Source organism: Notechis scutatus, chromosome 2 (genome assembly GCF_049901735.1).
Source record: "Notechis scutatus isolate UNSWTSFEM ecotype Mainland chromosome 2, rNotScu1.2, whole genome shotgun sequence".
Lineage (NCBI taxonomy): Eukaryota > Metazoa > Chordata > Lepidosauria > Squamata > Elapidae > Notechis > Notechis scutatus.
In genome coordinates this window covers 149,066,469-149,609,889 of record NC_142010.1, presented here as the reverse complement: position 1 = coordinate 149,609,889, position 543,421 = coordinate 149,066,469, and the positions used below count along the sequence as shown (strand labels likewise).

General features: G+C 41.3%; 16 protein-coding genes, 4 long non-coding RNA genes, 5 other non-coding genes and 1 pseudogene across 54 annotated transcripts; 9 read left to right on the top strand and 17 right to left on the bottom strand.

Moving 5' to 3' along the window:
• The first annotated feature begins 20,681 nt into the window (after nucleotides 1-20,681).
• Nucleotides 20,682-67,904, top strand: LOC113422947 (leucine-rich repeat neuronal protein 1-like). Of its 2 annotated transcripts, XM_087956654.1 has the most exons (3): nucleotides 20,698-20,823; nucleotides 61,238-61,353; nucleotides 64,966-67,904. In XM_087956654.1, the coding sequence occupies exon 3, from the start codon at nucleotides 65,086-65,088 to the stop codon at nucleotides 67,585-67,587; it is 2,502 nt and encodes an 833-aa protein (XP_087812780.1). In that variant the 5' UTR covers nucleotides 20,698-20,823; nucleotides 61,238-61,353; nucleotides 64,966-65,085; the 3' UTR covers nucleotides 67,588-67,904. The 2 variants fall into 2 exon arrangements, with proteins under 2 accessions (XP_026539920.1, XP_087812780.1); XM_026684135.2 differs by lacking the exon at nucleotides 61,238-61,353 and having other exon boundaries at nucleotides 20,682-20,823.
• A 3,950-nt stretch (nucleotides 67,905-71,854) lies between these two features.
• ELK1 (ETS transcription factor ELK1) lies at nucleotides 71,855-109,905 on the bottom strand. 3 transcript variants are annotated; one of them, XR_015747836.1, is made up of 7 exons: nucleotides 109,404-109,825; nucleotides 105,129-105,337; nucleotides 103,164-103,592; nucleotides 92,200-92,613; nucleotides 85,556-85,657; nucleotides 75,525-75,742; nucleotides 71,855-75,242 (listed from the first exon to the last, which is right to left on the bottom strand). XR_015747836.1 is itself a non-coding variant. In XM_087956644.1 (7 exons), the coding sequence occupies exons 3-7, from the start codon at nucleotides 105,333-105,335 to the stop codon at nucleotides 84,171-84,173; spliced, it is 1,251 nt and encodes a 416-aa protein (XP_087812770.1). In that variant the 5' UTR covers nucleotides 105,336-105,337; nucleotides 107,999-108,028; nucleotides 109,404-109,825; the 3' UTR covers nucleotides 82,711-84,170. The 3 variants fall into 3 exon arrangements, 2 of the variants coding, with proteins under 2 accessions (XP_087812770.1, XP_026539951.1); XM_087956644.1 differs by lacking the exons at nucleotides 71,855-75,242; nucleotides 75,525-75,742 and adding exons at nucleotides 82,711-84,269; nucleotides 107,999-108,028; XM_026684166.2 differs by lacking the exons at nucleotides 71,855-75,242; nucleotides 75,525-75,742 and adding an exon at nucleotides 82,711-84,269 and having other exon boundaries at nucleotides 109,404-109,905.
• An 83-nt stretch (nucleotides 109,906-109,988) lies between these two features.
• On the top strand, nucleotides 109,989-113,909 carry LOC148132319 (uncharacterized). Its single transcript, XR_015747837.1, has 2 exons — nucleotides 109,989-110,492; nucleotides 113,069-113,909. It is a non-coding gene; the product is annotated as an uncharacterized LOC148132319 (long non-coding RNA).
• Nucleotides 113,645-122,155, bottom strand: UXT (ubiquitously expressed prefoldin like chaperone). Of its 7 annotated transcripts, none has more exons than XM_087956646.1 (7): nucleotides 122,035-122,155; nucleotides 121,166-121,284; nucleotides 120,956-121,037; nucleotides 120,731-120,798; nucleotides 115,836-115,943; nucleotides 114,402-114,465; nucleotides 113,645-113,970 (listed from the first exon to the last, which is right to left on the bottom strand). In XM_087956646.1, the coding sequence occupies exons 2-7, from the start codon at nucleotides 121,243-121,245 to the stop codon at nucleotides 113,905-113,907; spliced, it is 468 nt and encodes a 155-aa protein (XP_087812772.1). In that variant the 5' UTR covers nucleotides 121,246-121,284; nucleotides 122,035-122,155; the 3' UTR covers nucleotides 113,645-113,904. The 7 variants fall into 7 exon arrangements, with proteins under 7 accessions (XP_087812772.1, XP_087812776.1, XP_087812773.1 ...); XM_087956650.1 differs by having other exon boundaries at nucleotides 121,869-122,062; XM_087956647.1 differs by having other exon boundaries at nucleotides 121,483-122,060.
• On the top strand, nucleotides 122,151-132,488 carry LOC113430318 (ER membrane protein complex subunit 3-like). The gene is made up of 8 exons (XM_087956645.1): nucleotides 122,151-122,383; nucleotides 125,358-125,415; nucleotides 126,684-126,777; nucleotides 129,075-129,179; nucleotides 129,924-130,005; nucleotides 130,132-130,211; nucleotides 131,218-131,297; nucleotides 132,016-132,488. Exons 1-8 carry the CDS (start codon nucleotides 122,226-122,228, stop codon nucleotides 132,124-132,126), a joined length of 768 nt encoding a protein of 255 aa, XP_087812771.1. The 5' UTR covers nucleotides 122,151-122,225; the 3' UTR covers nucleotides 132,127-132,488.
• A 497-nt stretch (nucleotides 132,489-132,985) lies between these two features.
• On the bottom strand, nucleotides 132,986-156,542 carry USP11 (ubiquitin specific peptidase 11). The gene is made up of 21 exons (XM_026684148.2): nucleotides 156,211-156,542; nucleotides 152,176-152,285; nucleotides 151,425-151,555; nucleotides 150,703-150,820; nucleotides 150,443-150,588; nucleotides 148,489-148,550; nucleotides 148,166-148,265; nucleotides 146,538-146,711; nucleotides 146,297-146,455; nucleotides 144,421-144,645; nucleotides 143,858-143,941; nucleotides 143,662-143,756; nucleotides 142,084-142,290; nucleotides 139,848-139,960; nucleotides 139,414-139,746; nucleotides 138,442-138,512; nucleotides 137,999-138,111; nucleotides 137,481-137,630; nucleotides 136,447-136,562; nucleotides 135,426-135,514; nucleotides 132,986-134,502 (listed from the first exon to the last, which is right to left on the bottom strand). The coding sequence occupies exons 1-21, from the start codon at nucleotides 156,315-156,317 to the stop codon at nucleotides 134,332-134,334; spliced, it is 2,874 nt and encodes a 957-aa protein (XP_026539933.2). The 5' UTR covers nucleotides 156,318-156,542; the 3' UTR covers nucleotides 132,986-134,331.
• Nucleotides 156,543-159,107: 2,565 nt separating this feature from the next.
• Nucleotides 159,108-164,469, bottom strand: LOC148132318 (uncharacterized). The gene is made up of 2 exons (XR_015747835.1): nucleotides 164,383-164,469; nucleotides 159,108-163,303 (listed from the first exon to the last, which is right to left on the bottom strand). It is a non-coding gene; the product is annotated as an uncharacterized LOC148132318 (long non-coding RNA).
• Nucleotides 164,470-164,606: 137 nt separating this feature from the next.
• Nucleotides 164,607-250,004, bottom strand: CDK16 (cyclin dependent kinase 16). 8 transcript variants are annotated; one of them, XM_087956643.1, is made up of 18 exons: nucleotides 249,766-249,954; nucleotides 227,129-227,297; nucleotides 200,359-200,501; nucleotides 197,305-197,445; nucleotides 194,789-194,922; nucleotides 193,819-193,944; nucleotides 193,587-193,643; nucleotides 191,404-191,518; nucleotides 188,152-188,246; nucleotides 186,839-186,901; nucleotides 181,021-181,144; nucleotides 180,612-180,732; nucleotides 178,731-178,828; nucleotides 178,156-178,261; nucleotides 177,440-177,482; nucleotides 176,226-176,316; nucleotides 168,403-168,480; nucleotides 164,607-167,328 (listed from the first exon to the last, which is right to left on the bottom strand). In XM_087956643.1, exons 3-18 carry the CDS (start codon nucleotides 200,474-200,476, stop codon nucleotides 167,291-167,293), a joined length of 1,548 nt encoding a protein of 515 aa, XP_087812769.1. In that variant the 5' UTR covers nucleotides 200,477-200,501; nucleotides 227,129-227,297; nucleotides 249,766-249,954; the 3' UTR covers nucleotides 164,607-167,290. The 8 variants fall into 8 exon arrangements, with proteins under 8 accessions (XP_087812769.1, XP_087812766.1, XP_087812765.1 ...); XM_087956639.1 differs by lacking the exons at nucleotides 164,607-167,328; nucleotides 168,403-168,480 and having other exon boundaries at nucleotides 175,998-176,316; nucleotides 200,359-200,498; nucleotides 249,766-249,950; XM_087956640.1 differs by lacking the exons at nucleotides 164,607-167,328; nucleotides 168,403-168,480; nucleotides 197,305-197,445 and having other exon boundaries at nucleotides 175,997-176,316; nucleotides 194,789-195,003; nucleotides 249,766-249,950.
• On the top strand, nucleotides 231,914-287,541 carry LOC113422963 (uncharacterized). Its single transcript, XM_087954199.1, has 22 exons — nucleotides 231,914-232,136; nucleotides 261,271-261,274; nucleotides 262,583-262,641; nucleotides 263,504-263,596; nucleotides 264,528-264,655; nucleotides 265,707-265,853; nucleotides 268,640-268,723; nucleotides 268,830-268,997; nucleotides 270,063-270,159; nucleotides 270,306-270,529; nucleotides 271,841-271,994; nucleotides 274,031-274,242; nucleotides 275,782-275,899; nucleotides 276,405-276,610; nucleotides 278,423-278,540; nucleotides 280,345-280,514; nucleotides 280,922-280,995; nucleotides 281,401-281,528; nucleotides 282,574-282,763; nucleotides 283,441-283,579; nucleotides 283,983-284,079; nucleotides 286,046-287,541. The coding sequence occupies exons 1-22, from the start codon at nucleotides 231,914-231,916 to the stop codon at nucleotides 286,126-286,128; spliced, it is 2,916 nt and encodes a 971-aa protein (XP_087810325.1). The 3' UTR covers nucleotides 286,129-287,541.
• TRNAE-UUC (transfer RNA glutamic acid (anticodon UUC)) lies at nucleotides 260,528-260,599 on the bottom strand. The gene has a single exon. It is a non-coding gene; the product is annotated as a tRNA-Glu (tRNA).
• Nucleotides 287,542-288,892: 1,351 nt separating the features above from the next.
• On the bottom strand, nucleotides 288,893-300,577 carry LOC113422967 (transforming protein RhoA-like). Of its 4 annotated transcripts, none has more exons than XM_087956630.1 (5): nucleotides 300,346-300,577; nucleotides 292,103-292,263; nucleotides 291,463-291,583; nucleotides 290,445-290,575; nucleotides 288,893-290,230 (listed from the first exon to the last, which is right to left on the bottom strand). In XM_087956630.1, the coding sequence occupies exons 2-5, from the start codon at nucleotides 292,256-292,258 to the stop codon at nucleotides 290,057-290,059; spliced, it is 582 nt and encodes a 193-aa protein (XP_087812756.1). In that variant the 5' UTR covers nucleotides 292,259-292,263; nucleotides 300,346-300,577; the 3' UTR covers nucleotides 288,893-290,056. The 4 variants fall into 4 exon arrangements, with proteins under 4 accessions (XP_087812756.1, XP_087812757.1, XP_026539949.1 ...); XM_087956631.1 differs by having other exon boundaries at nucleotides 292,103-292,260; nucleotides 300,346-300,526; XM_026684164.2 differs by lacking the exon at nucleotides 300,346-300,577 and adding an exon at nucleotides 300,205-300,271.
• A 2,762-nt stretch (nucleotides 300,578-303,339) lies between these two features.
• On the bottom strand, nucleotides 303,340-356,950 carry UBA1 (ubiquitin like modifier activating enzyme 1). Of its 3 annotated transcripts, none has more exons than XM_026684151.2 (26): nucleotides 356,865-356,950; nucleotides 327,818-327,934; nucleotides 324,616-324,674; nucleotides 324,238-324,406; nucleotides 323,998-324,132; nucleotides 316,348-316,454; nucleotides 316,066-316,156; nucleotides 315,698-315,830; nucleotides 314,595-314,692; nucleotides 314,202-314,348; nucleotides 313,634-313,810; nucleotides 313,327-313,434; nucleotides 312,610-312,690; nucleotides 312,375-312,530; nucleotides 311,930-312,095; nucleotides 311,294-311,490; nucleotides 310,861-310,925; nucleotides 310,438-310,633; nucleotides 310,254-310,328; nucleotides 306,237-306,426; nucleotides 305,744-305,832; nucleotides 305,420-305,512; nucleotides 305,001-305,192; nucleotides 304,307-304,408; nucleotides 304,080-304,180; nucleotides 303,340-303,984 (listed from the first exon to the last, which is right to left on the bottom strand). In XM_026684151.2, the coding sequence occupies exons 2-26, from the start codon at nucleotides 327,932-327,934 to the stop codon at nucleotides 303,849-303,851; spliced, it is 3,180 nt and encodes a 1,059-aa protein (XP_026539936.1). In that variant the 5' UTR covers nucleotides 356,865-356,950; the 3' UTR covers nucleotides 303,340-303,848. The 3 variants fall into 3 exon arrangements, with proteins under 3 accessions (XP_026539936.1, XP_026539935.1, XP_087812755.1); XM_026684150.2 differs by lacking the exon at nucleotides 356,865-356,950 and adding an exon at nucleotides 336,111-336,199; XM_087956629.1 differs by lacking the exon at nucleotides 356,865-356,950 and adding an exon at nucleotides 328,301-328,325.
• Nucleotides 356,951-358,674: 1,724 nt separating this feature from the next.
• Nucleotides 358,675-391,391, bottom strand: LOC113422949 (caM kinase-like vesicle-associated protein). 4 transcript variants are annotated; one of them, XM_087956638.1, is made up of 11 exons: nucleotides 390,994-391,391; nucleotides 372,134-372,229; nucleotides 370,001-370,132; nucleotides 365,565-365,639; nucleotides 364,330-364,468; nucleotides 364,012-364,132; nucleotides 363,606-363,681; nucleotides 362,361-362,497; nucleotides 361,903-361,981; nucleotides 360,633-360,720; nucleotides 358,675-359,856 (listed from the first exon to the last, which is right to left on the bottom strand). In XM_087956638.1, exons 2-11 carry the CDS (start codon nucleotides 372,226-372,228, stop codon nucleotides 359,653-359,655), a joined length of 1,146 nt encoding a protein of 381 aa, XP_087812764.1. In that variant the 5' UTR covers nucleotide 372,229; nucleotides 390,994-391,391; the 3' UTR covers nucleotides 358,675-359,652. The 4 variants fall into 4 exon arrangements, with proteins under 4 accessions (XP_087812764.1, XP_087812763.1, XP_026539922.1 ...); XM_087956637.1 differs by lacking the exon at nucleotides 390,994-391,391 and adding an exon at nucleotides 390,544-390,761; XM_026684137.2 differs by lacking the exon at nucleotides 390,994-391,391 and adding an exon at nucleotides 390,223-390,247.
• An 8,992-nt stretch (nucleotides 391,392-400,383) lies between these two features.
• Nucleotides 400,384-457,282, bottom strand: NDUFB11 (NADH:ubiquinone oxidoreductase subunit B11). The gene is made up of 3 exons (XM_026684131.2): nucleotides 457,078-457,282; nucleotides 414,109-414,239; nucleotides 400,384-400,562 (listed from the first exon to the last, which is right to left on the bottom strand). Exons 1-3 carry the CDS (start codon nucleotides 457,258-457,260, stop codon nucleotides 400,433-400,435), a joined length of 444 nt encoding a protein of 147 aa, XP_026539916.1. The 5' UTR covers nucleotides 457,261-457,282; the 3' UTR covers nucleotides 400,384-400,432.
• Nucleotides 457,283-458,563: 1,281 nt separating this feature from the next.
• On the top strand, nucleotides 458,564-495,769 carry RBM10 (RNA binding motif protein 10). 3 transcript variants are annotated; one of them, XM_087956633.1, is made up of 25 exons: nucleotides 458,751-458,859; nucleotides 459,242-459,380; nucleotides 469,193-469,311; nucleotides 475,450-475,636; nucleotides 477,966-478,157; nucleotides 478,477-478,546; nucleotides 480,683-480,756; nucleotides 482,727-482,813; nucleotides 483,883-483,943; nucleotides 484,045-484,218; nucleotides 485,798-485,958; nucleotides 486,676-486,773; nucleotides 487,496-487,583; nucleotides 488,481-488,691; nucleotides 488,797-488,957; nucleotides 489,043-489,184; nucleotides 489,333-489,424; nucleotides 489,591-489,767; nucleotides 490,765-490,914; nucleotides 491,658-491,723; nucleotides 492,046-492,231; nucleotides 494,470-494,544; nucleotides 494,653-494,756; nucleotides 494,911-495,040; nucleotides 495,524-495,769. In XM_087956633.1, exons 3-25 carry the CDS (start codon nucleotides 469,295-469,297, stop codon nucleotides 495,647-495,649), a joined length of 2,829 nt encoding a protein of 942 aa, XP_087812759.1. In that variant the 5' UTR covers nucleotides 458,751-458,859; nucleotides 459,242-459,380; nucleotides 469,193-469,294; the 3' UTR covers nucleotides 495,650-495,769. The 3 variants fall into 3 exon arrangements, with proteins under 3 accessions (XP_087812758.1, XP_087812759.1, XP_087812760.1); XM_087956632.1 differs by lacking the exon at nucleotides 459,242-459,380 and having other exon boundaries at nucleotides 458,564-458,859; XM_087956634.1 differs by lacking the exons at nucleotides 458,751-458,859; nucleotides 459,242-459,380 and adding an exon at nucleotides 467,367-467,705.
• LOC148132317 (uncharacterized) lies at nucleotides 484,316-488,539 on the bottom strand. The gene is made up of 3 exons (XR_015747834.1): nucleotides 488,435-488,539; nucleotides 486,271-486,351; nucleotides 484,316-484,452 (listed from the first exon to the last, which is right to left on the bottom strand). It is a non-coding gene; the product is annotated as an uncharacterized LOC148132317 (long non-coding RNA).
• A 51-nt stretch (nucleotides 495,770-495,820) lies between the features above and the next one.
• On the bottom strand, nucleotides 495,821-502,823 carry LOC113422943 (uncharacterized). The gene is made up of 8 exons (XM_026684129.2): nucleotides 502,711-502,823; nucleotides 501,343-501,596; nucleotides 501,102-501,165; nucleotides 498,325-498,452; nucleotides 497,402-497,520; nucleotides 496,783-496,918; nucleotides 496,272-496,368; nucleotides 495,821-496,103 (listed from the first exon to the last, which is right to left on the bottom strand). Exons 1-8 carry the CDS (start codon nucleotides 502,778-502,780, stop codon nucleotides 496,057-496,059), a joined length of 915 nt encoding a protein of 304 aa, XP_026539914.1. The 5' UTR covers nucleotides 502,781-502,823; the 3' UTR covers nucleotides 495,821-496,056.
• Nucleotides 502,824-502,875: 52 nt separating this feature from the next.
• On the top strand, nucleotides 502,876-518,325 carry LOC148132315 (uncharacterized). Its single transcript, XR_015747833.1, has 3 exons — nucleotides 502,876-502,974; nucleotides 515,732-516,007; nucleotides 517,065-518,325. It is a non-coding gene; the product is annotated as an uncharacterized LOC148132315 (long non-coding RNA).
• Nucleotides 505,774-521,533, bottom strand: LOC113422945 (adiponectin receptor protein 1-like). Its single transcript, XM_026684132.2, has 8 exons — nucleotides 521,474-521,533; nucleotides 520,505-520,697; nucleotides 519,643-519,795; nucleotides 515,769-515,940; nucleotides 513,372-513,558; nucleotides 509,972-510,159; nucleotides 509,098-509,291; nucleotides 505,774-508,364 (listed from the first exon to the last, which is right to left on the bottom strand). The coding sequence occupies exons 2-8, from the start codon at nucleotides 520,622-520,624 to the stop codon at nucleotides 508,236-508,238; spliced, it is 1,143 nt and encodes a 380-aa protein (XP_026539917.2). The 5' UTR covers nucleotides 520,625-520,697; nucleotides 521,474-521,533; the 3' UTR covers nucleotides 505,774-508,235.
• LOC148132316 (uncharacterized) lies at nucleotides 510,784-511,500 on the bottom strand (annotated as a pseudogene).
• A 1,171-nt stretch (nucleotides 521,534-522,704) lies between the features above and the next one.
• On the top strand, nucleotides 522,705-522,776 carry TRNAE-UUC (transfer RNA glutamic acid (anticodon UUC)). The gene has a single exon. It is a non-coding gene; the product is annotated as a tRNA-Glu (tRNA).
• A 195-nt stretch (nucleotides 522,777-522,971) lies between these two features.
• TRNAE-UUC (transfer RNA glutamic acid (anticodon UUC)) lies at nucleotides 522,972-523,043 on the top strand. Its single transcript has one exon. It is a non-coding gene; the product is annotated as a tRNA-Glu (tRNA).
• Nucleotides 523,044-523,474: 431 nt separating this feature from the next.
• On the bottom strand, nucleotides 523,475-523,546 carry TRNAE-UUC (transfer RNA glutamic acid (anticodon UUC)). Its single transcript has one exon. It is a non-coding gene; the product is annotated as a tRNA-Glu (tRNA).
• Nucleotides 523,547-524,726: 1,180 nt separating this feature from the next.
• On the bottom strand, nucleotides 524,727-524,798 carry TRNAE-UUC (transfer RNA glutamic acid (anticodon UUC)). The gene has a single exon. It is a non-coding gene; the product is annotated as a tRNA-Glu (tRNA).
• Nucleotides 524,799-526,029: 1,231 nt separating this feature from the next.
• Nucleotides 526,030-532,412, bottom strand: VMA22 (vacuolar ATPase assembly factor VMA22). Of its 4 annotated transcripts, none has more exons than XM_087956626.1 (6): nucleotides 532,073-532,412; nucleotides 530,069-530,259; nucleotides 529,691-529,794; nucleotides 528,252-528,346; nucleotides 527,500-527,661; nucleotides 526,030-526,465 (listed from the first exon to the last, which is right to left on the bottom strand). In XM_087956626.1, exons 2-6 carry the CDS (start codon nucleotides 530,195-530,197, stop codon nucleotides 526,341-526,343), a joined length of 615 nt encoding a protein of 204 aa, XP_087812752.1. In that variant the 5' UTR covers nucleotides 530,198-530,259; nucleotides 532,073-532,412; the 3' UTR covers nucleotides 526,030-526,340. The 4 variants fall into 4 exon arrangements, with proteins under 4 accessions (XP_087812752.1, XP_087812754.1, XP_026539941.1 ...); XM_087956628.1 differs by having other exon boundaries at nucleotides 530,069-530,197; nucleotides 531,952-532,089; XM_026684156.2 differs by having other exon boundaries at nucleotides 531,952-532,084.
• Nucleotides 532,413-533,210: 798 nt separating this feature from the next.
• On the top strand, nucleotides 533,211-542,688 carry IMP4 (IMP U3 small nucleolar ribonucleoprotein 4). Its single transcript, XM_026684154.2, has 9 exons — nucleotides 533,211-533,371; nucleotides 534,119-534,227; nucleotides 535,422-535,505; nucleotides 535,626-535,735; nucleotides 536,169-536,301; nucleotides 536,942-537,096; nucleotides 538,322-538,416; nucleotides 539,573-539,646; nucleotides 542,468-542,688. The coding sequence occupies exons 1-9, from the start codon at nucleotides 533,369-533,371 to the stop codon at nucleotides 542,578-542,580; spliced, it is 876 nt and encodes a 291-aa protein (XP_026539939.1). The 5' UTR covers nucleotides 533,211-533,368; the 3' UTR covers nucleotides 542,581-542,688.
• Nucleotides 542,689-543,421: the final 733 nt, after the last annotated feature.

The following is a 543,421-nucleotide window of genomic DNA, read 5'->3' as shown; positions in this document are numbered from 1 at the left end:
CTTGTCATGTTCTAATTTCTTTAGTTTCTTCAAGAGTTTGTCATTTTTGTAAGTAGTTTCAGTTTCAGCTCTCCAAGTTGTAAGTTGTTTTATCTTGTCCCAAAGTAGAGGGTGGATTTTGCTGCTCAATTCCAGGTGTAGTGTTAGCAAATCTTTGTTTAACTGATCCAATTGGAATCTCTTTCTGTGGAGCTCGTTCCTGAGTAGAGCCATTTCAGTTCTTTTCAGGATACGTTTAGTAGCTGCTGTGCTGTAATGAAATGTTCATTTGATCCCCTGTGCATCATGCTCTGCCACATACATTGGACAGACCAATAGAAGAATAAGTACCCGCCTGGATGAACACAAAAATGCAGTAAAAAGCTGGAACACACTTCCTCACTAGTCCAACACATGAAAGCAACAGGTCATAACATCGACTTCAATGGCACCAAAACCCTAGCCACTATAGAAAACCCCAGCCACAGAATTATCAGAGAAGCCATAAAGATTGAAAAAAGACCTGAAAGCATGAATAGATGATTCCACCAGATTGTCAATTATTTGGAAGCCTGCACTCACAAACAAAAAAATCTCCACACCACAAGCCAGGCAAACACCTGGGTACAAACAGATCCCCCCTGACACCTCCAGCTCAAACACACCCCAACCAGGCACCCAGATGAAACCTAGCTCCCTAATAAATGATAGCCGTCCATTTACTTGGAGCCAAGCTGCACTAAAAGCCTCCAATACAAGAACACAATGTTGCCAGCCAATCAAGACAAAAAAAGCCACAAAACAGACAGAAGATATTAGAAACACCAATCAAGCAGAACACAGCAAAGTCCAAGACCAATAAACACAGACCAAGACTCCCAACCAATCAGGATGAAGAAAAAAAACCATTCTGGCACAGCAGTAGGCTAGCCCCAAATTTAAAACGGAAACAGCTGTAAAAGTCTGATTCACAGACGAACACAATACAGAAGCCTGATGATGGCAGATGAGATTCTGCCGAAACGTTGCTACAACTTTAAAAGCACAACTATAATGACGTGGGAAAATACCCGAACAAAACAATACCATACATGTAACCCTAACCCTAACCCTAACCCTAACCATAATTAATCAAATAAAAATAATTAATAAAAGAGGTATGGTCACCTGGGAGAAGGAGTTGAGACAAACCTGCTCCAGAGGGAGACAAAAATGGGGAGGAAAATGGGATCAAAACACAGGGCTTCCTAGTTTAAAATTAAAGGCACTTCCCCAAGACTGCAATGGAATAACCAAGCGGATCGTATGGCATTGACCTTCCAATATTTTGGGCCACAATAGCCATAATTTATGAATATTGCTGCATTCGTTGGCGCTGACGAGAACTGACATGAAACATTTGGAGGGGTGGGTTGGAGAAGGCTGACCTCAGGTCTTTCACCTGAAGTAGGGATCATTCATACATTTTCATGTATATTGCATTATTATATAGATTGGCCTTCCTAAACTTCCAGCATACAGGCTGCCTGGTGCAGAGTTTCAATCTCCCTGAATAATTCACTGCCCAAATGTTGGTGGGATGAGACCAGTGGTGGGATTCAAATTTTTTTACTACCGGTTCTGTGGGCGTGGCTTGGTGGGCGTGGCAGGGGAAGGATACTGTAAAATCTCCAGTCACAGGTGGTATTGATCGGTTCTCTGAACTACTCAAAATTTCCACTACCAGTTCTCCAGAACTGGTCAGAACCTGCTGAATACTACCTCTGGGTGAGACCCATCCCTGCCAGGGCACAGCCAGGACAAAGAACTCTCAGTTCTTTCCAAGAGGCCTTTCTCTGACAACGCACAACTTGCTAATTCCTCTCCACCTCCTGCTAACTCACTTAATTTGCTTTTCTGCTTTACCAGATTCTGACCCAGATTCTTGCAATGTGGCAGGGACTTCTGGCAGAGAAGGGTAAACAGACACTCCTCGGTGAATGTATCAATGACCCAGAAGGTACTCCTACATAGTCTGCAGAAGAAAGTGCTTTGCCTCCTAAGTGCTTTGCCACCCATCAAACAAGCAACTTTGCAAGTACCTAAATTTGCCATTCTTAGCATTTGCCTACCATCTCCTGACCCCTCCTATCCACACTGCCTGTTGAGAAGAGCAGCTGTTGTGTCCGTCGGGAAAGGAGACTCGGGAGCCAGTGACTTAGTTCAACTCTTATTACGTTCCGAGATCGGCTCGGGGTACAGAAGAAAAGCGGCGGCTTTTATTCTCTGGCCGCGGTGGCCGCGGCCAATGGCACCGCTTTGAATCTCCCGCGATTAGTTTCCACCAATTGCGGGAGATTCGCGGCGGGCCAATCAGTGCGGCTCGCTCAGCCAATCTGCGTTCTGACCAATCACAATGCGGCACTTGCAAGTATGTTAATGGATCGTACAGAACAACCCTCCCCTCTTGGTATGGTCCTACGTAACGTAGTCCCATAAGTAGGCGGGGCTCCGTACTTGCCTACTTGACCTGCGCAGGTTAGTTGGTGATTGGCCTTCGGCCGGTTCGGTCAGGTTCTGTGTTGTTCTCTGCCTCGTCGATGGAACCGCCTGGAAGGGTGAGCCGGGCCTTTTGTCGCAGCTCCCTCCCGGTCTATCCAGGCTGGTTGAGCTGTTGGTGTTGCCGCTCCTGCCCGGTCTTTCTGTGCTGGTTGAGCTGGCCTGGCTGCTTCTCCCTGGTGAGGCTTCGAGTTGGCTGTCTGTTTCTATCTCGGTAGGTAAGTATTCCTGGTTTCTTTTTTGCTGGGGTTGGTTTCCGGGGCCTTCCCTCCCCTCTTGGTTTGTGCTGGGGGGTTTCCCTTCTGGGTGTATGTCTGTGTTCATTTGCGTGTCGGTTGTGTTTCCCGTGGTTGTTCTCGATCTTATTTGATCGATATGTCACTTCCATTCTAGTCCGTCGGTTGTTTGTACCCGGTACGAGTGGGGACCTGTTGCCTGGGTTATCGTTGCCGGTATCCAGAGGGGGTCCCCTCTAAGGTTTTTTGCGTATACTGCGTCTCCTGGTGTAAATGTTCGGTACCGGCTTGATGAATCGGTGGGTTTTTCGGGGTTGTATGTGGGGTGCAGCCTATCCAGGGGGGACCTTAGTTTCCTTCCCATTAGGAGTTCTGCAGGGCTTTTGTTGGTCGTTGTGTTTGGGGTTATGTGCTGGATGAAAAGAAGTTTATTTATTTTTTCCTGCATGTTTCCAGTTTCGATTTTTTGAATTGTTTTTTTTGTGAATTGGACCATTCGTTCCGCCCTACCATTCGCCACCGGATGAGCCGGCGCTGTCAGGGCGTGCTGTATTCCCCGTTCTGCTAGGAATTTCTCGAATTCCAGAGCGGTGAACTGTGGTCCGTTATCTGACACGATCACGTCTGGGAGGCCGTGGGTTGAGAATAGTCTGTTGAGTTCTCGGATGACGGCCTCGGTGGTGGTAGTTTTCATGTCGCTTACCTCCAGCCAATTGGAGTAAGCGTCTACCGTTATGAGGAATGTGTGTCCTTTTGTGGGTCCGGCGAAATCTATGTGTATCCTGGACCATGGTCCCCTGGGGGTTTCCCACTCCTGGATTGGGGCGGCGGGTGGGCATGGTCTGGATTCCTGGCATTGCTTGCAGCTAGCCACCCAGGCTTCAATTTGCTTGTCCATCCCTGGCCACCAAGCGTAGCTTCTGGCCAAGGCTTTTGACCTGACGATTCCCAGGTGCCCCTCATGTAACAAGTCCAAGAACCTTTTTTGTAATTTTTCTGGGATTACCACCCTGTCCCCTCATAATATACAACCCTTCTGCGTGGAAAGTTCCAATTGTTTGTTTTTAAAAGTCCTGAATGTCTCGTCGATGTCCTTTTCCGGCCAGCCCTTCTCGCCCATTGTAATACCCGCGCCAGACGTTTGTCTTTATTGGTTTCGTGGGCAATGTCTGACGCGGTTAGGGGAGGTTGGGTATGTCCTCGATGCTCAAGGTGGATGTTGTGGGTGCTGGGTCGGTGTCCAGGTCGGGTAGCGGTGTGCGGCTCAAGGCGTCTGCGTGTGTGATCGTTTTGCCGGGTCGGTGGATCAGCCGGTAACTGTAGGCGGCGAGGAACTCAGACCACCTTGTCATTCTTGGGGATAGAATGTTCGGGGTGGCCTTGTTCCCTGCCAGGATGCCCAACAATGGCTTGTGGTCCGTGATGATGGTGAATGTCCTGCCGTAGAGGTACTCGTGGAACCTTTTGACAGCAGCGATGATTGCCAGGGCTTCCTTGTCGAGTTGGCTATAGTTCCTTTCCGGCTTCGACAAGGTTCTTGAGTAAAAGGTGATGGGTGCTTCATTTCCGTTTGGGAGTGTGTGGCTGAGGATCGCCCCGATCCCGAACGGTGATGCGTCGCACGTGACTGTCAGCGGGAGGGTCTCGTTGTATTGGATGAGGACGGCGTCCGATGTGAGTAGGTCCTTGGTTTGGTTGAAAGCAGCTTCCTCTCGTTTCCCCCAGGTCCAGGTGGCTGTTTTATCGAGCAGCCTATGCAACGGTTCCGCCGTGGTCGCCTTTTGGGGTAGGAAAACATTGTAGAAATTAATCAGCCCAAGAAATGCCTGCAGTTCTGTTTTGTTCCTTGGTCTGGGGGCTTCTTTGATGGCTCTGATTTTTTTCTTGGTTGGGTGAATGCCGTGCCTGTCTAGGAGATATCCTAGGAACTCGACCCTCTCTGTATGCAGCTGGCATTTTTCTTTTTTTACTTTAAGCCCGGCCTCTTTGAATTTTGTGAGTACCTCCCTCAGGCGACCCTCCAGTTCTCTTTGGTTGGCTGCTGACACCAGTACGTCGTCGAAGTAGGGCACCACCCCCTTGATTCCTTGTAGGAGTCTTTCCATGAGGCTCTGGAAAATTCCTGGGGCTACGCTGACTCCAAACTGGAGTCTCTTACAGCGAAAAGCCCCCGGTGGGTTACTATGGTCTGCGCCCGGCGGTTTCTGCGTCGACCGGTAACTGTTGGTAAGCTTGTGCCCAGGTCGAGCTTCGCAAAGACCTTGCCTCCCCCCAGTGAGTGTAGGAGGTGCTGCACTACTGGGACGGGGTAGGCGCTTTGTTGTAAGGCACAATTTAGGGTGGCCTTATAGTCCCCACAGATTCTCACCGACCCATTGGGCTTGACTGGGGTGACTATGGGGGTCTCCCACCGGGCGTGATCAGTTGGCTCTAGGACCCCCTGTTTGATGAGCTTGTCTATCTGCTCATCGATCTTAGGCCGGAGTGCGAAAGGTACCCGCCGTGGTTTTAAACGTATCGGGGGAACGCTGGGGTCTAGACTGAAGGAAATAGGGGGCCCTCGGTACTTGCCTAGGGTGCTGTCGAACACTTCCTGGAAGTCCCTTGCGAGTTGCTCTTCCCAGTCTGCCTCTGCGATGTGGTCGATGCCGGTTACTTCGATCCCGAGCGGCGCGAACCACTGTAGTCCCAAAAGGCTGGGTCTGTCTCTATCCACGACCGTCAAGGGAAGCCTTGCTGTGCGCCCTTTGAAGGTTACTTCGAAGAGTCCTGTTCCGACTACGGGAATGTGGTTCCCTTGGTAGTCTTTAAGGATTAACTTCTGGCTTTCCAGCCCCCTCTTGTGGATTGCGGGCACCAGGCGCTTGATTTCCCGCCATGCAACCATGGAGAGGTAGGACCCGGAGTCCACCTCCATTTTGCATGGCTTGCCCTCGATGCCCACTTCCACGTATACCTTTCGGGCGTCTGTCCTTGATGAATGGCCGATGACGACCATCTGGTGGGTCTCCTCTCTCCACTGGTTTTCACCGTCCCGTCGGGCCCGTCCGTCCCGGTTCCAACGACCCTCGGCTTGGCGGTCCCTGGGCCTGGGGGGGGTGCCGTCTCATCTCCAGTCGCTGTTGTCTCGTTGTTGGGGGCTGTAGGTCTTCTTGAGTCGGCAGACTCGGGCGATGTGGCCTCTTTTATCGCAGTGCCGGCAGATCGCGTCGAAAAACCGGCACTCCGATCGAGGGTGGTCGCCCCCGCATCCGGCACATTGGGGTCCCGACTTACGACTCCGCCGGTCGCGCCGGTCTCGTTCTGTTTGGAGGTGATGGATGTCCTCCTCCTCGTCCGTGGTGTCGGAGGCGGAGTCAAGGTCGCCATGGTATGTGGTGGTGGCCTCTCTTGCTTCTGGGCGCGTCTCGGTGGCCGTACCTGCCTCGGAGGTCGCGGCTCGGTCCCCGGTGTCCGGTCTCCGCATCGAGCCACCGATTTCCGGGTCGCCTCGGCTGCGGTGGCCTCGGCAAGGGCGTCGGCGAGGGAGATGTCTCCTTTGGCCATCAGCCGGCTTTGCAAGACTGGATCCTTGAGCCCGAGGACGACGCGGTCTCATAGTGCCTCGTCCATATCTGTGAATCCGCACATGCCCCCTAGATTTCGTAGGTCTGCCACGAAATCACTGATGCTCTCACCCGGTTTCTGGTCTCGCCGGTACAAGTCGTGCCGTCTGATGAGGGTGGGCACGGCGGGAGCATAGTGGCTTTGGAGCAACGGTTCGAGGTCGGCCCAGTCCATCGTCTTCATGTCCTCAGGTTTCGCAAGGGCTTTTGCCATCTTAAACACTGCGGGCCTGCAGTGTGTCAGGAAAACAGCCCTTTTTTTCTGCCCGTTTGCGTCCTTGAGGTTGCTACTTTCCAGGAACATTAGGAACCGGTCAATGTACGATTCCCAGTCCTCAGTAGCTTGGTTGAAGGCCGCGGGCGGTGTGAGGTTGGCCATCTCGTCGATCTCGTTCCCTCGGGACCACGTGCTCGGTGGGGATCAGCTCTGGAATCCCATCCTTGTCGCCAGTGTTGTGTCCGTCGGGAAAGGAGACTCGGGAGCCAGTGACTTAGTTCAACTCTTTATTAAGTTCCGAGATCGGCTCGGGGTACAGAATTAAAGCGGCGGCTTTTATTCTCTGGCCGCGGCGGCCGCGGCCAATGGCACCACTTTGAATCTCCTGCGATTAGTTTCCACCAATCGCGGGGGATTCGCGGCGGGCCAATCAGTGCGGCTCGCTCAGCCAATCAGGTTGCTGTGCGTTCTGACCAATCACAACGCGGCGCTTGCAAGTATGTTAATGGATCGTACAGAACAGCAGCTGATAGTTTTTTTGCCACTAGCATGTAGCACTTGGGGGAAGGGGAATGAAATCTTGTCTCTAAAGGCAGCACCATTCCCCAATTTTCTTAGTGGGGCAAAATGGGGGGAGCTGGCATGCTTCTTGAACAGCTCAAGGGCTAACAGAGACATTTTAATGCAGACATCTGGAAGATCCTTTCTCTCTTCTTGGCTAGGTGCTCTCTCTCCCCCCCCTCTTTCTCCCTCCTTCCCTCCCTCCCTCTCTCTCTCCATTCCTAAAACTAATATTTCTTACAGGAAGCCATAACAAGCCAACAATCAAATGAAACACAAAACACAGGAACTCCAGCATTCATCACCACACCAAGTCCAATCCAGAACAAGGATGTTTATGGTGGGTTAGGCAATCCTTTGGGCCCAATGTCCATAGCGTCAACATTGAAAACATACCGTGAGCATGATACTTTTGTGCTGTCATGAGAAGGTTGTTGAAATGGCATGTTTCTCTGAACATATGAAAGAACATGAGGCACGTTCCTGAGAACATGAAAAAAACATGGCACAATCTTCATGGCAAAATGTTGTTCAAAACACGATGGTCTCTCAGTTTAGTTGAAGATTCCTGCTTTACTATTGGTGGTTTGTATGTTCCCTGAACAAGAAAATAATCCTGAGATTCACTGTAGTCCAATTAGTTGACCAAGGAATGAATTTACAATGGCAACATTTGAACCTCTTGCCTCTAAAGCCAATGTATTTATTTCATGGGAATGTTTTATTTCCTATTTACTGTATGGGAAATCTTTCTCCCATAATAGTATGCTTCAGTATCCCTTTGCTTCCAGAAACCACACTGGCAGCATAAGAATTATGAGTGATTTTAGAGCCAGTCCAGGTACCAAGCATACAAATGTAGTATGGAAAGTGCTGTGCCAAGGAGAAAACCAAGGCTTTGAAAGTAACAGGGTTGGACCATCAGGCTGTATAATCTAACTTGGGGAGTTGAAAAGCATCTCAGAAGAAAGCAGTGGAAAAACAATTCTGTATTATATTGGAGAGTAGGTTATACAAATAACCTACTCTCCAATAAACAATTTGGTTTCAGGAAAAAACTATCCTGTAATCTGCAACTCTTACACTGCAAAAACATATGGACGACACAACTCGACCAGGGCAAAACAATAGACGCAATCTACATAGACTTCTGTAAAGCCTTTGATTCAGTGGTACACGACAAACTACTCCTAAAAATAAAATCCTATGGTATCTCTGGACAACTGAATAACTGGATAGAAGCATTCCTGTCAAACAGACAACAAATGGTCAAAATCGGGAGCGTCCTATCAAATCCAGTACCTGTCAATAGTGGTGTTCCCCAAGGCAGTGTTCTAGGACCAACTCTCTTCATACTCTACATAAACGACCTCTGTGATCATATTAAGAGCAATTGCGTTCTCTTCGCTGATGATGTAAAGCTGTTCAATACCACAGACAATACTGCTACCCTACAAAAAGATCTTGACTATGTATCCGAATGGTCAAACAAATGGCAACTTCAAATCTCAACAAATAAATGCTCTTACATATTGGCAAAAAAATCAGAAAATAAAATACAAGCTGAATAGTCAAGATCTTGTTGATGACCCAAGCTCTGTAAAGGACCTTGGAATACTCACCTCTAATGATCTAAGTGCTAGAGCACACTGCAACTACATAGCCAAAAAGGCATTAAGAGTTGTTAACCTAATCCTACGTAGCTTTTTCTCTGGTAATATCACACTACTAACCAGAGCATACAAAACATTTGCTAGACCAATACTCGAATACAGTTCATCAGTCTGGAACCCACACTACGTATCTGATATTAGCACAATTGAGAAAGAAATATTTCACAAGAAGAGTTCTCCACTCCTCTACTCGCTGTAGAATACCTTATGCCACCAGACTTGAAATTCTAGAACTAGAAAACCTTGAATTACGCCGTCTTCGGTCTGACTTAAGCATGGTATACAAAATCATACATTGCAATGTCCTACCTGTCAATGAATACTTCAGCTTCAACCATAACAACACAAGAGCACACAATAGATACAAACTCAAAGTAAACCGCACCAAACTTGATTGCAGGAAATACGACTTCAGCAATAGAGTGGTCAATGTCTGGAATACTCTACCCGACTCTGTAGTTTCTTCCCCAAACCCCAAAAACTTTAACCTTAGACTGTCTACTATTGACCTCACCCCTTTCCTAAGAGGTCTGTAGGGGGCGTGCATAAGCGCACCAACGTGCCTACCGTCCCTGTCCTATTGTTTCTCTTATTCTTTTATTTTTCTTATATGTAACCATTTCATGTATTCACAACTATGTATACATTTATACTTATTATCTTGTAAACAATTGGCAAATCAAATAAATAAATAAATAAATAAATAAATAAATAAATAAATAAATAAATAAATAAATATTACTACTGCTAAGAAAAGTACCATGGAAGTGTTCATAAACTCATGAAGCGTTCAGCTCAGTTCAAATGAGACCTTACTTTACATTTGCCAATGGAGTCAGGATGAAGTCTTGGTTTGAACGTAGCATGTGATGTGAGCGTACCAGTAGAAGCTATGTTTGGTGAACTTGAGTTTAAGATTTTAATTTTGTGTACCCTGTTGTCTGCTTTTGAAAAGCCTAATGGGCAATAGAGGAGTACTGAACTATTTTTTGACCACTTATTTTAACCTTAAACCAACCTTATATTCCTTCCTTTTATTTCTAATCATCTTAATCTTTAATTCAATCAAATATAATTAGATTTCTCTTCAATTCTTCTTCATCCTATCACCTTCAGGTTTGGGATGATTTCTTCAATATTTTAACAAGGTTTTTACAAATCCAATAAGAAAGCATTTTTCAGATCATTCTCTTGGCCTGTCATTCGTAGTTCCACTTTCAGTACTTTATCTGTCTTATTAAATAAGATTTGTTCCATAGGTGACATTCCTTCATTAGTATCTTTTGGACATAGTTTATCCAGAGAATCAGATATTAATACTGACAGTATTAATATTGTAGTTACTAATTTCTGGCTCCATTCTTCAAAGATCTCCTTTAATGTTTCCAACAGTATAACATTTTGTATCATTTGGTAAGTCCCTGCATTAATTGACATTAGAAACACACACACACACACACAAACATATATCCCTTCTGCTTAGAATTTTTATTGCCCTCTAGTGTACATTTTCTAAAATAATAAAATAATAAATCTTTGTCATTTTTATAATTAATTCCAAAATCTTGTAGTAAATAAATAATATAGTCAATATCCCAAATTTATCAAGACTCTTCATCCATTTATAACATTTTAAAAACAAAATCTTATTTAGCTTTTGGCTCTTTATTTCAAAGTATTTAAGGTTTGTAAGCTTATAATTATTTTTTCTTTTGTTCAGATTTGAAATTCAAAGAGATTCAATGACTTTCTAACTTGTCATTCTTGTCATTCTAAAATTCTCTTATAGCTTTAAGATGGCTAGCAGGCAATTTCCAAAAGTGATTAGGAAAGGAGGTTCCTGAATTTATTGTCCTTTAAAACTGGTGGCCCACAAGAAAATTTTGGTGGTCTGCAGAAAAATTATTTGCATTTTTTATTGCACTAAATACTATTTATCTTTTTTTAAAAAAAATCATATTAGTGGTCTGCAGGATTTAAAATTATGGATTTAGTGATCCCTGAGGTCTGAAAGGCTGGCAACCCCTGCTTTAAAAGGTGCCAAGTGCATTTGCAAGCAAGATGGCTATTCTAGTTCTCCCAGAGTTCACTGTAATATTTTTGTATTATTTTTAAAATATCTCTCTTTCTCTCTCTCTCTCTCTCTCTCCCCCTCCCTCCCCCTCTTCCTCTCCCTCTCAAGAATTTCAAAAGCTACCAATCTCTCAGGCCTCTCTGGATCTCTAGAGAGATCGAGAGATACTGTCCTTCATGACACTTTCAGTTTAAGTTAAAATGTTTACCTTCTTTTTCCTGAATAAAATACAGATTTCCCGGAAGATTTGTAAGAGCTATAATGAATTTGCATGCCAGATGAGATTAAAGGGGAAAAACTAAAGCCTCTTAGCTAGGAGTTCTGTTCCTTCCATACTAAAGTTTTTAGTATGGAATTGTTCTAAGCTCAATTATTTTCACAATCATCCATATAATCCAATTATCTATTCACTTAGGGCTACCAAGCTGAATAACTTCAGGTGATCACTGTATGGCTTAAAAAAAAAAAAAAACCCCTCTGTGCTGCCATCTACAGGGTGCCCAGACTTTTGTAATTAAATAAATAAAATCAAAATAAATGAACATAATTTATATGTTGTTTTCCCAAATGTTTGTGTATCTGTGGATGCCATCATCACTCCTTGCTTTGCCTCTTTTTAAAGGGAGGGTGACTCAGCAAAGCAAGCAGAGTTGCATAATTTGTAGAGAAATGGCTATTTATTCCAGAAATGTATTCAACACCTGTGGAGAAACATCTGATGATTTAACCAGGATTATTTTTTTCCCTTTAATGATCCACGGAGCTATCAGACAGAAATGAATACAATGTCTACTGACATAAATCAGGTTTTTTGTGCCATGATTCACTTCTGATTTATCTGCACACTGAGAGAATTCGCACTGGAGACAAATTCCTTATGTGTCCAATCACACTTAGCCAATAAAGTATTCTGTTCTGTTCATAATACAATATGCCAGAAATCATAATTGCTGTGATTGAATTCCTCACCTCCACTGCAAAATGGAACAGAGAATAGAGTGAGTGGTTTTTTTTTCAAGCATGAAGACCTAAATGTTTAGCAAATATTCATGTCTCTTTTCAACATAAAGTTCCCCGACTGGTTTTATTATAAATATAAGACCAACTTCTATGGAAAATCATATCTTGCATGGATATTTCAATCCTATCAAATGACTTTTTTTGTCTGCAGAAGGCAGTCTGAGGAGTGTAAGTTTAATGATCAGGATATATCTTTAAATATTTTTATACAATGCATAGTTAACTTGAATAATATACGTAGTCATGGGGGGCGGGGAATATATATTTGAAAAGCAGAGCCAATACTGCCATGCGGGTCCACAAGAGGGAGATGGCAAACCATAGAATTCATCACATTCACTAGGAATGGCATGTGAAAAATAATCTTCAAATCTCTGTGGGTTTGTTTTAAGCTGCTTTATGTATCAACTAAATTTCTTATTTAATGATATTTCTAGTTATACTTTTACTGGCTTGTTTTTATAGCATTTGACTGCTGATTTGTATGTAGCATTTTGGGGGATTAATTGGCCATAGCCATTTTTGAGGGAAAGGCAGAATGTGAATGTAACAGAGGAAATGTAAAAAGAAGGCTTGGATAAATATAAGCATTTGTAAAATCTTACCTCCTTGTAAAACAAGTTACAATAGAGCAAGAGCCATATATCTGATAGCTGCCCAAATTTGACTGATAGAGAGTTATTGAGTCATGCTGTACTTTTATAGGGTGAGGTCATGTGATGAAGGGGCAGAAAATATTATCCAGAATATTACTGGATAAAGGCCTATTCCAAGTATTTGAAAGGTACATCATCACCATCTGTCCAAAGAAAAGATAAAAGCATTTTTTTTTCTCCCAGCATAGTTGCTTAGAAGATGGTGGAAAATATGAGGAGACAGTGAACGTTGCTGGTGCTGTCTACTGCTTTGCTAGCCAGCCAAAGAATAGTTGTGTCACCAGCTGGGGATACTTCCTGGGTTGCATGAAGTCACTGTCCATCTGTCAGCCCTTAAAGATAATCCAGACAAGAAGCACCAACCATGAGTAGTAAGCTGCCTTTATTGTAAACTTACAGTAACAAAATCTTATAAATTGAGAGCATAGCTCTGTTCCTCCTCCTTCTCCTCCTCCTCTTCCTCCTCCTCCCACCTCTCAGGGACATTCTCACAGACCATTATAATCACTCCTGCAAAGACTGGAATTCTGGAACATTGTAGAGAAGCATGGAGATGGCTATGAAGGAGAAATTCATTAGGTAAACTTAGAAGAGACAGAGAAGGAAAGTTAAGATTGCCCTGCCTTGTGTATAAGAAAGAGATTCTCTTGGGTATAAGAGGCCTGGACAATCTGGAACTGCGCCACCTGCAGTCCGATCTAAGCATAGCACACAAAATTGTCTGCTATAACATCTTTTTTTATTTATTATTTATTATTTATTTATTTTATTTTTATTTATTTGATTTGCCAATTGTTTACAAGATAATAAGTATAAGTGTATACATAGTTGTGAATACATGAAATGGGTACATATAAGAAAAATAAAAGAATAAGAGAAACAATAGGACAGGGACGGTAGGCACGTTGGTGCGCTTATGCACGCCCCCTACAGACCTCTTAGGAAAGGGGTGAGGTCAATAGTAGACAGTCTAAGGTTAAAGTTTTTGGGGTTTGGGGAAGAGACTACAGAGTCGGGTAGAGTATTCCAGACATTGACCACTCTATTGCTGAAGTCGTATTTCCTGCAATCAAGTTTGGTGCGGTTAACTTTGAGTTTGTATCTATTGTGTGCTCTTGTGTTGTTGTGGTTGAAGCTGAAGTATTCATTGACAGGTAGGACATTGCAATGTATGATTTTATATACCATGCTTAAGTCAGACCGAAGACGGCGTAATTCAAGGTTTTCTAGTTCTAGAATTTCAAGTCTGGTGGCATAAGGTATTCTACAACAAGTAGAGGAGTGGAGAACTCTTCTTGTGAAATATTTCTGGACTTTCTCAATTGTGCTAATATCAGATACGTAATGTGGGTTCCAGACTGATGAACTGTATTTGAGTATTGGTCTAGCAAATGTTTTGTATGCTCTGGTTAGTAGTGTGATATTACCAGAGAAAAAGCTACGTAGGATTAGGTTAACAACTCTTAATGCCTTTTTGGCTATGTAGTTGCAGTGGGCTCTAGCACTTAGATCATTAGAGGTGAGTATTCCAAGGTCCTTTACAGAGCTTGGGTCATCAACAACAACTTCTTCAGCTTCAATCACAATAATACACTGGCAAACAACTGATACAAACTCAAGGTAAACCACTCCAAACTTGATTGCAGAAAATACGACTTCAGCAACAGAGTGGTCAAAGCCTGGAACGCCCTACCCGATTCCGTTGTTACAGCCTCAACCCCTCACAGCTTCAACCTCAAACTGTCTACCGTGGACCTCACCCCATTCCTAAGAGGTCCTTAAAGGGGGTGGCCCTGTCTTACTGTCCCCATTTATCTGTGTTTACTTCCTTTGTTCTTGTTTATGTTCATACTTATAATCTTGTACATGTTTGACAAACAAATTAAATAAATAAGAAAGATGGGAGAATGAAAGTCTTTGTCAGGCTTTCAATATTCTGTCATTATAATCTTTATATCCTTTAATAATAGAGTGCCAGTAGTTCCTGTGGTATTTTCAGTATTTCCTGGTTATATTGAAATATCGAAGGGCTGACAAACATTGAGAAGACCCAGGTTTTTCCTCCATTGCTACATCACTCCCCATTTTACAGGAATAGAGCAATGTGGCCACTGAAAGAGATACCTGCGACAATATGCCCAGAGTGGAAGAGTTTGTAGATTATTTTATTAGCATTTGAAGGAAAAGTTCAACTTTACTCCATGCCTTCCAATTAAACATGATGATTGTCATGATTCAGATAATTATGCAGTTTGGGATAGGTGGTACAAATGGGTGGAGGATAGTAATAAGAGTTGATGTTTATGTATAAAAGGAGATGTATGTATCAATAACGACACAAACACTGTTAATGTGAACGGAGATTTGTATTTTTGTTTTTTAAAAATAGAATACTTATTTAAAAATAAATAAATAAACAAACATGATGATTGTCTCCACTTTCACATGTTAAATCCAAAGTGATGCACGATAGCTATATTGGATTGTGTCATATTTTTTTTCACCTAGAACACAACTACTAGCATGTGTAAATGTCGCCCTCAGAGCAAAGCCCTTTTCCTCAGGGATTCCATCACATTTTCTATTTATTAAATTCCACCCCAACCTTCCTCTTCCAGATCGTCTGCTGGACTTCAATGATAATGACTCTCAGCTAGCATGCTGGGAGTTATTCCTCTTTAGGAATGAAAGGATTGAAATCAAAGACATCTGGAGGGCACCAAATGTTGATGTCATTTGCTGCCTGGAAAGGGCATAATTTTGGAGGTAGTCATAAAGAAGAGTGTAGCTGTTAGGTCATTTCTGATTTGGGCTATTGGACCATGTCCAAATCCTCCTCTGCAGTTACAATATAACTCTGAATAATAACTCTTGTGTGACTTTCTCTTCCCCTTTCCTTTCCTCATTTTATTACTAGAGGTTCCTGGTATTTGATGTGGGCCCAGAAATCTTGAACATTGGACTAGGGAGCAAAACTGACTAGACTCCACTAGAAAATGCTGTGAAACTGACAAGGAGTCTTAGGATTGGAAATGTTTCTGTCTAGGTTTTTAGTGGGGGGTGGGATTCTTCACCGTTGAGCTGTCCACCAATCCTTGGGTCAGCAAAAAAACTAGTAGCATGGAATTGCCTGCCTGTTCTGACTCATCGCCAAATGATGCTGTGCTAATTTTGCATGCTTGGCATACAGTAGGCAAAGCGATTGGTTGAAGTCCTCCAGCTGTGTTGTCCTCTGCCTCTACAGCAGCTGGCAAGAAAAAGCATTTGCTAATCACAGCACAACAGCAGGAATGGAGCAGATCTCACTGCAAGATTCTGTTCATCAGCTTTAGAGTCCTTCTTGGGCTTTTTTCCCCTCTCCCTAAACTCCCTTCTGTTGGAATTTGAGTTGCATAAAGTTGCTGATGGGACTGGAGTCACAAACACTGTTTTTATTTAGGATTTCTTTCTCTTCCAAACTCCCTCACTTTCCTTCCTCTGTTGTATGCAACAGGTGCAATTGTCAACGTGCTCTTATTTTGTTTGGAGGCAATTTGGAGGGAGGTTGGTGTCATCAGTTCAGAGTTGCACCAGGTGACTATTCCTCCAATTAAACCACTTCGGGCTTATAGGATTCAATCATAAGGCATGGTGAAGCATAACAGGTTTTTAGCCAGTTTGTGGCACTCCTTTGATGCAGTTCACCAAGGGGAGAAATTGTTCTTTACCACTGGGTACAATTTAGGATGATTTAAAGCTGCTTTATTCATGGGCTGGGGATCCAATGACAGAAAAAAAAATTGGTACTAATTTTATTGCATTGAGGTACAATGGGAAAGAGGTTCCTCCACAAAACATCTTATGGCTCTGTAAACCAGGGGTCCCCAAATTCTGGTACCGAGACGATCAGTCCTTGGCCTGTGAGGAACCAGGCTGCATAGCTGGAGGTAAGCGACAGGTGAACGAAACTGCATGCGTGGGTTCTAAGTTACACACTTCTGCCCCACCTCCCAATCTATAGAAAAATGGTCTTCCATGAAACCAATTCCTGATGCCAAAAAATGTTGGGGACCGCTGCTGTAAAGCATACCCTTTTCTGGCATGGGCTGCAGTGGATGATTATGGGCGATTGCTTGGATGGGAGCAGTTGGGCAAAAGAGAAGAGCTAATCCATACAGAAGTAACTTTCATAGAATTAACATACTCTAACTTTGATTTGAGACCATGTCCTAAATGAGAGGGTAAATGCTGGAAGAGAAATGGCAGTGGGGGTACCAGACAGTTACCAAAAGGAAAAGGCATGACCAAAATTTCTGAGTAAAGTCCAGAGTTGGAAGGGACCTTGGAGGTCTTCTAGTCCAACCCCCATCCTCAAGCAGAGGATGATGAATTACATGATAAAACCCAGGAGCAGATCACATGACCAGGTTGCCTGAAAAGAGACATCCTCTTTTTGTTGCGATAGGAAGGCCCTCTTGGTTTAGCAGAAAAAAAACAACAACAGATAATCCCAGATGTGAAGTGATGATTTAATAATTCTAGGCTGGGACCTAGATAAGGCCTGTGTTGCATGATCAGGGGAGAGCCTCAGAACTGCCATGACTGAGAAAAATGCCGTCGGGCTTGATTTGTTGGATAATATTGAAAGTCTGGATTGTTGTGGTGGTCCTGAACTCTGGAATAGTCTACCTACTATCAGGTAGGTAGAATTTCTACTGATCCAGTTTATCATAAGGTGTCCCCTCAAGGCATTCAGTCAGACTGAATTTAAGGAATGTTTTAATCTCAGAGCAGGGGTCTTCAAACTTGACAGCTTTAAGACTTATGGACTTCAATTCCCAGAATTCCTCCTCCAGTCATGTTACCTCAGGAATTCTGAGAGTTGAAGTCCACAAGACTTAAACTTGCCAACTTTGAAGATCCTTGATCTCAGAGCTATTTTCAGGGCAGCCATCATCTTAGTTGCTTTTATTTAGATTCATAAATACATAAAATATTGGATAATGAGTAGCAAAACATGCAACAAAATACGTATCTGAATGCCTGTGGGGCACAGCTGCTGCTGCTGTTCTTCCCAAATCCTCAGAAGCATTTCTGCTCTGGGCCACATGGTGGGAGGAGGAAGGAGAAGGGCTTAGAATGGAGAAGTCAGCCACACTCCCCTAGGGATGCTGGGAATATCGTTCATTCTGGAATCATCTCCTTCACGGCCCTTCTCATTCTTCCATCCTTCCTTTTCCATCCTCCCTTTTTACATGTTTTGTACCATTCGTACTGTATTTACATCTATATACAATTTTTAACATTGTATATGTCTTCCCACCTCATTTCTTTGTAATGATCTATGACCACAATAAAAATTGATTGGATTTTGTCTGAATCTGGCCTATTTCCAAACTTGATTTTGCCTTTCTCAGTTTCCATCACAAACACATGCAAACATCAAAAATGTCCCTTTCTGTTCTGATGTCAGAAACCTGTCCTGCTAACATAGTCTTGAACTCCATCACATAATTTGTTTCCAACACTCCTGGAAAGAATAAAAAGAGATGGATGGGAGGGAGAGGGAAAAACACTTAAAAAGATCACTGAAGAGAACTTAGTAAGCAATATAAAATACAATCTGCAGACAATGTTCAGCCATAAATACAACCCCTTTTTTTTCTTACAATATAAAAATATATCCTTCTAACTCAGCACTTTCATGGTCTAATAATGAACGCCATGAATTCATAATTCCTAGCCCAGATGAGGTAACAAGGATTGTTCCTCATCCAGATCTAGATCTAGAATCTCCAGATCCAGTTGATGGATGTGGTAGAGTAGACCATCCATCTGAGGATAGCTGGTTATTTCAGAAGCTAAGATTTAAAGCAATGGTTTTCAAAACTTTCCTATCAGCATCTAAACCAGGGATCTCCAAACCTGTCCACTTGAAGACTTCTGGACTTCAATTCTCAGAATTCTTCAGCCAGCTATGCTAAGTTGAAGTCCACAAGTCTTAAGTTGCCAAGTTTGGAGACCTCTGCTATAAACCATGGTTCTGTGTTTATGATGGAGGGATCTTACTGCTGCTACAGCACCCGAGAGAATAATCTGTACCATTTGACCTTGCAATTTGGCATTACAATAGACTGCTGGCTTAACACTAGAGTACCTGGCTTTGCATATAAAAAAGTCCCTTGTAAATTTTACCTGAAACCTTCCACAGCCACTCATTATGAGACATTATGCTAAATTATGCCAAGTTAAAAACATCAGAGCATCATCATATATTATTAAGTAACAGAATATTATAATTTCATTTCCTAACTTCATGCAAGATAGCCTTTTAAACCCAGGCAAAAAGCAGGTTATATTTTAAGACTGCTCTTAATATATTCTATGATATGTCTCTGGCTCTATAGTCAATTTGAGGTTTTTTTACTGTTTTAATTACTTACAATAAAAATGAAAGGGAAACTAGCATGCTAAGGAGCAAAATGCCAACATCTGCAGAAAGATTTATGTCCAAGAATGCATCTCATGTGAACACCTGAAGTGTTTTTAAACACTAAAAAGGGTAACTGACAGCAGCCTAGCATTTTATTTGGAAATGTGCCCTCCAGCTCAAAAGAAGAAAACAGCTGAGGGGACTTCAGACAGCATCTAAGAGGACTACAGAAGACAGCAAGGAGCGACCTCATCGGTTTACCTGCCGCTAAATGGGTGCTTTGTGATATTAGGTCCTCCATGCAACCATTTTGTGAGAGCATTATGGCATGCTATTAAAATTTGAAATATGTCTACTGTCCCCAAATGGTTGAGGAGCCCTGCTTTGTGCCACATGCTTTTGATCAGTTTGTGCAAGGACTTCATTGGCATTAGTGACCACTCATATCTCCAGTTCCTTTGAGGGCATATAAAATTGGTGCTGGGCTTCTTGCTCCTTGGGTAACCTTAGTTTCAGAGCTTAAACCTAGCCTTCTTTTCAAACCCCAGTAAAAGGACAAAGAAAAGCATCTTCAAAATATGTTGATGTCATCTGTATGAAATCATCTCCAGCCCCATCACTGTTGTACATCTCACAATTACTGGAATGGTTTCTAAAATTGAACAATGTCATAATCCAAGGTCTTTGTTAGCATAGATTATGCTCTCTTCCCAGGTAATGTTTCTGGTAGTCAAATCCCTGGTTTAAATCTCTCCCAGCACTTACACAGAACTCATAATAACATGCTAGCACTCAGAGATTTCCAAGAATTCTTCATCATAAATTATGGCAATGCATAGAAAAGAAAGATGGGCTTGTCAAATGCAGTGGTGATAAGTGGATGAAGTAGATCCGGGCCCCCACCACATGAGACTTCCCTGAGCGACTTTGGATCAGTTATTATCTGTCAGTCTGTCTCCCATTATACTTCCAAAATGTTTGCCTCAGAGAAAAAAATTAGGATATGAGAAAAATAATAGAAATGTAGGGAAAATCTGAAGACCTGCTTTGGTGTTTTCCACCCCTCTCCCTGGCTCCAGTTTCATTCAGGATTCCTAGCTCACATTCAGGCAGATTAAGTTAGAAGCAAGTTTTACTGAGTTCAAGACAGCTTCTTTAGTCATTTTTAATCTTAAACCGTTTGTTCTCGGAGAAAGAGCATCTTATGCACCCTTTATCTCTAACACAGGTAACCCTTCTGTTATTCTTAGTAAGCACCCAGCCCTTGCTAGATCACTTTTTTATTTTTTTTTTTGCTATTCCCAAATCCAACCTTTCCCCCAAATAGGCGTCTTTCTCATTTGTCTTGGGTGAACTCCTACCCCTCTTAGACAATGAGGTTCGCAATCCAACCCTCCGGAAAGTGCCAGAGTTGAGAAAGCCTGTCAAAATCCAGCAGATCCATTTATCCAAGAAAGAGAGTCGGCGCCCAAATTCATTCAGCCCTCCCCCCCACCCCCCACCCCCGGCCATCCAGCAAGTAACTGCAACGTCCTCTCTTCCGCGAAAAAAAAGGGAGGGGGGGATCCAAGTCATCGCTTCCCCTCATCCCCTCCATACATTATGACATCATCCCCGCCCCTCGTCCTTTGCCCACCACACCGAATGGTGCTCTCCACCATTGGGCGGCTCGCGGCTCCCTATTGGCCATCGGGAGCTGCCTGTCATTCCCAGAAGTAGGCGGCCCCACGCTGCTCTCCCTACAACCTCCCTCTCTGGATCTGGGACTTCAGAGCCTAACAGCCGGTAGTCGGAGTTGGGCACCAACCCCCAGCGAGAGGAAGACAGCCCGACTCAAGCACAGGCAAGCCGGGTGAGTGAGCAGCTGGGTACCACATGCGGCTGCTGAAGGATGCAGTTGCTGGGGGAGACGGGATGCAGGAGGTGGGAGGGGGAAGCAGCGAGGTGGAAAGTTTTTTTCCCCCGTTTAGTCTGGTCCTCTTGCTTGACCTCATTTCTCAGCCCGCTAATTTGAAACCCAGCATCTTCCTTTTAGCTCCTCCGGGCTGCCTTGATGCTCTTTGGGGCATTCCTTTGCTCTGTCTTGCATTTTCCCTGGTGCACCATCTCCAACTCTACTTCCTGGCCCCAAGACAATATGCAGGGGAATTGCTTAGCTCCTGCATGGTCCAATACCTCACCTAACGGCCAGGAACATAGCCCTGGAGTTGCTGCTTGTTCTTACAAACTGCTTCTCTCTGAATGAAGAATTTGAACTAGCCCAAGCAATTCTTCCACTGGTACAGAAGGAGGAAAGACTGTGAGAAAGATTGAGGTAATTGTTAAGCAGGCTAATTGCTCTCTTTTTTTGGGGGATTGAAGAAAGCCCCGCTGGGATCTCTCTCTCGCTTCTGAAGGAAAGTCAGAGCAGGGAGGGCAGCCGAGTTAGAGGGAAGAGTGCTAGAAGAAATCCTTGCAGAAGAGAGGGACAATAGTGACTGGGGGCCCCGCCTTCCATTCCCCCGCCCTGCCACAATGCGTAGCTCAACCTCTTGTGATTTTTAAGGCATATACTGGAGTCGCTTCTCATCTGTTTCATCCTCCGTGCGAAATCCCATTTCTCCTTGCTTTAATGTCAAGGGCTTTATCATTAATTGAACAAGCCCAGATTGCAATGAAGGGCATGAGGCATCAACAACCAGTGCATACTTAAGTAACTCCATTACTTAACTCTGCTGCAATGCATGATTTACATCAAAAGAAGGACATGACTGTGTGGTCTCTCGCTTCCTGCCATCCCCCCCCCAACTCAGCATCCTTTAAAAGTGGGATTAAGAAGGAAAGCTCTTCAGGCAACCTGACCCTTGTTAAAACTCTTTGGGGAGAAGGATCACTTGTGGCCTGGACTAAAGTTGGGTAAAACTCCAAGAGGAGGACCAAATTTCAAGAGAGGAGCTGGCCCAGAGGGCAAGGCTGTCGGTGAAATGAATTCCCAGAGTCTAGGAGGCCTTGGGCAGTTTGACCTTGCATCTGCGTTCATTTCTTCTGTTTTCATTCTTTTCATTTCCCTTTATTGCTCACCAGTCTCTTCCTCTGCCTGATGCTTGCTGGATATGTTGGTACTACAACTCACAGAATCTCCAGCCGCCGTGAATGAAGGAATTGTAATACCAACACAACCAGGGAAGCTGTTGTGCTGGTTGCAAAAGAGCAGATGGCTGCTCCCGTTGGGAAGGAAAGTCTGATTTGGTGAGGAACTGCAGCCTGCTCACTCTTAGGCTGCTAATTTTGTTTCTTGGAGGAGAGCAGTCTGGTTATTTACTTACCATATTATGATGACATTTTTATCCATAGGGAGGGGAAGGGGTTTTTGAGACTAATTCTGCCCCAGATGTTGAGAATTGATGCAGGGACAAACCAAGTGAGGTAATTTGAGACAGGATATCTAAGGTAAGGGAACCCCTGCCTTAGCTGACATTGTCTTTTGCTCCATCCAGTTCTTCAGACTTTCACATATCCACAGTAGCCTGTGTTTATTCATTTCTATTTCTTAATTGTTAATTGGCATCCTACCTTTCCTCCAAGAACTCAAGCCAACATCCTCCCTCCTTCCTTTTCCCACAACAACAACAACCCTGTCAGGCAGACCAGACCAAGAGAAAGCGAATAACCCAAAGTCATGAACTGAGCTTCCATAACTGAGGGGGGATTCGAACCTGGGTTCCTGGTTCTAATCTAACACCTTTGTGGCTAGTTAAGATTTTTGGATAGGCCAGGTGCCATTTGCTGCTCTACCTCAGACAGCAGAATGCCTTGGCCGTGTCCTGAAGCTGTCATGTCTCTTTTGAAACAGCAGAATAATAATAGCAATAGCAGAATAATACCAATTAACAAAAATAGGAGGGGGAAGATAAGCTACCAAAGCCTTTTGAATCCTCCCCCAGTAATAAGCTCCTCTGGGCAGCCTTCCATTGAAGGATTAATATAATCATTCAATAATTCTCTACTGTACTGATTCGTCATCAAATTCCCTCAGAGCTTTACTTCTTTCTCTGATTCTTTCAAATACCCTTGTGGTTTCATCCCCTGGCCTAGCTGTGGGGAAAGAAATTAAATATTCTGGGGATAAATCGGATGGGATCTAGAGAAGGCATTAGGAAATAAAAGAAGGGAGGAAGTAAAAGGAAATGGACTGTTTTCACAGCTCTGAGTAACAAGGGATCCTTGTTTGCAGGAAAGATTAAAAACTGAAATTGGCAGGAAAAGGGGGATCTGCACTTCTGCTACTCACTAGACCACGAGAAGCAAAGGGCTTCTGTGCCAAAATAAATAAATAAAAAGAAGACTAATTTTCTTGCTGGGAAAAAAACCCCCTCAAATAAGCAGACTTAATTAGTTGTGTTGAATACATAACTGTCCAAATTGATTTCAGATGAAATTATCTTGATCTAACACAGAATGTCAAGTTTTTAAAGGTGCCCTTTTGAGCTATCTTTCTGGGACTGCTGGTAACTATTCACTCCTGAAATTAATATTCTGTAGGACGTACTTTTATTTATTGTTTTAATTCAGCACTAAGTATAGCAGAGAGTACCTTGATCTGTAATCTACTCTACTCGCTTTCTGTTCTGTACAATTTCTATTTATTATAATAATTGCTTTCTAGTCCAGTTGCTTAAGTTCTTTTATTTTTTAATATCATAACAAAAGCATGAATACGGTACTGTTTAAAAATCACAGCCCAGCCAGCTGTGCCTGAAGTAATACGAATTTTTAATAGATGATAAAAGAAACATCCAGCAATGGCTCAGTATGCCCAGACCATTTAATTTGATTCTTGAATTGATTTATTTTCTAGTTGTGCCTAATGCTAAACAGCAAAACAATAAATAAATGCATAATAAGAGTAAATAATAGAATAATATCACTACATTGAAAAACAAACCAGAGCAGGCAAACTGTGCTGTGAATGCAGCTAGTAAGCCTTTAACTGGATATGTTAAGCATGCTGTGGGAAGCCAACATTAATATGAGGTTACAGGAAACTCAGGATCCCAATTTGGCCTGATTTTTGGTAATTCTCTCTCCCTTTCCATTATTTTCTTATGAAATGAGTCATAGTAATGGGTTTTTAAAAAAGCTGTTGAAAACATCAAAGGAGACTTTACCATCAGTTTTCTAATCCAAGATAAATGACACTGAAGGAATTAAGGTACTTGAACAAGTCAGTTAAACCTCACCCGCCAGGTTGGCCATACCATGCAAAATAAGTTGTCCCATTTAGGCAGCGTTCAGGTAATAGGGTGACAGGTGGGGCAGCCCAGTTTGACAGCTGATTCTGAGAGGTCTGTAATTAAACGCCCCAGTGACTTGGTGTCAATGCTATCTTGTACTGGCTGATCTTTGGGATATGGAAATGGCCACAGTTCTGGGTGGGATTGCTCCTGCTAGACCTTGTCCTAGTAGCCAATTTCCTGTAACTCCCTGATATACCGAGAAGTTGCAGATGAAATTAATGTGTCTAAGCACAAGTATGTGCCCATGTTAAGACCTTCACACGGGTGATAAGAATGGCAAAGTCTCTGCTTTCCTCTGGGCTTAGTGCAGCCACAGTTTCCCAGCAAATGGCTCTATTAAGGATGACTTGAACTCCAGCCATCTGGAGGTTTTTGTGGAGATACCTCAACAAGGGAAGTTCCTCACTTTCATCGGATGTCGATTTTAATTGGGTGAAGCCAAGTGAGATGAAGAGGGCTAGAATCTGTGACCTTGAATTCATTTTAGCTGGTGGAACCCAGGAAGAGTTATGATAGATAGATTGGTAGGTAGGTAGGTAGGTAGGTAGGTAGGTAGGAACATACATACATACATACATACATACATACATACATACATAGATACATAGATAGATACATAGACAGAGACCAACAGACAGACAGACAGACAGACAGACAGACAGACAGACATATATGTGTGTGTGTGTGTGTGTGTGTGTGTGTGTGTGTGTGTTTTCTTAAGTTTTCGCGGTACTTACATGTATGGCCTTCAGCTTTGTTGGGTATTTTCCACGTCATAGTAGTGGTGCTTTTAAAGTTGTAGCAACGTTTCAGCAGACTCTCATGATGGCAGATGAGATTCTGCTGAAACGTTGCTACAACTTTAAAAGCACCACTACTATGATGTGGGAAAATACCCGAACAAAGCTGAAGGCCATATATATAAGATATATAAGATATAGGATAGGAGAGTATATGCCCCACCACATGTGGGCTGGATCTAGATCCCTTTTCATTTCTGAGTGGGAAGTTTATTATTGGATTTAGGAGTTGGTAAATTCTTCTCTGAGGGAAGGCATGGTTCCATCTACTTTGAAGGAGGTAGTGGTTTCTACTTGTAATGGTATGTGGGAATGACTTTGGGAGACAGGAGGAAAACCGGCACACTGGACAATGGTCAGACAAGCTCCAACTAAGTCTGCAATAAGGACAGCCAACATAAGAGACCTTCTCTAGTGTCTTGGATTGTAAAGCAAGGAGTGAGAAATGTACTTTCACACTCACAAGACTGACGTCAGCCTTGCAAGGCAGTTCAGACAAGAAGTACTCCCCAGAAATAAAAACTCCAATAGAATCCTGTAAAACTGAAAGTACATTTTTTTTTATTTTGTCAAGCGATTATAAGATAACAGGTATAAGTATAAACATAGTTATGAATACACGAAATGGATACATATAAGAAAAATAAAAAAAATAAAAGAATCTATAGGACAGGGACGGTAGGCACGTTGGTGCGCTTATGCACGCCCCTTACAGACCTCTTAGGAAAGGGGTGAGGTCAACAGTAGACAGTCTAAGGTTAAAGTTTTTGGGGATTGGGGAAGAAACCACAAAGTCAGGTAGAATATTCCAGACATTGACCACTCTGTTGCTGAAGTCGTATTTCCTGCAATTAAGTTTGGTGCGGTTTACCTTGAGTTTGTATCTATTGTGTGCTCTTGTATTATTATGGTTGAAGCTGAAGTATTCATTGACAGGTAGGACATTGCAATGTATGATTTTATATACTATATTTAGATCGGACCAAAGGCGTCATAGTTCTAGGTTTTCTAGGTCTAGAATTTCAAATCTGGTGGCATAAGGTATTCTGCAACAAGTAGAGGAGTGGAGAACTCTTCTTGTGAAATATTTCTGGACTTTCTCAATTGTATTAATATCAGATACGTAATGCGGGTTCCATCTCTATTCCCTCTCTCTATGGTTTCCTCTGCAGATAGTCTTCCTGTCTTTCAAGGTCATTCCCACATATTTATACAGTTGCCCTCCAGAAGAGGCCATCTCTTCATCCCCTCATATTGGACGACATGGGGGTGGGGGTGGAAGAAAGAGGTCATGGTTGCTCCAGTGTGAACTGCCACAGGGTTTCCTCCTGTCCTCCATATTATTTACTATTTATATGAAATCACTGGATGAGAACAACTATAGATAATCCTGAACTTATGACTGTAACGAAGCCCCAAATTTCTGTTGCTAAGCAAGACAGTTGTTAGTTTTGTGACTTGTTTTGCCACAGTTGTTAAGCAAATGCAATTGTTAAGTGAATCATGCAGTTGTTAAGTGAATCCATCTTCCCCCCGTTGACTTTGCTTATGGACAAGCCAGCTGGTAAGGTCACAAATGATGATCACATGACCCCCAGGACAGGGCAACCTTCATTTATCTTGACAACGGTTGCCAATTTTCAAGCATCCCAATTTGGATCACATGACCACGGGGATGCCGCAATGGTCCTAAGTGTGAAAAACGATCATAAGTCACTTTTTCCAGTGCCATTGTAACTTGGAATGGTCACTCAGTGAATGGTTGTAAGTCAAGGACTACCTGCATTGGTTTGGAATGAGGCAGGAAAGCATGAAGTCCCAGAAGAGCATGAAGTCCTGAAGCAACGTTTGGAGGCTCTAAGACAGGGGTGGGCAAACACGGCCCGCGGGCCACATCCGGCCCGTTGGTCTGTCCAATCCGGCCCACCCTGAAAAAAATCACTGGGCGTGGCGTATTGCCCTGTACTGTGTGGCCCCCAAAGCTGCAAAACAGTGCGGAGCGCTCTCAGGGTAGGAAAGAAAAGAAGAACTTTGCAAAGGCCTCGGCTGGGAGTTCGAAATCACCTTTGAGTGCGATCTCTCCGAAGGTGAGTCCCCGCCGATCCCCTTTTTTTTTCCGGGGCTTCAGGCTTAAACTTTGCAAAGGCAAAGTTTGCAGGCGGGAGCGTCTTCTGGCCGAGGAGCGGGAAGGGTTCCACCCGGCGGGCGGGCGGGCTGCTTGGAGCGTGCTGCTTGAGCCACCTAAAGCTAGGCCACTGCTGGTGGAGCCTTGCCCTGCCTTGGTGCCCCGTTTCCCAGCTTGGCGGTCCTGCTCGGGCGGCACTTTAAAAGCCTGCTCCCAGCACCTGAGCAACTTCCCAGCAACTTGTGGCTTCCTTTTTCCTCGCGGCGCTCGCGCGCCTGGCCCCGAGCCGCACGGGCGGAGGGGAAACCCGAGCACCTCCGGGTCGCTCCTCCAAGCAGCCCGCCCGCCCGCGGGTGGAACCCTTCCCGCTCCTCGGCGGGAAGACGCCCACCTGCAAACTTTGCCTGTGCAAAGTTTAAGCCTGGAAGCCCTGGAAACCCGAGCAACTTCCCAGCAACTTTCGGCTTCCTTTTAACTCGCGGGCACTCGCACCTGGCCCCGAGCCGCGCGGGCGGAGGGGAACCTGGACCACCGCCGGTCGCCTCCTCCAAGCAGCCCGCCCCCGCCGGGCGGAACCCTTCCGCTCCTCGGGCGGGAAGACACTCCCGCCTGCAAACTTTGCCTGTGCAAAGTTTAAGCCTGAAGCCCCGAAACCCAAGCAACTTCCCAGCAACTTTCGGCTTCCTTTTAACTCGCGGGCACTTGCGCCTGGCTCCCGAGCCGCGGCGGAGGGGAAGCCCGGCAGGTGGGCGGGCTGCTTGGAGGAGGCGACCTGGCGGTGCTCCGGCAGCAGCAACAGGCAGTTCCGCCCGGCTCCGCTCAGGTGTCCGGCTGGGGCTGTCAGGAGTTGCTACGCGGTGCAGCTCGCGTGGCTCCAGTCCCGCGTTGCCTTGGGAAGGAAAAGGCAAAACCAGGAGCCGCTGAGCCTGAGCCTCCGGTGCCGCTGCCGTTTCAAAGCACCACCGCGGCTCTTCCTTTGCCTTTCCCTTCCCGAGGCAACGCGGACTGGAGCGCGCTGAGCCGCGCCGACGGTAGCAACTCCTGACTCAGGGGCCTCCGAGGGAGGGGAAGGAGGAGAAGGGGGCCGATTCCCAAAAATCTTGTGCTGACCCGGCCCGTCTGTCAAATTTTTAAAGTCAGTGTGGCCCCGAGCCAAAAAGTTTGCCCACCCCTGCTCTAAGAGATGAAAGAGGCCAAAACAAACTCAGATTAAGCCCAAGGAAGACAGAGATGGTGATTATCCATAAATACCTTGCCTGCCTGGAAACATTAGTCTTGATGATTGCTCTAGATGGGCCCATGTTTCCCCTTAAGAAGCAAGTCCATGAACTGGGGGGGGGGTCTTCCTGGTGTCTTCTTAAACAGCAGATGCAGGCCATGGCAAAGGGACTTTTTTACCTACTGGGTGCACCAGTTCGGAATCATCTGAACCAAGAGGCCCTCGTGATGACAAGAACATTACATGACTGGACTATTGCAGTGGTGTACCCTCTATGTGAGGCTGCCTTTGAAGACAGCCTGAAGCTGCAACTATCGTGTTTCTCATATAATAAGGCTGGGTCTTATTTTTTTTTTGAGCCCCGAAAAAATGGCTAGGCTGTCTTTTCGGGGGTGACTTAATCTCCCCCCCCTCTTGCATCTTCGGGCGGGCGGCGACGGCTTGGATGTTGACCTCGGCGTTGGTGGGGCACTTCGTATTGGGGTCAATGCAGGCAGCACCATATCCGGGTGTGCAACAAAAGTACTTCCTAACGGCAAGCCCCCCCACCATTCCCCCCCATTTTGCATGTTTTAATATAGGCCTTAATTTGGGGGGAGGGGCTTAATTTCATTTCATGCCTATAAAACATGCTGGGACTTCCTATTGGGGGAGGCCGTATTGTTGGAGAAACAGGGTAGTTCAGAATACAACAGCCAGATTCCTGGTGAAGGAAATCTGCTACAGCAGCAGCAGCCCCCAACCTTTTGGGCACCAGGGACCGGTTCTGTGGAGAGAGGTTTTTCCGTGGATTGGAGGGTGTGTGGTTTCACAGGCTGCCTGCATCCCACAGATGGGGTTTCACTTGTTTGCGCGGCCCAGTTACTGGCATGTTGTGGATCAGCGCCGGTCCACGAACTGGGAGTTTGGGGACCCCTGTGCTCTCTTCTGTACTATTGTGCAGTAACTAGTCTCACGGACAACAGATTTCCTAGCCTGATTTGGGGTGCTGTTTTATCCCATATAAAGCCCTGCGTGGTACAGCACTGGATGATGTCAATGACCGCTTTATTAAATGTGATTCTGCCCAGTGGTGGTATGCTACCAGCTGAGAGGATAAAAGACCGAAAAGCGCATGGGAGGGAGGGAGGGTCGCTCCTAGCTTTTCATTTCTTCATCCTCTCAGCTGATTGGCTTGTTGGGGGGGGCATACATTAGGGGTGCACCTGCACACGCATGCACGTAAGATCACCCACCGAAACGGTAGCAACTAAGGTAGGATCCCACTACTGATTCGGCCTCTGCTATCTTTACAGCTGGAGAGGGCCTGCTCTAAGTGTCCTTTCCCTGCAAAAGAGAGGCTACAGTCCAGAAGACAATGCTGGCCTTTTCTGTAGTGCAGGGGTGTCCAACCTTGGCAACTTTAAGACTTGTGGACTTCAACTCCCAGAATTCCTCAGCCAGCTTTGCTGGCTGAGGAATTCTGGGAGTTGAAGTCCACAAGTCTTAAAGTTGCCAAGGTTGGACACCCCTGCTGTAGTGGTTCCCACATCATTGAATAACCTGACCCTGAGAAACACCTGATATTTCAAAAGACTCTGAAAACCACCTTGTCTCAGCAGACTCTTTTGGCCTTTATGAGGAAATGTGAGCAAAGCAGACAGCTCTATGCTTTTGAAGTCTGTTTTAACAGTACACTGTGGTTCGTCGCACAGTCAGCCAGATGTTTAGACTGCTGGATTTGGCATTTTTATCGACCTTCCAAGGGGCCTAGGAAAGGCAGGTGTTATTTGACGGTGTTAAAGGCATTATTGCCTGATGTCAGTCGTTCAAGAGTTAAAGCTGCCTTTTGCAATTGACGGATGGTGATTTTGTCAACAGAGATGGTGTTCAAATGGGGCTCTGGAGGATTTGGGATTGCACCCAAGGCACCTATCATTATTGATACTCTCTTTGCTTTATTTTGCCATCGTTGTACTACTTTTATTTGCAGGTCTTTGTATTTTGTGATTTCCCTCCACCTACCCCAGTCCTTTCTCTTCTCCTCTGCTGTCTCCAGGCATTGCCAAAGACTTTGTTTTTCTTATTGAACAATTGTTAAATCTGTGTGGCAGTTGCTCCAACGTTTGCATTTTAAAGTACCAGAGGGACTTTAAATGAGAAATGGCATTTCTCGCAGATATTGCAATGTACCCTTGTTGCTACTTTGTTGAGCCATTGTCAGTACAGTATGTGTGATCTTCTTGCAGCAGCTAACTAGGTGGTCCACTGTTTCTTCAGCTTCTATGCATTTGCTATCTGTTGTTGTCTTTTCAACTCTGGCTAAGTATGCATTTGTTCTTGAGGCTTGGTCTTGTGCAGCCAGAATTAGCCCCTCTATGTCTTTCTTTCTTTCTTTCTTTCTTTCTTTCTTTCTTTCTTTCTTTCTTTCTTTCTTTCTTTCTTTCTTTCTTTCTTTCTTTCTTTCTTTCTTTCTCTCTCTCTTTCTTTATCTCTCTCTCTTTCTCTCTCTTACTCTCTTTCTCTCTCTCTCTCTCTCTTTCTTTTTTTTTCTATGTCTTTCTTTAACTTTCCTGCTCTTGGCCATTGCTCTTGTTGTTATCTGCTTTGCATGTAATGTAGCGGCCATGTAATACTTTGCCTTGCCATGCCTTATTTCTATTTCTATTCTTGGTTAGTCTTTCTTGTAATCCAGCTTGGTCTCTCTCTATTATTCAGTAAACTTTCATATTGTACTAACTTTAGTAATCCTCTTCACTGTCCTTCAGATATTTTTATAATGCCCTTTTTCGACTGTCTGATGTACTTGCAATGTTTCACACCCACCTAGTTCCTTGGTAAGTAGAGTCTGTCAGTGTTGCTGCGTGGATGAAGGGCATGATTCATTGTCATTATTTTTCTGCTCTTTTAATATCCAGGGCTTTTAGTTCTGTTTGAATCCAGTTCACTATTCCTGCTATGTATCTAGTGACTGGAAATTGCCGGGGTGTTAATTGCCTTGATAGTATTTCTTCTGCTGAGTTTGGACTTCTTCACTCTCTTGATGTATTCACTTCTAACTTCCTTCTTGATTTCAATGTACTTAATGCTATATATGTAGTGTTCTTCTTCACCAAGACTCTTGATGTTATTTCCAAAAGGCATTTTGATTCCTTCAGTATTTACTAGTTTTCTTCTATTAATGGTAAAGGTGGTGCATTTGTCCAGTCCAAACTCCATTGAAATATCTTGACGGTATATTCAGTGTCAGACAGTGATTCTATTTCAGATGGTGTTTTTCCATACAGCTTCAGATCATCCATGTAAAGAACGTTGGATAACTTAGCAGATTTTTTTGATGTTTCATACCTATGCGTGACTTGTTCAGTATTGTGGATGGAGGAATCAGTGCAATGACAAACAATAGTGGTAATAGAAGGTTTCCTTGAAATATTCCTCTCTTGATATTAACCTCTCCCAGTCTATCATCATTGACCCTCAACTGTGTCTTCCATTATGCCATTGATCTTTGAACAAAGCTTCTGCTGTTTCTGCTGACTGCTGTTATTTCTAGGCACTTGCTTATCCACATATGTGACAGAGAGTTAAATGCCTTCTTGTAATCAGTCCAAGTTACATTCAGGTTGGTCTTCCTTCTCTTGCAGTTTTTCAAAATCATCTTGTCAATTAGGAGCTGATCTTTTTGTTCCTTTGCTATTTGAACAGTTTCCTTTTTGACCAGGTGGAAAGAGCTTCAACTAAACGCTGTTGGACTGCATCAGCTACAACACTAGTTAGCAATGTGAAAGTTGTTGCTAAATAATTGGCCTGGAGTTGCCCCTTTTGTTGAATCTTTCATTATCAGGTAGGTCTTGCCAGATGTTAACCAATCTTCAGTTTCATATCCTTATGGTATGTTTTAAACTGCCTGAACAAATTGATGTAGACCCAGTCAAATGTTTTAAACAAAACCTTTGCACTTCATCTTCATTCAGTGCTAGTCAATTTGTGATCTTCTTTGCCCTTTTCTGCACCATTTCTGCTGTTATTACAAGTTTGTTCATTTTAGCTTTAAAAAAACATATTATCCATCTCCTTTATCCAAGCTGCATTCTTGGAGTTGTCTCATAACTTATTACTATTTTGTACGCTGTCCAGAATCTCTTAGATTGGAGTGGTATATGCATGTTGTAAAATAAACAAATGGACCAATAAATAAAATGACTGCTTCATTAGACTTGACATGCACCCTTATGTTACCATTTTATCCTTCAGGTACAATGGAGAAGGCCACACTATCCCCAGTGTTAAGGGAGATTCAATTAGCAGTCTATCAGCTGGGGTGATAGAATGAGGAAAGGACAGTTTGTCTTTAGGCACAGAGGAAAACAAAGCATTTAGCCAACAGAATTTTGGCCGTTTTCAAAATATGGTCTTGGACATGAAAGAAGGAAGAAGAAGAAGAAGAAGAAGAAGAAGAAGAAGAAGAAGAAGAAGAAGAAGAAGGAGGAGGAGGAGGAGGAGGAGGAGGAGGAGGAGGAGGAGGAGGAGGAGGAGGAGGAGGAGGAGGAGGAGGAGGAGGATGTACACGGAGAGCTTCTGCACCGCAGACAAATTCTTTATTTGTCAAATAAAATATTCTGTTCTATCCTATTCTATTCTATATTCTATTCCATTTTCTATTTTCCATTCCATTCTTAACTTCCTTAGGAAGGAGCTCCAATTATATCACCTGGTGCTAAAATGTTTTTCTTCCTTTTCCCATGCAGCCTGATGAAAGAAAAGTTGGCTTTTGAAATGTCCTTCAAAGTAGAATTTTGGTGAGATTCTCAAGCATGAAATAAGACATTCTTCCACTTATCTAGTTCTAAGGTAGCCAAGGGGTATGTTTTAAAAAAATGTCTTTCACTGCTCAAAAATTTCTTCACTTGTCTATTGACTTCCTGGATTTTTACACTAAAGGAAGGGAGGGAAGGAGGGAGGGAGGGAAGGAAGGAAGGAAGGAAGGAAGGAAGGAAGGAAGGAAGGAAGGAAGGAAGGAAGGAATCTTCTTTTTCACACCAGGCAACCAGGCAACCAGAATGGCTTCAGACTGATGCAAATATGCAGTATATAGTAAAACAATACTAACTTCACTAATAATTTTCTATTGTAAATCAAGCTCAAAACCACAGCCGAGAGAAATTTGAACCTCTAAAACCCTATTTTGCAGAGAAATTAAACTTTTGAGAAATCACCAGGCTGATTTCAACACATTAGTTCCAACAGAGAAGGCAGACATCATTGCCATGACATCTCTTTATCCAAATTAGGAATTCCCGTCCCCTGTTTATGCTGAGGAGTGTTTTGGTACTTTTGAGATGAGAATCTAAGAGAAGGTGCCCATGTGATATAGTGGTTAAGGCATCATCAGGCTAGAAACCGGGAAATCATGAGTTATAGTTTCTCCTCGGGCACAAAGCCAGCTGAGTGACCTTAGTCTAGCTAGGGTGTCAGTAGGGATCAACAATAATTCAAAGGCAAAACAACAGTAACAGATAGTCCTCACAAAATGTGTTTGTTTGTTTGTGGTGTGTGTGTCTGGGGGGGGAGGGAGGGAGGGAGAGAGATAGAGAGAGAGAGAGAGAGAGAGAGCACCACTCAGAAAATATAGATTCACATAATATTTACCATTCACATTGCTATTCTGTGCCATCTGCCATATTAGCACTGCTTATCTTCAACTTTTTCTGGAGTAGGGGAAGAAATTTCAGATATACTACAATCATATTATTGCTACTACTGTTCTTTGTTTTCACTTTCTAAGACAGCATCTAGGATCTATTTGCAGCTCAGAGGGATTGCTTGGAAATACAGATAATGGAGGCTAACATTTCACTTTTCAACATTCCAATTTCTTTAATGTAAAAAGAAATTCAGGAGGAATTGGAGCCTGACAGGCAGTAGGCATGAACATTTTTTGCATATATTATATAGTTATGCAGAGGAAGGTGCAGAATTCTAAGATGCTTCGGAATGCCTCCAAAATAAATTGGACTAAATTGTTACTCCAATTTATTTGGGAAGGTCCAGATTTAGGAATGATACTTCAGTTTCTCATTGTTATTAGCCAGTTTGAAGTTATTTCAAGAAAAACAAAAATAAACAGATGGCTTAGAAAAAAATAGAAAATGGGGGACAACTGTCTCACAGGAGATGGGAAGATATAGACCAGGGTGTCCAACCTTGGCAACTTTAAGCCTGGAGGACTTCAACTCCCAGAATTCCCCAGCCAGCTTTGCTGGCTGGGGAATTCTGGGAGTTGAAGTCCTCCAGGCTTAAAGTTGCCAAGGTTGGACACCCCTGATATAGACAATCCTTAGGCATGAAAACTGGATGGATGGTTTTGGGCAGTGGTGGGATTCAGCCAGTTTGCACCAGTTTGGGAGAACCAGTTGTTAACTTTCTGAGCAGTTTGGTGAACTGGTTGTTGGAAGAAATCATTAGGGCAGAGAACAGGTTGTTAAATCATTTGAATCCCACCACTGGTTTTGGGCCAGTTCCTCTCTCGCAGGCCAATCCTAAGAGGTTCTTATTGATGCGATGGGGAAAATAGAAGGAGGAAGGAGTATGAAGTATGTTTGCTGCCTTGAATATATATTAAACGTGACAGGATAAAAATCTAACAACAACAACAGCTAGCTGCCCTCAACTAATTGGTTTTTAACTACCTCTTAGAAACCATTTACTCTTGGCATTTTGTAAGTTTTTGCTTGTTTGTTTGTTTAACTTTTATCTTTGGCTGAAAACGTCCCAGGGTAATTTCAGTATCATAAGTAAATTCCTACTTTCCAGAGTTACCGTCTTAAGTCTGGGTGCACCACACTTATGTTTTAGCCTAATGTGTAAACCCAATTATTATGGTTGGTTAACCAAAATCCTGGATGAAGCCAGCCATTTCTGATTTATTCAGTAAAACATCACTAAAATCGCGGGTACATTATTTGAAAAAGTTATAAAGTTAAAGCAGGCAGAAGGAGAAAAGAAGCAAACGCAAGTTCGATATTTAAGGCTAAATAGAGGTTCAAAGAGGGATTGTCGAGAATCTGGGACAGCCGACATTTTCTGGTCCTTCTCCCTGATAAATCACTGTCTCTGACATTGCCTTTTGTGGGAACGTCTTCTAAAAATGTTCCAGTGAGGATGACAGCTGTCATTTGTCAGGGCTTGGCTCTTACCTCAAGTAGCATCTCTGAATGATTTCAAACACACACACAGACCCACACACAGTAGGGCTGTGGAGAGTCTTGCACAAAGCAATCATGTTTATTGTATCAAGTTGCCAAAAGAATAAACTCAATTGGGTTTTTAAATCAGTGATGGAGATGCGGCTGGCAAGTAAATGGAAACAGCAGCCAGTGGGTTGTAATCATCACAATAGGCAACAATCAAGGGAAGAGGTAGACTCAGACATCTGTTACGAGAAGAGGACTGGCTCTATTTTCATCTGTGAACAGACAGAGAATTTGAAGCAAGCTAAGATTTCAAACCCTAATTAGGCCCAATGGTAATTTGACTGGTGGTTTTTTTTTAAAAAAAAAAATTAGAGATCAATCAGCATCTTCTTGCCTGCAGCCTAGCATTTTAGCAGTCCAGGAGTAGTATTAAAAGAGTTGACTGTGTCCTCTCCTTTTGGCTAAATGTGTTTGGAATGGAAAATAAACCAGGAGGGATCAAGACTCTTCGTTTCCTGCCACTTTCAAAGTGACAAGCTGCCTTTACATTTGACTGTGAAATTCCAGCTTCATAGATAAGCTGCTGACTTAAAACTGCTTTCTTTAATGGGGAAGCGTTTTTTAATGGAAACTTGCAGCAGATTTGCTCCAAACTGGAAAAGAACTGAGGGGTGTGCATGTAGGCACGGTGTGCAGTTAATTAGTTTGTGCCTGAAGTCAGGACAGGCGGTTGGAAAAAAAGCTGTCTTTCTCCAGCTAATGAGAGACAAACACTGCCTCCCACTCTCTCTTTGGCTCTTGTGGATTTAATGGTGGGAGGTGTGACTTTTATCTGAAGTTGGCCTGGGAGATGTCCTTTTTAATTGGGTGACTTTAGGGTACTGCTTCATTTGTATACAATAGCTGAAGAAGCCTATGGGAGACAAAAACTATAGAAGGCAAGAGAAGCAGATCTGAGATGCGGCTGGCTGTAGAGATGTAGGCTTCCTTAGAACACAGAGCCAAGATAATGGAAGGTCAAAGATGCCGAATTGATGGAAAGACAAGAGGCCTTTTGGTTCTCCGGAGTTTAGGGGACAGCAGACACCCAGATGGCTTGCAGCCCTTATTCTCCTATTTTCAGCGCTGAATGTTCAGAACCAAAGTAAGGCAAAGCAAAATAAATAAATAAAATCTCTCAATTCACATGCATTTTCTTGCTTAAATATTTTATATTTCATTCTTTGCTGCAGTGAGCCAAGGAGGGAATGCACATTTTCCTGAGACACAAGACAGAAAAACCAAGCATTCTGAAATTGTGTTAACAGCTAGATGCAAAATCAGATTGAATCAATGCCTAAAAAGCTGTTTGAAATACACCAATAAATAGTTTTCACAGGCATTCTAAAAATATAAACTTGCATGGTGTGTAGCATTGTTTTAAAAAGTCATATTATTTGTAGCATTTAGATTTAAATTAGATTTTAGGTTTATATTTTAAAAAAAACAACCCTGCCTTTATTCCAGACTACTGGGTATTTCTGAGTCATTGACTTTTACTTTTGCTTATCAAGAAATTAAATATGTAACAACAAGACATAGCTTCATAAACACAGAACAAAACAGATCAGTCCATCCAAGTGAATGAACATTGAAGTGGGGTCTGTTTTTCTACTGCAGATCCAGAATCATTTCCAAGTTAACTCTGCAGTAGTTCTTACTGCATAGCCTTAGACATTTCTCATGGCAACGATCACCTTCATCAGTGCAAGAACATCTAAAACAACAAAATCTCTAATCTGGACGATTAATTCTCAAGACTATGCTATGTTTCAATATGAATTTATACACTACAAGCATCGTTCTTAGGATTGTGCCTGCTTCAGAAATGATTAACTAAGAGCTGCATTAACTTGAATGAGTCACTGGCTTAAAACAGTACTGTGCACCACCACCACCTTTTTTTTTTCAAACTCACACTGAAGCCTGACAAAAGTTAGACTGCATTAGTGAACAGGATCTCTCTTGCATGGGTTCAGAAACATTTCTTCCAGTTGTTTTTGAAGCACACATAGCCCTAATGGTTGCCTCTTTTCTCAAAAGGAGGTAACTCACCATGAGCTCATATATCACCGTCCTCTTTATTAATGGAAGCAATTGTCCAGGACCTCTGAAAGTCATTTGGGTGGGAAATATGAGATGGCCTCATTTAAACCTAGCTAGAATTATGTAGTCTTTGAAAACCAACAATATTTATTCTACTCTGTCTGTCTGTCTGTCTATGTAACATTTATCATCTACTGTTCTGTTCTGTTCTGTTCTATTCTATTCTATTCTATTCTATTTTCTATTCTATTTTCTATTCTATTTTCTATTCTATTCTATTCTATTCTATTCTATTCTATTCTATTCTATTCTATTCTATTCTATTCTATTCTGTTGGCTTAAATGTAGACATGCTGTCAAAGACTTAAAATGATTATCTCTATAAAAAGTATGATTATATAAATGCCAATGCACATTTGCAAGTTATTCACTCTTTAGCCATAAATGGGCTGCACCAAGTGAATGAGAGGGTGAGAGAGAAAGAGAAACAGAGAGACGCACAGAGAGAGAGAGAGACAGAGACAGAGACAGAAGCAGATACTCCAAATTTAGCATCCCCTACTTTATGACATCTGGCTGTATGGATGCACAACAAATTGAGGTTCGCACAGACACACCCAATCTTATAACACTTGTTGGGTGCTTATCATGTCCCAGTTTATCCTGGTTCCAATCCCAAACTCTCTGTTACTCCATAAATATTGCTTTCAAGCAATTGCACACATATAAACATTTTATCGTATCACAGAATGATCTGGTGATCACTGAAAAGGATCCCTAGCTTGATCTCCCTTCCATTTCCTGGTGTCCTGACATGGCGGCTGAATGTCTTGTCTAGGTAAAGGAGCCCAAATCCAGTTTAGCTATTAGGACCGTGTAAATGGCTTGTAAGACAAGACTTGCTTGCCACCATGTTGAACCCAGAAACCCATTATCATTTCTAGAAAGCCATGGCCTTATTTTTTGATATGATACTCTGAGAATAACGTGATGCACTGGTTACTAATTGAAAAGCATACACTAGCTGGCTGATAGTTTTGTGTGTTCAGCAATAGGCTAGGGAGGGAAAATTCTCACTGGCTGCTGCCTTAGTGTTCTAATAGCTTTCAATTCTAGAAACAGTAAGAAATAATTTTACTGCATTTTAATAGTGGAACCAAGAAGATTTGGGCAATGGAAAGTTGGCTATCTCAAAAGGTCCCCCTGTTTGCTCCACTATCTCTTGTTAATTTTATATCTGAAACTGTAAATTAAATTCATTCATTCATTCATATCTGGAATTGAGCTTTACAAAATATATATTGACTGATGAAAATCTTGGCTAACACTATTGCAGACCTCCTACTGATTTGGGGAAGGTACAGCCATATGAAGATACCCACGAAGTTTTCCACTTCATATACAATTATAGCAGTCTGGTCTGAATGAAGCCAAGGGATTGTTATACTTTTTTTCTTTTTTAGTTTACTGGGTGGAAGAGAAGGACTTTAATCATTCTAACTTCTGAGCATAAATTGTCTAAGTAAAACAGAGGAGAGTAGCTCTGCACTATTAATCAGAGAGAAATATCACAGGGATAGCTCTTCTCACCTCTGTGGAGCAAGCCTCTGTTCCTAACAGAACATCAGCCCCTTTCATCTGCTCCTCTGAGGGAAGAGAAGCCACACACAAAGGCATGTATGCAAAAAAGCACAATAGACAAAATCAGTGGATTCTCAACCTTTTCTTCACCCTTTAAATACCTTTTGTGGCCGCAGGCCCCCCGAGACTTAACTCAAGATTTAAATCATAACATTTCTTCAAGCCTTTGTGGGGGCCCAAGAGTCTGTGGACCACTGGTTGAGAACCACTGGACAAAATCATTGTTTGAGCTCCAGGATAGAAATATCAGCGCCTTGTATTTTAAAAGAAGTATTGTTCAGTCCAGTAATAGTCAGAGAGCAAATGAATACTTACAAAGAAGGTGCGTTTGGGATTGGATGGAAGGGGGGAAATCAATTATTGAGGAGACCAATTTGTATGCTTAAGTCCAGGGCACCAAACTGTCAAAAATTAGCAAAGAATAAGTCATACTTTGTGGAAAGGTGAGTGGGGGGTGTCCTGTTTCGTAACCAATTTTTCTTTATGCTGGTGCCTGGCTTAGGTGGGATTTTTCTCAGGTCTGTTGGGCGAAATCTTGTAAGTGATCTCACTCAAGTGCTAAGAATCAAACATCTCACACAGGTGATCTTCAATTCTAACAAGTATGACAATTGGAGGGGATTATTGACCAAGAGTCATGTAAGAGTCTGAAGCAACCTCCTGTCTAGCAACTCAACCCATCCTTGAAGGTGGCCCACTGCCACCTCTAGGCTCAGGCCATGCAGACTTGTCTATCTGTCCCCCCAGAAGTCCAACCAGTGGGGATAGCTGACTTTAGAGTTTGGCATTATAATAGGTTTCTGGGTACTTTCTTGCTCGGTGAACTGAAACTGAATTTGAAATATCAGCAGTTTAGGTACAATAAGTAACAAGACAACAAGTATTAAAACAAAGCAACATAATACCAGGTTAACAAAATTAAACGTCTGTCCAGAGAGAATAAGACAGCCACCATCTTGTATCCAAATGGAAACACAGGTACCAAAGAAAAATTTCCAAATATGCTTTTATACTGTTACTAAAGAGGCAGCAGCCTGCTAGAGGAGAAGTCTTGTTTAGAGTGACCGCCTGCTTAATCTCCACTGTCAGGTGCATCCAGAACAGGGCTCCTCATGAAAATCTGAGGAGACAAGCTTGGGATGAGCTCCTATCAAATCTAACCAATGTCAATTCCTGTGCAAGAGGCCCCAGAATTAATCCAAACAATTAGAGGCTGCGTGTTGCTGTCGGGAACTGGGCCTGTCCAAATACATTCCAATTCCTGCCTCTTCATCTTTCCTGTCACTTCCTTTCCCCAGTGAATGCTGCTACTTAAAGCAAGCAGCTTCACTTTGTTACAAGACACAGCCTGTCCTAAGATGCCTTTCTTTTGCCCAAATATCAATAATACAATTGATAATACAATATATATCATCACTTGTTTGGGTGACAAGCTTTATCAGGAAACACTTGAAATCCAAATATAAGGAAAGCTTGCATATTTGGAAACTCAGCCAGTACCTTATTCCAATAAATTGGGATTTTAAAATAATGGCTTAAATGGACACATTTATATAAAACTTTATCAATGGGTTGGGGAAATGTCGTGACTTGCCCTGTGGCTTTAACAAGAGTGCGATGTGCAGAACCCAACCAGCAATGATTTTCACTGCATGGAGAACTCCAAATTCCCCTTTTGCAAAAGAAGATGACCAACATTGGCCCTTGTCCTGCTCAGGCCTCTGGTTATGCAAATTCAGATATAATAAGAGTTTTTCATTTTCTGTACAACTGCAGCATGTTTTTCTACAGATCAGCAGCCCACCATTACCTCAGGCCCCACTGCCAATCATACACACGCAACCTGTCTCAATGTTTTTAGCAGTAACCTAACAAACAGAAAAGCAACCAGTGATGCTTTCTCTGGTGTGAAGAAACTGAGCAGGTGCAGCCTGTCATGGCAAGGAAATGAAAAGTGGCAGCTGCCAAACCTTTTTTTTTTTTTAACAGGAATGCCCTCCACTTAGGCATCTGCTCCCCATGGTTATTGCAGACTCCATTGTTCCTTGTAATGACAGGCAATTACTGAACAGCAAAAGGCAAGGCAGAAGGTGGCTTGGCTTAATTTCTTGCTTAGGGGAAATCTGTGTTTCCTGACCTTCCCATGCAGGGCTACAGTCTGGACTTGAAGCCACAGCAGAAATATACTAGTAAACATGGGCTTGCTAGGGAGAAAAACTCTTTCCTTTTGTTCTGATCTGCTGGTATTCACACATTAAGCTTTTATGGTGAAACAGCCATATATCAATCACTCAGATTAGTTCCAGACCAACTGTCCTTGTCATTTCGCAGGCTAGGGAAAATTGACCTACACCTGCAGATATGTTGTTGGTTACATTTCCACTTGGGTTGTGTTTTCTTTCAATGTTGTTTCCCATAATATCTCATAAACATAACTTACATGGTGATGCTGCAGTGCAAAAGTGCTTTAGGACAGATTTGGAATTCCATTTTTAAAAAGAGATTCTATCTTTCTGTTAACCTCACATGCCACAGTTATTTTATTTTTTTCAGTTATTTCCCTACAATTCTTAGCAAAACTGAAGAAACTTCCTAGTAGCCTTTAACCTCTTTGGAACAAATCTGAAAGAAAGTGGGCTAAAAAGATTTTTGTTTAAAAGTGTAACAGAGATTCCAGGCAAACCTGTCCTATTTTGTAAAGTGGCTGAAACTGGGGAGGGAAGGAATTGATCTTAGGGGTATGAATCCAAAATTGATTCTGATATATCACATAAAGGGGAAATATATTGTTGTATGACGTTGTTAATGAAGGTAAGTAGTAAAGAAAAGGAAAAACAACCATCCATGTTTCCTGCCCAGCATTACAGTTACTGAATAATTACTAACATTATAATTAATTATAATAATAAAATTAAAAATAAAATAAAATTATTAACTAATTTTAGCCGAAATCATTAATTAATTGAAGCAAACTTTGTTGGCCCTAACTCACTGCATCCCAGGAAATTCCCCCTCACATCCACATTGAAGATGAAAGAGAAGTGGTAGCAAATCACCTCTTTTACTACAGCTGATGGTTTGGAGTTTTCTTCCAGGAAGGCTAACCAATACAATGACCTGTTTGGAAAATGCCACATGAGCTGCGGTTGTTACTGCCCGTGTCAGGGTGTGAGTGACCCAATGGGCTTTCGATTTCAAAAATGGAATTCCTACCATCTGAATGATTCTTCCTCATTAAGGAATTCAGAAGTTCTTCTGGCCATAGAGCACAATTTTAGTTGGAGAAAACGGGGGCATCGGCCCTAGACTCTGGAAGGGAGCCCTCCAAAGTATGTTGCTGTATTTCAAATGAGTCAGAACAGTGCTTATTGTTCAAAGCAATAGCTATTTCAGTAGCTTCCCACCCAACCCCCATTCCATTACTTGGACCAGATTGATTGCTAGTGTGGTGTGGTTAAGAACTTGGTTTATGGACTAGGATTGGAAATATCTAGGTTCTTCCTTCCCCCCGCCCCCATGAGTTGACTTTAGATCATTGCTTTCTCTTAATCCAACCTATTTCACAGCATTGTTATGGAGGAAAATTGGAGGAGGACTTTTTTGATATGTAACCTTGAGTTCCAGAAGAAAAGTGAGATATAAATGTAAATCAATAAATGAAAAAAAAATGCTTTTACTAGTTAATAAAAACAGATCGTTTAGAAAAAGAAATGCGTTCATAGGTTGCAATGAGAAGAAAGTGGTGGTAGGGAGAGTATCAAGTGTATATTTGGCCCCCAGGTAACAAAACCTATTGGGTGTGTAGACCATTTCCAATTTCTAGAAGGCTTATCTCCAATCCTCTTTCCCTAAACAGATCTCTATAAGAAGCTTCCTTTGTAATTGGCTTCCCAGCAAAGCTGACAAGAGAGGCCCACCCAAGAAGGTCCATGAAATCAGGATTCAGTGGTGAAGAGAACTACCACTGTCACCCTGTACAGTAGTTTACATCAGGGATATAGGAACCAGCCACCCTGTACTAATGTATTCCTCCTAGCCACCATAGCCAAAGCAAGGGAAGCATCCAATGAAGACCTCAGGCCAGGCTCAATGTCATATCTCTTCTGAATCAATGACAACTTGTGCTTACCTTTATTCTCTCAGCCTTTGTCAGGGTTCCTATCTTCCCCTCTGCAGCTCCACTTCCATCTCTCTCTCTCTCTCTCTCTCTCTCTCTCTCTCTCTCTCTCTCTCCCCCTCCCTCCCTCCCTCCCTCCCTCCCTCCCTCCCTCCCTATCTCTCTGACACATCTCTATTTTTAGCATCCCCTTCACAATGTTTGGTTGCTGTTGCTGCTCTCATCCCTTGTGCAAATGAGTTCACGCTCTACCTCACACGGCTCAGTCACAGCACCTTCTGGTGCCAATTCAACAACTCAGGGGTGGGGGGGGGGGGAAGGTGAGGCAAGGAGGAGTCACCATTCTTTCAGCCATTATTAAGAGGGCACAATTATTTGTACATCAGAGTAGGTGTAAGGAGAGTTTCAGTTTCTACTCCCTCCTCAGGTGACCTGGCCCACATATCACATTATGCCACCATTCATGCATCCTTAGTTTTTGGAATAAACTATAAAAGACATTGCCCAATACGCTATGCCAAGAATGTGCCATTTTTGTCAGCTTGAGGGCCATGTCAGCTGTCAAATGATATGTCAGCGATCACAATTCAAAGATGAGCAAGGTCAAGCTTCATGGAGGGAAAGCGTTGGAGGCTTTTAAAGCTGCGAAGCTTAGGACACTCATTTTCACACGTATCCAATAATAAGGAAAAAGGCAATATGTTTTAAGTCATACAGGAGGCCCCTTTTAACATGGGCAACCCAGCAAGCCAAATCCAAGCCACAAAGATTTGAGATTATTCAATGAACATATCCAAAAGAGAACTTCTTTTACAAGGCTGTCCCCAGGGGTTTCCTCCCCCCCCCACCGCCCATGGGGGGGAGGGGAGCATCATAATATGCTAATGAAGGAGGGGAAATCATCCTATTGATTTCTTGCTTTTCCAAGCAAGGATTCCACACTATTTTGAAAGCAGCCCCCAAACCTCACTGTTTTCTAAAGCTGGGTCAAATTATTTGTAGCTCAGCTGTGCTGCGTCTAAAATTGCAGTGAAATGTGTTGTTCTTGTTGTTAGCTAAAACACTGCAATTCTGTAAAATTTGTGGGTCATTTGTTTTACTATTTATGGGAACTCTTGTTGTGTGTCCTCCCCCCTCCAATCTCACTTGGGTCTTTCAAGGGGAGAGGCGGCCTTGATCGTTTTCTAACTCTCCCTCAAAGGAACTGTTCAGATTAATTTATTTATGTAATACCTTTATGGATGGATAAAATCAGAAAAGGAATTTCTCTATGGAATAGGGTGAGGGGTATTCTGCTATTCATAGACTGGCAATTCATGGAATGGGACAACTTCTATTAATGGTGTTTTGAGATAGGCAATTTTGAAGATGATAATGGTGATGGCTCATCTTCAAAGTTGCTTTGAGGAATTGGGGTATGGAAACAACCATAAACAGGCTGAGCCTGACAACATAACCTAATCTCCTTTGTCACCAGTATGAATTATCAATCCACATCTCCATTTTGGAATCTGGCCTACAAAAGTGTCTGGAATTTTGCAGCTGAGTCTAGATATGGTAGACCACGTTTTGAGCTCTCCGTTATAATTCATCTCTTTTAGCAATCGCAAATCCTGTGTGCTGTCACACTCAGGCAGTCCACAAAGTAGATCAGGCACCAACCATTCTACACAGTGGTTTATCTAGGTCACCAATTATGCAGCAGGCACTCCTTTTACCAGTTTCACTATTAGTATTCAAAGAACTGGCATGGAGTTTATGGCCGGGACTAAGAAGCAGCTTTTCTTTTCTTTTTCCCCTAAGTATTTTTTTTATTAAAGATAATAGCAAAAGTAAAAAATTAATGCATAGAGAAAGATAGATAGAAAAATATAAGGAAAGAGTGCCAGGTGCAAAGAGAAAAAAAACAAGAAATGTAATGAATAAAAAGAAAAAGAAAGAAAGAATATACTAAACAAAAAGAAAAGAAATATATAAGGAAATGACTCCCAATCTTCATCAGAAATATAAACAATTTTAGTAACTTTTTGCCTACTCTTAAATTACATTGAATAAGATTGTCCGCCAACTCTCTAACTTTTATCTATTTAAAAAAATCCATAAAGCAATGTTATCTCAGTTCTGGTGTCAGCAAAGTTTCATTAAGGGTTATCAAAAATAACAACATATTTATTTTAGCCTTCATGAAATGAACCAACTTTATATTCCTTCCTTTTATTTCTAATAGCCTTTTATCTTTAGTCTATTCAAATAATGCCATGGAACTTACTTTCTTTTTATTATTTCTTCCTTATCCCTTCTCTTGAAATTCTTCAAAACTGTGATAAGTCTTTTTTGTAAATCCAATATAGAAAAATTATCCAGGTCACTCAATCTTGCTTTATTGTTTGCATGTCCCTTTCAATTATTAAAAGATCAGTCAGTTTCTTGTATAGCCAGTGTAAAATCTTTTTTGATGTCATTCTTGTAGTCTTTCATTTGTAAGTCCATTTTCAATTCCATCTCTGTCTTGTCAAATAAAACTTGTTCCTCTTCCATAACATCTTTTAAATACAGTCTATCAATAGAGACAGATGTCACTGTTGACATTGTTAGTATTTTCTGACTCTATTCTCCAAAGATGTCCTTCAAGAATTCCAGTGTTAGAATATTTTGCACCATTCGGTAACCGTTAGTCATGCATGGGTTCTTCTCTTTTAATTGAAATCTTTAGTTCATTCTAGTGTTCAATTTTTAAATTCTTGTTTTACCAGGTTATTTCTTACAATTCAGAATAAAAGCATTTTTCCACAGGAAAGATTAATTTCAAAATCTTATTTCAAATTTATCTGTACTGTTAGTCTGGGTTTAGCTTTCTAAAATCAAAGTTCTAATCAACCTTTTGCTGCTTTTTTGGTTAAAAAATTAAGTTAAATTTTCTTTGATTGAGCTCTGAAGGCAGACACATCCGGTGTTTTCATACCTGTTGGTTCAAAAATTTCTAATAAGCAATTTCTAAATGGGATTAGAAACGTATACAAACTTAGTGTTCTTTTAAGGAGGCCAACTTCACTTTGAAGAAAATGACTATTCCCTCATCTCCCAGTACTCAAAATATACACCTGGAGACCACTGTCTTGTGGGTGGTCTCCCATCCTCCCTTTGTCTTTGTCTACTCAATGACTACTCATTCTTCATTGTGGTCATAGCCCTGCTTTTTACAGGGTTAGGGTTAGGGTTTGGAAGACCACAGATTTTTCAAAGCACATAACAGGCTCATGCCACACCTCCAAAAGAAGGAGCAAAGATTCAGGCCTCTGAAGCAGCTGTTTTCCTTGCTATTAGTCCTAAAGAAGCCTCCTCAAAATTGGTTTGGTCTTCATTCTTCTGTTTGCCACTTGGGGTTCCTTGTACCAAGCAAGGCTTATGGTACTGATATCAGTGCTTAATTAAAGAATACCAGTTTTTTTTTCTTTGTACAAATAAAAACCTAAGAAAATTCTAACTGATCGTTTAAAATACTAGATTAGGGAGCTTACCCTCAAATAAAGGACTTCTAGGCTGCTTTATCATTTTACACGGCAAATTGGTTAACCAGGCTATAAGGAAGTCTGTCTACTAGCACAGCAGTCCTCAACCTTTCTGGCTCCGTGGACCAGCAGCAGCAGTGGTGGGCTGTGGAGGAGGGGATGGTTTTGTGCACACGTGAGCACCTTATGTAAATGGAGCTTTGTGCCCTTGCACACTTGCCCGCTGCTTGCATGGCCTGGCTGGTTCCCAACAGGCTGCAGGATTTGGGGAACTTTGCACTAGCACAAATCATCTCAGAAGGCTGCACTCAACACCGTGCTCTTGCCTCTGCCTTTTGGAAGGTGTGCTTTCAAGGTATTTCAGGGTATCATTGGCAGGTGAGAAAAATCTCCCTGGATATATTTGTTTTGCTGCATTTGTTTTTGTTTTACCTTGCTGCTGTATCTTAAAATAGCTCTTAGAGCAGCCAGCAATGAAAAACAACCAGTTAAAACAAATGACAGGCTAAAACGATAACACATTAGAAACCAGCAGCAATATGGGTCATTGTTATCTAGCAACTGACACCGTTTGCAGTGGTGAAGAAAAAGTAATGCTGTGGCCAGCGTTTACGACCTTCACAGGTATGCAAAGCAAAGGAAAGGTGAAGTATATTCATAAGCATAGTCACAGGTTTACTTAGCAACTGCTTCAATTAACAAGTAAGTTGCTGTTCCCAATTGTCTTTGCAGCTGAGGACTACCTGTAATCGTAGGTGTTAAACCGCCAGCCCCTCCTCAATTTTACTCCAATCAGATAAAAAAAGTAATTTAATTAGATCTAATAAAAGGCTGGTGGACAAAATGAAAAAGATTTCTGGTCAGGAATCTAGCTTCAAACGTAGTCCTTTAAGGTCATCACACATTGTTTTCCTCTTGAGGATTATGGGACTCCATATATTTCCATCCACTCTCTGGAATGGCACTTCCATGATCAGCAGGAATTGTAATGGTCTCTTTTTTCACTCTTATGTGGTTCCTACACACTGGCAAACCTCACAAAATGTAACATATTTGATCACATCCTGCTCAGTAGAAATCGCAATGAACGAACTGAGCAATCAAAAAACAAACATCGCCTAAGAACAGCTGTGTCTCTTATCTTTGCCTTGACTAGTGGGTCGAAAGATTGGCATTAAAACTGGGGTTTTAAAGACAGGATCCCATGGCCCAAGAAGGAAGTTGCATGTGGAATACCGTATGTAATTGAGATGGGCAATCTGTGGCTCCCTAGACAATTCCAAGGAACCACTGTGACACAAGTTTCCAGATTTCAGCTTATGGTCACTGATAGCCTGTTGAGGCACACAAATCTTGTAAACCCCTTCTTTCATTTGGGTTTTCCAGATAAGTGTAGCTAGAGCACACAAGACACATAGCCCTGGTCAATAGGGCCAGAAAATAAATAAATAAATACATACATACATAAATAAATAAATAATTCTCATTTTCTCTCTCTCTCTCTCTCTCTCTCTCTCTCTCACACACACACACACACACACACACAGACACTGATTAGCTAGGATTTGGGTGGGTGGGTGGATGATATTTTCCCTTTATTTCCTCAACAACTTGTTTCCTTCTTAGCTACTTCCCCGAAGGGATCTTTTAACAAGATTTCTGCTTAAGTGCCAGCTTCATCTTTTGTTATGGCAATTTCAGCCTAGTCTCATACCACCAAGAACAATGCTAGGAGATGCAAGGAGCTGGTTCATTTGGAAAATAACAAATCCCTCATTCCTGAAAAAAAAAACTTTAATATACTTGTCACCCAAGAGTAGAAAAAACATATTCTGCTGAAATTCTGTTTTCCTCAGTCTTTAAATATGTAGGGACCTGTTTTATGCCCAGATTAAATTCCTTTTTGGTAAAAAAAAAAAAAAAAGCATCTCTCTCTCTCTCTCTCTCTATCTCTATCTATCTATCTATCTATCTATCTATCTATAATAAGAATATGAAAGCTCACTAAGATTTATTTAAAGTAGGACTATGATGGGCATATTGATGACTAGGTACTCCCTCCATGCCTTTGGGATGTCTACATTAGTAAATCACCTCAATTTAATCCCTGATGGATGAAAACCACCTGAATATATTTTGCAAGTTCTACTTTGTCATTGTCATACTTATAGCGAAAATGCATTAAAATGTCACCTATGAGAAAGAGCTACAGTACGTAATATCCACACTTTCAAAACCTCTCTGGCTTTTAGACATTTGGGGTCACCCAGTGATCCCTCCCCTCACATAAGCCATTAAACTAAGGGTTGGGCAAATCCTGCAAAGAAACTGCACATGGTAAGAATTAGGAGAGAACTACTGGGGGCAAAGATGGAATTTAAAGCTTTCAAATTAGGATGTGAAATGAATTTTTAGAGGGCTAATCTCAGAAAGAGATGGAAAAGATAACCACCATTTGGCCGAGCTGAACTGCATCAGAAGAAGAGCAGTTTATGAAAATACACATAAAGAATTCTTCCGGTTTGTCGGCTTCCCGAGCGGCAGGGATTTGCGGCTGCGCGATCCTGCCGCGCTAGCCGCTTCTGGGGCTCCGACCCAGACGGGTATGGAGCTAGGCTGCCCTGCAGGGGCAGCTGAAGGTAGGGGGATCCGGAGAGGGGATTGGGGTGTTGCAGACCCCCCCGGCCGGCAGAACCCCTTTTCCCAGGACGGTGCAGCGGCAGTCTGTAATGGCCGCCACAAAGAAGCTGGCAGCCGGGTAAGAATGCGCAGGAGGAAGTGGAGAAAGTGCTTGAGAGGAGAAAGTTTTTCTTGGTTCCTAGGACTCTAAGACATATTTAATAAAATTCCTGAAAAGTATGACTTTCTGAATAATACCTGCCAGAAGAGGAAAAAAAGCGGCTGTTTGAAGGTGCTGAAAGGATAGCTTTCCCTCTTTTCCTACGGAATAAATAACTGGATATTAAGAAACCTATTTTTTTAGGTGAAAATTGGTTTTAAGCGATGAGTGGGAAGAGAGAGGATTAAAAGAAAATATTTGTATGCTAAGACTTTGTTGGAGCAGATGCCTTAAGGATTTGAAGACTAGAATATATTGTAATAAGATTTTAAACAGATTTGGACTTTCTTTCTCTTTGATTGATATTACCCCAGAAGGAGAAAGTGAGAACTCTGCCTTGGTTTGGGCTGACTGATAACTTTGGGACTGTTTTATTTTTTTTATTTTCTTTTGAATATTCTGGTTGTTGTAAGAAGAAAGAAGGGGAAAAGAAAAGAAAAGATTTATAATGGCTCTTTCTGTTGAGGAACTAAGAAAAGAATATGAACAAGCAAAAAAAAATGGTAAAGATGGTGTGGAAGAAGCTTTCCTTTTTTAGAAATGGCGCTTACTAATTATCAACAAACATTACAACAGATGAAGACAGCAGAGGAACAAGAAAGAAAGGAAGGAGCCATTTTTAATGAATCTCAGAATTTGATCAAGAAAGAAGGAAGAGAGAAAGAAAAGAAAAGAAGAGAAAAGAAGAAAACTAAAGGACTTAAGGACTTAAGATCTAAAAAACATTTAAGAAAGGGAAAAATAAGGTGCAAAACCAATATGATGATAGTAAACAAAAGGGAAAAGGAATACGACAGAGAAGGGAAGCCGGTAAGGCAGAGGCTAGAAGAAGGGGGGTAGAAAGGTTTGTTGGGAGAAGAAAGAAAGGTAAAAGGTGGAGAAAAGCTACAATGTTTTGAAATTAAATGGAAAAAGGAATTTTTTATGGATAATGGATAAAGTATAATTTTTTAAAAAAAAAAAGATTTTGCAAGGTACATAAGATGAGATGGTAGTATTGTAATGGTTTAAGAGTTGATAAGAGATTAAAATGTTAAAATGTTTAAAAATGATTGGCTTTAAAATTTAATAATAGGGGAGGTTTAGAATACTGTTTTAATTAAAGAGTTTAATAAGATTATGGTATTGATGTTATTATAAAATTTTTATTATAGTATCTTTTTTTTAATATTTGGATTTATTGTCTAATTATGTACTTAATTATGTTGGATGTATTAGTTAGATAGAATGTACCAAGCAAAATCGGATTGGGTATTAGATATTATTTTAAAGATTAATTTGATTAACTTAGGGGGAGATAGAAAGGCATCATACTCTGATTAATGATTTCAGGAGAAACTTATTTTCTTCTTTTTTATAAGGAATGAGACAAAGGGATGATAAAAAATGGACAAAAGATATAAATATAATGATTCAAACTAAGATGATTAATTAAGATAGAATTAAGAAGTGTGAAATATGTGGAGAAGTTAATATAGAAGGCTTAGAGTGGTAAATAAAATAAGTAATGATATGTAAGATGAGCATGAATATAATTGAAGTCCATGAAGAGAGAGACACCTGGGTCCAAGTTACTTTCCAAAAAGATCTTTTTTATGTTTTGTGTGTTGTGTGTATATGTCTTTTTGGGGGGGAGAATTAGTAAAAACTTGTAGAAATATAGAATGAGAATAATGGTAACTAAGTCAGAAAGAAACAGATGAAATAATAATAATGATATTGAATAAGAGTAAAGAGAAGTAAAGAGAAATTGAATAAGAGGTTTTGGTATGTTATATGGAAATGGTTTAAAACAGAATCATAATTTATCTGACTTGTTAAATTTACAATGAAAAAAGGTTTAAACATGTAATGAATAATGATAATTTGTGTGTTTTAAAAATTAATAAAACTTGTTTTTTTTTTTTAAAAAAGAATTCTTCTGAATTTCCACCAAAGCATCTGCCCTCTGAGAGAGGCATAGTCCGTAACCAGGGGTGGGATTCTATCAGTTCGCACCTGTTCAGTAGAACCGGTTGTTAACATTCTAAGCAGTTCAGAGAACTGGTTGTTAGAAGAAATTACTGGCCTAATCCTGTAAGGAAGGCAGGAAGGAAACATTCTGGTGTTGCTTACAGAAACTGCCTCTCCGTTAACCCTTATTACATTCTTGGCAGGACTAGACTTCCTGTCTCAGGAACTTCTCTGGAGTTTTCACCTCCTTTGCTGGTGCTTTGCTTGTGTGGAGTTACAATGGCACTGAAAAAAGTGACATGACCATTTTTCACACTTACGACTGTTGCAGCATCCCCACAGTCATGAGAGGCCAGGCGAGGAGATGCGTGCCTCAATGTGAGTGATGTTGAGTTGGCCACACCCAGCCAATAACATGACCACCAAGCCATGTCTACCCAGTCACATGACCACCAAGCCACGCCCACCACCTAAGCCACGCCCACAGAACTGGTTGTTAAAAAATTTGAATCCCACCCCTGTCCATAACCCATCAGCAAAGGCAAATATATTATCTGAAGACAAGTAGCTTTTGCCAAAACAGTTATCGCTTTCCAAAAGAACATAACTTTTGCCTGTCAAATGTCTGGCTTTGGGGAGGGTGGAGGGAAACTGAAAAGCTCTGAATGTTTCCACCAGACACTTTAGTTGAATAGAGATGGAAGGGAAATGAGGGTGATGGGCACATTCTAGTGAACACCTGTAATCTCACCCAATCATCTCCTTCTCCCTATTCAGTGCCCCAGCTTCACAACTTCAAAAAGGACAGCTTTGTTTTGTAAAGAACAAGGAGGCAAATGAAGGGTATTTTGCCATATTTAAAAGGCAAATATGATAGGTTGATAGTACAATCCTATCTGCTTACCTAAAATGTGTGCAATGTACATAGTAGGATTTATTTCTTTAGGAAATTTATTGCAGCCTGAGAGCAGTCCAACATTCTTGGAGAGAAAAGTAATTCAATATTCATTTTTCTACAACATAAAGCAGGTTATTTCTTTTGTGCTTGCACATTCTGTCATTATCCTGCTAGAAACTCAAGGAAGCATGTACAGGTTTTCCAAACAGAATGCTGTCCAAATTATATAGTAGAACCTGGTTTTCTGAGCTTTTAGGAAAATTAACAGAATAATAGAGTTGGAAGGTACCTTAGAGGTCTTCTAGTCCAACCCCCTGTGCAAGCAGGGGATGATGAATTACATCATCCATTGCTCATCCATTACCCATCAAACATTATCCATTGTCCAACCTCCTGCTCAAGTAGGAGATTATGGATTACATCATCCAACAACATAATAGATTATGTCATCTATTATCTTCTTGTTCTTATACCAGATATAATATCTTGTAGTAGCAATTACTCCATCTTGACTGATCTCAAAAAAAAAAAAAAATGTTAGGCAGAGTCAGATCTGGCTAGTACTTGGTTAGGAAATCCCAGAGGTGTAGGATGCATTGAGGATTCAAAAGGACAAAGAAAACTTCATAGATGTAGTCTTGTAGTCCTCAGAAGTTGAGCTACAATTCACCACTTAGTTTACTTTACTTTACTTTACTTTATTGTCATTGCACCTCGTATAACAAAATCAAAACACCATCTTCAGTGCACATTGAAAATAAAACACAAACACACATCTTCACCCTCCACACATTGAACCGAAAACTCCCGACACCGCATCAACACTGCATTATACAGCAGAATTCAAAAGAGCTACTGCCCTGGGATAGAAGCTGTTTTTCAACCTATTTGTCCTTGTTTTTATTATTCTGTACCATCTGCCAGATGGTAATAGTTCAAAAAAAGGGTTCCCAGGATGAGATGGATCTTCAAGAATGTTTTGAACTTTCTTAAGGCAGTGGGAGCTATAAAGCTCTTCCAAAGAGGGGAGAGGGCAACCAATGATCTTCTGGGCAATGACATTAACCCTCTGGAGTGCTTTCCTATCTACCACTGTGCAATTGGCAAATCATACAGAGGTACAGTAAGTTAAGATACTCTCTATGGCGGACTTCCAGTTTGCAAGGCTTTGGCAGCGGCAGGGATTCGCAATACTGCGCGATCCCTGCTGCGCTCGCTGCCAAGGTGCCCCCGATCCGCTTGGATTTGGGAGATATAGCTGCCCCGTAGAGGCAGCTGAAGACAGGGGGGATCCGGATAGGGGTTTGGGGGTGTTGCAGACCCCCTCCCCAGCCGGCAAAGCCCCCTTTTCCCAAGGCGGAGGAGCGGCGGTCAGTAATGGCCGCCACAAAGAAACCTGCAGCCGGACAAGATTGTGCAGGAGGAAGAAAGTCGGAAGAGCTGTGAAAGTGGTTTTTGACCAGGATAAAGTAAGAGAAAGTACCATGGAATTTGAAAGCTGCCAAAGATAAATTGTTTCCAGAGAGAGTTACAAGCGGCGAATGGAATTCTAAAAGGGAAAGTTTTTTCTTTTCTTTCTTTTCACTCTCCTTCCTAACGTGACAGCAGATGGAACTATAAGAGAAATCGGAAAACCTGCATTGGAGGTAATTAAATGGTGAAGGGATAAGGATTTCTGAACAGTTTTTTTAAAAAAACCTTTTTGCTGTGAATGGGAAGGGAGAGGGAAAAAAAATTGGAGCAGAATTTGAAAATAAGGAGAAGATTGCCTAGAATTTTAAAGAGTTATTAAACATCAATAAGACTTCCAAAAGATATATTTTTAATGAAACTTTGTGACTAAACATTAACCCCAGAAAGAGAAAGTGATGAAGGAGAAAGTATTTAAAAGAAACAGCTTATTTGGATTGCTTGGTGATTTTGGAGCTTCTGAACTATCTTTGATTAAAAGCACTTGGGTGGCTGTTTGGAAAAACCTTTTCTCTCTATAATGGCATCACTTGTGGATGGATTGAAACTTGAATACCAAAAATATAAAAAAGAAGAGCAAGAAGGAAAGGATTCTCTTGGCACTCTTTTTCAATTTTTAGAAATGGCGGTTTGTACTTATAAAAAGCTGACTGTGCAACAGGATGACTGGGATAAAGAAGAAGCCATTTTTGATGAACAAGTGACTTTAGTTGGGGAAGAAAAGGAGAAAGAGAAAAAGGAAAAGGGGACTTTAAGACTTGGAAAAACAACCAAAAAAGAGAAAAATAAGGTGAAAAGTGGATATTATGTTAGAAAACAACAGAAAGGAGGAAAGCAGAACAAAAGGGAGGTGGAGAGACATGGGGGTAAAGAGGGCAAGGAGAAGAATAAGCAAGGGAGAACGAGAATCCTCAATGGTGGGGAGCAAGATGCAAAGAAACAAAAGTTTTTTAGAGATAATGGGTAAACTTTATTGAAAAAGGGATTCTGGAAAGGTACATAAGATTGTATTTTTATATTTGTACTTAGAAATAATCTTAGAAAATTGGAAACAATAAGTAATTTAAAATCTGATAAAATGTTCAGTATAATTTAGTGAAATTTTTGGTAAGAAAAAGAAAGTAATGAAATAAATGGGAGAATTGTAGTAGGAGAAGGGGGAACATTTTAACGAAATAATGATATAAAATATGTGATGTGGGGGGGAAATAACTATGGAAAGCATGAGTGTTCCCATAAATGCATGATATCTAATTGAAATGGGTAAAATGTTTAAGAATATTAATATTAATGATTAGATGGTGTTATCCCAGTGAAATTTTCTGTGAAATGAGAGATTTGAAGTAGGAGAAGGGGGAACATTTTAATGAAATAATGATTTAAAATATGTGATGTGGGGGGGGGGGGGAAATAACTATGGAAAATCGGTGTTCCCATAAAAGTATGATATTTAATTGAAAAGTAATGTGTTAAGTGTCTAAGATATAAATTAATATTAATATTAATGAATAGATTTGTATTGGCATTGATAATATTGTATAATTTTAGAATATACCAAACAGAATCCCAATGTAAGTTATGTATTTTATATTAAGTATTATAAATGTAGGGGAAAGAGACAAAGGCGTCATACTCCAATTAGTATACAGGAGAAGTTTTGTTTAAAGAAGAAAGATAAATGGATAAAACAGAACAGACAAAGAATAATAAATATTATGATTTGAATTGAGATGAGACAAAATAAAATAAAACTAAGAAAATTTAAAAGAGATGAGAAGCTATATAGAAAATTGAAAATGGTAATAAGATATGGAATGGTATACAAAATGAATATGAATTTGAATTTGTGTCTGTACGAAGAGTTGTAACCCGGGACTAAGCAACTTTCAGAAAAGATGTTTTTTATGTTTTTATGTTTTGTGTTTTTGTGTGTTTATGTTGGATTGAGCTAATAAAACCTTGGAGGAATGTTAGAAGAGGACAATTGAGAATAAAAGATAGAAGAGAATAAAGCAAGTCAGAAGGAAAAATAGGTATAGTGAATATAAGCAGATGTGCCAATGGTGTATAAAATGTTTTATTTGTTTTGTTAAAAATTACAAATAACTTTCAGAAAAGAGGTTTTATGTTCTTATGTTTCATGTTTTTTTTTAAGCAAGTTTTATTAATTTCAAAAAACAAACAAATCATCATCAATTCATCATTCATCATATTTGAACCTTTTTCCATTATAGATTTAACAAGTCAGATAAAACCTTATCTTATACAATACATTTCTATATTATTTCATCTATTTCTTTCTGACTTGATTATCGTCACTCTCTTTCTATGTTTCTACAAGGTTTCACCAATACTCTCAAAGACATAAACAGACACAAACATACATATAAAAAATCTTTTAGTAAAGTAACTTGGCCCCAGGTACCTCTCTTTATATGGGCTTTAATTATATTCATGCTCATCTTACAGATCATTACTTATTTTATTTACCATTCTGTATCTTCTATATAAACTTCTCCACACATTTCACTCTTCATAATTCTATCTTATTCAATCCATCTTAATTTAAATCATTATATTTGTATCTTTTGCCCATCCTTTATTATCCCTCTATCTCATTCCTTATAATGAAAAAAAAAAAAGAATTTCTCCTGAAATCACTAATCAGAGTATGATGCCTTTCTATCCTCTCCCTAAATTAATTAGATTAACATTTAAAATAACACCTAATACCCAATTTGATTCTGCTTGGTACATTCTATCTACTAATTTTTACTTTTAGTAACAATAAAAGAGTAAAAATCAAAAATGTTTAAATACATAATATCCTCCTAAATACGTAGTTAAATAATAAATCTAAATAATAAATCTTATAGCATTCTCATTGCCTTTCCCTTCAATATTTTATTACATTTTAAAAATCAATCATTATTAAACATTTCAACATTTTAATTTCTTATTAACTCTTAAGCCATTCTAATTTTCTATTTCTAATACAAATGTTACAGTACCATCTCGTGTACCTTGCAGAATCTTTTTTTAAAAAATTTATGCTTTACCTGGGTTTCCGGTTTGTCGGCTCAGCGGTAGGGATTCGCGAGCTGCGCGCGATCCCTGCCGCGCTAGCCGTTTTGGGGCTTCGACCGGACGGGTGCGGAGCAAGGCTGCCCTGCAGGGGTAGCTGAAGGTAAGGGGATCCGGAGGAAGGGTTTGGGGTGTTGCAGACCCCCTCCCTGGCCGGCAGAACCCCCTGTTACCAGGCGCAGTGCAGCGGCGGTCCGTAATGGCCGCCACAAAGAAGTTGACAGCCGGGCAAGTATGTGCAGGAGGAAGAAGAGAAAGTTATTGAAAGTAAAAGTTCTTCTTGGTCGACCCAGGGCTTTGAGATTTATTTAATTTAATTCCTGGAAAAGATGGTTTTCTGATGATTTCTTCCACAAGAGAAAAAAAAAGCGGCTGTTTTGAGGTGCTGAAGGGAAAGTTTACTCTCCCTCCCGACGGAATTAAGCCGGAAGGGAGAGGATAAAGAAAATATATAAATTTGGATCTTGTTGGAGGAGATGCCTTGAAGACTTGAGGACAGAAATACAATCTTAATAAGGCTTTAAAATATAGACTTGGATTCTTTTTTTATTTGTTTGATACCACCCTGGAAGAGGAAGGGGAATTTTGGCTTGCTTGGATTTATTGAGGATTGTGGATTTTGGGATTGTTTTGCCTTTCTCTCGGAATATTTGGTTGGTGTAAGAAGAAAGAGGAATAAAGAAAAGAAAAGACTTATTTATAATGGCTTTCCTTTTTGAAGACCTGAGGGATGAATATGAGCAAACAAAAGCAATCTGCAAAGATGGCATGGAAAAAGCTTTTCTATTTCTAGAAATGGCGCTGGTCAATTACCAACAGACAATGGAACAGATGGAAACGGAAGAAGAACAACAAGGAAGAGACGAAGACGCCATCTTCATTGAATTCCAAAACTTATCTAAGGAAGAAGGAAGGAAGAGAGCAAGGAAAATGAAGGACTTAAGATCTAAAAAAACATTTGAGAAAGAGAAAAATATGATGCAAAGTAAATATAATGATAACAAACAAGAGAAAAAGGGAATGCAACAGAGAAGGGATCCCAGCAAGGCAGAGGTTAGAAGAAGAAGGGGGTAGGAAGATTTGGTGGGGAAGAAAGAAAGGGGAAAGGCGGAGAAAAGCCTCAAAGCTTTAAAATTGGATGGGAGAAGAGGGATTTTTTTAGAGATAAAGGATGAAATATAATTTTCTGTAAGAAAGATTCTGCTAAGGTACAGAAGATGGTATTGTAACATTTATATTTGAAATAGTAAATTAGAATGCTTTAAGATTTAATAAGAAATTAAAATGTTGAAGTTTTTATTAATGATTGATTTTTAAAATGTAATAAAATATCGAAGGAAAGGAGGATACAATGTATTTAAACATTTTTGGTGGATAGAATGTACCAAGCAGAACCAAATTGGGTATTTGTTATGTTGAATGTTAATTTTACTAACTTAGGGGAGGATAGAAAGGCATCATACTCTGATTAGTGATTTCAGGAGAAATTTTTTCTTTTATTATAAGAAGAGATAGAGGGATAAATGAATGGGCAAAAGATACAATTTAATGATTTAATTAAGATGGATTAAATAAGATAGAAATGTGAAGAGTGATATGTGTTATTATTTTAGCCCATGCAAAGAGAGGTAACTGGGGCCAAGGTACTTTACTAAAAGATTTTTTTATGTTTGTTTGTGTTTGTTTGTGTTTTATGAGAATATTGGGGAAATTATTGTAGAAAAACAGGGAAAGATTCAATATGTAATGATTTGTTTGTTGTTGAAACTTTTAATAAAACTTGTTTAAAAAAAAAAAAAAAAAAAAAAAAAAAAATTTATGCTTTACCCATTATCCCTAAAAGGATTCCTCTTTTCCCATCTAATTTTAAAACTTTGTGGCTTTTCTCCGCCTTTCCCTTTCTTTCTTCCCCCACGAAATCTTCCTACCCCCTTCTTCTAACCTCTGTCTTGCCGGCATCCCTTCTCTGTTGTATTCCCTTTTTCTCTTGTTTACTATCATTGTATTTATTTTGCATCATATTTTTCTCTTTCTTAAATGTTTTTTAGATCTTAAATCCTTCATTTTCCTCGCTTTCTTCCTTCCTTCTTTCTTAGATGAATTTTGGGATTCATTGAAGATGGCGTCTTCATCTTCTTCCTGTTGTTCTTCAACTTCCATCTGTATTGTCTGTTCATAGTTAACCAACGCCATTTTTAAAAAAGAAAAGCTTTTTCCATACCATCTTTACAGGCTGCTTTTGTTTGCTCATATTCATCCCTCAGTTCCTCAAAAGAAAAAGCCATTATAGATCTTTTCTTTTCTTTTTCCCTCTTTCTTCTCACACCAACCAAAATATTCCAAAAGAAAAATAAGACAATCCCAAAGTCCACAATCCTCAATCAATCCAAGCCAAGCCAAAATTCCCTTTCTCTTCCAGGGGTAGTATCAGACAAAGGAAAAAGAAAGTTCAAATCTGTGTTTTGAAGCCTTATTAAGATTTTATTTCTGTTTTCAAATCCTTAAGGCATCTCCTCCAACAAAATCCAACCAAATAAATATATTTTTTGTCCTCTCCCTTCCGACTTATCCCAAAAGCTAGTTTTACCTGAAAAAAAACAGGTTTCTCAATATCCATTTATTAATTCCGTCGGGGGAGAGTAAACTTTCCTTTCAGCACCTCAGAATTGCCGCTTATTTCCTTTTGTGGAAAGAATCATCCAAAAGCCATCATTTTCAGGAATTAAATTAAATATATCTTAGAGTCCTGGGTCGACCAAGAAGACTTTCACTTTTAAAACTTTCTCCTCTTCCTCCAGCGCATACTTGCCCAGCTGCCGGCTTCTTTGTGGCGGCCATTACGGACCGCCGCTGCACCGTCTTGGTAAAGGAGGTTCTGCCGGCTAGGGAGGGGTCTGCAGCACCCCAAACCCTTTCCCGGATCCCCTACCTTCAGCTGCCCCTGCAGGGCAGCCTTGCTCCGCACCCTTCGGATCGGAGCCCCAAAAACGGCTAGCGCGGTAGCGATCGCGCAGCTCGCGAATCCCTACCGCTCGCAAAGCCGACAAACCGGAAATTCCATGTTTCATGTTTTGTATGTCTTTAAAAATTAATAAAAATTTGTTCAAAAAAAAAAAAAAGATACTCTCTATGGTGCGACGGTAGAAGGTCACCAGCAGTTTTCCATTCAGTTGTTGTTTTCTGAGAAGTCTCAGAAAGTCTCTCTGCTGGGCCCTTTTGACCAGGGCTGCAATGTGGGCACCCAAGGTCAGGTCCTCTTTTAGGGTAACACCCAGAAACTTAAAACTGGCCATTTGCTCCACTCGGTCTCCGTTGATAAGCAAGGGCTGGATGTCTGATCTGTTCTTTCTATAGTCCACTATAAGCTTCTTGGTCTTATTGGTGTTGAGGACTAAGTTATTGTCTCTACACCACGAAAGCAACCGGTCCACCTCATCTCGGTAGGCAGACTCATCCCACCTAGAGATGAGTCCCACCACTGTTGTATCATCTGCAAATTTAGCAATAGTATTACTAGCATGAGTGGGAATGCAGTCATGCACATAAAGAGTATAGAGTAGGGGACTCAACACGCAACCCTGTGGTGTACCAGTGTTAAGAATAAGGGTTGAAGAGGTATATGATTACCTAATCTGACCCTCTGTGAGCGGCCAGACAGGAAATCCATAATCCAAAGGCAGATTGAATTAGAAAGCCCAAGGTCCAGAAGTTTAGACACTAGTTTAGTGGAAGAATTGTGTTAATAATTACCTTTCTGTGTATATTCATTAGTTGAGATGGTTGTCCATATCACCAGGTGTTTGGATGGGCACAGCAAGACAGAAAGAAAATGAAGTTTCTGTGCAAAATACACAAATGTGCAGCTCCTTCTCCTGCATCAGTAATACCAGCATAATTTACCAAGATCAACTCAAAGAAGCATTCATTGCCACTTTTCATCATACAGGAAAGGTTTTGTCTGGCTGCCTGACTAGTTTATTCAGATAACACCAGCCATGAGGGAGGAGGAGGTTGAGAACAGCTACAGTGGATCCCTTGTTTTAACCCTCTGCTGTCTTGACCATCTTCCAATGCTCAGCAGGTTCTCTTCTTGTGGACTTTCCATCCTGTTGGCCACAGGAAGAGCTGCATTGGGGAGCTGTCTTTCGAATACATACGGTCACACAAAGTGACTGCACACCAAAGACTGCCATGGTATGTTTTAGTGTGAATTACCACCATGTTTGAGTCAATTATCATGCAGTGGTTTGTACACATTAAACCCCAAGTCATGGTTTGCTGGCTATAGAGATTGAGCTCCCACAAAATGTTAGTCCATAATGTGGCTTGATTGGTTGTAACTTAGCATGATGGACCATGAACTCTGTCTTGTATTTCTTCCCCCAAAGGAAGGGACAGCAGGGGGAAGCCGTCCTCACTCCCCATTCAGTCAGTCTTATTTCCAATTACAGTTCTGCTTTTTAAGGGTTAATGGCAAGATGGCTTGGAGGCCAGAAAAGCCTCTCCCTTGCCCCATTGCTACTTCCATCTTACCATTCGCAGCAGACAGGATCTTTTTAAGATAGGGACTATATTTGCAAGATCTAAGCCTATGTTTTTGTCTTTGCACAACCACTTGAATCATAAGCAAACTACATGGGCTGGGAGTGAATAACATTCTGCCTAAAACATGGTTTGCTTGTCCTAGTTTGTTGCCTGGTTTTTCCAACCATTTGGACAACCCACAATAAGATGTTTCTCTTCTTAATCTTCTAAACAGATGAGTGTCAGAAAATTTCTTGAAACTCTACTGTCTGTCTAGCATCTAATCTATCTCATCTCTATTGCTTTTTCTATCTATCTTTATCTATTCTTATCTTTTATCTTTATATCTATATCTATCTTTATCACAGGGGTCGCCAACCTTTTGGACCTCAGGGACTACCAAACTCATAATTTTAAATCCCAGGAACCACTAACGGTTCTGTGGGCATGGCCTAATTTGTGGGTGTGGCTTGGTGGTCATCTGACTGGCTGGGCATGGCTTATATGTAAATATTATAAATATTTATATAAATATTGAATTTTTTTATAAAAAAGAGCAACTTTTACCCAAAATCAGGCAAAGCAGGCGGGCAGATTGAGTTGCTCACAGAATCACAGATTCATTCAGAGATCTAGCTATCTGCCATTGGCTAGCTCAGTCTGTCACATAAAATTTGCCAGCAAGCAAACTCACAAAATTAACTCACAACACACCATGTATGTAAATATTGATATTTTTATTTAAAAAAAAGAGCAACTTTTACCCAAAATCAGGCAAAGCAGACAGGCAGATTGAATTGCTCACAGAATCATTCAGTGATCTATCTGTCTATCTGCCATCGGCTAGCTCAATCTCTCAAATTTGCTTGCCGTGAGTCGGCACTGAATAACAGAACCTTCAGTTCTAAGGGAGGTTCGGCTGTGCTGAAAAGCAGAGCCAAAGATCTAAAGACTAGCTAGAAAGCAAGAAATCCAGCCATTTCCTGCTTCCTAGCTAATCTAAATCTCCCAGCACAGCAGAACAGATGATGGTCGGAAAAAGGAAAAATAGCAATTTCGCAGGCAAGTTTGCCGGGTAAGAAGTGAGTGTGCGGGGACGGTTCCCACAAGCCATGTGGGTGGCGCAGCCTTGTGTTTCTGTGCAGCCTAGATTAATTGCTTTGGGGGGCGTGTTCTGGGGGTGAGATTTCTCTGTGGCCCACCAAAATTTTATCATGGCCCACCAGTGGGGCATAGCCCACTGGTTGGTGACCGTTGATCTATAAATATCTATCTATCCATCTCTCTCTCCCTAAACTATCAATCTTGTTTTAAATCAGTGTTTCTCAATATTAGCAACTGATTGAGGATTTGATGTTGAAAATTGAAGTCCATGCAACACAGGTGGCCAATGTTAAGAAACTATGTTCATGTTGGCAGCTGCTTTTCCCAAGTCCTGCTCTGTGCTTTTAACTATCTGTTTCTGATAAGTAGTCCTGCTTATCATTATCCAAGAAATCCTAATTGCATACCAAGTTGTTATTTAAACCTATGGCAAACCTGGCTAATGGCTAATCCTGAAGTATAGAGATGGTCAGAATAAATCCTGCTGCCTTTAATGAGTCCAGAAAAATTGCACCAAATGTAGGTTTTCCCAGAGTGTAAGTGTAGCAAAGCAAGTTGAAGAAATTGTGTTTCTCCTGAGTATCTTAAAGCAAAGAAACGATCACCAGACAGTGGATGGATGACTTTCACAACTTTAGGAAGTCTGGCAAATTCAGGCTTCGCCTTTTAATTTTTATATATGGTAATTGATGCAAGATGATGCAATGATGCAAAAATACTGAAGCGCCCACAATGGAGAAACGGACAGCAAAGGTGGCAGAATTGGCAGAAATGATAACACTGCCCTGTTTGGCCAGGAACAAAATTATAAACATGGGTGAAAACTTTTTATAGACTTTTTTTTTCCTGAAATAGAAAAAGGTGAAATGAGTTTGCGATTTGACAGTTGAAAAAGGCTTGACTAAGGGACTGAATGGATTTTTGTAATATTAAAAGAGGGAAGACAGACAATGAGTTTGTCTATAATATTTTTTTTCCTGGTTCTTATGTCTTTTAAATTTATCTTCTTTTTTCTTTCCCCGCAATGGTTTTTGCAATTTTCTTTTTTCTCTTTTTTGTTACATATATTATATTTGTTTTTCATCTATGTAAAAACTCTTAACAAAAATTACATTAGACAAGTTTTGCCCTTTTAAAAAAATTCCGGTGACATTTTTAAAACTAAAAAAGCCACCCTTCGTTTATTTACGTAGTGCATATCAGGATTAGTAATCTGGTTTGTCACTTTATGGTAATAATAGATGACCTAAAATGCCATCAGTCTGAATTCAAAAATGCAGTCTAAACTGGGATTGCGAATGGAGTGTTATGTGGCAAACTTAATGCAAGCTCCCTAAGGCCACAGACTTTCTATGGTTTAAATCTGAAATGTAGGAACTAAAACAAATCTGAACTTGTCAGCTCAGAGCAGGGTTGGGAAATGGATGTGAACAATATCAGACAAAAACAGGGACTAGGAAAGTTGTAAGGATCATAAATATGGCTATAAATTAGAGCTTGGTTATTATGGAGTTTTGCTTAAAATTTCTGGTTGAGGTTGCCTACCTTTTGTTTTGTAAAATAACAGGGAATAGGAACCTACTCTAAAAATTAGTACCTGTAGAAGCAAGTGCACAGTTTGTAAAACCGAGGGTCACATTTGGCCTACAAGTAGCATCTCCAGGACTGCACTTTAAAACATTACCCAAAAAAGGACAAAAACTGATGTTCATCTACAACAGGGGTCTCAAACACAATTTACCTGGGGGCCGCTAGAGGCAGAGTCTGGGTGAGGCTGGGTGAGGCTAGAAGTGTTTAGCCAGCTAGCGACGCATGGAGAATGCACTAATATTATACTTTCATATCACGGTGGGGGCCACAGGATATCGTCCTGCGGGCCGCAATTGGCCCGCGGGCCGCGAGAATGAGACCTCTGATCTACAATATACATAAAATGAATGAAATGAAATCTAAATAATATGACATTCATTCATTCATTTATTCATTTTATCTTTGTTAATGCTGCCACCAGTTACGGTGGGTGGACAATGTTTGAAGAAACTTTTTGAACTTTTAAAGACCACATGACCTCCAGACCCAAGCTGGCTAGGATCTCAACAGCTTTAATGAACTTTCAGAATAAATGTTTACCCTAAGAAGTCTTATATTTTCATATCCATCCTTTCTTTTCTCTTCCAGTGATGACAAGACTCCACAGGCTACTCTAAGCTCATCTGATGGATTAAAGTCATCCTTTATATCCAAAGCTACACCACAAGCAGTCGGTGGTCAAGAAGGCGCATAGCAGGGGAGAGCACCATGTCCTGTCTCCCCTTGTATGTTCTGCTGTTGCTGTGTCTACAAGGATCACCGTCTGCCACTCACTCCTGCCCTCCACAGTGTGTCTGCGAGACTCGCCCGTGGTTCACTCCCCAATCCATTTATCATGAGGCCAGCACAGTGGACTGCAATGATCTGCTGCTCACCCGGGTCCCCGGCAACCTCTCCTCGGACACCCAGGTCCTCCTGTTACAGAGTAATAAGATCTCCAAGGTCAACAGGGAGCTCCAGCACTTGTCCAACTTGACTGAGTTGGACCTCTCCCAAAACCACTTCTCCAGAATCAGTGATGCTGGGTTGGCTAACCTTTCACATCTCATTACACTTTACTTGGAAGAGAATCAGGTAGAGGAGCTTTCCAACCACTGCTTAAGCGACCTTACCTCACTAGAGGAACTTTACATAAATCACAACTGTATCTCCTCTATTGAGCCATTGGCTTTTGCGGGCTTAACCAGCTTGCTCCGGCTGCACCTCAATGCCAACCGTCTCCACGCCATTGACCATCGTTGGTTCCTCCCACTCCACAACTTAGAGATCTTGATGATTGGAGAGAATCCCATCTCCCGGTTAACAGGAGGGAGTTTTCAGCCTTTGGAAAGGCTTCATAGCCTCGTCTTAGCAGGGATGCAGCTAACTGAAATCCCCCCTGATGCTTTCCAAGGCCTGGACTACTTGGAGAGTCTCTCCTTTTATGATAACCACCTTTCATATGTTCCCACCAAGGCACTAAGAGGCCTACCTCTCTTGAAATTCTTGGATCTCAACAAAAATCCTATCACAGAAATTCAGCCAGGAGACTTCAAGGACATGCTGCATCTGGAAGAGCTGAGCCTCAATGGCATGGAGAAACTTACTGGCATCCACAAAGGGTCATTTGAGAATCTTCCAGAATTGGCCAAGCTTGAGCTGTGCAACAATCCACATCTCTCATACCTGCATCCAGCTGCCTTCCGGGGGGTGCCAGCTCTTCGCACTCTGCTAATCAGCAATACAGCTCTTGGTTTCCTTCCCTTAGGCCTGAAAGATGCCTTGCCAGCTTTGGCTGAACTTAGTGTCTATGGGAATCCATTGCGATGCGATTGCTTAGAGAACTGGAAACCATGGACCACAGGACACACTCGGCTGATTGAATCGCAAACTACTCTCTGCACTTCACCTAGAGAAGCCATGGGTCAAGAGCTCCAAGAAGCCCTCAAAAGCGTCAGGGGGGAAGGTTGTTTGCCAGAAATTGCACCCAATCTTCCAGAACACCTGGAGGCATCTTCTGGTTCTACAGTCATTCTGGACTGTCAGGCCAGCTCAGAGCCGCCACCACAATTCCATTGGATCTTACCTTCTGGGAAAAAAGTGACTGCTGGAACAGGGAAGATGCATCTTAGGGCTGGTGGAACCCTTGAGATTAGCAGAGCCAACCCAGCAGATTCAGGAGTTTATACTTGTGTAGCCCGGAATGAATTGGCTTCTACTAGCCACAGTCTGTCCCTCAATGTTATTGGAGAAAGACCGGTAACTCCTGCCAGGCTACTGGTCTTTGCCAAAAAGATACAATCACATTTTGTGGTGTTGGAGTGGACCACAACTTACATAGAGGGGCATAAAAACGAGAGAGATGAATCAGCCACTGCCCACCCACCACCTCCTCCACCCTGGTCATCAGCTACCATGCGTATCCATAACCCCCATTTCACCTACACTGCACGGGTTCCTGTGAGCATCCGGGAATACAACCTCACACACTTGCAACCTTCCACCCATTATGAGATTTGCCTTACCGTCATGTCTTCCATTCCCAAGTCCTCAGCTGCTGCTAGTTACACTGATGTTCTTTCTGCTTTAGCAGCTTCTACAAACTCTCCTTTGTCTTCTGTGAGTTCTTCGGAAATGGTCACAGCAACCACAGGTGCTTCCATGCCATCTCTGAGCTCTTTGATAATCCCTAGGGGCCCTTCCTTGTCTCTCACGAGTCATTCAACCGTGGTTTCTCCAGGAACTTCCAAAGCCTCCTCTGCACCCATGGAAGCTTCTGCAGGCCTTCCATCTGCTTGGTTATTGCCCCACGCTCAGCAGGTCTGCCTTAATGTCACCACCAAGGATGCCTCCCTCTCAGTGGAGCTGATGGGAGGCTGGGCAGGAGGGGCAGCCTTGGCTGCTATTACCGGCTCCTTATTAGCAGCTCTGAGTGCTGTGCTCCTGCTCCTGTGTGCTTCTCGTCGACTCAAGGAGAAAGGGTGTCGCCATTCACTCAAAAAGTACATGCAACATGCAGCCGCCATTCCACTCAACGAGGTCTACCCTCCCCTGATCAGCTTGTGGGATGCAGAGGGAGACCCTCCCCTCCCAATGGCTCCGTTAGCCCAACTGGCTCCACCCACACCAACCTTGCCACCTCCCCCTGCCATAGGTGGGCACACTGTTTTGCTACCACCTCCTCCTGGCCCAATTGACACTTCCAAGACTTACCTATGGCAACAGCCGTGAAGGAATTTGAGGTGTGCTGGTACCCATACCTCAACACAGACATTGGTGGGAAATCTCTCCTCCCTGTGGCTTTTAGGATGTCAGAATTGGGTCTCCGGGCCTTCCCAGTTCAGGTTCTTGCCTGCCACTTTTACCCCTTGTACTCACCTGTGCACTATATGTACCGAGGGCATGAGGAACTTGGACATTTTTTAGCCAAGGTCTCATTATGTAGTTATAGCCAGCGAGGGAGGAGAGTATCAGGCAGATAACAGGGCCCCTGGGACAGTGTAGCCCCTGGGGGGCAGGTAACAAAAATGAATAAAATTGAGTTGGACAAAGTGTAAAATGTGTGGGTGTGTTTGTTGGGGAAAAGAGATATATTAAAAACGGGCAATGCAAGGAACCAAATCTCTTCACCTCACCCAGGATCTAGTACCTTTTTCTTTCACCCAAAAAGATTGATATGCTGCCCTCCAGTGAACATTTTGGGGATAATAAGCCTGCTTTTCCTTTTGAGCAAGATTACAGGCTCCCATATCAATGGTCAAAAATAGCAAAATGAGAGTCTGAATAGAAATCTCTTATACCTTCTAAATCTATCCTTCCATTGTCAGACAGGGAGATTAGTTATTTTTACTGAGTAGTAATACAAAGGCACTATACATATGCCTAGAGCCCCCTAATTATTATATTATTACTTCACATGCAGGGGTGGGATTCTACCAGTTCACACCTATTCGCTAGAATCGGTTAACATTCTAAGCAGTTCGGAGAACCGGTTGTTAGAAGAAATTACTGGCCTAATCCTGTAAGGAAGGCAGGAAGGAAACATTCTAGTGTTGCTTACAGAAACTGCCTCTCCATTAACCCTTATTACATTCTTGGCAGGACTAGACTTCCTGTCTCAGGAACTTCTCTGGAGTTTTTTTTCCCCTTCCTTTGCTGGCACTTTGCTTGTGTGGAGTTACAATGGCACTGAAAAAAGTGACTTATGACCATTTTTCACATTTACGACTGTTGCAGCACCCCCACAGTCATGAGAGGCCAGAGGAGGAGATGCTTACCTCAATGTGAGTGATATTGAGTTGGCCACACCCAGCCAATAACATGACCATGTCCACCCAGTCACATGACCACCAAGCCACACCCACCACCTAAGCCACGCCCACAGAACCAGTTGTTAAAAATTTGAATCCCACCCCTGTTCACATACCCCAGTGCAAGAGTCCCCAGCCCCTGGGTCACGACCCATTATTGGGCTTTGAGCCGTTCAGAACTGAACTACAGAAGTGGTGGGCAAGCACACACATCTCCACTTGCACAAGCAGTGGGCGAATGCCTGCGTGCTTGCCCACTGTTCACACGAAACCATCTACTCTCCGCACCACCACCCCCAGTTCACAAAGCTGGAAAGGTTAGGGAACTCTGCCCTAGAGGCATGACATGAGCAATTAGGAAAAAGTAATAAAAGGCCATGAATAGTGACACCATTGGGCAGGGTGAGACAGAGGCCTTGGGTGCAGGCGCTAATTTGCAATCTTCCAAAACTCTTCTTTTGGAGGACAGACCTGAGCATGTGCAGTCTCTCCTGGGGCTGACAGTCTAAGATGTTGCTGTGACACAGAGAAGAACATTATCCTATTACCATCACTGATGTGCCAGTCAATTATTAATTCAGTCTACTCGACTGGAAAGGAGACACCATATTATTATTTTAGTGTTTTGGTCTTTTGCCTTGTGCAGCAGCAAACTGTCTTTGGTCCAACTCAAGTCAGACTTTGACACCACTTACAGGAAAGGGTTTTGTGGTTCCCACTTTTTTCTCTCACTATCATTTTCAACAGTTATTACACTACCCTATAAGTATTGGGGAGTGAGGTTTTCAGTGGGTGGGGGGAGATATTTTTCAAGGTTTCTTTCTTTCTTCTCTTTAATTTCACTTCACAAATTGGAAGCCTTCAAATACTCTCTTTCGTTTCTATTAAAATTGGCAGGAAATCCCCATAGCAATTTCTCACCGAATTTTGAGAGTTCAGTTCTCAGGATTTAGGAAACCACAAAAGTGTGTGCAAGCTGAGCTGTGAGTTCCTTCCCCCAGTTCTATGTGTTCAGGGCTGACACTTGTCGGCTTGGATGTTGTTTCTGCCAAAACTGTTAGCAGAAGAGGCAAGAGAGCACCAGGAACCAGGCTTCTTATTTTATTAACACGGTTTTGCTGAGATTTGCTGAGAAACTAACTGGGGGATGCTGATACCTTTGCTATTCTTTCTCCACGGCAGGCCATTTCTTTTTTTTAAAAAAAAAAAAAACACCTTACAAAGAAAACTGCAGAGACTAGAGTCTACCAGAATTCAGGCAGTCTAAGGAGCTTCATCAGGAGCTAAGGATGACTTGAAGGAGATACATATGTTTTTATTCTTCCTCCACCCCCCGCCACTCCAGGGCAGTGTGTAATCATATCTTAAATCTAGTCTTCTTTATTTCTTTCTTTAATTAAGCCACTAACCAACTGCATTATGGCTCACAATGTTTTAGACCAGTGATCCCCAACCTTTTTTATGCCGCGGCCCGGTATCCCCAACCTTTTTTATGCCGCGGCCCGGTACCGGCATCAGCTGGGCGCCGCCATCTTGTTTTGAGGAAAAAGTGCTTCCGGTGAGCTTTCTACCCGGAAAAGCTCACCGGAAGCACTTTTTCATCAAAACAAGATGGCGGCGCTCAGCAAACCAGCGGCCCGGTAGGACTTGTTCCACGGACGGGTACCGGTCCGCGGACCGGTGGTTGGGGACCCCTGTTTTAGACAACCATTGCATTCTCTGATCATTTGGCATCCTAAAAGGCCCGATTTCCCACCCACCCCCCTTTGTTTTTTTCCCCCTCCTAATTTATGTGTTCATGCAAGAGTGTGAGAGAGACAAAGAGAGAGAGTCCACAAAAGAACAAACCTGTGTTCTTTTGCAAACTTCTTAGTTCTCCAGACCTGCTGATACCAGCTCCTTGAGGTGTTGCTATGCAGGAGCTACATAATAATCGCCAATTGGAGCGAGTTTGTTATTAGTATATTTCATTATTAGATGGAATATATCTTATCATATACCCCTAAACACTGGATGTGGGAGACAACCATCAGGGGAAGTCCATCACTTTTACATTCTGCTTGTGACAATCTGGAAGAAACTGGCTGGCTGCTAATATATAAAAAATGAACCAGATCAGCCTTCCCTCACCCAGTGGATATGAGAGATAATTACTCTCATCCTCTCCCGAAGGGTACAATTCAGAAAAGCATGTACTCAGTTTCTAAAATGAATCTGGACTTTGAGTCCTGAATGCTGTTTTTTTTTTTTTTTTAAACAATCATCTGCGTTTAGGATCCACAAACCTTGAAGTCAAGCCTGGAGATGCAGAGTGCTTGTTCCAAATTACCTTCTATATTGCATTATATAGATCTGTACCTATTATTGAGCTTGTTGCATTGAAAGCTCTGCTAATTGGTTCACTTGGCACAACAGCGCACAAAGTCAAAATCCTTCCATATGTATTCATATGGTCAATGTTGCCAGTCCGGTTTCTTTGAAGGAATGACAATTTTGTCAGTTTGGTTGAGACTAAAAACATGACAGGGCACAGAAACCTTGGGGCAGTCGGGGAATCAGGAAGCATAAATAGCCTACATAGCTTAGAATAAGAGGGGCTCTGTAATATTGCCAGAAAGGAAATCACTTTGCAAGGCAAAAGTACAGAACAAGACGTTGGTTGTCAGGGATACTACTGCTATACATGGAAGCATTGCATATGATGGAAATTCTACCACTTTTATCATTTGATGTTGACAGATCAATATAATCTAGATGGCAACTAAGGATCAAGAAGATGAGTGAAAGTACTTTTACTTCATCAGCCAATTTTCTAACCTAAGGGGAAGTCAAATTTTGGTGGCTTGCAAATGGCTCTGTAGCCTCGGAGCATCCACTTGTGCTTCTAAGATTTCTGGTAAGGAAATGACACAGTTTGTATCATCAGAAACACCATTTTGTTATTATACTGTTTGTTCCAAAGTAGAGTTGTGCTGGGGTGGTGGGTGGTGGGAAGCTAACCCTAGCAACATTCACACACACACACACACAAATATTAATTGGGTGAAAGGTATAGGTGATCAGCACTAGCTGTTTATGGATTCCAGATTCAACAAGTGATGTGCAGTTTTGGCAATGAATAGTGAAGACAATACCATGATGAAATTAACCATAGTTGGACTGGGCAAGCGACAGAACCTGGGACCATATGATTAAAAAGATCCAAAATGATTCTGGTCAAAGAAGGAGGACCACTATAACATTTACACGAGTTTGGATTTGTTCAACACATTATTTAACAATTTACTTACCAGTTATAGTCATAATCAGCCAGGGATAATTGATCTATGGTTCAGAGAGTTGTTCCCACTTGTACATTGGTGAATCACTAAACCTTCATTCAGTTTAACTATAGATTCATGTTCTGCGAATCTGCAATGTGCCAAAGGCTTAATAAAATTCTTAGCAGTTATAGAACTATTTCTGGTGGTTTTGCAACACTCTCCCACCCTGCCATAACACTATAAATTGGGTCAGAGTTTTATCACCCTATTGTATCATGCCAATGAAGGCCTGAGGTAGAAATGTTGCAGCTCTGCTAATGTTTCCTAACCAGTGACTAGCGATGGTAAGATTTTGGTGAAGAGCCTTTAACAGAATAGCTCTGCTTCCAACCCCCCCAATGCCATATGAGCTATAAGAAACAACTCCTTCTTGTCTTTTGTTAAAAAATTTGGCTAGAAGCAAAGCAGCCAGAGCCAAGAGTGGCCAGGTGGGACAAAGGAGCTGGAAGGAAGACAAAGCCCAGGAGAATAGCAACCTTGATCTACAAAGCCAAATTTGGCATCCACCCACATTGCAGCAGACTAGAAATATATTCGCATGAATTAAAGAACAAAGAGATCAGGTACAGTAGCTACATTTAAAACGAACAGCTAATAAGAGCCAGAGGGAAGGAAAGGGTGGAGCAAGTGATTCACCCACTCATTAGACTTAAAGCTGCCAACTTTTCCATTACTTCCTGGCAGGGCTCTCCATATTTTTAACAGCAGTGTGACAGGCTGAATTTCTTTTACAAACTGCTGTCTCCCCAGGCAAAGTTCAACCAGCTGAATGTCTGTTATTTGGAAAGCTTAAAGACACAGAAGCCACGCCAGAGAAGAAAGCTGGAGACCTAGAAGTCCTTAAATCAAGGCTGCAGGAGCTGAAGAAACAAGAAGCTGAAGTTCAAGAGAGAGTTAGAGGAAAGGGCAGGTTGAGAAGCAAGCTTAGACTCTCTGGAGGCTAAGCTCCCTAGGGCTCTAAATATGTCATGTTGTACGTTAGGGAAATTGTGTGAAAAAAGCATTTGAATCTGGGAGTGTATATAAAGATAATACTGTACATAAAAAAGTATTTTATGAGTATTTATGGTGATTGCTTCTACATTTCAGAATGACTACCTGAAGGATCTGTGCAAAAACTTTCTATGGTCCCCTCTCCATTTTTCTTAAAGGAAATCTTTCGGTGCTTTGACAAACAAGCTTTGTGTTAGATAGGTAGATCTTTCTCACACATACTAAACAATCCACAAAGTAATGAAAATATAATCGGCTATACAGTTGTACATTGGTACTCAAGTGCTTTGTTACTCATCTAATTTGGTACTCAATGCATTTGGGCATGAAAATTTTGTCCCAATACTCGTTGTTTGTTTGGTACTCAACACACAAGCTAGAACCTGTCGGTGTCAGTTGCCTTGTGACTCACTACATTATTCCTTATGGGAAAAATTTGTTTGGTACTCATTGTTTTTGGTACTCATCATGGCTCCCAGAACCAATTAACAATGAGTACTGAAGTACCACTGTATATGCAAATAGTATAATCGCATGAGTTACAAAATCAAGGTGGCAGTGCTCTAACATTTCTTATCTTCTGTTCTGAGATTAATTCGGAGGGCTAGGAATAGATGGCCATGTGGCTCACATTCCTTTACAGACAATCATATATCGGAAGGCGATTATGATGTTGAAGTTTAAACTCCCAGCAGGCTGAGGCAGGCTGGTCAGTGGTAAAGGATGCTGGGAATTGCAGAAGAGCCCCAGGTTGCCCATCCGACTCAAAGGGCTGTGGATCTAGATCAGATATAAAAATAACAGGACTTGACGTTGCCTATTAACAGGAAACAACTGGGTAACAGTTGGAACAGATGTATGAATGACCTGATTATATAATAATAATCTATACCAGATTAAAAAGAATTGTCTACATTATATAGTATACAATATACTACATTGTACAACTATTCCTAGAGTGTATTTGCTGTATATACTTAGCAAATTTATACACATGCAAATTTTGTGCATATCTGCTCAGTTGGTCCTCTTTTGGGCATTACCCTTGCAGCTGTTTCATGGCTGTAACACAAATTCTTACAATTTTCAGTGGGAAGAAAAAGCAGATAGGTGTATTTACAGACGCCATATTTTCTTGGGGAAAAAATAAAGGAAAACTGAAAAGGGAATAAATCTGAAATACATTCTGAAGGATTAAAAAATGTTTATCCTTTATAACTGTGCTTTACAAAGGAAAATTGAAGAGCAAAGAAAATAATTATATTAAGCAATTCTAAAGGACAGCTTTCTGAAATAAAGAATGGTATTTTAAAATAAAAGATGTTTGGTCACTCTAGGTATATTAAGCTTCCAAAAGATGCAATAACGACCAAACTGAATCCCCCCCCCTTGAGTATTATTAAACCAGATCAAAAATTCTAATCATTGAGTGAGGCCTGAGGCAGACTAAAAAATTTTGTTTTTAAGGTCGTTTTTCAACCTTTAAAAGGTTCCGTGTCTCTGCATTAAGATGAACATCTTTTTTTGGGGAGGGGGGAGAGAAAGAAAGGGTGAGGAAAGCTTTTACCTTTCACCCTGCAATTTACCTCAAAACAAAAAAATAGTCATGCTGGTTTTGCAGTTTTGCTTGACCTGTGGTGGGGGTTAACATACCACTGTGTGCAAAAACACTTCCTTGTGCCTTGCTGTTTCTAACTCTCTCCCAGCAGATAAGCTTTTTTGGAGAAGGATGCTGGCACATAACAGCAGACCCTGAGGAAAAAAAAAACTGTTGGAAAGAGCAAGTTTCCCTTTCTTTATTATCTCCATTGTAAAGAAAAGCCATCTCAAAGTAGAGAGCACTGGGAAAATGCAAGCAGGAGCATTTCAGGCTGGCTTCTTCCTGCACAGCAGGCACAAGGGCTATTAATAAAGGATACAAATTAAATAAATAAATATTGCATCAGTGTGACTTTGGGTTTAACCAAAGGCTGCCCCTCTGCGGTTGAGCTGAGATGCAATTCAGGAGGGGCATTTTGTGTTTTAATCCCACGTGAGCAACCTTTCTCTCCCTCTTTCTGAGTTCCTCCATGCTCTTACGAAAAGCCGAAGAAGGAGAAAGAAGGAAAGGATCATAATTACCGCATGTGCCAGTTAGTGCCTTAAGGCATGATAAAACCTGTGTCAGTTGCCCTCACAAAGGTTCATAAACATTCATATTGTTGATCCAAACACACAATGCTTTTGAGTGTGCTTCATTTTCTTCTGTATATCCAGTCTGCTGTGGGGAAGAGAGATAACACTTAGGGCTAGCCTTGGAAGGATCATTTTGCAATGCATGTAACATGTATGCAATACTGAGAGGGCATATGGCGCAGGGCAGTAGTGGGATTCAATTTTTTTTACTACCGGTCCTGTGGGTGTGGCTTAGTAGGCGTGGTGTGGCTTGGTGGAAGTGACTTGGTGGGCATGGCAGGGGAAGGATACTGTAAAATCTCTATTCCCTCCCCACTCCTGGAGGAAGGTTACCACAAAATCCCCATTCCCTCCCCACCCCACTAACCTGCTTTCCAGCTCTGTTCTCCTGTGCAGGGCAACAAAAGAAGACCCAGCCGATCAGCTGGGACTCAGGAGGCAGAGAATAGATGGGGGTGGGGTCAGTCAGAGGGGGTATTTTCTGGTTCTGCGAACTACTCAAAATTTCCGCTACCGCTTCTCCAGAACTGGTCAGAACCTGCAGGTCCCTCTCTGGCGCAGGGGTGAAGACCGTGAAGTGTTGTACTAAGAGGGAGGAAGCCAAGGTTTAGTCATGAAAGCCCATGAGGTGACTTTGGGCCACTTATTTTCCCTCATTCAGCCCAACCTACCTCACAAGGCTACTGTGTGAAGACCACTAAGAGGAGGGGAGTGTTACGTAGGCTACCTTGAGCACCTTAAAAAAGGCCAAGTATCCAATAAATAAATAATGGTGCTGTTTGAGAGGTTATTATTTCTGTCGTTGTCTTCTGACTTTTGACCATCAGGTTGGTAGGATATTAGAGGCTAGTTGGGAGACAGAAGTAGAAATTCTGCCCTTGCCCCCTTTAAATATGCTACTGTTAAGAAAGTTTTTGCCGCTCCCCGATGCTCCATATACATCTACAAACCTGTTTGTTTTTTCTCTCAACACCAAAGCATGTGAGAAAAGTCCATACCTCTGCTGTTTAACTCTCTCATTGCCATTGAATGCACAGTAGCAATTGCAAAGCCCCCACTCACCCCCAGTGAAACCCGCTTGTGTGTGAAATATTGGTCCTGGTAGTCCTAAAGGCAACTGGATTTCCAGTTCTAAAAGGCAACTGGATTTCCTTGGTTCTTTTCCTTGAAAACATTTTGCTTCTCATCCAAGAAGCGTCTTTGAAGAAGGATTTTTTTCAAGGAAAAAACCCAAGGAAATCCAGTTGCCTTTTGGAAAAGCACCTTTGGGACAACCATGACCTAGGTGATTGAGAATCTCCATAAGCCTTGGTCCTCGTAGTCTCAGAGAGTAAGCTTTTGAATTCCCCACTGCTTCAGATATGGCAGAAGAACCTTCCTTGTATTGGCCTGCTGTGGTCTGTTCTCCCAAGCTATGTGTCCTGTTGCAAACGGGAGGGTACCAACCAGTTCCCCGTAAAATTGATTCCTTCCTTCCCAAATGAGGCGTGGTGGCATGGAGGCAGGACGGGGAGGATCTGCACAGAGCACCAGTTGCACCATGGCAGAGCTCATCCCACATGAGAAATGGTTGGAACTGCATTCTTGTGTTGCAGCTGCATTGGCTGTTTTGCACCCCAACAGCTCTTCCCCCAGAATTATCTTATTTCCCTTCTTTCTTGACCAATGAGTAGAGCACCCTTACCCCGCTCACTGCTAGGGACAAAAGAAAATACTTACTTTGTCCTTCTTGTCCTAGGAAAATGTAGCATTAAATAGTCTATACCAGGGTCTCTCAACCTTGGGCCCTTGAAGCCTGGCGGACTTCGACTCCCAGAATTCCCCAGCCAGCAAAGCTGGCTGGGGAATTCTGGGAGTCGAAGTCCGCCAGGCTTCAAGGGCCCAAGGTTGGAGATCCCTGGTCTATACCACCAGCATTTGGAAGTGAAATTTGTGGTATGGAAGCAAATTTATCAGCCAAATGAAAACACAGGATAAGGTTATGGTTCTCTGAGTGTCTTCCCTTTCTGAATTGCAGCCCCTGTTAAGGAGTTGTTGATTTTTTTAATATGTTGGAACATATGCACTAGGATACCGAGGGAAAGCATTGGTTGAATTTTGGTTCATCAGATAGATGCTGTTCCTCCAGACAAGTAAATATGCTACAGATTTAAGCAATCACATGGACCAAGGGAGAGGAAAACTTTCCAGGGGACACATAGAACTGGAGGAAACAGGAACGGAAAATAAAAAGAAATCAGCAGTGAATGAGTTTTGTTGAAAAATAAATTTATTTAAAGGGCAGGATCCCGGAGAGTTTCATCATAAAAATAAACAGGATCCAAACCCCAGTGCAGAGGTAACTAGAGAGGGACAGATCCCTATCACCTCTGGCTCAGGGACCAAGACCAGTTCAACAAGGAAGAGAAACAGGGAAAATAAATAATTTCCCAGACCATCTTGTAGGACTTCCTCCATGGGAAAAGAATCCCAACAAAATATCTACTTCAACCAAAAATGTTAAATCCCTGGATTTTTGCCCTGTTCTTTTCACATTATCTCACCAATTCCCTGCTACACTTGACACTCTTAGCAACTCAAAGTGCCGCTGAGAAAGAAAGAAATTCTGAATATCAAGACTCCACATGTTCAAGTGAGAAAGGCAAAAAAGACACTTCTGGTTTTGTAGTACGTGTTAGGTACACTCTCTTGCTATAAATTAAATATTCTTGGAATTGGCCATGCAAAATATCCCATTCAGAGCCTAGGAGGGAACCATCATTTTCCCCAGACATTCTCCCAATTAAATTTGGAGGCTACAGTCGTATTTCTGTGGTCAAACATAAGTCCGAAAGATGTGGATCCACATTCCCATCGAAGCTTTGCAGAATGACAGATCAAGCTCTTAGCCCTTTTCATCAAGAATGGCCAGGCCGAATTAATGCAGGTTGGCTCCAGCTTTATTTTATTCAAGGCCCATGAGGGTCGTCCTATCTTCTTAGTCCCACCTTTTCAAAATCATCTAAAAGCAGCCTCTTGAAAATATAAGACCAAATGCAAGCGGAAAGACTTGCAGAACGTAGACAGCATGTGAATTGGAATGAAATAAAGTCATGGTGCTTTTTATAAACCCCAGAACTGAGCAATTTCTCCTGGATTGTACTCTTGTTGCACAGCAATGCTCCGCCATGTCTAATTCTCTAGCACCACCACTTTGATTCCATTAAAGAACTGGTATGGCTGACGTACCAGTTGTGCACTGCAGAAAAATACACTTTATAATGGGAGCAAAACCCAGTGTACAATCCAGGGAAAAAATGGCATCACCTGATTATTTTTTTTCATGAGGAAACACAAACCTTCATGGGTCTTTAAAATTAATGATACTGTGGTATTAGCTTTTTGGGATGAAAGTTCATTGACAATTAAACTTGGTGCCCCTAGTCCATGACAAATAATTAGATTTTATGGTGCTTTAAGGTCCCTGGTAGAGACTGGGGCCTTTTATTTGTCAAGTGAAATGATTTGATCTATAATTTTGTTTTCACTTGATAATTTTATTGCAGAAACTTGGATCTTTGCTGGAAGAGGTCAGACTTCAGTCTCAAACAAGGGGATTGTTTTGAAATTCACTAGATACATATGAGTGAGTCTTGCCTTATTTTCCAAGTTCTTTTTCTACATGGTCTTAAGCGTGCAGGCTGGATGGCTATCTTTTAGGACGGTCATCCTGAACAGTATTGAATGAATACATGTCCTGTTAACAATTTCAGGGGAAGTAGAGCTCAACATCCTACTGGCAATGGCATCTGCTCATTCCTGCCTTTTGCACACTGTCAAAGAATTCCTACCTTTTTAAAAAATAAAATTAGTGGCAACTTTTCCTATTAAACCTACTCGTTTAGAAAAGTTGGCCAGCTGGCAACTAGAACTTCTGCAGCTTTTAGCCATTACGTAGAAATACGAATTTCTCACAGATAGCTTTTCCCTCTTCTATACCAAAAGCCACCTCCCTTTGAATGTCATCTTGTAAGAGGACAAAGTGCAGCATTTCATGGCTGTAAAAAAAAAATCTTGTCAGAGAAACACACTCAAACCAATTGTTTGAAAAGTGTGAGGAATGCTATGTATTGTGCATTTTAGGATTTTACTGGAATGGAAAGAAAATGTACTTTCATGCTCATCTGATCTAGAAGGACAACTCCTGACTTAAATTGGGGGAGTATTTTAAGGATACTGCTGCTTCTCTCTCATTAAATTATTTTCCCAAGCAGAAACAGTACACAGTTCATTAAAGTACTTCATCTTTTCACCATGAGGAAGCTATGAAAGGATTGACATCTACTGCCTTCACCCAGTTCAATTAAAAAATTTGGAAGCAAACCCATGGATTTCGGTGGACTTAAACATGTAAATCATGAAAGGTCCCCATTTAAGATTAATTGGTTAGAATATTGTGTATAGTATATAGTATTGAACCACAACTATTGTGGTTAGAATACTATCAACTTACAAGTATTTTTATTAATGTTACTTGAAAGACATTAAGCACTTTCAGAGTAAATTATCTAAATTATCTGTTTTCCTTTTTTTGAAGATAAAGGAATACATAGCCCTATGAATTCTGAAGAGTTACTTATGGAAGGAATATAAATATACCTATGTGTTGCATTATGAATATATAAATTATATATATACACACAAAGATATATAACAAATATATGTATGTATGTGTGTGTGTGTGTGTGTGTGTGTATACACACACACACACACACACACACATACACACATACATACATATATTTGTTATATATCTTTGTGTGTGTCTATGTGCTTCTCTCTCTCCCTCTCTCTCTGTGTTTGTGTATAAAATGTTTGCAATCTTGTTTAATAGTCCTTTTGCAATTACTCCTTGAACATGCCGCCATAGCAGGGATACTTTTGTTGTTTGTGTCAGGAATAATATATGGCTACAAAATATTGTCTTACTCTAGCACAAAGTTTCTGAAAGCTGCACAAGTTGAAGTGAGGAAAGAAGCCTAGGACCATAGTGCTACTGTTTGGCTCTGTGAGCCACACCCTCCTAAGCCCTATTAGGACTTTAAAACAATTAACCCTGAAGACCAAGCTTCAGGACAGAGAGTGCCAAAGCAGCCATTGGTCCTAAATAAGATACTTGTAAAGCTACTTTGCTGGGTGCTCTCAATAAAACTGGGCAAGCCCAATGGCACCTGCATGAGAAAAACAGAGGTTTAATGTGGAAAGCCAATGACTTAAGAAAGCAACCATACCCCAAAGGGTTTAAACATTTGCATCGGCTTCCACATGGCTTGACCATAGGTCAATAATGGCTTACATAACTTATTCATTGTTTGCATATGGTGTACTCAAAGTATAACCACATTTCACTTACAGTTTACAAGAAACAATGTTTGCAATTTTACTGATGGTTTACCCATGGCTTGCATGTAGGAAGGCTAAAATAAAACTGAAAGTTATTGTATGAAAGTATACTGCAGATCTATTACAATGCAAATACTTATTCTTGATGTACTAGTGGCATTACATAAATGTGCCACAAAATAACTGTTCATTTTTTACACATCAGCTTAAATGCTTTGTGCTCAGCCACAATAGTCTTCTTTTCCATCTGTTTTGCTGAATATGAGTACAGCATGCATGTGTGTATATGTATGTCTGTATGTATAGTGTATGTGTGTGTGTGTACTGCATATATATATATATATATATATACACACACACACACACACAGACACACACACACATACATACATATGTATATGCTTGCAATATACACATGCATGCTGTGCTCACAGTTTACTCTAAAGCACAATTTACTTATATACAAATTACATATGATTTACACATGATTTGAATGGTAACACCCATGAATTGTACCTGATTGTTTTGCAGATTGCTGTTTACACAAAGTGCCTAATTTATTAAATAAAACTGTAAACCACCTCTGATAAAGCACTTAGATTTCTCCCAGGAGGAGGCAATATGGAAGTGCAACAAAAATATAATCATCATTATTATTAATGCTACAGAATAGAATGATTAAAAATAAACCATATTTTCTGGCTATAAACATGTGTTTTTGAAGCCTTCCCAAATCCGGTATCTAAAATATTGATTAAATCTTGAATCTCCTACTCAGTTTCATCTCTTTCTTGCCAGAATAAATCCAGTTAGACTTGCTTAATTACCTATGAAATCAGATTCTATCCCATCACTTCAAAATTACAACAGAGCTCCATTGGGCATAAATGTAACATATCTTTTAAACTTACTTCTACACCAATCCCACAGAAAAGTTGGAGCAGGGAATGAATTAAAAGCAAGCTGGCATATAGAAGGTGAAATCCTGCTCCTAGCTCATCTCTCTACACTCAGTTTCGCAGGTAATTTAATTAAAGTTTTACATACTGAATGAGACTTCTGCTAGAGCATAGAAAAATCACTTGGGAGTACAGTACAAATTGTGAGGAGGTAAGCCTGTTAGTTCCAAAAGATATACAGGCACATTCCTCCTTTGCTTTCTTAACTGGGTCCCTTACCTGCTGCCCATTTGCATCATGACTGATTCATATGCAAGATTTTAACCCACGGATTTTCTGACATTCTAATCTAAACCCCAGTGATCGCTAATTTTAGTGAAGTCATTCTCCAATGATAGATTTTCTCATACCCAGGTTCAGAGTGTGGCCTGACCACCTCATCAAATGTTTGCTTTAATCCTTCTTATTGGTATTAATGTGTTTATCTGCTCTTATAGAGCCCACTTTCATTATCCATATTCTAAAGAACTGCTCAGTAACTGTTAGTATTCCTGGAACGATACCAAGGATTCCAAGGAACACTTTAGGGAACACCCAGGTCTACACCCTGGAAAAGGCTTCAGACTGGGGTATCTTCTCAATAGTTTGAACTAAGACTTGAGATCTTCAACCATCGCAGTTGGAAATTGCTCTTAAGAGAACCTGGTCCATCATTATTGACGTTCCATTACAAACTCTACTGGGAATAATTTCAAAACCACATTTCTCCACACTTTTCATTTCAAAATCTGTACACAGGTACATACAAACAATTAGAGAGCCAAATGCTTTCCAACTTCACTTTAAAAGAATCTTCTCTCACTCCCATCCTGTGGTTTAAAAAATAGCTATCAAAATGGACAGATGAAAAGATAAATATAGATCTTAACCATCTCTTTTTCTCTTAATACAACTCTCTTGACAATAGATAAAATTGTGATATATAGATATAGATACTCTGTGAAAAAATATAAGGTGCCAGGAACTCTGATTAGGAATTGGCTGATACCTCTGAAATAGCGTATCTTTTGTGGCATTAACAAATACTTATGGATAACTTCCAAAAATACCCCACAATAAACTAGTGATGAAATTTTTGACATCTGAATATATGAGTTCTAATAAACCCACTGACAAAGAGACGCAGCCCTTTGCAGAGTCTCTTTATGATGCACTTGAAATAAAATGTGGAACTATAGAAATATACCATTTCCACTTTTTCCATTAAAAAAAAAAAAAGCTTTTTTGGCTCCAGGAATTGAAGAGATTGTTAAGATGGTGGATTTGTCACTGCTGTTTCCAGGATGACTCAAGAGTTGGAAGAAAACTGGAGAGGTATGTGAGATCAGGATCAATCTGTAATTAACATTTCCCACCATAATAGCTGATGCCTGACATTTCTTCTATGATGACAGAAACGAAACCATAAAAAGCAGTCAAAAATAAAGAGGGTTAAGACTTCCCCTTTGGCCATTTCTGTCATGACCTCTGATCGCCAGGAAATAAATTAAGGAAACCATTCTGCTACCCCCCAAAAACTAGGTCTTGAATTCTGTAAGCAGACTTCATTCTCTGGTCTCCATGTTGACGCATCGGTGACTTTTGACCAATGGGGGGAAATGATCGAAACCTCCCCAGCTATATTCTTGGTGTCAGATGGAGAATTTTTCTCCCAAAGAAATATCAGAAACATTCCTACTTCAGCGAGTCAAAAAAAATCATTATCAACAGAGTTTAAACTAAATGCAACTGATGTTGTTGCTTTTGCTGGTCAAATAGAAGATGGCTGACAGTTTATTCCTACTGTGTTGCACAGCAAACACATCCCATTATTTTTTTTCCCCTATGAAGCTAAATCAAATACAATAATGACTTATCAGTATTCTTGGAAGAAACATGATCAACAGTGCTTCCTCTTCTCTACTTTGTTCCCCTGCAACCGATGTGAATCGCTATGGCACTCCCACACCTATCCATCCAAGATCAAAGCTGACCAAAATTCCTTATGACTGTATATCCTGCCAAAACAAAAATGGCTTGCATATCAACATGTTGTCCATATCTAGACAAAACAAATAGGACTGGCACTGGTTTCTTTGTATACTCCTAACATGAACCTGGCTGGAAGGATCTACTTCTCTAATAATAACTAAGCTAAAAGTAAGCCAGGAAAAAAAAAGGTAGAGATGAAGTGAGATACTTGATTTATCTTGCAAAGTGGATGAACATTGGCAGCCTTCTTGACCTTGGACCATCAGATGAACTGTTATTAAAAGTGACTACCACCACAGGGGACAGATAAAGAAAGCCATATTGCCACAACAGTGTCAAATAAGGGCAACCTCTTGGAGAGGAGACCAAATAAAGCTTATATTCTCATTGCCCTCACAGACATATTTGAGGGCTGCCTGAATTTTGCAACAAGAAGCAAGTGCGACACATCAAGTGCTTGATACCAGCAAAACACCATTTGGTTTCAAAGAAAAATTCTGGCAGATCAAAGATTAATGGATGAATCTGCTTGCTATGCCATTTTCATTCTTCAAGCTGACGCGGCTTGAATCATCAAAGGGTTCTTCCAGTTAACGAAGGGACAACATAGCTGTCTAGCTGAAGTAGACCCCAAGTGCTTGAAAAAAGACTCAAGCCAGTTCTTTGGCAGGAGTAGAGGATATGGTGATGCAGAGGAAAGATTATGGCTTCTGGGGACCAGGAGAAAGGACTACAGGAGTGGAGAGTCCATCCACACTGAGTGACGGGATGTGAACCTGTGAGCTAGAATTACTGGGAAACTGAAAAGAGAAAGAGGGAAAAGCTTAGGAACTGCCTAATGATTGCGTAGCCTATGAAAAAAACAGTTTTGAAAGGGCATGATTTGAAACGTGAGTGTTGAAATACTCCATCTTCTCCCTTCCTTATTCCAAAGCTCCACACATGCATACCACATACACAAACATTGGCTTTCCAACAAAAGCCATCCTTAAAAGTAAAAAAAAAAAGCAGTAGCCTTGAAGACCTGGCTGTTCTCCCAGGCCTTAAGTTAGGATGACTGGAACCCCTTGTGAGTTTTGTTGTTGGCTAGATTTGACACCCTCCATTCTTCTTTTATCTACTTTCTTTATCTCTTGCTAGTTATATTCTTTTCTAAATATTTTTTTTAATTTTTATAGTATTGCAAACTGCCCAGAGTCATTTCTAATTGGGCAGTGAGAAATTAAATTAAATTAAATTAATTCAGAACAAAGTTAGGACTATTGGGAGCTGAAACTAATATTTTGTAATCCCACTGTTGAACACATTGTCAAGTTTGTATTGTACATTAGGTCCACGCTTGACTTGATTAAAAATAACATACAAAGAGGTCCATCAAGTTTATTTTAGAATGTTTGTATCCTTCTTGAATTACATTCCAATTGCATGGAAGCTGATATCTGGACCCAAAAATGTGGATTGCCCATGTCTTCCCAATAGCTGTAAGATTCATTCAGCATTGGAAAGGTAAGAGCTCCAATTACTCAATTGGTTAGCAAAGCTGATATTATTAGTAACTTATGAACACATCAGATCTTGACACAGATCGGCTATGGATGATTATGATGAGATATGACTATATTTTACTGATGTGCTTATGTAAAATGTTTATATATGTATAGGTATCTGGTAAAATATGCCTTATACCAAGAGTCTTCAAACTTGGCAAGTTTAAGACTTGTGGACTTCAACTCCCAGAATTCCTGAGCTAACATGACTGGAGGAGGGATTCTAGGAGTTGAAGTCCACAAGTCTTAAAGCTGTCAAGTTTGAAGACCCCTGCCATATACCAAAAACATAGCCAAGTTCATTCCCAATTCAAACCAATTCTTTATTCCATACTTGCTAACGAGGCCTGCAAACATCCCAAATATATACAGCTTTTCATGTGTTCCTTTTATGAGCCAAGCTTGACTTTTCTTCCACTCTCTCAGGAAATTATGACTTCAAATCCATACATTATGTTTGATCCCAATCTCAAGTTTTACCTTCCCCTCACAGACACCCTTTCTCTCCCCTCATAGATAATGTATATTTCAAACCATACCTGGAAGGAAAGCTTGGCTGGGCTACGTGGTGCAATGGGGCTCAGGGTACTCCAAAAATGGATGGTGGGTGGCAGGGAACTTGGGGTGAGCAGTACTGGAGTCTGCAAAGAAGATCAGAATAAAACAACAAGGATTTTTTTTAAAAAAAGAAAACTAGCAACACCCCAATTTTTCAAAACAGCTACTTATTCCATTGGCCAATTTTTCCAAGTTTGTTTTTCAGGAAGAAGACAAGGAAAGAAATTGAAGGAAAGAGTTAGAACTCTTCCTTTGCAAATATTCTCATTTTTTTACAGGTGTTAAGAGACATTTTCCTTCTCTGCATACAGAGAAGCATCAGTGCTGTGTATCAGCTTTCTACTTTGGTGTTTATCTGGTTGTATGTATTTTTAAAATCATGATTTATTATTGAAGAGACATACTTTTTTAAATTATGCATTATTATTTCACAGACATAACCATTGTTTGATAGACATTACCACTTGCAGGCTTATCATTCAGCTGCAAGCTATTTTTGGAACTTGGCAAACCATTTTTCCAATCTCCACCTCAGCAGGCAAGGTATGTACAATTGTCAGTAGACATCAACTTTCAAAAGTCACCAATACTAAATGAAGTTGGGATTTTCTAATCCTAATGGCCATTTAAAAAGCCTCTTCAGAAACATCTAGGTAAAAGTATCAGTGAAAGGACTTAACCAATAGTGTCAGACCATAAAACTATAAATTTTCACCTATCAGAGACTCCTTTCTCATATCCAGAATATCTCCTCAGATTTCTCTTGTGTCTGGTCTAGTATTCAGGGAGCAGAACTGATCCTGAAGGCCCTAGTTGTCCTACTGTGTGGGTATAGCTCTTAGATATTGGTGATGATGATGAAATAAAAATAATAATCTTGAAAGAAATTTTAAGCAATCTATTCAAATCAGGCTTGCCCCCTGCAGTTTGGAAAGCACCTCCAAGTTCTATCCCAGGTTTGGGGAACAGCTTAAAACTCAGCGGAACGTATGTTAAAACAAGAGAATGTCGCACTGCATATACATTTCATGTATGCTGGCTTGCCAGATTGCAGAGAAGCTTGCAGAGAAGAACATGAACATGTCTGGGGATAAAAATGGGTTTTGACTGCACATGTTAAACTATTCCCAAACTTTCCTTTCAGCAGGCAAAACTATGAGTATCAGCAGGCAATACTAATATACTGTAAGTATCTTGTGTATTGTGTGAATGCCTTGATTAGTTGTAGAGATCAATATTTTTGTATTCATGTAGTAACCACATTTTTTTTTATTTTCTAAATTTTAAGTTTTTTACACCAATCCAATCCACCAAACCTGTCAATGGATTATAACAGTTCACCCAAAACTGGCCTGACGGAATTTACTTGCGATATGTGGTCAACGGCACATAGAAGATTGCAACTTGGCATGTAAGAGAAGTAAATGATAAAAAGTGTTATGAAGTGAATGAAAGAAAAACTGATACACTTTTTGTATGAAAACCAAGAGAAATGGGAAAGATTTAATAGAGATGAATGAAGGTGATCTGGACTTGTGGAGTGGAGTTGCTGCATACATGGAGGTATATGCTTAATTATGAACAAAATGGCTAAAGTGTACATCCGGAAGAATGAATTGATGCCTTTTAGACTCTTTCGGAGATCTGTGAAAACAGGAATTCACAATCCTCCACTAATTTGAAAATCAATAGGAAATGCAAACTCAGAAAGCTCAAACTGCCCAAGGAGCTGCTGATCCAGTTCTACAGAGGAATTATTGAGTCTATCATCTGCACCTCTATAACTGTCTGGTTTGGTTCTGCAACCCAACAGGACAGACACAGACTTCAGAGGATAATTAGGACTGCAGAAAAAGCAATTACTACCAACCTGCCTTCAATTGAGGACCTGTATACTACACAAGTCAAAAAGAGAGCTGTGAAAATATTTACAGACCCCTCACATCCTGGACATAAACTGTTTCAACTCCTTTCCTCAAAATGACATTATAGAGCACTGCATACCAGAACAATTAGACACAAGAACAGTTTTTCCCCGAAAGCCATCACTCTGCTAAACAAATAATTCCCTCAACACTGTCCAACTATTTACAAAATCTGCACTATTACTATTAATCTTCTCATCATTCCTTATCACCCATCCCCTCCCACTTGTGACTGTATGACTGCAACTTTGTTGCTTGTATCCTTACGATTTATATTGACTGTTTCCTAGTATGATTTGATTGCTTATTGTACCCTATGACTATCATTAAGTGTTGTACCTTATGATTCTTGACAAATGTATCTTTTCTTTTATGTATTCTGAGAGTATTTGCACCAAGACAAATCCCTTGTGTGTCCAACCACACTTGGCCAATAAAGAATTCTATTCTATTCTATTCTATTCTATTCTATTCTATTCTATTCTATTCTATTCTATGAATCAGGAATGCATTTGGAGAAAATTGTGCAACATTCTGAATGGATGTGATGGGGGGAATTATTCTGAGGGGGACATGGATGTGTGGATAGATAGAAATAAAATGAGAGTACAGAATTTGATTGGGCTGTTAGGAGACCCAGGAATAAATAAGAAAAATAACTAGTGAGTATCTCTTCAAAAGACATATGCAGTATTGTAACTATCATGGAAAAGGAATAAATAAAAAAACCCTGATGAAAAACTAAGACAGTGACCATTATTAAGAGTAGGTCTTGGGGGAAATGTACATGGAAGGAAACAAAGCCAGTGAAAGAACAATTGCAGGAAATGTAAATGATACGAAAAAAATGTATTAAAAATATTAGCTTAGCCTCCCAGCAGAACAAATGGAAAAGGAACATGAGGAAAGAGGGCATGAGAACCGCATGGAAGAGAGAGAGAAAAAGTTGCATTACAAAGTGTATAGAAGGGAAAGTATGAAAAAAAGATGCTTGGTGGAGTTATGAACTGAAAGAGGCTTGGTAAGAGAAATTGTTCAGAGAATTATTGTGGCAAAAATGGGGATGAAATAAAGAAGTACAGTATAGAATATAATATGCAGAGGGAGTAAAAGATAATCACAAAAATTAAAAGCTTGTTTTTTTAAAAAAAAAACCTGTCCAACTGACAGGCTGCACGAGATGGAACCAGAGAAAACTGTTCCAACATGCCTAGGGTTCAGCCTGCACTGCTTCTCATATGCAACCTGTTTCCTACTACTACGGCAATGAGTTATCACTTGGGGAACTTGAAAAGTAACTCAAGTTACCAATCAATGCACATCTTAAGGAAAGTGATTGCAGTTCCTCCCCCACCCTTCAGGTACATAATGCTGGCTAGAAGGAAAAACAAAATCAGAGAATGGATCAATTGATGCCTTTAAACTGTCCCACATTAAAGCTGTAAGGACAGCACCATTTTCTGGCACCGAATGCAATTTTGTCAACATGCTGGCACAAGAGTGCAATTTTGTCAACATACGCTTTGCTAATTTAGGAGGAATGCACATGAAACATGAGGATTCAGGTTTTTGCTGTTGGGCAGAGATCCCTGATAAATATATGTACATGAGAAAGTCTAATTCAAATTTATTAATTGAGAGAAAGTGTAAGATAAATAAGTGCCAAGTATGGAATGTTTTCCATGAATGTGGAATTGAAGGAAGGTTGCTGAATGCCACAGGAATGGTGTACAAGTAAAATATATTAAATGCTTCCTGAATCATTCAACACCAAGAACAGAACAAGAGAATATCTGATATTGTACCTAGAACCACTGGCGGGGTGGTGGGAGGGAAAGTGGGTCAGAAATGAATAAGTTAATAAATAAGGGTTGTGGTGGTATTAGAGCTGTGCTATCAGAGAAATGAATATGCATGTCCTTGTATGTAGACAATTCCATTTACTGGCTGAGAACCCGAAAAATTTGCAGTTACGTTACATAGCATGGGATGTAGGAGCAATGGAATAAACATATGCAATTAATACCTAAAGGGCAAAAAGAGCAACTAGATAAATGCATATTTAGTGAATGTTTATCGATATGAGGAAATGGCTGGAAATTTTTAAGATATGCCCATCCTGTTGGAAAAGTAATGGTAAATATATGGTCATTTGCAAGAAATGAATGTTTATCAAAAGAAGTGAACATGGCTATGTACAAAAGCATGATTCTGCACACTCTATTATATGAGTGTTGGAAATGTCAAAAGAAGTATTTTGAGTGCAGTGGAAAATAAGATACAAAAGAAATGTGAAAGTGTACAATGTTATTGCAATTGAATTTGGAAAATGAACATGTAAAAACATGGTATGATTCAGTGGGTAAGGAATTTTGGATATACTGTGATGCTTGAACAATGAGAAAATTATGTGGATGAAGGGTTTAAAATTTACATTAAATTATAATCTAAAAGAGAATTTCTATAAGATGATGTATCATTGGTATTTAACACCAGGTAAGTTATCTAAGATGTACAAAGGCATGTCAAATGAATGTTGGAAGTGTAAAAATAAAGAAGGGATTTTTTTATTATCTATGGTGGACATGTGATAAAGCAAAAAAAAATGTGGAGTATGATTCATATTTTAATACAGAAAATTCTGAAAACTGAGATAAAAATGAATAAAGAACTTTTCCTCTTCGTTTAATGAAAAAAGAACTGAAGAAAAAATTTGGAGCTTTGTATATATGTTGACAGCAGCAAAACTATTGTATGCACAAAAATGGAAGGACACTTTGATTCTTATCATGGAAGAATGGTTGCAGAAGTTGATGGAGTTGGCTGAAATGGCAAAACTGATTACTTTGATTACAGAAAAGAACATAAGTACTTTTGTTTCCACATGGAAACCGCTTCTGAACTTGATGTAGAAAAGAATGAAACTCTGACTTTGGGTTTTACAAATTAGATTGATAGATCTTTATAGAAATGACTTGTTCATACTATTATGGAAAAACAAAAAGCTGTGATTTGTTGTTAATGCCTTATTTTACTACAACAGAGAAAGTCGGAAATCAATGCTTCTTTTTCTCCTCCCCTCCCTATCTTTCCTCACTTCTCTTCCCCTTTCCCCTCCCCCGTCACTGCTCTTCTACTTACTTTTGTATTTTGTATTTCATAATACTCTATAATAACTTTTAAAAAGATGTTTTTTAAGAAAAGGGAATGAACGAGTGATGAAAGGATATATGAGGAATGCAAAAGTAAGTGCCTTTGTTAAAGAAGTACAACGAGGCGAGTTGTTCACATAGAGAGTATGAATCAGCTACATTAATGTGCTTTCCTACAATTCTTGAATTGGAAGTATGTTGACATGTTTCCTTCAAAGCCTACATGCAGTTTAACGTGAGGTTGTTTTAGGGTAATGATTGGTGGGTTCCCTGCTATCCTTCTCCACCCACCCAGTATTGTCTATCAATGGTAAAACTAACCATCAATCACTTTTCTCAACATGTAGCAGGGTAAGGTAGGATAAGGTATTCATTTTTATGATTTGTATTATTTCTGTTCGTTCACTGAGTATTTACCATGGCAAGCTGAATCACCCAGGAAGTGGGCTTTTTCTTTCCTTAAGGGGGATGGAATTCATGTAATGTTTTTTTTTTAAAGTTTTTGCCATGGGAATAGCACTCTCTTAATTTCTGAGAAGAGACCGATATTCTCATTGCAATTTCAATAGAAAAACACATCTTCCTCAGTTTGGCGTGCCTCTCTAAGCAGCTAGGTAATATAAATAACTAGGCCAAACCACGCATTATACGCCAAGCACTAGCCATGAAGCGGGTTGCAGACAGACAGTTAGTTCTATGTATGGTGGTGATGATAGGAGAAACTGTAGAGCTGTGTAGAGAACGTTACAGAAAGGGGAGTGGGGGCATTTTGATAGGCAGGTGGGATTAAGAGCGATGTGTCCAAGCGATGTTTCCTCTTGACTGGATCAAGAGGAAAGGGAAATCTGAGAGTCAGGGTGAGAGGGAACTGACGCGGTTCTCAAAAAGAGAAAGATGAGAAGTTTAAAGCCCAAAAGACAATGTACGAATCAGGGCATGGATGTGGTGGAAGCAAGGTTAGAGTGTAAGGAAAGAGCAGTAAGAAGGGGTGTAGTGAATGGATGGAGCAGTTTGGCGCAGTAGTTATCGGGGTAGAAAACAAGAGACTGTGAGTTTTAATCCTGCCTTAGATAAAAAAGCCAGTTGAGTGACCTTGAGCCACTTTCAACTCTAGGAGAGAGGCAAAGGCACACCCACTTCTGAAATCTTGCCAAGAATACTGCAGGACATCTCCAGGCAGTCACCACTGACTCGAAGGCACCCACCTCCACCCAAAAGTAAATAGCAAATTAGAATTAGTTATATGTTCTTTTCTTCTCTGTTATCTCTTGCCTTTAATTCTTTTTATTCATTACTTTATTTTCTGTGACTTAAATGCTACTGTTAATCTCCGCCCAACCCCAAGAAACAGTGTGATAGGTCTGTCTGTTTCTCTGCCTGGCGCTCCAAGGAAAGAGTAAGCATCCCGTTCAAATTAGATGTATCCACTACCAAAAAACAAAAACAAAAACAGATCCCTTTAACTTTGGAATGGGATCCCCAGTTGCATCCCTAGCTCATGGGAACAGATCAAAATCCTGTAAGACCTGCTGAAAAATATGGTCTCACCAGTGCATGGGAGGAAATAACTGTGGTTGGTGTCAAGGTGCTTCCCGTCCCGCCTGGTGCCAGGAGGCTGTTAACAGCTGCATTCACTTTCTCTTGAGTTGGCAATGAAGGAAGCTCCAAGACTTTAGGCTTCTTGCCCTTCTGCGGCTGTCCCTCAAGAGAAACAGACACCAGGCTGGGAGATAACTGGGCTTCCTTCTTCAGTAGCCTATCTCCGTCTTGTTGCAGGTCGGCCTCCACAGATTCCTTCTCCGGAGAAGACTTCTCAGGAGGAGCTGTCTCTTCCTTCGCTCCGCCATCCATTAAAACCATCAGAGCAGCTGCTTCTTCGTCAAGATCCAGGTTCTCCTCCACTTTCACTAGCACCTTCTCATCAAGGGCATGAGTCTCCAATGGAATAGGCTCCACTATGACCTGGATGGAGACAGAAAACGGAACTGATGAAAGTGAGGCTACCAGGGAAGATTTAGGAGATCAAAGAGAGTTTCCTAAACAAAGCAGAACCAGTTTACTTGGTTTGAAAGTTAATTATTGTTTACAGGGGAAGTCCCAAAAATAAACCCCAGAGCCTAATTTTGCTCAAATTATTCATTTGGTACTGTAGAATATTTGTCAGGCACAGTTCAACTTTCTTCCAGAGTTCTCTGCTAATAATCAGTCCTTTTGTAAAAAAAAATAAACAAATCAGTACTCACTCTTGGTCTACTGATCTGGGACTAATTTGTTTGCTCTATTTTCCTTAAAACTGAGCTTTCATAAAATGTATCTTGCAGGTGGGTCATAAATTCTCTTTCCTTCAAAATACTGTCAGATTATTTCAAGGTCGTCATGAAACTGCTCTCTCCTGGTCACGGTCATGAAACATCTTCTCCTGAGGCGTTCGGAAACATATTGTCTCTACAAAACCATTTCCCCCAATCTGGTGTCCTTCATATGTGCCAGAAATAAAGTTCCTAAAATTCCAAGTCAGGACAGTCACAGTCTAGATAGGCTGGGGATTCTGGGAATTGCAGTTGCAGTACATCTGGAGGGCACCAGGTTCGGAAAAAGCTTCTGTTAAAGAAAACTGGATCCCAGCAAAAAGCTATTAGCAGGCTGGTTACAATTTTAATGAGAAGCTCTTTTGCTATGTCCAACAGTACCTAGGTTACCACATCAACCTAAAACACAATATGAGTTTTACTATAGTATGAACCAATCAGTGATGGGATTCAAACATTTTTACTACTGGTTCTGTGGGCGTGGCTTGGTGGCCATGGCAGGAGGAGGATACTGTAAAATCTCCAGTCAGAGGTGGTATTTGCTGATTCTCCAAACTACTCAAAATTTCCGCTATCGGTTCTCCAGAACTGGTCAGAACTTGTTGAATACCACCTCTGAAACAGTTGATTTCTAAATCATGATTTACAGTACAGCATAATCTGTGATGCTACCACAGAAATGTGCTTAGTCAACAAACCATTTCTGAGCACATAATTTAGCACAATATGAGACTGTAGTCATTGATTATATTCTAAATCCATAGTTATTTTTTAATGTCTAGCTCCTCTTTCTTCTCAGGCTTCTTCTAAACATGTGCTCCAGTCTAAATCCACTTCATAAGCTTTTTCTGGCTATGTATTATCCCAGCCATTATTCCAGCTGTGGCCATTTCTATATTGGCCAACCCCATTTCTCATAATTTTAGTTAACATGTTCCTTATGGTGCAAACAAACAGAAAAAGAAATAAAACAAGAGCCCCATTTTCTGAACCTTACTTGTTTATAAAGTTGTTTGAGAGTTATTGTTCATTCTGTATATGTGATATGCAATTTAAACATAAAGCAACTTTAGCAAGTAAGAGCCTCAGTGGTGCAATGGTTAGAATGCAGTACTGCAAGCTACTTCTGCTGCAACCAGCTGCCTGCAATTTGGCAGATCGAATCTCACCAGGCTCAAGGTTGACTCAGCCTTCCATCCTTCGGAGGTGGGTAAAATGAGGTCCCAAATTGTTGGGGACAATAGGCTGACTCTGTAAACTGCTTAGAGAGGGTTGTAAAAGCACTGTAAAGCAGTATATAAGTGCTATTGCTATTAGAAAAACTCTTCTCCGTTTTTGCTCTTCATTTCCCTGTCTGTCTGTTTCCATCTCCTTTCAGCACCTGCTTTTATACTTACTTGCTTTATATATTTATAGTTAAACTTAGTTGCTTTCTGTACTACTCTTATACACATCCGCACAAATGCACATATGTGAATTTTTGTAAAAATATAAATTAAAACCATATTTTAACGTATTCTTTCTTAGGCCTGGATTTCCTATGATGGGTCTTGTTTTCCCTACATAGTATCTTCCTTTGCTTTTCATATTCGTTTTAAACTTCTATATCCTTTGTATATTGTACTGATTTATTCTGGTCTTTTACCATAATAAGGGGGTGGGGGGTGGGTATGTGAATTAAGAAAAGCCCTGTTGGGTCACACCAGGGGTGGGATTCAAATTTCTTAACAACTGGTTCTGTAGGCGTGGCCTGATTGGTGGGTGTGGCTTGGTGGTTATGTGACTGGCTGGGCGTGGCTTATATGTAAATATTGTAAATATATATGTAAAGATTGATTTTTTTTTATTTTTAAAAAAGAGAAACTTTTACCCAAAATCAGGCAAAGCAGGCAGGCAGATTGAGCTGCTCGCAGAATCACAGCTTCACTCCCAGATCTACCTTTTCTGCAATCTGCTGCCTGAGTCTGCACTGAAAAATAGAAGCTTCAATCCTAAGGAAGGTTCAGCTCTGCTCACAGGCCACTTCCCCCTCCCACAACCCCCTGAATACCACCCCTGACTGGGCCTCAGGAAAGCCTCCTGGGCGGGGCGGGTAGGGAGGGGAGGAGCCAGCCAATGGTGCGATTTGCCGGTTCTCCGAACTGCGCAGAATCGTAACAACCGGTTCTATAGAACTGGTCCGAATTGGTAGAATCCCACCCCGGGTCACACCAAAAGCTAATCTAATTCAGCATTCTGCAAAGTGCTCAACAACAAATAGTGGAGAAGTTTGCAAGTGGAATACCCATACAATAACACTGTCAACCGGTAATTAGGACAAGCAATTTTTGATTCTGCAGGTTTCTGTTTAAAAGGTATTTCCCTTTTTAAAAACATCTATATTAAAAGGTCATGACCACAGCGGGCTAGCTGCAGATTCCATATTTACCTAATGGAAGGCCACAAATTTAATGTTATAAAGCAGAAGAAAAACATCAAACGATGCATCTAATACATTTAAATCAAGATGGAAAAATATTTTAAAATAGAGATCCTAGCTACACTTAAAGTATTTTAATACATGAAATAAAAAATAAGTTTAACTGTCTATTTAAAACAGAAGAACACATTCAGAGTGCCTCTGTTTAAATGCCACTTAAGGCTCTTAAAATCCTTGAGAAAGACCCCCGAACCTCTCTAAAAGTCTCAACAAATAAGAACAATAGTAATGGTAGGTAGATAAAAATGCCAAATCCAGTCTAAATTTATGCCTGACTGTTCAATGGACCATAATAATTGAATATACAGTGTATATATACGTATATATTTAAGAAAATAATAAGAAAATCAAAACTAATCTGTGTGTGAAGTATTACCTGGAGAGTAAGGAATTGCAGAGGATATAGAACAACTGAAACAAAGTGTCATGGTTATTGCAGAGAAGATCAAGAGATATGACAATTTAATATGAATATTCCAACAAATTTTGCAGTTTAGAGCAAATCGGCATCAATTCTGTAAAACCTTTGAAAATGGGAAAGGACTGACAAATAATGAAAAGCCTGACAAGAAAAGATTGTAAAGTTTTATAAAGTTTTGTGGGGAAAACAATACAAGTCACAATATGAATCAAACATGGATTAAGTATGTTGAAAACCCAGTGAAAGTACTTATATGGAAGACATTACAATAACTGCAAAAATGGTATGAATGCAATCAGAGAAGATCAAAATCTCCTGGACCAGATGAGCGACATAGATTCTGGCTAAAACTGATGACAAATCGACAGTTGAGATTGACAGACCAGATGAAAAAGGTTTTGGAAGCATCAGAAAACAAATAAAAAATGTCTAACAACTGGAAGGTTATTCCAATTTCAGAGTAAGAAGGAGAAGGGAAATAAGCCTGGAAACTATAGATCCATCACCTGTTTGCCAGCAACATACAAGTTACTTATGGGCATAAATGCAAATCAAATCTATAGTGATTTGAAAAGAAATACTTTACTCCCTGTACAAAAAAAAAAGGGTGCTCCAAAATTTTGAGGGAATGAAGGACTAGTTGACATTGACATTGTTTTTAAAGAATTTGAAAAAAAAAAGCAAATATGTTTACACTTGGATAGACTGCAAAAAGGCATTCAATTCTTTTTTACATTAGCTGGATGGATCATAATTTTTGGAATCAGCAGAAACATTCAGCAATTTATGAACATATCAATGAAGTTTTGGCAAATGAAGCTAATGGCTAATAGGGAAGAATTTGAAGATGTCAAAATCAAACACGAAATTTTCCAAGATGACTCATTATCACCTTTGCTTTTTGTACTATCAAGGGCCCTGCTGACAACAATTTTAAACAAGTCAAACCGTGGGTATGAATTGGCCAAAAAAGAAGCAAAAATTTCATATTTATTCTATATAGATAATTTTAAATTATTACAAAAAACAAAGGCTAAACTTGATTCCTTATTAAAAAGCACAAAAGACCTCAGTAAACATATCTGACTGCAATTAAGCATCCACAAGTGTGCAACCTTAGCCATCAAGGCAGGCAAAATTGTTGAACATAATGAATGCATCTTAACAATGAAGATCTAATAAAGGCACTAGAAGAAGGCTACAAATATTTAAGAATTTTGAAAGCGTCCAATTTCTTACAGAATCAAGTCAAAGAAATGATCATGATGATGTTATCCATTCTAACGTCAAACAAGTTCAGAAACTAATGCAAGAGAAAAACCTCCTCCTAATACTCCTGCTTTTAACTGGAGATGTTCACCTCCGATGGTGGTAAGTGTTGGGTCTATCTTTCTCTACTCCAGGTATGTGGAATTCTTTTTCAGTATAATGCAGTGACTGCTACATGCATTGTGTATGTAGCATTAAACCCACACCTTTCCTAGTGGCCTGTGAGAATTATCTGCCTGTTTTAGAAAACATTTATTCTTTGTCACAAACTGATCATTTAATTTCAAAATAAGCTTTTACAAAGAAACTTTTGAAATCAAAACTAAATGGTGGAAATATAATGAAAGCAACTAAAACCTTTGCAAAAGTTTATTTGCCACATAGAAAGAATAGTGTTTGCCACATAGAAAGAATAGTTGACTGGACTCAAATGGATCTTGATAACTTGGATTAAGACAAGAAAATTAATGACAAGATGCCATACTTTTCTCCCAAAAATGATATTGATCAACTATATTTTTCAAAAGCAGAAGGGGTAGAGAACTTCTATAGGTGAAACAAACTGTAGAGGAAGAAAAGCGTGGCCTGAATGATTAAATTAAGAAAAGTGAAGAAACTAGACAAATGTAGTCATTCAGGGAAAGCTCTTAAAACAATAAAAGTGAAGGCTGAACACAGATAAGAATACAGAATTGAATAACAAGTCAATGCATGGTCAATGCTTAAAGGATATAGAAGGAAAAGCTGATAAAAAAAACATATATAGTTGAATAAGATTGGGGTGTTAAAGAAAAAAACTGAAGATTTTATTTTAATGGCTCAAGAACAAGTTTTAACAATTATTGCATGAAGGTAAAAATTTAACATGTAACAAATAACAGCAAATGTCATCTTTGTAGTAAAAAAAAGAGGAAATAATTGACCATTTGATCAATGGTTTCAGGAAAATTTCACAAACTAACTACAAGCACTATAACTCATGACCAAGTTGCCAGAATTATTGATTAGAAACTTCGCCAAAGGATTGGATTTGAATGGAGTAAAAACTACTGGGACTATGAAGTTGAGAAGGTTTTGGAAAAGGAGAGGGTTAAGATGTTACGGGACTTTAAAATCTAAACAGACAGTCATCTTGTTCATAACATGCTTGATGTAACAATTATTGACGAAACAAAAGTATGATTCACTGATCTTGCTATTCTGGATGAGGCCAGGATTGAGGAAAAAGCAATGAGAAAAAAATTATGAAATACTGCAACTTGCAATTTGACACTGAACATTTATGGAAAAGGAAATCTGTTGTTATACAAATTGTGATTGGAGCACTTGGAATGATACCTAAAGGATTTCCTTGATATCTGGAAATATTGAATTTATCAGACCTGAACCACCTTCCCTGGAACTGTCTATATTCTTAGATGCTCTCTTAATAATTCTTAGGTCCATGGTTAGGACTTGAATTATTAAATTTCTACCAGCCTTTGACTATGAATCTAACTACAGATTACTCATACATAACAATGAATAATTGCATGTTGCCAAATCTTTCCAGACTCATGCAGCTAATAGCAAGACATCAAAACCCAATAAATGTACATAATAAAGTAAGAAAATCAATCCTTAACCACAAATAGTATCATAAGAGCAAAATAAAAACAACAATTGTAGCATAAGTAATACTCAGCTATAGATGTCAAGCAATCACTTGCCAAAGCCACCGTGAAAAAGTTTGGTCTTCATTTACTTCTGAAGCACTATCACCAAGGGGCCAGCCTTGTTTCTAAAGAGAGAAGGGGGGACGGGTTTAAAGCCCTGGTGCCATGATTGAGAAACAACATTTTCTGGCATCAGCTCCCCTCACTTCACTGCATTGGGGCCCCACCTTTAGGTGGAATAGGTGGCCCCGATGATGTATTTTATAAGTCAAAGTAGAGCTTTGAATGGCACCAAGAAATCTACTAGTAACTAACCCACGACATGCCAGATAGAAGTAATCATAGCAACTACTGTATGCCAGCCAGCAAAAGGCTACTGCATTGTGAACCATCTGTCTTTTCTCACTGATTTTCAAAGGCATGTAAAACACATTGCAGAAGTTTATAGCCTTGTGGTGAAAAGGGAATGAATCGTTATGGTAGGGCTTTCCACTTCAGAATGGCCATAATTGGCTTACCAATCACCCTCCTGGCCACAAGAGCCAACAATCTATCCAGTTGTTGGAGTTCTGGAGACTGACAGAGAACAATATACAACTATGTCTTGCTACGTAACGTAACCTGTGTTGTTAGGGTTCAATTTCCACCTGTTTCATTCCATCAAGATCCCGATAGCCTTCAAACAGTGGGAGATCATTTATTCAGGATCTCCAATGAAATCCGGACACTATAAAGCTGAATATCATCAGTCTCTCATGGAAGGACCTCTCTCAGCAGTTCCACACACACATTAAACAGCAAGAGGAATAGACTGATTCCTTAAGCATCCCACAAGGAAGTGACCATCAGGCAGATATCTCCTTCCCTACCACTGATTGGAACTGCCCACTGAGCTAGCAACAGAACCACTGCAAAACAATGTCCTTGGTCCCCTACCTCTACAGGAAGCCTAGGAAGATTCTACCATTAATAATACCAGAAGCTGCAAGCCCAGTAATGTGCTGGAGTCAGCTCACACTGGCTCATGAGAACCAATGATTATTTTCTTTGGAATATTGCAAGCCAGTTGACAGCAGAGGTAAGCCTAGCATGCCAATCAGACTAGACACATAGCATAGCAGCAGTAATGGAGCGGGCAGAGTCAATCCTTAAAACATTTAGCAGCACACCACTGCCTATGCCCCATGCCCAAGCTTGAACTCTCCCTGAAAGGGATGCAGATAATTTACTTTCTATGAAGTGCAGTTGAATCTCCACCATGCATTCAATGAAATTCTGTAAGATGGTAAGATAAGAGGCTGGGTTATAATTCTTCTCAAAACACTGCAGGATCCAAGGAGGACATCTTATGGACTGGGTTCACACAACAATTTCCTTCAAAGCTACCACATACTCTCCTGAAGAAAGACACCAATCCTCCTGGATTCAGGTCATCATGTCCATGTAGGAGGCAGGCAGATCAGCACCAAGATGCACTATTTCCTCTTTTACCTTTTTGTTCTATTTCCTCCCCCCCCCCCCATATGATAATCTCATCTAAATGAAAACCTTTTCTTTGTCCTTCCTCCCAAATTCAACTGACCTTCCTTCACTTTATTTAAAAATTGTACATATAATAAAACAAAAATAAAAATAGCCACTACCACTAAATGACCCTACTAAAAAATGTAAAGAACATCCACTCCCTCACTTATTCCTAATCCAGATATAAATCAAATTTAACCAATCTTGGAGAATTTTCCATAATTTTGCTGGTACAAATCTCTTCAGTATTCTCAAAACTCTAATCTTTCTTATTGGAGGAATGTATCATTGAACCTTAAGAAACCCACAAACTACATGAGGTCAAACTCTCCTCATAATTATGCCATTCACAAAAATAAAAAGTGCTTCTTGGATGGGGAATTCCCATGTCTCTGTCTCAAGCAGGACGTTCCTGAGGAGAGAGGCTTTTAGCATGTCGCAAAAGAAGCCATTCCCAGAACCACTCCCTCTCCAGGTGGAACAACTTTTATTCTTCTGAAAACGACACAAAGTTCTCTGAGGGAATGAAAAACAAGCTCAGTACAGAGTCTTCCTGAACCTCTGAAAGATTATAATCTACATGAAGCTGGGAAAAGGCCCAAAGCAAGAAAGGGACTCTAGCTTCAGTCATTAGATTATCATAAGAAACTTATCGTAGGCAAGTTGAGCTAGAAATACTGCATGCAATTAGTTATATTTTGAAGCTGTGCATTTTTAGTGTAATTTATTACTTCTGATATGTATTGTCTAATGCAAACTCAGTGTTTTTGTCTTCTGACAGACTGGAACTCCTTTACAATAGAATTGGTTCTAAATAGGAGCAGGCCAGCATTAGCCAAACCTTTCTATTTTCTTATGGGAGATCCTTTTAAAATGCAATCTGAGATTCAGCAACTTGTTTTTTCTTTAATTTGCTTTGCCTTTGAATATTTTGCTTCTGACTATTTAAAGCCAAAAATAATTTTTACATTCTCCCTTTTGTTTTTAAATAAGGTTTTATTTTATTTGCCTCATGTGAGATTGATCCAGCTCCCCAAAAGGGGAAGAGGGAAGAACAGGCTATTTTCCATAACCAAACAAACCCCAATACTACATGGACAGAAGATGGTGCTATAGAATTTATCTGATTTATTTATCTCTCTGTTTTCTTTGTTTTAAATTGACCAGAAAGTGACAGAAGGTGAGAAAAGCTTATCCTACTTGTATGCCAGGATTAGTGGAGAAGATGCTAAGGGAAACATCCCCAGCAAGAATTACCAAACTGCATACCAAAGCAGGAGGTGGAGCTAGACCCAGAAAGGAAGAAGAGCTGAGACTGCCAACCTTTCATCTTGCAGGCTTAGTCCTGCTGTCACAAACATATAATAATTAAAAGCACAAAGATAACACCAGAATCAAAATGGCAACCCCAACCCCAACACTGTACAAGTAGTCCTTGACTTGCAAGCACAACTGAGCCCAAAATTTATGTTGCTGAGAAATTTGTTAAGTGAATTTAACCATTTTACGACTTTTCTTGCCACATTGGTTAATTGAATCACTGCAGTTGTTAAATTAGTAACCCGTTTGTTAAGTGAAACTGGTTTCCCCATCGACTTGTCAGAAGGCTGAAAAAGGTAAGCATGTGACCCCAGGAAACTGCAACCATCATAAATGTAAGTTGGTTGTCAAGCATCCGAATGTAAATCACGTGACCAGGCAGATGCTGCAATGGCCATTTAGTGTGAAAAATGGTTGTGAGTCACTTTTTCAGTGGCGCTGTAACTTTGAATGCTCACTAAATGAACTGTTGTAAGTCGAGGGCAACCTGCATGCACAAGGTTCCCATGACTACCAAATGTGTGCATTATATGGTTCAGTCAGCACTGCTGGCCCTACTAAGATCTACTTTCCTGCTGGAGATGGCTATTCACCTCAGAAAGCTGGTTCCTTCTCCTGCTGTTCTTTGCTAGCCGTATTCATTTTTCCGCTCTGCCTAAAATATCAGTATTTTTCTTCACAAGGGTGAAGGGGGAAAAAAACAGGAGCTTTTAATTGGTTTTCTCTCTCCTTGGGAGTTTTAATCCAATACAGGTAGTCTTCAGCTTACAAAAATTTGTTTAGTGACTGTTCAGTTACAACGGCACTGAAAAAAGTGACATGACCATTTTCCACACTTACAACCATTGCAGCATCCCCCATGGTGACATGATCAAAATTCAGACGCTTGGCAACTGACTTATATTTATGAGCCTTGGTGGTGCAGTGGTTAGAGTGCAGTACTACACGATACTTCTGCTGACTGCCGACTGCCTGCAATTTGGCAGTTCAAATCCCACCAGGCTCAAGTTTGACTCAGCCTTTCATCCTTCCAAGGTGGGTAAAATGAGGATCCAGACTGTTGGGAGACAATATGCTGACTCTGTAAAACCGCTTAGAGAGGGCTGTAAAGCACTGTGAAGTGGTACATAAGTCTAAGTGCTATTGCTACTGCTATGTCCCAAGGTCATGTGATTACCTTTGGTGACTTCCTGACAAGCGAAGTCAATAGGGAAGCTTAACGACGGTTAGTAATGTAACAGTTGCGGTGATTCACTTAACATGATTCACTTAACAACTGTGGCAAGGAAGGTTGTAAAATGGGGCAAAGTTCACAACACATGTCTCACTTAGCAACAGAAACTTACGATTGAGATCATAAGTTGAGGACAACTTGGATAGAGAGCGAGCAAAGAAACAAGACAGTGACAACACAGCAAAAGATGAAGCAAATCCATCCAGGGAGTGATCTGCTGAGATCCTATTCAAAGCCCCCTTAAAATCTGAAGTAAAATCTTCCCCTTCCAGCAAACTAGAAATCTCTTCCCATGGCTCACCTGTAGGGACTCTTGAGACTCCTCCGGTTCTTCAATGCTTATATGGAGTTGTGGAAGGTCTTCCACTGGGGTCATGGAAAAGGGGGCCATTGGCTCGGGAGCAGCAGCAAGAGGAGGCACCACAGGTAAGATCTCTGTCTCCTGGCGTGAGGGCCGTCCAATGGGTGAAGGGTTCTGTAGTGACTGAATGGTGAAAGTGGAGTACAGTCCGGAACGCATGTATTCATTTCGACTGCTACGTGGGGCACCTCCGCCTCCTCGTGGAGCTTTGGAGGTACCAAAAGCTCCTTCACCCCCTTTGGCCTCACCTGGGACCTGCTCAGTTTTTTTGGTACCTGCCTCATCCTTCGTGCCTTCTATGCTCGAAAGTTCCGGGTAAGAGACAAACTTGTAGACAAATTTCTGACCACTGACTTTACGGATGATATTCTGGAATGGACAGAAAGGATGGCTGAATTAGAGCAGCAAAGACAAGGTAATCCAGCTACATTTTCTTGAGACAACATTCTACATAACATTTTTTGGAAAGATATTTGAATTTAAAAATTGAATGTATTCAGAAATGAGCTAGGCTGATACTTTCTGACTTGAATAAATATGAGTTATTTGCATAACTTTGTGTCTTTTATTCAGCTTTTGGGACAGTTACGAATAAGGTGCACATATGTATCTGTTAAAGGAGAGTAGCTTTGAAATCTTCATACAATAATAATGCATAGATGGAGTCTTACTTTAAAGTATAGGTTTACAGAAGCAGAGAATGAAGATACAGGGATACCAACTCTCTTTTTATAAAATCTGATATTAGGTAGTTAAAGGAGTAAGGAACTTGTAGCTCAGATTAGCTGTTGCTGAATTCCCAACATTTGGTAATGACTGGCAATTGGAGCTACTGGTAGATTAGCAAAAACTGAGGGCCACTAGGTGTTTATGGTGTTTGCTTCCATTTATATATTCCATAGATTCAAAAAGTTGGAAGGAGCTGTTGAGGCCATCGGAATCTCCTCCTGTTTGATGCAGGAATCCTAATTTAGCATCCCAAGATAAAGCCTAGCATATCCGTTGGAACAAATACAGGAATTATACATTGTTAGTATAATTCCACTGTCAAGCTGCTCTTGCTATTCAGAAGCATTACCTAACCTTCAGTTGAATTCTGACTTCTATTGTATTTTATTTCCTGCATTCAGAATGACAGAGAATGGGTTTCGGCCTCATATGTATAAACCTCAATAGGCTTTCTTCCAAGGGGAAAAAAATCAGGTCACTCTGCCCTGGAAAATGGGGTAAAGGTAAAGATTCCCCTCGCACATACGTGCTAGTCGTTTCCAGCTTTAAGGGGCGGTGCTCGTCTCTGTTACAAAACCAAAGAGCCAGCGCTATCCAAAGACGTCTCCGTGGTCATGTGGCCGGCATGACTAAATGCCAAAGACACACGGAACACTGTTACCTTCCCACCATAGTGGTCCCTATTTTTCGACTTGCATTTTTACATGCTCTCAAACTGCTGGGACAAATAACAGGAGCTCACTCCATTACGCGGTGATAGGGATTCGAACCGCCAAACTGCCGATCTTTCTGATTGACAAACTCAGCATCTTGGCCACTCAGCCACCCCATCCTTGTTCTCTTACTGAAACACCAAACAATTTTCAGAGATTTCATATGAAACTTATCTTTCCAGGCATAAGAATACACACACACAAAAAGGGGGAGGGGAGAAAAAGAAACTTGGGAGTCTCAGAAGACAAGTATGTACATTTAGCATTTAACTCTTGCAAAGATTTTCAAAACATAGCCTGTACTCCATCATTTACTCCTTCCCTATTGATCTGTAAGAAAAATTCATCTACCCAAATATTCTGTTAGGTTTCCACTGCACTCTCCTTAATTAAGGCTGGGCTGAAATGGAAAGCAAAGCAGGAACTGGCAGATTCATCTGGAATTTACAAAGTGGTCTCTCACTTTGTCATAGTAGTAACGCAGGGCCCGGCTCAGCTTGTCATAATTCATGTTGGTTTTGTTCTTCCGCAGACCCCAGAGTCGCGCAACCTCTTCTGCATCCACCAGCTTGAACTCCCCATCATTGGATGTCCATGCAATCAGATGTCCATTGCTCTGCTGTTCCAGCAATTGCAGAAGAAACTGCCACAGAGTGACTGAAGGATCCATGACTAAAGGAAAAAAGGAAGAGGAAAAGGATAGCCAAATTCAGGGATACGGATTGTCGAAGGGCACAGTCCTTGAAGGTAACAAGTAAAGTTTGCAAATTAGAAGACCTCAGTAATAAGTGCTATGGTTCAGGTTGACTAGAAAGTGTAGGTGATGGAGAACTTCATTCACAAAGAGAGAGAAAAATAGTGTCAAGGAAAAAAATTGGGCTGAATCATTCTTTGACGTACTTGCTTTCTACATGCAAGGAAATGGGGATGAGGATGGGGTTCATTACAAAGCATCCAGTTATTCTAGCCTCCCTGATCACTCACAAATGTACTCTCACACACCCATGCTGAAGAGATAAAGTTAAAAAAAAAGTGTAACTACTTGATCTGGCTAAAACCAGTTTGGTGACTACTTCCAGATGTGTTTTGTAAGGCTGTCTCCAGTCTATTGAGCTGGGAAGCAAAGGGTAGCCTAGGATGGGGGGGGGGAAACACTCCACAAATACCATGAACATCTTGGCTGCTTGAGAGTCTTGATACATAATGTTTAAACAAGCTATTGCTTCATGGCTTTCTTCAAAGACATTTGATTTTTATAGGGAAACTCTGAAGATAACAGTAAGCTTTTGTCCAGGATCTGCAGATTTAAAAGAACTGCAATCCTCAGCCTTCCTGGAGGGTGTTTCATCAGTTTTCAAGCAACAGAATGGATTCTTTCTTTCTTTCTTTTACACTGGACTTTTGAGTGCTGGGTGAGAAATGTACTCCAAATAGTGAGCCTAAGTTAGTGGAACCAGAGCCAAAAAGGTATTTCTCTTCATATAATTAAAATTTAAATGCATGGAATTTACCTACTTACTCCCTGCACTTTTATTAAATTCCTTTTATGTTACCTCAAACCTACAGTTCAGCAGCAGTTTTTGAATGAGATTTTGGGATAATGTGTAACTCTGGGAGCAATGATTGGAGATTATTGATATAATAGCACACACAGTACTCAAATAACCAAAAGTGAGACCAAAGAGCACTGGCTATGGCTATGATGTCACTCCCTTGCAGGCTTTAAATATAACTTCTATAGCTGTAAATGATTATTTGTGTAATGCTGTTCCTTTATCACTGGAAATTATACAAGCATCTCATGCAAAACCTTGATTTTTTTTTTTTTGCCAGATATAATCAGGGGGAAAATAATCTCTATCATCAATTATGCATGCAGTAAAATTTCATCAGTTTACTTCATCAAGGACTACAAAGATAATCCTTGATTATCCCAATCTTTGAAAATAATGCTACAACTTGTGCTGGGACATAACTATTAAAATAGAACAATGAGTAACAACAGAGCAGACACCATTTCACCCATCAAAAGAGCTATTATAACAGATGTCGCAATACTACCCATACACATACGGTATGTACACAACTGATATGGGTAAAAAACACAGTTTTGCTTCACAAAATGTCTGGAATCTGAGTAATACTCAAACAAACCAAGGCTCCCTCCCAAAATTAGCCCTGGGAATTCTTCCAAATGCCCTGAAGCAAAATTAATTCATGGAGAGTTAGCAGTCCTATTCAACACCACAAATACAGAGTCATCCTCAGGTTATTCCTGAAGAGCATTCGGCATTTTTTCGTCTCTCTCTTTTTTTAGAAAGACTTAAAATATCATATTGTCACCTGAACAAGGCCTCATATATCCAAGGGGAACAAGAATGTGATAGCAAGGTCTATCATCTTTTACAATGGGGTTGTTGAAGCCCATATCGAACTTTTGAGAAGCATGTCAGGGGCCAGGCCCCATAAAGTAGGTGAGAACAGATGAAAATGGGTGTAAACAAGAACAAAAGTAACTTTTGTTTTGTATTTTATATGAATGCAAACTGAATTAAAATGTATTTAATTAAGGAAGATTCACTTCCCTGTAGTAAAATTTCCCCTTTCCTCACATTAATTATTCTAATTTAATAGCAAGTTTTGGAAAGGTCCTTGGGATATCAAAGACTATTAAGGGCCTAAACAACCTGTGGGCTGCTGGTCATATATTCTTACTTTAGAATGCAACATTTTTTTTAAAAAAAGAGTTAATTCTAAATTTTCAAAAACAGGGGAGAAGAAGAGCTAAGGATTCATGTTTAAAGATCACTAAGTTAGATGACAGTGCCAGTTTATGCAATGAAGGCTTAAGCCAAAGCTTCACAGAAAGAGTAAGTTTCAAGAAGGAATTTGAAGGAAGTGATGACACCACATATAGATGTCTAGAAGGAATAAACAAGCAAGGAAAAGGCAGTTGTCTAATTCTTGTAGTTTTTAGTTCTGTAATCACTTTTATTCTGTCAATTATTTCTGATATTTAAAAAGTACATACTAATATCTATCCATTTCAGCCATCAGGTACAACGTAGGATGAGTTGATCCTACAGTACATCTGAATGCTCTTGTCCTACACTGTGTCTCATTCACACATAACCAAGAGAAATGTGTTGCAGAACAAGACAGTGTGAGGGAGTAAGAAAACAGAAGACTGTATGCAGAGAATATATACAAAGGACCTAGCCACAGGTCATTGTTAAGAAACAGATACTTAGCAGAAATATGTAAGTGGCAGTTTAATGGCATTTGCATATATATCAGCTAGATTTTAAATCATTGTAATTCATGCTACCATACCTTAGCGCCTCAAGCAGCAATCACTAATTTCTAAAATGGAAACACAGAGGTCAAAATTGCAGCTTCTGTTCTGAAAAGACATTTTTCAGCCCAAATGAACACTACAGAGTTGGAGGTATTCAGTGGAAACAAAATGCACATTGCATATGCTCCAAGTGGTTTCAGGAGGCTTAATCCACCTTCCCAAACCTAAATCCTGAACCACAACAGAGATAAACCCCATTCCTTTCTGAGGTATTGTATTCTATTTGTCATATGTATGCATGTGATTTCTATGCACTGTCATAGTGAGATACCTAGCCATCCATTAAAAAAAAAAGAATTAGCTTATGTTCACCTCTTTCAATTCCCCAAGAAACACACAAAATACCCAGTTTGTTGTTTCTGATTTTGGAGGAAAAGTATACACCAGGTCTGAGAGAAGAGTCACACAGAGTAAAGGCTTTTTTCACCCACTCATTCCTCTCCTCCTGCTTCCTCTGCTCCACTTGTAAATGCCTATCTGGATTTGGCCTAAAGAAAGGATTTTAGGGCTGGATTTCATAAAAATCTCATCAAATGCGGTAATCCAGAAGTTCATGTAGTGAAGGCTGTAGGGAAAGCTGGGAAAGACTACAGGCCTTATCAGAAGAGATGGAGGAACAAGTAAATACTTAGAAGAGAGGTGGAAAAAGTCCAGAATTATTTTTGGCATCTAACTGACATGGGTGATGGTAAGAGCATTTTTGTAATCTATGTTTTATGGGATTTTATTGTATTTTATGTTTGATGTCTTGGTCCAAACATATCTTGTTTGTATATACACACACACACACACATATAACAAGTAGTACTTGAACAGGAGATCCTAATAAAAATAGCTAATGGGAAGACTCAAGATGTTTTTGTAGGAAATCAATGGGATGAAAGTCCCATGAACAGGCGAGATACTCCATCTCTCCTTTCCAAGTGAAAACAAAATTATTTTAAGGTAATGAAGCACCTGTGACAGAAATCTCCTCTTTGGCTGCTAGGAGACCCCATCACAAATGTCCAGCAAAGGGGACCACAAATAAACACATACAAGTTCCACCCTGTTTGCACATCAATCCTGTCTCTCTCTTTTTCCCAGATTTTAACAAGGATGGGTTCACAATAACGTGAAAATGACTTTAGACACAGATTGATAGGTAGAGGGACAGGTAATGGTGTGGGCCTTCTTTCTGTCACTTTCCAGTCATGGGAGTGGGAGGTAGTATCATTTGCCCAAAATGCTGCGCCCATCTTTTCCCAGGCTGCCTAACCCAAAAATCAGCTGTCAACCGGGAGGGGGGGAATCGTTACCTTCTGGATCTCTAAGGTCTTAGCCTTAGAGAGGAGGCATGAACCAAGTTCTCTCCTCCTCCCTCCATCGTCTACTACTCACCAGTGAGCATGGCGGCGCCCCCCAACCCAGATCCCGGCGGCTCCATGGGCTGGGTAGGGGGGCCCAGCTCTGCCGCCGGGGGGTAGGTGGCTTGCCAGTCCGCTTGATGTTTCCCAGGAGAGAACGACCCGTCTTGGTCCCCTAGGTCCCACTTTTCATCACAGTTCTTCCGCTGGCCCTGTTGCTCTTTCCCACCACCTCTGCTGGTCTCACTTGAGGTTGCCGACCGCTCTCAAGTTGAGGCTCTCTCTCCGCTGGGAAGGATCGCCGTCGGGAGGGCTGGCGAGGCGAGCTCTCTCGCGTGGGGAGGCGGCGAAGTGTCCCCCGCAAGACCTTGACGTCGCCGGACCGCCTTGCCACTCAGCGTGGGTGCTCTGGGATGTGCCTGGGGAGGGTGAATGGGGGAAGAAGGTGCGGGGAGGGGGGGGAGAGGGGGCGGATCCGCTCTTCTTCCTGCCTCTGACGAGCCGTGCAGGCCCCTGGTTGCAGCGCCGGGGATGCAGCGGTGACGGCGCCTGTCACATGGAGAGAAGGCGGAGTCGGCAGCGGCCCGGACGCCTCGGTCCGTCTCCTCTCTGCCCGGGGCTGCACGGTGTCCGCGGGTGGAAGCGCTCCAGGCAGAGTCCCGGGTCACGTCCGAACCTCGCGGAAGACTGGCGTTAACCCGATCCCTGCTGGAGTGAGAGGCAGGAGAAATTGAGGGCGGCTGGATCTCCGGCTTTGGATCTCTCTGCTCAGGACGAAGAGATCTATTGAAACCAGGAGGCCGAGGGTTCTTTCCTGAAGCGCGGGGCTCCGGAGAGCCGAGAATCCCCAGGCTGAGCTGACCGCTCTGGACCGGCGGGCTGGAGACGGCGCCAGAACTACCTGGGTTGAAGATGGAGTGAGAAGATCCTGGCGCTCCCCGGCTTCTCGACCTGTTGGATGCCAACTGGGGGAGGAGAGATTCCAGGACATCTAGGCTTTACCTTTGCACGAGGAAGTCCGCAGGGGAGAGGGACGCAACTCCTTCAGCTGTGTTAGGACTGACATTCCCACCATTCCCAGACGCCATGAGGGACCCCTATTTGGAGAAAGCTGGGCTTGAAAGTTAGGACCCAGGACTGATATTTGGGGGGGGGGGGAGGCGGAATGTCCACTCCTCCGCTTCTCCAGCCAGATACCGCCTCCCCTCCGCCCACCTTGCGGCGGGGTAGATCTTGCCTTCGTGGCAGGCAGCCCACGACCTTCTCGCCCCCTTCGCCTGATCCTTACTTGCCCCGCGGTTGCCACGGCAACGGAAAGCCACCATGACAGCGGAGGCGAGGGAGGGGGGAGAGAAAGAGGTGGGTGGGAGAGAAATAAGACGCTGCCATGGTAACCTCTGGCCCCAGAAGGATAGGATCCTTCAAAAGACTCCATGCCTTTTTTAAAAGGAAGATTTCCCGGGCTTAGACTGGTTCGGGAAAGGGTCTGAAGGAGGGGTGATGACCTTTAGCCTGTTAGGAGGCAACATTTTATAAGATGAGGGGGAAACATTTTTAGTCTTCCCAAATGCCATCAGAATCAGGAGGAACAGCAAGGTCGTAGTTCATTTTTGCGATTAGTCATAGGGAATCTACTTACCACCGAAGCAGCTCATCAGTACAACACAGTGATTATAAACAAAGTTTTGGGTGTTTGTCAGGATTATTAAGGTAAAATGTTTAAATTGCTTTAACCAGAGTTCAGTGAACTATAATCTCATACTGATCTAACAAACAGAAAACCCTACTTTTCAATAGAAATTAAAGGATGTTGCTGTCTTTGCTATGCCACTGAATTCAATACACAGTACATCCTAAATCTTATTGAGCTAGACAGGCTTTCAATTTAGCAGTTTAATACCATTGGTTTTATTTATATGTGCAGCATTTATTACAGATTCTTCAATAGAATTTCCAGAGGGGTTAAAATTATTTAAAACATAAAAAAACATTAAAATGTTGACATAAATTTGCATGCAAATGCAAACTGGTAAACATGATACACAATTGGTTTTTATATCCCATTTCAGAAAAAGTCATGGTTTAAAAAGGACATTACAAATTCTTATAAAAATCAGAAACAACTAGTGTTTTGTATTCAAATATATAGGTTGAAGTAAAAAGGCATTTTGCATGCAAAAATAGTTAAATTTGAGATTTTACATAACCTAAAACAAATTTATCACAATTTTCAGCATTGTTGGCTCTGGATTGCCATTTAAAGAATCATCTTCTAAGTAGCTATCTTGGGAATTATTATTTGGTGTACTTGTGTTTGCAAAATCTTTCATCCAATCAACTTTTAGGAACTTGGGATTCTATTCTGATTCCCCAACCATTATCATTATTGCCCCTTATCTGGGATTCCTAAGCATGGTTTTGAGAAATTTACTCCTGAATATATATATTTTTTTACCTTTCCCTCCTTATCTGCATTTTTCTTATACATTTTGTCAGTCCCCCATTTCTCTTTTCTCCAGTTCCAGCCTTCCAGAATGCTGGCCTTGTTTGTTTTCTGGGCCTTGTACGTATCGCATATACTTGATTGCTGAGAGAAGGAACAGCACACTTTGCAATAGGCTTGAAGTAAATCCATGTTTTCCATTGTGAAGAACTGAAAAGTCAACGATAGAGGCACAGACATAGCTAAAATTATTGCTCTGTGCAAGATAGCAAAATCAAGATCAGTTTGTTCCAGATTTTGGCCAAGAAAAAATTCATGAGTCTTAGGAGGGAAACAGAATTAGGCTAGTACCATTTACCTCTTCCATTGTAATGATATATGAGAATTACCTTGGGAGATAGGAGGAAAAGCTGCAGACTAGATAACCATCATGCAAATTGTATCTCAGTTCACAGAAGCAGAGAGGTATTGAAAATGTTTCAGAAAAGACCATGGTTTTCCAGAGGGTAAAAACAAAGGAGAGAAATAATTTCAGACTTGTAAGAGTCTGTTAATGTAATCTTAAATATAGAACTAGTAATCGTTGCTGTGCTTCATGGATTATTTCAAAGGGCTAACATCTACCTTGTTGAGTAGCCCACATGCAAATGCTCTCAGTGCCTTCCTACTACCTCTCTTGAATTTAAGTAATGCATACCTCCCAACCCACCTATCACCTTAGCCACCATGTATTCACAGAGTTCTCCATCTTATTTACCTTTAACTACCAGTAACAGCCATGCAAGCTCCAGGTTCACTCCAAACTTACAATACTTTGCATATCCTTCAGTGGAATTGGATCAATCTACTGGGTTTATTCAGAGACTACACTTAAGCAGATCAGCTAAATACAGAACAGGTTCATTTGCACATGTTAAGCTTGGCAATAATTTTTATTGTATTAGATTTTGTTTTCTGAGTGGGGCTTAACATATTGGATAACCCAGCTTGTTTGAACAACGTATGATTTAATGTTGGTCAAATTGAGCTTTGAAAATTGTGATGAAAAGGGGAAGGTACACATAGAAAATGGGCTAACTCAATCAGGTGAAGAGTGTAATTCAGCCGCACTTCATCACTTCTTCCCAATTATCTTTGTTTCTGATTTATACATGGGAATCAGAATTTCATAATCAGGACAGGAAAAATTCCTTTTAAGATGTAGCTCTGCTGCATACTGTTAAGGCCAGTTTTGTCAGCTCTTTTGTTTCTCCCAGTAGCCTTTGGAATGTTTGCAAGATGAACATGGAGACATGCCCCTCATTCACCACTCCACCCTGTTCTTCTGGAAGAAGTATTTGGAGGCATTGTACTTCCAGCCTGGACATATCCTTTATCCAATGTAGTAAGCAAAAGTATTCACAATATTCCAGGTGCAGTGGTATCCCTGATTTGTATAAGGGCATTGCACTGGTTTTTCCCCCCCAGTATGTTAACTTGAAAGAATACAACTGAGGTGTATGACTGATGGCAGTTACATTTTGAAAGGGAGGTCCTCTCTTCTATGTTAAAATTTCATTATCAAAAAAGCAATAAATAATCGCAATCCCAAGATTGTTCAGTTCTATCAAAAATGTTCATAGAATCTATAAATCATACAAATATATCTTATTTTTATTTTTTTATATTTGATTTATTTTGATAGGAATAAAGCTTATAAACATAAAATAAACAAGGAGAAAAAGGAAGGATATCAACTTTGCACAAGTAAAAGCAGAGGTTATTCTTAAAAAATTAGAGCACAACTGAATGGAACAGATACTGAATGGAAGGAAAATAAGAGACGAGTCCAGTACAAATACAGTATCTTTTTTATTAATACAATTATTTTCAAAATGAAACACTAAAATTGGAATCAGACATGGGAGCAAGTTCAAAGAGACTCCCTCACTAAAAGTGGAGCTGCTCTTCCCCATCACTACCTCATGTCACTGTCTCTCATTCACCAGAGTTTCTCCTCACGCATGCAGCCCCGACTGCAGCAAAAAATCCACAATCAAATTTTCTTCTAGAAAACCAAAATTACTCCTTGTGAATCATAGAAGATGGATTCCTAGAGGAAAACATCGCTTCTGTTCTCCTCAGGCAGATCTTTGAAACCTTGCAGTTCACGTAATCCCTTCAGAAAGAAAAGGAAGATGAGGTTCTCTATTGATTCCTTTAATTTTCTTTTACAGCATAATCACTATCCCAAACTATATTAGAAAAAAAAAATCCTCTTTATTCCATAAAGGAGCTTTCTTGATCTGGTGTGGGACCAAAGTACCTAACCTCTTCAACCTGTATGGTACATGATCACACTAGTTATGGAAGATGGAAATAGCTATCCAACGTATCTGCCAACGTTGCAGTTTGGGGAAGTCAGTCATAGAACAGGAGCCTAGGAAAGAGCAGTTCTTGCTAATTCTGTGCAATTACTCTTTTTTCTTCAAGTCTAGTTCCAACCCACCATCATTTCTTTCTCTGCCTGCAAGAAGAATGAATGCCATCCGCCACATCCCCCCCATTTCTCCCCCAACAGTAAAAACTTTGCTGACCACATCCCATTACCTCTAAAACCATCCGGATATTGGCTTTTATTCTGGCAGAATCTTTAGTAAGAGTTTCACTGAGCCTGTTAAAAAACAGAAAAAATCCACAGGAGATAATAGAGAAGGAAGGGCTGGCCTGGTAAACCATAACAGCTCTTGACTGCCCATAGATGAAGATAATATGGCATACAGGGAGGACCTGTAATTTTATAGTGCATGCTGGAAAATTTATCTGAATATGAATAAGAATGCAATCCTACATGAACCCATCAAAGTTTAAACTCCACTGAATACAAACATGGATTAAGCTGCACAAAAGAAAAGGACATCCTTGTTTCTACACAAGAGACTTCATCTATGCTTGCTTGGCTCAATATTTTATTGTTTTATATTTTATAGTTTGCTGGAGCCTATCAAAGTAAAAAGAGGACATGTCCAGATATGATGTAGAGTGTAGTTGCTCACAATTCAGGCTCATCCTTCACAGAATTGACTCCCATTTTCAAAAGTATCCAAGTTATTGATGTCACTTCATTGCCCATTTCCAACTCTACACTGCCAAGAAGTCATTTTAATTGTGGTTTAGTTTTAATTTAGTTTGGTTATCATCACAATTCAATTACTATTCCTATTTCACAAATGATCTATTTTCCATTACCTGTGGTTGGAAATTGCCTTTACACTTATAGAAATACACTTTTTAAATGCAGTGGATAATTGCATTACTGTAAGTTATTTTGTGAGCCAGCTGCCTGGAAGCATGGACTGAACAGGAGGAAAGAATTTAGAAAAAGTATTCCCACTAATGGCTAGTATTTAAGGATATATTCCAATTAGCAAAATTATACTCCATAAGTTCCAGATTCAGAAACTGCACTGAAAACCAGTTTAGGAGCCAATCTTGCTTTTAATCATACATTTGCAGCCTCCTTGTCCTTTCAATCTCACTTTATAAATACAATACTTTTTTTATAAAGTTGTAGCAATGACTAATGATATAGCTGCATGAAATTTATACCAACGTGATAAAGATGCACTATTTACATTAATTTACATGAGATGACATTCTTTCCAAACCCTGTGAATGTAGTTTTGGGATGGCCGATGATTGTCATATTCCTTAGCCTCATGCACAACAATACAAATTGCAGATTTTTCTATGCCAGAGTGACTATTAACCATGTTAAGTCAGTAATATGTACATTCTCTAAAAGAATACGTGGATCTACTGAATCAAATATTTATTTAAGAAATTGGTTATACTATAATCTAGTCTCATCTTGTACATACATTCAAGAAGCTTGTTCTGCTTATAGCAGCCAGTAAATATGCTACTAAATAACAGCTAGAGGATACTAACTCCAGGTTTTACCAAATAGAACACAACAGAGCAAAGCATCTTTCAGTAATAAGGTGAGAATAGAAAATATAAAGGCTAAATTCTTCTACTCACTCATTAAGCAACTTTGTCTTCTTCTCAATGAAAGTTAGAGCCTCTGGTAGAGTCAGCTCCACAAAGAATCCATAACCCAGAGCTACAAATATGGTTGATGTATCAGGCCTATAGGCAGGAAAAGGAAACTGAATACAATTGGCATTTAATGTATCCACAGAGATAACAGAAATAACAACTGGGATTCTGTCTGCTGAGGAGAGTATAAAAGCTCAGGTCACATGTTCTGCTAAATTACATGAGTTTGTTTCATTTTGAATTGTACAAATCTAGCCATTTATGATTTCTCTAATAAAGGCTAAGAAAACCATGGTTGCATGTTATGTGAATCCAATCACAATTTATATTATTAAAAAAACTGCAAATATATCTCAAAGAAAATGAGCCATCTCTTCCTATTTTCTTCATGAAAGGTAAATGGGCAGACACTAGGAAGATTTGAAACGTAAAATATACCATGTTGAGGTAGAATATACTAAAATTAGTTAATGAACCAAGAAAAATCGATTATACTTAGCATACAATGTAATACAGTAAATATTTCCTTCAGTTGAGATCAACCTCTTGGTAACTACATGAATATTAGCTCTGTTGGAAGCAAAATGAAAATGGTTTGCCACTTTCTTTATCTGGGACTTTTTTCAAGCTTCCCTATCTAGCTTCCAGATCCAGGATTTCCTGGTTGTCTCCTATCCAAATACTATCCAGATCTGTTTCCTTATTAGGATCTTTTGGATTAGTCAAACCCAGCTAAATACTAACCCTGCTGTGCATCCAGTGTTTCTTTTTCCAGTTTTGAAATATTTGGGTGACAGCAGTATAACCGAAAGTAACAAAATAGATGAGATGGGTTACTTTTTTCCTATAAGAGGAAAAAAAATCTAAGAGCAGGAACACAAAATGAAGAGTTGACTTTCTACACTGTTTTCTATAAACTGTTGTACTTCCCTACCCCCATACATATATATATATGTAAAGTTAGCTTTCCAATATATTACATTTGTATCACTGTAGGATAACATAGAAAGAGAGCACCATGCTGTCCATTAAACTACTAATACCTTTTAAGGGTGCCTCAACATTCATGGATGATAAAAGAAGAAACAGTTGAAAAGAAAAGAATAGGCAAGACATACAATAGAGTGCAATAACAATCTGCCTGGTGAATTTAGTCCTTTTTGTACTCCCAAAGGTGCTTTTTCAAGAGGCAACTGAACTGTTTTTCTTTGAAGACGTATTAACTTCTCATCCAAGAAGCTTCTTCAGCTCTGACTGGATAGTAGGAAATGGAAGGATTTTTGTAACGTTTCAACAGGGTTTATTTCTTTTCTGTTCTTCCTAGCTACTTCTTCCCCTTGTCTTTATTTCTATCCAATTTTTATTTTATTTCTTTCCTCTCCCCTTCCCAGGGTAGTTCCATATTCCCACATCGTGTGGAAGGAGAGAAACATGTTCATGTGTATGGGTTATATTTGAAAATAGCAATTATAAGTAATCTTTGGCTTACTATCATTTAATGATGGTTCAAAGTTATGATAGCCTTGGAAAAAGTGATTTACAATTTGTCCTCACAGTGACTGTCACACGATCAATTTGTGATCTTCCCAGCTGGTTTCTGACAAAAAAGTCAATTGAAGAAGCTGGATTTGCTTAACAAAAATGGTATTTTATTTTTAACTAAAATAAGTAAATATAAATGTAAACCCAGATCTGGTGACACGATGGCTCACTCTAAGATCTGCTCTGATAGAAATTCCTGTCCCAATTGTTAAGTCGAGGACTACTTGTAAGCTTGGAAATAGCGTTCACATATTTTAAAGACTATTTATGCTTAATCATTTTTTAAGTCCTGAGAAATTATCTTTTTCATCAACAATTACCTATCTTTATTAAATATTTTTCATTCTTATGCAGAAACTTCCACATAAAAAATCTTTCTGGATGCCAGAAAGATTTTGTGTTTTTGTTTGGCAAACACAATCTCTTTCTGCTTACAGTTAATGTGTGTTCACACTATCCTTGGCCCTCTGCTATTGGGAAGGGGAAAGAAAGAAGCGTTACTTCACACTCAGCCACCTGTCTTTATACTGGGCAAAGCTAGTGGGAAAGCAGCCTAAATTTGGCTCTTGTTCTGCACATTATCTTTCAATGCACAACCTTTTGTTCTTAACCAAGGATGGGTTCATCTGGGGATAAAATATCCACAAATCATCAGCATCCATTCGTAATGAATTTGTAGATTTCATAGCACTAACATTTAGGGAAAAGCTGAAAACATTTTTATATCATATTTTCCCAGGATGAAAAATGAAATTTTAATTTTAATTTATTTATAGGGAAATTTGGTTAAGAGAGTTAACTCTCTTCAAACACATATTCTGACAGATGGGGTGGGGGGAACGAGGAGAAAAGACAAGACTTTCACTGTCTCTTCTGACTATGCCTTTTTTTTAATGTTCCATCTATTCATTTCTAATGCATTTCTAATTTGTTAAAAACAATGCTTCTTAAATTAGCAGTCACCTCACACAGCAAGATTGGCAGCATATAAATTTAATAAATAAATGTATATGTACAGTATGTATTTTTTAAAAACCCTGGATCTATTTTTTAAAAAAAAAACCTGGATCTAAAACATGTTATTGTGGAGCCCAAAGAGTTTTCTCCAGAATGTTTTACCACTAAGAATAGCCTGAGTGCATGACTCATCATTCTGAGCATGTTTCCTGATTGAGAGGATGGAGAACCAAAAGTCCAAATCATACAGAGAAATTGCAGCAATCTCCTCAGCAGATTTACCCATTAATCCAACAAGAATCTTTGATTAAATCATTTTTCACACTTCACTGAGAGCTTTTTCATGCAATACAACATGAAAATTATGGCTTTAGAAAAGATCTGGATGTTTTCTTTGGAGATTAGCCTGCAAATTACAGCACACAGTATATAAATGGTGCTCTGTAAATAAAGATCAGCTTTTACAGCTATTCTATGACAGCCTAAGCAAACAGGAAACCCTTTACAAGAACTTAGCAGAGGTTACTTTCAAAATTTTAACTTGGAAACCCTATTGTTCTATTTTTTCCTTACATTTAAAGAACAGAATTTTAATTTTCTGATTTTTTTTAACAATGTATTTCAACCTTTTGAGAAGTGTTTCAGGTTAAGAATAAAAGATTGGACCATGAGAAAATGTATAGACTCATTCTGTTATAATATTATAAATCAAGCTATATGATACTAGTATAGGGGCATCCAATGGTAGGAGTCTCTAGACAGAAAAAACAGTTTTCAGTAGGAAATAGATAAACCTGTGAAGACAAACTATCAAGGATTAATTATGACCATTATAAAAATCTCATAAGTATAAGAAGAAGAGAAGAGAATTAATGAAACTATATATAATGAATATATATAATTTAAGGCAAAAGAAATACAATTAAACAGAAGGAAAGGGAGCAGTAAAGAGAAGTTGGGAAAGGATATGAAATTGAACAGATAAGATATATATATTAAATTGTGTTTGTATAGAAATGTGATAATTTGGAATTATCTTGTTTTTAAATAAGACATTCTATGTGTTTTTTTTAGAAAAAGATATTTTATGTTACTACATCCTATGTTTTGTTTGCTTGTGTATGTTTTTTAAAAAAATTAATAAAATTTGTTCAAAAAAAAAATCTCATAAGTATTCTATTGTAAATATTTTTAAGAATCTTTGGCAGGAACTTATCTGGCCTATTTTAAAATCCAAACCATAACAAGATATTTCTGAGTACAAACAGTCCTTAATTTACAACTACAACTGAGCCCAAAGTTTGTATTGAGACATTTGTTAAATGAGTTTTGCCCCATTTTACAACCTTCTTTGCCACAGTTGTTAAATGAATCACTGCAGTTGATAAGTTAGTAACACGGTTGTTAAGTCAATCTGGCTTCATTGATTTTGCTTGTCAAAAGGCTGCAATAAGTGATCACATGAACTTGGGACACAGCAACAGTCATAAGTATGAACCAGTTGCCAAGCATGGGGAAGTAGCAAAGGTCGTAACTGTGAAAAATGGCTCTAAGTCAGTGTTTTCATTCCCACTGTAACTTTGAATGGTCACTAAATTAACAATGAGTTGGAGTGTTAAGTATATTATGTAAGTTATTAAATATTTTATTTATTACATTGTTTTATCTAATTCCAAATTAGATTTATTTCTAATTTCCTTTTGGGCCTTTTGGTTATAAATAAAATCATATCAGTTGCCACGGACGAATAATACAAGAAACTATAGTGTTTATGTTATTTTCATTTTCATAGTCAATCGCTGTGGAAAACAAGATGCCAGTCCAGATAATTATTAATCCAGCATGTAATTTGTTTATCCTCTTCGAGGTACTCATTATCCAAAATCCTTCAAACTTATCACTCACACACAGGTAGATCAAATTAGTTTTATGAAGAATATTCATTACCAATAATAATCAGATATAAATTTCAAAGTGCTTTGTATATATAATCTCACTACAAAAATATTATTTCTATTTATCTTAATTAAATCCTTCAGACTTTAACATTTGTATGATTGGCTGTCATTGAAGGAGTGCCATCTTATTCTCAATCATGAAGAAAGTTAAATAATCAGTGAATAAACTGTTACAATTGATTTGACTGCCACTGCAACAAACTTAAGTGCTAGTAGATACTCTTACAAGAAAGAATTATACTAAATAGCCCTCTGTCTCACTTCAACTTTTACGATTTTACCAGTTGGTGTCTTATGAAAGTTATAAAAATACCAGTAGTATTTTAACTGAATTTCTCAAAAGTTGCAGTACATATAAAAACATAAAAGGCCAGAAAGTTGTATTACATTGGATACATGGAAGATCAGTGAGCTACTCACACTTCTGCATTGACATAAAAATGGCAGCCTAGATCCACTTGAGTTTTCAGCTCCTGGCTTCCTGTTTCCTAAAAGAAAATAACCAATTTACCTGGGGCAGAGCAGCTCTTAATTTTCATCTAGTAGTATCTACTACAACAGAGGACTACATCACATGATTGCAAAGTAGATAAACAGTATATTTCATAAAGCTTTCCAAAGTAATTGGCAAGATTTTTGAATTACCTGTAAACGTTCAATAACGTTCTTGAGTTGCAAATACTGAGCAATCTTTTCATAAATTTCATCTCGCTGCTCCAATACTTTCCTGTAGGGAAATATCAATGTCTGAAATATCCTTATCAATGACTAAGAGACCTAATGACACACAACAGGTTAACTGCAATGAGGTAAGTAAAAGGAGGACTTGGAAAATATTTTTTTAAAATCACTCACTTAAGGTCTCTCTGCAAAACATCACTGATAAATTCTTCATACTGAAGCACCTTCTCTTGTAGCTGCTGTTCACTAAGCATCACCTTAAGACTTCCACAAAAAATATTAGTAAACAGATCCTGGAGGAGAAAATAATAAAAAGTTAATTGGAACAAATAATATCTACAAGTGGGAAAGAAAAAAAAACGGATTTTGAAAAGGTAGTCCACCCAACCTGCTTTTGCAAACGATATTTTGTAGGCAAATACACCCCATTTTTCTCCCCATCATTTTCCCTCTTCCGGCAGTTTTTATAATTATGTAATTGGAATATTTACCCCCACGTAAACCAGGCCAACCCAGAAATACACATTCAGGTACAATAAGGTCAAGGTAGAATTCCTAGTCCTTTCTCGAAAACTCAGAAGAGGCCAAGCCTGCGATTTACAAAGCAGCACAGGTCGTACTTTAAAAGCGAGGTTAAGTCTCTCTCGGACTCAGGCTCGCTTCCAAGCACTTCAGAAAGGAAGGGAGTTAAAAGAAGGGAGCAACTTTTGCCCTCCCCCGTCCAGTGAAAGCCGCCAAATGTGGGGGCCAAGAGTTGCCCGGGACAGAAAAATTAAAGCAACGCTCTTCTTTTCCTGCTCTAAGAGCGGAGGCGTCTGAGGAGAGATCAAGTGGTTTTATTTTCCCACTGTTTAATCATGGGGCAGCCTCGTCCGACCTGGTGAACTTCCAGATGTGACGGCGTTTAGTTTCCAATAGAGACTGGGAATAAGGAGAGGGGCACCAATTAAGGGCAACTATCCTGTTGCCATGGTTTTTTTTTTGGGGGAAGGGAATCACTATCGTTTTTGATAGCAACGTGAGGGCGGCCATTCCTCTTTTACCCGAGTCTCTCTCTCCAGGTCTCATTTGGGCTCCCGAGACGGTAAGGTACATAAACATGATACAGGAAGTGAACGGCACTTCCGGTTGGTAGGCGCTCCCGCCGCCGTCATCTCGTTGCTGCCCGGCTCGGCTCAAAGATACAGGCGTCTCTTTCTTTGATTCCGCGGTCTCTCTCTCTCTCTCTCTCGCGATGACGGTGCCAGATCTGCGGCTGGACCCTTCCATTCGCTTCTGGATTTTGCTGCCCGTGGCCTGGATCGCGCTGGCTGTGGGGATTCTGCGCCTGCGCGTGGCGAAGTTGCTGCGCGGCGAGCGCGAGCCGGCCTGGCCTGAGCAACGGCAAGACACGTGAGTCGCGGGGAGGGCTGCGAAGGACGCGCCGACGTTCCAAAGGGCTTAAAAGGACGGGGAGAGAGGCGAGATGCGCGAGCCCGCTGGAACGGTTGAAAATCCGAGGACTCTGTCGCACTTTTGGCATTATGGCCTAGGGAATTCTGGGACTTGAAGTCCACACGTCTGAAAGTTGCCCAGTTTGAAAACAACCGGGCAAGAGAGAAGTGGCAACACCGCCAAGAATTATCTGCCAATTCTTGGCGGGGTTACTACTTTTCTCTTGGCCGTTTTTTCCCCCCCAAAGTGGGCAACTTTCAGAGGTGTGGACTTCAAGTCCCAGAATTCCCCAGCCAGAATGCCAAAAATAAAAACCAAAACTGGTTAACTACAGGTAGTCCTCAACTTACAACAATTCATTTAGGAACCATTCAAAGTTACAAGGCACAGAAAAAGTGACTTATGACCACTTTTCCGTTTACAACCTTTGTAGCATCCCCATGATCATGTGATCAAAATCCAGAGGCTTGGCAGCGGGTTCATACTTATGACCATAGCAACCAGGATGATTAGGGGACTGGAGACTAAAACATATGAAGAACGGTTACAGGAACTGGGCTTGGCTAGTCTAGTGAAGAGAAGGACCAGGGGAGACATGATAGCAGTGTTGTTCCAATATTTGAGGGGCTGCCAGAGAGAGAAAGGGGTCAAGCTATTTTCTAAAGCACCTGAAGGCCAGACAAGGAATAATGGATGGAAACTGAACAAGGAGAGATTTAACCTGGAAACAAGGAGAAACTTTCTGACAGTGAGAACAATCAACCAATGGAATAGCTTGCCCTCGGAAGTTGTGGGAGCGCCATCACTTGAGACTTTCAAGAAGAGATTGGACAGCCATTTGTCAGAAATGGTGCAGGGTCTCCCGCTTGGGCAGGGGGTTGGACTAGATCAGTGATCCCCAACCTTTCTTATGCCGCGGCCCGGTATCCCCAACCTTTTTATGGCGCGCCCAGTACCGGCATCAGCTGGGCGCCGCCATCTTTTTTTATGAAAAAGTGCTTCTGGTGACTTCACCGGAAGCACTTTTTCATCAAAAAGATGAGGCGCCAGCGCCCGTGAGCTTTTCTGCAGAAATGGCTTTCACCCGGAAAAGCTCACCGGAGGTTGCGCCATCTTTTTGATGAAAAGTGCTTCCGTGAGCTTTCTACCCGGAAAAGCTCACCGGAAGCACTTTTTCATCAAAAAGATGGCGGCGCCAGCAAACCAGCGGCCCGGTAGGACTTGTTCCGCGGACCGCACCGGTCCATGGACCGTGGTTGGGGACCCCTGGACTAGATGACCTACAAGGTCCCTTCCAACTCTGATTATCTGTTATCTGTGCCCCAAGGTCATGTGGTCACTTTTTGCTACCTTTTGACAAGCCAAGTCAATGGGGAAGCCACATTCACTTAACAACCGGGTTACTAACTTATCAACTGCAATGATTGATGTAACAACTATGGCAAGAAAGGTTGTAAACAGGACAGAACTCACTTAACAAATGTCTCACTTAACAACAGAAAACTTTGGGCTCAATTGTGATAGTAAGTCAAGGACTACCTGTACTCAAAGCCTAACTCAGTTTAATATAAATCTAGTAATAATATAAAATCAAAATACCCACCAGCAGCACAACAGCCTGCCCCCCCTTTTAATCTCAGTCTGAAACAAGGATATTTTTCATATTTCCTGAAAAAAAGGATGAAGAGTTGAAAAGAGACATTAAAAAATCCATGTTTACATTAGGGAGCAACAGCCTTTTTCTTTTTGATGGTTCTTAGCTAAGAGTGAGCAAATGGTAAACTTCAAGATAACACTGTAAACCTGTATTTCGTAAACTGTCTTCCAAAAGCACTAAAGAGCATACTGCCTATTTCTTCATGGTGTCTTTGTGAAAAGTGGATTTTCAACAGGGTACAATCAAGGTCAAACATCAAGAGCATTATGCTCATTGTTTTTTTTTTTAAAGTTCTCATTTCAGATGTAGAAAAAAAATACAAGCTTGTACATTTATAATTGGTGCATTAAATATAAGAGAAAATGAAGAATATGAACATATTTTTATTTCAATATTCTTTGCATTTCCCTTCCCCCTTTTTAAAGAAACACTCCCTATACAAATATTTGAGGATATTTCTTTTGAAATATTTTGAAAAGTTTCAGAAACACTAACGGAAGCATGTAAATATTTTCAGCTATATCTTATGCTATTCTGAAGACCCAAGGCAAGCCCATTGTTTAATACCATGTCTCCATGATGCAACTCTTTGGTTCCCCAAGTGGCTTCCAATAATATCCCATATAAAGGCATAGGATGCTGACTTCATAATGACAACTATATGAAATTGTAAAATATACTTCTTGAGTAGAGTTATTTTGCTGATTATGAGGAATACTGGAGGCAAAGAAGACTTGCATACCAACCCTGTATTTTAATTGCCTATTTTCCAGTGTCATGTTAAAGACATTTGAACCATGTCAACTAACAGTTGCAAAAATATATTGGGGGAAGTGACAGTAGGAATCATGCAACAATTCCCATAATACTGCAAAAATCAAGGAGTCTGGTAGCACCTTTTAAAACAATCACATTAAAATTTCTCATTATTGATATCAACAAAGCTTTTCTCCTACAATGTCTATAACAGGGGTGTCAAACTAGTGGCCCGTGGGCCAGATGGGAAAAATGTCACATGACGGCAACGTGACGCCATGAGTTTGACACCCATGGTCTATAATATTGCATGGGATTCTAAGGGACCAATTATGACTAAATTTCATAGACTACTTCATCAGTGCCTTTAAAATGCTGCCTTAAACAACTGTATACAGGTGGTGGATTGTGTAGGGAACACAGTGGTTTAATGATACATCTGGATTTGCACATCAGATAATCTCTTGGGCTAACAAATTCTATTAGTATTATAACTGAACTGGGTGCTCTATCTGTCAGGCAAATTTTGACTCGCAGCCGCCTCTTGAGAGAAAATGGACGGTTTCTAACTCATCAGGTGAGAGAATGAAGTCAGCCTCTTCTTGAACACCCCTATTCCTCAGACAGATTTTGGCAGATACCCATCAGAAGCTTCTTGGCATGGAGATATTTCCCAGCATTTCAAGCTGCATGTGCTTGTTTCTATCAAAACCAAAACTTTGCTAAGGATGCAAAATGAACTAACAAAAATAACCAAAGTGGATTTTGTTGTTGTTTTGTGATACTTACCTCAGGTTCTCTTGGATAACAACTGGACCAAGACTGTTTTTGGATGATTTTTTTTCAATGAACTTTATTTTAACTTATATATTGTTACTGTTTTCCAGGATTCTAGAATTCTTGGACTTATTGCTGGTTTTATTTAAGGTTGTTCTTGTTTTGTAAATTGCTCTGGTAATACTATTATTTTAATCAGCCTATCTGTATTAGTATTTGGCCTTTGCCTATGCATCTCCCCATCCACCTGCCCCAAATCAAAATGACATTCATCATAATATGGCACTACAGTCAGTATGAACTTTTGTGCTTATCTGAAATTAGAGCTGGTTGGTCAGTGTGCTGGCTTTCTACATCTAAATGGATAGGATTGAACTTTAAGAGACTAGGTGAAGGCAAACCTACAATAGTGCTCTACCCATAAGTAAGGTATGCTAAAGATTTCAAATAGAATGCCAGAGAGGTACTGCAAGCACCCAAAAAGGAGATTATCAACATAAACTACTGTATATACTCGAGTATAAGCCTAGTTTTTCAGCCCATTTTTTTGTGCTGAAAAAACCCTCGGCTTATACTCAAGTCAGATTCCCTCTGAAAAAAAAATGGTGTGGAGTCGCGGCCTCCGGCGGCAGCGACTCCCAACAGCCTCAGCCGGGAAGGGAAAGGCAAAAGCGCTTTGCCTTCCCTTCCCGAGGCGGCGGGACTGGGGCCGCGCCGGCGGTAGTGACTCCTGACTCAGGGGCCTCCGAGGGAGGGGAAGAGAGTGACTCCTGCCTCCCGCTGTCATCAAGATCTTCTTCTTTTGGGTTAGTGAATCAATTAAACCTTTCATGATAGTGAGATCGCTTTCCCAAATTAATTATTTTTATTTTTGAAATTTACCAGTAGCTGCTGCATTTCCCACCTCGGCTTATACTCGAGTCAATAAGTTTTCCCAGTTTTTTGTGTAAAATTAGGTGCCTCGGCTTATATTCGGTCGACTTATACTCGAGTATATACGGTATATGTATTTTTCTTTTCTGAATAGCCCAAATTTCACCTTAACTTTGTCACCTTTATTTTTTCCAGGGTTTTCTTATGCGCAAGCATTACTTCAATAATTCAGAGAATGGCTTCTTTCGCAAAACTAAACGCAAACTGCAGTCCCGAAACCCACTGACAGGTAACAAGGATGACTAGTTTGTACTCAGGGGTGGTAACAATGGCACCTTAAGTGGACTAAAGCTAGTTTTTGTCATTTTTTTGCCCTAGTTAAAAAGATTGTAATCTGTAGAAAGTCTCAGTTTTGGGCATCAGCTGTAAGGATTTTGATGTATATCAGTGTTTTTCAAACTTGGCAACTTTAAGATATGTGGACTTCCGCTCTCAGAATTCCCCAACCAGCTGATGTATATGGCTATTATTGAAGCTTTCTCAAAATAGAGCTGCCAGTTTACACAAGCTGTATTACCACCCTTCTTGCTATTGTCACTGTTACGTAAACCAGCCAAGGCTCCCCCATAAGGGGGGGGGGGGGCATTAAACAATGTTCCCTAAAGAATCTCTGGTAGATTCTGTTATGGAAAATATTTGTGTGTGGCAGAAGACTGTCAAGAAAGTTCACAAGTATTACACTCCATGATTTGTAGGGACATCCATTTGAGTGTGTATTCTCTATTAGCCTTCCATCCTTCCAACACTAATTTTGCCATGACTTAGAGAATGAGAAATCTAGTGAATAGTTGATTCAGATTTCTCTTTGCTTTTCATTCAGTAGGTAAACAGGAAAATTGCTCTGCTTCCAGTTTGCTTCCTGCACCCATTCCTAATACAGAAATCATACTGAGTCTCTTTTACCATACTACTGATAGGATTATATATTTAAGGTCCTTTTGGATAGACACACCCATCACCCTTTCCCTTTTGAGGGAAGCACAGTGATAACACAGAAAAATAGTACAAAATAGTATGCTGAAGGACTAAGATATGAGATGGTAAATCTAGCTGACACTAAAGCATTCAATATCCTTGCCTCCACCATAACCTCACTGCTTTACAATTGCCTTTTTAAAAATTTCATTCTTTTTCCATCTAATGGAGGATCCTCCAACCATAGTTCAAACATGGTCTTCCTCTTCTCAAGCCATTTGCTCATACATGTTCAAGTCATACATATTCTTTGCAATGTAATCATTAAATTATGTATTACTAAATTAGGCTAAGGTTTTGCAGATTATCCCTGCAAAAAGAAATGAAGTTCTGATAGAAGACAAGATTCAGAGCAGGGAGCAAATCTATTCCATCTTTGACTCTGTCCTGTCATCTTGAGTGACAGCAGCTTTCAAGGGCAGCTCTAGCAGATGGTTTTCTTAGCCTTATTGGGATGCAGTCTCAAACTTGCCTTCTACTATACCAGGGCTGTCAAACTCGTGGTCTGCAGGCCAGATACGTCACGCACTGGCCATGCCCACATCTGGTTTAGCAAAGGTGTGGGGAAGTTGCGATGTCGCATGACGATACAAGCTTGACACCCCTGTCCTATACAGTACATACAAAAAAAAAAACCCATGGCCACTTTCTGCTTTATGCTATCCCCTGCACATTCCCTCCATTGTTCTGCCATTGATCTGCTTTCTTTATCCTTCAACTAAGCTTTGTCGTCTTTCCTCAGTCCTTCTTCTCGATCTTATTGGAGGGGAACCGTCTGAAATGCCTGGGAATGTAAACAGATCGCTGCTTCATTGGATCATTTTTGTCTTGCATTAGCATCAACTGGAAAAGGGAGGAAGGGCATTGCCAAATTGGTAGCCACCTCATAATAGGCCTGGAGGCTCCAGGCAGTGTATTTCTCTCAAGGCAGAGACACATAAGCTTTTAGAAATCTTCAGTGTAGATTCAATCACCTCTCTAAATCCTCTATCGTAGGTTGTTAAGTACATGACAGCAATCAAATTAACTACAGCATTCAATTTTAAGTAGACAACACTAATTTTAATTTTTGCCAATGCTCTAGCTATTAAATGTCAACCTCAGAATCTGTGCCCTAAAAGAATTTCTAATCTGTCAACTAAGATAAGTGTTTTAGTGTAGGACTCGGGCTTAACTGTTTGCCAACATAGCCCATACTCTGCAACTAGCAGACTTCAGTGCTGTGTATTAGGCTGATTAAATACATTTGTGTTTGATCAGATTCTTCCAATCCTGGGAAGCAGAAGAGAGCTCTGTGGGGCACCAAAATACTTTTCTTGGTTACCATGGTTTAAAATTGCCACCCCCACCCCTGTATTGTAATATTTACATACAGTAGGGATTACCTAAACGCAACTACTGCAGATCAAAACTTTAAAAATAGGCCTGAGTGAAAGTTGAGTTGGAGGCTCACTTTAATATGCCTTAAATATTCTGCAGTTTTTCTGTACTGTTAAAACATGTTATATACTGCATAGTTAGGGCTCTAACACTTCCTTTCCTTTCCTTTAGATCCCACAATGGTTACAGAGATGATGAAGGGAAACCTTATCGATGTTCTGCCTATGATTCTCATTGGAGGCTGGATCAACTGGGCCTTCTCTGGCTTTGTGGCTAGTGAGTCGAGGGGAATCATTGAGGGGAGGTGACAAAGCATTTTGTGTTTAGCTTCCTATTTATTTGATATTTGATATTATTCAATGTCTCCTTTGACCTCCAGGGTTGTGAATATGGAGTAAAATTATTACAGCCTGCAATATTTAAAGAATTATTGAAATAGAACTATTTTAATAGTGAAACTGGTGAGGGGAGCAAGACGACTCTGCTAATGTACTAAATAGCAGCCAATAACTCTGCCAGTGTACAATGTGGTTTACAATCCTTAGTTTAGCTGGTCCATGAGGTACACCTCATTTTATATTCTGTTACAAATGTAGAAATGGGGGTGATTGGTTGCTTGCTGCCCTCCAGATATGCTGAGACCCCAATTCCAGGACCATTCAGACAGCAAGCCAGTTCAGCGCATCTCAAAAGCAGAGTCTGGGAATTGCTTCTATAGCATCTGAACCATGAACCAGGAGTTTTACTTTGCTTACTTCTACCTTGAATTTTAGGTTAGCCATATACCTCCCCATGTTAATTTATAATACAGGAAAGAGAATGCAACATCACCACTGTAGCAACATAATGGCCAGGTTTGGAATACCAGCAGTTTTAGTGGAGATTTTCATCTGATCTGGTGTCCTATCTATAGCAACAAGGAACAGCAATTTGGAAATATTGGGGAGCTGGGGCTTGAGTGGTGAGAGTAGAATTTGGAGGGAGAGGCAACTCTAATCACTCTCCCTCCCAACCTTCTAGCTAAGGTTCCCTTCCCCCTGACCCTGCGATTCAAGCCCATGTTGCAGCGTGGAATTAACCTGCCTTCCATGGATCCCTCGTGGTAAGCCGCCATGTGCCCCAGGTCTAGCCAGTCCTTTGGGTGGCAGGATGGGAAGAGGACATTGGTACAGGACTGGTGAGCAAGAAGGCTGTTCACAGGATAGTTACTGAAAATTGTTTTTCCTAGGGTGAGTTCGGCCTCCTGGTATTTCCTCAATGTCTTTGGACTCCGAAAAATATACAAACACGTTCTGAGAGAGGACCCTGGTGAGAAATTGTTCAAAGTATTGGCTTAGTATAGTCTTTCAAGTGAGCAAGATAACCTTAGAAACCAGGACACAATGCTTCCAACTCCAACATTACGTTGAAAACAGGAAGAAAACATTCCGTAAACAGTAGAGTTGAGTGATGAGAGTGCTAGAGGGGACAATATAGCCTTAAATGGAGTTTGAATTGTTTCTAACTTACAAATTGTCAGATCTGGCTTTCAGATCTAACTTTGTAAATGGTTACAGAAATAGGATGCTGCGCCTCCTACAAGACCTATTTGCAGAACAGCATCTGCCACCTTCCTTTGTGGTGTAATAAAAGCTCACTTGAGCCACTGAATCACAAACTAGCCAACCACATTTTAGCTTAGCATGTGGTATGAATTTAGTTTGCATGGTTACCTTATCAGTGCCTCATGGGAATCTAGCAATTTTGGGTTAAGTAAACCATCTTATGAATGCAGCATACGAAAATAAAAAAGTTTTATTTCAACTTTAGTCCCTATTACCTTTTCAAGATTGATTCAATATCTCAATATTGTTTTGACGGATTCTTTTCCCAAAATAAAATATCCAGCCATCATTCAGTAGTATCTTCATTCTAATTTTTTTAAGAGTACATCTTATCTAGTTATGAATGTGCACTTTATAATTGGTTTGTCCTTATAATTACAGGGAAATAATTTCAAGGGTAGCCATATCAGTCTGCTATAGTGGGGGAATCCTTTCTAATATTCTACAGTCTGAGATTCAAGATACACACATCTTCATAAAGTAAATCTCACTAGGCAATTAGTGTTTCCATATGCTCCTCCCGCTTCTCATGCTCTCTTAATAAATTTAGTAACTCTCCTATAGAGACCTTATACTTAATAAAATGTGGACTGCTGAGCGTCTTGATGTTAGTTTCCATGCTGCCTCTGGCAGAATAGCTTACCAATTAGCCTAAATGGGTTTTCATTCTCATACAGTATTCGCACTTACCTTTCTTTCCTTCACCGCAGAGCCAAGTCAGCTATTGCTTGAAGTTCAGCTCATGGGCTCAGATATCCCTGCTCCACCAGATCCCAACAAGGCCTTCAAAGTAAGGTTCTTTATTCTACTGAATAATTCTACTGAAAAGCATAAGACAGGTGCAGGGAACCAAGGGCCCTTCAGCTATTAGCAAACTGCAACTCCCAAGGATCCCTCAACATTATCTATGTATTGACCGGGCTTCTTATAAAAGTTGTAGAGGATCATGGGTTTTCAGTTCACTGTGTGAACTTCAGTTTCATTATGATTGTCAAAATTTCGTTTAGGTCGGGATACGCTCTGTCAGGAAATGGATGGGAAAACAAACTTATTTCATATTGAAACAAAACAGTTGGATTAATATATAATAGGAACAGGTAATTTTTTTCAGGAAGTGGGCAGACGGAATTTTGAAAGCACGAGCATCTTCATAAAATGCCTTCCAAGGCAGGCTATCACAAAACACTTTCAGTAGGTGGCAAATGGGTGGTGTTACGCACACAACAGACACAGATGCTTCCAGATACAGCAGTTTAAAACTTTCCCCCCTTTTTTCTGAATAATTGGGCACTCTTCCCACTCACCTTTTATTTATTTATTTTTAAAAAATCTTCCAAGATGTCCATATTTTCTTAATGTGAAAACAGTCTAGTGAAAGTCATTTAATTTGAAGCCTGGGCTTTGATTCTGCCACTCTCGTAGTTGGTAGTGCATTGGTGGATTTAATAGTACTTGAGAGTTAAAGCATGGATTCGCAAATTACCAACAAACCCTTTCTTTTCTTTCAGGCTGAGTGGGAAGCCTTGGAATTGGTCTCTCACCACTGGGCACTTCAGGATGTTGAGGAACAGCTGATGTCACAGGACCTCAAGTTGACCCAGATGTCCAGGCCAGATTGAGCTCTATCAGTCCACTCTGGAGTACAGTCCTATGGGACGGCAGTGCCCAGAGACATTCTGTTTATCACTATGAATTGGTGGCCAAGGACCACTTATTGTGCATGGTGTGCTAAAGTTGTGAAGCTGTGCTTGGTTTAAATGGTAAAAGATACTGACAGCACTGAAAAACAATGATCAGCAGTCTGATCAGGAAAGAGTTTTAGAAACCTTGTGAAGAGCTGAAGCATGGAATAGTGTCTGCTTCCATTTCCTGGTATGCAGCAAGAGAAAAAAAATGTGATAAGTATATTTGGAGGCTTCAGGTAGAGATTTAATGTATATGGTATTGCAGAATACTGGGTAATAAACCAAGATAGCTGCAACTTCTCTTGCTCAATTGTTATTTGTTCAGGGGCAGATTCTAAGACGTGCTAAATAGACTCCGAGTTTAAATACTTTTAACACCGCACTGAAATAACTCTTTTGTGGGCACTAGAGTATCTCCAGCAAAAGGGAGATCTAGATTGCAACTCTTAGGAGCTACAATTGCCTGATGTCAGCTTAGAAGCTACCAGATGTGGATGTTCTTAGTTTGTACTGACCGAAGCAAAACAGAAAGAAGACAAATCTTTGCAGACCTTGGTTCAAAGCCCCCCAAAGGGAAATAAAGCAAGGCAAAAGTGTAATGTGTGTGCATCTCTGTAAGGCAGGGGTGTCCAACCTTGGCAACTTTAAGACTTGTGGACTTCAACTCCCAGAATTCCTCAGCCAGCTTTGCTGGCTGAGGAATTCTGGGAGTTGAAGTCCACAAGTCTTAAAGTTGCCAAGGTTGGACACCCCTGCTGTAAGGGATAATCCCAAGGGAAAAAGAGAGGCCATATGCCTTTTAAAAGAAGTTACTTTATGTACACATGCCAAAAAATATTTTCTTCTGCAAGATAACTTCAAGAGAAATAAAAGCTCAAAGAGTTAAGTGAAAGAATATTCTTCCAAACTCTTTAAGTAATTAAATGCACTATGTGCTCCTGCCAACAGTGAGTGTCCTGTGCTTGATCAACACTGCTTCCTGCTGTATTCTATCCACTGCACTGCGCACACAAACCTATTTACAAACTAGTGCAATCCCTGAGCCTAGAAGTAGCAACAGCAGTGGCAGCAGAGACTCAGATAAAAGGGAAGAATTCCGAAGTTTTGCTCGAACAGGGCTACACCTGGTAGGCATCAGGCCAACTGAAAAGAAACTTCAAGAACTGGTAGTTAATTTTCTCCTACAGTCCTTAGGCTGAAGGGAACTGCAACACAGTATAGACTGAAAAAAATGGCTGTCTTCCCAAACAGGTTTGGATGCAAGAGTTAAAAAGTAGCATTTTGGGGCTCAGTGGCTCACAGTCACCTTAATAACTGGAGGTGAGCTTCAGAAATGAGGATTAATACAAGGAAATTCAGAAACAAGCATGCGAGTTGCAGATTTCTACCAGATGCTGGAAGATAGGGCAGGACAATATTGGAATTATTGCTTCATTGGGGAGCTAAAAGGAGGCACTTGGAAGGTAAATGACAGGAAAGAATATGAGGGGCCATTTATCCAGACCTATCCAATGTCAGGTAGGGCAATAGCAGGGAAGCGTCCTAATTAGCCACAGACTACACAGGAGTTAGTATCTCTGCAAACTCCTCCCAAAGCACAGGAACCAGCAATGGAGAAGTGGAGGTGAAGACGTGAAGTTGCGAGCAGCAAAACAAGGGTAGATACCCTGATTAGAGAGTGGCCTAATACTGCGGGAGATTGGGGGTGGGGTGGGGGGAGTGCACAGCCAGCATAAAAACAATGCATTTAAGTTTCCTTCCACATAGGAAACCTAGTGCTAATAAAAGCATCTCAATTTTAAGATGTAAAAAAAAAAAGGGAATGGAGGAGACAATCCAGGAAGCCTATGTTCCATCCAGCCATCTTATTATGTTGATGTAAGGCACAAGCCTTTTAAAGAGTAGTCAATCTTCCCCCTCCACAGTGGGGGGACTATGTGCTAAGCAAAGAGCCTTGCCCTTTGGACACAGGAAGATGGCAGGTCTACTTGTGCTGGTTAAGGGGCTCTATCTCGTCTCCTACATCCCTGGCCTGCCCTTATTCCAAGGCCTGAAATCCAGCTGCCCCCTTCAGTACAAGGAAGGGAACGTATATGGCTCTCCGCCTGTTGCAAATGGAGAAGGGAAGCGAGGTGAAGGTCAGTCCACATCCATGAAGTCCCGGTTTACTAGCTCTTGAGAGTGAGAATCACAGCAGGCAGCATAGTCCTCCTCATTCCCGCAGGCAGACGCACTCATGGATGCAGCAAGAGGAGTTGGGTGGCAGATTTTGTCCTGGCGTTGATAGAAGAGGACATAGGCAGCTTTGGACTGGCAAGAAGACAGGGAAAATTTAATAAATGGCAAAGAACAACACATCCAAACATTGAATTGACAGTGGTTTCACACGTGCGTAAATCCCCCAAACTTGGGACTATCAAACTGGCCGTGGAAAGACCGTAGAGGTCCAAAAAACTGGACTCGTTTATAACATTTTGCATTGTTTTAATATAAGAGACCATCATAGGAGATAAAGCTTTGCACTGTCATTGTTTATTCCAGCATGGAAAAAATGAAGATTCTGAAGCATGTCCTCAAAGCAGGTTTCTTCAGTCTTAAAATTTAATCCACGGCTTGTTTACCTAATACTGGGATGTACTGAAACTGACCTCTCCAGAATCTGCAGCCCATAAAAGAAATCACCATGCTAGCTGGAAAACCTGGGGATGATAGTATCTTAAAGCATACCAAGGCATCAAAAGCTGGGTTTAAATAGTTAACTTTAACAAAAGACATTCTCAAAAAGCTAGAGTCACATTCTGCATTTTTACTCCCGCTGCAGGTGCAGCACACATCTTAATAGCAGTCCTCCTTCTTATGATGCCCCCAGTCGATGGCAAGACTAAGGAAGCAATCCGAGGCAAATAAGCCTCCTTTCCTCCCTTATAGTCGTTCTAAAATGACTCTTTATAGACACTGGAATGTGTCCCATTTCTTAACAAGTAAGAATGCATAGATAATTTATTTCAATTTGGTCCCACTAAAAAGCCAGCCTGCTTCGAAACACAGTTTCCAAGGTTCCATTCAAAAGTTACCCATAAAACAAATGCAAGTCAAAGAATATATTGTATTATAAGGTCTGACAATCCTTGTAGCAAAAAGGTGTGGAGGAGGCCAGTGCTCCGATTATACAGCAAGGCATTTGCCAGTAAAGTACTGAAACCACCAGCCCATCCAAACACGAAATGCCTTACCTCAATCTGGTTGTTTGAAACCGCAGACACGCTGCTGTCATCAAAATAAAACCACGTCCCAGTGTCCTTGTTCCGGGCAAAAGTGGTGTCTAGAGAGTACAAGAGATGAGTCAGATCATTCTGTATTCTTTTGTTATCCACCAAGAAAACAAACACGGTCTTATCACAAAGGAATTCAGGCAGAGTTGTGTTTTATGTCTGTTTCTTTATAGTTCCAATGAATATATCCCCTGGGCTAAGCTCTTCTCTTTTTTCTCATTGTTTCTGCTTTCTAGTCATGTTGGGCTAAGAGAGAATGACAGCCAATTTGGTTTAGTGGTTGAGGCACCAGGCTAGTCCTGCTTTAGACACAAGCCAGCTGGGTGACCTTGAGCCAGTCACTCTTTCTTAGCCCTAGGAAGCAGGCAATGGCACACCACTTCTGAAAAATCTTGTCCCCCAAAACTGCAGGGATTAGTCCAGTCAGTCATCAGGAATCAAGACTGGTTCAAAGGAACTAAAAAAAAGAGTCATCTCTTTCCTACAAGAGAAAACAAGATTCTTTAAAGTTAGTAAGTATTGGTACCGTTGCCAGCAAAAATCGGAGCAAGTTTTTAGCTATTACTTTGCAACTACTGTAAAGACAAACAGTCCTCATCCATCAGATGAGTGGCAGGCAGCTTGTGACCTCCAGATGGAGGAGGAGGAATGCGACAAAATAAAAACAAAAAAATCTGGCAGATGGGTCCATGGACCTGAAAGCTATAACTAAAGACAAAGTTTGGTAGGTTCTGAAACAGGGAGGTTGGGAAAATCTTGTTTGCTTGTTTATTAAATTTATATCCCGCCCATCTCACCAATATACCGACACTGGGTGGCTTTACACTCTTATATATAACTATCCTCCAAATATTTGCACATACCCCTTACTAAGAGTAGCATGTTTTTATTGGATTATGCTTTAATTATTCTTCTTCGAGGCCCCAAATTTATCCCCACCCCCTAAAAAAAAATCTATCTCCTCTAGTGTCAGGATACATACAATGTCCATCCCGGAGGCCACCATAGTGGTTGGACACAGCAATGAGGTCATATTTGTACAGGGAAGTGTCCGTTTCTTTCTGAGGTTTGATGATGAAATCAGAAAAATCCAGGCCCCTGTAAGAGAGAAATTACAAAGCCACTTTTTTTTTTTTTTTCTAATCCCGACAGCAACCCCTTTGGAGAAAAGTCATACTGTGTATTTGCACAAAGGAATTGCTACTATCTCAATGGGTGCTCCCAGCTGCCACAATAATTTTACACTAATGCAGCCTCCCACACCTTGAGCTCAGGATGTGTCTGACAGCAAAGTTCCATGCCTCGGAGCATGGAAATGTACATCAAATGTAACCCAAGAGAGCTGAAGGCCTGGGCAGGAGGAAAGCAGGGATACAGTTTCCCCTGATCTGTCAATTAACTGGTAGTACAAAGCAAGTATTTCCTGCTGAGAGCCTTAAAACAGGGACAGAAAATCTCCCCACATTTGGGAAAGGTCGGCCCGCCCCCTTTCTAGATCCTCAATAGCACTGGAGCTACCTTTGGAAATCCTTTAGCAGCACAGCCAATGATGACAGGGTCTCCTGGTGATGGAGCTTACATGATTACGGAGACTTTTTTTTAAAATTGATGTAACATACAGTACATACCCATCATGATATTATTATTCCCTTTATGATGTAAACAGTGTTACTACACAGTGCAGAAAAGGAGTAAGTAATAGTAAGCAAAAAAAGATAATTAAGATAATAGAAAGGACAACATAGATAAATCTAGTTTCACCAACACCATTCACACAAAGTCGGATTCAGGCTGAGTTTTTGATGACCTCCAAAACAGAAGATGAAGGCTTTCAATCATCTTTCACAATTTCAGAGCCCATAAATTATCACTCGTCTGTTTCCTCAGATGAAAGGATGAGTGTTGCACGGGTGCATTTTCAATGATCTATGCTGTCCAAGATCATGCCATATACATAAAGCGTCCACCCATTTCACTCCTGGTAACAAAAATTAATGGCTAGGTCTCCTGACTTACTGGATAGGGAATTCCACAAGGGTATCAAGTTTCTCCCGGGAGAATTTGGTGTAAGAGAAACGCTTGAGGTGAATAATCAGAATCTCCGGTAGTGACCATAAATCCAGCTTCTTGGTGGCAAGTTGGTGTTTTTTGCAGGTGGGACAATACCTGTAACAGACAAACCCATAAGCCTGACACCTTTTCTTTCAAGAGAATTAGCATTCCACAAATTGCCTCCTTTCCCTCTCCCCCCCGCCCTCCCCAATCTTGAGAGAGAAGATTTAGCATGGAATGATCCGATAAACTGAGAGCTTATCATATATTCCATAATCTGTTGGATTTTCTATTTAATTTGGATTATTATGAAATAAGATCCACATGGATTTATTTGGCTCATGCAGCATTCTTGTTTTGTTACCTTTATCTATTGAATTTTGAAGTGTTGACCAGCACTGAGTCAGCATCCAATCACCTCACACCCTTTCCTGCTATCTCAATGGAAGAGGCTCTATCATAGACAGATTTTCAATTCTCACCAGGGATTTTCCTCTTCCAGCGTTTCCATGGTAGTGAACAACTCAATGCACTCCTGCAGCTTTACAGGGTTCTTCTTTGGCGTATAGCCCATAGAATCATGCTTGACGTAGCCCTAAAGGGAAGAACATTAATACATGATGGATATAAAGAGATCAGAGGCTAATTTCTCCAAGGCAGAAAGGAAGAGCAAGGCCGTTTTCACATTTACATCTGAGAACATTTTTTGAGAGTCCGAGATTACATTAGGTGTTACTTTATTATCCGTACAACTCCTATAAGACTGATAAAGGGTGACTAGCCTAAGACCTCCTGGTGAGATCTGTAGTTGAGTCTATACTTGAAGCTAGATTTCACTACAGTAGTCTGGGTTGCAGAACTTGAGCACAATACTACATGAAAAACAGAAAAGAGAGGGTTCCTACTTAGAAAGTTGCACACTCACTTCGGCCTCAGTGTCATTGTAGTAGCGCTTCTTCATTTCAGAATCCCAGTCCAGAGCAACATATGGTTGGGCTGAAGCAAAGGGTGAGAAATTGGGTCAGAAATCCAAGAACGCTGCATGTTAACTACACAGGTTCAGCAGACTGGGCCCAGGCATGAGTGCTGGAATGAGAAATTGGGTCAGAAATCCAAGAACGCTGCATGTTAACTACACAGGTTCAGCAGACTGGGCCCAGGCATGACTTTCTCCCCAGCACATACTGAGAGCAGCCAAGACAGCATTCACCTTTCCAGTCCTTAATGCACCATACAGTAGCTGCTTCTGTGGACGTTTGGACTCACCTATAAAATCCTAGGACCAAAGGGCTAAGAGACATTAGCTCATCCCAGTAAGATTCCCGCTCAAATTAATGGAGGGATTTGAATGATCTGATGTAATGGGAACAAGCGGGAAGATGTAAAGCAAGAGTGGGGAACTAGGGTCATTTTACGACCTGTGGACTTCAACTCCCAGAATTCTTGAGCCAGCATGGCTGAGCTCAGGAATTTTGGGAGTTGAAGTCCACACAAGTCATAAAGGGGCCGTTCCCCACTTCTGATCTAAAGGTACATAACAACTGTGATAAGTGACCTTGGAAGGAAGCTATTAGAGACAGGGAGAGCTGGGCGTGCAGAGAAACTCTCATACTACAATAACAGAAATAAGTCTGCCTTGTGTAGCATCAACAAAGCCCACAGATGCAAAGGAGTTGGCATTTGGGGTTTCTGTCCTAACTTCTATCATGTATTGAGGCTCACAAGGACAAGACTCTTTTAACCTTTCCATCACAGCCGCCATTGCAGGATTCCCTTGCCAACCCTTTTGTGCCAATGATGTTTCCTCAACATTCCCAATTTGCCCCCCACCCAAACATTTTCTTAGTGGGAGCCTTTGTTACCACAAATGTGAAGTTATTCTACCGAAGGGACTTACAGTGGAAGGAGACAGGATTGCCTTCCTCTTGGCCAGCCAACCAGTCACTGGTGCCATTAGAATTGACGGGTCGGAGTGTAAAAAGCAACTTTGGCTGCTTCTGGGGCAGACAGCATTTGCGCTTCGCCTGGTTGGCTGTAGGAGGACTGGAAGACAGCGCACGGGGAGACTGGGGAGGCTGCGGGGGAGATGTGTTGGCGCTCCGCCTTTCCTCCACACCAGTCCCTTCCTCCCCCACTGATGTGTCTGAAGGGGTTTCCTCTGTCCCTGAGCTAGGGTCCTGATTGGCAAAACCTTCCGCTGTTGTTTCCTCATCTTCCTCCTCATCCTCCCCTGCAAATTACGGGTAAAGAAAGCAGGTGTGAATTAGAATGAACATCTTAATATTTCCCTCCCTTCCTATTCAACACTCTTATCTCACCAGTCTTCCTCACCTTCACTCAGCCCATTGGATCTCTTATTGTAGAGATCCTCTTCCTCCTCATCTTCCTCCTCGTCTTCCTCCTCACTCTGTTCTTCCTCAGAGTCTGGCCATGTCACATAGCGGCTGTCAACAAGAGAAGCAGATCACATCCTCTGCCTGACATAGGGACTGTAATCCAGTGAAAGGAATAGTTGTAGACTCAGGGATGGACAGGTTCCGGGAGGTAGGGGGAGATATTATGTGGTCAGATGTCTGTCAATACTCATTCATTAAAAATAAAAAATACAGTTCAGTCAGACTTCTGATATAGGATCAGCTTGCTCTTAAGGACTGCAGAGTTTGTTTTCAGCCATCTCCAGAATCTTAGGCTAAGCGATTCCTATTATTTGTCAACCAAGTACCTTAGATTAAAATTACCAAGTAAAAAACTCGGCATTGAGGAGTTTCATTGGAATGCTGACATTATTTTGTGCAAATCTGTATGCTGCCCGACTCCCAACAGCCCTGGATGATTCACAAGTGAACAACATTAAAAGGAATAAATCAATATAATACTAGATAGAAGGACAATTAATAAAAGACAGCCATCATATAAGAAAAAGTAGAAACCCACATCACTTAAAGGAGTCTCAGTCGCTCTCATCAAAGAACCGGGTTCTGAAGGCCCTCCAAAACACCAAGAGGGGCAAGGGCGACCCGAATGACAGAACCTCATTTCAGAGGGAGGCGCTGTGACAAAGAAGGCAGACTTACGGGATCCCGACAGGTGGCATTGTTTAATTAAACCCACAGTGTACCACCTTGCTGGATTGAATCAGCCAGGCAGGTAATATGGGAAACAAGAAACTAGGCCCTGTGGGGCTTTATAGGTAACTCCAGGGCTTTGAATCATACCCGGAAGGAAACTGGCAACCAATGCAATTCCCAAAGCAGAACTATAGGCATACCAAGGCAAGACTACCACTGCCTATACTCCTGCATTCTGGGACCAGCAGAAGTTTCTGGGTGGCCTTCAGCCCATGAAGTGTGAGTTGCAGTAGTCAAGGCGTGAGGTACCAGGGCGTGAATGTCTGTCTGAAAGGGCCTCCCAATCTAGGAAGGGGCACCACTGGTGCATCAGATGAAGTTGTGCAAGGGCCTCCCTGGTCACAGCTGCCACCTGATCAAGAAGCAGCTCTGAGTCCAGAAAGATTCCCAGATTGCGCACCCTTCTTGAAGTGGGGGAAATGCTACCCCATCCAAATAGGTCAGAGTCACAATCCCTGGGAAGCAAAAGACTACCCTCTCTGCATAGTTGGCTTGAGTACAACTCTGCTATGCTGAATTTTGTATTTGACCAGAAGGAAGACGGATGAGATTAAATGGCGGGCCATCATTTGGTTATGCAAAGGAAGCTCCAGGACTGGACTATGCAAAAAAAAAGCCACACAACATACCCATTTGGGCACCTGCCTCTCCTGTAGCAGTTCTTGCACTTGTCATAGCTACAAAGTCCAATTCTCACCTCGGAACTGCTTTTTCCCAATAGCTAGCTACGAAAGTCTGTCATCCTGGCCAGGTTGCCAGCCAGACTGCTTTAGCTCCCTGTTTTTGCCATGACTAAAATCAGGAAGTCAAATCTAAACTAGGGCCACAAAAATACTTTTTTAGGCAAAATCAGAGCTTGGATCCTTCAAATCAAATCAATGCATCAATAGTAGTGGTATAAAATAGAAATGGATTCACTTTGAATTACTGGAATAGCACTGAGTATAGACTTCCATTTGGCATTCTTTTCCCAATCTAGCCTTCCCGCCATGAGCAGAGGTGGCTCTGTGGTTAAGAATGCAGCACTGCAACCTACTTCTGCTGCCTACTGGCTGCCTACAATTTGGCAGTTCAAATCTCACCAGGCTCAAGGTTGACTCGGCCTTCCATCCTTCCAAGGTGGGTAAAATGAGGACCCAGATTGTTGGGGGCAACAGGCTGACTTTATAAACTGCTTAGAAAGGGCTGAAAATCACTGCAAAGCCGTATATAAATCTAAGTGCTATTGCTATGTGGACTTCAATTCCCAGAATGCTCAGCAATGGCCCTATTGCTTGGGGAACCCGGGGAGTTCAAGACTTTTATTTGGGGGTGGGGGGGGGGGAAGCATCCAAATTGGAGAAAGCTGTTTTGGGGGAAGTATTTTCGTATATCTCTCCCTTCATACCCCAGCTGAGAAGGAGCTGAGCTAAGCTATCTCAGAGACTGAAATCACTCACGAGAGCCGATGCAGCAGGAACTCGTACAAGGCATCTGAAGAGAGCTGATCCCGGGGCACAGATACCAGAAGTGGGTGACCAAAAAGCACGACCCCATAGTAGCTGTTGCTGTAGTCCCGGCCCTGGGTACGCTCCCGAAGGTAGATTGGCAGTACCACTGCATCTGCTGAGGCCAGGTCTTCCAGGCAGGACACAGAAACCTCGTATCTGGAGGGAGATGGAGAGGCATGCTATGAGTAGGAGGAGGAGTTGGAGGAGGAGGAGGAAGGAGACTACTTGCTTCTTTATAGACCTAGCCTCCATTTAAATGCCATTCCACGGTAATAAGCAGAACCAGAAATGCACAATACACGTAAAATTTTATAAACACAGTAAAATCAAACACTGTATACTCCACCGACTGAGAGGCAATGAGCCACTAAACAGTACAGGGGAAACGATGTCAATTACAATTGGAAGACAAATTACAAAGGGCTCAACTTGATGGCTATACGGGTAGCCCTCAACTTACAATAGTTCACTTGGTGACCGATCAAAGTTACACTGGCACTGAAAAAAGTGACTGATGACCCCTTTTCACATTTATGACCGTCACAGCACACACACCCCCATGGTCACGTGAGTTACATTTGGATGCTGGCAACTGGTTTACATTTATGACGGTCGCAGGGTGATGTGATCGTCTTTTGAGACCTTCTGTCAAGCAAAGTCAATGGAAAAGCCAGATTCACTGAACAACGAATTCAAATTAGGTCAATTAGTGTTACTAATTTAACAACGGCAGCGATTCACGTAACAAATGTGGCAAGCGAAGTTGTAAAGTGGGGCAAAATTCCCTTAATGAATTTCTCATTTAGCAGCCCAAATTCTGGGCTCAATTGAGGTCCTACGTCGAGGACTACCTGCAAGACTATAATGGTGGCCCCAATCAAATTTCCTTAAGGAAAGGAAGATGCTCAAAAAAGCAACTTTGGGGGCAAGAAGCAGATACACCCTTAGGTGGGCAGCTTCAATTTTCCAGGTCTACCGACATTCCCAACTTGCTTCTGACACTGAGGAAAATGTCCCCTAAGCTCTAAGAGTGTCCACCTTGAGCACCAACCCAAGATCTTCCTTCTCTGCCTACTGCTGGGATAAAGTAACAGGACTTGATGCATAGCATGCTCAGACCAACCCACTGAGCAATGGCATATTTACCTCTTGTGCTCATTGCTGCTTCTGCTATCAAAATTGACCCACACCTCCGCTTGCTACACCCTGGCTACTCACTATAGTAAAATGCTAGTCTGAATTACAGGTCCATCTTATTATTCAGACTCATTGTAGTGGTACAGTACATCCTAGAGTGAGGAGGGGATTGGCTACCTGACCCCAAGATCCCTTCCAATTCTGTGATTCTATAATTTACTAGCTCTCACTCCTTTACCTTATTTTATTTGGGGCTTTTCCAATCTGGGCTTTTTAGATACGTCGACTGTGCTGACTAGAGTAATTAAAGTTATAGCTTATTGCACTGGAAGGGCACCAGGGTAACAACTGCTCTGCTGCCTTATATTATTATCCCCTCCCCAAACTCACATGAAGATGTCATCCCGGTCCAGGATACAGCTGAGAGATTCTTCCCTCTGATAGATCTTGTAGAAGCGGTGACTGAACACATCGGCCACCATCATCTGGAGAGGAGGCAAAGAAACAGTCATGAGAAAGGGAAGACACAGAACAGGCCTCTACGGTCCATTGAGGCATCTCTCCTTCACCCTCCTGGCAAACTTACCCGCTCTGCAGGCACATCTGTGTACTCTGATAAAGCACGACAGAGGTCTAGCACTTTCCCAGCTTTCGGGACAATCAACCTATACTGTAAGACAATGACAAAGAGAGGTCAGTAAGAAAGTCAATTGAAAATCAAATTCTAAACTCACGTCAAAATTCCCCACTAGGCTGAATCCATCTCCAGGACAGAAAGTGATCTGGGGACAGACCTATAGGTCCCATTTAAGTCTAAAGTCCATAGTCAGATCTAAACCATTTCATTATTTATCTACTGTGCATGCTTGCATTCAGCATAAATTATAAAAATAAGTTGAGGCTATATAAACTAAGGTCAAATTTTGGTTCCATTTGGTCATGTTATCCAAATGGCTGGAAACCTCTTTCCTGCGTTTCAGATGGGAACCTTTTCCCCACCCCAACTATCAAGCTTGAAAATTTCTACATATATGACAAGGGCTCTAGGGCCGTTCACCGCAACTCTAGAACTCTCAAATCTCACTCAAATAAAGACATGCCACAACTTTCTTGCCACGGTAAGGAGCTTTGCAAACAGCTTGTTGGTACCTGTTCAGGTTTCTTACAGGGATCCATGGAGACAAAGAAAACCTCCATCACTCGGTCTTTGCTGATTGGCAGAGGGGCACTGAGGTAGCAGAAGGGGTCAAAGGTCACCGAAATTTTGTTACATTCAGGGCAAACCAATGTTGATTTGAAGAGTCCATGGAAGATATCAACAATGATGGAATTGTTGCGACGTTTGTGATTCCGCCACGCTTCTTCTGCTACTTCCTGAACAGGAAGTGGTAGAATGAATAGTCTGGAATACTATTAGTCTGAAATGCTATACTGTGGAATAGTCTACTACAGCCTCTCTCTTCCCATGCTCACCCATTTTTGCTGAATTACAATTCTCAGCATTTCACTTTAGTAAATACACCAGCTGAAGTGATGTTAACCACAACTTGGGGTCAAAGAGAAGGAAGTTTACCTTTGAATTTTACAATGGAGTTTGGCAACAAATACCTCAGAATTAACAGGCAAATCTCAACCATCTCCAAAGGACTTTTTAATTTTTCCCTGCTACCTTATCTTTAAAGTGAAACCAATTACGCTAGTCTTCCTCTGCTGCTGGGGGAACTCTGCAAGGGGGTAGGGGGAGAGAAAGATGAGGTCTATTGTATCGCCCCTCCAATTAATGCATAGCATTTGTGATGGAAAACCTCAGAGAATTTATAAGCATTATAAACCGAGCACAGGCGCCTGAAGCAAGGATCCCATAGAAAGGAATAGTTGATGCATCAACAGTATACTTTTCCAAAAAGACCCAGCCCTGTCAACCTTGAAATAGGTTGATTCTGAGTCGATTCCAACCTTGAAATAGGCTATTCTGAGTCTTCCTGAAGTTGTGCTATTTCCAAGGCTCTTGCAACCAGCACACAGAGCCTGTTCTGAGGTCAGGACCAAAAATTCTGCACTCCCACAGCACTCCACCCTTAGTGAAAGGACATCCCCAGTTCACTGCAGTAATGGAGTGGTTCTCATTCTTTATGCCTCATTTCAGCAGACTCCAAGCCTCATCTAATTATATCCAGCTTCCTTTCTTTTTTACTGCCGAATCTGATTACTGTAAAGCCATTGGGAGTCCCCCCCTTTATCACTGCCCTGCCCTGCCCTTGCTCAGAGGGAACAAAAGCTTGATTTTTATTTCTATATAGATGCTAAGGTTTCAAAAACCTTCCTCCCGTGAAATTTAGATGTAAGAGATTAGACAAAACCAATAACGTTTAGAGTTCACTGAACTTTGGACTTGGGGAACTAATATGAATTCCTCATCAGACTGCACTGGGTGTAAAGGATTAATTAATTGAGTTTGCTTAGTCACTTGCATCTTATTTCTGTGACTCTGGGCAGCTAATGAAGTTAACCACCACCCCGTAGAAAAAATAAAGCCAAACTGTAATGAGAGTCATTAGAAACAGTAAAAAAACAAAACACCCCATAATCTGTGGGAAAGCACCATTCGTTTTTCTAGCACCACTACCAGATTCCCCCAGGCCAGATGACAAAGCCATGTCTTCAGGCCCTTCCAGAAAGCCAACAAGGTCAGGGCCAATCTGATGATGTCCCAAAGGGCAGCTACCATGGCAGAAAAGGCTTTCCTCTCGAGTCCCATCAAATGATATTTCTTCATGAACCCACAACCTGACAGGTAGGTGTGACTGGTCTTCCTTCAAGTACCATTTTTCCATACAGCGGTATAAAAATTGAAATGGACCAGAAGAAGACAATGTAAAGATCAGAATGGAAATTCAACAAATAAGATCTCCAGTCGGAAGCTTCCAAGTTTGACGACACGTCATTCCTACTACAAACATACATGCATTATCACCGTTGGCTAGAATCCAATTTGGACTCTCTGATATTTCCCTTAGATGCTCACCTCATCGGGTCTCCCTGCAGCATCCTTTAATTCAATGTACTCTTTCTTCTTGACACGGTTGAGGTCCTCATGCAGGCCGTCAAGCAGGAAGGAGAGAAGCTCCTGGGAATCATGCTGCTGATAGCCAAGGAACTGAGAGGCAAAATGGCCCACTTTGGTCTGAAGGGGATGCAAAAACAGGGCCTCTGAGATCAGCAAAGAACTAGATGCAAACTAAAAAAGCAGTAAGACAAGAGCTAACCTTGAACATTCGCGGCACGATGGAGCGGTGGTGGCCAGACCACTTCTGTTTAATGAGATCCGCGTAGGCTTCAGCAATTTCACCTTTCATGCCAAGAGGGTTGGTGAAGTTTAGTTCGTCCAGGTAATGATTATTGAGGAAGTATTCCGTCAGAGGGGGCACATTGCTGAGACACTGGAAGAAAGGATGAAAGTGTGCCAAATGTCATGATAGATGGTAGTCCATCTTTCAGAATGAAGCTCCGGTGGGTGAGGGAAACATCTCTGACACAGAATCTTTTTTGTGTGTGAAATGAATGAAATTAAAAGTAAGGTTAAACAAACTGATATTGACCCAGAAGGGGAGAACTTTTCCAGTAGTCATTTTTTCATGTAAACATCATGTACACCAAGGACAAATGTAGCTGTGATATTTATACAGACATTATTTTTATAATGGGAACACAAACTCATCATTACTAAGGAATAGGTAGGTGCAATTTAGCTTTTTTTTAGTTTCAAATAGCCAAATGTCAGAAGGGTCCTTTCTGTTTCTCTTCTTACCATTGGGTAAAAGAAATGTTTGACTGTATTATTATAATCTATGTTGTCCTACTTTCTCCAGTTTAAATTTAAGAGGGGAAAAAGAGAGAATTATTTACAAGGGCATTTTTAAAAAAAAAAACAGAAAAGAGAACATTCTTTAATTTATCAATCATTCCAAGTCGTCAATGACAAAGATGATGTAATCAAAATTCCTTGAACTAGCAAATCTAATATTCTTCCACAGATGGTAAGCAGGCTACTGGTGGTACAGAAGGACCCTGGATGGGTTGCAACTCCCTCATCCAAATCCATGTGTGGGAGAGAAACAGGAATTTCTAGTCATCTTTGCTGAGGCAGTTGGTTTTGTTGATCAAATCTGCAGTAGCAGGAAAACCCTATAGCTTCCCTTGCTGTAAAGGGTAGGAAAGACATCATGGCTCACTGGTATGTACAGGACAGAAATGAGAATTGGTTACAGGGTGGTACTCAGGAGTGGAAGGTAAATATAAACAAAGAGTTGTTATTATGGTTGATATTAGGTTAGGTCTATACCAAAACTGATTAAAGCAGACTTTATTGAATTATGTTACCGTACTGTAGGAGAAATCTGTTTTGACTAGGATGCTGGACAATTAAATGCAACCAGAGGCTTAGCACTAAGAAGTAGCTGGTAATATTGTCATAGCTTTCCAGGTGACTGAATTCTCAATTTTATGGTTTGCAGTTCAAGCAAAAGCTATTGTCAATATTGTACTTTTTACAAGACCGACATTTATCATAATAGACAACATAAATATATAAGTGCCCTTCTCAGAAAATAGTGGGCTTTTTTTTCCCCTCTTGGAAGCATTCAGGGATTGGTGAGTGTTAAGAAACAGTCAGCCAAGATGGTTAATTCCTCTACAATGTAATAGCTACTCTAAATAGGCATACAAGCAGGCAATGACAAAATACATAACCCATTAGTACATGTGGGCAGACATGTAACAACACTGGCAATGCACCTAATACATGAGCAGAGTGTGAGCCAAGTTTTCATTCGGCTTGCTGGCAAGTCATCACAGTACCCAAAGTTTGGCATCAAAAGATCATCATATTTCTTACTTGCAAAGCAGAGTTCATGAAGCATGTGTTCCCCAGGTTGGTAAGGCCACAAATCCCTGGCTGGCCCTGGTACCGCTCTTCCTCATCAATGGAATTATTCCTGAAAAATGCAAGTAAAGTAAGACTGTGAATGAGAGGAGGTGATACCCACAGCCTGGTTCCTGTTGGAGCAGAACAAGATCCGAAGACAGCCGTATCCCCACAACAGCTCAGGCAAGCTGGGAACTGGAATGCTGCCCAATTTTGAAAGTACAACCCACCCCAGACAGGGGATGCAGCTATACCTCAACACTGTGGAATTGATAATATGTTTAGATACTCACATGATATGTGGTCTGGAACTGGGCCAAGTACCGTCTTTACTTCTGGTCTCCATTATCACAATCTGAAGGGAACAAGGTACAAGCAGGAAAAGGTCAAGAGAGGCACAATAAAAGTAAAAAACAACAACCCTGGGCTATATTAACTGGTGTGTGGCTAGGCAACAGTCCATGACATGTGAAGTCCTTGGGTCTCTCTGAGTTTGGTTGTTTCATTACCGAACTAGTTAGCATTATCAGCATTGATGATGTGATCTAGTCTGGTAATGAAATGCCTGCAAGAAAACAACCAAGCTCAGAGACCACCAAGGACCCCTAATTTCAACCATGAGCTACACATATTCTCTTATATCGGTTCCCCTGACTTCCAACCAGAATTACCATTTATTCAGTAAAATTACTGGGTAATAAAAAGCATAGCATCTATATTATTCTGGAGTTGCTCAAGCTACTCAAACACATTTTTAAAACTCCCAGACAGCAAACACGCTATACTACTGTCCAGCTAAAAGCTATTATATCTATTTCTATTGCTTTTATAGCATCTATCTCCTTGCTCTTATCACCTATCACTATTACTTGCAAGCCCAACAAAAGGATCAAAGCAACATAATTTTCAGGCCATTATTTGAATATCAAAGTAATGAATGGCTCAAGGGTAGCAGAGGCACTCCTATGATTTGTCAAAGATACAAACTTATCCTTCATTTTCTCTCCTACTGCAAGGCAACTCCCATAAGATCTAACAAGATCAGCTAAAAAATTCATAGGTGAATGCAGCAAATGCTAAGTATGGTTAATTTTGTGTTGCTGTTTTGTTTGGTATTTTGTGGGAACCCAGCCTACTTATAGTAATTCATTTATTGTTTAATAACGTTATGTGAACCCAAAAAAATGACTATTAAGCAACCAGGGAAAAGCATGTGAACCTAGATACACGCACGGACACAATCCATTCCATCTATTTTTCCATCTTGTATATCTTATATTTTTCTATTTTGACTGGGTGACTTCCATGGAAACTGAACATTTTGAAGCCATTGGTGAATAGTATCCCTGGAGAAATTTTAAGGCGAGACATGGCTGTTTCCAACAAAAGCAGTATTTTATCATAGCCTCTAAGAGAGCACTCCAGAGGAGTGCATTCATAAACACCTAATTATGGCCAAAGAGCCACCTTCCATATTTCCAAATATGATCGTGATCATACATTTTCTTCAATGTTAAAAGGAAGCAGAGATCTGAGATAGAAAAGGTTTTGGAGGATATTTGAATATGTGATGTCAAGAAATACAGGCGGCTTAAAATCAAACTAGCTGCCCAGAAATTCTTTCCCTTCTTAAGATGGGTGTCTGAGAGGCCATCAAAGTTCCCAAAGGGGGAAAAGCAATTCTGCATGTCTTCCAATATCCTCCCTCAGAACAAGTGTCTTGAGACCTTCCAAAAGAGATTTCAGGAAGAAGTCCTAATCACACAACTAATAGGCCTCCTTACTAAAATTCATCTAGTGTTCAAGGTGTGTGTGTGTGTGTGTGTTTTCTCTCCAAAAAGTAATTATTTGATCCAGATCCAAGAATGCCAGTTGTGTAGGAGATGCAAAGAGTGGCTTCAATCCAGTAAAAACTACTGTTCCCTTAAATCAGCTTTGCTATTTAGATAAGTGTACTCCATTGTAGTCTAAATTTGCAGTCCCTCCCCAGGGACCGTCTGTCTGTCTGTCTATCTCAAATCCAGCCATGGGAACTGATAATCTCAAACCCAGTTCAAATTGCTATCTTCCAGATGGCTCCACCTTCAGCCAGCCTGTCAATTGTAACCATCGAACACAGTTGAGGAGCAACAGGCTGTGGAAAACCAATTTATATAAATATATGCCAGAGAGAGAAATCTTGGCACAAAACCAATTCTGCCTCTTTTTGTATACAGGCCAGCCTCAACCTGGGGACAGCAGCGTTACCTGCCCTGAACTTAGGCAGGCATCCAGCACAGTCATCTGCAAGTTTCGTAACCTCTCATAGGAGCCATCAGCATTTTTCACCCAGAGTCTTGATTCATCTTCTGCTGGAACTGAAAACTGATGCCGGGCCTCTTTTAGCACTGAATCTAAGGGGCAGGAGAAGAGAGGACAAAGAGAAAATGACTTCTTGCGACAAATACCCACTGTTTTTCCTTCTATTTTTCCCCTCTCCGCTGAATTTAGAATTCCCGAGACCTTACCAATAGTATCCATCCGGCTAAATTGAGTGACCACATGGTTGTCTACATCGTTGTGCTGACAGAGGTACAGCTCCACTAAGTAAACTTCTACCTTCTGCATGCTAGGAAGGTCTACCACCTGGGAAGGAAGAATCAAAATGGAGAATCAAACAACAAGGGACAGAATATCATTAAGAGAAATTGGGAAAATCAGCATTGGTAGATACTTATTGCTAAATTCTCTCTGAAGAGAAACCCAGAAGGGGAAAGCCAACCCCCATCCATAAAGCTGAATGGCCCTTATTATCAGTAGAACACACAGTTCTTTCAGGAAAATATGTAAAAAGAAGCAAAAGCGGTAATACTAGCAAGAACCTAGCAGGATGTCCATCAGCATATGGGCTATACGAGGAGCATTCATGGCAAGAATGAGATCCATGAACTAATAATCCCCATAATTTTTATTTTCATTACATATTATAAGCCACTCCCCATTCTCTCAACCCCTGCAATTTACCATTAGCAATTGGTAGATAATGCTGGGGGAAAGATTACTTTTAAAAAAGGTAGCCTATAAATTAAGTATTATTAAATTCTATCTCTAGAAAAAAGTCTTCTACTCACATAGGGAGCTGAAAGAATCTTCGTTCTCCAGGCACCTTTTCTATTAACTGCAATGGAAAATGCTACAGGGCAGGCAAATCCCAAAGAAAACCTGTGCTTCTCAACTCCAAATTTCTCACCTTTCGTTCAATGGCTGGCTGGCCATGTTCAATGCCATACCAGCTCACCAACTTGCCCCACACTTCCTCTGGCACCAGAATGTACTCTTCATGTTCTACCAGCCTATCCTTCAACCGGTAAGACTCCAAATCTGGAGGAAGAAAGAAGGAAGGAAGGAAGGCTGAAATCGTGGAGGACTCACCCTCTTTAAAGAAGCCCGTAGCTTAAGAGCAATGGTGAGCCCTCACCAATTTTGGCATTCATGAAACGGAGCCAAGCTTCTTATTAACTGCAAGTGCTTAACATGGAAATATTTTTCAGCTTCCATAGAAGGCCCCTTCTCATAAAGCCAGTATGGTATAGCAATTACTGCTGAAATAGTGCAGAAAGCCAGATTCAAAGCCTAAGTTACTTGGGAAATATACTATGTGAAGTTGTGTCTATAATTTTTGAGATTTGCACATTGTGCTAATTATTTTATTTACTTTATGTTGGTTTAGCATGTCATATGAACCTGCTCATTTGTGTCTTATTCAGCATGACCATATTAGGTCATCTCTGAAGTGCACTGAGAAAACCCAATGTCACTTTTCATTAACCCAACATATTTTATTGGTTTATTGAAATGATCAAATGTATGCAATCTGGAGCCTTCTAGAGGAAAAAAGAGAAAAATCAAATAATTCATATCCTCCAGATTAAGTAATGTGGGAATTTATCTGAAAGGCAGAGAAGAAGCCTCAAATAAAAAGGAGACAGAGGAAACCATACCTTCAAAGAGTTCAGCATTGTTGATCCGTCCGGGGAAAGCTTTTGAGTTCTGATCTCCAGATTCCACATAAACTTTCCACTGCTTGTACCAATGATTTTCCAGCAAATACCTGAGCAAAGAAGCAGATAGCTCAAATTTAAATCAAGACCACACTCTACCATACAATCTGGAACAGTTACTGGTAGCAATTCTTCTCCCTTCATTCCCAATCATAAATAGGATTATAAGAAATCCAGGCCTCAGACTGAAACACTGACTAGCTATATGCATCTGATTATGCTAACGAATGGCAACATTCTGTTTGCAGTCCTTATGGGCAAATCCCCAAGAATCCTAAATGTTTTTTAACATTTCAGATCATTAAGACAACTGACATAAACTTACAAGTCAAAAAATCTTTTCAAGGGCTTCCTAGAATCACAACATGACAATTTGTTCCCTTCCCATGTAACATCTTACATGACATAGTTGCAGCTGGCATCTCTCTTTCCCTTCCATGGTATTTAATTAGGATGGCTTGGATGAACAGGGAGTCATGTAAAACTATGTTGTTTATTAATCTCTCATTCTCCAAACTGGAATTTATGCCACCAGTTATTCCTAATTCAAATTTTTACTATTAGCTATGAACTTGCCAAACCAGTCACTATCCTTGGGCCATAGTTTACTAACCCCTTCAATTGGGCACAACAGATAGAAGCACAAACAAATGTGTATGAAACACTTGAGAATCCTTGGAGGACCTTCCACTTATAAATGGCTAAATTCTGCCCTTAGTTATCTGCTTATTTTCCACTTCCCAATGTCAAATGTTTGGACAAGTCGGTTTGAATTTTCTGCTCAGCAGCAAATCATAATCCTCATCCTCCCTAGTTGTTGACTACTCCAAGGGTAGTCTGAAAGGAAAAAGCATTCCATTTTCAACACAATTAATATTATAGTGTGCCATTGTGCTGCAACATGATCAAATTGGGCCAGGCAGGCTGTAAAAAGATCTTTCCCTTGGTTTGACTTGGGAAAGTAGAGTAACAGCCTCCAAAGTCTGTAAAAAAGAATAGGCAGTGTAAGCTGGTATTATTGGCCACAATGAAAGGCAAAGAGAAATCTATCAGATCCACCTGCCTCTTTTCGAGTAGCCTAACAGGCTCCTATTGGCATACCAAGTAATGTAGAGATTTATTAAAAAGGAAGCATAGTGTAAAACCGATTGGTTTTGTATCAAATCTATTTTCCTGCAGCAAATACAATATTTGATGTATAGTTATAAGTCAAGGTCTAGCTTTAGCTTGGTTTAATATGGACAAGCATTGAAAGCCAGATTGGGTGATTTTGAGACAGTCCCTCTCTCAGCCCACAGGGTGTGTTGTGAGAAAATAAGGAATATTATGTTTGTTCCCTTGAGTTATACAAACAAAAGGTGGGATAAGTAATTTTTATTATTGGGTATATGACCACAAAATTTTAAAAACTAAAAAACTTAAGGCTGACGCTGAGTTGAAAGTGCCATGTGTGTGCACATTTTCAAGTCAGTGATGACTCCTGGCAGCTTCCTGAACAACTCCCTGCAGTTCTTTAGAAGATTTCAGACGTGGCTTACCATTGCCTGCTTTTCGGGGCTGAGAAAGAATGACTGGCCCCAAGTCACCCAGTTTCTAGCCTGGTGCCTTAACCACTACACCAAACTAGCTTTGTCAAAAGTGCATTTGTTACTTATTACCTGTCCCTTGTTTATCTTCATGCATTATTTTTTCAACAGGCTACAATCTACATATATTTATTTAGAAGCAAGATCCACGGAATTTAGCGGGAGTGCTTTCTAAGCCCAATAGGTACATAGGCTGAGCCTGTAATCTCATTATAAGAGTGTAAGATATAAATGTGTAAAATAGTTTTTGTAATAACACAATAGAGGAGGTTCCTATTCTGTTACTGGGTTGCTGCTTCCTGTTTGTCACACTCCAGACATAGCAGCATTCAAGTCAGTGTGTAAAGGAAGACTCAAACATCACTCTAAAGCCCATCCATCAGAATACAAGAACAATTGAAATAATTCCTATGGTGAGCTCAACTTGCTTCATAAAATAGGAAGTCTGCTAACTGATGAAATCAAACCAAACCAAGTTGAAACCAAAGTCACTTTCTTAGACAAGCACTACTTAAGGATAATCACAAGTAGGTCAACTGACTATATAAAATAAAGGAGAAAGAAAGCAGAACCGGCATGCAGTTTTGCCTCCAAAGAGAGATACATCCCCAATGAATCAAACTTCATTTAGAAACATATGACTTCACCTTATATTATTAGTATATCAATTATAGCATCTACCTCAGCATGCAAAGCAAGGATTATTCATTAAGCTGCAATATTCTCAAAAAAAGGCACATAAGCAAATAATTTAACACAGGAGCCACAGAGCATGCCCATGACAATTCATTCTCTGAAACAGGCAGGCGTTATGCTGGATTCCAGAAGACTTCTACACCCAATTCAAAGTGCTATTAGTCGCCTACAAAGCCCTATATGGTGTAGCTTAGTAGCACCGTAGCCTTGCCAAAAATGAATCTACCCATCTCAGAAAAAGATACCAGGAAGATCTATTAAGAGTCCTACTCTTCATTTGAAGTCAGAAGAACATTTTGTGTGGCAGTGACCATACTTTGAAACTTCTAACCTACAGAGGTTCATAAAGCCCCATCCATGATACCATTCAGAAGAGCACTGAAGATAGTTTTATTTCACCTAGACTTCAAACCTAGTTAAATGTTGCTGATCGCTATGTTAGGAGAAGGTTGATTTATAGTTGTTTTTAAAAATTAACATATTGCAACCAGCCCTGTCTTTTAAGTTGGGCAGACTCTAAACACTATAAAATAAATGATAATTTAAAAAAGATCAGGTCTGCCATGCATAAGTCCATATCACTCAAAGCTACCTATAGCTTGAAATTCTGTTAGTTAAAAGGGTAAAAAGGGGGTTAAAAGGGTTAAAAAAGGGTTAAAAAAGTACAAGATTTCTAGGAAAAGAAAGAGGAAGTGACCAAAAAAGTCAAGTCCTCCCTGTGTAGAGGAAACTAGCCTCCTTTATAGGAATGACAAGTTGATTTTTGTTTCAGTTTCCTTTCTTGACTGGTAAAATAAGGGACAGACATTTGATGCTTATGGAGAAGAAATCAATTTTCAAGGTACTCAGCGGGTCTAATTAAAAAGTATCTATTCATCCTGATACCATGGCACCAAATGGACAAGAAAAGGAGAGAAATAACCAAACTCCACTAATTCGGAAAGACATGCCTTCAGAAAGTTATCCACGTTGCAATAGTTAAGGTTGCTTAGAACCATCGTTCTACACCTACTATTGAGAATACATGATATACTGAGCATTGCTTAACCAACCCAACAAGGAACAATTTAGGGAAAGCATTAAAAACGTAAGAAAAGGGAACAGAACTAAATAAGGCGATTTTGAGAAGGCGCTTCAGCCAGGGGTAGGGGGGGGAAAAAAGCACAAAGACCAAGGAAAAAATGGTACCTAATTCATCCTAAAGTAAAATCTCCTTCCAGTTTGCCTCAGCGCAGTAATTGAAAGCGCATATAAGGGGCTATGGCTAATTAGCCCAACGCTACACTTGACTCGAGGAGTCAAAAATCCCATTGCATTCAGCAAAGGGAACATTTTTTTCACAAACCACGATGCATGGTTAAAGGGGGGGGGGAGGCGTTTTTACACCACTACTACCGTACTTCCTCATCCTGGGCGGGAAGGTGCATCTCGAAGACCACCTGAAAATAACCTGCACCAAGCCAGAGAGTGCGGCGCCTGTCTCCTTGGGGGAAGGGGGTCGCCTCGGCTCCCAAGGGGGGTCGCCCGCGGGTCAAGCAGCCCCCCGAATCAAGGCTTCACCCAGGCTGCGAGCAGCTGAGCCCGGTGGAACCGAACGAAGCTCGTCAACCCATCCACCACCCTCGCCCCCAAAACCACCTCTCCGCCCGGGGCTCCCCCCTCCCGCCCCCACCCACCCACCCTTTGCACTTACCACTTCTCTCCCGTTCCCAGCGGTCGCTTCCTCCCGGGCTGGCCCGGCCCCTCTCCCTCTACCTGCCGCCGCTGGGCCTCCAGCCCGGGCAGCCCCCTCTCCGCCATCGCCACCCACACCTCCGCCGCCGTTCCTCCGCCAGCCCGGAAACGAGAAAGGGAGACACCTTATTTCCCTCTCCCGGCTCCTTCTTCATGGCCCCGCCCACCCGCTTCCGACCGGCCGGATAGGTGTGGCAAACGGGACGGAAGAAGAGAGCGGACCCAGCACCATGTTGAATGTGGCCTACGGCGAAGGCGTCACGACGCAGGCCCGCGCTAGCCGCCCTCCCCCATTGGTGGGCTGGTGGCGCGGGAAATTGAACGAGAGCGGGGGGTGGGGGGCGGATCGCGGCGTCGAGCTTTGATTGGATGAGCGCGTGTACGCCGGGCAGAAACGGGAGACGACGAGATTGTTTTTCTCTTATCTCTACGGCTCATTTAAAAGAAAAAAGAAAAAAAAAGAAAACCATCGTAAAAAACGCGGGCGCCTATTCGTGCATTGAACCGCTTCCGGCACTAGTGACCTTCGTCCCACGTGGGTGTCAGAATTCTTGCAACTGAAGTAACCAATACTGGGAAGATACCGTGCACGATGTTTGCAGTTGCCATTTTTAGTAAGGGCGTGTTTTAAAATGCTTACTCGGCCAACGCAGCCCTTCCCGTTGCCGGTCGAAATGAATTTTGACGCTGTCCTTTGAAGAACCGGGGAGAAGGCGGAGTAGAAATAGCCAAGCCGCCTATCCTCTTTATAGATTGCTTTTTGAGAGATACTACTTAGACCAGCGGTCTAAAGTTGTTTATGCACTTGATGCCACACTTTCTAACCAGAGGATCTCGCGATTAAGTCCCTGTGCAGATTTGCAAAACCTGAATTCGAGGGTATTTTATGTTGAGACAGCTATTTTGATTCAGAATAAAGGCATAATTTATAGAATAGCGCCTGTTATTGAGGGTCCAGACTGAATACATTTTGGGAAGCCAATACTGTAGAATGGACAGAACTAGACATTCCTGAAATGCAGTTAATTTTATTCAAAACAATTGTGGATAAGGCAAACCGCGGCTTGGCACAATGCATGAAATTAAGTCCATGCAATTCTTTCACTGACTTTTCTTGCAATACCTTGCCTCTATGCACCAACTCTCTACGCAGAGGTCGCCAACCTTTTGGACCTCAGGGACCACCAAACTCATTTTAAATCCTGCAGACCAGAGATCCTGGGAAACCCCCCCCAAAAAAAAAGTCTGCAGGAAAATTCCCCACCCCGTTTTCCTACCGATCAATCATTCTTTATTTGAGATTGCAGGATACCATCTCCAACTCCATTCTCAGAGGGAGAGAGAGAGTGAGTCTTTTGGCTTCATGCAAGGAAAGCAGCAGAAGTCTTTCTCTCCCCCAAACTCCGCCAGAAATGAATCTTTCAGAGACTTGTCACGCCTTGAAGCAGGAGGCCTTGCAGGGTCCCAAAGACTCATTTCTGGGTGGGGGGGAGAAATAAAAACTTTTGCTGCTTTCCTTGTGTGCAGCCAAAAGCAGAAGCAACAGTGGAAAGAAGCAGCCCGGTGGCCAGGCAAGGCACGTGGGGCAAGTTCCCCCCTCCCCTCACTAACTTGTGTTCGCAATGCAAGCGACACAGCCTGGATTAATTGCTTTGGGGGTGACATTTCTCTGGACCACCAAAATTTTCTCGCGGACCACCAGTGGTCCCTGGCCCACTGGTTCGTGACCACTGCTCTACACAATACGTTGCCTTTATCTTTTGTCAGTTAAAGGTGACGCCAGAATAGTTGGCTCCTTTTGATTTTTTTTCAAACTACCCCTCCCATGCAACAGACAGTCCTGCAGGACAGCTTGAATGTACACTCACTTAAAAACTGGATGAAACTTCAAAGCATACTTTCACTTTCATAACATTTAAGTTTGTGTAGATTCACTCTCATTGCAATGATGGAGCAAATTCTGTTGTGAAGAAAACAGATTTACTAGACTGCCATTATTGCAAACTGTAAGTGCAAATCCTATTAGCAAATGAGGCCAGGACAAAGCAGTTACAGCTTAGCAGTATCCTCACAAATGTTTTCCACAAACCAGCATGCTTACTCGTGCCTTCCTTGGCACCCATTAGCCTGGCTTTTTAGAAAATAAAAACACCTGCATAAATAAAAGGCAAGATGAGCAGGAATTATAGGAAACAACTGAAGTTGTGGGTAGCTTTAAATCTATCTCACTTTTTAAGGGACTGATAAATTTGTGGCAGTCCTTTTTTGTAAAGTAACAATTTTCCCCAGCAGAGCCACCCCCATTTCCTCAAAATTCTAAACACCAACCCCAAAATATTGGGTAACTAGGCCTCTGCATATTGCATGACTACCTGCCATTAAGCCACATTAGAGAAAATTGTATTCACTTCAAAATGACTTATTTCCCCAAAGGTCCCATGACATGTATGAACAGAAATTATGTTTTTCAGCAGGACAATCTTCTTTTCAGTGGATTTATTGAGGTACACCAATAATACGGTATTCTTCATTGAAGACTGTTATCTAATCTGGCAACAGCCTTTCTCCATCAACTGGCCGGCACTTCATGGAAGGCAAAATCCTGATTTTGGAGGATCCCCCCAAAGCCCCATCAATGGGTAAACTTGGTTGTGAGTCAGCATGTCATTTCCATGGTTTGTCCCTGAGAAATCTGAAGACGCTTTTGCAGTGCCTACTGATATGAACTGAGCACCTGGAAATATCAGTAGCAGCAGAAAATATCTAAAAGGCAGTCAACTGTTTTCCTCTTCTACTGAAGAAAAAGACCCCTTAATCCCTAATCCCAACTCAGGATTAAATACAGCACACACCAAAGATTGTTGGAGACTTTTAATCAGTTCCATACATTTGGATATGGTGCATTAATTAACCCCAAAGAAGGTGGACAGAGCATGAGGGGGGAGAAAAAAGATTGTTCATTTTGTTCCTTAGGGACTTTTCTTCTATAAATGGTAAGCTTTGATCTTTGAAACAGAAAGTTCCTCCCCCAATTCAAGTTATGTACAACAATAGAGTTTCTTCTTCCATACTAGGAGAGCTGAAACTCCGTATCTACTCCACTGATGTGGAGGGAAGCAGGATTGAGGTGGGGGAGGCCCATGGAGATAGTCCATTCCATATGTTAATGATTATCCATTCCTGGGTTTCTGTTTCCTGCAAGAAGAGGTTGGTTGCTTGTCTCCAGTCTAGAAACAAATTATGAGGTTCTGCCCTTCCCCACCCTCCTCAAAAGCAACATCCAAATCCTCTGTACATTCATTATCCAACAGGCCATCTTCAGTTTTCTTCTCACATAAAAGCTCTCATAATGCATTGTATTAAGAATACTATAAGCAAACTGGTTTAGCCATTGTGGCATTTATTCCTGCTGTCACTTCTGAGAATTCTGAATCCTCAGTTTAGGCCCTAAACTGCTCCCAAATTCTCAGCATTATTCTGAACTCACGCTTCTCTCAATTCCTGAAAATTCAATAAAGTCATTTGTGTTTGGAGAATACCTCACGTATCACATCTCGGCTACATTTTTCCATGTTCTAGAACCTCATTTTTTCCTCTTTCAGCAAAGACAGAAAATGGGAATTCCATGAACTAAACCAGATTAGATTCTGGATCCCTTCCACAAAGGTAGCCCTGTATATCTTGGCCATATTTCTCCATTAATTTACTCAACCACAGCGTAATAAGAGTTCCTGCCAGTCCCATACAGATTCAATACTTAATCAGCTATGATTTGTGGTCCTTCACTAGGGTTAAGAGGTCTGTTCGGATTAACAATGGATAAAGAATGCAGCAAATCAGCCCTTAAAACCGTGGTCTCAAGTGGGGTCCTGAATTCAGAGTTTGTGTTACCTATGATTCAACACTGCATTGAGTAAACATTAGTTAAACTTTCTCCTGATCTCCCCAGTTTTTCCTGATGACTCCTTGTATGTTCTCTTAAGAGCAGGATTTTAAACTGAGCAACCTCAACTATAGACTCCCTGTACCTCTACAGTCAAGATTCTGATAGCAAGTCTAGTGCTGTATCGTATTGACAAATTCTGTCTGCAAGAATGGAAGTAACCAAATATACATATTATGATTGTTGAGTTCCTGCTGGAAGCATGGCCTCATTTCAGACCTACTAAGAACAGGTCAGTTTTGAGGCAGATAAAACTTTTTGAACCACTAGGTCCAGAGCGCTTCAGAGACATGTTCCAGGGAGGAAGGCGAGAACTCTGATCAGAAGGGATAAGAAAATGATCCCTCAACTAGAGGTTTCTGATTCTAAGGTGCAGTTGAAAGAGGAGACCAAAGAAAGGACCTGGGAGGCCATAGTCAAAAACCCAGTAGGCAGTAACTAAGGGAAGGATCATGCAATCAGGTTAGTGGGCTAAAAAGGACCTGTAGATATTCACTAGGTTGAAGGAAAGAGGCCGGTCCTTCCTGCTTATTAGGATGCCTTGTGTAAACACAACCTTCTTATCCCCTGAGCTGAGCACTGGTTACTACTTTCAGCCTATGCCCAGAGGCTAATGCTGGGTAAAGTAGGGTAGGCTAGATTGTTCCCCAGATGTCTCCATTGCATGGACAGCAGCATCTGAATGCCAAAGCAAGAAGTCACCAGCACCACAAACTCCTTGCATCCCAGGGCACAAGGTAGGCTACATCTCTGCCAGGCCCTCTGTAGGCATTTTCAGAAATCCTCTTGAGTTGCCTGAGCGTTGTAACAGTAACTAGAACAGTTCATTGTATGGCTCTCATCAAGGGAAGATCTTGGAACCTTAGAAGCGCTTCATGCTTGCATATAAAAATGGTTACATATGTACATATATATATATATATATACACAGACATACGCACGCATACATATATATAGGCTGTGATCAAACAGCAAAAATTGGTACCATCTTGTCTGGAGATACTCCTGAAGCACAAACTCTAGGAGATGGATCTCCCCCTCCCCGCCTTCAGTTCTGTGCACCGAAGCTTCTGTGCCCTGAACTCAAAGGAACAGTCCTGGTCTGGGGAGCTGTGATACTGCTGGGCCTTTCACCCTTCCTGTAAATCGGCTCTCCTAACTGTAAGACAATTGGAAGCAGAGGGAGCCCAAATGCTGAAAATACACAGGCAGGTCCCCTGGAGACCTTTTTTGTCTAAATATTGAAGGCTCTGGCATACAGAGATGAATCTCTAAAGAGCTGAAGACTGCAATACAGAGAGCGGAAGGAAAGGACATCGGAGTCTTCTGAGTAAAGATCAAAAGGTCAACCCAAAAAGCAAGAGAGTTTTGGAGGGATGTTTGGTTAAAGCAGAAGCACAGGCAGGAGTTGATTGATCTTTGAAACCAGTGGAGCTATAGATGGGGAAAGAGCCCATTGCCTCTTAAGTATCTCTGATTCCCAATGGTAGAAGAGGTAATTGAAGTGGCTAACTGCAGAACAGACGTTCCGTTCTGGTTTACTTTGGATTCAAAACAATGGAAAATAATGGTAATCATGTAATCTCTACGTAACGAAGGACTAAGAACCTGCTACTGTAAATTGTTACAATGATAACCATGGGGTGAAAATTGTAGGAACTGATGTGAAAATCTCAGCAGCAGAGAAAAGGCAAATGATTTGCATGAAGACCAAATAAAGACTGGCATTTTATAGCCCTATATGTTTTGGATGATTACTCCCATATTCCTAAACTGCTGATCCTGCTGACTGAGGATGAGGGGCGGTGTTGTCCAAAATTTTGGGAAAGTGCCGAAGTTTTCATACCAAAATAAACACCACAGCATCGGAGAAAGATCTCGATGGGCCCGTTCTAACATAGTCGTTTGGATATAAGAAATGTTAAGACAAGCTACAAGTCATGATCACTTCGGAACTGTAGTATACATGAAAAACAAAGAACTGGGGTGAGAGAACAAGGCACAATCCACTGGGAATTGGATCCACCATCCTACAAAAGGACTACTAGAATATCTGGTGCTTGTGTCTGGACTAGAAGTGAGTGGACTGCGTCTGGAAAGGCAATGGAAGAAATGCAAACCCTGAGTACCAAGCAAGTAATATAAGAGCCGTAACAGATGAATAGGAGTTAAGCTACAATTGAGAGCACTAACCAAGCACAAGCCCAGGAGAGGCACCAGTCAAGATCCAAGGGATATCAAAAAGGAGACTCCACTTTGGTGTGAGGAGGAGATGGAAGCAGCTCCAAAACTGAGCAAAAAAGGGGTTTGGAAAGAGGGCGTCCTTGCAGCCAGAAAGTCCCAGTAACAAAGAAGACAAGGAAAGAAGGCCCATCTTTCCAAAGATTTGGAGAATTCTCAGAGGACACCTGATTGCCTGGTCCTCCCCTGGACTTCAAAATACACGGTTAGGGCAGAAAAACAAAGCCCCCACCATGTCCAAAGAAAGTGATTATAGCTGGGAAGGAGGAGTGCTCTCATTCATCCTAAATACTAACAACCTCCCCAATCCCATCGATTCCTAGATTATGGAGTGCAAAGGATGAAACTACTCTGGCCCCAGTGCTTCTCGTCCCTGCACCTGGGCCACTACTGGGATGAGATAGGGAGGGGATTGGCTCCCTCACAGTTAATACTGTACACTCCCCATTACTGGAGAGGCTAGGGGATGTGGGGTGGTGGTGTCTCTCTCTCTCTCTTTGTATAGATATTTGTAAATATAATATTTATAATGTTGCATTGAAAAAATAAAACTTAAAAATAAAATGAAACACCGTGTGTGTGAGAGGGAGGGAGGGAGGGAGGGAGAGTCCGTCCCAGCGGCACAGAGAATTGATGGCTGGCTTGTTGGTGCCAGGAGCGGTCATGTTTCTCCTCAGTTCCAGGGCCCCCCACCCTTGCCCCAGCAAATTCCCAGCACAGGTTCTCATGCCACAGTTCAATACCAAGAAGCCACCAGTGGAGACAGTCTGTGGGGTGGAGGGGGAGAAACCTGGCTTCTTTCTACCCTTGCCAACCCAGAACTGTAGGCTTCAAAGCAGCAGGCTTGGCCGTCCATTCTGACCATTCACTGTAGGGAAACAGCAAAAGTGTTATAGATAGAATGCATTTTGCGTCTTCCCCAACTTGATCCCCAAGACCTGCATTTTTCAAACTTGACAATTTTAAGACGTGACGGACTTCAACTCTCAGAATTCTGAGAGTTGAAGTCCACACAACTTAAAGTTGCCAAGTTTGAAAAACACTGTTTTAGAGGATGTGATGCTATTAACATTCCCCCAGGTTCCTTCTAATGTTTCCTCCCCAACTACCAGGTTGTTATAATTCTTTGAGCAATCTGGGAATTACATTTTTTGTGTGTGTGTAATATGGATGTAAATTTCACATTCTCTCAGCAGCCTGATGAAGGAGCCATGTTAGGCAGGTCCAATATTTTCAGCCCCATTTTATGGATGGAAGAACTGTGGGCTAGAAAGTGCAGCTGGAAAGCCTGATGAGAGCATCACTAAGTTGGCTTTTGAACAAGGGCATTTCAATCCAATTGCACCTCGGTCTCAAGATCATAAGGTTCCAATGCCACAGGATGCTTTTTGCATCCTGGTTGCTTCCCCACCTCTTCCATCATGTTGCTCCACTTTCCCTACTTCTGATCCCAAATTTCTTTAGATTTGAACTACTGGGGAAAGCTTTGAATTGGGGATGCACTGAGCTAAAAAGACTCAGATTTGAAACAGAGGTGCCACGAAGACTCTAGTCAGGGTGACTGAGAGAGGGGAGGATGCCAACTCATGATGCCGAGAACAGGAAGAAGTGAAAATGGAAGTGGGTGGGGCACAGATACCTGGCCTGGTGGGCTACAGTTCAGTGTCCACTAACTGGAACATGGTTCCTACTTTATGGGAGGGGTGAGAGTGGTTACTGCATAACTACACACACAGATGTAGTGTTAAGCAGGGAGATGGGGAAAGTCTGCTTCTCCAAGAGAAGCAGTTTTTGGAGATAGGAAGGGACTATCAAGGTGCCCTTTCAAGTACCAAGAAATGTGGGCCACCCGTTCAGGGGGAGGAAGAAATTTTATTCAAAACTGAGGGCTAAACGAAAAAGCGGAGGGAATCCTGTGGACAGAATTGCTCGACAACCACTTCTCACCTGATTCAGGCAGGGAAGCAGATCTCAGCCCAGTCTCTTTCTGTAACTGAATCTCCTTTAGTGCAAATATTGATGTTGCTACAGGAAAAGGAAAAAAAAGACACAAAGCCAGTGAGATCACCCCAAGTACTAGGCCTGCTATTCTATCATGCTAGCATGTGAACTGATAAAAGGATAAAAGTAATTTGAACAAGTATGTGTGTGTGTGTGCGTGAGAGAGAGAGAGAGGAGACCAAAGAAAGGACCTGGGAGGCCATAGTCAAAACCCAGTAGGCAGTAACTAAGGGAAGGATCATGCAATCAGGTTAGTGGGCTAAAAAGGACCTGTAGATATTCACTAGGTTGAAGGAAAGAGGCCGGTCCTTCCTGCTTATTAGGATGCCTTGTGTAAACACAACCTTCTTATCCCCTGAGCTGAGCACTGGTTACTACTTTCAGCCTATGCCCAGAGGCTAATGCTGGGTAAAGTAGGGTAGGCTAGATTGTTCCCCAGATGTCTCCATTGCATGGACAGCAGCATCTGAATGCCAAAGCAAGAAGTCACCAGCACCACAAACTCCTTGCATCCCAGGGCACAAGGTAGGCTACATCTCTGCCAGGCCCTCTGTAGGCATTTTCAGAAATCCTCTTGAGTTGCCTGAGCGTTGTAACAGTAACTAGAACAGTTCATTGTATGGCTCTCATCAAGGGAAGATCTTGGAACCTTAGAAGCGCTTCATGCTTGCATATAAAAATGGTTACATATGTACATATATATATATATATATACACAGACATACGCACGCATACATATATATAGGCTGTGATCAAACAGCAAAAATTGGTACCATCTTGTCTGGAGATACTCCTGAAGCACAAACTCTAGGAGATGGATCTCCCCCTCCCCGCCTTCAGTTCTGTGCACTGAAGCTTCTGTGCCCTGAACTCAAAGGAACAGTCCTGGTCTGGGGAGCTGTGATACTGCTGGGCCTTTCACCCTTCCTGTAAATCGGCTCTCCTAACTGTAAGACAATTGGAAGCAGAGGGAGCCCAAATGCTGAAAATACGCAGGCAGGTCCCCTGGAGACCTTTTTTGTCTAAATATTGAAGGCTCTGGCATACAGAGATGAATCTCTAAAGAGCTGAAGACTGCAATACAGAGAGCGGAAGGAAAGGACATCGGAGTCTTCTGAGTAAAGATCAAAAGGTCAACCCAAAAGCAAGAGAGTTTTGGAGGGATGTTTGGTTAAAGCAGAAGCACAGGCAGGAGTTGATTGATCTTTGAAACCAGTGGAGCTATAGATGGGGAAAGAGCCCGTTGCCTCTTAAGTATCTCTGATTCCCAATGGTAGAAGAGGTAATTGAAGTGGCTAACTGCAGAACAGATGTTCCGTTCTGGTTTACTTTGGATTCAAAACAATGGAAAATAATGGTAATCATGTAATCTACGTAACGAAGGACTAAGAACCTGCTACTGTAAATTGTTACAATGATAACCATGGGGTGAAAATTGTAGGAACTGATGTGAAAATCTCAGCAGCAGAGACAAGGCAAATGATTTGCATGAAGACCAAATAAAGGCTGGCATTTTATAGCCCTATATGTTTTGGATGATTACTCCCACATTCCTAAACTGCTGATCCTGCTGACTGAGGATGAGGGGCGGTGTTGTCCAAAATTTTGGGAAAGTGCCGAAGTTTTCATACCAAAATAAACACCACAGCATCGGAGAAAGATCTCGATGGGCCCGTTCTAACATAGTCGTTTGGATATAAGAAATGTTAAGACAAGCTACAAGTCATGATCACTTCGGAACTGTAGTATACATGAAAAACAAAGAACTGGGGTGAGAGAACAAGGCACAATCCACTGGGAATTGGATCCACCATCCTACAAAAGGACTACTAGAATATCTGATGCTTGTGTCTGGACTAGAAGTGAGTGGACTGCGTCTGGAAAGGCAATGGAAGAAATGCAAACCCTGAGTACCAAGCAAGTAATATAAGAGCCGTAACAGATGAATAGGAGTTAAGCTACAATTGAGAGCACTAACCAAGCACAAGCCCAGGAGAGGCACCAGTCAAGATCCAAGGGATATCAAAAGGAGACTCCACTTTGGTGTGAGGAGGAGATGGAAGCAGCTCCAAAACTGAGCAAAAAGGGGTTTGGAAAGAGGGCGTCCTTGCAGCCAGAAAGTCCCAGTAACAAAGAAGACAAGGAAAGAAGGCCCATCTTTCCAAAGATTTGGAGAATTCTCAGAGGACACCTGATTGCCTGGTCCTCCCTGGACTTCAAAATACACGGTTAGGGCAGAAAAACAAAGCCCCCACCATGTCCAAAGAAAGTGATTATAGCTGGGAAGGAGGAGTGCTCTCATTCATCCTAAATACTAACAACCTCCCCAATCCCATCGATTCCTAGATTATGGAGTGCAAAGGATGAAACTACTCTGGCCCCAGTGCTTCTCGTCCCTGCACCTGGGCCACTACTGGGATGAGATAGGGAGGGGATTGGCTCCCTCACAGTTAATACTGTACACTCCCCATTACTGGAGAGGCTAGGGGATGTGGGGTGGTGGTGTCTCTCTCTCTCTCTTTGTATAGATATTTGTAAATATAATATTTATAATGTTGCATTGAAAAAATAAAACTTAAAAATAAAATGAAACACCGTGTGTGTGAGAGGGAGGGAGGGAGGGAGGGAGAGTCCGTCCCAGCGGCACAGAGAATTGATGGCTGGCTTGTTGGTGCCAGGAGCGGTCATGTTTCTCCTCAGTTCCAGGGCCCCCCACCCTTGCCCCAGCAAATTCCCAGCACAGGTTCTCATGCCACAGTTCAATACCAAGAAGCCACCAGTGGAGACAGTCTGTGGGGTGGAGGGGGGAGAAACCTGGCTTCTTTCTACCCTTGCCAACCCAGAACTGTAGGCTTCAAAGCAGCAGGCTTGGCCGTCCATTCTGACCATTCACTGTAGGGAAACAGCAAAAGTGTTATAGATAGAATGCATTTTGCGTCTTCCCCCAACTTGATCCCCCAAGACCTGCATTTTTCAAACTTGACAATTTTAAGACGTACGGACTTCAACTCTCAGAATTCTGAGAGTTGAAGTCCACACAACTTAAAGTTGCCAAGTTTGAAAAACACTGTTTTAGAGGATGTGATGCTATTAACATTCCCCCAGGTTCCTTCTAATGTTTCCTCCCCAACTACCAGGTTGTTATAATTCTTTGAGCAATCTGGGAATTACATTTTTTTTGTGTGTGTAATATGGATGTAAATTTCACATTCTCTCAGCAGCCTGATGAAGGAGCCATGTTAGGCAGGTCCAATATTTTCAGCCCCATTTTATGGATGGAAGAACGGTGGGCTAGAAAGTGCAGCTGGCCGAACACTGCCTGATGAGAGCATCACTTTTGAACAAGGGCATTTCAATCCAATTGCACCTCAGTCTCAAGATCATAAGGTTCCAATGCCACAGGATGCTTTTTGCATCCTGGTTGCTTCCCCACCTCTTCCATCATGTTGCTCCACTTTCCCTACTTCTGATCCCAAATTTCTTTAGATTTGAACTACTGGGGAAAGCTTTGAATTGGGGATGCACTGAGCTAAAAAGACTCAGATTTGAAACAGAGGTGCCACGAAGACTCTAGTCAGGGTGACTGAGAGAGGGGAGGATGCCAACTCATGATGCCGAGAACAGGAAGAAGTGAAAATGGAAGTGGGTGGGGCACAGATACCTGGCCTGGTGGCTACAGTTCAGTGTCCATTAACTGGAACATGGTTCCTACTTTATGGGAGGGTGAGAGTGGTTACTGCATAACTACACACACAGATGTAGTGTTAAGCAGGGAGATGGGGAAAGTCTGCTTCTCCAAGAGAAGCAGTTTTTGGAGATAGGAAGGGACTATCAAGGTGCCCTTTCAAGTACCAAGAAATGTGGGCCACCCGTTCAGGGGAGGAAGAAATTTTATTCAAAACTGAGGGCTAAACGAAAAAGCGGAGGGAATCCTGTGGACAGAATTGCTCGACAACCACTTCTCACCTGATTCAGGCAGGGAAGCAGATCTCAGCCCAGTCTCTTTCTGTAACTGAATCTCCTTTAGTGCAAATATTGATGTTGCTACAGGAAAAGAACAAAAAAGACACAAAGCCAGTGAGATCACCCCAAGTACTAGGCCTGCTATTCTATCATGCTAGCATGTGAACTGATAAAAGGATAAAAGTAATTTGAACAAGTATGTGTGTGTGTGTGTGCGTGAGAGAGAGAGAGAGAGAGAGAGAGAGAGAACATATTGGCAAATTTTTGAATCAATTTTTATGGATTTTATCTCATTAAGGGATGTAGTAGATATTTGTTTCCTGCTGATCAATCATTTTGATCCTGAAAGACTGTCTAGACAAGTCCCTGCAGTTTTTGTGGCAAGTTTTCAGAAGTGGTTTGCCATTGCCTTCTAACTAGGGCTGAAAGAAAGTGACTGACCTAAGTCCCCTCAACTGGCTTTGTATCTAAATCAGGAAGAAAACTTAATAGTCTTCCAGTTTCTAGCCTGATGTCTTAACGACCATACCAATCTGTGTACATTCAAGTCATGCATTCTTCATTGAGCTTTGATGTATGGAAAAATGAAAGTTATCAATCAGTTAATGAATGTTAGTGGTTCTGTTACTATTCTGTTACTATATTTAATGTGGTGAACTATATATTGCATATTATGCAGTTCAAATGTTTTTGGCCCATTTGAAACTCTAGAACAGTGGTACATAAAGTAATACATTAAAGGAAAGTATAACAAAAAATGTTATCACAATAGATTTGTGTAAAACATGTGAAGGTGAAGTTTCATTTAATTTCATGCTATGCATTCTCAACAAGTATTTAAAATTCTTAGAGAATAAATTCATCAAAAATAAATATCAGCATTATGGGAACAAAAACATCAAATAGGCCTTACATGGGAAGACTAAGGGCTCTTCCCCACAACCTGCTAACCACAGATGGAAATCTATTTTTAAATGGATATAGAAGGCTTGTCCAGATAATGTTGGGCTGACCTCAGCAGACCTACCCAGAAGGCAGCCTGAACTTATCTTCCTGATCCAGTTTTAAAGCGGTTTGCCGGTTTCTTCCAACATAAACTGGAATGGAAGGGGTCTGTACCAAGATACAGTTAGGGGTAGGATACCTATGCCACCCTAGCTATTAGTCACTGACTTTTGTGTGGCAGGGATTTGTGTGTGTGTGGGGGGGGGGGACATGGGATCTCCTGCCATGCCAAAAAAAAAACACCTTTCCCACCTCTTTTGCCAAACCATAGATAATGGGGAAAGCAAGAAAAAGAGGGAAAGTGGCTTTTTGGTGCCCAAAGAGCCCCTTTCCCTGCTTTCCTTCCCCAAGGGGAGGACACTAGAATAGAAGCAACTCTGTAGTTAGCTCCCTGCCACTTACAAGCCTAGGAAGAAAAAGTGGCGGGACAGGGGAAGAGAAATGGAAATAAAACTGCTTCCTGTCCTTCTCCATCATTGCTTCTTCTCACGCCCAGGAGAAGGATGGTAGCCAGATTTCCAATCTCATAGATTTGTTGAAGTGGGAGAGGGAGGGGAGGGAGAGAGGGGAGAGGGAGGGGGAGAGGAGGGGGAGGAGGAGGAGGGAGGAGGAGGAGGAGGAGGAGGAGGAGGAGGAGGAGGAGGAGGAGGAAGAAGAAGAAGAAGAAGAAGAAGAAGAAGAAGAAGAAGAAGAAGAAGAAGAAGAAGAAGAAGAAGAAGAGGAGGAGGAGGAGGAGGAGGAGGAGGAGGAGGAGGAGGAGGAGGAGGAGGAGGAGGAGGAGGAGGAGGAGGAGGAAGAAGAAGAAGAAGAAGAAGAAGAAGAAGAAGAAGAAGAAGAAGAAGAAGAAGAAGAGGAGGAGGAGGAGGAGGAGGAGGAGGAGGAGGAGGAGGAGGAGGAGAAGGAAGAAGAGGAAGAGGAAGAAGAGGAAGAAGAGGAAGAAGAAGAAGAAGAAGAAGAAGAAGAAGAAGAAGAAGAAGAAGAAGAAGAAGAAGAAGAAGAAGAAGAAGAAGAAGAAGGGCTCACTGAATGACAGAGGTGTCAAAGTGGCGGCCCACAGACCAATTGGGTCATGTGCAGGCCATGCCCACCCCAACTCCTGAAAGGGGAAAAAACATCGCGCTATGTCATGTGATAGCAACATGACACGGCGAGTTTGACACCCATGCTCTCTAAGATCACCAAGCTAACAGTCCTGTAGTCTTCTGCTGTCAGCACCTGACACCAAAGGTGTTCCCCATTCAGTCTTCTCCCTGCCCTTCTTCTGCCTTGTTGAGACAGAGAAGAAGATGGAATTGAGGTCAGTATTTCCTTTGGCCAGCATATTAAAGCAGGTTAATTAAAGCTAGGCTAAATAAAAATGGATAGGAGAAGCAGGAAGCAGGTTGGTGCGGTGTAAGTCTAAGGAAAAGACCCTTCATACAATGTGCCACAGTGTCAAATGGTAAACATCTAGATCTTCTGTCCTTTGTGATTCCCAATTGACAGGAATTGTGAAGATAGCTGTCATATGCTGAAGTAACTGATCAGACTTGCACTCCAGCCTTTAGCAGTGTACTACATACACTAACCCACTGGATTAGCTGAGTAACAAAATAACTGCAAAAAGAGCATGGGTACCCTTCAATTCTTAGCCCATCAATGGAAACATCCTCTCCAGTTAACCACTACATCATAACTGAGAAGTTAAAAGAAGTTAATGGAGATGTCATTCATGGCAAGAATTGGGCATAGCATGCAAATGAATTCATGGTCCTTTTATCATCCACTTCGTGTTTTCATCACACGCCCTTCTCTTAACCTTGTTCTCATTCACTACTTGACATCTCTGGCCTCTCTCCCTCCCAAGCCTGCACTTACTGTCTGGAAGTTTGAGGACTCTTTCTCCCAGACTGTGGAAGAACAGGTGACGCATGGCCTCATCTGCAGAGATCCGCTTCCTGCCCTCAAACTGCATTTGGGGAGAGAAAAAGAAAGAATAGAAAAGAGATCAATCCTACTGATTCAATGGCATCTAGCTTTTTGGTCCTAACACAAAAGCATTTTTCCCCAAAAGTTATCACATTGTTGGAATCACAGGTGTGCCCCACAGATAACTCAAGGTGGTGAATATAATTCAAGACACTTTCCTCCTCCTCTTTTCCCCACAATAACCCCGTGAGGTGAATTGAGCTGACAGAGTTGCCCAAGGTCACCCAGTCGGCTTTCATGGTTAAGGCGGGACTTGAAGTCAGTCTCCTACTTTTTTAGCCAGGTGTCTTAACAAGTAGGCCAAACTGGGTGGAAAAACCCAAGGATTTGAACTATCTTCAGTTACCAGAATACTGTGAATTGTAAAATATCTCTAATCAAGTGCTAACTACATATAGCACTTTTTTTTTAAGCATACAGATTTTACACTTCCAGGCAGGCTGTAAACAACCCACAGGAGCTGCATATGGGAGGCTGTCAATCCATGCCTAATGCAAAATATTTGAATTAGTGGATCAAAAGTTTCACCTATTTTGACCAACGGACAAATGAGTAAAACCCTGCCAGCAATGACCTGCAAAGCAAGCTAAGGGGCTGAAACCTATAGTGTTCCTAAATGCTTCTACTTCTCCATCTACAGCCACATGCCATATTAAGCATCCACAGATAGTACACTGAGAAATTAAGGCAAACAAAGCAGAATTATTTCTGCAGGAGCACCTGCTCTATGAGGGATCCACTTGATGGATCCTTTTTAATGTATCCCACTTTGGAATTTGTTTTGTTTTGTGTGTACGCATATACATGCAGACATTCCCAAAGAATAGCTCTGCAACAGTCCTTGAGGTCACTTGAGGTCCTAATTGGTAGCCCATTCTGTCCAGTGCATTTATTTTGGGGGGACAAGAAGTCAATACTTTCTTTATATGATCTCTATTTGTTAATGAGGTTGATGGTTGCCTGTTTGCCCACGGCAGGGAATATTTTTCCACTGCTTGGGGATGGGAAAGGAATGTAAGGAGTTTAAGATTCCTAGAAGAAAGGGTCAGAGACCTCAAAACCTTAATTCTCCAACAACAACAAAATGAAATAACTGCTCACCTGTAGCAGCTTTCCTAAAAGATCAACCCCATCATTGTCTAGCCTGTACAATTAGGAGAGAAAAGAAAGGTCAGATTCATTAATTTCCCGAAGAAAACTGAGGCTTTGCTTCCTGGGACTGTTATTCTCTGACACAACATCTGAAGATGTAAAATAGTTCATGTCCCTAAGTCAAGTATTCGTTTGGAACTGCACCAAAAGTCATCCATGTTTCTTCCACCCTTAGGAACCAAACAGTGATCTTGTTAATCCCCTTTCTTCCCAAGAAAGCACAAAGATTTTAACCAAATGCTCATTGATGCATCTTGGCAACTTCCTTGCCTGGAATTCAGCAGAGAAGGTACTCCAGACAAAACTCTTTGCCTGCATCTCTGCTGAAAAAAAGAACAACTGGACAGGAAATATCTTCCGTACAAGATCCTGGGAGGACCTGATCCATAGGTTTTTACTTGGGTGCTCTCTTTCCACACTGAAAAAGGGACAAAGAAAGAAAAACTACCTATGGCTGTACAATGATAGTCTCCTTTCTTGTTCTAAAATAAATTTCTATTCTTAATGGTTGAAAGGGTTACATGAAATTGCCCAGAATGTCCTATCCCAACTCTTCTGAGGATGCAGTCATCTTTCTCCTTCTCTTTTATGAGATGACTACAGCAGCTCATCACTCATCAAAAGCTCCCACATCTGAACTATAGTCTGACATTCACCTTGGGGCGTGGTTGATCAGGGCCTCAGAACGGTATTTGGGGTAGTTATACGCTCGGAATTCTTCATTGGACAAGATTCCAGGCCATGTCTCTTCATTGGGTGTCCCTGGCAACAGAGAGAAAAAGCAGAGTTCTGAAAAGGAGTTTTTAAAAAAAGGGACTTCCAATTTTCCTATCACATGAAAGTAGTAAAAAGATGAGAAATAAGATCATTTCAGCAGCATAGCCAAGATACGGGACTTTCCGTCTCCTCAATAGTTTTCACTCCACTCACAAGGATTATTCCTCCCCCCCACCCCCCCTTTGTTCCAGCTCCGTTTCTTCTTCTGAATTGTGTCTTTCAAATTCCAAGTGAGTTCAGAGACACAATTTTTTTAGTGACAGATAGGCTGATCTGGGAGTGTTTTTTTAAAAATGTACTTCATCTTTGATCATCTTATGGTGTTTTAATTGGTATCCCTGAAGAAACTCTTACCCTCCATTTTGAAATTATAGATCAACCTATCTGATTATCTTCCTCTCCTCTGCCTCCCATTTCTTCACTGATTTCTCAGCAATGCAACCTTGGGTAGATATTTACCCAATATCCGAAAAATGAAATGCAGCTGCTCCTCGACTGTGGAGCCTGGGAAGAGCGGCCGCCCTGTGGACATCTCATAGAAAATGCAGCCCACACCCCTGTGGAGAAAGGCAGGCAGATTTCAATATCAGCACACCGAGAAAATAGGAACTTTGTGCTATCAATTAGAATGCCTAACTTTTACATCTTATCTCTGTTGTGATGATTGAACAAGATCACTTGCAGACCGACAAAATGTTTCTATGACTGGATTTTGCTGGTCAGCCAATGATTTTGACGTTTGAAACAATCTTTTAAATTTGGCTTTAAATATAAAATAATCCACATCAAAACATAAGGACGGGTAAATCTATGGTGCAATTAAGGTTTCTAATGACCAATATGTGGTGGCTCACAAGGTTAGAATGCTGGGCTAATGAATCGGCAGTCTCATGTTCGAGACCTGTTGCTGCCATGGGGCAGGGTGAGCTCCCACCACATACTCCAGCTCCTGCCGACCAAGCAGTTTGAAAGTGGGCAACTGTGAGTAGATTAATGGGTACCACTTTGGTGGGCAACTTCACAGGGACATGAAAGGAACCCTCAACTGAGAATACCCCTAGGCAATGGTGATGACACCAGTAAATCTTTTAGCCATGGGAGCACTTCGATGCTTCTGAGATGAAGGGAAAAAAATAGGTGGCATTTTGAAAATATCAAAAAATATTCTTAGGATTTTAAACAGAGCACTGAATTAATCTCTACAAAGTCAATCCCTGTTCCTTGAGGAATGCAGTAGAGACATTCTAGGAATGTACGCAGTGCTCACCAGTAAAGACGATGCTGACAGAACCACTGAGCCTCAAATTATTGTCTGTGGTAATATAACCTATTGATCATTTTATCATTTTCTGTAAGGCCTTTGTATAACTAGCAGTAAGTCTAGGAAGATGTGGGCATTCTTGGTGGGGGTAGGAGTATCTTTGCTCAGAGTGCCTCATTCTGTTTTGATTCTGCCAGTTTAGAAGGAATAGGAAAATGGGTGAAAGTTCAAGGTACAAGATACACAGTTGTGCTTTCTCATGGGACTTTCCAAACTTTCAATCTCATGGGAGAGGGAGGGGGGAGGGGGAGAGGGAGGGGGAGAAGGGGGAGGGGGGAGAAGGAGGAGGAGGAGGAAGAGGAGGAGGAGGAGGAGGAGGAGGAGGAGGAGGAGGAGGAGGAGGAGGAGGAGGAGGAGGAGGAGGAGGAGGAGGAGGAAGAAGAAGAAGAAGAAGAAGAAGAAGAAGAAGAAGAAGAAGAAGAAGAAGAAGAAGAAGAAGAAGAAGAAGAAGAAGAAGAAGAAGAGGAGGAGGAGGAGGAGGAGGAGGAGGAGGAGGAGGAGGAGGAGGAGGAGGAGGAGGAGGAGGAAGAAGAAGAAGAAGAAGAAGAAGAAGAAGAAGAAGAAGAAGAAGAAGAAGAGGGTGAGGAGGAGGAGGAGGAGGAGGAGGAGGAGGAGGAGGAGGAGGAGGAGGAGAAGGAAGAGGAAGAAGAGGAAGAAGAGAAAGAAAAAGAAAAAGAAAAGAAAAAGAAAAGAAAAAGAAGAAGAAGAAGAAGAAGAAGAAGAAGAAGAAGAAGAAGAAGAAGAAGAAGAAGAAGAAGAAGAAGGGCTCACTGAATGACAGAGGTGTCAAAGTGGCGGCCCACAGACCAATTGGGTCATGTGCAGGCCATGCCCACCCCAACTCCTGAAAGGGAAAAAACATCGCGCTATGTCATGTGATAGCAACATGACACGGCGAGTTTGACACCCATGCTCTCTAAGATCACCAAGCTAACAGTCCTGTAGTCTTCTGCTGTCAGCACCTGACACCAAAGGTGTTCCCCATTCAGTCTTCTCCCTGCCTTTCTTCTGCCTTGTTGAGACAGAGAAGAAGATGGAATTGAGGTCAGTATTTCCTTTGGCCAGCATATTAAAGCAGGTTAATTAAAGCTAGGCTAAATAAAAAGGATAGGAGAAGCAGGAAGCAGGTTGGTGCGGTGTAAGTCTAAGGAAAAGACCCTTCATACAATGTGCCACAGTGTCAAATGGTAAACATCTAGATCTTCTGTCCTTTGTGATTCCCAATTGACAGGAATTGTGAAGATAGCTGTCATATGCTGAAGTAACTGATCAGACTTGCACTCCAGCCTTTAGCAGTGTACTACATACACTAACCCACTGGATTAGCTGAGTAACAAAATAACTGCAAAAAGAGCATGGGTACCCTTCAATTCTTAGCCCATCAATGGAAACATCCTCTCCAGTTAACCACTACATCATAACTGAGAAGTTAAAAGAAGTTAATGGAGATGTCATTCATGGCAAGAATTGGGCATAGCATGCAAATGAATTCATGGTCCTTTTATCATCCACTTCGTGTTTTCATCACACGCCCTTCTCTTAACCTTGTTCTCATTCACTACTTGACATCTCTGGCCTCTCTCCCTCCCAAGCCTGCACCTACTGTCTGGAAGTTTGAGGACTCTTTCTCCCAGACTGTGGAAGAACAGGTGACGCATGGCCTCATCTGCAGAGATCCGCTTCCTGCCCTCAAACTGCATTTGGGGAGAGAAAAAGAAAGAATAGAAAAGAGATCAATCCTACTGATTCAATGGCATCTAGCTTTTTGGTCCTAACACAAAAGCATTTTTCCCCAAAAGTTATCACATTGTTGGAATCACAGGTGTGCCCCACAGATAACTCAAGGTGGTGAATATAATTCAAGACACTTTCCTCCTCCTCTTTTCCCCACAATAACCCCGTGAGGTGAATTGAGCTGACAGAGTTGCCCAAGGTCACCCAGTCGGCTTTCATGGTTAAGGCGGGACTTGAAGTCAGTCTCCTACTTTTTTTAGCCAGGTGTCTTAACAAGTAGGCCAAACTGGGTGGAAAAACCCAAGGATTTGAACTATCTTCAGTTACCAGAATACTGTGAATTGTAAAATATCTCTAATCAAGTGCTAACTACATATAGCACTTTTTTTTTAAGCATACAGATTTTACACTTCCAGGCAGGCTGTAAACAACCCACAGGAGCTGCATATGGGAGGCTGTCAATCCATGCCTAATGCAAAATATTTGAATTAGTGGATCAAAAGTTTCACCTATTTTGACCAACGGACAAATGAGTAAAAACCCTGCCAGCAATGACCTGCAAAGCAAGCTAAGGGGCTGAAACCTATAGTGTTCCTAAATGCTTCTACTTCTCCATCTACAGCCACATGCCATATTAAGCATCCACAGATAGTACACTGAGAAATTAAGGCAAACAAAGCAGAATTATTTCTGCAGGAGCACCTGCTCTATGAGGGATCCACTTGATGGATCCTTTTTAATGTATCCCACTTTGGAATTTGTTTTGTTTTGTGTGTACGCACATACATGCAGACATTCCCAAAGAATAGCTCTGCAACAGTCCTTGAGGTCACTTGAGGTCCTAATTGGTAGCCCATTCTGTCCAGTGCATTTATTTTGGGGGGGACAAGAAGTCAATACTTTCTTTATATGATCTCTATTTGTTAATGAGGTTGATGGTTGCCTGTTTGCCACGGCAGGGAATATTTTTCCACTGCTTGGGGATGGGAAAGGAATGTAAGGAGTTTAAGATTCCTAGAAGAAAGGGTCAGAGACCTCAAAACCTTAATTCTCCAACAACAACAAAATGAAATAACTGCTCACCTGTAGCAGCTTTCCTAAAAGATCAACCCCATCATTGTCTAGCCTGTACAATTAGGAGAGAAAAGAAAGGTCAGATTCATTAATTTCCCGAAGAAAACTGAGGCTTTGCTTCCTGGGACTGTTATTCTCTGACACAACATCTGAAGATGTAAAATAGTTCATGTCCCTAAGTCAAGTATTCGTTTGGAACTGCACCAAAAAGTCATCCATGTTTCTTCCACCCTTAGGAACCAAACAGTGATCTTGTTAATCCCCCTTTCTTCCCAAGAAAGCACAAAGATTTTAACCAAATGCTCATTGATGCATCTTGGCAACGTCCTTGCCTGGAATTCAGCAGAGAAGGTACTCCAGACAAAACTCTTTGCCTGCATCTCTGCTGAAAAAAAGAACAACTGGACAGGAAATATCTTCCGTACAAGATCCTGGGAGGACCTGATCCATAGGTTTTTACTTGGGTGTATCTCTTTCCACACTGAAAAAGGGACAAAGAAAGAAAAACTACCTATGGCTGTACAATGAGTCCATCCGTCTCCTTTCTTGTTCTAAAATAAATTTCTATTCTCAATGGTTGAAAGGGTTACATGAAATTGCCCAGAATGTCCTATCCCAACTCTTCTGAGGATGCAGTCATCTTTCTCCTTCTCTTTTATGAGATGACTACAGCAGCTCATCCCTCATCAAAAGCTCCCACGTCTGAACTATAGTCTGACATTCACCTTGGGGCGTGGTTGATCAGGGCCTCAGAACGGTATTTGGGGTAGTTATACGCTCGGAATTCTTCATTGGACAGGATTCCAGGCCATGTCTCTTCATTGGGTGTCCCTGGCAACAGAGAGAAAAAGCAGAGTTCTGAAAAGGAGTTTTTTAAAAAAAGGGACTTCCAATTTTCCTATCACATGAAAGTAGTAAAAAGATGAGAAATAAGATCATTTCAGCAGCATAGCCAAGATACGGGACTTTCCGTCTCCTCAATAGTTTTCACTCCGCTCACAAGGATTTCCCCCACCCCCCCTTTGTTCCAGCTCCGTTTCTTCTTCTGAATTGTGTCTTTCAAATTCCAAGTGAGTTCAGAGACACAATTTTTTTAGTGACAGATAGGCTGATCTGGGAGTGTTTTTTTTTAAAATGTACTTCATCTTTGATCATCTTATGGTGTTTTAATTGGTATCCCTGAAGAAACTCTTACCCTCCATTATGAAATTATAGATCAACCTATCTGATTATCTTCCTTTCCTCTGCCTCCCATTTCTTCACTGATTTCTCAGCAATGCAACCTTGGGTAGATATTTACCCAATATCCGAAAAATGAAATGCAGCTGCTCCTCGACTGTGGAGCCTGGGAAGAGCGGCCGCCCTGTGGACATCTCATAGAAAATGCAGCCCACACCCCTGTGGAGAAAGGCAGGCAGATTTCAATATCAGCACACCGAGAAAATAGGAACTTTGTGCTATCAATTAGAATGCCTAACTTTTACATCTTATCTCTGTTGTGATGACTGAACAAGATCACTTGCAGACCGACAAAATGTTTCTATGACTGGATTTTGCTGGTCAGCCAATGATTTTGACGTTTGAAACAATCTTTTTAAATTTGGCTTTAAATATAAAATAATCCACATCAAAACATAAGGACGGGGTAAATCTATGGTGCAATTAAGGTTTCTAATGACCAATATGTGGTGGCTCACAAGGTTAGAATGCTGGGCTAATGAATTGGCAGTCTCATGTTCAAGACCTGTTGCTGCCATGGGGCAGGGTGAGCTCCCACCACATACTCCAGCTCCTGCCGACCAAGCAGTTTGAAAGTGGGCAACTGTGAGTAGATTAATGGGTACCACTTTGGTGGGCAACTTCACAGGGACATGAAAGGAACCCTCAACTGAGAATACCCCTAGGCAATGGTGATGACACCAGTAAATCTTTTAGCCATGGAAGCACTTCGATGCTTCTGAGATGAAGGGAAAAAATAGGTGGCATTTTGAAAATATCCAAAAATATTCTTAGGATTTTAAACAGAGCACTGAATTAATCTCTACAAAGTCAATCCCTGTTCCTTGAGGAATGCAGTAGAGACATTCTAGGAATGTATGCAGTGCTCACCAGTAAAGACGATGCTGACAGAACCACTGAGCCTCAAATTATTGTCCTCCTCAGAACATTAAATATTATCCCTTATATATTACGGTAAACATCAACTCAGGTGAATAAGTTGACGTCTGCTAGGAAGAGTCTCTGCTTTATAGAACTGATGCTATGCTTCCTGAAAGCCCCACAATGCAGTTTAAAAACAACTAGATGGTTTTTAAACTCACCAACTGAGATGGGAATTTCTGACACTAAGCAATGTGGTCACAAAGAGCGACATCATGTGAATGCACTGTTTCGTGACAAAATTTCTGGTACTTCTGCTTGACATCATTAAGCAAATCATTGTAAGTTGTTACGTGAGGATAACACATGGTTGCCATTTGCAACCACCTACTGTTCCACCTTCCCCGTTAACTTTGCTTGCAGGAATTTGGGGGGGAAAAGTCACAAACTGTGATCATATGACTGTGGGACACTGCAGTGTCATATCTGTGAGCTCAGCAACCAAGTGCCCAGATCACAAAGACACTGTGAAACAACACAAATACAAGGACCAGTCATAAATACCACTTGTTCCGTGTCATCATAATTTTGTGCAGCCACTGAACGAATAGTTGTTAAGTGAGGATCACTTGTACTCTGTTGTAGGAATTGACTGGAATTGGGGAGACCCAAACTGAAATTAGCGGCTTTAGGGGGCCAGCATCTGTGCATTTAGCACTTCCCTCTAGCTTCAGTCCTCTTTTTCTGTTCTACAACCATTTCCTTCCCTAGCTCTAAGTGGCCTAGAGTGTGTGTTTATTAACGGACAAGGCACAGAGCCTCAGTTCTGCATACAAGCCAGGAAGAACAAAGCCTGAACCTTTTCAAAGATAATGGAAAAAACGCAAAACGTATTTCTGAAAACTTGTAATTAACTACCGTAAATTATTTCATGGAGTTCTTTAAACTTAGGAATACTTTTCTGAACTTGGGTATCATTGTGTGGGACAACTGAGTGTCCCACAGTGTGGCAAATGAATAAGTTACCCTAAGGAACCATTAAAAAAAGATCATTCAGAGAGTCAGACAGAAGAATTTGTACCACATGTCAATCTGGGTGGAATATTCTGTCGAGCCCAGCAGAATATCAGGCGGTCGGTACCAAAGTGTTACCACCTCATTGGAGTAGGTCTTGGTGGGGATAGATTTTGCCCGGGCTAATCCTGAAAAAGATAGAAATGCATTTGCAAAACCTTCCACAGAGCAGAAAATACTATTTCAGCGGTTCCTCCTCCTCCTCCTCCTTTTTTAAAACAGTATTACAGTTGATAGAATTGTACCAGTGAAATTTAGTAATATATTGCCAAATATTGGAAGTGTGATGGGAATGAAAAATCTCGTTCAATCCTCATATCATTCCTACCCTCGAGGCCATCAGTTACCAAAAATAAGAGCATGTCAGCCCAAAGATTGCTGGAATATAGATCAAAAAAGGATTTGACGATACTCACCAAAATCTGCTAGTTTGAGCTCCCCTCTCTCGTTAATAAGCAAATTCTGGGGCTTCAAGTCTCGATGCAGCACCTTCTGACGGTGACAGTAGGCTAGGCCACGTAGCAGCTGGAACAGAAACAACTAGAAGAGGGAACAAAGCCATCTAAGTGAATTTTTCTGGGCAAATACAATTTCCCTATCATTCACAGAATAGTTCATATTGCGTATCTTTTACACAGATATTTATATAGAGTAATTGATGTGTACGTTGCTTTCTTTTCCTAATATATTTCCAAATCACACAACAGTGCCACTGTCACGTCAGTAACTAAGATAGTATGAAAGGAAAATACAGGTAGTCCCCAGTTCTGTTCCCCAAATCTGCCCTTTAGTTGAATTTATATGTAAATCAGAAACAGTATTATATATAATATTGTGTAACTAGTATTGTGTAATGAACTTGAAACATTGTGTATTTAACTTGAATTTTGCTACAATAGGCTCTGTACTTAACTATGGATCATCCTTAAACTAAGGCATTGTTAAACTTGGGAATTTGCTACATATAAAGAATTTTTAAAAAAAAATCTCTTTATCGGGCATCACTGCTTGTGATCATCTGGGGAATATGTATCTCCAAAAGCACATTTAGTACATTTAACGTAGGCATGACCAATAGCAGTTCCATTTGAGTCCAAAATTTGCACCATTGACAGGAAGACTATGCAGACAGTGGTAAGGACAGCAGAAAACAATATTGGAAGTTCATTCTCTTCTGTCCAGGACACGGTATACAAGCAATACTTGACCAGGGTCCACAATATTGTCTGAGATGCATCCTCTCCATGAGCGGTTTTCTTTGTTACCTTCTGGGAGGAGGCTTTGCAGTATCGGAAGCAGAACAACAAGATTCTGTAATAGCTTTATACCATATAGTACCAATATTGTTAATTCTCAAGGCTCTTTTTTCTGCTACGTATTCTAAATGGTCTGTGATGATATATATATACTGTGTGTGTGTGTATGTATGTATGTATGTTTCTTTCTTCTTTTTTGAGAATGGGGATCAGAATTTCATTTTTTAATGCCAGTGTGTTCACAGAAAAAAAGTGGCAATAAAGATTATTTTATTTATCTTATATCATATATTCAATTCTTCTCACATATCACATAGGATCCATGATATATTTGTTTGGATTGCAGTCTCCTGGACATACACTTACAGATGATATTTTAGTCCCTGAACATGTGGGAACATAGAACCTCTGTTCCTTTAATACCATTAAAGGAAGATATTAAAAAAATCAAGGTGGGATTATGGGAGCATCTTGGGAAATCCTGATACAGTACATCTGTTACTTTTCAGTAAAACATTAATAATATATATGGAACATTTGACTTGGTCTTTTTTTCTATAATGGAGGGAGGTTATCCATAATTGCTTCTCCCTTTCACTCCATCAGACAGGAACAAATATTCTTTGATGCCCTTATATATAAGGAGAGAGCAATATCCAAGCCTACCGATGGAAATATCAGACAACATGAGAATTCCAAGATTAGTAAAAAGACAGAATATAAAACCCTGATGTTCACAATGAACTGGACATTGAAGAGTTGAATACCTTCTGCCCACTGCAAGGGAAAAAAACTTTAATGATAATCCAATGTTTCTTTTTCCAGAGGGGAGAAGGATATCCACAGCTGGAATCTACCAAAACATTTCCAAAAGTGGTAGGGGCAAACTCTTTTGGCTGGCTGACTGTCATATATGTGGAATGTATACATATTCTGCCAAGGCTTGCACATCTAAACTGTAATGTTGCACAACGGAAGAGATGAATGACCATACAGCTACCTTACTAATGTCTAACAGGACAACTTTAGGGACGAGGGCTAAAGTACGGAAATGGCTGCAATCTTAGTAGAACAAGTTGTGGCCTTGACCAACAGCAGAGCAGCACTTAAAAGAACTATCCAGAACAAGATTCACCTGCAGAGAGTTGCGAACAATTACTCTGTGCTGCAGGAATGGCTGTTGAAATAAAACAATATGAAACCCAAAATGTAAATCTTGACAGTTAGCCACATCTATCTCATGCTAGTCCTTTTTAACCTAGATAAAATAAAAGTTGGGAAGCACAACTCCTATATTATGCTGAAAACATACATCTTTGCATAAATGAAGATCTTAGGCATAGCTAAGATCCTTAGGTTTATATCCTTTATCCTTAAATAGGCATAAATGATGAAATGGTTCCCAGCACGCACAAAATCGTATGTGGCATTGCAAGTTCAGAAATATGACAGATTGAAATAACAGCAATTAATTATTCTGAACAGTGATAGAAAAAATGGGAAGTATAAAGCAGGCCTGGAGGCCACCTAAAACTTAACATGTCTTCCACAACTGCTGCCTGTATTGAGAATCAAAAGAAATAATTCAGTTCTCAAAATGGCGACATGAAGAGAGGTTTTCCCAAGCTTCATAGTGATTCTTACCTAAGATCAATTGGTCAATCAAAGCAATCAGCTTTGGATGTACTCCACCAAAATAGAAATCAGGTGCAACAACTGACGACATAATTTAGAGGTCTTCCTTACACTTACCGTATTTATCGGGCGTATAACACGCACTGGCGTATAACACGCATCTTCATTTTAAGGGGGAAATTTCAGGAAAAAAAAATTTAAAAAATTCTGCCTGCCTGCCTTAGTTTCTGGTTGTTTGGGAGCAGCTTCGGCTGAGAATAATAACTATTCGCCTCTTTTACTCAGCCGAAGCTGTTCCGATTCAACCATTAACGAAGGCAGGCAGGCAGGCAGAACGGAGCACTGCGGGCGGGCGGGCGGGCGGACGGGGTGGGGGTGAGGGAGAGCGACAGGAAAAGCCCCCGCTTCTTTGAAGCAGTTTCTTCCTGTGCTGGTGGAGGAGCGAGAGAGCAACTGAGAGAGCTGACCCAGAGAGGAGGACAGGCTTCGGTTGCTTCCTCCCTCCCCTTCTTTCATTTGTGTCCTTGATCCCGATCCCAGCAGCATTCACCGAAGGCTTCTTAACATTATATCGGCGTATAACACGCGCACATCATTTGCCCCTATTTTCAGGGGGAAAAAGTGCGTGTTATACGCCGATAAATACGGTACTACTTCATTCAGGTCAGATACGCATAGACTGTGGTATGTTCAACCAGGAGCATATGGTATAGAACAGGGGTGTGAAACTGGCGGCCTGTAAGCTGGGGATGCATCACTCCCACCCCAACTCCACAAATGGGAAAAACATTGTGAAACATCACATGACGGCAACGTGACGCAGCGAGTTTGATACCCATGGTATAGAAGATGACTGAAGCTAAGCAGAGCCAGATGAATGACCTTGAACTCCAGGAAGTTGAAGGAAGAAGCAATAGCCCTTAGCTTTGCAGCACAAATAAAGCCACGGATAGCTGATCTAGCTAGTTACTACTGTTGGAGGAGCTCAAGAGCACAAAGTTTTTCCCTGTTGAAATCGTGGAGATGTTCCCTTACAAAAAGGCAGCCAAGCCAGTGACTCCATGACCTCACAACTATTTCCTTCAGAAATGGCAGAAGTTCCAACAGAATGATCCAAGAATGATCCTTCATCTATGCCTGCAACCATGACTTCCTGGAGATGAGCTAGAGTTAGCACATGTAAGGGCAATCCGACAAGGCTCTTTATCTCCCTTGTTCTTTGAAATGCAGGCTGTAGTTAAATTTTTAATACTGTACCGAAGTGCACAACGAGTGGGAAAAAGCTGTGTCTTTCTAGGTTGCCTCCTATCCCTCCCAGACTGATCAGACACAAAGTCACTGTCTTACTCAGCAGATACTAAAACAGACCTCATGAAAAAAATCATCTAGGTAAAGATAAACATGAATTTCCCAATCCCACAGAAACATCACCAATGTCAACAGGGAGTGTTTTAGGAACCAACGTCCAGCTGAAGGAGAAAGTGTTAGGAATATAAGTCACCTAACAGGTATTTGGGTTAGAAATATATAAACCAGGATAAACATTTTAGTACTATATCTTTAAGGGAATGCAAGAGCATGCAATTGGGTGTGGTTTCTCAAACAGCCATAAGATGGAGCCAGAAACCTGGGTTGTTTACTCTTAGTCTCAGAAGAGAGTGTGTCTGAGTATCTCTGTTTCCTTCTGTTGGGAAAGTATTGCCGTTGTTCCATTTCTTCTAATTGACTGATATTACTGGATTTAATGTAAGTCTGATACTGAACTGTTTTTGACACTGGACTTTGTTACTGGATTATCCCTGAATTGAAAAACTGACTGATTTACTTGTGAATGACTTTGAATTGCTTATTTTGGACTTTGCTTAAACCTTTCTGGAAGTAAAAACCTACATTTACTGTACAGTGTATCTGTGTGCTCTGTGTGTATTATCCAAACACTTCTCTCAAATACGTCTCCCTGTATGCGCTCATTCTCCTAACGGGGAATTTCCTCAACAGAAAGTATCTTGAAAACAGTTCTCCAAACATTTTAACCAGAGGAACTGGTTGGCGAAAGGGGTGGATTAAAATATGCAGACCAGCCTCCTGAAGATCCAGGGAAGCCAGAATGTTTTAGCCTATGAGACATTCCATGATGGAATCCAACGACTCCTTACAAAGCCTGCAATGTTCTATGTGCTGATTCTCCCCACTTCAAACCTAGTGGGGTTCTCCTCCTCATTGCTTCTTCCCGGGAACCACAACTTATACATAAAGTAGCACTTGAGGCTCTTTCTGCAGGAAGAAATAGTTCACTGGCCTTGATGGCCAGAAAAAGATCTATCACCACTTCTAGTATTTGACAATCCTTCTGATTTCAAACCCGAGGGGAAGAAATGAAGAAATCCCACAGAAAAATTTGGAACGCAGTGAAATATCTCCACTGCACGTGCGAAGTATTCAAGAGTCTGATGTTGTGAGCCAACAATACTTTTACAAGTATTACAATGAAACCAGTGTTGCTGTCATTGCTATTTGTGAGTCCCTTTGCAAAGACGGGAACACTAGAACCTCTAAAAGGAAGATGGGAAGGTTATTGTTTCAGCTGTATGAGAGCCTAGATTCAACAGGGACTGTTCAAAGTTACAACGGCACTGAAAAAGATTACCTATGACCATTTTTCACGCTTATGACCGTTGCAGCATCCCCATGGTCGCATCGTTTACATTTGGATGCTTGACATCTGATTCACATTTATGACAGTTGCAGTGTCCTGAGGTCATGTGATCACCTTCTACAACCTTCTGACAAGCAAAGTGTCAGGGATGTGACTTCTCCAATAGGACACAACAGTCTCCAAGAGTCACCCATCATGCTCTCCAATAAACTTCTTATGCTCTGACAACTTTGGGTTGCTGAGTTGATATCCAGGCATTTCAAGAATGCCTTGTTTTCCCACACTCCCTTTTTCTGGCAGCTAAAAAGACCAAAGGAGTATCTTTTTAGTTGACACAAAGTCAATGGGAAAACCAGATTCACTTGCCAAATGTTGTTACTATTGTAACAACTGCAATGATTCACTTAACAAATGTGGCAAGAAAAGTCCATGATTCACTTAACAAATGTGGCAAAAATCCATGATTCACTTAACAAATGTGGCAAGAAAAGTCGTAAAAGGGGGCAAGACTCATTTAACAAATTTCTCACTTAACCACATAAATGCTGGGCTCAGTTGTGGTTGTAAGCTGAGGACTGCCTTTAATCTGAGTCTTTGCTGGCACTGTAAGCAATTCTTCTATCACTGAAGAAGCTGAAAGCAATCGCTGAAAGGAAAGGATCAGCCGTACTAAGAATTAATCCTTACCTTCACATTGTGCATGTTTATTACGTTCCCACAATCATCTAGATACTGTTTGAGGTCTTTATCCTGTGAAAGAAAAGGACAGGGTTTTATCTCTGTTACATTTAGTGTTTCAACAAGGTAATATTGTTCCAACAATTACATCAGAAGGTCTTAATGCAAGGTAATCAAACACAGACTAGCAGACACAGCTTTACAGCTGGAAGATACACTGTGTGTTGTTCCCACTCCTCTCAAGATATAATGGGCCAATATAGCAATCTGAGAACCTGAGGTACCCCAAGCCTCTGCCTCAACAGAATTCCAGCTTGAGTAACCTGAACTGAAGTAAGAGGGGGGGGCATCAGATACTCCATGCCAGCTGGTTCCCAGGCTGACTCATCTTAATGAAGGCATGTGCAATGAGTAGAATGGGTTTAATTGGGAGCTATGGTGATCCCTCTATAGATACAGGCAATTCATCACTCTCTTTTAACAACCCCATAATCCCTTGCAGGGTGAAATCTGGGCAACTGAATGGAGCTGAGTGTTACTGGCCGGATGCCCTTCCTGTTGCCAATGCAGAGGTTCCCCCCCCCCCCTCCCCAGTAGATATATTCTCAGTGTGCCCAGAGAGAGAAATATCTGCTTCTACCTAGGATCAAACTCACAGCCTCCTTTTTTGTAATGCGAGTGCCACCTCTATGACACCGCACCACTCCCTATAGATACAAGCAACTGAATTAGGAAAATGAAGCCTGGGAGCTGATGGAAGCCGGTCCCTGATCCAATTCTTTATTCATAGCTCCACCAAGAAGCATTGACCAAAAATATTACAAGCCACTTATCTTTGACTTTTCTTGCTACGTTTGTTAAGTGAAGCTTCCCGTGTGAAGCAAGAAGAGATCATAGAGATCTACAATATATACTTGTTTTATTTAGAGATCAAATACATGGAACACTTTACCTTCTTAGAAGGAGGGGTTATTGTGTCATTTATTCAGCTTTTGGAACTTAACCTTTGAGAACTACTGTCGGTTCCACCCAAGCTACAAAACTTGCTGCTAAAGTGGCTGTTCCAAAAACAAGCAGAGAATTCTCTCAAAAGTACTTGAACTCTCCCAGAAAACTACAGTTCCCCAAAATCTTCAGAAGGGTGTCTCTACTGCCTGGAGTTTAAGGACCATCCTTTTCTCAAACCAAAGTGGCAGCTTGCACATAAGGAAAGTTGGTGGTGACTCTGAATTTTCTAGATCTTAAAGAGAATTGGATTTTCAGACATAAAAGAAAGTTGTGTTCCAATTTATTTCATTCCCTCCCTTCCTCTATCTACTCACCAAATACTCGAAGACGAGAGTCAGGGATTTCTCCGTATGGATGATATCATGCAGGGTCACTATGTTGGCATGTTTCAAATCTTTTAGAAGTGAAACTGTAAGAGAAAGAAAGATGGGAGACATGAGATCTGCACCACAAACATTTCTAACGCAATCATTTCCAAATAGGTGGCTTTGAGAGAATTATTTGAACATAACACAAAAGAAAAGAATTCAAGTTCCTGGGAGCTCAAAACATACTTAAAGGAGCCATTTGTTGCACTGTTCCAAAATGCAGTATTCTAGCCTTGAATTCAATTATGGGAGAGAAAGCTAAGGACCAAATTTTCTCTGTATAGATGACTAGAACTGCAATCCAGGGCTGCAAGGGATATGACTGCAAGGAGTGCTTAGCTACGTACATTGGCCATTTTGCCTCTCTGTAATATCAATAATGTTCTTTCTTTCCTCCTTATGCAGATACAAAGGGAGGGAGATCTATCTTCATACATTGTTTTATAGGGCCAATGAGACTGGAGGAGTTTGGGGAAGAATGGTCAGGATGAATGGGTTGCATCCCATCCGGTGTACCTATTGGCTTGCTTCTTTGCGCTTTCATTTCTCCATGTGACTGCATGCCTAAGCACTTCTACTTTTTAATGGCTTGAGAACCAGTTGCCCTGTTTAACGTTGGTGTCAACGTCCGCCTTAATTACATTAGAAAAATGTAGGGTCCTGCTGACAGCCTAGCAATACATCTCTTGCATGTTGGCGGAAAGACTGCAGCAAATTCTGAATTCAACTTACGACCACAATTGAGCCCAACATTTCCGCTGCTAAGCGAGCCATTTGTTAAGTGAGTTTTGCCCCATTCTACGACCTTCCTTGCCACAGTGGTTAAGGGAAAACACTGAAGTTGTTCCGTTGTAACATGGTTGTTAAAATAAAACTGGCTTCCCATGGACTTTGCAGCAGAAATTTTAGCCTCAATGATAGTCATAAGTCAAGGACTACCTGTACTGAAGAACATCAATAAGGTGAGCCACATGAAATGCCAAGACTGATTGAAATTTCCCTTTGAGTAATCTGCCAATTGTCCTTAATCATTAAAGTTCGTCGACATTTTTGATGTGAAACTTGGTGGTTGTCACAAGTATGTTTTGTTCGTGATCATACAAATCAACATTTCTCAATTCACTACCTGTACACTTTTTGGGCCCAGCAACACACAGTATTCACCTCAATGCATTCATCACTGTAAGCAACCTACACTCAGCAATGGCAGTCAAAAGTACAGTTCAGCACATGAAATGAGTAAATTGACATTTGACATAAGAGAACAAGAAGATAAACAATTTTATAAGATATGGGGTTTATTTTATCAATGGTTAGAAAAAAAAATATGGAAATGAAATATGTTAGAGAATTTTACAATATAAGGATAATAGAATTATACAGAATATAATATAAAGATGTATTACCATTGATAACATGAATTGTTTTATTATAAATTAATTTAAAATTTTGAATATCTCGTATAAAATGAGGGAATAATAGTTTAGTCAAATAAATGATTAACAATGATAATAATGTATACATATACATTAGATTGATAATATGAGAATTTATATAAACAACTGTAAGTGAGGACTAGGGAGAGGATGCACAAAAAAATTGTAACCGACACACTGTATGTATGTAATTGGAAGATGGTTTTATGTTTTATGTCTTGTTTGTGTATGTTTGTCTAAAAATAAAAAAAAATCTTTTTTAAAAAAAAGTACAGTTCAACACATTGTTTAAAGTGAATACTGACTGTAGGTTTCTATTTCACAAACAGCAACCCAGCCTTTCTTCACAGCAACTTTCCCCCAATGAAATGAAAGAACAGACACACCAGAGCTTCTAATATGGGCAGTCCTCAACTTATGACCACAATTGAGCCCAACAGTTATGTTGCTAAGTGAGAAATTTGTTAAGTGAGTTTTGCCCCACTTTACGGCTTTTCTTGCCACATTTGTTAAGTGAATCACTGCAGTTCTTAAATTAGTAACACAGTTTGTTAAGTGAATCTGGCTTCCCCATTGACTTTGCTTGTCACAAGGTTGCAAAAGGTGATCACATGTTCCTGGGGCACTGCAACTGTCGTAAGTATGAGTCAGTTGCCAGGTACCTGAATTTTGATCACCTGACCATGGGGATACTGCAATGGTCGTAAGTGTGAAAATTGGTCATAATTCACTTTTTTTCAGAGCCATTGTAACTTCAAATGGCCACCAAGTGAACTGTTATAAGTTGAAGACTATCAATACAGGTAGTCCCTTGACTTATAATAGTCTGTTTAGTGACCATTCAAAGTTATAACGGCACTGAAAAAAGGAACTTATGACCATTTTTCACAGTTATGGCCTTTGCAGCAGCCCCACGATTATGTAATCAAAATTCAGATGCTTTTGGATCATATTTATGACATATTTATGACTGTTGCCATGTCCTAAAGTCATAAAAATCCATTTTTGTGATCTTCTAACAAGTAGTCAATGGGGAAGCCAGGTTCACTTAACAACCGGGTTACTAACATAACAACTTCAGTGATTCACTTAATAACTGTGGCAAGAAAGGTTGTAAAATGGGACAAAAACTCACTTAACAAATGTCTCACTTAACCACAGAAATTTTGGGCTCAATTGTGGTCGTAAGTTGAGGACTACCTGTATTGCCATCTGCTAGCAAGTCCCAATGCTCATTATTCAGCCCTTGTGGTTTGTAGATGGTTAAAATGAAAATGTCACTTGCAGTTCTGTCTCTCTATACATCTAACTCATCCAGACCTTGACTGAATCCCACACTGCATTTCTTACTATGATTTTTTTTTTCATGTTCAATGCCCATCTACTGCAGCCTTCCCTGCTTTGACATGCTCTAAATTGCTCCATGCCAGCAGGACCGTATCTGAAGAATATGGGATTAGGAAAGGCTGAACTAAACGTTTGGTAAATGACTCCTCTATGTAGAGTTATGGCTGTTTGCCTCAGATGAATGCTATGCTTTTCTTTGCTTTCAAAGTCTACAGGTTCTTATAACCTCCCATTACTTGATAGCTACTACATGAAGCTCTCAAGGCAGCTTATCAGCGGGGCAATTCTATATCAAGCCAGCCAGTTTTCAGGATTCTTTTCTTTCAAATAATATCTTCCCACAGTTTCTGTTAAAAAGACAAAATAATGCAAGAGTTCTTTGAAAGACCTGGAAGAAGTGGCTACAGGTTTATACCTTCCCGAATGGCTGTGCAAGGGGCGCCCTCTTCATGCTCAAGACGGATCTCCTTCAAAGCCACTAAGTTGTCAGTGAGCTTACTCTTTCCCTTGTAGACAGTGGCATAGGTTCCCTGATGTGGAAGAGGCAAAATTTAAGTTAACACCCAACATGGTACTTGTAAAGTAATGAGAGTAATGGGGTATTTACATTTTTAAATTGCATAGAGATTATTGTATGGTTGGTTGTGTTTAGTTCAATTTTTTTCTTTTAGTGGTGTTTGTCCAGTTTTACTTTGTGGAAGAGCACCTCATTTCGTTGCACCCGCTAGCGAGTGTAATGACAAATAAATTCTTATGTCTTATGTCTTTAAACTGGCCAGAGTCTCTTAAGGCAGTGAGATGGCTGGTGTACAAAGGTGATTAAATAATTTATTTATTTAAAAAAAACAAGTTTTATTTCAGTTTTCCATATTTTAAAAACATCTCTTTTTAGTGAGCAGCATGAATACAGGCTTCCACATTGACATACAAATATGACCATGGTTACACATTCAGTTTTTATATTCAACTTCTTATCTTAATGATGCTTTTATACATTGTCTATTTTATTGTATTATTCCAAGCGTTTGCTAATAATTTCTGAGGAATAAGTATCCTGTCATCTTCTATAAGCACCAGCCCATCCTTCAGCTTTTGCATTTCACCCCACGCTTAAGATTCAAAACTGCAGCTTCAACATGAGAATTATTTCAATGTGACCTCTTTGTCTCTCATTCCTTTTCTCATCCTCATCCCACCCCGAAGTTCCTTCTCTACGTAATTCCTAACTTCGCAGGCTTAAACTTCCCTAAAATAGGAAAAACTATCTCTGAAGTTGTACCGATCGGACAAACTTGTCGTTTCAATGAGAACAATCCCTCCTTTATTGACTGTTCACCCAACTTCTTTGTTACCAATTCACTAGTGGCAGTGACATTTCTACTCTTCCGGCGGAAGAAAATACACATAACTCAGGGTTGAACTGTGGAGTCCTCGCTGTTCTCTGAGCTTAGTTGTTTTATGACCCGACTAGGTAACATCATCAGTGCCAATGAGTGTGGAATTTCCTCTTTCTTTGGCGAGAAAACCGCATGCCCACCAACACTGGCCGAATAAGTTACTACAGTATGTATAAACAGAGAGCAAATCCCACACTCACAGACGCTGATGATGTTACCTACTCAGGTAATGAAATATCTGCAAGCAAACAGCCAAGCTCAGAGAGTACCAAAGACATCACATTTATACTCTTCACAACCACAGTGATAACTATGTCCAATTTGCAGCAAATATGGGAGTCTGGTACTTGGATTTGCAAGCCCCTCCCAGGCTTGTTTGGATAACAATAAATTAGGCATAGCACTAGGCACATATACTGGTAGAAAGATACCTGTAACCAATCTAGTTTTATCAGGACAGGAGTGTCTCTGACCAGGAATAGATGGGAATATTTTGTCCCTGATTTTAAAGGTTCGAAACAGTTAATGCTTTTCTTTATTTATCTTTTTAAAGCCCTGAAGTAGGCCATTAACAAGCCATTCAACAAACCCTCAAAGATGAAATGGGGTAAAACTGGAGCTCTGGATATTAGCTGAGAAATATAAAATTACAAGTGCAGGTGGCTTCTTTCTTGGGGCAAGGGAAAGGAAGGGAATTCTCTGTTCAAGGACTTCCAAATACAGGGTTCTGACTACATTTGACTCCCCTGGGCAAATCAAGTCCTAAAAGTGGCTACCAAGATGGTAGGAACTAGAAAAAATATTAGAATAAAAGATAAAATAGAATATATAGGCCAGACAATTTGCTCATGTACTATACAAGAACAGTAAAAATAATAGTGCAGTTAGAAGCCATGTCCAAAATCAGAACACGGAGGAAGATTGAAGCCTGGGAGGTAGGCTTTCTTCTCGCAATGAATGGTTTGGTCATGGCTACTAGAGATGGTAAGAAAATCACCCACTATAGGATTCTGTTCTCCACCATTAAGAGACTGGCAAGATCCAAAACCAAACACAAGGATAAAAAGATTGGAGCTGAAACCACCTTGGACTCCTATACAACCCAACGCATGTTAAAACAAAGAACCACCGTTTCTCAAGTGAACTAAAATCCACTTCTTACCTTTGACCAGTCTGAAAAAGGCCAGTTCACAACACTCACCTCTCCCAATTTGTCCAACTTCACGTATGTCTCCAGCTTCCCAAAGCCAATCTCGGACTAAATGAAAAAGAACCAAGAAACAAAGTGTAATGGATCTGCCCTTTTCAGTCTGGGGTGCTTAGAAAGTCAGCAACAGCAGCAGTTGCTGACCTGCAGTACTTAGTACTGGTCCCGCGCCAGTGAAGGGGGAACACTGAGAAGTAGAAAAGGGAGACAGGTGATTCCTATTTACCAAAGAGACTCTGCGTAACCGCCTGCTCAAGGGCTTGTCAAAGAGAGGGCTGTTGAGGGTCAGTTTCTCAAGGTAGCCTTCGGGCAGACGGATGTCAGCTGGGAGTGACAGGCGCTTGTTAATATCCTGGGAAGCAGAGAAAAATTAAGTCAGCTTTTTTATTAAAAGCCTCCCAAAATTAGAAGCCTGGGTGGACTGACAGATAGTAAAAGGAAATTTTTTGTTAGTTTTTATTGTTTTTTATTTTTATGTTTTGTTTTAAATATGGTTTTATATTGTGTAAGCCGCCTCAAGTCGCCATGGGCGAATAGGTGGCAATATGAATTAAATAAATAAATGCCCAGGCTAGAAGTGAAGAAGGCAGAGTCTCCAGTTTCTCCTGCACTTCAAAAAAAAAAAAAAAAAATCACAACCTCTCTTTTAACCAGCATGGAATCTAAGCAAAGAAAAAAATCTAAGTAAGTCCTGAGAAAAGCATCAATAACCTTTGGATTCTCCAGGACATTTGGGGCCGATTTAGAAATCTTGGTAACAATTTCCTGTGCGATCTCACAAACCCATATATAGGAATACAAAAAAGTCAAATTTTACTAAGCGATTAGACTCACAATATGTTAAACTCAGTATCTGGGTTAACAATTAGTAGACATAAATAAACCACTAACAAATCAAATCAACCCCCGTTTAATTTAGTCCGGCATGCAATGCGAGGAATTCTGTGCAAAACCCATGCATTTATCAAATGTTTGTCTTACTTTTATCTGAGGTAACTTGGGGTAGACTTTGCCTTCCCTAATCACTGTAGCTAACTTTGGGGAGTAAAAAATGAGAATGTAACTTGAGAAGGCAGACATCTTTATTCCTTTCACATCTCTCCATGCAAAAGCAGCCCATTATTAATGGGAGACAGAGAACTCTTTGTTCCCACCTTAAGCTGTCCCTCCATCATCACCAGCCAGCACCCACATACCTCAGTGGAAATCTTGCGCGCTGGGTTGTTCCGCATACGCACTCGGACGGGAGACTGCACCTCATCTGATGATGTTCCTGATGCCTGATCACTCTCACCATCCGAACCCATTTTGAGGTCCTCGTGAACAATTTCTGCATCAAGGAGAAATGCGGATGAAGACACGGTGGGCAGAGAGGACTCACCCCATTCCCTCCAATATTTGTAAAGCTGGGCTGTAGAAGGAAGCAACGGATCAGCCCAATGGGTTGGAACTAGAACTCCCATCATTCCCAGGCCATGGGCTATGCTTACTGAAGTCTCTGAGAACTGCAATCCCATTACAATTGGTGGGCACTAGTTGGGAAGTGGCTGCTGTCAACCCCTAAGCATAATGTTTTATGTAAAGGTGTAAATGTTTTAAATAAATACTCTTCTTTCAGTCTGAAACCATTTCATGAATGTTCCACAATAGCAACCCAACATTGATAATACAATATATGTATTTTGGCAATCTCAATTCCATCCCTCCAGAAGATTTAGACATGCTGCCACCAGGAGTACCTCCCCCCAAAATAGTAAGACTACATGGCTATAGATCAGGGGTCTTCAAACTTGGCAAGTTTAAGACTTGTGGACTTTAATTCCCAGAATTCCTGAGCTAACATGACTGGAGGATGAATTCTGGGAGTTGAAGTCCACAAGTCTTAAACTTGCCAAGTTTGAAGACCTTTGCTACAGATGATGGACTGGACTTCACTTTTTTAGACTGATCACAATTTTAAGGGGTTCCCTGCGTATAAAAAGCTACCACAACATGTAAGAGCCTTCATTAGACTTTCCCTCTTCCGTGTAATTGTCCTTTATTAGCAGGATCAAGTTCTATAACCTACTCAGTTGACTTACTCAGTTATAGGGGTATAAGCAAGATCAGAGAATGGGATAACATGTTCTGATTTCCCTCTGTCCACTTTGTTTCTTCGTTAAATTTATTTGCCACCCATCTCATTTCAAAGTGACTCTGGGCTGTTTTCAGCATAAAAACATTAAAATCATCAAATATAAATAAACACCCAATTATCCCCCAGTTTATTAACTACTTCTTCTAACATAATTTGACTAGCTGCATTACTTATAATTATGTGGGTTCCACAATCATGTGTAAAAAAATCCTCTAAATGTTCAGTATAACATTTTAATATGTAGCAATCAAAGTATATACCACTGTGAGCCAGCCTTCCTCAACATGTTGCTCTCAAGAAATGATAGTATCACTCATCTATCTTCCCCAAACCGAATTAGACGCTGGATAGTGTAGTCCAGCACATCCAAAGAGCACCAGATTCAGGAAAATTGCTCTGGGAATGGGATTACACTGGCTCGCTGATTCTGTGCATCTTCTTAAAGACAACTTGAACCTTGAGGTCTGCTTCAGTGTTTTTTAAAATAGCTATATGTTGAATTCATGTCAGTGATACTCTCAAGAGTCCAAAACAGTATTTCGGACCTAATGCTTTTAACTCCCCAAATTCCCAGACTCCATAGCCATTGTTATATGTCATAAGCCAAGAGTCTTTTTTGGAATCAGGAAGCTTCAAATCCCAGTAAATTAAACTGAATTAATTATAACTCAATACCTCTGGAAGTTATCTGGTTGGGAGAGGCTGATTTAAAAGGACAGCAAATCACTTTATATTGAGTAAGGCCACTGGTCCAGCCGCTCAGCACTCTCTGGAGCAAGGGTGTCAAACTCACGTCATGTGATGTATGGCAACTTTTCCCCTTCGCTAAACTGGGCGTGTGACTGGCCAGTGTATGACGCATCTGGCCCGCAGGCCGCAAGTTTGACAACCCTGATCTAAAAAGCAACATCAGGGTGGTCTTATGAAAAGATTCCCACTTTATTGCTAAAGCGCCTCAATCTTTCATCTTTCACAGAAGATTGTGTTAATCAATTTCTGCTCAAAATCATCTTATTACGGAGGATGTGCCTGGCATAACCTAGACATGTAGAGGGCATTTAGAATAGCCCAGGAAAAATAATTAATAAAAAGTAAAAGTGACGTGACCAGGTTCACACATTATGCTAAGCCAGGATTTAGAACCATAATTACTGGAAAAAATTCCACCTTTAGCTTTAGAGACAACACCTACTGAATACAAGTTTCACCTATTGGGCTAACAAATCATACTCTGCATTAGCATAGTGAGTGAGACCAGCCAGAATAAAACTCACAGATTCAGTATGATGCACTGAATAAGATCAAGATTAATTTCTCTTCGAGTGAGACCCTGTAATCTGAGACTCCAGCTTCCTTACCAACCTCATCCTGGAGCAAAAATTCAAGACTCTGGGTTCCCCAGACCTCTTACTCAAGGAATTGATGTACCCCAGCTTGACACAAGATGCTCAGGTGCCTAAATAAGTTAACAGGGACTCCAAAAAGCCTCTCTTGAAGTCAGACTGGCTTGACTTGTGGCTTCAACCCACAACGGGAAGCCCTTACTGGCAGCACAGTGGGAGGTGCGATAGTCACCTAATCGGGTGGTACGGCCGAGGTGAGAGCTCAGACTGCGGCTGACGGCCAGACGGGACCTGTGGAAGGAGCCTGCGTAGTGGTGCAGGAAGGCGTGAACGCTGCGGGAGGTGCTGGGATGCACACTCTTCACTGTGGGGCCTGGGGGTGGGGGGCAGGAGAAGGAGGGGAGGAGGAAAGCCCACAGACAGACAGATGGGAGGGAGGGATATGGAAGATGCAGGAAAAATGGAGGGGGACACAGGTGGCCGGGGAATGTGGTGTCCGGATAGTGAAGAACAGAACATCAGCAAAAGGAGAGAAAGGGAGTGGTAGGAGGGGAAACACCAGTGAGAAGCAGAAGTAGCAGCAACAGAGGGAGAAGGAAAGTGGGATCCCAGAGGAAGAATATCCATCTCCACCCAACCACAAAAAAAAGTGGAAGTATAAACAGAGGGAGGGAGGGTAAAGTGGAGACAAAAGGGAACCCCAAGCAACATCCAAAGGGAGTGATATGGAAAAGACCGGTGCACGAAAGGAGGGGTGGGGGAAGGAAAAGAAGAGGTTGAGCAAACAGCCCACAGCAAAGAACCGAAGGCATGGGGGACAGACAGTGGCCACCACACAAGCAAAGGGATTGATGCCGCCACAGAAGAAGGGAGGCCAATATAAACAGAAAGATGGGGGAAAAAAGAGGGAAAAAAAGAGAAATATGAAGGAAGGAAGGAAAAACAAAACACAAATCAAAGTAGAATGGAAATCAAACTCAAAAGACATCCCTCGGCCAAGGGGCAGGATTGGGGAATATAACGGAGAGACAGGACTTACCAGAGTGAGACAGCCTTCCCTACCGTTTTAATAACTGGAGACCTCACCCCACCCCTCAAATATATTTGAGATTGGAATTTTTATAGTATAACAATGAGTAATGTTGCTTTGCTGCACTGTTTCAACTCACAAAACATGTCTTCCAGCGTAGCTTTTCATGAGCTTAGCTAATTCTACAGCATCTCAGCTACATTCTTAAAAGTGAAAGGTCAATATTTCAGTCCTCACTATTATACCGGTAGCCCTGACCCAACAAAGGCAAGATGGGTTGAGTAGTCCACAACAAATTTCCAGATGTCTATTGGCCTGGAATATGCCTATGGCTATTTTTTTTAGTCAACAGAAACATCTTAAGTCATGCATTCTGATTTCACCTGCACTAATGCTCAGGATCGGACTCAGAACTACTTTCTACGCTGCTCCATATCCATCCAACATGTCCTTTATTTTCTGCTCTATATGAGTTTAGGATGGTGAAAATAGGTCCTCATGCTGGCAGAGAGAGAAAGAAACAGGATGCATCCTTTTCCCTTTCACCTTTTATTACCATCATTTTTCACAACTCCAAAGTTGTCTGTTACTGTAGCCTAGGCAGCTCAGTTCTGTAGAAAAACCAGTTTCACAGCTGGGTAAAAGGGCCTCCAGGTTGCAGGGAATTCTCTGACCATTTGCAAAGGAAGTTGCTAAAAACTCTGTAGAATGTGCAGATTCTGCAGAATGGGAGCACATTTATGTCTTTTTAACACAGAACAGCCCCACTTAAGCCAGGGTTTGGCAATGTTCAAGAAGTTAGGAGCCACAATTCTGCCTCCTTATCTTCCAGAGGGCTTCAAGAATTTGTCCATTTTTTAGAATTGGGGGAGAGGGGGGTGTTGGGGAATGTTCAACGGTAGAAGTGGAAGGCCTCTGGGAAGCAAAAGAATCACACGTTAAATTTCCAAATGCTAGTTTGAAAGCAGTTCCCAAATCGCCTCCGAGCTGTTTTTCTGGTAAGGAAGTTAAAGGTGAGAACATGAATAGTTCGCAGCCAGACGTCTCCTGTTTCAGTTCCCATCCTTCAAGCTGAAAATATGACCACCACCCCCCCAAAAAGTTAAAAATCAGCCTGACAAATGTACTGGATGTTTTTTTGTCCTTTTTAAAAAGTATTTTGTACCCTGTGGGATTCTACGCAGGTTTGCAACATGTTGGCCTTAATAAACTGCCATGACACTTCCATATGAGTGTGTGTGAGTGTGTGGGGGGGGGGGGGGAGGGGGGGAGGGAGAGGGGAGAGAGAGGGAGAATATGTGAATGCAAGTTGTATAAACTTTAGCAGTGGAAATGTGCTTTATCAAAAATATTTTCATTACAAAGGGCAACCATCACACTCTGTCCTGGATGTCCCACCCCCAAAATGCATTCTTGACTCCTCTGCACACCGTTACTCAGCCTGCTGCGGGACCTGTAATGGGGCCTCTCTCCAAAGACAGTCCAAAAGCTTCAACGAGTACAATGAGCTCCTGCCCAGAGTTTGAACAAGGCCAGGAGATCAGAAAACATTCCTTCGGTTTTGTGCCATCTCCCGGTTGTCCAGAAGCTTTCATTCCTAATTCCAGATGCTATCTTAATTTCTGAATGCCTGGAGACTTGATTATCTAAAACAGTGATCCCCAACCTTTTTGACGCCGCGGCCCGGTACCGGCATCAGCTGGGCGCCGCCATCTTTTTTTGATGAAAACGTGCTTCCGGTGAGCTTTCTACCCGGAAAAGCTCACCGGAAGCACTTTTTCATGAAAAAAAGATGGCGGTGCCCAGCAAGCCGCGGCCCGGTAGGAGTTGTTCCACGGACCGGTACCGGTCCGCGGACCGGTGGTTGGGGACCCCTGATCTAAAAGACTAGTCCCATCCCTATAAATCTTCTCTATCTGGCTATTTAATCATCTATAACTCCCAACTATTTAATAAGGTTTACATTAGAAAATCTTCTGGGTCCATTTGCCAGCGCATAAAAGTTTCATGTCAGAAGTTTAGACAGGCAGCAAAGTCTGATACCTTCAACTGAATTAATAAAAGGGCTTCAAGAAGCTTTGCCAAGCATCCTATGATCTTGCTGCTATAGCCGCTCTCCTTTGTGGGCTTTTTAGCGTAATGTTCTGTTATAAGGGTACAGCCAAGAAAAGTGATTGTAAGTAGATCAGTTAAAAAAAAAAGAGATCTGCTATCAATTCTCTCTCCAAGGAGGTGAAGATCGAGGAGGGAACTCACCATTATCGCTACTGTTGTTTTCCTCTATATTAATGGGTTCATTGAGGTTTTTCTCTACAGTTCGGCTCCCCCGTAGCGTCATGGACAGCTGCCTCTTGATCTTCTTCATCCGATCCATGATGGGGAAGGGGCTGGAGTCACTGCTGAAGGTACAGGATGAGGAAACTGTTATCCAGTGTGTTAAACAAGCAATTTTATTTAGACTGCATTAGACTGCAGCTCAGATTCTTGGCCAAATTATGGCTGGTAAAAACTTCAAACTGAATGCCATCAATTAAAGTGCATTAAAAAACAACAACAGTAAAGTGACTCATCAAAGTTCCTCCAAAATTCAAGGATAGCTCTTAAGAGACTTTCGTATCTTATCGACATATGATTTTTAAACAATATTTTTAGATAATACATAGAATACATCTGTACAAGTCTAACATCCGGAAGATTACAGCCAATGATTTGACTAGAGATTTCAAACCAGCATCAAATCTCTTAGTTTATTGGATTCCCAGATTGAATAGTTCAAGATAAAGCTTCCAACAGCTCCATCCAGCTTGACCAAAGGTACCAAAACTGCTCTGTATCTTTTCAGATTCATCTTCCATGTTTTTCTCCTTTCTATTCGCTCCTATGGAGAACTTCCCTTTTCACATCTCAACCACCCTTTCCTAGTCCACAACCTGTATTCCTTGGCTTCCCTGGTTTCACCTTAGTTGGACTCCTCCTTTTTCCATTGTTCCATCCCTAGGTCTACCTGCTCATTCCCCTTCTAGGCTTTGACCAGCTCTTCTGTGAAAATAAAGCACGACAGCCGATCACTGCCAGAAACTACAGAAGCCTCAACCGCCATAAATCCCCAGCACTGTTGCCATGTAGTGATACAAATAAACATATGGTTTTAATGTTTAAGGAGATGGAAGAATAAAATAAATTCTGTTTCTGCATACCGAAGGTCAGTGCAGATATGAACGGCAAGGGAATTGCTCACAAAACCAAGAGCATGCTGTTTATCAAATTAAACTAGGGCAGAGCGCAGCAAACATCCTACACAGTGACACTATGAAATTCACCACTGTACAGCTATCTACACTGGGGATTAGATAGCTTCGTAAAGAATACAACTGATAGTAACTATTACCTCCAGTCAGGGGTGGGATTCAATTTTTTTAACAACCGGTTCTGTGGGCGTGGCTTAGGTGGTGGGCGTGGCTTGGTGGTCATGTGACTGGGTGGACATGGCTTGGTGGTCATGTTATTGGCTGGGTGTGGCCAACTCAGTATCACTCACATCAAGGTATGCATCTCCTCCCCTGGCCTCTCATGACTGTGGGGATGCTGCAACAGTCGTAAGTGTGAAAAATGGTCATAAGTCACTTTTTTCAGTGCCATTGTAACTCCACACAAGCAAAGTAACAGCAAAGGAGGAAAAAAAAAACTCCAGAGATGTTCCTGAGACAGGAAGTCTAGCCCTGCCAAGAATGTAATAAGGGTTAACGGAGAGGCAGTATCTGTAAGCAACACCAGAATGTTTCCTTCCTGCCTTCCTTACAGGATTAGGCCAGTAATTTCTTCTAACAACCAGTTCTCCGAATTGCTTAGAATGTTAACAACCGGTTCTAGTGAATAGGAGAGAACTGGTAGAATCCCACCCCTGCCTCCAGTACAGAAGAAGCCTCTATCTCAATAACTGTTCCCTGAAGGAAAGAGAGGGAACCCTATTTAAACTTGTATGATATTAAAGGGGTTCCTAAAAGCATCTGGTTACCTACCATCTGTGGGAACAGAGCACATTGCCTAAGTGGCCTTTGGTATGATTTAACAAATATTTTGTTGTATCTTCCTACCCACACCCACACCCAAAAAAGAACATCTGAAAATCCAGGAACACAATCAGCCTTTACACACACACACACACATACACACCAAATCTTATGGTGACGCTCTTGCTTGAACAAGCCAGGTGGATGGCAGAAGTAGCAGATCTTACTCTTCTTGGTCAGAGAGGCTCTTCTTAGCTGTTCACACTTTTGTCTACAAGTAGTCCTCGACTCACAACCACCACAAAGCCCCAAATTTATGTTGCTGAGAAATTTGAAGTGAATTTTGCCTCCTTTTACGACCTTTCTTGCCACCATTGTTATGTCAATCACTGCAGTTGTTAAGTTAGTAATCCGGTTGTTAAGTGAATCTGGCTTCCCCATTGACTTTGCTTGCTCAGAAAGTCACAAAAGGAGATCACATGACCCCCGGACACTACAACCTGTCATAAATATGAGTCATTTGCCAAGCATCCCATTTTGGATCATGTGACCACAGGGATGCTGCAATGGTGGCATGTGTGAAACAATGGTCACAAGTCACATTTTTCAGTATTGTTGTTAACTTTGAATGGTCACTAAACAAACTCTTGTAAGTCGAGGATTACCTGCACTGTGTTTTCTCTGATCAACAAGATTCCTTGGACTTATACTGGCTTCCACAAAAGTGAGACAATGTTCCTCTTCCAGTTTTTTGTTTTTTGTTTGTTTTAAAGCTCATACTGAAGCTTAACACCAAACATTCTGTCCTTGATTATCTCTAAGAAAGTCATTCAAAACCCAATGAAATTGAGAAATTCCCCACCGTGTTGCCCATAAAGCACCCCAACCTTTTCACTCGAATCCAGTGAAGGATCTTAAGAGTCACTCTGACCTCCAACAGGAAAGGACTGAGGAAGCCAAAACAAGCCTAGCTGGAGTGGCTTTATAGCAAGGACTCAACAGGCAATCTCTTTTTATAGCATGAAATCATAAAATGACAGGAGGTAGAATGAACTGAAGAAACATACTTCCCGAAAGGTAAATTCAAGTAAAGCTTGCCAGGAGGCAATCTCACCACAACTCCCTTCGGGTGGGGGGACACCTATAAGCAACACTGTTTATATTTGCACCTAAATGTGATAACCCCACTGGATATCAGGGTATAATGTCAAAGGCAGCTTATATGAACTATCATCTGGACACCGTAGAAAACTAAACAACCTAACAATAAAACAGTCAATGGCCTGAGAACAGAACTAGTTCCTGGGATACCTGCCAGGACTGGAAAACATCAACAGATTGGCCATCCACCCTTCCCCAAGCTTCTGCTCTCAGAGCTAATTATTTAGTGATGAAGGAAAATATAATGCGTGCCTCAAAGGTGTAGTCTCCGTTCACGTGGAGTGACACACAGGGCCGTCTCTACAAAAAGGGAAAGGCCACTTCCTCAGAAGGCAGGGCTAGGTGGAGACCTGGAATGGTAGCGAAGCATGGAAGGAAAAAGAGCTCTTATGTCCTTTGTCACCTGCCCTGTAACAAGGAAGAATGTTGTATAGCCAGCTTCTGTGCGTGGAACTGGGCCTAGACAAATGAGACCCAAGAGGCAGGCCAAATCTGCAGCTTCCAGAAACTCAGGCACAGAGTTTATTTAGCAAATAATAAGATTTCTAAGGTAATGATCGGATGAGAAAGGTTTTTCAACAGCAGTCGGTTTAAGAGTCCGCCCTTCCGAGTCATCAAAGAGGAAAGCATTTGATGAAGTTTCTGCACGTGTCAGGGAGAAGGGGAAAATAAGTCTTTTATTTATTTATTTTAAAGACTGACTTTTTAATGTCATACTTATCACCAAATTGGGATCTGGGAAAATATTCTGCCCTGGGTCATTGGGGCTGACAATACAATTAGCATAATTGATGCTAAGTACGTAATTTGAAGGGCGTGAGTAGCTGAAGAAAGCCTCCCTTCCCCATTTGTGGCATTACTGAGGAAAAAAGAAGGCTGAGGTCATCTGAGGCCTGAACAAGCTATGTTTGATGACAAACAAAATTTGGAGGCTTTCTTGCTCTCAACTACGTCTGGATGGAGCTTTTATGAAATTAAAGCACAAGGAATGGTAGCGAATAAGGAATCTGCCCGGTCTAGCCAGGCACTTCACAGATGAGATCCAAACCCAGTGAGGATGCACCGGGTACTGGATCTGCTGAATGCCATCATTTATCAAAAATGGAATAAGCTTTCTTTCTTCGCAAGAAGGCCTACATACAACTTGGACAAGTCAAAAAGCCCTCATTGCCATATTTTGCTGCAAGGTGGCTGTGACATTCCTAGTATTAGCCACTTATTGCACTTTCAAAATGCTACATCTGCTTATAAACAGAACAAATGACTCCCCCCACCCCATTTAATACTCTTGTGTATTCACTGTCTTTCCTACATGCAGACTCTGCAAAACGCTTCAAGCTACCCAGACAGGCACAGCCCATCAACCACGTACAGTGGCTAATGATTTATTCAAATGCCTCCCCGTGTTTCATTACCGCAGGCAGACAACAGCAAACAGGAAAAAAAAAAAAAAACTCACAACAGAATTTATATACTCCACTGCAGCCTAGGTAGCCAACAGACCAGCCTGGCCCAAACTTGTACCTTGACTGAGTAGCAATCAGCAGGGGGAAATTTCTCACGGCAAGGAAATGAACATGATCGCATATTTATTCCTGTTGTTAAAACTGTAGCTGCAAGGAGCGTGCGAAACATTTCAAATTCAAAATGGCTCAAGCTCACCATCCTCTGATTCAAGTTCACACGTCGCAGATATAAAAAAGAGAATTCAAACATTTTGCACATTTTTTTAAAAAAAACCTTTATTTGGGACTAATAGCACAGTGTCTTTCTATGCTGGTATAGAAAGACACTGTCACTTGTAAACATTTCAGTAAAGCAAGCTTTTCAGCTGTATACATTGAATGATAAAAAGGAGATATTGAAACCAAAACCTCCAGTCGCTCAGTTCAGCAGACGCTTCAGATCGTGATACACAAGGTTTGCCTTCCATAACCTGGTCTCTGTATATTTCTAATATTCCAACTCTAACCCTGGACCTTCATGGTCATTAAAAATCCAATAAAGCAAATAAAGCATATTTTAAATTTTAAGTATGTATTTTTGGCATAAATAATACTCAGCACAATCCAAAAACTATGTATAAATAGCAATCCTATTCTGAGCGGAATTTGAACAGACAGCTTGAACATTAAGGATGCAAAATTGCAATACTGAGTGGCTTAAGCATCGGATACATTAGAGTTTCGTAACTTTTGACCTTCAGTTCCTGACAGAAAGGCAGGATATCTTTCTGATAAATCCATACCTTTAACGGTAATGCTCAGGATCAGAGGAAGACAATATGATTTTGCTGAATACTAACAATGGTGGAAAGAAAAATGAATGCTCACTTCCAGTTAGAAGGGATTATTTTATAAATTTGTGCTCCCTATTTCCATAATGCATCTTCTCCAACCAACTCCAGGTGGGAAAACTTGGGACCTTCTACTCAAATTTTTCCAATTACCTATATTAGCTCTGTTCCTTGCCAGGCCCAACATCCTTGAGTCAAAAAGATATGACAATCTGAGAGCCCAAGATTATGAGACAAGCAGTGAACAGTAGACAAGCTATGAGTGAAGATGACATCCTTCACCTCAGTTTGTCACTTTGTGTTAAGGAAGAGCAGGAGAAGCCCTCATTAGCTTGGGATAATTTTAGGATGTAGAGCTATTGCCACCAGCACCCCCACCAGAAAATGTATACAGAAAATACAGCAGTGATGTTATCCAATGAGAGGTCATCCAGTTTTGATAGTATGATCAGGGGGAGCCTTGGCTAAAGGCCACATATGGCCTTTGGGTTGTCCACCAGTGGTCTACAGCAGTTGTCCCCAACTTTTTTGGGTCTGCAGACCAGCGGCAGCAGTGGTGGCAGTAGCAGGGAGGCAGGGGATGGTTGCGTGTGCACAACCTACCGTAATCCAACACATGCACAAATAAAGTTTTCCATGCTTACTCACAGCTTGCATGGCCCCAGTTCCCAACAGCCCAAGGATTGGGAATCACTGTCCTCCAGAACAAAGAGTGGCTCTCTGAAATTTCAGACAGAGGTTTTTGTGGCCACCATTTGATTTTTGCAAGGTTTCATATCTGTTTTATAGCCTTTGCTAATAAAACGATGAAACCAGCTCATAGCAACAAGTCATGTTAAACTGCACTCCTTCGTGTTCTAATAATCACATACTAACAAGTGTTCTTATCTATAGTATAGTCCACCCTTCCCCATTTCTGGCCCATAGATCTTATAACTGATATATCTGTCTGGGTCACAGTTATATTACTATTTGTACGTCACACTAATCCGTAGTTTCTTCAACCATGTTTAGCGAAGAATCCCTATTAAACAAGAGTAAACAGGCCATCCTCTTCCAAAACAAATTGCAGAGTGAAGCAACCAGGAGTTCCATAGGTCTTTGTCTTAGGTGAGACCAGCATTCCTTCCCTCTTTTATCAGAAGAAGTAATTTGGTCAGCCTAGGGCTCTGATAAGCAGATCCAGTCCTTGACCCTTGGTTTTAGAGAGGTCAAAGAAGGAGAATACATGTAAAAATCGCAACTTCTGATGTTTTGCCAAGCTCAGCTTGTAAGGCAAAAGATCAAGAGGGACAGATAACCCAGAGTGATCTTCATAGAGGGCATTCAAATCCCCTGTGCCTGGATGACAACAGTGGGTATCAGCCTCAATTATTTCAACTGAATATAATTTCATTAATTTAGCACCCACCCATAATATCTCATAATGTCAAGCCATGGTGTCCACCACTTGAAAAAAGAAACTGGCAACACAACAATCTTTGACATATATTGGAAGGGGAACAAAGGAACACAGCTCCGAAGTGCTAAATGGATAGGGGGCAAGAAGTAAACAGAGAGAAGTTGGACTGACACACTATGCTGAAACCATATGTATTTTTCTTGGCCTAAATCTGTTTGCATGATTCAGGAGATCATGGTTGATTAAATCACGATTTATCACAATAACCAGGTGATTACATGTGCAAGTACCGTATATACTCGAGTATAAGTCGACCCGAATATAAGCCGAGGCACCTAATTTTACACAAAAAAACTGGGAAAACTTATTGACTCGAGTATAAGCCGAGGGTGGGAAATGCAGCAGCTACTGGTAAATTTCAAAAATAAAAATAATTAATTTGGGAAACGATCTCACTATCATGAAAGGTTTAATTGATTCACTAACCCAAAAGAAGAAGATGATGATGACAGCGGGAGGCAGGAGTCACTCTCTTCCCCCCTCGAGGCCCCTCGGAGTCAGGAGTCACTACCCCCTGAGTCAGGAGTCACTACCGCCGGCGGCGGCCCTGAGTCCCGCCGCCTCGGGGGAAGGAAAGGCAAGCGCTTTTGCCTTTCCCTTCCCGGCTAAACTGTTGGGAGTCGCTGCCGCCGGAGGCCGCGACTCCACACCATTTTTTTTCCAGAGGGGAATCTGACTCGAGTATAAGCCGAGGGGATTTTTTCAGCACAAAAAATGGGCTGAAAAACTAGGCTTATACTCGAGTATATACAGTATCTTGATATCTATCCTCCACAAATCCTGGGCTTTGTTTTTAGCCTTGGCACTGAAGTCTGATCTAGTGTGTAACTCTAGTTCTCATGAGTATATAATAAACACAGGCCCCAGATGATAGAAGAACAAAAAGTGGGGAAGAATTCAAACCACTTTTAAAAACATATCAATACAGCAGTTATCTTGCTGGCTCCATCCATATCTGAGTACTTCACCACACTATATCTGACAGTGACAAGGCCCAAAGGTCTTCTTGTATATCTCAAAAATCTGTTCCTCAACCATAAACACACACAAACATGAGCGAGCAAGAAAGTATATACTTTCTATAAAAGGAAGTCTGTACAACTGTTTGTTTTAGTGATGGTTCAAGGTTACAACAGCCTTGGAAAAAATGATCAGTACGATCATTGCATCACCCCCCCACCCCAGTTACATAATTGCAAATCCAGCACTTGCAACCAGTTCACATTTAACAACAATTGCAGCATCTTGCAGTCACATGACTGCAATTTGCAACCTTTCTATCCACAAAATCAACTAGGGAACTCTGGTTCACTTAATGGCCACATAATTCACTTAACAACTGCAGGGATTTTCCTTAGGAACCATGGTAAAAAAATGGTTGTAAAATTGGGTCTGTCACATGCTGACTCAATTTACAATCACACTGGTTTATGACAGAAATTCTGATTCAAATTGTGGTCATAAGTTGAGGACTACCTGTACAATACAGACTTTATTTCACTCGTGCTGCGGTATACTCTGCATCAACAGCTACAAATATGTCTATTTTTAAAACTCTACGTAGATTCATTTACATATGCAGCAGAATGTGGTCACGTAACTCTGACAATGTACCGCTACAGCATTATTAATGCTCACCATGCAGAGAAAAAAAAAAATATCTGCCAATTAAAAAACAAACTAGGACAGTAGAATGGTATGACTTGTAAAGGTTTACAATGACAATGACCAATGGAATACAATATAGCAGTGGTGGCTAACCTTTTTGGGCTCCTGTGCCAAAAATTGTGTGCGCGCTTGTGTGTGCACGCTCGCATGCCAGCATCCAGAAGGCAATGCGCACTCCCCCTTCCCGCCCCCTGCGCATGTGCGCACAATCCCCCCCGCCCCTTACCTGCACTGCACCTCCCAGCTGATTTTCGGCCCGTTTGAGGCCTTTTTCGGCCTCCCAGAGGCTTGAGGAAAGCCTCTGCAGGCCGAAAAATGGGCCCATTTAGTCACTTCTGGAATACCGGGAGTGATGAAATGGGCCTATTTTTCGGCCTGCAAAGGCTTTCCTCAAGCCTCTGTGAGGCCGAAAAAGGCCTCAAATGGGCCGAAAATCAGCTGCATGGTGAGGTAAGACTGCCTGCAGCTCATGTGCAAGCACAAATGGCTCTGCATGCCATCTATGGCACACATGCCATAGGTTCGCCATCCTGGCAATATAGTATTGTACCTCTTACTGTGATATCAGTTTCCTACTCCTAGATATATATTAAAGATTTTGTACGCCTATACTACAAACCCACAATAGGTCTATCTCCACTTTACCAAAGAAAAAGAAGAAGAAAAGCAAATATGCCCTTAAGTCAAACTTGACTCTCGGGAGAGTCTATGCCGTGTTCTTGATACTATTCTCTTATTTCATTTTTTTTTCACCTTCTCGGCCTCAAATTTCTGGGTGGTTCTTCATCAAAGCACTAATGAGAGCTAACCCTGTTTAGATTTTGAAATCAGCCAAAGTTAGATGTCACCAGCTGAGGTATATTCTTTGAATGCTCCTCAAACAATTCTGGGGTTGATATTTTAGTGAGAATAATGTTGTAATTCTGTATAGAAAGAGATCACTCTGCATTTTACTTCATTCAAGGTGTAACCCCCAAATTTAGCTGGAGGAGAGTGAATGATTAAACTGTGCCATGAATGAATCCTAATATCAAGGTTGGGACACACAGCTATCAGTGTTGCTGACTAACAATTCCCATCAACCGTCCCAAAGGTGGTTTTTCAAGAGACAACTGGACTTTCTTGTTTTTCTTTGAAGGCTGAAGCTTCTTCAGCTCTGACTGGATGGTGGGGAATGAAGGGATTTATACTCCTTGCAGACAGCTGGTCATTTGCATTCTTTTAGAGGGTTGTTGAGGCCACTTGAATATCTATGTCCTCAGCGTCACTGAGTAGTGCAAATGTGTGTGGAACCTTCTTGGCTGCAGGATGTTTTCTGCCCTGTGTCCCTTCACTGTTGAAGACAAACGTAGGCTGTTGCGGATGAGTCTGTGTTGTCTGCATCTCAAACTGAAGCACAAGTAGTTCCTGTAGTTTGCAATTTTTCTGGAAATCCGTTCAGAAAAACAGAGAAAAGCAGAGCTGAAAAAGCTTCTTGGATGAGAAATGAAATGTCTTCAAAGAAAAACAAGAAAGTTCAGTTGCCTCCTGTAAAAGCACCTTTGGGATAACCATAACCTGGATGACTGAGAATCTCCATAGACATTTAGCTATGCACTTTGAGATGAACACCCTTCAAATAGTGTTGGGAGCATGAACGGATTTCCAGAAAAATTGCACTTCAGTTTGAGATGCAGACAACACAGACTCATCCCCAATAGCCTGTGCTTGTCGTCAACAGTGAAGGGACACAAGGCAGAAAACATCCTGCAGCCAAGAAGGCTCCACACACATTTGCACTACTCAGGTGACCCTGAGGACACAGATAAACATCCAAGTAGGCTCAACCACTCTCTAAAAGAATGCAAATAATCAGCTGTGTATCTGCAAGGAATGTAAATCCTTCCACTCCCCACCATCTAGTCAGAGCTGAAGAAGCGAGCGAAAGGTCTTCAAAAAAAAAGGAAAGCGAGTTACTTCCTGAAAAGGCACCTTTGAAACCACCATGACCTAGATAACTGACAATCTCCATAGACATTCAACTCCCATCAATCACCTGACCAACAGTGAGGACTGTGGGGAAACAGCTCAGTAACATTTGGGAGACTGTAGATTCCTCACCAATGACTTACACAACTGAGCATTCAACATGGCATCCCCCACGCCCAAGTTCACATGGTATAATGCATTCATTCCCTATGGGATTAAAAAGTCAACCTAAACTAAAGGCTGTTCTAACATATGGTAATCAACTTGCTTTTAAAAAATATTAATCTTCTGTGTCTTGAACTTCATTTGGCTATTTACACAGATCTTATTCACATTAATCTCCATGGAATTCAGGCTCATCAGACAAAGGTTTATCATCAAACTTTTCCCATCTACAAAAACTAATTAGGCTGTAGGAAGACCTAATTAATTGAATTCTGATGTCAGTTCCAGCAGCATCTCGAAGCTGCAACTTAAGAGCAGCCACATGCAAGAAACGTTTTTTTCAGAATCATATTTCTGATGGTGAGAGAAACTTGGAAATGTATTTGTTTTACTTTTATGAAAGACCCACTGCTACCACTCACGATCTTCTGCAAACAATTTTCTGCATGCCAACTTGCAGAAGATGCCACTTGCCCACAAATAACAAACCCCCTTCTTTTCAGTTGTGTTTTAAATCAGAAACGAGACGACCAAAGCAAATGTGAGAGTTTAGATTTGGGGGAATAGTGAAAGAAGCTTTGATTGGCAAACACTGCGGACCAGGGAAAAGTTTTAGGAAAGGATCGAACTGTGCAATTCTTCTTTCAGTTTAAACTTTAAAGCAGGGGTGTCCAACCTTGCAACTTTAAGACTTGTGGACTTCAACTCCCAGAGTTGAAGCAAAGCTGGCTGAGGAATTCTGGGAGTTGAAGTCCACAAGTCTTAAAGTTGCCAAGGTTGGACACCCTGCTTTAAAGCATGGTTTTGTCTTTCCTGGGCTTGCACTGAGTGAAGAGGAATTGCCTTGGGCTGCACATAAATATATTAATATAGTTAATCATTATAAATAACAAACTTCCTTTATTTTTGTATATTTTGTATTATCTTCTGGGACATCATTACTAATTGTCCAGACCTGTCTGGCTTAAGGGCAACCAGTCATCACCACAAAAAGGGGATTTTAGCAGGTTTCCTGGTTCAATATTTGACATTCAGGCGGCTCTTGATTAGAAGTGCTGGTTAGATAAACAAGTCTGAGAGTTTTGTTTCTTTGTAAATACAGATTTCTTTGAAAAGTTTGATTGCAGCTTTGGTTGTTTTCTGCGAAAAATGAAATATGTTAAGTAAATGTGTATATGGGGGGAAACCCTGGATAAACTGGGAGAATATTCAGGTCTCTCCTGTTTCCAATTCAGAAAAAATCACACACACACACCCAAAATCAGCTCTGCTTCAGCAGCCTAATTTTATGACAACAACCTAGTATGCAAAACTGTTTGCAAAAGATTAAGTGGCAGGAATTTTTGCACTGGAGTTTTTAGTGGTCTTCTGCAACTAGCAGAGGCAAAGGTCTTTGCAAATACTTTGCTATTCTTCTGCAAGTAGTGCTGGTCTTTGGACATATGGAGTAGAATTATGGATTCTGCATGCAATTGGAGGGAGAAGCCTGATAGGAACACATTGTCACTTGGAAATAATGCCACACATTTAGGAATTGCCCAGTCTCCTTTTCTCAAAGCACATTCACCCTCAAAAATCTAGTCCTGGAACATAAGTCACTGGTAACCAGCTTCTATAACCACCTGCCCTAATGTGGTGTGTTTTGCAAGAGGGCATTCTGACCGTTTGTCATACAGTCAGATATATCTTTATTACGGATACTGATCAGAATATACCATTCGTCACAGTAGCTAGGAATTTAAAGAGCTGTAATCCCCAAACATTTGAAGGTCACTAGTACTTTGTAAAGGATCAAAACAAAACATCAAGTATGAATTCCTCTTTTCCAAAAAAAAAAAAAAGAATAGTTTTCATTTTGTTTTGCTTTGTCTTAGGAACTCTGTCATAGCAATGATGGATTGTCTAATTAGATTTCTAGTGGTGAAGATTCAAAGCTCTACACACCAAGTGCAATGATAACAATATAAATAATTAGAAAATACATGACCCCTTGGGCCACCTTTCATTTGCTCACCAGATTCTTCAGTGCCTTCAAAAATAAGTTGGTGCAGTGGTTAGAATGAGATTGGGAAGCCTGTAAGAGGCAAACTACTCAATGTTCACCCTTAAATTCCATAGATTGTCTAAAAATATGGCATATGTCTAATAGATATTGTGTCTTATTTATATACTACTAAAACACTCGTAACCTTTAACTGGGTGAACTGGTGCATCGGGGGGCAGCCATTTTTGAACCAAGGTACGTCAAATAACCTAGCTTACAGTGTGTGTCCAAAATCTGGAATCCTATATGGAATAGAAACTTGGCAAATTTTATAAAACGTTTTATGGCATAAACATTACTATAAACAATTTATGATACAATACCAAATGTCATAAAGCATTTCCTGCGCTGATGTTTGACTGTGCTGAACAGTTCCAAGGCTCTGCTTGTATCCCAACTTTTCCAGTGAAGAAAGTACATCAATACTTAGACTTATATACCACTTCACAGCCCTCTCTAAGCAGTTTACAGAGTCGGCATATTGTCCCCAACAATCTGGGTCCTCATTTTAGTGACCTTGGAAGGATGGAAAACTGAGTCAACCTTGAGCTGGTGAGAATCAAACTGCTGCCAGTGGGCAGAATAAGCCTGCAATACTGCATTTTCACACTCAATTTTAGGATAATAAACCACCAACAAAAATATTTTGCCCATGTTTGGTGATATGGTCCAGGAAAGGGGGTCCTGTGGTTGTGTGTATCTGCTCTGAGCAATTACTGTATCCTGTGATGCTGCAGCCACCAGAAAACCCTGAAAACAGACCAAGAGAACAGTACTATCATAATCTGGAATAGAGCGCTTTTTTTAGCTGGTTTTAGAAAGGCCTCATTAGAACAGTTTCAGTTCAAAGAACACCAAATTCAGAAAGAAATACCAAGCTCAGAAAGACTTCAATGTATTTACAAAATGGAAAATGTTTCACTAAATTGAAAGAACTTCTGTAGTTCAAAACAACATGGTGGTGGAGAATATTGGTATTTTTTTAATCCAACTTTTATTATTTTTAAATAACTCAGGACAACTATCATAACTAACACGTCATCCTATTTTTCCCCACAACCACCAGTGCATCTGAAGAACACATTTGTGTTCCTTTCTTATGCTATATAGCTGGATAAAACAGGCAACTTTTGTGAATGGAATGAACATCTGTACCATGCATATACAATACAGGCATTCCCACCCATTCCTTTGTGAGGAATAGCTCTCCCTAACCATGTGCCCTTCAAATATATTGGGACCTAGAATTCCAGCCAACAATTCTGAAGGTTGTATCCCCAATGGGTCTGAATGATGTTCACAACAAAAGGCAGTCCTAAACAATGATCAATTGCTTATGAACTGTATATGTGGCTTTCATTAAAGGTAGACTCACTTAATGATCCTAATTGGGATTGGAATTTCTGCTAAACAAGCCTCAATTTGGCATGTGTGAATCTAACCAATATGTTAGGACTAGCAAATGCACAGTTACAAAATCCCGAAAAATCATCATACCCAAGATTGGGATATAAGAGGTTAGTCCTCTGTAGCTCTGCTCTAAAAAACACCAATAACAATTCAGAAAGTCCTTTAACAATCTTCACAAAATGTCCAGGTTGCAACTTTTGCCTTAAGAAAGCGCTCTTTTGTCACTGAAGCCCTAGCTCACTATAGAAAAGGAAAATTCTGTTTAGGGAACATTTCAGAGCTTCCCTCAGAAGTTTGGTAAGCAAAGGGCAATCTGATTTTGAAAGGAAGCTTCTTAAAAATACTTCCAATTTTGCAAAACCTCTATTTCTCGGTCAGGAATCTGAAATAAGGCCAAACCTCTAGAGCTACAGCTGATCAGGAAGGCCATCCTGCGGCACTTGGAAGCTCCTGGAGAAAACTGGCAGTTTTATGATTCATTTTGATAGAGGTAACATTCAAGCTTGCATTTCTTGCTTTAAATTAGATGTTGTGAGATATCCTCAGCCTTTCCCTAACATGAAGGAAAAATAATGAGAGATTGGGTTAAATTCTACTCTCCATTACAGAATACTCAGCACTTGGGATAACAGGTCAGTAATATATTTTTAAAATTGATTATACTAAATTTCTTGAATTCCTTCCTTGAATTAATGTTTTTAAAAATGCACTTATAAAAGATGGGCAAAAAAGGGTAAAAGGTTTGTACTGGAAATTGACAGTGCCAAGGGTGCATTTGTTTCAAAAAGATCCCTTTGAAATGGAAGATAGAGGCACTTTTTTTTCCAAGTATGTGCATATTAAACAGTACAAAGCAGGGTGCCACACCATGCCTCCCCGCTGATCCAGCCTAGTTCCCATCTGCCTTCTTTTATATTTCATATGCAGCAAAAATATACCTCGAGGAACCTTTTCATACACGGCAGGAAGCAAAACCACATGGAAATTCTTTAAACAAGTACTTTAAATAAATACTGTGACCTGCAACGAGTGAAACAGAATATACGCACCAGGAAGCGAAGGAAATAAAAATCAATTCTTTTTTTTTAAATATCAATACAAATTTATATATCTGTTTGTTCAGTTGCTTGTTTATGAAAATTTATATGGCCGCCCACTTATTTTCCGTGACTTGGGGCATTTTACAAACATAAAAAACCCAATATATAAACAATAAAAACAATAATCCCTCCCACCTTCTTTGGCACCACAATCTATCAATCAGATGGGCTCCATCCCACTCTGGGTTCCCCAGGCTTATTGGCAAAAAACGGTCTTCAGGGCCTTGCCAAAAAGTGGGGGCTAATCTAACCTCTGCAGGCATGACCCAAAGAAAGGGAGCCACCACAGAGAAGTTTTCTGGGTCCTGCCAGATGTACTTGCTTTGAGAGGTTGCCTGCAACATTTCCTGCCTCCCTGCTCTGGTGGGTCAGGTAGATGTGACTGGGAAAAGACAGTCCTTCCCAAGCTAGGTAGGGCTTTAAAGGTGACAACCAGCACTTTGAATTGTACCCAGAAGAAAATCAGCAGCCAATGCAGATGATTTTACCCTACATATTACTACTTAAATCATATATTTTTTTAAAAAAACCTGAATCATAGACATTGCATTATTATGAAAGCACCATACAGGAAAGAAAAGTTTGGTTCTTTAGGGCAGGGGTCCCCAACCGCCGGTCCGCGGACCGGTACCGAACACGGAACAAGCCTTACCGGGCCGCTGGTTGCTGGGCGCCGCCATCTTTTTGGTAAAAAAGCAATTTTTCGTCAAAAAGATGGCGGCGCCAGCGCGGTGAGCTTTTCGGGTAGAAAGCCATTTCTACCCGAAAAGCTCACCAGAAGCGCTAGCGCCGCCATTTTTGACGAAAATCACTCGATGACGTCACCGGAAGTGATTTTCGTCAAAAAGATGGCGGCACCCAGCTGACGCCGGAACCGGGCCGGCGCCAGCTGGACGCCGGAACCGGGCTGGCGTCGAAAGGTTGGGATCCCTGCTTTAGGGTAAACATGATACTCAATGTGATATTACAAATTTGATATATATTTATCGGGAAATATTTTTTATCAAAATAAATAAGCCATACTTTGATCAGTTACATAGAGAATGAGTTCTGTCAAATATGTATTGCATTATTGAAAATACACTATAAAAATGTCTATATTAGACTTCTAGACCTATCCAAAAAAACTCAGTAAGGTGATCTGGGATTCTTGTTTTATCATCCTAAAATAATTCCAGATACAGACCTCATATTGTGCTCTGGCTCAGAAACAGACAGTTCCTTGACTTATGACCATGACTGGAATGGAATAATTCATCACTAACAGTGTGACTTTTAAATGAGTCATTGCATCACTGCAAGTTGCAGCTGGAAAGGTTGCAAGTGGCAATCCCATGACCATGGGGATGCTATGATGGTTATAAATGTGAGGACTGGTTATAAGTCACAGTGTTCAGCATCACTATAATTTTGAATAGTTATTAAACGAATGGTCATAAATCAAGGACTACCTGTATAATGGCAAGCAATTTTCTGGCCAAAAGGTGAATGTGAGATTATGTCGGTGGGCACAGGCAGAAATGATAGGTTGATAAAAGAGAATATTTGTAGCTCGGGGTTGAATTCTGGGGTCCTTGATGCTGAGTTTTTCTTGCAGATGTTTCATTACCCAAATAGGTAACATTATCAGTGCTAAAAGAGAGTGGGGAATGATAGATACAGTTATAGACAGCTTAAATAATTAAACTTTATTATAGTCTTAAATCAGCGATACTGCACATAGTTTAACTCCACATGAGATGAAGCTCAAGCATAGCCTTAGATTTACAGGGGCTCCTAACCTAAAGGGCTCCATAATAAATCATTATGATAACACTTAACCAGGATTCAGTTTCCCTTTCTACATATCATTAGATATGAGGTAAAAGTGAAATAAACTTTTGCCTGATAACAAACAAGCCAACTTTAGACAACGGCTTCTTCTACAAACCAGACTGTGGTTTAAACTAGTTCCCAGAATTGGAAAAAAAAACCTGTAAAAGCTAAATGTAATTCATAGTTTATTTCTTCTCTCAGCTGCTTGACCAAGAATAAGAATGTAGAAACCTACAGCTCAGCCACATAATGCTAATTTTTTACTCATGTGCCAAGAAAATTACCCGGATATTCCCATAAAGTCAATGGAAGCCAAGGTTGACTCAAAAAAGATTATTCTTCCCTTATAGGAAACTCTGAATTCTTGTAGGCATGCTTACTCAAGACCAAGTGCTATTTTGTTCTATGGAAGATATGTTAAATCACATGAATCATTTGTATAACTTGTATCATTTGTATCTAAGCAAATATAATTTTGCATGGTTTTGGCCACATAGCTAAAAGCTGCTGCGTTATGCAAGCAAGATCTACAAAGAAGTCAAACTGTAGCTCTATCAACCAGTTACTGTACATGCTTAAATTAAATTAAAACATGCACACATAATGCTTCAACTGAACAAGTTCTAAAGAGATGCCTGTGTTAATCTACTTCTACAAACACAAAATGGCACCTTGGGCTCATTTATTAGACTATATACATTTTTGTGAACTGGCTTCAAATAAATGAAGCATATCCTCAATTGACTTTTGGATTTGTGTGAGAGAAACAAGAGAGCGCATATAAATGTGTACATTTGTAATCCTTTGCAACTCTGTCAGAGGATGATTAAATAAAAGATCAAAATAACTGCACATTTACCCGAATGTAACAAGATTAAAATAATCATTCTCTCAAGAAGTACCCTAAACAACCCGGCACTGGTAAGCCATTTAACACATGCGCTAGAAAATTTAATTTAAACCAATTCAACATGGAAGTAAAAGTTCTGTCCATAAGAAAAGCTAAGGAAAACAGTTAGTCAGAGGTTTTGTTGTTCCAAGAGCAGTTAATATATGATGTGGCCTTGATGAAGCACCAACTCAGTGGTGGTATTCAACCGGTTCTGGTAGCGGCCTAGGCTCTCACTTTTATGGCCAGAATTCGAAGCGCAGCTGCTTTGCGCGGTGCAAAATAGCATCGCACGGCAGCTGCTGCAGCAACCGGCATCGTGCAGGCTTGCAGGAGGCAAGTTAGAACTCCTCTGCGCCTGCGCAAATGCCTCTGCGCCTGCGCAAAGTGCGCATTTGGCGTGCGTGTGCATGAAAAGTGTGTGCATGCTCACAAAGCACGCCCACCAAGCCAGCCCACCAAACCAGTGGCAACTTTATTTGAATACCACCACTGCACCAACTGGCTGAGTTGTCCTAATTTCACAGGCAGAAAGGATGCTAGAAGATCATAAAAAAGCTCACCATTTCACATAGCGGTCAATAACATGCCTCTCCCTTCCCCCCACCTTCCGCCCCCAACCGCCAAATCTGTCATAGCGGTCATATCCCTTTTACTGTTCCCCAGCAAGCACCAGTCAAATCCAAATTCTCCTCAACCCATAGCAGAATACAGCCATTATAATCAGCTATCACCGCATCCTCCACGACCTGGCCTAATCCCGTTTCGAAAGTATCATTGCCTATGTGTGGCAGCAAATTCTATAAATTTGTTATATACCAAATAATGATTCCATTAGATGACTTCGGAGGGAAGTATTATTTAAAAAAAGGCTGGATCATGCACTATATCAAAGTGGACCGTGTACCTTTTTGCTTGTATTTTTTTCTTGATAACAAGCCCAACATTTCTGTTGTTAAGTGAGACATTTGTTAAGGGAGTTTTGCCCCATTTTATGACCTTTCTTGCCAGTTGTTAAGTGAATCACTGTAGTTGATTAGCTAGTAAGCCGGTTGTTAAGTGAATCTGGCTTCTCCATTGACTTTGCTTGTGAGAAGATTGCAAAAAGTGATTGGGCGTTGGTACTTACCTGACACGCCCGTTCTCGTTGAGCTGCATAGAGCATCCAGAGTGGGAGGTGCTCCAGTCTCCGCTCTCACAGGCTGAGCTATAATTGAGGAACGCTCCTCCTCCTCCACGTGACTCCTCCGTAGCGTTCCCCAGTTTTACGAAGACGAGTGGAAAAAAACAACTATCAACTCATCTTAACTATTGTAACAACTCTCAACTATAAACTGCTTGAATCATTGGCCGAAGCAGGATTCCCCACCAGACGGACCATTTAGGGTGGGGCTGGATGCTCTACGTAGCTCGACGAGAACGGGCGTGTCAGGTAAGTACCAACGCCCATTCTCCATAGAGCTGCTGCGAGCATCCAGAGTGGGACATACCAAAGCATGGCCTGTCCTACGGGAGGGACTCCGTCTGGTCCGGAATCTCCTCTGGATCTCTCGTCACTTGTTGAAGGACTCGTCTGCCAAAGGATGCTTCTGCTGAAGCATAGACATCGATTTTATAATGGCGGATAAAGGGTGATGGAGACGCCCAGGTAGCCGCTCGACAGATATCATGTATCGAAGCCTGAGTAGCCCAGGCTGCTGAGGTAGCTGCACTCCTTGTAGAATGAGCGGTTATTCCACTAGGAACAGGAAGCTCCTGGGATAAATAGGCCTTGGATATTGTAGCTCTGATCCAACGGCCAACAGTAGACGGGGATACTTTGAAACCCAGCGTCTTTAGTTGAAATGACAGGAACAATGACTCTGACTTCCTGATAGGGTGAGTACGAGTGATATAGATACGAAGTGCCCGACGGACATCGAGAGTGTGCCACTGCCTTTCCCTTTCTCGAGAAGGTCTGGGGCAAAAATTAGGAAGGATAAGTTCCTGTGATCTATGAAAGGCCGAGTTGATCTTGGGCAGGAAGGAAGGATCTGGTCGCAGGACCACTCGATCAGCGTGGAAAACGCATAGATCCTTTCTAACGGACAGAGCTGCTATTTCAGATATCCGCCATGCAGATGTGACTGCTACGAGAAACACCACTTTGAACGTAAGGAATTGAAGTGATGCCTCCCTTAGAGGCTCACAGGGAGGCTTAGTCAGAGCCGTGAGTACCTTATTAAGGTCCCAGGTCGGGTACCTGTGAATTACTGGAGGGTGCAGATTGGTGGCACCTCTAAGAAATGCTCGGATACGAGGGTGGTGTGAAAGTGAGCCAGAAGAGCTGCCGGAGACCACAGTTGATAAGGCTGCAACTTGCCTTCTCAAAGTATTGGGGAAGAGGCCCTTGTCCAGCCCTTCCTGCAAGAAGGCCAAAATTTGTGCGATTGAAGGGGAAAGCAGATTGATGAGAGACTTGTGGTACCATTTACAAAATATGCTCCAGGTGGCATTATATATGCGGGTGGTCGAAGGCCGTCTTGCTGCCAGGATGGTATTGATGACCTGATCGGACATGCCTTCATTTCTTAGACAGTCCCGATCAACCTCCAAACGGCTAACTGAAGCCATTGCGGATTTGGGTGCTGAAGAGGACCCTGGGATAGCGAAATCCTGTCTGGCGGAATCCTCCAAGGGGGGGGCACTGACAGACTGCGAAGGTCCGCAAACCACGGTCTCCTGGGCCAGTACGGGTAACCAGAAGAACTTCCGCCCTCTCGAGGATCAGTTTCTGGATCACTTTGGGGATTAACGGGAGGGGGGGAAAGGCGTATAAGAGCCCTGTGGGCCAGGGGCAACGTAGGGTGTCGCGGTTCTCTGCCCCCTTGGTGGGGTACCGTGAAAAGAATCTCGGTGTCTGTGCGTTGAGCGGTCACGCGAACAGGTCCACCAGTGGGTAACCGAATATCGCTGAGGCCTCCTTGAACAGGGAGGGGTGCAGGCGCCATTCCGACTGGTCTAGGGAGGCCCTGCTCAACCAGTTTGCCTGAACGTTTGAGACCCCCGAGATGTGGTCTGCCCTGATGGATAAGAGGTTGGTCTCTGCCCAGCGACAGAGCCGCTCGGCCTCCTTCATGAGCTGGATGGAATGTGTGCCCCCTTGACAGTTGATGTGAGCCTTGGTTGTCATGTTGTCCGTCAGGACCAGAACATGGTGCCCTCGCACTTGAGGAAGAAAGGTGCGTAAGGCCAGGTATACTGTGTGAAGCTCCAGCCAGTTGATGCTGCAGCGTTGCTCGGTTGCTGACCAAGTGCCCTGAGCTGAAAGTGAATGGATATGTGCGCCCCATCCGGATAGGCTGGCGTCTGTTGTGAGTGTGACCCTTTGGGGCTCCTTGAAGAGATGTCCTTTGTTGGTAGCGGGTCTGGTCCACCAGAGGAGCGATGCGAGAACCCTTGGAGGAACCTTCACCACGGCTCTTGAATTGCCTCTGCCGGAGCGCTGATAAGGAAGGAGGAACCACTGCAGAGATCTGGAATGCAGCCAGGCCCAGGGAACAATGGAGAAGCATGAGACCAATTTGCCAAGCAATTTTGATAAATCCAGTAAAGAAGCCTTTCTTGCTCGTCTAATGTCCCTGATCGATTTTTGGATGCTGAGAAACCGTTCAGTGGAAAGAAAGACTTTCCCCTTAACTGAGTCAATTACTGCCCCTAAATGAGCTATTCGGGTGGAGGGGGTAAGCTAACTCTTCTCCCAATTTACGAGAAGCCCATGGTCCTGGAGAACCGAGAGGGTGGTACTCGTGTCCCTCTCGGCTTGGCATTTGTTAGGAGAGAGGATGAGGATGTCAGCCAAATAGCAGTGAATGCGGATGGGGAAGTTTCTGAGATGAGCCGCTAGGGCTGCCAGAACCTTGGTAAAGGTCCTCGGGGCCGAGGCTAGACCAAAGGGAAGGGCCACATATTGAAAATGTTGACCGTTGTAGCAAAATCTCAGAAATTTGAAAAACGAGGGATGAATGGGAATGTGAAGGCATGCTTCTGAAAGGTCAATGGATGTGAGCCAGTCTCCCTTCCTGGTGCCCTGAAGAATAGACTGAAGTGTATGCATCTTGAACTTATGACGGACAATGTAACGGTTAAGCCTCTTCAAATCTAGGATGGGTCTCCAGCCTCCGGAGTGTTTAGGAACTATGAAAAGGTGGGAGTAAAACCCCTGTCCTCGCTGCGAGGGAGGCACGGACTGTATGTCCCTGATGTCGATAAGATGTTTGATAGCGGCTTCTATGAGAGCACGCTTGGAGCGGTCTCTGGAGAGAGGGGAAACCATGAAATGCTTCGGAGGAGGGGACTGAAACTCAAGGGAGAGGCCGAATTTGACAGTGTCCCTGACCCAAATGTCAGAAGTGGATGATTCCCATTGGTCGGCGAAATATTTGAGGCGTCCGCCAACGGGATAGATAGTTGTGGGACTATCTGGGGCGGCAGGACGATTTACTCCCTGCGCCCTGGAAGGGTCTCCTGTAGCTGGTCCCCCTCCTATTCCTGTCACCTGTGTTGCTCCGGTCCTGGTAGGCCGGCCGAAAGGACGGGGTTCTTTGAAACCTGGGGGAGTAGGGGGTCTGATAGGAGGGACGAAAGGAACCCCTTCGAAAGGGCTGGGACACTCTGGCCTCCTGTCTGCGAAACAGAGATGGGAGAAATTTCTTTTTGTTTCGGCTTTCCATCAACAATGGTTCCAGGGCCGGACCAAATAATTTGCCTCCCGAGATGGGAGCAGAAGCTAATTTAGCTTTATTTTTGATGTCTGCTTGCCAGTGTTTAAGCCAAAGCAGACGCCGGGCCGTAACGTGTGAGGAGATGGCCCGGGACGAAAATTTCACAGAATGGAAGGTGGCGTCGGCCGCAAATTCCGCTGTGGCCGTAAGCTTCGCAATGTCCTGGTGAGCCCTGGTATTAGATGGGGGAACATGCTGCTTCAACTGGCGGAGCCATCTAATAGAAGATCGAGTGAAAAAGGATGCGGCCGTGGCTGAACGAATGGCCCAAGCATCTGATTGATGTGCTCGACGTAACGCCATCTCAGCCCTTTTGTCCTCTGGCTTTAGAGCTTCCAGAGCGTCAGTTGGAGTAGCAGATGATGCTAGCCTCACTATGGGATCATCCTCCTCAGGAGTTTCTAGCAAGGAAGAGAAATCAACATCGAGATTAAAAAATCTCTTGTCCTGGCTGAAGGGGGCGGGAGGGGGCCCTGATGAGGCCAACTGCTTTGCCACTAAGTCGGAGAAGATGGGTGGCGTAGGAATAACCTCGGTCTCCACGACCGGTTGCCTGAAAATGGAGTCCTCTGGGTCCCCAGAGGCTGCTGGGGAAGTATCAGAGGGTGACTGGGCCGACAGGCCCGAAATATTTTTCGCCTTGAATAGCAAGGATTTAAACAGATGGGGTTTGAACAGACCTACAAAGGCGGGCTGGTCAGAAGAGATACCTTCGTCCTCAGACATTTCTCCTATCAGTTCCACCTCTGAAAGAGGTTCAGAGTAGTGTAAGGACCACCTATCCGATCCTTCCTCTTCCCCGAAATGTTCAGGGCCCATTTCCTCTTCCTCCTCCTCCTCCCCTTCTGGAAAGGGGAACTCCCCTTCAGAAGGTACCTGACCATGGTGAGTAGCCGGTCTGGGGAGGGATCTTCCAGAAACCGATTCAACTTCAGGAGCCATCGTTTGAGAACCCGGTCTGGACAACTGTTGGATACCTTCTGCGATCCCTTGTCGGATGGCCAGCTGCATCCATTCTCTAATACTGTCTGGAATAATGTCTGTGGATGGTCCCTCTGGTCGTAGGCCAGCAGCGGACGGTGTGAATGTAGCCTCAGGTGTCCGAGTGACTTGGAGGCTGCGAGCGGACGAACTGTGCCTGGAAAGAGAAAGTTGTTCTGGCCGAGGAGGGGGTTGAGTGGAAGGAGAAGGGGTGAGAATATTAGGTACTGAAGTTACAGATTGAGAGTCCCTTGAACGTTTATGAAATTCCTTCTCCAAGGCTTTATGGAGCCTTAGGGCGTCCCTTTGAGAAGCCTTGGAAGACTCCTTGGGAGACTCCTTGGCCTGCCTGCGCAAATGGTGCATCTTTGATTTGGCCTTCAAGGAAGGTCCTCTGGGATTGTCCTCTGCCATAATAACAAGGTAAGAAATACACAAAGGTAATGCTCAGTGAGGCGGTTGGCATGCCTAGGAGTTCGACCTACAACAAAGGCCGGATATCCTGTAGTTGAACCGCGTCCCCCTTTTGGCAAAAAAAATTTAAATCGTATTATTATATTATTTGTTTATTATATTTATTTTATTTTATTTTATTTTTATTTTTATTTTTTTATTATTATTATTATTTTTGTATAAAAGAATGTGATCAATTAAGGTTTACCAGAGCCGTATTACTGCCAAGGTAATGCCAGAATAAAACAGAAATTTGAGGAAAAAAAGGGAAATTCAAAAAAATAGCCAATGAGCCGAATGAACGCTGAGGCCAAACAAAGGAAAATAGTGAAAAAACTGAAAAAGGGCCTCCTGAGGCAGCCTCCCAACAAAATGGGAAGAACTAATTATGCCTCAAACCTCGTCTCTGAGCAAGGCTGCGGGAATAGCCAACAATTATTAATGAGAGTAGTAGGGCTAGGAGCCACAATACCCAATTAAATAGGCACTGAACAGGCCTTCCGGTCCTGCTACGGGCCTCCAAAGTCACCGCAGCTATATCGATCAGCAAGCAAAATGGCGGCCGGCCACAAGGCGCGCCCAAAATGGCGGCCGGGACCGGCGCAATCTCTCAGAGATGGAAAAGCAACACCTCAATCAAAACAGCAGCTTTAGACAAGCGAAAAGGCGAGGTGCAGGAGGGAGACAAGCTCACCCTCTAGTTAAGCGTTCTTGGGGGGAAGGAACAACAGAGCGCTATAAATAGCGCAAACGGCAAGCCGCTGCCTGAAGGCAGAGCTGGCTACGATCGACGGCAGGGAATAGGAAGGGGGGGTAGCGCGAAAAAATGTTAGACTCCCCTTTTCCACCCCTTGAGGGGCGAAAAAACGCTCCTCTAAGATAATACCAGGCAACCCAAGTGCGCAGGGACCAAGGAGAAGGAATAAAAAACCCAAACCTGAGATAATTAGAACAATCCTGAATCGGCCAAGGAAGAGCTGCAAAAAGTCTGCCTGTCTCTGCACGAGGCTGAGCTAAAACTGGGGAACGCTATGGAGGAGTCACGTGGAGGAGGAGGAGCGTTCCTCAATTATAGCTCAGCCTGTGAGAGCGGAGACTGGAGCACCTCCCACTCTGGATGCTCGCAGCAGCTCTATGGAGAACTTGGAACCCAGCAACAGTCATAAATATGAATCAGTTGCCAACCATCTGGATTTTGATCACGTGATCCTAGGAAGCTGCGAAGTTATCTGTGAAAAACAGTTGTCCCATTTTTTCAGTCCCGATATAACTTTCAACAGTCACTAAATGAACTGTTGTAAGTTGAAGACTAGCTGTAGTTTGACTTTCCTCCTAGGGAAGGGATTTCCATCTATCCCCCCCCCCCCCCGCCCACCATTACTGTGTTTACTCTTCTTGCAATTCTTTAACACGCATTTAAAAGGCATGCACTAATTTCAGTGCCATATTCCAAATACAGTCGTAAAGAGATTTTTTTTTTCCCTAAAGGCATTATGATAGCCGTTTTTATTTTCTATCCCTTGGTTAATCATTTCAGGAACACAGTTTGCCTTCCCACCCTCCACCCCCACCATTGCTACCCATCAGGTAGACATTTTCAAGTTTCTTTGCCTGTCAGCTTCTGAGCTGCTCACATCCTTGAGCTGAAGAGGAGAAACCTAAGGGGCTAGCAAAGCAGGAGATTAAAGAGCCAACGGAAGCTGGGAGAAAAAAGGTCTGAATGCTTTAGCTTGATATGGCACCTAATTTTTAATCCCACAATTACATAGATAAGCCTCATTGATCGTGTGTGTGTGTGTGCGCGCGTTTGTGTGTGTGGCTTCAGCCAATTAAACACGTGCAGGGCCCAAGCCATTCCAACTATGCTAATAAAGTAAAAGGGAGATAGAAAATAAAATTCAAAACAGAAAAAATCCTGCTGGAAGGTCAGAATAAATACTTATTTTTTAAAATCCTTCTAAATGGAGTACTTAAAAAAGCAATGTATGACTAGCAGACAATTGTTTTTAGAACTGGCATACATCCAGCTGTTAATAACCTGAAGAAGAAGAAGAAGGAAAAAAAAAACAATCCCAGACAAGTAAAAGAAGTTTCTGTTACAACATGCACTGCATCTTGGGGTTCTGCCACCGCAGCTTTCTTCCAGATCAAATTGCGGCGACAGTTTTTCAAAGTCAGCAGCACAGATAGAAAGGTATAACTGTCAAATCTTCCTAGGTAAAGGAGGAGGAGGTACATAGGAGCCCATCTCAGAGATTAACTCCTGGGGGAAAAAATGGTGAGCGCTCAAAAAAACACATTATTTCAAACTGCACCCAGGGAATGGACTGCAGCTCTGAGGAGAAATCTGATACAGAGCGTCACTCCGCACTTTGTATTTGATGCAAGCTTTGGGAATGCCAGTTTGCTTGGAATGCTTGCTGGAGTCCTAAATCTGCTGCATCTCAGATTTTCTCAACAATAGGTGAGGTCACCCAAATTGGAAGACAGTCTAAGGCATCAGCCTTCCCGTTAGTGAATTATAATCATTATATTCAGACCTACATGGATTTGATCATACTGTCTCCTCCACCATGGCACTGTGGTCTATTCCTCAAATGTTGGCAAGTATAAGCAAAACAGGAAAGATATAGCCCTCTAAGCAGGAAAGCCACAACACCCAAAGTTAGCTCTCTAAATAAAAGCTGGGAAAAGACATGCTGACGTGCATTTGACAGCAGGGCTGGCCGGGCAACTCTTAACGTCTTCCTAATTCAGCAGAGCTCTCCAACAGCCAATAAACCACCCAGCGCCCTCCCCATGTCTTAAAGGGACAGATTCAAGGCAGAAATGGGACCTTACCTCACCAAGAGGTTCAGAGCCAGAAGCCATCAACTCCATTGAGTATGCAAGGGGCTCCACTCATCATTCTATTAATACTCCTGGGAATAATTTGGCCAATGAAGTGGCAGGGAAGCAAGCCGGCTGAGTCCAGGGCAAACAGCCAAGGATTGTCTCAACATACGGAAGGCTGTAGGGGAGAGCAGAGGTTATTATTTTCAATAGGTCTCCTTGCAATCCAATCAATTAAATGGCACTTGGCTTTGGCCCAACAGAGGACTCCACCAGCATGAATCACAGGGTACAGGCAAGACCAGATTTGACGAGGTTTAATATAGTGGGTACACTTGGGCTGATCACTAGAAATCTTTTTCAGACAAAGCTACTGCTGTATAACTCACAAACATGCTGATTATAGCCTTATCCAGTGGTGGGATTCATTTTTATTTTTTTTACTACCAGCTCTGTGGGCTTGGCTTGGTGGGCGTGCCGTGGCAGGCATGGCAGGGGAAGGATAAACTCTCCATTCCCTCCCCAACTCCTGGGGGAAGGATACTGCAAAATCTCCATTCCCTCCCCGCCCCACTAACCTGCTTTCCAGCTCTGTTCTCCTGTGCAGGGCAATAAAAGAAGACCCAGCCAATCAGCTGGGACTCAGGAGGCAGAGAATAGATGGGAGCAAGGCCAGTCAGAGGGAATGTTTGCCGGTTCTCTGAACTACTCAAAATTTCCGCTACCGGTTCTCCAGAACTGGTCAGAACCTGCTGAACACCACCTCTGGTCTTATCCCACTTCTCAGTCAAGGGAAATAACTTACAAGTAAAATCCAAATAAAGGAACAAGTTCATAATAGTAATAGCACTTAGACTTATATACCGCTTCACAGTGCTTTACAGCCCTCTCTAAGTGGTTTAGAGAGTCAGCCTATTGCCCCCAACAATCTGGGTCCTCATTTTACCAACCTCAGAAAGATGGAAGGCTGAGTCAACCTTGAGCCTGGTGGGATTCAAACTGCCAAACTGCAGACAGCCGGCAGTCAGCAGAAGTAGTCTGCAATGCTGCACTCTAACCACTGCGCCACCGCAGCTCAATAAGCTATAGAATAGGTGGTGTGTGCTGAACTTCTATTCTGGCTTCTTGCAGGTTGATGAAAACAGATTCTATTTGCTAGAAGACCAGGTTAGAAAGACTGGGAGTGCTCAAAAATAATCAGAAGATGCCAACCCATGAAGAAAACGCTTCACATCTTCACAGTCTAGCCCCAAAGACCCAACATTCCAGAGGCATTGAAAAGGAAATCCTGATCATTTAATTACCCTGGACAATTTCAGAAATTACAAGACCAATGCCAAAGAATATGTAAGATGATTTCTAAGATACTTTAGCCTAGAGACTGTTATTTAGAAACTAGCATGTCTAAGGCACAGCAGCATGAGCTGGGGTTGGCTCATTTCTCAATAGTTTCCACTGAGGTTAGGTTCACAAATCATGTGGAGCCACGGTTAGGTCGTAAATCATAGCTAATAAACCACTGCAAATCATACCAACTAATCTGAAAACTAACAATCATATTAAGACCTACTGGAAAGTGTGGATCAGGTTCTCATCTCAGGCACAGTTCAAATAATATATTTTTCCATTACAGACAACTGAGGCTGAGTTAAGCTCCCACCTCACTGCTCCCTTGAATGCTCTGAATTATATAAATGCAAATGAAAAGTTTTACAAAGGGGAGGAAAAAATAAAAAGAAATCAGGCAACATTTTTATTGGTCCCTCACGGATAATGGGCGTTGGTTCTTACCTGACACGCCTCTTCTCGGCGAGCTGCTCGGAGCATCCAGAGTGGGAGGTGCTTCAGACTCCGCTCTCACAGGCTGAGCTTGAATTGAGGAACGCTCCTCCTCCTCCACGCGACTCCTCCGTAGCGTTCCCCAGTTTTTGCGAGGACGAGAAGAAAAGGCCGTGTTCTCATCCTAACTGACTAATGGATCATTGGCCGAAACAAGATTCCCCACCAGATGGTGAAATTAGGGTGGGGCTGGATGCTCCTCGCACCTCGCCGAGAAGGGGCGTGTCAGGTAAGAACCAACGCCCATTCTCCATAGAGCTGCTCGAAGCATCCAGAGTGGGACATACCAAAGCTTGGCTGTCCTACGGGAGGGACTCCGTCTGGTTCGGAAGCCCCTCTGGGTCCTTGAAGACCCGCTGTAGGACTCGTCTGCCAAACGAGGCCTCCGCTGAGGCAAATATGTCGATCTTGTAATGCCTAATGAAGGGAGACGGGGAAGCCCAGGTGGCAGCCCGGCATATATCAGTGATTGGGGCCTGGGTGGCCCAAGCTGCCGAAGTAGCCGCGCTCCTAGTGGAATGTGCTGTTATTCCACTGGGTACTGGCAGGGCTTGTGACAGATAAGATCTAGAGATAGTTGCTCTGATCCAGCGACCGATGGTTGAAGGGGAAACTTTGTGACCCAGTGTCTTGGGCTGGAAGGAAAGGAATAGGGATTCAGACCTCCTAAAGGGTTGATGTAGATGCGCAAGGCACATCTCACGTCCAGGGTGTGCCAAAGTGCTTCCCTATCACACGAGGGTCTGGGGCAAAAGTTTGGGAGGATGAGTTCCTGCGCCCTGTGGAAGGCTGAGTTGACCTTGGGCAGGAAGGTAGGGTAGGGCCGGAGAACCATACGATCGGCGTGAAAAACGCAGAGGTCCTTTCTAACTGATAAGGCTGTGATTTCCGATATTCGACGGGCCGATGTAATGGCCACCAGGAACACAACTTTGAATGTTAAAAACTGGAGGGTGGATTCCCTTAGAGGTTCAAAGGGGTGTTTAGTGAGTGAAGTAAGGACCTTGTTGAGGTCCCAGGTAGGGTACTGGTGAACAGTTGGAGGGCATAAATTAGTGGCTCCTCTGAGGAATGCCCTAATGCGAGGGTGGTGGGAAAGGGAGCCAATGTTGTCGCAAGAGATAACAGTTGTGAGGGCTGTGACCTGTCGCCTCAAGGTGTTAGGGGAAAGCCCTCTATTCAGTCCTTCTTGGAGGAAATCCAGAATTTGAGCGATAGATGGGGAGAGTGGGTTGACTCGGGATTTATGACACCACTTGCAGAAACTATTCCAAGTGGCATTGTAGATTCGGGTGGTTGAGGGTCGCCTAGCGGCTAAGATGGTGTCAATAACCTGATTAGAGAACTTCTCTTTCCTTAGGCGGTTCCGCTCAACCTCCAGACGGCTAACTGGAGCCATTGGGGATCCGGGTGCAGAAGGGGCCCCTGAGAGAGGGAGATCCTGTCCAGGGGAATCCTCCAAGGGGGGGGCTACTGATAGGTTGCGAAGGTCTGCAAACCACGGGCGTCTGGGCCAGTAGGGGGCCACCAGAAGCAGTTCCGCCTTCTCGTGGATTAATTTTTGGATGACTCTGGGAACTAAGGCTAGTGGGTGGAATGCGTATAGGAGCCCTGGGGGCCAGGGGCAACGTAGTGCGTTGTGACTCTCCGCCCCGTGTGAGGGGTACCTCGAGAAGAATCTTGGAAGTTGTGCGTTGAGTGGGAATGCGAAAAGGTCCACTACCGGTTGGCCGAAGATTCTGGACGCCTCCCTGAACAGTGACGGGTGGAGGCGCCATTCTGACTGGTCCACCGTGACCCTGCTCAGCCAGTACGCCTGGATGTTGGAAATTCCTGAGATATGCTCTGCTTTGAGGGAGAGGAGATTGGATTCTGCCCAACGACAGAGGCGCTCGGCCTCTCTCATCAACCGTATGGACTGGGTGCCCTCTTGTCTGTTGATGTGAGCCTTGGCTGTGACGTTGTCCGTGAGAATGAGAACATGACGTCCGTGTACCTGAGGGAGGAATCTGCGCAAGGCCAGGTGTACGGCGTGTGAAGTTCCAACCAGTTTATACTGCATCGTTGTTCTGTCTCCGACCATCTACCCTGTGCCGTGAACGAGTGGACGTGAGCGCCCCATCCGGATAGACTGGCGTCTGTGGTGAGGGTGAGCCTCTGGGGCTCCTTGAAGTAATGACCCTTGTTGATGGCGGGGTTGGTCCACCATAGGAGGGACGTGAGGACCTTTGGAGGTACCCTGACCATAGATTTCGAATTGCTTCTGCCGGCTCTTTGAAATGGAAGCAGGAACCACTGTAGGGATCTGGTGTGTAAACGGGCCCAGGGAACAATGGAAATGCATGAGACCATCTTACCTAATAACTTAGACAAGTCTAACAGAGTTACCTTTTTTGATCGCCTGATCTGTTTTACAGATTTCTGGATACTAAGGAGCCTATCCGAGGATAGGAAGACCTTTCCTTTGACAGAATCGATTACAGACCCCAAATGGGTAATTCAGGTAGATGGTGACAGTTGGCTCTTTTGCCAGTTAATAAGGAACCCGTGGGCTTGGAGGGTGGAGAGAGTAGCCCTGGTGTCCCTCTCTGCCTGACGTCTGGAGGGGGACAGGATGAGGATATCATCCAGGTAACAGTGGAGGCGAACGGGAAGGTTCCTAAGGTGAGCCGCTAGTGCCGCGAGGACCTTGGTAAAGGTCCTAGGGGCCGATGCCAATCCAAAGGGGAGGGCCACATATTGGAAGTGGTGCTTGTTGTAACAAAACCTGAGGAATTTGTAGTGGGAGGGCCAAATTGGGATGTGCAAGTATGCTTCTGAAAGGTCTCTAGAGGAAAGCCAGTCCCCTTGCCTGGTACCCAGGAGAATGGACTGTAAGGTGTGCATCTTAAACTTGCGCTGGATCAAGTAACGATTAAGTCGTTTTAGGTCTAAGATTGCTCTCCATCCACCGGAATGTTTGGGGACGACGAAGAGGTGGGAGTAAAAACCCCGCCTTCGTTGAGCGGTTGGGACGGGTTGGATGGCCTGTATATCGAGGAGATGCTGAATAGCGGAATCCATCAAATTGCGTTTGATGGGGTCCTTCAAGGGGGGGATGCCATGAAAAAGTCGGAGGGGCGGATTGGAATTCAAGGCGAGACCGAACCTGATGGTGTCTCTAACCCAGGCATCAGAGGTAGAGGAATCCCATTGGTCGGCGAAATGTCTAAGACATCCGCCGATGGCGGGGGGGGGGAAGTGCGGGATCTATCTTGGGCGCTGAAAGGGTCTTCCACCTGATCCCCTGAAAGGTCTTTTGTAGCTGCCGCCCCTTCTACTCCTGTCGCCCGAGTCGGCTCGATCCTGGGGTTGGGATGGCCGAAAGGAGGGGGGTCTCGGGTACCTGGGCGGGAAGGAAGGCTGGTAGAAGGGTCGAAAGGACCCTCTTCGAAAGGGCTGAGGGACTCTTGGCTCTGATCTCCAAAAAAGAGAGGGGAGAAATTTTTTCTTGCTTCGGCTCTCAACTAACAGGGGTTCCAGAGCTGGGCCAAATAATTTGTCTCCCTTAATGGGAGCAGTGGCCAATTTGACTTTGTTTTTGACGTCCGCCTGCCAGTGTTTGAGCCAGAGCAGGCGGCGGGCTGTGACATGTGCAGTTATAGCCCTAGTGGAAAACTTAACCGAATGGTAGGTGGCGTCGGCCGAGAATTCTGCTGCGGCCGCAAGCTTAGCGATGTCCTGGTGCGCCCTTACATTAGAGGTGGGGACATGCTGTTTTAATTGGCGGAGCCACCGGATCGAAGACCTGGTGAAAAAGGAAGCGGCCGTGGCCGATCTAATGTCCCAAGCGTCAGATTGGTGAGCCCGGCGTAAGGCCAGTTCAGCCCGCTTGTCTTCGGGTTTTAGGGCCTCCAGAGGGTCACTTGGGGAGGAGGAGGATGCTAAGCCAACAATGGGCTCATCAACCTTGGGGGTATTTAGTAGGCTAGAGAAGTCCGCATCAAGGTTGAAAAATCTCTTATCCTGGCTGGAAGGGGTGGGAGGGGCCCCGGTGGAAGCCAGCTGGTTTGATACCAGGTCAGAAAAAATGGGTGGAGCCGGAATGACTTCAGCCTCCACAACAGGCTGCTTAAAAATGGAATCCTCTGGGCCTTCCGCTGAGGAAGGGGGGGGCAGAGGGAGACTGTGTGTATAGGCCAGAGATGTTTTTGGCCTTAAAAAGTAGTGATTTGTACAGGTGTGGCTTAAACAGACCCACAAATGTGGGTTGGTCGGGGGTGAGGCCCTCATCCTCGGACATCTCCCCCTCCATTGGCTCCGTCTCCGATAGGGGTTCACTGTAGTGTGTCGATCCCAACTTGAATTCTTCCTCCTCCCTAAATTGATCCATGCCCCCTTCCTCCTCCTCCTGCTCCCTTTCTGGAAGAGGGCTATCCCTCTGTGAGAGTACCTGACCGTGAGGAGGATCCAATCTGGGTAGGGATCTGACGGATAGAGACTCATGTTCGGGGACCATCGGGAAGAAGCCAGGTCTGGCCATTTGTTGAAGACCTTCCGCAATCCCCTGGTGGATAGCCAGCTCCATCCATGATCTCATTTGCTCTGGAACCTCGACTATGGAAGGTTCCTCTTGGCGCAGACCAGCAGCCGTAGGAGTAAAGGTGGCTTCGGGTGTCCATCTGGTCATTGTTCCAGGAGCCTGATGACCCTGGGGAGAGCTACGCCTGGATAGGGAAGAGTAGTCTGGAGGAGGGGGGGGTTGAGTAGAGGTGGAAGGGCTGGAGGCACCGAGCGTGACTCCCTGGTTCGCCTGTCGAATTCCTTCTCCAGTGCCTTATGGCACCTTAAGGTGTCCCTCTGGGAGGCCTTGGAAGTTTCCTTAGCCTGCCTGCGCAAATGGTGAGATTTCGATTTGGCCTTCAAGGAAGGGCCTTTAGAAGGGTTGTCGTCTGCCATTTTAAAAGGTAATGAGCGTATACAAGGATACTAAAGGCGGTTGGCTCGCCTAGGGTTCGACCTGCAGCAAAGGCCGGGTGTCCTTTCAACTGGTCCGTGTCCCCCTTTTGGAATTTTGATATGTACTATGATATAAAAAAATTATATGTAAGTATATATTAATAATAATATTAAAATATTTTTATTTTATTTTTATTTTATATAATTAATATATATATGTATATGTGTATATATATATTGTGTGTGTGTGTGTGTGTGTGTATATATATATATATATATATATATATATATATATATATATATATTTATATTTATATTTATATTTATATTTATATTTATATTATTTTCAAGTAAAAATATATATGTTTGAACCGGTATAAGTTTAGGTCTTGGTCCAAAAGAAAGGGGTAACAATTTGCTGATAGAAATTAGCAAAGGAATTATAAGGAAGACAAGTTGATTAATGATCCAATTAGCCGAATGAACGCCTGAGGCCAGAGGTAAAAGAGAGAGGTATGGCCTCCAGCAGCTGTCCTCCCAGGCGAAAACTGGGAGGGGGGGTGCTGCTATACTTCGCCCTGAGTGTGGCTGCGGGATGGGCCAACAATATAAACAGAAGCAAACCAAGGTAGTTGTAGGAATCCAATTAAGAGAAACAATGCTCTACACAGGCTGATAATGTCTGTTTTGGAGAGCCAAAAGTAGCCCGCAGCAGGATTCAGCGAGAAACGGAAAAAAACAAAATGGCGCCCGACCACAAGGCGATGCCCAAAATGGCGGGCGCGAACTGAGCTGAGAGTCGGGGCCTTTCAGGGCGGAATTGTGCTCCTCCGGCAAGCTCAGATTGCCGAGAGGGGCAGCGCAGGAGAGAATAGCCTCTTCCTAGAACAAACGGCGTTCGTGGGGGGGGAGAACCAGCGGCACTTTAAGGCGCGAGAAGATCAAGCCGCTAATGAGGGCGGCGTGGAAAGCAGCAGGGAGAAGATTAGATCAAGGAGGGGAGGGGGGGTTAGCGCAGGAGCGCTGCAAAGCCGCCCGCTTTTTCCCCCTTAGGGGAGAAGGAAAAATGTTCCCCTGGAGTTGATGAAGACAACCAATTGCGCAGAGGCTAAAGGAAATAGGAATCAAACCTGAAAACCGAAAATCAGAGGAGATCCTGAATCGGCCAAGGAGCTTGCTCTGAAAACAGCCTGCTCTCACGAGGCTGAGCGAAAACTGGGGAACGCTACGGAGGAGTCACGTGGAGGAGGAGGAGCGTTCCTCAATTCAAGCTCAGCCTGTGAGAGCGGAGTCTGAAGCACCTCCCACTCTGAATGCTCCGAGCAGCTCTATGGAGAACTTCCCAGCTCTATAGTGGAAGCAAGCAGAAAATAAACAGAGAGCCATTCAATTGATTGCTGGGGGGAAAAAACACATAAGGGAAGGCCAGGAAATTTATAAAGTAGGTCCTAGAATTTCCATCATTTTTCTGGGATGAGCTTGTGCTCCAAACCGCTCTACCATATTCAGGTTGTTTTGGACAGGACTTTAATGGGTCCGTGGAGATTCTCAATCATCCAGGCAGTCATCCATCCCAGGCAATTTTAATGGGTGAAAATTTTTTTACAAGCCTGAATTCCACTTGCTGTACCCTTTTACAAGCCAGAACTATGAAGTCAAGCTTCAAGTGATTGCTAATACTTTGTCAGCATGATCAAATCTGAAAAGGATGCATGTGAAATTACAGGTCAACAGCAACAGATACACAAACACACTTACAAGCATATTAAGGCTGACTCCAGACGGTACCGCAAGCAGAAACATATGACAGCTAAGTAAATGATTTGTGATTTGCTGTGTACTGTGAATCAGCCAGTTATAGTTTGTTTAATAAATTGTGGTTAAATACACTGAGGCTTTCTATGTGTTAACCCATTTTCTCACAGATACCCACAAATGATTCCAAGGTGATATGAGAAATAAAGCCACTTAAGGGGAATGGAGATGAGGGCTCTTGAATCCCTGCAATTCCACCAACTTTTGCTGGAGCTATGTAAGTAAATGAAAGCTAATACAAGTAGTCCTCTACTTACAACAGTTCTTTTAGTGACCATTTGAAGATACGTTACTGAAAAAAAATGCCTTATGATCGTTTTCCACACCTATAACTGTTGCAACATCCTCGTGATCATGTGATCAAAATTCAGGCACTTGGCAACCGACTCACATTTATGACGGTTGCAGTCTCCCAGAGTCTTGTGATCCCCTTTTGTGACCTTCTGACAAGCAAAGTCAATGGGGAAGCCAGATTCACTTAACAACGGTATTACTAACTTAACGTGCAGTGATTCACTTAACAACTGTGGCAAGAAAGGTCATAATCTATATACTGTATATAAAAGCAAGATACCACTCACATATCATCACAAAATCTCCAGAACTGTAAAACTTATAAACTTGAAATTTGGCACGTAAGTTCCTCTTGGCTTCTAGGTGCTCACTAAGAAAGGATTTTTTGAAATGACCATCAGAGCATTAGTATTTCATATATTACTATTAACACGCTCTGATGCTAAGGAGTTCTACTCCCACTCCCCACCTGAAAAGAAATCTGTTCCAAATGCAAAACACAAGCAGAGAAGTTTCAGTTTTAGTTTCACAGCACCAAGCAGCTTTAGTACAGAACAGTTGAGCTAAGCCACACCCAGGCTCCTTGCTGTCTCCTTCTTGCTCACACAGCAAATACTGCTTCAGTTTCCAAACAGCCCTCAACTCTCTCACACACTGACAGGACGCTAGCCAGATGAATATTGATGGATGCTGGTAGACAGAGGCAGAATATTTTTCCCTTATTTTTCTCCCCCAAAATTAAGCCTGATCACATAGTTTCGTAGCAAAGCAAGGGTATCGAGCTAGTATGGGGCATAATTCACTGAACACCTCTCTGCTTAGTAACAGAAATTTTGGGCTCAATTGTGGTCATTAAAGCGAGACTCCCTCGCTTTAACAACCACAACAATGACCACTACTAATCTATGTAGGGTACATCTTTCAAACTTGACTCCCTTCATTGGTGGGCTCAGAACTGCATGCTGTTCACCACCTCCTCCACGTCCTTGGAGGATGAAACATCTCCTAGACTCTTTGCAGGGCAGGACAAAAAGTTAAAAAGATTCTTAATCCCTCCCCAATACTTCTCCATCAACAGAGGCCCTCCCCAGCACGTCTACACATGGATGGGCTTGGTTTACTTAAACCGAAGAGATGAATCAGATTATCAACATTAGTAACACTTCATTCAACACTCTGAACTTCATCCTGGATTAAGAGACCATAGAAACAACAGTTGCATCCTCTTTGGAGGGTGGAGTTCGCTATTTTATACCAAGAACTAGTTTTACTGGAGGGCCGCTTCTGAAGCAGCATTAGAAAAGGTCTAATGCTGGTGACAGGGACCATACTTAACATGGGTGGGAGTAGGCAGTGAGGACCACGAAGAGCAAGGAAGATGACACAAAATGGTTTTAAATTTGCACCATGCCATTGGATAGGGATTTAAAAAAATCCCTTTTTTCCCCTGGAGGGGTGTTCATTATGTAAAGCCTATTTTAGAGTTTATACTGCAATATGTATGTATTCTTATCTCCCGTTCCCCTTAAACCGCAGAAAATCACACAATGATCCTTGGCCTCAAAACAACAATAACAAAAAATCCAGGGGTTTCAAATAAGAGAGACCTGATGGTTGCATTTGGCTCTGATGCTGCAAACTGCCCATCTCCATTCCAGAAGATCATGACTTCTATTTCTACTACCCTGTTTCTCCAACAATATGGCCTCCCCCAATAGGAAGGCCCAGCATGTTTTATAGGCATGAAATGAAATTAAGCCCCTCCCCCCAAATTAAGGCCTATATTAAAACATGCGAAATGTGGGGAATGGTGGGGTGGCTTGCCGTTAGGAAGTACTTTTGTTGCACACCCGGATATGGTGCTGCCTGCGTTGACCCCGATACGAAGTGCCCCACCAACGCCAAGGTCAAAATCCAAGCCATCGCCGCTCGCCCGCCCGGCCGAAGATGCAAGGGGAGGGGAATTAAGTCACCCCAAAAAAAGATGGCCTAGCCATTTTTTCAGGGCTCAAAAAAAAATAAGACCCAGCCTTATTATATGAGAAACACGGTAAATAGCTGGTCAGTAAATCCACTCTCACTACTTCCAGTACAGACACACTTTTTTTTCACAACTGACAATAGAGGGAATTGTTGGCATTCCCCCCACCACCACAGAACTTACATCTGGTCCCAGGACCGCTAATTGCTAATGAGAGGGAACAAGCATTGTGAATGATTCCATTCAAGGGATGGATGATATTTTTAACCCCAAGCCCAAATAAAGCTAGGCAATAAAAAATGAGCAATCCCTTATTAAGTTTTCACCTTATCCACATAGAGATTTGGGAGTCCCACTACAGAATTTGAGATGGATGATATGCTTAGGGAAAAACAGCACCTAGGCATGGACTGGCACCGGTTTACAGCATGCCAGAAACCAGGATGCGAAAACAAGTGAAGTCTCATCCGTGGGGTGCAGGCAGCGCATGAAACTACCCCCGGCCCCCAGGTCCATGGAAAAACCTCTCTCCATGGAACCGGTCCTTGGTGCCCAAAACGTTGGGGGCCGCTGATCTAATACATCCTAGAATATTTGGTGCTTGCAGGTAACGGGTTGCTATCTCAGCCAGTGATAAGCCCCTTTTCAGTGTTGATCATTTGCTTGGGCTTTGAGCTTTTCTCAAATTGCGGTCCACCTCTCCCCTCCAGACCATAGGAAATTAAAAGAGGAAACATTTAAAAGCCTAAGAGAGATTTCTCTTCCATCACACTGAAGAAGAGCCGAGCTGTTTTTCAGATTCAGTTGCAGACTGTCTGGCGAACAGAGTAGCAGCTTACCTATTGGACAATACAGACCTTCAAAAAAAAAAAAAAGGCACCTTTCTCTCCCTGTTTCACATCGAGATACAGTAAGGCAGGTTGGGGGGGACAGGAAGGAACAGGACTCCAGAGCTCACTTCAGAGGCCTGTATTGCCAGCTCAAAGTTTGCTTCTAAAACGGAGTTATCGGGAGTGACACGACCCGGCGATTGTCTTGAATGTACAGCATTCCTAAGCTACAGTTGCAAATGGGGATGGATGTCTGTGGTAACATGTTTCTGTCTTGATTTGCACCCAGTTACCTGGAGAAAAAGCATTTGCAAAAAAACGCAAAGGGGGACTTGGTCAAACAAGCCACGGTTGCTTTGTTCGAGACTTACTGACTCTGCCTTGTTTAGCAAACAGCAGCTAACATGAATAAAAAAATTAATGCAGGGTCTGGCAATCTCTCAGCAACTAAAGAGCTCACTTTTTGTTTTTAAGTTGGAGGAGGCACCTGAAGGCAACGGTAGATGAGTCAGTAACATTTTGACAGCTATAAAGCGGGCAGAAGACAGATCTCCAACTAAGAACATGATTTTGCTGCTGCAATTTTTTTATTTTCTTAATAAAGAAAAATTCTATTGGCTATCTCATATTCCCTTTTACTGAGCATGAGGGAGCAGACAAGACACTCTAGACAACCTTTCTCCTACTTAGAAAGAACAAGAAATGGTCCCCATCTGGAGGAAATGGCCTGAATCTACTGCTGGAAGTTCAAATAACTAGTATCCACAGCAATAAATTCATTCTTCACCCAATTAAACTGAACAACAGCATTTCTGGACTGTAGACCAAGCCTTTGCTTTAGGCTCATTTATAAAAGTAGAGGCAGTCTACAATATCCAGATGATGGTAGTCCTATCAATTTTCAAGCATGAGATGGGCTTACAAAGTAATATTCAATGAGTAAAATTCATGTTATCACTATGCTGCTCCTTGGTAAACCACTGTTTGTTGAATAAACTGGCTGTGCTTACACAGCACACTAAATCACAATGAAATTTAACCGTGCCATATGCTAAAAAATAATACATAATAAATTGACTGTGTTATGGCTTATCAAGACACATGAATTCCAGCAGAGACATTCAGCAGGGCAAACACATACCTTTGCCTGTGCCTGGTGGTAGATCCAACCAAGCTTTGCCCAAGCTATGAACTCATATAAATGCAACAAAAGCATTACTCCAAAGAGCCACAGCTGCATTACCAGAGGGGCCCCTGCCTGGATCCTAAAACAACTTGCTGATAAGGTTAATCTCATCCAAGACAGCAGGGGAACTTATCTCAGGATTGCATGTCCCTCAGAAAGGAATACAATGATAGAAACCACAACATTGACCTACACAATAATGGGTTTAATAAAGGTAAAGCCACAGAAAGCTATCCATCCAGTAGGAAAGTTCCTCCACCAACCCTCATCAACCCAGACCAAGCAACCAGCAGAAGTTGAGAATCAACTTCTTTTTTAGTATGTTTTCCTGTACATTCAATTGCCTTTTTTTTTCCCCAACCAAGGCCAGTCTATTGAGTTGAACAGGTCAGCAAGATTCAATACGTTGTCATTTAAAACAGATAATGCCAAGGATTTAAATTATGCTCTTACATTTAAAGATGCAGATTTCTAGCTCTGAAGACTCAGAAACTCAAATTCAGATCAATGTTTGCAAGATTGGGGGGGAAGAGGTTGTCCCAAGGCTGCCAAAGCATTTGTTTGGATCTAGCAACTACTATCATTATCTACTCCCCATATGACTTTGAAGTTTCATCCAAATTGCTGTTTTCTCTTCATCACATCTGTTCTCAACAATCACTAAAGTGGACTTGGGAAGGGAGGACCTGATCTCTGTACCAGGCTCCAAAAGAATGAAAATGCCAAGGCAGCTGAACCAGGACATTTCAGATGGGAGCATGACATACCATTACAGGCGGTAATAATTCAGGAATTAAGCTTATTTATGGCTAAACTCACATACAGCTTTAAGCCAACACCGGGAAAGGGATTTGTTTCCTTTTCTTGAATCTAAACTATGGTTTATGGTTCAACATGGGGTATGAACTCAGCCAACTTCACTTTATTCAAGAAACCACAATTGAAGCAAACACATCTCAGGTTTCTGAATGCTGCCCAGAAATCAAAAGGGTTAGTTAAGGCAAAAAAGTCAGGGTGCTTTTGCCAAAGCAATTTCATTTAATCTTTAGTTCCCCCTGAGTAAGGCATGGTTTAAGACAGGTTTATAAAATCCATAAAAATCACCAGTGTGGAACCAAAAGAAGCTGTCTTTTCTTTAAACCAATTATCGTAGTTTTTCAGCCCCAAAAAGATAAACATAAGGAATGCCACATATGTTCCCATGACATCTCAGAAAAGACAGGGTGTAACATAAACATATACCAGCAAATTATTGATAAATAGACATTACCAAGGACTGGTGGATTGTCCGTCCTCTTCTGCAATTCATTTTACTTCTGAGGAGTGGCAGAAAGAGCTACTGAGAAGTAAAGGGTACCAGAGAAGGAAAAGAGTGAGAGCGATTTCTTCTTTGTCAGTCTCCTCACTTGCCTGGAGAAAAGTAATGGTGGCCTGTGACTATCAGACAAACTTAGCTGGTAATTTTTGTTTTGTTCCAACTGGCAGGATTTGGAAAAAAGGGGGGAAAGGAACCCTTTCGGGGATTATCTCCAGTTGCGTTTGGAATGTGGCATCAGCCAAGACTCTGCGGCAGGGGTGGAGGTGCCATGATTGTCATCTGGGAATCTCATGGCCTTCATGGTCCCTGTACTGCAGATCACCAGATGTGAGACCCTGTTCATTAGGTTGGGCTCAAGGGATCAGTTGGGATAGTTGCTGTTGAACTAACCTCCCTACTGTACAGCAACCTCCCTGCTTGAGCTCCTTGACTCCATTTCTAGGTTGTTTGTGGAGTTCTTCAGGTCTTGGGGGAATTTTAATCTGCTTTCTTGTAGGAGCAGGGTATGCGGTGGCTCAGGGGTTCATGACAACCATGACAGCAATGGGCCTATTGCACATCATTCAGAGCCTGGCATGGGAGATTAGTCACGCACTGGATCTGGTCTTCCTGTTGGAACCATGGCTATGTGATTTGAAATGGGGGAAGCTCTTGATGTTTCCCTTGTTGTGATCAGATCACACTCTGATTGCCCTGGAGTTCTCTAATACCACTATTCACTACAGGGAAGCTGGACCCATTAGATTGGTCTACTCCCAATAGCTAATGGCTTTCAGAGGAAGCAAGGGCTGTTCTTGCTAATCTGCTGCACGGCCCATCAAAATCTTGGTCACTATTTGGAATAAGGAACTGGCTGAGCCTTTGGATTGGATTGTGCCCATACAACCTCTTTCCCCTCAGGGATACCATTACTCCCCAAGGTTTATGGAGGAGTTGAGGGAGATGACACAAGAGATGCCGAGAGTGTGGCTGGTATCAACAAGAGTTTGGACAAAGAGCAGAACACAACTAAGCATACTGTAGGTTAGAGTACTGTGTGGCGGTAAAGGTAACAAAGCATCAGTATTTCTCCACCCTTATTGCATCCAGTTTCAGATGACATGAGCCCTTTTTGGGTGGGGAGAGCATGCAAAGGAATTTGTTCAGCATCTGTTGGATAAAGTTGCTTGGATTTGGACTCTGGTCTTGTAGCAGATCCAGAGGAGATGCCTTGGAAGAAGTCTTGCTTAGTTATCTGGGAACAGTTTGAGCCTGAGGAGGTGGACAAGGTCATTAGGACTATGAGTTCAGCCACAGGCATTTTAGATCCATGCACCTCCTAATTTGTTAAAGTGGCCCAGGGAGTGACACATGAGTTGGTTCTAGCAGAAGTTACATTCTTTGAATGAGGGAACTCTTCCATTAACTCTTAAAGAGAAGTTTGGTTTGCCCCCTTCACAAGAAGCCATCACTGGGCTTCATATTCTGGACAATTTTCATCCAGCATCTAACCTCCCCTTTTGGGGGAAAGTGGTTGAGAGTGTGGTTTTGCAACAACTCCAGCAGACTTTGGAAGAAGTGAATTATTTGATTTTTTTTATATAGTATAATTGGGATTCAGATCCAGGTATGGTATGATATGTTGGATGACCTCTAGTGAGGGTGGGTGGGGGATGTGCATTCATCCTTTCCCTACTTGGTCTCTCTGTGGCTTTTAATACCTGTCAGCCTCCCATGTAAACCAAACAGGAAATATTTTCCTCCCTCAATTCAGAGATATTTCTTTACCAGATTTGCAATGTCTTCAACAGTAGCAGAGCTTCTACTGGAAAAGTTCTAAAAAATTCAAGGAAATATTGTTATTTAGAGATGCATCTGCCTTGAAAGTAGCCCATGTATCTATAGCACAGTCAAGCCTCAGGAATTGACCACAGGAAATATTTATGGTATAATACAAAATCATAAAATGCTTTATGATAACTTTTCTGTTATAAAACTTTTTATAAAATTTGTTAAATTTCAATCTCATGGGAATCATGGGTTCTGGATTTTGGATGCATTCTGTAAGTAGCCCATTTAAGGTAGTTTGCTTGAAAATATTGCTTATGATGCATCACTTCATCAAGTTAAAGGTTACAGACATAAGAATTCTATTAGTATATAGGTAGATATTTCTTGACCACCATCTGAACAACAGATTAGGCAACTGCCACTATTAAATATTATTGACATTAAAAAGTAGAAAAAGGATGAACATGCCGATTTATTATAGCATGCTCCTACCAGAAACATTGTTATAATGTAGTTTGTTGAACTTCAGCTTATGCATTGTGTAGATTCAATCAGTGTTATTCAACCATGATTAAACAAACTTATGACTTAGTCAGTGATGGCTAACCTATGACACGCGTGTCACCCGTGACACGCCAAGGCACTTTGACTGACACGCCTGTTGGTGTGGGGAAAACCTGCACATTTAGAGGCTGCCTGTGCTCTGCTCCAATCCCTGCTCCCTGCTTGTTGCGTGGAGGCGTGGTGTCACCGCTGCTGCAAGATCTTTGCAGCAGAAAACCAGTTTTAACCGCCATAAACTGAGGTTTGTCAGTTTCATTACCTCAGGAACGCTAGAGGAGGAAAGGAGATCCATGAGGTTCACAGCCCTGTAAGGTGGCCTTCCGATCCCCACATCCTGCACCTGCAGCCCTGAGACCAGGGAGATAAGTTTCACAGCCTTGTGTGATCACCCCAGCCCAGTCCGTCATAAACCAAATTATTGATATTTCTTGAAGTGACACACGACCCGAAGAAGGCTACACTTTTTCCCGATTTTCGACACACCAAGCTGAAAAGGTTAGCCATCACTGACTTAGTGCAATGATGCACCCAGTCAACAAAACAACACTACATCTGTTGGTCTAAACCAGGGGTGTCAACCACAAGGCCCATAGGCCGGATCTGGCCCATGAGGCCATCCTGAAAAATGTAAGGGGCCAGCCAGTGTGGCTTCGGCCCAGTCTACCTAATCAAAGATGACACATCAGGCCAGCATGGCTTCGGCCCAGTCTTCCCAGTGCGAAGGGGAAACATGCCAGCAGTTTGAGTAGTTGTGTCAAGCTGACCATGCCCAATTGGCCACGCCCACCCAGTCGGTCACACCCACCTGGCCCTCCAACATCAACCACAGTCCTGATGTAGCCCTCAGTGAAGTTGAGTTTGATACCCCTGGTCTAAACAAAGCAAGTAAGCAATGCCAGAAAAAAAGCCTAGGCATTACCTACTTCTTGGTGTCTTCTTTTTTAAAGGCTTTTTTATAAGCATGTCCAAATCCAAATGAGAACCTATTCTCATGGTTAAAAACTAAATCACCCTTTCTATATACCCCAACAACATACATCACTCTCGCGCTTTATGCAAGACAACTGTAACTCAATCTTTTCTGTACCTTCAGTAACCAGCTATTAGCCACATCCTATAATAAGCACTTTGGGTTTAACTATTTCTACTTGGCTATAGCTGAATATGTTGAAATATGGCTACCTAGGGTAGGCCAAACATCAGTCTTCATGGTGTGTCTCCACCAAAGAACTCTTTCCTTACAGGTCAGTTACATTTCAACAATATATAGTTTGGAGAAAACTGGCAAAGCCACCTTCTTCAAGTCAATATTTAATAATAGTACATTATAATGGGGCATTGCTTTCATTTTGCCCATACAGCCTGAGCAAGAAAGGGACAAAAGGCAAGTTGAAATAAATACCTAGCCAAGTCCCCTCCTTCCACCTCCGTTCTGGCCACTTGACAGACTCAAGATAGCCAAGTGATAATCACAGGACTGCGGAGGTTCTACCAAGTTCTCAAATTGTGTCCAGATTTTTTTTGTGGCACTAACAAAAACAGTCTTCTATTTTATTCCACTAAGCATACACATACAGCAGGCGTCGCCAATCCCTGGGCTGCAGACTGTGACTGGGCTGTGACTCATTGGGAACCAGGTCACCAAAGCGGCAGGCAAGCATGCAAAGCTGCATTTGCGCAGGTGCGGGATTTAGGTTGTGCACAGAAAACCATCCCCCCCATCCCGTTATCAAAACCACCGAAGCCACTGATGGTCTGCAGAACCAAAAAAGTTGGGGACCCCTGATGTACAATATATATCCAGATCCCAACTCATATATAACCAGTATGCACTGCCCGATGTAGCACATGAAAAAAGTTGCTCAAAATGTTAATGGATGCACTACTGCATTACTGCCTTTTGCCCACTTCCAAATGGCAATGGACAGCAGCCAAAATTCCTCTTCAGAAAAGCTTTGACTTGAATGAGATTTTGCAGTGTTTCTAATATAGTACAAAGGCGAAAACTATTCTTTGGAGGATCTTGGGCATGGATCTAGCAGTTTTCTGAAACTCATCTTTTTCTGGGATTCTGAAACAGCTACAGAAGGCATTCGTGCCATCCCAATAGCAGTTGCAGCTGCTTTAAGGAGCTGCAAACAGGTGCCATGTTTGTGTCACGTGCACCTCACAACATCTTTGTGTTTAAATCAGAAATGCAGCACCGCACTCTTAATGAGGAAATCCAGAGTGCCTGGAGGGTGTAATGCTGGCCCTGCTTGACGTATAAGGAAAAATTATTTTATTTTGTTATTTAAATGACTTATAGACCCACCCATCTCATGGAAGAGGCTCTGGGCGGCATATAAAGGTTAAAATCAACACCACAACATATAATCTATGATGGCGAGAAGATGGCTACCCCTGTAATGATAAGATTTCACAGAACTGTAGCTATTTTGTGCGTTGTACAGCGCGAAGTTCTTTGCTTTGACAGGATTAAAAAAAATCAAACAAAGCTGTCATTTGGGGACCAAGCAGTCAAGAGCTGTACAAAAAGACAAGCAATCAATATTCATAGCAAAGTTCTTATCATCAGAGGAAAAGCTTGGGCTGTGGTTGTTTTTTAAAGGGTCATAATTCTGACCTTTAGCAGAATTTTATGCCAAGAAAGGCTCAGGCACTATGCATATTATGGAAATTGGGAAAAGATAGGAAAAGTTGCTTATTTAGCATAATTTATTATTCTACCCAAGATGAGGGCCAACAAAGTACAAAAGGGAATTAAGGTGCCTTCAGAGGCCCATCTTTCCCTTCCAAGTTTTTGCAGTATTACTCAAGCATTGTTGAAGTCTACCTTCACAAGGCAGGAGGAGGAAGAACCAAATCACCTTTTATAGTCAAGGGGAAGACAAGAGGGTGGGGATGAATAAAAGCTAAAAGAGCAAGAATCCTAAATGTGATGCTTCTGAAATGGCAACTGAATCCACAAAAAGCAAAATAAGGTAAATTAATCTGGGTATACCCCAAAGAGGGGGTGAATGCTTCAATCCTTAAATCCCACTACATACATCAAAGGACACTTCTAAACACATTTAACCTTAAGTAAATATTAACAATTCAACAAAGACTTATTCCTCGATACAGATGTATAAAAACTGTAGTCTGTCATATTTGCAGGACAATTAAGGAACAGTGTATAGACTCTTTAAGATTTTTGTTCAGCAGTTAAGAACATGGGAGTTAAGACTTGAGGGAAGAAAAAATGTCTAAGTTTTGTTAGCATGGAGGATGACATGTAGATATAACACAGGCTTAAACCAAGTTTAAAATCTACCCATTAGGCAACTGTGGGAAAATGGCAGTATCCCATCAACTGTTCCTCATCTGCATGCAGGAGAAATTGTCCCATAGGCACTGGAAGGATAAAACATAAATGCCATCACAACCAATGAAGAATGATAAGAGACAGAGCAACTACAAGCATTGTTTTGAATAGTGGAGATGGTCATGAGAGACCAGAATCAACCTCCCAAAGATAGTCCATCAATGCAGTCTATGCAGACTTAACCATTATTGAGTCCAGTAGGCCTCAATAAGACTCACTCCCCCAGTTTATTCTGTGAATGAATAACAAGGGAATCAAAAGACCATGCAATAGTATAATGTTTTCCATTCTCGTGTTTTTTATTTCATGCATTTAAAACATTGCAAGTTGGCTCATTTACCTGCATCAAGTACAGCTCTTTTACCTTGTGGACATACTTTCTGCAGGTGCTTTTGTCATAAAGTGCTCGGATCTGCCTTGCGTGCGTAACTAAAGTAGTTAAAGAGAGGCAATCTGGTACCATTTTGCCTCTTGGAAGATTGAGGCCCTACTAGACTGCAGGTGCCCCCAATTCCTAAACATCTGGAGCGCTGTATTGCAACTTCAAGAAATAACTGTTTGGCTCCAATACAGTTTACAGTTTATTCAATAACAAGTCACATTCAAGGGTAACCAAAACCCACTGACCAGTAAACAAAAAAAAAATGTTAGCTACTTAGATTCTAAGAAGAAGTCCTAAAATATTATAAAAGAGGGAAAGAAAGATTTCATTGCAACCAAGCTTTCCCAAGTCCCTTGTCTTCTGAAGACCGAGCAGCTAAGATATCAATGCAGTTCCCTCTGCAGATCCCTAAGACCTGGCCCAAATGCCAAGTCCACTGAGTGCCAAAAACCAATCATCCATGCTTCAGTTGGCAGGGAAAGAAATAAGTTGGAAGGGGAAAGCCATCTCATCAACACAGAATTAAGTACCCTAATGAGCATGCCAGATAGACAAAAACATTTTCCTCAAAGGTTCAGGAGCCAAATGAGGACAAGCTAACTAGAAAGACATGGCAGAGGCTATGTTGTCAGCCCCAACAAAATAAATAGTAAAATAGGTTGACAAGAAGGAAATCAGGCCTTCTAATAAATACTAGGTTACTTATAGGGGACAAACCTAGGCCCACTCCCTTTTTTCAGGCTTTTGCACCAAATGTCTCCAGGGGTAATCTGGCCAGCAGCTGCCCCAAAGCAATTCCTCTCAGGACAACCCTAATCCATGCCAACTTTCCAGCATCGTCATAAGAACCCTTTACTTACCCACACATTATGAGTTGCAGATGCAGTGCTGCGTGGAGTGGAGATGGAAGCCCCCTCCCCCCACATTACATCATCAGACTTGTGAGGCAGCAGGTGATAGCATCAGGTCTGGAGGTGGGAAGTGAGAAAATGAACACCCTTCCAGCCTGACCAAGAACAGCTGGAATTCCAGAACAGAAATCAGCTCACATCAGTTTGTCGTCCTTTGGAATTCAGTTTCTTCTCTCTTTTTCCTAGCCAGAAAGAATGCTGATCCCCATTACATTCTTTCCACACACATTTCTGCACATGGTTTCCAGGGGAGAAAGAAAGGAAGAGCACACAATCTTTTTCCATGTATATAAAGTGTTAAAAAAGGGGGGGAGGGAAGGATTCCTTGATTCTCTAGGAAAAACATACATCCAGTTCCAACCACCTCTCGTGAAAAGAAATGCTACAAGCTTTACGATACGACTGATGGAATGCAACTTAACTATTTAGAAAGAATAACTACTTTTAAGATCAGAAGGGCAAAGATTTCTCACCTCCAAGAAAGAGTAGTTATATGTATGATCATGATTAGAGAGGGAGAAAAAAAAGGCAATTTGAGAAGTCAATCTAAACATAAAGCAAAGAACAAGAGGATGTCCCTAAAAAAAGGGGGGAGTGAAAGATTCACCCAGCAAGTTCAAACACCTCTTAGAAAAGGACATCTAACCCTGAATCATCAGTTACAGGGTGAATATTAAATACCCAGACTGAATCTCAAAAAGCCCAAAGACAATGAAAAGCTTGAACATAAAAGGAAGGCCTGATAGGAATGAGGAATCTTTAGGGCATGGCAGTTAACTGGGAGAAGTAGATGGGGGTAGGGGGAGTCAATAATACCGATGGGACATAAAATGCTGAAGACTCAAGATCCATGCAAGTCCAACCCTACTTTTCTTAATTTCAGCACTAAGGTATGCAGGTTTCAAACCCTAAAGGGGTGGGTCCCAGGGACTTTGTAGAAAGAACTTGAAACCAGGGAAGGAAGATTAAGAAGAAAGTCTGGGCTCTAATATCCTGAACTAAAACAGCTTGCCTTTGGGCCAAAAGGAGCAGGATCTGATTCACGCAGCTCTATTGAGGAAGAGTTTGGAAATAGACTCGAGATAAATATGGAATAGAAACAGCTGAAAAACAGATCAACATAGAGTCATAGACCCCACTTTTCCCTAATGAAAGAGAAAGACGGCAAATATTTTTAACGAGAATTCAGTGATTAATTAAGCATAGTATTAGGAGTTTTTTTGGGGGGGCGGGGGTGTTTAGGCCAGTAAAGAATTAAAGAAAGGTCAACCAGACCGCTTGCGTGATCAGATCTGTCGTATGAAAACGGGCGATCCAACCTAAACGCAGGGAGAATGATCCCTCAAGGGGGGAAGATTCGGAACAAGGGCTCAAAGGTCCTGTGGATTCCACGACCCGCTTCCCCCACCCCCGCCGCCCCAATCTCTCCTTGGTAAAGAATCGTCTCTTACCTTGGCGGCGGTTGCTGCTATTGCGAGTCCCAGTAATCCTCGGCCATGGCCGCCAGCATGGGCCGCCTCTGAACTCGGCACCCCTCAACCACCCATGGTCACCCCCCAAGCCCGGGTCTGCTCGGCTCCTCCCTCCCAGCTCCAAAGAACCACCCCCCAGCTCAGCCACCTCCCACCCTACGACTGACCAACGCCAACCCCCTGGCTGGGGCTTAACTCTCCCCTCCCCTTTGGAGCGTACCATTCCCTATCAACATGGGTAAAACCGCCAGAAAAGCTGGAGGCCTTGCACAGTTAATGTTACCCCACACTTAAAGAAGGGAAGGGAAAGAACCAGAAAAAGCACTTCAGCCATTTCCAGAAATACAGAGTTTTATGAATCTCTGCGAGATCAATGAAGTATCCCCCTCTTTCATTTCATGTGGTAGAATCCCAACCTTCTTACTTTCCCGAGATGTGAGGGGGTGGGGAATCTCCCCTGGATAAAAACGTCGATATTTTATTCTGTATTTTGATGAAACTTTTTGACTTTGTGCAATGCGTTGGCAATCAATCCCAGTAGCCGTACATGACAACTTTCAGGTCTTCGGTAGACGTTAAAGGAACGGCCTAACCTCCATGTGCATCACAATGGTACATTCCACACCATTTCCCCGCCCCCACCTCCTCCAACAACCGTTCCTTTTAATCATTAGCAGACGTTGCTTCTCCACCGTTTGCTGGGTAGAGTGGGGGGGATGCTTTTAGTTTCGGAAAACAGATAGCGGCAACTCCTATTCACTTTCAACGGGCTTGAGCAGAACCACGAATCTCTGGGTGTTTAAATCTTTTCAAGTCGGGACCCTGCAAATGGGTGGAGACGCATCTGGGTTACCAGTATCTCTAAACCCAAAACTACTCTTCCAGGCTTAAGCGAAAGCTACGTGATTAGCTGCAGAAGGATGGGTTGCGCGACAACCCATCGACGTCATATTAATTAGTTACGTCTAAGTCAGTAGCGATGAGTTAAATTAAGCAAAGTGAACTCAGGTTCACCCAGAAGTATTTCTTGGGGATGGTGGGCGGGTATGACCGTAAAGCATTAGCGCGCTGCGATCGGCGCAGCAGAATTTGGAACGCCCGTCTAAAATTTTGGGGCATTGTTCTAACATTCCAAGTTCTTCCTGAAATGAAGGAAAGACGAGAATAAAGCCCAGGCTTCGACAGCTGTAGTGGTTTCGCCCTCGGAATTCGCCCACTGGATGCTGCTTTCCTCCCATAATCCTAAAGGGAAAGCGATAGACTTTGATTTAACTTCTTTTCCTTCCGTGCTTTCCTTCCACTAATCGGTGGTGGCCTTGTTCGTGGCCGGTTTTATACTTTGCACCACCGAATTGGGTGTCCTCAAATGATTTTTCTTTTTTTGCCGTTGCAAGCCGTCTGAACGTTAAGCAAATAGGTTTTCAAAGTGTTGCCTTTATGCATTGCCTGCTTTCTAATAGTTTGCCGTAATTAATCTCCACTGTTTTTTAATTACTGGGGTGTAGAGCAGGATCTAAGAAAGGAGAGAGAAAAGGCATTTTCTTTTCTTGCAGCCTTAGGTGATTAGTACAGCTAATGTGCTGGACTTCTGTGGCATTAATGGCACTAATGTGCTGGACTTCTGTGGCTTCTGGGCCTTATCCTGGCTCTAGTAGTTAAATTTCAGCTAGGACAGATTATAGAAGAATAATCATATTCCCTTGGTCTTCCATACAGTCCATAACCTTGATAATGTGTGAAGAAGGGACTTTAATAGAGAGCCATGGTGTTGCTCTTGAGAGTTTTTCAGAAGTTTATTAGGCCCCAAAAGGCTGCTGTCATAGTAACAAGACTAAAGACACAGTAACCAGTTAGGACTGTTAGGTCATAGTCACCATTTTAAAGGGTGTTATTTCCCAGAACAACACCCTCCAGCCAAAGGGTCCCAGAGTGAAAAAGGGATTAAAAAGAGCAAACTGGAATCCACAGAGATAATTGAAGGATTTGTTTGTCTAATCTCTTACAATACTTAATGCAGAAATCCAATTAAAATTATAATTTACAAATAATTGCCTTTTTGCTCAGCAAAGGAGAGCTAACTTACCCATACCATTGTCAGAATGCTTTTAATAAGCTTATATTTAGCAGAAATCTGCCTTTTTGTGACTTTACTCTGTGTCCTGAACCTTATGTTAGAAAACAAGTAGACACGTTTTCCAAGTACAGTTTGTTCTTGACTTGCGACCACAATTGAGCCCAAAATGTCTGTTGTTAAGTGAGACATGAGTTTTGCTCCCTTTTACAACCTTTCTTGCTACAGTTGTTAAGTGAGTCACTGAACTTGATACGTTAGCAACCTGGTGGTTAAGCAAATCTGGCTTCTTCATTGACTTTCCTTGTCAAAAGATTGCAACAGGTAATTACATGACCTTGGAACACAGCAACTGTCATAAGTATGAACCAATTGCCAAGCATCTGAATTTTGATGTGATCATGGGGATGCTGCAAAAATCATCACTATGAAAAATGGTCATGTCACTTTTTTTCAGTGCCATAACTTTGAATTAACACTAAATTAAACTGTTGGAGGTCAAGGATTACTGTACTACCTTCAAATAACTTGCAGAATGCTACCCACCTCTGCCATCTTTTCTAGACCAGTGTTTTTTTTTTTTAATTTAAGACATCTTCCCACTTTTAAAAATTATGGAGGATCCCAAAACAGTTTGTGCTTGTATGGTTTATATTTATCAATATTTATTATATTAAAATTGACCCGTTCGCTCCTGTTTCCCACAGTTGTTTGATTTTAATATTGTATTTCTCAACACAAACTGTCAAACAATTTTGATTTCATGGGCCCCTGAGTAGGTTTTGGGGAACCCCAAGGGTCTTAGAACCACACTTTATGAAACACTGCTCTAAAGTTACAAGTTCCTTTAGTCTGTCCACAGGAAATTTAGTTTATAATCCCCTGATTCACCCCCATTTCCTTTTTTTGCATCTAACTTTTCTTGAAATATGATACCCAGAATTGGACACATTATTAGAAGGGGGTATGAGCAGTGCAAAATGGTTAAAATTATTCCTTCTCATTGGGGGAAAATATTTCCTTTGATTTAGCCATTTGCCTTTTTGGCAGTCATATCACACAGCTGACTCAGGTCAAAGATCATTTTCCCAATGCACTTAACTAAATCCTCCCCATCCTATCCTTATACATTTGTTTCTTCAATCTATATACTACTTTTTACTAAAATATACTACTAAAACTCTGGTTCCTGTAACCTTTAAGTGCATGAAACGATGCATCACACGGCAACAGTTTTTGAACTAAGGTATCTCAAATGGACTAACTTATAGAATGTGTCCAAAATCTGGGAACCATAACCCTTTTGGCAACTGTTATAAAACGTTTTATGACATAAAAATTAAAATGTCATAAAACATTTCCTGTGCCGATGTTTGACAGTGATGTATAGTTCACCTTGGATATTTTCAAGGCCAATACATCCCTGAACATATACCAACTTTTCCAGTGAATACAGTATATTAGAAATTGTCATAGTTGGAGGCAGTGAGGAATCTAGTAAGGAAATCTCTCTGAAAGCCTGAAAGTTGTCATGGGTTATCTGGTTATTTCTGTTACATTAGCCCACTGCTGTAATGTCATGGTCATGGGGCTTTAAATCTAGCCTACAAAGACCTTCAAACACCACTTTACTAATAACATGAAAAGCATTTGGCTGACATTTTTGGGTGATGCTATTATATCCTTGTATTCAAAGAAGACAAAATAGTTGTGATACTACTATTGCGGACTGTGACAAACTCTACAGGTTTCTTTTTACCTGGAGAAGCAGGATGTAAAATAGGGAAAAATGCAGAGCTATATATACAGTATACGGTAATTTAAATTGCTTGGAAAAGGATATGATTTGTAACATATTGTTATGCCGTCCAAGTCCTTTTTGCATTGTGGACCCAGAGGAATTATTGTTCAAACCTTGGCTATTGTTCTATATGTCAGCCTCTTTCAGCTTACTATGTTCCAGATGGGCTAAAATTAAATTATAACTTCCAGAATTCCTAGCCATTGGTATGCAGTTCTTGATGAAGGCCTGGATTTTTTAAAATTCTGTTTTCTCTAGGGCTTTAGTGTTTATGGCTGTTTTATTATATTTGTTATCGCTATAAACATTTTAAAATTAAATTCTCATTTTAGGTAATATGAATCAATATGACTTTCTTTCTCTGCTCTTTATTATTATATTAATAAATTAAAAACTAAATCTGGCAATTGATGCAGATGTTTTATTGCTGCCATTTTGACCTGCCCAATGCCAGCTTTCCCATAAAGCAGGAGTGAAAGGATCCTAATTCATTTTGGAATCCTACCTGCCTAAGGACTAAATAAATCAGAGAAGGGGTGAAAAGGGAACAGATGGAGAAAGCCATTTTTCTGCCTCCTGGTAGCAAGCTTGCTGTGATCAATCTTCTGTTAAGATTGTCAGCTGTAAATATTTCAATGATAAAAAGAGTTGGGATGGCATCTTGATTCCATGCTTGCTCACATGTATGTTCATATTGTTGTGAATTTTCATTTGGGAGTTTGGTGCCAAGGGCACAGTGGAAAAGGTGCTTTTGTTTCATAAATAAGGATCAAGAGATAAGCTTTAGTAACAAATTTTCAAAAGCCCTGGAACTAGAGCTACCAGATTCAGGCTGCAGAAATCCAGATAGCAGCAAGAAGCAGCAAGTACATCCTGACCTCTTTTCTGTCATCTAGTGGCTGTTCAGATGTTTGCAGTCAAAATTTAATATTCTTACCAAGAACTATCACATGTTATCTGCTCATTTCTTTCAGTCATTGGCTACCAAAATTGCATAAAATTCCAAACTATCTGGAGAACTTCAGATTGTTTATCTATAACCATGGTTTGTTGAATGAGCCCTATTACATCTGATTATAGTTTAGATTAGAGCAGCGCTTCCCAAATTTTTTTTCCATTAGCTGAAACCACCTATCCATTTTGCCCCATATAGTAAAAAGTTAAATCAATTTAAATGTTCCTGTTCTGATTGTGTAATGGGTAAACCACTTTCATCCAATTGGGTAATTTACCCTGATTTGGGAAATATTAGGTTAAGAGTGTTGGGTAAACCCAACTTGTATTAGAGTTAGATAATGACAGCAGCAAAGATAGCAGCTCTAGATCTGGTAGACTGCTTTTTCTCTTCTCCTTTTACAAAACCACATAAACGAAGGTTGAAACTTGCTGACCTAACCATTTTATATATTAACTATGTTATACAGGTAGTCCTCAACTTATGACCACAATGGAACCCAAAATGTGTTGCTAAGTGACACAGTTGTGAGTTTTGCCCTATTTTATGATCTTTCTTGCAACAGTTAAGTGAATCACTGCAGTTGTTTGTAATACGTTAGTTAGTTAAATGAACCTCACTTTCCCATTGACTTTGCTTGTCAGAAGATTGCAAAAAAAAAAAAAGTGATCACATGACCTGAAACACTGCAACAGTCATAAATATGAGTCAATTGCCAAGAGGCTGAATTTTGATCACATACCATGGGGATGCTACAACAGCTGTGTGAAAAACATCATGTCACTTTTTTCAGTGCCATTGTACCTTTGAATTATCAACTAAGCAGTTGTAAGTCAAAAATCACCTGTACAACAAGGCCAAAATGTAGTTGCCTGATTTTGAACTCATTAGCTGTGTTTGTGTTATGTGCTTGCCCATGCCTAATTAACTTGCTCTAATTTTCTTGGTTCACGTGTGACATGCTGAATTAGAAATTAACCAAGAACTGGAATAAAATATACATATTAAGGTAAAATGGGATTGGTTATATTGTCATTCACTGTGCTGTACAAACAAATCCCATTTTGCTGCAGGCACAGCAAATGCAGTTAATTTATGGTGCTCTGTGTGTTCCCTAAACCATGTCGTGCTTCTCTCTGCCCCAAACAGCAGCAAAATATATTTCCTTGCCACACAGCAGGCTGGGCAGTCCCTATCAAACAAAGCCAATTTAAGTCAAGAGAACAGACACCTGCCAGGGTTTGCCTATCTCTTCTTGCCTAGCTGGTACTACAGCTGGAAGAAAAGAGGGTAGGCAACAGGTGTTTGTGATATGCACACTCTTCCCAGGATCTCACCAGTCTAAAGAGAAATAAGTTGTCTTTGGAGGCCTTGGAGATGGGAAATCAATGGCTGACCAGAACACAGTAAAATTGCCAGATGACCCAGGATCAAGAAAATAAAGCTTGTTATAGCACTTTTACAACCACTCCCTGCTTTTCACAGCAATATAAATCTGCAGGTAAAGCAGCTCTTAAAGTTACAGGATTTTCCTTTTCCCACTTTTGTGGACCTGGAGCCTTTCTGCTTCATATTCCCATGCTTAAAATTAAGGAACAAAATGGCAGCTATGTCAAAAGGAATTCTTCCTGAAGAAATATTCTGCACAAAAAACATTAGCCACGTTTCTTTGATACAGAAACTGATGTTGGCCAAATGAAGCATGGGACTGCCATGTAGCTTGCAATGCCATACTGTGGTTTGTCTTGTTTGGGGGCGGGGGGGGGGCATAAATATCGTGGTTTATAAATCATGGTTCATCATATGCAAACTCAGCTAATTGTGGTTTACATTAAACCATAAAAAACCTGGCTAGTTTTATAACTTCCTTTAAAAAAATAGTCTTTGATTAAGAAAGTTTGCAAACTAGTTTATAAAACCCTGGCAAAATAGTCAGATGATTCAAAAAGATATGGCAGAGCATTTTAGACAGTTTGAAGAAGGAATCAGACATATATATTATCAATAAAGCCATTGGAGAGCTGCAGTCATAAAAATGGCATTGTATGATGTGTTCCAGAGGAAGAATCAGGAGAAAAACATGGGTGCAATCAAAGGATTTGACTCACCAGGCTTTTGATTTAATCCTTGGGCCTGTTTTATGTTCAGTGCAGCCATTTAAGCCAATGAACATTCTTTTGTTAAAAAATAGCATATTGTATGAGGCTCTGATTCACCTAGGATTCCTTTTCAAGTAAGATAAACTCTTTGGTTGATGTAAATTATAGCTTTCAGACAATTAACAGGAAGAGGCATAATTAGATTAGCTCTGAGCAATTTAACAGCCCTCTGGGTTTATTTTAGACTTCTTTTGCCTGACATGATTATGTTAAGGTTTCTGTACTTAGTTTCTTGAAAATTACAATCTGGTCACACAATTTCCATAAGCAACACCACTCCTCCTTCCTTTTTAAAATAGTTTTTATTAAGAAAATATTCCAACAGAATAATGCAAATTATGAATTGAAAAGAAAAAAAGGATAAAATGTTTTTCTGTTCCTTTCTATTTTTTTTCTCACAAAGTAATAAGTGGCCTTCAAACCTCTTAAAGGCAGTTACAAGCACATTTATATAGGTAATCCTCGATTTACAACCACAATTGGGATTGAGATTTCTATTGTAAATTGTTGCAATCAAATCCAGTCAGACTCCATTTTACAATTTGTATGGTGGTTGTTAGGCAAATCCAGCTTCCCCTCTTTTGTTGGAAATCAACAACATCAGAAATTGCTGTCACATGACCAAGGAAATGCTGCAACTGATTGTAAATGCGAGCTGGTTGCCAAGAGCCCCAATTGTGACTGCGTGATTTGGGATTAGGAATAAAGATACTCCTTGATTTACAACAGTTCATTTAGTGATATTCAAAGCTACAACGGCATTGAAAAACATAACTTATGACCATTTTTCATATGACTGTTACATCATCCCCATGATCACATGATCAAAATTCAGGTGCTTAGCAACTGGTTCATATTTACGATGGTTGCAGTGTCCTGAGGTGGTGGAATCACCTTTTGTGACCTTCTGACAAGCAAAGTCAATGTGGCAAGGAAAGTCGTAAAATGGGGCAAAAGTCACTTATTAAATGTTTCACTTAGCCACATAAATTTTGGGCTCAATTGTGGTCATAACTCGAGGGTTGCCTGTACAAGTTGTAGGTCATTTTTTCCAAAGCTATCATAACTCTGAATCATGGTTAAATGATTGTAAATTGAGGACTACCTGTATTTTATCCTCTGTCTTAGGTTACAACATAATTTTCTACTTTCCATAATCTACTCTTTCTAATCAAATCCATAAATCAAGTTGTTTTTTTCTTGAAAAAAAATCATAAGGGGTTTCCATTCACTAACAATTGTAATTGTTGAAGTCCACAAGTCTTAAAGTTGCCAAGTTTGGAGACCCCTGATCTAAGCAGCAAACAATATTGCCATCGCTGCTAGTTCCATCATCTTCATTCTTCTGTTGGGGGTATTTCAGAGTCTTTCTATTTTTGCACGTTACAAATCTGGCAGCAGTGACATATATAAAAATCTCCCATAGCACTTTTCTAATTATCCATTATCCCCTGCCAAAAAAAACCTTCTCATTTCAGCTTGAATCTTTAAAATTCTTTGTATTGTGTTGAACCCAACATTTTCTGCTTCTTTCACAAGTTTACTAGACAGATAGGATAAAATGACCATGTTGTCCATATTTCCTATATAAATTTGAAGTATCTTTTATATATTCCCAATCATTTTTCTGGAGCTATATACCAACAATCCATTATTTTATAAATGTTTTCTTTGAAATTATAACATAATATGAATTTCAATCCTTTTAACCGCATGTTTTCCCACCATCTCAACATTATGTTATCACAAAAGTTCTTAGCCCATTTTATTATGGCAGCTTTCAATTGTTCTTTGTTTCAAATTTCATGGACAAAAATTTGTGCATTTTAATCAATTACAGAATCAGCTTCAAATTCTGTCTGATGCTGCTCAATTCTAAATGCCCTATTATTTGCTTTAAATCTTTCTTTTTAATCGTCTATACAAAAACCATATCCTCTGCAACCAATTGTTCTTTTGGTTTCATCTTTTATCCTTCATGCTCGTGTTCTTACATCTCCCAAGAGTTAACTATTTCTCTTTGCCTGCTGTTTCTTTCTTTCTCCTGAAAAAGAGGTGCCTGTGCCTTTTAAAACCAGACTATTCAAGAGGGGCAGCCTCTTTTTATTTTGGGAGGCCTCTGACGAATTATTGCTTACAAAAGGCACAAAATGTTGCCAAGAGCTTTTTTTTAATTTTTTTGAGCAAGAAATAACAAGCAGTTATAAAACAAATCATGCTAAGGGAATCTCTTTAAACTGAAAAAGAAAGAAAAAGAAAAAATATTTATCCTGGAAGGCCAAAGGAAAAAAACTGCAGAAAGTAACAGCTCTGTCAACAGCAGATTTTTAAAAATGAAAAATGATAGGTATGCATAATGCCATGATTATGCAAAGTTCCTAAGTAAAAGATTGCAAGCTAAAAAACAGGTGAAATTAAGATTCACATGACAGATGCCACTGACCTTTTTCTTTAGCTGCCATTCCTCTATAATCTGTACGGTTCTTCTATTTTCTGAAATATGTCGGGCAAATTCAGAAAACATTGGACAAACACATCACAATTTGATTAGGATTTGGCTCTTTAATATGTAAATATTAATCTGTGAGGAAAAGTATCAAAGAAGTCTGTCCTGATCATATGCAAAGTATACTCCAATAAAACAGCTTTCCCACAAGATTGTTCCCATAATCTTTGAGAGCCAGTTTGTGTAGTGGTCAGACATCACTGGAGAAACTTTCAGTGGCTGACTTTTGGCCAGCCTCTTTTTCAGCCATAGAAAGCGGGCAAGCAATTAGTCCAGGCTGCCAAAAGGAATCCAGACTGACTCATGTATAAATGATGGGTACATGATATACAAATATATAATATACAAAATGCATTATAAATATATTGTATAAACAAAAAACATCTGGGGCATCACTGGACTACCATTGGCACTGACAAAATCACCCTCAGTCAATTGCAAAAGGCAGCTTTTCTTGGCACAGTCTTTAAATAGAAAGACAAAAATGCCAAATCCAGTCTGAACATCTGACTGCGTGACAAACATAATGATGATGACAAAAATCACCATCAAACAATTGCAAAAGACAGCTTCATGTGGAACAGCTTACATCCTGTAACAGTTCCTTCCAACAAGCAACATCTGCCTTATCTCTGGTTCTTGAAAAGGATTCAGTAGGTGCAGCATAACAATGCAAACTCATCTGGCTGTGCACCCAACCATAATCATTTTTTACCACTAGAAATGAAAAGTAAACATTTAAACACCTGGAGATGAATCAAAACGCCTGGAATTGAAGTGGGCTGCAGTATATCTCCCTAGATTAGAATTTTTCCCTAGATTGGAATTTCCTCCTGGAATGGACAAGAGCAGTCAGGAGGCTATCAGCTTCTTCATTCAAAATGGGCTTTATATAAGGCATATCATATGCTTATCTTACTTTCTGCAAATCTGCATTGTAATCTTCCAAGTGTCAAGTAATCGTATTCTAGGTTGGTTGTATTTTACGAATGTTGCATTAAACAATAGTTTCTTACGCAGTATTGCCTTTCTTAAATATTGTAAAAGGGGCCCTTGAATAGAAGGGGTGGTGCGTAAAAATATAAATCGAGTACACAGGAAATGAAGGTTACAGATAAACAGAACTATGGCAAGCATTTTCCAAATACCTAGGGCAGGATTTGCACAGAATGTAACCAAAAATTTTCATGTAAGCTAGTTTAAAATTAACGTTCTCCAACTTGAGGAAGTGTTGTTCCAAAAGTAATCTTTCCCATACCGGGAGTCGAACCCGGGCCGCCTGGGTGAAAACCAGGAATCCTAACCGCTAGACCATATGGGAAGGACATAGCGAACCTGTTTCCCCAGCTCAGGTCAAGGCTGAAGAAAGCCAAGTCAAGCCAGCCCGTGCCTGCCATCTTTTGGAGGGACAGCAAAGTGCTATAATTTAAAGCAGTCGTTTTTCTGAGCTACTGTGCTTTGCATTGTCAGCCCTATGCAACAATAAGGCTACTACAGTAGTATCTTAAATGGAAAAATGCCCGCTGGAGTTTCCCTACATTTACCTGATAGTAAATTCTATGATGAAGTTATTTCCAGGAAGGCGCGTTTAGGATTGCAGCTCGAGGTCCCTTCGGACTGAGATGCTGAGCCAGTCTGCAGAATTCCAAAAATCCACTAGAGGGCACCAAAGAGGAAGAGGTTTCTGTTTCGATTCCCTGCCATCCAGCGTTAGTCCAGAGGTTTGCAATCCAACAGGAACGCCTCTTCCTCTGTTGAATCCAATTAAGGAGTAAGGAAAATAGGTAACTGGCGGGAGGTAACGGCAGACAGCTGGGATAGCGTGGGGCAGAGCTTGTTAAAAGGCAGCTGCAAGCTCTCCTCCCTTAATGTTCTCTTCTGAAATTGCTTCTGTACTGATGGGAAAAGTCTGAGTGATCCTGCGGAAGAGAACTTTTAGCTTGGTAGTTTTGTCCTTCTCATGTTCCAGCAGAATGGTTTCATATCTTGCAGTAAGGTGAGCTTAGAGGGATGGTGGAAAAAGTTGGCCTGGACTTAGAATTTTTTTTATCTTACTTAAAATAAGCTTACTATTTGGGATTGTGGTCATATTAAGCTGCATTTTACTTAACTGCGGTTTATTAGATAAGCAATAACTAGTTGGGTTCACATAGCTTGCAAAACTATCTCTAATAGCTTAATGTGATACATGAATCCAAGTATTTAACACAATAGACTGTTAGCTTTCCCTAGATTGTATCCTAATAGTTTTATCACTATATTCTAACAACCATGTAACTTCCTACGCTAAATTATAACGTGGTTTATTTTTATTTTGGCTTAATCATCTGTTGCTTGTAAACCATAGCAGATAGCTTAGTGTGTATAGTTAAATAGTCAACTATAGCTATAAACTATAGTTATACCCGAGTCTCTTCCTAACCCAAAATTTGTGAGCATGTTTGGCTGAGGTAACTTATTGCATCCTGTGATTTTATTTGATTGGGCTTGATATGATGGTTCAATCAATCCATTGTGGGTTGTAAACCAAGCACTTTGTGAACCCAGCCAGTGGTCCCGTATGACTAAACTATGGTGGTATTCTAAGATGGGAACTCAGACTTGGATGCATTATGCTCTCTCTGGGTTTGCCAATCAAAACCAAGATGTGATTTATTTGATTGTTATCAAAGTGGTACATGTGCCCATCATCTCTACTGTGCCTTATAGGTTTTGGTTTAATGGAAAGATTGAGTCTGGGTCAGGGGTGGGATCTTAACTGGCATAACAACCAGTTCGGTGAGGGTGTGCGCACCAAACGTGTGCTGTGCATGTGCACTGTTTACAAATAACTGGCTCCTGCAAGCATTCACGTTCTGCTGACGCACAGCACTCAGCTGTGCCGCGCAAAGCAGCTGAGGTGGAAAAAGCAGGGAATAAAGCACAGCCTAGAGCCCGGGTGGGCAGGTGGGCCAAACAGAACAGCAGAAGATTGTCGCAGCGAACTGTTTTGGTCTCAGCTGCTCTTCAGAGCTACGGGTTTGGCAGAACCGGTAGAATCCCACCCCTGGTCTGGGTGTTAACTTATTTTGGCAATGGATTTTCTGTGAGAACGGAACTGAATGAAAGCTGCTGAGCAGCTTCTCTTCCTGCTGGGGAGACCTTGAAGTGGGTTTTGGCTTTCAGCTGTGCTGGATCCTGAAATCTCAGCTTCTTCTACAGCTAGCCAGCATCTTATCAAGCATAACGATCAGCCTGGGGAGAGTGCCACCTGTGGTTGAGTTGCCTGTATAAAATGTGACCTGTACCCTAATATCTCTTTCAGGCTGTTTCTCCTAGTTGTTCTGGTCCCCAGAACATGGCTCCAGCTTGTTTCTCTAGCAGGTAAGCAGGAGGCTGAGCAAATGCAAAACAAACTGCTTTGTAAGATCTCTGTGTGGCTTTGACTGCCTCTGGAGAAGGACATCTCAATGGTGTGGAAAGAGTCACAGGTGTCCCTCCCCCACACACACTTTTTTTCCATCTTGAAAAAATAGAAGGCGGCCTAGTCCTCACTTTGGCTAATCACACAAATTGGGCAGAGATCCTGTCTTGCTCTTTCCCAAGGTGCAACCTACTAAGGAAAGAAATGGTACCTTCTAGATACTTTGACTAATTGTTTCTTCCACTATTCCTTATTAGATTGGTTAATAAGAAAGATCAGATCTGTAGGCGCAGCTAGAGATAGAAAAGCACCTTGGGATCCAGTCTTGGGCAAAGCATTATCGTTAAATTCTTCCAAGCTCTTCCTTACTACATTCATAATCCATACAGGTTCTGCACGGAGTAAGCTGGTTTGGGTATTCTTTATCACAGCCTTCCCCAGCTTAACAGGCTTTAGTTATTTGGATTATCTGTTTGGCCTTTAGTCTCTGACTGGAAAGAAAGGAATTGGAGTGTAAAATGTCTGGAGAAGCTGGTAAGTTGGTGCAGGCTTCGGTAGTTATCAACTGGATCATGTCAGGAATTCACAGATATTCTGAGCAGTCGCCTAGCCCAGTGGAGGGACCAAAACCTGCTCCTTTCGGAAATTTTTTCCCCATGCCGATTCAAGGATGCTAAAACAGATCCAGTCAGCTTGCAACATTCCTCACAGGGCGATTGTTGGGAGAAATAGGCAAAGGAAGCACTAGATACACCACCTTGTGCTCCTGAATGAAAGATGAGATTAAAATCTAATAAAATATTCTTCCTCTTTGCGGTTCAGATCAGGTGCAAGTGGAATGTCTAGGTAGCCTTGCAAAACTCAAGTTGAATTCGAGTTATTTCCAGAACAAGTATGTTGGTTTTGCTGCCCTTGGTGAGTCTTGATCCTCCTCTGTCTTTTATTATGAATTATTAGAAATTCTTCAATCTGATATTTGCTTTTTAATACAGTATTCCATCTGATGATGCAATGATGAAGTAATGCTATGCAATAGTGCAGTGCGGTACTTCAGAGTCAATCTCCACAGAATGTTTTAAAATGCACCACAGGAGCATGCATGGAGCATGTTGCTTGCAGCATCTTAAAGCAGCCGGGTCTATTCCCAGGATCATCTGGCAGCTGCCTTAAAATGTTGCAAACAGATGCAGTGTTCACTCTCTGCAACATCTTTCAGGAAGTGAATCTAAAGAACTGTGTGGCTTTCTTATCTGAGTGGTTAACTCTCAAAGTTCTAGGCAAGTGACAATAACTTGTGCTATAGGTTCAGTTTGTCTTTCTAAGTTAACCTCCCTTCATACCATTTGGAAATCACATATTTGGGTCTGTTTACTGCCTGGATGGGAGGCTGTCTGTAAATCCCACCTATGTCCTCCACTTGCACTTCGAAGGAATGGTTTCTGTATGTTGTAATTGCTCTACATCTCCCCACCACCATCAGATTTTAAAAAAAACCTGGTATATTAGAACTATTAATATCAATTGATTTTTGAGACAAAAGCTATCTTAGCCATTTAATTTTGTAGACACCTCTGTAGTGTGCTCTCTTCTCTGCCAATGATGGCATGCTCCTATAATTCTGATGCATATTTTCTCTACTCAAGCTCTCCCATCTTTAATGCTGTACCACAAGGGAGGAAATCACTTTCCCCAAACATTTGCAAATCTGGATCTGGCTTAAGTGGGAAGAAGGCTTGTGCCACTATCTTTTATGCAAGATCACGCTTGCCGACAATATGATGCTGATAACTCTGCTTAGAAATGCAGTTATTTTGTTTCTAAATAACCAATATATTTGTTCTTTCAGATCAGTTTGGCAGAGCTTGGCCGATTGATGAGGTCCAGGCTATGAAATGTGGCTATACCATCTTCCAGGATGCATGGGGGAACATTGAGTTGCGGGCCTCCCTGATGGGCTGCTACACTCAGATAGTGGTAGGTAGGAGAGGTATATAATGGTGGACTGACTATAAACCAGGCTCTGGAATTCTATGCTAACATTTCTGAAACAAGATGATTTATTCGTCATCCATCTTCTTTTGGGCAAAGGCTGCAGGCAGAGGTTCTGTAGGGTGTTGAGCAGTGGTGGGATTCAATTTTTTTTTACTACTGGTTCTGTGGGCGTGGCTTGGTGGGCGTGGCAAGGGAGGGATACTGTAAAATCTCCAGTCAGAGGTGGTATTTGCTGGTTCTCTGAACTACTCAAAATTTCCGCTATTGGTTCTCCAGAACTGGTCAGAACCTGCTAAATACCACCTCTGGTGTTGAAGGCACCATAAGGATAGACTAGAGCAAGAAAGGAAATGGGTGTGATCAAAGCAAAAAAAAAAAACCCTATGTTTTTATGTTGTCATAAGCCAATCTGTAAAGCATGGGTGTCAAACTCTCCATGTCATGTTGCCATCATGTGACGTTTCACGATGTTTTTTCCCATTCATGGATCTGGGGTGGGCATGGCCTGCGCATGAGGCATCTGACCTGTGGGCCGCCAGTTTGACACCCGTGCTGTGAAGTGTTCAGACATTTTCTTCATTATTCCCAGGGTTAAGATGTTTAACTTGAATCTACAAAAATCTGAGGGACCCCGAAAAAGAAATGCAGAATGTTGTTCCCAGGTTGGAAGATGTACATACAAACACTAACCTAGGGGTAGACAAGGTCATGATACTGCTTATCACTGCCCATCTTCCTAGGGTACATGCGGTCCTACTATATAATTGTGAGTCACCATCCTATGAAGCTTGTAATTTGTTCTGCAACACTGTTAACTTCCTGCTTGTGATGTTGATGTGGAAATTGTTAATCCTGTTCCAGCCGTTCTGAAGATGTCCTCTTCCTACACTGAACAGTACATTGCACTAGTAATGTTGTACCTTAAGTAGTTAAACCAGCACAACTTAATCGTTTGGAGGCATCATTTCTATATGCACATCCAAAGACCTTGCTGTTAATTATTGTTTTATTCTTTCTGCAACTTTTTATTCAGGATGATCGGCAGTTCACGCTAACCATACAAATCCAGGCAGCAACACACCCAGAGATGCACAATGCAGCTTTGCTTAATGTCCCTGTGAGTTGCTCGTATGGCCCCTGGCAGACCAGGGAAATTATTTGTGAGACAAACTATATGGAGGTAAGTTTGGAGAATAGTCGAGCAACCCTCAGCCACTGATAGTGCTGCACAATCAAAATTGTGATGGTTGTACAGTTTTCCTATAAACATGCTGCCAGGAGTTCTCGGGTGCATCGTGACCGTGGACAGCTGAACTGCACTCCAACAGCTCTCGTTCTGTGTACGTTACCTAGAAATAATGGAAGTAGAATGCAGTTGGCACTTTAACTGGGATGGACTCTTAGATTCTGCTTTAGGGTTGTTATTGTTTTTAGTATCACCAGGTTAAAGCCTATGGGGGAAATAATGTGAAAAGAGATTAATGCTGGAACTGTATGTTCTCTTTTATGGATGCCAGTTGCAGAATCTGTAACCAAGAACTCCTAAATCCTCTGCCAAAGAAAGTCACATTTTGCAAGTATAATTTTGTACCCTGGCTAGATGTTGAATTGTGTCAGTTTGGGGAGAGGCAACTTTGGGAAGGGTTGAGGACATGAAAATTTTGTCAGTCTCTACCTTTCATTCCTTCTAACATTTTGACAAATACTACTGATACCCACAAGTAGGGCTGTGTGCTCTTCTGTTCAGTTGCCTGAGACAACACAAGCACACCCAGCTTTCCATTACAGGTGATCCTTGACTTACAGCACTTCATTTAGTGACTGTCCCAGGTTACAATGGCACTGAAAAAGGGACATGACCATTTTTTACACTACCATTGCAGCATCTCCATGGTCATGTGATCAAAAATTCAGATCCTTGGCAACTGACTCCTATTTATGACCGTTGCAGTGCCTTGGGGCTCATGTGATCACTTTTTGGGACCACCTGACAAGCAAAGTCAATAGGGAAGCCAGTTTCATTTAACAATCATGTGACTGGCTTAACAACTGCAGTACTCGCTTAACAAAGATCATAAGAAAGGTGGTAAAGGTGGTGAAATTGGGCAAAACTCATTTAGCAAATGTCTCACTTAGCAACAGGAAGATTGGGCTCAATTGTGGTCATAAGTCGAGGACTACCTGTATAGCCACTGGATTTGACTCACTAAGATGAGATTGATGAGTAGTTCAACAGGTGATAGACTAAGGCAGTAGCTGGATTTCTGTCATGTCAATGCAAGGCTGTAGAATAGTTTTTGTATTGGGATAATCTATTTGAGTGAACATTAGCTTGTTCCGTCATCATGCCAGTCATCGGGTCCAGCTAGAATGGCAGCTGAATCTGGTTTCAGGGGAAATGCTGGAAGAAACTTTCCTGCTGCAGAAAGGACCCAACTGCCTAACTCCAGAGCAATGGGTCAGTCCAGTCTAGGGACTGGGGGAAGAATAATGCAGAGCTGGGTCCAGAATTTTCTGCACAAAGGAGTTTTGTTTTATTTTTTTAACATAGTAAGGCTGGTTCTGTTTTCAGATAACCTTGAATGTGCTTGGAGGTAAGTTTGAAATTGAACAATTGAAGTAACACATATAAAGATCCATATTATACCATATAAAGAGCCATATTATACACCACACACAATATTAACACCGGTCCAGTATCTGATTTTGTTAATATAAATGATGCTGTGCTTCAGTGGCTAGATGGCTTAGACATTTGGTATTTGAACACAGATCTTTTTAACATTTCTATTTTATTGTATTTTACTAATCTGGTTGAAACGTTAATATATTGTAGTCCATGTAGGATATGCCATAGGCTAAATAAAGGAATATACCACACCCATCAGTCTGAGAATTTAAGCAGTAAAAATAGAGACAACGTTCTCTCCTCAGTTTCCCACTGATCCAGGATGGAAAACTCAGCTGAAGTCAGGGCAGCGTAGATACGTGGTTGGAGCAGACTGGCCTCTTTGATAGAGGTAGTAGAAGTGAGAACACTTAATTTATAGCATGGGCATGAAAATAAGGCTGCCTGTCATGTCCTGCTTGCAGTGTAATGTGCCTTGCCTCACCTGCAAAGTATGATCCAGGAAGCATGGATCAACACCCCAGAGATATCAGCTGGCCTCAGGATTACAAATATGAGCAAGGTGGCCTCTCACCAACCTGAGTGCTCATTTCCCAATTGCGTGGTCTCGGTGTAGCAACTAACCATTCTGCAGTGAGACAAGCCTGCACGTCATCTCAGGACTTTCCCAATGTACCGCAACGCATTTGCTTTATATGACCTCCTCTAAGCTTCTGATAATACAACACATACTTCTGATTTCTGCAAGGAGTGTTGCCTTAAGCAGGAAGTTGAGGTGAGCTGCCACTGTGGCTGCAGAAGCGGAAGGTGCTGATGCCTTATCTGAGATCTTTAAACATATATTAGCCTGGGCAAACGGAACATTCATTACCCATTCTGGGTTCTCCTGATTAAAGAAAGTGACTTCCATTTAATGCCTGTTTGCACTATGCTGTTTTCCATCACACATCAAACCAGGATGGGGAGTTCCCAAGATGGTAACGCTGCAGGTCAGAACATGGCCCTTCTTGACCATCAAGAAAGGAAGAAACAGATTGTAATTATTGAGAAGGTTATAGCTTAATGCAGGGGTGGAAAACTACAGCCCTTTTATGACTTGTGGACTTCAACTCCCAGAATTCCTAAGCTAGCCATGCTGGCTCAGGAATTCTAGGAGTTGAAGTCCACAAGTCATAAAGCGGCCATAGTTCCCCACCTCTGCCTTAATGACTGCAAAAACATCCAGGCTGAATTAAGAACTGGAAGCAATGGGATGGAGTAATAGACATTTATGCTCTTAAACCTCTTAAATACCTTGAAGTATCTTCCAACTATACTGTCTCTTGTTTCCCCTCCAGGTCTCAGTGAGAAGAAATGTTCCTTTAATCTCAGATGGTTTTGTTCAAGATCAACCTGAAGACTGGGCATCTGCTTTCTCAGAGGTATTTCTCTCTCTTCTCCTTGATCCAAACAGCATAATTTCCACGCAGACAGTTACATAACTCTTAAAATGCTTCGGTTTTCTTGCTTTCTGCTCCCACGTTTTAGGTCAAAACTGGAACTCCCTCCATTTGGCAAATAATCTTTCACATGGACTCTGGAAACAGGCTGATGACGGTTGAAGAAGCTCAAGCTGCTGGTTATGGGATTAACATGACAGAGACCAGGATGGTGTTGAGAGCGCCCTACAATACATCTCAAGCTCAGAAAGTGGAAGTGAGCTCACTTTAATTTTCAGAACACATGAAGATGCAGGACAGAAGGCAGTGACCAGAATCCACACGTTCAGTAATGTTGTTTAGCTAAAGTAATAACCATAGCTCATGGGAATAGGTGTTCATTTCTACCCTTCTCCTGTCATGTCCCTGTTAGAATCTGACTCCGAGGGAGAGGAGGAACAGCCGACAGGGAATGGGAGTGTGGCTCTGGAAGTTGTGGAGGAAACTGAGGAAGGGCACAAGCCGGCTGGGCATTCAGAGGAAGAACCAGGCCCATCCCCTCTCCATCCTAGGTCGTGCAGGGAGGAGCGGATAAGGGAGAAACGTGAATGGTGTGGTCTACAGGGGAGGAAAGAGCCTTGATCCCCTTCATGGGCTGCTGCTGTGAGAACTGTTTAAAAGGACAAACTGCACATGGGCCAGTGCTGGAAGCAAAGCGTGAAAATATTTCTAGTTTGTCAGTTCTTATCTGAGTTCTGGCATCCTTCCCAATGTGTGTATTTCGATATCTCTGGACATCTTCAAGCCCTTATCCTGCCTTGTGTCATTCATTGCTTCAGTGTGGTTTGTGTTGTTTTTTCCTATTTATAATTTATGCGTATTTTGAGTCTGAACGGAAGTTCTTCTTTTTTGCAACTGTTTGTGAGGGAGTTTTTTCTCCAGTCAATGATAATTGGACCTTTGAAGCCAAGTTGAAGGAATTAAAGGGACTTCACCAGTTTTTGTGACTTTGTTCCTTCTGTATCCCATCCTGGGTCATCACATCTCCATTGGTAGGGATAGGCACAAGGGATTGGTGCCTTCAGTCTAAAGCAGGGGTCTCCAACCTTGGCAACTTTAAGCCTGGAAGACTTCAACTCCCAGAATTCCCCTGCCAAGAACTGGTGACATCCCTGTTCCCCTTCTCACCTATCTGCCCAGGGATACTTGCTCTTTTAAAAAAAATGAAATGTCATCAAATATGATTCATATATAGAGATACATTTTATTCCGTGTCCTGAAGAGCTGGCAATTTCACACTTGGGCAAAGTAAAAAGTTGGAAACTTCTTGCTACTATTTCAGATCAGTGGGATTCCTTTTTCTTCTGTGAGATCCAGCACCTACTACAAGCAGCGTTGGATGTTCTTCATAATCGACGCTGCTGTAGCCTGCCCTATAGGTGGGTAAAAACACTGCCCTATAGGTGGGTAAAAAGAGAGTAATGATCTCCAGGCTATGGATCCCTGACCTAATCTCTGAAGGCTTTAGGTTCCCCTCCATGTAGCCTTGTACTATCTTTTTCTCTTCTACCCTATTACTCCATAGATGGTGTAACCTACACCAGAGAAACAATCACTTGGACTATCCCGAAGCAGGTTTCTCTTCTTCTAATTGGAGCTGAGACAATCAAAGAATTGCGTATAGAGCTGGGTGTCAACCTATACAAACTGTCAACCCAGGAGATAAAGAGCCGAGGTTACATGCTGGCCAGTAACAAGGACGCCATTATAGTAAAGATACCCATTGGTGCATTGGGTGGTAACTACAAGGTAGGCATGGGAAACGTTTTGGATATTAAAAGCTACTGTAGGCAACAGTGCGTTACAAAGCAGGGAGTGGTGTTATGTAGATGAGCCAGGTATTCTGGGGCGAGTTTTTAAATTTTCTCTTCATTTTTATTGTAATACAATATAGCTCATCCGTTTCCTAACCCACAATAAGGGGGAAAGCACTTCTTTTTTTAGGGGCTGTGAAAAAATATTTGGGTGCCATATCAGTCTCCTCAGGATACAAGCTGCTCATCCCCAGTCTAGCATAAATAAGGACACATTCCAGGTGTTCATTTATTTTTCACATTTCTGAATTGCCCCTACCCCTCAGAGTGGGGCTGGTGGATTCCTACTGTCACAAGCCCTAGACAACATCGCCTGTGGTGAGAGGTGATGGTGTAGTTTTAACACAATCTGAACAGCCACCTTTTGCACATGTTTTGATCGATAAGATACATTATTTGAAGTGGGGAGAAGAAAAACAAATGGTTGACCACAGTTCAGCTCCTGATTCTGAATGCTACGGTGCACTGTCATGTGGTACGGTGTTGTGGTCCACCGGTGGCCTGCAGAGTTGGCAGCAGAGTCAGACAGTGCGGGGGAACATGGGCCAGTTCTGGAGTCTGGGGTGGGCTTGGACGAGGGATATCCATGCGACACAGAGATGGGGCCAAGGCCATCAGAGTTATGTGCTGACTCCGGAGCCTCCAGAATCTGACATCAGCGAGGCAGAGGAACAGGGGGAGCCTGATCCCAGTGCGCACTTGTGCACAGCTGCCAGAAAGCAAGAACAGTTAAGACAAAAGGGGCGACTCAGGAGTAAGGCTTGGAGATGCTTGGCCCCTCCCATAAGACATAAAGGAGGACCAAAGGGACATGATCCTTTGCAGGAAGCAACTTTGTTCATTCTGGCCGGTTTAAAAATCTGAAGCTCCGTGTTGACTTTGTGCTCCGTTTGGCCTAACTGGCAATTTAGTCGTTGGCAGCATTTCAAGGGAGATAGAGGTGGGTGCTTATCAGCCTGATCCCAAAAGACTGTGGCAGACTTCTGTTGGACTATTCATAAACCTTTTTGGGACTCATTACGGGCTGTGAATGCATATAATTCACAGCCATTGAAATTTTAAAAAAGTTTTTTGGGGAACAGTGTGCAATTGTTACTGTCTAAGGAAGCATTGGTCAGAACAGATGGATGGCAACATCAAGAAAAGAGCAAACTGGATTTTAAGGGGGCTGCCCATTTTTAATACACGATTTGTCTTGCTATGTGACCCACTTAAGCAACGATTACCAGTTGTTCTTGTCTTCCAGAGTCACGTGGTTGATGGAAAATTGATGACCACCTACAGAATCAACACCTTTGTGGAGCATTTGTGGGAAGATAACAGCAGAGGTATTACGAAGCATCTTATATTGAAGAAGATCAGCACACCTTTGCAGCTTGCGCCTATCAGGATTACAGACTGTGAGTTGTTGTTCTTTTTTATAAGAAATTGATACAGGACAGTAGAAAGATGCCTCTTCTGTAGTCTTCCATAAAGATAACACTGCATAAAGGCTTCTAGTGGTGGAACGTTCTCTATTGCCCCCTAGTGGTTGGCAAGCTACCTAGATATGTGGGCACACTTGAGTTTTGCAAGATCTGACTTTTAAAAATGCTTTAATAGAATAATGATCTAACTTTTAGATCAGAGGTCTTCAAACTTGACAGCTGTAAGACTTGTGGACTCCAACTCCCAGAATTCCTCCTCTAGTCATGTTAGCTCAGGAATTCTGGGAGTTGAAGTCCACAAGTCTTAAAGTTGCCAAGGTTGGACACCCCTGATTTAGATGGTCATTTATTTATTTTATTTTATTTTATTTTTATTTGTCAATTGCTTACAAGATAAAAGGTATAAGCTATGAATGCATAGATACATATAAGAAAAATAAAAAAAATTAAAAAACAATAGGACAGGGACGGTAGGCACGTTGGTGCGCTTGTGCACGCCCCATATTGTTTTCACCTGCACACTCTTTAGTTTACCACAAGCTGGTTACTCAGAGGGTTTAAGTTCAGAGAATATAAAAGCTGCTGCAAAAATATCTCTGAAGAAGGCAGCGGCAAACAACTTTTTAATGCAGCGTGTCCAAGAAAACTGCATGGGTGTGTCCATGAAGTCATCGGGAGTTGCTTGAAGGAGATTTTATATTACTGCAGATCACAGCTTTAGGCAACCACACCCACCAGCTTCATTTCCTTAAGTGCTAGAGCTCAGTTAAAAAAAACACATGTTGTGGCACGTTGCTACCATCTTTCTCCCTCAATAACAAGGGGTAGAGAAACGGGACAGAAAAGAAAAAGTCTTTTAATTAACTTATAAAGCGCAGGTCAGAGGACGACAAAGGGGTGGCTCTGGACTTCTTAACAGACAGAAAGCAAATAGGGTTTTCTTAGAGGGAGTGGTGGAATCCAGGACATCTTGTCCAGGGTCCCCCTACAAGCCTGGCTGAACCATTCTTGATGTGTTGTGTGCTATATATATATATATATATATATATATATATATATATATATATATATATATATATATATATATATATATATATATATATATGAATGTGCAATGTGTGTGTATGCACACATATATACACCCACCCACACAATGAGAGAGAGAGAGGACGAGAGAGAAGGGGGGAGGGAGGGAATCGGAACTCAAAAAGTCAGTTTCACTGAGGCTTAGTATATCTATTTGCAGCCTTTTGCAAGGGTGGCAGCAGATGGCAAAGAAAGAGAAAATGCACCACTTTTGACAGTAAGGGTTGACCTGAGACCCAGAAAATGGGTATAGGATAGCGGCCTGTGAATTGTTCGTTCCTGTTGTACATTACCTCGTTCCTACTATTCTGGGTTTAAAAAAAAAATCTCAACAAAAACATAACAAACTGCTGCCTCTGGACAAGGGACACTCCTAAATCTTTGAAGAAACTTTAACCTTAGACTGTCTACTATTGACCTCACCCCTTTCCTAAGAGGTCTGTAGGGGGCATGCATAAGCGCACCAACGTGCCTCCTGTCCCTGTCCTATTGTTTCTTTTTATTTTTCTTATATGTATCCATTTCATGTATTCATAACTATGTTTATACTTATACTTGTTATCTTATAATCGCTTGACAAAATAAAATAAATAAAATAAAGACATTTCCAGTGGATCCCAACCCTACTTCCTGTCCACGACCAATAAAAGACCACACTGGCTGATGATGCTTTGCTTTGCCATCATGCCAAACTTCCCTATGGATTTATTTAAAAGTTCATTCAATGCCATCCACATTAAATAGGGTAGGAGAGTCTGATGGACATCAAGAGGTATCTCAGTGGGTCCACTGGTGCCCACGGGCATCCAAATCTTAGGATCAGCCAAAGGGGCTCATTCAAAAAGCAGCTGGAGGAAAAGATGAGAGAGAACTTCAAGCCCAAAGCAGACTTTTCCTTCAAATGGTTTTCCTTCCCCCTGCAGATACAAAGATAAATCTCAAGCTCTTCAATGCGACGGTTGGCTCCTTCTTGCCAGATGTAGACCTAGTTGGTGTGACAGTGGGTCATTCAGGGCCCTTGCCGTTGCCTGAGGCTGAGAAATGGAGCTGTAAGATCATTGAAATCAAATATCCCGATGGCAGCAAAGATTACCTTGTGCAGATCTCGTTTGATAGTCCTGGAGTTGAGAAGAAGGTATGAACAGATATCAATTTAGGCCTTGTCTTCAGGTGTTACAATGGAATGTCTTCTCATTAGCAGCAAAAGAGCACTGACAACAAAACTGCTGATGCTCCTTTGAACCCCAATATAACAATTCAACCAAAACGGAATTATTATATGCAGTGGCTTGAAACATTTTATTTTTCCAGATACCGTGTTTCATTCTGTGTGCCTATAATTAGCACATGGCTACTACTTCAAATTCTCCCTTCTATATTGGAGGGAGGTCACTAATTCCATGAAATGATATTCTTTGTTAAGTATCACTAGAATATTTGGACTATCCAGTCCTGAGAATTCCTGGGAATTTCTAACCTGGGGGTGGATTAGCCTTTCTTAGTTTTCAGAAGAATTTTTGGCAGTTTGAATGTCTTTCCCCTCCCGCCCCAGCACAAAATGGAACATTGGTCAAAGGCTGAGTGAAAGTGGATGTTAGCTAATTGTATTTACAGAGAAATAATTGGTGAGGGAGGCTTAGAATGCATAGACATATTTTATCAAGTTGTATAAAAGAAGGAGCCAAGATTCACACTGTAGGGTATCTAGGGTAGGGATACCACAGTGTTTCAATATGCTACACATGTAAACAAGTTTTGCAATTTTAAGTTTTCCAAGATGGAGTAAAAATCAGTCTTCCAGGATCTTAATTTTCTCCAAATATGTGGTCCTCAGCTCCCAGTCATGCTGGCTTGGAAATTGTAAAAGCTGAACTCCAGATATCTAGAGGTTGCTTGATTGGATAAGGCTGCTCTAAAGAGATTTTTCAACCATCTGAGGCAGTCCATTTATGAATGTAATTGATAAGTATATAAGACCATCAATAGTCTAAATGCAGTAACAGGAAATAACTCACCAAGATTATAAAAAAAATGTTGAGACTCTAGAAAAAAGTACAGAGAAGAACAACCAGGCTGATTACGGGACTGGAGAATAAGGCATATGAAGAACGGTTACAGGAACTGGGCTTGGCTAGTCTAGTAAAGAGAAGGACCAGGGGAGATATGATAGAGGTCTTCAAATACTTGAGGGGCTGCCACAGAGAGGAAGGAGTCAAGCTATTTTCTAAAGCTCCTGTAGGCCAGACAAGGAATAATGGATGGAAACTGAACCCAGGAGACATTTAACCTGGAAATAAGGAGAAACTTTCTGACAGTGAGAACAATCAACCAATGGAACAGCTTGCCATTGGAAGTTGTGGGAGCACCATCACTTGAGACCTTCGAGAAGAGATTGGACAGCCATTTGTCAGAAATGGTGTAGGGTCTCCCGCTTGGGCAGGGGGTTGGACTAGATGACCTTCAAGGTCCCTTCCAACTCTGATTATCTGTTACCTGTTAGATAGTGTGTAGATTTTAACGTAGAATTACAGAAAAAGACATATTTTGTAATCCATAAATTTCATCTATCTAAATAGATTGCATGTTACCAATACTAAGCTCAGCTTTCTTTTTAATAGTTACACTGTTAGTGATAATGTAGAAATTAATGCCTTCTTTTTTTAACTTTTCCCAGTATGTGCCAGAACACTTTCGAAATTATACTACCAACCTTGTATTGCAATTCATTGCGATTCCTCAGGGAGAAATCTTTGAAGTCCCAGTCCCTCTGTCTGCCTTGGTGAGGGATGCAGGTGAGTTGATTGGAGCTAATACTTTCTGCCTCTTTCCATTATGGATACCAGAAATAACATGGTTAGAACCTGGAAGATAGATCCTCGGGTAGTAGACATTTCCACTGTAACTGAGAAGTTAAGCTAGTGAATTGAAAATAAGGTCTTTTGTCTGCATATCTGAAATGGTCTAAGGTCTCCTGCTTGAGTAGTGGGTTGGACTAGAAGACCTCCAAGGTCCCTTCCAACTCTATTATTCTATATTCTATTGATCCAGAAGATGTTACGCCAAAGTTGTTAGAAGCAATTATAGCCTTTCATTGATACCTTAATTCTTTTTAATAGGGCAGTTAAACAGTCGCACTATGTTGTACCTAGACATTTTTGTATAATGAATTATCAGGTAGTTGCTCGTAGCATTCTGTGAAACTAAGCTGTCAGAAATGTTAACGGGAAAGCTTGTGGATTGGCCCAGTGAGTGGGAAAGTAAAAGACAGGCACCCACCTTGTTTCCTCTTCTCTCCAGTGCTGCCCCATGCAGAAGGATTCTGTGATAATGAAGCCCTCTATTTAGTGGTGAAACGTGGCAACGTGGACCAGAATTGGTTGCCCTTTGTGGGAAATACACCCCTCACCCAAGAGACGGCACAGACCCTTCAATATGGATTGCAGGTCAATCAAACTCACTTGGTCCTGAGAGTGCCGAAGCTTGCCACTCATGTGTTACTTGAGGTACGACAAACCTTGGTCTGGGCAGCCTTCTATTTAAGAATGTAAAAGAATGAATCCTTTTGGGATGGAGTGGGAACCGTGGATAAATACTGTGAAAAAATCCTCCCAGGGTCTGCAGGCACAGGTATGCATTGGATTCCCCCTTGCTGCCTTCAGCTCCAACAATCTAGGTCAGGGGTCCCCAACCACCGGTCCGCGGACCGGTACCGGTCCGTGGAACAAGTCCTACTGAGCCGCTTTGGCGCGCATCTTGTTTGATGAAAGGCTCCGTGAGCTTTTGATGAAAAGCTCACCGAGCACGCTTTTCGGTGCCCGTGAGCTTTTCCGGTAGAAAGCTCACCGGAAGCACTTTTTCATCAAAACAAGATGGCGGCGCCCAGCTGATGTCGGTACCGGGCCGCGCCATAAAAAAGGTTGGGGATCACTGATCTAGGTGACAAGCATCTGATGTCCAGGGTGGTGCAGTGGTAAGAGTGCAGTACTGCAGGCTACTTCTGCTGACTGCCATCTGACTGCAATTTGGCAGTTCAAATCCCACCAGGCTCAATTCCTCCATTCTTCCTAGGTGGGTAAAATGAGGAGCCCAAATTGTTGGGGGCAATAGGCTGATTCTGTAAACCCACTTAGAGAGAACTGTAAAACACTGTAAAGCAGTGTTGTGGTCCGACAACAGCCTGCAGAGCTGGCAGCAGAGTTGGACAATGGGGAGGAACATGGGCCAGTCCTGAAGTCCGGGGAGGGTTAGGGTTAGAGTTAAGTGCTATTGCTATTGCTAGGGCACTAAAAGGCAGCAAAGAGTGAGTTTTCAGTATCTCTGCACTGCCATCTTGTGATCATCTGGATGTCTTCAGCCCAAGCTTGAGCCTTGATGGAAGACTAGCCCAGAATAAAACAGAAGAGTAAGCAAAGTGACCCACTTGCCACTGTGGCTGCTATTAACTTTTCTCCTTGATGTTCCTGAGTCAGCTGTTGCCTCATCAGTAACAGCTGACCTTGGAAATGCGTTCATGGGTTCCCCACAATCAGTGCTGCTCACTCACTTCCTCTTCTCCCACTTCCTACTTCTCTGTGAAAGAACACAAGCAAAGAAAATAGCCACAGGGTATCTGGACTGCAAAAAGTCCGGAGAACCACTGACAGGAAAAACATAGGGGGATTCTTTGCCCTATCTAAGAGTCTTGCTTTGGGGGTAGAGAACATTCCGGTTTGCTAGCTTTCGGCGGCGGCAGGGATTTGCCACTGTGCGATCCCTGCTGCGTTCACTGCCAAGGTTTCCCCGATCCATTTGGATCTGGGGGATACAGCTGCCCTGTAGAGGCAGCGGAAGATAGGGGGGATCCGGCAAGGGGTTTGGGGGTACCGCAAACATTACTTATACTTTTTTGGGAGGGCAATTCTTGCTTCCTAGAAACAAATCTGTAGTCAACTTCCTTTGCTTCTGGGAGTAAGCAACCTGCATGTTTATTAGAAGCCAGTATCAAAGCCCTTTTTGGTTCAGCAACATGCTCTGATGCTTCTCTTCCACCATGATCTAGAAGTGTTATTGTAATCTTCACACTATTTCAAAAGAGGCCCTTGCTTATTCTGTATTAATGAATGGAAAAAATAATCTGCCAGGGAGCCATCCCAGGCAAAGGTAGATAAATTGCTGGGGTTAAGAGCTGCATTTGAACTTTGAACAGCAAGCCAGGAGCCAGGAGAAAAATTAAATAAAATACCCTTAAAATCTAACATGAAATTGTACTTTGTGATGCGATGCTTAATCATTTCTCCCTTCTATCATTTGAAAACCTACTCTCTTTTGTGTCCTAGGAAATAAATGCCTTTGGGATTGTGACCGCCTTCCAGTTGCAATTTAAGGACCATCACAGTCAAATAGAAATGATTGAATTTACCATTTCCTGCAGCTTCTCTCCGAAAGATCTAATTGGTAAATGATATTCCTGGTTAAATGAGGGATGTTGATCCTGATATCCTTCCAGATACATTAAATCCATTTGGGAAGTAGTCAACCAGATTTCAAGATGTCACTTTTGATCTATTTAATCTAGATTAATACATTCACTATAATGGCACTCATATATTTAGTGGAATATCATTCATGTTATACACTACTGTATATATATTATAATTATAATTATTTCTTCTCTCTCTTTCCGCAAGAAAAGTATAATTTAGATTTGGGTTGGAGGAGCTTTATTTCTCACAGATTCTTGGCTCCTTTGTCTCAAGTACATTGTAGAAAAACTGTATTGTATGAAGCTTTCTATAACACAGAGAAGATATTCTACTGTGCAAAGGAAACGCTTTGGCCTTCTGCCAGTTTAAAAATTAAGGTGGCTTGGAACTGAAGATTGGTTTTGGAATCACCATTGTTTTATTGATATTTCGTTAGCAACACACACCATTTTTCCCTATCTGAGTTAGTGCTCTCCACTTTATGGTTTACGGGAAAATACTGGCATGAATTTGACTTTCCCCATTAGTAACCTGTATCCTGCCTCTCATCTCTGTTTTAAGTCTCTACTGTCACCCAGCTTCTCTCCAAAATGTCTTTCCTTCCTTAGATTTTTATCTACCTTTATTGCTTTATAAGTAACTCAAGGCACAAAAATACTCTTATTTTCCCCCACAACAAAATCCTATGACATGGGTTGGGCTGAGAGAGAATGAATGGCACAAAGTCATCCAGTCAGCTTTCGTGCCTAAAAACTCACAATCACTTGATTTCTAAGGCCAGCACCTTACATCAAACTGATCTTCCTTCCTTCCTTCCTTCCTTCCTTCCTTCCTTCCTTCCTTCCTTCCTTCCTTCCTTCCTCAGATAAAAATAAAAGCACATTTGAAACACAGATCACATGTGACAGTTACCACCATGGGAGAATAAGGGAGAAATATTAATGTTGATAAGGGCAACAATACTTTCCCACTCATGACATGGCATCAAGGCAGTGACTTGGGGAAGAACTGTTACTATTGAATGATTGTGCCCAGCAGAAATTTAGAGGGGGATACAATCCCCATTCTATTATACAATCTTCCATAGCATCTTCACCTTTTTAACAAATGGATCAATAAGTTAATGCAGCCTCCATAGAGGGCTACAGTGCGCTCCATTCTTGTAACTGTTGTAATTTCCTTCTCCCTCCCTCCCTCTGTCTCCCTCTCTCTTCCCCCCCCCCCCCAATATGCTGTGACTTTGATGTGGGAATTATAGGGCAAGTAATTTTGGTAGGCCTGCTTCCCTGTTCTTCAATGTGTGTATCCTTGTTATACTTTTCATATACTTTTCCTTTTGTTGCTTTTTTTTTTAAAAGGCATTGACTTCTTTTATGAAAGGTGGGAGATTAATAAATAAATGAGGCAGGAAGAAAATGGTAAAAAGGATGCCCATTACCAAGGGAGGTGACAACATATGTTGTAAATTATTACCGTCAACAATCAAAATGTGAAAATTGTATTTCTTTGGGAATGGAAGGCTGGTATGAAGATGTTGGAGCGAATGGGTACCCAAGAGTGCCAGTTAACATGGAATGACAGCCGCAATGTTTGCTTGTAGCTGGCTGGGAAAAACTAGGATCAGCACCTAGCGAGCTGATTGTCTGGAGCCATCTATGGTGGCCTCAATGATGCGGCTCTGTTCGAGGCAAGGGATGAGAGTGGGAATACCGGGGTTAGCAAGGAAGGAATCCTTACCCTCCTGAACTTCCTGGAATAAACTGTGTCTCTTGCAGACTGCCAGCCTAACGGCACAATTGCAGTCTCTGCTCGGATGTTGGTTGGCATGCCAAACTTGGACCTCTCCAATTTAGTGCTGAGAGACAAGCGCTGTAAACCAGCTTCTGTGACAAAGGCAGGAGCAATCTTCCTCTTCAGTGTAAACTCTTGTGGCACAACTCGCAAGGTGAGAGATTACTGGGGGAAGGTTTCCCTCTCTTTTGGGTGTGTGTGTGTATCTGGAAAGGATGCTGTAAAGTAGAATAGGATGTGTCTACCGTTCTTCTCCCAGTCTGTCCACACTCTGGCTGTGTTGGGTTGATTTTCCCAGTGGGAAAGCCAGGTTGGGAAAACAGGTTTATATCCATCTAATAGGACAAGCATCATTTGTGCTCATAAAGAACAGCTTTATAAGTGACAACTGGAGGAAAAGCTAGGAACTATATTTTTACTAATGATAATGGATCTTTCCTATTTCACATGGGGTGATAAAGGGGGAGAGGGAAGGTTCCAACATGAGCCTTTGACCAACGTGGAGGGAAGGGCAGGGATCCAATTTCTGTTTGGAATGTTTCGTTCCATTCTTCTTTACAGTTTGAAAACACCATCATGACTTATGAAAATGAGGTCCTGTATTTCCTTCCAGGCCAAACAACACCTATTTACCAGTGAGTATTTGTGACTTGAGAGCTGAAGGACTTGAAGGCAATTTGGCCCTGTCCTGTGTGGTTTCCAAACATGCTGAGATATCAGTTCTCAGAATTCCCAGGTTGGGGAGAATTTGAGTTAAAAGAACTGTATGAGGAGGAATCCTCTGCTTCAGGAAGAATTGCTTTGGCACTCCCTGTTCTAAAATATCAGGGGTACAATAGTATCGGGTGATTTGGAGTCCATCTAGAGAGACTCTGCAGGCCTGGGTCTCCAACATAGCCCACTAAAGCTTCTCTGAATTTCCTATGTGCATCAACTTCTTCCCAAAAATGTGAAAAGAGAGAAGCTAAAACTTTGGAGCTCTTGGTGAGCTTGGGTGAATACATGAAGGCTCTTTTGTTGGCAAACTCTCTTTTTTCAAGGTTGAAATGTGCTTGCCAGTACTTCATTGGAAATACGCTGCTGTTCCAGTATAGCCTTGCACAAACACCACCACCAAGCATACTGCCTGGGACTGGGCAACTGGAACTTGCCCTTAAACTGGCCAGAGGTAATTTCAAAGCAGAGGGGTTACCTATAGCATATCTAAGACCATAATCGATACAATTATGGTACTGTATTTTGTTGCATCAGCCCCCAGCAGGAGAAATTGTTTCTAACTTGGATTCAAGTTTCTAACTTGAACTGTTAAACAAACATTTTGTATTTACCTTTTAAAAATTCCAACTTTAAAAAGAATGGAATATCTTGCCAAAGCTATTTTTAAATGTTGTAAGCTTTATTTATAATAAACTGGATTTCTAGCTTTATGTGGGATTCATCTTTGATAAGTCTCAACTGTCTATTGAACGTTCATCAATTTCCACTGCTCTCTTGGCTTCACTGGGAATGTTTATATTGTTAGGAAATTATGAACTTGAGTCCTGAAACTTGGGCTGTTTAGACTTGAATTAACTTTGCATGTCACATTTGTCAGTTGAAGGGAGCATACCAGGTCATCCAGCAAAACAGGGTTCAGTTTTATTGTTTCTTTTGTCTGTTCCTCCTCCCAATCTAAGCATGTGGTAGCAGCCAAGAACATCTCTTGCCTGTATTTTGGGTTAACAATACATTGTTAGTTTTGATCTAATTGGCATAGCATGAATTATAGAAGAACATCTTTCAGTCCTATCACAAAATCTTTAATTGGGGACAGAGCGAGCAGCCTGGTAATACACATTTTTGCAGTTCCTCCTGTTCAATTACATCAATTGACTTTTAGCCATTTTTATAGCATTTTTCTTGAATTCAACTTGTAGAAGTTTAATCAATGATAAAATCATTCCGGTCCTGCTTTTCTCACTAATGATTAGCAATAGCTCTGATTCTAGAGATGCCTTTGCTTCCACTCCAGTTGTCTGATACGGGCTTAAAATGTCAGTGTACTCTTGCATTGTGCTAATACAGTTCTTGGGCTAATAAACAGATCAGAGTAGAATACAGAATCCTAGTTTAGACTGGTGATGAAGACTGATTCTTAAATTGAATAAATTAGTTTTGGATACTAGGATCCTAATATTTTTTCTTCTTCTTTTGGCTATCTGGCTTTTCTATAGACCAGTCCTACAGAGATTTCTACAATCACACTGAGTATCCAGTACGTGGTTACCTGCGAGAGCCTCTCTACTTTCAGGTAGAACTTCTTCACAGCCAAGATCCACAACTGGAGTTGCTTCTGGAGAACTGCTGGGCTACTGCGAAATCTGACAGAAACAGTTTTCCACAATGGCACATAGTGGTTGGCAGGTACCAGTTTTAAAATGTGGATTGGAGGTCTTTTGCCACTTAGATGAAAATTTGAACATTATGAGTGCAGTTGTTACAGAAGGCAGTTTGACAAGGCTTGCATATAAAGCGGCTTGGGTTATGCTAGGAGAATGAAAGACCTGTAAAAACTTTCCAAGACAGAACAAAATATAACACTTTGTACCAGCTGCAGAAATGGCCGCTTTTCTACGTTCAATAATTCAGTCATCTTAAAACTGAAAGACACACTGGCAATTCTTGCCATAACCTCAAAACTTAAGATAGAGCTTGGTGGTGTATCTTGTAGAGCCTAATACTATATGAGTTCTCTACTTCACCAGTCAGACGGAAAGGTTTTCTTTGTGGTTGATAGGCGTTGTGGTAATATTGCATTCCGTGGCATAATTTGGTTGTGGACTTTCTGGCCTTTAATGCCAATTTGGCACAGGCTGGATCTGATAGTTATAGTTTTGTTAAGCAATGTATGAGTAATATATTTTACTTTATATTTAATAATTCTTTACCCGTCTTCCTGAGAGATTCTCTCTGTGTGAGTGTGTTTGTGTGTATGTATATGTGTGTCTGTGTGTTTGTATACACACACACAGACACACAGACATATGTACAGGTGTACATGTAGATATATATCAAATGATTTTTTTAATCTTATACGCTAGTCGTGAAAATACAGCAGATTCACATCAGACCATATTCCATGATGTCCCCAATACTTCTGTCCCATTTCCTACACATCTGAAGAGGTTTGAAGTGAAAATGTTTACATTTGTGGTGAATAGTCAAGCTGTTCAAGGAGAGGTAAGGGTTGCCTTTATGGGTCAATTTGGGTAATTTTTGACATGATGTTTCACAATCTTACAAATTTGATAAGCTGGTCCTACTGATGGTATATCAGGGTAGTGACTGTTCCATTGATAAGATTCTCCTCCAGCATTCTGCCTTGATAGCATTATTGTCTTTATTTCCTTACCAAAGATATTGTATGACAATAACATAGTTTTCCTAAGCTATGAACTTTTACAAGGATATTGCTGTAATATTGTGTTAAAACTGCAATACTTCAGTTTTATTTTAAAACCAGTTGAATTCAATTCTTCCCAAGGGACAAGTATTTTCTATATTTTCTGTATTTTGCCATGTTCTTTAGTAACATGCTCTCAAACTGTTTTGTGATGCCTGGTGATTTTTGTCTGTTGTTCAGATCTACTTCCATTGTAGCACAGTAATCTGTGATTCCACCCAGCCATCTTCTGATTCCCTTTGCATCAGGCTCTACACTCCCAGAAAGCAAAGAGCAGGTAAGGAATTAGAATGCAAATGACTTGGATCGCTGTGCCCTCTGGATTGCAAAATGCTGTTCTCTACCTACCACCTTGCCCAACTTCTTACCTCCTAGATGAGTTGTAGTCACCAAATTAATTGGCATGCTGCTTCAGGGCAGTTTGGTTGAGAATGGTTTCCCATGTGTCCAATGCTTTTGTCTATAAATTTTCCATTTTTAAAAGAATTGGCTATCAGCCTCTGCCATGGTCGGAGAAAGGTGATCAGTTTGGTTTGTGGAAAATAAAAATGTACACATTAGGCAGTACCTAGAGACACGGTTCTTATAGTTAAAAAAAAAAGAAACTAAAACAATTTGCTTTATGTGATATGGTAACATTTTAGCACCACTTATGACAATATCTATAGATGAGTCTCAAATGTGTCCAAGAAGCCTTAATCTGCACATATGCATGTATTCAACTCAGATAGGTATGGCTTACTATTTATCTTTCAGTTTTTCAGCAGCTGTTTGTTTTGAGTACAAGAAAAAAGTTAAGACAATAAGACATGGTATAATCTCTTAGCCTCCGTAAATATTATAAGCGATAAAATCCCTTGGTCTCATCCACATATCATAACTATACCTTGAAGGTTAAGGATGTGTTTTCATGGCATTGCATTGTCCAGTCCTGAGTCTAAGGGTGGAAGCAGTTTAAATTCACCTTCAACTGCTCCATTTAAAATTAGCATTTCCCACTTTGCTCTGATGTAAGTTCTACTCTGTGATACCTCATTGACAAGACAATCCAGAGCTGGGATTTGCATAGTTTTTAATTGGCTATTTTATGCGGGTGCATGACATCTGTCCTCTGTGGCCATTTTGATTTGGACCACTGCAGCAACTAGATTCTGCAAAAATATCTGCGCACATAATGCCTGATGTTTTCTGAAGTGCTTATTGGGTGTTCTAGCTTTTTTTTAAAATAACATTTGGTAAAAAGAATGCTAATTCTCAGAAGTGTATGTACATTGGATGGAGATAAGGAGAAAGTGATGGCCTTGGTCACCTTACTCTTCCCTAGACCCGTGCATCATTTAGAGCTATTACAAGTCCTCCATCTGTGAAACTAGACAGAGTATGAAACTGATCAGGCTTTGAAAATTGATTTTAAAAACTGCCAAAGATCCCAGTTTCAGTGGCTTCTTTGGCACCTCCACCCATTTTGTGTGTATCCCCATCAATTCTACCTCTTGATCCTCAGTTATACATTGGACAAGCACAAAATGGCACTTGCGCCAGATTTCCAATCAATCTGTTCTCAGCCAGAACTGAGGCTGTTTGCTCTACATGAGGGAGGGGTATTTTGTTTTGTAAACACGGGTTTAGTGCTACTCCAGAATCAAGGTATTCCAAATTGATACTATTTCACAATAGCACTAAACCCATGTGAAATGGAGCTGTTATTAGACGAACATACCCATATGAAAGACCTGCACAAAACCAGTGTTGGTTTTTTTTGGGGGGGGCAAATGGCCTAAACCCACCACTTCAGCCATCTGTCAAAACTCCCTTCCTTCCCATCCCCATCCCAAGTTTAGGAGAGTGGTTTTCCCAAAAACTAATGGTATTTGCTGGGGAGTAAGCAAAGTCACACGATACCAATTCCATTCTTGTGCCAAGTGTTAAGAACTGTATACTGGCTTTGTTAACTGAAATAGAATCAAGACAGAGCACTGTACAAAATATGCCAACATACTTTTCTGCCATCTTAAGGACTGTAAGAAAGTCCTCCAGAAAGAGGCCTTTTGTCTCTTGCAAAATGGTACTTTCCCTCCTTAAACCCAATTGTGTAAAAACAAATACATTTCACTATAGCTAATGATGTAAAATGGGTTGCAATATGTTCTGAATTATATAACTAGCATAAGTTTGATAACACGTTTCTGATTAGAAAGGTATGGCTCTGAAGATGAAAAGACTAACATTTTAATTCTTTCTAGGCCGGAGTACTGATCCCCTGAATGATATCCAGGGATATGTTTCATCTGGAGCAATTATGATAGGAAGGAGGAATAATTCCTAAACACCTTATAAAAAGACTGGAACGGTGACAAAATGTAATTTTTGAAGTATTTATTTCTAGGAGTTGCAGCTGTGTATTGTGTAATAAAACGCCTACAATAGGTATCTTTGGGTATCTTTGTGCTTTGTGTAAATTTCTGGAGCAGTTTTATTCAAACCTTTAGGGATAAATGTTTGAATAAAACTGTGGAACATGTGGAACTTTTAGGGTTCTGAGATCATAAAATATTGGTTGCAAGAATACTTTTGTAATGATTAGTCACAAAATACTCATTTTATAGAAAGGCAAACTAGTGAGGCTACAAAATCTGAACACATAACAGAGGTGAGGATCTGATCTTGAACACATTCCAAAACTCCCTTGCTTTAAGGCTTCCTGGTTTCTATGAAATGAAGTTGTATCAAGCATGCTCTGTTACAGGGAAAAGCAATCCTAAGTGATGTAGGCACAGTAACAGAAATTACTGAGTGTTTGCTACACAGGGTGTGAAGCATGTAGCACTTCATAAATAAATCATTTCTAGTCTATATTCAAGCTAGTATTTTTTTAAGTGTAATAAATGCCTAGATTACTCAACAACACTTAATGTTGCTCTACATAAGGTAAACAATCATAACACTGCAGTCAGCTTCATTTACTGTAGGTCATAAACAGCTTGAGCCCTCAGCAGATTTTCAATATAAATGTGCACACTAAATAAAAGCTATTTCAATGTTCTACAGATTCTGGATTCAGCTACGATATAACCCTGCCTCCTTATAAATTGTACCTGTAAATTGAAGAACTTCTGAAGGTGCCACCTTATATCATATACAGTATATATTATGTATATTTGGAACAAATGACTAGTAAAGCATTTTAAATTGATCATTGAAAAAAAATAGACAAAGGAATTGAATATCCACAAAGACTAGCAAGAAACTGGTAGATAAATGGTTAAGTGGTAAGGGAACCAAATTTTGAAGATGGGAAGAAAAATTATCTAGTACAATTACCTGGCAGTCTTATTATCTAGCTGAAGTAATCTTTACAACTCTACCATAGAAAGGAAATTAGAATGTGACTCAAACATGAGAATATAAAAAAAAATTACACCAATATGCTGTGAAAGAGTTGCTAGTTGACATTAGAGGCAATATTTCAAGCAAGAAATGTTCTTCTGCCTTCCAATTGACTTTTAAAAGCAGTACTGTTTTAGCTCCACATACTTTTCATTTTTATAAGTCATTGCATAGCATATTTCTGCTTTGTTATAGTGGTCATTTCAGAAAAGCTCCATGCCTGCTATAAATGATGCATTTTTACAAATTCCCCAATTAAAGCTATCATGTTGAATACTTTTCTGTTATGTAACACTTTTTAGAATTATTGAAATGCCTACCATTTGGAGTTGATGCATTGAAGTTTATTTTTCCATTGTTCTCCTGAAATGCAAAGGAGTAATGCTGGGGTAAAAATGGAATGTGCATGCAACACTATGCTCAAGTAGCCTTTAGAGGAAGTTTTATAACCCAATTAATCCCAAGTAAATATGGTAAAAGCTGCTATGCAACATATATACTGTATATGACTTTCCACTTGATCTCCTTTTTTAAGGTAGAAAACTACAACTGTTTGCAGCTTCAGTTTTTTTCTTCTGTAATGCAAGATGCATGGGTTTTCTACATCCAAATCATCTCCATTGTATTCAGTTCTTTCATAAAGACGTTCTTTCATAAGTTAAGTATCTAGATGAGCTATCCACCAACTTGCTGTCCTACAGATGGGTCACACTTTATACAGCTACCATAGGCTTTGACTGTCTGGCTGTTAGGTCAGTTGAAGACTTCATCCAGGCTTTCCAGTTACAAAACAAGTACGCTTCATGTGGGAGAAACTGAGAATTATTTTCACAAAGCAGGATTTCTCAGAACTGCAAAGCCCCTTGCCAGTGCACAACCAAGGAAAGAGAATGTATTGCTAATTTGATATTTACTTGAAAAAAATGATATCCATACTGTAGATTGCTTCAATGTCAAATAGCAACAATGGAGGTAAGATGCTGGGGAACTACCAACATCAGCATCATAATGTTGCTCTGTTGGACTGATGAGGTGCAGCACTTGTGTACAAGTGAAATAGCATATAACTGTGTTCCCATGAACCAATTTCTCTTTAATAAGGGCAGAGGTTGGGGAAGGTATATGTAGATTGAGAACAAATGGCTCAAAACCAGAACATCCCAGTTGCTTGACACATAATGCTACAAACCATTTCCATCATTATTTCTTTTGTAACAAACTATTGTTTCCAGCAAATAAGATGTTCCAAATCACAGATCTAAGAATACCATTTAAAACCTAATCATGAAAAAATGATTTTGTTTAGACTGTCACTCTTCACTCATATCCACCCACTTAAAAGGACAGGTGCTTTTATGTACATTAGTGAAACTATATGGACTCAGGAAAAGATGTGGTTATCAGGATTGTTTGTGGCCAGAATCCAAGACAAATTGTGCTTCTCACTGGATTTTCATATGTTCCAGTATGTCATTTTTAAATATTTACCCTATTTCTAATAGCCAGGACAAGAAATGCTCTTTGACTGTCTTCAGGGTGGACATAAATTACTCCGTGCCATTCACTTGATTTTCTTGAAATGTACCCTCTAGTGAGAAATATCTTGTGACTCTGTCCTAGCAACGTTCACCTTTCTTGGCTACAGAGCAAAGGGCTCCCTTTCAAACAACACATGTGTAAAGAGCCAAGAAGCGGAACCTCACTTATACTAAACATTGCTACAAATTTATTACAGATTTGTCTTTCAAGTACATTTTGAAAAGTAACAACCACTTTTTAAACATGTGAATACAAATTAAACACAAAAATCATACATCCCGGTGGCAACGCAGTGAGTGGGGTTGGGGAAGGAAGAGAGGAGCAGCAGCAGCAGGAGTGAATGAGAGCAAAGAGACAGAAGCAACAGAGTTAGGTCCTTTGCACTTGGGAGCTGTGGCAGTGACTATTTCAGCCACAGGAGGTCCAGAAAGCTGGCCCATAGCACCTCTGCTTACAAATGTAGATACGTTGCAAAGAAGGGGCCAAGCTGTAAGACCCAATCTCCTGAGCAGACTGAAAGAAAGAGCTCCCTGCTGTCCTGTCAGGAAATTAAATATTTTATTAAAAAGAAATATTCAGAGTACAGGCTAGAAGAAAAAGGTAGAGGAGCCTGTGCCATTTTAATAAGGCACCCCTCAAAATAAAATCTTAAATTAGATGGCTTTTTGGTCTTTGTTTTCTTTAAGGGACATGGTCCAAAGTAAGTCTGCTACACCCTGAACAGCAGAAAAGGCAACGAATGAATCAATGTATCTGCCAAAGTAGGAGGTGCTGTGAACTGTTGACCGCTGTGCTGGAGGCATTCCCTACCTCCCAAAGTGACTGACTCGTTTCACAAATCAACAGTCCCTCTTATGCTAAGGGAAACTCTCTGGGACTGGATGTTCAAATTACTAAAGCAAGAAGCTTCCACACTTTGCAGGAAGTCTTCTCTAAAAGAATTGCCAAGAACAATGTAGTGCCATGGGCTACTAACAAAAGAGGCAAGACTGCTATGAGCAAGCAGGCATAGAAGGACAAGGAGTTCTCCCACTGACCCATCAAAGGCCAACACCTTCTGACCTTATGTGGAAGGGTCAGACTTTTGTAATGGAAGGGGGAAAGGCCACCCCTGCAGTGTGATGGAAACAGCCTGGGACAGACTGAGAAACCCATCTCCATAGTTAGTTGCCATGCTCCAGAAGAACCCCTGCCCAGCTCTAGCAGGATTCCCCTCTGAAGAGACATGCCAGTCCTGCCTTCAGCACAGTATTCAGAAGGGAGGAAAGCCTGGAAGCTAACAGCTCAATGACTTGGCTGGCAGGCAGGGAAGGCAGGCTGGGGAGGTTTTAGAGCAATTGGCACGAGGTCTTCTTGCGCCCACGTTTGGCTTGTAGGGCAGCTCGGGTTGCCATCTCAAACACTTCCCGGACTCCATCCTTTGTTTTGGCAGAACATTCCAGGTAGCCAAAAGCACTAATCCTGTTGGCCATATCTCTGCCCTCCTCTGGCTTCACTGGTTCCTACATGAGAAAAAGACAAGTGAGGTCTCCTGGATTTCATACTGAGGAAGGAAATAAGAAGTAAAAATCCAGCAATAAGAATTACGGGCTTCTACAAGTAACTTTCATCTTCAACAAGGATCTCTAGATTTTTTTTCTCTTAACAGAATCCAAAGCACTCCCATTCTAAAGATAACAGTAGATCCAGAAAGGGATGTCAAACTATTGACTTCACCTGCTTCATCTTGGCTAATTCCCGACGTGTATGTTCATCATTACGCAAATCCTTCTTGTTTCCTACCAGGATGATAGGCACATTGGGACAGAAGTGCTTGACTTCTGGAGTCCACTTCTCAGGGATGTTTTCTGTATAGGAAGAGAATGCAGGTCAATTAACACCTTTACATGAGAGGCTCCAATTCACTGAGCAGTTTGGTTACAAGACAATATCACAACTGTGACAGAAAATTTGTGAGCCATTTACAACTACCTGTAACCTTGCACTAATATTGTGACTTTAATAAGATCAAAGTATTTTAGTCCTATTAATATATGAAAACATTTTGGTTATACTAATAACACATGGAAAAGCATTTTTATTCCAAAGTTGCCCAGTTTCTGACAAGAATTTACAGTTTAACTACTGCTTCAAAGAAATGTAAAGATCTTTCCCCTTCCTGGAACAATACAGAAATCTTCAGAAAAGGAAGAAATTACAGCTTAAGTAACAGTATGGCTATGGAGAAATATGGTAAAAGGCACAATCATATCCTACCACATTGACAATTTTGTTCAAGAATAGATACCATAAATATATTAGTATTTCTAAACAGATAAAGGAAGAAAAAGGGTAAAGACTAAATCTGTGGACTCTACTTTCTTCCCTGTACCAGGAATAGACAAGCTGAGGTCCTAGGACAACAAGCAATCCATTGAAAACCTAAATGCAGTCTCTCCAGAGGCTCTCCACAAGTTTCCTCTGAAATATAAATATTTGATAAGTGGAACAATGTTTAGTGTAACCAACAAACTAAGCATTATACAGTATATACATGGGGCCATTAAATTAACTGTACTCAATTTTTAATTAAATAAAAAGAGAAGGATTTCCTGGTCTGACCTACCATTTTCTGTGACTCCAAATTTTGGAGTGTGGCTCTCAACACGCTACTCAGAAGAAGAATAGGATTCTCAGCCTCACCTCCCAATTTAAATATTCTTATTCTGTACAAAAGGGGAGATTAAAGACTCACCTAAACTGTCAGGGCTGTCAATGGAGAAGCACATGAGGATAACATCTGTATCTGGATAAGACAGGGGTCTCAGGCGGTCATAGTCTTCTTGTCCAGCTGTATCCCACAGGGCAAGTTCTACCTGTACAAGTACAGAGTTGGCAAACTTTAGAGACATGGAGTACATTCTGAAATAAACTAGTTTGTCACACCATTGCATCCTTATGGTTCAGTGAAACTGCTCAGAATCAAAGCACACAGCATTAACTGAATTCAACCAGAAAATGATCTGTATTTTATTTTTACCGTATTTCAATTCTTTCACACTGATTTTAATTCCTGTTCTTAAGCAGATATAACAAACTGGAGAAGGTAATCACATTGCATAAACCAATCAGAACAGAGAAAATATATTTAATCTCCGATGTGCACACTGCTTGGTCCAGTGCCCAAAGCAATAGGTAAAAGGCAGACTCATAACTTACACCACATTTCAGCAGACATTTCATGCATTCCAAAACACCCCGCAGAATTAAATAATTTATTTTTGCTTCTGCATATATGCAGAATACAAATGTATCTTATGATCACCCCTTTCCATCAGCTGTGTTTTGAATTTCATACTCCTACAGGATTAGATTTTTGAAAATCAGCAAATTACCTGTTTTCCATCCACTTCAATGTCAGCCACATAGTTCTCAAAAACAGTGGGGACATAGACTTCTGGGAATTGGTCCTTGCTGAAGACAATAAGGAGGCAGGTCTTTCCACAAGCTCCATCTCCCACAATAACAAGTTTCTTGCGTATGGCAGCCATCTCTACTAAAAGAAGAAAAATTTTCAGCAACTGATTGCATGGCTCTTGGTGTATTTTTTTTAATAAGAAGTGTTAAATATTGTCCCACTAGATTTTATTTTCAGATGGCCTTACCTTAAAAATAAACCTACCGTATCATGCTACAGGGAGTCAAATACAAACTTTATTTCAAACTTTTTGGATTCTCATATTTATTGAAAACATTTATATAGCTCCCATCTTATATCAAACTCTGGGCAGTTTCCAACCAACAGTTACAGCCGGAACAAAAAAAGGTCATAAAATCAAGCACAGGGGAAAAAAAAGTCAAGAACTCACTTAACAACCACCTTCAACAGAAGTTCTGGTCATATGTCAAGGACTACCTGGATATTTGCAGAACCAGAACATCAACTGCAACCTGAGAACAGCCAAATCAATCCACACATTTCAAGAACTGTGGTTGACATTATAGTTTCAAGAGATATGGTATAAGAGTAAGATTGTCTGAAGACTGAATTCATTCCTGTGACAAGAAGGGTTGTAGAAGGAGAATTTCTACGAACATTGATGCAGAAACCAGGCAGGCACATCTTACTTAAAATAAACAGGGAGATACAATCCTTATTTTTTCAAAAATACATAGAATTGGCCAATTAAGGAATGCAACTAAGCCAGAATCACATATAAATAACATCAAGTTTTATTTTTGCTGAAGAACTGTCTCGCTCAGCAACAGAAACGTTGGGCTCAATTGTGGTTGTAAACTGAGGACTACCTGTACCATTATTTAATAAAAAGCTATTGCAATAAGCCATTCTTTATTTATTAATTCATTCCATTTATATGGCTGCCCAATTCAACAAGTGACTTCAAGCAGTGAACAAAGTAAAAACTATTACAATAATCCAAAAAAAAACAAAAACAAAGCAGCTGAGAATATATCATACATTAATCACTAACAGATCTTTGAACACACCCAAGGTCTCAGGCCCAGAGTCAGGTCTTTAATGGCTTGAGAAAGGCCAGCAGAATTGGGGTCATCCTGATCTGCAGAAGGGAAATATCTGTGGCAAAAAAGGTACAGTACATCTTGCAAGCCCTACTAACGCTCCTAAGATGATGGGATCCAAAGCACACCCATCCTCTCTGATCCAAAAGAACTGGGGAGAGACAGTCCCTCAAATAACATGATCCAAACATAAGAAGGTCTTTAAAGGTGACAACAGTACCTTGGATTGTATCAGGCAGCATTCTGACAACCAATGCAGCTTACAGAATAGTGGTGTTACATGTGCAGAATAACTGGCACCATTTACTACCTGTGCTGCCACATTCTGCACCAACTGAAGCTTCTGAATGCTTAAGAGCAGCCTCATGTAAGCTGCATGGCAGTAGTCCAAGTGAGAGATCATAAGGGTATGAGTAACAGTTATGCAACTTATTTCATTCTGCTTCTCCTGTTACGGGCACTCCTCATTTGATGACCATTTGTTCACTGACCATTCAAAGTTACACTGTCACTGAGCGAGGGAAATTAAGATCATCCTTAGTACTTTCAGCCATTGCAGCGTCCCTGTGGTCACCCAATCATGATGCAGACACTTGCTAACTGGATTACTATTATGACATTGTAATGTCCCACAGTCAACAAACAAAGTCAACGGGGAAGCGCTGGTAGGAGATTGAAAATGGCAAATATATGAAGATAGGATGCTGCAACTGTGCAGGATTCACCTAACTAGGTCTGCTGGAACTGCCTTGATTAGTAGTTCAGTCATGTGACATCATGCTTTATGACCATATTGGTTAGCAATGGAGTTTCAGTCCCAAATACTATCAGTAAGCAAGGAGATTTATATTTTTCAAAATGGTCAAAAACCCATTTTTAGCCTTTTTATTTTTGATGTCTGTGAAATCACATGGTATCTGAAATGTATGCTTTGAACCTATCTATCTTTATAAAAATTTAAATAATTTTTTAGAATCATCCCTATCTTTAAGGATTCTGGGCAACATGTAAATATATAACCAATGGTGTGTTTCAAATTTTTTTCCTACCGGTTCGGTGCTTGCTTCACGCACGCATGCGCAGTGCTCAAACTCCACGCTCTGAATCAAGGCTGGTGAGCTGTGCAGGAGCGCCTATCGCGCGCATGCCAAATGTGCGAATCGCACACACGCAGGGCTCAAAGACGGCCCTTCCCTGATGAGCTGTTCTGTTTTTTAGCTCAGCTGAGGCACGGCAATTCGCTCTGCCGTGTGAATCAACTGAGCTAATAAACAGAATATAGGAGAGATGAGCAGAGGCGGGTGGATGGGGCCAGTCAAAATTTTCTCTACCAGTTCTCCGAACCAGTCAAAATTTTCCCTACCGGTCCATGAGGACCAGTCAGAACCAGCTGAATATCACCTCTGTATATAACCCAACTTACAACATGGAAATAAAATTCCAAGTATATATCTCTAATAGGTACCACTGCCAATCACTCATTGGAGCCAAAAGCACATTGAAATGAAATAATTTCATTTTAATTTACCTTGGAAGACTATAAAAGAACAGGAGCTGAATATACTTTCAGGAGGAAAGTTGATGCTTATTACAGAGAAGACCTGCTGCCTAAACCAGTCCCATAAATTTTTTATATGGGCAGATACTGTCAACACACTTCCTCTAAATGACTGGACTAGACCAGCAGATATAGTTTTACCCAGGCTCTAACTACTAGATCCCAAGAAGGCTTGATAATAAGGCTGCCATACAAAGCCAACAAATATAATAAACCAGTATCAGAATTGGCCCTGCAAGCTTACTGGCAATCAATGTCATGATATTTGTGTTCTTAGACACTGGCAGGACTTTAACCATAAAATGATTTATGTATAAAGTATTTATAGCATATATTATGCAAACCCAGCCAATAGTGACTTATTTAAAAGCATGATTAAACAAACCATGGTTTAGTGAGATGGGTGAAGCAGATTAGCCATTATATATGCTCTAACTGTGTGCATCTGCTTTCATTTAACTATTGTTACTTAACCTATCCTTGGAAACCTGGAGTTCAATGATGCCTGGGGAAATGTGGTTTTGTGTACCTGTGATCAGCATATGTCACAAGCACAACTATACAACATAAGGTGTTGTACAAATCCAATCAGATACAGGTGGTATCATTCATTTAGTAACTCCTTGAAGTTAAAACAGCAATGAAAAAAGTGACTTAGGATTGGTCCTTGCACTTAATACTATCACAATACCCCATGGTCAAGTGATCCAAATGTTGGTGCTTGACAACCAACATTATTTACAACAGTTGCAGCATCCTGTGCTCATATGATCACCATTTGCGACCTTCCCAGCAGCCTTCTGATAGCGAAGTTATGAGGGAAGCTGGATTCATTTTAACAACCATGTGATTTACTTAACAGCAGTGACTCATTTAATCATGGCAAAAAAAAAGTTGTAAAATCGGACATGACTTATTTAACACCCGCTTTGCTTAGCAATGGAAATTCTTGTCCCCATTTCAATAGTAAGTCAAGGACCACCTGCATAACTAACTATTGGCCATGACTGATACCTATTGCAACTCAGCAATAACCAGAGGGCCAAGCCTTGATTTACAATAAGACTGAAATAGTGTTTACTATACTTTATTTTTAAAAGTGTATTTAAAATTTAATTTGCATTAAAAATGCAAATTAATAAATTAATACACAACACTAGTAAATGTCATATTAACAATGCTTATGAAAAAGAACTGAATGAGTTAATTGGTATTTTCTAGAGTCTGACTCATTAGATCCAAAACAGAAGTTTTTTTGGAGGGGAGGAAAAAAATTTATTTGCCCACTTCTGAAATCTGGCACTGCCAAGTCTAATGTTGCTGAAAACTTGCAATGTTTTTAAAGATGAGAATGTTTTTATAACATCGCTCAAGGTTACTAAGAGAGGAACTGAACAGTGAGTAAATGCTTTGGATGTGAGGATAAACATTTAAAGCTAGGAAAGTTACACCAATATCTGGTATTCTAAACCAGGGGTTGCCAACCTTTTGGACCTCAGGGACCACCAAACTCATAATTTTAAATCCCAGGGACCACTAACCGGTTCTGTGGGCATGGCCTAATTTGTGGGTATGGCTCGGTGGTCATGTGACTGGCTGGGCATGGCTTGTATGTTAATATTATAAATATTTATATAAATAGATTTTTTATGAAAAAAAGAGCAACTTTTACCCAAAAATCAGGCAAAGCAGGCAAGCAGATTGAGTTGCTCACAGAATCACAGATTCATTCAGAGATCTATCTTTCTGCCATCGGCTAGCTCAGTCTGCACTGCTTCAATCCTAAGGAAAATTCGGCTCATCTAAAGATTAACTAGAAAGCAAGGAATCTAACGATTTCCTGCTTTCTAGCTAACCTAAATCTCCCTGTGCAGCAGAACAGCTGATGGTTGGAAAAAGGAAAAATAGCAATTTAGCAGTCAAGTTTGCCAGGTAAGGAGTGAGTGGGCAGGGAGGGTTCCCAAGGGCCATGTGGGCGGCACAGCCTTGTGTTCCCGCTCAGCCTGGATTAATTGCTTTGGGGGATGCTCTGGGGGTGACATCTCTGCAGACCACCAAAATTTTCTCCAGGACCACCAGTGGGCCTCAGCCTACCGGTTCGCGACCAATGTTCTAAACCTTTTCTCATGTATTCAGATGGAAAGAGAATACAATTTTCTTGACCAACAGGTACACTAAATGCTTGTTAAAAAATTTTAAGGCTAGAAATGATCAAATTCAATTCCACATGGATCCTGAAAAGAGCTCATACTGCTAGAGAATCCTCCCTAAGAGCAATCAATGTTAACCTCTCCTCGATGCTAGACTGCAATCATCAAACACAATTAACAAACTCTAAAATTAAGCTATGTTGTTCTCATCTAGTATATGATTAGAGGCAACATCCTCAAGTGACTCAGCAAGTTGGCAAACAATTTTATTATGATTTAATTTAGAAGCGCAGGGTGAGAGCGCTAAAAATATTGCCTATTTTTAGTTACCAAAACCAGCCCCAAAATTCAACTATACAGAATTTAGGTTGCCTCCCCAGAATAATTCTATTTAAACACTCTGATCAGCTGGCCTTTACTCTTTCACTATAATGGAATCTCCTTCCTTAGATTACTTATAATTTTTTTTAAAAAAGAGCCACAGATAGTGTCCCTTTACCCTACGATGAAATGTCTATGGAGATTCTCAATCATCCAGGTCATGGTTGTCCCAAAGTTGTTTTTAAAGAGGCAACTGGATTTTCTTGGGGTTTTTTCCTTGAAAATGTTTTGCTTTTTATCCAGAATTGAAGAAGCTTCATGGATGAGAAGTGAAACATTTTCAAGGGAAAAAAAATCAAGGAAGTCCAGTTGCCTTTTGAAAAGCACCTTTGGAACCTATACTGAGCATCATCCCAGTGATCTAAGCTTAAATATTCAACACACCATTCAAGAGGGCTTACTTACAGTAACAATTCACCTGCAGTTTTAGATAGCTCACAATGAACTGTAGTAACTCAGTGTTTGGGGCTTGACAGCATTTTGTTTCTATTTATTCTCATAAACAATCTTATCAAAAATAATACTATTCATATTTGATAAAGCATGGTTTCCAATGTATGAAAATTGTTTATTTTAATTCTTTTATACATTTGTCTCTAGAACTAGGAAATCAACAATAAATTGCTGGATACACATATTCCCATATTTGAAGAACACATAGGAGATAAGGTTGAGATAATGTTGTGCAATCCAGTTATTGTCCCTGTATTACACAAATAAAGAATACCGTAGGTGAAAGTTTAGTAAAGAATATTAAGAGAAAATGAGTAGGATTTAACAACTTGCAGCCTGAGCTTACTGTTGAATTTCAATTTATCATTGGTTCTAGCCAGAATAGTGGATAAGTACTTGACATAAACACTATGAGAAAAGTATCACATAATCCTCCTCTCATTTAAATCGATAGAATCTAGTTCATTGCTTTTGCTGAATAATGGCTGTAATAAATTGAAACTGAAATTGCTTTTGAAACAAACTAATGAGTAAATAAAAACAATTCCTCAAAAAATTCAATACAACTGTAGATTCCTCTAAGCACATGCTGAGCTGAGGAATCCATTTTCAGTTTCAAAATAAGTTTGCACTCAAGTTTTTAAATGTGCTAGTGTATTTTTATTTCAAAATTAAACTATTTCTAGTGCAATTTAGAACAAGCAGTTTTTCTGGAATGTTTAAATAATTAAATCAATTCTTTGCTAGCCTACTCTTCCACAAATCTTCCAGAAAATTACCAGATCCTGACTGACTTTTGCCCACCTCTGACTTAAAGAAAACAAAGATGTGTCACCTTTTTTTTTTCCAGTGGGAAAAGCAGAAGTTTGGGAAAACAGAACCTTGCACACTGAATTTTCTTACAGATATTGCTTAAGTGGGAATTGTTATAGGCTTGCTATAAAAGACAAGATCCATACACAGGAAACACTATTAAGAGCAAATACAAAAGTCTACCAATCTACCAACAGCATAATAACGCTCATAATACATGATGCAAGTATCTGCAAATATACATAAATATTCAAGACACAAGCATACAAAACCAAATTTTAATTCCTGAAAACTTTCAACTTGCATGTAGCTCAAAGAAGACTGATTAGAGAAATAATGTACTGCAGTATATGCAGCACATTTCCAAATTTCTACAGAACTTATTTCACAAAATTCAACTTAAAATTAAATTTGACTCCCAAATCGGACAGTACTTGTACATAGCATGGCTGAAACTTACTGTACAATTGTAATTACTCTATAATTACTGTAATAAGGTGTGTTTTCTCAAACTATCCTTCATATTTACAGATGTAGCTTAGCCAACAGATCAAGTTGAATTACTTTTAATTTACCACAATATTTGTGATGGAGGTTCTTCTGTGATTTTCAACTAGCCAAAACAAAGATGTGGAAGTGGTAAAGTTTTGTGTTTACTATTTTATTTATTATTATCCAAACAGAGATAAAAACATGCACATTTTACCTTTCACTTTTCTTAGGACAAGAAAACATTGCATATATTTTGGGAGATTTGATTTTTAACAAGAAAGCGGAAATGAGTTTTGCAAAGTTCCCAGGGCTTCCTATTTTATCAGTAAAACTGTGATGTACAAACTTTTCCCTTTGTGATCGGGATAAATTAACATGGAGCAATTAAAGCGTCCAGCTCTTTTATCATTTTCACTACAGTCCTACATCATGCAAATCTGTGGCCGCCAAGAAGCAGCGCCAAAAGCCTACATAAAGATTAGGTACAAACAAGTGGTTGGGTCTGTCATCCGAAGTCACTTCAAACTTCAACAGCCGAGGAAAGAAACGCAGAGGCCGGGAGGGGAAAAAATCCCACACAAAACCAGGCGGCTGGCTTTCCAGCTCTCCTCGAAGGGAATTTCCAGAGCGCCTTTAACCACTTTTATCGTGTAAAATGGAGATTTTCTAATCGAGCCGGAAACCAAGCGGGTGTGTTGGTTGGACTTTTTTTCCCCTTCACATGCTACCCCCGCCCCAAAGCTACACAACTAAACTGTGCGAGCGCGAGGGACCCCCAACTTCGTAACGGACACCCTCCCCAGCCAATCAAAATCCCTCCAATTCCCCCACCGCCACCCCACACCGGTTGGGAGGGAGGCACAAGCCGCCCCACCGCCAACTGTCTTCTCACTTCGCGCATGCGTCCCAGGCACCTCTTCGATTCCTTCCCACCCCGCATCCAACTTTACCCCAATAGTTTTTTTTAAAAAAAGCTTCAACCCTTTAACTTTGAAAACAACCCCCCTCCCCCCAAAAAAAACTTCTAAAATGTTCGCATCCTCGGAAAAACAAAAGTATCCCAGAATTTTTTTAAAAAAATCCAATCTCCCACGAATTGCCATCTTACCGGTTCGGTTTCACCCGACTGCCGGCTCCGCCCGCCTCCCCTGACCGCCGACGCCCGCACTCTCCACAGCTGCCCCTTACAAACCCCTCCCACTTCGTGATTGACAAGAAACTCCACCCTATTGCATAACCCTATACAAACTTCTTGGAGCGCTGCCGTCATATAAAAGAGGGCCGAGTCCGCCCCATCTTCAGATTGACAATAGAGGGTAAGCAATGGGAAAGCACTATGCTCTCCAACTTGTGTTTGATCGTGTCATCGGGCGCTGTCCGATTCCGGAATGATGGAATCCGACGACCAATCGCCAGCCAACCTCCGGAACAGTCTGATAGGCAATGGAGGTTAGACCAATCATGCCTGGATTAAGTAAAAGTGTCCAACTACACACGGAAGGCGGGCCACTCCTTTCCTAGACTTGGTTGTCATTGGTCATGTGTTCGCGGCCAATAAGGGCGTATGAAGAAAGTTCTCCAAGTCATTTCCCAGCAAGGGCGGGTTTAAGTTGGACGCCACACCCACCCCAATAGGATCAGCACAAACCAATGGTTTTCCCGGCAAGCTCCGCCCCTTTAACCCTTGCGAACAGGCTTCTCCCAACCAACGCATGGAGCTTATTTCCCGCCGAGTTGAGGCTCTCCCAAGACAAAGTGATTTTCTGTGGCAGCCATTTTGGAAGTTTCTCACTCGCGCCCCCAGAGGCCAATGGACGAGTTTCCACCCTTCCTCCGCGAAAAACTGCGAACAGATTCTGCCTGATGTCTGTATCAGCTGTATGAGGTCTTTTGGGGAACTGGGATGCGGAAGGTTCGCTTTCGAGGAATATCCAAAGTGATTTCATAAGTAGCATTGATCAAACTTGAATTAGAAGAATCACAGTGTTGTGATTTGATTTGTGGTGGTGGAAGGATGAGGTGAAGTTGACATATCTGAGCGTTTTAGTGCCGGTACGCAGGCATGCATACTTTACAGGCTGCACCTGTTCGCAACCTTACCAAAACATCCATAAATTGAAACTGAATTGCAATTCTTAGGGTCTGCTTTGAGATTGCAACTGCAACACATTTATAGGGAAGAGTTGTGGTTTCCGAACATTCCGGGAATGCAGAAAAGTTATTCAGGCCCAATGTATGTGTACACCTCTCACTAAAGATGGAACAATTACACTTCATACAGGTCTAAGACTTGCAGAGATGCTAAAAGTTAAAGCTAGGAATTTCTGGCAGCCAATAGTCCAATATTATATAGAAATATATAGGCAAAAGTAATGAACATGATAGCCAGAAGGAGCCTTAAAATGAAACAATTGCATCTTGTGTATAGAAGCAGTTTAAATTTAATCTAACATTTTAATCCCTATTTGGATGTTGGTACACTCTTAATGTCCATCGATCCTAATATGCTAGATTTGCAATCGAAAAAAGCTAGGCTGTTTCCCCCTACATTGGTTTACAAAATTTAAAGTGAAGTCGTACATTTGAACTTTTTTTTCCTCATAGCAGTTTTTTAAAATGTCTCTTGCACAAGGATTGGAACAACTGATATCTTGAACCTTACTTTAAAAATTAAGGCCCAATTCAATTACTACATGTTGATTTTAGGAAAGCAGTATCAGAGTTTATAAAAACTATCAAGATGATAATATTCTTTCCAGTAACATAGGACGTTTATAGAACTGAAGTGCAATAGAACTGAAGTGCAATTCCTTTCACATCTTTGAATGACAGTAACTACCACCTTTGAAATCAATGTCATTTTGATCGAAGTGGCAAATTCTGTAGGTTTCTTTCTGGGATGAGAAAGACAATGAAGTAGTAGCTGGAAAATGAGTTCATCACTCTGTTAAAATCCTTCCATATAACCAACCCTTCACAAGATTCTGTGAAAATCCATTTGGGAAACAAAATTGATGTTTTCTCACAAATGCATTTGCTAAAGTATGTAACTGAAATTCCTTATGAACTTACTGGATAAACCATCCTGTGGACGGTTTGGTTCTGGCATGCATGATGTGAATCCAGCTTGTAAACTATAATTTTACAAACGTGTTATATGAAGACAGCCATCTGCGGTTCAATAAATTATAATTAACCAAGCTGGTTTAACATGTTGCAAACTCATCAGTTGTGCCACTGAAAGAGCAGAATAACTCACTGAATTAATAAGTTGTGAAAATATGTGAATAAATCCAAAGATCAATTATCATCCATAAGACTTCTAAAGACAATGTCACAATGGTTTTACCTGATTGTAGTAGGAAAGCTGTACAGCTTTCACATTTCAATTTATTAACTAGAGCTGCAACTCTAAACAAGAATTGCATGCATATTAAGCTTAAATATACCCTGAAAAAATGGCTTTCAAGGTCATATTGAGCATCTTTACTACAGCAGCCACTTAAACTACATCAGTATGAATATCTGTTTATATATTGTAGAAAAGTAAAAAATAAATTAAAATGCTACTCAATTTCTGAAAATAGAGACTCCTTATTTATGACCCATCCAAAATGAATTCAAAAATTCAAAATCTAGACTAAAGGTATGCTGTAAAGCTCACAGAAGCTTGTAAACTATTATCACCAAAGTAGTCAAAATAATATTTCTTTGTAAACAAGGAGATTTATAATCATTCATCCCTCTAGAGCTCTAACCTTCAATGGATGCCAATCTAAGAAAAATTAGAAACAAATAATGGAACAGCTTCTTCATAGAGCCACATAACAAAGAACTGATAAATGATGACTGACTAAATTAGGATCTTAGCCAATATATAGAACCAGTGCATGGACATAAAGGAGTGAAGCTGCCTCCAGCCTAGTCTGCATACATGCATCTAATTTCATAAGGAGTTAAGGATAGACAGGTATGGTTGTCACTGTATTTTTCCAGTTGTCACAAACAAAACGAGCAGCAAGATAACAAAAAAATTCACAGCAGAGGATTAGAGGAAAATTTTTCATAGCATTAAACACTTGATTATCGTGGAAACAAATGGCTTTCAAAAAAAAATGCTATAAATCAAGATAAATTAAGAATTTGCTAGCATACCAGGAATGCAAAGCATTTGAACTGGGATGAAGTTTTATGTTATGTACATAGCAACTCACCCCATTCCACTTGAACAATAAAGGACCACTGGCTTTTGCAAATGTTTATTGACTCATTTACTTCTCTTATCAGTTCTGACCAATACTTTCTACCCACTCGTATCCTCTCCCTCTCCCCCGCAAAGCCAGCCCGGGCAAGTTCTCAGAATACAACAAAGGGGCATTTCCTCTTACTAGCCACTTCCTCAGGATGAGAAAGGAGAGCAGATTTCCTTACAAGTGAGAATAGGGATGAAGGAGAGGTGGTGGTCAATGATCAAAACACAACACGACTAACATTAACAGGAAAGGACAAAATGGGTGTTAAGGCGCCTCAATAACATGACATAACTGCACGGGCTAAGAATAAGAGGGAGCAGCCGCAGGAGTGGAGAATATCCCAGGCCCTGATGGACACGGAAAAAAAAATCCTAAAAGATTACAAAAGTTATTTCATGTTTTGAGTCACTTTAACCGTGACATGTGAGGGAGGGAGGCAGATCCTCCTCCACACTAACAGTCCGTGGCAGGCAAGTGGGCAATGCTAGCAAAGGGGCTGCTAGCGGATGGTGTAGCGCACATACGGCACCTCTGTATCTTCACCACTGTCATCATTGCAGCACAATTCAAAGACCAAGGCTTTCACATGACGCCCAATCTTCTTCTTGGAAACTCTGGTGACAATCTCAGTCATCCTGGGAGGAGGAGAGGAAAAGGGCAGCTGTCAGGCAGATGCAGATTCAATTAAAGTAACCAGTGCCCTTGCTCACTCTCTTAAAACAATACATACGGCTGATCATGGCGCTCCTTCAGCTTGGCTGGCTGCATAAAAAATGAGTAAAGCATAGAGACTCCTTGGGACAGCATTGTTATCTCCAGCTTGTACTCTTTCTACATGAGGGAAGGAAAGAAAAAAATGGTTCTTTACTGAAAAGTTTTTCATGTCCATTCGCACGCCTCTTCTGAAGCCATTAATATATTGTGGCAAATGGCGACCAGGACACACTCAAGGCTTACCTTGAAATAAGCCAGGAACTCACGGAGTGTCATCTCCTGTCCATCAGGCTGGATACCCTGCACCTCAAAGCGGTCCCATAAAGTCCATTCAGTATTATAGTACTGAAGAAAAAAATGGAATGTAAGTGTTGGTTACTACAGTTAATGCGCAATAAAAAATGCAACAAAGACAAAAGCATAATTCATGCTCATTTACTTGATGTAAGAAGGCAAGTCATCATAGTTATTCATAATTTCTAATATGTGAGGACATGGGAAAGATCTTAAGAGCCACTCTTTTGATTTCTGTATCTCTATCCAAATAACGAACAGAAAAAAACAGACAGAAATATTTTCCCCTAACAGATGGAGATAATGAAAATAAAACAAGTACACAAACAAAAGAAATGGAAGAGGCAGTTGCATGAACCTCTTAGAAAGGTTGATTTACATAAACTTCCAAGAAACTTCAGCATGCGTTTCTTTTCCTTTCTCTACCTTAAGTTGCTAGAGAAATATGTCTCATTTGGCAAAACTTGCCAAAAAATGAAGGAAAAAAATTTGACAAGCTTTAGTAATATTCTTTGCATGGTATTCAAAAAAAGGGACTATCAAATGCAAGTTGAAGAGATTATTTTTCCATTTAGTACCAGAGGCCACTTGTGTAAAAAAAAGACGACTAATATGTGTGTGTGAAAAAAGCCACCCTGCTCACCTTGTTCTTTGGGCAACAAATAGGCTCAGAGAAGCCAAAAAAAGGCAATGCCAGGTTAAGGAAACCATTCTTGTAAGATTCAAGTCGCTTGTGGCCCTGTATTACTTTGTACAGTTCTAAACAAACCAAGCCTACTACAGCTGCAGTCGTCGTGGCAATTGCAGGTATAATTTTTCCTGCAATCAGCTTGCTCTGAAAAGAGAAGACAAAGGAGCTTTTTAATTTTTATTTTAGGAGTTCAATGAAGTGTCTGCAGTTTTTCCTCTCCCCAGCTTTTCAGGCAGGTGAGGTAGGTCAAGCTAAAAAAGAGTGATTGGTTCAAAATTACCCAAGTGATCTTCCATAGCTGTGGCTGAAGTATAGTCACACCCCTAATACATTCTACTGTACACAATCTTTACCCATCACAGTAAGTTTACCTTATGCCGGTCAGCAGGAGGAATATCATAATTTTCGGCTCGCAAGTTAGAAGCAGCAACAATAAAGTCCATATGGAAATTTGTGTCATCATCCTGAAATTTAGTACAAATAAGGTGATAATTACAACCAGCAATGTCATGGTCCTCAGCATGTTTTTGGCTTTGGGACCTGCCCAGTGAATGCCAGAAAAAGTCTGAAACAGCTTGCTAGCTAAACCAGAAGCTTACCCATGGCTTCAAAACTGAACTACAGAGATCATTTCTGGTATGATTTGTATGTCAGATTATAGTTAAACACCGATTTATTCATTTATAAATGCTTACTTTTTCAAAATCAATTGGAAACATCCTGAAGTCATGAAGTTGCTGAGGACTCGGAAGTGAAGATTTTAGCTCTTCTAACCGGCTATCATCTAGGAAAAATAAATGCATAAATGTCAGAAAAGACTGCTACGATGCATGTCAACCTAAAACCTTTTCTGCTCTAAGCTGTGCATTGCAATCTCAAAGCTGTAAACTTGTTTAGTTGTCAGACTCTGCCATAAATCCCTGAACAGCATTTTTAAAAAAATTATTAAAATCTTATAGTAATTCTGCAAGCAGCACAAGAATTGCTCCAGAAATGAAACAGTAAATCAAAATATGGATTGTGAAATTGTGAGAGATAGCAAAACTTAAAGAAGCAACTGGGCCTTCCATTCAATAGAATCAAAATTATTCAGAGAGAAGACTTATTCTCACTCAAAGCTTGGCATTCTTTGCTTTTCTTCAGTTAAAATCTTGCCTTTGGCAGACTCATCTCATTCCCAGTTCTTACCAACTGAAGCACTGGCATTCTGTAGCTCCTGATCAGAGATATGGATGCGAACACCAGACTTGGGAGTGAATTCAGGAACTTGCACCTGGCACAGCAGCTCCACAATAGCTTCTCTGTCTCTAGTGCCAGTGATGCCATATGTTTGGGCAAACAAGTTTGCAGCTGCCACTACATAATCCATGTGCAAAGGCTGTGGAGGTAACATTAGTTGAGTCAGATTGACAATTTTTCTGAATGCAGCCTTTTTAACTAAACATTCTACACATGACCAGATGAAATTCTACTTCAGCAACCAGCTTCTATCTGAACTGACTATCTAAAATGAATCCATAGATGTAAATTTTACACACAAGAAAAACTGAAGAGTATCTACTCCAGCTTAATTATATCACCCCTAGGTTTCACCCACTGTCTTGTAACAAACTGCCTTGTATGCTACATGCATATTTTTTCCTCAAGGATTATATTTATGCATCTGATAGATTGTGCTCCATAGCTTATGCAGTAGTAACAGTTGAAGTGCCATTAAGCTTTTTTTCTATCAACAATCTATTCCTTTGAAGCTGTAATAATAAGACAGATGAAGCAAAATATCCAAATTAAATGCTGGTGATCTATCACAGTGCCTTTAAACTAAAACAGGATAAGAGAAATTATTCTCATTTCTAGATACACTGCTCAAAAAAATAAAGGGAACACTTAAACAACACAATGTAACTCCAAGTCAGTCACACTTCTGTGAAATCAAACTGTCCACTTAGGTTAGCAACACTGATTGACAATCAATTTCACATGCTGTTGTGCAAATGGAATAGACAACAGGTGGAAAGCATAGGCAGTTAGCAAGACATCCCCAATAAAGGAGTGGTTCTGCAGGTGGTGACCACAGACCACTTCTCAGTTCCTATGCTTTCTGGCTGATGGTTTGGTCACTTTTGAATGCTGGCAGTGCTGTCACTCTAGTGGTAGCATGAGACGGATTCTACAGGCCACACAAGTGGCTCAGGTAGTGCAGCTCATCCAGGATGGCACATCAATGCGAGCTGTGGCAAGAAGGTTTGCTGTGTCTGTCAGCGTAGTGGCCAGAGCATGGAGGTGCTACCAGGAGACAGGCCAATACATCAGGAGACGTGGAGGAGGCCGTAGGAGGGCAACAACCCAGCATCAGGACCGCTACCTCCGCCTTTGTGCAAGGAGGGACAGGAGGAACACTGCCAGAGCCCTGCAAAATGACCTCCAGCGAGCCACAAATGTGCATGTGGCTGCTCAAACGGTCAGAAACAGACTCCATGAGGGTGGTATGAAGGCCCGACGTCCACAGGTGGGGGCTGTGCTTACAGCCCAACACCGTGCAGGACGTTTGGCATTTGCCAGAGAACACCAAGATTGGCAAATTCGCCACTGGCGTCCTGTGCTCTTCACAGATGAAAGCAGGTTCACACTGAGCACATGTTACAGACGTGACAGGGTCTGGAGATGCTGTGGAGAACTTTCTGCTGACTGCAACATCCTCCAGCATGACTGGTTTGGCAGTGGGTTAATAATGGTGTGGGGTGGCATTTCTTTAGGGGGCCGCACAGCCCTCCATGTGCTCACCAGAGGTAGCCTGACTGCCATTAGGTACCGAGATGAGATCCTCAGACCCCTTGTGAGACCATATGCTGGTGTGGTTGGCCCTGGGTTCCTCCTAATGCAAGACAATGCTAGACCTCATGTGGCTGGAATGTGTCAGCAGTTCCTGCAAGATGAAGGCATTGATGCTATGGACTGGCCCGTTCCCCAGACCTGAATCCAACTGAGCACATCTGGGACATCATGTCTCGCTCCATCCACCAACGCCACGTTGCACCACAGACTGTCCAGGAGTTGGGGGATGCTTTAGTCCAGGTGTGGGAGGAGATCCCTCAGGAGACCATCCACCACATCAGGAGCATGCCCAGGCGTTGTAGGGAGGTCATACAGGCATGTGGAGGCCACACACACTACTGAGCCTCATTTTGACTTGTTTTAAGGACATCACATCAAAGTTGGACCAGCCTGTAGTGTTTTTTTCCACTTTAATTTTGAGTGTAACTCCAAATCCAGACCTCCATGGGTTGCCAAATTTGATTTCCATTGATAATTTTTGTGTGATTTTGTTGTCAGCACATTCAACTATGTAATGAACAAAGTATTTAATAAGAATATTTCATTCATTCAGATCTAGGATGTTTTATTTTTGTGTTCCCTTTATTTTTTTGAGCAGTATATAATAATCAGAACTTGAGCAAAACCATTCATAAATTATTTGCACAACTTTTCTTTTATCCCCTATATCTCTCTGGGAGTGATCACAAGCTTCCTGATAATGGTAATTTTAGACTTCTGATTATCCCAATGTTTAGCAAAAAATATATCTGCTTCTCACTGAAAATTGCACTAATTCATCAGTTAGCAGTCTACACATTTTCCAAATGGATAAACTGTAAGCCACATTTCCTCCTTCTAACCATGCTTCTATTTTTATAGCTTTATGTAAAAAAAGATCTATATTTAAATACAGATAGCCCTTGACTTACAACCATATTTAGGATCAGAATTTTTGTCACTAAGGAATACAGTCATAAATCATGACATCATAGGTGTCAGACCTGCCATAACTCAAATCTCTAAATAGAAATGATCCTTGGCTCCATTTGTTGAGAGATAGTTCACTTAGGAATCAAGTGTATTGCAGTATTGCAAAGCCAGAAATGAAAATCATCCACCAAAATCCCTAAGTTCTACTTTCCCTCCTTTAACTGTCTCTCATTCCCCTCAACCAACCAATTCAGTTCAGGCAAGATGTTTTCCTAACGGTCAAGCATAGTTCGGTATGCAGCCCCTTCCTTCTTCCAGCTGGGTGACCTTGAGGCAGAGTCTCGGAGGAGATACAACACTTACTTTTGTTTCCCGAAGCATTCCCCATCACTCCCGCTCCCCACAGTTCATGGCAGTCAGTCTCTGCATAGCAGCAGCAAAGCACAAGCAAGAACAGGTGGCAGCTGACAATGTCACTGCAATAACTGCTTAGCAATAGCAATCCCAACACTTCCCCATTTCCATTGTTAATCAACAATTGTCGTTAAGGGAGTACCCATCCCAAGCCAAGCCATTGTGGGCTTGATTTCTTTTAGCCCTGAACCTTGATAAGGTAAAAGACTGTTCCCTCTCCCCACCCACCAATCTTCTCCCCATCTATGCCTTTTGGCCACTGTAAATCTTTTGCTTTGTAGAACAGCAAGTAGACCCTGAGCCACATGGCTCTGGGGCTGCTTGCCACGCTGCAGGTCTGGAGCTGTAACAAACATTGAGCTCCAGTGCAATGCAAAGCCCTTTGCAGTACAAAGTCCAGCCCAATATCACTATGTGAAACTGCTATCTAGGAAGCTCCAGCTGCCTCGGTCCAACCACCTTTGCTGCCCTGCACTCCCAGAACCCTGTTGGTCTGCATTCCGCCACCACCCCAGCTGACCTTTGCCATCTTTTTGCCCCAATGATGATGAAGCATGCCTACTCTGACCTTCTGTGAGGTCACATGAGGCCATTTCCCCCCCAGTTCCTGGGAGGAAACTGCCATGTGTGAGCTGGGGGAAAAAGTCCCATCTGGCTAGCAGGTGCCTTGAAAAGGACCAGACCAGGCATGCATGCTTCATCAGCAGTAGAGAGCAAAAAGATGGTAAAAGACAGTTAGTGCAATAAGGGCCATGGAGTGCAGGGGCCCCCAAAAGACATTGATGGGGGGGAGTTGAAGTACCTTTGTGGGCACCCAAATCTTGATCATGTGACCTTTAAAGATTGCTCATGTGTCTTACAAAGTCCCTTGCTGCTATAATTTCAAACAGGTGCCGAACAATCGTCATTAAGTCAAGGATTACCTGTATATATGCCAATACTGCATTTTGTAAGGGCAGCAGACCAAAATAGGAATCTTTCTTCTATCAACTATCATCTAATTAGTATTTTTTTTTCAATTTTCAAGCAGATTAAAATGCTTACATTTTTGACATCAAAGGTGAGTGCATGAGGACATCGCTTTGGACCTGACCAGAAGAGGGTTCCTGAATTAGTTTTCTGAAAAGAAAAATGGAAATAGCATTGAAAGGACAAGGAGCAAAATATCCCATTTTTACCATTATAAAGACAGAGTGAGACCATGACACAGGAATCCTTTCCAACTCACCTGATTTGGGGGGAAATTGTGTAGCAATTGACGAATATTATTGCTATACTGGGTATGCCAATGATTACATGCCCAGGCCACACAGTCAGCCCAGGATTTAGGACGGTCAGTCACTAAGCTTTTGAATACAGCTTCCAAAACCTCTAAAGGTTGAGTGCCAGGCAACTTTTGGGTCCGCTCCATAAATTTGGTGTCTCTGGAGAGAAATGAGAATTGGTTCAGTGATTTTCCCTGAGACTAATAGAAACTGCAAGCCATACCATTAAGATGCATATTTTCATCATTCTGAATCAGTTTGCTTCATTAGAGATCAGAAAGCATTATACATTACTGAAGTGCCAAACCTACTGATGAATGGAGCTATACTTTAGTATTTATAATGACAATTTAACCACCTTTAGCCGATTTTGGTATAGTACTTACGTGATATACTGGTTGACATTTTCTGCAGGCTGCTTGAAAAGGCCTTCAAATTCATCACGGGCCCACTGGAAAATAAAACAACAAGAGTTCCAACCTTGACACAGGAGTTAAACCAATTGGTACCCTGTGCTGATGTTTGTAACAGTAGTTTGTCTTGCGCTAAACAAAATGATACAAAATAAAGTATCACACAATAGTCGATACATAGAAGTCAGCTGGACCTGCTAACAAGGTGAAGAGGAGATTCAGTTTGCTCCCTATAGAGAGGAAGCAAGAGCCACAGGCAACATACTGAAAAACAGCTCCTTGACCACGTCAACAGCAAGACTATTTGACTGAAAAACATCTCTATCACACTCTATCACCTTCCCACTACAAAGAAAACCAGTTACTGTATTGTTGCTATCAAATGTTTGTAACACTGGAATCTCACCTGCAGAGTGTGCTCGATAGCATTAGGAAAGTTCTTCAGTGTACAGATAGGGATAGATTTTTCAGGTGGATCTTGGCTAGAGCTATATGATTCTGTTAAGAATGGGATCACCACCTGGATGTTCCCTTTGGTCCCCAGTGTCCCTGATTCCAGCAGGGGCTTGCGGTAATAGACACAGCGACGATCCATGTACATCCCTAAAGACAATTATACAAGTAAATTGTGAACGATTGCCAGTCAGGATAGCTCTGGAAGTTAAAAGTCTCAAATTTGATCAATTATATTTTCAGTGCTTGAAGCAAGAACACTCTTAATATTTCATTTCCATAACTATTGTACTTGCCGTGGGAGCACTTATGCTCTAGAGAGGCAGATGAATCTTATCTTCAGTCACTTAAAACCAATTCATTTTTTAAATTTAAAAATTGGAGATAATGTTGGTAATGATTTGGATTGATTCAGTCTGAACCTTTGGCTGTCTTTCAAAAGTAATTGGAGCTGGTCACATTCTTGCCTATTCTTCTAACATTGTAAACACAATGGCATAAAGCTTCACTACATTAATCTGTTATACTTCTCTCACTGGATTTGTTTCTAACATTAAGATGAGTACGAAAACCATATGCAGATACCTACTTGCATCTACATTGTCCAGTGCATTTGCCACCCCATCAAGATTCTCAAAGAAGTCATCGTCATATATACGTTCAGTGTCTGGGCCTACACGATCTTGGTGGCTTGTGATGTGAATGCTTGGGTTCATTTCTTTTACAGCAGCTGCTGCTGTATCAGATTTCATTTTCTAGATAGATTGAAACATTAAGTCTTACTCTGAGTATAGAAACTTCACATTACAGCTTCCAAAATTATCCCTATTAAAAATAACTAAAAATAAAAAGCAAACACGGTATTCACAACGGATCACAAAATCACAGGTTTCTGGCCCTTAAATTTGCCAAAACCAACTGTTAAATCTCCTCCAAACTCCCAAGGCAAATCATGACAATTTTTCATTGAAAGTCCTATGGCTGACCCTTCTGTAACCCCAGAAATTGCACTCCTGATACTTAATGGAACTGACCGTAACATCCCAAGGTCGGAAGAGGAATTGCCGGTTGAGATTGGACTTCTCAATAGTGTCCATGTCAGTCACAGCCACATCTCCCCCTTGTCCGCATCCCAGACCAATCATAGCAAAGTTCTTCAGCAATTCACAGCCAATGGCACCAGCACCAACCTAAGAGAGAGGGAAAAATATGTCAGCAAGTTGCTTGGATGGATATACCAAGAAACTGAAAAATCATGTCAAGACTCACCAGAAAGTATTTTTGTTGGCTCAGTTTAACCTGTAATTCATTGCCAAACACAGCAATCTGTCCATCATATCGGCAATGTTTCTATCAAGACAGGGGGGAAAAAGAGACAACCAGTTTGTACCTGTTCTCCAAAGTATGGAATTTCCCCATTTCCCTATTCCTGCTAATGAATCATCATCATCAATAATCATAATTTCTTTATTACTATAAATACAGAATACTACATTTTGTTTATATATTACTTCAAAAGTTTCAAATTTCCAATGCTGTTTTCATATAAATGAATAATTTCAATATGAGGCTATTCCTGGTATTACATGCTAGTTCAATTGCATACCAGAGAATTCATGGGAAAGAATATATTATACGGTAATATACTCCATCAAATTTAGTATAAGCAATTAAAACCACTCAATTTTTTTGGCCCTAGGCTTAATATATAAGCCTCCTAACTTACAAATTATTTCCCCAGCCATTTTAAGTAGTACTTTTCCCCCTCATTTAACATTTTATTGAGTTATAAGATAAAATAAGATACAAAATACGAAAGTAAATAGGAAAGCAGTGTGGGGGAGGAAGAGAAATGAGGAAGGATTGGGAAAAAGAAAAAGAGGCGTTGACTTCCGACTCTCTGTTGCAGTAAAATAAGGCATTAACAGAGTAGTACTTTTTTTTGTCATTCCCAGCATACATCTTATGCTTATATTAATTACTCACAGGGCTGCAATTTTCCTCAGTCAAAGTATCCTTATTTTCTTCAGGCAAGCACTCCAATGCATCAAAATACAGCCACTGGATGATAGGCATGAATTTACCTGAACAGGCCTAAAACAGAGAAACAGAAAAGAACCTCTTTTTGATACTGTTTGGTTCTGCCTGAAAAAGCCAATTTCAGGAATAAACTGGCATTATACACCATCACATTATTACAGAGGATTTGTTTACCAAATCCAAAGCTGCTAATTAAGGGAAACATGGGTTAAATGGAATGCTTTTTATCTGCCAAGTTTTTCAAATATTGTACCTTCATAACCTCTTGTGCAGCTAGGCCTCCAATGAAGGCATTGACAGGTGCCAGATCTCCAGAGGCTTGGAAAGCCATTTCCTTGATGATGTCCTCATTCAAATGTTCTTGCTTAAGTGGGGGCACTGCTTGCTCATTAAGATCCTTCACTAAAGATAGCACCTCACTAGCGTCTGCCTGAGGAAGAATGAAAGAAGTCAGATAAAGGCTAAGGAAAGCTGTGGAGTTGTTTTCACCAAAATAATAAATGTAACCTGCACTAAATGTAGTCTGTGTGAAATAATCATTAAAAAATGCCTTAAGCATAAAAGTATATAAAATGATCACTTTCCACAACTAGTAGTCCCTGAACAAAAATGCATCGTATTTAATGTAACATATTCAAGCAGATTTAAGAAAAGGAATGTGAGCAACTCTGTACAAGATTTACCCTAGTATTCCAAACATTATTCTTTGATTGGTGATTTTGCTTGCAACAGTACCTTTATATTCTGTGGTTGATATGAACTGGGGGGGGGTGGGGGATCTTGCAAACTAGAAAAAGAAAAGTGGAACCGGAATAGCCTACCTGATTACGAGGCCTGGGAAAATGGCCATGCTTCTTGTGAAACTCATGCAGGGCTTGAAATCCCAAATGCAGCTGGCCTGGCCGATCAAACTTGCCAAAGTCAGTGATGACCAACTCTGGCTCTGGCAAAGAAGTGCGTAGAGATTTCTGAAAGAAAAATAATGGGAAATTGAAAATGGCAGCAATGCCTTCATAGCTACCCTTCTCTGGCAAGCAAGTTGCTTATTTCCAAGCCGGTGCTGACATACCACACAAGAACAGGCACAGGCAGATTAAAGGGTGCCAGACTGTTCTAATGGCAGAACATTTCTGGGAACCATGGGAATTTGCCCAGCAAATAATAATAATAATAATAATAATAAAAATGCAGAACCTGTCAGAAAAGACACTTACAAAGCTAATCTTCTTTGGCATTTTGACCTGGGTAACAATGCCGCCACGTACATAGTCTGAAAAGTTGGAGGTGTCGCCGATACTAAATGTGTAGGGGCCTAGAAAAGAATAAGAAGTACACCCATACAGTTGTCAAAGGCAAAGAACCACACTGGGGGAAAAAACCAATGGCACTGCAGAACTGTCGTATTAACTTGGACCAAGAGTCCTGTCAAATCATGTCAAATTACTTCAGTCTTGGAGAACTTTAATAGACATAAGGAAGAAATAAGAGCCAATTTTCCTAATACTTGCACAATAGGATTAAATTGCAAGTAACTGTGGAAGAAAAGAAATATGCCCTCATGGCGCAATAAACAAGTAGTAAAGAGAGAAGACAGACCATGGAAAATGTTTTTGTTATTATTCTGTTGCCAGAGGAATTATATTCTGAATTATAAACTAGAGAATTTTCAGGAAATAAAAAATAAATAAATTATTCATACAAGGAAGATGCTACAATGAGTATCTTTCCACATACTCTAACATGCTTATTTGTAGCATACTTAAGGTTCACAATCAATTCAATGTTTGTGGGTTGTTGGGTTTTTTTGCACCTTCAGGTCAGTCTTCGTTCTTAGACAAGTCTCTGCACATTTCTTGGCAACCATTTTGGAAACAGTCTACCCTTATCTTCTTCCTAGGGCTGAGAAAGTGTGACTGGCCCAAAACCACACAAATGGTTTTGTGCCTAAGATAGCCCTAGAACTACTAGCCTAATATTTTTAACCACTACACCAAACTGACTGTCGCTTGTAACTCAGGCTAAAATTCCAAGTTAATGTTAAATATTAGACACTGTACATCAAGGGTCTTCAAACTTGGCAAGTTTAAGACTTGTGGACTTCAACTCCCAAAATTCCTGAGCTAACATGACTGGAGGAGGAATTCTGGGAGTTGAAGTCCACAAGTCTTAAAGCTGTCAAGTTTGAAGACCCCTGCTCTACATGATTCCCAACATACCAAAAGGTAACTTCGTCAAACAGTAAAAAAAAAACTTTGACAGATATTCCATTCTAGTAACATCTAAATTTTGTGCAAGTCAAAGCAACAGCATGTCTCACCCAACACTTTGATTTCCATGGGTTCACAGCTGTTAAGCTCTTTCATGCCCTCAACTTCAAGGAAAGAAACAAAGTCTCCGCTTTCAAAACCATGCCGGGCCTCATCTAGACAGGTTACCTCTCCAGGGCACCCCTGTTCAGGAAGAATACCGTAAGTGAAAGTTTAGTAAAGAACATTAAGAGAAAAATGAGTAGTAGGAGTTAACAACTTGCAGCTGACCTTACTATTGAATTTCAATTTATCATTGGTTCTAGCCAGAATAGTGGAAAAGTAATTGATATAAATTCTGCTGAGCTACTGTGTAGGTCTCAGCGATAAATCCACATCAAAAACAGAACCTTAACCACCAGCTTCAAGAAGTAATTACCTTAGTAATCATTGAGACCATAGCACTAAGTGGCTGCTCTCCATTGGTATCTGTCACAACCATGTTCTCACCAAAGTCACAGAACAACTGGCTGTAAGAGAGAGAAAAATGGGTGAAATTAGGGGCTCCGGAGCACCTTCAACACTGTGACAGATGGGCTGTGAGGCATATGACATATGATAGGTAGGAATCCCAAACAGTTCATCTCAACCAAAAGAAGAACTCTACTGAAAGAAATGGCCACAACACAGAAAAGGGTACAAAAACAAGGTACTGTCTTACCCGAAGAGTCCCTTTGTATCTGCCACTACAAGTTTGATATTTTGGCTGTGACAGAAATCACTAATGCGTAACTGTTCCTCCAATGGACAATTGGTGAGCACAACTACCTACAAAAAGAAGATAGGGAGATGAGCAGTTATGAAATTGGATGGATGGATGGATGGAAGAAAAAGCCTTTGAAATAAATCACACCAGAAATATGGAGCTCTCCAGTATCAGCTCACTGTTCAGACTTCCTGGTCTATGGCAAGTAATATTCCCAACAATGTTTTCTCTCCCATCCTATTTTTCATTTTATTTTGTAATGCTCAAGAAACTCTCAAGAACATTAGATGTTTGTGTATATAGAAAATACACTGCTCAAAAAAATAAAGGGAAAACTTAAACAACACAATGTAACTCCAAGTCAGTCACACTTCTGTGAAATCAAACTGTCCACTTAGGTTAGTAACACTGATTGACAATCAATTTCACATGCTGTTGTGCAAATGGAATAGACAACAGGTAGAAAGCATAGGCAGTTAGCAAGACATCCCCAATAAAGGAGTGGTTCTGCAGGTGGTGACCACAGACCACTTCTCAGTTCCTATGCTTTCTGGCTGATGGTTTGGTCACTTTTGAATGCTGGCGGTGCTTTCACTCTAGTGGTAGCATGAGACGGAGTCTACAACCCACACAAGTGGCTCAGGTAGTGCAGCTCATCCAGGATGGCACATCAATGCGAGCTGTGGCAAGGTTTGCTGTGTCTGTCAGCGTAGTGGCCAGAGCATGGAGGTGCTACCAGGAGACAGGCCAGTACATCAGGAGACGTGGAGGAGGCTGTAGGAGGGCAACAACCCAGCATCAGGACCGCTACCTCCGCCTTTGTGCAAGGAGGGACAGGAGGAGCACTGCCAGAGCCCTGCAAAATGACCTCCAGCGGGCCACAAATGTGCATGTGGCTGCTCAAACAGTCAGAAACAGACTCCATGAGGGTGATATGAGGGCCTAACGTCCACAGGTGGGGTTGTGCTTACAGCCCAACACTGTGCAGGACGTTTGGCATTTGCCAGAGAACACCAAGATTGGCAAATTCGCCACTGGCGTCCTGTGCTCTTCACAGATGAAAGCAGGTTCACACTGAGCACATGTGACAGATGTGACAGGGTCTGGAGATGCTGTGGAGAACTTTCTGCTGACTGCAACATCCTCCAGCATGACTGGTTTGGCAGTGGCTTAGTAATGGTGTGGGGTGGCATTTCTTTAGGGGGCCGCACAGCCCTCCATGTGCTCGCCAGAGGTAGCCTGACTGCCATTAGGTACCGAGATGAGATCCTCAGACCCCTTGTGAGACCATATGCTGGTGTGGTTGGCCCTGGGTTCCTCCTAATGCAAGACAATGCTAGACCTCATGTGGCTGGAATGTGTCAGCAGTTCCTGCAAGACGAAGGCATTGATGTTATGAACTGGCCCTCCCGTTCCCCAGACCTGAATCCAATTGAGCACATCTGGGACATCATGTCTCGCTCCATTCACCAACGCCACGTTGCACCACAGACTGTCCAGGAGTTGGGGGATGCTTTAGTCCAGGTGTGGGAGGAGATCCCTCAGGAGACCATCCGCCACCTCATCAGGAGCATGCCCAGGCGTTGTAGGGAGGTCATACAGCCACATGGAGGCACTACACATTTTGACTTGTTTAAGGACATTACTGAGCCTGTAGTGTTTTTTTCCACTTTAATTTTGAGTGTAACTCCAGACCTCCATGGGTTGCTAAATTTGATTTCCATTGATAATTTTTGTGTGACTTTGTTGTCACCACATTCAACTATGTAATGAACAAAGCATTTAATAAGAATATTTCATTCATTCAGATCTAGGATGTCTTATTTTTGTGTTCCCTTTATTTTTTTGAGCAGTGTATAAGCCAAATATCTAACTAGATTATTTACTGAACCAGGAAAGTAATTCTCCCATGAGCTGTTCAGAGCATCCAGTGACGGGAAGATGCTTCAGTCCCTTCTAGGAAGGCTGGGCTTAAACTTGAGGACACTCCTCCTCCTCCACGAGACTCCTCCTTAGCGTCCCTAGTTTTAGCTCAGCCTTTCTTCAGACAGGTTGTGTTATTGTTTTCCTGGTCGGAACAGAACACTGTCGATTTAGCTGATTTATTTATCAGGTCAGGTAAAACCATAGTTTCTGTCACCAACCACCCCCGTGGGAACCTCCAAAAGTCATTTCGCTTGGTTTTTTTGTTTTGTTTTTACATTCCAGCCTCCTGAGGCTAAAGCCTCCTAAGTGGGGAGGCTTATAGGTGCCGGGTCTGGAGGGGGGTGTTCTGGTCTCCATATTTGATATTACAAGTACTTTATTCAAAAATTGACTTGATTGACTTAAATTCTACAAATCTTTAAGTTATTAAAATAGATAGATAGATAGATAGATAGATAGATAGATAGATAGATAGATAGATAGATAGATAGATAGATAGACAGACAGACAGACAGACAGACAACAAAGCAAAACAGAACAAGGAGACAACATTTGCTAAAGGGATCGGGGAACTATTTATTCCAGGATCCCCTGCCCCTTAAGGGAGCAGGCCCCTAGGTGTTCCAGCCACCTAACTTCATAGCCTCTTTCCATTGCTAATCTATCAAAGGCATTACCATGGCCAGTAACTACAACTCCAGATCTAGACTACCTGCTAAAAATAGAGATAAGTCCACGGAGCCCAAAAAGACCTCTAAGGCAGCAGAGAAAGAGGCACGCAGACGCCATCAGGCATTAGAAAGGCAGGTGGAAAAATGTACACAAGCAGCTGCACAGCCCACCTTTCACCACTCATCATACCCTCTACCTCACAGGCCCAGAACCCTCCAACCGCCCCTCTGGATTTATCCAGAAGGAGCAGCATATCGATACAACCTCCCCAGGAGGCTCTTTCTAACATTCTCTCCTCAAGGAGGGCCCCAGAGGCAACATTCACACCACTGCAGCTGGCCTCAGACAAGAGGAGGAACTTCCGGAGGAAATCCCTGCCAACATGAGGGCGTGGATGGAGCTAGCTATCCAGAAGGGCATATCAGCAGGCGTCCAACAGGCTATTCAGGCAGGACGAACACCCTCAGCTTCAGTTTGCGGATCTCTTTCTGAACGATCTCTGGGCATCACGGATCCACATCTTCATCAGGTACCCCACCCCGCAGAACTATCGTTGCCCACTGTCAGAGACCCTCAGTACACACAGGATATGGGAGATCAAGGGGATCCAATGGATCAAATGGAGGAGGGGTCAGTACGCACCGTTGACCAGGTATTGTCAGAGGTGGATCCGCTAGAAAGGGGGATGTCTGACGATGAAGGCCTCTCACCTGACCTCCCCGTATTTACAGGATTATTCCGCCCACAATTATTTAAATCCCTGCTGTTTAAGGCCAAGAACACCGCACAGCTGGATAATACGGGTACCTCTCCCCCACCAAATACTCCAGGGGAAGCAGAGGATCTCATATTCTCTCAACCAGTCACTGAGGCAGAGGTTATCCCTGTGCCACACGTTTTCCAATTTAGTGCAAAAACAATGGGCTGCAGCAGCTTCATATCCTGCTCCCAAAGGACATGATAAAAAATACTATAATTTGGCACCCGAGTTCTCTAAATTTCTAAACACTCCGGAAGTGGGTGAGCTTATCATTGCGCTTGCATCTTCCTCAGCCATCCCAAGTGAAGCTGAAGAGGCTCTCAAGTCTGAGGAAAAGAGGGCGGAACTAGCCCTCTGCAGGGCACACGTCTCAGATGCATGGGCCATCAAAGCAGCCACAGCCTCCGTTTTCACCAGATCATCTCTCAGATGGTTCCTCCACCTAAGGGATACCATTCCAGCCTCAAACATTAGGACACATCAAGATGTGGCTAAATTAATCGCCGCTGCAGAGTTTTCAGCATACGCTACTTTCAATGTAGTTAAATTTCCCTCTAGGGCCATTGCTTCCCAAATTGCGGCTAGAGGGTTACTTTGGCTCAGGCATTGGCAGGCAGACGTCAAGCACAAGTGACGGCTTGCCTCGGTTTCCATCTCGGAGAACAAACTATTTGGCAGTGCGCTTGAACCCCTCCTAATTGAAACCAGAACCAAAAAGAAAATTCTTCCCTCTCTTTTTCGTCGATCAGAGTCCAGATCACCACAGCCCTTTCGTAGGGGTTCCTTTTGCCCCTTCTACCAATCCTACTATCCAAGATTTCAAAGACAGCCTGGATTCAGATGACAGATAAAACTGAACCTGGGGACTCCATCCTAGGAGACAATTTCGAAGAACAGGATCTAGGCCCTTCCGCAGGTCCAAGTAACAACCACAACGAAATTCCCATTGGCGGTGGCCTAAAAAGGTTTGCCGACCAATGGGATTCCTCTACCACTGACACATGGGTTAGGAACACAGTATGATTTGGTCTGGCACTGGAGTTCAGCTCCACCCCCCATGGATTTTTTTTATGAAGTCCCCAATTTCCAGGGACGCAGAAAAAAGGTTTCTCATGGACACAGCCACAGCACATCTACTAGAAATCCGGGCCATACAACCCGTCCCTTCTAATCAAAAAGGTCTTGGTTTTTATTCGCACCTCTTCGTGGTCCCTAAAAGTTCAGGGGGATGGAGGGCAATCCTGGACTTAAAACGTCTAAACCAATTTTTAGTTTACCGAAAATTTAAAATGACCACTCCACAATCCATCTTACTCAGCATCAGAAAAAGCGATGTCCTTACCTCCATAGACCTCACGGAAGCTTACTTACATATCCCAATTAGGCCCTCACATTTCAAATTCCTTCATTTCAGTTACAACAACGTCCATTACGAATATATTGCTCTCCCATTTGGCCTAGCTTCAGCTCCCAGAACTTTTACAAAGGTCTTGGCTGCCTTGGCAGCATCACTCAGAGATAGGTCCATCCGACTTCAGTGCTACTTGGATGACATTCTTATTCTGGCATCTTCCATCAATCAAGCCAATTCGAACACTCAAACTACACTTGTAACCCTACAACAACATGGGTTCTCAATCAATTGGTCAAAAAGTCATTTAACACCCTCTACTAGACTCATTCACCTTGGCGCCATCATTGACACTCTGTAAGGCAAAGTTTTCCTCTCCCCTGACAGACAAGAAAGCATTAGAGATTTGGCTCAACAGATCAGAACTCTTAGGAAAGTACAACTATGTCTTCTTTCTAAATTGCTCGGAAAAATGATTTCTTGTATTTCTATTATCCCTTGGGCCCGGTTCCATGCAAGAACCCTGCAATGGTTCCTGTTGCCATGCCAACGCGCCGGGAGAGATGACGGCAGGACTTGCGTAAAAGTTCCATCAACCGTTCTCAGGTCTCTACGATGGTGGACACGACCCAAAATCAACAAGGGATGCCCTTTCAAGGATCCACACAGGTCGATTGTTACAACAGACGCCAGTCTAGTGGGATGGGGGGCCCACTTCCAATCACATACAGCACAAGGCCTTTGGACAGATTCAGAGAAGGCACAATATCAACTGGCTAGAACTGAGAACAGTGTACTTGGCACTCCGACAATTCCTCCTGCATCTCCATTGCAAACACGTGCTCATTTTAACAGACAACATAACTACAAAGGCCCATATCAACAAACAAGGGGGCACTTATTCCAATCTACTAATGAGGGAAGCAGAAAGACTATTCCTGTGGGCCGAAATCCATCTTCTCTCTCTAAAGGCAGAGCACATATCTGGAGTAGTGAACGTACAAGCAGATTGGCTCAGCAGAGCCACGTTAGACCAATCAGAGTGGCGTCTGGACCCCAAGATCTTTCTGGAGGCTACTCAGAGGTTGGGCTAACCGGTAGTCGACCTGTTTGCCTCCCCACTCAATGCACAGCTTCGATTCATTTCTCGTTACCCATCGCAGGGAGCAGAGGACGTGAACGCCCTCAGATATCACTGGCCCACCAGACTGCTATACGCCTTTCCTCCCCTCCCCGTGATCCCCAAATTGATTCAGAAGTTGCTGGAAGAAAAAGCGGACCTGCTATTAGTGGCTCCTTATTGGCCAAGGCGAGTATGGTTTGCGGACCTGAAGGACCTCTCGACGGTACCACCGTGGAGGATCCCATCATCGGTCATATCGCTGTCTCAAGGCCCAGTGCTACACCCAGACCCACAATGGCTAAACTTAGCCGTATGGAAGTTGAACGGCGACGTCTGAGAGATGAACACCTTTCTACTCAAGTTATTCACACTATTCAGTCGGCTCGACGTCCTTCGACGAACCGAATCTATGAAGCCACCTGGTCTAGCTTCTGCCGTTGGTGTCAAGAGGGTTCAGATCGACCCCACTTCCCCATCAGTAGCGCAGTTATTAGAATTTTTACAGGAGGGCCTAAACAAAGAGTTATCACCCAATACTCTGCGGAGACAGGTGGCGGCCCTGGCTTTGGTCATATCTTGGGATGATCTTACCTCCATATCTCATCACCCTCACATTCGCAGTTTTCTGCGCGGTGCCAAGAACTTGAGGCCCCCCGTAGTGCACCGATATCCAACTTGGGACTTAAATGAGGTACTATTGGCCCTTACTACAGGTCCCTTCGAGCCACTAAGGACCACGACACTTCGATTTCTAACCTACAAAGTAGTTTTCCTGATAGCAATTACATCTGCCCGAAGGATCTCTGAACTAGCTGCATTATCGGTGCACAAAGATCTCTGCATTTTCCATTTGGATAGAGTGGTTCTCAGACCAGATCCCTCCTTCATTCCAAAAGTTAATTCGACATTCCATAGAGCTCAAGAGCTGGTGCTCCCAAATTTTTGCTCACGTCCATCACACAGGCTCGAACACCAATGGCACTGCTTGGACTTAAGAAGAGCCATACGCATCTACATAGAGCGCACGGTGCCCTCCAGAAAGACAGAAGTCCTCTTCATGTCCTTTCAGCCTAATACCCTGGGGCGCAAGGTTTTCCCCCACACACACCATAGGTAGATGGCTAAGGGCCACCATCGCTAAGTCGTATGACTCTCACTCGATTCCAGTGCCCCAAGGCATTACCGTTCACTCCACAAGGAGTGCAGCCACCACAGCAGCATGGGCGACCCAAGCTACAATACAGATTTGCCGAGCTGCAACTTGGGCTTCTCCATCTCCATTTATTAGAAATTATAAAATTGATGTATTTGCTTCTGCTGAGGTTTCATTTGGTAGGCGAGTTTTGCAGCAAGTTATTTCAGAGACAGTTAGGTCTGCAACCCAGATGGAGTCCCTCCCTTAGGACAGTGCCAAGCTTTGGTATGTCCCATCACTGGATGCTCTGAACAGCTCATGGGAGAAAGGGCGCCCCTCCCTTTTATTCCGTCTGGTAGGGGGTCTGTTCTGGCCAGGGTTATTACATAAGCTTAAGCATATAGGGTATCAATACCTTGGCTTCGCAAAACTGGGGACGCTAAGGAGGAGTCTCGTGGAGGAGGAGGAGTGTCCTCAAGTTTAAGCCCAGCCTTCCTAGAAGGGACTGAAGCATCTTCCCGTCACTGGATGCTCTTCACAGCTCACAGAGAATGGGCGTATCAGGTAAGTACCAACGCCCTTTCTTGATATCAAATGCTCAATACTCTCTCTTCTGAGAAATTAAGAAATTAAAATACCTGGAAGTTGTTAAGAAAGTCCTCACTGAGGGGCCCAGTGTAAGCAGTAACAGGTACATAGGAGTTGAGCTCAGCAAGCCGTGTCTGAGATACTTCAGCACGGTTCTTTCCAAGGTCTTCCTCACGAAGGTAGAACTGGAAGAAAGGATGGGGAAGGGGGGGATGCTTTAGTAGTAAATATGTTTCAATAAGGAGAATCACAAACAGAACCATATTTAAGTGAATGGATGAAGAACCTACCTGGGAAGAGAGATCAGACCATTCAGCTGTGCCTTGGTCATGGATTGTGACTGATTTAACACCACCCAAGATGATGTTTTTTGCTATCTCCACACCTAGTCCTCGCAAACCAGATACCAGGATGTTGGCATTCTGCATTCGTTTCATTGCCTCGTGGCCCAATACATATCTATTCAGGACAAATGGGACAAAGGATTAAATTTTCAGTGCCACTGGTCCACCCTGAAAACTGAACATCCCATACACCGTCAGTTTCCTCTTGGCATCTGATAAAGTTCAACAGCTCCAAAACATATCAAAACTTACTTATTCACATATTAGACTGATACTAACAATCTACTTTTGAAAACAGTAGGCTCCCACTCTTTTGATACTTACAGCTGCCTTGAGTATAGACCCTCATCAATGTCTGTTTCACTTCCATTCTTTGCCATACCCTGGAAAGGACAAATATAATCACTTAATCCTTGACTGCCTTTTGATCATTAAAAGAATGTGATACAGGAACACAAATAACTATGAACAGCCGCTATTTGGTTTCTATATTTTATCACTCTCAATGCATTTCAAATATTAATTATTTACCAAGGAAGAATTTAAAGTACAAAAAGAAGTCAAGAGATTTGGTCAATTGAATCATGGATGGCAACTCAGGGAATATATTTCACAAACCCACAACTGCATTACAAGAAAGAACAAATATAAAAGGAAACAAGCATTACAGCATTCTTTGTCCTTTTATTCCTCTGGACAAATCATTTTCAGGCTTATTAATTTCTTACAGAAGCATTCAGAGTACATTTTTTCAAGGGCACAGCTAAGGCTATCTATTACCAGGGAGGAGAGCTGCAGTTTTCAATCCCACATCACACCATCCCAATCTGTAGTACTCTCAATGCACAGCAGTGGTTTCCCAATATTTGACAATCTGCCCCAAATTATTTCTCTAAGAAATGAAACCAAAATGCCTGTATTTTTTTTAAATAATAGCACAACATATATTCTCCAAGCTAAGAAAGAGCTGAACACAAGCCAGTCATAAATCATACAAGATGACCGCAAATTCATTTTACAAATATAGGTAGTCAGTCACTCACAACAGTTTGTTTAGTGGCCATTTGAAATTACAGCAGCATTGAAAAAAGTGACCTGTGATTGTTTTTTACACTTATGACCCCATGGTTCCACGATCAAAATTCAGACAATTGACACTGACTCATATTTATGAAAGTTGCAGTGTGCTGGGGTCATGTGATCACATTTGATGACCTTCTGACCAAGTCAATGGGAAAGCCAGATTCACTTAAAAACTGTGTTACTGACTTAATAACTGCAGTGATTCACTTAACAAATGTGGCAAGAAAGTGGTAAAATGGGGCAAAAATCACTTAATTGTCTTACTTAGCAATAAAAATGTGGGGCTCAATTGTGCTCATAAGTTGAGGACTACCTGTACTACCCACTGCCTGCTATACCACTTGCTCTAGTAGTACAAGAAAGTATGTGTTGTAACATGTACAAAAAGCTAGTTAAAAGAGAATAGTAACAATGGGTACAATGACATTATCTATCTATCTATCTATCTATCTATCTATCTATCTATCTATCTATCTATCTATCATCTATCTATCTATCTATCTATCTATCTATCTATCTATCTATCTATCTATCTATCTATCTATCTATCTATCTATCTATCTAGCAATCTCTGGAACTAAAATTATATTTATTATACTTACTAAGCTTTCATCAGACTCTGCTGACATCATCAGAGTATTAAGCTACCATTACAGAGATCTATGCCTTTATATATCATTAATCAATTTAGCACTTGCACGCGTAATAGGGCATATATACAGTGTATATATACAGTGTATATATACTGTGTGTGTGTGTGTGTATATATATATATATATATGTATATATGTTTTCTGAGGTTCTCGCGGGTATTTGTATGTGGATCTTTGGTTATTCAGGTTTTCTCCCGCGTAAAATTGGAAGTATCTAGGAGACGTTTCGATGAAGCTTCTCAGAAGCACAAAGCCGAAGACACAAGCCTGAAGATGATGAATGAGACTTCATCGAAACGTCTCCTAGATACTTCCAATTTTACGCGGGAGAAAACCCGAATAACAAAAGATACACACACATACACACACACACACACACACACACACATATGGTATTCAGTTTTGTTCGGGTATTTTCCCACGTCATTGTAGTTGTGCTTGTAGCAACGTTTCGGCAGAATCTCATCTGCCATCATCAGGCTTCTGTATTGTGTTCGTCTGTGAGTCAGACTTTTACAGTGGTTTCAGATTTAAATTTGGAGCTAGCCTATGCTGTGCCAGAATGATTTTTTCTTCATCCTGATTGACTGGGAGTCTTGGTCTGTGTTTATTGGTCTTGGAGTTTGCTGTGTCCTGCTTGATTGGTGTTTCTAATATCTTCTGTCTGTTTTGTGGCTTTTTTTTGTCTCGTTTGGCTGGCAACAACAAGACAAAAAAAAAGCCACAAAACAGACAGAAGATATTAGAAACACCAATCAAGCAGGACACAGCAAACTCCAAGACCAATAAACACAGACCAAGACTCCCAACCAATCAGGATTAAGAAAAAACCATTCCGGCACAGCAGTAGGCTAGCCCCAAATTTAAAACTGAAACGGCTGTGAAAGTCTGACTGACAGACGAACACAATACAGAAGCCTGATGATGGCAGATGAGATTCTGCCGAAATGTTGCTACAACTTTAAAAGCACAACTATGACGATGTGGGAAAATACCCGAACAAAGCTGAATAACACACACACACACACACACACACACACACAAACTATACAAACATACACACCACTAAAGGTCCCCAAGAGTTGTTCAGGCAATTTGACTCATATACAATCAAATGTTGCAGATTCCAAATTATCCTGTCCATCTTTATGGAAGTGTAAACTCTCGTATTGATTTTGTAATAATTGCTATCTATAAACATATTCAAGATATAACTATTTGGATACTTAATGATTTCTATCAATTTCAGAGGAAAGGCTCTAGCTAAGGGAAGGACTGTAATTAACACTGTTTCACTGTGTAGCAAAATCTAGAAATTCAGTTTACATACCTAATACACACATACACTCAGGGTCAAACAAAAAACCAGTGTAGACCTAGGGTGCTTACAAGTTGTGGAGGATTGTATAATACAGTATTAAGATATTCTGCCTCCTCTCTGTATCATGACAATAGGTCCTTTACCAAGATCAAAATTAATGCTGGATTTACCCTTGCTCGCCTTTAAAGTTAACATATTTTCTCTGTGCAGGTAGAGCAGGGGTCCCCAACCCTGGTCCATGGACCGGCACCAGGCTGCAGCATGCCAGAAACTGGGCTCTGCAAACAAGTGAAGCCCCATCCATGGGATGCAGGCAGCACACAAAACTACGCCCCTCTTCGGTCTGAGGAAAAACCTCTCTCCATGGAACTGGTCCCTGGTGCCCAAAAGGTTTGGGGGCCGCTGAGGTAGAGAATCAGTATGTCAGAATCAGAGTTAGTATGCTGCGTTAATCAATTCAGAAACTTACGTTGGCAGGCGCTTCACGCAAATCAGTCTGTACAGATTTTCCAGAGGAGCAGTTTGAACCCGTCTTTGACTCTGATTCACCCAAGCGACGCTTCTTGGACAACGGCGAGCTGGACATCTAAATGCACAATGGAAAATACAGATATGAGAATGCAATCTTTGATAATCTACTCATTTTGTAGCAGGAATATGACTCTGCCAAAAACAAAAAAGATCCTATGTAATAGGCAAGGCACTTATGGGAATAGGAGAGAAATACAAAAATAGTGTCTATTGCAATTTCCTCCCAATACTGGTCCACAATCTTTGCTGCCTGAGGGAATCAAAAGATTTGCTCCATGTGAAGAACATGTTGCTACCAGTGGTCTCTTAAGATACCCACAAGGGACTATTCCCCGTGTCCCATTGGAGTGCTAATTGCAGTATCAACCAATTAAATTATACCAGTTAATCAAGTATAGCAGTAGCATAATGGAAAACAAACCTTTGAGGAAGCGTAGATCTCCTTTAAGTTCTGTGCTTAAAAAAAGTGGTATATTGGATTAATTGAAAAGGGCACTGTCTTTCTTAGATTTCTCATCAGAAAAAAAAGTATTTCTAGTATACTGGAGCAATACGTGTACTGTTTTAACAGTTTTAAAATACGAAGTTCCTTTTTAGTCTACTGTATAAAGGTAGTTATTTTTCAATGCTACACCTATTATCACAGAAATCTGAACCAGTTGACATCCATTTAGGCTGTTCTTTTATGGCAAATGTCTCCAAGTTGCCACAGAAAGAACTCAATTGTAATCAACAGGCTGACTAAGTAGGGGTTACTAATGAATGTTTTAGTTGGCAAAAAAGAGCAGGTAAAGCACTCTGCTGGCAAAAATGATTTTATTAGCAATTTCCAATGAGTTTACTGCTTACAGAGCATGAGGATGCAATATTATTAAAATGTTTTTATACTTCTAAGAAACATTCCAACAGCTTATACAGTAGTAAAACTTCTGTAGAAATTGATAAAACACTCCAAAAGAAAATATAAAGGTGGACAACCGCTAGGTTTACATATCAGGCTAAGCCAAAAACCATGATTTATAATGGTTGGATTCATACAAAGCCCATTACCATGATGAAAGTTTGTGAACCTAGCAAATACTTTTTAATGCTAAGAAGATTCAGTTCTATGTTTCTAGATATCTACTATACCTATCAACCTTAAAGCCCCATTGAAATCCATAAGTATTACTCTCTAGAAAGCAAACTTTAAACTGCAAAAAGTTAAACTGATAGTCTAGTACCTAGATTTAGCAATGTGTATACATTTTATTCACTTGGAAAAATTTGCTCATTGTTGATCCTAAGAATAAGAAACATTAAACCTGAATGAGTTATATTTTATTTTATCCATCCATTTATTTTATTCCTATATCTGCATGTTAATATTTATGAATTAAGTATACTAATAGTATACTAATTGAGTAAATACAAATATTTGTAACAGGAATACTGTAATCTCAATAATCACAACATATACTTAGTCCAACTCCTTTTTGCAATTATCCTAACAGAGTGCCAAATAGGAAAAAGCATGAAAGAGGAAGAAATGTTCAGGTAGAGGTTGAGGTAGTCCTCAACTTATGACCAGTTAATGACCATTCAAAATTTATATATAGACCATCCAAAAGCTACTTACAATCCTTTTCAAAATTATAAAGGCTATTACACACATACCCCAGAGTATATCACATTTTGGGCATTTTGCAAGTGGCCTTTGTTTGCTGCAAACATTATGAGTATTTTGCAGTATCCTGCAGTCAAGTGATCACAATTTGCAATGTTGTTGGTCAAGTTCTTACATTCATTTCATTTCTGGCAAAAATCCTTATTGAGAAAATTGACTGACTTAATGACTGCAGCAAAAAAATTTCTGAGAAATCCAGTCTGGTCACATGATGCCTCGGTTTATGATCACAATTTATGACCATAAATCTGGATTCAATTATGATAAGTTGAGATCAACCTGTACTACAAATTAATTGGTAGAAAGCATTTCCTTATTTCTTCCTAAGGATATGCTTACTTAAACAGGTAAGAACAAGATTCTTTGATAGAATTCTACTGCTTTACCTATAGCCTACTTAAATCCATCCAGTGATAGTACATTTATTCTTGTTGTGTATGAATTCATCATCTCATTATCACCTCTATTCATCGGTTACTTACAATTATTTTATTATTGCAAACCCTCTCTCACAAGCTCAATAAATGAGCATCCATTCAAAAGAGCATCCAGTTCTTCTGCCATATCCTAAGCCAGCTCAATGATGCCATATTATCATGACCTTAGACACAAATGAATTTCCTCAGTCAAAAGGAAAGAATAATCAAAAATACATGTTAGCCAGAAGTGCTGATAACTCTTGTTTTAACAGCAAGGTAATAATACTCTGGATCTGTCTTAAGAAATCACAGTGTGAAAGGGAAAAACAACAACTGGTTCAATGGCTGTAATGATTCTCAAATCTAAGTGTCATGCTAGCTGCAAGATAAGCTTACAATGCTTGAAAGTTTCAATGTAATTCAGTTTCTGCAAAGTTGAAATATTTACTACCTTTCCTCCCAATTGTATATTGTATGTATGATTTTAGTGTTATATAAGTACAGATAGTCCTTGACTTGCAACATTTCATTTAGTGACCGTTCAGTTACATAGAACTGAAAAAAGTGAAATATGGCCATTTGTCACACTTACAACCATTGCAGTATTCCCATGGTCACGTGATCAAAATTCAGATGCTTGGCAACTGACTTGTATTTAGTGTGGTTACACTGACCTTCACTTAACCACTGTGTTACTAACTTAACTGCAGTAATTCACTTAACAACTGTGGCAACAAGGTTGTAAAATGGAGCAAAATTCACTTAAATGTTTTGCTTAGCAACAGAAATGGTGGGCTCAACTGTGGTCATAAGTCATGGACGAACTGTAATCTTTCCTATCTGTTTGTAAAAACAAATCACAAAGACAAAGGAAGGATTTCTTGTTCCATATAACCACAAAATGACTGCAGTTATTCATGTTCCACACCAATGTAACATTTTACTTTCTGATTAAATACAATTCCTGCTGGTTTTTGAAAAAGAATGTACCATATTCAATCATCCAGCAAGAAAATGTCAACAGCAAGTTAATTTCCAGATTGAAGAAAAGCAATCTGGAAAAGAGCACCAAAAGGCATATCACACAGTAGGAAGCACAACTTATTTCAAATCAAAATCAGGCAAACAAAAAATAGGGAGTATATTATTTTGTCAATATGTGGAAGAATATATACAAGGTCAACAGGTTTCTACTACTTCATGAAAAAAAAAATAGAAAAAAATAAAAAGCCTTAAGCAATGTAGAGTTAAAAAATATAAACAGAATGAAGTAAAAATGAAAAAAAAAATGAAAGGAAGACTTACAGAGTTAAATAACAATACTGATTTATGGTAACCAATGCCATTATCAGGAACAAAAGGTTATTAAAAAATTAAATTATAATTAGTTATAAACTGTTCTGTTCAGCTTTTGAAGAACATTCACGTTACATCTGAGTTATGGCTGTATTATCAGATAATAGTTTTTTTGAGACTATGTGTTCCATTGTTATGTTTCTGATACTGACAGTTGATCTGCTGGTTCAATAATTGTTATATTACTATAATTGTTTAATTGTAAATGAGTTAGACCCTGCAAATAAAGCAGCATACAAATTTGTATCTCTCTGAGGTGGATTTTGAGGCTATTCGGGGGAGAGAGAAAAAATGTCCTGTACTATAAAAGGACACTGCTACTGCTGATTGAGGCATACAACTGGACCTAACATGCTCAGCATTACAACTATAAGCCCAGGCAAGCACAGCTTCCATTACTTAAAAGTTAATCCATCCTTTATGCAGGGACCATTGAGGAAACCACAGCTGTCAGCTTTTTGATTAATAAAACCAAGTGAGCACTGCATTCAGCAATTTTTTTTGGTGTGTTTAAGCTGTATATCTCTAATAAGAATGACAATTTTTATTTAGCCAGTACATTCACTGAACTAAAAGACTACCAAACAGCACTGATAGTCCTCAAAGATAACTTTTACTATATACACTTCTCTATTATTAAAATTTATCCTAAGAATTTTGGAAGAATTTCTACATATAATGAATGAAAATGTTTACCTCCTAGATCAGGGGTGTCAAACTCACATCATCACATCATTACATGACGTATTGCAACTTTTCCCCTTCTCTAAATCAGGCGTGGGTGTGGGCAATGCATGACGCATCCAGGCCGCGAGTTTGACACCCCTGTCCTAGATTAAATATCAACCATTATTGTTTTTTTTTAGAAATCCACTGGGGTGTACTGGACACTTGTCATACAAATTCAAATAAAAACGAAGAAACAGTTTTTGCTATTCCCACCATACTGACTTATGAAGCTTTAGTCTGCAGCATAAATATATCCATTTTAACGGGCATTCAAATAGTCCAAAGTTTACACTATAGTAAAACAATTTTCCACTTGAGTTAATTGAAACAGAATCAAAATATAAAACTTTTTCTTCGTAAGCCTGAAGAGCAATTAGAACAACCAATGAGTAATAATTTGAAACATTTTATAACACTGTCATTTTAACAAATGTCATATTGATATTAATCCTGATAAATCTTGATGAAAATACATGTAGTACATTATATGGTACTTTCCCTTAAAAGCATTTACTCTTATTTGAACTGGGTGAGGAAAAAGCAGTAACACAAAATGACTCTATATATAAATAACTGTAGAATAAACTGTGAGAGCCAATGTGATGTTGACATTATGATGCTGGACTAGGAATGGGAAGAACACATTCTAATTCTTCCTTAGACATAGAAATCAGGCTCTGTGACAAGATGGCTAAAAAAACAAAAGCTCTGTTAATTTTATGTATTGATAACTTTGCTCTGTAAACTGAAGTGGATACAGTGCAAAATAAGGTGATTCTGCAACCATATGAGACAAACACTACAATGGTGAAATAAACAGCTGTGACTTGGAGCAAACAAGAAAAAAATCAAGAGGTGCCCATGCAGTCACTAGAAGTTGAGTTCTAAAAGGAATCTTTCTCATAAAGACAGACAGAAAATGGAGCTGGATATTCTGGCATGAATGATTTGCTGTAAAATAGGAATTTTAGATACTCAAACTGTTTAACAATACAGCAATGAAATAAGTTGCCATATCAACAGTTTGCTCGAAGTTTGGGGTTAAGCCCGGAATAGTTTTATGTGAAATTACACTAAATTTTATTCCGCCACTGACAACAAAATTTGTATGTAATCAGATATATATTTTTAACTATAAGTCACTATGTTGTATCAATTCTGTGATCTACAGCTTCCCATTCTAGACTCATTAGTGCTGTTTTCTAAATGACCTGAAAACCCCAAAGCCATATTACATACAGGATATCTTAACTCTAGTATCTATATCTAAATTTTAATCCCAGCAAAAGCCAAACCCCACACCCCCACCATATACAAGATAGGTTTCAGGAAATATAAAGCATAATTCTCCTGTTGTGGTTCAGTAAAGCAATAAGCAGGAATATTCTATGTAATGATCAACCAATCATATCAGATATGCTTCTGAACATAGGGAGTTAAAAAGACTTATCACAAATACAATAATCTCTGCTATAGAGTCAAGTTGAAATATAGTCCAGCTGAGGATTTTCCATCTAACAAATGCCCATTTCCATTGGCTCAATATGTCCCTTGATTGACAATTTTGCAAACTAGTGCATATATCAATGCTAGATAAAATTGATTCCAAAAATAAACTTGTCAATCAAGAGATAAGAGAGACAAAAGCCAGATTAGAAATAAAATAAATATTATGGATGCTGAAGATCTGAAAGTCTGTAAAATTTCACAACTTTAGGACAAAGCATCATAAGAGTGAGTTTTTACACAGAAACCTATATTTAATCTTTATTTATGTTAACTTTCTTGCTTGGGGTTTGAGAAGAACTTGTAAAGGCATAATAATGGGCACAAATATTATAAAAAAGCATACGAGTTTGAAGGACTGTCTAAATTTAGCAGCTACAAGTCTCATGTCTTGTAATTCATCAGATCCCTCAAAATGCTTAACACCTGAGATTTGGTATGTCTGTTGAAAGGCATAGGCTACAAAGGCATACGCTTACTATTAATTTTTTAATCCTGAGATAATGAAAAAAAAGTAACAAAAGGGAAAACAAAGGCCATGTCCCGGGATCTTATATAAATGCCAAAATTAGATTCAGAATCCTATCTGGAGTTCAGTTCCCAAACTTCTTGACCTCTATAAAAGAAAGTGTAAAATAGAATTGGAGATAATACACTCTAAATAGTTTTGGCCCACATGAAGAAGGAAGTTAAAACACACAGATAATTCTAATCTGATTCTGAGCTTTTCTACTATAAAACCCAGAAGCCATGAATGAAAACACATTCCATGCTTTCTTTCTCTTTACAGCTATCTCAAGTTAAAATTACAGTATTTGAAGAAAGTTACAGAAATAATTGCCATGGAAACTTGATATGGCATATTAATTGTCAATACTTATTGGACCTACAAGATATAGCCGGTCAACTACAGCAAGGATCTTCAAACTTGGCAAGTTTAAGACTTGTGGAAGAAGAACTCCCAGAATTCCTGAGCTAACATGACTGGAGGAGGAATTCTGGGAGTTGAAGTCCACAAGTCTTAAAACTGTCAAGTTTGAAGACCTCTGAACTACAGTATACACTTTAAGTAAGGACTACCAATAAAGGATAAGAGTTAAATAGAGCAATCTTTTAATTAGCTTCTTGTGCAAGACAATTAAGTCACAAATCAATTAAGGCAGACTTACCAGAATCACCCCCATGCTGCCCCATGATACACATGCACAGGCAGATAAATACAAAGAATATGGGCTATATTATTTCAACTAGATGGGATTACATGACAGAGATAAATGTGATTATAAGACACACCCAGAGATGCCTAAAAGGGGAATTGCCCTGATTGCCTCAAAATTCCTAACATATCCTTTTTAATAGATGAACTAGTAAGATACAAAACTAGAGCACCTGTTCTGTCTGCCTTTCAATAATACATTCTCCAAAAATGAATTCTTAAAGTTTAGAAACCCAGATAGCAAACCTTGAAATTCTTGGAAAGCCAAACTCACTGATTTGTAGGGAAAATCAGTGGAACAATTGTCATTTTGTTCCTGAAATCTAGGCATTTTGAGAATAGATACTGAGATAACAACCGCGGACAATGATATAGAGAGCCAATAATGTTAAAGTCAACTGGATTATACTCCTCTCAAAGACCACTGAAGGATTACATTTCCCTAGAACCCCCCCATCCCCACGAGAGGAGGAAAAAACACCCTTCAAAAATCTGCTTGCCATTTACTGGCAGTACTGAGATTGTTTTATCTCCTTTGTAACTCCACGGTAAACCGACGAACATTGTAATAACGAAGCACAAGGGAGCTGATACGGCCTCTCCACAAATACCGTTAGGATAGAAACTGAAAGAAACCACCCCAACAATTCGCAGTGCTTCCCACACTAACTCAACATTTACGCCCAGGTGACTAACCTCTCCTCCCTTCCCCGCCCCGGGACTCTTTATACGGGCTCTTCTTCTCTGAAACCCGCATCCCCCCCACACACACACACTTCAGAGGAGGGGAAAAAACCAGGAGAAAATTACAGCAGCTAACGGCAGTCCACGCTTTCTCCTTCTATTCCCCCCCCTCCCCACCCATCCTTCAGGAAAGGACCGACCAAGAGTCACAAATCCTTTGCTTGAGAAAACGCGAGTTATTCCAATTCAGTCTTCACAGAAGAGGGAGGGAATTTGAGGGGCGAAACGAAGAGAGCGAGAAAAAGGGGGCATTTTTCTGAATGGGCTGAAAACGCCGCGCAAAAGCTAACAGGAAAAAGAACGAAGAGCTTGGCCCCAGACGGCCCCAGAAATAGGGCGTTGGAAGGTGAGGAAAGTTGGAAATGCCAGGCAGGTAAGGGAAGGGACGGAAGGCAAGACGAGGAGCAGGTGGCCATAACGCTACTTGCCGGCGAGACGTGCTGTAGGCCTTGCCGGCTTGGAAGAAGGAACCCTACACAAAAGGGCGGGGGGAGAGAAGCTGTTTCTATGGAGACCAGATTCCTTTGGAATGTTCTTCTGTTTCTAGGTAAATAGGCGACGGGAAGAGGGAAAAGAAAAAGGCCCCAAAAGTTACCAATGAGGCTGTGCCAGGCCCCGCCGCGGCCGCCGCTGCTGCCGAGTCACCGCTCTGCGCTGCTGCTGTTTCCTCCTCCGGCTTGCACTGACATAAGATGGCCGCGGCAGGGCCCGGAACAAAAACCTCTCTAGTGTCGCACCGCTCCTATCTAGACTGCGACTAAACCCAACCTTTCCTCGGCGCGACTCCATTGGATCCAACCAGCGTCCGTCACAGAGGCTCGCCCTGATAGGCTAAAAGGAGAAAAGTTGCCGTGGGGCCACGCCCACTGACCTGGGGAATCTGCCTCCTTTTATGATGAAAATCTGATGCGGGGAAGCCCGGCCTCAGCCTTGAGGTAAAAAGAGGCGGCCTTTGCAGTATCAGGGCCATGCCCCTTCGAAACTTCACGCAAAGACGGAGGAAATGAAATGAACAACGCCTTAAGCAAGGAATAGAAATGTGTACCTCACTCCTGAGTTAGAGAGAAAGATAAATACAATCCCTTATTGAAAGGAACTACAAGCAAGATAGGTATTTCAACAGGAGAAATCTATAGAGATTCTCAGTCATCCAGATCATGGTTGTCCCAAAGATGCTGAAAGTCCACTTGCCTCCTGAAAAAGTACCTTTGGGACAACCATGACCTGCATGACTCAGAATCTCGATAGACTTTTAACTATGGAATTTGGGATGAACACCCTTCAAATGGTGTTGGGAGTATGAATGGATTTTCAAAAAATTTGTAGAGTACAGGAACCATTAGCACTACTCAGGTGACCCTGAGGACACATAAATCTCAAAGTGCTTCAAGGATCCTCTGAAAGGATGCAAATGACCAGCCGTCTACAAGGAATATAAATTCTTCCATTCCCCACCATCCAGTCAAAACTGAAGAAGCTTCTTGGATGAGAAGCGAAACCTCTTCAAAGAAAAAACAAGGAAGTTGCCTCCTGAAGAAGCACCTTTGGGACAGCAAGAGAAATATTTTGCCAGTGTGGAAGAAAACCCTATACTTGTAAAAAATACCTTTGCTAGGAAGCAAGCATAAAAGCCTACACTTATATTTTGCCTATCAAGGGTTTTGGAGTGTTAGTACTTCTCTTATATACACTGCTCAAAAAAATAAAGGGAACACTTAAACAACACAATGTAACTCCAAGTCAATCACACTTCTGTGAAATCAAACTGTCCACTTAGGTAGCAACACTGATTGACAATCAATTTCACATGCTGTTGTGCAAATGGAATAGACAACAGGTAGAAAGCATAGGCAGTTAGCAAGACATCCCCAATAAAGGAGTGGTTCTGCAGGTGGTGACCACAGACCACTTCTCAGTTCCTATGCTTTCTGGCTGATGGTTTGGTCACTTTTGAATGCTGGCGGTGCTTTCACTCTAGTGGTAGCATGAGATGGAGTCTACAACCCACACAAGTGGCTCAGGTAGTGCAGCTCATCCAGGATGGCACATCAATGCGAGCTGTGGCAAGAAGGTTTGCTGTGTCTGTCAGCGTAGTGTCCAGAGCATGGAAGCGCTACCAGGAAACAGCCCAGTATATCATAGACATGGAGGAGGCCGTAGGAGGGTAACAACCCAGCATCAGGACCGCTACCTCCACCTTTGTGCAAGGAGGAACAGGAGGAGCACTGGCAGAGCCCTGCAAAATGACCTCCAGCAAGCCACAAATGTGCATGTGGCTGTTCAAACGGTCAGAAACAGACTCCATGAGGGTGGTATGAAGGCCCGACGTCCACAGGTGGGGGTTGTGCTTACAGCCCAACACCGTGCAGGACGTTTGCCAGAGAACACCAACACTGTGCATTTGCCAGAGAACACCAAGATTGGCAAATTCACCACTGGCACCGTGTGCTCTTCACAGAAGAAAGCAGGTTCACACTGAGCACATGTGACAGATGTGACGGGATCTGGAGATGCTGTGGAGAACTTTCTGCTGCCTGCAACATCCTCCAGCATGACCGGTTTGGCAGTGGGTCAGTAATGGTGTGGGGTGGCATTTCTTTAGGGGGCCGCACAGCCCTCCATGTGCTCGCCAGAGGTAGCCTGACTGCCATTAGGTACCGAGATGAGATCCTCAGACCCCTTGTGAGACCATATGCTGGTGTGGTTGGCCCTGGGTTCCTCCTAATGCAAGACAATGCTAGACCTCATGTGGCTGGAGTGTGTCAGCAGTTCCTGCAAGACGAAGGCATTGATGTTATGGACTGGCCCGCCCGTTCCCCAGACCTGAATCCAATTGAGCACATCTGGGACATCATGTCTCGCTCCATCCACCAACAGACTGTCCAGGAGTTGGGGGATGCTTTAGTCCAGATGTGGGAGGAGATCCCTCAGGAGACCATCCACCCCCTCATCAGGAGCATGCCCAGGCGTTGTAGGGAGGTCATACAGGCACGTGGAGGTCACACACTACTGAGCCTCATTTTGACTTGTTTTAAGGACATTACATCAAAGTTGGATCAGCCCGTAGTGTTTTTTTCCACTTTAATTTTGAGTGTAACTCCAAATCCAGACCTCCATGGATTGCTAAATTGGATTTCCATTGATCATTTTTGTGTGATTTTGTTGTCAGCACATTCAATTATGTAATGAACAAAGTATTTAATAAGAATATGTTATTCATTCAGATCTAGGATGTCTTATTTTTGTGTTCCCTTTATTTTTTTGAGCAATGTATAATCACATTTATCCATACAACTATAAAATAGGACAAGTATAAATAATAATGGAAAAACCAGTTGCCCCAAATAAGTTGTGATAGGCAGCATTTCAATCAGATATCTCCACTTGTTTTTACCAAAACATGTATGTCCAGCTCAACCACATAATAACAGGCAGTTTGTTCTTGCACAATCCAGCAACCATTCTTGCTTTTTCATACTGGTGAAACCAACACCCAATACTAAAGATTTAAGAAGTATCATAAGCATTATGCTCAAATCACGCATGAGTAAAATGAAACTACAGTACAAATCTTCGGCAACAGTAAAAAAAGGATCAAGCTGTCAACATAAAGTCAGACTACACACATCTCCACAGAACAAGTGTAATAATTGCTGCATACTTGTGGATCAGCATTCATCATGGCTATTTGCCTTGACACAATTATAGGATATCAAGAGATACCAATCATTGAACTTTTATGCCTACTGGAAACTGATATTCAAAAATATCAAACCACATTCATCCCACCTCAATTCATTTACAAAACACTGTACTATCCTTTCACATATCATAAATAACAATTAATGAAAACAAAAATGAAAATATCTGCTATAACCTAGGCCAGGGGTAGGGTAACTTGGCTCTTTTATCACTTATGGACTTCAACTCCCAGAATTCCTGAGTGAACCATAAAAGTTTCCCCATCCCTGGCCTACTGGTTTTTCAGTTGTGGGGGAAATCAATTTTTGACTTGAATGTATATTAAACAGTCTCATTCAAGTCAAAAATTGATTTCCCCCACAACTGAAAAACCAGTAGGCCAGGGATGGGGAACGTTTTATGGCTCCCTCAGGAATTCTGGGAGTTGAAGCCCATAAGTGATAAAAAAGCCAAGTTTCCCTACCCCTGACCTAGACCAATCTGAAGGGCTCAACAACCTTACAAGTTGTTAATTGACAAGCTCCCTGTAGTCTCTCTTTTATGTGTAACTTGCATCTGAATAACTACTTGTCTTCTTTCATCCCAGTATAAATCCTAAATCACTCTAGCCACTCTGTTGCATCTGATTAAGTGAAAAGAGGCATATGAAAGTTTATATCTTTTGTAAGTTGTAAAAGTTGCTAACAAATGACATTTGAAATAATCATAGCTCAGCCCATCAGACCTTACAGAGATATTATAATGACAAAAGTAAATGGAAAATACTGTATGTCACATGAAAGTCATAGAGGAAAGATGGGTTAAGAGGTTTTTAGGAAGGCCTTAAAAACCCTAGCTCTTGCCTGCCCTAGTGCTTACTGGAAGAGCCAGGGTTTCAAGTTTTCCTCTTCCCCTGGGGCAGGTGTTTTGTTGTTTTATTGCCTGTCAATTTATGCAAAAAGCTTTAAAAGCTGCCTTGAATCACTAGTCAACTGAGTGTCTATATACAGATAGTCCTCTATTTATTACAATTGGGACCAAGTTTGTTATAATTAGTCAGTGCAGTCATAAAGTGAGACATCACATGACCCCAACTAACTAAATCCTGGCACTCCTTGTTAAGGTCATTAACCCAGAATTATGGGCTTTTAAGCAAGTTCTCCCCCATATTTCCCTCCCATCTCTGGCTGCCTGGCACACTGCCTTGCAGGGTGGAAAGCAGTCCCATAACTGCTTGGCTCTGGGGCTGCTTGCCAAGCCCTAAGAAGCCTCAGCCACACCAACAAACACCAGCAAGGATTCATTTGCCTATGTGCCTTCTCTCTCAGTTCTCCGCATCGACTGTCAGCCCTCTCAGGTAAGCTGGAAAGGAAATATGACTTGATGAGATAATTCTTTATTGTAAGTCTTCATTAACAGGTTCTTGCAAGTCTGAAGATCCAAATTTCCCACTGCCACTTTTAACCATTTGATCAATCAGACTGGGTCCCTTCCTAAGTTTATTCCCCTAACTATTAAGCCCTTTGGGGGCCCACTTTCTCTTGTCTGATTGTTTCCTAGTCCGAATCTCTTTTCCTCAGTCCCCCAAGGTCATTCACACATTCTATTACATGTATCAACTGTCACCCATAGACAAAGCAGAAGTGCCTTGCTGCCTTTGCTGTCTCCTTTTCGAACTCATAGTCACCATGTTACATTAGGCACTCCTACTTCTCCAACAAACAATTCTATATATGGCTCTCCAGCATACCCCAGCAGCACAGTGCCAAGCTAAAGCACCCATGGAACCTCAATAAGTGCCACCAAACATTTGTTTGCCCAGCTGCTTTCTCTCCCAATTCCCTGCACCAACCTTTTGCCTTTTCTGCCCGGCTGTTGTTCCTAACAGCTTCCAAAGATAGTGCAACGTTTTGAAAGCACGGAGAGCCACTTGTAAGGAATGTTCACCGGGGAATTGAGACAGCAAAGGCAATAAGGCATTTCTTCTTTGGCCACAGCGGCTGGGTGCAAAAGGCAGAAGTATGGGGAATTGAGAGAGAAGGCAATTGGTCAAACAGATGCTTGCAGGGGCTTCATGGACACTGCAGCTTGGCACTGCACTGCTGCAGCAGGCTGGGGGAGTCATATGCAGGAAGCCAGAAAAGGACGAGTGCCTGGAATAACATTGTAACTGCAGGTCTGAAAATGAGACAGCAAAGGCACTTCTCCTTTGGCCACAATGGCTGGATGCCAAAGGCAAAAGGTGAGTGCAGGAAATTGGTAGAGAAGGTGGATGGATGAATGATTGCTAGCACTTGCTGGGGTAGGATAGGGTGACTGAGTCTTCCAGGGGCACAGCAAATAGCATCAGAGACACACAATTCTGGGTAATTTACTGTCCTACAAGGCAGGATGCAGGTGGCCAAAAGAGCATAAATCGGAGAGTGAGACAGACAGGTGTGAGGACTGGAAACACACACACACACACACACACACAGTGTTGTAAGTGTGAGTCGACTGCCAAGTATTTTGATTACATGACCACAAGGATGTTGTAATGACCGTAACTTTGGGCACAGGTCATAAGTCCTACTTTCAGCACTACTGTTGCAACTTCAAATGATTGCTGAAAGAATGGTCATAAGTTGAAGACTACCACATGCAGAATTAATAATAAATCTAATAAATAAAAATAATTAAAAAGCCCATCACCAAAAAAGCAATATGTGGCAGTAAAAAGCAATCTGGGAGCACAGCGAAGGTTCTCCCATGACAGTCTGCTATAACTCTAGGCACAGTCAGCAATTATGAGTGACAAAAGTCCCTGCTTAATGGATGAACTGTTGGATTAGGGCTCAAGACATTTTTCAGTCAACTAGTGACCCTGGGCCAGACAACTATCTTTCAGCTTAACCCAATTCACCCAAAAGGTATTGTGAAAATAAGATGGAGCTTATACACTGTGCATATTGTCCCATGTCCCAAGTACTTTGGGAGGAACAGATAACAAGAAGCATAAAACAGAAATCATTTCTTTTAAAAAAATCCTTTGTGTGTCGCTGTTTCACTATAATAGAAGGCAGAGCACTCCTAAAGGGAATATTGAATGAACTCATGAATCATCTACAAAATCCAATGTACTTCTTTGCCAGGCTTTTAAGCCTGGCAGATTTATATGTAGAAAAGTGCTAAACTAGCTGTAGATTACTGTACCTCTGGACACAACAACACACATTTTATCAACATAGAAATGGCTTTTAAGAATAGGGTTAAATGAATAAATCTCGTTTATTTATTGAGCAAATTTATACGGCTGCCCATCTCACTAAACGTGACTCTAGGCAGCATAAAATAAATCAGACAGTTAAATATTAAAAACAAACATAAATAAAAACCAAGACTGCAGGAGAATGGACAGCATATAATACAACTATCTTGCAGGCTTCTTGTCCCCATGGAATCCCAAAAATGCTGCAAACGTGTGTGTGTGTGTGTGTGTGTGTGTGTGTGTGTGTTTTAAGGGCTTTCTATAAGGCTGGTAGGGATGGAGCTAACCTTGCCTTGGGAAGGGTGGTGTTCCAGAGAGCATGAGCCATAGTGAAAAAAGCTTGTCTTGTTAGATGGAGCTCTTTAGCAGAAAAGGCATAGAATATACCACTCCTGCCAGGTGGACTTCACTCAACATACTAAGTCATAAGCCACTCTTTACCATCTGCAATAACTTGAGTCATACATCTTAAACTATGCTTGGTTTGCTTGGCACATGATCCCAACCAGCATCTTTTTCAGTTCTGGTATTTGATTTTCTCTACAAAAGGCACAGGGATTGAACTTGAAGTTGCTGCCTTGGGCACTTAATGGAAGTATACCGTATAAAATTTTAAAATGTAGTCGAAAACAACATATAAATATATATTTCTAGATGTTTAATCTTTGCTGCATGATATATTAACATGCAAAACATTATACTTGAATTTAGAATTTTTGTGGAGTTTTGTGGTTGCACAGCTCTAGAGATAATTTATCAGAGATCCTTTCACGAGGTTTGTCACTTCTAAAATTAGTATATGTGTATATTTATAAATACATATATTACATACCCAGAATGTAACACTTACCACTTCATTTCTGGCTATGAATATGTATGCAAAAAATGAATGCTTTTCCATATAAGGTTTGATATAAAAATTAACTCCACGCATGATGCTAAGCCAAAATATGGCCTGCTTGAGTTTAGGTTAGCGTACTGTCCAAATCTAGCCACTGTGATTTTAAATGGTTTATGGCTTAGCTTGCTGAACAAGCAATTACCATTTATCATAGAATTAGCAAACCATGGCTTAATATGTTATACAAACTAAGTCAAATTATTTCTTCTTCCAAAATGAACTTTTTAAAAAACTCAGAACGTCCAAGTGATAAAAGTATATGTTTCCCCCAGATTTCAAACTATTTGAAGACTGGTGAAGCAAATGATGACCCATTTCAGTATCTTGCACAGAAGCCAAATGGACATTCACAAGGCCAATGTCAGCACAATATGACACAGAAAGCTGAGGTCCGCCCCCCTCCTCCCCCCAGATTTAGAAGATATCCATCAAGCTACTCAGGAAGAACAAACAGTGGGTAAGCAAGAAAGGCACTAATATTTATAATGTGGCTGCTGAAAGGATGACCACCTGCTGGTATGCTCAGTCAACCACAGATGCAGAAGTTGAATATTTCAATGGCAACTTACAACTCCTTGTCAATGTAATAGAAAAGAAAACAAAAACAAAAGAGACCTCATATTAATTAGAGGAGATTGGAATGCTAACATTGAAAGGAAAATGGCATCTGGAAGAATGAATTTGTACAAAATTAAATAGGAGACAGGCTAACATTCTGACAAGGGGATTTAATGTTTGCAACAAATATTTCTTTCAGTAATCTCAAAAATTATTCTGCGTATCACCAGATGAACAACCTCAAAATCAAATCACTATCTGTAGCAAAGATGTAGAAATTTTATTCAGCTCACAAACTCCTTGCAAAATTACAACTTAATCTAAAGAAAAAGAATACAATAATCAGAGCAACAGGAAGTGACATGCCACTTGATTATACATTGGACGTACAGAAGAGATTTAGCTGATTAGATCTGATAAGAACTCTGGACTGGACTAGATTAGACTAGACTAGACTAGATTAGTTGGAAGGACCCTGGAAGTCTTCTAGTCCAACTCCCTGCTCAGGCAGGAAGTCTTATACTGTTTCAGACAAATGGTTGTCCAAACTTTTCTTAAAAACTATCAGTGTTGCAGCATTCACAACTTCTGAAGGCAAATTGCTCCACAGATTTATGACATCATTAAGGAGGAGGTAAAGAAAAATATCCCAAAATGAAAAACTATACAAAGATGAAATGTATCCACTGACACACTGAAAATAACTAAAGAAAAGCCAAAACAAAACTACCCAGAAAAATAAGCCTGGTGAGTTCCAGCAAAAAGGAGACAAGCAGTTATATCTAAAAAAACTATGCAATTCTATGGGAAGGATAATAAGATTTTTAAAAACAGAAATCAAGAGAACCACTTATGTAAAGACGAGCACTCTAAAAGACAAAGAAGGCACAGAAAAATGATATAAAGAAAAGGTGATATGGCTGTATGGGAGAACTACACCGAAATAATTCCCAAATTGATGTCTACACGAAGGTCTACTTGCTAGAAAGTAAAATTAGAATGTAGAATATCAATTTATATTCCAAAAGCAACAACAACAACATAGAATAGTACAGGTAGTCGTCAATTTACAAATTAATTTAGTGACTGTTCAAAATTACCATGGCACTGAAAAAAGTAACCATTTTTCATACTTCTGTCCATTGCAGCATCCCCATGATCATGTGATCAAAATTCAGACTCTTGGTAACTGACTCATAGTTATGACGGTTGCAATGTCCTGGGGTTTTGTAATCACCTCTTGTGTCTTTCAGACAAGCAAAATTAATGGGGAGGCCAGATTCACTTAAACAACCACGTTACTAACTTAACGTCTGTAGTATTTCACTTAACGACTGTGGCAGAAAAGGTCATAAAAGGGGGCAAAACTCACTTAACAGATGTCTCACTTAGCAATATAAATTTTGGGCTCAATTGTGCTTGTAACTTGAGGACTACCTGTACTAAAGAATGATCAAACCGCCCAATAATTGCACTTATTTCAAATACTATTAATACGTTGTTCGTGATTTTGTAATCCAGATTTAAACAATGCACAAAATAAGAATAGCTAGATGTACAAGTTACATTCAGAAATAGATGAGGCACTGGGGGAGGGCGGAGCTGGCGTTGTGATGATACAGCATGCGATCTTGGAGGTCTGAGAGCGCTGCCGATATCTTTGCTCCTGGACAGTCCAAATGGATCTAAACCGTCCCGAAGAGACGGTGAATCTAAAGAGCGCATCCTTTCGATCCCAGGGATACCTCAAAGTCCCTGGTAGATTCAGGAGAAGCTCTTTTTGCCAGCGGCAAAGAGGCAGCCATTAAAGCTGCTGAAGTTGGGACAGCTCCAAAATGAAAGAGAACGGAAAGAGAAAGTGTGCCGGTTTGCTGAGAATCTTTTCTTTACTTTAAGATTTAAAAGGACACCCTAAGGAAAAGAAAGAATCTGTAAAATCTCAGACAGAAGTGATTAAGCGGCAATTTTAAACAGGAAGTCAAATTATTATTTTTTTTTTTGCTGGACTCTTCATATATGATTTTTTACTTTAAATTGGACTGGTCTTTTTTTTCTACCTTATTTTTTCTTTTTTGTCTCTTCTCCTTTTTGTCTTTATAATATTTGAGGCTAGAGATTCCCTTTTAGCTTTTTTTTTCTAAACCCCTTTTCCTTTTTAATTAATTTTTATAATAATTTGTTTGGAAAAGGGGGGGGGAGTGAAAACAGAGGAAACTTTGTAACACTACAAGAATCATTGAATCTTCCATGCTAGAAGTTATGAAGTTATGTTAAAGAAGAAGATAGCTAAAACATGGTCAGAAGCTTCTATTACACTTGTCCCAAAAGAGGAGGCTGACCCATTACAAATCAATAATTATAGACCTATTTCCCTACTAAATGCAGATTATAACATTTTTGCTTCAATATTGGCAGAAAGACTTAAAAAATACCTAAATAATTTTATTCACCCTGATCAAAATGGATTTCTGCCAAAGAGACAAATTAAAGACAATATGAAAGTAATCTTGGACACTTTGGAATACTACGAGGCACACCCTGAAAAACAAATGGCTTTGATATTCTTAGGTGCACAGAAGGCATTTGACAATGTGAATTGGCGATTTATGTTATTGCAGCTGGAACAGATGGATCTTGGTAAAAAATTCATCCAAGCAATAGAAGCTATATATCATAAGCAAACGGCAAAGGTAATGATAGAGGGAGAATTGACAGACTCTATTGATATAAGAATAGGAACAAGAAAAGGGTGCCCACTGTCACCTTTGTTGTTTGTGTTAACCTTGGAAGTGCTAAACAGAAATATTAGAGAAGAAAAGGATATAAAAGGGATGAAAATTAAAAAGGAAGAATTTAAACTGCAAGCATTCGCAGATGATCTGGTTTTCATTTTAGAAGACCCACTAGAAACAGCATTAAAATTGATGGAAAAGATAGAGGTATATGGGAAAGTGGCTGGTTTGAAAATAAATAAAGACAAAAAGATTTTGACAAAGAATATGTTATCAAGACAAAAGGAAGAACTGGCAGATGTATTGAAAATCCAGGTCACGAATAAGATCAAGTACTTGGGGATACATTTGACAGCAAGATGTAGTACACTAAAAGAGAATAACTATATTAAACTTAAGCAGCAGATAGCGCTAGACTTGGTGAAATGGGAAAATTTACAACTGTCATTAATAGGGAGAATATCAACAATCAAGATGAATATATTACCCAGAATTTTATATTTGTTCCAAACAATTCCAATTAGGCTTGGAAAAGATTTTGAAAATTTAAATAAAATTGTGTTGAAATATATATGGCAAGGTAAGAAAGTAAGAATAAAATTAAAACTTTTGCTCTTGCTAGAATAAGAGGAGGATTTGGTTTGCCTAATTGGGAGTTGTATTATTAAGCTACAGATTTGATGTGGGTTAAGGAATGGATAACATTAAGAAATGCTAGATTGTTGACATTAGAAGGACATGATCTGTTGTTGGGGTGGCATGCTTTTTTATGGTATAAAGGAACTAAAACACAGGGGTATTTTAGAAGACATTATACACGGGAGTCTCTGTGGTTAAACTGGGAGAAGACTAAAAGGCAATGTTATTTGAAAATTCCGGTCTGGCTATCAACTTTGAAGCATTTTCTTATCCTATAATATATAAAAAGGAACAGTTAGATGTGCTGAAATATTGAATGAAAAGGGTGAACTTAAATCTATAAAAAAATTAGAGGAACAAGGTATAAAGATGAATTGGTTTTCATATGTGCAAATACATTCAAGGTATGATAAAGATTCTAAAACAGAAGGTTTCTATGATAAATTGACTGATTTAGATAAGATTTTGACAGGTACTGATGAAAAGGTGATTAAAAAATTGTATGGATATTTATTAGAAATTAAACTAGAAAAAGAACAAGTCAAAGAAACAATGATTGCTTGGGGAAAGAATTTTGGATATGGGATTGATCTAGAGAAATGGCAAAAATTGTGGTCTCAAAATTATAAAATGACAATGTCAACAGCATTTAAAGAAAATTTGTATAAGATGTTTTACAGGTGGCACTTTCCCCCGACAAGAATAGCAAGAATGTTCAAGAACAAATCTGAAAAATGTTGGAAATGGCATCAGGTACCTGGCTCATATTACCATATGTGGTGGACATGTGCAGATGCCAAAAATATTGGGCTAAAATGACAAAAAAGCATATAGACTTGAAACCAGAGATATTTTAATTGGGAATTTTACCTGAAATATATAGTAAAGAATTGAAATATTTGCTTGTAAATGTATTAACAGCGGCTAGGATCGTATTTGCTAAAAACTGGAAAAATGAGGAAATACCAACACAGGAGGAAGTTATTAAGAAAATATTGGAATGTGCTTTTCATATTTTCTATAATTTGTATCGGTTTTTATCTTTGTACTTGTATTCTTTAATGAAACGTCTGTTAAAAAAAAAAAGAATTTCTCTCTGGATTAAGGAGAAAAGGTGTTTAGATCCACACAGGATCTCCCTGCAAAGAGATCCTAAAACAGCATTCTGGGAGCCAGGGAACATTCATTTTGCCAAAGCCATGGCAATGGTCTGGGTACCTTTCAAAGTCACTACATTTGCCTGCTTTCCTCTCTTAATTACTTTAGGAAATTGCTGATTACTATTTCTTTGAAGTTAAGAACCTTTTAAAGAACAAGCTGTAGTACACAGCTGGAAAAACCTCCTTCTACTCTGATCTGAAAGAAGTTCCATATAAATCTAAGGATTGAAAAAGAGAAAAAAAGGGGACTACAATGTGGATGTTGGAAAGTTAAGAGACTAAATAGACTTGAAAGAATATTTTCTGCAGGGTCTTTAAACCTTTATAAAAGGATATATGAAATTAATTTTAAGAAATCGTCCCAATGGGAAAGTTTTGTTGGCTGGAAAATAAAGAAATGTAAGAGGGGATTTGAAGGACAGAACAAATGACTTTTGTTGATTAGGACTGATATGCTTTTGCAGTTTGATTACTGAGAAGGGATGAGATATGGGAATACGAGACTTTTTTAAATTGGGAAGCACTAGAGGTGTTAAATTATCCACTGTTTATACTTGTGTGGAGGGAGGGAAAGTAATCAACTACATATCTTCTTTTTCTTTCCTTTTTTTCCTATTTCTTTTCACTTTTCTTTACTTTTCATATTTTCTATAATTTGTATCGGTTTTTATCTTTGTACTTGTATTCTTTAATGAAATGTCTGTAAAAAAAAAGAAAATATCTTAGACTGCAAGAAGAATCAATAGATACAGGTAGTCCTCAACTTACAATCACAATTGGGACCAGAATTTCCATTGCCAAGCAATTTGGTCATTAGGCAAACCATCGTGTGATCACAGTTCCAATAGTTCCAGTTCCAGCTGTTAGACAACGTCTTCATTAGGTAAGGGGCATTTCTCCTCTATTGTGCTCGCCTTTGCTTCAAGTCCCCCAACCCACCTATCTACCCCCCCCCATCTCTGCCCTTAGACTGCCTCGCACTACACTGCCTGACCCTGACACCTCCGCTGCCTGCAGCTGACCTATGCCATCTTCTCCCCGCTGCTGCTGGCCCAGGATTCAGGCCCTGTGCTATGTGTAACAGGACAGCGGAGCCTTCTCTGCTAAAGGGAGCTTGCCAGGCCTGGTTGAGAAGGAAACAGTGGGATGGCAAGCTGTGGTGCTCTCCATTGCTGGGTGATGCAGAAGAGCCGATGGCAGTTCCCAGACAAAGGTGGAGGCTCTGCAGGAGGCAGTATTTGGGGGTGGAAGCAGAACTGAAGGAAGCAGAAAGATGCAGGCGCAGAGCACACTCTGCAACTCATGTTGGAAGCACTCCTGGAAAACTGGGCTGCGGATTTCAGAAAGGAGTGGAAGCAAGCCCAGCATCTGCAGAGCCTACCCACAGGCCCTCTGTTCACACTAGGCCCAGCCTTCCTCCAGCAAACGCTCACAGACAACCAGCAGCTTCCAACAAGCTGAAGCCTGCAGATGGTTCTCCAAGGGCACCTGCAGCGTGCGCTCTTGCAACTCTCATAAAGGAAATTTGAACATTGGGCTTCCTTCCTAAATAGATAGTAAGTACTGTAGTGTCTGCACATTTGGCTTTCCTGAGCAGAAAATATCTTGTCCACATATAAAGCTATTTAGGAATGGAACAAAAATTCACCGGATTAGACAAAAAATTCTGCATTCCTAATATTCTACTTCCATACTATCTAGTCAAGTGCATCAGAGAGCTGACATTCACAAAGCATAAACAAGTCAATTTTCCTCTATAATCTTCCTTCAGGGACTAGTTATTTAAGGTATTTGACCACTGAACATGGAAATTCCACTGACCATCCCACTGAATACACTGAATAATTGTATAAAAATGTATAAAACTGTTCCCCCACAGTCCTACCTATTTCACTCGTGCCAGAGCAAAACACTAATTGTTCTCTTCTGCTCCAAAATCAGCACTGTGTCGTGCCTGTCTTGTTTCCTTTTAATCTGGGCAAGCGTTTTCAGGAGTTGGTATGGTGATAAATATACAATGTATTCCTATGTAAAAAATCTGAATTATAAAGCATGAAAAATGTCATTTTCATTTCCTACACGCATAGCCCACCTTTAATTCAGAAGCACCATACATAGTCTTTTCCCTCCCCTCCCACCTACAACAATTCTGTGAGGTAATCTGAGCTATCTGCAATCATCAATAGAAGATGGAGTAAGCCAAGAGTTGGTGGCTAGCTTATTGTCACTCAGTCAGCTTCATGACCAAATGGGAAGTTGAACCCAGACCTCACCAATCACAGGCCTTCATAGCCCAACTAGCTATGAAATAAAAAAAAGTTTATCACTTTTTATATAAATACTGATGTGTGCATATAATACATAACATATGTCTATTCTGGACTACCATCATTTTTCTGTTTTGCCCATCTATTTGAACATGTGGCTATTTAAATAGGAATAAAATGATTCCACTGTTAGGAAAACAAAAGCCCATTGGCATTTAAGCCAGGAGATGCCAACTGGCAACCACCTAGTTCCTTTTCATTGGCCCTGAAAAGCCCCTATTTTGAGATGGAAAATATATGAACAATATGATATAAAAACATCACAGCTATAAAATCATAATAGGGATCACACTTTCTGGCTACTATGGATGACGTCTAAGTTTTTGGTTATTTCTACCCATCTTTCTTTATTCCCTTTGTTAATTCCCCTTGTTAATTGTATTTCTTCTCCCAGATATGGGGTGCCCGTTCATCAGTATTCTTCATGTACATTTTCTGTGGTGCAGTTCCAACAAGGAATGTACCCACAAGGTATATTACATTTGGTATATTAAGATTATGACTCCCATGAATTGAGAGTAGTGTTTTTACTGAAGGGAGAATCCACAGGACAGGCCATGCTACAACTAACACAAAGCTCTTTAAGTGGGGACTGGCTGAGAGCTTGCAATATGACTGTGATGCAGCAGAAGAAATCTTAACACATATAGTTCAAGAATGCCTCCTCAGGAAATTTCAAGGCACTTGGGATGATCTCACACAGCCACATCAGAAGCAGTTAAATGTTAGCTTCCTTAGATATCAAATTATAACATCTATCCCATTGCAATTCTAGGGGTCTATATTACAGTGATTTTATTATGGTTTTATCCAGTGATGAGATTCAGCCAGTTTGCACCACTTCGGGAGAACCGGTTGTTAAAATTTCTGAGCATTGGTGAACTGGTTGTTGGAAGAAATCATTAGGGCAGAGATCCGGTTGTTAAATTATTTGAATCCCACCACTGGTTTTATTTTATTTTAATATTTCATCTTTATATTGAATTGTCCATTTTGTCTCTCTCCCCGCCCTTCTATCTATTTATCTATTTATCTATTTATCTATTTATTTATTTATCTATCTATCTATCTATCTATCTATCTACCTACCTACCTACCTACCCACCCACACATACACACACAGTGTGGCTGTGATGAGATCATCCCAGGTGCCTTGAATATATATACATCAATATATATATTAAATATATATTTAGTTTAAAATTAAGCTAATGCTTTCTTTAAACTAAAATTGTGTGTCAGTGATTGCACCTCTGTAGATACCATATGCTAAATGGATGCTAACTATATGCTAACTATAAAATCAAGGGGAAGGGGGCAAATTCTATTGCAAAACCCAGCTCAGCTATCCCCATCCATTTGGTAATCCCAAACCAAAAAAAAAAGGTATATGGAGTCACCAAAAGATTGAGTATCCTGCCTTAAAGACTTTGGTTATAGCACAGTTTTCCAGCAACTCTTATCCTTCTTCCAGAACTAGCACCAACTGTGATGTTTTGGGGAAAAGGTTTAGCCACAGACCTGCCCTTTGCAGGGAGTAGGCTTAGGTCTATTTATTTTTATCTGACCTTCATTATTCTATTAATTACTGAAGACAGTGAACATACTTAATACTCCTTCCGCCTCCTGTTTTCCCTACAACAATAATGCTGTGAGGTGGGTTGGGCTGAAAGAGTTACTGGCCCAAAGTTACCCAACCAGTTTTCATGCCTAAGGTAGGATTAGAACTCACAATCTCCGAGTTTCAAGCTTGGTGCCTTATAAACATTAGACCACATTATTTCCCTGCTATTTAACATTTACATGAAACTTCTGAGCAAAGTCACCCATTGGCATTGGGTAAAATATCATCACTATGCGGATGATACACAGTTGTACATCTCTGCCCCAGGTAGTGGAGTGTTTCTCAGTGCCTGCAAACTGTACAGGTCTAGATGGGGAAGAACCAGATTTGGCTCAAGCTTGATAGAATGAGTGGCTGTGGGGTTTACATCGCACCATACTAGTGATTTACCCTCTTTAACTTTGGCTATATTCCCCATTAAAGTTGGTAGACTATGGGGGTGGGGGGCTTCCTAGACTCAAAGCTCCTGCTCAAACAGGCTATTTTCAGTGATTCATACTTACTAACCTCCTATTGTCGGATCTCCCATTATTCCCTTACAATTGCAATGTGTTCTACATGGGGATTCCTTTGAAGAGTATACAAAAACTCCAGAATGCAGTGGAATGGTCAATAATATACATTACATCCAAAAAGCACTGCTATTGTATGAGCTGCACTGAATCCCAGTGGTTGGTTGTTACCTTTGACGCTCAACATGACATGAGGCCAGGTAATTTGTGGGATCAGATATCCTTGATAGTTTCTATCTGTCCCACCGTAATCTGGTAGAATGGGTATCCAGATCCTCATGGTGAAACTGTCATTACCTGGTTGGGCCTTAGAAACATGCCTTCTTATCTTCTCTGTCAAGATACCTGCCTTATGAAAAACTTTCCCTCCAGAAATACAAATGACCCCAACTCTATTGGTCTTGAGGAAAATAATAAGTGCTTGGTTTATTCCCCTAGGCAGTAAGGCCAGGATGTTGATAGATCCAGAATTAAGGAGTCATGCTAAGTTATCAGTCTATTTATAGCAGCTGTACACAATTTTTTTATGATGCACTGTAACAGATATTTGACTAAAGAGCAGCTATCTTTCCTGAACTAGTATAACACAATGAGCCATAAAATTCACTACAGACAAGGGCTCAAATAACATCTAGTTTTTATAAAAAAAATATTTCAAGAAGTGAACCATCAGTGAAGAACTCAAATATCACTCAAGTTTTGTTTTGCTAGATAGCATTTCCTCTTTAAAAGTCTAGGTTGGCTACTGAAGGACCCATTGACATTCCCATGGGAACCTCAGTAAACATGGCCATTGTCAACCACCAACCTCTATCCTAAAAGGACATACTAATATATTTTTATATGTCTTTATATGTTTTTGTACTTTATATGTACAAAGAATAGTGTAAGTCTTCTTCTACCTCTTGAGGTGACATGTCAGAGACTACCCTTCAAAAATTAATGGAGCTTGGTCAAAAACTAAATTTGATTTAAACTGACTTTTATTTAAAATTATTCCAGAGTAATCAGATACATAAAATATTATTTCTACCCACTATTTAATAATTTTCTTTATGAATCACATTAAAAATACAAGTTTGGTAGTAACTTATGGAGAGGCATTCTGGATCACTTCTGACTTAAAGCACAAATTGTATTCTGAAGTATTTTAACAGCTTATTAACAGGTGGCCATTATTAACCATTGTTAACCAGGTCAAATGGATCAATTATAAGAAATAGGCAAAATGTATAAAAAAGACTGAATGAATTCTACATTTTGGGGTACTTATTCAAACTATTTTATGACTTCACTGAAAGACAATAACACAGTCTTGTTTTCCTGAACAATACAGATTTATTCCGTAGTTCTGTTAAGTTTAGCCTTAAAGTATTAAAGAATTACTATATTCTGACAAAGATTGAAGACTTTATTAGTCAACTATAAAGTTTAGTTGATAAAATCAAGGTGTTTTTTTAAAAATTCAAATGAAACCTCAGATTCTTTTCTTTGCTAACAAGGCCTTTGCAAACTCTGAGATCGTGTCTGCAAAGATTTTTTTTTGACTACAGTTAACAGTACCATTTATAGTGTTGCATACACAATAACACACTTCAGCACATGTATCTTGAGTTTAGAAGATATGCTTAGCTATAAGCCAACCAAATTCATTGTTTATAAACCATTCCGGCCGGCCTGTTGCAGATAGGAGGCAAGGACAGCATGCCAGGCAAAGCCACAAGCAGTGTCATATTCACTGTGCAGCCTTGTGTTTAAGCCTATTGTACTAATGTGACTTCACACTATTCCCTAACAAGAGACTCAGAGGCTCTTAATATCAGATTTCCCTCCTGCTTCAGTCTTAAAAAAGAGACTTATACAAGTGAGAAACAAACAGGGTTTTTCTCCTACAGATGGGAATAGACAGCAATCTCTAAAATAAAAACTGTGACTGTGAAAGCCATTTTTGATCATCTAACAGCCCAATTCCTAATTCCAGAAAAGTAATTTGTATGAGGTCAGTGCTTCACTGGAGCCTAAGGCATGTCTGAAAATGGAGGAGCTAAATCAAGATTATTCATTATTTTTCATGGATTCAATAAATCCACATACATCAAGTACTGAGCACAGATATCTATATAAATTCCTATGTAGATATGCAGGAATAGGATATTTATAGGTTCTTTTTTTACAACTGTTTAATATCAACACATTTGTTTCAATGGCTGCCACGGTGAAAGAAGTGTGTGAGAAAGAATTGCAAGCTAAGTTTTGATCCTGGATTTAAATGTTTGTTTGGAGCCATGTATTCAGAAGCATAGATGTTTAACCTTAGTTGGCATACGGCTATCTAAAATTATTTTCCCTCCATATACAGAACTCCAACTGGCAACCTAGGTGGTCTAATTAAAAGAGAGAAATATCAGAGAAATATTAGATCCGTCCAGCTCTCCTATGGTAACACACCAGGACATTCTTACTCCCAGAGTTAAAGAAGACTGCCAGTCTTCAGGTTTATGGGATCTATCTTGTTTTCTTATTAAAATCCTGGAGATACACCAACTGGAGTCTGGGATAAGAGTAACTGAATAGAGCTTACAGCCCTGCACACAAAAACCCATTCCAAGTGTGTCCAAACTTTCAATATATCAGCATAATTTAAAGTGAGGCATAATTAAAAATCAGGTGCTTGCAAATCTCCTGCAAGTTACCTAAAAGTAGATCTTTTTTGTTGGTGTCAGGTTTAAACTCGCAAAAAAAAAAAAAGCAATTCTCATAATTACTTATTGATAAAGAAAATTTATCTTGCATTATTCTCATAGAGATTTCCTTAGGTCTACCAAGTCTGGGCTGCAAACCTCCAGACAGCTACTAGATGGCAGTAATCCTAATTCTTTTCTGTCATATACTGGTTGTCCAAATTTCTGCAGCCCAGTTAAGCCTGCCTCATTTAAATTCACATTCCCTTCCTGACAAGCCTTGCAACAGAACTGATTACAACCCTTTGTCTCTTCCAAATACACAAAGAAAGAGCCGAGACCCAAGATGCTGTTAGAGACTTCATAGCAGCACTAAAGGCAGGGTTTTTGCTCCATGAGCACAACCCTGAAAAAGGTTGGAAGTGAAAATACCTAGCACAGATTAACCAATCCTTTTAAAGCCAGTATTCCAGGCCAATGTGCCACGAATGTAATGCTGAATAAAGAAAGGGATCCCACTGATCACTAGAGAGAGCCAGAGCAGGTTGCTTTGCTGAGGCCGGGTTTTTCCTCACATCCAAACTTAGGTTGTCTCTGGGGAGTTTTGAAATTATTATTATTATTATTATTATTATTATTATTATTATTATTATTATTATTATTATTATTATTATTTTTGGGGGGCTCAGGAGATAGTGAGGTTCCCTGACCACTGATGCGTCTCATATAAAGAATAGGAAACGTTGTGGATTGTCCCGAGCTAAATAAAGGGGAGTGACTACACCTTCTCGCTTATCTTATGCATGTACCGTATATGCATCTGTCTTGATTATCTATCTACCAACGGACAGGACCCAAACTCAGCATCAACTGCAGGATGGCCGAGCTGGGGGAAAAATGCTTTCGGTAAACCCATCCATATTGCTCGATCCCACCGTAAGACAAAAATATGCCCAGCTGGGAAATACTGGGGGTGGGGAAGTGGAACCCCCCCACACACACACACACACAGACACACACCCTGCAAACTGCATGACAGGCTGTGAACTTTTCTTCCCCGGCCATACCTTTTCCAGAGGGACCTTGATGCCCCCCATCAGCAAAATGACCTTGTGCTTCAACGCGCCGCCTCCGCCCCCCACGTTCCTTCTCCACTCTCAGCCTTTCCGCCCATCATTTTATCACCATCGCTGCTAACCGATGCCCCCCGCGCACCAGAGGGGAAAGCTGGCCCTTCTCGCCCCTTCCTTGCCCTCTTCTTCATGCCTCCCCCGGTTCGGATCTTACCCCCCCACTCTGGACCGCCTGAATTCCAACTCCGGCTTCTGCTCCCGCCGCTACAGATGCCTGCAGGCCCTCGTCGCCGCCTGCTATGAAGGAGTCGGCCTAGCTCATTCAGGGGTAGAGGGGAGAAAGGTGCCTCAGTCCTCCCTGAGCGGTGCCATCCGCTTTCCTGTCAGCCATATAAATATCCCTGTGCAGTATTATGACGAAATGCTATTTTTCCTGTGCAGATCCTTTTTTGGGGAAAGAATTGCTGGATTGAAAGAAGCGGAATCAAAGTAGCGGTTCTCCCCCCACCACGTTCGGAATGGTGGAGCTCAACGAGCGCAAGGCTGCTTGGGCAATGTAGTTTATAATCGGCTGGATGGGTAAGTGAGCACGTGGCTGCTGAGGTCGCGTGAATTGAAGGTAAATCAGACGAGTGGTTGTCAAAAAGGACTGAAGCGGAGGCGGATCGTTAACGGGATGCAAAGAGCAGGAGGCCGAATGATATCAAATATAGAAATAGACATCTACGTGAGAAGCGTTAAAATGTAGGAGCATTGGACAGAGGAGCATAAGAAAAGGATTGATGGGAGAATTTGGCAGGTTCATTTGAACCAAATAATAATGGAAACATATCCTCCTTTGAGGGCCTTAGTTAAATAGAACCTGCTTAGAATGGTTTCTTTATCCTTTGAATAATCATAACCACTTGGGATCATCACTTTAGTGTTGAAGGAGTGGCATCATTCGGTCCACAATGTTTTCCTCAGGTAAATTCACATTTGACATGGAGGCATATGACGGGGCAGGGAAAATATAGCTTAATCAAAACCAAAAATGACTAGAAACTTGTATACAATATCAAGGTTCTGCTTTTTAATGTAGATTTATTCCAAAGCACGCACAATAGCTTGATCTCTGCTATTTGGGAACCAAGAAATGCTTCCAAAAGTATCCAAACTATTCTGACACATCTTTTGCTTTGATTTGGAGATGTATGAAAGATGGGTAACTCAGATATATGGCCCTGGGTATAAGAAGGTTGGTGGTTCTGGTGACAACTGAACTATCTCAAGGTGGATCAACTTGATTGATAGGTAATAGTATTTCATGTTCCATTTGAATTCAAAAGGATTCACTGTTTAAAAAAATCGATAATATGTATTTTATATTTTGCAAAATTCCTCTTCTCAATTGAGAGGCAAACCCAGTTTTCCTCCTGGTGTGTTAAACAAAAATTTTGGAATCTGTAGTTCAACATGTCTGGAGGGCAGTAGGTTGCATAGGATGGCAAGGATTTTTTTTAAAAAAAATAACGTGAACTTCATTTGTTTTAGAATGGAACAGTCAAAAACATGTGATTATTCTGAGGTTTCTCCATGCTTCAGTTTCAAGATATTTTCTTACTGGGAATCAAAATATAACTTTAACATAGGATGACTGATAAGTTGGAAAGAGGTCTAAGCACTGTAATGTATTTAAGCTGCAATAACCCAACACTTTTAACTTGGTCACTAAATCTAGTTAACCCATTTTCTAGGCTATATACTTTGGACTGAACTAGCCAAACAGACTAATCAAGGCTAACACTCAGATTTAGCAATGGGTGCAACTGAAATTGCTAGGTCTTTATAAGTAGCCTGAATGAATGGGTTCTGTAGCCTGAATAAGTGTGTTCTGAGAACACAATCTTGTATTTTTCAAAGCAGGAAAATTAAAAATAGGTTCTTACTCTTCTCCCCAAATCTGTTTGGGAATTTTTGAGGTACCTGGATGATAAATTCATCACCAAGAAGCACATTTTTCTTTTTTTAAAAAAAGACAATAATCAGAGAAAGACCCTGTTTATTTTCTTTTCCAGAGCTGCCCCAGGGGAGGGAAAGACAGCACCAGGAGAGGGCAGCTAGGATTTTCTGTATTAAAATAACATCTTCATAAAACATGCAGCTGGCCTGGACATGCATCCCACCTACTCCATGCCCTCCTTCCACAGTCCAGCTGAGGTTGAGATTCAAGTTAACAGAGTAACAATTCATCATCACTCCCTTTCCAAGCTGTCCCTGCTAACAGTTACATGTGAGACCAGCACTGCAGAATGGGTAAAAAGTTGGAAAATTGACCTCTGACTTGTGGAATGGACAGTCTTCTGATTCTTGCTTTGCTAACTTGGCATTACCCTCTTTTCCATTCTCTTTGGATAATTTTACCCAGCAGTGTAGGCGTTCTTAGTTCCTAAGAGTATCTACAAGTAGGAGGTGAAGTTTTTCCCCCTTTTTGGCTTTCCACCCTGAGGGAAGCAACTATGGATCAAACTGTGCTGTCTTCTAAGCCCCTGTGGGACCACAGAGGCAGGGATGCAAAATATTGTGGGACCTTGGTCTTTGGACCTGAGAGATACTGTCACTCAGCAAGGCATAAGGGTTCATTGCATGGGGAAAAGTAAAGCTGGAGGACAAGGGCCATGGCTTGTACTGGCTACTGGGAAAGGCTTCAAAAGCAGGCCTATGCTCCCATAAAGGTATGAGGTGTATACTGCGTTTGATGACAGCTGAAAATTGTCTAGCTAATGGTGCCTCTGATCCTCAGGCTTTATTTCCTATATACAATACATAACTTGATGTGGTTGATTGGTCCTGATGTCCAGTCGCCTGTCCATCAAACCAAGTAGTTCCTGACCAATAGGCAGGAATAGGGAAATGGACAATACCACTGTGAAGCTCCCCCATGCTGCTATCCCACAGAACCCTCCCCTTCGAAGAGCAGAGTGTGTTGATCCAGCAGAGAAAGCATCGGGAAGCAAGAGCAATTATTCCTTCTGCTCAGCAGCTACTTCTGTCTTGCTCTCTTGCTCCTCTAGTGAACATGGAGTCTCCAAATGTTCAGCCAGTCTGGGAGTTTCAATGGTGACCTCGTGAGCCACGCTCATAGAGGTACGAGGAGTAACCGGGAGGCGGCCACTGACATCTGTGGCCCGGAGACGTTGCATGAATGTAGTGACTCGAATGGCTTTCTGCAATAAGAAAAGCAATATCAAGAAATGGCACGAAATGAGCATCTGAACTGCTGCCCTTTTTGGTTCTTCATCCAAGTACCAAACGATACCGGTTCTTGAATGAAGAACTGGTAGAGATTTAAGGTATCTGCAGCTTGCAACTGCTGGAACTAAAGAAGTGAAATGTTGAAAAGCAGGAACGTGGTTTCCTTTTCTCCTCCTTTTGTAGCCTTAGAACAGTAGCAATATATTTGCGCCAATGGTTTCCTTAAAACACTGGATTCTGAAGGTTCATAGGGAAGAAGAATGAAAAATATGGTTGTATTTACATGTCCTGTAAGCCTTGCATGACTTGAGGCCAGGCTGTTTGAAAGATCAAAATTCTTCCTCAAGAGCCCATCTGTAGAAATCTGTCCTTCTGCCAAATCACCACTTAAGACACTTTTTCCCCTACCTATTTCTTAAAATACCTTATTTTCTGATTACTTACCATATTTCTCTTTGTTATAGATCATAGAGTTGGAAGGTCATCAAATCCAACCTGCAAACTACAGGATTCCCTTCACTATCTCTGTTAGATTACTCTCCAGCCTCTGTTTAAAAACCTCCAGGAAAGCAGGAAACCACTCCATAGGGCAACCTCTTCCACTGATTGACAGCTGTTACTACATAGAAGGTCTTCCTCATACCTAATATCTACTCCCTTGAAGTTTCAGGTCCTTCTCTGGATTTGCTCCAATCTTTTTGGTTAACTGGTGTACAGAATGTAGACTTGATTTATTCCAATGACTCACCCTCCATTTGGCCTTGGCAAAATTTTTCTCAATCTGTGCACAGACCCCTTCTTTGAGGTTCTTTTCAGAAGCAGCATTTCCAGATATCCTGAGAACAAAGAAAGAATGCAGAATTATGGCTTAGAACACACACTGTGAGGGATGAAGAATTGTCTAAATCAAACAGGGAAATGTAAGCAGATTTTCAAAATCTAGGAACAGTTCAAAAGGTCTGTATCTAATTTACAAATTGTCTATTTTAGGTAACTCATCTAACATTTAGGAGAGGTGTTCCTAAATATCTGGAATGTATTTTATGTAGAGCAATCTTATGTGTACCTCCTTAGAGAACTGAATGCTTGTTCTCTATTCCTGTAGCAAGATTCTTTTATCAGAGGTTTTATTTATCCATACAGATGAACCCCTGAATGATCTTATTTAATGACATTAGGAAAGAGCTAACAGCAAACCATAAATCATTTGTAGCAGAATAGCAGAAATAAATGACCACTAAAACATGATAAACTGAGTTTTTTAATAGATGTGCACAGAGAATTTAGGGATATGATTTGCTTAACAAATTGGTTTAACATCAAAATTGAGATACAGTACTGATTTTCTACTAATCAAGGTAATTCAGGAATGGCTTTGGACCGCCCTATTTATGTGCAAAAATGTGCCTATCACAACAGCAGTTATACCAGACTCTATGGAAACAGTTTGTAATGCTTTTTATTAAAGATACAGTAAACATTTGCTAGAGTTGCTCACTTCCCTCTTTGCATGTCTGTCAACTATAGGGACAACAGATTAATATGGGCATAGATGTAAGCGTCAACAAATTAAGAACAAAAGTAGAAAACATAGTGTTATTTCACATGTTCCTCCTTCAAGTTGTTCAGGGCAGTGATTGTGCTCCACCCATTTCTTTTCTCATTGCAATAATTCTGCAAAACAGAATAATGCAGATATAATGACTAGCCTCAAATCATTCAATGACTTCATAGCAAACCACATGTTTGAATTTAGTCTTTCCATTGCAATACTATTTTAGGAGATAGAAACTTGCATTGGGGGGATGAATGGGAGAACAGAGGGAATGAGTTGGAAAGAAAAATGGCCATATCTTTAAAAAATATTTATTGTTGCCCTGTTAGTATTGATACCATTACATGGGATACATAACTAGGTAGGTGATGCAGTATAACACGTAAGCTATTTTAGGTCAGGCATTTGGTAACAGGACCTCACAGAAGATACATTTGCTCCAGTTTGAAAGAGTTCCACTCACCAGATATGTCCCAAGGCTTCTTGGGCTGTGATTCGTTGGTCCTGATCCACCTCCATTAGTCTAGACACCAACTTTTTAGCTGCAAGAAAATAAGAAAAGAAAAGACAGGGAATTAGACAATGTTAAGGAGAGTCAGGTGACTAGATTTTGGATCCTCATTGCAGGAAATGAAGAGGAACCATAGTAAGAAAGTAGAACAGATTAAAGCATGGGGAATTTCAGTTTTAAATATTCTGTTTTCAGACAGGAAACTAGCAAATGAGGCAGAGTTGCAATCTCCCTCATTTGTTCTTTTGCTTTCTTAAAATCGGCAAGCATTTTCCTTTTCATAACAGTATCTCCAACTTGCAGAGAAGAATTGTCTTCAAGGGTGTCCCATTTCCTCCTGGCCTGGTGTGGTACATAAAAGCAATTCCATGTCTATGGGAGAGAAGCTAACGAGACTGGATAGTGCTTACCAGAGACAGAGATATCATCCCAATATGGAGAGTCAAAATCATACTCCCCAGCCAGAATTTTGCGGAAGATTCGGCGATTGTGACTGTCGCTATTTTCATCATCTGTGTCATCATAGAAGGGGGGGTTCCCAGACAATCTGTGTTGGTAAGGGAGGGAAGAAGAAGTCATGAAAACTACAAAGTTATTTTCTTAGGTAACATTTATGCTTATATAGTCAAATATGCTGGTCAACGTCTTGTGATTTTTCAACTTATTTTACAACTTGTCCCTACATGACTCTTAGGCTTCACAAGTTTGTCAGTAAATCAAAGGTCTCTAGTCCCTTAATGCAGGGGTCCCAACCACCGGTCCGCGGACCGATCCCGGTCCGCGGAACAACTCCTACCGGGCCGGCTTGCTGGCGCCGCCATCTTTTTCATGAAAAAGTGCTTCCGGTGAGCTTTTCCGGTAGAAAGCTCACCGGAAGCACTTTTTCATCAAAAAGATGGCGGCGTTGCGACAGCTGCCACAGCTGATGCCGGGCACTGGCGGGCGCACAGCTGATGCCGGTACCGGGCCGCGCGTCAAAAAGGTTGGGGATCACTGCCTTAATGTTAATTCAGGTCTAAGCTAGGTTTGGCAAAAGGCACAGTTTGGCTAGTTTAGAATCTTATTGCAGACAAGAATGAAGCCTGAAACACAACCGTTGGTTGTCCTATTACAGTGCAAAAAAGTCAGAGATTTCTGTGTGGCTATGCTCCGGAATTTAAATACTGAACTTTTCCCCTGATCCTTCTAAATGAATATGGGGGTGGTGGGGCGGAGTGTTGTATGAATGAAATCCTTCTCCCAATCCCTCCAAAGGATACATGGCAAGGGATTGCTCGGTTGCTGAAGTGGCTGAAAAATGTTTACATAACAGCCCCCTCTAGCCTGGGACCTGCTGGCTTTCGCCTGACCCCTTGGAATGATGTGCTTCAAATGTGCTCGATTAGGAAGGTTATTGTGTCTGCCTAGCATAGCATATCTAGGCTACAGAAACCCTGATAACCATTAGATGGCAGCAAAGAATTCATGTTTTCCATATCGCTTCTCTTTAGCAGCTGTTTGCCTAGATCTGATAGTCCTAGCAACTGCAAAGAGATGGACCTGTCCTTTCTCTGTACATTTTGCCATGCAGGCGCAGCAGGCGTTTTCTCTCTCTCCCCCCCTCCCCTCCCTCTCCCCCCCCCCCTCTCTCTCACACACACACTAATGGAACTCACAGAATAAACATGATAACTCCAACAGCCCAGCAGTCAACAGCACGTCCATAGCGTTGCCGAGCAACCACTTCAGGAGCTGGGAGGACACAAATGGATCAAAGACAACTATAGAAAATGTGAGCAAGATATATCCCGCACAGTCAGAGGTAGATGCGAGGTTTGCTATTTTCACATTTCCCAGGAGAATTCTGTCGATGCACAAAAGGCAGAAATTTAAGAGCTGAGCTCTTCTGTCTTATGGAGAGAGAAAAACCACCTGTTGAATTTTTGTCTTGTGTAGTTCTTTTTCAGGACGGTTTACAAACTGTATGAAGCTTCTATTTTTCAGCCCAGTTATTGCAATGTAGCAGGGAGAAAGTATCCCAAGTCTGAGATATTTCTTCTCTGTCCAAAGGCAAGTACATACCTAAATATTCAGGTGTCCCACATGGTTCTGTGATGGCACCATTCTCAAAGCGTGAGAGATAAAAATCCCGCAGAACCACTTTTGAGCGGTTGTTCTGGTTGTAGTACATAAGATTCTCCAGCTAAAATAGAAAGAGCTCCAAATTAGCAGCCTTCCTTGCACTCTCCTTGGCAACAGGAAGCCCCCCTGCCCCCCCATTCATGAAAATATCAGCCCATGTCTTCCAACGCTCAAAGGATAGGTATCCCAGATAAAACCACTAGAGGGGACAGTTGCTCTGAAAATATTTGGTTTTAGCACTCCGTGCTGTTTCTTTACCTTTAGATTGCGGTGAACAATGTGCAGATTATGTAAATAAGCTAATGCCTCCAGCACTTGCCGCACAACGTTGCTGGCATCCTTTTCTGTGTAGTAGCCCTGGTCTAGGATCCAGTCAAAAACATCGCCGCCAGTAGCCCTGTAGAGAAAAGCACAGCCAACTTGACAGGTGGAATTGAATAGACGCCAGATGGCCACTCGGGCACACAAAAAGGTACAGGAAAGGCTCATCCTCTACTACCATCTCCTGGTCATCTGGACTCCTGCAGCAAAGCTATGGTATGCTTCAGTAATAGGCAAAGGCGCAGTGCATATCATGCCAGAGTAGAGCCTGACATATACAAAATCTCTCTGTTCAGAATGCTAAACAGGAGGAATCTGAAGGCGGGTGAGTCACACTTGGGCTGGGCTATTTATCCACTAAGCCAAGGCTTGCTTAACTATCATCTACTATAAAAATATATATTTGGCTGCATTTACATAAACCATAAAGCATATTTACAAACCACAATTCATTGGTTCAGTTTATCCATCATGCTTAAAAGTATAGTTCAATTTTAGTTTGGGGCCCAAATGGCAACTTTCTCCATCCCAAAGATGACTTCTTTGACATGGGAACAGCTGCAGTCCAGAAATGTGTGGATGCAGCCAGGGCAAAGAAATGGGTAGCTGCAATTTTAAAACTCCCTTTCATGTCCTTAAAATGTCATTCAAGTTCAATTGGTTATATGATTTCCCCTTCATGTGTAGAATTATTCTTTCCTGTTGCATTAAAAGCCATGATTTGGTGATAATGTTAGGGAAGGCTTTCTGTTTGCTCTCAAGTCTTCCGAGAACAGCTTGGGGCCCCCATGCATCCTTGGGGTTTTTTTTGGGGGGTGTTGAGTAATCCTAGCCTAGAAATGGAAAGGCCTCAATTCATATCAGCCACAAAAATCTCTGGTTTCTTTGAGCCAATAACATCTCTCCTGATTAAACCATCTAATAGGATTGTTGTGAAGGGTATATGAAAGCTGCATATGTTATTTTGACTTCCTTGGAAAGATATAAATACAATAAAGCTGGCATTTCAGCCTGGGGGGAAAAAAGAACATATCTTCAGTACATTAATATTAATGTTCTGTATTCTTTTTGCCTATCTGCCTATATCTATCTATCTATCTATCTATCTATCTATCTATCTATCTATCTATCTATCTATCTATCTATCTATCATCACTTCCCATCAAACTTACAGTTCTTGGATAATGTAGAATTCCTTCCTCGTTTCAAATGTGTCAATCAGTTGTAAGATATTGGGGTGATTCACCCTGGAAGAAAAATGTAGAGAGACCTCAGTTTGCCCTCTTCCCCTTAGCCCAGTCATCATAATTCTGCCTGCCATCAACTTACCTGGCCTGTGATATCCTCCATCTCCTCCCCGCTGAGATCTTTCTGGCGTTGCCTCTTTCCCTATTGCCTGGCTCTGTTGTTTGCCCCCCCACAGAGTTCATTTCTACAGAGACCAAGTCAGCAGAAATCTCAATCTGCTCTAGGGCTATCTCAATAATTCATACCTGGCCTTTAAACAGTAAAGAAACTTAAAACAGTTCTTGTGATGCCAGCAGGTCAGGAAATGAAAGGTGTTTAAAAAAAAAAGAAAGAAAGAAACAGCAGCATTAGTTACAATGAATGATGGAGACAGAGAAGGGAATGTTCATTCTTTCTCTGAAGATGTGAACCTCATTCTTCCTTGTCATTGCTTTACTTTTTGCTTGCTTACATAACAGCTGTTGGACTCAAAGCACTGGAGATGAATTTAAAGCAAAAAATTGACCTGTTTTTTTTTTTTTTTACCATTGGAAATACTACCTTTTTAGCATTCGGAAAACAAGTTAAATGTAGACACACATCCTCCCCATCTGAGGACATTTATCTTTGGTATCTAATTTGTGGTTTCATTGGATGTTGTTTTTTGCTGTTGTGTACTATCCAATATTTTGCAATTGGAGGAGAACGTTAGCATTGTTAATGAAATGGAGAGGTTTTTTTGTAATTATGCCTCAGTTGTTTGTGTGCTATTAAAAAAAGAACAGGAACAGGAATATTTCCCAAATAATTTTGCAAAGACCATCATAATAATGTTGGCATTATTTAAGAACAACAACAAAAAGAAAAACCAACAAGCCTTCAGAGTATCTTAATTGTTCTAGCACAGCACTCTTCTGGGCAGAGAGATCTGATATTGTTCCTGGGCTCTGTTGGAGCCCCTCTTCCAGCTTAGGAGTTACAACCCTGAGTGTTCCTGCCACCCCTTTGACGTTTGCTTTCCACATCTTCTCTACTTCCTCCTTTCAGGCCCTGGTATTTCTCCAGCTTTCATGCTCCTTTCTGATGTCTACGAAGATTCTCAATCATCCAGGTCAGGGGTCCCCAACCACGTCCGTGGACACGTCCGTGGAACAAGTCCTACCGGGCTGTGGCGCCGCCATCTTGTTTTGATGAAAAGTGCTTCCGTGAGCTTTCCGGTAGAAAGCTCACGGAGCACTTTTCATCAAAACAAGATGGCGGCGCCAGTGATGTCGGTACCGCGCGCCATAAAAGGTTGGGGATACCGGCGCGTAAAAGGTTGGGGATCACTGATCCAGGTCATGGTTGCCCCAAAGGAGTCCCCCCCCCGCTCCCTCCAAAAGGCAACTGGGTTTTCTTATTTTTATTCCTATGAAAAGATGAAAAGCAAAATGTTTTCAAAGGAAAAAAAAAAAAAAACCAAGCAAGTCCAGTTTGGGGTGGGTGGGGAGGAAGCATCTTGAACTTGCTGTCACTTGGCACTGATACATTTATCCCAAATGTTGTCTTCTGTGCCTCACCTACTACGGTTAGTCCTCGACTTACAACCACCATTGAGCCCAACATTTCTGTTTGTTAAGTGAAACATTTATTAGGTGAGTTTTTGCGACCCATTTTGTGACCTTCCTTGCCACAATTGTTAAGTGAATCACTGCAATTGATGAGTTAGTAACCCGGTTGTTAAGTGACTCGGGCTTCCCCATTGATTTTGCTTGTCAGAAGGTTGCAAAAGGTGATCCCATGACTTTGGGGCACAGCAACGGTCATAAATATGAGTCATTTGCCAAGCGTCTGATTTTGGATCACATGATCATGGGGATGCTTCAAAGATCGTAAGTGTGAAATATGGACATAAGCAGGGGTAGGATTCTACCAGTTCGCACCTATTTGCTAGAACCGGTTGTTAACATTCTAAGCAGTTCGGAGAACCGGTTGTTAGAAGAAATTACTGGCCTAATCCTGTAAGGAAGGCAGGAAGGAAACATTCTGGTGTTGCTTACAGAAAGTGCCTCTCCGTTAACCCTTATTACGTTCTTGGCAGGACTAGACTTCCTGTCTCAGGAACTTCTCTGGAGTTTTTTTCCCCTCCTTTGCTGGTACTTTGCTTGTGTGGAATGACCATTCAAAGTTACAATGGCACTGAAAAAAGTGAGTTATGACCATTTTTCACACTTATGACTGTTGCAGCATCCCCACAGTCATGAGAGGCCAGGCGAGGAGATGCGTGCCTCGATGTGAGTGATATTGAGTTGGCCACACCCAGCCAATAACATGACCACCAAGCCACGCCCACCATCTAAGCCACGCCCACAGAACCGGTTGTTAAAAATTTTGAATCCCACCCCTGGACATAAGTCACTTTTTTTAGGGCCATTGTAACTTTGAACGGTCACTAAATGAACCGTTGTAAGTCAAGGACTACCTTTACAACGATGTATGGCTTGATTGGCCAGTACCTGCCTGCCTGCCTGAATCTGGAAATCACACAGGATCTTAGCCCTGTTATTCTCCATGATCTTCTGTGGAATCTCACATCTGGATTTGGGAGGGTCTAACTCATACACTGTGCAGATGTTCCTGTATACAGTGCCAGCTACTTGGTTGTGCTGTTCAGTGTATGCTGCCACTGCCACTGTGTATTGGGTCGAAATCTCTCTGCGCTTTGGGTGCTGCCTAGTGTGGTAGAACCCTGCTTCTAGGGATCTGTTGGTTGCAGGGAAACATACATATTGAGGAACCTGTAGTTTTCATTGTTACTCTACTGCGGCAAATATATATATCGAGCTTTGATTGGCAGGGAGCTCCCTCCCCCCTGCCCCTTGTGCCAGTTTCTCCAGATCTTAAGCCTGGTTCTTTTATCATTTGGATAGCCAGAGATTTGCTACAGTGGTCCCAGGACAGGGTCTTAAGCTGAATCTGGCTCAGTGACTCTCTAGAACAGGGGTCCCCAACCACCGGTCCGGGGACCGGTACCGTCCGCGGAACAAGTCCTACCGGGCCGCTGGTTGCTGAGCGCCGCCATCTTTTTGATGAAAAAGTGCTTCCGGTGAGCTTTTCCAGGTAGAAAGCTCACCGGAAGCACTTTTCATCAAAAAGATGGCGGCGCTAGCGCTCGGTGAGCTTTTCCCGGTAGAAAGCCATTTCTACCTGGAAGTTCATCAAAGATGGCGGCGCCCAGCTTTTTGATGAAAGTGCTTCCGTGAGGTCGCGGAAGCACTTTTCATAAAAGATGCGGCGCCCAGCTGATGCGGCACGGGCGGCATAAAAGGTTGGGGATCACTGCTCTAGAAGATACCCTTGGAACCACATCTACATAAGTTTGGTACAGTGGAGAAAATGTGGATATGTAAATGAGTAAACTTACACAGTAGTCCTTTGTCCTACGTGTCACTAAATAATCTGAAAAGAGAAGCCATTCTGCCATCCTCTACTGGCCAGCAATGACCCATTTTCCAGTGGGAAAGATCAGCATTGCAATGTTCCCAAGTGAGGGCGGAAAAGGATGCTTTCGCAGTTATCCATAGCCAGCTGATCAGAGGATTCTCATCCATCCCTGCCTGATCTAAAGTTTGGCAATCTTGCACAGCTCTTATCCGAACGTTTGTTGTTCATGTTTTCCCCATAGATGCCGTTTTCATTAAGAGAATATTTTGCCACTCTTCAAAAATAGTGAGGGGGGAAAGCTGTAGTGAATAATTTCCTATCTAGTGGTACAGTTGTTAAAGGGCACAGACGCCTGCCAGGAAAACAAAGAAGCAGATGGCTCCTTAATACCTCAGCATGTTTGCTGCTGTCTGTTGTTTTAATTTTCCCCAATATTTTGGTCTCTCTCTGCTCCCTTTCTCATTACTCGAGTGCGCTCAAGTTCCTTCCCCGTACATCTGTTGTCATAACTGAACATATAGGCTACAACTTAGCTAGGGTGTCCATTAACTCATTATAGACACCCTTTAATTTAGGCATCTGAAGATGCAGAAATTTGGGCAACCCTAGATCAGGGGTGTGTCAAACTCACCTATCATCACGTGACATATTGGGACTTTTCCTCCCTTTGCTAAACCGGGCGTGGGCATGTGACGCATCTGGCCCATGGTCCCGGAGTTTGACAGCCGTGCCCTGGATGATAACAAAGCATGGCCACCTAGTGGCCATTTGGATATATGCAGCCTAGGTGTGATTATATCTAATCCATTTGGTAGTTGCTACAAAAAAAGGGTTATCTTTATTTAGAGTGATACAGAGGGTGGCTTTTACTGAAATTCCTTTTGCTACACAAGGATGCAGAAGGATAACGTCCGTTCTTGCATATGAGCGCACACATATACACACAACAGGAACCTACATTTTTAGGATGAAGATTTCATTCTTGGCTGCTCTTCGCACTTTGCGCCCATCTTTCTTGAGAAATTTCTTGCAGATGTATAGCCTGTCTGTCTGTCGTTCGCGGGCCACACAGATCTCACAGAACTCCTTCCTGCGGAATAATGATCAGAAAGAACGCTGGTTTCTTTTTTTTTAATGGCTAGCTTGATGTTCTGTTTTCTATAGTTACCAACCAAATATCATTACATGGTATAGAACCAAAATGGAAAGAGATGTCCAATCCCTGTTGTTTATCCTGGCATCTAGTAATTAAAACTGTTTTAGCTATCAGAAGTAGTAGACAGTGGCAAATCTATATTTTACATGCTGTCTGGTTAAGATCAAAGAAAGCAAAACAGACTACAGAGATTTTAAAACCCAATATGATCACCATTTTTCAGCCTTGCCTGCCTCATGTGCTTGTTGTAGGAATCTGATGTGTGTGTGAAAGAGACAGAAGAGCTTGTGTAGCGTTTTACCTCCTTGGAGTGGAGAAAAGATAGAATATAAATAGAATTAATACGTAAAGGCAAGACACCATGGCAAACTTGAAACATCTAGAATTCCTTTGTGTATTTGGGGTAATATAAAAGTGATTGATTTTATTTCCAAGTTTGATTTACATTTTTGGGAAGCCTTGAATAAACAGTTTTTAGGCCATTAAATAAATTTATTCAGCAAGGACATAAAACAGAATCACCTGTAAAAAAAAAATAGACTTCCTGACCTTCAGCCTTATCACTGGCATTTATCTAATTGCTGACTGGAATAAGAACTTCATATTTCAACTCTTCTTTGGGCTCAGTTTAACAGAGGCTGAGTGACCTCACGGAAATCCTAGCACAGAGTGGGGTGCTTGCTTAGGCTCTTAAAGCTGTAAGCTATCCTATATGGAAACTATTCGAGTGCAGGAGCCCAGAACTGTCACAGTAAATCCATCTTTACAGTAAATCCATCTAAACAGGCATAGGACTAGAACTACTACATGACCAACGATACAAACAATACAAGAATACCACAGGGGCTCCACCAGCTAATAACAACCATACTAACTGGAAACGGAACCAGATCTTAAGGGCTTTCTGGTCCTTAATGTTATTCCAGAGGGTATGGGCCACAATAGAGAACATAGAGGAATTGTTCTGTTAGAATAGTTTTCTAACCCTTTTAACTTTTCTATTATTAACATTATTATTAGTTTTGGTGATCTGATATTAGCAATGCTGTTGTACGCATCGATATTATCCCTCTGTTATTCATTGAGCGTCATAATCTTTATGTTGAAAAAGTTTGAAATTGAGCTGTGTTATATTATAAATACCATATGGCCTAGAAGACTGTCTATTTGGCAGTCAGAATGGGAAGCCATCTACTAGCTATTGCTCATCCTTCTCAGCAGCCAGTAATGCAGCTGCCATCAGATAAGCTATTTCACAGCACCTATGTTGCTGTTCCTGCCTTCTGCTGCTCGTAGCAAATCGGCTGACCAGGTACAGGCTGAGGTGAATCTCCGTATCCACTGATAGCAGCATCATTGGCAGCATTTCAGGAACCTCAGCACAAAGAGCAAGACAAGCAAAGAGAGAGGGGCTATTAATCCACAGTGGAAAGGAGGCCGTAGATCCACAACCGGGAGGTACAAGGCCCAGAACCTGGAATGTACCTGGTAGCAGCAGGAAAAGTAGTGTACCTACTAGTGTAGTAGTGTTCAGCAATTTGAAATCCACATGCCTATTTCATAATAGGCTGACCATGAGAGGATGCAGCTCCGGTGGCCTAGAGGTGGAGCTCTCACCTCACAATCAGGAGGCTGTGAGTTTGATCCTAGGTAGAGGCTAATATTTGGAATAGGCTCTCCTGCTCAAGCAAGGGGGGGTTGGACTAGATGACCTCCAAGGTCCCTTCCAACTCTGTTATTCTATGCCACAGTGTGTTGGATGTGGCAGTGTTACTGCAAGAGATCTCTTAATAGCTGGAGAAGAAAGGGAAGAGGCTTCCTTAATGATGCATCTCTCAAATTATTAGGAGCCTGGTTGCAAATCCAGGTGTTTTCTAAGGTGGCCCTCAGGACTCCAGCAAACCGGAAGTAGTTTCAGGCAGGGTCCCTACTTACGCTCGTAGCAGCTGTCCAATCTCATACTTGTCAGTGATGTCAGAAAGGCTGTTGTAATTCTTTTCATCTCGCAGTCCGATGCAGCCAAACGGCATCCTGGGGGTGAGAGAGACAGAAAGACCGACTGTGAGTCTCGGTGTAACTTTTCTGAGCCTGTTTATCCTGAGTTCCCTACAGGTTGTAAGTCAGAGATGGAGATTGTCTTTTGCTGTAGATAGAACTTCAAGCAGCCAGCTTTAAAAGGAAATATTCAAGCAAGCGGTAGCTGGCCATGCAGATTTTCGTACAGCCTTGATTGCTACGTAGATTCCAAGTACAAATCGGAAGGATCGGCATGTTTTGTTCTGAACCAACGGCTTCATTTTTCTCTTTGCAGAATACCTCCCTATTTTTATCACCAACCCCCCTATTTCTATCCTCTCTTGGAAGCTTCATGTGTTACTCCAAACTAGCTCTTAATAGGAGGCATTGCCCTTCAGTGAAGAGAGGGGATTTAGGTTATGTCATAGTTTGAAGCGTCTATGCATTTATGACCCCTTTTTTCTGTCAGAATTCCCTTCGTGCTTCATTAGCATGACCTTCATACCTCAAACATAGTGAATGAGAAATCTTGTAGAGCTGAGTCTTAAGTCTTAAGTTCTACCTCTCTCTCTCTCTCTCTCTCTCTCTCTCTCTCTCTCTCTCTCTCTCTCCCTCTCTCTCTCCCTCTCCACTTAGAGGGAAACACACTTTTAACATATTCTCCAATTCTCTAGAAGTCCTCCATTTTTCCTGTGGCCAAAGAGACAATAAAAGATCTTAGGTCACATCATCAAGGAGGAAAGCATGATAGTATGTTTACCGTATTTATTTATCCATTTTTATGCTGCCCATCTTCCCTATAAGTCACATTATCAAGGAGAAAAGTATGATAGTGTGCTTACATATTTATTCAGTTTTTATGCCACCCATCTCCCATATAAGGTGGAACCTATAATATGATGTGAGGTCACATTGATTTCATGAATAGAATACTTTTCACCTCCAAGTTTATTCAGCATCTCAGTTTACAGAAGGCCAAGTGCACTTAAATTTTTGTTTAGGAGGTTAAACTTTAATTAATTAAATGAAATTATGATTGATATGTCCCAATGATTTTGATGGGATTTAAATATGTTTCCCCAACCTGCTGCCCTCCAGATATGTTGGACAACAACATTCATAATCTTTCTTTGGCATTCTGTAGTGACTTCATTTGCATCCATATGAACAACTGTTAATGATGGCTGGTTCCTAGAGGCTTCTTCTGATAATTTTGCATGTGAACTTCTACATATAAAAACGGTCCTCCTTTTGTAACAATGAGTTCCCAAAAGGAGAAGAACAAAGTTTTGCAGTATTTGAAAGATTAAAGTAAGTATGATGATGTAGATTTTTAGACAATATTCTATTTTGATTCATAATGTCACAGGCTATCTTTGCAGTTTTTCACCTCCTTCATAATCCTGACAGGCAGTTCCAAAAACTCCCAACTGATTTTAAGACTTGGCACATAAGTATGTGTGTTTTGCGTCACATCAAAGTCCAAATCTATTTTAGGGCTAACAGTAGGCTATAGCATCATCTAGCTATTATGATGTTCCTTCTTTTCATTTATTGAGTACAGTTATGTCTGATCTGTCTCCAAAGATCTCAAAGTGGCATTCAGGGTCTGTATGCAGTATATGAGATTGCAACTGGCTCCTAATTATTTAAACCTAGTCATTTAAAATGGTAAACTTGGTCACTAGTTCTTAGTTTCTTATTCCTAAGTTTTGCTCTAAATTATCACACATTATACCACATGGTGCAGGTGTAATGCTTTTGAGGGAAATATGCATCTTGAGAGGTAAAGTCATTGTAATAAGTTTGTCTTGGTCAAGCAGAACTCATGGTGTAACGTGTACCATGTTTCAAGGTAAATGGTGAGTAACTATTGTTCTTAAATAAAACTAGGTCAGATATAGCAGGAACATCTGTTCTGTATTCCATATTTGTTTTCTATCCTTTGCAGTTTTGAAGGGCTACCTTATGGGAAAAGAGGAGGATGTGGGAAGCATTAGATATTCCCTGCATCCTGTGTAATGGTTGTACATGAGCTTTCTGTTATTTGTCAAATGATTACTGGGATACTATCCCTGCAAAAAGAAGAAAATGGATAATGTATGACTAGCTCCGATTTACACCGGCATGTCCTAGTGGTTACAATGTTGGGATGGACTAGAGCAGGAGTCCCCAACCCCCTGTATATGGACCGGTACCGGTCTGTGGCCCATTGGGAACTGGATCTCATAAGCAGTGGGCAAGTGCGCAAAGCTACATTTGCGCAAGCGCAGGGCATGTGCACGAAACCATCCCCTTCCCGTTGCTACTATCGGTCTGCCGAGTCAGAAAGCTTGGGGACCGCTGGACTAGGGAGTCCCAAGACTTTCCTCTGCCACTGGGTAAACTTTGGGGCAGTCATTTTCTCTCAGCTAATTCATTTCAAATTTGTGTTTCTTCAGGGGAAAAGAAAAGGCAGGATAGGAAGATGTTATGTATCTGGTAATTGGGAGGTGGGGATGTGTGTTAGCTGCTTAACTGTAACTGTGGTTAACTATGAATTGCCATATATTTATGGTAGTTAAGCATGTGTCAGTTTATCCAGCAAATGTAGTCTCTGTTAGATCTGAGAACTACTATAGAAATCAACTTAAATTTGTTAGTGTGAAATCTGCTGTAATAGTGCTAGTAGGAGACTTTGAAAGGCATTTCCTCAGTATCATGAGGATCTGTGACACCCATGTGAAATTTCCAATGCCTTTTCAACTCAAGGGATGGTCAAACTATCCATTCTCCAAATCTAGCTTCACAGTGCATTCTAGATATCTCGGCAGCCCAAGGGGCAGACACAGATGCTCCTTCTTGTTCAAACAGAGCAACAGCAGACTTGATCTTCCTTGCACAAAGAAACATTCAGAGCTGGGGCCATATTCATGCAGCTAATTCTGGATGACTCATCATCATGAATTTCAGCAACAGATCCATATAGATTTCTGGTTCCACACTTAAAGAGCTGAAGTTAATATCTGAGGCAGCTGCATGGAGCCCAGAAGTAAAATATTGCAATTTTCTTTTATGGATGGTTTGGATTAGAATTTTCACTCAATTTCTATCTCTACCCTTTTGACAACCAATTTGCTAAATGTCTTATCCAGTGCTTTATATTCATTGGTGCAAGAAAAAAAAGTTGCAAGATGCAGAAACCTGGAATTAGGAAGTTTTTAGCATTTTTTTTTTTTAGAAGTTGGTGGATCCTCTGGAGTTTTTGCTCCATTTTCTTAAATAGGCAGCTTGGAAGGAGGGATTATCAATTATAAAGTTTAATGTCACTCGCTTTTGAGCAGTTCCTGTGGTTGAAGTGCCTAAAAAGATCAAAATCTGTATGTTCTCATGAGATAAAACCTATTATATAAAGTAGAATTGGCAGCTGTCCATTATATGGAATCCAGTGGCTTAAATCCATCACTGAGGGAAGGAAAGGGGGTGAATAGAAAATCCCATTCTATGAGAATCTTCATTGCCAGTGTTAGATTTTGCCCACTGTCTATTAGTCTCCAAGATCCTATCCATTGGCTGATGGCCTATAGCAGGGTCCCCAACCGCCGGTCCGCGGACTGGTACCGGGTCCGCGGAACAACCCTTACCGGGCCGCTGGTTGCTATCGCCGCCATCTTTTTTAGTAAAAAGCGCTTCTGGTGAGCTTTCCGGGAAGCTCACGGAAGCGCTGTTTAAATCATAAAAAGATGACGGCGCAGCACATATTTGGTGAGCTTTTCCGGGTAAACCATTTCTACCGAAAAAGCACCAGAAGCGCTGGCGCCGCCATCTTTTATGACAGGCAGCAAGCTCCGGTGACGTCACCGGAAGCGCCTTTTCGTCATAAAAAGATGGCGGCCAACATTGACCCGGTAAGGGCTGCGGCGCCCAGCTGATGTCGGAACCGGGCCGCGGCGTCGAAAAGGTTGGGGATCCCTGGCCTATAGTGTCATGGAATGTTTAAAAGCATTTTAACTGAAGAGGGAAAACAATTAGCAATTGAATGCTCACAAACACTAACAGAAAGACAGAGAGTTCAGATGATAAATGAGAAAAGAGCACCTTGAATAAGAAAACTAAGATACAGGAACCCAAAGGACAGGTAATTCAGTAAAAAGAAAAACTAGAATAGGCGGTGATGGAGAAAGAAACTCATGGGGAAGACTTGCCAAAGAAAAAAGGCCTAAGGACAAGATGCTGAGGAAAATAATCAGTAATCTTATTTTCACATATTTTTAATCAGTTCTTAACCAACAGTGATGATACTGATAACAAACCAAACCTAAGCAAACCATATTAGGGCTGAGCATGGTGTCTGATCCCAGCAAATAAAAAAGAGGATAGGAAGATAAACTACAAAATGAAGGAGAACAAAACCAAGAGTACAGCATAGAGAAGATGGCTGAAGGCCAGGAAACTAAATGACAGAAAGCAACAGAATGGGAAAGGGATGGCAATAAGGAAGCATATTGGGCTGAAAAGAAAGAACTGGATGAAACACTGAAGTTGGGGGAAGGCAGAGACCAGGATGAGTTGCAAAATTTGCAAGGCTTTCAGGGAAAAGGACTACGAAAAACAAATTGGTTGGGCAGAGAAAGGGCAGAGTGTCACAAGATGCAGTGGTGTGTTTAAAATATTTTCACCACCCGTTCAGTGGGCATGGCATGTGCGCGTGCCAAACACATACTTTGCGCAGGCGCAGAGGTGTTTCGACTCGCCTCCTGCAATCCTGCACTCTCCCTGCAGCTGCCGCGCAGCAGTTGCTATGCGCGCTTCAAAAGCAGGACATAAAGGTTAGTATGGGAGCCCGGGTGGACCCAATAGCAGAGCGTTGGAGAGAACCGTTTTGGTCTCTGCTGCTCATCGCCGCTACCGGCTCAGCAGAACTGGGCCAAACCGGTCGAATACCACCACTGACAAGATGGCATCAATGTCATATTTGGTCACTCCCTGCTCAATATGTATATCTGATATACTAGTAGCTGGTTCATATCAGCCCTACCAAAATCAATCCAGAAGACCACAAAATAGTAGGGAAAAGCCAAGCATTTAAAATACTAAAGATGGCATGAGAATTATGCACCAAAGGCTCTCCTAATTCTCCATCATTGCTAATGAGGAAGTGACTCAGGATTGCATTCCAGAGCCTAAGGGCACTCACTGAATAGGCCTTCCAACAGAGCCTCTACTCACTGCCAATTACAAAGACGCAGCAATGCAAGAGCACTTGCACTTTACAGACTGAGAAAAGCTTGCATACATATATGCAAGGCCTATGTTGACTGTTTTTTCTTCTTCTGTCTATTAACTAAGAAGAAAGGCTTTTCCCAAACTGGCTGCCCATGGGACACTTTTAAGCAAGTTCTTCACCAGCCAACTCATCCTGAATCCTGTAATGTTGACACTAGCAGACAGGAGCATCCTGAAAATCCAGAAAACATCACACAAGACATTGAACCCTAAGCCTAGGACTCTAGGTTAATAAAACACGAGTGCTATAAAGTATTTATATCACAGAATATCAAAGAATGAACTATATTATTTCTTAATGTGATGATGTACATTACACAATCTGTACACAATTTCTTAAAGCAATGGCTGGATTCCTACAACATGCTGAATTAAAATTACCCAACCCACTTTTGCCCAGACAATCCATGTCTGGGTTGCAGGAATCAAGAGAACTACTGGTACCATCCATGGCAGCAAACAGCAAGAATGTTCTGTATCATTTTACTGCCATCTATGGCTCACTTGGATTTTTTGCAGCTCAGATAATGGAGTCCCTCTTTTAACTAAGTAGGTAAAAGGGAATGTGAATAGGGAGACATCTGTCAGCCTTCCCAGGTAGAAAACTAAACCAGATGAGTGAATTCTACTTTATTGTAGAATCTTGCAAATCTGAAAGTACAAATATCCCACTGTCTCCTTTAACAGCCTGAGAAATGAGGGAGATCCCTTCTGTGCCTCTTTTTCTGCCCATTATGCAGTTTCAGACTATGCCCTCTCTTATCTGACTGTTCCCTAGGCAGCATCTCTTCTCTCTCCTCCCCCCCCCCCACATCTTTCTCAAGGTCTTTCTCACATATCATTACATCATCTTCCTACAGCTTCACTTTGTATAACAGTAGGAAAGACAGAATGCAATCATGATTGATTTGAACTACCTATTAGTCACTAAAAGGCAGTGCAGGTTATGGCCAAAGGAGCACATACTTATTTTTATTTTAATTCCTTTAGTATTTTAAAAGGTAAGAAAGAACCAAAAGTGAGGCAAATGGTAGAGAAGTACAAAATAATCAGGCAAAAAATTGGCAAGCATCATAACATTGAGTGTACTGAGTACACATTTTCAAAATAACATTTGTTGTACGTATTTGGATATCTTCATGTGCAGGTAATTATTAGTTAATATTAGGTATCAGCAACCGTAATTAGAAGAATATAAATTATAAATCAAAATGAAAAATTAATCTTATCAGTTGCGGGAGGGAAACCTATCCTTTAAGTTAAGAGATGTGGATGTGTCTATGAGTAGAAGATAATCCAAAAATGATTACCAAATTAGATTAAATTTTGTATATAGATTATTTTTTTCAGAAAGTATTTAAAATGTAAATCATTCAGTAGAATTAAATGAAACTTAAAATGCAACAGGGGTGGGTGGGGGATTTTAAAAACCCAATTCCTGAAATGGTTATTGTATTGAAAAGAAACCATACCAACAAAAACTTGAAAAGACAGCAGAGAAGGTAAAGATTGAAAGGAGACTTAGTATGGCTGGAAAGCTGAGGCAAGAAGGAGACACGGAATCCAGAGGCCTCCACAGGTCAGGAAACAGGTGTTGGAGAGAAAACGGCATGGAAAATTAAAGCAACTTAACGACACACCAGTTTTGTGCGCTTGCAAACATAGCTCCTAATTCCTGCAAATTCAACTGCTGTTCAAGTCTCAAAAATAATCCAAGCCCCTTTTTGTTTTAGAACTGTCCTTGGCTGAAGATCTTGTAGTTTGGCTGGTTGCTTTTTGGCCTTAATCAGTCATTTCTTCTCTAGCCCTAATCTATGGCAATGAGCAGACTATAGTTAATCAATGCCTACATTATAAAATGTTTAGGATTTGGGATAGAAAGTGATTTATTTGGTAATAGTTTTCTCAATATGTTCTTGAAGCAAAAGCTTTCAATTTCAACAGAATTGCAACAATACATTATTGTAGGCTGCACATACCACATCATTAATTTTACAACCTGGGAATAGTATATAAACAGCTTAGAGCTATGCTTGCAATCAGCATGTTGACAGGAAGAAAGAAGAAGCAAACAGACACAATAATCAAGCTATAAAATAAACTGTTTGGGGTAAAGTTAAAGAAGAGAAACTTGGGTTTTAAATAAAATTAATCAGATTTCCTGTGGTTGCTTTACAGCTCTAAATTTGACCAAATCCCGTATTGTTTTCCAGGGAAGATTGTTGAGGCTATATAGTTTTTCAGAAAATAAGTTTCATTGAATGCAGTGGGATTTGTTTTGGGGAAAACTTGTGTTGGAGGATCACATTGTAAGTTTGACAAAATCAATAGTGTAGATTCATCTGTTGTGTTTGGTCCAGAGGTGGTATTCAGCAGATTCTGACCAGTTGTGGAGAACTGGTACTGGAAATTTTGAGTAGTTCGGAAAACCAGCAAATACCACATCTGACTGGAGATTTTACAATATCCTTCCCCTTCCAGGCCCACCAAGCCACGCCCACAGAACCGGTAGTAAAAACATTTGAATCCCACCATTGATTTGGTTGTTCCGCTGGTTCCACAGGGTCATGTTTGTGTGTAAAGCAAACTTAAGAGTGCAATGGAAAGTTCTGCCAAAATCAATCCATTCACAAAAACAACTGCAGTATTGGATTACTGGATATTGGATTGCATATTTCTGCTTGGAAAGGGAAATAGATCCACAGTTGCAACATTCCCATCTTTTATACTAAGAACCAGTGCCTGAGTGTTTTGCTCTGCATAACAAAGCTCATAGTTAACACATTGCCAAGAGCTCTACTGTGCCTTTAATTTAGCCCTCTCTGCAATATTTATTTTTTTCCCAATTTGGAATTGTTAGGGGGAGTGTTGTGCGTGTGTGCCTTTGAATCATTGCTGACTACTGCCCAGATTACTCCCTGCAGTTTTCTTGGCAATGTTTTGGAAGTGATTTGCCTTTGCTTTCTTCTTCTCAGGGCTGAGAGGGAATGATTGGCTCAAGATCACCCCGGTTGGTTTTGTGCCTAAGATAGGAATAGAACTCACTGGTGGTCTCCCAGTTTCTAGCCCTGTAGCCTTAACCATCACACAAAACTGGCTCTTCCAATCGGTTATCTGTACTATAAAATATATGCTAGAAAATATGGTGACATTTTACTGGCAACCATTCCGAATGTACTTCAGCAACTGCCTTTTTACAAATGAAAGACATCCAGCTATGTACAGAGCAAAATCCTTTACATATCTCTTTAGAATCCCCACTGGGTTTAGTGGATTTATTCTTAGATGAATGCGTAGATAGAGGAGAAAAGAATATGAGGTTCTTTAGATATCATTCCAGCTTCTCCAGCCGTCATGATCTAGGAAAATGGAAGTTGGAATCATCTTATTTTAGAGAGCTGATGGCTGCTCTAACTCTGATGTATAGAATATTGAACTTCTAGCGACCCTGGGCAGGAAGTAAAACTCTTGATTTTTGCTTTTCACACTAATAAAAAAAAAATTAAAGCATTTTTTTTTTTACAGGAACAAAGTAATAAGGACTATTCCCAATAAACAGATGTGATTACAAGTCCCTGTAACCATCAGCAATTGAGTTCACCTTACGGAATTCTTTATCTTTATCTAAAAACAAAGAGTTGACTAGGATGGCTCTTCGCTAACCAGGGGAAAGTATGCAAAATCATTTCCATTGGTTCTTGAGAAACACAGTGAAAATGAGATTCTTCTGCTGGTGTTAGGCTGTTGAAATATCCTAATTAGCTGCAGATAGGGCCTTCTGCTTTGGCAACACAGATTCTTGTGGTTTATCACTTTGTTGTTCTTTTTCAATCATTTTTGCCAAGTTATTAATAATACATATGATACAAGCTTCCTGAAAGGCTTCGATTGGCAGAAAATGTAGGAGAGATACCACATAAAACAAAACAAAATGGAAATAAAATTGACCTGGCATTGACATTTGGTATGGTATTTTATTTTTCTGGGCAAGTTACGCTATCCAACAAAAGTCAAACAAAGAGAAAACAAATTTAAAACAGAAATTCTTGCAATGGATGCAAATTTCCCTCTCTTGTGAACTCCATTTCAACAGAACCTTTTTTCCCTCATATCAGCTGTCAGAGGAATTTAGCCCCTAAAGGGCTTCTGGGGGAAAGACCATCCCCCCCCCTACTGTAAATCATTTTAAAAATATTTTAGAAATGAATGCTTTATTTATTTTCTCTTCTTTTTCCTTTAATTACAAAGAAAAATAAGCAAAATTCCTTCTGTAGCTTTCCTTAGAGGCTCCAAAGAAGACACACGCTATGATGATACTTCATACTAATAATAACAACGGAGTGAGAAGACAGAAGTGGAGATGAAAAAAAAGGTGGGGGAGAAAGGACGAGGATAGCAGCCCTCTGTAAAGGATGGGAAGCTACAAGCAGTTTCTTAGGTAGAGAAGGTCTCCAGAACGTAAAGTAACGCATCTCCAGTGTTCAAATGCCACTGAGAAGCAAAGTGGGGAGGCTTCTTTAGACGACAGTCTTGAATCTCTATTATGCATCCTCCTATGACAACAAATTGTCACTTGTTCATTTCTAAAGGAGGTGAAAGAAAGCCCTTTCAATGTCCAGTGCTGAAATGTTTTGGACAACTAGAAAAAAGTTGGGGAAAACAAGGCGAATTTGGCCAAAATTCAGGAGGTATTTCATTGTGAAGTTTGAGGGGCACCCAATAATTTTCACTGTATTCCACTATGGGAAACCTCAGAAACGTGGAGCAGAAATCTAGAGAATGAGAAATGTAAGGACGAGGGATGTCTTAAAAGATTACACTGAGATTAGAAACATTTGACCACTGCCTTCATTCTGCTAGAAATCTGGCAGTGTTCTCTTACTGCTTTCTGATAGAAATCCATTTCTACCTGAACTATTTATGCCCATCTTTAGAAGAAAGCTGGTTTCATTTGCTTCAGTGTCACAATGATCGGGCAGTATTCTTCTTATATATAAAAATATGAGGAATCCTGTGGAATCCATAAGGAGATGCCATCACACTGCCAGGCAGTTGGCTCATAATTGCCATGGTACTATCTGGTTTGCAATTTCTCTGGATGAAAAAGCCTCTGGATGAAAAAGCCCTTGCAGGTAGGTATGTAGAGGATAAATAACTTTGTCACTTTTACAAGCAAGAGAACCCAGAGTGGAGGTAAGGTCATGAAGAAATCTAAAAACAAGCTGCCAGGATAGGATTTGGGGAATAATGGGGGAAGGCAGGTGGAAAAGAAAAAGATCAATGCAGTGAGGAGATCAAAGGGGGTTTTGGTGGAAAGATCCACGTCACACCAGGAAGCCAGGGCTGCAATCCAAGGATGCAGCTACCTTCTTAGGTGTGCCCAAAATGCTACGGAAATAGCTGTATATCCCATAGGAGCTGGGATAGTTTCCATTGCCAGATTGGTGGTCTGGCCTTCTGCTATCTTGCTCCAAGGCAGCGGTCCTTCAGGCTGGTCTGAAGGGGCCTCTTCCGTCATTGGTTTCAAAACTTATAGTTTCAAAACCTGTTGCTGACAGAGAATGCCTGGGGAAAGTTCTTCTAACCCTGTTATTGGTGTTTTAACCCCCAAGAAAGCTGGGAGTTTCCATGGCAACCTAGCAACTCGCTAGCAATACTGTCAGGTAACTTAATGGGCCACAATGGATGGGGAGCCCAGCTACACCCTGCAACACACACATACGCTGACAAAGATGATATAGGAAATACAAGCACACAGCAACGTGATTGTAAGCCTTGGGAGCTCTATATCAAGCCACTTCTGTTGTCATCTGGTTGAGTTACCAGTAGGTAACTCGATAAGGATGCTGTATGACACAGTCAAAGGACTCATGTCCAGGGCTATTGGTGTGAGCACAATTGTGCCCCACACATTGTGCGGGATATATCTATAATCTTCACCTACCTGGCAAGATGTACACACACCATCAAACCGTGCCTGGTAGTACATGCACAGTAGGCCTTGCAGTGGCAAAAACCTGAAGCCATAAACAACCACACTCAGCTGCATAAGCCAGCTGACTCATGCACCTCTTGGCAAGTAGGCCACCATCCCCAGTGATGGGAATGCCCTGCTCATTTTGCAGAATCACAAATGATGCACTGCAGATGGAGTGGCTTGCCTAAACCGGCTCATACTCAAAAGGTACACCCAGAACCCATACAGTTTGCTACATTTTGGGAATTCTCCAGAAAGACTGTTATTTATTCAGTTTATAGTATTTGGATGCAACCCCTGTCAGATGCTTGAGTGGTTTGCCATTGTAAAAACACATTGTAAAGTGATATTAAAACCTGACAAAACACATAGCAGATACTCCTAGCCTTACTAAATTATAACCACGGAGACATTCTAGGGCAGTCACAATCACTGCCAACAAAGGATGCTCTTCAACGGCCTCTTATATGAAAACAAGGCCTGCTGAAGATACCTGAACACCCATGAAAAAAATACGTAATGGTAGCTCCCAAAATTTGGCAGCATAAATTAGGTTGAGCCAAGGCAATACAGTCTATTCTTTCTACCCCTAGGATTCTCGGCTTTCTCTTTACACTTACCCAGCACACCATGAGCTCCCACCAGCATTTGTCCATTGAGCCAAGATACTCTTATTCTGATCATAAAATAAGAGTAGTTACATTTGGGGAAGCACAAAGGAAGCAGCGCAAAGTCATTTCTTTGCACTACAATGATGCACCATTCAAGAATTTCAGAGATCTGATACCTGACAGAGGTCAGCCACCCACCTACTCACCTCCCCACCTCCAAACTGCTTAAAGTACTAAATAATATTTATTTTCCTTGCCCTCCTTTTGGAGCAACCGATTTTGCTGACCTACTGTTTTTAAAAACCCACACAGTTTTAAAAAGTGGTCCTTGCAAATCTGGTTGCCTTGACATTCGGTAGTCTTTGAAGATAAAAACAGCTCAAACTCTTCTTTGGGCTCCCAAAAATCCAGCTAACTGTCTTTTGAAATAAGCACATGCTGCCTAAGGAAAAACAGTAAATGTTTTATCACTCTGTCCCTAAGTCAAGGTCCATTGTACCCTAAATATATTAAAACTCACAAGCAGTTCAATTGCTTTAGAATAATAATAATATATTTAAAAAACACACACATTACAAAGGACCCATCTGAGACAACAGCCTCAACTTGCCCAAAGCTAGCAAAATTCAACCCCTTTCCCCCCAAAAAATTCTTTCCTTGAAGCAGAAACATATATTTGGAATAAAAAGAGGGTAATAGTTTTCCTGGATGTGTGGGCATAAAGACTGTACACATTAATAACTAAACAGAGAATGCAGGGATTTTTACTTGGTTCTTCAATATTTCAGCATGTGATTCCCAGCAATGCATGTTTTTGACGACAGGATAACCTTTCCAGTGAACTCATGGCATTACAGCAGCTAACTCCAGCTTGGTGTGTTGGGTTTGAACTGATGCCATCCCCCGTCAGCCTCTCTGCTGATAGGGAATTATGGGAAATAATCCAAGTAACCTGGAGCACACCACGTTTTGGAAGGCTGCATTTGGAAGAAGAATAAGCAAGGATCAAATCAAATAATCCTTGATTCACACTGCAATCCTTTGAATTGGTGCTCATAACTTTGCCCACCCTTACCAGGGTGTGGGGGGGTGGTTTAGTAGTTTCAGATTATTTCCGTTGGAGGATCATGAGAAGTTGTATCCCAAACATTCAGGACTTTTTAGGCATAAGACCAATGAAATAAAGTGCTTGATGTAATATCATACTCTTCTGTACAAAATCCAAGGGGACAATAGAAGGAATTTACCTCAGACCCTGGTATTCGCATAGTTTTTAATCAGAGAAGCCCAGTAAACACTGGAATCAGAAAAAAAACAAAAAACCTGCATATGGGCATGTTAAGAGTCAAAACTCCTTTCTCAGAATTCTTCCCTTTTTCTGCATCTCTGTTTCTCACCTGCAATTACAGCTAGCCAACCTTGTGTTTCAAGTCTTTCCGTTGCCATATCTTAGATAGAAAGCAAACAATTGTTTTTGAGATGACTAAAACTTAAGTTTGCAAAGGTTTCCGTTCCTATAGCACATGTGTCCCTGGTTTTCATTTGTTCCACAGTTACACCTAGGGAAAAGAGGTTTTCCCCACCTTTTCTTCAAATAATAAAAAAAAAACCCTGCTCATCCCACAATCAGAACTGGCAAGCTCTATTTCAAACTTAAGGGAAATACAGTACAACAGCAACAAGGTATTTTGCTTCACGTCTCAAACATTATACAAACATTATATATATATATATATATATCCTGTTTCTCCAACAATACGGCCTCCCCCAATAGGAAGTCCCAGCATGTTTTATAGGCATGAAATGAAATTAAGCCCCTCCCCCCAAATTAAGGCCTATATTAAAACATACGAAATGGGGGGGAAATGGTGGGGGGGGGCTTGCCGTTAGGAAGTACTTTTGTTGCACACCCAGATATGGTGCTGCCTGCGTTGACCCGGATACAAAGTGCCCCACCAATGCCGAGGTCAACATCCAAGCGTCGCCGCCCGCCCGAAGATGCAAGGGGGCGGAATTAGGCCCCCCCGAAAAGACGGCCTAGCCATTTTTTCGGGGCTCAAAAAAAAAAATAAGACCCGGCCTTATTATATGAGAAACACGAGCAGAGAAGCGAATCTCATGAAAATCCTGGAAATCCTTCCCGTCTGTTCTTTATTTGTTAATCCTGTTAACCTTGTTAACCCCACCAGCAAGCATTGGTGCTCATGGTAAATTACAGGAAAGGCAACAAGTAAAAAAATATGGAAGCTGGCTCAAATGGGTACAGTAAGTGCTGCTGGCTAAACTCATCTGCATTCAAAGGAAAGTTTGTGATAGGAAAAAAGCTGTCCCAGAAATAAACTAAATGCAGCTTCCTCCAGATTCTACGGTCCCTGAGTAATACAGGGTGGCAGGCAGCCGTTTATGCAAATCCATTTTGTGTGTGTGTGCAGCTTTTCTGAGTCTATGGATGCTCTTGCATCATCCAGTTTCCTGATTCACACATACCTTCAAATCTCTCTATATTTATTGTTTTACCCGTTTGGCATCAAGAGGTGTGAATATGTTGAAAAGCATTTCCTTGGAGGAGCTAAAATGGATGCTCAGGTGGGGGCTAGATGATACCCTGTTCACATATGTGAGAACAGATAAACAGTCCCAAAATTTTGAGAAACAGGACTATTTAATAAATCCACAAGCCAAGACTGAGTCTAATAACTCTCCCTCACTCACTGTCCCTCCCAATTCAGGTCAGCACCACCACCACCACCCCAAAAAATCCCTCCCTGTAAGGAAGAGCTTCTATTTACTGTACTTTTTATTTATTCTCGCATTTATTTATCTCTCACTAGAATCCAGCAAAGCTATGAGGGATGCATAGTTTGGGTCCTAGGCACAAGCCTCCTGATTGACCTTTCCACTTAAAAAGAAATATTCTCACCACTGAAGTGCGAACGCAACTCTACCAGGGCAGTTGTCAGCCAGCCTTTCGCTTTTTTATTTTTTTCCCCTCCCAGTTGGACAAGATTGTCACAAGGGCAAATTCAAACACAGCATACAAAATGTGCAAAATGTGCAGCTCAGCAGGAATTTGCCAAGGCGAAACAGATCCCAGCTCATCCCAGCAGATAACAGAGGTTGGTCCTTTGGACAAAGAGAATCCCAGTGATCCTCCGGCTAATTAGGAGATCAAACTGGGATGGGCTGAGGGTGGGAAGTGGGAGAACCACTGTGGAAGTATCACAACTACAATTTGTGCTGTTGTCCTATAGTTTATGTCACAAGCTACAGTTGCTTGGCTTTAATGAACTCTTTAAACCATCAACGGGAGCATATAGACCGCACACCACATCAAAACCAAACAAACCACCTCATGACTACGTGAACCTGACCATTGTACCTTCCCATCATCCTTTCTATTTTTTCAGACCACAGGTCTCTGGTTCTGCCTGCTGAGCCTTGAATAAATCATGTCCCTTTGTTTCAGCTGAATGCAACTAGGAAAATATTTAACCTGGTGGGGATAATGTAAGGTCTCCCAAAACACTCCTTTCATCCCCACTGAAGACGAAACAAGATATATACCGGTAGAAGGTTGGGAAGGGATGTGGGAGAAGGGAAAGGAGGTAAAATTAAATGTATTTTCACTTAGAATGACAACATCGCTCGAGCTGGCATGAGTGCTAATGAGTTCACAGCTTACTTACTAAAGTCCAAGTCCACTGCACCCTCTGCAAGAGAAAGAGAGAGAACAAACAAACACAACCCACTGTATGAAGGACCAGGGGCTTGCCCAAGATCAAACAGAGCTGGAAGCTAGGCTCATGGTTTGTTCCTGCCCAAATGAGTGGCACCTCTTTTGATTATCCTTAATTTCAAGGAAGGGATCTGCAAGGGTTGGTCCAATTCTTGCAGACACAGTGAAGGCCACCAGAATTAAATCTCTCCAAAGAACCACCCCCAGATTGCAAAACCATATGCCCATAAGAAGGAGGTCAGGTCTTTACTCGGCTGAGATTAACAGCTTTCCTAAATGGCTCCTGCTGGACCTAAGAACAGGACTGAATACAAAGCAGGTTCTACAGTAATGAAAACACTGCTGCACCAGACCAGGATCCCATTCCAGCTAGCCCAAACATCCTGTCCTCCATTCAGCTGCTTCTGGGAAAGCTATAAGCAGGACATGAAAAAAAAAAAAGTCTCTTCACATTTGTGTTTTCCAGCTCCTGGGATTCAATGGTATGTTGCTTCTGGTGGCAGTTTCCATAGCCCTGGAGAGATCTCCGGTGCAAGCTGGGACCGTGGCAAGCAAATGCCATGCATTTATAATGATAGCCAATTCTGTTTATTTTCCTGCTTTGTATTGGTTGCCAGTTGGATTAAATGTTTTGCTCTCATGGGAAAGTGCTGTATATGTATTCGTTTGAGGAGGAAAGCAGGGAAATCTTATCTATTCCAGAGTACCATTTTATTTCAGCCTCTTTCTGAAGCGGTGTTATTTTAGTCTGTGAATTTGTAACTTCTAATTATGCAGCACATATAAACAGGACAGGCTTTTTTACTCAGTTACTTGCATAAGCACCCAGAGTTTGAACGTCATTGCTGATACATTGTCAATAAGGCACTGTCTTATAATATTTCTATAACTTTTCAGCGTACTTCATCACTGTAATTCCAAGGAAAGTTTTCTCTTTCATCCCGTCAGTGGGGGATTTTTGAGACAATAGGTGGAGAGGAAATTGAGACTTTTTAGCCCCTGGCATCCTCAAACCTCACCTTCTGCCAGCTCCAGTCTGTAGATTGTGTGATATACACATAGGCACAAAATGCTCTTCAATCAGTTGGATGTTATTTAGGCACAACACAAATCAACTGAGTATCAAAGGTTCTCTGTAAATTCTCAAGTCAATCCCATCTTTTGCCCAAATTGTAAAAGAATACAATGGGGAGAAGGTAAAAAAAATGCAACTCAAAAGAAAATTGTGGGTTGCAGAGAAAGGTGGACAAAGGGGATTCTTGATAAGAGGAAGGAGTGTTAAGGAGATCCATTAAGGGTCTCCTCAAACCATATTTATTTATTTTATTTATTTATTTGATTTGTCAATTGCTTACAAGATAATAAGTATAAGTATATACATAGTTATGAATACATGAAATGGGTACATATAAGAAAAATAAAAAGAAACAATAGGACAGGGACGGTAGGCACATTGGTGCGCTTATGCATGCCCCCTACAGACCTCTTAGGAAAGGGGTGAGGTCAATAGTAGACAGTCTAAGGTTAAAGTTTTTGGGGTTTGGGGAAGAAACTACAGAGTCAGGTAGAGTATTCCAGACATTGACCACTCTGTTGCTGAAGTCGTATTTCCTGCAATCAAGTTTGGTGCGGTTAACCTTGAGTTTGTATCTATTGTGTGCTCTTGTGTTGTTATGGTTGAAGCTGAAGTATTCATTGACAGGTAGGACATTGCAATGTATGATTTTATGTATGATCAGTCATGAGGTTTAGCTATTCTTAGATGCCAAATCCATTGCCCATATCTCCCAAAGGTCCCAACCCTGTGGTTGAAGCCACAATTCAGTTTTGTGACAGTGGCTCTGCAGGAACCCCTGTAGAGACAGTCTATTCTAGAGACTGTCATTTGGCAATTGACAGCGAAAATAAAGTAAGTGATTTTCTGTGCAGACTGAATCTCAAGGAAGTTGCCCCTATAAGCTGTGAAGGCACAAAGCACGAAGCGCACACATCAAGGTCCAAAGACACCAACTAATGGCAGGGCAATCTAACAGGAGCTTATTACGCACGAATGAGCACATACGAACGCACTGTTGCAGACATCCATGAATAAATGGATGCTTTGCACATTCATGATCTTATGGGTATGCTTAAAGTAACATATGCATATGGTGCACATTACACCAATCCTGTGAATATGTGCAGAATAGTCCCTTTGTAAACTGTCCCTGCTTTGGTAAATGAGATGGATATTCAGATACAAGCGTCTTCAAAAACCCTTTAGCCTCTGAGTGCATCTGAGGCCCAAAGGAAAGTATCACTGCCTGTGTGTGCGCATGCAAAGTAATTTTCCTTTCTGTGGAATAGTGCTCCCGGCCTCTTTTATTTAATGCTCACTTCACACACACACAAACACACACACACAGAGGCATATACTCACAGCTGCTCTTGAGCATCCCGCCTTTCCTCAAACATGGTCCTATTCTGTCCCCTTGTCCTAAAGATGCTTCTAAACTTTCTGACCATCCGGTGTCAAGAAAATAATTACCCTCACGCCGTTGTCCATCAAGCAACACACGCCCTCCTTCCTCTTCAAAATGAGCATCCGCCCTACTTCTTTCTTCCATTGGATGCTCTGGTACCCCCATCCCACCCCCGCCTTATCCCCCCATCTTCTGTCTGCCCAGCCAATTGTGAACCCCACTCCCCAGCCTCGGCCCACAGATCCAGCCGCCTCCCCGCTTTGGTGTCCCCGTCCTACCTGGGGTGGAGCTGGGCGTCCCTCCCCCACCTGGGGCTGGCGGGCTGGCGGGCTACGTTACTGCTTGCCGCGGGGCAGAGGAGCGGCCGTCCGGGATGGTTCAGCCATGGCACGGAGTTGCCCGCCTCTGCGCTTCCTGGGCAGAGTCTGAGCGCTGCCTGCGCTGGCAAAGAGCCCAAGTAGCGGAAGGCAGGAGCGGGAGGGAGCGGCAGCTGGGAGGGTGGGGGGACGGAGCGAAGAGAGACCCAGAGCCACGCGGAGAAGGAGAGCTGGGGCTGGGGGACTGGGCGGGGGGCGGTTGGGTTGGAAGAGGCGCGTAAGGGCAGATCCTGGCAACGGCGGGCAAGCGTGTCTCCCCCTCAGAGGCAAAGGGCTGGCTTCCCTTCCTCCCCCTCCCCAATCCCGGCTGCCTGGAGGGGCGCCCAGAGACGCGCTGCCCCGGAGCCTCACCTGCGCGGCGCGCTTTCGCTCGGCTTCTCTCCGCCGTTGGCTGCTGAGGAGTTGCGTGTGAGGGGGAAGAGACTCCCCGCCGAGCAGCATGGGCTCGCAAGCAGGTGCTCCTTGCCGGGGGTGGGGGTGATCGACGGGCACAGCAGGGTCTCTTCGGGGTGGAGGAGAAAGGGGGGGATTTGAGAAGTTGGGGTGCGGGCAGTCGTGTGGGTTTCCCTCAGAAAAAAAAAAAAACAACGGGGCGTGGGTACAAGCGCGCGGCGTAACGCCCGCACACACGGCGGCCTTGTCTTCACTTCCGAAGATGGGGCAGGATCACAACTACGGACAACTTCCAAGGGATCCTTCTCTTGGGCTTCAGCGTGTCTCCTTTTCAGGGGCGATGCCAAGATTTGTGGTCCGTCCAGGGTTTTTAATCCCCGGACACGAGAAACAAAAGCAGCTTTTCTACAGATTAGAAGGGCTGCTCCAGCGTGGCGTGGGGGGTGCGCAGGCAAAATGCATTTTATGTGTTTGTTTTATAGGCTGGCAGGCAGCGCGGTGGCGGGGGTGGGTGGGTGGGGTGTCCTTGGATCGGATTCACTTTTTCCTGGACGTACCACAGGTGGAGCGGGACTTGTTTTAGATTACAGACATGCGAGGGGAGAGGAGGGGGAGGAGGGTTGACCCTTCCGCAACAACCCAGCTCAAAAGGCCAGAAATTCACGGTCTTCAGCTTCTCTTCACGGGAACCAGAAAGCGCGGGGAGTCAGACACGGCCAGGAATAGAATGGCACGGTACAAAAATGATAGGATAATCAAGGATTCTTGATGGGGATTAAGATACAGGAATGGCTGGACCAGACCCTGGGTTGAAACAAGAGATGCCCAGATGAGGGGAGGGAAAGGGGGGGGGGGAATAAGAAAAAAGAAGAAAGAAACAGGAGAAAAAAAAAAACCCGGGTTTCTAAAACATTTGCTATCTGACTTCCACAGGGTCGGCTGCCATCACCTAACTGCGCATAAGCAACCATATGCATCCTAGCTGTGTGCATCCAAGCATTTACTCCCACGTGGCATCGTGTAAACAAGAACAGGGCCTTTGCAAAAGCTGAATGTTTGTTTGGCGCTATAATTCTGGGCCCAGAAGGGAGCTGAATATTATTCCTCTCCTGAAGTCTGTTATCGCGATTGTGTCAGGTGCTCCTCCTAGCTCACCCTATGCGTATGTGGGGAAAGCTGTTCACCTCATGGTGTTCTCCTGCACACCCAACCAGTTTCTTCAGAGAGAGAGAGAAGGGGCAAGCTCTGTGTAGAGTGGGGAGGGGGTGACACGGATGGGGAGTTCAGAGATATGTAGCTGAGCTGAGTGCTAATGAGAGCAGAGATCCCGGGAGTGGGGGTTGTCTGTGGGGGGGGGGAGGTTGGGGTATGTTTGGGAGTCAGACACCATTAGCCATAAGCCCCCTAAGGATCAGGTCACTTTTACTTTAAAGCCCACGCCCCCTCCCAAGGTTTAGCTTATGTTTTTCCTTCTATTTCTATGCCATCCTATTTGTTGCTAAACAAAATGAGGCTAAGTGGCTGAGAGGTACCTGTCTTCACTCACCTCAGACAGGTGGAAATAGACTCACACCTTAAACTTCAAGCAGCTCCCTTGTCTGTCCATACAAGCTGTATAGCTTTGCAGCCATTAGTGACTGACACTCATCCCTGTATTAGGAAAAGCTAGAGCTGATTTCTGAAGCTTAAGCTCCAATTAAAGGCAGGAAGACACTCTCCCCCCCCGCCCCGTGTGCGTGTGCGCTGGTGCGCTTCAAAAGTGATTCTTTTTTTTCCTGATCAACAGGGCATTCCAGTTAATAAGACCCATCACTTTGTAAATGCAGTGGTAAAGGTTTTGAATTGAATGCAGCCCAAGAGGCAGGAAGAATGGAGAAGTTACACAATTGTCACTCTCATCTGAACAATAAAGAACGTTTCTCTGTCCATTAAGAAAAAGGAAGACCTGCTCATCGCCAGCAGAAAATGAAATTGCTAAATGTTCTTCATCTGATGAATATTTGGTATTGCTGCTTCTGCAATTTGAACATTCTCAGATTCCCCCCTCCCCATTTTGATTCTCCACCGTATATAAACCCCATTAAACCCACACATTAGCACGTATAGGGTGTGACTGTAGAAGCACGAGCTTATGCACCCTCAACAGCATGTGGTTCAAATCTTTTCTGAGAGATTTTCAACTTTCCAACTCCGCAGCCTTCTGTCAAGTAGCCTCCTGGCCCAATTCTGCCTCCCTTCCAAGTTCAGACATGGGCCTACGGATGCTGCCATCTGATTAATCCTGATTTATGGTGAAAACTGTAAGGGATGAAATTCATATTACAAAGCCAAATAAACCACAGATGTATATAAATTTAGCCAAGAGTAAGTTGAAACATGGCCCCATTTGTAGGATTATAGCAATAGCACTTAGACTTATATACCACTTCACAGTGCTTTCCAGCCCACTCTACAGAGTCAGCAAATTGCCCCCAACAATCTGGGTCCTCATTTACCGGGTCTTTGTAACATCAAAACAAATTCTGTTGGCCATGGTTGCATGGAACATGATGGGAATTGTGATCCAAAACATCTGCAATGCATCTCCTTCACTTCTAGAGGACTGCCAAAGTCCTTCAGGGTTTGGGCAGGTTTCTTCCCTAAGCTATATCTCAAATTCCTTAGGGTTTGGATTATTTATTTATTTTATTTATTTATTTGATTTGCCAATTGTTTACAAGATAATAAGTATAAGTGTATACATAGTTGTGAATACATGAAATGGGTACATATAAGAAAAATAAAAGAATAAGAGAAACAATAGGTCAGGGACGGTAGGCACGATGGTGCGCTTATGCACGCCCCCTACAGACCTCTTAGGAAAGGGGTGAGGTCAATAGTAGACAGTCTAAGGTTAAAGTTTTTGGGGTTTGGAGTAATTTAATTGGCAATTTCCAGATTTTGGTTGGAACACTAATAAAAATAACACAAAAGATCTGATTCAAAGAATGAGACATTCAAAAAAGAGGTCAGAATGACTAAGTTTTCATTTAGCTACTAGAGCTGTAACTGAAAAAGTTGATTAGAAACCTAAGGGCAGGCAATTTTTTTGGTCAACTTGACTGATGGCTAGGACAAAGGAAACTTCTTTTGCAATCATATTCTTTATTGAGGAACCCCAATAAAGGAGAATATTTGTAGCTCAAGGTTGAGATGAGGGGCCCTTGGTGCTCTCTGAGCTTGCTTTTTTTTCTTGCAAACGTTTCATTACCCAAACTAGGTAACATCATCAGTGCTGGTTTTTATTCTTTGTTTTCTGCATTCTCTTCCCCCTTTTGACATTGAGGCATTATACATGATTTCTCAATGTATGTCATTTCAATGGTGGGGCAATGTCACATAAACCCAGCAACTTGTCATTTTAGACCAAGGGTCTTCAAACTTGAAAGCTTTAAGACTTGTGGACTTCAACTCCCAGAATTCCTGAGCTAACGTGACTGGAGGAGGAATTCTGGGAGTTGAAGTCCACAAGTCTTAAAGCTGTCAAGTTTGAAGACCCCTGTTTTAGACTATCAAAATATTGCAAGGACAACATGGATAGGAAGGAGAGACCTTGAAGAAAGGTAGATGATGATGCAGAGGAGGCTTCTTGGAGTCCCGTGAGCCTCTTTTTAGAGTCCTCCAAGCCAAGTTCTTCCCGGCATTCTTGTTCTGAGACTGGCTATGCAACTCCCATTCTAGCAGCCATTTTTCCTAATGGGCAAGCTATAGCATCTGCAGAAAATTCTTAAAAAATTGTGCCCACTGGCTCAAAATGTTGAGAATCCTGGCACAGTTAATACATTGATTCAATCTCCCATGACTAAAGATTACGATTTGTTCAAGACCCAAACATGTTATGAGTGGCTTTAAACTTTCTCATTTTAATTTTCACCATCAGCAAGTGTTTGGAGTCTTCTCACTTCTTCGGGAAACCCTCTCCCGCGACCAAGGCATATGTTTAACAGGGAACACAATAATTTCTGTGAACCCCAGACCGTGTCAGCTTTTGATCTCCCTTTCTTCCACCTCCCCCCACCCCACCTCCCTAGATTTAACTCACAACCTCCATATGTCTGTCTGCCACACATGGAAAAGAACGCAGGCACCGTAGGGGCAGGCCTAGCAGTGCAGCCGTCTACAAAGCTTCAACATGTTGGCAAGATGATATCACAGCTCTGCCTTGGCTGTGAATGGAGATTAGCACCATTTGCTGAATGGGAACAGCTGTGCCTGAATTAGGAGCTGCTATTCCCAGAGAGAGTGTAGCAAAACCTGGTGAAAAAGCTAAGAAGGTGAAGAGTTAGGATGCCTGGGTACCGGCCACACCTGAGAGGGGAGAAAAAGAGGATTGAAGCACACGGCAGGGCTGGAATGGGGAGGAAGGGGGTGGGGGAAACCTTTGTGCTAAGAGGTGGGGCAGAGATAATGAGAAAGCAGAGGTCCCAAAGCATTGCTGCACTCCCACGGCTGCCTGCTTGTGAAGCCCGCGCATTTGTGTGTGTGTGTGTGTGATTCGCACAGGAATACATGTGAGTCATAGCTGCTTTTTGAGATGCCGTTTCTCTCCCCCCCCTCCACCAGACCTACAGTTTCTTGTTCTTGCTCTAAACCTGAGTTGCACAACTCGAGGGAGACTGTTCTAAGCATGGAACGATCTGCAGAGCGACCCTCTCTCAGGCTGCTAGGGAGAAGAAAACACACAAGGAAAGCTGTGAGCATGTGCACAGGAAACAAGCAGAGGGCCCGGTTTGCATGTCCCGCTAAACTAGGCTTAAATAAGTCGGATCCCACAAAGAACCGCTCGCACAATCTGCAAAGTGAGAAGTGGCCCAGTCACTGAATCTGGAACAAAGCAGGACGTGTGGGTGCAACTAGCAGGTAGTCCTCAATTTACAACAGTTCACTTAGTGTCCGTTCAAAATTACAACGGCATTGAAAAATATGACTTACGCCCATTTTTCAGACTTACAACAGTTGCAATCAGAATTGGTCAAGCAATCAGAATTCAGATGCTTGGCAAGCGACTCATGCTTGTGATGGTTACAGCATCCTGGGATATGATACGGTAATGCGACCTTCTGACAAGCAAAGTCACTGGAGAAGCCAAATTCACTTAACGACTGTGGCAAGGAAGGTCGTAAAATGGGGCAAAACTCCGTGAAAAATTGTCTCACTTAACAATAAAATTTTGGGGCGAAGTTGTGGTCGTAAGTCGATGACCACCTGTAAAGCTTGAGGACTGGCTGCAGCTGCTGTTCCCATAAGTAAGAGGCCAAAAGTTGGTGTTTCCTTCTCCTTTCCTTTTGAAAAGCAGCTGGCAGGAGGCTTGGCTTACCAGAACCAGCTGGCGGAAGATTATCCAATATGTTTTGTTTCTCCTTATTTCCAACACTCTTTTCTGAAGCAGCCCGCAGTGCCTGAAATTGGCCTCGTCTGTATTCTAAAAAAGGTTTCAGCAGAATACACAAGAAATACAGGAACGGGGGAAAAGTTGATGGTAACTTTCCTCAGCTGCAGTTAGCATGGCCAGTGGTCAGAAATGATGGGAGTTGGGAGTCCTCATTATCTGATAATATATGATAAAACAGGCCTTCTATTATCATCCTCAGTTTTCTCCAATAGGGTGAGAGGGGAGGAAGAAAAGAGATGGGGTCACCCTGCCCATCTAAACCGTTAAATAATTGTGCCCCTTTTCGACTTCAGCTACTTTTCGGTAGACTTATCATCACAATTGGGAATGGAACTTCTGTTAACTGAAGTGGTCGTTGAGAAGGTCATGCCTGATTTTACAGTCTTTGGGCCATCGCTGTTAAATGAATTGCATAGTCCTTAAGTGAATCTGGCTTTTCCCATTGATTTTGGTTGTCGGAAGCCAGCTGGGAAGGTCACAAGTTACAATTACATAACCCTGGGACATGCAACAGTTGTAAATGCATGCTAATTACCAAGCGCTCTTCAGTTGTAAGTAGAAGGGTAGGTCATAAGTCACTTTTTTCAGTGCTGTCACAACTTCGAAGAATTGCTAAATAAAGGGTTGTAAATTGAGAACTACCTGTATTTCGATCCTGTGAATGACACAAAATCCCTGCTGTTTTTTTTATTTCACCTGTTCAATAAAAGATAGGGGGCGGGGGGTAGAGTGCGCATAGCAAAAGGCTCTCTTCCTTTATATTAAAACACAGGTGTCAAATTCGCCACGTCACATTGTAGTCACGTAATGTATCACGGAACTGGGGTGGGCGTGGCCTGTGTGTGACGCATCCGGCCCACGGGCCACCAGTTTGACACTTTTGCATTAAAGGAAGGCCCAGCTGAGATGACAAAAGAAGTTATACAGCCACACATCTCTGGCAAAAATAATATTTTCTCCCCTACACAATCTAACACAAAGGCTGCAGTGGCAAAAAGGGCAATAGAATTGCACCTCAAAGGTGCCTTGTTGCTTCTGCGTGTTATTTATGGGCATTGTATCCTGTCTTTCAGTCAGAAAATGGAGGAGGTACGCACAACACTCTTATTCTCCCTCACAACAAAAAAGGTGAGGCAGAGAGCGACGGGCCTAATGTTCTGACCCAGCGTCCCAAACACGATAAACCCTCTGATATGAACTCAAAAGATGTCTTTATTAGGAATGCCAGCAGCCCTGGCAAAAAGTTTATCTCACAGGCTAAGAAGTCCGTCTGTCTGGAAGATGAATCCTTGTTTGCCACACCTATTTATCTCTGTCCCCTGCCTTTTATCCCCAGAGCTAGGGTGGGGCCTCACTACCAGTGGTGGCTCTTCCTTCCCCAGGATCGGCCCACGGCATTCCACTGCTCTCCTACATCAGGCCCTGGACCCAGCTGTTCCTCCTCTTCTTCATCAACCACCTCCAGACCTGGGGACTGTTGACTCTCCATCTGAGGGCTGACGGATGGGCCAGGCTCTGCCTCTGCCTCCGTCTCCCTCCCTCTGCCAGCTCCATTCCCTCTTCCACTTTGGAGCTCCCAGATTATCCTGATGCTGATCCTCACTCCCACGCCTCCTCCTCCTCCTCCTCCTCCTCGAATTCAGCTGCTGGAGGGGCCAGCGGGCGACAGGCCACAACACCTATACTGCCAGGGAGCTTCCATGGGTAAGGATAGACCAGAATCTGAGCATCCCCACATCATCCATCCCTTTAGCTTCTACATCACTCTGGCTCTCCTTCGTATTGACTGCCACAGCCGTGAAAAAATTATGGAGTGATACAAGATGTTTTGCCTGGTTCTCACCACACAGAAGCTGGGCACAGAAGGGCCAGACTTTTTTCAGGGTAATCCCTTGAGGAACCTTGTTCCAGGGAAATTCCATTCCTGTCAGTAGCTCCAAGACACACACGCCATCTCAAAGTATTTTTATTAGAACAGTACCTGGCACATACTGGGGAAATCTGGAACTACATCTTCCCAGCTTCCCCACAAAGTCCCAAGCTACAACCCTTTTCCTTCATCACCAGATCACATGCACCAATCCCAAAGTAAGTTTTTATTCTTTCTGCACCACACTCTGTAACCTTGAACTGTCAAAATAATACATTTTGTCTACTAAGAGCTACCCAATTAACATCACCCCCCTCCCACTTTCTTCAACTATGTGGCAGCGATGAATTCCATAGCTGACACCTTGATTACCAGCACCCAGTATGTAGGGGCAGCAGGGAGGGGTGTGTATGTGTGTGTTAATGGAGTTTGCAGTTATATTTTAAGTATCACATCCCAGACATAAACTGTTTTCTTCCCTCAAAATGATGCGATAAGAGCACTGCACACCAGAACTAGACACAAAGAGTTTTCCCCCGAACGCCATCACTCTGCTAAACAAATAATTCCCTCAACACTGTTCAACAATTTACAAAGTCTGCACTACTGTTACTATTAATCTTCTCATCAGTCCTTATCACCCATCCCCTCCCATTTGTGACTGCATGACTGTAACTTTGTCGCTTGTATCCTTACGATTTATATTGACTGTTCCCTAGTATGATTTGATTGCTTATTGTACCCTATGACTATCATTAAGTGTTGTACGTTATGATTCTTGACTCTTGACGAATGTATCGTTTCTTTTATGTACAGAGAGCATATGCACCAAGACAAATTCCTTGTGTGTCCAATCACAATAAAGAATTCTATTCTATTCTATTCTATTCTATTCTATTCTATTCTATTCTATTCTATTCTATTCTATTCTATTCATTCTATTCTGCTTGTTCCAAAATGGACACAGGATTCCTTATTCAAAGATAACCTTAAAAATAGAAGTGAGGGAAGAGAAATGTAAGGTGGGAATGACAGCACCCTTGATTTTTAAAACATAAACACAACACAAAAATTTGAAAAGGAAATGACTAAACAGATCGCAGAAATCTCTTACTCTCCTGTGCCTAAAAAGGAGCTGTCCTTTTCGTTGCACCTCTCCTTCCATAAGCAGGCTCTTGTGTTTCTAAAAACATGTGCAGCAGACAGAAATCCAACAGAAACAACAGAATGCAAGTGATATAACAGCATGGCTGTTGGATTTCTGCTTAACATGCTCCTTAAAGGCCTAATAGCCCTGCCAGAAGGATTAATCTGATGGCAGTACCAATAACTGTGCACAACGCCTTCATCCTTGTGCGGCCAACAAGCAGTATTTATCAAACTCCAACGTGAAGGAAAAAGGTACAAGGCCAGGACCCCGGAGAACTGGAATCCAGGCTTGTTGGCAGTAATACGTTCATGCTGGATCGGGCGGCTGCGAGGTAAGCACCGTAGGCAGAAGGAGCGAGTTGAGCTATGGCAAAAATGGCCAGCGATATATATATCTATATATATAGCCCTCCACTGCAAGGCACCAGGCAGAGCCATTGCTCAGGGTACAATTATGCCAGGGATTGGACGGTGCTGCCAAATTCAACTAGACTCTCAATAGCTTTAAGGAGAAGCCTGGCAAGAATCCCTCCATTATCCCCCCTCCCCAAAGAAAATATAGTTAGAATTCTCAACTCTGGTGTTTACATCCTTTTTTCAGGTCTGGAATCGGTTGGAAATATTCTGCACCTGCCAGCCTTATGGCTCAATTTCTTTTCTCACCTTGGAAGGCCTCACGCATGCAGTTCCTGCCCCAGCACTTCAGGTAGGATATTGATACCTAGTACTAAAAGTAGCTACACACAGACAAAAAAAAAATAACTCCCCCTCCCCAGGGAACCATGTCTAGCCTGCTCCATACAGTAAGAAGACCAAGAAGCTAAATCTCTTTCGCTCAAACCCCAGAGAGAGAGAGAGAGAGAGAGAGACAGAAATTACAGAATGCTGACAGCCAGGATAGATATATTGGAGGTTTATTCTCAACATACAAGTAAACATTAAAGTGATCATTCTTCTTCTTCAGGAGGCAGCACAATCTTGCTAGGGTCATAGTAATAAGAGGAAAGGATGGGCAGCCCTTGTTCAGTTCGCTCCTTAAGTCTTCGTTCGGCTTCCCGGCGAGCCCAATGATGCATCCTACAGGGGAAAACAGAAGGAAGTTCTGAGTGAATTATGAAGAAGTGTCATCCAGAAGCGGTTATGTAGATACTGTATTCAAGCGGGCCTTTGATCCTACTCCAGGGAAAACAGCAACAAGAACTGCTAGGTATTAATCTGCCTTGGTGAGCAGAGAAACGGGATATATATTGGGTAATACATAGCAATAAGCTAAAACGTTTCTAAAAAAATAAAATAAAATTAGACATTGCATTACAGAAATGTTCTTTATTTCATACCGATGCAAATGTGCTTATTACATCATTTGCTCAAGCTGTGTGCTTTAACGGGAATCAGTGTTTTTGTTGTTATGGCTAAGACAGGGAGAAATTACAGAATTTGTGTTTCTTTGGAAGAAGGAAAAATGGAGTGGTGGAAAAGCCGCATTAGAATTTCCCAGAAAGAATGGAATTGGCAAGCCTATTAATAGAGAAATCTATTCCTCAAAGTGAAGACTTCTCATGACTCTGAGGACTCTGAAGAAATTTGATTCAACTAAAACTGCCCGGGACGTAGAATTTAGCTTGACTAGACTGAAGTCAAATGCCCTCATGTCCTCAGATCAGAAAGATACAGAGACTCTTGAAAGGAACAGAAAGATCACGTAGCACTCATCCTGACCCATCCAAGTCCCACCACTTCCCAGGGACTGTTCTCTTCCGTGCTCTCTCTTACGCAGCATGCTCTGGCAGTGCTTTTCAGCGGTACTCCCAGCTGTTTTGTCCGTAGCATCTTTGACATGCCATCAGCAGACCGAAGTTAAGAGTATGAACCCAATCAAAGCTACAGCATTAATTACACTGTGCCGAGATGAAGCGCAAAGTTGCTTGCCTTAATTAGTGCTTCGTCAAGAAGTCATCAACCTGCTGCTTAGCTGGTGGGAATGAAGACGCAATCTCCTTTTTTGGGGGGGCACAGTTCTAGTCTGTTCCAGTTTGTGGGATTTGGGGAAGGGCCACCCACAGAAAGATCAAAAATCACAAGTGGAAGGGAGATCTCATGTTAGATTTTCACTCATTCCATCTGTCCAAGCATTTTCCATTCCATATTTGGACCGTTCCAGATCACTTGAGTTTCCTGCTTGAACTTAATCAGTTCAATCAGAAAGAGCGAGTCTGACTTGAGATGCCCAAGTGGCTAATTTGAGCCACACGGTTTGTATGTATATATTACATGAATCTAAAATCTAAAGAGCCAGCCATCTGCTTTCATGAATTAGAAAGCAGAAACAAGGCCTGGCCTAGTTTTCAAACGCCTGCTGCTTCCTTCTCTCCTTCAAATGGAAAAGCAGGAAGTTAAGTAACTCCAACAGAGAGAGGGAAAGAAGATACTTTACGTTTTCCCGTCTTGGATGCCACGCTATTCCTGTACAACAAAGCCAAATCTGAACCAGGGCCTATCCATTTTTCTTCTCAACACCTTTCATCTCCCCAACCCCAACCATAAAGAACTCTTCTTGAGCATAACAAATACACAAATCCTACACATAATTCAGTTAATTCAGTCTACTAAGAATTAACTGGTTTGTCCAACTGGCACATGGCTCAAAAGCTTGTCATGGGAGAAGTGTCTATTTCCAGTCGTTGCAGCCTCTCCCTCTCCCTCTCAGGCAACCAGCAAATAGACAATGGGATTCGTGTCATAAAGGCAAAGGACCTCATCCTGCTTCTGCTAGCTTTCTACTTTCTACCTTTTTCTCTAGCTCCAACTTTAACACATCCCCTTTCTGCAGTAAGATCCTCTTCTGCACTAGAGCTTCATTACCCACCCAACTTTGCTAAGTCACTTTCCTCAGGGTATTCCCCAGTTCGACCTGCTCAGGTTCCCTAGCAAGACAAGTGTAGATACCAAGCAGCTGGCCCGGAATCTCTTACTGGTGTATAGCCTACTGTTTTAGGTGTGTTTGGCATGTTGGCCCATGTGAAAAGAAGTTGAACTTAATTTTTAAGTTGCATTTAAAAGTGGAAAAGGAGGATTAGGGGTGACATGATTGCAGTGTTCCGATATTTGGGGGAATCCCACAAGGAAAAGGGGATCAACCTATTTTCCAAAGCACCTGGAGGCAAAACAAGAAGCAACGGATGGAAACTAATCAAGGAGAGAAGCATCCTTGAGCTAAGCAGAAAATTCCTAACAGTGAGAAAAATTAACCAGTACAATGGCTTGCCTTCAGAACTTGTCGGTGCTCCATCACTAGAGTCTTTTAAGGAGAAACTGGACAGCCACTTGTCTGGAAGGGTCTCCGGCTTGAGCAGGGGGCTGGACTAGAGGACCTCCAGGATCCCTTCCAGCTCTCTTATTCTGTTCTCTTTCATCTTGTACCTTGCCCCAACTTGCTCTCAGCATGCTACATATACCCAATCGCCTATAAAGCTGGAAAACATAATCCCTTGTTCCTTTGAAAAGCCCAGTTTAACAGGAAGGATTTGGCAACAGTTGGCATTATGAAAAGGGCGGGGAACTGGTTTTGTGGGCATTTTATTTATTTATGTATTTTTTACCCTACCCGTATTATTTTTTTACAAATAACAAATAAGGTGGCGAACGTATCTAATATTTATTTCTCCTCCTATTTTTCTCACAACAATCTTGCGAGATGCGCTGGGCTTACTTAGAAGGACTGTTACCCAAAGTTAGCCAACTGGCTTTCATGTGCTCTGGCGTTACACAATGGTGGATCCAGCCTTCTGGGGCATGTAAACCATACTTTGTTCTTCAGCATTTGTTATGCACCAGAATGTTATGATTTGTCAGCAAAGCAAGGTTAAAATAAGCCATGGATGTTTTAACCATGGTTTGTTTTAATCTTGATCCGCTGACACATCATAAGGATGACCAAACGTTTGGTGGCAGGAACAATTAAGATTTCCTTATAAAAGCAATAATAGATGGGACAATGAGATAAAATAGGCTGAAATATTCATTTTAAAATCATTTGGGAGGAGAGCGGTTGCTACTCATGTTTAAAACTACCTAACGCTTCTTTAAGGGCTTGCACTACTATTTTTAAGTTACATGCTTTAAAATGACGGATTTAATATATTAAATATATTTCTTTAATATGTTAAAGAAATATATTATTGCTTTTAGCAATCGTGCCTCTGAAATTCAGATAGTCCTTGACTTATGACAACAACTGAGCCCAAAATTCCTGTGGTTAAGTGAGTTTTGCCCCATTTTACAACCTTTCTTGCTACAGTTGTTAAGTGAATCACTGCAGTTATTATGTTAGTGACTTAATTTAGTGCTAAGTGAATCTGGCTTCCTCACTGACTTTGCTTGTCAGAAGGTTACAAAAAGCCGATCACATGACCCCGGGGCATTGCAACGGTCATAAATACGAACCCGTTGCCGAGCGTCCACATTTTGATTACACCACCATGGGGATGCTGCTATGGTCAGGGGTCGCTATTTCCAGTGCCGTCGTGACTTCAAACTGTCACTGCACCCATGGTTGTAAGTCAAGGACTACCTGTGGTTGAAAGGATCTCCATGGGGCTGCATGGGATTCATAAGGGCAAAGGCTGCTGCTCTGCCTTCAAGTGTCAAATATCGACCTTTCGAGGCAGAAACAGACTTTACCCAAAGACCAGGATTCTACTTTAGACTGTATAAGATATAAGATAAGGCTAGAATGACAGAGTTTTGCAAGTTTGGATTGGGCTTTTCCTCCCCTCCCCCTCTTACATTCCATCTAGATCAGGGGTCTCCAACCTTGGGAACTTTAAGACTTGTGGACTTCAACTCCCAGAGTTCCTCAGCCAGCAAAGCTGGCTGAGGAACTCTGGGAGTTGAAGTCCACAAGTCTTAAAGTTCCCAAGGTTGGAGACCCCTGATCTAGAGAGTCAGGGAAGCGCCAACTGGACTCTCTTCTTAATATTCTCTCCCTTCTCAGGACTTAAGGAATGCTTCTTCATTTACACAACAAAGTATTTCTCAATATTTACTTCAACGTCATTCCCCACCCATATCTCTCCACTCCAAAGGAGGTACAGTATATTTACATTTTTTTTTTCTAGTTAACTCAAAAATCACACGCTGCCAATATTGGCAGTTCTACTTTTTAAAAAGACCAATTTGAGCATAAAAAAACACATGGTGTTTAATCAAGCAGTTTGGGAAGCTCAGAGACAGGAAAAGTCCAAGCCCACCTCTCCATTGTTGCTTCTTAAGCGCGAGCGGATAAGGGACCGTCCTCTTCTGTTTTCTTGTCACTTGGGAGGGAGGTTTTTTTTGTTTTTTTTTGGTAAGTTTATGCCCGAACTGTCTTTACTGTAATCTCAAATGCTACTTGTTGGTTTCTATTGATACTTTTCACCTTAAAGTGAAACCTCAGAATAGCAAGACTGAACTTCAGTCAACGATGCAGATGTAAAGCCATGCTACTTTTATATCCTTCTGCCTGCCCTTAAAGCATTCTGGACTCTCTCTCTCTCTCTCTCCCTCCAAGGAAAGGCTAGTGCAAACCCCAACCTATTTTCCCCAGAGGTGTTTGATTTCAACTCCCATGATACCTTGCCCACAAAAATTAGGGAAATCGCAGTCCAACGCAGCTTGAGGGTGCCGGGGTTGAGAAAGGTGGATAGACAGCCAGGCATAACCCAGATTGAATGCAGGGGAAAGAATAAACCCTCCACTCCCAGCAGAGGGCGCTGTGGGAAACACTTTGGGTATTGCAGAAGACAGATGCAAAAGAAGGGCATTATCAGAGCAGCGGCATTTTGCACTCGGGTGATCAGTCACACAATATAAATATATGTTAATATGCATCTACCACCCGTGGTTCAACTGCTTCTGAAGGAGACACACTTTCTCAAGGCAAACCAGCCTGCTCTAGCCACCTGAATGAGCTGGAAAGAGACATAACAAGTCAGGGAATCTGCTCTGCCAATATTTTTGGAAGAACGGCAATGCCAAACCGTGGCCCACAGCAACTTTTAATTATTATTCCTCATTCTGCAATGACAGAAGACCTGCCTCGTCAGCTCATTAAGCCAAATATGAACGGCTGGTTTGGGAGCTTTCATCTGAACCCCTCTGGTAAGACAAATGGGACTGCGGTAATTCTAGAGATAAAGAAGTTTGCCGGACCAATGAGCAGCTGAATCAGGAATGGTGGGCAGAAAGACATTTAAGTGGTAGGGGAAACACTTCTAGGGGAAGAAGGTTGTTAAGAATGAAGGAATGTCGAGAGGGGAGCATCATTCATTAGCAACAGCCTTCAAAAGGAATGGGGAGAAAAAGCCAGCCCAGGAGGAAGTTCCAAAGGGCAGATTAAAAAGATCAGATTACTCCCCTCTTCTCCCCTGCCAATCAGAGCAATATTTGATGCCCCTTACCGGCGCTGAAATTGCATATTAAATATGTACCAAGGACTGATGAAGCGTGCTATCTCACACCCAGGCGGGACGGGACATGCAGAAAACGCGGAAGCAAAACGAGACACGGCACACGGAGCAGGAATCCACCACAGCCCAAGAGGCTGGAGCGTGAGACAAAGGCATGCAAGACCAGGGGGCCACCGCAGCCCTCGGCCAGCCGCACAATCTAATCGGGCCTCATGACTCAAGACTGCCACCTGTAAAATGGAAGGCTTCCCTCCCCTCTCTCCTGAGCTGTTCCGAGGAAACTTAAAACTCCTGTGGGCCGTGGGCTGCTCTGTGAGGAAACGTGGGCTCCTGTGATTCCAGGTAATTGTATCAGAAAAGCAGAAGACCTCTCATCTCAGCATGGGTTTGCCTGCATCTTTTCCTTCCTTGACCTGCGCTCTCTAAAAGCTGGTAGCTCAATTCCCTGTGGTCCCCCTCCTCCACCCGCCTAAACTAGGCGGTCAGAGATGCTCGCTGCAGCTGTGGTGTTCGTTACTGGCTCCCTGAGGGCCTCACTAATGAGACCCCCATCAATTAGAGATAAGTTACGTCTCGCAATCAGGCGCCTCCCCAGAACACTGGAGGGAGCCACCTTTCCTCCGCACTGATAGGCAAAGCACTCCAGAGAGAGATGGGATGCACCTCCAGTCTTTTGCCAAGCTTCTTCCCATTTGGGTGTGACTGGATCCGGGGACAGTTGGGGTAAAAGGCCAGACTACAGGTAGTCCCTCGACTTACAACAATTCATGTAGTGACTGTTCAAAGTTACAATGGCACTGAAAAAAGCGTGGTATGACTTGTCTTCACACTTACGACCCTTACAATCCTCCCCATGGTCATGCGATCAAAATGTGGACGACTGACTTCTATTTACGACCGTGGCAGTGTCCGGGGTGGGAGGTGGGGGTCATGTGATGACCTTTGGCGACCTTCCGACAAGCAAAGTCAATGGGGTAGCCGGAGTCACTTAACCACCGTGTGACTAATTTAAGAGCTGCGGTGGATTCGCCTGACAACTGTGGGAAGAAAGGTCATACAATGGGGCAAAAGTCCGCTTAACAAATGTCTCACTTAGCAACATTGTGGTCATTAAGTCGAGGACCACCTGTTTTGGCCCAACATTCTTCTCCTCATCTGAACCGGACACCTGCATAATTCAGAAGGTTACATGCCAGGGAGAGAGGTGAGGGGAGACTGAGATCCTGAAGAAGAGATACACAGCAGAGCCGCAGAGCTGTGGTTGCCGTAAGTAGACAAAAAAAAAAAAAAGAGAAGATTTCCTGCTGCCCTTTAGTGTTTTTTCACAGCAAGCAGCAGTCACAAGAAAGGGTTCTTCATGCGTAAAAACAAGTACAAGTTACTGCAGCAAATATTCTGGGCTACCTATTACATTTCCAAGCAACCCGGGGCTCTGAATCGTTTCCCATCGGGTTCCTAGCCTTCACCACTGTAGGAAAGATAGGAGAGCATTTTGCTCAGAAGCGTAAGTGGGCTTGGCTTGCCACCCAACTTCCCTCGGCAAATGTTAAACTCGTTTGGGCCAGGGGAGCCTCGGTCTCCACAAAAGCTCATTTGTCTTTTGTTGAATCATTTCACAATTAGAATACTTAGCATTCTGCACCACGGAGACCAAAATTTGATGAGCTCACATGCAATTTGCTCAGCATTACCCAGCATTCATTAAAACCTATCATCTGGTCTTGGCGAATCTACTAGCTTCCTCCATCCTTATTATTGCTTCCGGAGTTCTGACTCCAAGCAGGTGAATATGACTCTCCATGGTGAGTAGTGATGGCAGAATACTACATGATGGTTCACAGAAAAGGAGAAAAAAGGCAATTCCTTTGGAACTGCCTAGCCCCTCCATACCAGCTGCTTTTTAAAAACAAAACAAAACCTGGTTTAACAAGCACATCTTTTAATCCCCAGCTGGGAGAAGTTATTTGGATGTGCCGGTGATGAGGAAGGTATAAGACATAAATTACAGGAATCAACTGGATATGAAATAGAGTTTGCTTCTCTTAAATTATTTGCTTTAGTGATTAAAAAGGGGTACAACGAAGGCAGGCAGTGATTTGGAAGAGGAATGGCCAGGCATTAAAAACTAACCTTAAGGATAAGAGCACAGAGAAATAGGTGGCAGGTGAAAAAAAAGGGGGGGGGTATGTGTGTGGAAGGAACAACAGAAACAGTCCAGGAAAGAATAGCAGAAGAGAAAAATGACCCTATGAAAGCAAAGCCAAAGCCGGAACAATGAAAAATGTAGAAGAAGGCACAAACACGCTTGCTGTAGAGAGGCAGCAAGAAAAGATGAAAAGGTGGGATGGGGACAATGCAGGGAGGAGAGGAAGAGAGAAAGAGTCTCCATCAATCGGAGAAGATGAAAGTCTAGGAAGAATCAACCCTGAAGTCTTGCTGCTGGCTTAACATTGTGTATCTGCAGTCAGAAAAGAAAAAAATAGCTCAGCACAGGTCACAACCCTGTGAATAAGACTGCACACCTAGCAGCATTGCTTTGTTTTTTTTGTTTAAAAGCAAACCAAATGCACTTCTCTGATATACAGCCTATTTAACTGGAATTTGGCACACAGAGCGTCTTCAGACGGGATCAATTCTGCAAATTCTTCGAAGCATGCCTGCTAAGGCTGGGCCGGCAGAATCACAGATATATATTTGGAAGTAGTAAAGCTGTAGAAGATTGATTGGTAAAGCTAGTGTTGTGCATATCTGCCTTTAAGCTGAAGCGAAGGAATAATCAAATGCACCCTATGATCCGGTATTAAATTATGGTTCATTTAACCAAGACTTATTACCTGCCAGAACCGATATAACACACCGGACCAAAACTAAGCACAACTCCGTGTTGACTTAACCAATTCCCTCATTACAAAGGGAAGATGATTTCCGCAAACACCCGACACCTGGAAGCACCCTTGAGAATTGCCTGCAGCACAGCAAGCTGCAACCCTGCCCCTCTGAACTCCCTGCTAACCTGCATCTCCCTACATTCAAGCCGAACCTAAACCCTGAACAAGAATTGGAAGCAAAAGAGAACTGAGGAAGAGAGAATTGAGTGAGTGGGCTTTTGTACTGCTCCCGAAGGAACGCCCACTTAGAAGACGGGAGGGACACCCACCAAGGCTCCCGGATTCCTTTCTCAGTGCAAAAAAAAAAAGGTGGGAGCAAAGCTCAGGTTGTTAACAGGGTTCGTCTTCAGGCTCCATCGCATGGGAACAGGAACTGTGCAAGCTGCTTCTGATCAGAAGGCTCTATGTGCGTCAGCAGCGGAGCCGGGCTATAGCCAGCCCCTCCCTGCCAGCCAAAACAACACGCTTCCGAGTTCTGGGACCTGGTCTATCTATATCCCATAGGCTATATATATATATGCGCACACCTAGCACCAGCTGGTGCATCCCCCCCAAAATAACTCCTCTGAGCACCAGTGAATTTCCACAGTGCCCCTTCTAAATAGGTTATCTTGCCTGAAAACAAATTCCTTTATCCAGCTAGGCGAGACTGGAGAAGACACTGAAAAGATTCCATCCGGTGTGGGGAGGAAGAGCTGACATATGGCTTGGGAGGGATGCTTTCACACAGAGCACCACGATGGCTTTCAGAGACTGAAGGGGGCACGGCTGGTCATTGATGCTGAACCCCAAGGCTATGCTCTAAGCTGAAGTACATCTAGTTCCTGTCTGTACACATTTCCAAATTTACTGCTTTGAGACACAAACATGCCGAGTCCATTAATCGTGCTCATCATTTGGCATCCTGAGAAATATAGTTTCCTTTACAACAGTCAGGAGCAACTGTATCAGCCTTCATGGGTTGCAGAAAAGTGATTTGCAGTGGTGTGTACAGTATTTGGTAAAGGATGGACAGTTCTTTAAGTGTGTGTGTGTGTGTGTGTGTGTGTGTGTGTGTGTGTGTGTAGTTGGTTGTTTTCTGCTTCCCACAACTCTACCTTTCAATCCTACTTTCTATGTCAATATATCTCATCTTGGCCACTTAAAGATGTGTGGTTTTTTGGCCACCAGAATTCTCCAGCCAGCCATGCTGGGAATTCTGTAAGTTGAAGTTCACACATCTTCAAATTGTCAAGGTTGAGAAATACCACTCTATAGCTTTCCTTTCCTTCCTTAAGGGTTGAACAAGGAGGCAGAAGAATGATAAAAATTACAGCTTTATTAAGCCTCTTATAAAAGGGCCAAGGTCTTCTAGATGTGGTTTTATTTAGATGGGTAAGGAGAGCTGGGGGAGACATTATTCTTGTAATGTTTTAATCATGTTTAAGCAAATTGAAGAAGACTGGAAGGCTGTGTACTTTCTCCTTCTGCTGCCAAATATAGATATGACAGCCATTCTAACTTCACATTTAACCAGTTTCCCGCTCAGTCATCTTGTTTGAGAAATAATGCAGGATAGCATTAAAGCTAGATAATATTGAGTTCACACATCATGGCAAGACCACAATACCATATACCATACAACTGCAATTGCGTCAAAGTGAGCGACACTCAGTCCTTTTCATTCACTTAGCTGCGGTTGAGAGATCAGAAACCACCATGGATTTCTTATCCTTTTCAGCCTTTCTCAGAAGGCAGAAATACATATGAGGCTGCACATAATGACATGTAACTCCATTACATTCCCCCACTGACTTGGTCTTTTCACTAAATGAAAAAAACACCAAAGATTGAAATTCCTTCTGCAAAGGGAAATACTTTAGCTCCAAAGTATTATGTGAATTATCCCTTGGGAGATGCTGAATCCTATTTGATCCACAAGTAGGATAAAAACGATGGCTATTTGATTATTATGCAGGAACAGCTTCCTAGAGACAGAATGCAATCTTCATCCTATGCTTCTGTACCCCTTTCCCGTTGATTCCTCTTGGCCAGACAAAGACCCTTCAGCAAGGTAGCTTAGACTGGGAGGATAGCAAAATAGGGTCTTTCCATAACTTACTGGGGTAGTTTTGAACCTATTTGCATTCACTCTGCAGCCCACCTCTCAGTTCCAATGGAAGTAGGCTTTTTGTCTTTTACTTACTAGATAGCTTTTCATAATGCCCTATTCTCCTCTGTTATATGGGTTTCCATAGGAAGAGAAACCCACAATTTAACACTTTTATATTTCCTCCTAACCAGACTGGTTTCTATAAAAATTCTTTACAATCTGTGGATCCATGTATAACATTCAGATGTGCCAACTGTCTTGAATTCACAGTTGAAGTCATGCTACGAATTATCTAAGACACCAAGAGGAATCCCTAATCCTTGGCACAGATGGCTAATTCTAAGATCACATGAGCCTGTTTACCTACACATAAAAATGCACAAGGACAAATTTACTGTCACTGTTTCTGTTTTAGTAGCTTCAGAACATGCAGCTATTTAACAGGGATGCCTCTCTTCTCCATAGCCCATGCTGCAGGTCACCATGGTCTCTTTTGGACTGCTAGATCTTTGAAAAAAGGGGGGTGGGGGTGGAAATCTATCCTATCAAACATCCTTCCCTAATTTGCTTCTTTTCAGATGCGTTGGGAATAGAACTCCCAGAATTTCCAGTCATGACTGTAATCATTAGGCAAAAGAACCAGGTGGCTGGTCTGATTGATGAAAAAGTGTCATCCTACTTGAATTGTTAATCTTCATGATGCAAATGAAGTACTGTTCATCTTAATCTATTCAATTTCTAGTCTTTGTGTGAGCAATCCTAGATTTTCTAATTTAAGTGTAAGGGACGGAGGGAGGGAGGGAGGGAGGGAGGGAGGGAGGGAAGAAGGAAGGAAGGAAGGAAGGAAGGAAGGAAGGAAGGAAGGAAGGAAGGAAGGAAGGAAGGAAGGAAGGAAGGATCCCTGTTCTTGCAATTGGTGGATTTCAAAAATGTAAAAACTAGAAAAAGCAATATAAACAGTCTCATTTTATTTCTGGTTGATCCAAGCTATATCGCTCATTCCATTTCCTCTTATGATATTGTTGTTAACAGACATTCTTGTTTGTTTTTAGTACTTTCCATCTGCCATGACACATTCTTCCTTTTCTTCTTCTGCTCAAGGTCCCTGGAGGAAAAAAAAAGGAATGCCTCCAAATGGGATTTTCCAAATTCTGCTCAAAATGTAGTTTTCCATGATTCTAAAATTTTGCTGTCCCCAAACCAAAACTAATAAGGAAAGTATCCCAATTCCTAATGGGAGGTTTATTTTTGCTTCCCTTATCCAAGAACAGTCACCTTTGTGTGGCATAGAACAGAAACTGAAATAAAAAGTTCCCTGTTTTAATTCTGCTGATGATAGAAATAGAAACTGTACGGGGAAGTTAACTGAGATATTGATTGAATCTCAATTGGTTGGTTAAACTAGGATGGGGAAACTTTCAAAGCATTTTGGGAGGGCAGGATGGCAGTAGGTGAGGCGATGATAGTTCCTGCCAAATCAAGACAACAGGAAACAATCTGATTCATTTTAGGCAACTGTAAAAACAGCTTAGGAGGATTTTGAGGGCCACATAAAGCTGGGGTCCCATGTTGCTAACGCCTTGATTAAGCCTTTGCAAATGTACAAGGTACAGATGTCCTCCAAGCCACTGTCTTCTTCAGTACCTGTGAAAACTGGCACCAAACTGAGGCCCTGACTGTGAAAGATACAATTTCATGCCACAATATTTCATAGGGATGGGCTCATCTGGAGCAATGCCAGGGGTGGGAACAGCAGCAAAGTTATAGGCAGAGTACCGAACACAGAATACTCTTTTGGCATCTGATGCATGTATCAAATTCAGCAGGCTTAATTTCTAATCAAAGCATGATGTCTGCTTCTTGCTGAGTGGGAGGGAATCTGCTTTGATAGCTTCCTGTCCATCAAATCCACTGATATCCCTAAAGGGACTTAGACCTACCACAAGTTGCAGATTCAAGGCCTTTGATTTCTTTTTTCTCTGTAATAACCTCCATCTCTGCTAAATCTTTCTCTCTGATCTCCTCTGCACAAGTTCCCTATCTTGCCATAAAAGGACACAAAAGGTAGTGAAAGCTCCCAAACATGATGCAAATCTCTCCTCCCCCTCCCCCTCTCTTTCTCCTTTCTCTGCATGTCTGTGTGTGTGTGTTGTGTGTGTCTGTGTCTGTGTGTGTTTGTGAGGTGGAAAAAAAAATTCTCACAGTTCCTACGTACCTGGAAGGTATCAGGTGGGGTTAGGGTTAGGCTGTTGAGTTGGTTACTATTCTTATATTATACAATAATATAAAAATTCAAACTCATGCAAATGTTACTTTGGAAAAAAGAGTTATTAAAAAAGCAGGTAACAAACTCCGTACCGTACAGATACCCATACCCTTATCTATGCAACATTTCTGATAAAGAGCTAGAAACCCCCTAATACAGAGGGACATAACATTTTCTGGATCATGGAGTGTACCTTTGAATGCTGTTCTGGAACACATGGAAGGGTCCAGGAAAAGGTAAACATGATTTCAATTCATTTATGAGTATAATGAGACACACATTTATCTAAATATAACTAGGTAATAATTGTCTACTTTTTCATGTTGAAAATTAGGACTAGAATTCGGGGTGTTACCAACTCTTGAAAGTTTCTGGGGGGCCACAAACTCTGCACTAACCTACTGAAATTGTACATTTGTGTGCATGTTTAACATTTTGCTGGTGTGCCAAGATTATGAAAAAGAATGTACACTGTCAGGCTAGAATGGTAGAGTACTCCAATATTCATTAGTTAATACACCTCTCAGACTACTGAGCCTACACTTATAAGAAAGGGTCAGCATTTATACTTTACCTCACTTGTGCAGCTAAAATGCACACTGGTAAATTGTAACGTAAGTTTAAAAGCATCCAAGATAACCCTTTCCTTTCATACAAGTGACATAGGATAAAACAGAACTATTTCCTAGTCCCTGGAATGCTGGTACCCTGTCATCTCATGTTCTAGGATATTTTTAGGTGGTTCTTAAAGAGGATTCTCACAAGGTTCCCTTATTAGGGAACCCAGAAGGAGCAAGAAATAAATGGAATTATGGAAAACTTGGAAATGAAGACCCACTGGTCTTAGGGTTTGAAAACATCAAGACAAAATACACAAAAGTCTTATAAGGCAATGCACAAATGAAAACAAAATTTAGCTTGTGAATCTTACTTATGGTCAGGCAGATAATACAGGAAGGTAGTGCCCAGTACGAGACAAATAGATATTCCAAAGAAGAAGGCAACACGCATATTCTGCACGTCAGCAACAGGATCATCACTGAAGCCATGAAAGTCTGGATTCTGAAATGTAAAAACACAAAATGGAGTTAGATTACAGTTGCCCAAAGTGTATTCAACATATCCCCTTTGATATTTTTCCTTAAAGTTCACCTTCATATATACCCTCATTCTAAACCTCGCCATCAAAAGAAAAATAGCACGGCTAATCCAACGCTAATAATGAAAATGGCATCTTGTTTTATTTTAGGGAAAAATAAAACCACCATTCTAATGCCAAAGCCATGGAGGTTTCATCTTTAAGTAAGGTTCTGTCTGCATTTGTCCATCCAACATACTATGCTCCTGAAGGATAACAGAAGTTGAGGGCCATTATCTCCCATTTCTAAAAATAGGAATTTCAAAAAGTTTTAAAAAATTTGAAATACACATGAGGGCAAGTTATGAAGGAATGGGAGACCCAGAAATTCATTTTATCAGTTATCACCTGTCTTCAAAATCTTTCTCTAACCTGCTTACTTCAACAAAGATGCAACTAAGGAGGTATGTGCGTGATGTTTATGGGTGCTACTTCACACCAATAACTTTGCAAACTGATTCCATTAAACGTCTGCCAAGGCACAAAAACGAAATGTTTTTTGGGGAAAAAAAACAGTTCTAAACTAGAAGGGCATGGATCTGACCTCTGGGCTCACCAGAGACCTCAGTTCCAGCATGCATCACTTTTTTTTTTACACGAAGTGTTCAACAAACTTGAAGCCATTTTGCTAAGACTAGAAGCCAGATGGGAAAAGGGGGAACAAAATGAATGTTGCCAAAAATCTTTCCCCAGCTGTGCAGAAAGGAGAAGGTGAAAATTACTAGAATACACTTAGTGGAGACAACTCTTAAGTAGGGAAGGGGAGTAAGGTATAAACTTTAAGCATTTTCTGGACTGCACAGGTGCGTTCATGTGTGCCTATGATAGATTCTCTTATATAAAAATGTGTTGTGTCCTGTTGGCCGCCAGCCCCCCACCCAGCAGCCGAATCAGAAGAGGAGGAGGAGGCAGATGGGAGCCAGGGTCAGCATCAGGAGCTCTGAGGGGGAAGAGAGAATGGAGCTGGCAGAGAGAGAGAGAGAGAGCAAGGGGTGGAGCCTGGGCCATCCGTCAGCCCTCAGATAGACAATCAACAGCCCCCAGATCTGGAGGTGGTTGATTAATAAGGGGAGGAACAGCTGCAGAGGTGGCCTTCAGCAGGTTCCGACCAGTTCTGGAGAACCGGTAGCGGAAATTTTGAGTAGTTTGGAAAACTGGAAAATGACCCTGACTGGCCCCGCCCCCATCTATTCTCTGCCTCCCGAGTCCCAGCTGATTGGCTGGGTCTTCTTTTGTTGCCCTGCACAGGAGAACGGAGCTGGAAAGCAGGTCAGTGGGGTGGGGAGGGAATGGGGATTTTGCAGTAACCTTCCCCTGCCATGCCCACCAAGCCACGCCCACAGAACCAGCAGTAAAAAAAAATTGAATCCCACCACTGAACAACTGGGTCCAGTGCCTGGCGCGTGGCTGCGCAGAAGGCTGAGAAGAAGAGAGCAGTGGAAAGCCGTGGGCCGATCGTGGGGAAGGAAGAGCCACCGCTGCTAGTGAGCCCCCACCCTAGCTCTGGGGATAAAAGGCAGCGGGCGGAGATGAGTAAGTGTGGCAGACAAGTATTCATCTTTCGGACAGACGGACTTGTTAGCCTGTGAGAGAAGAAATCTTTTGAGTTTCTAGCAAGCATTATCGGAGGGTTTGTCGTGTTCGGGGAGCTGGGTCAGAACAAAATGTCCCAGAAAAAGGCTATCGGTACACATGATGTTTTATGATACAATTGCTTCCATACTTCTTGTCCTCCTTATCTTCCTAGAATCGTGCACAGCCATTCTAAGTCTCGGGCTCTGTTGGTGTCCAGCTTGCCCTTCTCGCTACAAAGGAACCTGTTCTGCCTTGGCACCATGAACTTGAACAGAAGCACAGAGGATGCTTTTGGAGATGTGTATGGCCCCCCAGCTGTTGCTTCAGCAGCAAAAGAAGAAGAGCTTACATCTTTGCCCAGAGGCAGGCTGGTCACTAAAGAAACACACATATACCTATTGAATGAGGCGACACAATGTCCTATTCAAAAAGGTGTGAGGCTAGCCAGAGATGCTAATTACCATGGCTTGTCAACGGTGGAAATCAGCAGCCACTTCTGGGGTTTCTTTCTTTCTTTTTTTAAAGGCAGGTGCAAAAAAGCTCAAAGAAACACACCAACAGAGCAACCACAGGTATAAGGAAGCCAACTGCAGGGACACTATGGAAACAAATGCTCAGAGAAATTCTTTTCCCTTCAAATTGCAGGTACCAAGCAAAAAAATATTTACAGACCCCTCACATCCCGGACATAAACTATTTCAACTCCTTCGCTCAAAACAACGCTATAGAGCACTGCCCACCAGAACAACGAGACACAAGAACAGTTTCCCCCCCGAAAGCCATCATTCTGCTAAACAAATAAGTCCCTCAACCCTGTTCAACTATTACAAAGTCTGCACTACTATTACTGTTAATCTTCTCATCACTCCTTATCACCCATCCCCTCCCACTTGTGACTGTATGACTGTAACTTTGTCGCTTGTATCCTTACGATTTATATTCACTGTTTCCTAGTATGATTTGATTGCTTATTGTACCCTATGACTATCACTAAGTGTTGTACCTTATGATTCTTGACGAATTTATGTATTTATGTATTCTGAGAATATTTGCACCAAGACAAATTCCTTGTGTGTCCAACCACACTTGGCCAATAAAGAATTCTATTCTATTCTATTCTGTTCTAAAACAGGTCCATCCTAGACTAGGTAGGTAGTAACAATAACCTTCCTAGTGATTAGCACAATTTGAATTGTAAGTGGGAACAGAGGGGGAAGGGAAGCATATTCAACTCCTTGGAAGTCTATCGTACTGGCACAAAAGGGGCTACAGTTTGAAAAAGACTCTAGCATGCAGTCTAGATTATTAAAAGGTAAGCAAGATTTTAGAGTCAAAGCAATGTTATTAGTATTTCGGATTTTCTTTACTCATCCAAATACCCTTTCCCAGTGCAGTACTGTAACATGAGGCAATAAATAAAATATATGTGTTCATTTATAGAATATACATATTATTTGGGTGAATGTAGCATAATAACATAATCTACTCACTGCAAGAACAAATGGGCTAGTCAGAGCCTACATGATTCAGAGGAGATTTAAAGCGAGAAAGCATGAGACGAGGGCTTTGAACCAGAAGCAGTCTCTTTTTCTAATGGTAAACTGAAAGACGGTATACCTCCTAGTATTCAACCTTGCAGAAACCAGGACACCTTTAAGGTGGGAAGTCCACTCATTTCTCAAATGCAGGAGCAGGAACCTGTACCTGTAGTTTATTACTATCTGTTTTCGGCCGCTTCTATTTATGCATCGACACTTAGGGTTTTATTTTCTCTTCTTGCCACCACAAGTACCGAATGGGGAAATAAAAGGAATTTCAGAAGGCTAATAAAAAAACTGTAGAGCTGCAATCTCATTCAGCTGTTGCTTGGATACCCCCTTTGCCCAGTTCTAGGCGCCAGGGTTGTGAAGGACAAATCTAAGAGCTTGGGTGCTGGGAGGGGCAGAACAGCAGCCTTCAAATGAATAAAATTCTCTCTTGCAGCAGCCCTACCTGCCTTCCCTTGGACACATTCTTGTTCTCCCTGGCTTCCAGGGAAGCCAATGGGTATGCACAGAAGCCAAGGTTCATGGGTGTGATGAACTCACTCTCAGGAATTCTGTCCATGCATGGTGGGGATGAGATAACTAGCTGGTTAGAGAGCCAGTCTGGACTATGGAGTTAGGCTGTGCCACCACCCATTCTCTCCACCCCCACGCCTATGCCACACACAGACACACACACACACACACAGCAGGGGTTCCTTATTCCTTCCTTAACTAGTTGAGGCTGAGTCACACAGCAAGCCTCCAAGCAGAATCCTTCTGAGCTATATCTTCAGTAGATTTCCCCTCCTCCTTTCTTTTGGTAGCTGAGCTGGGACAATTCAATTTGGGGAGGGGAAGGGAGAGAAACCTGACATGGCAGTTTTATAAAAACTGCTTAGAACTGCTTGTTCCTGATCACTTAGTCAAAGTGCAGTCCCTAACCCTGAAACCTCTGCCCAACCCCAATTTTCATTTCAATAAACCAAAGGAAGGGCACTATAATCTTATGATACAAAAGTGCTTAAGATTGCTTTCTGCTCACTGTGCCCCACTTCCAACACAACACAAAGTTCTGTAATTTTCTTCAGTTTTCTTTTTTTCTGATACGACCCCAATGCTTTGTATCAAATCATGTTACCACCCTACCAGAAAGAAATACTGCAAAGGCAATGTTTTGTTTTGGGAAGACACAGTTACAAAAGTTTTTCCTCCCCGAAAATGCTTCACATATATAAGTCTATTTTTAGCTGAACCATAAACCGTATTGTTTTCTTCTCTTACCCTCAAACGTGGCAACGTACACGGCAAGGCCACGACCAACAGGAATTATTTCATTATTTCGGAAATTAAACCTAGGAGTTATACCCAGAAAACATGCTCTCAAATATCATAGGTACCCAGTCTGGTTACAGTGAACTTGTTCCTTCAGTGGTGAAGCAGCAAAATGTACATGCTCAGAAAGAGTCAGTGCCTTATCCGTTTGAAGTAGAAGCATAAGAAACGAGTATGGATCATTAAGTGATGCAAATGAAAGCAACTTGGCTAAACTGAATGGGGATAAGAAGGTTATTTCAATGAGATCCTTCCGGCCTTGACCCAATGCTTTTTTCCTCCGCTTTCTTATTTATCCCAACTTCATACATGCTGCTTTGCAGCATTCCCTCAGACAAGGCAGCAATTTCAGATTCTAGCAGTTTATTTAAAAAAAAAAAAGCATGGGCAGCTTTACCGTGTCTTAAATAATTGGGAGAGATTTTCCAAAGAGGAGGGGCAATTCCATGAATATGTATGCATACATGCATGCAGGCACACAGCACAGAGAAAATTAGCAGGTGCTTTGCATGCCCCAAGACTAGAGTAAGTAAGAGGATGGCAGAAAGAGGGATCTATAAACTTTTTTTTCCCCTGGCAGTGGCTTCTGCCATTTGTTTGTTTTAGGCTCCCAAGATAGGCTTCAACAACTCTGGTCTTTAAAGATCAGAGCCCTTCTCGCTCAATCACATACAGCTTTCGACCATGAGATACAACCTTCCATCTGGATAGTGCTATTGAAAATGGTAGAGAGACCATTTACTTCCAAATCCCCCATCATCTCTTAAGCCAGACCCCTCACGGTGATATGCTGAGCTAGGCAGAAGGCCGTTCATCAAGTATATAAGGAAGGCAAGGATTCATTAAATTGCTACAATGGCCTTTCTAGGTTTGGAAAGAAGGACAGGACAGGCTTGGCATGCTATTCCTGACATGGTAAAGCTGAAGCTATGTAGACCTGGCACAGACTACCCCAGAATGCACAATTATTCTAGGGGAAGTGATTCTCACAATTTAAACTGTTCATATAGGGTTGCTACAAGCAATCAGCAACAGAAAATATACGTTTGCCACAACCTTTGTGGGAAGGGCAAAACACAAACCCAAAGAATTAAAACAAAGCCCTAAACTATGGTTTGACTAGGCTTCAGCTTTTAATAGGTGCATTTAAAAAAAAATAGGTGGATTCATTATAAAGGTTGGTTCAATATTCATTTTCTAAAACTTTAAATCAGGGTTGTCAAACTCGATTGCATGGAGGGCCGCAACAGGGTTGTGTTTGACCTCGGAGGACCGGGTGGGCATGGCCATCTCAACATCATTTGTGTCGGGGGCACCTGTGGTGGCCCAGGCGGGCCTGGGGGGGGGGAATCCTCCTGCAGCCCTCTGCCAGCGAAAATGGAACTTGGGTGCCTGGGCTCCGTTTTCACTGACAGTGGTGGCCCCGTGGGTCAGATCTAAGCACCCCATGGGCTGGATCTGGCCCCGGGTCTTGAGTTTGACATCACTGCTGTATACAGTCCATAACTGTCTTAATTCCATAACAATGACATGGCAGCATTCTTTTGTGCTGCTCTGCCCCCTCCAATCGTGAATAAGAAAGAGTTAGCTTCACACCTCCCCCTGGCAACAGCTTGAGCCTTCTTTAAAGGAAATCAACATTACATATTTGTTAGGACACCCACATTCAGACATTAACTTGTGTTTGTGTGGAAAAAGTAGTTACATTTTAAAAGACTCTTTGGTATCACCAGACTCCCAATGCTCTTTGACCCCATCCTTATCCTAAGATGCCACCTCCAGAGACATAACCATCATCCGTCTCAAATCATTAGGGTTTCTTCTGCATCAATTCTGGTGTCACAAAAATCCTGAGATATTATTTTTTTTGGGGGAATAAAATTACAGAATTTTGCTCCCCTCCTCGCAAGCCCAGCTTTGTGCCATGCATTAACTTGGCAGATTCATAAGTGGAGGTGTCTGTCATGACCAGCTGTCAGTAAAATCTTATTATTTCTTTATTGGCAAGTCTGCTGTGATACCTGACCTTCCTCACCTACATCATGCTCAGAGCAAACATGTTCCTCCATCCAACACAAAACACCACGTTTGGCGCTTGAAGTCCAAGCGAGGCCAGCAGCTCAGTACCTCCTCTGATATATTTTTGAAGATACGTTGTTCTTGGAACCAATCCTCCAGGAAGAAAAGCAAGAAATCTTTACAGTTATTGTAGTAGAAAGAAAAATGACGCAGCTTTCTTAACAAAGTGATATAACAAGCCCCAGCCCTAGAAATGTCTCAAACAGATTTTACTCAAATCCTATTCATTCCTTTTTGGATGATACGTGCGAATGTATTAATAAAACTCTGACTTTTTTGGGAGGTTGACTGTTACTGTGGCGGTATTCAAAGGCTGAAGCCGCCCAATATTCACAACTTCCTTTTATAAATAACATGCCCTTCAGCTCTAAAACTTCAGGCTCCAGTTGTTTTAATAGAGAGACAGCATGGTGCTAAACTCATGGCGGCAAGGGAATGATGGGAAATATACAGTGGTATTTTAGAGTATAATAAGGCTTCTAATGAGTAGTCAGCATGATTTTACAACAGGTGCCTGCTTGGGTATGTTTTTTTTTTTTTCCTTCCTAAGGCTACTATTCAGGTTCTAATAGCTGTCTCACATCCTCTGTCTGCATCTCTTCTCGTCCGGCCATATTGCAAGTCTTTTTAGATGGGATAAGGCAGATGGGTGAGATTAACAGACATAGCCAACAGCCTTGTGAATGATTCTTAATGCAGCTTTGGCAGTCTTTGAAAGATAGTTTTAATCATATTAAAAATGGAAGAAATCAAGCATTGTATAATAAAATAGAAAAAAACCCAAGGTGATTATTCACTGCATTTAATACAAAGTAATTAGTCTGCCGAATGAATCTCAACGGCATTGTTCAATAATGCTGGAGATTTCTTCCAATTCATACTCATTTTTTTTGTTGGCCCTTTTCCAAGGAGTAGCTGCCAGTAGACTAAGCTCCCAGGGTGCCACAAACTTCAACCTAAGGTTCCACAAAAAGACAGAAGAAAACCTACCTCCCCATCCATCTACACAATACAGTATTGCATTTGTGCATAGTATTAGGGCAGGATTGTTTAACTATAGCTTATTGCACAAACCAGTTTCCTACATCATGCTATGCCCCCCCACCCCCGAACAAATCACATTATGGCTTAGTGATATGCTGTTAAGAGTTTATTGCAGAAATCAAATCCAGAAAGCACACACATATGTCTGATTCAGCAGGATTCATTAATTTCTTTATATACATGATAACATATGAGTAAAATGTACAACACAAATAGTAGATTCTTCCAATGTGGTGGTAGTTACAAACAAAACACAAGCCGCAGCTTCAGAGCTCAGAGCAGATAGTTTCAGTTCTCAGCACAGCACTCAGGCTACTTCCAGTTTCAGTTTCCAATTCAGCTCCCATTGCCAGATCTGTTGCCATGCTATTCATTGGCTGACCTTGTTACCATGTCTCTGCCACTTCATGAATATTCTGACATATGTATCAATTGTACCCAAAGAAAGAGAAAACATTCACCATACTCATCTACTCTGCATACTGTCCACCCTGGAATAATTCAGTGGAATTTTGGTCTTAGTGTAACAGATGAAGCCCCCACTCACGATTTTTTTGAATTGAGAAGTGCTAATATGAAATGGAAAAGAAAATGCCCCCAAAAGGCATATTGCCTACAATCAAATATATTTAGTATATTTTAAATCCTCACATATTTCAGAAAACTATTGTTGTTTCAATAATACAAAAAGGTTCAATAAAATTGAAACTATTGTATTGAAGCAGCTGCTTTACTAAATGTCACATTCCTCTTTCTCTTAATTCCTGGGATATCACATGTAATTCTTCCTTTTTTCAGGCAATCTCTTCTGATACCAGACATCAGGAGAGGTTTATTTATTTATGAGGTGGGGGAGACGTAATTTGGAGTGACAAGTCAGAGTTGCCATGTTGATACAGACTGAGCAATGACCTCTTGCACTTCATGTCTGTCTCCCTTCCATTAACATTTCTGGTTGCCAGACCTAATTGTGCATTGTACTTGTTGTCAAATACTCTGCGGGAAACGACACAATACTTTTACAGGGGCCTCTGTGAAGCAGACAGACATCTCTTGTATACTTCCATGACCTCCACCTCTTCAGGCAATCTTTGTACAGCAATTATTCAGTCAGTCTATCTTGGAAATGGATGCATTTTGTGACATCAGTGGTCAAAATTTAAAACCACCATACCTCATATTTTTTATTTAGAGTGTAACAGTCAATAGAGAGAGGAGGACGAGGGTATCTCAAGTATGAAGCTGTTTATCGTGGCCAAATAAATTCCCGCAATAGGAAAAACTCCAATTATGTGGACAGACTTGCAACAAAATGCCATATGCATTGTGCATATTCAGTGCTTTGAACAGATATGGGTGGAGCAGTGTAACAGAATCAAAAGATGTGAAAATCAGGCAAGGAGTAGATGAATATGGCTGAAGAGTAGATCTCAAGGGAGAAAGTAGCTGTCATTCCTGATCACTCCCTAAACACTCAAAAGTGCCAGAAGACAAGTTTTCAATGTCCTTTCTGAAAGGTAGTAACTCGCATAAAAGCAAGGAAAACATGGCTTCTTAGAACTCAAAAGTGGCACGCGAAATTGCACATACCTCACTGCTCATTTGCAAATCTGTCCACAAACCATCATTTTACTGGACAATAATTGCACCTGCATGCAGCAACAGTCAAGTTAGTGATGCTTCTGTGGGCTCAATCCATGTTTCCCACTGTGGCCCTGCAAAGCCAGGCTATTATTAAATTTGCAAAGTAAGCGTGAGCCCTTTTTACCCTGCAGACAGAAGTTTGAATGGGAGGAACTGTTTCTATTTAGTCCTCTTTTGTGACATACTGTTATTCTCAAGAAGGTTAAAACACCCAGCAATAGCATCCTGCTGTATTTGAACCAACCAAACCTGGTGTATCCTGACTCCTTTGAGTTCCCCTATTCAGTAGAATTTAAATATATACTTTCAATTTTCTCAGAGTAGAATCAGTCCATTCTTTCTTTTTTCCCTTTGGTAACAAAGGGCAGATAACCTTGCTCTCTTTTTCTACTCATGAAATATGCCTTAATTTAAAAAGTACAAATATACCTATTTGTACTTTTAAACCTGTACCTCCCCCTTTCTTTATTCACCAATTAATTTATTTAATGGAGATGGAAGAGTCTCCTGGGACTGCTTTTCCTCTCCCCAAAAGGCAATCTGAAGTACGACATGACCAAAATAGAGAAGAGGAAGGTGGAAGCAAGCAGGTCCTTTTCCTTTTTTTTTAAAGAAGAAAGCCAATTTCAGCCATTGGAGAAGGCAGGAGGAAGAGACAGCCTACAATTTGGCTTCCTGCTGCAGGACAGCAGGACTATGATCTGTTCTTTCATGGGCAATCAGCCCAGCATTCCAAGCTAGGAAGTCAATATATTTCTTCTAGACCACAAAGCCATTGTACCCACGCTGCAGCACCATAACGGGTACTATCCTATTCTCCCCATTCTTCACATTCTCAGGTGCAATTGTATTTTTATGAATGCTCAAACTTATGACAATCTTGCAGTGATTCACCAAAAGAACAGGTGGCACAGTAAAGTCATAAAAATTCCTTCTTTCATACATCACCAGCAAAAGCTGAATTAGTATGCATCAACGAGTAAAAAGCAAAAGCTGCAAGTTTAGACCTATATTAACAACCCACTCTTGTTTAGTGAAATGGGGCAATTTAATACTAAGATTGAGAATTGTGAAAAATGTGGAGCTGGATGATTTTGTTCTTCAGGACACCATGTGTTTTTCTCCTTTGTTTTATGTTTTTATATTGTTTTTTATGTATAAGCTGTCCATGGACAGCCTTATCATTCACACTGTGTGTGTGTGTGTGTGTGTGTGTGTGTGTGTGTGTGTGTGTGTTTCATTTCTCTCAGCCTCTGTTAGCCTTAAGGAAAAGAGAAGAACTAGTACAAAGTGTAAAGAGTAAGGAAGATTACTTTGAAGGAGATATTCAGAAACAATTGCCAAAACGTATTTTTAAAGAACGAAATAATATCTGGAAATGGATCAGGTAAATGCCTTTCTAATTCAGAAGGGGGGAGGAAGTACAATACAATCAGACTTGCAAGATTCTGATATTATAGATAAAATGCAGTTTTAGCCTTTCCGAGGATTTTCTGCTCTGGTCTGCTAATGGAGCTGACATAGGACTTCACTTGATAATGTATACCAACTGACCATAAACTTTCACTTACGGTAGATTCTGATACAGCAATTCAGAAAATAACCTGATGCGCCTCAGACCTATTCAAAAGTTGCCCAGTTCAACTCAGGGTCTGAATCCAAAGTTCAAACAAAACCTTCATGCCACAGATTATAATCATCCAGTTGATAACTATGAAACAATATATAATTTCAGTTTTTCTATTTGTAACCAATGTCTAAGTACCCAAGACTACCATCATGCTGATTCCAAAAAAACCCTAGTAACATTACTATACTTGACAGGCAGACCTCACACTACTGAATATTGGAAATACAACACATTATTTTACTCCCACAGAGCACTGCGTATAGGAAGACCTGGTAAAAGAATAGGCTGTGATTAATAGTTTATTTATTTTATTTATTGATTACATTTGTACACCGCCCATCTCCCTGACAAGGTGACTCTGGGCAGCTTACAAGTTATAAAAGACGCAAAAAATAATTAAAATGTCAAAACATTAAAAATACACATTAAGATATTATTAAAAACTGGACTAAAACTGAAACTAAGAGAGCTAAGGGACAGACGGGGTAGGGATGATATCTTCTTACCCCTTCAGTCACCTCCAGTGTTGAGCACCTCCCTTGGGGCCCCAGGCCAGCCAGCAAAGCCACGTTTTGATACCTTTTGTGAAGGCCAAGAGGGAGGGGGCAGTCCTCACCTCCAGTGGTAAAGTGTTCCACATGGATGGAGCCACAGCAGAAAAGGCCTTGCTGGCTTCAATTCCTTAGCAGATGGGATCCGTAGCGGATTTGTCTCATTGGGGAAAGATGGCTCCTCAGATAGAGTGATTACTTAAAAAAACTATCCCTGCCTCCATTCCCACAGTGGGCTTTTCCTCATATATTTTTTTTTCCTTAGGGAGAAATATATCCATTTTCAAAGTCACACTGACTTGCTTCACACATTGCCTTAAACCCATGATGTTTAATTAATTAGTTGAATAATCCACCATAGACGGAGATCTTACATTGTGCTAAGCTACCTGCTACAATTTACAAGGCACCGCTGCAAGATTTTAATAACAGGGTAAATCAAACTAAGCTATGTTGTGGTTGTGTGAAATGCCTGTATGTCCTTTGAATTACTCATATATTATCAGAAGAGTCCAATTCAAAGAAGCAAAAACTTTGTTTAATTGAAACACCTTTTGAATCTTTCTAAATTAAGACTGATTCAGCACTGGTTTTGGACAAAGCTGAAACAGACCATATGATTAACAATGAAGAGCAGATTCTATTTTATATTGTATGTAATACAATGAAATCACTACAGGGTCCAGTTAAGGCCAAACACCCTAATCCAGGGATCCCCAACCTTTTCGCCGCTGCCCGGTTCCGACATCAGCTGGGCGCGCGCCCGGTCTGGCAAGCCAACTGGGCGCCGCCATCTTTTATGACGAAACAGCGCTTCCGTGAGTCACCGGGAGCGCTGTCGCCAAAAGATGGCGGCAGCGCTTGGTGAGCTTTTTCGGTAGAAATGGCTTTCTACCCGAAAAGCTCATCGAAGCGCTGGCGCCGCCATCTTTTATGACGAAACAGCGCTTCGTGAGCTTTCCAAAAAAGATGGCGGCGCCCAGCAACCAGCGGCCCGGTAAGGCTTGTTCCACGCCCGGCACCGTCCGCGGACCGGCGGTTGGGGACCCCTGCCCTAATCTATCTTTGAGAGAGATGAGTGGCACTAAGGCTATCCCTTTGCTTTGGTCAGGACAGCCTACCATTTACTCCTCCACTCTCCAGCCTTCCTCAGCTATCATTTCAAGAATAATGAGATAACTTGTCATAATTTTAAAAACTACTACCAGTTTTTCTCCTTGCTCTTTTTCCCCCTTTTTTGGCATGAGGATAGAGATTCTGCTATGTTTCACTTTTTGTAGAGTGTCTAGAACATTTTGGCTGCCTCTATAAATATCCATAATTATACGTTCACAAACTACCAGTCTAAAAAATTCCCAGTCAATCAATTATTTCTATTTTAAATTGATTGAAAGCCTTAATAATGTGGCATACTTTTGATTTATTTTAGTTCCTTGATGGCCTTGGGAAGCAGCTTCTGTTTTATGTCTTGACTGTAACACGAAAAATGTCCAGGTTATTGAAAGGAGCACTGCTGCGACTATTTAGTTGTGAAGCTTATCTGTGTTTCTTTAGCTGAACTCAGGGTGGATATGTTGAAGGCTTATAAAGTAAAGACACAGGTTAAAAAAGTTACCCTTACAACGGCTTAATCAGCAGATCAACTCATTGTCATAAATCTTAGTCACATACTTGTATCAATATATTTTATAACTGGGTTCTGCAGAACAATAAATAATCTTGTTTTCCAATCTGTTTAAAAATTACAGTTTGAAAACATGCAAACTTGTATGCTTTACAGTTCTCACAACACACTGAGGAAACACATATTTTTGCATGGTAAAAGCCCTACCTTTATGGGTTGACTTTGTAAAGTGTTTAGAAACTGTACCTCGTGGAGAATGTCTCATCCAAAGTGTACTGGCACATACAATTTGCCTATCCATGTAAACACAAAGATATTATATTACTAATATCAAGCAATTTGGGGTATCTTTGAGTCAATATTGACTCCCAGCAACCTGCCTGGACTAATCCCTACAGATTTTTGGGTAAGATTTTGGAAGTGGTTTGCCCTTGCCTCCTTCCTAGGGCTGAAAGAAAGTATCCGGCCCAAGGTCACCAGGCTGGCATTGTGCTTAAGATGGGACTAGAACTCATAGTCTCTTATCCCAAAGGTGCTTTTTCAAGAGCCAACTGGACTTTGTTGTTTTTCTTTTGAAGATGTTTCATTTCTCATCCAAGAAGCTAAATGTCTTCAAAGAAAAACAAAAGAAATCCAATTGCCTCTTGAAAAAGCACCTTTGGCTAGATGACTGAGAATCTCCATAGTTCTACTTTGATACCCTTACCACTAGACCAAATGAGTGACTCAATGGTACTTAAAGCATGGCCTTCTTCAGCGTGATCTTTCTTTCTGGCTTAGGTCTTTGGGGGGAAAATCCTATCATAACACCTTTGGCAGTACAACTACTACATGTATAGTATCAGTGGATCTGCAATGATAACTGACTGGGAAATTCCTTTTCCCAATAAGCTTACTTATCCTCCCATTGGCATTTTATTACCTGGTTGAAAAATATTCTGCTTTATTTTACTCTTGGGTCCTCCTCTATACAATCTCAAGTTATATTGCTTGTCATTTAAGTCCTTCTTGATTTATTTTATTAATTTTATTGTTGCTCATGTCCTATTAGTTTACGTTCTGCTGTTTGATTATACTATTATGGTTTTGTTATCTTTTGCTTAAGCTTCTTTCCATTGGTAGAGAAAAAAAAAACACAGAAATTTAAACTTCCTGGAAAATAACTCATGCTCAAGCGGGAAGAAGTGAGTCCCCTGATTTCAAGGAAGCAATCAAAAGTACTTTCCCTACAGAAATGCAGCGCTAACCTTTTAATTTGAAGGAGGTTACTGGGCCAGAGGAGAAGTGGAAGAGTTTGACAGCAGCCGGGCAGCTCTGACAGAAAACTAGCTGTCATCTTCTGAACTTTACTCTTTCCTACCCCCATTTGTTCTCCTTTCAATCAGACCTATCCTCCTTCGCATCCCTTTCAAAGGGGTGTTGTACAACCAAAGGTCATAGATCTGAACGGGAAGCAGGGCGCTGCACTCCCCCCCAAAAAAATAAATAAATAAATGGTGAGGCCAAGACAACCACATTTTGATTCAATTTACATTGAATTAGCATTTAAAAATATTTATAGAAGGTGTATAGGACACTTTGCAATATCTACTCTGCCATCTTTCAGTTGGGTACCATGGTTGGTTATGAGGTGACAGGAGGTTGGATTCAAGTGATAATAGCAATAGCACTTAGAGTTATATACCGCTCCACAATGCTTTACAGCTCTCTCTAAGCTGTTTACAAAGTCAGCATATTGTCCCCCAACAATATGGGTCCTCATTTTACCAATCTCGGAAGGATGGACGGCTGAGTCAACCTTAAGAATGGTGAGATTGGAACTGCCAAGTTGCAGTTCAGCAGAAGTAGCCTGCAGTACTGCACTCTAACCACTTCTTTGAGTGAAGGATTGTTCCCACGACCTCTTTAAGGGGTTGTAGTAGGCCCTCACTGAAGAAGCCTTTGTTTGACACAACTGTTTATTTGTTTGATTGGTTGATCTCTATTGCCGCCCATCTCTGGACTTGTCCCCAACCTTGACTTTACAGAGAACATTGTAGAGAAAATGATGGCCCTACAATTCCAGAGGACCCTAAGCAAAGTGGATTATTTGGGCAATGAGCAGTCAAGTCTCAGGTCCCTTGGTCTTTCTTGATGTCTCAGTGGCTTTCCATTCCATTGACCACAGTATCCTTTCAGGCTACCTAAATGGATTGGAGTGGAGGCATTGTTTTGTCATGGTTCTTCTTTCTAAAGGGATGGTTTCAATCAGTGATAGGAGGGTAGGAGAGATCTGGTTATGGATGACTTCTCTGTGGAATGCCTCAGACCTTCCTATTCTCTCCACATCTTTTTAATATCTGCGCAAAACTACTGGGGGAAGTCACATATTGTAAAATGGCCTGAAAATAATAGATTATACTGTCAGCCTTTCTAAAATTAGATTAGGAAACCAAAGTAATATAGCCAATACTGTTTTCACTGTAAAGTTTTTAACAGCAGAATCTTGCAAGTCTAAATGCAGCTCGCCTTTACTTTCTATCATCATGCAAACTAGGAAGAGGCTTGGCTGAGGTGTTTGTGTACATTACTGTTCTGCTTTTTCTTAATGTGACCACTGTTTGGACAGCAGTTCTTTCTCCAGTTCCTCAAGGTCATTCCCTCTGCCTTCTGTATGTATCTAGTTATACATCTTGGGCCTGAGTCAAACAGGTAATACAACAGAAATGCTAATCTTGCACCTAGAAGCTGGGGCTGGATGGGGAGAAATAGACTCAGAACATATATCTCTAAGACAGAATGGCTTTGAGTGAGTGGCTAGTGAACCAACAATTCCACAGAATGACTAAAGTTTAACAGAGTTGTATTCCTCCGATCAGAGATGGCCCACAGATTGGAGGTCCTCCTGCCTCATAGCTTCCACTTAATCAGAAGGTGGCAATTATGCTCAGAAGAAGTTCTGTACAGTATTATGTGCCAATTGTGGCCTTTCCTAGATCAGGAGGCCAAGCTCATAGGCACTCATGCCTTAAGTCACCTCCTGCTTGGATGATTGTAATCCATATTACATGGAGTTGTCCTTGGAAAGCGTCCAGAAACTGTATCTGGTACAAAACATGGCAGCCTGGACAAGATGAATCCACTATTTTGGGAGCTGCGTGGTATCAGTTGCTGTGGGTGCAATTCAAAGTACTAGCTGTCTCTTTTAAAGCTCTTCCTGGCTGTAGGATTAGGCCATGGGTGTCAAACTTGCCGTGCCACATTGCCATCATGTGATGTTTCGCGATATTTTTTCCATTCATGGAGCTGGGGTAGGCATGGCCTGCGCATGACGCATCCAGCCCACAGGCTGCCAGTTTGACACCCCTGGACTAGACTATCGAGGACCATCTTCTCCCATATCCATCTGTCCATCTGATCAAGCTTCCTCCAGGGTCTTGCTTAAGATCAAACCATTTGATCGTGGCTTGGGAGGAGACCTTTTCAATTGCTGTTCTTATATTCTGGAATTCCTACTCCATGGAGATTCAGCCTGTTCTTTCCCTTCTGGGATTCAGGATAGCAGTTAAGACTTGGGTATCCCATCATGTACAGGAGGAGGACAGGCTATGTTTGAAAAATTTAATTTGGAGGAGGCACATTTTTCTATAATTTTAAATATAATTTTGAGACTGTGTTTGGTATATTTTATAGGTGTTGCTCAGAGTTAAATGGCAGCACTTAATATAGCATAAGGGATAACTCTTGCAGAATATGGTTTGGTAGTTTATAGTTCTTCACCATAAAGCCCAACTCACCGATTGAAGGGGAGGCAACATTTTAGTATTTCATGAGCCACATTCTCCTTGGTGGAAAATTTCTCAGGCAGAAATTTATTCTCTCCTTTCTCTCCTGAGCCTTCAGAAATACAGCAGGCATTACAATTAATTTCCCCAGGGCCTAATAAATGCCTACCCCCAGGGCTCCACAGTTGCTGTATTTTCCTTGCAGCATCAGTACTGACATACATGGAACCTGTATAAAACATTGCCTAAAGCTACAAAACCAACTCCTTACTAAAGGTACGGCAGTCAATGTATCATGCATTGACTCTGGCAGTCCCCTCCCACCTCCTTCTTCCAGCCCACCCAGTACTGAGGGCTAATTATGGAGCCAGGTTCAAAATTACTCCCAAGATGCTTAGACGTTACATTTCCATCCAGCATGAAAGGTATAAGTCTGTTCTGGCTTCTGGGTAATGTCAATTTTGAGATTTGCAGAGAGAACGGCTGCTAAAACGAACCTGGCAGGAGATTTATGACAGCGGTATTGCCAGTCTGGAAAAATCTAATTTCTCTACAGCAGGGGCTTCTTAACTATTCACTTATTGTGAACTGAAGTGGATTGCGATTCTAATATTCCTGATACAGTCTGCTGCTGTCCTAGGAAAAAGTAGAAATCATACTACTTAGAAAAAATTAGCCATCACAACCCTCTTCAGGGCAAACATCAGTTGCCTAGTATTGAACTATAATTGTAAGATCAGAAATACATCTCCAAGGCCAGACTCCAAGCTGGCAAGTACAATTAGAAGTGGTTTGCAGATTGTGCAGGCTAATTCCCAATGTCACTAAAGAACGCTTCAATACAAGATACTACACAGCATCTCACTACCATCACCTTTGATGAATAATGTCACTGAACAGATACATGTCACAAAACAGAGGTTGAGTGATCAGCTATGGCCTAACAATTGGGAAGGAAGCAATATTCAGTTTTAATAAGATTTCCCTAACTTTTCTTGCCGTTTAGTGACATTAATATCTAACCTGCATTTAAATCCCTTAAGGCAGGACATATAATGCTTATCACTGTGTGAGGTTCCATGAAGTGCAGTGTGAAAGGCTGAAGTGATTCAGTTGCATGGCTGATGCTTTGCAAGTGTAAAATCTTAAGATTCAAATCCTGGGAACTCCTGCTCTGGTTTTAAGAAAACCATCGAATAAAAACCCCGGCAAGATACTACCCATCAGTTTAGACAAGATTGAGTTAGATGGACCAAAAGCTTCTCACACCAGCTCTTTTCCATAGCACCATCTTATAACCAGATAATCAAAAGTGTAGGACTGGCAAGAACAGTAAAACAGATTTAGAATAGAATGAATGAGCTGGAAGGGACCTTGGAGGTCTTCTAGTCCAGCCCTCTGCTCAAGCAGGAGAACCTATACTATTTCAGATAAGTGACTGTCTAGAGTCTCTTCTTAAAAACATCCAGTGATGGAGTGTTTTTTTCTGGTGAGACCGGTCTATCAGGGCAACCTAGTCTAACCAAATAGGGGACGGCGCATACTGCTTCCGCTTTCGCCTTTCAGCCCCAATCCAGGAGCCTTTGCAGGCAGTCGCTTTTACGACAAACTATTTTTATGTTAAATTGATATTTTATAAATATTTCTTTGTCAGTAAAATATAAATTTAACAACATCCAATGATGGTGCGTCCATGATTTCTGGAGGCAACTGTTCCACTGGTTAATTGTCCTCACTGTTAAGAAGTTTTTCCTTAATTCCAAGTTGCTTCTCTCTGGTTATTTTCCAACCATTGTTTCTTGTCCTGCCCTCTGGTGCTTTGGAGAATAATTTGATCCCCTCTTCTTTGTGGCAGCCCCTCAAAAATTGTAATACTGCAATCATGTCACCCCTAATTTTTCTTTTCCTTAGACTAGCCAGGCCCAAATCTTTCAGCTGTTCTTCATATGTTTTAGTCTCCAGGCATTTGATCATCTTAGTTGCTCTTCTCTGAACTTTTCCCAAAGCCTCAAGAATTTATATCGAGTGGGGGGAGGGGAACAACAGAAAGATTTAGAATTTTGAAAGATTAAAAAGAAAGACGTGGTCTTGCGTTTCCTAATCTTAAATTATATTATGATGGTAGCGGTCTAACATGGATAACGAAATGGATAATAGCAGAACATCTACCGGTATCATGAAAGCAGCTGGCTTAGGCATATTGGTATCTTATGGTATCACGAAATGAAAGAGGAAAATAATTTGAAAGGACACATTGTAGGCCAAAGTCTGATAAAAAATATGGCATTGGAAAAATAAAGGATAAGTCCATTTACTTCCCCATCAAATGCCTTTTACTTTATGATAAACAAATTGGGAAAGATGGGTATATTGCCAATATGTTTAGACTAGCCTATCTAGCCAGTATTTTTTGAAACCACGGTTCCTCTGTATGGTTCCTTTTATTGTTCTACCTTACCTATCTATTTAGTGAATACCATTTTTCATGATTATAAATATTGCTGTTTATTGACATATAGGTGTGCATACTCTAAAATACATGCTCTAAAATACCAATAAAGAGCAATACTTTCCCAATCATCAAAGAGGAAACCCTCAACACTAAGGAAAATTTGAGAGGTCAAATAAAACATTGAAACAGAAGCTGTCTAAGCCATGTATTGTTTCCTATAACAAACAAGGTGACATTGAAAATTAACTTAACATTCACTGTCACTTGAGATGAGTGCTAGCAATAGCAATGAAACACTGAGAAGTGTATGCAGCCTACAAGACAATGGTTGAGTTCACAATACAACAATTGTTCACAAAACAATAACCTTAAGGTGCTTACTTTGATTTTACCTCACATAAGGAAATGATTGCAGTGAGTTATGACTCATTTAACAGACCGTAGTTTAATTGAACACGTGGTCTTTGAATACATTGCATACAATTGACAAAATAGAAGATGCTGACCTATCTTGTTTGATAGCAAATAATGTACTTAATAACTTTGGCTCTCTATCCTCTAATTCAGGCTTCTCCAATTTACTATCTTTCTAATGACACAGATTATGCACCTCATAATCTTCTCTGGCCATGGTCATTGATTAAGAATGGATGAAGCCGCAGTCCAATACTTGTGAAAGGAAGCAAGCCAGGAAATGCTGTGAACAGCACTAATGATCCAACCGGATCAGATTATAGGCGTTCTACAGTCTCTTTCCTTTCACCACTACCTAAATTGCCTACTGCTTGCTATTTCTTTTATAAATGTACATAAAGCAAACATTAAACTATAAAAGGCCTCCATGCTATTGAAAGATACTAGTGACAAAATTATATTTCCAAGGTTGCATTAACGACCTTGTCTCAATTCATTTTACAATGGAATGTATGGATTCAGTGTAAATACATATTACATTTCCTTGATTGCTACTACCAGTATAGATCCTCTAGTCTACATGAGACAAAATTCCTCTCAATTGATAAATTTTAAGTGCCAAATCTGAGTATGGGCGTTGGTCCTTACCTGACACGCCATTTCTCTTCGAGCCGTGAGGATCATCCAGAGAGTGGGAGGTGCTTCAGTCTGCGTCGTAGAAGGCTGAGCTTAATTACTGAGGAACGCTCCGCCCTCCATCACGTGGCTCCCTTGCGTTCCCCAGTTTATGCGAAGTCGAGAGTGAAGAGAAGAACGTGCTCTCATCCTACTATACTAAAAAGGTTCATTGGCCGAAACAAGACCCCACCAGACGGTGAAATAATAAGGGTGGGGCTGGATGATCCTCACGGCTCGAAGAGAAATGGCGTGTCAGGTAAGGACCAACGCCCATTCTCCTTAGAGCCGTTCGGATCATCCAGAGAGTGGGACATACCAAAGCTTGGCTGTCCTATGGGAGGGACTCCGTCTGGTTCGGTAATCTCTGCGGTTCCTTGAGGACTCGCTGGAGGACTCGTCTACCAAACGAAGCCTCCGCCGAGGCAAATATGTCGATCTTATAATGTCTAATGAAGGGAGATGGGGAGGCCCAGGTGGCCGCCCGACAAATATCAGCAATTGGAGCCTGGGTGGCCCAAGCTGCCGAGGTGGCTGCACTTCTGCAGGCATGATATTCCCTCTGAAAAAAATTGGGGCGGCCAAAGAGACCCACCACCGCCCGCCACTGCGCTGCCCGCCGCCCGCCCACCCACCTGGGCTCAGCTCGCGCCGCCCACTGCCCGCCCACCCGCCCGGGCTCAGCTCGCGCTGCTGCCCGCGCCGCCCGCCCGCCAAAAAATCGGAATTCCGATTTTAATCGGAATAATATCATGTCTGCTTCTGGTGGAGTGTGCTGTTATTCCGCTGGGTACCGGCAGAGCCTGGGACAAATAAGCTTTGGAAATAGTAGCTCTAATCCAGCGGCCTATGGTTGAAGGGGACACTTTGTGGCCTAATGATTTGGGCTGAAAGGAGAGGAATAGGGATTCGGACTTCCTGAAGGGCTGGGTACGCTTAATGTAAATGCGGAAGGCCCGTCTCACGTCCAGGGTGTGCCAAAGTTTCTCCCTTTCCCGCGAGGGATTGGGACAGAAGTTCGGAAGTGTGAGTTCCTGTGCCCTGTGGAAGGCTGAGTTGACCTTGGGCAAGAAGGTAGGGTCCGGCCGGAGAACCACCCGGTCGGCATGGAAGATGCAAAGGTCCTTCCTTACCGACAAGGCCGCTATCTCCGATATTCGGCGAGCCGAAGTAATGGCCACCCGGAACACGACTTTGAATGTTAGGAACTGGAGTGAGGATTCCCTGAGGGGCTCAAAGGGATGTTTAGTAAGGGACACAAGGACCTTATTGCGGTCCCAGGTAGGGTATCGGTGTACGGTTGGGGGACACAAGTTATTGGCTCCTCTGAGGAATGCCCTAATGCGAGGGTGGAGGGAAAGGGAACTCAGATTGTCACAGGCAATGACAGTTGAGAGGGCTGCAACCTGACGCCTCAGGGTGTTCGGGGAAAGACCTTTCCTCAGACCCTCTTGGAGGAATTCCAAAACTTGAGCGATGGAGGATGAAAGCGGGTTGACCTGGCAACTATGGCACCACTTGCAGAAACTATTCCAAGTGGCATTGTATATTCGGGTTGTTGAGGGCCGCCTGGCGGCCAAAATGGCATCAATAACTTGGTCAGAAAACTGCTCCTTTCTTAGACGTTCCTGCTCAACCTCCAAACGGCTAACTGGAGCCACTGAGGATCCGGGTGTTGGAGGGGCCCCTGAGACAGGGATATCCTGTTCAGGGGGATTTTCCAGGGCGGGGCCACCAATAAGTTGCGGAGGTCCGCAAACCATGGGCGTCTGGGCCAGTAGGGTGCCACTAGAATCAGCTCTGCTTTCTCGGAGATGAGCTTCTGAATGACTCTGGGGACCAGGGCTAATGGGGGAAATGCATATAGAAGCCCTGTGGGCCAGGGGCAACGGAGGGCGTTGTGATTCTCGGCCCCGTGGGAGGGGTACCGCGAGAAAAACCTGGGGAGTTGTGTGTTGAGGGGGGATGCGAAGAGGTCTACTGACGGGGGACCGAAGATCATGGTCGCCTCCCTGAACAGTGACGGGTGGATGCACCACTCGGACTGGTCCACTGTGGTCCTGTTCAGCCAGTCCGCTTGGATGTTTGAGTCCCCTGAGATGTGTTCGGCTTTGAGGGAGAGGAGATTGCGCTCCGCCCAACGGCAGAGGCGCTCGGCCTCTCTCATCAAGCGTATGGACTGGGTGCCCCCTTGTCGGTTGACGTGAGCCTTGGCGGTGACGTTGTCCGTGAGTATAAGGACATGTCGCCCGCGTACCTGAGGGAGGAAGTTGCGCAGGGCCAGGTGGATGGCGCGGAGTTCCAACCAGTTTATACTGCATACCCGTTCTACCTGTGACCATGTGCCCTGTGTCGAGAGCGAGTGGGTGTGAGCACCCCATCCAGACAGGCTGGCGTCTGTGGTGATGGTGAGGCGTTGGGGCTCCTTGAAGCAATGTCCCTTGTTGAAGGCGGGACTGGTCCACCAGAGGGGAGACGTGAGGACCCTTGAAGGCACCTTGACCGTGGCCTTTGAGTTGCTTCTGCCGGTCCTTTGGAATGGGAGCAGGAACCACTGTAGGGGTCTGGTGTGTCAACGGGCCCAGGGAACAATGGAGATACATGAGACCATTTTACCCAATAATTTAGACAATTCTAAAAGTGTTACCTTTCTTGATCGTCTGATGTGTTTGACGGTTTCCTGGATGCTAAGGAATCTTTCCAAGGAAAGGAAAACCTTTCCTTGAACTGAGTCAATGACGGACCCCAAGTGGGTGATCCGTGTGGATGGTAACAGTTGGCTCTTTTGCCAGTTTACTAGGAACCCATGGTCTTGGAGGGCAGAGAGAGTAGTTCTGATATCCTTCTCTGCTTGGGGTCTGGAGTGAGACAGGATGAGGATGTCATCCAGGTAACAGTGGAGACGAACCGGGAGGTTTCTGAGATGGGCCGCCAGAGCCGCGAGGACCTTAGTGAAGGTTCTCGGGGCAGAGGCCAGCCCAAAGGGAAGGGCCACATATTGGAAGTGGCAGTGGTTGTAGCAGAACCTAAGGAATTTGTAATGGGAGGGCCGGATTGGAATGTGAAGATACGCCTCTGAAAGGTCTATAGAGGATAGCCAGTCCCCCTGCCTGATGCCCAGTAGAATGGACTGTAGGGTGTGCATCTTAAACCTGCGGTAGATCAGGTAACGGTTAAGGCGTTTCAGGTCTAGAATAGCCCTCCATCCACCTGAGGATTTGGGGACCACGAAGAGGTGGGAGTAAAGCCCCTGCCCCCGCTGGGATGGTGGGACGGGTTGTATGGCCTGTATGTTGAGGAGATGATGGATGGCTGAGTCCATCAAGTTGCATTGGAGAGATCCCTCGAGGGGGGATACCATGAAAAAGTCAGGGGGGCACGCTGGAATTCAAGCGCGAGACCAAGCATGATGGTGTCTCGGACCCAGGCATCGGAAGTGGAGGAGTCCCATCGGTCGGCGAAATGCTTGAGGCGTCCGCCGATGGGAAGGGAGGGACGGGATCTATCTGGTGCACCGGAAAGGCTTCCCTCCTGAACCCCTGAAGGGACGCCTGTAGCTGCCGCCCCTCCTGTTCCTGTCGCCCAGATCGGCTCGATCCTGGGGCTGGAATGGCTGGAAGGAGGGGGGTCTCGGGTATCTGGGCGGGAAAGGTGACTGGTAGAAAGGTCGGGAGGAACCTCTCCGAAATGGCTGGGGGGTCTTGACTCTGACCTCCGAAAAAGGGGAGGAAGAAATTTTTTCTTGCTTCGGGTTTCGGATAGCAATGGCTCCAAGGCGGTGCCAAATAGTTTGTCCCCCTTAATGGGGGCAGTGGCCAACTTAACCTTGTTTTTTACATCCGCCTGCCAGTGTTTGTGCCAGAGCAGGCGGCGGGCTGTAACATGGGAGGGTTATTGCTCGGGTGGAGAACTTAACCGCGTGGTAGGTGGCGTCAGCCGAGAATTCTGCCGCGGCCATCAGTTTGGCGATGTCCTGATGCGCCCTTGTGTTAGAGGGGGGGACATGCTGTTTCAGTTGGCAGAGCCACCAGATCGAAGACCTGGTGAAGAAGGAGGCGCCGTAGCCGATCTAATGGCCCAGGCGTCAGCTTGGTGAGCCCTACGTAAGGCTAGTTCGGACCTCTTGTCCTCGGGCTTCAGAGCCTCCAGGGGATCACTGGGGGAGGAGGAGGATGCCAAGCCCACAATGGGCTCATCTACCTCGAGGGAGTTAAACAGGTTGCAGAAGCTTGAATCGAGGTTAAAGAACCTCTTGTCCTGGCTAGATGGGGCAGGAGGGGCCCTTGTAGAGTCCAACTGGTTTGAAACTAGGTCGTGAAATATGGGTGGAGCCGGAATAACCTCCGCTTCCACCACGGGCTGCCTAAAAATGGCGTCCTCTTGTCCCTCCGCCGGGGAAGGGAGAGCCGAGGGGGACTGTACAGACAGGCCAGTTATGTTCTTGGCCTTAAATAGGAGCGATTTAAACATGTGTGGCTTGAACAGACCCACAAAGGTGGGTTGATCGGGAATGAGACCCTCGTCCTCGGACATGTCCCCTTCCATAGGATCTATCTCCGATAGAGGCTCCCCGTGGTGCGTAGACCCCCATTCAAATTCCCCCTCCTCCCTGAACTGATCCAGGTCCTCTATGACCTCCTCCAGTTCCCCTTCTGGGAGAGGGCTGTCCCTCTGTAAAGGTACCTGACCAAGAGGAGGGTCCGATCTAAGCGAGGACCTGACTGATAGCGACTCATGTTCGGGCGCCATCGATGGGGGACCGGACCTGGACATCTGCTGAAGGCCCTCTGCAATCCCCTGGCGGATGGCCCGTTCCATCCATGCCTGCATTTGTGCAGGGATCTCGACTGAGACGGCCTCCTCCTGGCGCAGACCAGCGGCCGTGGGCGTGAACGTAGCTTCGGGCGTCCGTCTGGTCATTGGTCCGGGAACCTGGTGTCCCTGGGATGAGCTGCGCCTGGAGAGGGAAGAGCAATCTGGAGGGGGGAGGTGTCTGCAGGTAGAAGGAATGGAGGGTGGGAGGGCTGGAGTCACCGGTTGTGACTCTCTAGATCGCCTGTCAAATTCCTTCTCCAGTGCCTTATGACGTCTTAGGGCGTCTCTCTGAGATGCCTTGGAAGGTTCCTTAGAAGCTTCCTTAGTCTGTCTGCGCAGGTGGTAGGACTTAGATCTGGCCTTCAATGAAGGGCCTTTAGCGGAATTGTCATCTGCCATGTTAGAGGTAAGGACAGTAATAAGATCTAAAGGCGGTTGGCTCGCCAAGGGTTCGACCTACAACAAAGGCCGGGTGTCCTTTCAGCTGGCCCGCGCCCCCTTTTGGAATTTAGATGTATACAATCTATAATATTATTATTGTTATAATTATTAATATATATATATATATACGTATGTGTATAATTAAATATATAATCCAATTAGTATTGATAATGTGTTATGGTCATATATCGATAAGATATATATATATATGCAATATTTAGTTATTATTATTATTATTATTATTATTATTATTATTATTATTATTATTATTATTATTATTATTATTATTCAAATATCTAATTCGAGAATTGGTTCAGTGCTCCCAGGAGGGAGTGACCCCAGCGGTTGATGCTAAATATCTTCCAATTCGCCAAATGAATGCCTGAGGCTGGAAAGGAGGTCTCTGGCAGCTGGAGCTCCCAGGCAATAACCGGGAGGGATAGGCTGCAATACTTTTGCCCTGAGCGCTGCTGCAGAAAGCCAACAATTTTTTTATATTGCCCAATACAGCTCTCACAGGCTAGAAGGCCTGTGAATGGAACTAATAACTTCGCAGCTACAATGAGGCCGGTTAAAAAGGCGCCGAGCACGCAGCGGCTCCCAAAATGGCGGCCGCCCACGATCGCCTTATGCACGGGCCACTCAGAGCGAAGATTAAGCCTCTCCGGCAGGTTTAGAGGCCGAGAGAGGCAGCCAGGCAAGATTTCGCCCCTTCCTGGGGCGATCGGCGTTCGCAGTGGGGGGGATCACCAGCTGCGCTTTGTAGCGCGATCGAATCAGGCCGCTATAAGGGCGGCGTGGTGAAGCGGCAGGAAAAAAACCGAATAGGGGGGGTTGGCGCCAGAGTGCGAAGAAGCCGCCCGCTTTTATCCCCCCTGGGGGCGAAGAACGCGCTCCCCTTGCTGCCAGTCCACCCCAAATGCGCAGAAGCTAAAGGAAGAACAATAATAATTCCAACCTGAAATTAAAGGGAATGCTTGAATCGGCCAAGGAGAAATGATTTACACAGCCTATCCTCACGAAGGCTGAGCATAAACTGGGGAACGCAAGGGAGCCACGTGATGGAGGGCGGAGCGTTCCTCAGTAATTAAGCTCAGCCTTCTACGACGCAGACTGAAGCACCTCCCACTCTCTGGATGATCCAAACGGCTCTAAGGAGAAGAGACAGGTTTAATTGCATGGGCACCTTCCATTGTACACTCAGAAACACAGGGTTGGAATGGCCATACTGTATGATCAAGCCTAATCATCCGCTCAGTGTAGGAATCCAAATTAAAGCATTTTTAAAGCACATGAACATGAGGTCATGGGATTGGACTGAAAGCCCTCTGCCCTGCCTTTTAAATGATTCTTAACATTTCTTGCTTCTTTTTTATTTTATATATTGTTTTTTCGTGCTTTTAATATTTTATCCTACACTGGCTCAGATTCCCTCTATCAGGCAGATAGGCGGTTCTTAAATATGACAAAATAAGTAATTTCAGACAATCTAGATTTTGTTTGAGTACATCAAATGAGGATGAGATCTGCACCTCTCTTAATAATTAGTTCTAGTGCTAAACTGCATTTACTGTTACAAGGTTGTTGTTGTTTTTTTCTAACGCTCAGGGGTTCCCACAGAGTATGGTTAAAAAAAAAGTCAACATGATGGCTGAAATAGAGCAATCAAAGTGTTTCTAATGTTCATTGTATACAGATAGAGCTTCAATCAGACCCTTGTGGCTACCATCTTAACTTTTTTTTTTTTAACCATAGCCAGTGGATACCTCTTCTAACAAATATGAAAAATATGTATTTCAAAAACTTAAATCCTTTCTTCTGTATCCGGCACTGCAAATACTTTTGCTTTCTTCTGTGATCTCCTTTCAAATATTTCGAGAATAGTATCCTGTAGTATCCCCATCCAGTCATCTTTTCTCCAGGCTAAATCATAGTCAGCTCCTTTAGTCTCTTTTCATATGGATGAATATCTAATGTTCTGATCATTGTCACTGTCATTCTCTAAATCTACCTCACAGCGTGATACCCCAAACAGGAAAAAGTGGGGTATGACCAAAGTAGAATAAAGTATAACCATTACAATCCTTTCCATGATTTGGAATGTATATTTTTCTTGGTACAAATCAACAGTGCATTTACCCTTTCTTCAGCATATCACATAACTACTTATTTATTAAATGTATTTATTTCTTCAATATATAGGCTCTCCAACAGTATCCCAACTCTAAAGTAGCATACAAGACAAGACCAACATAGGATGATCAAGGGCCTGGAGACTAAAACATATGAAGAACGGCTCCAGGATTTAAGTTTGGCTAGTCTAAAGAAAAGGAAAAAAAGGGGGTGATATGATAGCAGTATTCCAGAATTTGGGGGGCTGCTGCAAAGAAGGGGTCAAATTATTTTACAAAGCACCAGAGGACAAGAAACAATGGTTGGAAACTAACCAAAAAGAGAAGCAACCTGGAATTAAGAAGAAATTCTACTCTGCTCTGCTCTGCTCTACTCTACTCTACTCTATTCTACTCACAAATAAACAAACTAACGCCTGGATAAAGCACACCAACACTATCAAAACAAACATCACCAATATATCCACCAACCGTTAACTTGAGGCCTGGGGAAAGAACCAGCTTTTAAGGGTTTCTTTAAATTGGGTTAGGGCGAGAGCTATACAATCTCTGGGGGGAGATCATTTCAGAGGGGAGGTGCTGTGACAAACAAGACACCTTACCTGGATTCCATCAGGTTACACTGTCTAATCAATGAAAGCCAAAACACACTGATTACAAGTATATAGGATGTATGAGAGCTATGGAATATAGCGGATCCCATAAGCCACAAGACCTTATGCCCTGAAGGGCATGATAACTAGCATTAAATTATTCCTGAAAACTTATTGGTAAGCAAGGAAGCTCACAAAACAATGCTTTTACATGGATATGCTGTAACATGTTCCCAACTGCCTTTGCCACTGTGTTCTGGATTAGCTGCAGCTCCTGAGTGGCCTTCATGGACAGGCACACATAGATCACATTGCAACAGTCCAAATATAACTATAATCAGTATATATATATATATATATATATATATATATATATATATATATATATATATATATATATATATATATATATATATATATATATATATATATATATAAATATAATAAATATAATCAGTGATTGTCTTCCCAGTCTAGCTATGGGCACAATGTGTGCACTAATTATACAATGATAAATGTTGAAAATGTCATGAAACTGAAGGAAGCTTTTGCTACATGAAAAACATACTTTGCAAAATACAGATATTCTTGGAATTTAAATTTGAAATGAAACTATAACTTTTCTTATTAGGTATGCTCTCAGAAAACCAGTATCATAATTTAATGAGATACAGTACATTTACAGCAGCAAAAATAAATTTTGCTTAATGGGGAAAAAGATACAATTCCAACAATATCTGATTTGAAAATTAAAATTTCGGGGGTAAGCATTAATGGCAAAACTAATAGTATATATAATGAATACACAATAGAAGTGTATATTTAATTTAAGCCAAAAATTAGACCAAAAGTCATACATTCAAGACATTACACAGCAGGGCAAATATAATATAGCTCCTAATGGGGTCTAAATGCCTACAGATATTGCAAATTAGCAAAACTATAAAAAGGAGGAAATCATAAGTCTAAGAGTTTTTTCCTTTCTTTTTTCTTCATTCCCTCCCTCCCTCCCATAACCCATAAACACACACACACACACACATACACGATCCTAGTAACAAACAATTAAGACTATTTATTTATTTAACACATTATTATGGCTATGCAATTCATATATGACAACTCCGGATGACTTACAACAATATTTAGTATTTAGTAGTATTAATATTTAATATTAAGCAATTTGTTTAAGATTAATATCTTTATCATATAACAAATACTTTGATGTGAGTCGCAGCAGTTCTTTTTTCAGTATAATATTCAATTTTGAATAAAAAAACCAAATTATGTTATGCTTGTGAGGTTTGATATCTGAAATTATGGGTGATATGTAGAATACTTTGTACTTTTCCCTATTTTCAGTACTCTATAATAATCGAATGTCAATAATCTTTAATTATATAAACTTCACTACACTGAAATAATGCAATGTACCAAGTTTTATAACAACACAGTAAAAAGGAGGGGGGGGGGGGGATAGACAAATTTGTGCAAAAGCCTTCCTAGCCACAGCGGTCACCTATTCCTGAAGCAGGAGCTATGACTCTAAGAAGATCCCCAGTTGCCCATTAGCCTAAGATGGAAGTATAACCCCATTCATTTTTCAGTGCTAGAAGTGGGGGGTGTTGCTCTCTGTTGATATATAGCAGCTTCCCCTGACAGTGTTGATGGGATTGTTTTCTCCTTGGTGGTTCCTTGATTAGGCTGTTGTTTACTACTTGAGTGTTTGATTAGGTAGTTCCTTGATTAGGGTATTATTTACTGCTGGATTGCTCTCCTGGTGTTCACCCTGCTTATCTGAGTGCTGACTGCTCATGAGAGGTGTTCTATTTTTGTTTTCTTCTTAGCATTTTTGTTGCTGTTCTTTATTTTATTTTATTTATATTTACTTTATCATTTTATTTGTTTGGATTCCTTCCTGCAGTGAGCCACAAATTATCACGGCTTTTCTCTTAGCCTTCTTACAGAGTATATTTCTGCCCTTTATAAATTTACTATGATGGGTTTTTTTTCTTCCTACTAAATGCTCAGAACATGTTTCATCCCTAAAAACTTTCTCAGTTCCCACAGTACAGAATATCATCCACATCCTATCCTTCTAGTTATTACTTGCAGCTATTGGTGTTAATCCTCCGTTTTGGTTATCTCCCTGAGCTGAAAATGCTTTTACTGTCAGCTTCTATTGTACAATCTCCTTGTACAACTGATAAATCCTCATCTTTTCTCAACAGCTAAAGGGCTCTAATCCTTTGCCTGGTTCTTCAAGGAAATGTACAAGCCAGCATTTACTGAATATATGTTGGTTTGTTTTAAAGTAGGAGTATATAGGTGGTCCCAACTTACGACAACAATTGAGCCTGGAATTATGGTCTTTAAGTCATGCTGGTCGTTAATTGGGTCATTACGTAACTGACATATTTTTTTTTTGGTGGCTGTTAAGTGAGCATCACGGTAGTTAAGTGAATCTATTGCCTGGTTTCTGGCAAAAAATGTAAATCACAGTCACATGACCGAGGGATAACTACAAATGGCTGCAAATTGTAGGTCAGTTGCTGAGCACCCAAAATGTGAGCATTTGGCACTAGAACTTTGAATCTGGGTTGTAAGTAATGTTTTGGGGGTCTGTCTGTCTTAATTTAAAATGGTCGCTAAGCAACTGGTCACAAATCATAATTGTTGACTTATATTCATTCATTCAACTTCAATTTTGCTTACTGGGGTACAATGAGTTGAAAGATTTTTAGTGCTTTTTGCTCTCTCAGTAGATTGTGAGATTAGCCAAATACCAGCTCTCGATTTACAGGGAAAAAAATGTAGAGGCTTCTCCACTGGGTCCTTCTGGCAAACTCCTGGGGTCTATGTCAATTCTCTGTGGCCAACTTGCCACAGCCAACTCACCATGAACAACTCACCATGGCCAAATCGCCATGGCCAATCCGCTGTGGGGCAACTTGCTACAGTCAATTCACTGCAGGACAAGAGTTACACTAATATCCAAGAAATAGTGGGAAAGAATCATTAAAAAAATGATATAAAAGGAGGGACAGAATAAAATGTGAATGGCAAAAACTAGAATAATTCATTATAAATAAATAGAATTGTTAAATTGTCCTGCAGCAAGTTGTACCTCATGGCAAGTTGGCTGTGGCAGGTTGTCCCATTCTGAACTCGAACTCCTGTTGTCTCACCTAGTGAGGTAGTTCTCTGGATCATGGTTGTATTATAATTGCTCCAACAGTCCTGTTCATTCAACAAGAAGCAATCACTCAGTCCTCACCTCTAAGGACATATTCTTGAGATCAGAGTTAGGGGGTGACATTTTCACAATTCAAAGTTCACATTTCCATATTCTCCTGCACAAATACGATGGGACTGGTGTGCAAGCAACAGGTGCACCTGTTTCAATTGATGACACAACAGCACTATTTATATGTTGTACTCTTAGGTGTAAAGTTTTAAATTGGATCTGATCCAGCTCTTTCTTTCAATGGAACTCAAATGGAACAGCTAGAAGAAGAGTAAAGGGATACTGCTGCTTTGGGCATCTACTAGGAAAAAGCAGCATGGGTGCAGTAGGCAGATGCTCCAGTAGAAATGCCTCCCTGGGAGGGAAGCAATCAGCCAGCTGTTCAATGCTTCCAAGAAGCCTGGATCCCAGCTGTCCACCCAACAGATATGCTGGCTCTGAACCCCAGCCATCAGAGCACCATATGCAAAGCCATAGCTGCTCCTTAACACTAGGATTTAGGATTCTCATAATCCCAGCCACAGGCCAAGTAAGAAAGTATTAAAAAGGAGTTGTGGACAAAATTAGTGTCCCCATTTCAGCATGCATAGCAAGCACAAAACCTCTGTGACATCTTAAGATATGGACAATTCTCTATCCCAATACAGCCACCACCACCTATTTCTGAGAAACAAGAAGCTGCAAATTCCGGCTACAGTAGAAGTTTCCCTTGTGTAGTCAATAAATCTTATACCAGCATTGCTATGTTTCCTCTGACCCACATAGTATCATTGCAAGGATTAGAAATGAGATCTGAAAAAGGAAAGTAGATCAAAGGTGTTAAGATGCAGTTGGTACTGTGCCCAGATTTGAGGGATGAAGGATGGGAAAGGAAGCGTACTTATAAATGAAGCAGGAGACACAATGATAGTACTGTACAGTTTCAATTAATCTTGAAAACTTTGTTCCCAAAAGAATTGGGGGCAGAGGGGATTTCAGAACTCAATTACAAATAATCTTCTTTCCCTGCAATTTACTTTCTCCTCTTTCCTGAAACTATAATGCAATTGAGCTGTTTTTCCTTTCATCCTCATTCTTTCTTGCTTGACTGCAGTCCTGTATCTTGCTAAGTCGTGGTTTCTATTACTTTTAGTTACTGCAAAATCTACAATTAGCTACGTTTGTGCAACTTACTAGTCAAAATCAAACAAAATACATTACCACTTAGTGTTCTGCATAATCTTTAACAAACACAGCATTTGTTTATTATGCTAAGAAAAAGGCTGCCCCTGATGTTGTTCAAGAGTGGTACGAATACATGATACAACAGTCCATTTATTAATGGAGGGCAGTCAATGACAGAATCACACCAACTTTCCATCCCACACAGGAACTCCCTTTTTAAACATAATTCACATTAACTTAAAATTATTTGCCAGTCTCTACTGATGGTGTTAAAGGACCATGATTATTACTTCTACAACAATTTCAGTCAAGAATGGCACAATTATGAGTTTTCTCTGAAGAACTCAAAACTCACATTATTTATCTGGAAATCTCTTAAAGTTCAGCCATCATCAGAAATAGAATTACCACTAAGGCAGAGGCCCCCAACCTTTTGGGCGTCAGGGACTGGTTTGGTGAAGAGAGGTTTTTCTGTGGACTGAAGGGGGCGTGATTTTGTGCGCTGCCTGCATCCTGAGGATGGGGCTTCCCTTGTTTGCCAGGCTTAGTTGCTGGAATGCCACGGCATGGTGCCAGTCTACAAACCGGGGGTGGGGGTTAGGGACCCCTGCTCTAAGGTATTCTCAGAAACAGCAGGAAAAGAAATCTATGTAAATATACTATTTTTAATCTCTCATAACTATAGAAAAGCCCTAATTTCACCCCATCTTTGGTCAAATTCATAGATTATTCTGGTGACAGTAACCTAACTTTCAAGGACATTGCCCCTTAAAACTCAGGACATCACAGTATCATAATGGCTTCACTATCACCAAAGTAATGGAAACAGTGGGTCTCAGAGGCACAAGTGAGTGAATTCTTGACTGAATAACTTTGGCAGAGAAAATGCTGTTCGCCTACTTACCAGACATCAAATTCAGTACTACGGTATAGGAAAGTTTGTGGCTATCATAATAACAAAGCAACTGAGACAGAAAATCAGAAACCTATTCAGAAAGAAGAATAACAGACAAAGGGGCCATTTTGTGGAAGAATCTTTTTTTAAATAAAAATTTAAAAGCGAAATAAAAATCTGAATATTTAAAATGGAAAAAAAGAAAAATGAAAGAAAAAAAACAAAAGAGCAAAGACAAAGGTGCAGTAATCAAAGAAAAGTAAAGAAAAGAACAGTAAAGGAGTGACTTCCAATTTTCTCTAGCAGCAGTTATAAGTAAAAATATAAAATAATCTCTTTTATGGTTATAGAGTTGACTTGTGCTCTGTTGAGTGGCAAACCAATTTAAATAAATAAATACAGCATTGTTTACATTTTCTCCATAATTTATTATTTTTAATCTAATCCTCAAAACAATATATTATGACTTCTTTTGCTTCCCATAAAAAGTCAGTAAGAGATTTTCAATCATCAGTAAATTTACACAATGTCCTTTCTCTAAAGCAGTCAAACTGGACGTTTCATGAGCTTCCATCACCTGCACTATCATTCCTCGATTGTGGGTAAAGTCCAATCTTTCCACCTTTGTGCACATAACAGTGTTGATATTTTATGGAAGAAACATCTGACTAAATTGTAAGGATGTTAATTCACATGACATTCTTTTTTTTTTCAACTCTGGCCTTCTATTTCCAGAATGCCTTTCTTGGCAAAGTATGTCTGATTCCTGCTTTAATTATTTTTTCAGATGTAGGAAAGGATATTTTTATTCTCCAAGGCTTTTAAATAGTTAAAAATGCATTAAACGAACAGCTATAGTTTACAAATCACTACAGCTGAATTGATATATTCCCACAAAGGCAAAAATCGGAAAATACTTCCTGATGTATTGTTTGTTTGAGAAATTACATAATACAATTTTATATTCACAATAGGATATTATGTAGTACTCAACAGAAACATTCATAGCACTGGGTACATAATACCAATGGGAAAAAAACCAGCAACCCACATAATCCTACCTTTCTATAAACTAGAAATTATATTTGGTGAAATATATAGGATGATAAATATTTGGAGTCAGGAAAATTGTGCAGCAGTGAGTAGTGTGTACCGGCTAATGCAAATAACTTCTTATTTTATGGTAAACTGCTGCTGAAGCTGTACTTCATCAGTAGCCAATTAGAAATTCAGCTCCAACTGAATTGAAGATTCAACTGCATACAAAGGAATACCAGTATCCTATGGTAGAGATACCAGTACTGATTAAAAAATATATGGTAGCTTGTAAGATGTGGGATATGGAAAAATAACTAGTCAAAGAACTTTCCAAGATCCCCAGCACAGTCTTAAATTCTACCATACCTGCTATGGTATATTCTCAGTAGCTTTGGGCCCTGTAAATCAAGGAACAAGTGGAGATGGTTTCTAGCTTCTTGACTCAAGTGAGAAAAGCATATGTATTTAGTTGTTCATTCAAGAGACAAAACATGGATTTTTCAACATCACTCTCAGCTACGTAGTCTTTGTCAAAATCTTATAATGCATTTGAGATGTTCATTTTCTTGCATCATGTCAAGTAGAGATGTGTTTGTTCTTTGCAAATGTTGACATAGTTTCTCAGTAGCAGAAAATTCCACTAAAATGCCTGAATAGGTAACAATCTGTATTCATCGGTTCTCTAGCAACTACTCTAAGTAAACCATCATGCTTTCCTGTAAAGTTTCCTTTTACCAACAATCAGACCACAATCCATATCGAAAAGAGAGAAAGAAATTAGAGAAACAGGAACAAAGAAAATTATTTTAGTTAACTGAAACTGGGAGAGGATGCCGAAGTTATAGCAATGGGGGGAAAAAACATACATGGATAAGAAAGAATTAAGCAATATCCAACTCCTCCAATAATACATTTTCCCGCCTAGTAGCAAATAGCTACATTTCTGTCTAAACACAATGGATATTATGATGTCCTTTTAGCTCTTGTCTTGCTTAACCAGATAATGAGATGACTGAATCGAACATTTCAATAAAGGTAATGGTAAATGTGAACTGCTTGCTCTCTTGCCCTGCTACTTAAAATTTCCTTGAGGCACCAAAGCTACATAGAGGGCAGGAATAACAATCACACATGGTATATAGCAATTAAAAACAGAACAAAAACCCTAGTTATAATGGCACATGGAGTCACAGCGCCACCATGTGGCCAGATATAACAGTTATTGTAAGATCAGTGGATGTAGCTGAGAAGCCAAGCGTACCTTAAGTCATGAAATTTAACAAAAGGACATTATAAAGAAGCCTGGAAACTCTTTCCTAGCACTGACAAGTAGGAAAATCTTCTGTTTATTTCAGGGCAATAAAATCCAGGATGGGGGTTTTGTTTTCCCCATGGTAGTTTCTTGATTTGCTGAATACCAGGGTTGGCATATGGTTGAAGAATTACGGTGATTCAAGGTTAGGCTGCTGCTTAATCAATCAGCCTAATCAAGGAACTAACTACAAAGAAAAAAACAATACCCCACCAACTATGACAAGGCAAGCTGCTGTATTGGTAGTCCTCAACTTAAAACCATTTGTTAAGTGACCAAAGTTATAATGGCACTGAAAAAAGTGACTTATGACCATTTTTCACACTTACGACCCTTTGCAGCATCACGTGATCAAAATTCAGACGTTTCACAACTGGCTCATATTTATGATAGTTACAGTGTCCTGGGGTCATGTGATCACCTTTTGTGACCTTCTGACAAAGTTGATGGGGGAGCCAGATCCATTTAACTACTGTGTTACTAACTGAATAATTGCAGGGACACTTAACAAAGGTGGCAAGAGAGATCATAAAATGGGGCAAAACTCACTTAAGAACTATCTCATTTAGCAACAGAAATTCTGGACTCAATTGTGGTCGTAAATCAAAGACTACCTGTAAACAGAGAGGAAACCCCACTTCCTTATAGCACTGATGATGTTACCTTGTTTGGTAATGAAAAGTCTGCAGGAAAAAAAGCCAAATTCAGAGAGCACCAAGGACTCCACAGGTCAACCCTGAACCCCATACGTTCTCTAAAGCTAACAATGACTATGTACTGTCCTAAAAGTCTACAAAATTGGAAAGAAAATACTGGCTTAAGAATATTCATCTCTGAAAAGGCCAAGGACTACAAAATAATATGACAATAATAAACAATTTATATAAAAGGGTTAGCCATTGGAAAGCTTACTTAATCTCCAATGACTTCTGAAGGTTATTTTTAATAGCACTAATTTAAGTGTATAGTATCTATTTAGCTCTTTAAAAGTTCCTAGCTTATTTATTCTTGGAGCTAAAACCTTGAGATTCAAAGGATACTGAAATCTGTTGTTTTAAATTTTTTATTTGAGCTTTAAAGCACTGTTGTCTATTGCCATAATAGTTTATTATTAAAAGTGGTTGTGTATGCTATCCCTTCATGAAGGACAATCAACCTGTCCTTTCAAAAGAGTAGTTTCTGGTACAAGACTGACAGTACTAATTTTACTTAATTCAGCCTTCTGCTAGAGATAGAAAAAAAAAAGTCATTTGTTTATATCATTCTTGAATAGTTCCATAATTTATCTTTATATGATTTAATTTGGAATCCAACATAGATTTCTTTGGTTAATGTGGTACCTCATTTGTAGCAGATCAGTGTTATTTTATGGTCTGAAACATTTCATTCCTTTTGAATTTTTCTTGTTTAATATTGAATACGAACTAAAAGAACAAGATCAAACCACAAAATCCTTTATGAATAAAAATAATCATATCCAAGAATATATTTTATTCCTAAAATAAAGTGCTCTTTAAAAAAGTACAGCTTTTCCCATCACAATAATTTCTCATTACTCTCTTTTAGTAAGTCACTCTCAGTGACATTATAATCTCATGGGAAGACATTTCCTTCCACTAGGAAAAATCTAATCTCTGGTCAGAAAACATGAGCTGATGTAATATATTAACAGTGATTATAATATTCAATTGAGTAATCATTATTAATAAACTTACACAGAACTTTAATGCTTTAAATCCTCAAACAAAACACATCCAGTCAAAGTGCTAAGGGAAAACCCGAATTTTTATTTTTCTATGATTCTCTTTCAAAACAGCTTTCTGTATCCTTTACCTTTCTTTAACACTGTCTTCAGCAAAGACGTTCAAGTTACAGAAGAGTAAAGAAATCCCATACTGGCTGAGCTCATGCATCACATTAAACCACTGTGGCTTTTTTTCACAAGTGGTAATAAAAGCAAATTACATCTTAACATAATAGGTTAATCTAATCACTAACCACGTATCATCAATAACCATTACTTAAATCATTTCAGATTTGTAGATGATGTTGTTCTCTTCTCACAAGACCTGGAAGAGTTACAAAGACACATACAAGAGCTGCACAAAACAGGAGAACCATTTGGCTTAAAAATAAACCTGAAAAAGAAATTTAATAAATTCACCAAAGAAATATTTTTTAAATATCTGGCGAAGAACTACCCTGTTTCTCCAACAATACGGCCTCCCCCAATAGGAAGTCCCAGCATGTTTTATAGGCATGAAATGAAATTAAGCCCCTCCCCCCAAATTAAGGCCTATATTAAAACATGCGAAATGGGGGGGAATGCCATTAGGAAGTACTTTTGTTGCACACCCGGATATGGTGCTGCCTGCGTTGACCCCGATACGAGGTGCCCCACCAACGCCGAGGTCAACATCCAAGCTGTCGCCGCCCGCCCGCCCGAAGATGCAAGGGGGAGGGAATTAAGTCACACCCGAAAAGACGACCTAGCCATTTTTTCGGGGCTAAAAAAAAAAAAAAAGACTCGGCCTTATTATATGAGAAACATGGTAGATGTAGTAGACCTCTCTATATAGTATACATTGTCCAATGGATCTCAATGGAAGGCGATGCAACGAAGGAAATTGAACACCGTGTTAAATGTGGTTGGCAGGCATTCAGCAAGCTAAGCATGATTTTCAAGAACCTCCCCCTACGCCTGAAGAAAAAAGTTTTCAATCAGTGTATGCTACCTGCTCTAACATATGCTGGTGAAACATGGATGCTAACGTCGCCATCAATATGAATGCTACAAGTGGTGCAAAGAGCCACGGAAAGATATATGCTCGGCATTACAAGACAAGATAGAAAGACCTGCCACATGGATTAGAGAACAAACAAAAGTATATGATATCATCAAGAGAGTAAAAGAATTGAAATGGAAATGGGCTGATCACATAGCTAGAAGAATTGATAGCAGGTGGACGAAGGCAGTCATAGAATGGATCCCACTTGATAAAAACCATCCACAAAAGAGACCTACATCAGCAAGTATTGTGAGCCTAATCAACAAAAGAAAGCTAAGGACTGTATAGGTTGGAAACATGTGGAAGAGGGCTTCACCCTACAGTGGACCATGGCTAAAATGATGATTTATCATTTACTTAATTCTAATAGGTCTGAATATTTATTTTTTTAATCTCTCCCACAAAAGGGGTTGGAGAAGATTACCTTAATAATTACTTAGAATGGAGTGGGTGTTCTGACTTGGAACATATGTATTGATCCAGCAAGAAGAGAGAAATTTAGCAATAGCAATAGCACTTAGACTTATATACCACTTTATAGTGCTTTTACAGCCTTCTCTAAGCGGTTTACAGAGTCAGCATATTGCCCCCAACAATCTGGGTTGTCATTTTACCCATCTTGGAAGGATGGAAGGCTGAATGAACCTTGAGCCTGGTGAGATTTCAACTGCCCAATTGCAGGCAGCCGGCAGGCAGCAGAAGCAGCCTGCAGTACTGCACTCTAACCATTGTGGCACCATAGCTCATGATAATATTTGGCTTTATAACAATCACTCAAAAGTTGGACCTCTCAGAATTTCCAGCCTTACACTTTATTGTCTGAATCCCTTTTAGAATTTTTCATTTGAAAACATACAACTGAATAATTGTAACCAGATAAAAGGTACAGATATAAATTACAATTCTTATTTTCTTTAAAATAGCTGATTTTAATAATTTTTACAAGCATGGTAAAAACTGAAGACACAACCATCCTTTTAATAAAAAGTTATACTTTTTGAAGTGGCTTGATATGGAAAAAAGAAAATATATACAAAGAACAGTTTATATTTTATTTATGTAAAATATTTGATGTTGTTTGATTTATTTAAAACATTTATATAGCTGCCTATCTTCCAAACAACTCTGGATCACTCCCAATATGTGCTGCATTCAACTGATTAAGTTTTATTTCTGAGTAGAGAATCATATAGACAGGTTCCACTATGCCATGGCTTGTTTAATGACAGAATTTTGAATAAGTATAATTGTCTAGAGTCTAGACTCATACAACATGCTGCTTTAAACAAACTACTATAATTAATGTAAAATGGGAAACCAATCACTAAATTGCATATTAAGATTATGAAAAAGAAATCAGGTGATTAATGAATTGATGTTTATATAATGCTCACAAACCTCAGGTCTATCTTTAATAGATAATTGTTATGGAAAGTATATAGTTAAAAAATTGTTTATTATACATACTAATTTTTGTCTGTACTTCCTTTATTTTAATTCTCTCTTTTGTCTTATATTAGTTGCAACCAGTTACAGCATTTATGAGACCAAGTTTAATGTAGCGGTTAAAACATTAAGCTAGATTATGGGAGAATGTGTTCTAGTTCCACTTTCAAGGAACAAAGCTAGCTGGATGATGTTGAGCTAGTTACTTTCTCTCAGCCACAGGAAGAAGGCAATGGCAACCACTTTGGAAAAATTTGGCCAATAAAACTGTAGGGACTTGTCCAGGCAAACTCTAGAACCGTGATGGCAAACCTATGGCATGTGTGGGCACGTGAGCCTTCGCCCCAGCTCAGTTCCACTGTGCATGTGTGCGCACCTCCCACCACCCAGCTGATTTTGGGGTATCTGCCATGCATACATGGGGGGTGGGGCGCATGCGGGAGACGTGTCCACATGTGCAGGGGGGTGGGGGAGCATGGGGGTTGCGCGTGCATTGCATTATGGTTGCAGGCACATGTGTGCACTCTCTCACACACATTTTCAGCATGCGATGACAAAAAGGTTAGCCATCACTGCTCTAGAACTAGTCACAACTGTATGGAAGAAAAAAAACATTTATATACTCTTCTATTGAAATAATATGGTATACATTTGATTACATCTTCATGATCAGTAGTTCAGTACATTGTATTGCTCGCTACAAGATCCCATGGTTGCTATTTTTTTTTAACAAGATACAATTAACACATTTATTAGCTACTTTGGAACTCCTGTATCCACAGTTCTATAGTTATTTGTTTATCATTTGTTGATTTTTAGTTTTTATGTCATGCAGGCACATAAGAGAGATTTTGGTGGTTAATACACTGCACGAAAGCAAGGCTTGTTTCAATATATCACAGCTGTACTTTATACCACAATTTTATGAATGTTTGCTGAGAAATAACTTCCAAGACAGAATTTATTTCCAGATAAGTGAGAATGTTAAAATCCCATATAACTGAAATTTTATTTTAAAAGACTGAACTCATACATATTTCACATAAACAATTCTGCAAACTGTGAAAGTACCAATTTATAAATGGGAATGAAACTAAGAATTAAATACCTGACCAAGACATTCCACATGCCTGTGAGAATAAACATTAATCTTATTCAATCCCAGGGGCCTTACCATGTTAAAAAGCAAGGCCTAATATAATATAAAAATATGTATGGCATAATGCTAATCACCAAGTGGATATTACTTAGATATTATGGTGCTATCTTAGGCTTCAATTTAAACAATATACTAGAGTGAAAAATCGGAATCATTTGTCTTTGTTCATGATTCTTTTATGTTGTGACAGCTATTTGATTAATGTTTGTAAAAATCCTTCTATCTCCCACTGATGTTGAGGTTGCATACTGCACTGAATATGGTTTGGAGATGACGATTTTCAATATTCTTTCTTTCTATGACATAATGGCAGTCTAAAATAGAAAGAAAAAAAGACAACTGTTTCAAAACTACAGCCTAAGCTCAACAAGTCTCTCTAGTGATCATATCAGCAATTCAGGATTCTGAAAGACTGAAATTAGATATACTAACATTTTCACTTAACAGAGTGAAGAAAACTTACATAGCACTAGTTTCCCCATCTCTCCATGCAACATAAATCCTGAGTGAAAGAAGCATAAAGGATGCAGTCTTGAGCAGAATCCTTTAAACACTCTTATTACCCTTATTTACTCCAGTACAGATAATCCTCGACTACAATTGAGCCCAAAATTTAAGTTGGTGAAAAATTTGTAAAGTGAGTTTTGCCTTTTCCCACATTTGTTAAATGAATGACTGCAGTTCTTAACGTGTTTGTTAAGTGAATCTGGTTTCCCCATAGCTTGTCAGAAGGTCACCAAAGGGGATCACATGACTCCAGGATACTGCAAACATCATAAATGTAAGTCAGTTGTCATTCATCGAATGTAACTGGTGTAACTATGGGGATGCTGCAATGGTTGTAAGTGTGAAAAATGGTTAGTGCCCTTGTAACTAAACGAAGTGTTGCAGGTTGAGGACTACTTGTAGTTGCGTCCTTGGAACACAGGGTTAGCATTAAGGGTATTATTTTGCAGCTACGAACAGAGCCCATCAAATACTCATAATTCCAAGATAGACATTTGTACATTTTAGAAAGCTGTAGATGTGTTGGCCAGATCGCTGCTTAAATATTTATTTTTTATTTATTTTTATTTTGTCAAGCAATTATAAGATAACGGGTATAAGTATAAACATGGTTATGAATACATGAAATTGATACATATAAGGAAAAAAAGAAACAAACAAAAAAGAAACAATAGGACAGGCACGTTGGTGCGTTTAAGCATGCTCCCTATATAATCTGTAATATAATATAATAATCTGGCTGAGAATCCTACAAACTGTAGCCCGACCTACCCAGAGGGCACCATAGCACAGAAAGCTGTTCTTGGGAAACGAAGCCTCTTTCCAAAAGAAACCGCATCTCTTTTCCAAACAGAAATGGAACGGAGCCCGGACTCAGCTGCCCCTTAAGCTCTCCCCCTTTGAACAGTTCTCACCTTGATGAAAGGGGTTTTCTCCTCTTTCTTCTCCACTGGGTGCCACTCCACCACGTCCGCAGGGCGAGAGGCCGGGGAGATCCGGGCTGAAACCGCGGTATTCGCTGTTGGGCCGGAGGAGACCGCACGAACCGGTAACCCCAGCAACCTCTGCCAACCCGCCATCCTCCGCAACGCCGCCATGGTCAACAATCTAACCGGAAGTGGAACCAGATCCTCCGGAAGTTGCTCTGAGGGGGAAAACCGAATGCTTCACGCTCCTTTAAAAAAAAAAAAAGTCTGGATACGGCAGTAGTATAGAAAAACCGATATTTCGGAACTGCGGAGAGATTATTTTAATAATAATAATAATAAAAGCCCCCGATTGAGAAAGCCTTTGTGATGGTGTATGACTAAATACTATTTAGATCAGGGGTCCCCAAATTTGGCAACTTTAAGACTTGTGGACTTCAACTCCCAGAATTCTCCAGCCAGCTATGCTTGGAGTTCTGGGAGTTGAAGTCCACAAGTCTTAAAGTTGCCAAGTTTGGAGATCTGTAATTTAGATTGTTGGAACGTGGTAGTGAACGCCAAAGACTTATCAGTAAAAATAAATCTCCCGCTTATGGCTTTTTCTTCTAATGGTCCCTGCTCTGCTGCCTGGAATTTGCATTGCGAAGCTAATAGGCTTGACAGGTGAATAATAGATCAATTGCCCCACCTATCCCTTTTCTTCTGAAAAGGAATGTTTCATTACTTTATTTTAAAAAGCATACTTCAGCTCAATTGTCAGTTTTCCTTATTGCAACTATTAAGAGCGCAACTATTTTTTTTTAAAAAAAAATTCTATGTAGAAAACGTCTCACGAATTCATGGAAAGGGGAGATTACTCCAATAGCAACAGCACTTAGACTTATATACCGCTTCAATAGTGCTCTCTAAGCGGTTTACAGAGTCAGCATACTGTCCCTCAGCAGTCTGAGTCAAAGTACACCCTCCTGACTTCACAATGGCAAAAGTGACTTAAAAGGAAGAGACAGGTAAAAATATTCCCTTGATGTCTGCTCCAGCTGTATTCTTCCCTCAAGGTCAGTGCCACTAAATATTATTTAATATTTTTAAGGTATAATGATTCACCAGCTTCTAAGCCTCTTTGGAAGATGCATAATTCATATATCATAAAAGGAAAGATGCAACGGTTAATAAATATTTCCATTTATGGTTAAGTTTACACAACGTAGTAGACTGAACTGGGTTTTGGTGCGTAGTTCAAACCTAGTTGGTGAAGTTAGTGTGCTGTTCAATATGATGCCCAAGGCAATTAATGCAGAAACGGATGGTTCCTGTATTAATGAACTGTTCCGCGCAGCTGGGCATTCCAACTCCTTTTGCAGAGGCTTTTGCAAACAGGAGCCGATCTTTCTCCAACTACTAACCCCAAAACACATTCGCACCTGCCGACAAACGAACCAAACGAAATCAAAGCAGTTCGGAGGACCAGCTCAGCGACCGGGCGCGAGAAAGAAAAGGCGAGCGAGCTCGAGCGACGGAGTCCCCTTCCAATCCTAACCCAGAGCGGGCAGTCGCTACGACGGCTCGCGAACCAATGGGTGCGCGCGGACGGGCTTTCCTTGCGCGCTGGGGGGAAACGAGGAAGGCGGTCGAAACGCTCCGGTGTCACCGACGACGACCGTGACGAAGGGAGTCTTGGGAAGGAGGCGGGGGGAGGAAAGGCGGCTTGGAGAGGCGCCGCCATTTTGCGAGGCGAGACGGGTGGCTCGGTGGTCGCGAGCCCCGGGGAAGGTGAGGAAGGCGGCGGGAGAGGAGAGGCCGGGAAAGGTGGGGGCTTGGTGGCCCTTACGGGCGGTGTAAGCTAGGCCTCCCTCAAGGCGCCGCAGACAACCTCGGAGAACGCGTCGTTCCTCCCTCCTGGTCGAGAAGAAAACCGCCCAGCCTTGGATGCTGGCGGAAACTGATCCAAAGCCCGCTTGGTGTTTTCCGCGTTTGAAAAACCCTCCCCGATTTTTGCCCCCGTATCCGAATACAAAATTTGAGGAAGGGGAAGAAACCTGCTCAGTAGTCCGGGCTGGGGTGGGGGGAGAGGGCGGGGAAAGCTCCTATTGAGAGAGGCTTGGGCTCGCCTCCTTTGCCCTGGTGTGTATATGAACGTGGCTTTTTGTGGCAGGTGCAAGTCAACAACAAACATCGACCTTTTTTGAGGTCTGGGATCTTGTTTTCTCTGGGGATCGGAAGGGCGGGCCCTGCGAAACGCTGTCTTCAAAGCGGAAACGTTGAAACCGGAGCGAGCTAAACGGCCAGGAAATGTAAGAGAGACAGTTAGTCTGTAACACTTAAAAACGATGTCTATGCAGCCTGTGATAACAAAGAACCCCCAGTATGCCAGTTGCTGGTAATAGTGCTTTCTTTAATATGACAAGCCCACTCGTACCGAGGAGTGTCTTCTGTTGAATTCGTTGACATTTATTTTCAAGTAGAAACAGTCGTTCAGTACCGCTTTATAAAGCCTTAATACTGTTAAGACCAGAGTACTGCAGAATACAGTACTGCATTCAGTTTTGGCCACCATATTATCAAAAAAGATGTTGAAATTCTGGAAAGAGTGCAGAAAAGAGCAATAAAGATGATTAAGGGGGCTGGAGGGTAAATATATATGAAGAATGGTTACAGGAATCGGTCTAGTGAAAAGAAGGGCTTATGGTGACATGATCGCATGAAAGGTTGGGCTAGAAGACTTTCAGGATCCCTTCTAACTCTTATTCTGTTATTTCTGTTTTTTGAGAAATGATGGTTCAAGTTGCAGTACTTGATGGGAATGGAGTCTTCCGTATTTCACTATTCCTAAATTTGATTTAAGTTTAATATTTAAGTTTTATATGAATCTGAACTAGAGCAAATAGAATGATTTCTGTATCTTGATAGAGTATTTAAGAAACATAGGAAAAGGAATGGAGAATTGTTAGGATTATAATATTGATAAAAAGAAGTGGGTAATAGCTGTTGAAATGAAGGAATTCCTGTTATTCGATTCTGTATTTGCAAATATACCTACTTGCTGAAATTTATTTGTAACCACAAAATCAATACTTGTGGCACTTTCATGGTCATTTGTGGATATGAAGAAAAGCAAAAAATTGAGTTATACATTGAGGTTTCAGTATTTGCTAATTCAGTTTTTCACTGTGACTTTATACAACGTAACTATTATGAATAATGAGAAGCTTCCACATGTTTGGATGATTTAGTGATGTAGAGAGAATCAGACTGAATCACAAATACAATATGAGAAGGAAGAGGAGAGAAAGATGTGAAAGTCATGGCTAGTTGAATGGAGTTGGTAAAGGTCCTTCAAAGCAGGGGTCCCCAACCACCGGGCCCCGGACCGGTACCAGTCCGTGGATCATTTTCTACCGGGCCGCCGGTTTGCTGGGCGCCGCCATCTTGTTTCAACGAGAAAGTGCTTCTGGGTGAGCTTTTCTGGTTGGAAAACGGCGTTTGGGTCCTGAAGGAATCTCGTGCCTTAGTTTCATCGAAGGGGGCAGCTTTGAACGAAGAGCTGTCCCGATGGCGGAGGAGATTAAGAAAGCACAAAAAGGTACAAAGGAGGAGTTGAAGGTGGCGGGAGAAGCGGGGACGGCTGGCTGGCCGGTCGCTCGGCTCGCCTTGTCTTGGTCATGCGTGCTGATGCGGTACCAGGCCGTGGCACAAAAAAGGTTGGGGGCCACTGCTTCAAAGGAAAGAGTTGAGAATTTAAAAATAAAAGGAAATATAAAAAGCAGTGTATGAAAATGAAAAAAACAAGGTTGGTTTGCAAGGATAGAAGGATATGTATGGAGTGATGCAGTGATAATTTTGATATAAATTAGATTTAGCTATATTTTCTCTTTCTGTCTGATGCCTTCATACTTTGACTTTTTTTTACTCCTTTCCTGCACTTTACAAAGCATTGGTTTTATATATGCTAGTTTTTTTCCCTCAGAACCCCTGTATCCTGTATATACTCATGGATAAGCCCATCTACATCTAAGCAGATCCTTGAATTTTTTAACCAACATGATAATGAAGAATGCACTATCTGCAGATAAGCCAATTGTGAAAAATAATTTTTTTTTTGAGGTATGGCTTATTTGATGGTGTCACATTTTTCATGATATTTTGGTTAAAATTGGAGGGTCATCTTATCCACAGATGGACATATGTGGGTATATATTGCATGCATGTACTTTACAGTACTGCTGTTTAATAAACATGCGCAATGGGGCTGTGAGAATGATCTTGGGAGATGAAGACCTTCAGCTTAGACCAGGGGTCCCCAACCGCCGGTCCGCGGACTGTACCGGTCGCGGAACAAGCCTTACCGGGCCGCTGGTTGCTGGGCACCGCCATCTTTTTGTTAAAAAGCGCTTCCGGTGAGCTTTTCCGGGAAGAAAGCTCACCGAAGCGCTTCATATAAAGATGATGGCGCTAGCGCTTCGGTGAGCTTTTCCGGTAGAAAGCCATTTCTACCCGAAAAAGCTCACCGAAGCGCATGCCGCCATCTTTTGATAAACAGCGCTTCCGGTGACGCCACCGAAGCGCCTTTTCGTCATAAAAAGATGGCGGTGCCCAGTTGACGCCGTAACCGGCCGCGGCGCCCAGCTAATGCCGGAACCGGGCCGTGGCGTCGAAAAGCTTGGGGATCAATAGCTCAGACAAGAGATATCAGACAATGTGAAAGGAAATAGGAGCATGGGAAATGTTTCAAAAGAGACCCATCCCCTCAGGTCTCTGAAAAGTAAGGCAGTAGAGAAGTGCTTTCAGATTTGCAAGACTTTGTTTCTGTAACCCCACAATAAAAGTAGTATTGGTACTCTTGGTTTTGGTCCAGATTAACTTGAAGCACTGACAGAATGGCTTTATTAATGAAAAAATGCTTCTTTTGTACTAGATATTAAGCCAGTAATTGACAGTCTGGCTGTTCTCATCAAAGTAAGTTCAAAACATCAAAATGACAAAGTAATCAAAATTTTGGAAGATGAGCGAATAGAATAGAATTCTTTATTGGCCAAGTGTGATTGGACATACAAGGAATTTGTTTTGGTGCATATGCTCTCAGTGTACATAAAGGAAAATATACATTCATCAAGAATCATAAGGTATCCAAAATCATCCAAAACTTTGATGTTAGATTCTGGAGTTTTTTTTTTTTTAAGTGATACTTGGTATGTGAAAGCTGATGCTAATCTCAGCAATAAGATATAACCTTGGTTCCTAAATCACATTAGTTAGATTCATAGAACTTGCTAAGCAAGAGACAAACTGTATTATGCTTAATCTATGAAATAAATCTATGAAGCTAAAAATACATTTTCAAACTTAAAAAAATAAAAATTCACAGCCACTGAATCTCAGCATGCTGATCTGCAAATGTATATTTCATCTGACATGCTTGGGAAGGAAGGTAGAGTAAGTGTTAAAATATTTTTGACTAGATTTAAATTAAACATCAGAGGAGAAGATACTAATGGGAAATAAGAGATGTAGTGACTGATTTGGCCACTGGGAATTTCTTGGTCAGTTTTAATTAGTTTGGTTATTAAACTTTGGTTTGGAGATCTGTTCTAAAGATGTGGCAGTAAAACTTTGTGTATCTTGAATAAGAAGGCAGATCGTAGAATAATAGTCATGCATGCGCATAGAAACTGGTAATATTTATATCCTCTGTATGTCTCAACTTCCATTAGCAATAGCGTGTAGACTTATATACCACTCCATAGTGCTTTACAGTACTCTCTGAGTACTCTCAGTATGTCATCATACTGTTCCCCAACTATCTGGGTCCTCGTTTTACCAGCCTTGGAACTATGGAAGGCTGAGTCAACCTTGAACCGATCAGTATCGAACTCCAGACTGTGGGCAGTGTTAGCCTGTACTACTGCATTCTAGCCACTGTGCCACTACAATAAAAGCTGTAGTTTTGTGATGATTTAATTGTACCTTGCCTTTAGATTAACACTACATGAATGGGAACTAGTAAGCCAAGTATAGGTCTTACAAACGCCCTTAAATTTATCAGGCAGGGATAAGAACTTCTTTATTTCTTTTCTTTTTTTTATAAATTTTTATTGGTTTTTAAAACAAACATAAATAAACAAAACATAAAAACATCAGGCCATCTTCCATATATGTACATACAGTGTGCCGGTTGGTTTACAAATTGTTTTGTGGTTCCATTTCGTAGTCTTCAATTACAATTACATTGTATATGATCTTGTATTTTCAATCCAATATTAGATACATTGGTATCATTATTAATCATTTGACTATACTTTTATTCATTCATGCTTTAGGAAATAATCATATTTTACTTAATTTGTTTTGTGACAATTCATATTATCATCCCAAATCTATCCTAAAATCATTTTGTAGATATAATAAGGAAAGAATACATCTTTATATATTTAGTATTTTCTAAAAGTCTACATATTTCGTTACTATACTTTATTGTCTAACCATTGATAGAATAGATCCCAAACTTTATAAAATTGTTTATCATCCTGTTCTCTAATTTCAAATGTCAATCTGCTCATTTCAGCACATGCCAATATTTTCTTAATGATTTCCTCCTGTGATAGTATTTTCTCATTTTTCCAGTTTTTAGCAAATACAATCCTAGCCGCTGTTAATACATTTACAATCAGGTATTTCAAGTCTTTACTATATATTTCAGGTAAAATTCCCAATAAAAATATCTTTGGTTTCAAATCTATATGTTTTTTTGTCATTTTTTTCCAACCACGTGTGGATTTTAGTCCAGTATTTTTTAGCATCCGCACAAGTCCACCACATATGGTAATATGAGCCAGGTGTCTGATGACATTTCCAACATTTTTCGGATTTATTCTTGAACATTCTTGCTATTCTTGTCGGGGGAAAATGCCACCTGTAAAACATCTTATACAAATTTTCTTTATATGCTGTTGACATTGTCATTTTATAATTTTGAGACCACAATTTTTGCCATTTCTCTAGATCAATCCCATATCCAAAATTCTTCCCCCCAAGCAATCATAGTTTCTTTAACTTGTTCTTCTTCTAGTTTAATTTCTAATATCCATACAATTTTTTAATCACCTTTTCATCAGTACCTGTCAAAATCTTATCTAAATCAGTCAGTTTATCATAGAAACCTTCTGTTTTAGAATCTTTATCAATCTTGAATGTATTTGCGCATATGAAAAACAATTCATCTTTATACCTTGTTCCTCTACTTTTTGTATAGATTTAAGTTCACCCTTTTCATTCAATATTTCACCATATCTAACTGTTTGTTCCTTTTTGTATATTATAGGATAAGAAAATGCTTCAATAGTCGATAGCCAGACTGGAATTTTCAAATAACATTGTCTTTTAATCTTCTCCCAGTTTAACCACAGAGACTCCCGTATATAATGTCTTCTAAAATACCCCTGTGTGTTAGTTCCTTTATACCATAAAAAAGCATGCCACCCCAACAACAGATCATATCCTTCTAATGTCAACAATCTAGTATTTCTTAATGTTATCCATTCCTTAACCCACATCAAATTTGTAGCTTGGTAATACAACTCCCAATTAGGCAGACCAAATCCTCCTCTTATTCTAGCATCTTGCAAAAGTTTTAACTTTATTCTCGCTTTCTTACCTTGCCATATATATTTCAACACAATTTTATTTAAATCTTCAAAATAGTCTTTTCCAAGCCGAATTGGAATTGTTTGAAACAAATATAAAATTCTGGGTAATATATTCATCTTGGTTGTTGATATTCTCCCTATTAATGACAGTTGTAAATTTTCCGATTTTGCCAAATCTAGCGCTATCTGCTGTTTAAGTTTGATATAATTATTCTCTTTTAGTGTACTGCATCTTGCTGTCAAGTATATGCCCAAGTACTTGATCTTATTCGTGACCTGAATTTTCACTACGTCTGCCAGTTCTTCCTTTTGTCTTGATAGCATATTCTTTCTCAAGATCTTTGTCTTTATTTATTTTCAAACCAGCCACCTTTCCATATGTCTCTATCTTTTCTATCAATTTTGATGCTGTTTCTAGTGGGTCTTCTAAAATAAAAACCAGATCATCTGCAAATGCTTGCAACTTAAATTCTTCCTTTTTAATTTTCATCCCTTTTATATTCTTTTCATCTCTAATATTTCTATTTAGCACTTCCAAAGTTAACACAAACAGAGGTGATAATGGGCACCCTTGTCTTGTTCCTTTTCTTATATCAATAGAGTCTGTCAGTTCTCCCTCTATCATTACCTTTGCCGTCTGCTTATGATATATAGCTTCTATTGCTTGAATAAATTTTCTAGCAAAGCCCATCTGTTCCAGCAGTAATAACATGAATCACCAATTCACATTATCAAATGCCTTCTGTGCATCTAGAAATATCAAAGCCATTTGTTTTTCAGGATGTGCCTCGTAGTATTCCAAAGTGTCCAAGATTACTCTCATATTGTTTTTAATTTGTCTCTTTGGCAGAAATCCATTTTGATCAGGGTAAATAAAATTATTTAAGTATTTTTTAAGTCTTTCTGCCAATATTGAAGCAAAAAAATTATAATCTGCGTTTAGCAGGGAAATAGGTCTATAGTTCTTGATTTGTAATGGATTGGCCTGCTCTTTTGGAATAAGTGTAATATAGGCTTCTGACCATGATTTAGGTATCCTTTAACATAACTTCAAGCAATGGAAGATTCAACAATTCTTGTAATGTTTTGTAAAATTCTGCCGGAAGTCCATCTGGGCCTGGTGCCTTTCCATTATTTTGCTTCTTGAGTGTTTCAGTTAACTCCATCATCGTTATATTGCTTTCTAACATTGTTTCAATCTCTTTAGGTATCTGGGGTAACTTAGCATTTTGTAGGTACTGTTTGACTCTTTCCTCATCAATATTCTCTTGTGTGTATAGTTTCCCATAATAGTCTCAAATGATTTCCTTCTTCTCTTTACTACCATAGCAAACTTGGCCTTGATCATCTATTAATTGCAATATTTTCCTTGATTCTTTCTCCTTTCTCAATTTATATGCTAACCATCTACTAATCATCAGGTTCTTCTAGACCTTAATCCAATTGTGAAGTAACCAATTGCGATTCCAAATAAAAATAGTAGGGAAAAAGAAGCCAAATAGTAATAATAATAAAAAAAGAAAAAAGAATTTCTTCAGGTTCTTGTATACCTTAATCCAATCGATTAGTTAGATAACAATGAAAATTCAAAAATGAAGGAAATAAACCATAAACATACACAAAAGAGAAAAAGTTGTAAAGTCCTAAAAAAGACGGAAAAGTGAGGAGTAAAAAGCTAAAAAAAAATTTTTTTCAGGTTCTTCAACACCTTAATCCAATTAAGAGGTCTCAAATATAAAAGGCTGCATAAGAGAAAAAGAAAAAAAAAAGCCAGGAAGATAAAAAGAAAGAAAAAACCAGTATTGGAGGTAGATGGAAAAACAAAAGTACCAGAAAGGCAAAAAGAGAAAAAGAAAAAAAAAGGCTACTCCCTTAAAAAGAAAAGGAAGGGAATCATTAATACTAAAACTTTTCTTTTAAAATAAAAAGCAAACATAAAAATTTAACTCCCAAAGACAAACATAAAAAAAAAGCAAAGACAAGTTCCAAAGAACTAAAAATCCAAATAGCTATTTCAAAAAGTAAACTGTTGAGGAGGGGTAACACAGCTTAGGAAAAATCAAGAAAACACACTGCACTTTGTTTAGTTATCCAAGGCTCTTGTTATAACACTCTTCTCCAGAAACTTATCACCTTTTCTTTTCCTATAAACTTCAACACCAGACTCTAGCTGTTGATAGAAACCCAGAAGAGCACCTGCAATAATACTCTCCCATGCTCTTCCCTCTATCTTATCAAACAGGCAATGTCCTTGAAAAGAAGTCTCAGTTCTTTCTCAGCTTTGTCTGGTCAAAAGAGAGATAGAATATTTCCAAGCCTCTAGTTGGCAGTGTTACAAAGTTTCTTTGCTTTCACTTTCCCCCTCCTTTTCCAAGCAAAATGTAATAAGAATTAATAAAAAAAAAGATATTTTAAAAAAAGAAATAACTAAAAGGGAGTCTCTAGCCTAAAATGTTACAAAATCAAAAAGGAGAAAAAAAATAGATGGAAAAGAAAAAACCAGTCCAGTTTCAAAATATAAGATCATGTATAGAAAATCCAGCAATGAGAAAAAAAAACATTACTTTGACATTCCTGTTTAAAATCGCCGCTTAATCACTTCTGTCAAAACTTTTACAGATTCTTTCTTTTCCTTAGGGTGTCCTTTCAGATCTTAGAATAAAGAAAAAGTTCTCACCAAACCGGTACACTCTCTCTTTCTATTCTCTTTCGTTTTGGAGCTGTCCCAACTTCAGCAGCTTTAATGGCTGCCTCTTTGCCGCTGGCAAGAAGAGCTTCTCCTGGATCTACCAGGGACTTTGCGGTATCCCTGGGATCGACAGGATGCGCTCTTCACTTTCACCATCTCTTCGGGATGGTTTAGATCCGATAGGACCGTCTAGGAGCAAAGATATTGGAAGCGATCTTAGACCTCCAAGATCTCATGCCGTATCGTCGCGACACCAGCTCCGCCCTCCCATCTTTATTTCTTAAAAGGTGAATTCTGGTCCTCATGAGAACCATTATAGTGAGTGTGTAAATAATGGTAGCAAAGTACAGGTGGTCCTTGGGGTATGGCCATTTGTTTAGCAACCATTCAAACTTGGTGATTGCACCGAACAAAGGGGATTTATAACTGGTCCTTGGTGTTCCAGCCATTACAGTGTGTTCCCTGATCATGAGATTTCTGATGTTCCCTGCTGGGTTCCCACCAGGAAAGTCAATGGAGAGGTTGGCATTCATGGTCATGTTTGATGGCAACTTGGGACTATTGGAGTTATTGCTAAGTGACATGGTCATGTGATGTTGCATTTTACATCTATGTCAATTAGCAGTGGCAATTCACATCTCAATTACTGTTATAAGGTGAGGATAACGTTTGCTGTGGAGCTCACAAAGAATTCACAATTTTGAATTCCATGTATTTGTTGTTTTCCATGTTGAAAATTCATGGAATTTAGTTTTAATAAGCAATTGCTCTCAAAGAAATATAATTACTTCTGGAATTCTACAAGAGAATAACAGATAATGTTTCTACTCTGAAAGGATTCTCTTTTTACTTGTTAGTGGAGGCTTTGTGTACAGAATCAAAGTGCTTTCGACCCATAAATCTTTCTAAATCTGTTTCAGACATCAAAAATTCAGAAGATTATTTGACTGATAAAACACAGGAATTATGTACTCAAGGCCAGATTGCCAGTCTATTAAAAAGCTAAGAATGCATTTGTAAAGTTTTAACTAGTACGAATATGTGCAAGATTAGAATTTAGTCTCTTTCTGAAGCTCAGGAAATGGATGGGAAAAGTAGTGGTCTGTCCTTATCTGCTTATGTTTTCTGAAACTACCATTTTCCTTATGAACAGTTTACAATAAGCTCTTCACATTATTTAATAATAACCAGTGATACAAATTTGACCTTAGTTATATACTTAGCTGATTCTAGCAATGAGATGTTAGATTTATATTTATGTTAACATGTATTTGCAAAGTTGAAGATAATAGTTGGAGTTTTTGTGAAATTGTGGGTTACCGCTGTGCGGAATTGCAGATTTGAGAACCTGTAACCATTCTTGACTTATAACGCAATATATCGATTTGTGCCATATCCAGAATTTTGTTTTTCTTATTTACAGAATTATATCTCAATCAGATCTTTCAATTTTATTTGTGATCTAATGCATTGCTTACTTTTCATAGTTTTGTCAGTGATTAGTACTGCATTGACCAAGTGTGTTCAATTCAGAGTTCAATCAGAATAATTATCTGTATCTTATTTCTTGTGTTTACATGTTTTGTTTTTTTTTACTCATATTCTTTTCATTTCCTTCAAAATATTAAATACAATTAATTTAAAAATTATGAAGCCTGTTACACATGAAGCTGGAAACATTTTGGTTTTAAAGTTGCTTTAGAAGTTACTGCTGCTGGGATTATAAACTACATGAGCATTTGAATAAAAACATTGTATTTTATTTTCCCTACAGAAATCTTTATAATCCACTTCTTATGACCTTCTGGAATGGCAGTTAACCATTGAAAGGTTTGTGCTGGAAGATTCCTGAGGCATTTGTACTTCACAGATAGCAATGGAGTATGAGAGAAGGTAAAATATTCATTCAATTACTTTACAGCCTAGGAAGAAATACGTTGTGTCTTTTTTTCTTAAGAATTGCTAGGGTTAGATAAGTAATGTTGTTAAGCAAAGACGTTTTGAAAAGAAATCAATGCTAATTTTAGGATCTGTTCTGTTAAAACTTCATACAACCAAAATGATGCCTCTATATATGCACATGACCAAATATAATATATAGAAATCATATTGACTATATTATTGCTAATAATAAGGAGGAACTCAAATATAGCATCAAAGGCATGATCAGGTGCTGACTGTGGAACAAACCATGAACTACTTCAAAGTTAAGTTAAAGAAAAAGAAAGCCAGTCAGTTTCCAGGATATGATCTTGATTATATACCAATGATTTTCAAGAAACGCATCACTTTGAAGTCTTGAACTTCATTGATAGAGAATCAGAGAAATTATGGAATGAATTTAAACAAGTAATTAAGGATAAATGTGAAAAGAGGTTGTCGAAAAAGAAGAAAGAAAATGGTGTTAGAATAAATCATGGAAATTCAAGAAGCCAAGAAAGACAAAAAAAGATGGAAAGAAACTTAACAATGAGTTTCAAAGAGCTGTTAGAAGAGATGAGAAGCAGTATATTACAGTAATATTTAAAAAGACATTGAAGTTGAAAAGAAACAGAAAAAAGGAATGTCTTTTAAAAAGAAAGTTCCAACCTCAAATTAGTATCCTAAAGGACGCGACAGATGGTAACCAATTCAAAGGAAGTTGGAAGTATTTTAAAATACTATATAGTAGAGATGTCAACATCTAAGATACCTTAGAAGATATTCGTTATTTATGACAACTTCTGGTACTAGAAGTTAAAGTTATATCAGCACTCCAGTCATTACTAAATTGGAAAGCTGCAAGAACTGATGGTAAGCAAAAAAATAACCCAATCCTAATCAAGTTATGCCAACAAATCTGAAGAATGACACAGGAGCAAACCAATTAAAAGAGGTCAATCTATGTTCCAATACCAAAAAAAGTGTTTTTTTGTAAAAAAAAAAAAAATTTTTTATATTTTAAAAACATCTCTTTTGGTGAACAATGTGGTTCCAGGTTTTTACATTTCAATACAAACATGACCCTAGTTACATATTTATCTTTCATATTCAATTTCATATATCATTACTTTTCCCATTTTTTTATAAATTTTCTCAAATATTCTTACATTCATTACATTTATTTTCTCCATTTTCAATTCGTATCAGCTTATTTCGATTTTTCTTTAAGTATTCTCATGTCTTATTTTATAATATCCAAAAATTTTATTTCGCTTTTATACTCATTATACTTTTATCTGTCACATTTGCAATTTTATCACATACTTTTATTTCATTATTCAGTAAGTTTCATCTTAATTCTAATAGTTCAAAAATTATCCCCTTTAATTATCAATTCGAGTGTGTCACCCCTTTGTCTTATACATCCCTCAATTTACTCCCCTTTAATTCATAGTAAAAATTGATCATAATGTAATCACTTTTTAATTATCACATTCTAGGTTAATAACAATAATCTCCTAACTACTACATATCACATATACATTTATATATTTTAAGTCAGATTCCAAATGGTATTCTTTCCCTCGATTACATTCTAAGTCATTTATTATTTCAAATGTATTAATCTGTTCAATTAATTATAGAAACTGATATTAATCTTTCTATTACAATCCTCATAATGCATTTTAACTTTATTCTTCATTTTATTAAGTATGATTAGTATTCTTATCATAACTTCCCAATTTCACATTTATTCCAGTTATATCTATATATGATTTAACAGTAATCCTTAAAAAATTCAAATAAAGAAGAAATATCAGTTCCAGTTCTTTTCAGTTTTAAAATCTATATTCTTATATATCACAACACATTCCCTTGCAGAATCCCCTTTCCTATTCTTTATCTACCCATTATCTCTAGTTCTCTAATTTCTTTTCATTTTTGTTTGTTTTCTACATCCCCTTATTTTCTGGTCTTTCTCTTATTCCCCCTTTTTTCCTTTATTTTTTCCCTCCTTTTCTTATTCCAGTTTTTATCCCCCTCCCTCTCTTGAGCTTTCTTCTGTAATTCCCTTTTCTGCTGTTTCCTTTTTCTTTGTCTGACTTTCCAAACAATTCCCTCTTTAGTTCTTCCCTCAAACTTCCAAATTTTCATTTTCATTCTTTTTCCCCCTTGTTTTAATGTTCGTTGTTCCATTTGTTCATTAAGGCTGGCTTCTTCTTTTTAACAACTCCTTCCCTTCTGGTTCTCCTTGTACTTTTTTGTTCTTCAGCGTCGCCATTTCTAATTTTTGTAATGCAATACTCCACATTTCCATTCTTTCATGTATCATTTCCTTTATGCTTCTTAATTCCAATTTTATTTCCACACAAAGTTCTGCCATTTTTGTGCACTTCTTTTAATTTTAATTTTTCCTTTTCTTTAATGTTTAAGTCCAATCCAGTTGTCCAGTAGTTTATTTCAACCAGTGTCTGTGATATTTATTTCCAACAATCAATGTCCATAAATCTTTATTTCCAGGTTCCTTCTGTTAATTTCTCTTTCAATTTTTTCCAAAGTCACCAAATAATCCCAGGGTAATTTCTTCACACTTCTTTGTTATCTTTATAATATTCTGTTTTTTCACTTTTCAGGGTTTCTGTATAATTATTACAAAGTTCCTCTCATTTTATATCAAGTTCCAGTTTAAAAAAGGACCAAGCATTTTTCAAAGAGTCACTGAAATTTTTCCCTTTCTTTTCCCTTTCTTTCTTTCCCTTTTTAGGCTTTTAAATTCCAATTATTCAATAATGCCAATTATTAGCTATTTTTAACACATTCAATTTCAGCATTTAGTTATGCCTGTTTAGTGCCAAAATCATATATTTATCCAGTTTAATTTCCAAGTCTTTTATGGTCAATTTTTTTTCTTCTAGCTTCCTCTTTGAATTTAGTTCTTTTCAAAGTTCTAACACTTCCACCTGTTTCCAATTTTCTTCTCTCTCTCTCTGGTCGCCGCTTTTATGATCTTTCCTAACAAATTCTTTATTTCTTAATTCCGGGGTACCTTAATGTCCATAAATTGTGCCTGGTTCACACTTTGCTCACGACTTCTCCGCTACAGCACATTCTTATTTTCCCGGACTGCCTCCTGTCTTCATGGTGGCCATTTTTGACCATCGCTGCAGCTCGTGTTCGGAGGGGGGTTTCCTTGGCGAGGAGGGTTCCTTGCGGCTCCCCTCAACCCTCCAATCCCCCTTTCTTCACCACCCCTCCAGGGTGGTTCCAGTCCCAATTGGGACCCTCCAACGAGGGAGCATGGAGCAAAACCACGCACGATTGTGGATTTCGCTCCAACACGACAGGAAGACAACCGGAAATCCCCCCCAAATTTTTTAATGGTGTATGCAAACTATTGTACAATATCATTCATTTCACATACTGGCAAAATAACGCTTAGAGTCATCCAACACAGATTAGAGCCCTACATGGAAAAGGATATGCCAGATGCTCACTCTGGCCTAGAGAAGACCAAGCAACACAAGACATTATTGCTGATGCATTCTGAACAACTGAAAAGCCTTATGAAAAGAATATCAAGAAGATGTCTGTATGTGCTTCATCGATTATAGAAAAGCCTTTAATTGTGTCAATTTGTGCAATATGCTCAGAAAAATGGAAATCTCAGGACATCTCATTGTCCTCACAAGAAACTTAGATACAGGTCAGGAAGCCACAGTCCAGGCATAACATGGTGAAACAAACCCAAATTAATGACAAAAGGTAGAACAACCAGCCTTAGAATTGGCAATGAAGCTATGGAAATGGTGGATAGCTTCTGTTTTTTAGGATCAAATATTGACAGTAAAGGAATAAGCAGTCGAGATATGCAATAGATTAGTACTTGGTAGAGCAGCCATGCTGTATCATTCAAATGCCATGATGTGTCTACCTACAAAAGTCAGAATTGTGCAAACCATGATATTTCCTATGGCACTCTGTGGGACTGAAAGTTGGAGGTTAAAGAAGCAAAATAGAAAGAGTATTGGTATTGGGAGACCCAAAAGAACAGATTAGACATAGATTGTCACAGACAAAATCAGCCTATATGATTTTAGGTGTTGAAAGCAACTTGATATCATATAATTTATTAAAACTAAATGAGTAACAAAATTAAGGCTTTTTCTCTCTTTAGTCATCATTAGCTTCAACATCATTATTAGTAGAATAGGAAGAATGTATAATCTGTAATGATGAACATGAACCTTTGTGAGCTGGTCTTATAAATATAGTGAAATATTTCTGGGGCAAAGCAACAATATAATATGAGAGTTGTGTATGACTAACAATGTAATCTACTGTATTTGTCCACTGTTCTTAATGTAGTAAAGAAAAGATTTAGCCCAAGAAAGGCATTTAATGCACTCTGCCAGAGAAAGCAGTGATAAAAAAGGGCTTGGCAGTACTAGGAAACCTAGTGTGCTTTGCTTTGCTTGCGTTTCTCATCACTAGAACAGCAAAAAGAAATGAAAAGCCATAACTTGCAGTGTCATCATTCATATAACCTTCCAAGTTACAGAACTATAAGAAATAGTAATGGGTCATCTTTTAAGCACCCCCCAAAGCAATTTATCCAGGCTGCGCGGGAACACAAGGCTGCCCACATGACCCGCGAGAACACAAGGCTTGCATTGCGAACAACATAAGGTAGTAGTGAGGGGGAAAAGTAGTGGGGGGGGGAACTTGCCCCACTCGCCGCACAAGCCTGGCCTGGCCACCGGGCTGCTTCTTTCTGCTTCTTTCTTCTGCTTTTGGCTGCACGCAAGGAAAGCAGAAAAAGTCTTTCTTACTCTCCCCCAAACTCAGCCAGAAATGAGTCTTTGGGACCCTGCAAGGCATCCTGCTCCAAGAGACTGTGCCGGCAAGTGTCACAAAGACTCATTTCTGGCAGAGTTTGGGGGAGAGAAAGAAAGACTTCTGCTGCTTTTGCTGCTTTCCTTGCATGAAGCCAAACGTTTCTTCTCTCTCTCTCTCTCTCTCTCTCTCTCTCTCTCTCTCCCTCTCCCTCTCCCTCTCCCTCTCCCTCTCCCTCTCCCTCTCCCTCTCCCTCTCCCTCCTCCCTCCCTCCCTCCCTCCCTGAGAACAGAGCTGGAGATGGTATCCTGTGATCCCAAATAAAGAATGATCGGTCAGAAGGAAAAGGGGGGGGGATTTTCCTGCAGACTTTTTGGGGGATTTTCCCAGAGTCTCTGGTCTGCGGGATTTAAAATTATGAGTTTGGTGGTCCCTGAGGTCCAAAAGGTTGGCGACCCCTGGCCTAAATTGATGCCTTTCAATTGATGACTAGGACTATTTATTTCAATCATACCTATTATAAGGGATTATCAGTATCATTACTGAAGTGCAGTGAATGCTCCGATTTCCATTGATTTCTTCATGAGGGGGTTAAGAACAATTCACTACAGCAGCAAAGCTTGCTGGCTAGGGAATGAAACATATCACAATATGTTGACTTGACAGTTAACAAACTTTAATAGGTGAAAAACAGCTACTGTAAATTAGGAATTTTAGTCTGAACATAGTACTGGAGAGGATTTCACAAAAACTGTGTCCATCTACCTTGAATGATAGTTGCATTTAACAACCCTATTCATTGTACTCTAGCATGCAAGTAATTTAAGTTGCAGCCAGAGCAATACTCTCTTGCTGATTTTAATTCATAATGAGGAAGTTATAGCCATTTAAATAATGTCAGTCAACAACGCTCATCTTCAATCCATCTCCCATGCTGCCTGGGATAACTTCAATACTGTCCTGAAGCCACAAACTCTCAGCCCATGTTGTTTTCATGAACGCAGATTTGTTGTATGCTGCCCAGAATGACTTGATTGAGATGGGCAGCTATATGGATAAATATAAGTATATAACACACTTCTTATAAACCAGAGTAACCAGAGTAAGGAAAATAATACTCGCTGGAAGCCCCGACTTCTTCTTCTTGTTTTTTTCTGTTTCAATCATGGTGTTAAGAAGCTGTAACAGAAAGTTAAAGTAGGGCATGTGCTCCCCTCCTAGTAGTGTACTTTACAATTCTTTTTTTTTAGCATTTCTTCTTTTTGTACATTGTAGAGGTGGCCGTGGGGATCGGACAGGTCGATATGGTGCTGTTGAACAGGTTCCGGATGAAAACTCAGAAGGCCGGAATCAGAGGGACCATGATTACAGAGATATGGATTATCGATCCTACTTGAGAGATTTCAACAGCCAGGAACCTGCTAATGATTATGATGATTCCTCCGAAGAACACAGTGTGGAGGTAAGCTGAGGGTAAAATTTCCTTCCAGTAAATCTTGTCTCCTATTCATTTAATGGTGACCTTCATGCAGTTTTCTCAGCAATAGTAGAGTAATGGCTTTTCTGAGCAATTAAATAACTTGGAGACTTTGAATAACTGCTGCCTCGTGGGTAAGGATTCCTTTGGCTCATGCTTCGGAATGTCTTTCCTCCTTTAGAATCCTTAAGGAAATTCCATGCCATTCAAAGTGGAGCTGATTGTGTGGAGGTCAAATTTAGTTACTATTTGTTGCTTCAATTTTTATGTCGCCCATCTCTCCTGGAGGCAGCTTATAATAATTAAAAACTAAGAAAAATCTTCAAACAATAAATAGCAACCTTAAATTACTTGGAAATTGACATAGATGGTAAGAAAGAAAGCAAAAGCATGTGGTGGGTGGGAGGGGAGGGAATCTTATCTAGTTTGATAACCACCTCCAGAATAATCTGATCCCATTGGGGCCCTTAGGCCAGTTGGCAGAGTCCAACCTTCAAGCCCTTTGGGATGATCAAAAGGGTGCTGATCTCATCTTGGAGGGGGGCACAATGTTCCAAGGGGCAGGAACCATGGCAGAAGAGTCTCTTCTCTGGGACTTCCAATCTGGCACACAACACGAAGTTGTGCAAAGGCTCTCCGAGCCATGACTATCACTTGCTCTTCATGCAGGAGTCATGAGTCCAGGAGAACCTCCAGGTTGTGCACAAGATCTGTCTGGGGTAGTACTAGCCTTCCAGAAATAAAAATAGTAAAAGTCCCGGATCCTGAAGATCTGTGCACCCAAAGCCATTCGGTCTCATCAGGGTTCATCCAAAACCTGTTATCCCCCATCCAGATCCCCATAGCCTCCAGGCACAGCAGCATTTGCATCACTGGGAATGGAGATACAATGTTGAGTATCATTAGCATATTGATTGTACCTCATCCCATGGTGGTGGATGATCTCACCCAATGGCTTAATGTAGATGTTAAAAAGGAGTGAAATACTGAACCCTGCCACCCGCCACAAAGGCAGCCATGGACTGGACTTCTCATTCCCTATCAACACCAATTGGGACCTGCGTTGGAGAAAGGAGACAAACCAGTGCAAGACTATGCCTCCCAGCCCCAAGCCCTGCAACCAGCCCCAAAGGATACCATGGTTAATGGTATCAGAGGCCTCTGAGAGGTCAAGGAGAGCAAGGACGGATACACTAACCCCATACCATTCTCATCAAAGATCAGCAGCCACAGTAACAATAACGTTTAGGCTTATGTACTGCTCACAACTCTTATACAGCACTCTCTGGATAGTTTACAGTATAAGCATTATTTGCATATGGTCCCAAATAATCTGGGTCTCTTTTTTACTGACTTCAGAAGGATGGAAGACTAAGTCAGTCTTGAGCCCCATCAAAATTGAACTCCAGGTAGTGGGACAGAGTTTGCCTACAATACTACACTTTAATCACTGTGCCACCAGTACTATTTCTGTCCCCAAAACAGTCTGAATACTCTGAAGCTGCCAAGCAATAACCTTTTCTACCATTTTCCCTAGAAAGGGAAGGTGGGAGACTGGATGAAAATTGTCCAGGCAGTTGGGATCAAGAGATTTTTTTTTTTTTTTTAATGAGACCGTGAACTAGAGCCCCCTCAAAAAATCCTGGAAATGTCCCCTACTGCAATGAAGAATTTATCACTACCTGAACCCACTTGTCACCAAACAGGAGGAATAGGAATATAATTGACAGGTGGTTGCATTGACAGCATCAAGGACCCTGTCTACTTCCTCAGGTAGCACAGGATCGGGTAAGACCTTTCCCCAGGGATCTCTAATAGACCTGCATCTTACATGCGTTCCAGCTGGGAGCGAATCCAAGTGACTTTGTTTGCCAGTTGTTCAACAGATTCCTATGTATGGCCCTGGAGAGGATCACTTGAGTCCTCTTGTCCCAGGAGAGACCGGGTGATCCCAAACAGGGCTGCCAGGCAACAGTCTGCAGATGCAACAGGAGTGGAGAAATAATGGTGTTTTGCCTCTCTTAGACCTTAGTAGCAAATATAAGTGATGTCTAGTTGGATTCATCCCTTGTTTTCCTCCTGCGGGCTATATAAGGAAATCATGTAGAACTATGTGCAAAATAATTTAGACGCTGGACCTGGCTTTGTAGATAAGTGTTTGTTCATAAAACATGGTGTCTATTTGGCAGAACGCTTGAGGGCAGCGTAATTGTCTTGCTAGGCCTTCGCCTGCAAGCTTGAGGGCTTCTTTGTCTAGGTCAGTTTTGGCCTTCCACCCTGCTAAGGTGTTGTCGTCTGTGCTGTTATTTCTTAGGATTCTTATGAGGCCTCCTCCGGATCAGAGACACAACACAGAAAACGAGATAGCCCAAATGAGCATTTGGGATTTCCTGGTGATGGTGATTACCGGGACCAGGACTATCGGACTGAACAAGAAGAAGAAGAACAGAAGGCTAGCAGTATCATTATGCTGAGGATGTTACCTCAATCTGCCACTGAGAGTGATGTAAGTTGGTTGCTTGGACTAAAAGGCGTTTTGGGATCTTTGATTCGGGAATAGAGAACGTATAGCCCTCCTCCCCCCAAATGTTACTGAACTCCATTGGCATGGTGGTTGGGATTGCTGGCAATTGCAATTGAACATCATCTTGTAGGAACAGCCCGTACAAGAATTCATTAATGTTCACTACTTCTTGCATTCTCAATCATCCAGATCATGGCTGTCTGAAAGGTGCTTTTTCAAGAGGCAACTGGACTCCTTTCAGTGATTGTTATATTAAAGCCTCTTGTTATTGGCATTATTAACAGGTTTTTTGCATCCGTAGATCCGGGCTCAGCTGCAGGCACACGGATTCCAGCCCCGTGAGGTGCGACTGATGCGAAATAAAGCCTCAGGTGAGCTTCTGTTCACAGTTTTTTCTACTCCTTTCTTTTGATATGGTTGTAATGGTTCAACTAGCATTTGACACACTGCAAACTAGAATGTGGTATGCTATGTGTGTGTGCTTGTGGAGCAGTTTTGCCCTGTGGCATTATTCAATTGTAGCTTCTGCTGTAGCGTATTTAGGATCTGCCAATCAGTGATAAGGATAAGCCAGTCTTCCAGATGTTAGCAGTTGATTCAGAGGTAGTCCTTTAAGTGCTATTGTCTGTTATCAAAATCCTATAAATGTGGGCCTCAGTGGTTCTTCTATGAGATTGGCCTGAAAAAGTAGCAGAAGATGTGGCCTGTCATTTCCAAGTTTCACTGTATTCTGCATAAGTGTGACTCTTTGGAGGTTTAGTGGTTCAATGTTGCTTTTTGTATTAAGATGAATTCTTACTTGTTCTCTGTCTTTCTTACTTGGCCTCTTTCACAAATACATGGCAAAGGATGAAGACAACCTTTTGGTTATATATTGCACTTTCTATTTGACCATATTTGATCAGATACGTTGGTGTGCCTTTTTAGATCTTTGCAGCCTGAACTAGACTCCATTTTAAGATTGATACCGATGAAACTTATACCTGGGCGTGTGTCTGACTTTTGACCCCACCAGGTTAACTATAATTTTCCAGGCACTTGTGATTCACCAAGGATTTAAGAAAACTCCTGGCTTTTTTCTGCCTTTTTTGTGATGGGATAGGCGATTGTCAAGCCCCTGTGTGAATACAGCCCTTGATTAGTGAACTTGCTCAGTTTAATAGACCATAAATAGTGCCAGCCTGCATTAAGGAAGACAGGTTGCCAACAAGTTGGATGGGTATGGTATATGCTCCAAAACAAAACAATGTAGGACTGTTCTGAAAATAAAGTAAGTTGTTTAATCAAGCAGGTAAGTATATTTCTTCTTGCCAAGGTTATTCCCTACCTATCATACACACACTTGCAGGCCCGAGATAGGGCTGTGTACCTTTCTTTTCTCTCCCCCCCCCCTTCCTTTATTTTAAAACAAGGTTTATGTTTTTGATGATAGTCCACCGTACCTGCCCTTGTTGTTCAAGGCCTGAAGTGGACTGGCAGATACTGCAAGATGGAGGGTACAGAAAGGCACCCTGCTTCTATGGGCAACCAGAGGCTAAGAGAAGACAATTACAATGCAAAATGATTTTTACATTTCAAACAAAGACTGGAATTGCAGACTTTAAGAAAGAGCTTCCCAAAATGTAGTCTCTTGAACATTCCCATTTAGTGGACTGGTCTTACCTAATGTCAGTTTGGTTTCCCTTTAAACATTTTATCTTAATTCCAGTGCTACTAAGGAAAAAATGTGGGAATCTGTGCCTTTTTGGTATTTTAATAAACTCTCAGTCTAGGCACTTGAATTTGTTACATTTATGTAAGCAACGTTTATCATTCTTTATTGCAATAGAAAGGGACTATTGTTGTTTCTGTTGGACAGATGGACCAATAAGATTGAAAGAGTGATTGATGGAGTCATCAGATGAATTTTAAACTGGAATTTAAATCCAATTCTTTCAGAATCAAGTTCAGCAGACTACAGTATTTTATCTTGGTCCTCTCTTGTTATGTGGGGTTATTTTAATCTTTGCTAAACCGCAAAGTCAGTAGGACAAGTGCCATACGTAGCCTCCTGCATAGATTCTTTTAATCAACTATTTCTTAAAATATGAAAAAAGATAATTGACTCTATTAGTTCTAGAAATAGATCTCTTCAAAAATTCCCCCTCTTGTCCTTTATCCTTTCGGAAATACAGGGTAGATAAGCATTGACCTGGAAGTTGGGACACCACCATTCTCTTCTCAGTTCTAGGAAAAATAAACAACTAGATGGTTTGAGTAGCAGTGAATAGCATCTGTCCATCAAAAATACCTTACTGGAATGATCATAAGAGATGCTGGTGACCAGCATTTGAGTCTGCACCACTCCATTTTGCAACTTAGGGTGCCTTTTCTGTGCCTTCCCACTCTACTTTATTTTCTCCCCTGAGCCCTGCCCTTGCCCCATTTGGTACAGCAACAGGGGTGCGTGATGTTGGCTGGATCTGTTGACTAACACACTGCGTCTGTATCTGAATGCTGTCCTCCAGGTCAGAGCCGGGGCTTCGCCTTCGTCGAGTTTAATCACTTGCAGGACGCTACACGATGGATGGAAGCCAATCAGGTTGCTTTGCTGCACTTGAAACCCACAAGTACTGCTACTGTTAATGACCAATCTCAACACCTGGTTCATGTGACAAATCCTAGATGCCTTCCCCCTTAGGGAATCACTGAACTGGGATTAGGAAGAGCAGCTAGTACTGAAAGTCAGCTATCTTGCCTTGTTTACAATTCCAGGAATCAAACAAGAGTACTGGGAACTGGGTGTTTGACTTCTGGGGTCTACTCATGATCTGAAAAAAAAAAAAGAGGGGTGGGTTCAAGAAAATAGGGCTTCAAAGTGACATTAAAAAAAATTCAGGCAGCAAGTCAGAACTGGATTTAATTTCCACCATGGGGATGATAGCGGAATCTGACAAGTTGAGCAGGGGAATTTAGATGCTGATCCACATTAAGGGGATTGTGGGAGTTCCTAGCAGTAAGAAATAGGGGCTTGGGAAATCACGAGTCCTGTGTTCTTCCTGCTCTGAAAATATGCATGCTCAGTGTGACTCTGGCAGTTTATAGCTGTAGCTGAACAGTAGATATTGAAGCGGGCCACCTGTCAGTGGGTATCTTTTTCTCCATAATCTGCCAGAGATTATTATGACAGGAGTGCAAGTCTAAAATGGAAACTTCCCTAGGAAGATTTTTTTCTCTCCTTTATCACAACAGCTGTTTCTTGACAGCCTCTCTAAGACCCCATGTTCTCTTTAGCACCATAGGTTTACAGTAGAAATGATGTGACATGCCAAGTTTTTAAGACCAAACTGTATCTGTTCTGACTAGTTTAAAACTACTCTTATTTCCAAGTGACTATAATCTGGATGAAAATGCAATCCTAGCCCCGACTGGGTTTCCCAGGGTTTATGCAGCTATGGCAGTTACCTTTGCCATTTCCTTTTCTTCCTGTTTTCTTGTGTTGACAATAAAGTTGGGCCACATGTGCGCATCCCCAGTGGGAGCTGACATGTGTAGCCGCAAGCATGGCTGAGATGATACATGTTGCTCTGGATGTTGGGGGGATGTGGAAAAATTGGGTTGAGAGACATATGATGAGGGTTTCCTTTTAAGCACAGATTGTACAACTGTGTGTGAAACTGGCAGTGTTTCTCTCCGAAGGTTGGCAGTGGGCAAGAGATAGGCAAGGTTCTTGCATGTACCAGAAAGAGGTTCTAGTTAACTAGGCCTTGACTTAGCAGATTTTAGGACTTGGTTTTGGAAAGTGGTTTGGCTTAGTGTTCTGGTCCTCATGGATTATATGCCCATAAAATTGTTTGATGTCTTCACCAAATGTTGAGACCTTGCAGTTGAGTAAAATAGTAATTTTGATAGGCCTTTTGGGGAATATATGGTTAGACTATACAGTTAAATTGGGGTGTTGTGTATGGTAGAACAGAATAGAAGTCTAGGGACGTGTGCATAATTAAAAATCTTATTTAATCTCCCCCAAAAGTTTTCATTTTTAAGGGAGATTGAGCATTTCTCTAAGCATGCCCTTAAATGCTTGACACTACTGTAGCAGAGATTTGTATTGAACGAGGGAGTGGGTAGGGAAATACGCCCATTGTGGGGGCACAGTGGCACTGGGTTGGGAGAAGAGAAAAAAAGAGAAATGGTGGGGCAGAAGGTCAACAAAGGTTATTCTAGTGGTCTAGAGGTATTGCATAGTGGTATCTCACAGCACGGCTGCATTTCTCTTGTCTGTTTCTCCTTTTCTTCATCTTTCTCTCTTTCTCTCTCCAACACTCTCCCTCCATCACAGCAACCGGACGTCCCGGTGCCTTGGGTAGAAACAGGTGTCGGCCAGATTAGGTGTGCACTAGCCAAATAGTCAAGTTCCAAAACTCTCTCAGCCTATGCTCCCTTCCCTCCCTCACCCTCATCCATTCAGCTGAAGGGTTTGAACCTCTCCTCCTTTCTGCTGCGGCAGTGATGGGCACCTTCTCTCTCCCTCCACTTCAGAGTCTCATTGGGGTGTTTCTCTCCCTGCAGCATTCACTCTCCATCCTTGGTCAGAAAGTCTCCATGCACTACAGTGACCCTAAACCCAAGATCAATGAGGATTGGCTCTGCAGCAAGGTATCTGCTCTTTTCAATCAAGTTGTAGAAGTATTCCGTGATGTGGTACTCGGAGCTGTGGGTCAGGACTGCAGTGTGAAGGATGTCGTCCTGCTGGGGAAACAAGATTAGTGGGCTCAGTAGTGGCCTCGTGTACTTAGAACAATGGCTGTGACTTTTTCTAGTTGCAAGGAGTTAGTGTTGAATATTAATCAAAGGCAGAAGCAAAACCTCCCTGTTTCTATGATGAAGGCTCAATATAAGTTCAGCCCTCTTGCTTCTCTTGAATAGTTTTGCTTCTAAAATAAGTATGAAAGTGTTATTTTCCTTAATACTTTCTAAAATGAGGATTGCAAATGTTTTTGTCAAAGATTGCAACAAGAACATAAAAGATACAAAGAAGTTTAGGAAGCTTGACTTTATGAGCAAAGACTGAGGCATAAAAGTAGGACAAAGGGATTATTTTCTAAGTTTTTATTGAATATTTTTCAGTGCTTTTTCATCACAACCATTAGGACAAGAATTTAAATTTACGCATTAAGGGATAGTACTAGCAGTACAGTGGCTTTCATTCCCAAAGATCCTATTTCAATAGAATATCTACTGATAACAAAGAACACATGCGGAAAAAGCTTGTTTGCAAGCATAAAATAATACATAATCATGAAAAAAAATGAACTCTGAGCTACAGTACATTATGGACACCAAAAGCAGGTTGTGTATTTTCCAACTTTAATTATTTGAAACCACAGCAGTGGTGGGATTCAAATTTTTTTACTACCGGTTCTGTGGACATGACAGGGGAAGGAGACTGTAAAATCTCCAGTCAGAGGTGGTATTTGCCAGTTCTCCGAACTACTCAAAATTTCCACTACCGGTTCTCCAGAACTGGTCAGAACCTGCTGAATACCACCTCTGAACCAGAGATACCAAATCCTGGTATCTAATGAGAGCCACTTGTGATTTTGCAGTAAGGAATATATCTTGATAGGGAAACACTTTTATAAAAGTGTTTAAACACTTTGATAAAAGACTGATCCATGGAAGACGTTTATTTGAAAACATTGTCTTTTTTTTCCCTTCTCAATAGTGTGGAGTTCAGAATTTCAAGCGCAGAGAGAAATGTTTCAAATGTGGCATTCCCAGATCTGGTAAGATTAATAGCTTAGTTATTTTAGCTTCGTTTGTGCCTGTAGAAACTACTCTTAATTCCCCCCTCTCCCCCAATTCATCACTCTCCACTTTGCAACAGAAGCTGAGCAGAAGCTACCCCCTGGCGGTCGCTTAGATCAACTAGTGGCGTTATCAGGGCGTGAACTCAGCCAAGGTCTTCTGCCTCTCCCGCAGCCATACCAGGTGTCAGCAGCTCTGTCCACTCAGCCTACGACCCCCATGTCTGAACCATGTGCAGAGAATGCTAATGACAGTGAGTATAAAATTTGATACACAACAGCAATAAAGTCATTCAATTTTCACGGTGTTCCCCCATGAAACTGTTAATTGTTGTAGATGAGAGGGTTGAGGTTTATTAATTAGTTTTTTTCACTTGATTTATTAATTTAAAAACGCCAAGCTTCTGAGGAAGATTCCGTAACATTTTACATACAGTAGTTGAATGTGTATGTTCAGGCTCAGAAGTCGGTTGGCAGGCCCAGCTTGGCTGTAAAATAGAAATCGGCTGGTTTAATTGGTGTAGCTTTTAAATGTAATGCCTAGCTCTAGAAATTGAGCGCAGATTGGTAAGTTTGATTGGCAAATAGAGGGAAATGTGCTAATGTGTAGATGTTTTATAGTAGGTTTTGAAATCTTATATAGAAGAAAGCCCTTGCAAAAGTAGATTCTGCTGTTGGGATGAATTATGTCAACTGTTTTTGAAAGTAATCTGATATTGTAATTGGTTTGAAATGGATAATGGAGAATTTATAACGCGGAAACAGGAAACATAGAAAAACAGAACATAAAGACACTGCAAAATAAAGATAGTTTATGAAAATTATGGAGAAATGTGTGATTGCAGTGAGCTCAACACACACACACACACACACACACACACACACACACACACACACACTCACTCTATAGCTATTGGTCAGCTATTTTATTATTGTTACCTTGTTCCGTTCTCCTGTTGAGGAAAAATATACCACAGACTCTTATTTGATAAGAGATATTTTTTTCCCTCCAGGAGAAGAAGAAAATAGTTGCAATAGCAGTAAGAAAAATGAGAAGGGATTTTCCCCCCACCCCCAAACAAACACAATGCTCTGAGAATAGAGTAGAATAGAATTAGAATTAGAATTAGAATTAGAATTAGAATAGAATAGAATAGAATAGAATAGAATAGAATAGAATAGAATAGAACAGAATAGAATTCCTTATTGGCCAAGTGTGATTGGACACAAGCAATTTGTCTTGGTGCAAATGCTCTCAGTATACATAAAAGAAAAGATACATTCGTCAAGAGTCAAGAATCATAAGGTACAACACTTAATAATAGTCATAGGGTACAATAAGCAATCAAGTCAAACGAGGAAATAGTCAATATTAAGGATACAAGCGACAAAGTTACAGTCATACAGTCACAAGTGGGAGGGGATGGGTGATAAGGAGTGATGAGAAGATTAATAGTAATAGTAGTGCAGACTTTGTAAATAGTTGGACAGTGTTGAGGGAATTATTTGTTTATTCGTGCAGTATACAGGTCCTCGATTGAAGTGTGCTAACAATGTCATTTAAGCTGTTTAATTCAAATTTGGTTTGGCTTCCTATTATATTTAACAGAAAACAATGATAATTAGATTCCCTTTATGGATGTGGGGGCCAGAATCCTGGAAATTGGCAGTATATAAATGCTATTTATTATCATCAATAAAAGAGGAAGCCAAAATTTTATTGGCTTTTTACTAACAGTACTTTCTTAGCTGTGCAGAGTTTTAAATTCCTTCAGGTGAAAATTCCTCATAAGTTTACAGTTACAACTACCATACTGTTTCTTATTCTGCCAGCCATTATCTTGCGAAACCTGAATCCACATAGCACCATGGACTCCATTCTAAGTTCCTTGGCACCATATGCAGTTCTTTCCTCATCGAATGTCCGTGTCATTAAAGACAAGCAGACACAGCTCAATCGTGGTTTTGCTTTCATTCAGCTCTCTACTATTGTGGTGAGTGCAACAATAGCATATGTGGCAATTCTGTTTTGTGTTAGAGGTTGAGATCATGAGAATGATGGGCTTTAGGAAGATAATATAATAGCTTAGAAAACAGAACTTAATTGAACTTTTAGTCTGAGGAAAGCCAAGGGAAAGCTATATAAAATATCTTTTGGGCTCAAGGCATTATTTCCCTCCTTTCTACTAACTACAGCTAGAGACTTGAGGGGAAGAAAACAGAAAAGGGCAGAAAAGTAGTATAGACTATATTATTTCAGTGTCTGGTTTTGCAGTTTTGGGGAAAGTAATCATACTAATACTTACTTTAAGCAAAACAACCTTGGTGCTACCTTAGAGCACAATCCAAAATCTTTTCTGTATTGAGTCCATGCACTATAGAATTATCTGTAGTACAAAATGGAGAATGGAGGTGAGCATTAATAAGATATTGTTCACCTCTGAGTGTACCCTCAAGGACACTTAAATTGCTAAGACGAAATAGCAGTAGGATTCATGTTTCTTTTGGCAGATGGAAAGCAATGCTGCAAAATATGTTGGATTCAGACAGTCTATTTGGGATCAGAGATAACCCAGTGATCCTTTGTAGTTAAGAGGAAAGTTGAATTTGTGTATTGCTGATTCACCCCTACAGCACACTTAATATCATATTAAGCAAACAGTATGTTTGTTGTTCTGAGGGTTTTCATTTCTTGTCCTTTTGTCTCTCAGGAGGCAGCTCAGTTGCTGCAGATACTTCAGGCCCTGCATCCACCACTAAACATAGATGGCAAGACAATTAATGTGGAATTCGCAAAAGGTTCCAAACGGTTAGTAAGAAATCATTTGCCTAGAACTGAGTCTTCTGTTTGTGTGGGAACGTTTGAGTCATTGAGCTTGGGTGGGTACAAATTGGAATACAATAAAATTGAGAAAGTCCAGAAATATTTCACAAGAAGAGTTCTCCACTCCTCTACTCGTTGTAGAATACCTTATGCCACCAGACTTGAAATTCTAGAACTTGAAAACCTTGAATTACGCCGTCTTCGGTCTGACTTAAGCATGGTATATAAAATCATACATTGCAATGTCCTACCTGTCAATGAATACTTCAGCTTCAACCATAACAACACAAGAGCACACAATAGATACAAACTCAAAGTAAACCGCACCAAACTTGATTGCAGGAAATACGACTTCAGCAATAGAGTGGTCAATGTCTGGAATACTCTACCCGACTCTGTAGTTTCTTCCCCAAACCCCAAAAACTTTAACCTTAGACTGTCTACTATTGACCTCACCCCTTTCCTAAGAGGTCTGTAGGGGCGTGCATAAGCGCACCAACGTGCCTACCGTCCCTGTCCTATTGTTTCTCTTATTCTTTTATTTTTCTTATATGTACCCATTTCATGTATTCACAACTATGTATACATTTATACTTATTATCTTGTAAACAATTGGCAAATCAAATAAATAAATAAATAAATAAATAAATAAATAAATAAATAAATAAATAAATAAATAAAATTTAAAAATTCTTTATCCCTTTCAGGGACCTAAGTTCATCAGATGGAAACCGCATTAGTGCTGCTTCGGTAGCCAGCACTGCCATTGCAGCTGCGCAGTGGGCTATCTCACAGGTAACTGATCGAGGAAACAGAAAGGAAAGAAGGTTGAACAGGTTTGGGACACAGAGGAGAAATAGGGGACTTTTTCTCATTTCTCCTCAAACGTATTCTGGAAAGTATTCTGACTTGTTAGAGCACCTCTGGGCAAGAGGGGAACCATGTAGATGTATCCCATACAGCACAGAAATGCTTTTCTTCTCATGCAGCAATATACAGTGAACTGCTGCTAAGTTTCTCTGAAAATAGATTCTACTCTGAAAATAAGCCCTAGTCTAATTTTTAAGCATGTGTCTAATATCCCTACCCTCAAAATAAGCCCCAGTGAAGGGGTTGGGCATGGCCAGCAGAGGAGGCGGTGAGCATGTGCGGGCCAAAGGGTCTCAGAAAGCCGAGAGTCAGTGGAGCAGCTGGCTGGCTGCAGGAGGCTCATCTTTGTTTCTCTCGTCTTGCCTGTGGCCTGCACGGCAAATTGGGATCGCCTGCCTTCTGCCCTGCATCTCTGCCTCTGTCTGCTCAGTGCCGCTGTGCAAAGATGAGCCTCCCACGGCTGGCCACCCGCTCCAGCCCACTGACTCGGCTTTCCCATGGCCTGCGCGGCGCATCCAGATCACCTGCCTCCCCCTGCGCCTCTGCCTCTGTCTACTGCTTGGATAGGGAATTAACGCACCTGGGCAGCCCCAGAGTGCGACGACCAAGCGACCGGCAGGTTGCATCAGTTGCTGGATACATAATTATGCATATAATTTAATATTACAAAGCATAGTGCTGTAAAATAATTATCTTAAAAAAGAAAAAGAAAACATCTATTTCTAACTGTTTGAATCTCTTTTTTATTACTGTGTGGGGAAAAGTGTAATTACTACCCTGCCTTAGTAACAGATTTCCTCTTATATTTGGTCTTCCAAATAGGCATCGCAGGGCCGAGAGTCCTCGTGGGCTACCCAGGATGAGCAGTCTGCTGATTATGGTTATTACCAGCATGATGAACCTTATAGTGCTCAAGAAACCACAGCATACTCGCAGGGGGGATACCTGAAAGGATCCCAGTCTCAGTCTGGCTCTTCTGGGACAGCCGCTGTTGGAAAGGCAGACAAGATCCAGGGGGAAGGATCAATAACAGGTAAGCTCCTCTGCCTCCTATTCCTTTCTAACCTATTGTAGGATGTTTTTGTACCTCCTGACTAACTGGCGACTTTGCCTCTCTGACTCTTCTGTTGCAAAATAGCTGAGGGATCACAGGAACCTGGTGTGCCAGGTATTGATCCAATGCCTGTCCTACCAACTTTCCCTCGTACCACCCAGAATGCAGCTGTATCAGCCACGTACCAGGCCAGCGGAAGCTCTGAAGGGGCAAGCCCAGCCCAAGGAAACGCTGCTGTTGCTCAGGTACAATTGGAGTGATTTAAGTGCACGTATTAAAAGATTTCATAACCTATGCACCTGACTGATCTACTCTCTCCCCTATTCTCAGTCATACACCATAGTTTCACCAGCTGTATTGAAGCCAGATGTACCTAATGCTGGCCAGCCCTCCAGTGCAACTCCCGGCATGTCCACCAGCACTTCCAGTTTGCCAGCCGGCTCTGCTGGACAGGAACCTTACACACAATACCGTGAGTGGTGGAGGGAAGAGGGATTGGTATATATTCAGATCTTCTAGGGAACAGGAATCCCATTAGGAGGGGAGAGCAGAATAGATTGCCAACTGTCCTAGGCTGTGTGACTGCTTTTGCTCATTGCTTTCTCTCTTTCTGACACTAGCTGTCCCAGATGTCTCCACGTATCAGTATGATGAAAGTTCTGGCTACTATTACGACCCTCTTACTGGGCTCTACTACGACCCTAATTCCCAGGTGAGTTTGTCTGTCTTTGGGCAGACTTTGTTACTTTCCGCATATGGCAAAGAGATGAGAACAACGAGCTGAAAATTTGACTCGTCTTGTAGTGCTAACGATAGCTCTCAAATTGCCCAACGTCCTGCAGTACCCAAAGATGAGCTGTGTCCATGTTTCTTCCCAGTATTACTACAATGCTCAGATGCAGCAGTATCTGTACTGGGAAAGTGAGAGATGCACTTACGTCCCAGCCTCAGACCAGGCGGCTGACAGCCACAAGGATGGTAGCGGTTCAGGGGGTGGCAGCAGCAAAGAGGGAAAAGAAAAAAAGGAGAAGCATAAGACAAAAACAGCCCAGCAGGTGAGCATCACCCTTTTTTCTCATGCGGTTTCTCTTCATCTGCCTTTGAATTCTAGCTGTTTCACATCTGAAGACCTTTTAGAGCAGGGGTGTCAAACTCAAGGATTCAGTCTGCGGGGTGCTTAGATCTGACCTGCGGGGATGCTCTGGAAACAGCAAAGGACTGGCCCATGGTGCCTCTGCCAGTGAAAACGGAGCTTGGGAGGGCCATGTGCAGCCCTCCCGAGCTCCGTTTTCGCTAGCAGAGGATTACAGGAAACCATCCCAGTCAAAAATGGAGCTCGGTACCCTATTTTCGCTGGCAGAGCACTTGGGCCACTGCAAGTGCCTCCAACATGAGTGACATTGAGCTGGCCATGCCCCCCCGGGTCCACTGAAGTTAAAAACAACCCTGATGACACCCGTTTTAGAGTTTTCTGGCAAGCTGGTATAGTTATAATTCTGTCTTGGACTAGTTAGAACAGGGATCCCCAACCTTTTCGACGCGCGCCCGGTTCCGACATCAGCTGGGCGCAGCCCAGTGCCCAGCGTCAACTGGGCACCGCCATCTTTTTATGACTGAAAAGGCGCTTCGGTGAGCTTTCCAAAAAAAAGATGGCGGCGCCCAGCAACAGCGGCCGGCAAGGCTTGTTCTGCGGCCCGGTGCCGGTCCGCTGGACTGGCGGTTGGGGACCCCTGAGTTAGAAGGTTCTGCTTTCATCAAGGTACATTTCTCTCTAGACTGAGGAACTGTTGCACAGGGAAGATTTTTTTTTTTTTCAAGGCAGGAAAATATATTCCACGATGACTGGAAATAGTAGTAAGGCATCCCCTAATGGGAAAAAAGGAAGTTCTCTCTGGAGCCCTTTTGATAGCAATTTATTTTTCTCTTTCAGTCTTGTTAACATTCTTGCTCTTTTGAAGTTAGTGTATCTTTACAATATGAAATGAGAGCTCATTTGTTTTTTTCTTTTCCCCCCTATATACTTTTCCTTCCTTTTTATGGACTGTCCTCCAGATTGCAAAGGATATGGAACGCTGGGCCCGCAGCCTCAATAAACAGAAGGAAAATTTCAAAAACAGCTTTCAGCCAGTCTCCTCCATACGAGAGGATGAAAGGCGGGAATCAGCCACAGCGGACGCAGGCTATGCTATCCTTGAGAAGAAGGTACAATTTGTGGGGAATGCACCATTAAACCAGGAATATTGTAACAAAACAATCTGATATAGGTAGTCCTTGACTTTCAACCACAATTGAACCCCAGGTTTTTGTGGCTCAGTGAAACAATTGTTAAGTGAATGTTGCCCCATTTTACGACCTTTCTTGCCACAATTGTTAAGTGAATAACTGCAGTTATTGTTAGTAATATGGTTGTTAAGTGAATCTGGCTCCCCTATTGCTTGTCAGAAGACCGCAAAAGATTATCACATGACTCAGGGACACTTCAAATGTTAAATATGAGTTAGTTGCCAAGCATCTGAATTTTGATCACATTACCATGGGTTGTTAAGTGTGAAAAACAGTCATAAGTTACTTTTTTCAATGCCATTGTAATTACAAATGGTCAATAAATGAACTGTTGTAAGTCAAGGACTGTCTGTAGCTAATAAAGATATGCATGAAGATTCATCAGCATTTGTTAACTAATAAAGAACTATATTGGATGTTATTTCAGCATTAAAGTAAATATATTGTACAATTGCTGTTGCAATGTGGTATTTTATACGCTTTTTAAAAATGCAATCATGCAGAAAAAGAGGGGGAATTGTTATATTTGAGTTAATGTTCATTATTATGCAACATTCTGAATGACCTTCTTGTGTAGTTTGAGAGACTGCTGAGTAGAAAAAATATATTTTCATTAGGAAAAATGATTAAATACTTCCCTGCTTTCTTTTGCTTGTTCTTAGGGAGCACTGGCTGAGAGGCAGCATAGTAGCATGGACTTGTCCAAGTTTACGGGCGATGACCGGCTGGTAAGCTTTTCCTCTCGACTTTCTCTAAAATTTAAACTTTCTGGGTTTCACTCTGAATGACCTGAAGAATGGGTAAAAGATGTAGAGATTCTGCAAATCCGGCTGATGATTATTACATTGAGGTATTAAAATACAGAGAGACCAATGTTTATGTATCACAGGAAGTCTTGAACACAAGAACTCTTCAGTGTCGAAAGCTATTTCTGAGATAATCCAGAACAAGTGGGGATTATGGGAATTAACTCGCCCAGGGAACACTACATTGAAAAACCAGATTATGGTAATAGTTCTGATCCTGGCATATAATTCTCCCTGCTTTCAGAGTCCGCCCCGAGGCTTAGTGGCTGCATACAGTGGTGAAAGCGACAGTGAAGAGGAGCAAGAGAAGGCAGCTGATCGGGAGGAGAAATTAACTGATTGGCACAAGCTGGCTTGCCTGCTTTGTCGCAGGCAGTTTCCCAGCAAGGAGGCTCTTATTCGTCACCAGCAGCTCTCGGGCTTACATAAGGTATGCAGCTGACAAGAGCCTGTCGTTTTCAGTACAGGTAGCCCTTGACTTACGACCACAATTGAGCCCAGGATTTATATTGCCAAGTGAGAAATTTGTTAAAAGAAAGTTTTGCCCCACTTTACGGCTTTTCTTGCCATGTTTGTTAAGTGACTCCCTGCAGTTGTTAAATTAGTAACAAGGTTGTTAAATGAATCTGGCTTCCCCATTGACTTTGCTTGTCAGAAGGTCGCAAAAGGGGGGGGCACAAGACCCGGGACACTGCAACCGTCGTAAATCACGTGACCATGGGGGTGCTACAATGGTCATAAAAGTGTGAAAAATGGTCATAATAGCTATAGTACTTAGACTTTTATACCATTTCACAGTACTTTTACAAGCCCTCTCTATAAGCCATTTACAGACTCCGCATATTGCATATACGGTCACTAAATGAACTGTTGTAAATCAAGGACTACCTGTACAATTGACAATAGCAGCTAATTGGACTACTTGGATTAGAGGCCATGGGGGAATTTTGTGATGATTCTAGTTCTTCATAGGCAGAGCTTTAATAGTTTGAGCATGCAAAATCCAGCAAAGTGCCACTGTTCCTAGCCCATAAATTGTTAGAAAACAACATTTTTCTTGTCAACATGCTGAACAAGTTATTGTTTTGAATTAGTATTATTTATAATCTAAGACCAATCATAAAAGCAAACTACAACAAATGCAAAAAATATATAATAATTACATTAAAAACCTGAAACAGTTAATATTGTGAAAGAGATTATGTGAAGGAGACACCAAGTGGTTTATAAGAATCATGGCTACCAGTAAGAATATTGCAATTTTCATAAAGGTTTTTGAGAATTGATCAAATAGCAAAATATAATATTTTATTGTAAGAGCAAGTGAAATTACTGACAATGGGAAATAGGAGTTTTGATTCCCATTAGTTGTATAATAGGAATTTTAATAACATGATGTAGATTCAACCTTTATTGTACTTTATTGTACTGTATTGTATAGTACAGGCAACTACTGCTTTCATATAGAAGGGTTAGTTAGCAGTAGCACTTAAGAGTGTTTTTCACAGCCCCATCTAAGCGGTTTACAGAGTCAGTCTATTGCCTCCAACAATCTGAGTCCTCATTTTACCCACCTTGGAAGGCTGAGTCAACCTTGAACCTGGTGGAATTTGAACTGCCAAATTGCAGGCAGCTGGCAGTCAGCAGAAGTAGCCTGCAGTAGTACTGCACTCTAACCACTGTGCAACCATGGCTCATGTTAGCCAGTTGCCGGATAGGTAGTATTTCAGTGGCGCAGTGGTTAGAGTGCTGTACTGCAAGCCAGTCTGCTGCAGCCAGCTGCCTGCAGTTTGGCAGATCGAATCTCACCAGGCTCAAGGTTGATTCAGCCTTCCGTCTTTCCAAGGTGGGTAAAATGAGGACCCAGATTGTTGGGGGCAATGGGCTGACTCTGTAAACTGCTTAGAGAGGGCTGTAAAGCACTATAAAGTGGTATATGAGTCTAAGTGCTATTGCTATCTCGGTTTGTGCCAAAGTCTCCAATGAAGCATGTATAAGATACTGAAATCTAGATCTGAGGAAGGGACGAATTATGTTGTAGGAAAGATAGGAAGCACTGCTTTGGATTTGAATATCTAAATCCTCTGCTTCAGTTTTATCCTGGCCAAGAGCAGAAAATGTCAGCAAGGAAAGCCAAATCATTGTTATTCTGCCTCCTTAGGATAAAGCCAAACCTAGCTAGCAAGACAGGAGATTTTAAGAACATGATAAGAGACCAATGCACAGAAAAGACACACTAATTTGCTGAAGTTGTTCCTAAATTACAGTATAATTCCTTGTAGTCTTTAGTACTACTTCACTGGAGGAAAGTTTCCCAAATGGGAAATATTAAATATTACTTTATATTTGATATTTGGTGAAGAGAAACTAGGTTTAAATGAAATTTGGTACCAAGCTTAGTTCAGATTGCTGTTGAATGAAAATCTGGAGGCAAATAATTGAAGGCTTGTCCTGTTGAATCTGAAACTGCGTATGATATTTGCCTAGGAAATGATGGAAGGTCTGTGCATGCTCTATTGGAAGTGAGATTTGTAGGGCTGCCAGAAAGCATTCTTTGTTGAGTTTGGATCCTTAGGAGCAAACATGGCTCTCCAGAGTGTGTTTTGATTTTGACTCTACCTCCACCCCTCCATTCTTCTATACTTTCTATACTTTCTCTCCCCTGCAGCAAAATTTGGAGATTCACCGAAGGGCACATTTGTCAGAGCAAGAGCTTGAGGCCCTTGAAAAGAATGACATGGAGGTACAATAGATGGGACACATAATGGGTGTGTGTGTGCACTACAAGGGAATCTTGTTATATAGGAAGCATCTCATCAGCTAACACTTACCCCTTCATCACTATTTTCAGATGAAGTATCGAGATCGTGCAGCTGAGCGAAGGGAAAAATACGGTGTTCCTGAGCCACCAGAACCCAAGAAAAGAAAATATTCAGCTGTGACTCCAGCCACGGTGTAAGTTTTACACACTACATGTTTCATTTTTAGAAGAGGTGTTTCTTAGCAAAGTGTCCATGCTGTTTTCTTTGGTCTTGTTTGGCAGAAGAGAGAGCTCTCTCTCTCTTAATTCTTATCTCTTTAATTCATCCTTTCCCCCCATTTGTAACAGGGATTTTGAACAACCAACACGAGATGGCCTGGGAAGCGACAACATTGGCAGCCGTATGCTACAAGCTATGGGTTGGAAAGAAGGCAGCGGGTTGGGTCGCAAGAAACAGGGCATTGTAACTCCTATTGAGGTAATTTTTCAGATTGCTTTATGTGTAAAAAAATAAGTTTTGTATTCTGGAAGGGCATGCGGTCTCTCCAGTTGCTTTCTCTTATTATATACTGGCTTTGCATAAAGTGAAAGTCTTTGAGTCTTATTGCATAGTATTAGAGTGTTGATAGATCAATTTATGTACATTGCCTTGGGTTTCTTCTGTCCCATATATTACTTTGTCTGTAAAAAAGGAAATTGCTGTGATAGCTAGGAAACATGATTTTTAAGAAATAGAAATTGGGAACAAGAACTAAACTGTTTCCATAAGAAGGGAGTTGATGGTGTGGCTGTATGACATCAATAAAATGATGTCATGCAATGAGAAAAATGGCAACTTACAAAATAGGGCAAAGAGTAGATCTATGATGAAGGGTTTTCTCCCCCACCCCCGCAACTTGTGTTACAATGCATTACCTTATTTGGGAGGCTCCGTGTGATTTTATTTTTCCTTCTCTCTTAGGCCCCAACTCGAGTACGAGGGTCTGGCCTTGGCGCCCGTGGCAGCTCTTATGGGGCTGTAGCATCAGAGTCGTACCGGGAAGCATTGCACAAGACAATGCTCACTCGTTTCAACGAGTCAGACTGAACTTTGTAAGAAGCACCTCCTGTACAATATTTTGCTGCTGTCTCCCCTTCCTCCCCTGCCTTCCAACTTTCTGAATGTTCTTTTGGTTGACTTTTTAATTAAATGTTCAAATGGACAAAAGAGGATTTTACATGGCTGAAGCATGTGGAAAATGAACAATACACTTGATGCTCTTGTGACCATTAAGCATTTCCAATGTTCATTATGGGTAAGTATGTGGGTACAGTAAACTATTTTGAGTTTACAAGCTTTCCACATATAGGTACAAAGAGGCAGTAATTGTAGCCCTGACCAGGATCTTGTAGTCTCAATCCTCGGTGCTGCCATCTGAGATACCAGTCTTGTCTTAGCAAAAAGAAAACATACAGAAAACTCTCTTATCATCTCAACAGGCAGTCCTTGGCTTTTCAAAGGCTCTGGTGTAGCCCCTCCACCAACTCTACATAATGGGATTCTGAAAAGAGAGAAGCAGAGGAAAACTCTGAATGCATGGTACTACTCACTATCCTTCAAGTGTGTTTCTACAAAGAAACCTGTCTGTCATTTTCTCCCCCATCTCTCTTCCCCTAGTTTTTTTTTTTTTTTTTTTACTTTGACCATAGCCGACATTGAGGACACCTACCTTGATCAGGTTGAATGTAACTATGTCTGATTAGAAAATCCAGCGCTACCATTGCGCAGTTGGGCTTAAAATCAGAAGATCCAATGGCCTCTCTCACCTGCATGGGAAGATTTACAATTAACATACAAAGGAGAAATGGCAGTTAGCCTCCAACCTCATGCCTGGACTAAGATAATGGCTACCATAGCACAGAATTCATGAGAATGTGTGCTAATATGTTTCCTTTAGCATTCCAAATAAAGTTAAACACTAAACATAGTAACGAGCTAGGAAACTACACGAGAGCTGTAGCCTACCATCTCTTGTTTGAAATATGCCACAAAGGATCCATAACGTGTAATCAGTTCTCATTGGGCTTTCCTGAGATAGATTCATCATCACCAGCAAAGAAAATTGCTTGTTTGTGGGAACAGCAAAGAAAATTGCTTGTTTGTGGAAGGCCTTATCCATGCTATCTTTCATTGTTCAAAAGGGGCAACCTTTATTGGTAAGCAACGTAGCACCTATGAACCTTATCAAGTGACCAAAGATAGAATTCTTGCACTTCTCCATCTCCTACTCGGGGCACAAATTCTTCAGGCAGCTCCAGGTCATATACAAACTGACATTCAGGATAGATGCCTCCATCTGACCCTTCATACGTGTAGCTGGGATAGGAAAAGAATAATTCAATCACACCAGTGACTTGAGTAGAGAATGTTTAGGTATGTTCTCATGTGGCGTAACACTGATTTGGGTTAGAGAGGAAGTGACCTCATTCAGAGGAGCCCAAGCCGTCTTTATATACTGCTTCCTGGATTCCTATGAAATTAGGAGTGACATTTAGACATCCATGTATGCTTTTTATGGATAAATACTGTGTTACATCAAGGCAATTTGTGGTCTGGAAATTCTACATATTAACACTGCTTCCATATTAGACATTATTTGTTTTCATGATTCAGCTGGAATATGTAGCAAACAAGAAAATCATTATATAGTACTTGAATGAGAAATTACTGGTTATAAATACAGTACGTTCTCCCAATGTCAACTTCAAGGGAAACAATATATATGTATATACGCACACAAGGAAACATAAATATTGCTGAACTACAATGTACCTTGGATTTTAGAACTTTCGACATTACCTGATAGTTCCAACAGATTTAGATAATGTAGCAAGGGAAGCAGGAATGCAAGCCTCTTCTTGGCACTCTTTTATTAGTGTCTCTCTGACACCCAGCTCTGATGAAATGCCACCTGCAGCCTAACCCCAAAACAAAAAATAAAACCACGTAAATTGTGGTTCAGCATAAAGCAAGCAGACAACGTTAGCTATTTTTAGTATTTAAGAAGGATCTTTTCTGTCCAACAAATAGAAGAATAATTTCTGAGTTGGCAAATTAGATGGCTTCAAGACTAGAGCTTTTACACACAGTCCCCCACTTACAACCATTTATTTAGTAAACATTCAAAGTTACAATGACACAGAAAAAGGTGATTTATGACTGGTCCTCGTAATTAGAACTATTGTCACATGCCCATCATGATCTAAAATTGGGTGCTTAATAACTGGCATGAATTTACTACTGTTACAGCATCCTGGGGTCATATAATCACTATTTGTGACCTTCCCAACTGGCTTCTGACAAGCAAAGTCAATGGGGGAAATCCAGATTTGCTTAATTACTGTGTATTTCATGTTAACTGGAGTGGTTCGCTTACCATAGCAAAAAAAAAGTCATAAAATGGGGTGCTTAGCAAGAGAAATTCTGGTCCCAATCGTAGATCGAGGACTACTATATATGCTTTTAATTTGTAAGAAAAATGTCAGTAGGAAGAACTTCTCTATTTACATTGCTAAGAAAAATGATTCATGCTTAAATTACAATTTTGTATAGGTGATAAAGCCTTGTTTGTATTTTGGGCATTCAACCCATCTTGTGGCCTGCCCGAGCTCATTAAGTGATTTCTTTGATTGTATTGAACCAATAAGAATATTTAAGACAGCTGTTAGCTAATCTCATCTTCAGATGAGATATTCTGTTTGCCATCCTAGTTTGTCTCTTACCAGATTATCCAATAAGCCAGGATATGTGGGTTTGTTCAAGGCCCTACGGGCCAGCCACATGTGCATTTCATCATTTCGCCAAGTATAGCCATTCAGATGGGCACCATAGCACTTAACTCCCAATAGTGCTAGATCAAGAGAAATCAGATATGAATTTAGACAGCATTTCTTGCTGCCTAAACCAAACACCTACCTTTGCACTATATGTTCTGATTTTATGAGTAATTTCATCTGCTTAAGCCTTCATAACATATTTACTATTAATAGTATTTACTACTAAAATACTACATATGTTGGGGAATGTTGACAAGGAAATAGGATATTAAAGGAACAGCGAGAGTGTCCATAAACACAATTCCAATGCAATATTGGAAGAATTCTTAGCAAGTTCAAACTTTTCTCTAGAGCTGCTGAAGTTGATCCAAGATTGGTGATCCATTAAAAATACCCAAAAACCAATCCCAAATTTTCAATAATGAGAATTTTGCACTGAAGAGACTGCATTGTGGTTAATGCCAATGCAGAAAACGAATTATTACTGACTCTTCTGAAGTGATTTGCCTGTGCTTAGCTTCCTATACACTGATATATCAAGCCCCATGGAAGTCTGATACTTCTAATTGTTGAGTTTTATGGAAGAGGGATGCTTGGCATGAACAATTTTTTTCATAGCATAATATTGGTGAGGAAGAAATCTAATTTTTCATAGGAAAGGAAAATTAGTGTCTGCTTAGGGCGTTTTTGTTTTGGTGTGGAGTGATCTTGACATGCTTTATCCATATTCATCCTCACAATTTGAAGGGATACAATCTACCCTTTATGTCCACACTATGCCATCTGTTTTAAAATAAAATTATAAAATATGTATTCAAAGGCCTATGAAATTATACACTGGTATTCAGGAAGCAATATTGAAGAAAAAATGTAATTGTAAGATTAATAAAATATTCATTCCTATTTTTGGGTTGGGAAATAGGAAGAAAATATAATTTTCCTTTAGAATTGGTGAACATGCATAAATAAATGCAGATATTTATTTTATACACTTGCCCATGGGACACCTTAATAATAAAATAGTTTATAAAACAAATGGAGTATTTACAGTATTTAAACAATTGTCAGTGCATATATTTATAACAATATCGGCAAGGAAGCTACATTTCTTCATTGAGATTTCTTCACTAAGGCATTTCTTATCTAAATTTCCTAAATACCATGTTTCTCCAACAATACGACCTCCCCAATAGGAAGGCCCAACATGTTTTCTAGGCATAAAATGAAATTAAGCCCCTGCCCCAAATTTAGGCCTATTTTAAAACATGCAAAATGGGGGGAAGGGCAGGGGGACTTGCCGTTAGGAGCGCCCCGTGGGCAGCAATTCCTCGCCACCAGCTGCTCCTAACGGGCGATCATGGCAGAGCGCGGAGAGCTCCCTACTCCTGCCAAGCACCTTTGCGGCAGACCCAAGACCTTCAGCGCCCGCCACTGTTGGTTTCCCTTCTGCCCATGCCGCCGTCGCATTTGGAGCTGCCACTTCTACGTTTGGAGCACCACTGCTGTTTGGAGCTGCTACTTCTGCATTTGGAGCTGCCGCTTCCACGTTTGGAACGCTGCCGCTGTTTGGAGCACTGCTGCTGTTTGGAGCTGCCGCTTCCGCATTTGGAGCTGCTGCTGTGTTTGGAGCTGCCGCTTCCACATTTGGAGCTGCCGCTGCGTTTGGAGCTGCCGCTTCCACATTTGGAGCGCTGCCGCTGTTTGGAGCACTGCTGCTGTCTAGAGCTGCCGCTTCCGCATTTTGAGCTTCCCCGTTTGGAGCTGCCGTTTCCACGTTTGGAACCCCACCGCTGTTTGGAGCACTGCCGCTGTTTGGAGTTGCCATGTCCGCATTTGGAGCTGCCGCCGCGTTTGGAGCTGCCACTTCCGCGTTTGGAGCACTGCCGCTGTTTGGAGCACCACCGCCATTTGGAGCGCCGCCACCACTCCAAACACGGCGGCACCTCCAAACACGGAAGAGGCAGCTCCAAACATGACGGTGCTCCAAATGGCGGCACTCCAAATGGCAGCGGCACTCCAAACACGGAAGCGGCAGCTCCAAACGTGGCAGCGGAATGGGCAGAAGGGAAAGCAACAGCGGCGGGTGCCAAAGGTCTTGGGTCTGCAGCAAAGGTGTTTGGTGGGAGTAGGGAGCTCTCTGCGCTTCGCCATGATCACCCGTTAGGAGCGGCTGGTGGCAAGGCTGCCCGCGGGGCGCTCTAGATGAGGATGCAAGGGGGGGAATTGAGTCATCCCTGAAAAGACGGCCTAGCCGTTTTTTCGGGGCTCAAAAAAATATAAGACCCGGCCTTATTTTATGAGAAACACGGTAGATGAAAATAGTATGGACTCTGATTTGACATGAATGCCATTTGGTTGTGGCTTTATCCCATGTCTCTACACCTTAAAAAGAATTTTGTTAAATTGAAATCCCACATTTTGCACATAAATTCAAAGCATCATAGTGCACCGTTCTAGTTTTTCTCATAACAGCAGCCCAGTAAGGTAAGATAAACAGAAAAAATGATTAGCCCAAAGTTACCCAATGAGTTTCCATGACGGGATGGACTAGAATCTTGGCCTCTCTGCCCCAATACAACACATTAACATACCACTCTGGCTCTCTTTTCTAAGATAATATATAATTTTAAAAATTAGTTATTTACCGTGGAGTTATTTGCTTTTGCACAAGTCAGGTTTTTCCTCTACAGCATAGTGGCAAGATTTTTAAATTTTAAACTTACGTGCTGCAGCACGTTCCATCCTGAAGAAAGGTGTGTCACAAAAATAAGGCATTACATTGTACATCTGAAACAGAGGCATATTTTTATTAGTGAATAGCTCTGGTTTCGCACCCCACTGCACTGTCTTCCTTCTAAGCTATTCAGAATAGAAGCACTGGATTTTTCTTGCCTACATCTCTTCTATAGTCAGAAACAGAAGAGAATCCCTTTCCTTTTGCTTGGTTGCACCAAGTCCTCTCACCTCATTCCTCCACCCTTTCAAACAAGGAAAAGCTTGCTGTGCTTTCAGCTCCTTGAACACCCTTTGTACAGCAGCTGTCCTCTGGTCACAAGAAGTCAGTTGTTTGTTAAGTTCCACACATGGAAGGGCTTCATCTCTCTGAGACACTGAGAAAACAGTTGGGTACTGATGTAGACATTTGGCTACAGCCGGTGAGACATACCCTGCTTGTTGTCCAGCAACCATAAATGGGAAACACAGTGCCTTGGAAGAACCTGCAAAAAAACCAACCCAAATTAATACTCTATTGCAACTAAGATCTAGTTTCTACAAATAAGTCAAATCTGCCAAAGTGCTTCTTTGATCTGTGGGTTACTAACTTAACAACTGCTGTGATTCACTTAACAACTGTGGCAAGAATGGTCCTAAAATGGAGCAAAATTAATTTAACACATGTCTTGCTTAACAACAGAAATGTTGGATTCAATTGGGCTCGCAAGTCAGGGACTACCTGTACAAACCCAAAGATGATGTAGAGAAAGTAGCTTTTGCGGTAACAAAACTTACAGCAAAATCATTATGAGGAAAGGATTAATAAGAGTCCTAGAGCCTGAGGAAAAAATGCCTACATAGACTAACATTTTCTTCTTACAGAGGTAAAGAGGTGACTGTGAAGGTTACAAGTAGCATGCAAACAACCACTACTGAAAAGAACTTTATTATTGATATTTATCTGCATGATAAGTGTCATAGATAACTTTATTGATGGATTTATTCAATTTTGTTTCAAGCAGTTCAAGTTGATGACTTGAAGCTTCAAACTGCTTTCTTGGCAGATTACTTGAGCTTTTGCATTTTCTTTTCTGTACTTTTCCAAATCCTACAATTTTTTAAGGTGCAGTGATCAAAACCTGAATAGGGATATTACATATTACTGTACACATTTGTGAAAAGTCATTACAGCATCTGATTTTTTAATTCATTTCCTACTTATACGAGTTATGTAGAACTTGGCTTTTCAGAGCAATTGCCACAATTCAGTTGGCGTCTTCATCCATCAATTCACTACATTCCCAGTTTCTTCCCTGGACATCATCTCATCTCAGATTCACTCGGAACACGTAAAATTAAAACTTGCACCCCATTGCTTTTACATGACTTATCTTAAACCAGATTTGCCATTTGATGTCCGTTTCCCTGTTTGCAAAGAGTTTCATTCCAGATCGTTTTAGGAAGGCGCTGAAAAGCGTTAGTAGCAATGTTTGCAAAAAACGTCCATTTATTCCTACTCTTGGCTTTCTGCATCAGAAATAATTAAACCATAAGAGAATGCTCCTTTTTCTTGCTGAGGTCTTGAAAACAGCTGACGCAGAAAGGCCGCGGTCCTACCTGCTCCATGAAAGGAATTCATCGTTTTCAGCAGCTTCCGCACTCGCTCAGACCACCCTTCGGCCGCCATGGTGCCTCTTGTATAAAGCCCGCCCTCACCCCTGCTCAACACGCGTAAATCTCATTGGCTCGGGCAGTCGTTCTGATTCCTGATTGGCCTTCACCCTTCGAATTCCATCGGGAAGCTCTGTAGAACTCAGAGATCGAGGGAAGTAGCGCTTCGCCTCTTTTACCGTCGGAGGTTTCTCGTGTTGGTGTCTGGAGGTGACAAACAAGTTTAAAAACGTCACCACCCTTGCACGGAGAGAATTATGGCTTAGACAGGGAAGGGTACGACTCAATTCCAAAAAAGAATCAGAGGATTATTATTTTTTTAAAGAAAAGCTTCTAGTTAGTAGAAAACTTGGGAAGCGACCAACTATTGTAATACATAGGGAGTGAAAAGGACGTGGGTCTGCATTCATTGGAAGATCTCTGGAGTTTGCAGCACAGTATACTAGATAGCAAGGGTATCCAACTCTTCGTGGTTTAATAATGCAGACATAGGTACCCATCATACTGTTCTCTTTCAGAAAATAAAACTTTATCCAAAGTGGACAAAAGAGAAGTAGAAGACAAAGGAAATTGAAATCATAAGTGAAGGGGTGGGAAAAGAAATCTAATTACATTTAGCTGACAGCAACACTACTGGAGGGAGATGGATAGTTAAGTGTGAAACAAACAAACAAACATATACATGCATACATACTGTTGACATGGCCCTTGCCTCGTGCCCATTAGACTCCCTGCCTTAATCTATTTTAACTTTCAAATAATTAAGTGGAAAGGTGATAAGTAAACCAGCAAACCACGTTTGTATTTACAAGAGTGGCATTTGATTTGGTAGAAAATAAAAATGATGGATGCCCACTACCCCACACTGGGAAAAAGATTTTGTAAGTGACTACAACATGCTTTCCAATATTCTAACGTGCCTTCTGAACCTAAAGGAATGACTGTTCTTTTGTTCATATGTTAATAAGGATTGTTCAATTTCTGTTTTTTGTGGATCAGAGGATTCAATTTTGGGAAACACTGAACCTTACAACCCAACTTCAGTGTGTAAATGACACAGCCAGGAAAAACTTCACCATTTGATTCAGGTAGATTTATTACTCTGACTTCCAATTGAGGCCAGGTAGATCCAACTCTTTCTGCCAGTCTGGTGATATGACTTACTGGTCCATGTTTATATAAAAGATGTAGAAATGTATTTCTTTAGAAAATAATGCCAAATACCAGATTAATATCTTCTATAATTGATTAAAATATCAAGAACGACCTAGTGGGAAGCTTCCATGCACCTCAGCATATGATCATGCTGGCCACATGATGATTTGAAATGTCTTTGGACAATGCTGGCTCCCTCGGCTAAGAAACAGTGATGAGCACTACCCCCTAGAGTTGGATATGACTGGATAGGGGAAACTTTTATCTTAATCAGAAATAATGTGCAAGAGTGTGAAAGTTCACTTGCTGTGTCATTGATTTCATTCTAATGTAGCTGTTAGCCCGCAGTGATATTATTCATACAGTGCTTAGTTTAGCCACTTAGAGCATTATGGAGAAAGCAGGGCAGACAATAACAATTCTGTTCTAATTATATTGGCTATCTATCTGGTTTCAATGTACCGCTGGCTTTGAACTTTAAAACACTCAACTTTGCACGATCAGGTCATCCAAAGGACCTCTTACCTCCTGAGAACTTGCTCAAGATTGATAAATTAAGCTACTGAATTTAACAGAAATATTACATATTTTATATTGGTACTTTCTTTCCATCGCTGGCCAAACACATGCTTCTCCTAAATGCTGGCCATAACTATGTATCTAGGATATACTTCTTATATAGTGGTATCTTGGTACTCAACTACTTTGAAACTTATCAAATTTGATACCCAACACATTTTGACATGAAAATTTGTACTTGTTTGGTACTTGACGCACAAGCTAGAACTTGTTGATGTAGGCTGCCTTGTGGCTCACTACAATATTCCTTGTGGGGAAAAAATTGTTTCTTACTGTTTTTGGTACTCATTGCACCTCCCGGAACCAATTAATGATGAGTGCCAGGGTACCACTGTATATTGAATTAAGTCATATCCTTGGTTTTTACAGTACCTCAAACCAGAAATCAACGAATTAGGCTAAGGAAAATTTTGAAAAAAGCTCTTCTCCGAGATTAAAAATAAGCTTGTATGTGGTATAGATGCAGCTACATGATGTCTTACTAAACTTGATGAAATACGTTGTATGAAAACAGCCAATGTGTGAAAATAGTTTTTCATTATTTAGTTCAGAGTCCAATAACAGAAATGTGCTGCTCTAATAGGGGCTCCATTCAGCCATAAATTTTAATTCTAGTTCAAAAGAATCAATCTTCAGTCATATTGAGTTAGGGAAACAATCTTCTTTATTTTTATAATTATTAATATTACACTTTGAATATTTTTACATTTTTCTTTCTATTCTTTTCCCTAAAGTGTCTGATCTCTTTAAGAATTTTTGTTATCACAATGGCCAGTAGAAAAATAACCAAACTCTTAGAAACAAAGACGCTCTTTTAGCGCTTCCCACAAAGATCAGGAGAAAAGAGAACCGTGGAACAGTGCAGAGTGGAGGCAGTTTGCAATATGGGGTGAGGAAGCAATGGGTCTAGAGCATATCACAAAGGGACTCATGGTTTACTATGTACAGAGCAGTTAGTGTCAATGGCTGTGCAAGTGCCCTGCTTTGAATCAAACAGTTGGGAATGCGAGGCTGAGTCATAAACCCTGTATAGTGTTTTGTAGGAAACTAATTTTCTTCAGTGTGGTTAATTTTAATTTAGACTTGATGGGCCTCTGTTATGACCCACCAAGTAGCAGAACCCCTTTGGGATTGTAATGGGACTGGGAAGTTGGAGCTGTTGCTTCATCTTTCCAGGTTGGGAATAGAACCAAGAAATTTGAGAAAATTATTGTTTTTCTGTGAAAGGTATACTGTAGCAAGAGATGCAGAAAAATGAAGCATTATTTCTTTAAAAAAAAGGGATGTGGGAAAAGTATTTTAAAAGATACTCCCTCTTGGCTATTTCATCTCAGGGGAACATATCAGTGGTATATCCTGTTAAATCTAGCTTGTTCTACTTGTTATCCCAGTCTCCAATAGTTGACTGGCTTTGCTCAGTAATCCACTGAAGATACCAGGTCATTCTGCTTGCCTGCTTGGGATTGTATAAAAGTATGGATTGGTATTGTCATCAAACTTTTTGGAAGCTGCCACACCCTGCTAATATGCTGGGTTTGGGTTTGGGTTGCTAGGTCAAAAGTCATGCACCCTTTTTTTTATGTGATCACGTTGCTCCCTTAGCTCTCCCTTTGGAAGCATGGTCTCCACGATCACTTTCCAACATGTCCCATCATTGCTAGAGAAGTGACACACCTTCTCAACATTGTACCATGATAAAAAAAAAGAAGTGCTTCCACCCCACACAAAAGGGTCTGGCCCAGAGGCAAAAGTATCTATGCCTAGTTGCTCCCCTTCTTCAAAGCTGGCCTGTTTCTGGAATGAATATTGCATCTTTGTACTAGAACCAAATACCTTAGGTACCTTTTTTCCCCTCATGTTTTCATATAAGGCAAAGCAGATGATTCACAAAAGTATCCAGATGATTGTCTTTATAATTGATTTCTTTTCCTTATAAATTCCATTGTATCATGAAAGAACTAGAACCACCTCCTGTACTAAACACCACTTAGATCGATCTATAGAGGTTATCAACAAATTAATAAATAAGAAACTGGCCTCCTCATCCTGCCTCGACATCTTAATTCTTCGTGCTTTACAGTTATTAAAACACTTCAAAAAATTGTATGCTGAAGGAGAGAGAGGATGGGCATTTACTCTAGAGCAGACTTTAAGCAGCTGATGCCATCTTCAGATACATTGGTTATGCAGACTGAGAATCCAAAGACAACCAGGTTAGGGAAGAATGTTCTAGAGCATTTTAGGAATTGGTTTGGCTGATGTTGGAGTCCAGCGGTTATGGATTTGACTGCAGGGAACGTTCAGTGTTCAGATCCAGATTCTAAGGTCTTTCCTACAAGACTGATATTGCTGCTTTACCAATAGCATCCAAAGAAGTTGCATCACTATGCCATCCAGGATGAAAGTTGGAGTCCCTTGGTCTTCAACTAGCAGAGAGGGAAGTGTAAAGAAAGAAGACTCTTGTGTTACATCGGGCTGGCTTTTCTCTTCACACCTCATCTTCAACAGAAAAAGGGTGAGGGTTCTGTAGCAAAGCACCAAATAAACTGACAGTCTTTCAAAAGACGGAGGACCAATGAGAGTTCTGTTCAGATGATTTTCATGTGCTGAAATCGAGATTCTTGGGGAGAAGAAGAAAACTGATCCCTCACTACATGCACAGACATACACACAATCTAGTATTAAGAAATGCCCTACCCTTGAAGTTATTTGTCAGGGATTAAAGAACAGAGAGCTGAGCAACAGCTACTATAATTTCCAAACTAGAAAATTGATGGTAAAAGAAAAAAGCAGGCTTCTCCAGCCAAAGCCTTGTTCTCTCTCTATGCAGTCTGTTTGAAAAAGTTTCCCTTTCTCTACCCAAAAACCCAGGAAGGCTGACACATTTAGACACCAAACAATTCTCCCGGGGGGCTTACTGGTGCAAAACTGCATTCATCTTTACCCAAGGGGGGGAAATAGATGTGTGTCAGTCATCCATGCCCTGATGTTGGTCTAGACCAGTGGTTCCCAACCTTTTTTACCCCTGGTCTAGACAGTAGGCTTAGCTTTTAGACTTATAAACTACATTTCCATAGAGAAGCAAGCAATCCAGCAACAAAACCAGCTCAATCATCCTATCTTGTGGTTTCCTACCTCACCTTTTACTTTTGATGGGACAAAAAATAGTTTGTTACGTATTTCAGTAGACAACATGCTTTCTTGGCACCCATCTGAAAATAAGCTGGCTCTTAAAAGAGCACCAGTTCACAAATAGAACTGAACAAATATGCACGGTTTGGACAGACCTGAGAATACTTCTTTTTTAAAAAAAAAAAAAGAAAGAAAGAAAGACATCTCCTTAGCTTATGGGAGGTACTGTATGCATCCATCGTGCTCTATAGGAATCCCCACACGAACCTTGCATTTTAAGCTGTCTGAAGGGATTAAATGCCTACCTTATTATCGCCCATCTCTTTAGCTTTACACCTGTTGCTGGCAATTCACGCACACGTGTAATCCACATGCTCACACATATCATACATAGGCTCACACGTGGGTTGCCCTAATGGAGGAAAGGAGAGCCATCCCCCAACTGCAAAGAAGACCTGGGACACAAAGATTGTTTTTCAAAAGACGACTTGGTGCAGTGCCCTTTAAGAGAGGCCCTGCCCCTCGTGGTTCATATCCAGAAGTGCGCAGGGTGGCAGGAGGGCTGCCCTCATTCAGCAGAGGTGTCCCTGGGGCCTCAAAAGGTATCAGAGCACAGTGTTCTCCGTGCAGCTGCCACCCAGTGATGAGCGGAATGCCTGCAGCTGGGAGACCCCATGAAGATGGACACAGGCAGCTGCAACCACCAAGACGTGGAAGATCTGGTGTGAATGGAACTAGAAAGAAAGGAGAAGACAGGCATTGGAGCCCAAGCTGCCTCATATTGACCCATCACCACATTATGAGATTTCCTTTTGTTCTTGATGTTCACAAATTAAACAAAAAACAAAGAAGCTGGGGCTTCTGCAGGATTTGTGACTTAAGGTCCCCAGGTGAGCCATGCATTAAGTGTACTCATACTCTGGTTTCTCTTCAGATCTTTGTTGATCTGTCATCTAAGTGTTTTGCAGCACTTAACTCTGTGTTTTTCATTAATTTTATACTGCTTGCATGCAAACACACATTGATTAAGTACATTAATTTTGTATAGACTTGGTTTTTTTAAAATCTTGCTTTTATGGATTGCACGCTGTCATATCCCCTCTGGGTAGGCTATCCTTAAGCTTCCTTATATTCTTTCTCCTGCTTAAAAAATAAATGGAGGGAGGCAAAAATGTCACTCTGCCTATTCTGGGAATGTTGCCATGTCACCATTTCTTTTGTTTGAAAAAAGGTTGCCTACCTTGTCTGATTTGGTATGTGTCCTCACAGTTTGCCAAGGCAAAGTACTTATCTTAATTTGCCTCCTGATATTTTGGACATGACAAAATGAAGTGTCAAATTTATCATAGAACGAAGCTATGGATTTTACTAAGACAAAATATAATGTGGAACTCATATGAAGACTCACTCTCAGTTTCAGCTTAAATACCTCCATCCCTCTTCCATATTTTATTGCCAAAGACATACCCAGATGTCACACTTGCCGGGGAAGAAACGTTCAGGAATGCGGGCAGCATACAAGCCTACTCCCAAGATGTAGAGGACTGCCATGAGGAAGAGCCAACCAATCTGTCCCACTGTTGTGGCCTTGATAAAACCTTCAGTGAACATGAAATGGAGGGTGGGCACCAGTCCACTCAGCCCTAGGCCTAGAAATACACCTACCCCAAAAAGAAAGAGTATGTAACTTGGATGGACAGTTACAGCTTTAACATCAATCCAATTAATAAAATCTTAACCCCCAAACTGGAGTCTTAAGGTTAACTAATGAAGGAGCAGATGTTAGTTTTGTTAGACAACAAAAACACACACATATTTTCATATTGAACTGATGTTGTTGGCACTGGCTATCATATTATGCTAGTTATTGTTTTCTTCCTGCATCTTTCATGTTAATTCAGTATGCCAGCTGTTCCCAACCTGGTTCCCTCCAAATGTGCTGGGATTACAACTTTTTTTTCATGTTGGACTTTCCTCACATTTAGACAATGTTAGGTTTAGGAAGGCTGCATTGTGCTAGGCAAGTTCCTCTATATTATATAATTACTTCGGTTTCCAATGATCAGGTTATGACTGGTTTTTGTGTATCAAAAATGAAACAATTGAAAAATATAAGAAAGGTCTTGGAATCTTGGCACCCATAAGATTTCCAGAAGCATATAAATAGAAGACTCCAAAATCTAGTGAGAACTGTGTGGCCAAAAACAAACGGTTGTGGGAAGAGAGGAGTGGAAAGACAAAGGAAACCAAAAGACTGGAAAGCAACCAACAGTATTCCCTTTAATAGGTTTCTCCACATAATGTAGCAGTGCGAGGATGCAGTCAAATCAAGAATAGTTACCTGCCCGCACTGCCCGATACTGTGGCGTGGCAAAGTGATCCCACTGCGACACCATGATGGCTGTTATACCCAGCACACAGACGATGATGAGGTAGATGAGCTGGGGTTGTGGTGAGCAGTAGAACGAATAATACAACCAGGGAACAAAACTGCCCATGGTGAGCAGGGCAATTCCAGAGTAATCCAATCTGTACAGAAGGTACCACAGAAAGCAAGGTTGGGTGATCAGTAGACATCATGCATAGAGCAGGGCTTGGTGTATAAAGTTTAAATACAGGAACCTTTAAACTATTTTACTATACAGATCTCTATAACCACAGTGTGGGCAAGATACTGTGAATAACCTCTAGCCTGCCTGCTTTCTTTCTTTCTTTCTTTCTTTCTTTCTTTCTTTCTTTCTTTCTTTATTTATTTATTTATTTATTTATTTATTTATTTAATATTGCCGCCTATTCACCCATGGCAACTCGAGGTGGCTTACACAATGTAAAACCATATTTAAAACAAAAAATTAAAATAAAACAATAAAAACTAACAAAAAGAATCAAATAAATTAGTAAAGTACAATGGAACAAAATTTTGGAAAAACTAAAAAAACAACAACTCCCCCGCCCCGACGACAGCAGATCACATTAGCCATTTGATATGCTCCATCCCTCTCTGGGTTCCCCAGGCCCACTGGCAAAACCAGGTCTTCAGTGCCTTTCGGAAGAGTGCTGGAGTGGGGGCCATTCTAATCTCTGGGGGAATGATGTTCCAGAGAGAGGGAGCCACCACAGAGAAGGCCCCTCGGGGGTGGGACGTGCAACATTCCCTGCCTCTTCGCTCTAATGGGTTGGGTAGATGTGACTGGCAAGAGACGTTACCTCAGATAACCTTTTCCTAAGCCATGAAGGGCTTTAAAGGTGACAACCAGCACCTTGAATTGCACCTGGAAGCAAATCGGCAACCAATGCAGCTCCTGCAGGAGAGGTGACATATGTGCACACAGGTCTGCACAAAACCATGCGGGCTGCTGCATTTTGCACCAACTGGAGCTTCCGGATGATCTTCAAGGGCAGCCCCATGTAGAGCGCATTGCAATAATCAAGACGGGAAGTGACCAGGGCTTGAGTGACTATAAGTAGGGGCCGTTGGTCCAGGAACGGGTGTAACTGGTGCACAACCCGCAGTTGCGCAAAGGCCTTCCTGGTCATGACTGTCACCTGCTCTTCGAACAGGAGTCATGAGTCCAGGAAAACCCCTAGATTACGCACAGGGTCTGTTTGGGGTAGTACCACCTCATCCAAGACTAAAGGTGGTAATTCTCCCTGAGCCAATGAACCCCAAACCCAGAGTAACTCGGTCTTGCAAGGGTGTAGTTTCAACCCGTTGCTCCCCATCCAGCCCCTAACAGACTCCAGGCACTGTGAGAGGGAGGACACAGCAACACTTAACTCACCATGGGCCGAGACATACAGCTGAGTATCATCAGCATATTGGTGATACCTCAGTCCATGGTGATGGATGGTCTCACCCAGCAGTTTCATATAAATGTTGAACAGGAGCGGAGAGTACTGAGCCCTGTGGAACCCCGTAAAGCAGTGGGCGAGGGTTGGATCTCTCCCCTCCTATCAACACTGACTGAGCGGCCGCAGAGGAAGGAAGTGAACCAAGACAGCACAAGGCCTCCCACTCCCATCCCTCGAAGCCGTCCCAGGAGAATCCCATGGTCAATGGTATCAAAAGCCACTGAGAGGTCAAGTAGAGCAAGGATGGATGCACTACCCCCATCCCGCTCCCGCCAGAGATCATCTAAAAGTGCAACTAATGCTGTTTCTGTCCCTAATCGAGGCCTGAATCCTGACTGGTAGGAGTCGAGATAATCCATTTCATCCAGAAACCTCTGGAACTGTTGCGTGACCACCTTCTCAACAACCTTCCCCAAAAAGGGAAGATTGGAGACAGGTCGGAAATTATCCAACCGGGTGGAGTCCAGTGATGGTTTCTTAAGAAGAGGGCGAACCACAGCCTCCTTAAAGTTCTGGGGCACCATCCCCTCCTGTAGGGAAGCATTAGTCATCGCCAGAGTCCACCCGCCTGTCACCTCCTAGGAAGCTTTCACAAGCCAGGAGGGACATGAGTCTAAAATACAGGTGCTTGCGCTGCCAAGATGATCCATGTTATGGGAAGCATGTATGCAGGCATCACATACAGCAAGGATGGTACCTACATTCCAGTTTCTACAAGGAGGAATCATATTATGATGGCTTGGTTGCAAGTAGAACAATGAAACCCTTTTTTATGAACTAGTAACTGATGTTGTCACCTAAAATGGAGGCATTCTCCATAGGTATCGCACTATAATCCCTGCCCACAGATTTTACAGGCTTCTGTAGCACTAACCAGAGACAAGAAAGGAAACGTTACGGGTATCACAAACAGCCAGGGCTCTTTCTCAGGCCTGCACTTCCTGTGGCCCACTGTGTCAGCCTTCAAATTCCCACCCAGCACAACCTTTGACTTGGCAGTCTGGGAACAGAATCAAGGAAGTGCTCGGGAGGTGATAAGATGCACTAGACTAAATGCAGCTCACCCATTATTGGCTCAAGAAGTCTTGAGGAAAAGTGCTGTCTATTGGCTTCCCTGTGATAATCAATAGCATGGTGAGAGACCCTTCTGAAATCCCCCAAATCTCTCTTGTGTAACACTTCCCACAAATACCTCTTGTGTAACTCTTGTATATGGTATATTTACCATACAGATACTTTGTGACTTACTGTCCTTGGGAAACCATTTAGAGCAGTGTTTCTCAACTTCAGCAAGATTTAAGGTATGAGGGAAAATTTTGGAAGTGGAAGTTCACACATCTTAACATTGAGGAGGTTGAGGAACACTGATTTATAGTGCTCTAAAGAACATCACTTTGGAGGCATTGTTACAAAAATGAATCAGATGACTCCAAGATACAACTTCAATTGGAGCAGAGCATTTTTATTAAGTTTCAAATGGTGAAGCATCAGCTGCGAGGTCCTATTAGGACCCTAGGTTGTTCCCAAATGCTGCATGCTGCTACAGGCCAGCCCGGACAGTGGCATACCAGAGTTTTGATGCACTTCCATTGCTTGTTGCTTGTGTAGCAGAGAACAGAAGAAAAAGGTGAGGGTGAGGAGATTGGCAAACTCCTGACAGATTCCAATACCTGATCGGTCATCTACTTTGGCTTGATGGGGATTTTTCTTTTACAATAAGAAAAGGCTATCCAGTTATCAGCCAAAGAAGAAATTTGCCTCAGATACTCTAAGCATACGTCCTCATGTTTCATTATGAGAGAAAACATATTGATTCTTAATTCTTGCCTGCTGATCACGTGCCCCAGAAGTTTGCGGAAGGATGGAGAGAGGAGGGGAAATCAACTTACTTGGAGAAGGTGCGAGAAACTTTCTCAGAGTGGCAATAGACCGTGTGAAATAGCCAGGAGAAACAAAGACAGAGAATGGCTCCGAGGAAGAACATGCCAAAGACCACACGCTCCTGAATGGGGGCCACATATTTCATGTTGGGACTGAACATGTAGCCAATGCCCAAAACCAGGAAGAAGAGGAACCCTGAGGAGAAGGAAGAAAGTTACCAATATATAAATGTTTCTGCATGTATTCAAATACTGGGACATGTTTGGAAATGGGAAACATACATCTGGTTTGACAGGGACTGACTGTAGGGATCCTTTCTGAATCTACTCCTGAAGAGACTCCATTTCAGGAACTGACATAGGGCTTTCTCAAGTTGGGAGAATCAATGTGTGAAATGGGACACTGAAGAAGTATAGGTGGCTTCTGGTGTGAGTCATGGTTGACTGAAGACATCTCTGCGAACGAGTGGAGACAACCGCTATGAAGACAAAAGACCAGTGAGCAGATTGATTGTTCGAGTCTCTCCAGAGAAGGGGAGAATTGGATATTGCCTAGGAGTGCTCTGTATGGCAATTCCCCATGAGAAACAAGAACTTTTTGTTCTGAGCAGCAGTGAAGCCTTTTATAAGGTCACAAAGGAAATGTTCAATTTAATTACTTTATGGATATTAAAGATGGCAAGCTTAATTTGACGCCTGATGAGTTTTGCTTTCTTCCTTGGATTTAACAAACTTTAAGCAAGAGACCTAAGAACTTAAAATAAATCTGAAAAATACAGCAGTGGGTTATGGCGCTTACAGAGTAGGCTGGTGGAAACTTTGAAGGCTTTTAAATGCCAAAGAGTGGTGAAAGATTGAATCCTGTGATTTGCACAGGAATGATTTAAAGATCAAGGCTATATATAATGAAAAGAAAGAATGAAAATATGGATTATTTGATTAGGGATAATATTTGATATTCCTAGAAACACACACTGGACTTTTTGCTGAACTAGATTTGAAAAGATGATATCTGGATTGTGCATAGATAAAAGGCTATGGGGAGAAGAGGTGCAATTTTGTAACTTTAAAAGAGGATGAAAAGTTATTATATTTGCTTATGTTTGGTATAATGAAGGTTGGAAGCCACTAATTTATTACTGTCTTTTCTTTTTCTTTTTTTTGCACCTTCTGAACTTTTTTTCTCTTCTAGTTTAGCTTGTATTAGTTTTTACTATGTTTATTAAAAACTTCAATAACATTATTAGAGACAGAGCAAGCATTGTTCAGTTAGCTAGAAGAAGGGAAGGCAAAAAACTTGACCAAAGCTGGCCTAGCCTGCTACCTTAAAATTCAAGAAGCAGCCACTGAGTTAGTCCTATATTTATCATGTCACCCATAAACCAGATTTGGGACCACAGTGATCTTTCAAACTGTAGGTCCTTCTCTTACACATACATCCTCAAATGTATGTATTTATAAGAGATGGATCATGGCTGATTGAATTGCTTTTCTCCTGTTAGTTGGATAAACTTTACAGTATCAGTCAATGTCAGATCAGGTTTGGTGCTGGACATCTCATATTGAAAGAGGATTTTAAGATCTAAGAGTACATTGTTCCCAAGAAACTGGGCAGATGTGATTATGTGAAAAGGCATCCAAGAGTAAATGTTGAAGTCCCTGACATTGTCATCACTGAGGTAGTTGCAAAAATGTATGCCTTCTCAATGTAGAATTAAAGTTGTTTTTTTTAATGCTTTTTTATTTTGCAGACGTGGTTTCTTAATGTAAAATTGTGCCAGCTAGATACTGGATCCCTAGCTCCATCTAGTTGCACAATAATGATGCAATCCATGGGCCAAAAAGCTTTATGGGGCAGTAGAATAAATTTATTACATACAAATAGGAAGTCATGAGACAGGAGTACTTCCTTTGTGTGAAAACAAACTTCCTTCTCTACCCTTGTACAGTTACCTTTATAGCAATGGAAGGGCAATTTGCTTTGGCTTTTGGTGAGTGAAAGAACAAGGCTGGAGAGAAGAGGCCACTATTTCTAGGACCAATGTCTTTTTCCACCAACCTTTAAGCACAGAGAGAGTGCAATTATATCCTGATCTCCTTTCATTCCCTAGTGCTTACTATGGAGCGAAGGGGAGAAAGGAGGATATTTGGCTTAGAACAGGGCCAAATTTTCTTCCATATTGTCAAGGATGTTATGTCAGCTGTCATTAAACATCACTGGTGGAAAATCATAACTTTTAGCCAAGTTTGATGCTGGATGTGTTTTTTTTTTTTTTTAAAAAGTAAAAAAAGTACTTATATTGTGGAAACCAAAGAATTTGAGGCGATGGAGTGCAATTTGTTTCCCACCCTCTTTGTTCCCTCCTCAGACTATAGAGCTGTACAGTCCTCTGCCCCGTGACTGACCAAGCAGATGAGTCCAGATGTTGCCAGTCTCGGTGTGGAGCCGGAAGATGCTGCGGAAACAGGCGCGGAAGGAAGGCATGGGTGGCCGATGTCCGTGCAGGAGAAAATCGTTGTCTTTCAGCCAGTCAGGCAGCACATCATAGGGCATAACACGCCAACGGCCCTCCCAAACCTGCAACAGCAGAAGAGAGGCTAGAAGAGTCATACCCTTCCTTCTGTGAGCTGAGAACATCAAAACTGTGAGTGTGTTTGTATACTTGGGGCTATGCTATGCTTCTTGGAGAGCGGGGGGGAAACCAACCTGGGAGAGAAGAATTTCTCGAGTTTTCAGAAAGAATTTTTCTAGTGTTCACTTCATTGAGGTTTGGTTTTTTGCCTTCATTCCCTATAAGCCTAGGGGTAGGGGTGGGGCTCTCACCTCACAATCCGGAGGCTGTGAGTTCAATCCTAGGTAGCGGCAGATATTTCTCTCTCTTAGCACAATGAGAAAATTTCTGCTGTGAACTCCGCATTGGCGTCAGGAAAGGCACCCAGCCAGTAAACACTCGGCTCCATTCAGTTGCCCCAACTCCACCCCGATGCAAGGGATGTTAAAAGACCAAAAAATAAATAAATTCAAGGTTCCAAAGTGCTTTGAAGTTAGGGCAAAGTTGCACAGCCTAACTGCCCTTCACCCCCACGATTTAGATGGGGCCCTCTAAGCATTCCAAGCAAATTGGTATTTTTTATGCCAAAGTGGAGGAGAGTCATAGAATCCATCAAGAATGAATTATATTCAAAGGATCTATTGAATTTAATGTCATTTAAAATAAACCTATTCAAGTTTAAATGCACTGAATGGATCCTCTTTAAATATGAGATGTCTTTTTTCTGATGCACAGACACCACATGCCACCCAGAGCATCCTGAAAAAAAATATCTTGACATCCCTAAGGTAAACCAAAGCAAACAAGCTACATGGGCATATGTATTTAGTATGGAGATGCACTCACTCGTCTTGATCCTATATTTTGAAAACAGGCAGTGGGGTATCTTCCAGCTGATAATTAATTTTAAGTAAACTTAATTATTTTTTGCATTGGGAAGTTCCCAATGATCTCCAGCTGGAACCTTTTGTTATAAACAAGCCCAGTCCACCTCACAGACTTGCCACGAGGACAAAATGGGCAGGATGCAAAGAGGATGCAAACCTCTTATTGACTGGAGCTCCTTGAAGAAAGACAAGGTGTAATTGATTTTTATTTTATTTTTAAAGATCACGATTAAACCATAACAGGAGTCATCAGTTGCTTTCAGGCTCTTCTTTGACTGGGTTCAAAGAATGCACTGGGTTCCCGATCCCTTCTGCTTTCATTTGTTCATTTGTTAGCTGCAGAAGACAAGCAAGCGAGCAGTGCTAGCCCTGCTTTCAGCAGCATTTACTTTTCACCTTGATTGAATGTCTGGTTGAAAACAAGCACTCCCGCAATGGGGGGAAAAAAAAAAAACTATTGTAATTTCTTACTGTTCAAATCAAACAGCTTTGGTTATAAAAATGTGGCAAGTTTGATCGTATAAACTTTTTGAATAGGTGAAATGAGAATGTCCTAGAGAGACAGCAAGCAGGAGGAGAGCCGCAGTCTGGGCAACTCAGAGGTAGTCCAGACAAGAAGCCCTGATTCCTTCTGTGGACTCAGCTGCCTCTTATTAAACTGTCACCACATCTGTGGCTCCTCCTCCTGTTCCTCAAAACAGTCTCACAGACTATTATAGAGAGGGATACAGAGACAGACAGAGTTGTTTGCAAAAAAAATAGCAATAAAATCAAATAACCATCTGAGTTGGGGTGGTGTACTGACCAAAAAGCCTTATTTCAGGAACAAGCCACCTTTACAGGCCATGGGCACCACTGCATCATTTAGAGGCATGGAAATAATAGGAATTATATTATTACATATACAACAATATGAAATCACGGCTGTCAGTTTTTTAGTTTTCATACGCAACAAGTTCTTTCCAAGAACTTAGGATTCATAATGTACCAGTGCATTATTATTATTGCTGTTGTTGTTAATCTTCATTTTGATTCACAATCTGGGACTGATAAAAACTTAACAGTTCAAGTCTTAACCAAGAGCTGTTAAGGTAGTATCTGAGTCAAGTAGGGTGGTTTTTTGCAAAGTCATGATATTCAAATCTAATAAGTTCAAAATTTCCATGTATCTAGGAATCCCTTTGGGCTCCTATTACTATTGGTACCTTATTATTGTTTTTGTTATTATTAATAGTAGTATCTCATGCCAGAACATGAAGTTATTTTGGGATGTAATTTTCTTGAGAAATTGCAGCTGTTTAAACAACAGCAACAAGAAGTATTCAATTTTGGCAATCTAATAGTGCTGTTGGTATCTGCAGGGAACATATTGCCAATTCTGGCCTAACAGAGGTTTTGGGAATGTCAGTCATGGTTAAGTGGAGATTTTAATGTAATCTTTATATCCAATGTTTGAGACACTGTGCTATTTGAAGCATTTTTACTTAGACGTCAAAGGGAATTTAATAAAGCTTACATTCAAGTAAATGGATATAGGATTGTGACAGTATCTCAAGCTCTAGTTCTATTGTATCAAATTCAATAGAGGTAATGGGAAACTGTCTATTAATTGCAAGTCTTCCCTTTGAGAAATAAAGCAGGTAGAAGAAAGGAATAAAAAATAAGGGGATATTCTCCTCTTCCCACCTTTCTGTTCCTTTCACCTTCTTCTAATATTTTCTTTTAACAAAAATACCAAAAATCAACCAAGGAATAAATGAATTCCTGGAAAAAGGAAAGAAATGGACAGGAGTTAAGAGACCTTACCTGCCATCATCTACATGACCTTAATGTAAACAAAGTAAAACAAAAACAAAACTTCCTTTCCTTTTTTTCCAGTGAATAAATTATCTGCCTTCCTCTGAAATTATGGTCAGCCTTCTATCACAAATTCATTTTCTGGTCTTCTTAAACGTTAGTCATTGATGATCCACAATATCAAATGATACAGTGAGGAACTCTAGACTCTAGATGTAATGATCTTATTTGAGAAGGGGGCTCTTATATAGCAACACAGATACACATATACATGTCTAGACATATACATGTCTAGTTACATACATACATACATACATACATACATACATACATACATACATACATTTGACTTTGAACCGGATTTCTGGGAGTCCCAGATAAGATATTTTACATGCTAGAGTTCAGTCAATTTCAAAAGTAGGCTGGACATAGCTTATAAAAACAGAGGACAATACTGATCCAGGAGAAGACTGTTCCCACTTGCCTTTATCTGGCAGTAGTTCACCTCCAGATCTTTGGAAGTGTAGTCTTTTGCTCCTTGTGCTGCCTTATGGTTCCTTCTCATGGCCTCCCTCAGATGTGGGCCTGAAGGGAACTCCGCTGGGTGACTGAGTTGCATGTCAGAAGAGTGAGCCCACAGCATTTCCAATTTTGCTCCTCCTGGTCTTCCTGGTTCTGGGTAATGTGGCCAGATGGCCTTGCCCCTCTACGAACCTGCCCAGAAGCTGGCTCAGAACGGGTTGTCATGGCAGAGAGGAGACTCTCTTCCCCGGGGTAAAGGATGGAACTCTTATGGCTCTCCCACTCCCAATCACTTGGCAAAAGGGGCTCTTCTTCCCAGCTTTGTAAAGCTGAGAAGAAGGAGGATGTTGGTCAGCAGCTGAAGTCATAATGATGCTTCCTGGAGTACTGCTGTGACATATTGGCTTGCCTCAGAATCAATGGGGCTCATTCAAGAGTTGACTGCTGGGCAACAGTTGTAGAAGAATGAAGTTAGAAAGAGTGTGACATCCAAGAAGGCTTAATTTAATTGGTGTAACTTGCCTTCAAAACAAATTCTTCCATCTTCTCCATGGCATGCTGGGCCTGAAGTGGCAACATCAAGACCCGCACAGGATCTGGACCTGTATTTTCCTCCTCTATCTCTGGATCCTCTGATCCCCAACCTGTGGGCTCAACCTTCATTTCAGTACCATCCTGAAAAAGAAGATGCATACACTGACCAATGGAATTGTATAGAAAGAGAGATAATCTGAGAAGAGACAGGAGGAAAGAAGGAAAGCGAGGAATAACATTTCCCTTTTATGTGATATAGTGCAGCAGATAGATTAACAGAGAGGTTCAAAGTCCCTTCCCTCTTGATGCAAGGGATAAAGGATAGGGCCAGAAATAATATAAAGAACTTCCTCCTTCAAAGAATCACGGTCAAGAACAATTGGTTTAGATTTGGCCTGCAGGGCTACTCTGTCAACCAGCCACTGGATTGATTCAGAGCACTGAGAATGACCTACAGTCTTTATTTTAAATGACCTACAGGCTCTATTTTATGAGCTTACAGTCCACTGCTGTAGACATGCTAGCTTTTAATCAGATCTGCTGGATATGGTGCTTGTAAAGCTCCTGTTGGAAGACCAGCAGAAGACAGAACAATGGAACTGATGCTGAAGTGATTCCATAAGCCAGACAGAAAAAAATAGTAGTGTTGCTCTGGCCAGAAATCATATTCTCAGCTTTGAGTTCTGACTTTTCTTGAAACCTCAGCCCAGCAAAGCCGTTTTTACATTCTTAGACAAATGTAATTGGCCTTATTGAACAGAGTTTGGGTCATGATGACTTCACACAAAAGAAAGATGCAGAAGACAGTAATAAGAAGAGAGACCCAATGAGTGGTCCTCCTAATACTCACCTGTCCAGCATTCTCTTGTAGCAAAGGTCTCATTTCAGCCACAGCCTCCTCCCCCAAGTACCCTGCGCACCACCCAGCCCGCTCCTTCAAGGGCTCCATGATGGGGGAGGAGGGGGGCATATAGTTGAAGCCTCTTCACAGGCAGAGGCTCAGTCCCCTCTGCAAGCCACCAGCCCCATCGTCCCCACTGTCTCTGTGAGAAAGCAGAGGGGGGTAAGGGATGCAGAGGGATGAATCTCTGGATCCTTCTGTTCTCCTCACCTGGTGATTTGCCATATCTCCCCCTTCAGCTCCTACTTCCCAAACCATCCTGCATGCTTGTCCACAAGAGCTGTGCTTGTCATCCTACCCCTTCCTCTTTGCCCCCCACCCTGAAATCTCTACCTCTCTTCAATTCAGTTGTTTCCCCAGTCTCTTTTGTTTTTATCCCTCTCATCCCCCTACCATTCCTCGTCCCTCTCAAATTTGATAACTTGCTCCTTAGTTATATTGATTTGAACTCTAAATATTGGTACTCTCTACCTTAACAATTTATATTACTGCTTGAAATCTGTCCTTGCTCCCAGCAAGGGTTTGGGGAGAGTTTTATCTGCTTCCCCTAGATTCCTAATATGGTACAGATAAGCAGTAAGATCTGTGCCACCCCATGGCTGACTTTACAAATGGGGCCAATACACAATCTCTTGAAGCTTTGTAAGTGGAATCCAAGGAGGAATAGCACTGATCTATAGCCATCCCTTGGTGTCCCTTCCTTGCTTTCAAGCATAGTTCACATCTATAAACTCATCACCCCCACAAAACCCACTCTTTGGCTATTTCCTTCTGCCCCATAGCATCCCTGGCCATACTTCTTCCTTGTCCCCATTCCCTTGAGGCCCTCCCAAATATTTCTGCCCTCCCTTCCCCTCTCCGTTGCTCCATCACCTTTCTTTCCATTCTACTCTCCCAGCCCCTTCATTATACCCTCACCCAAGAGCCCTAGCAGCAGCATCGGGACCCAGCTGTCCCTTAAACCCCGCCTCCCGCTCCGATAAGCCTTGGCACCTGCCCATCAAATTGGGATCACTTCCTGCCAGAAGCCGAGCATCCTCGCTTGCTTGGATTGGGCAATGCGCGGGGGGGTGGGGGGGAATCCGCTGCGGATAACTTCCGGCTGATTCTGGAAGCCTTCCTTTCACTGTTGCCATGGTGACCCTTAAAGAACGGTGCCCTTTGTTTCTGTAGCGTTCGACAAGGGAAGCATGAATCGTTTTGCAGCTGGGGTGTGTGTGCAGAAGGGGGTGGGTGGGAATCATCTGCCGCCTGTCGTGCAGAAGTTAATAAATTTACGAAAGATCAGGACATTTAATCTCAGGCACAGATCTGGGGGTCTGCCCGCAGAAATGGTGTGTAAGATTTCTGTGCGTGGATAAGCCGCTTTTTTTTACGAGGAAGGCGACGCGTGTCGGTATAGCCGTGCGTGTAACGTGTACGAGGGAGGAATTGTATGTCTCGATGCAGGTGCACAATTGAATGAGGCAGGTTTAAACGCACCTGCGTATGTTGCTTATGCTTTGTGTCTGGGAAAGTTAGACACAACTCAAGTCTTCCTTACGAATCGCCCTAATCTCGTTTGAAGGCATCTGCATGAATCAACCGAAGCCATTGCCCTCCATTGATCACACTCCAGGACTGGCAATTAAAGCAGCCCGATGGGATCCTTTGGAAGACCCGTTCGATTTCCACTAGAGCTGTAATTCTTCTCAAGCTCCAGAAGATGCGTGGACATCAACTCCCAGAAATCCCCAGCCAGCACGTTGGTTGTGTGGAAAGTCGGGAGTTGAAGTCCACGCGTTTTAAAGTTGCTGAGAAAGTTGCATAACAATGGAACTAATAGTGATCTTTTTTTTATTCGAAAAGAATTGGTGAAACTGACAAAGAAAGGACACGTGACACAGGTTCCCCGATACATTTTTTTAAACTCCCTATTTTATTTTGCACATTTTAATTGAGCTTGGCGTTTCAGTTTTCAAACACGTGTACATTAATGTTTAAAACGTCAGTCTGTCACTTTTCTACTGAAAACCACAAGAAGTTTATTCGAAGGAGGTTGGATTTTGAAGGACGACTTGCTGCAATTCCTAAACATACCTGTAGGGGCAGAAACGATTTTTATGGCTTAGTTTGGACCACCGTTTCCTGGAAGCGTTTTGTAAGTCCTTCCCATATGGTCTAGCGGTTAGGATTCCTGGTTTTCACCCAGGCGGCCCGGGTTCGACTCCCGGTATGGGAAGAAGGGTTTTTTTGTGTGTGTTTCATTTTTGATTTTTAGGAATTCTCTTCCATTTTTTTTTCTAATTTCAAAGTACCCTACAGTACTGTATACTTTGTTCTTTAGAAATCGAAAGTGCACAGATTATTGAAAATGAGAACGAGTACTAAACGCTATAATATCAACTTAGTTCACAAGAAGCTAAATTACGTCTTCTCCCATATGGTCTAGCGGTTAGGATTCCTGGTTTTCACCCAGGCGGCCCGGGTTCGACTCCCGGTATGGGAAAAGCATATTTTTTTAAAAAAATTTAAAAATGGATTTCTTTCTATTTAAAACCGTTAAAATCCACTGAAATTTCAAACTTACTTGATTACAAAGAGCAGGGTATCAGGTTCTAAAGGTTCTTTCAGTGTAAGCAATATTCTTAAAAGAGGACAAACAGAATTGATGCATCAACTGGACAAAAGGAATATGGAGGTGATTTGTATAAGTTTCCGAGAAATATTCAGATCATTGATTTCTTTAGAGGCTTCATAAAATGCGTCTGTTGTCATTTATAAGATCTGAAGCCGGATGCTCCCTTTCTTCATTTTAAAAACAGCATGAAAGTTCATATTTTTTGCAAAAATTCCCACCAATGCTTTTTCATGAATTAAGGAAGAAACATGATGGAGATGAATGGAACATGAGAAGAATTTTGTTATAAAACCCCAACTTTCCCATACCGGGAGTCGAACCCGGGCCGCCTGGGTGAAAACCAGGAATCCTAACCGCTAGACCATATGGGAGAGTATGTAAAACCTAGCTCAACCATCAGAAGTTCAATCTGATGTTCCAGGTTAAATTCTGTCACTACCAGATTCGCAAGAATTAATTAATGTAACATGATAAATAGGCAATTTATCCCGGAAAGTAGAGAGACTCCAATTCACTTTGGGGCTTGTCAAATTCACGTTATCGGCTCTCAAGTTTGACGAGGTTCGCCTTGAACGAAGGCCTCTTTGGACGAACCCTGCGTGCAAACCGTCCCATGCTTTCGATCCCTTTTCTTCAGCAAGGGAGTTTCGGACTCGGGAGAAGGGCAGCAGGCTGGGCCTTCTCTTGGGCCGGTGCTAACCGGACAGAGGAAGCCCCTTCCCGCTTTGCTGAAAGCCGGGAAAAAGTGACTCCAGGCTCTAGAAGAGATACCGGTCCCAACTTGGTCGCTTCTAATAACTTTAAGCCGGTGCTTTAAGGATGCGAACCCAGGTGTGGATCTAGATGCAATTTCCCTCCACCGTTGCCTCTTGTCGAATCTCTGAAAACTAGGGGATTTTGCATTATTTTGCATTATTATTAATTTATTTGCAAGACAGATTTTAAGCTCACATTGCCACTTTAGAGGCAACTTGACATAAGAACAGGCACGCGAACTGTTAAAAATGTGGCCGCTGCGATGTTCTTTGTGCCACGCCGAGCTATAGGTTGCCTTTCTTAAAGGCCCCCATTCCTGCTCGCAACCTCACCAAGATCAAGGGTTTCCTCCTTGTCTGCTCCCCACCCTGCTTCCGCATAGCGGTACTTTTGGAAAGCAACTCTAAAGGCGTAGCGACCCCTACTGACAGGCCAGGGAAGTTCGCCTTTAAAGGTCCCAGTAAGGTCAAGTCTGGTCCCAGATGCCCGTCCATTTTTTTACTTGCAAAATAAATAAATAAATAAATAAAAAATCCGATTCTTTTTATGTCTTATCTACACACATACACGAGAGTTAGAAGAAGCCGAACTGCATATTGTGGTCTCTCTCTAAACATCTCTGTTAGCAACAAGCTTTTTCTAAAGTTCGCTTCTTTTAGAGTCCCGAGGGACGAAACTGTCTTCCCATTAGCTCTCGATCCAATAACAAAAAGCAGAAGGGTTGCTCTAGTTGTTTTGCTAATGCTCATGTCTCCACAGTGAACGATTTCTAGAAAACTTTAAGAAAAGCTGTTCTTCCCATACCGGGAGTCGAACCCGGGCCGCCTGGGTGAAAACCAGGAATCCTAACCGCTAGACCATATGGGAGGAAACTGTCCAAATGCTAGCACAACTGACTGATAGAGATAACAGCTCAATAAAGGCAATTACGTTTCTCAAGTCTTGAATTTCTTGTACCAATTACTATCTAATTTAAAAAATATATTGGTAACTTAGCTTTGGTTAGCATCCCTAATGCACTAAGCTATTTTTTTTTTATCTTCTCACCCATTCCTCAGGAATAAAATCAGTAACCTTGAAAACCTCATTAAGCATTTTCTGGTCTTGTTTCTTTCTTGCACTTGGACAGTGGTGGTAGACTTTTTAACTTTTTGTACTTAATGCTCAAATATACAAAAGCTTTGTGCTCTGTAAAGGATGGGCATGATTCAGCCAGGTCTTCTTAAAGACATTCTGCAGCAGCTCACCATGTATCTAGATGTGTCTGTCTCCTTTTTCTCCCCTCGGGGGCATTTGCAGTATGTCTGGGTTCATCATGACAAACCCTTGTAAGGGAGGTACACTTCTTCAGCGTTTGAGCTCACCTTTGTGGGAACCCTTTGGCTCCAATTTGCTGGAGCAACTCCAGCAGATATAAGAAGGAACATCTCCACCTGAAACCCCCAAATCCAATTGCTTACTAAAAATAGAATAAGGAAACAGGTGACTTTTGAATAAGCTATGATAACTATGGTAGGTTTACCCAACAGCACACTGATTCAGTGTGATGTAAACTCAATGTATCTATTTATTTATTTAGAAAATTTATTTAGAAAAACATGGCGACTCAAGGCACCTTACAGGGATGCAAAAACAGCACATAAAAGAAATAAAAATTAAATCCACCCACCCCCACCATGTTGTCACCGGGTGTTATTTGATTTGAGGCAATTTCCAATATTCCTCTGTCAATCTCAGTAACTTTAAAAGAGTGGTTTAGGGACTGGTTTTCAAAATCACCACAACTTTGTCATTAGAAGAAATTAAAATATCAGTAATCACAATAGGCAGAGGAGAAATTTTTATTAAAATAAAAACCATAGTTTCACTGTTGAACTTTTTCTTAAAGAGATACACATCCAAGTCAGACAATATAGGGGCCTATTTCTTTGGGGTTTCCACTTTTTTCCTTCAAGATATTTTAAAAAGCCCCTACAACAGTCATCATAATTGAAACTTGTGTCTCATGTAAATCAGTTTTTGGTTTGATAGACAGAAAATATTTGCTTATGATGAAAGCATATAAGACATATGAAAATCAAACTACAAATCAAAGACATTTGTTTCAATACTTTAAGAGACATATTGCCTCAGACAAATAAGAAAAAAGGGCAAAATGAAGAATATATACACAAGCTAGATTTTCCAGCTATGCTTTATTTTAAAATACATACATCCATTTTTAGCTTTGTGCAAACAATCTTTTTAAAGTGCATCTGTAACTTACAAAGCCATTAATAATTATAATTACCTTTTACATAGAAATTTAAAAACAGTTCAGGACAAATATGGAGATTTCCAAAACTACTCCAGTAAATATAAGCTAAAGTTTATAGCTTTTATTGTATCAGCAGAGATGATCATTACTGATCAAGGAGAGTACTGCTTCTTTCCAGCTACCAGTTTTTGTTTTTTTTCCAGCAGTGACTGGTAATAACTTCTAGTGGCCTCAATTTCACTTTGTATTGAGGCAATTTCTGCAGCCAGGTGGATCCCTGAAACAGCACAAGACAAAAAAGGGGTTATCAGCAGGCAAATCTAAATAGTATTTTTAAAAAGAAAAACTCTACACCAGGGATCCTCAACCTTTTCGACGCCGCTGCCCGGTTCAGCGTCAGCTGGGCGCCTGCGCCGGTTCCGGCGTCAGCTGGGCGCCGCCATTTTTACGAAAAATCACTTCCGGTGACGTCACGGAGTGATTTTCGTCAAAAATGGCGGCGCTAGCGCTCCGTGAGCTTTTTCGGGTAGAAATGGCTTTCTACCCGAAAAGCTCACCGAGCTGGCGCCCGCCATCTTTTGACGAAAAATTGCTTTTTTACCAAAAAGATGGCGGCGCCCAGCAACCAGCGGCCCGGTAAGGCTTGTTCCGCGGCCCGGTACCGGTCCGCGGCCCGGTGGTTGGGGACCCCTGCTCTACACTGTCCCCTAAATAGGATTGTTTCCAGATATGATAGAATGCCCAACTTCCATTTTGCCAAGCTATAACTAGGAATTCCAGCAGCTGGAATCTTCTTTTATCCATGTGGCATTTGGGTTGGAAAAACTGTTTTATGAATGGTGAAGATCTCTAAAAAGCTCATGGACTTTGGGCCAGTCACTCCCTCTCAGCCCAACCCATCTGACATGGTTGCTGTTGTGGGGAAAATCAGAAGGAGGAGCATTAGTTATGCTCACCGTCTTGCATTGTTTATAAAAATAAAAGATGGGATATAGAATAAATTAATAATAAATACATAAATTACAGATCAGAAGCAACACCCTTATTGCTTGTAGGAAGTGCCACAATAGGTTTGAATTGAATACCAGAAATTTAGTCTAATTCCTCAGATAGTGACTACCATAATATGAACAGAATTTAGCCACTGAGCAACTCCTCCAATTGATGTTCTGCTACCCAAGTAGCAGCTTTCACAAAAGAAAGCAACAGCTAAATGATAGTAATTTTCTTAGATCTTTAGACAAGGAATCAGAAGGGGACAGAAGTGCAGATGGCATTCATTGCGATTATCCCAGCTGCCATTTGCCTCACCTTCTCGGAAAGTCTTCTGAGCTTGTCGGAGGCTTTGAGGCACAAGGATGCCAAACCAGTTCAGGGGATCTTGGTGGCCTAAGGTCTCTGCAGGCTTGGATGCTGCATTCTGGGGTTGGGCCACATCCTCTGCTTTTCCTGGACCTTTTCGTCGTCGTACAACTAGAAGCAATCAAACAGTACCTTCAATCAAGGGAGCAGGGAAATGGATGTTGTTGAACTACAATTCTCAGGATGCCTATTGTAGGTTGTTTTAGAAAGCACAGTTGGACAGTTCTCATCCCTATCTTTGAAGAGTGATTGAGGCTGATTTCTGGTATTTCCAGAAATGCATTCTAAGTGTTCATATTATTGGGGACAAAGAATTTCTGATTGACTGTTTCCTAGTATGATTTGATTGCTGACTGTACCCTATGACTATCGTTAAGTGTTGTATGTTATGATTCTTGATTCTTAACGAATATATCATTTCTTTTATGTATAGAGAGTATTTACACCAAGACAAATTCCTTGTGTGTCCAATCACACTTGGCCAATAAAGTATTCTATTCTATTCTATTCTGATTTGTGTTTCTACTGTACAGTGTTTATTTCACCAAATTGTTACATCTTTGGTTTTTAGTATTAATATAGTAACCAATAGTCATTTTAAGAGCCAGGGAAAGATTCAGACAGACCTTGGGAAATGATTGCAGTTTCTTATGAATTCTGATCAAGTGGGTTCAAAAATCTTATGGGTTTTGTTCCTTTACCTTGTTCACTGGGGCCAATCTCTTCCACAAAAGCTGGGCTTTTGAAAGCATCTTCTGTGGTCACCTGAAATTGAATCTGCCCATCTTCTGCCTTGCTAGATGGAACAAATAGAGAGTCATATACAAGACTGAGCATTTAGCTTGAAACCGACTCACTTCCAAGGCACAGGCAATAAGGATCATATTATTTGGGGCTCACTGAGATAGAGATCATTTCAGTTTTAGCTCTCTCTTTCTCTATAGGTGTACAATATAATTGCCCCTATCAACGTTATTCCAGAACAACACTGTGATGTAGATCAGGTTATGAGGGAACTATTGGGTCAAGATTTTCCAAAGAGTTTTCCACATGGAATGGGGATTTGAATCTCTTTCTCCAGTCCTCATCCCAAAATCAAAGAAATAAAACAATCTTCCGGTACTGATTTTATCAACAAAACAATCCAAAATGATCCATAGTAAAACTTATCTCACTTGTCTAAAACCTTAGCTCTCATAATTAAAGTTTGATTGAATGAAGCCAAGTGAAACAGTCCCTTCTTACAAAGGGAGTTGGATTAACAATTCCTGGAATTATTAGGATGACCTGATGTTTTGGAAAAGCTATTATGGAATGGAGCAAACTTCTCCAATCTGATGCATCTAGCTATTTAATTCCTACCATTCCCATGCTGGATGGCAATGGAAATAATAGCACTAAATATCTGAAATAATAGTTTAAATATTTGCAGGGAGGTTCCAATAAAAATAACACAAAATAGATGCCATCTATTTTTAGAAAAATTCAAAAGGCAAGAGGAAAAGCACCTAGTTATTCTTTTTCCTTTTCATTGAAAGTCATTATACTGGCTAGCTACTTACTATTAGCCCCTGGATTAAGAACATTTGATTTATAAACACCTTATAGTTGTGAATGGGCTGGCTATTATTAAAATGACGGACGGCATTCTCCTTCCTTGAGATGCTAAACCACTGAAGCCATACAATGTTTTCATGAACTGTTGAAGTCATGTGTATTTTTAATATTGGATAATGAGATAGCCAGAATATAAATTTAATAATAAATAATATAGAGCCTGTTTTCAGCAGTTCATGAAAATATTGTGTGGTTTCAGTGGTTCATAGGCTTGAGGAAGGAAAATTTTGTCTACCATTTGTACTAATGGGCAGTCTCTTCATAAGTCCAAGTTCTGACTTAGATAGAAATTTGAGATAAAGATAGACAGAGGATTGGAACTCATTCTTAACTTGACTGAGTTTATACAACACATTGAGCCATAAATCATAATTCATTAAGCACAATGATTGTGTCTGTATAACTAAACCAAAAGCAAGGCAACCAAATTTTGGTTTAGCACAATGTATGATTGCAGTTTCTGCCTTTATTCCCCACCATAGAAGTTCCCTCCTTGCCAAAATCCAGTAATTTTCCCACTCACCTAGTTTCTATCTGAATAGATGGTGTCATCTGGTGTCCATATTGCAGGGTAGATACAGATTTGTTACCCATGGCATAGCGAGATTTGGAGAGTGAGAACCAACCCTGGAAAGGCAAAATCAAAAACACAACTTACAGCAATCTTTCTGACCAGATAACTTTAATGTGAACAGTTACAACTGCCAGAATCCTTAGTCATCTTGAAAAGGGAATGAACTGATACTGGATTTTCGGACATTGGGAAGTCTATGACACATTTCCCAAAAAGGAATCAACAGCTCTGCTCAACTGCAGCAAGAGCTGGGGAAAGGGAAAATGACTCCATCATTTGGCAGCATGCCCTTGGCCTTTACCAAGGTCTTATGTGCCATGTTCTCACCTGCTCCACCATGCCATTGAAAGCTTCTCTCTTGGTCTGGAGCATTTCAAGAGCATCAAAAAGGTGAAGGATAACACGGTCCAATTCCTCGCATATTTCAATTTGTTCAACGTCCTCTGCGGGAGCCATCTGAATGGAAAATTGTGCAATTGATCCTATTCGACCTTGTGTCACACAGGTTTCAAGAGTTTCTGTTATAATAGATAAACATCCATGTTGATGTAAATTGTTATATTATATATTTAATTTGTGCACTACTTTTCCATCAAAGTGTTGAAAACCACAACAGGAAAAAAATGAGTAAGATCACAAATTAAGCAATTAAATCCATTTGCAACCTATTCAACCATTAGTTCGAGCCAGATTTAGATGCATACAACTTGCAGAAGCAGATTCCTTGCCTTTTGTCCTAACAGCAGTATTTTTTTCAATATATTTTAAAGAAGATGGACAAACCCACTGAATGGGATAAGCTCCAGTGGAGAATGAAGGACCTCTGAAAACAAGGCAAAGTGAGCAATGCTGACAGAATGATTTTTTTAAAGGATCCCACTATCTTTTCAGGCTCTCTACCTCATTTAGCAGTACCTTACAACTGTTTGTGCACTATTTAGAAAGCATGTAGTACTACAAGAGCAAGGAAAGGTGAGAAAAGCTTGTTTCTTTCCATCCAGATAATCAATATTTGGATCTGTGTCCATATTTACAAAACACTCTCAGATAAAAACCTGTCTGAATCAATACAACTTCTGCTGATGGAAAGGAATAAAGGAAGACTCAAAATAAGCTTCCTTTGGCAAACAAACTTACAGTAGGAGCAATCCCAGTCAGGTATTGTGGTGACAATACCAGCCAAAAGCCCACTGGAGTCAGGAAGACTTACTTCTGAGTAGACATATCCAGAATTGCTCTACTTCATTAGACTCAATATCACCTCTCCTTCACCTTTCTCTTCCCTTTTAAAACATGTAAACTGCATATTCGATACTTTATTTTTCCAACCTTCCTCCAGAGTTCAAAGTGAGTAAGGTAGGACATTTGAGGACTGATCCACGAGTCTATTCTGCTTCACTACACCCGTCATTTCAAGGGCCAGACATTACATGAGCATGTTGCATTACTGTAAAGCTAATGGTGAATTTGTGTTGATATTAGAGAATCAATAGCAGTATTCCAGTATTTGAAGGGCTGCCACAAGGAAAAGTGGGTCATCTTATTCTCCAAAGCACCAGAGGGCAGGACAAGAAACAATGGTTGGAAACTAAGCAAAGAGAGAAACAACCTGGAATTAAGGAGAAACTTCCTCACAGTGAGGACTATTAACCAGTGGAACAGCTTGCCTTCAGAAATAGTGGGCGCTCCACCACTGGAGGTTTTTAAGAAGAGTCTAGGGTCAGTCAATTATCTGAAATAGTATAGTTTTCCTGCTTGAGCAGGGGACTGGACTAGAAGACCTCCAAGGTCTCTTCCAGCTATCTTGAAATACTGAGGTCTAGGTTTTTTTTTTCTCCCCTCTGCCTTCTTTCTGTGCCTCTCCAAATCCGATTCCCTTCCAACAGTAGGCGAAAAAAGCATAAATGTGGAAGAAAGATCTAGTGGATCCCGTTTCATATTTCATATATTTTTCCACACTTCTTCCCCATAGATTCTAATCTGAAGGACAAATGAAAATGCTCTTGTGGGCTTCCTGGAGAGAAACTGGAACTGAGTTGCCAGGCCGGGGAATATATGGTATCAAATAGGGGTTGAAAAAAATCCAGTGGATCGAAATATTATTCTACTCTAATTGTAATTTATGACGCCACAACAAAAGAATCCTGAGACGCCACAAGCCCCTCATTCTTTCTACCTGCAACTGTGATCGGTAATCGAAAGAATGATACCTTCGTCAGCAAATATATCCGCGTAACTTCATAGGTCTTCTTCTAGCCAAGACGCTCAACCTTCCTGCCCTGAATTCTAACTACTGTACCCGACCCGTTTTTCGCAATTGACTTCCTGTACCTCTGCCTTTGAAACATGACTCCACCTTCTCTTCTTCCACGGCCAATGAGATCAGAAATGTTCATCTTTGACCAGCCGGCTGCAAACCGAGATAGAAAAGCGACAATAGAAGCTTCGGATCATAAGCATATGCCGCTTCCGGTTGTGAAGTCCCACCCCCCTTTTATCTCTAGAGTGGCGTTTTTCAATCTCAGCAGTGATGTGGGGGCTTCAACTCCCAGAGTTCTCCAACCAGCTCGCTGAAGTCCACATAAGTTGAAGTTGCTGGGGTGGAGAACCATTGTTCTAGAGCAGGGGTGCCCAAACTTGGCAACTTTAAGACTTGTGGACTTCAACTCCCAGAATTCCTCAGCCAGCTGGCTGAGGAATTCTGGGAGTTGAAGTCCACAAGTCTTAAAGTTGCCAAATTTGGAGACCTCTGTTCTAGAGGCTTAAACGGGGATCATTATTATTAAGGGGTTTTGTGTGTGTGTGTGTGGTGTGCGGGCTTATGTGTATGCAGCGCGCTCTGATATTTCGGGCAAGTGCGGTGATGGGATCTCTTTTGTATCGATAAAGCTGGCCAAATAGATATCCCCCCCCCCACACACACACACAAAAGGCCGGGGGATATATGGTATCAAATAGGGGTTGAAAAATATCCAGTGGATCGAAATATTTTGTGCAGGCAGTCTGGCGATGGTATGAATGCTGGCAACTCAGTTCCAGTTTCTCTCCAGGAAGCCCACAAGAGCATTTTCATTTGTCCTTCAGATTAGAATCTATGGGGGAAGAAGTGTGGAAAAATATACGAAATATGAAACGGGATCCACTAGATCTTTCTTCCACATTTATGCTTTTTTCGCCTACTGTTGGAAGGGATTTGGAGAGGCACAGAAAGAAGGCAGAGGGGAGAGAAAAAAAAACCTAGACCTCAGTATTTCAAGATTCCATTAAAAAAGAAAATCTCAACAATGTTACCCGGTACTCAACAGCCTGTAAAGCTATAAAGGCACTATGAAGCGGTATATAAGGGCTATTGCTATTCGTAAGCACCATTAGACTTTGCACCCCATCATGTGCGCGCGCATTTTAGCGACGTCGCCATGGAGGCTTCGGGCACGCGTTCTCATTACGTCACCTTCCTTTGTTCTGCCATGTTTGGTGTGGGCCTGAGGCTTCTCTTTGGCTTTTTCATTCTCATCTGTTATAGGCCGTTTCTCCTGACCAATGAGAACCGACCTCAAGGGCGGAAGTGATTGAAAGAAAGTGAATCGTAACGTGGTCGAGTCTGGGATGTTCTAATTTAGGGAGATCATGGTAAGAACTGAATTTTGTGCATCAAGCAGTATTTTCCTTTTGGAAAAATGAGCAATAATTGTTTTTGCTTTCTGGCTAAGAGAATGGAGACAGAGTTTCCAGATAGCTCAGTTTAGATTTTGTCCAGCGATTCGAATCAATGAAGCCTCGGCATAGTAGACATTCTAATCTAGACTAATTCGGGGCAAAGAGCATAGATTTTGCGTATACTTTTAGAAGTTACCTATACTTTGATCAGGCTTCTCGGCCTGTTGTTTTCTAGGTACATTGAATTACAGTAGCTTATTTATTTATTTTATTTTATTTATTTGATTTGCCAATTGTTTACAAGATAATAAGTATAAGTGTATACATAGTTGTGAATACATGAAATGGTACATATAAGAAAAATAAAAGAAGAATAAGAGAAACAATAGGACAGGGACGGTAGGCACGTTGGTGCGCTTATGCACGCCCCCTACAGACCTCTTAGGAAAGGGGTGAGGTCAATAGTAGACAGTCAGTGTTGGTTACATATTTTTAAAAAAATTAGCCCATAATTCTTCAAATGTTTACTTAGCAATCCAACCAAGTTTGATAGGACTTATTCTGAATGCATGTAACTCAAAAGTTAAAAATTTCTGGATTTTTAACAAATGTTTCAGGACAGATCCATTTTCTCCCATCACTAGGTATATTGAAGTCAGAAGGAAAACAACAACAAAAAAGATCTTAATGAATCTAATTGGTGCATTTCTACTTTTTTAGTTACGTCGGGAGGCTCGTCAGAGGCGGGAATATCTTTACCGCAAAGCTCAAGAAGAAAAACTCCGGACTCTCCAAGAAAAGAAAGAAAAAATTAAAAAGGCGTTGGATGGTACACATTAATGACTTGGAATTGCAATATATAACAATAGGATTGCATTTTGTGAGAATGTGAAACGCTGAGAGTTTATGCCCCGAAGACAAATTCCTTGTGTGTCCAATCACACTTGGCCAATAAAGAATTCTATTCTATTCTATCCTATCCTATCCTATCCTATTCTCCTATTCTATTTTTCTTGAGGGACACTTGGCCTTTAAGTAAGCCCTACTAAATGGATCCTATATCTAAGAAAGCATGTATAGTTTGTCGTATAACTGAACACGTGCTTTTTTATTTGCTTATTACAATTGTTCCCCATGTTTCCTTTCATTTACTCAAGATTTCTCCTTAAAAGGGATCTTCACAAATAACCTTGAAAGGGAGACTAAGTGCGCAATTATCCATGAATTAATAGCTTTGTGGAGATTTGAAACTAAGTGTCTTGTAGTGCTTGTCTGGCATTCTAATCGAACAAAGGTTGGGTTTTAAGAAAGGATATTATGATGTATTAAGCCATGTTATATTTCAGCCAGCCAATCTCACAGAATTGTTGAAAAGTAGTTTTTGAGAAAGCCAGTATAGTGTGATGATTGTACTAGGATAAGGAAGAGCCAGATTCAAGGCTCACTTCAGCCCTGGAGCTGACATTTCACCAGGCAGTTTCCATTTACCAATTTCAAAAGATGGCCGTTCTGGGTATAAAATTGGAGGAGAAATAAGATATTTTGGAAAATGGAAAGAATAGGATATAATTCTAATAAATACAGAAATAAAATAGGTGGGAATGTTACCCTCATAAACTTTTCAAAAGCCAGTTGAAAGAGCTAGGCCTTGCAGTTCTTACAGTACTCATCTAAAATAAATAATGACAGGCATGCTAGCTAGTGAATGGAAGAATCCTCTCACCTCAGCTTTGCTTCCCCATAAAAATTGAATTCATCTTATATTTGTCTTATTTTTTCTTTTCCTTATTTGTTTTTTTATGTTCAGTCTGCTTGAATTATTGTATTTTATATATTCTTTTATACTATAAAAATCAGAGATATTATTTGTATAATGTTTTGTGATTTTTACTTTAAGTGGTAAACCATCTAGAGTTGTTGGGAGTTGGGAGAATTACAATTCGTTTAAATGAACCAATAACACACACAATAATGCAGATTTTTACAATTTTTAAAAAGTCATCTGTGTCTTTTTCCCTTCCAGAGAACTGCTTGATTCCCACAGAACTTCGGAAAGAAGCCCTGGTCCTCCAGAAAGCATTGGAGTTTGATGACGGAGGGGCAGAAGGTGAGTGGGTCATTGGAGCCAAACCTCTGGGCTACTGTCCCCAATCTCGAACCCTCTAAATGCTTTCTGGGGAATCTGTCTGTCTCTGGAAGGTTTGTAATTCTGACATTGGTCTGGCAGGAGTGACAAGTCATATAGATGATGAATACCGCTGGGCTGGAGTGGAGGATCCCCGTATTATGGTTACCACTTCCCGTGACCCCAGTTCTCGCCTCAAAATGTTTGCCAAAGTAAGTAAACAGTAAATGTCTTGTCCTGCTCTAGGCGGAAGCATGGCTTTAGAAAGCAGGTTGATGGGGCAGGCTTGACTCAGCAGTTTAGTAGAAATGTTACTTCGCTCATTGGAGGACCTGCAGTCTTTCTGGGACTACTTCATACAAAACATGGCTACCAGAGCCTGCCAGAGGAGATTGAAGAGGTTTACTTTGAGCCAGACATCAAGCTCAGCCCTGGGCAATTAGGAGATCAAAGCAAATGGACTAACAGAGGCTGTGTGCTAGGATCATCTAAGATCTCAGCTCAAGCTTTCCAGATTAAAAAAAATTCAGAGTGATCTAACCCGTGTTATCATTAAGGTACGGTGACTTCGGTTGCTTCTGCTCAGAAATCTGATTGTAAATGGCTTGCTTATAATTTCATGTGTTTTCCCCATGTTCTGTTTAGGAAGTGAAGCTAGTTTTCCCTGGGGCACAGCGAATGAACCGAGGCAGGCATGAGGTGGGTGCTTTGGTCCGTGCCTGCAAAGCCAATGGGGTCACCGACCTGCTGGTGGTGCATGAGCATAGAGGGGTGCCAGGTAAGTGATTTGCAAGCAGTACAGACTCACTAGATAGTTGTGGTTTGAATCCGGTAGCTATCACAGCATATCCAGTAGAGATTCGTTGGTCATTTTATTTCATTTGTACTGGACTTGAGGAGGACAGTTTGATGGAATCACACAGAAGGTGCAACTTTGCTAATTTGGAAATGGGCTGAAGTTGCTTGTTTGATGTCAAATCTATCAGCAGTGGCTCTACTCTTCAGAAGCAATTGAAAGCCTTCCAGATACTTTATGTTATCGTTCAACAATCCCTTTGCCAAATTGCCTCAGGTTGACAAGAGCTTAAACCCACTATGCTGCTTACTTGACTCTAGGTAGAAGTTAATATTTAGTGGTAAAGTGTAGGCTGTGCACCCACCTACTCCCAGGTTCAGAGACCAGATTTCCAAGTAGAGTTTGGAAGTCTTCCATCTGAAGCTTCTGATGATGTTGAGCTAGATGGAGTAGCTGGTTATGAGCAAGGCTTAAGCAGAATTGGTGGATAAAGCATCATTCCCACATATCAGGTTGCGCCATAATAACGATTTCTTTTTTCAGTGGGTTCATCTTCTTCCATTGATAGCAACTGGGCCTAACTAGTTTCTCTGCTCCTTGTTCCCACTTCTTCATTACTTAGATGGACTCATAGTTAGCCACCTGCCTTTTGGCCCCACTGCCTACTTCACCCTCTGCAACGTGGTCATGCGTCATGATATCCCAGACATCGGCACCATGTCAGAAGCCAACCCCCACCTCATCTTCCACAATTTCACGTCTCATCTTGGACAGAGGGTAAGTTGAAGTGGTAGATCAGAATGTTGTTTCCTCAGTGTTTGACTATTGTTTAGCCTGAGATTGAACATCAAAATGTTGAAGGTAGCTAGCAGGTCTGCAAAACATCTGAGACATGGCAGGGCAGGAAATCCTGTTTGACTTGGCAGTAAGATCTACTGGCAAAAGTGTGTGCCAAAGTCACTAATTGTGATTGCTGTTTTCTGGGTTTACAAAATGTATCATAAAGCAGCTGAACACACTAGGTCTGTGGCACTAGGTGGCACGCAGAGCCATTTGTGCCGGCACACGAGCCGCAGGCACTGCACATGCATGCGCCTCACAGCTGATTTTCAGCTGGTTTGAGGCCTTTTTGGCTTCCCAGGTTTGAGGAAAGCCTCTGCAGCCTGAAAAATAGGCCTGTTTCATCACTTCCTGTATTTCCGGAAATACAGAAGTAACGAAACAGGCCTATTTTTCAAGCTGAGATGCTTTCCTCAAGCCTGGGAAGCCAAAAAAGGCCTCAAACAGGCTAAAAATCTGCTGGGAGGCACAGTGCAGGTAAGGGGCCGTGGGATTGCACGCACATGTGCAGGGTCGTGGGGGGCATGTGCATTGCCTTCTGGGTTCTGGTATGTGAGCGTGTGTGCGCAAGCACACGCACAATTTTTGACACAGGAGCCTAAAAAGTTTAGCCACCACTGCACTAGGTCTATTCAATAGACTAAGCTACAATTTTTAAAAAATGGTTAAAGCTGCTAGATCTTTTACTGTCCTAGGTTAACATGTTGTGAACTCAGCCCCTGAAAGCAGTGGAATCCACTCTACAGAAGTGAATATAGGATTACCACTTTAGCCTGGATCCGTCAGTGGTATTTTGGGCAAAGTAAAGATGTATCAGAGAAGCGGCATAATCACAGGAGGTTTTCTCACATTTTTATGCACCAGAAATCATGCAAATAATATTTTAGTTGAGTTGCTAAAGATTATTCTAGCTGTGGATTATGGGAGGTCCATGGTCAATCACATTCAAAGGCTTTCATGTGAGTTGAGTCTGATTTATCAGCTTGATCTTGCAATTATGTTCAGTTACGTATGTCTTTAAATCAGATCCCATTAAGGGAAAACTTGACTTCAAGATTACAGGACTATTTGATACTTCATTCACTATTGTTTCCAACTTTCACCACACATCATCCACTTTCTACTCCCAAGGTTCTGGCATTTCCCCCTTTCTCCTTCATAGGTCACTAGCATTCTCAAGTACTTGTTTCCAGTACCTAAAGATGACAGCAAGCGGGTCATCACTTTTGCCAACCAAGATGATTATATCTCCTTCAGGTACATGTTTGGTTTCTGGGTGAGGCTGAGCAGAAATGCTTACCAGAGCGGAGCCAAGAGAACACAAACTTCACTCTTTGTTGGTGCCAGTTGTGAGGTCTTATTCATGGACAAAGCCCTCCGTGGTAGTAACAACCTGCAATTTTGTCCCTTCTGAATAGTTGGATTATAATTGCTATACTTGTTGCAGATTGTGATAAATGTCCCAACACATGTGAAGGGACTCAGGCCGAAGAAAGATGAGGGAGCATTTTTCAAGCTGCTTGGAAATAAGATGAATGGGCAGTCATGGAGGGCATTTGGGGGCTTATGTGTGGATTTGCTTTAGTTCTGCACTTTATTGATCCTTTCAAAATGCCAAAGGAGGGAAGCCACAGCACTTTTATTTAGCTAGTGCTACATGCTATCAGTTTGAGATTGTCATTATTTAATAATTGCCACTAGCTTCCAAATACGATAGGTCATGAAAATGGCCTCTTCAGAGTCTTCAGTCATTTAGCAGGCAATTTAATCACTTTATGTGTAGTACCCATCCATCACTGAAGTACCCAATGATGGGCAGGATAAAAGTTTGTAAAGAAAGAAATAAACTTTATCCCTGGCTTCTGTTCCACTTGGGGTATGCTGCAGTTGGGTTCATGCAACGTGTAACACCAAAATATAGCTTTATCTGTTGTTTAATGTAGAATCAATTAAAGTCAACCAACAAGTTGCGTTGTTAGCAGTGCCCTCAAAGAAAATATGAATACAGAAGTTAACAGATAGTGCTGTTAATTGTAGAGGGGATGAATTGTGTGCTTGTATGCATCCTGTAGCTGGCTCTGCCATGGGGAGAATGAAGAGATCACCTCAGATGTGGTGCCACTTGAAAAGGCAGACAACTATCCGTTTGATTTATCTTTGGTCATCAAATATATGGAGAGACATTTGCCAATATGGGGTGTGTGTGGCTTTTGCTGCTTTGCTTAAAATGATGATGTGTTTGCCTTTTGTCCATGTTTTAGCAGCTGGGATTTGGGTTGGACTTGTGTTTAATGGGGGGAGGGGGGAGAACTCAGGAGGAGGGGGGAGCAAAGAGCCTGATTGCTGGGGAAGAGGACTGCTCTTACTCTTACCCAGTGCTTACTCTGTCATTTGCCAATACTATCTGGGGCAGGCACCATGTTTACAAGAAGACTGACCATCGGAATGTGGAGCTCTCTGAGGTTGGGCCAAGGTTTGAAATGAAATGTAAGTACCACCATCAAACTGTGAACTGTGAAATCAGAAACTTTGCCTTTCGCTGACTTGCCAGAGCAGTTTTAACTGAGTTCTCTTAGCATATGCTACTTTATTTATTTATGGAGTTTTTAAAATATATATATATATATATATATATATATATATATATATATATATATATATATATATATATATATATATATATATATATATATATATATATATATATAAAAATATATATAAAATATATAAAATATATAAAATATATATATTTATATAAGTATATATATATATATTTATATAAGTTTATATATATATATAAGTAACTCAAGGCAGTGAACGTATCCAATACACTTTCCTCCTCCTATTTTCCCCACAACAACTCTGTGAGATGAGCTGGGCTGAGGAAGAATGATTGCCTAAGGTCACCCAGCTGGCTTTTATGCCTAAGGCGAGACTCATGGTCTCACCTGAGGTCGATTCATGGTCTCCTGCTTTCTAGCTTGGTGCCTTAATCACTAGACCAAACTGGATTTGTGTGTGTGTGAGTGAGAGTGAGTGAGTGATATATGTATATATGTACAGTATTTCACATGGGTATTGGGAATCCAGTTAAGTGGTTGGAAGAGATAGAAGTCTGAACATGGCAGCTGGTTGGCAAGTGGACTGAATAAATATGTGAAAAACAAATCTGCAATGAACAGAGGGGCAACTTCAACTTTGTAGCAATAGCACTTAGACTTATGTACCACTTCACAGTGCTTTACAGCCCTCTAAGCGGTTTACAGAGTCAGCATATTGCCCTCAGCAATCTGGGTCCCCATTTTGTGGACCTTGGAAGGATGGAAGGCTGAGTCAACCTTTTGATACTGTAGTAGTTGATACTTGATACTGTATGTATCAAAAGCAGTGAAGAAGAAAAAGGAGGAGAAGGATGAGGAGGAAAATTTGGAATAATCTATCTGTTGGAGCAAGTCCTATTGGGAATTCTAGATATTGTTCAGCATCCCTTGGATGGGCAAAGCTAATATATTGATTATGTCACTACATTATCAAATGGAATAGCTTTTTTCAGGTAAAACCTCCAAATCAATATTAGAAATACCAGGCTTTGAGTAAACAAGTGTAGAAAGGAAATCCATCTTTTTCTCCGGCTTGCTTTCACTCCATCTTTTTTAAAAATATGGCTGACCCCTCAGTGAAGAAACACCCATCTCCAGCCCTACTATTTGCAACAAATGGCAATTAAAGCAATAAGACACAGTGTACTGTATGCAAATTGCATCATTTTTTACTGGAATCCTCAGTTATTTTTCCCACAATTAGAGTCAAAGGCTACAATCTGATTTCCCCTGAGGTTGACAACAGTGTTTTTCAAAAGGATCTCTAGTTCTAGCATGAGTCAATCTACTTATTTCCTTCCTATCAAAAAGAGGCAACATTTTGCTTTGTTGTGCTACAGATGACATAATGGAACAGTTTTCTGCTGGTGTTGACTGTAAGGCTGCTTCTTAAAAGGAAGTGGCTTCCTTGTTCAAGAGCAGTGCCCTCTAGTTACGTTTGGTCAAGTCTTGTAATTCATGGGCTATGGCCACATTGGCTGGAAATTATGAGAATTATAGTTTACCACATTTGACTGAGCACCACATTTGAGAATGCTGTGCAAAAAAAAAAATCTTTTGCTGCTGTGCTTCTTGTCCTTTCATACATAACTCATATTACATGGATTTTCACTATGCACTTTAAAAACTGGACCAGGGTATAGATTTGTCTATGGCTCTTGCCCTTCTGGAGGAAAAAAAATCCCTTCTGTGCATTTGCTTCAGGGAAGAGAAAATAGTTATTCAATATTTATGGGTCACAAGATGTTTCAAATGACTGCTGTGTCTGTGGAACACTAGACTGGATTGGATCACCCTTCTCAGAGTTCAGTATGATTCTCTTCCTGTTCCCATTCTGATCTAAAGACTAATGTGGTTAGGAACATGTATAATAATCAAGAAGTTGCTGATTCAAACCTCAGCTGACACATGAAGAAGAGGCTTCTTGTAAATCAGAATCTTGGCTTTTGTCCGTCAGAATCATTGCACTATGCGGTGGGGGATAACTACCATTCAACAATGGCTTCTGGTGACTGGGTTCACCTATTGCAGTAACTCTAGTGTGGTTTCCTCAACTTTAGAATATGTTATGGCTTACTTCATGATTCATCCTTAAACGCACTGTTGCTTAATGTAATCTGTGAGGCTCAAATGCTGGGAATGATTATTGTGGTTTCAGGGTTTGCTTCAGAAGTATCTGGCTGGCTGTTCGGAGGTTGTTGTTCTAGAACAAGATTGGATGTGTCCCAGCTAGGTCACTTAACTGTGATTTAGAGCAGTGATCCCCAACCTTTTTTATGCCGCGGCCCGGTACCAGCATCAGCTGGGCGCCAACTTGTTCCACGGACCGGTACCGGTCGACGGACCGGTGGTTGGGGACCCCTGATTTAGAGAATAATGGTAGCTTGAGATCACATGTATTGCAATTGCCTAACCTCTGGTTGTGTTACACTGGCTAGGGTCTCAACATACTAAGCCAATATTTAACAAACCCCATTAACGTTTAACTGCAGCTGTGAACTCCACCACAGCATAAAATGCTGTGAGTTTTAAGGATTCTTTCCATTGTTTGGGTAGGATTTATCTTTCCTTGTCCTCTGTCCTAAAGAATCATTTTCTGTGGACATTCAGAGACTGCAGCCGAACTAGACTGAAAACAGAATTGTGGAGTTTATTCCCTGAAGCAGAGCATGACAGCCAGCTCAAACTTTTCTTCTCTTATATTGCAGTATATATGATCAAACTAGGAACCCTGGAGCAAGAGAACACCGCTGACGTGGAGTGGCGCTGGCACCCCTACACCCACACAGCCAAGAAGAGAAAATTCCTCAGTGTTGAGTAGCAGTGCCTCAAAACTGCCACTTTCTCATCAAAGAAGCAGACCGTATATTGGACCTTAAATGAACTGGATTCTTCAAGCTTGCTCCCATAAATACATTCTTTTTTTCTTTCTGCCTGTTCTAGGAGTGATCATCTTTTTGGTTCATGTCATGTTCTCACTCATTCCAGGACTTCCCCATTCTGACATGGAACTCATAATGTTTGTCCAGCACAAAGGGGGATTTTGCATTTCCTTGTTCTGACTGGTTGGCCTTCCTGGCTAACATGTATAAAGCAGAAGCATACTGGGTAACATTGGAGCTGGCTGTCCAGTTCTAAAGATGTCTATGGGGAATTGATTTTGAAAGCTACATTAGCAGCAAAGAAGACAGTCAAATAGCAGTTGTTAAAGACTCAAAATGATGGAGGACACATTCATTGTAATTTACCATAGCACTGCGTGACTCTAGTGCTTTCTCAGCCCTCCCAATTGATTTTTATTATTTCATGCTTGCAATTTTTCTACAACTTCCTCTTTTGATGTCTATGGTAGTAATGCTACCTAAGCATATAAATAGGACTAATAAAGAGATAACAAAATGGGGCAGGAAACGTTCCTCACCTGCTCTGTTATTTTTGCTTTGCTAGATGTGTCTGTTTGAGCCCACTCCAAATGTCTAGGTTGTAGTTCACTAGGCTGTAGTTAACTAACTAATCCACACTGTCTAGGTTTACAACAGACGTAGCTAAAATGCAGCACGATCATTTAACATTATCAGGTTGTCTGAGTTACATTAGAAGTTATGTTGAAGAGGAACATGTGGGAGAATGAATTAGAGATTCCTTTCCAAATAGTCTAGTTA

Bases quoted from the DNA above. Each gene is read 5' to 3' on its own strand.
- CDK16 (XM_087956643.1), bottom strand. From the start codon at position 200,476: ATGGATCGGATGAAGAAGATCAAGAGGCAGCTGTCCATGACGCTACGG. The intron at 188,247-191,403 runs GTATAAACCTGT...TTTCTCTTACAG, and splicing joins TTGCACAGCCATTCGGGAAG to TTTCACTTCTAAAAGATTTG. The intron at 177,483-178,155 runs GTGAATGTCAGA...CTAATTGTACAG, and splicing joins CTGATCAACCACGCCCCAAG to GCTAGACAATGATGGGGTTG.
- VMA22 (XM_087956626.1), bottom strand. From the start codon at position 530,197: ATGGCTCCCGCAGAGGACGTTGAACAAATTGAAATATGCGAGGAATTG. The intron at 528,347-529,690 runs GTGAGTGGGAAA...TGTTCCATCTAG, and splicing joins TCTATTCAGATAGAAACTAG to CAAGGCAGAAGATGGGCAGA. The intron at 526,466-527,499 runs GTGAGGCAAATG...GTGCTGTTTCAG, and splicing joins TCAGAAGACTTTCCGAGAAG to GGATCCACCTGGCTGCAGAA.
- IMP4 (XM_026684154.2), top strand. The intron at 535,736-536,168 runs GTAAGTAAACAG...TGTTCTGTTTAG, and splicing joins GCCTCAAAATGTTTGCCAAA to GAAGTGAAGCTAGTTTTCCC. The intron at 537,097-538,321 runs GTAAGTTGAAGT...TCTCCTTCATAG, and splicing joins CGTCTCATCTTGGACAGAGG to GTCACTAGCATTCTCAAGTA.
- LOC113422945 (XM_026684132.2), bottom strand. From the start codon at position 520,624: ATGCCCCCCTCCTCCCCCATCATGGAGCCCTTGAAGGAGCGGGCTGGG. The intron at 519,796-520,504 runs GTGAGTATTAGG...CTTCTTTTTCAG, and splicing joins TACAAGAGAATGCTGGACAG to GATGGTACTGAAATGAAGGT. The intron at 509,292-509,971 runs GTAACTATTCTT...TTTTTGGGGTAG, and splicing joins GTATCGGGCAGTGCGGGCAG to GTGTATTTCTAGGCCTAGGG.
- RBM10 (XM_087956632.1), top strand. The intron at 490,915-491,657 runs GTACAATTTGTG...GCTTGTTCTTAG, and splicing joins ATGCTATCCTTGAGAAGAAG to GGAGCACTGGCTGAGAGGCA. The intron at 495,041-495,523 runs GTAATTTTTCAG...CTTCTCTCTTAG, and splicing joins GCATTGTAACTCCTATTGAG to GCCCCAACTCGAGTACGAGG.
- UBA1 (XM_026684151.2), bottom strand. From the start codon at position 327,934: ATGTCCAGCTCGCCGTTGTCCAAGAAGCGTCGCTTGGGTGAATCAGAG. The intron at 324,675-327,817 runs GTAAGTTTCTGA...TGTCCTTTCCAG, and splicing joins TGCGTGAAGCGCCTGCCAAC to GGTATGGCAAAGAATGGAAG. The intron at 324,133-324,237 runs GTAGGTTCTTCA...CCTTTCTTCCAG, and splicing joins GGTCTGATCTCTCTTCCCAG to TTCTACCTTCGTGAGGAAGA.
- NDUFB11 (XM_026684131.2), bottom strand. From the start codon at position 457,260: ATGGCGGCGTTGCGGAGGATGGCGGGTTGGCAGAGGTTGCTGGGGTTA. The intron at 414,240-457,077 runs GTGAGAACTGTT...TTTACATTTCAG, and splicing joins AGAAAACCCCTTTCATCAAG to AATCCAGACTTTCATGGCTT. The intron at 400,563-414,108 runs GTAAGATTCACA...TTTCCCCTGTAG, and splicing joins TATTATCTGCCTGACCATAA to GATGCATCATTGGGCTCGCC.
- LOC113422947 (XM_026684135.2), top strand. From the start codon at position 65,086: ATGTCCTGTCTCCCCTTGTATGTTCTGCTGTTGCTGTGTCTACAAGGA.
- LOC113422963 (XM_087954199.1), top strand. From the start codon at position 231,914: ATGTTTGGGGACGACGAAGAGGTGGGAGTAAAAACCCCGCCTTCGTTG. The intron at 262,642-263,503 runs GTAAGCAGGAGG...TTTGCGGTTCAG, and splicing joins CCAGCTTGTTTCTCTAGCAG to ATCAGGTGCAAGTGGAATGT. The intron at 275,900-276,404 runs GTGAGTTGATTG...TCTTCTCTCCAG, and splicing joins TGCCTTGGTGAGGGATGCAG to TGCTGCCCCATGCAGAAGGA.
- LOC113430318 (XM_087956645.1), top strand. From the start codon at position 122,226: ATGACGGTGCCAGATCTGCGGCTGGACCCTTCCATTCGCTTCTGGATT. The intron at 129,180-129,923 runs GTGAGTCGAGGG...CCAACCTTCTAG, and splicing joins CTTCTCTGGCTTTGTGGCTA to CTAAGGTTCCCTTCCCCCTG. The intron at 130,212-131,217 runs GTGAGAAATTGT...CCTTCACCGCAG, and splicing joins CGTTCTGAGAGAGGACCCTG to AGCCAAGTCAGCTATTGCTT.
- UXT (XM_087956646.1), bottom strand. From the start codon at position 121,245: ATGCTTAGTGAACAGCAGCTACAAGAGAAGGTGCTTCAGTATGAAGAA. The intron at 121,038-121,165 runs GTGAGTGATTTT...ATTTCCCTACAG, and splicing joins GTTTTGCAGAGAGACCTTAA to GAAAGTATTGGAGCAGCGAG. The intron at 113,971-114,401 runs GTAATGGGATGT...TTCTTTCTGAAG, and splicing joins ATATCCGGATGGTTTTAGAG to GGATTACGTGAACTGCAAGG.
- USP11 (XM_026684148.2), bottom strand. From the start codon at position 156,317: ATGGCGGAGAGGGGGCTGCCCGGGCTGGAGGCCCAGCGGCGGCAGGTA. The intron at 150,589-150,702 runs GTAAGGTCTCGG...CCTGCCCCTTAG, and splicing joins TAGCCGGATGGATACTATTG to ATTCAGTGCTAAAAGAGGCC. The intron at 135,515-136,446 runs GTATGTATCCTG...TGTACTCTCTAG, and splicing joins TGGCCTCCGGGATGGACATT to ACACCACTTTTGCCCGGAAC.
- LOC113422949 (XM_087956636.1), bottom strand. From the start codon at position 371,564: ATGCTGCCAATGATGCTGCTATCAGTGGATACGGAGATTCACCTCAGC. The intron at 363,682-364,011 runs GTATGTACTTGC...GTGTCCTCCCAG, and splicing joins TGGGACACCTGAATATTTAG to CTCCTGAAGTGGTTGCTCGG. The intron at 362,498-363,605 runs GTGAGTTCCATT...TTACCAACACAG, and splicing joins GGAGTTATCATGTTTATTCT to ATTGTCTGGGAACCCCCCCT.
- ELK1 (XM_026684166.2), bottom strand. From the start codon at position 109,449: ATGGAGCCGCCGGGATCTGGGTTGGGGGGCGCCGCCATGCTCACTG. The intron at 103,593-105,128 runs GTGAGAGACCAC...TGTCCATTCCAG, and splicing joins TGCGTTACTACTATGACAAA to AATATCATCCGTAAAGTCAG. The intron at 85,658-92,199 runs GTGAGACCATAT...TCTTCTTTGCAG, and splicing joins TTATTTCCTCCCATGCACTG to ACTCCAGTACTGCTCACCCC.
- LOC113422967 (XM_087956630.1), bottom strand. From the start codon at position 292,258: ATGGCTGCCATACGCAAGAAACTTGTTATTGTGGGAGATGGAGCTTGT. The intron at 290,576-291,462 runs GTGAGTCTTTAA...CTTCCTATACAG, and splicing joins TGACAGCCCTGACAGTTTAG to AAAACATCCCTGAGAAGTGG. The intron at 290,231-290,444 runs GTGAAGTCAATA...TTTCTCATGTAG, and splicing joins AATTAGCCAAGATGAAGCAG to GAACCAGTGAAGCCAGAGGA.
- LOC113422943 (XM_026684129.2), bottom strand. From the start codon at position 502,780: ATGGCGGCCGAAGGGTGGTCTGAGCGAGTGCGGAAGCTGCTGAAAACG. The intron at 501,597-502,710 runs GTAGGACCGCGG...GTTTTTTTGCAG, and splicing joins GAATTCCTTTCATGGAGCAG to GTTCTTCCAAGGCACTGTGT. The intron at 496,369-496,782 runs GTTCATAGGTGC...CTTCCCATGCAG, and splicing joins ATCTTTGGTCACTTGATAAG to GTGAGAGAGGCCATTGGATC.